The sequence below is a fragment of the Lissotriton vulgaris genome, chromosome 7, assembly GCF_964263255.1.
Source record: "Lissotriton vulgaris chromosome 7, aLisVul1.2, whole genome shotgun sequence".
In the NCBI taxonomy this organism is placed as follows: domain Eukaryota; kingdom Metazoa; phylum Chordata; class Amphibia; order Caudata; family Salamandridae; genus Lissotriton; species Lissotriton vulgaris.
The window spans coordinates 618,134,178-618,710,893 of NC_141695.1; the positions used below are offsets into that span (position 1 = coordinate 618,134,178).

General features: G+C 45.9%; 1 protein-coding gene across 1 annotated transcript; it reads left to right on the forward strand.

Annotated features, from left to right (window-relative positions):
- Positions 1 to 15,655: 15,655 nt before the first annotated feature.
- Positions 15,656 to 448,438, forward strand: NT5C (5', 3'-nucleotidase, cytosolic). Its single transcript, XM_086928753.1, has 5 exons — positions 15,656 to 16,600; positions 190,689 to 190,789; positions 270,793 to 270,853; positions 447,916 to 448,030; positions 448,108 to 448,438. Exons 1-5 carry the CDS (start codon positions 15,656 to 15,658, stop codon positions 448,257 to 448,259), a joined length of 1,374 nt encoding a protein of 457 aa, XP_086784879.1. The 3' UTR covers positions 448,260 to 448,438.
- Positions 448,439 to 576,716: the final 128,278 nt, after the last annotated feature.

Consider the following 576,716-nt stretch of genomic DNA (forward strand, 5'->3'; position numbering starts at 1 on the left):
AAGGAGGCCATTGTGGTTCCTGTTTTCAAAAAGGGAAATAGGAATGATCCGGCTTGTTATAGGCCTATTTCCCTTATCGACGCCACAGCAAAGTTATTGAGGAGGGTCATTCTTGCCCGACTGGAAGCTAGGGCAACTATTACAGCAGTCATGTCCAAAACACAATACGGTTTTAGGAGGGGGCTGGGCACTACAGAGCAGTGCGTCAATTTGTCCCTAATTATTAGCATTTTATTTCAAAACAACAGTGGTCCCAGGCATACGGAATAGTCAAACAAAATAGATATAGCCACAGTCGGTTCTATATTCAATTTGACATGTCCAGCCGGACAGAGATCTCAATCTTTACTCATTGAAAGATGCACGGAAAAGGATTCCTTCAGCAATTCACCGTAGTGGGGCACAAGCCTGTACCCTAACAGATCAATACAGTGAGTGGAGCAAAGAACAGAACAGGGCTTTTAGGCAAAAGCAGCAATTTTCTGTAGTTTTACAGATACGCAGAGCTTTCAAGCAGGTACTTTCACATATTCATAATACATAACATTTTTATGCATAAAGTGCTCAAAAGGTCGACGGCGTTTCGGTCCCACTTTTAAATCATGGGGACCATCATCAGGAGATTATTTAAATGCCTAAAAATAGAAATTGTGCTTTTGCTTAAAAGCCCTGTTCTGTTCTTTGCTCCACTCACTGTATCGATCTGTTTGGGTACAGGCTTGTGCTCCACTACGGTGAATTGCTGAAGGAATCCTTTTTTGTGCATCTTTCAATGAGTAAAGATTGAGACCTCCTTCCGGCTGGACATGTCAAATTGAATATAGAACAGACTGTGGCTATATCTATTTTGTTTGAGTATTCCGTAAGCACTTATTTTTTTGCTCCCTTGATAAAGAGCCATGGGGAAAATTTTCAGCTCCGGTTTTAAGGGAAATTCGGCATTGCATACACATTGATAGTTTTAATCTGCTATATTCATTGGCCAGTCCTGCTAAATGCACTGCGGTCTCTAATTATATAAAAGTTGCAAAGGTAATTAAAAATCACTATGAGCTATAAAAGCTGACTAGGAATGTTGTCATTTTTAATGCACAACTTTTATATCTTTGGAATTTTATGATCAGTGATATATATTGCTGTTCTAGGTCATTTGTATTATGGATTATATTATGGATTATATGTTTTTACCTGCCAGATTCTTATGAACTCCTCTTTTATTGATTTTAATTACACTATTTTACAAATATGGTATGAAATCTTAAAATTGTGATGTTTTGTTTGTTAAATTTTGATGGTCTTTTAAACCGAATAAAGTTAATTTGATTGATTGACTCATTATGCCCAGTACTCCAACATGCAGGTTTACAAATAGAAAAAAACTAAAGGAGGGAGTGGAGAGTCTGTGTCCTACACGAACAACTGGGGTGGATTTAGCCTCCCCTTACAATTATTGATAAACAAAAAGATCCACCCTAAGGAGATTGCAATGAATGAAGTCTAATCATGGGTCAAGTGTGTTTCCTACTTTGGTGGTTAGCACATCGTGTTTTTCAAATACCCCTCACACACCAAAAGGGCTCTTGGTGTCATGCTTCATCATAGGGGTCTTCGCATCCCTTTATGGAATACGGCGTGCTTCTACCAACGAATACGTGGGAGCACTGATGTAATCTCTATGTGTGGTGTGAGAGAGGTGGTGAGAGGTAAGGTCAGGAGTGGATGGTTAAAAAATACCTAGCATCATAGGAGTAAAAACATTTTAATAAGCCTTGGTGAGGGAAGGAAAAAAGGCTGAATATCCTGGATAAGTGTAAACCAGAGAAGGAAAAAGGCTAAATATCCTGGATAAGTGTAAACCAGAGAAGGCTACATATCCATTCAGCCCCAGTCCTTTTGTAGGTGCATGTCAACAGGTACGCACACGCCTACAAAATGAGGGAAGCAATTTACTTTTATTTACCAATCCAAGATACAAGCAACACAGAAGGTGGGTGGGGGAGAAGGGCATGAGAGAGATCAACGTGGAGCACTTGGTGGGGGAGAGAAAACATGGTGTAAAAGGTGGAGAGTAGGTGGGGGAAAACAGGCATACAGGCGATAGGACAACATGGAGCAATGGAGATAGGCAGAGACACACACCAGAAAGCGAGCTGGAAAACATATTGACTTTCATGGAGTGGTTTTAGAAAAAGAAAAAAGTTTGCTAAAAGCGAGCACTTATTGAAGAATAGGAGACCATCAGAGAGGTGGTAAACAGGTTGTCCTCCACAGGAGGGAAACACACATGGTAGAAGGTCTTACAAAAATAAAGCAGTGAATAGAATAAAAGCAAACATAAGTGAAAAAACACAAAGCCAATTGTAAGCAACAGGACGAATTCATTCCTAGGCACGCTTTCAGTACGTCCCCAATATGTCTTTACAACCAGACATCTATGTGTCTGATAGACTTTGACCTAAAAACGCTGCAGGACTCCTTGCCCAGCAGAGAAGGCATACTGGGGGTGAGGGACCTAAAGAAAAATGTGTGCCGTAACCAGAACCACAGAAGCAAGACCCTCTGGCCAACACTATGTTCCGAGGGAGGATACTGTGGTATCCTGGTTGTCTCCTTTCCCTGTATGTCTGAGCTGGTGTGTGCAATAGTAAATGATGTAACAGAAAGCTGGTGTGGGGAGTGAAAGCTAGGAGGTGAGGGCAAAAGGTGGGAGAATAGAGCCCTGACAGGACCTACTTACAGCTACTGTAACCAAAGTGACTAACATGAAATAAAGAACTTATCTCCTAATTGAATGGATTCAGACTCTTGCCTGAAAACCCTGATCTCCACCCACCCTGCACTGGTTAAGGCGCAGTGGGAGTCATGACCCATAAATGGAACCACTAGTGCAGCACCCAAACTAAACAATACCACAGACTTAATATTACAATAATTGCCTTACGCTTAAGGGTATGTATACCACTGCATACAAGCAGAAAGCTTTTTAGACTTTCAAGAAGAAGAGGAACCTAACTTATGACTAGGAAAGGGTTATTTTTAGGTCTCGCCTAGAGAGCAGCGCGCATGCGCTGTTTAGGAGAGGGCTTTTGGAATCACTTCAGACTTCCAAGAGCCTTCTCCGTGTGAGCGTGCCTCCTCCCTCACGTTCCATTGGATTTTGCATGTGGCTTTCAATAATTGAAAGCATGCAAATGGCCAAAGACGGGCGTTTGTTCCGCCTCTCCTTAAAACTTGCACTCCCATGGCCTAGAGGGCTCGGAGCTCGTAGGGTGCCATCTGTTCTGGAACAGGTTTCGATGGCAGCTGCATTCCTTACGCGTGAACGCACCACTCCTGGGCTTGTTTATCTTTCGTTTAATCTTCCTTATTGGATAATGAGGAAGATGAAAAAGGTTACCGTACATTTATTTTACATGTTTTAATGTATTTCACTTGCCTTAATGTATTTTACTAGCCTTTCCTTTACTGGTACCCAAATTGTCACAAAATAGACTTTTCTTTTTGATCTAGTCCTCTTACTGTTTGCTTATTTCACAATCCGCTCTGTTATTTTCGATAACCACCCAATATTCGGACTAAGCATGGTGGTCTTGTCATTCCTCTCATAGACAGCAAGATCCGGTTCGGCATGGAATATATGAGGTAAAATTCATGCCCGGTGGCCGTCAGGGCGCGCCACTGAACCGTAAAAGATGCGCTTGTTGCTGCTGAGCTCTCAATGCCAAGCAGGTCACAAACAGCATGCAGTAGCCTTGGTTCATGAGATATTTTTCTGTCTCACGCTGCCTCTCTAAGGATTTCTCTTGGTCTTTTCCAAGGCTGGCTTCAGCACAGCCCATGGACGTGAGACAGGGTTCTGATGGGAGGCTTGGAGTAAGGGAAGGCAGGGCGATGTTCCGAGGAGAGCACCATTTCCTTTCTGGATTTCTCTAGTACAAAAGCTGTCTCTGCAGTTCTGTTCAGAAGCAAATGTAATCTCCAGATGAGTAACAATACCGGGAAATCCCTGATGTAATCATCCTCTGTGCGGCTTCCAGGGAACATCGGTAACAATGGACACGGCAAAGGGTCATTCATTCAGGGCGATTGGCGCTAAGTACACCAGCGGGCCAGTCTATGCCCACCCTGCATGGGGTGAACAGCTGACTTTTCTCAAGGATTCTGATCCGGGTGGGCCACAACAATGCACGAGGGAGAGGACATACATCACTACAGCTTTTCGGGGAATAACTATTTTAGGCACTACAGTTTTGACGAGCTTAAGAAGCGAAACATATATATATTTAGTAATGTTGGTCTTAATGGGCAGGACCATTGTCTATGCAGTGTCCATTTTATACTGTGAGGAAGGGCACAGGTGCACACCGTGCCCCGAGCACTTCCATGGCCGCCAACCTTTCAAGGCTAAAATAAAGGTGATTCAGGGATATCACAGGGTGCTATGAACATCACCAATGAATCGCATATGAGTCAGGCAGTGGGAAAACTGCTCTATTTCACCACCTAGCTCTCCTTTACCCTCTCAATCAATCAATCAAGACACTTATAAAGCGCACTACATACCCGTTAGGGTCTCAAGGCGCTGGGGGTGGGGAGGGGTGCTGCTGCTGATCGAAGAGCCACGTCTTGAGGAATCTTCTGAAGGCCAGTAGGTCTTGGGTCTGCCGTAGTTTTGTGGGGAGGGTGTTCCAGGTCTTGGCGGCGAGGTGGGAGAAGGATCTGCCGCCGACGGTCGTTTTTCCGGTGCGAGGGACAGTGGCGAGGGCGAGGCCTGAGAAGCGGAGCTGGCGGGTGGGGGTGTAGAAGCTGAGTCGTCTGCTGAGGTATGCTGGGCCGGTGTTGTGGAGAGCTTTGTGCGCGTCGAGGAGGAGCTTGAAGGTGACCCTCTTGTTGACGGGGAGCCAGTGCAGGTATCTCAGGTGGGGGGTGATGTGGCTGCGGCGGGGGATGTCGAGGATCAGGCGTGCCGAGGCGTTCTGGATGCGTTGTAGTCATCTTAGGAGCTTGGCCGACGTTCCTGCGTAGAGGGCGTTTCCGTAGTCCAGCCTGCTGGTGACGAGGGCCTGGGTGACAGTTTTTCTCGTTTTGGGGGGGGGGAATCTACTTGAAGATCCTGTAGGAGCACTCAGAGGGTGTTGAAGCAGGATGAGGAGCCGGCAATTACCTGCTCAGTCATGGAGAGGGTGGCGTCGAGGATGACCCCTAGGTTGCGTGCGTGGTCGGTGGGTGTCGGTGCTGTTCCCAGTGTTGTTGGCCACCAGGAGTCTTCCCAGGCTGAGGTTGTGGGGCCGAGGATGAGGACCTCTGTCTTGTCTGAGCTCAGCTTCAGTCAGCTGTTCTTCATCCATTCAGCGACGTCCTTCATTCCTTCGTGGAGGTTGGTTTTGGGAGTGTGAGGGTCTTTAGTGAGGGAGATGATCAGCTGCGTGTCGTCGGCGTAGGAGATGATGTTGAGGTGGTGTTGTTGGGAGACGTGGGCGAGGGGTGCCATTTAGATGTTTAACAGCGTCGGGCTGAGGGATGAGCCCTGGGGTACGCCGCAGATGATCTCGGTGGCTTTGGAGCGGAAGGGGGGGGGCGGACGCTCTGAGTTCTGCCGGAAAGGAACAATGTGGTCCAGTCCAGGGCCTTCTCTTGGATTCCGGCGTCGTGTAAGCGTGTTTGTAGTGTGTGGTGGCAGACCGTGTCGAAGGCGGCTCACAGGTCCAGGAGGATGAGGGCCGCTGCTGCTCCTTTGTCAAGCAGGGTCTTGATGTCATTGGTGGCTGCGATGAGGGTGGTTTCGGTGCTGTGGTTGCTGCGGAAACTGGACCGGGATGGGTCCAAGATATTGTTTTCCTTGAGGTAGCTGGTCAGTTGTTTGTTGACGACTTTCTCTGTGACCTTTGCCGGGAATTGAAGCAGGGAGATGGGTCGGAAGTTCTTGAGGTCCTTGGGGTCCGCCTTGGGTTTCTTGAGTAAGGCGTTGATCTCAGCGTGCTTCCAGCTCTCTTGGAAGGATGCTGCCTCGAAGGAGATGTTGATTATTCTCTGGAGATGGGGTGCGATGGCTGTGCTGGCTTTGTTGAATATGTGGAGAGGGCATGGGTCTAATGGTGATCCGGAGTGAATGGTGTTCATGATTTTGCTGGTGTCCTCGTCCTTGACGCTGGTCCAGGATCGCAGGCAGTTGGTGCGGGTGATGGTCGTGGGGTGGTTGTCAGGGTGGTCGTGGCGCTGAAGCTGTCGTAGATGTCGGCGATCTTGTGGTGGAAGAAGGTGGCCAGTGAGTCGCACAGGTCTTGCGAAGGCGGGATGTCATTGGTGTTGGAGCTGGGGTTGGAGAGTTCCTTCATGATGTTGAAGAGCTCTTTGCTGTTGTGTGCGTTGTTATCTAGGCGGTCCTTGAAAGAGGGCTTCTTGGCGGCTCTGATGAGTTGATGGTGTCTGCGGGTGGCGTTCTAGTGGGCTGTGTAGCTGTCCGGTGATCGTTCGCGGAGCCAGTTCTTCTCCAATTTTCGGCATGTTCGTTTGGAGGCCTGGATGTCTTCAGTGAACTAGGTGGCTTTCTTGCTGGTGCGGTTGTTGGAGGGTGACTTGAGCAGGCGAGGGTGTTGGGGCATTCGTCGATCCTTTGTCTGAGGTTGCGGGCGGCAGTGTTGGGATCGGTGGAGTCGGCGGGTGGGTTCTGGGTGAGGGTGGCGGTTAGCTGGTCTTTGGTGACTTTACTCCAGCAGCGTCGAGGCATCTGTTGAGTGTGGTGGTGCGTGGTGGGCTTCCTGAAGGTGACGTGGATGCAGTGGTGGTCTGTCCAGTGGGGTTCGGTGGTGTGCTTGAAGGAGACGTGGGGGCTTGCGGTGAAGATGGGGTTGAGCGTGTGGCCGGCGGCGTGTGTGGGTGTTGTCACGAGCTGTCTGAGTCCAAGGTTGTCGAGGTTGTCAATCAGGGTGGTGGAGTTGGCGTCGTTGTTGTTCTCGAGGTGGAAGTTCAGGTCTCCTAGGAGGATCTAGTCAGTGGAGGCGAGGGCGTGTGTGCTGATAAAGTCGGCGATGGAGTCGCTGAACTGCGGTCGGGGTCCGGGGGTCTGTAGACGAGGGTTCCTCTGAGGGTGGTGTTGGGGTCGGTGTAGATCTGGGAGTGCATCTGTTCGGCGGTGCTGAGGGTGTCATCAGTGTTGGTCGAGACTCTGAGAGTGTTCCTGTGGACAATGGCGATTCCTCCTCCTACTCCGTTGGAACTGTCTCTGCGGGTGATCTTGTAGCCTTCCGGGATGGCTATGGCGATGCCGGGTGCTGAGGCGGGGTTCAGCCAGTTCTCTGTCAGGAAGGTGACGTCCGGGGTAGTGGAGTCGAGAAGGTCCCAGAGTTTGAATGCGTGTTTGCGGGCGGAGCGGGTGTTGAGGAGGATGCAGTGGAGGGAGTTGGGTATCTTGGTTGGCGGTTTGGCTGACAGGATGCTGGTGAAGTTGCAGCTCCGGAAGGTGAAGGCTCCTTGGATGTGCTTCGGAGTGGCCCAGTAGCAGGTGTGTTCTCGGCCGGTGTTGAGTAAGTGGAGGGTGCTGGCATCGTAGCTCAGTCGGGTCTTGTTGCATCCGTGTGGGCCAGGGGTTCTGGCGCTGGTCGCGTCCTGACGCGTTCCAGGATGGGCCAGGGGTGTGGAATTTAACAAAATATCTACTTGTCCATGGGGCAGGTTGCTTCATAAATCTACTTGTCCTGTAACAAAATCCACTTGTCCCTTTTGTGCCATGTAATGCTGTAAAAAATTATGGCAGCAATCTCATTATATAAGAGCTCCAAAACAGCCTCTCTGAATTTGCCAAGACTCCTTCCATAGTAGGGTTTGATTACCAGCAATCTGCCACGTTTCTGCAGATTTACATACTGTCACCGAAGTTAATGTTAAGTAACAGTTCCAGGGGTGGAATGCCGGTTTGAATCTGTGCAAACCTACTAACTTGCATGTTTTAAGGGTTTTCACCAACTCGTTTCTAAACTTTTCCCATACTGAGAAAGGTTGGAAATGTACTCCTGACAATGGCAGACATAAAACTTCTTCCAGGGTTGGGAAAAAAGTGGCTGGAGGGAAAGTGAACTTGCAAACACTCAGATTTTCTCATGGGTAAATATACACCTCCAAATTTGCACATGCTAAAATGATGTTGACAAGTATTTTCTAGGAGTACTATTTCTTGGCCTAATTCTGTAAATTCTTGTGAATTCACGAATGTTGTATATCAGCACTTGATGCAGGGACACAAGTGCACTTTTGAGACTTTATTTAATAATTGGGCCCCTAATTAGGTCTGCCGCTAACCATGAACTTTTGTGTTTATTAAAATTCTGTCTATTGGCTAGCTTCATTGTGAGTGACAGCATTATGTTCTTTCACAAGGAGCATAATTGACAGTCATTTTGTTCAGTGTCAGGAACTGCTGTAGTAATGTGTGCTTTCTGAGACCAAAACTATTTTTGTTTTTGCCAATATTTGGTATAATGATGAGGGCCCGGCAGCTACCACACCAATAAGGTTTTACTAACCCATGTCAAAACAAGTCACGCATTGACAAAATCAAAAGGCTGACCAACAATTTCAGACCTATTGACTTTACCAATGCTTGTTTATTTTTATGATCCATAATCTTTTTAGAATTGGTTACACTGATTTATCAATATGAATATTATTGACAAATACTAGCATACATCAACACATTTTACTAAATGATGCTGCAAAAAAAGGTACCTAAAATGTTACAGTAGTTTAGCGAAATGTTTATGCAATTTCTTGTGAACATTAAAAGCAACGAATCATCAATCTTGCTTTCAAGTTTCTGCATATATTTGCATCTAATCAGAGAGCATTCTGAGAGCAGTATACATATACTCATATTGCTAAAACATTGAAAACGTGTGTACACATTTTTATACTGGAACCACTGTCATTAGTACAGTCTGAGCTAACAACATGTACTTAGATCGCTCACCATAATAATAAAAGTTTTGCATTAATGAACCATAAATACAAATTTGAACAGCATTAACAAATAGACACAAATATTACCTTAATTGCAAGCAATGCCTTTCCCTGATCCATAATGTGGTCCTTGAATCTGGCAGTCAAAGGGTTTATGATGTAGGGGGTTGGGCCTACTTGTCCCAAGGACAAAATAAACATGAAAATGTTCAGGTTCAAGTTCAATATTTGTCTAGCGCACTACTCACCCAGAGGGTCTCAAGGCGCTTGAGCGAGGGGGGGGTACTTTACTTATCGAATATCCAAGTTTTTAGTTGTTTTCTGAAGGAGAGGTGGTTCTGTGTAAGGCGGAGGTGGGTGGGAAGAGAATTCCAGGTTTTGGCCGCCAAGTAGGAGAAGGATCTTCCCCCCATGGTGGATCTATGGATGCGCGGAATTGTGGCGAGGGCTTGATTGGACGATCGTAGTTGGCGGGTGGGGGTGTAAAAAGACAGGCGCGTGTTGAGGCATTCTGGTCCTAGGTCGTAGAGGGCTTTGTGTGCGTGGGTGAGGAGACGGAACGTTATTCTCTTGTTGACGGGGAGCCAGTGGAGGTCTTTCAGGTGACCGGAAATGGAGAGGTGGTTCTGTGTAAGGCGGAGGTGGGTGGGAAGAGAATTCCAGGTTTTGGCCGCTAAGTAGGAGAAGGATCTTCCCCCCATGGTGGATCTATGGATGCGCGGAATTGCGGCGAGGGCTTGATTGGACGATCGTAGTTGGCGGGTGGGGGTGTAAAAAGACAGGCGCGTGTTGAGGCATTCTGGTCCTAGGTCGTAGAGGGCTTTGTGTGCGTGGGTGAGGAGACGGAACGTTATTCTATTGTTGACGGGGAGCCAGTGGAGGTCTTTCAGGTGACCGGAAATGTGAGCTTGGCGAGGGATGTCTAGTATGAGTCTGGCTGAGGCGTTTTGGATGCGTTGGAGTTGTTTCTGTAGTTTGGCTGTGGTTCCGGCGTAAAGGGTGTTTTTTCCGTAATCCAGTCGGCTTGTGACCAGTGCGTGGGTGACCGTCTTTCTTGTTTCGGTGGGGATCCAACGGAAGATTTTTTTGAGCATGTGTAGGATGTTGAAGCATGAAGATGAGACGGCGTTGACTTGTCTGGTCATTGAGAGGAAGGAGTCCAGGATAAAGCCCAGGTTACGTGCGTGGTCCGTAGATATGGGTGCGGTTCCCAGGGCCGGTGGCCACCATGAGTCGTCCCAGGGAGAGGGGGATGAACCTAAGATGAGGACTTCCGTTTTGTCCGAGTTCAGTTTTAAACGGCTATCCTTTATCCACTCGGCTACTTCTTTCATTTCTTCGTGTAAGTTGGTTTTGGCGGTGTTCGGGTCTTTGGTGAGGGAGAGGATCAGCTGGGTGTCGTCTGCGTAGGAGATGATGTTGAGGTTGTGTTGGCGCGCGATGGATGCGAGGGGACTCATGTATACGTTGAAGAGGGTGGGACTGAGTGATGATCCTTGAGGTAAGCCGCAGATGACTTCGGTGGCCTCTGATCTAAAAAGGGGGGAGGAGGTCTCTCTGGGTTCTTCCGGCGAGGAACGAGATGATCCAGTCCAATGCTTTTCCTTGTATTCCGACGTTGCTGAGGCGTTGTATGAGGGTGCTATGACAGACTGTGTCGAAGGCTGCGGAGCGGTCAAGTAGGATGAGGGCAACTGTTTCTCTGTTGTCCAGTAGTGTTCGAATGTCGTCTGTTGCTGCGATGAGGGCGGTTTCGGTGCTGTGTTTGGCTCGGAAGCCGGACTGTGAGGGGTCGAGGGATTTGTTGGATTCGAGGAAGGCGGCGACTGTTGACGGCTTTTTCAATGACTTTGGCAGGGAATGGGAGGAGCGAGATGGGGCGGTAGTTCTTAAGTTCAGTGGGGTCTGCTGTGGGTTTCTTCAGAAGGGCGCTGAGTTCAGCATGTTTCCAGCTTTCCGGGAAGGTAGCGGAGCTGAGGGAGCAATTGATGACGTCTCGGAGATGGGGTGCGATAATGGAGTCTGCTTTGTTGAAAATGTGGTGGGGACATGGGTCGGTTGGCGATCCTGAGTGGATGGAGTTCATCAGGCGGATGGTGTCTTCAGTGGTGTTTGGGTTCCAGGCGCAAAGGTTGCTAGAGGGGGGTTTTGGTTCAGAGGTGGGTGGTGTGGACTGGTCTCCGGACTGGTTTTCGAAGCTGTTATGTATGTCGGCGATTTTGTTGTGGAAGAATGAGGCTAGGGAGTCGCAGAGGTCTTGGGATGGAGAGATGTCGCTGGCGCCGGCAGTGGGGTTGGTAAATTCTTTGACGATGTTGAATAGTTCCTTGCTGTTGTGGGCGTTGTTGTCAAGTCGATCCTTGAATGCTGATTTCTTGGTGGATCGGATCAGTTGGTGGTGTTTGCGGGTGGCGTTCTTGAAGGTGGCCAGGTTGTCAGTGGTTGGGTTTTTTCTCGAGGGTGCGACAGAACTTCTTGGATTTCATAAGGTCATCGTTGAACTAGGGGGCTTTTTTGCTACCTTGCTTGATTTGATGGTTTTTCAAGGGTGCTAGTTCGTCGGCGCTGTGGGTGATCCATTGTGTGAGGTTGGTGGCTGCTTGGTTTGGGTTTGATGATTTGGCAGGAGGGTTTTGGTGAAGCGATGTGTTGAGCTGGTCGGTGGTAATTTTGTTCCAGTTTCTTCGGGGAACTGGTTGTGGGTGGTTGTGGGTCGTGGTCTTTTTGTAGTTGAAGTGAACGCAGCTGTTGTCCGTCCAATGGAGAGCTGTGGTGTGATTGAAGGAGATGCGCTTGCTGGAGGTGAAGATTGGGTCGAGTGTGTGCCCGGCATAGTTGTTCAAGTCCGAGGTTGGCCAGGTTGTCCAGAAGGGTGGTGGTGTTGCTATCGTTTTTCTTTTCCAGGTGGAAGTTGAGGTCTCCCAGTTGAATGTAGTCCTCGGAGGGGTGGGCGTGTGGGCTGATGAAGTCAGTGATGTCTTCGCTGAATTGTGTGCGGGGTCCTGGTGGCCTGTAGATGAGGGTGCCTCTGAGTGTGGTCTTGGGGTCGGTGTGGATCTGGAAGTGAAGGTGTTCGGCGGTAGCGAGGTTATCGTCGGAACTGGTCGTGATGCGGATGGTGTTCTAATGGACGATGGCGATGCCTCCTCCTGTTTGGTTGGTACGGTCTTTTCAGATGATCTTGTAGCCGTCCGGGATGGCTATGGCGATGTCGGGAGCTAATGAGGCGTTCATCCAGGTTTCTGTAAGGAAGGCGACGTCCGGCGATGTGGTGTCGAGTAGGTTCCAAAGGTCAATGCGTGTCTGTGGACCGAGCGGATGTTGAGCAGGATGCATTTCAGGTGGTTAGTGTCTGAGCTCTGTTTGGAGTTTGTGGATTTGGTGTGGGTCCTGATGCAGTCGAACTTGCAGGAGTAGCAGGTGAAGGGTCCATGGGTGTGTCCTGGGCGGCTTGGTAGCAGTTTGGTGGTCGGCCGGGGTTAAGGGCTGAGAGGGTTGTGGCGTCGTACGTTATGCGGGCGGAGTGGATTTTGCAGGGCCAGGGGGTCTGGCGCTGGGCGCGGTCCAGGCGCGGATGGGCGTAGACGGGCTTACCTTTGGCGCGCATAGGGCGCGTCCGCTGCGCGTGAACGCTGCACGTCAGCTGTTCTGACATAAGTGGATAGTAGGGGGGGCGGAGCGAGGGAGGAGCAGCTGGGAGGCGGGAGCGGGGTGGAGAGGCTGGCTACGAGGCACAACAAACAAAATGGCAGCGAAAGCAAAACTGAAACAGGACGAGATTGGGGCACAGAAATGAATGACGCTATGGGCAGTGGCACCGGCACAATCAGGCAATAATTCTTAATTGCAATGCGAGCGCTCCGACAGTCAGATTGCACAGATAAAAATGCGAGCAGTGAAATAACTTGCACAAATTAAATGCGAGCAAAGGACACAATAATTATTTTGCAGCAGTGAGCAATAGCAGGCACAAGATCTTTACAAGTAATGCGAACAAGCGCTACGATACCCAGGCACCAATATTCTTTACAGGCAAGCAGTGTGAGCCAAGCGCTACGATATCCAGGCAGGGAGCGTGGGGAGTGACCGCTTCTCACAGAGTCAGAAAGGTCACAGCGCTACTTCCAACGGGACGAGCCTTATCAGTCAGTGGGAGGGAGGAGCAGCTGGGAGGCGGGAGCGGGTGGAGAGGCTGGCTACGAGGCACAACAAACAAAATAGCAGCGAAAGCAAAACTGAAACAGGACGAGATTGGGGCACAGAGATGAATGACGCTATGGGCAGTGGCACCGGCACAATCAGGCAATAATTCTTAATTTAAAAGTTAAGCAATGCGAGCGCTCCGACAGTCAGATTGCACAGATTAAAATGCGAGCAGTGAAATAACTAGCACAAATTAAATGCGAGCAAAGGACACAATAATTCTTTTGCAGCAGTGAGCAATAGAAGGCACAAGATCTTTACAAGTAATGCGAACAAGCGCTACGATACCCAGGCACCAATATTCTTTACTGCTGGGCGCAGTCCAGGCGCGTCTTCAGAGTGCCAGAGGCGCGGCCGCGCAGCGTCCGCCATAGATGGGGAGGTGCAGCTGGGAGGCAAGAGCAGGGAGGCCAATGGGGGACGAGGGGGGCGGGCCGCAGGGGATGCAGCGGCGGGAACCGGCAGGGGGAGAACAGAGGGCGAGAGAAGGGGGGACAATACAGTCTAAGGGGGCAGCAGGAGCAAAATACAGAGACAGAGAAACCAGTACAAAATGCAGAAAAGCAACAGCAGTGAATAAGGGCACAATACAGTACAATACCTGGCAACAGAGTGCAACGGAAGACAGGCAAGGCGCGTAGAGACTCACCTACAGCCCACCACTGGGCCACCAGGGATGAGGCGCAGGTGGAATCCTGCGGGTGGAGGAGGGCCTCGAACTTCCAACAGCGGCTGAGAGCAGGGACAGGTTTGATTGGTTCCTATGCTCCGCCATCACCACCCCCTTTTGTACCGGAGAGCAGGGACACGGCACAGATAGATGGTGCTGTACAGCGTGGGGAGCGACCTGCCTGCAGGCAGGGTCAAGGGTCACACAAGGGGTACAGAAGGAAAAAAGGGGTAACAAGCAGAGGAAGACAGGCACAGAAGACCGAGTGCAGAGGGGGAGGGGGCAGCGGGGGGGCCGGGGGCAGATGAGCCCTCTGAATAGGGCTCAGCTCCCTTCTTTAGACCCGTGTTTCTTTCCCTACCCAATCCAGTTACCAGTACCTGTTCTCCACAATAGCTCTTCTTCCCCTGGTTTAACTCCAGGTACACTCTACTCTCTCCCTATCTGCCCTCATTCTTCTTCAGCCTAGTTTTCTTTCCCGTCACAGCTCCAGCTTTTCTTTCTTGCCCGACCTCAGCTGCTATTTCTCTCTGGGCTTCCTATTTTGCTACAAATCTCCCCTTTCCAGAGCACATCCATTCCACCTCAGCACCAGCACACTATCTTAGCACCAGCGCTGCACCACCACAAGCGCAATCCCACCACAAGTGCAGCCCCACCTCAGCAACAATTCAGCACTAACGCAGCAGTGTTTTAGCACCAACTCAGCATTACTCAGTACCACCTGAGCACCAGTGCAGCAGCACCACCACCTCAGCATGACTCAGCACCACCTAAGTATCATTCAGTATCACCACACAACCACCCCAGCATCACCTCCACATCAGCACACCACCACCTCAGCACCACCGCAGTCTGCCCTTGGTATCTGGATGGAATCTGTTGATTCTCCCCTAAAATCTGTCCACTGCTCGTGTGGTAATTCAGGTACTGTTTGCCACCTTCTACCATCCCGCTGTTTATGTCTCCCCCCCCACCTCCATAACAAAAATAAACAATACCAAACACGCATTACAACAGGCAGGAAGAAGTTGCCAGCATACCAGGAGAAAAAAAAGACTAGAAATCTTTTTTATGTTAATTCTTTTTTATAGGGTCGTTCAATTGTACATATTGTCTTCTTGGTTATATACTTAGAACGTAACAAATGTTTATAACACTTTATTAAACTTTTCAAAATGCTGCTTAGTTGCCACAATGCTCTACACTATAGATTTAAGAAATTGGCAAAGGCAATTGCTCTGGCCTAACACTTTTAAAGTCTCAAAGCCGAGACCTACAGGCTATGCCAATGCTTGCTAAATATTGTTTCTTTGCTAGGATAGGTGAACTAGGTCTATGTAACAATGGAAAATATCGTATTGTTACGTCTAAGTCAAGAAATTACTTGGTGGCAGATTTTAATAAGATTAATTAAGTCAAAAAAGCGTAAAGGGAGTTGTGATTTGTTGTTGGTTCCGTAACTCAATTCATAAACAACTGTAGCCACAATGGGGACCTGGATTCAGTATAGTACTATCCAACACCAGGCCTAGGCCGTGCGTAATGTGTAAAAATTCGTCGTGATGGGGTGGTTTGGTGTGACCATACCCAAACCCGGACCTGTTTTATAGACTATTGTGTTAATTCCTTTCCTTACCTGCACGCATTACGTTGGGTGAATCACCAAGCTTAACCACCTGGGCTGGCGTTTGCGCCCCCTGCCTCCCAGGTTCTTTATGACCATCCTGTCCGCTGTACCCCCTCCTCCTATGACGCCCTCAAATCACCCGGCTCAATCAGTGACAGCCCTTGCTCCCGCCGCCTCAGAGGGCAAGGGAAACAGCAGCAATGAACAACGACAGCGACACGCGGCTGCGCATGACCGAATCTCTGCCATGCACGGACACCATAGAAGACAGTGAAGCGGAGTGCCCCTGTCCAGAGAAGGAGGAAGAGTGCCCCAAGGAGGAAGAGTGCCCCAAGGAGGAAGAGTGCCCCAAGGAGGAAGTGTGTCCCGCGAAGGAAGAAGTGTGTCCCGAGAAGGAAGTAGTGTGTCCCGAAAAGAAGGAAGAGTGTCCTGAGACGGAGGAGGAGTGCCCGTGCCCGTACACACAGAAGAAGGATGAGTGCGCAGATGAAGTCGCGAGGTCCAGAGGAGCGTCTAATGCCCCGTCAAAGAGTAAGGCGGCAGGAAGTCCATCACAGACAACCAAGAAGGGTCCCCAAGCCACACCGAAGCCCAGTAAGGCTAAGGCTGCAGCCCAGAGTACCGGGCCCGGGGGACCTCCCGCGCATAAGGAGGATGAGTGCCTAGATGAAAGTGCGGGGTCCCAGGGAGCGGCTGGTGGCCCACCGAAGGACAGCAAGAAACCCGAGGCAGGGAAACAAGGCCCAGGAGAGGGTACGCAAGCGGGACCCCAAGCCACGCCGAAGGACAGCAAGACACTCGAGGCAGAGAAAAAAGCCCCAGGAGAGGGTGCGGAAGCGGGACCCCCAGACACGCCTAAGGACGACAAGACACCCGAGGCAGAGAAACAAGCCCCAGACGAGGCCGCGCAGCCTGCTGAACCGCCCCCGACAGCCTCCAAGACAGCGGCTGATGAAAACAACTCTGCGTCTGGACCGGTGACGCTGCGCGTGCTCGTTGACATGGACGGCGTGCTGGCGGACTTCGAATCCGCTGCTCTGAATCTCTGGCGGGAAATGTACCCCGACGAGCCCTTCGTGCCGCTAGAGGATCGACGTGGATACCACATTAAGGCGCAGTACTCAGCGCTGCGCGAAGACTTGGGGGTGAGTACTTCATTATTATGTGACTTGTTCGTTACCTTTGTTCATTTAGCGGCGGAGTGTCAAGTCCTTGTGCCTCACCTCTTCTCCACAAGAGCGTGCAGAATCATGGTGCATGCCTGAGATGGCAAATTAATAAGGCTCTTTTTGGAGCTTTTTCTTAACCCCTTTGCTGTAGGCCTCCGCTTAGCCCTTTTCGTTGGCTATTTGGGGTAGTTCGCTGCCCTGTTATTTTTGTCCACACAAGGTATCCAGTCAAATTTGCGTCCTTTTCTTCTAACATCCGGGATTCTAAAAGTACTCAGGGTTTGCAAATTTTCCTGGAGGGGACCCAGGAATTAACCAAAAGACAGCTACAATTTGGGTGTTTGGTGAAAAATTAAAAAAAAGTGCTGAAGAAAGCGTCTGGTTTTCCCCCTCCAAATGATATCAACAAAGCGTTTGCAGTGATAAAATCACCATCTACCCAGCTTTCTGGAACAGGCAGACTTTTGTTAAAAAATCAACATTTTCTACACAGTTTGGCAGTTTAATGGGATATGGCCTATTTTTTCTATTTTTGTGCTTTCAATCTCGTTTCTGTAGGTGCTAGAAATTGATGTAAAACCAATAATGGATACCACAACGCTATATATTTCTGAAAAGTAGACAACATTCTGAATTCAGCAAGGGGCCATTTGTGTAGATCCTTCAAGGTTTTCTTATAGAAAGTAACAGTTGAAATTAAAACATATTGAAAACGAGTTGAAAAAAACCCAGCCATTTGTGCCTGCACTTTCACCTTTAACTTCTTGTAAGTATGGCAGATTTTTAAAAGCAATATACCATTATGTCCACTGAAGCCTTATGGTTGCAGGGGTATATAGGATTTGTAGGGTCACCAAGAACCCGAAATGCTCAGAGCCAATAACTGAGCTGCGCCTTGCTATGGTTTTTCATGGTGTACGTGGCATACAGCAATTCACTTAGTAAAATAAAAAGAGTGTACCATAGGTATGAAGGAAAACTATATATTTTTGAAATGGGAACAACTTATGGAGTTTAGAAGTAGTGGTAATTTGCACAGCTCCGTATATGTGGGTACCTACTCCAGCATGTGAATTAAAGGGCATTTTTGAAATTGAATTATTTTTTACACATTGTCTTACATTTGGAAGCGAGAAATGCATAGAAAGTCAATTGCCGCAAGAACACTTGTTCTACTATTCTGTGTTCCCAAAAGTCTCCTGAGAAAAAGGGTACCTCACTTGTGTGGGTTTCACCAGGTTCTTTTACCCAGAATCCCTTGCAAACTTTGTAAAAAAACAAATTTTCCTCACATTTCTGGGAAGGTAAGTTCTGGAATCTGCGGGAAGCCACAAACCTCCACCCACCTTGTACGGCCCAAAGTCTTCTGCTAGAAATGGTCCCTCACTTGTGTGGATAGACCTAGTGCCCGTGACAGGAAATGGAACGATATGCAATGTGGACATACCACATCTTTACAGTGAAAACGGACGCTTTTTTTAAAACTACCTAGCTGTGGATTTTGAACCCTCGCTCTGCCGGCACCTAGGTAAATCTAGCAAACCTATACATTTTCGAAAACTAGGCACCCAGGGGAATTCAGGACTGGGGTGACTTGTATGGTGGTTCTCACCAGGTTTTATTACACAGAATCCCTTGTAAAAATTACACATTTTCCTCACATTTCTGTGATGGAAAGTTCTGGAATATACGTGGATCCTCAAACTTCCACCCATTCCGCATTCCCCAAAGTCTCCCGATAAAAATGGTACCTCACTTGTGTGGGTAGGCCTAATGCCCAGTAAAGGAAACAGCCCTCAACGCAACGTGGACGCATCCCATTTTTCCAGTGAAAACGCACCTTTTTTTTGCAAATTGTCTAGCAGTGGATTTTGAACCATAGGTCAGACGGCACCTAAGGAAACTTAGCAAACCTATACATTTTTTTAAACTAGACACCCAGGGGAATCCAGGCTAGGGGACTTGTGAGTCTCTCACCAAGTTCTGTTATCTAGAATCCCTTGCAGATCTCAAACTTTGTGAAAAAAAATCATTTCCCTCACAGTTCTGTGATGGAAAGCTCTGGAATCTGCATGAATCCACAAACTTCCACCGACCCTGCATTCTCCAAAGTCTCCAGATAAAAATGATACCTCACTTGTGTGGGTGGGCCAAGTGCCCGCGGCAGGGAAGGGCCCAAAACGTATTGTGGAGACATCAAAATGACCTACCACAAAACAACCTGGTTTTGAAAGGGGGGGTGAGGGTGCCTGGGTTTTTGGGCCCGGGCTCGGCAGCCATCTAGGGAAACCAACCAAACCAACACATTTCTGAAAACTAGACACCCAGGGGAGTTCAGGGAGGCAAGACTTGCGTGGACCCCCAACACATTTCTGCCCAGAAACCCTGCAAACGGCTGGACTGGCAATAGCGGGCACTGGGCAAAACCCCGGTACGACGCACATGTGGGGGCCGGTTTTGGGCCCCTGGGGGCTGTTTTTGTTACAGGGCCGTTTTTGCAGCATAGCTGCAAAATCGGCCCTGTACCAAAATCGTCCGAAGACCGGCCCCGGCAAAGAGCTCGGCAGCACCGCCAACCTCTCCCCCCCCTCCTTGAGTGGGGAGGGGTGGGGGGCGAGCACTTTGCCAGGGCCGGTTGTGGTTCCCAGTCCGGCCCTGCCTGCAAACCACACATTTAGATGACAAAATAAAATATTTCTCAAATTTCTGTGTGGGAAAATTGTGGGATCACAGGGCGGACACACATTTCCTACCACCCAGCGTTCTCCCAGGTCGCCTGATAAAAATGATAGCTCACTTGTGTGGGTGGGTCAAGTACACACGACAGGCAAGGGCCCAAAACGTATTGAGGAGACCTCAAAATGACCTATTACAAAACAACCTGGTTTTGCAACGGGGCTCCAGGGTTTTTGGCCCCGGACTCAGCGGCCATCCAGGGAAGCCTACCAAACGCACACATTTCCGAAAGCTGGCACCCAGGGGAGTCCAGGGAGGTATGGCTTGCGTGAACCCTTCAACTTTTTCCTACCCAGAATCCCCTACACATCTCAAATTTAGCTGAAAAAAACACATTTTCCACATATTTCTGTGTGGGATTGCCGTGTAGGCTCAAATGTCCTACTCCACAGCAATCCCCTCAGTCTCCCGAGTAAAATGATACCTCACTTGTGTTGGTAGGGCAAAAACCTGTGACTGGGAAGAGCAAAAAAACAAGGATTAAGGGTATAGCACAGCAAATTCTAAGTGCTACATTAAAAAAATAGGTTTTTAGCCAATTCTGTATTGGACACCTACACAAGTGAGGTATAATTTTACCTGGGAGACTGAGGGGAATGCTGTGTGGTAGGACATTTGTGCCGGCCCAGTGATCCCACACAGACAGATTTAAAAAATGTGATTTTTTTCAGCAAATTTGAGGTTTGCAGGGGATTCTGAGTAGGAGAACGTTGGAAGGGGATGGAGGGGGGGGGGGAGGGGGAGCACGCAAGCCGTACCTCCCTGGACTCCTCTTGGTGTCTAGTTTTCAGAAATGTGTGAGTTTGGTAGGTTTCCCTAGATGTCTGCCAGTCCCAGGGCATAAAACCTCGGCCCCCCCAACCCCCCTTGCAAAACCAGGTTGTTTTGTTTTAGGTCCTTTTGATGTCTCTCAATACGTTTTGGGCCCTTGCCTGTCGCATGTACGTGACCCACCCATATGAGTGAGGTACCATTTTTATCGGGAGACCTGGGGGAACGCTGTGTGGTAGTAAATATGTGTCCGCCCAGTGATCCCACAACATTCTCACACAGAGACGTGAGTAAATGTGATTTTCTTCAGCTATATTTGAGTTTTGCAGGGGATTCTGGGTATAAAAGTGTTGGAAGATCCACGCAAGGCACAACTCCGTGGACTCCCCTGGGTGTCTAGTTATCAAAAATCTCTGGGTTTGGTAGGTTTCCCTAGAGGGCTGCTGAGCCCAGAACCAAAAACGCAAGTGAAATCCTTGAAAAACCAGGTAGTTTTGTGATAGATAGTTGAGTACCTATGTTTTTGGTACTAAACTTGCAAACATCTAGGGAAACCTAAAAAACCCAGACATTTCTGAAACTAGACACCTGTGGGAGTCCAGTAAGGTGTGACTTGCGTTTATCCACCAACATTTTTCTTCCAACAATGCGCTGCAAACATCAAATTTAGCTAAAGAGTCAAATTTTCCTCAATTATCTGTGTGAAGAAGTTGTGGTATCACTGCACGGCATAAATTTCCTATCACTCAGCGTTCCTCTCAGTCTCCTGATAAAAATGACACCTTACTTGTGCTAATGGGCCAAGTGCCTATGACATGGAAGGCCCAAAAACGTGTAGAGATTGAGGGGACCAAAGAGGGTCGAAAAGTGCAGTTTGTTTATATGTTTTTAGGCTGATTCTACTTTTTGCAACCACACAAGTGAGGTATAGATTTTCTCAGGAGACCAAGGGGGATGCCGGGTAGTAGGCAATTTGTGCCAGCCTGGTGATCCAACAACTTACCCACACAGAAATGTGAGGAACATTTGACTTTGTAAGTAAATTTGAGGTTTGCTGGAGATTCTGGGTGAGAAAACGCGGGGGGATCTATGCAAGCCACACTTGCAAGCCAAAAGTCAGTACACACAAACCGCCAGCCAAGCACCATCCATGAACGCTGCCAGCCAAGCTCCAGCCAACCGCCATCCACGTACATCGCCAGCCAAATGCTATCCATGCACACAGTCACACAAGCAATATCCACACACACTGCCAGCCAAGCTCCACCCACGCACTCCGCTAGCCAAGCACCATCCTCGCACACTGCCAGCGAAGCAGTGCCGGACTGAGAGGAGCAAAAAGCCCTGGCAGATTGCTGCTCAACCAGCCCTGGGATTGAGAGGGCGTGCTAGTATATAGCACCTCTCCCGCTTTTGTTACTGGGGCCATATATTGCAGTACTGCTGCAAAACAGGCCCCCAGTGACAAAACCGCTCCCCAAGGCTGAAAAACCAGTCCCCACCCCTCCGACACACCGGGGAAATACCCCGTGCCTGCTACTGCCAGTCCGGGTCTTCAGCCAAGCACCATCCATGCACACAGCCAGCCAACCACCAGTCCACGTACACCACCAGCCAAACGCCATTCCACGCACACCACCAGGCAAGCGCCAATCTACACACACTGTCATCAAGCGTGAGTCCCCACACCATTAGCCAAGTGCAGGTCCACACACACAGCCAGCAAAATGCCAGTCAAAGGTCAGTACAAGCAAACGGTCAGTTTACACACACACACAAACTCCCCTTGGTTTATGGTTGTTTTCTGCCCCGCATGGGTGCAGATGAGACTAAAAATATCATTGAAACAGCCAAAATGTGTGCCTAAAAAAGGGAGCAACCCTTGCCTTATGGGGTTCTCACTAACATGCCCATAAACATATCCCTGGTGCCTAGTGGGTTTTTTGCCTCCCCCCCACCTGGGGAGGGGACAGATAGGGGTCTATTGCCCCGATCTGCCTTCCCAGGGTGGCAAATACTTTTTTGGGGGTGGGGACATTAGCATGCCCATTCTCGGCGGCCCCCATCGCTACTTATAAAAAAACAACAAAATCCTTGGTGCCTAGTGAGTTTTCTTCCCTCTCCCCCACCAGGTGAGGCAGAAAGGCTGTGGCAATTGTTTTTGGATCAAATTTATTTTATTGGCAAGACAAAACAATGCAATGGTAGGACAGTTACAGCTCTTGTTTCTCCTCATGCCCCCCATCTATGTTGGTGAAGGCGGCCTCCATCGCTACGATGCACATTAGAACTCCCGTACCCACTCCCCCCCCCTCTGCCCACCCTAACCCACACTAGCCCTCCTTTTGAACTACCCTCTTCCCCACTCCCTCCTGTGTGTTCCGTTGTGTTAACTCTAGTGATTCAGCTAGGTCTCTTCCGTATTTTCTTTTCTCTGTCGCCTTGTGGTTTGTGAAACTCGTCCTCCAATCTGAGGACTTTAAGGTACTTTGGGCATGTAAGTTCATGGAATTCGTGGGATAGCAGCGCCACCAAAGGCGACCATATCTCCCTGAAGGTGTTAGAGGTTTGCGTAAGGGAGGCTTGGATGCGCTCCATCCCCATTATATACCATAGTTTGTGGAGCCATCCCGTGTGTGTGGGTTTTCGCGTGTTGCCCCAGAGTGAGAGGATGTGTTGCGTCGCTGCCCCCATTGCCGGCCCCCTTTGTTTCCCCCGGATTGACTTGAGCGGGAAGGTCAGTTTGTTAGGCAGGCCCAGTATTGCATATGCGGGGAATCGGGGGATTTACGTTTCGAAATATAGGTCTATGTCCTGGAGTACCACCTCCTAGTATTCTTGCACTTCCGGACATTCCCAGAGCAGGTGGATCATGGTCCCTGTGTGTCCGCAACCCCTCCAGCACTTGGGGTCCCGGCTGGGGTTACTCTGGTGTAGCCTCTCCGGGGTCAGATGCCAGTAACTCGCCACCTTAACCGCGGATTCCCTACTGGCCACGTTACGAGTCGTATGGTGTGCCCGATAAAAGATGTCCTGCCATTCCCTATCAGAGAGCGCACGGCCCGGTTCTCTCTCCCATCGCCTCTGCCCTGCTGACCTAGTCCGTGGCACGGGTGGGGTCCGTGATTTATACAATTCTGTAATTGCCCGTTTGTCCTCGGACTTGGTTAGGAGCCACTTCTCAAAGGGCGTGAGGAAACGGCTCACATGTGGGAGTGTGTCTTTGTGAGTAAGCCAGTGTCGCAGCTGAAAGTATTGGAAATTATGTGGGTGATCTATCTCGTATCCGTCTCTGATCGCGTCTAGTGTCATAAAGCCCTGCAGGTCAAATAAGTCTCCGGCCGCGCGGCACCTCGTTCGTCGCCACTGAGGGAAGGAGCCTGGGACCAATCCCGGTGGGAATGCTGGGTTGTCGAGTAGGGGTGTCATTGGCGACGAAAAGGACGTGAGATCCCTTGCTACCGCCACCGCATCCCACACCTGTAGGAGTGTTCTGGTGAAGGTGGGACTTTCTGATGTATGCCGGTCTGTCCCGGCGTGCCAGAAATGGGATTTTCCAAAGAGGCATTACCGCCATCGCTCTGTCCTGAAACCGCTCCATTTTCTCCAAGACCAGCCTGGACCACTCTAAAAGATAGCGCAGCTGGGCTGCTTGAAAGTATTGTTGCAAGTCGGGGACACCCAGCCCTCCTTCGGCGTGCACTCGTGTAAGAAGATCGCGCCGCATCCTCGGTCGTTTACCGGCCCAGACGTATTGCTGGATGACGTCCTGAAGTTTTTTAATCATACCTATCGGGGGGTGATCGGAATGGTCTGGAACAGATAAAGCACCTTCAGTAGTAAGGATATTTTAACGGCCGCTACTCAACCCAACCACGAAAGCGGTTGTTGTCGCTATCGGAGAGTATCCCCTCTGATGCGCGTAAGGAGCTTAGTATAGTTCAGGTCAACCGTCTGGGCCGCCGTAGGCGTCAAGTCGATCCCCAGGTATGAAAGCACCAATTGCTCTGATAGCCCTCCTATCTGGAGCGAGCCCCTGTTGGCCTGGCTTGCATTACTCCCTAGAGGGAGGATCACAGACTTTCCGACATTCATTTTGAAGCCCGATATCTTCCCGAACCGCTCCATTTCCTCCAAAAATGCCGGAATCAAGACCCTAAGATTGTCCACGGCGACTAAGATGTCGTCCGCGTATAAGCTGATGGTTTGTGCTTCGCCCCCGAAGGTGATGCCCTTGATAGCCTGATTGTCTCGTACCCGTTGGGCGAACGGTTCAATGTAAAAGGCGAATAGTAACGGAGAAAGCGGGCAGCCCTGCCTCGTGCCCCGTCGAATATTAAGCGGTTTGGAGCTCGTCCCGTTTACTTTGATCTTTGCCTGGGGTGATGCGTAGCAGCTCGCCACCCAGGCCCTGAATCTCTACCCTAGACCAAATCTCGGCAGTGTCCTGTCTAGGTGGGTCCAATCCACTCTATCAAACGCTTTTTCAGCGTCCACTGATGAAGGGCAGCGTCCGTAGCATTGTAGTGGGCTTTATCAATCAACGTGCATCAGGTGCTTGGTGTTGTCTGCGCATTGACGGGAGGGTATGAAACCTGCCTGATCGGATTCAATTATGCCTGGGAGACATGGCCCCAGTCTCGCTGCCAGGATCCCTGTAAAAAGCTTCAGGTCGATGTTAAGTAGTGAGCTTGGCCTATATGCAGCGCACTGAGAGGCGTCTTTACCTGGTTTCGGCAGGACTATTATGTCTGCCTCGAGCATCTCTTGTGGGATCGAACCTGGTCCCTGGAAGGAGTTGAAAAGTTTCGTCAACACTGGGGCGAGGAGGTGGCAAAAGGATTTATAAAAGTCCGCCCAGTACCCGTCCGGGTCTGGTGCCTTAAGTGGTTTAAGACGTGCGATGGCCGAGATTACCTCCTCCAGGCGTATGGGTGCGTCCAATGCCTCGACATTTGCGTCATTGAGCGCCGTCACATTAGCTTCGCGTAGATACTCCTTCCCCGCCTCGTCGTCTTGGGCAGGATCAGCCTCATATAACCTGGCATAGAATGCCCGGAATGCCTCCGCAATGCGGTCGTCCTCGTAGAGTTCCCTCCCATTTACCTCGCGGATGACCGGGATCTTAGACCGGATCGTTTTCGCTTTAAGTTTACTGGCCAGTAGGCGTCCCGTCCTATCCCCCCCACATAATATGTGTGTCTAAGGCGTAATGCTGCATATTCCGCCCTATCTAGGTCAAGGCTCGCAAGCTGCGCTCTAGCTGCCTTTAATTTGCGCTCTCTCTAACTCTAGCACCTGTGCTGACAGCTCCTGGCGCCTTTCTTTCCGTTCCTTATTGTCTGCGGCCGAAATCGCCATCAATTACCCCCTGACGACAGCCTTCAGTGCCCCCCATACCGCTGTCATGGCCACCTCCCCCGTGTCGTTCCGGCTTAAATAATCCGTGATGCTCTGTGAAAGTTGCTGTGTGACCCCTTTGCGCATAAGCAAAATCTCGCGGATCCGCCAGTTACCTTTGTGTTATTGCATACGCGGGACCTGCAATTGGAGTACTATTGCCTCATGGTCTGAAAGGGCCGCTGGGGTAGCCTCCAGATCTTGTATCACGGGGGCCAGATCTGTAGAGTTAAGAAAGTGGTCTATTCTGGCATATGTACGGTGCACATGTGAGTGAAAGGTGTAACCTGGAGCTGTGCGATGTATCTCCCTCCATGCGTCTAGGAACCCCCTGCTAGTGAGCCAGCGTTTCCCTTCGGCAGAGAGAGCTCCAGAGTCGCCAAATCTCTGTCCCGACCTGTCCACCACATTATCCATAACCAGGTTTAAGACCCCGCCTATTAGTGTGTACCTCGAATCTGCGCCCAAGGCCTCCGATAGCGCTCACTTAAGAAATGTCTCTTGTTTGGTGTTGGGAGCGCCACGTTTCCAATAAAAACAGTGTGTGCAAGTAGTCTGCCTTTGATTTCTGTCACTTTGTCTCCCACCCGGCCCTTGAAGTGTCTAGCGAAGAGAATAGCCACCCCCAGCTTTCTTCCCCAGGGTGGATGAATAGAACTGATGTGGGAAAACTCTGGACTTCATGCAGTGCCAGTCTTTGGCCAACAAGTGTGTTTCTTGAAGGAGGCATATTGCTGCCCCGGAGTTCTCCAAATATGCGAGTACTGCCCTTCTCTTGATTGGATTATTGAGTCCTTTAACATTTAACGTTAGAACCTGAATGGACTCGTTAGCCATGTGGAAGTATTTGCCCTACCTCGCACTTACGCTGCCCAGGTCCGGAGCCCGGCCGAGCTCCCGCTCTAACTGCCTTGGTGAAAGGAACACACCGGATCCCATCTCCCCTCCCCCAAACCCTGGAACTTCAACCAAACCCCCCCCCCTGGAAGTGCTCGAATGCCAACTCCCTCCCTTCCCACCCACCCCTCCCCTACCCCAACTGTGAGTCCCCAACTGGTGAACATTGTCCCAGGCCTATTCAACAATAGTTCATGCCTGTGGTAGAGTTTCGAGTGAAGGGAATGCGTGGCAATGGCGGCCCTGAGCCCCCCCCCCCCCAATGTAGCGCTGTGGTGATGCTCGGCCAATCTCCTGCTCTCGTCCCTTCAAGAGTCTGCGCCCGTGTCTTTAGAGACTACTCGTATGGCTGCCGCATGTTCCTGCGCCACTGTTTCTGGGTCCGGTTAGGGTCCCTTCTTGGCCGCGCGTCTGCGCCTCACTCGCTGCCAGCCGTCCCTGGATGTTTGTGAAGATGTCGGCCGCATGGGCCGCGGCTCTGTCTCTTCGTCCGAGGTGTCCCCTTCATGGGGGATACCCAGCAGGTTGCATGTATCCCATAGTGACTTTAATTGTTGAAGGGATCCGTTCCATTTAAATATAAGTCTAAACGGGTGGCCCCAGGAGTACGGGGTCCCATTGTCACGCAGGAAAGTGGTAGCCACCTTGAAAGCTCGCTGTTTCTGCAGAGTAATTGCCGAAAGGTCCTGGAAGAGCTCCACCGTGTGACCCCTGAAGCAGATGGGTTGTGCTTCACGTGCCGCCTTCAGGATGCGTTCTTTGAGGGGGTAATCAGGTAAAAAAGCCAGAATGTCCGGGGGAGGAGCAGGCGCCCTACGTGTAAGACCCACTCTGTGGGCCCTATCGATACGTATTACAAAGTCCTCGTTCTCCTTCAGTATGCCCCGAAACAGTTCCTGCAGGTATAGTGTAACGTCCTCCCCCTCCCCCCCTCCGCTTTAGACCGCACATTTCGAACCCGAATGTTATTGCATCTTGAGTGGTTCTCAAGGTCCTCTGTGTGTGCTTGCAGGTCCATTTGTTGGTCTTGGAGCCTGATGATTTCCTGCTTCAAGATGTCCACCTTCTCTCTCCTAGCATGTCCCGTAATCTCCGCCGCTTCCACCCTTTCTCCAAGGTCATCTATGTCCCGCCGCAGCTCCTTGTATCCTCCCGCCATTTCTTGCTTGAGGGTTTGAATGTCTTCTCTCAGGGAGGCGAAGAGGGTCTCCATAAATGATTTTGTGACTGGGGCGTCCCCCTCTTCGCGGTCTTTCTCTTTAGGTGGTGCCGACGATGTCGGTTTGTCCGGGCTCTTGTCCCCTTCGAAGATCCCTTATTCAACATTTCTGGGATGGTGCGTCCCCCTCTACGATTCGAGCTGGCCATCCTCCTGGGCCGCCACTCCCTTCTCACGCAGCTTCTTGATCTTTAGTTAATGCCTGGTCTTCGGCGGGGCCTTGCGGGCGGTCTCTCCGTCCAGGCTGCCCCAGATTTGTGGCAGCGTGGGGCCGTGCAGGGCTTTGCGCAGCTTGTATGTGTGGGCGAGCTGGGGCCCAGTCTGACCCACGCTGGGGGCTCGGTTGTCTGCCCCCCGATATGCCACCCCTTGGCACTCCCTCCGGGCGTTCCGCGCTAACTCCTGGGCGTCTGGTCGCCCCCTGTCGCCGCGACCCCACTAGCTGCTCCTTCTACCCCTTCGTGTCCCCAGGTGGCCCGAAAGCTAGCCCTCGGGTCGCAGTTCCAGGAGCTTCCCCATGAGCCCACGGCTTGCAGCTGTCGTCCGGGCCACGGTGAGGTCCGTTGCTACTAGTGGCGTCGGTGTCGCGGCCTTCCGTTAGGACTCTCAATAGGTTCCGGTCCTTGGGTGCCAGAGCCCTGAGGGTGGTGTGAAGGGCCCGCCTCGCAGCCCCGCTTTTGCTGCGCAGTGTCTGGAGGATCCAGGGCATATCAACCGCTGGGGACTCGATGCGTGTCCCCCGAGTAGCACTCTATCCCAGCCGACCCTTCCACGTCTTGTGCGCTCCTTACAGCGTCCGGCCCCCACGGCTCCCACTCTCCACGCACCCGCGGCACCCTCTGGACCGCCGCGTTGGCCTGTCTCTGTTGCTGCGCCTGAGCCACCTCTGGTGCTAGGCCGTCGTGAGTCTGCCTCGGTGTGTGCCTCGCTGAGGGCCCCACTCTTGCCCCCCGACCACGGAGCCCGGGTTGTCTCCCCTGCCCGCTCCTCACCTTCGCCTCCGCGCCGGAGGAACCTGCTCCGACACTCTCCGCCGCGGTCCAAGGCAGGCCACACGCTTCGCCTCCGTCCACCCGGGGAGCGCCTCGCCAGATGGGCCGCGAGCGGCTACGCAGTGGCGGCTCTCCGGCTCGGCTCCCCGCAGCACAGCACTCTCGTCGGGGAGGTAGGGGCGCTGACAGTCGGTGCTGGCCTCGGTTGTCTGAGCTTCTCCCAGCGGCCCCGCCCGGCGGGGCTGGTCGCTCTGACGAGTTCCGCCGCTCCGATGTTCTCGCTTAGGCCCAGACCAGGGCCTCGATTAGCACCCCCTGCCGCTGCCAGAGCACCCCGCCCCAAGGGTCGAACGCGGCCGGGAGGCGGCTGCGTCCGATGTCTCCCTGCTCGATTCCACTCACATGGGGGGGACAGCCGCTCCGCTGCTCGATGTCGGGCCCCGACCCCGGGGCTCCGTTCGCTGGCTGGTTAGCGGGCTGGCCACGCTGGCAGCGACCGCGGCCGCCGGCCTCGTGTCAGGCCCCTCGCCAGGTCGCCTCAGACAAAGGCGATGCTGGTCCCCTTCGGGTCCCGGGCGGGCTCTCGCTGTAAGCCTCCGTGTAAATCAGTGTCCAGGGGACAAGAAGCTGTTGAAAAACGCTTTTAAAACGTGCTTTAAGGAGATCGGGATGAGGAGCCTCTGCCAAATACGTCCGCTCTGGCCGCCATCTTGGCCACGCCCCCGTGGCAATTGTTTTTATGGAGTGTGGGGGCATTGGCATGCACATTTTGGGCAGCTCCCACCCCTATGTATAAAAAAAATCCCTGGTGCCTGGGTGGGGGGGGAAGGAGGGGAGTGTAGGCTAGCGGAGGGGAGTGTAGGCTAGTGTAGGTGGGTGGAAAGGACTATCCAAGGAAAAGAAAAGGAAGGGTGTGCTTGATGCTACTTGCTGCTGGGGGATGCACTGGCTTCAGGCCCAGGGATGAGCACCATTCTCCAAATCTCCGCTTCCTCATCTCATTCAGCTCCATGGTCGAGCTGTGTGAGGTAAAGTATTCGCCAGTATGATGGACAGAAGAGTTCCTTAAAATTTCGATCTAAAAATCGTCTTGTCAAATTACAGCAGTTTGTAGTCTACTATCACCACTAGTTTCCCAATACTAAGAAGTTTCCAGAGCTTGTGCTGCCAATTCAGCACGTCGGTGATTGTCTATGCTCCATTGAGACCAAATGACCTGCTTAGTTTCACAAAGTACAAGAGTAATAGCTCGCCCTCTTGCTAAGCACAGAAAATGTGTCATTGTACCTGAGTGGCCGAACTACCTCAAACATTCATCTTTCCTGCCTTGTTTCCATTTAGCCGTCCTAGCTGGGGTGTAATACCTGTAAAGCATAATTTTAAGTAAGGTCTCCTTTCTGGAGGCCCTATATGTGGACGTGCGAGCTCTGTGCAGGACGTCGGACCATTACTTAGGGTTAAAGTCACATATGCACTCCAGTTCCCACCGCCGCTGGGCCGAAGACTTTGTGTTGGCCTTTGGGGTGTTAAGGAAAGCATAAATGTCAGGGACAAGACCATTGTTTGTGTGGTATGTGAGGCGCCATTTCTCATAAGGCATGAGGGCTGACTGACATGTGGTTGGATAACCCAGTGTCGAATGGCAACGTATTGCCAATGCTCACTCGTGCGAATGCCGTAGTTTGACTGGACCTTCAAGAAGTCCATTAGGCCGTTGTAGTCAAAATGATCCCCCATCCTCTTACAATTGGCTTCTTGTCATGGTAGGAATTCAGTCTCTTGTAGAGCCAGTGGAAAGTCGGGGTTCCCTGAGATAGGTGTCTGTTTTAATATGCAAGTGGAAAGTTTTCTTGTCAACTGCACTCTGTCCCAGGTCCCTCCTGTCGCCCTAATTACAGGGGAGATATAAACACCTGGCAACCGGTGTTGCTTGCACAGCCACTGCATTTGCCAATTGTGAATCCCCGCTACCGCTAGGTCTATAAAACTCCAGTGCTTCTCAGTGCAAGGTCTATTCCACTCTAGAAGGTATCTAAGCAGCCCTGCCTGACAATACCAAACCAAATGGGGACTATCCAAGCCACCCTCCGCCACAGTGAAGTACTCTTGTTTCTTTGCCAATTGTGCCTATTTCCTATCCCATATGTAGTCCTCAATCCGGTGTTGCAACTTACCAATGACATGCCGGGGGAGGGGCTGCAGGGGGAGGGTTTGCATGGTATAGAGTATCTTTGGTAGGAGGGTCATTTTAACCGCTGTCAACCTACTCATCAGAGAGATGTGGCCTCCGTTCCAGGACTGTAAGTCGGATCTGGCAGTAGAGAGTAGAGCAGCATGGGATTGATACGGATTCTCTACGCAATCAGCACCATATAGAGGCCAAAGAGAAGGGGTAATGGGGGCATCCCCGCCTGGTGTCATGATAAAGGGTCTCAAAGTTAACCATTTAACTGTCACTGTGGTAGTGGGACCGGTATAACTACACCATATACCATGCTGGATCCAGGCTCCAAGTCCCGCTTTAGTCAGCACTAGTTGTAGATAAGGCCAATGTACCTGGTCAAAAGCCTTTTCGGCATCAACTGAGAGCAAAAGTGCTGGTATTCGGGAGTGGTTGGTTTTGTCTATATGGTGCAGAAGGCGCTTAGCATTATAGCTGCAGCCCCTCTAGAGGATGAACCCAGCCTGGTCGATGTCAACTAGACCTTGCATGTAGGGGACCAAGTGGGGCAGCAGTACAGTTGTAAAGATCTTGGAATTGACATTTAACAATGAGATTGGGGAATATCAGTAACAAAGAGTGGGGTCCTTTCCGGGCTTAGGGAGTACAGTGATGATGGTCTCCCTCTTGGTTTCTGTAAGTGAGCCTGCAGTGCTAGAGGCGGATAAGGAATTCATTGTGTGGCCAATGTTTTGTAGTCAGACGTGTAGCCGTACAGGCCAGGGGCTTTGCCCAGCTGCCTTCGAGCTATGGCTGTAAGCACCTCGTCTGGACTGATGTCCCCATCCAGCTGCAGGGCATCGTCCACGAGGATGCAGTCTGTAGGCTCATGAGCTAGGTAGGCCTCAACATCCTCCTGATTAAGTGCTTCTGCTGAGTGAAAGGTAGTATAAAACTGTTCAAACTCCTGGGCTATTTGCGCATCCTGATAAACCCTATGTCCCTGTAACCCCTAAATTTCTGCTATTCTCTGGGCGTGCAACTGATGTGCCAGGAAACGCCATGCCTTAGTGCTCCTTGCATAACATTTTTGTTTAGTGCGAAGAAGCGCATATTTTGCCTGGCCATATCTAAGGCCTTAAGTTGCATTCGGGCTATTGTGTGTTGGCGCCATACACTATGGGAGCCAGACTGCTTGTGGGCCTCCTCTAGTTCCTTCACCTGACCCTTTAGCCTGAGTCACTTATCTTTTCTTTCTCTGTTGAGGCGGCCTCTTAGGACGGCCTTCAGAGTATCCCATAGTTCCTTAGCGCGCACATACCACGGGAGGACCATTTTTAATTATCTTTAGGTCCTGATGAATGCTGTGCGACTTTGCGTTACTAGCAGCAGAAACATGTTGACCATCTAACTTAAGGACACAGGTTTCCTAATATAGAACCTAGTTTTGTCCGCTCTGCACCGATTTTAACCCAATACGGGTTGGTTTTTAATAAAAACATTTGTATAGGCTTCAACCTTGTATTTTTTAACTTTTCACTCACAGTTGCACTCACATATTGTTTAGAGCACTGTTACCCACACCATCATCCCGCTCCGCTGTAATTCAGGCGTCGTAGCATGCTGGGGAGGCATTCGGCCGCCCCAGCGGGGACCCTATGATGAAGCATGTCACCAACTAGTGGTGAGTGAGGGTTTTAAAAAGTAAAAGACTTGTCTTTCACTTTTTTTCAACTGCACAAGGGCAAAGGTTGCCCCTTTTTGGGTGTTCCCTCAATCCTGGTTCGCCATTTGGGATAAAAACAAAACACATGAAAATATATTTTTTCTTCTTTTTTTATTTTTATTCTGTCATTGAGTCACTCCTTAGTTGTTTATTATACAAGTATATTACTGGTCACCTAGTCCAATGCTAGTTGTGTGCTGTTCGCTGTCAAGGGGGATGCAATGGGGACTCAGGAGTAAAGGGATAAGCCAGACTCCTAAGGCATAGGTGGAGTTGATACAAGTGAGCCCTCTGGGATGTTTGTGTATCTGGGTCCCTTAAGGAACCCTTCGGTGTATTCCAAGACCTCGCTTTGTTGATGGATCAATTGTCTCTTTTAGCTTCTCTGAGGAGCACTTACTCTTCATACCCTGTCCATTTCACCAGCTTCTTTCGCCACCCATCAGTCTGGGCCCTCTAGGAACTTTCCAATTTCTTGTAATCTCTCGCTTTGCCGGGATAAAAGGCACGTCCTGGAATCTACTTGTCACGTTTGTCTTGGCGGTACAGGGAAACCAGTTTAGTATGCAATAGCATATTGTGCAGGGCACCTCTCTGGTTGTCGTATTTGCTACTACTGCTATGACTTTCTTCCAATAAGATACCAATGTAGTACAGTCCCAAATAATGTGTTTCAGCTCTGTTGCATCTGTCCCACACCTCGAGCAGGGAGAAAAATTGCTAATTAGTTTAAAGCGTGCACTTCTGGAGACCTTTGGTACCCTCACTAATATATTGCTCCAATCCTTTTCTCGGATGAGGATCCCCAGGTCCTACTCCCATCGAGCCTTCAGGGTCTCCAATGTTGTATTGTGTCTCCCTGTATTGCTCATACTGGGAAGAAACTGCCTTTACAGTGCTGGTCGCTCTCACCATATAGTGACAGGTATTGTGGTGGTGTGGGTCAGGCACTCCTGCTTTCCAGTGGGCCCAAATCACTTCAGTCAAGGCTCTGTGCATCAGGAAATGCCCCCGGAGAAGATTGAATTATTTTTAACACACTTCGAACAGGAGGAGTTCGCCTTCATGAGGAAAGCAGTGGAGCATCTTCAAGGGGATGGCCAGGGAGTGGGGAATCTGTGTGCAAATATTTTGTAGGCAACAGGTCCATAAGCCCTGCGCCACTTTGAGTTCTGGTGTATCACTGCCTAATGGCCCTGGAATGCGTAAGAATGCTCCCGGTACGGGACAAATGCCTCCCCCCATCTTTATCTGGATCTAGTCTGCTCAGTAGCCATTGTGTGTATCATTGAATTTGGGCTGCTAAATAGTAGGATTCGAACTCAGGTACTGCCAGGTCTCCATTATCTGATGGGCGTTGTAGTTTGGCTACTCTTCTGTGACCTAAGCACCAGAGGAACAAAGTCACCAGTGAGTCGAGTTCCTTGAAGACTGCCCTTGAAATCCAGATTGGTGAAAAAATACAAAACCTAAGTGAGAGCCACTATTTTAGGCAGGGCCACTCTGTCTGCAACAGAAAGCAGGAGCGCTTGCTAAAACTCAGCACAGGTTCATAAGGATCTGATAGCTAGTTCTATGTTTCCGTCTAGTAGGTGTTGCCGGTCAGGATATATGTTTTATGGTTAGATTCCTAGTGAAGGTCCCCCAGCCCGCCTGGCAAGGGGGTAGCGGCCCCCAAGGTGAAGAACATTGATTTTTGCCAATTCACTCTCAAGCCTGACCAGGCTCTGAATTCCTTTAGCATAGTTCTAGCTCCCTCTAGGTCCACCTTCATATCTCTGATAAATAATATGAGGTCATCTGCATACGGAGCTATTTGATGCCAGTGGTTGCTAATTTCGATGCTCCTGAATACGTTCCCTACTCGCGCCATACAGGCTAGTGAGTCCATTTTCATGGCAAGCAGCAGAGGCGTCAACAGGCCCCACTGTTGAGTCCCCTGGCCTACCTTGTAACCCTCTAAGATGGTCTGCCCTGTTCTTACCCTAGCTTTGGGGTTTGTGTATAGTCTAAGCCAATAAATCTTGCCCCAGCTTCATCTTGGCCATCACTTCATATAGGAACTTCCATTCCAGGCTAATAAATGCTTTTTCGCTATCTATCGCAAAGGCTTCTGCTCTATTATGGTCAAAGGCCACAGAGTACAGAATAGAGAGAAGACGCCTAATAGTCAGTTCCTAAAAATACAGCCTGGTCAGGTTACACCGTTTTGGTCATGAATGGGAGCATTGGGGGCTTCTATTCTGCTCAGAATTTTTATAGTCGGGGTTGAGCATTGACAGCGGTCTATAAGACTTGCAATCTTGCTCAGGTTTTCCCTGCCTGAATAGCGGGATCACATGTGCTTCGCGCTTGTGCCTAGGAAGCGGCCCATGTCTCTCTCGCCAATTGATAGACAGCCTCCAAGTCGGTGGAATATGTCGCATAAAATTAAGCCAGGAGTCTGTTTGATCCTGATATTTTTTCATGTGCAAACCCCTCTAATGCTGCCCTGATTTCTTGCACTATAATTGGACTCCCTAGTTCTTTTGATTCCTGGATCATTCTCTCCTTCTGACTCTCCCTTGCTGTGGTCTTGCCAGGTTGTCTTTTTCACTGACTCTGAGGTACGACGTAACGTGGTGAGTGAGTGTGACGGCCTCCACTGTGTTGAATGGCTAGCCTCTTCCACCTGTGATGCCTCCATGCCAGCATGGAGCGGGCCTTTTCCATGGTGCGGATAATATGTGTGCCATTGTTCCAGATGAAGATGAGTCGAAAGGGATGTCCCATAGAAATATGGTGGCCAGGCGAAGTGCCCTGCAACACTGCAGTGGGATAGGGGACAAGTCTTAAAACAACTGTACTTTCTCTGCTTCAGATGTGATTGCGTTCTGATCACGTATCACTGACATGATGGCTTCTTTTTGGATGTAATGATGAACACAGGTCAGTATATCTTGAGGCATGCCAGAGGACTTAGCTGGGCGTCCCACCCTGTGTGTGCGATCTAGAACAATGTCCTTCTCCTCAAGTTCTGACAAGACATGGCGGAACAGGCGAGTTCCATAGTTCTTCAAGTTCCCAGAGCCTGCCTGGAAAGGAACCCTTTTATTTCTAATATTTGATAGGCACGATCTGTTTTCATTTTATTCCAGGTGATACTGCAGCTCCTCATTCTTGTCACGTAGCTCCAGCAGTTTGCGCCGGTGATCGTCAAGCTCCTCCCTTCTCGGGTCGCTGGTTTGCTTCAAGGTGGTCATTCTTTGACTCAGGTATCTCTTAATGTCCTTGACATCCGCAGCCATTTCTTGCTTAAAGGACTGCTGTATTATCTCTCAGGGCACTGAAATCAGTCTTCAAGAAGACGCAGGGGACTGGAGCCTTCTTCTCCATAGATTTTGCACCAACTGCAGCGTTGTGAGTGTTTAAAGCGGGGTAAGCATCCCGCTGGTGTTCTATATTTGGCGGGGGGCTGCTAAGCATGTTCTTCAACATGTTGTCTTTTTTTGGTGCGATGAGTAGTCATGACCAACAAACGGGCCCTTCCCAACCACATGGTCTATACCAACAGTCCAAACAATACCAGAATCAAGAATCAGAACCTTTCCGTACACCGAAGAAATCTTACAGACGTTAAGTACAAATTCACATACTAGTGGAGAGTTAGAAAAAGTTGAAACCATACCTATCTACAACCTATCTAACTATACTCCAACTGAATCAGAGTTGTCATTGCTATCAAAAGGGCATTCGTTTGTACCAACCTCCTTACAAAATCCAGTAGAGACGAATACAGAAGTTTTACATTTCCTCAGAAAGGTCATATTAAAAGCATTTTTTATGGAACGTGAATATAAAGAACAGACAAACATAAGTGGATTAAGGAACAAATCTAAATGTATCCCTAAAAGTATATTACTACCATCAGAAATTTTGATGTTTGTAAAAATCATGCCTTACGTGAGTTAGATACTTTACAAACAAAAAAGATCTTTTTTAAAACCAACTGCAGTAAAGCAGAGCGTATAGCCCTAAAAGATTTGTCAAATAATCCGGCAGTTATAATCAAGCCTGCAGATAAAGGGGGTGGAATCGTCCTTTGGGATAAAGACAAATATGATGAAGAAGTGATTGGCCAATTGTCCAACCCAATACATTACAGACTATTAGCAAATAACTCCACACCCAGATTAAAAGGAGAAATCCTTGAAATAACAAAGAAGGGCTTAGAAGACGGCTGTCTATGTCAAAAGGAATTTGACTTCTTGAATAGTGAGCAAAACAAAATACCCAATATTTATATCCTACCTAAGGTATATAAATCTACAACTAATCCACCAGGGAGGCCTATAGTGTCTGCTTGTGGTTCGATTTTAGAACCACTGGCCAAATATATCAACACCTTCTTAATTCCCTTGGTAAAAAAATACCCGATCATACATAAGAGATACTACGGAATTGATATCGAAGGTGGAAGGTTTACCATACAATACAGATAAACAACGATTGGTATCCTTCGATATCGAATCTCTATATACCAATATACCACAAGACAAAGCTTTGGCAGTTATGAGACATAACTTGGATTTACGAGATCGTCCGCACAAGGTCCCCACTGAATTTTTTATATCTTTAGCCACTATCTGTTTGAAGAATAATTTCTTCAACTTAAAAGAAAACCTATATTTGCAAATATCAGGAGTGGCCATGGGCTGTAGCTTTTCACCGGAGATAGCTAATTTGGTGATGGCTGAGTTTGAACAGAAATGGATATATAGTGACACCAGTCCCTTTAAGAACCAGGTGGAATTTAGGTGTCGCTATATAGATGACATTTTTATGATATGGAATGGAGACAATGTACGTCTTACTGAGTTCCACAATTGGTTGAATTTAAGAACTCATGAATTCAATTTCACTCTGTCTTGTGAGCAAAATAAAATAAACTTTCTGGATGTATACATCCAACATGAGAGTGGAGAACTGCAAGTTAGTCTGTATACGAAACTGACGATCCGGAACACTCTCTTACACTTCTCAAGCAGTCAGCCCCGCACGTTGAAAGAGAACTTACCATATGGACAATTCCTCCGTGTGAGGAGGAATTGTAGTAATAAAGAGGACTATTTCGCCAACGCTGAGAAACTTAAAGAAAAACTAGTGGCCCGTGGTTACCCTCAAAGATTGGTGAAGGGTGCTTTCAAAAGAGCATGGTATACTCCAAGAGAGCTATTATTGGTTCCCAAAGTACAAGAAAAAAACACTCCATTAACATGTGTCCTTACGTATGATCCCAAGGCAAATTGAATAGAAAAATTGATTTAAAAAAATTGGAGATTGATTGACCATGTAGGAATTCTGAAGCCACTCTGCTTTTAAAAGAGGTAAAAATGTTTGTCAACAATTGGTGAGAACAGCCAGAAAATCTGAACCCCCACAAACAGATTTAAGAGGGTTACTAAGGTTACCTCCAGTGGTAGGACAGTATCAATGTCAGAATTGTGTAGCATGCAAGCTGACAAAAGATTCTAAAGAGCTAGATATAAATGGCCAGATTCATCACCAATGAACCTTTTCTAACTGCAATTCTAAAAACACTGTTGTTAGAACTGGCTATTTCTGGTAGGCTAAGGCTGACGCCAAAGCCAGGCAGAAACCACCATTCTAGTCAGGGCAAGGAAGTCACGCCAAGATAACCTCTGCTCACCCCCTTGGTAGCTTGGCTCAAGCAGTAAGGCTAAACTCGGAGGCAATGTGTAAAGCATTTGCACCAGCGCACAACAGCAACAACATACTAGGCACACCACAAAAGAGACTCCACACAAGGTTATTATAAAAATAACTTTTGTATTGTAAAAACATATCAGATAAAATCACACATATACATTGTGCCAACTGGCACAGGCAATATTCACAGGGATTATGTACACAAGACAGGGCCACAAGGGCCACTGTCATATTCAGATATAGCACTTCTAGATAAAATGTAGAATATAAAATAATAATCAAAGATAACAACCAGTAACCACTGGTAACAGGAACCAGGACCTTACTAGGACCACCTGTACTAAGAAAGAAGAACCACCTAAGTATCACACAGCATTTAGGGGTCTAAGAAAGAATACATTACTCATGATGCAATAAACCTACATTCAGAGGAGTAATAAGGACAACCACCTAAGAATAAACACATTTAGGGGTATCAACCAGAACACCTTACCCATGATGCATGAACACATTCAGAGGAGTAATAAAGAGAAACACATGATGCCATAAACATTCAGAGGTGTTAAGAATAGAGCACATGATGCAATAAAATACATTCAGGGGTGCAGCGCAAGAAGACACATGATGACTAACCATTCAGAGGTGCAGCGCATGGAAAGGAAGACACATAATGCATAAACATACACATTCAGAGGTGCCAGAACATAAGTCAATAGCGCAAACAAAACACACAGTAGGCAATTACTATTAAAAGCATAGAAATCACATTGCGCCAACACTACATAAGCCACTACCTGTGGCAGTCCCTAGGCCAACTGGCCTTGGGCAAAGACGCCCTGAGTCTCAACGTCAGGGGGCGCTGCCATGCAGCGCCAGTCCAGAAAAGAAAGCCTAAACGTAGCAGCTTGCACTAAGTGCTGCGCAGCTGTGAAGGCCTGGCACCACTGTGCCCTCTCTGTCCCACACCGGGACTCTCTACTGAAACTGCGCCTAAACGGTGCAGCAGCCCCCTAATTGCGGGGCAGCTGAGAATCATAAAAACTGCGCCAGGGCCCTCACTGGCCCTTAGGCGCAATTGCTGGAGCCACACAGGTTCTTACACCAACACGGCGCACGTTGGAGCCACACAGGCTCTGAAGCCACATGCTCCCTGGGGCCTCCCTGGGCTCTCCCCACGGTGGGGCGGCCCACTGCCATCCGGGGCCGCCCTGTCTCTGTGCCTCGAAGCGGCACCAACACGCAGCAAGGTGGGCCCTCAAGAGACCTTCGCGGCTCTGTAATCACGGTGGGGCGACCCACTGCCATTCGGGGTCGCCCTTACTTGGTGCCTCGACCGGCACCGCACGGAGCTCATTAACATGCCCCCAGAGCCTCACAGCTTTTAATCACGTTGGGGCGGCCCACTGCCATACGGGGCCGCCCAATCTTCCGGCCCACAGCTGGTGCCTCGCATCGGCACCACAACAGCCGCGCGGAGCCCCCCCCAGCCGCTTGCACTCACCGGCTGTTATCGGCGGGGGCTCCTCTCTTCGCTCGCGGTGGGGGCAGGCACCGACAATGTGCCTCGCGCCCCCTCCGCTACCGCTCCGTTCCGCTCCTCCCGCTGCAGGGCTCCCTCCGCTCACGGAAGCCCTGCAGGCTTGCAGCCATCACTCTTCCTCCTCTTCTCCCCGGGCCCGGTGGTGATCATTTCTCGGCACCCGGGCTGTGGGGGCGGGACTTCCGGCCGGCCGCGCGGGGATTGGCCGGCCGGCCAGGTACTTCCGGGTCGTCGCGGGCAGCGCGGCAGCCCTCCCTAGACAGGCAGGCGGGCAGGCAAAGTTTCCCGAGGAGTGGGCTCCCTCGAGGAAAATAAAAATTACGGCCATGAGCGAGGTGGGCACTCGCGAAGCAAATAATCAAATAAGCGGGGTGGCACCCGCCAATCCTCACGCAAAATGCGTGCAACGAAACGCTCGTAATGCAGCCAGGAGCGCTCTCAAGCGCCAGGATCACGGCACAGCGCTCCCAGGCGCCAAAGGTCCCCAGAGCAGACCCCTACAGCAAGAAGGGTCCACAGAAAGCTCAAGAAGTCCAGCAAAAGTCCTTAAAGATGCAGCCAGGCAGGGGGACAGCCAGGAAGAGTCCCCCAGCAGTCCATCAGATGTCCAGGAGCTGGGCAGGGCCCAGGGATTCCCCTGAGCCCCAGCAGCAGCATGCCCCTGGCAGATTCAAGTTAGAAACAAGAACATTTTGGAAGGGGACACAGCCCCTTCTTATACACAAAAAAGCCTTTGAAGTCCTTGGAAGTCCTTTGAAGCAGGCAGTGTGAGAACCAGCTGGACTGGTTTAGAGGGAAGTCCCCTTCAGTATCAGGGACAGAGGTGTCAGTCGCCCAGCGGGAGGTGGAGCCAGCTTTGTAGTTAGGCAGGCACAGCCCTTCACTATCAGGTGCCATCTCCTCCCACTTCCCTGGCAGCAGATGCTGCCTTTCATCCATGGGCTGCCTTCAGACAACCTCCTGGGCTCTCTAGCCCCTGTCATCCTCAAACCAGACAGTCAATCCACAAGCAGGCCCAGGCACTCTGGGCCAGGCTCACCAGCCAATCACACGCTAGCACCAAGTTACACAAATATGCCAACTTCCAAAAGTAGTACTTCTAGACTAGACACAGTAATGCCGCATACATCATTTTGCAGCATTCACTCTCACGAGTTCATACATACCAAACTCGCCCCTGCACTCCCCACACATCAGGAACTACCATGGGCATACATATTCCCCATTCATTCCTATGGGAAGGCAGGTCACTCACCACACATACAGAGAGCCCAAGCACTTTACACTGTACCACAGTGAAAAAGTGCGCAGAGGCCTAAAATCACCAACACCAGGTTCCATAAACAGGCTAGGAAAAAGCAAAAAGTCTAGGGGTGAACCTGCCCAACGGGCCGGGTCCAACAACTGTCTATAGCATTAGGTGTCCGTGCAACAAGTTCTATATAGGATAGACAGTACAAGCCATAAAAAAACGTATTTTGCAACACAAATCGCGGGTAAAATGTAAAATACAAGGGGCCGCATTGGTGCAGCATTTTCAATCTTTTAACCACACAGAAAATGATATACAATGGTCAGTGTTATGTGTATTGGAGAATGCCAACACTGACGATGTAGAAACAAAACTGAATCGACTAGAAGCTAGGTTAATTGAGAAATACCACACTGCGTCTACTGGCCTGAATGATCGAGATGAGATCTGGGCACTAGTGCAATGAGATGATATTTTCTAACTGTATTATGATGTCATTTATTTTGTCCACCTGATGTATATATCAAGATTGTAAAGAGTGGGGGCATAATAATTGGGTTATAAGGTAATATACATTGTGTATGACTCAAGATGTTAGGTCTTTAAGAAACACGTTTAAATGGTTCTAATATTGTGTGAAACAGATATAGGTTGTTATATCTCGCAGACTATATTCATATTTATTTTGAAAAGACGATAATTTATTTTAATTTATATTGATTTCGTCTTTTGGAGTTTAGCACGGTTTTTGGTGGACATATACACATCTATAATATTATTTATTTTTCTATTGTATTACTTTTATTTAATTGGGTTTAAAACATTGGTTGTTTTTTTTCTTCAGGGAGAATTGCAATTATTTTTGTCTGGTAAGTACGGCGGCAATGTAGAGGGCTAGTTTCCTGCAATAATCGGCTTTTTGGTGCAGGGTTTACTGCATAACTGATATCCCGATTCCCCTGTCTATTTTCATGGCGTGGAACAGATTTATCGGTTTCTGCACCATGTGAGAACACACACGTTGGTGGAACCGAATGGCGATGGAAGCAGAGGCAGCTAAATGACTCCGATAAAATAATAAAGGTACGATGCGTGTTGGCGCTACTTTGAGAAATTATGATTCGGGCATGAACGATCAGTCGTTTATGATATTTCGCCTTCATTTTAGAAAGAATGGCGAAATTGGTTCGATAACCTGGATATTGAGAAATGACATTGATGTACTAGTGTACTACACTGAAAGAATAGAAGGTATGGCCATGTCTTGTGGGACAATACAGAGACTGGGGCAATAGAATATAGACAACAATTGTTTTATACATGTTGCATTTGTTGTAGGGATGACGGCTTCATAATTGGTCCCCTTGGCTGTTGAGATATTTCAAAGAGAAGCATTGGTCAATATTTTGATATAAATATTGCTGGGTAAGCCATGTAGACTACTTAACAATGCATATACTCGGTAGTTGTTTAATTTAGTGTATCGAAGGTGAGAGTGAAACTGGTTTTTATCTCTCCCATCTAATTCCAGCTGCTTTTATCTCGAGGAAGCATTGAAAGACTATATATTTCTCTGTTTTGGTCAAAGAAATTGCGGTATTTCGTACTCTTGCTTTTTTTACACAACAATTTTTGAATCACTAGTGATTCTGCATGGGGAGCTTGTACGATTGGTCACATAGAACATTTCTATATGAGCACGTTCACGCTGGAGAAATTAATTCGCTATTATATCACGTGGGTGTGTTTAATTACTTTTATCACCTTATGCCTTACCACTCTGAGGAATGGTTTTCTATAAAACTAGACAACCCTGTGTTTTATATATATAAAAAAAGACATTTTGAAAAGAGACAATGGAAGTTCCTATATGATTGGTACATTAGTAATGAACCAATAATCCTTAGTGTATATATTGAAATATAATTCCTTTCCTATAGATGGATCCTTGAAAGCCCTAATCCTGATGAGGCCCGAAATCATACGGCTGAAACGCGTCGACATTCATTTGAAGACACCTCCAAAGAATCGTGAATAATTAATAAATTCAATTTAAGGAAGTACACAAAGAACAGAGGTGTAAATCATATACCTCTTTGGCTCCGATATATATTTTTGGGTGATCTCGTTTTGAAGGAATGCAATTTATTATTTTGGGAAGCATCCTTTTTTTAAAAATATGGGCATTGTTGTATAAAGGTCCAAAATATGTGTTAGTTTGTCTATAATGTAAATATAGTGTATATATTTGTGTGTTTGTATTGAGTATTGTGTATGTGTATATATATATATATATATATATTTCTTTGTGTACAAAATACATGTTTTGAAAACGAAAGAAATGTGTTTATATTTATCTATATTCAGCATTCAAGAAAATGGCAAAAACAATAAATTAGCTTGTTCTTTGTAACCATCTACGGGTCCCCCTTGGTTGTAGACAACTAGAAGAGATACAAATTGTTTGGTACTAATCAAATAAGGCAGGAAGGGATAATTCATTGATCTCTTTCCTTTAATTCATGGATTATTAATTCCTAGGCATCATTTATTTTATTGTATTATGTATGTTACCCAGATGCCGTAGGGTTACTAGGGTTGCCCCCTGTGTAATGAGGAGTAGTCATGGTGGCGCCAGTCAGCCCCGCGAGGTGGGGAATTCTCAGCAGAGAGGCAGAGACCACAGTGCACTGCCACAAGCCCCTCTGTTGTGGATGCTCCCACACTGCCCACTGAGGAAAAGAGGAAAGGAAAGGTGAGGAGTGTCAACCCTCCCTAACGCCCAAAACACAAAGGACTTCACAGGCGCCTTCCCCTCTGGTGGCGCCTCTAGATCGCTGTCAGTGCACCAGGCCCCCAAGTGGCAGTCCTCACCTGAGTCGCTTGAGATAGCCCGAAGCGTCTCTCCACGCAGTTTCTCCAGGGGGCTCCTGCCTGTCACGACCCCCAAAGATGCTCCGGCCCCCAAAGAAGCTTCGGCAGCCAAATCATTTACCTGTGGCCGCCAGACAGTAGTGGGACAAACACCCTTACTGCTGTCGAGGCTGCCGGTCCCAGGAGGGTCCGAGGCCTACTGGGGCTGCTGGGGTGGTGAGTTGCCTGCCCTGGGGATCTTGCAGTGGAGACCCCACGGTCGTCACCACTTGGAGCGCTGTCTCTCACATGGAACGCTGAACCCAGCCGGCCTTCTCCGGTCTGTTTCCGCTACTGCTGTGGATTGACATCGACAAGTGTGCCGCCTGATGTGCACAGCGGGGACACAGCTAAGTGCTGTGCCGCGTATTTATAGCTGAGCAGGGTTGCAGGTCTGTTCGTCAGAAGTGCCGCGGGTCTTCCCCGCAGGTCATCAGTACTGATACCTCATGGCAGCTGCCATTTTGGATGTTCTGGTGCTTTCACCACTCCGGGGTCTCGATGGCTGTCCCTGGTGCAGCCTCCGTAGATCAGTGCCACAGCCCACTGTGTTTGGAAGGCTTCCCCCACTGCAGTAGCTGTTATGATGCCCCATGAATATACCAAACCCGCCACTATTTCAAGTCCTGCGGCAGAGCTGTGAAATCATGGCTACTTGGACACTGTCTTGGACATGACCCCCACACAGCTTATTAGAGGTAAGAGTTGAGACTGTGCTGGGATTCCCAGGCATCGTAGCATTAGTGAATGTCTATTTTTTCCTTTATGATTTATTTAGCCATTTCAGATTGGTAATATAATAACGAAGCCACATGTAATTCGAGACTGATTTAGTGGTGGCAAAGAAATTACTAGGTGCAATTGGCACATTAGGCTCGGCAGTAGTATTGCTGTGATCTACCACTCAAACATAACGTTTGAAACATTGAAAATGAGAATTTCTCCCAAGTGGATTGTCTTATACTTGCATTAAAGTTTAATTCTTCTTCCACCTTTACGCATGTTTTGATCTGTCGTCCTCCAGGCCCGGGAGACAACTTTTTTCCAAGCTCTACCAAACTTCTTGGACTCACATATACTGAAGCCAGCTAATTATTCTGTTTTTGGAGATCTTTGTTTTAATTTAAATGATCAACTTCTTCCTTGAACGATCAGTCTTGTTGACTTCTTAATAGCCCTTAAGTTTCAACAAATAGTGTCAGGTCCCACTCAATGTGCTGGCTTGATTTAATTTCACAAATCATTTTCTCTTTGAGATGGACACTCTTCTGTTTGTTTGGGCCGATTACTCCACACTTCCTATTAAAATTTGCACTCATCCCAACTACTAATTCTTTCTCAGCAAATAATATACAAGTGCCACATTATTGGGCATTATGGTAACCCTGTCAAATGAATCTTACATACTTATCAACTTCCCTACACCTATTCCATTTGATGTCTTCTCTTGCTTAGAAGAGCTTAGTATCTGAATCACTTCAGCCTTGATTCCATTGCTCCACTATGAGTCACAGGAAACATCTGGCTACCCACTAGTATAATGACAAACTCTGGGCTACCCAACATAACTGGAAGGGCCTTGGACAAAAATGGAGGATGAATGAGAACGTCAAAGATAAAACTATTTGTCAGTAGACCAATACGTTTAAACAACTCATTAGGTCCGCCGGCACCTCTTCCTTTGCGATGAAAAGTAAAACTTCCAAAAGCTCGACCCGCAAGATGTTTCTAATTGTTAAAAAACTTTTAAATCCATTAACATGAGGTAAAGCTATCCTTCTGCTGCATAAATTATTTGATGACCTATCGCTATTTTCTCAGGTTAGATCTCTTGAATTTTTCTGAATTTTTCTACTTGCTTCAGATTCTTCCTCAGCCATTTCTTTCCATACTACTTCAACAACTATTTCCACCCTTCTAGAACAGATATAGGTTCTGATAACCACCATTACAGGTAAAGGTTTTGATAACCACCATTAAAACAAGGTCTCAATTGGATCCCCGTCCTCCTAGTGTTTTTTCTGTTGCCATAGAGCTGGTCATTCCTATCCTGACCAATCTTTTTAATTATTCTTTATCCAGTGTCACACTGCCTATCAGTTGGATGCAAACAATTTTTAAACCTTTGCTAAAGAAACCATTAGCAGGCTTCAGAGTTCTATCCAATTTTAGACTTATTGTTCTCTTACCATTCCCCTCCTGAATTCTGGAAAAAGCAGTTAAACTTCAATTCCACTTGCATGGAAACCATTGCCTGCTTGCTTCATTTCACTCTAACATCTGACGTTCACACAGCAGTGAGTTTGCCATGGTGGCGATGTCAGATGATTTTAAAATAACTTTTTACCAGTGTGGTTTAGCCACCTTGGTCTTTCTAGACCTGTACACTGCATTCAGCAAAGTCTCCCAATCTATTGATACAACTTGCCTTTCCAAGATTGGTGTTTGCAAGTTCTCTTTAAAATGTTTTCATTCATTTCTTTTAGGCCACTTCAAAGTATGGTGATTCAAAAGGACTCCCATCAGCATTTATGTCTGCCCCTTACATCATTTATTTGTGCTCATGGCTGCAGTATCATCTTACACGGATGACATGTAAATTGTCATTTCTGTATCTTCTAGTGCTCCTCAAACTAAACTTAACTTTAGAAGCTGCATGGAGGAGGTCTCCAAGTGTATGAGTTTAAACTACCCCAATTCAACAGAGACAATACCAGGTTTCTCATATTTGGATATCTCAACTTGTCCTCAGCTAGGTGGCCTTCTGTGCTTGGACACTGTCCTACAACTGTCTTATCGGCAACCTTGCAGTACTTTTGGGCAATATCTTATCTTTCGCAAATCAAATCAATCAAATAGCTGTAATCTGTTTTCAGTTTTTAGGAATGACACTAAGGAAGGTCCTTCCTTTGCTTGCTTTATCATCTGGCAAATCCGTAATTCAATTTTTTGTATCTCTTTCAGGCTTTACAATTAAAACTCCCAAAATATAGGAGCTCCTCAATACATAGTTGCAATGTCATACGAATCATCCAATACTTGTCTGCATGCCCATTCTTCATTTCCATGCAACTATTACATCTCATTGTTAAATCTACATTGGTTACCTATTCACAGCAGACGCGCACTGATTGGTTCGTTGTTACCATGTGATCGCAACCGGACCAATCTATGGAATGCTTTTAACCAGAGTGTCCGCGGTACCTCGTTACCTCCCCATCGGCTCAGAGGAAGGCGGCGAGGTACCGACGGACAGGTGAGCATTTCAAGCGAACGGCATCTGTTGATTTTTTAATTACTGACCTCGTACAGCTTTGGCCGCCTACTGCACTTTGAATACGCCTTTGAGACAGGCGCACATGACGAGGGTTCACTCGCCGGCTAGAAGTCTGTCGGTGCAGGGCGCGATGGCGCTCCGTGTGTGCAGTACTTAAGATTCCACTGCACCCAATGCTAACAAACGGCACTGTGCTACATAATGCGCCATTCATTCACGAAACTTGATGTGCTTTAGTTCTGCCTTTTGCCGCTTTGCCGATACGTACCCTACATTCAGACAAACAAAAGGAGCGATGACATTTCTTGTTCTCTGCTTCCTTTCCCCTTTTCAGAGCGGTGCTTCCCTCGTATCCTGAGCCGTTGCCAGGCGAGGCGCAGCCTCCTACTTTGTCTACAATGGTAAGATAAAGTATCCTGCCATGAAAGATCATTAGATGTCTTCATGTGATAGAAAATTAATAAGCTAAAAAAAGCTTTTTTTACAAAAAAATTTTGTGTAGTTATAAATGTACTTAACACATTCTAATTGCTTACAAATCTATGTGGTTACTATTCTTTGTTATGTTTGTTTTTTCACCAGTGACATACAACGACTGCAATATCAGACGACACCTAAAGGATCCAGGTGATCTCTATTCAGGTCGCAGATTAATATTTGTAGTCACTTTTTATCACTTCACATTATTGCAGTAGATTTTGCTTAAGAAAGGTCCTGATGAATGCAACGGACTCTGTGGTCCATATATTTGCAGAAACATGTTGACCAATACATCTGGGTAAATATTTGTTTAATTTACCCCACTGCTTTTTAACATTGGAGGAGCGAGCAAAACATGGAATAAAGGTATTCTTTGCTCCCTCACCCAATTTTAGTTTCACTTATCACTCTCACTACATGCACTGCACACTCAGTCACCCTCTTTTTCCAGCTTAAGAATAGCCTGTGAGACTCTTACCATATAGGACAGCATTAGGTTCATCAGAGGCTCAACATCACCTCCACTGTGCAACCCTTGCTGTTCCTAATAAATGGCAATACAGGAATCCCAAATGATGAAGGGCGGTTCCGAGTGGTGACTGATGGGTACCCTGTTAGGGTTCACAAGGTGCCTACCTAATCTTACAATCATTTAGATGCAAGTTCACTCACATACTTTTATTAGTACCACATTTTTGTTGTCTAGACCCGGTGACATATTATGTTTTTTCAGTCTGTAAGGGAACATGCCACTGCTAGGTCTTTAAACTCCCTGTAGGCCCCCCCCCCCCTACCCTATTTTGTTCAGTTCTACCTATTCACAAACACATAATATTCAACGCTCTATGCTTCACCTGCTGTGCAGACATCCACAGATGGCCTCTATAGCTTAGGAAAATATTCACCAAGCATTGTCTCTCCTGCCTTCTCCACACAGCTTTTGGCAGTAACCTCATTGTCCCATGGATGAAACGCTGTAGACAGTGGTATTGTTTCTTTTCCTACCAAGATACCAAATACTGAATTTCTTTTATCTGTTTCGATCAATTGCTCGCCTACACTTTGCCTTCTACATAAAGAAAAAATGTGGTTATTCGAGTAGCACAATTTTTTTTTCCTCTGGCTGTTAAACCTCTGGTAACTGTTACGCTATATAAGACCATCATCATCATCACCATCATCATCTATTTTCTCCTCCAGATTAGGTCAGTGTTTCACTATTTACCAGGGTCTTCTGCATTGGGGTGGGTACCTCCCTGTGAATTGCTCCTTAAGCCCCCTATCTATCCGGTGAATGGTTGTTCTTCCAGCGTTGCCATGAGGAGGGTCACACGAGTCCTCAGTTACCTGTGCTGTGTCATGTGGGGTCACTGGTCTCCACCCTGCGGCCCCCGCTCTCTGGGCTGCACTCCTGTTGCCTTACCCAGGTACTCTTCTGTTCTCACGTTTCCCTAAACCACTGGTTCTCTCCTATTGTGCACCGCTCTGATCGCTGAGCTGGTACTGTCTCCTGCGAGGGTTGATCTTGTCTCAGGTTTAATCGTCCCAGAAGTGTTCTCCGACGTAGGCAGTTTCACTCTTAGGTGCCAAACTGTCAAATGGCAGATCCCCAAAGAGTACACCATTGGATCCAGCTCAGCAGAGGCAGAAAAGATGGCAGTTGAGAACACAGGAACATGCACCTCAGGAGATAACAACAACTTTTAGGAGCCCACAGCACATCATGTGTAAAAGGCAAGCAGGAATGAAGCAAAGAAACAGTGCAGATGGTGTGAGAAACCCAGTGGGAGTATGAAGAACAACATTAAAATAACAGATTATTTAGAACCACAGAAGCGTAGAGTCAACTAGGATGAGGACCTGAAGCTGTAACCATCTGGTATTTTAGCCAGAACCATAGTTCCACTACTTACCCAGAGTCAAGGAAGCACCTTGTAACAGAAGCCCCCTTTCTACATCCACCACATCCGAATTGAGAGCCAGAAGAATTGAGAAATAGCAGACAAGCCATGACCACCTAAAAGGGGGATAGGAGATTCGACACCTGAACGGCAGACAAAGGAACTGTACTACGGCGAGAGCAGCAAAGAACAAACCCCACAAAAGCCAGAGAAAAGTCTGAGACAAACCTGCTCAAGGACAGCAAGAACTCCGAACCACAATACCAAGATACCGAGATTGCTACAGCAGGCCATGAACAACCCTCTGGCAATAGAAGAAGGGATCCTACCATAGGGCAGCACACATCTACACACTCCCAAAAAACAATTGAAAGCAATGCAAAGTGCTCAGACAGCTAACAGAAGTCGGACAGAAAAAGAGAGTGCAACCCCAAATTAGCCCTCTTTCATAGAAAAATGGCAAGCACTCCAACAGCAGGAGAAGGGAAGCAACGAAAGAAACTCTGAAACACCTGCCACATAGTTGAATATCCCAGTTTATGAGCGTACAGATATCATAGCACCCCCAGAGCTCTCATACACCAGAGTGAATACTGGGAATAGCACACAAAACAAGTATTGGTAAAATCAGTTGGTCCTTTGAGATTTATTGACTTTGCCAATACATTTTACTGATACTGTGCAGTATAAGTATAAAAAACATGTTTTTTTGCCAATGCTGTGCAGCATTGTCAAAAATGGAAAAAAAGGCACAAGGATGCAGCTGCTGTTGGTAGCCGTGCATGCATGATGATGTATGTGTGCACATGCCTCCATCAACAGGGAATGTTGCGAGTTCATTATTTATTTACTGATGCAAAGTGATGGTCACTATTTGAATCAGAAAATAAATTCTTTCAATTTTAGTAGCATAGAAGCACTTTTTGAATTTCAGAAGGATCCATCAGCAAATGGCAGCTTCCGGACCCTCTCAAAAAAGGTAAATTCATTTTAAGAAAATGTTAAGGATTGCAATGGTTCAGTGAGAAACAGAGGAGTGAGTGGGGGGAGCAAGTGGCCTGGTGGCAGAGGTGCAACAGGAGCACTTGAGACTTGGCTTGGAAGGCCCAAAAAAACAAGCAAACATAAAGGCCATGGAGGGCTGGGTAAAGCAATGGGTGATCTTGGGGTGACAAATGAGAGAGCAACAAGGAGCGTATGGGCTGATGCTTGTTTTGTGGAGGGAAGCAGCAAATGAGGGAGTAAGCTTGAAAACACATACACTCTCATGGAGAACTAAAAAAAAGTAGTTTTCAAAATGGGAGCATTGGAAGGATAGAAGCCAGCCAAGGGAGGATAGAAGTCAGCCAAAGAAAAATATGGCAAAGAGAATATGTTCCAGGGGAAGGCCAAACAAGAAAAGGAAGGCACGTCATCTTATAAACAACTAAATGAGAGTGAACATAAAGCCAAAATGTGGTAAGCAATGGATTGGCTGTTGGCCATTGCAAGTTTTCTGTGTGGTTCACAAGAAGCTTTTGCCTACAGACAGCTAAAAGCTGTTTAGTAGGCGAGACCAAAAAAGGAGCTTCTGTCTTCTAGTGGAAGTATTCTGGAGATCCTTCAAGGTTTATTAAGTTTTTGAATGGCCTGGTAGTGTAGTTTGCCTTTGATCTGGACAATTGTTTTCTGACAGATCCAGAATGGAGTATCTGATTGCTTCCTTAATTGTCACTTAATATCCCTGATTTAACAATAATGCCAATTTCTTGTCAAACTTCAGGAAGATGTTGGGAAATTCTAAATAGGAAGAAGTCATCTCCAGATCACTTAAAGTCAATGGATCTCCTTTTACTTTCGGTCTCGTGACCTCCTTCACGGTTCCACTAGTGTCTTTAGGGAGTCATAAGAAGACTTTAAATTTAATCACGTCTCCGAATTATGCCATAGTGCTTGGGATACACTAGCTGGAACAACAGAATTTCTAACGTCAGTTGGGGGACAGAGTCATTTCTCTGCATTCAAGTTCTGCAGAGATAATTGATACTCAGACTGGAGTTATTGGGCTCTCGTGATACAAGAACTTTCTGAAGACCCGTCTCAGGCTACTATTGGTCAGACTTTGTCCATTATTATGGCTGACTAGGAGTTTAAAGATTTATTTCAGAAGCCTAGCTCTGTGTCTTTTCCTCCTCACTGAGATATGGATTATGCCATCCTGACTGTACCCAGAGCTATAATTCCCTATGGTGGAAAAGGATGTCCCAGCAGGATAAACTGATTCTGAAGGGATATCTTGATGAGAATCTTCTGAAAGGCCTGTTTGTCCAGTCTGAATCAAGTGAGGTAGTTCCACTTTTTCCTCCCTTAGAAGTCCAAAGAGCTTAGACCGTGCATTGTTTATCATGGTTTAATAAGATCACCATTAAGTACCTTTACCCTCTTCCACTCACCAAACACTTACTTACATGAGTCCGTTTGTGGTGCAGAAGGTCCACAAAGGTAGATCTCCATGGAGATTACCGTTTCTCACTGGGTTAAGGTAGGTGATGAGTAGAAGATGGCCTTTCAAGCTCCCTGGGCCTTACAAATGCACCAGGAGTTGTCTAGAGGCCCCTCAACAACTTGTTCTCGGACATCCTGGACTAATTTCTTGTAGTATACCTGAATGATATTCTGATCTTCTCTGCTACTCTTCCGGAACATTGAGTCCATGTACCTTCAGTCCTTCTCAGTGAAAGCCATCTATCCTGTAAGGTGGTGCAGTGTGAATTTAGGAGAACCGAAGTGGAATAGCAGTTGCAGCTGCTATCGAACAGGCGTGGGGGGGAGAGTGGGGGAGCGGAGGAAGAGGGGAGGGAATTAAAAATAAATAAAAAACAAACTCTTACCTGGATGCGGCTGGCCGCCACCTTTCCTCTGTCCTCTCGTACTCTTCCTGGCTTCTGTGGAAGCAGGAAGCACCCAGGCTCCCCTGAGCCAATCACAGCGCTGCAATGCAGTTTTGTGATTGGTAAGGACCCAGGGTACCCTGAGCCAATTGCAACGCTGCAATGTAGTGTTATGATTGGTCTGAGCACTGTGGTTCGGTGCTCAGACAGGGAATGGGACCCTGGGCATGTTCTCTACCCAGGCTGTAAAGTAGCCTGGGTGAAGAACATGCAAGGTGCGCACGAATGTTTGGCCGGCCAAACATTCAAGCGCACTTAGGAAGTTGCCACCACTCCTCTCCCGTCTCTAAACAGACCAGCCTGACCCGCCCTGCCCCATCCCCAAACAACGTAGCCGGTACCTTTAAATAAAATAATAATAACGTTAAACTATTATCATTTTTCAATTTTTAATTGCTCACTCAGTGAGCAGTGGGGCATGGCTCCTCACCCTAAGCAGAGGAGCTGCCACTAGGAATTAGCTGGTGTTTTGTCTCTATGAGGACTGATTATATGAGGATCCTCTTAAGCTCTTTACCGTTTTAAGTGGCTGACTAACGTTTGTAGACAGTTTGTTAAAAACTTTGCTGAAATGACTAGTCCCATTTGTGCAACTATGCAAAAGGAGAACCTAACTAAAGGTTCTTCTTGGACTACAAATGCCTTTATTAGGCCTTCACCCAGTTCCAAATTCTCAGGTACCCAGTTCCTTTCAAGAAATGTATTGTAGTAGCTGATGCCTCTAATTATTCTGTGGGAGCAGTTCTGCTTCAGCTCCAGGAGGAGGACAACCTGGAGCTTCCCATCTTTTATCTCTCCCATGTTTTGAATGCTTGATTCTGTTATGCAAGTTATTGGCCTTAAACATGCATGTTTGGAATGGCAGCATCTTTTAGTGGGAGCAGGTAAACCTTTTGGGGATCGGATACATGATAGAAACCTCCAGTTTCTGCAGATCATGCAATGTAGGAATATTAGAAAAAGGCATATTTCTTTTCACAATATGACTTTTTTTGTAACTCATATCCATGACACTTACAACATTCTTACTGATGCCTAGTCTCGACAGGTCAATGTGGTCTAGGATTCAGAGGAAACTGTCCTTTTGGTCCCTGACAGAGTTATTGTGTCTGACAAGGTCCTTTTTAAAGCACATGAGAGCACTGAGCTCTCCCTGGAAGATATTGATCTTCTGCAAAGTCAAATGCCCTTGACTTACTGACAGAATCTATATTTTTCCAGCAGGCCTTGGTTCCAACTAAGAGTCTTCAAACTGAGGTTTTGGAAATGTGTCATGATTTGGCAGCGGCAGGCTATTGTGGGGTAAGTTAACCTTACAGCGTGTCTTGCATTCCTTCTGATTGCCTACTATTCTCCAGGATGTAGAGCTCTATGTAACATCCTATCCTATCAAGTGTGAAGAAAACACATTTAGGAAATTGACAATAATAATTCTGAACCTGTACAGCCAAGACTATATAATACAGTCTAATACAATAGAATGCAACCCGTTTAATTCAAAAGATGATTTATTATTATTCACATTTTCTTTTTAATATAAATGAAGAATTTAAGAAATTGTCTGACAATTATACTTTCAGAATTCTATTGCTCAGTACAAATCTTATTTAACTACTACTTAATATCCACAATCTTAAAATTCAAGAGTGACTTTCTAAATTCATTGAATCAAATAATGCATTTTCAATACAAGAACGACATTCAATGTTAACATGGCTTGAAATTCTTATTAGATCTAATAAGAAGTCTAAAGTCTTGGGACTAAAGTCTCCCCATTCCACTGTGTTCAGGCCTTCCATCCTCGTTCCCTTCCCTCTTCTGTGCTGTCTAGTCCTCTTGTGCTTGCTGCTGCTGATTTTGTAGAGAAACTTGACTCTAAAAGGAGAGTGATTGCTTGGAATCTTCAGTATGGTAAGACAGTTATGAAGGCTGGTGCTGACAGGATAGGAAGACCAGCTTTAAACTAAAGGTGGGAGAGAAGGTTTGGATGTCTTTCAGGTCATTGCCCACTCAAATGTTGCGAGTCCCCAATGAAACACATTTATTCAGTCATATTTAGGCTCAGTCTTCTTAACTCTTGGAAGATTCGTCCTACCTTTCATGTTTCTCAGTTAAAGCCTTTTGTTCTTGATCCTTTCGTCGCATCTCTTCTCCTGTCATGGAAGATGGGGAACGGGAATACAAGATCAGCGTTCACTTGAAAGGCTATCCTGCTAGTTGGTGAGTATTCTTCGGTTCCTGCCTCTTTAGTCCATGCCCCTAGCTGGTTCTTTATTTTTTTTCTGGCTTCTCTTTCTCTCTTCAGCTCCAACATGGCAATCACCTATCTGAGGATTTACAGCTGCCTTTTAACACAACTCTGCAGCTAGTCCACTTCAGGGTTTCATTCTCTTTCGTATTCAAACCTGCATACAAGCCTCAGTCCTGCGAGCTGATGTCAGTTAATTTCTTTCTGCGACTCTGACATGGATCTAGAAATCCACTCCAAACGTCCAAGCTCTTCGACGACTCCCAAAATATATTTTTTTTATAATCAATTTGTTTGATTTTTGCAAAGAGACAATAATAAAAACTTAAGTAACAAACAGTACAGAATATTCTGCAGCACAACCACACGTGACATTAGGCGAGTGAGACATTTTTACGTTGGTCCCAAAAACATTTTTACATGGTGCTAGGGAATGATGTCCCCACTGAAAATGACAGAATTCATGCTGTGCCGATACTGTAGGAAGCAAATGTTGGTCACAAACCAGCAGGAGGTATGTATGTTGTCTGTGGTCTTCGGTGTGTCCTCATGCACCCAAAAACGATTTGGAAGCCGAAGGAAAAATTCTGTCACTGTACGTAAGAAGAGGTCACTGCCAAAGCATAGGTCCCACTCCTAGTTGTGGACTCAATCGCAGTCCCGATCACAAGGCTGTCCCTGGGAAAAGTTTACTTCCTGGTCAAAGTATTGCAGTGAGTCAAAGTTTAGACATAAGCATTTTACCCATCCTGCCAATTAAAGTCTAGCAAGAAGGCATGAGGACATTAAGCTGAAGATCGCACTGCTCCTTTGATGGCCACTGAGTCCTAAACAATTCTGCAATTGGTCCTGATGCATCCTGAGTTCCTCAGGCTGTCATCAACCCTGTAGTGTAGTTCCTATAGTACCCTCATGCAGGACCTGTGCTTTTGGACAACATACACTGTGGGTCGGTGGAGGACCCCCCACCACGTATGTTAGCCTAATTTGCATTAGCTAGCTCACAGTGCCACTAGAATCTCCTTTTATCAGAGAGATTAGTTTTTGGCAACCTCAGAACACAACAAACCCTTATTCCTCAGACTCGTGGAAACAATATACTACTTTTGACCCACTCACTCGTGCTTGCTCATTTTGTCTCAGAGAGATACACAGAAAAAACATTCAAGCGTGTTTACAATAAGAATTTATTGTACTGTTGTTCTTATAGTGTAAAATATATGCACTGCTACAACTGTTACACAGTAGCAGAGATATAGGATCAGAAGTACATGGAATGAAAAGGAATAATACAGTTCTACCATTTTGCAATAGTCATGAACATATACATCAATATAAAATGCATTTATGAAATAAAGCACATACTCTTAAGATGCCTGTCTAGATGTACCTAAGTGTACCTAGCATGTGAGTAGGTGTGAAAAAGCTAATAAGACTAAGAGCCAAGAATCCCGCTAGGATTTAATGGAACCCCATTACCTTAATAGTTAGAGTGTGCAACTTCGTCCTGGACTCGAGTTGGACACCCCGCAAGGGATGTTCAGACCACTGTTAGCTGGAGCGTACATGCAGGAGTCTCAGCGTCTCTGGTCAGTGTGTCGGCCTTGAAGTCTTGGTTCCCTCCGGACTACTGATAGCAAGAGGTGCTGTATTTATACAGTCCATGTGCGTGTGTTACCTATTGTTTAGTATGATGATGACATTGGGGATTAAACCTTGTGCGTAGATAGGAGAGGTGAAGTATACCCCCGGGTAGAGATCTCATAAATTATTCATATGTGCTAAGGATGACGTCTTAGCAATATCGATTGGGAAAAACCCTCTCTCTGCATGGAACTAGGTGAAATGTTTAGTCCATAAAAGGTGTCAGTTCTTATAAGGTGTTCATGTCCTTATTAGCAGTGCTGTCCTTATAGGGGTCGTTCATATGAAATGAAAGGGAGATGATGTATAGAAATTGTACGATGTTCCCTGGACCTATGTTAGGGTACCGGTATGAAATATAACAACCCCCCAGCTAATAGGACCTTTGAAGAGGCCTTGCTGCAGATTTTTGGCATGGAAGCGCACAGTAGTAAAAGTCATAACATCTATCAGTTAATAAACTTTGGATTTATGCCAAACTGAAAAAAAGCTTAAATGAACAACCTCTCCTTACTAATTCTTCAGAAACTGTCCTATACTTCTTCAACCTCACCTATCTAATCTTTCAGTTGATAGATTTCTCATGGAATGCCATAGTAAACATATCTCGCAGCCGTGATTCACTCTGTGATTGTGTCTGATCTCCACAATCTCAGTATCCCCTGTTTGGCCACTGCTAAACCAGTTGAAAAGCATCTTGTGCCAATGGGTAAGCTATGGGTATATGATGGCATCATATAAAAAGTCTGTTTGTCCCAGTAGGGAACCCTGCACCTCCAAGTGTTTGTTGAGGGATTTCCATATATGTGACCAATAGTTTCCCAGCACCTGCTGTTCCCAAACAGTGCGACCTATGTCACTGTCAGGGTGCTAATGGTAGAATGCCTGCACTCTTTAGTTGTGCTGGATACCATTGTTATCTATGTAATACTTTATAGTAACAACATTTTGATTGAGCTTCCCAAAAGTATTTATCATGAATCCATAGTAAATCCAGCCCAACTTTACTCAATTTGCAACCTGTGTGACCACCAGTTCCTCAGAACCTGGGCCACTTCATTCAAGCATAATTAGGTTGTTACAATCCTGTATGAACCTTACATGACTCCTTTATATGTTGTCCAAGAATTTAAGCCTTTGAGCATGGTATATGTAGGCAGTTCCATGAAATACAAGCTTAATTCGTTCCTAAGATAATGTGTCTCCAGGATTGGTGAGCCTGCATCACAAACTCCAGAGGCCCTTCTACAAAGGTTTGTAAGCATATTCCCTATGATTATATGTTCTGGTGTAACCATACAATTAGTTTTGAGGTCTAGCCAGTGGATTTCAGTCCTCCCTATGTATATCTGTCAGTTACTCCATATTGGTGCCCCCAATATGAACTTTGCCATCACCATGAGTTTCTTGTGCTTCATCTTCCATGCAAGGTGAACGGAGTGAAAGATGGGGGTTTGCTTTCCCCAGTGCTTTCATATTTGAGAAATAGGAAGAACGAATGTCTTCTGCCCTACTTGATACAGCCTTCTCATATCGGACCTAACTTGGTGTAGCTAAAGTATCATGAATTTGGTAATTTGCCTGGGAGATCTGGGCTATAAGTCAATATGTTTCCACATGTAGTCTCATTCCTCCATACTCTGTGGCTCCATATAGTTTGGATAGTTTGACCTGTGACCTAGATCTTTCCCAAAGGAAATATATTATTGTTAATGGGATCATTGCAAATGCACATTTTTAAATGTGGTGCAAAGTTTGTTTACTGCGGTAATCTGAACTTTCCCCCATAGGGACAATTGTAGTTTTGACCGTTTCACAACACTAGCCGACACTCTGTCTTAAAGTGGGCGCTTATCTTACATCATGCACCCTAGTCCCCTGTTTATATAGGTCCCCAGGCATCTCAATCCTCTCCATTTATTTCTAATGAAGCTACCATTGTCAACCTTGTCACAGTTATCCCAGTTAATACGGTATGGTGCTTTAATTGAAGTTATGGCTATAGAATATGTCACAAGTTATTGTCTGCATAAAAAAAGCTCTTTGTTCTATCCTTCCGGTGTATTTATCTCTTATATTTGGCTATTCTGACGTATGGCTACAGCTAGTTCTAGTGTGGACACCAGGGGGATTGGGAACATCCCTGCCTTATACCCTACTGCTCTCGAAAGGTGTTGAGACATATGCTTTACAGGCCTACATGGCTAATGGGTTCTTATTGAGAACTCTGCTAAATACTTTGCTCCTATGCACATTCAAACCATAAATCTAAACCCACTCCAGTTGATCAAGCACTTTGTCTGTGTCTAATGAGATTGCAAACATTTCATTACCATCGTTGCCACCTGCCAGAGTATATGGGAGATTCAGAAAAGGGGGTGGTGATGGACAGAGTATCTGAATTAAACAGAACACTCATACCCAGTCAACAGATCAGGGCTTGATCCATCACCGTGTTTTAGCTCACTGCCCCATCCCAGCTCAGAACCTGGCTATATGCAAATTAGTCTGTCCCTGGCCCAGTGCATCATGGGAACAGGGCAGACCAAACTACCAAGCCAATTCTTATACTGGGAAGGAAACAAGCTTCCGGGGACCGGTTTCTGGCATTACAGCCGTCTTCGGCCCGGCTTGCTTGAATCCTGATGGTGCAATGAGCAAGGGACTATATGGGAGAGCACACAACACGAACAACCTTCATGCCAAATCCTGTAACCTAGGCAGAACGTAGAAAAAGAACAGCGCTTCCATGGGTCTTATCTCAGCGTCAGTATGGAAATTAGCCTTTTTAGGGGTCCACCGGTGCAGGGGTTCACCCTTATCTGTCCACCGGTCCTTAAACCAACAAAATAGAGATTGGCACTGAAGCTGGAATATCAAATAACAAGTTTATTAATCACTCATGAATAGGACTACATCAATACAACACCCTTGTCACTGTATGAGGTAGTACATGGAATACAGAAACCAAGGGTCTTTTATACCTGGTTTGTTGCACGGAGACTCAAATAGAAGGTAGAAGCATACACAGGAATAGCCATCAAATTACATGGTCAGCTAGAAACCACTTTGTCATGAGAGTGGGAGAGGAGATAGAACTGTTTACATCGGTTGAAATAGCCTGACAGTTACATTCTAAAACAGGTGCATTCTAGCAGCTACAGCCTTTCTGAGCTCATACATTGCTCTGGCTCAGTACTGAAGGAGTTAACAACAGTTGATGACTCAAGCAGAATAGAAAGGCAGGCAACAGTGAAGATGGCAGAATCACATGGCTAATAAAATGGGTGCCACAACTAAAATGATTTAAGCTCATGCTAAGGCAATTATCTGCGATTTCCACATCAGTACAGGTCTATTCTCTAAATGAGGCTTCTCCAAGGAGTAAGTTGTGAGCTACTGGTAGCGCTCTAGCTCTAGCTAAGTTGCTCTCCATTGTGGAGCCAAGCCTTAGATATTTTGCTTGGTTGAATTCAAATATGTATACCAAAATTGAAACGTATTTTTGAGATGAAAATGTGTGTCCATTCAGAAATCCTAAGCTGATGTTTGGAGAAAAATGGATGAATTAAAAAAAAATTAAAGCTGATATTTGAGACATACATTATGGAGTGCTGGATAAATGTAATACTAATATTATTAGCTTGGTGCTAGGGACATTGCACCAATGGCTGTCGTATATTACCCATGTAGAGGCATTTCACGTTGACAAATCATTTTTCAATTACTTCTAGCAACCCAGCACGATGCACTCACTTGATCACAGATGTTAATCCTACATATGGTCACTTTGTAATCTTGTCTTGTAGCCACTATTAAAACTCTAATATTATTAGTTGCTTGGGTCTTCATTGAACATAAGTAGATCTTATTAGAGAAAAGTTTGGAGACCCCTGTTCTAAATGAACCCCTGTGATTCGCATGCTTATTTCAGAACAAAAAAACAAGCATAGCCTTGCAGAATGCAAGTATTATATTCCTTTAGATCCCTTTGAAAATGTTATCATTTACAGTGGGGCAGACGGCACAGTGGTCATACATGCAGTGGTGTGAACAGTAAAAAATATGATCCATATATATATATATATATATATATATATATATATATATATATATATATATATATATATATATATATAATATTCATTTAAAAAAACCATAGGCCTTATATAGTTAGGAATTAGCATTTAAAAAACCATTGAAATTGCTCCTATATAGTTAGTTGTACTGGTTGGGCTATATATATGTTAGAGCCCAAATGTAGCCCAATGCAGCCCAAAGATGGCCACCAGAGACAAAAAAAACAAATGTAGACCAAATATCAGCCAGATGTAGCCCAAATATAGCCCAATGACAGAATGTCCCAGAGTGTTCTAAAGAACAACTAGAGCGCTAGCAGTCTTACATATAAACTGAGACTTATAGTTAGGAATTAGCATTTAAAAAACCTTTGAAATTCACTGAAAAAACCATAGGTTTCACACCAGTTATAGTTAGGAATTAGCATTTTAAAAACCTATTAAATTCACAGAAAAAACATAGGTTTCACACCAGTTATAGTTAGCTGGAAATTTTACTGACATAAAACCATTGAAATTCCCACGTTATAGTTAGTTGGACTCACTATAACTTGCGCGTGCAATGCACTGCTGATGACGTCACATATTACATCACTCATAACATGGTCAGTGACATCACTCATGACATCACTGATGACACCATCCTTGTGACAGAGTGACAGACCTCCTTTCACTGTAAAGTAACCCTTGAAACAAATATTAAAAAATAAAAACTAACATTTTCAAAAAAGTGGAGATACCTATACCAGTTACAACAACCAATTCAGTAATTCCACCATCTATATACCCATCTACTCATTCACAAACAGTTCAATATACTCACTCATACATATACTCACTCATCATATGTAGTGATACACCTATGCATCCTGTTACACACTGACAGTCATCCAAAAGTTACTCACACACATACTCACACATGCATATAAACAATTGAACATTCATTTATTTGCATATAGAGCTATACACACACTACCACCTTACTTCTATTGAAATTAAAACATATTTATTGTCTTAAACAATCCCTTATAGAAACACATACTTATTTAAACAGGAACTCTTACAATCTCTTACTCTCACATATACTCACTTATATACATCAATATTCACATATACTAGATTAAAACATATGTAGTTACTGATAAAGACAATAGTGAGACAGTCATTCACTCACTAACATACACATATACACACTCATTTACCCACACAGTCCTGCACATATGCTGTCTTCAAAACGTATACAAACAGAGAGTCAGTCAATCATGCATCTATGTGCTAAGTCATACCCCCACCAAACCATATAGACACTCATACTGATACTACAAAAACATCTAATAACCCATGTACATACACATGTAGCTACTCACCAACCCATGCAGCTACTTATACACAAAGGGAAACACTAATACATATATTTAAAAATGTAAACATTACTCACTGATATTTATTTTTCAGAAAGACACACATTCACTGGATGGTGTCATCAGTGATGTCACTGACCATGTCATGAGTGATGTAATATGTGACGTTATCAGCAGTGCATTGCACGCGCAAGTTATAGTGAGTCCAACTAACTATAACGTGGGAATTTCAATGGTTTTATGTCAGTAGAATTTCCAGCTAACTATAACTGGTGTGAAATCTATGGTTTTTTCAGTGAATATATATATATATATATATATATGTCAAGATCGGCAGTAGCACAAGGAACATGTACGCCACTAACCTTCTGTCTTTTCCCAGCAGAGACGATATCAGATGCTAGATCCTCTATTCCCCTCGATACACGCCCCCCAACAGGGAAACTATATACCTCTGTCTGGCTTCGTGCATAGAAGGGAAAAAAGGAGAGAAGAAGCCTTGGAGGAGAGCGGGAATGCGATCTTTCTATCTTCGTTTCTCCCTCTTTGGAATGGACTGGGTCTAGGGGACAGCTCCGTGACACCTTTCCAGTATCTAAAGGCGAAACAAACACACGATTACTTCTCACGTGTATATGATACTTCACTATGCCAATAAGGGGGATGATGACTCCACTCACCACACTTTCTGCATACAGGGCTTTAAGAAAAGGAAACACTGCCTCTCCCTTTCCCTTGCGCGTGTCCTTCACCAAAGAGGATATATTCCCAATGTCATAGGAGAGTGACTCCTCCACAATTAAACTAAAGATAAACAAAACAAAAGGCTGAGCGCCAATACTGTTAAGGCTTCTCTCTTTTCGTTGTTAGTTGCACAACAAGGACTACACGTCCCACAAGGCAGTTCAGAATTGTCACAGATATCCAATCCTGGTTTTATCGCTGCTCAATCAATACTCGGACTCTAATCAGGACTCTACATGCGCGGCCGCGCTAAATCCTTAGTCCTCCTCAAGTCTACCAGCCTGTACACTGCCCGCGTTGATGACTGCACGCGCGCAAGAATGCAAACTGTATTTCTCACGGTTTTCCCTAACGCTAGATGCGTTAAGCGAAAACTCCGTGGCTACTCTGCTAGGCGCTGCGCCTACAATAATCCAAGTATTTCAAATCTCCAACAAGGAAGGAGGCGAGCCCGCGCTCCTTCTTACTTGATACAAAGGTCCGTTTGGAGTTCTCCGTTTTCTCCCTCTGGCGCTGTACAACAGTACTCTCCTAGATGCTGCAATTCTTCTAGCTGGGATCCGGCGGGGAACACCTTCCGCCTATCCTCCGACTCGCACTGCACAAACAATTGACAAGCACCCTTCTCTGGGGAAGGAGGGGCTTAGTACAAACGAGTCTCCCCCAAGGCAGTCTGGGAGTTGTAGTTGTTTGTCGCCTCCCCGTTATCCTCGCATAACTGGAAGGCAGCCCTTTCTTCCTGGTAATCGCCACAGAACCCCCTCCCGAGGACAGCCGTCCCGGCGGTCGCCCAGGCTTACCAGGATACAAGTCATGAAAACGCGCAACCAACTCAGGACAATGGAGATAACCCACTGGTTCCCAGGACCGCTCCTCAGGGCCATACCCTTTCCACTCAACCAAGTACTGAATCCGCCCCCGCACCATACGGGAGTCAAGGATCGACTGGACCTCATACTCTTCATGCCCATCAACATCCACTGGAAGGGGTTTATCAGACAGCCTAGTACTCACGGGACAGGGTTGGAGCAAGGAAACGTGAAAGACGGGATGAATCCTCCAAGTATCAGGGAGGGTCAACCGCACCGCCACAGGGTTAATGATTTTCTCTATGCTATAAGGCCCCACATATCTAGGCTTCAACTTGTTCTCTCCTTTCAGATGTAAGTTTTTTGTGGAAAGCCACACCCTATCCCCCACTGCATATGCAGGAGCAGAAGACCTTCTATTGTCAGCATAACGTTTCTGAGAAGACTGCGCGTCCACTAAGCTATGTCGCGCCCCCACAAGTACTGCTCTCAAATGTGCATGGTGTTCATGTATACTGGGCACCGGGGAGTGAACAGGAACCGCAAAGGGTAGTGCATTAGGATGAAAACCAAAAAGACAAAAAAAAGGTGAACAGCCCAAGGTGGAATGAATGGCATTGTTGTAAGCAAATTCAGCCATCCAGATCAAGGTAGTCCATTCAGTATCGTTTTGCAAGGCAAAGCAGCGAAGGTATTGTTCCAACGTCTGATTCAGGTGCTCTGTTTTGCCGTCCGTCTGGGGGTGATAAGATGACGAGAGTCGTGCATCAACATCCATGGTCTGACAGAGGGCCTTCCAGAAGCGAGAGGTGAATTGAGTGCCTCTATCGGTGATGAGCACACAAGGTATCCCATGGGCACAGACGACGTGTTGCAAGAACACCTGTGCCAATTCAACAGAAGTAGGCAGGCCGTGGAGAGGAATAAAATGTCCCATTTTTGTCAAATGGTCACAGGGTGGCATTTCAACAATAAAGTCCATCGACACTGTATGCCAAGGCTTCGGAGGAATCGGGAGAGGTCTGAGAAGGCCAACCGGCTTAACATGCACTGCCTTCCCCTGTATACAAACGGCACAGTTCACCACATAGTGTCTTACTTTTTCTCTCAATTTTGGCCACCAAAAGCTACGTTCCACACCTGCAATAGTTTTGTAGATACCTAAATGGCCACCTAAAGGTGAATCATGGATCCAGTGCAACACCTTCCGTTGCAAGGGTTCAGTAGGGACATAGATGGCTAATCCCTGATAGGCAAGATCATCTTTCACTGTGCGATGCTCAGGATCCTCTTTCACCCATTCCGGTATATCCATATCTGCAAGAGCCACTCGGACATCATCCAAGAATTCAGGAGTTGACACCAAGGCGATGAAAGGAGAGGGGTGGCTGGACTCTTGGAGAATAAGTGGAGGTTCCTCTTCACTCTCCGTTTTCTGTTCAGCCGTCTCCCCGATTCGAGATAGGGCGTCAGCCTTACCATTTTGTGGTCCTGGTTTATATTTAATAACAAAATCAAAGTCCGAGAAGAACAGAGTCCACCTCAACTGCCTGGGAGTAAGGGCCTTGGCTGTTTTCAAAAATAGCAAGTTTCTGTGGTCGGTATAGATTTCGACAGTATGCATTGCTCCCAGTAGATAATGGCGCCACTCCTCACATGCCCTTTTGATTGCAAGGAGCTCCTTATCCGTGACAGAATAATTTGTTTCGCAAGGAGAAAGTTTTCTTGAGAAATAGGCCACGGGATGCAACTGGCCTGTTTCGGGGTGGCGTTGTGATAATATCCCACCGATAGCATACAGGGAGGCATCAGTCTCCAAGACAAAAGGCAACTGCGAATCAGGGTGGCGTAGAATAGGAGCCTGTGTAAACTGTTCCTTGAGATATTGAAAAGATCTTTCCGCTTCAAGGGTCCACCCAAACACAGTGTTCTTCCTCAGTAGACTGGATATCGGCTGAATGATCTTGGAGAAATCTTTTATGAACCGGCGGTAATAGTTGGCGAAACCAAGGAAACTTTGTACCGCCTTCACGTTTTTGGGTGTATTCCATCCGATAATAGCCTCCACTTTACTGGAATCCATTTGGAAGCCCTGGGCCGAGATGATGTAACCAAGGAAGGCCACTTCCTTCACATGAAAAAGACATTTTTCTAGCTTGGCATACAAGGAATTCTGCTGTAATCGGCCCAACACCACCTTTACGTGATCCACATGTTCGTGAAGTGTAGATGAATAGATCAAAATATCATCTATGTACACGATGCAGAATGTCTCCAGACACCCGCGTAGTACTTCATCCATGAAATATTGGAACGCTGCAGGGGCGTTGCAGAGCCCAAACGGCATCACAAGGTACTCGAACAATCCAAATTTTGTCCTAAACGCGGTCTTCCACTCATCTCCACTCTTTACTCTAACAAGATGGTACGCTCCTCTGAGATCAAGTTTAGTGAAGAATCGAGCCCCTTTTAATTGATCCAAGAGTACAGGTATAAGCGGTAGTGGATACCGGTTCTTGATTGTCATTCGATTAATGGCCCTGTAGTCGATGCATGGTCTCAATTCCTCGCAGTCCTTCTTAGGAATAAAAAACATCGGCGAGGAAGCTGGCGAGGTAGAATGACGAATGAACCCAGTAGCCAAATTGTCATCGAGGTAATTCCGCAAATACACTGACTCTTTTTCAGTGAGAGCGTAAACTCGGCTACAGGGAATATCAGCACCAGGAACAAGGTCAATTCTACAATCGTAGACGCGATGTGGAGGCAAATCAGTAGCCTTTTGTTTGTCAAACAAGGAACTGAACTCCTGGTACTCATCAGGAAGAGCGGTGGCACAACAGTATGGTCCTATGGAACATCCAGAAGCCAGACAGACTGAAGGCGTAGCTGATGGTTCTTCCTTAACAGACACGTCCTGTCTGCAATTGGCCTTACAAAACGCCGAGGACAAGGTAATGGTACGTGCTGCCCAACTAACTTGAGGATCGTGAAGAGTCAGCCACGGCATCCCCAATATTAAACGGAACTGGGGGGCATCAATCAAGTCGAATTGGATCATCTCCTGATGATTTTGATTCGTCTGCATCAACAATGCTTGGGTATGGTAAGAAACGGGGCCAGATGACAAGACCGTTCCATCCACTGCTTTGACCAGCTCCGGTTTATCCTTTTTCTCGCATACGATCCCAATCTTCATGGCGTATTCTTAGTCGATATAGTTACCAGTGGCTCCGGAATCTAGCAGAGCATCAATCTCCATAGCGTCACGGGTATTGACCCATAAAGTCACTTTTAAATTCATGTGAGCCACTGCAGGATGTAATGTATTTGCAAGTGTAGGTGAGATCTTTAATGGTGAACAACCCAAGGCAGCGACCTCCTCCTGATTTGGGCATGTTAGTTTTCCGCCGGTCTTCCCGGTTGTATGACAGCCTGAGAAGGGGGAGCCGTTGACCTTCCAGGAAACGCGTTTCTGGCTCGACAATCTTTCACAAAATGACCACCCTTTCCGCAGTATAGACACTGTTTCAGTCTTCTTCGTTTGTCTTTCTCTTCCTTTGAAAGGGGTCCCCGAAGCCCTCCTATTTGCATGGGTTCAACTCCCTCTGGCATCTTAGAATGATCTTCCATCGTACTTCGAAGACGTGGATAGAAGAAGCGACCGTCTCCTCTGCCTCTATCACCCCTTCGTTCCAATAGGCGATGGTCCAATTGAACAGTTAAGTCGATCAATTCTTCACAAGAGGTGGGAAGTTGTACCACTTGAGCCAGGACGTCCTTTAGCTCCCCTCGGAGCCCTTGATAAAAAATAGATATTCTCTTTGCCGTAGGCCACTCTGTTTCGACCACAAGTCGATTGAAGGAGGTTATATATGATAGCAAATCTTGAGACCCTTGCCGTAGGGTTAACAGCTCTCTATCCAGAGATAACATATGGAGTTTTCTATCGAACAAACGTCGCAGTTCCAAACAAAAATCATCAAAATCGTGTAACACAGGATCATTTCTTTCCAATAAGGGTATTGTCCAACTCACTGCATTACCTCCCATGTATGACATCATAAACGCTGTCTTTGTTGTATCCTCTTGGAACACCCCCGGCTTGCACAAAAAATGCAATCTACATTGATTTAAGAACGTTTCAAATTTACGGGGGTCCCCATAGAACCTTTCTGGAGGGGCAAGTGGGATCCCGGTATTTTGTATGACATGGACAGTGGGAACTGCATCAGAAGAGGAGGGTGTGGAGGGAGATGACACCGTGAACCCACCCCCTTCAGCTCCCTGTGCCCCAGGAGACACGGTGGAAGATGGAGGTTGTAAAGTGGCTGGTTTGATATACGAAGCCCCTTTGCCCCCTCTCATGGACATTTCGGACATCTCCTTTCTAAGAACCCCTAGTTCCTTATATAGGACCTGACTCTCGGTACGAGACGTGGTAACTTCCTGTTGTAGCGCCGCAAGGCTTTCCACTACAGAATTTAGCACACTTTCCACATTCATCGTCCAGGCTGGGTCTTGTTACTTGGGCTTGTCAATCTGTCAAGATCGGCAGTAGCACAAGGAACATGTACGCCACTAACCTTCTGTCTTTTCCCAGCAGAGACGATATCAGATGCTAGATCCTCTATTCCCCTCGATACACGCCCCCCAACAGGGAAACTATATACCTCTGTCTGGCTTCGTGCATAGAAGGGAAAAAAGGAGAGAAGAAGCCTTGGAGGAGAGCGGGAATGCGATCTTTCTATCTTCGTTTCTCCCTCTTTGGAATGGACTGGGTCTAGGGGACAGCTCCGTGACACCTTTCCAGTATCTAAAGGCGAAACAAACACACGATTACTTCTCACGTGTATATGATACTTCACTATGCCAATAAGGGGGATGATGACTCCACTCACCACACTTTCTGCATACAGGGCTTTAAGAAAAGGAAACACTGCCTCTCCCTTTCCCTTGCGCGTGTCCTTCACCAAAGAGGATATATTCCCAATGTCATAGGAGAGTGACTCCTCCACAATTAAACTAAAGATAAACAAAACAAAAGGCTGAGCGCCAATACTGTTAAGGCTTCTCTCTTTTCGTTGTTAGTTGCACAACAAGGACTACACGTCCCACAAGGCAGTTCAGAATTGTCACAGATATCCAATCCTGGTTTTATCGCTGCTCAATCAATACTCGGACTCTAATCAGGACTCTACATGCGCGGCCGCGCTAAATCCTTAGTCCTCCTCAAGTCTACCAGCCTGTACACTGCCCGCGTTGATGACTGCACGCGCGCAAGAATGCAAACTGTATTTCTCACGGTTTTCCCTAACGCTAGATGCGTTAAGCGAAAACTCCGTGGCTACTCTGCTAGGCGCTGCGCCTACAATAATCCAAGTATTTCAAATCTCCAATAAGGAAGGAGGCAAGCCCGCGCTCCTTCTTACTTGATACAAAGGTCCGTTTGGAGTTCTCCGTTTTCTCCCTCTGGCGCTGTACAACAGTACTCTCCTAGATGCTGCAATTCTTCTCGCTGGGATCCGGCGGGGAACACCTTCCGCCTATCCTCCGACTCGCACTGCACAAACAATTGACAAGCACCCTTCTCTGGGGAAGGAGGGGCTTAGTACAAACGAGTCTCCCCCAAGGCAGTCTGGGAGTTGTAGTTGTTTGTCGCCTCCCCGTTATCCTCGCATAACTGGAAGGCAGCCCTTTCTTCCTGGTAATCGCCACAATATATATATATATATATATATATATATATATATATATATATATATATATATATATATTTATATATATATTTATATATATATATATATTTATATATATCCAACAGTACAAGTTTTCATCGCGGCAGGCTTTTCACACGACCGAGCACAGCCGTTCAAATCCAACAGTACAAGTTTGCTCATTAAGAGAAGCCACGAGGTGAGTGAAGCATTTCCACATTTATTGACAGGCAGCTGCATGCAGGCGAACACAGGAAAACAAACCATCAAAGTTTTTTTGCGCCAGACCGGTTTCGGGATAATGAACCCTTTCTCAATGGTGTTCTGTTTGTAAATGTCGGTTTTTCTTCGGCACTGAATTTCAAAGAACCTGCCTTGGTGGGCGTGGCTGTATTAACAGCCTCCTGGGTCTTGTAGTGTCACGACGTTTTTCTCTAGTGAGTCCGTATTCACAACAGAAAATAAAACAAAATAAAGCCCATGTGGGTTGGGTGTTGTATCTTGCTTGGACGCCTGATGTCCTTATCAGCTGTCTTGGGGCACTCACCTCCCTAAAGCAATGACACCTTGTGGCATCATTACAGGTCCGCAGCGCGGCAGGCTTCTCACACGACCCAGCACAGCCGTTCAAATCCAACAGTACAAGTTTGCTCATTAAGAGAAGCCACGAGGTGAGTGAAGCATTTCCACATTTATTGACAGGCAGCTGCATGCAGGCGAACACAGGAAAACAAACCATCAAAGTTTTTTTGCGCCAGACCGGTTTCGGGATAATGAACCCTTTCTCAATGGCGTTCTGTTTGTAAATGTCGGTTTTTCTTTGTGCACTGAATTTCAAAGAACCTGCCTTGGTGGGCGTGGCTGTATTAACAGCCTCCTGGGTCTTGTAGTGTCACAACGTTTTTCTCTAGTGAGTCCGTATTCACAGCAGAAAATAAAACAAAATAAAGCCCATGTGGGTTGGGTGTTGTATCTTGCTTGGACGCCTGATGTCCTTATCAGCTGTCTTGGGGCACTCACCTCCCTAAAGCAATGACACCTTGTGGCATCATTACAGGCCCGCAGCACGGCAGGCTTCTCACACGACCGAGCACAGCCGTTCAAATCCAACAGTACAAGTTTGCTCATTAAGAGAAGCCACGAGGTGAGTGAAGCATTTCCACATTTATTGACAGGCAGCTACATGCAGGCGAACACAGGAAAACAAACCATCAAAGTTTTTTGCGCCAGACCGGTTTCGGGATAATGAACCCTTTCTCAATGGTGTTCTGTTTGTAAATGTCGGTTTTTCTTCGTGCACTGAATTTCAAAGAACCTGCCTTGGTGGGCGTGGCTGTATTAACAGCCTCCTGGGTCTTGTAGTGTCACAACGTTTTTCTCTAGTGAGTCCGTATTCACAGCAGAAAATAAAACAAAATAAAGCCCATGTGGGTTGGGTGTTGTACTTTGCTTGGACGCCTGATGTCCTTATCAGCTGTCTTGGGGCACTCACCTCCCTAAAGCAATGACACCTTGTGGCATCATTACAGGTCCGCAGCGCGGCAGGCTTCTCACACGACCGAGCACAGCCGTTCAAATCCAACAGTACAAGTTTGCTCATTAAGAGAAGCCACGAGGTGAGTGAAGCATTTCCACATTTATTGACAGGCAGCTGCATGCAGGCGAACACAGGAAAACAAACCATCAAAGTTTTTTGCGCCAGACCGGTTTCGGGATAATGAACCCTTTCTCAATGGTGTTCTGTTTGTAAATGTCGGTTTTTCTTCGTGCACTGAATTCCAAAGAACCTGCCTTGGTGGGCGTGGCTGTATTAACAGCCTCCTGGGTCTTGTAGTGTCACAACATTTTTCTCTAATGAGTCCGTATTCACAGCAGAAAATAAAACAATATAAAGCCCATGTGGGTTGGGTGTTGTATCTTGCTTGGACGCCTGATGTCCTTATCAGCTGTCTTGGGGCACTCACCTCCCTAAAGCAATTGCAGCTGCCTGTCAATAAATGTGGAAATGCTTCACTCTCATGGTATTTGCATTTACCTTGAAAATATTATCAGGGAATGAGTTGCCAAATTGCAATTTTTCATGTCTCAGATTGCTAATGATATGAATCAAAAACGGTTTTAACTCAATATAGATGCGTCATTGAAATTGGAATGATGTGTCTAGTTACTGGGATTATCCCAATATGTGCCTTGACAAGTCTGTCTTCCATGTTGTTTTCTTTATTCGCACTGCTGTCCAATCAAATGTCTTAAAATTCAAGCACTTACATGTTGCCCACGCTCTCCATTGCGTCATGTGACCAAGGCCTCTGTGCAGGCCGAAACGTTATGCTGGCGAAGGTGCTATTGAAATAACAAGCTCACCTGAGTCCTGGGTCTCGTGTTCTTTGCTGTGTTGGTGTTCCGAGGATTGAGGACCTGACCTATGGTTTTGAACTCTTTGAACACAGATTTATATATATATATATATATATATATATATATATATATATATATATATATATATATATATATATATATATATATATGATATCTCTTGTTTTTAAGTATACACAGTACAGTTCAAATTCTGTTATTCTTGTTAGACTAAATCAATCTTGGATAATTAAATGATGTCAACTTTTCGAACCACACTTAAATTCCATTGCATCTCCTGAGGACAATAAGTGAAGTCTGGCACATTACCTCACATCTGTAGTAATCATTATATATGCTGAAGTTGTCAAGTTACAGTGCCACAACATAGTTCATCATAAAATAAACTAACTTCGAACTGGATTAGGAGTTTAACGTCCAAAACTTCTCTTTGCTGGATCATCAGTCTCAAGGAAACATTTTGCCAATAGTAAGTCACGCAGGGACTCTGAGAGAACTGATAACATAACAACAAGGTTGGGATTTGCAGTCAATGATGTACCATTAATGCAAGATATGGATGCATTGAGATTAGAACAATCGGTCTCACAAAGTGTACAGGATATACCAATCACCAATCTGAGTAGTCAAACCAAGTTCAAACCTCGTTCCACTTTCACACCATTTATGACATTTGATAACATTGATATTTTTCATGAGGCAGCAACCCAGGACCTGTATGTAAAGACGCTTAAAACCAATAAATACAAATATAGGCAAAACCAGAAATATTCTGATCTTGTGAATAAGATCCAAAAAGATGGCAATATGATCGTTCGACAATCGGACAAAGGCGGCAACGTCGTTTTGTGGCCAAGAAGTTTGTATATGGAGGAAGAACTCCATCAACTGAGTGATACTAACTGCTACAAACATTGTGACGTAGGGGTGGTCAGAAAAGCTCAATTGGAGTTTTATTCCTTGCTGATGGGTTGGCAGTCATCAGGTCTTATCAGCATGGGTGAACTAAAGTTCTTGAAGAATTATCACCCCATTACCCCAGTCCTATACCGCATCCCCAAAGTCCACAAGGACGCTATCAAGCCACCAGGGAGACCTATTATATCAGCATGTGGGGGCTGTTGGAAAAGACAACAGTCTATGTGGACTCGTTTTTACAGGAATACGTCTGTGGACTTCCTTCATATATCCAGGATTCCAGCGATTTTCTAAGGAAGATTAGGGAAATTGAGTGGAATCCGGAATATTGGTTGATAACGTTAGACGTTACATCCTTATATACTAGTATAGTACATGCGGATGGGGTACGAGCGGTCCAGTTTTATCTGGGACAGTGACCGATTGAACTGCTAGAACATAACAAAATGTTGATTTCCATGATTAGTTTCTGCCTATATAACAACTATTTTATGTTCCATAATCAACACTACCAGCAGATTAGGGGAGTCGCCATGGGGGCCTGTTTTTCTCCCAGTTACGCCTGTATGCATATGGGCTACTGGGAGAGACAGGTCCTCTATGGCGAACACTATGATATCTGTAAGAGGCACATCATACGATGGTATAGATACATCGATGATGTATTTCTAATCTGGCAGGGGACACAGGCAGAAGCTATCCAGTTCATTGAAAAGCTAAATTGTAACAACTACAACCTGGCTTTTACCTCAGATATCAGTCAGAGCTAAGCTAATTTTTTGGATGTCACGATCGAGATCATTGTGAACCGCCTGGAAACAACCTTGTACAGAAAACCTACGGCTGGCAATACGGTGCTTCACGCTATGAGCCATCCTCCGCCGCACCTGATAAGGAGCATCCCCTATGGGGAGATGCTCAGGATCAGGCGTGTATGTAGCACAGAAGCCCAGTGTAAACTAGCTCAGGAGGCCAGTAAACAAAGGTTCCTAGCTAGAGGATATAGGGAAAGCATCTTAGATGCGGCAATGACGAAAGCAAATGCCCTGTCCCGAGAGGCCGCCCTGGTTCATAAAAAGATGCTGAAACCCACTGTTAATGAGATTAAGCAACCAACCAGATTGATCTGGACCTTTAACAGGCAGCATGGGGCCTTGAGAAAAATTGTGAACAAACACTGGGATCTAGTAAGATTTGATCCGGTCATTGGTGAGCATATGCTAAGGAAACCTGCGATCACATTTAGGAAAGCATACTATATGCAGGATGCATTAGTAAAATCTAGTCCTGAAGTGATTGCGCCCAAAAATTGGCTTACAGGTAGTAAAGGTTTCAGGAAGTGCTCCAGTTGTAAGGCTTGCCTACATGGAGTCAGTAAGACTGAGTATGTTACTCCATTTTCTCCTATGCCCCGTAAAATCACAAAACAGCTAACCTGCACGAGTGAGTACGTGGTATATGTGCTGGAGTGCCCGTGTGGCCTGCGATATGTTGGGAGTACCAAATTGCAGGTCCACAAGAGGGTGCTCCAGCACATAAGAATTCCCAACAGGTATCATGAAAAGACAGTTTCAATAATGTATGCAATATGCATTACACAAAGGAAGAAACCAAGGAGTCATTTGAGTTTTTTTGAAAAAAGGCAGTATTATTCACCAAGAGACAGAAGGGAATGGTCTTTCACATGGCAATACAGTTAGAACAGCACTGTACAGAGCAGATCATGTGACAACCCAGTGGCACTTGGTGCAAGGTGCTATATACAATTAGTGATGGTGAAGGTGCAAGTGCTAAAGTGAACAGCGTGATTGACGCATGGAATGAAATATTTACATCAAATAATAGCTCCACAAAAACAAGTTGTAATCACTTTAAATTAAGATTTGTCAAAATTTGAACAGGAGCACAAAACGTGAAATGCGTCATATAATTCCAGCTGTGAAGTCGACGGCGTTTCGATCCCCTTTGGTCGGGATCGTCATCAGGACAGGGTTGTCGATGGAACCAGTGCTGAGGGTGAGAGAAGGGCAGTTTGAGCGGGGGACCGAGGACTGGGGTATGGAGTGGGGTGGGTGAGTGGGTAGGTCGGTGGTCCGGTATAATTATCAGAACAGTGAAAGTCTAGATGTGGATGTGGCGTGGTGGGGGTGGAGGCCGGAGAAGGGAGTAGGAGAGTGGGTTGGGAGTGACTACGGTGAGTGTAAAGAGTTGGACAATTAAAATATAAGTCGCAGGTGAGACAAAAGATTGAGAGTGATTCAGGATTACGCTAATAAGTGCGAGGTAAGAATTGGGTGGTGTGGGAGTGCGAAGGTAACCGAAAGGGGAAAAAACTTACAGTGGTACCCAGGCCGGGAAGCGCGGGTAGCCGAAGTCCAAGCGGTCGCTCAAAAGTCGAAAACTGCGGGGGAGCAAGCGGGGGTGGGGAGTTACAAAACCTGGCCAAGTACAGGGTATAGGCTAGATGGAAAATCACGTATAGAAGTTACCTGATCGTTGATTGTATCTGATCAGCGGGCGGGATTTTCAGCGCCTACGGGAAGGAAAAATACTAAGAGTAAGAGAGAGTCGGTTTGCGAGCAAGATCGTTTATAAACCTCTTACTCCGATCACACCAAATGTGCGGGAAAAGCGCTTACCTGAGTGAATCAGGGCTGTGGAAGGCAAATGGGGCTCTTCTGAGGGGTGGCGGCGAGCAGTAAATGCTGGAGCTACCTGAGCAGGTATGAGGTCTGCATATAAATGAGGAAGTGAATGGCAGGGGGCGGAGTTAGGTCAGCGGGGGAGGCGGGAAAGGGGGCGTGTCGCGATGTTACCGAGGTAACATTGGCAAACAGGAAGTGGGGAGGTAGAAGAAAGAGATTCAGGGTTAGTCGGATTGTTGTCATGGCAACACTGACAGTCAGGGCGTAAAAGGAGGCCGTGATGGAAACGGAGGTCTGCATGAGTCGAGTAAGAAGTGGGGTTGTATAAGCCGTGGTGGAATCGGGAAAGGACACAGTACAAGTTACACAATACATCATATATACATTTCATGGTATCAAATTAGACATTGAGGGATCGGTCATGCATGAGCACGAGGAGGGGTATATGTACAGTTGAATGGTGTTCTGTTGGATGATTGGTCTGAAACCAGAGGGTTATGTACATCATGCTATGCTCTGTTTACAGGGGAAGAGAACTAGGACATAACAGGTAGTAGGGTCCAACAGAGCACGCGGTTTAAAACCAGGGAGTTAAGTACATGGTAATGGTATATTTGGATTGGAAATGGATTTAAACGGTGATAGTATTTGTCCATGCATCAAGAGTGTTTAACCCATGGTTGACCGAGTCAACTCGTGCAATCCATTTGCACTCGGCTCTATTGAGTAGAGTGGACATGTTTGCCCCTCTGATGGGTAGTGTGGGTTTTTCAATGACCATGGTGAGGGATATTGGTGTAAAGGGACTCGATGTCCAAACTCGGCCAACCACCACAACCGAAAAACACACCATCACAGCCGCATGGGGACTGAACCCAGTCATTGGACACTTCAAATGCCAATCGTGCAGTGTCTGTGAGCTGACACTAAACACAAAAGAATTAATCTACAATGGACATATCCATCAACTCTCCCACCACTCAAACTGTAAGACACAAAATGTCATCTACGCCATCCGTTGCCCGTGTGACCTTATCTACATCGGCCAGACCACACAAATGGTTAAACAACGGATAATACAGCACAAGAGCAGAATTAACTGCAAAGTACTGACTGCTCCTCTAGTCACACACTTCATGGAAAAATCACATGCTGACACAGACCTTAGATGGACGGTCATTGAAAAACCCACACTACCCATCAGAGGGGGAAACATGTCCACTCTACTCAATAGAGCCGAGTGCAAATGGATTGCACGAGTTGACTTGGTCAACCATGGGTTAAACACTCTTGATGAATGGACAAATACTATCACCGTTTAAATCCATTTCCAATCCAAATATACCATTACCATGTACTTAACTCCCTGGTTTTAAACCGCGTGCTCTATTGGACCCTACTACCTGTTATGTCCTAGTTCTCTTCCCCTGTAAACAGAGCATGATGTACATAACCCTCTGGTTTCAGACCAATCATCCAACAGAACACCATTCAACTGTACATATACCCCTCCTCGTGCTCATGCATGACCGATCCCTCACTGTCTAATTTGATACCATGAAATGCATATATGATGTATTGTGTAACTTGTACTGTGTCCTTTCCCGATTCCACCACGGCTTATACAACCCTGCTTCTTACTCGACTCATGCAGACCTCCGTTTCCATCACGGCCTCCTTTTACGCCCTGACTGTCAGTGTTGCCATGACAACAATCCGACTAACCCTGAATCTCTTTCTTCTACCTCCCCACTTCCTGTTTGCCAATGTTACCTCGGTAACATCGCGACACGCCCCCTTTACCGCCTCCCGCGCTGACCTAACTCCGCCTCCTGCCATTCACTTCCTCATTTATATGCAGACCTCATACCTGCTCAGGTAGCTCCAGCATTTACTGCTCGCAGCCACCCCTCAGAAGAGCCCCATTTGCCTTCCACAGCCCTGATTCACTCAGGTAAGCGCTTTTCCCGCACATTTGGTGCGATCGGAGTAAGAGGTTTATAAACGATCTTGCTCGCAAACCGACTCTCTCTTACTCCCAGTACTTTTCCTTCCCGTAGGCGCTGAAAATCCCGCCCGCTGATCAGATACAATCAACGATCAGGTAACTTCTATACGTGATTTTCCATCTAGCCTATACCCTGTACTTGGCCAGGTTTTGTAACTCCCCACCCCCGCTTGCTCCCCCGCAGTTTTCGACTTTTGAGCGACCGCTTGGACTTCGGCTACCCACGCTTCCCGGCCTGGGTACCACTGTAAGTTTTTTCCCCTTTCGGTTACCTTCGCACTCCCACACCACCCAATTCTTACCTCGCACTTATTAGCGTAATCCTGAATCACTCTCACTCTTTTGTCTCACCTGCGACTTATATTTTAATTGTCCAACTCTTTACACTCACCGTAGTCACTCCCAACCCACTCTCCTACTCCCTGCTCCGGCCTCCACCCCCACCAAGCCACATCCACATCTAGACTTTCACTGTTCTGATAATTATACCGGACCACCGACCTACCCACTCACCCACCCCACTCCATACCCCAGTCCTCGGTCCCCCGCTCAAACTGCCCTTCTCTCGCCCTCAGCACTGGTTCCATCGACAACCCTGTCCTGATGACGATCCCGACCAAAGGGGATCGAAACGCCGTCGACTTCACAGCTGGAATTATATGACGCATTTCACGTTTTGTGCTCCTGTTCAAATTTTGACAAATCTTAATTTAAAGTGATTACAACTTGTTTTTGTGGAGCTATTATTTGATGTAAATATTTCATTCCATGCGTCAATCACGCTGTTCACTTTAGCACTTGCACCTTCACCATCACTAATTGTATATAGCACCTTGCACCAAGTGCCACTGGGTTGTCACATGATCTGCTCTGTACAGTGCTGTTCTAACTGTATTGCCATGTGAAAGACCATTCCCTTCTGTCTCTTGGTGAATAATACTGCCTTTTTTCAAAAAAACTCAAATGACTCCTTGGTTTCTTCCTTTGTGTAATGCATATTGCATACATTATTGAAACTGTCTTTTCATGATACCTGTTGGGAATTGTTTTTGCTTACACAACACACCCATCCCAACGAGGTTTATGGGTTCTCTCCTGTTGTTCTTATACATACCAGCACATAAGAGCCATCAATACAAGTTATACCACGTACCCAGTTGCTAGGCATTTTAAGGAGTGTCATGGCAACAACAGTGCACTCCTTAGATATTTGCGATTGACACAGTGGGTCCCCTGAGAAGAGGTGGTGACAGGGAAGGCACTCTCAGAGCTTTAGAGACAAAGTATATACTAGAATTGAACAGCAAGACCCCGTGGGGTCTGAATTCTACGGAAGATCTTTATACTTGTCTATAAAAAATTCCCCCTATGCAGCTCATAGGGCCTCAAATTTGTAGAGCACCTTTTATGTTGCCTTATCATTTCATCATCTCTAATACAGGTTCCTATGATAGTCTCTGAATATACGTCCTATCCAAAATGGTATTCACAGTAGGTTGGGTCGTGGCTTGTCCATTTGTAATCTGGTTCCGGGTATTATATTAGGTCACCAACATCAAATGTGTAGGTTGGGAGCAGCCTACTATAACATCACAAATCATTTGTATGTTTTTTAATTTTTTGTATTTTTCATTCATTTACTTTTTCACGCATGAAATTGGACATAGTTAGTGTGTTTATTAGATTCTTTTGTTAACTCAGGCGCATTAAGGAGAGGAACAGATGCATTGTATGTATTTACACAGTTATTGAGTGGTGGAGATACACGTTTAATGTCAGCATGCCAGCCGTGTGCCAGAAGGGGTGGACTAGTTGGTCGTAGCTGACTGTTCATTTATGGTACATGGGTTTTACCGTAAATCATGGTATTTGCATTTACCTTGAAAATATTATCAGGGAATGAGTTGCCAAATTGCAATTTTTCATGTCTCAGATTGCTAATGATATGAATCAAAAACGGTTTTAACTCAATATACATGCGTCATTGAAATTGGAATGATGTGTCTAGTTACTGGGATTATCCCAATATGTGCCTTGACAAGTCTGTCTTCCATGTTGTTTTTTTCTATTCACACTGCTTTCCAATCAAATGTCTTAAAATTCAAGCACTTGCACTTTAAATTTTGCCCACGCTCTCCATTGCGTCATGTGACCAAGGCCTCTGTGCAGGCCGAAACGTTATGCTGGCGAAGGTGCTATTAAAATAACAAGCTCACCTGATTCCTGGGTCTCGTGTTCTTTGCTGTGTTGGTGTTCCGAGGATTGCGGACCTGACCTATGGTTTTGAACATATATATATATATATATATCTTGTTTTTAAGTATACACAGTACAGTACAGATTCTGTTATTCTTGTTAGACTAAATCAATCTTGGATAAGTGCAGTCTGGCACAATACCTCAAATCTGTAGTAATCATTATATATGCTGAAGTTGTCAAGTTACAGTGCCACAACATGGCTCATCATAAAATAAACTAACTTCGAACTGGATTAGGAGTTGAACGTCTAAAACTTCCCTTTGCTGGATCATCAGTCCCGAGCGGTGCTCTCAATGAGTTCACCCATGGTTCACTTCAAATAATGTTTTGACGACACTGCGAGAGCCACTGGCTAAATAAAGGGTCTGACCTGTTGCCCCATCTTATATTCTGACATGGGTGATAATAGTATTTGTATAGCATTCAAATAGCCCTTTATGTTTGTATATGTATCTGTGCATTTTTTATTAATTTTGTTTATTAGAAGACCCTGGCAGAACGTTAAAAGTTAGACTATATCTAAAAAGTACTTTTATGAATAAACAGCTGCATACAATTACAAATAAGTACAAAATGACAGTTGGTAAAACAATATACAACCCCACCCAATAGATCATAGCAAGGATCTTCACAGTTCAGATCTTCTACTCTCAGCGTTTGTCAGAGGGGAAATCCAACACCAAAACGCTTGCCTGTGAGATTCCATGAAAGAAAATTATTGTTCATAGGCTTTGCTGCAATAAAGGCACATTGGCTTCAACATATGCTCTTCACAACAAGTAAGTCAGTTCTGATACCATTGTCGTTACTTTTCACAATAAACAGATCAGTCACATGAAACCCTCAATGTGGCCAGCACAACATTTTTGAAACAGGTTTTGTGACTCACAAACTATCAGTGGGAAACGTCAATAAACGTTTTCGACCTTTATCCTGGTCTAAACATTTCAGAGTTACGTCAGAATTACTGGGATTACAGACATCACATCATCCATAAGAGTACTCACATGGCCCAAAGCTATCAAAAAAAGGAAAGAGCTAAATTAAGCCCAATTCCATGACCTTTTAACATCAACTTCATAGCTGTTCTAGGTATAACTAAGACCCATAATCTGTTCTTACTGGGGCATGGCAATCAAAACCCCTGATTGTCTCATCTCAATAGAAACAGGTGTGCTTATCTAGTCTGTTAGTCACACCCTTAACCCTTTGTATAAGTGTAAATTATAAACTCTTAAATTACACTCACATGTGGCTAAAACTAGTGAAAAGATCATTTTATGAACTTCACGCCCATAAACTTTGGCATTGAGAAGCAAAAAAAGCCTTATACGGTACCCAAATTGCTCATGCTGTAAATTAATCCAAAAGGCCATTTAACATATTTTCATCATTTACCAACCCATTCTGCCTTCTATCGACACTTAGCCCCATACAGGTGTTGAGCTTCCAGCTCTCGTTCTTTATTAGGACCACATGTTTTCAAACGTTTTTGGTATGAGCCACCCAAAGGAAAATGTCAGGGCCCCCCTCCAAAACTTTGTGGCAAGGATTTGGGGAGCAAGAGCGGCAGGCCTAAGCATAGGGAGTAGGGCTTATGAGATCATTTCAAGGAGACTTTCTGTAGCTTATAATCTACATTAAATGTGTCTTATAGCAGAGTAAATTCATCAAACAAAGACAGACATTGACCATTGACAAAAAAAACTCTGCTCTACATAACTGGTGTGTTGTGAGCTCCTCACACTCCTGGTTCCCAATGCAACAGCACCTGCTGACCTAATGATAGCTTTGGACCTAAGTAGAAGGCTATCTCCTCTACCCTTTCCACCCCCTCCCCACCATGCCTGATCATTGCTCCAATTGCTCTCTGTCCTTTTTTGAGTTATATATAGCACAGACTCTGCCCAAGGGCATTGGAGTGCTTTACATTAGCACAAGTTAAATTACACAAGGTCAGATTCAATTTTTGTTACAGGCACTGGGTGATTAAATTTGCCCAGTCCAATGCTGGGACTTAGACAAGGTTCCCCAGTTCCAAAGTCAGCAACTCTCACCATTAGGCCACATCTCTTCCCTTTCATGAAAATAGTGCTTCATCATGTTGCCCTCCCTTTTTGCAGCAAAGGTGCTCTTGGCTCAAGTGTTAGCAAGGAAATGAATCCTCATACACATTTGTTAAAGAAAAACAGTCATCATTGTGATGCAGTGGGCCTCCCAGACCATTGAACCCCAGTGCTCCTGTCCCTGTTTCACTAATGATAGCCACTGCTTTGCAAAGCAAGATGTCTCCTTTTTCCTTAAAAACATTGGCTCCCATTGTTTCCCACCACCCTCCCTACCATCTCTCTGATGCCAGAACTAGGGTGTCTCCTCAATTGGCCCTTTGTTCCATGGCCTAAAGCAACACTTTAACTACAAATGCACGCTGGGCCCCAATGTAAGCAAGGAATGATATTAAAAGAACTCTAATTGAGTTTTAGTTGGCCCCTCATAGTGTATGGCCCAGTAAAAGAACCATCATTGGGTTTTAGTTGGCCCCTCAAAGTGTATGGCCCTGGTGCCACTGCATCTGTAGCACCAGTGATACCTACAGGGAACGTGTGGCCTGTGGTCTAAGCCCAAAGAGGCAAAACAGAACACACGTTCTACGTGAAGTTTTGAGCCCTTATGATGTCCACATTGGACGAATCGCGTTGGCTGGATTGTTTTTTGGAATGTTTACTGGAGGAAATAATGTATTTATGAAATAAACAACTAATTGGAAATACATAAGGAATCCATATGGACTTACTTTGAAGTGTAATGTCAAAAGAACTATTACAAAACACTTTGCTTGTGAAGAGTTTAAAAGTTGTGCGCTCCTTTCTGTAAAGGTTTTAGTTTGATTGTAAGGAGTCCAGGGTCGGTGGGACCCTAAGTAGTAGAGCACAGTGGAAGCATAGGGACAACATTACCTGCATTGCACACCTGTGTGCACATCCTTCAGCTCTCATCACTGACAAGTTGTTTGAATGCCCTATGGCGCAAGCTGTGTGCTCTGTCCTCTTTACTGGGCCTTAACAAAACACATCTCGCCCCCATCCCCCTGCTGTTTGGGCCCTGTTTCATGCACAGTCTTGAGCCGCAATGGCAAGAAATAGGGCCCAGCCGGCCTTTTTAGGCAGAGTCTAGACAGTGTGCATGCGCTTTCTGGAAGACCTCTTGTATTGAATAAAGGACTTTGCCCCCATCCTGCTGCTTATTATTGGTTCAGTCCAGTGTCACTCTTCATTGCTGCCTCCGAAGTGGTTCACACAGCGATATGTCACTTCTGATTTTTGCAGAGGAGCACCGCCCAACAACAGTTTCCTTCTGCTTGCTTTCTACATCTGTTGTTGGGTGCAAACTCTTTTTTTTAATTGTTGCAGCGCAGCATGCGAAGCTCTATCTTTAAGTATGTCTACCATGCCTTTCATTTGTTCTCCACGGCGCGGCTTGCCCACCTCCATTTTTTAATTACTTGGAACATACTTTAACTTTCAGTGCGGCTCCTATTTTTACGAGCGATGTGTTTCATATTTAACTTCCCTGCTCGTTTTGCGTTACTGCCTATTCTGCGCTACTCCCGCTCTGATGCGTGTACGTTCATTACTATTGGATAAATACAAACCTAATTTAGTAGGAATCAATTATGGCGTATACGTTCGGCGATGTTTGATCGGGGATAAAAACATTAAATCAGTAAGCAACTCTTAAATGACTTGAATATGGTCACAGATTTACTAAATAAGAACAATAGCATGTTTGATTAACATTCACATTCATTTCCGAGAGCACTCAGCACTCTTTATTATGTTCATGCAAATATGGCACTAAAAGTCATTGTGAACCGCTTAGCTGGATAGCGGCCTTAGAAAAACAAAAAACATGGTTAACATTCACTTTTACTTCAGAGAGCACTCAGCATTCTTTAATATGTACACGCAAATGTGATAGTTACAGTCACCTTGAGCACCTTTGCAGGATGGCACTTAAAATGGGAAACGTGTTCTGCGTCATTTCACCACCTTCATTTTTTTAGGTCTTGGCTAGCGTAGGCTGCGCCCATGCGCAGTCTCGCTGGCGAGATGTAATGACTCCGAGTAGCAAGGTTAAGCCCCGCCCCTCTTCTTCATTGGCTGGCCTCCTAAACGGCGGCCAGCGATTGGAGAAAAGGTCCCAGTGACGACATTCTTTCGATCTAAGCCCCGTCCTTTTCGGATTGGGGGGTCGTGTTTTTTAGTTTCTTTCTACCCTCTTCTCCATTGGCTGAACAGTCAAAAACACGCCCCCCAGGGGGAGGAGCTACGACGGCAAACAAGATGGCTGCTTAGGCTCCCGGCTCCGCCGATCTCCGTATTCCGCTGCAAGATCCTGTACAATATCCTGACCTTACGCCCAGCCTCTGCTTGTATGAAGTGTTCCTCACCCCGATGGCGAAATCCCGACATTTTTATCTGTTGATTTAACGAACTTACACCGAGTTGAAGATCGTGGCCTGTTCCAGCGGTGAAGCCGGGGCCTCGAGTATTTGCAAGGCCGGGCTGCAGTGCAACAACATCGGCTGGGGACCTTGGCGGGGTCCGGTCGATCGCAGTGGAGACTTCATCTATGCCCGAATTTGGTGGCGATTGTTTTCCTATCCCAGCATCAAGAGAGAGGTGACCTGCTTGCTGACTGAGGGTGGGGATCCCCATCCCGCGGACCCGACTTAGATTCCTGCCGGGGCTCGGCGGGTCGGGACCCTGGCCTGCGGTGTTCCGCCGGGTCACCGCGGCTGTGGATAACGGTGGGTCACCGTCCACGCTTGCCCTCTCGTGATCTTGTTCGCTCCCCCCAAAAATGCCAGTTTCACCCGGGGGGGCTGATCGCGACTGGTACCGAACTTCATAATATGGACCGAACGACATCAGGGCTAACGTTAAGGTCAATACTGTCAGAACTTTGGGCGTTTCACTCGCAAATGGATGTGTCCTTGACTAAAATGGATGCATGCCTAACTGGGATTCTGCTCGAGGTACCGGACCCTGCCCTGCGGTTGAATCAGCAATCTACAGCCATTCAAGCAGCGGCCATTTTGACTTTGTGCGAAGACCTCGTGGGGAAACGAGTAGGGAAGCGAATATCGGAACCAACGGATGGCGCTCTGGAAGAATGTGTCCCCGAGGCCGTGAGTGTGTCACTGTACCTTACATCTCCATTGACTTTGGAAATATCGTGTGGCGTTCCCCCCCGGAGACCTGTGCCATAGACTCTCCCCTCATCGTGTTGTGGTCTCTCCCTCCTTTGGAGATTCTCTGATCCCGGGGCGAGAAACATCGTGACGGTCCAGCGAGGGGCAGGAAACTTTCAGTGCTTGAACTTTTAGTAGAGTTATCAGCTACAAGTGGTAATGGATTGACTTTCGATGGCTTCCTTCTCATTTATGACTTGTATGTGTGCTCATGGGTCTCGCTGGGGAGGGTTCGTGTGCTGGTTCGGAAGGGTCAGGGTTAAGTCCATTGCATCGGGACGATTTGGAACTGCTGTCATTGACGCCTGAATTGCAACCGTTTGATTAAAGAGGCTGGGCGGTATATTACGGTACCCCCTGTGGTCCTTTGTAGGAGTAGCTCTACATCCGTCCTTTGCGACAGGGGGGATCTGTGTTAGGCGGGGGGACTAAGGGGTTGGGAACATCGTATGATTATGCCCTCCTCCATTCTTCTTTTTCCTTCTTTTAGGGTTTAGGTTAATGGGGCGACAGGCACGCTGCTAGTGGGGTTAGGCTATAGCCATCGGCAGGGGTGCAGGGTGGGGGGTTGGAGTTTTTTTGTTTTTGTTTTGCCTTTCTTATTTTCTATGGCCTTTCTTTTCTCCCTTCCCTTTACTCCTTTAGGATCAGTATGGTTTGTGCTCTATTTTGAGTCATTGAGATCTGGTATTTAGTGCCCTTGCTTTCTACGTTAAGTCGAACTTTGGGTGGGCAGCCCCTGAGAACTGGCGACTACAAAAATGTATACTGCTCTGTTGTTTTCTCTGAATCGTAAGTCTTAACGCCAGAGTCCCATGAATGGCTGTTTTCATCTGCGTATCCTGTTTTCTTGGCCTGTCCCCCGTATCCTATTGTTAGATTGTCTTGCACCTGATCCGCTCATTTAAATAATATAAAATTAAACCTTTATTATCTCCTGTAATTTATCAATGCGTTCTAGTACAAGATCCATTCTGAATCGCTGCCGGACCTCAGGGCTGTCGGCTGAGGAGCTGTGTTATATTTTGATACACCAGGTTTCACTTCTGTTTAGCGGCCGGCCCCTGTGGTTGTAGGCCCGTACTTGTACCTTATGAATGCTGCAATAAAGGTTTTTTAAAAAAAAAAACACGCCCCCCAGACTGAAAAGGACGGGGCTTAGCTCTGGGTGGTTGTGAAACAACGTGTTCACGCGGGTGCCTACCCCGCTTAATTGCCGCTTTTATTATTAATTTTGTGGGAGCCTACCCTGTAGTAGCCCCCTAGCGGGTGCCCACCCCGCCAGGGACTGTTGCATTAAAACGGGTGCCTACCCAGTATAGTAACTAAACTCACCGCCGATTAGCCCAGGAGTCACAGGAGCACCGCACTGGCTCCCCGCTGACGTCTTAGGCGAGCCACGCTGTGATTGGTGCTCACGCCGGGAGTGCCCGGCAACAGAGGAAGCGTCCTCAAGGGCGCCCACAATGGCGGCCCGATCGAGGCTGCCGCGTCGGCCCTGCGTGCACCCAAATAAAGAAGCAGACGGGAGCCTACCCCACGCTTCGGGATCCACCTGGAGTAAAGGGGGTGCCCGGGAAGTAGAGGAGCAGACGGGAGCCTACCCTGCGCTCCAAGACCAGAAGATAGAGGAGCAGCGCGGTGCGGAGGAGGGCGGGTGCCCACCCCGCCTCCACAGGACACTGGCTGGAGCCTCGCCGGCTCCTCATTGAAGGGACCAGGCGAAGAGGAGTCCCCGCTGAGAAGAGCCGGTAAGGTTCCTGGGAAGGTTACTGAGAAGAGAGGTGCTGCTGCGGCTGCAGAATGTGAGGTGAGGGGCGAGGGGCAGAGGGCGGGGGTCTAGGGGAGCTGTGAGGCCTTAGGATGCATAGTCTGCAAGGCAGCAGGGGAGTGCCTTGTGGCAGTGGATGGTGCTGGGGGGGGATCGGGCCAGATGCGGGGGTCGCACAGGACGGGCATACCACAGGGGCAGAAGCTTGCGAGTCTCTCGATGGCTCGGTGCAGTGTCTGGTCGAGTGAGGGGCGAGGGGCTGGGTGTGTGGGACCCGGCCTTCTGCGCTTTCATGGCAGGGCCTCGATCCCGCAGGTGGCCTTTGGGCGCGGAGGGTCTTTGGACATTGGTTCCCCCCCTGGCCCTCAGCTTGCACGTAGGTCTGACGGTGAGGGATGGGGGTTTTCCCGCATGCCGGTCGTCCCTGGGGCGTTCCGCAGGACCCGCTGCCAGCTATGGAGGGCATTCAGCTGTAGTGAAGGCTTTGCTTCGAGGTCTTTTAGGACAGTGCAGCCGACAGCAGGATTGGGGGGATCCTGGGACACTGCGGGCATGCTGTGACTGAGCGCTCAGATTGTCAGAAATGACTTAGCATGTGTGTCTCTCGGATTGGTAGTAGGGATGTTGTGGAATTTGCAAATTAATACAATGTGGGGCTTAAGGATGTGGATGGGTCCGAGGGGAGGTAGGGTGGAGGAGGAGCACTTTCTTGATTGAAGACTTTAAGGACAGACACGGAATGAATGCCGGTTTATTGGTAAATGAGCCAATAGAAGGGTTCTAGGTAAATGCAGGGTTTATGGCTTTAAAGAATAGTGTCTGCTTAGGAGACCGCGGAAGCGCGCTTGAGGAGTGTGGAGAGTTGCAGTGCCAGGCACTGGTGAGCGCTACACCCATGGCTGGGCCCCAAGTGACTGGGAGTGAAGGGCTGTCTGTGGGGGAGAGGAAGAGACGCTATACAGGGAGCCTTCCCAGTGTGTTCTGCCAGTTATTGCAGTATTATCCTTCTACCTTTGTTTGGTACTCGTTTGTAACATGCATATGTCACTCTTCTGTTGTAACACAATGTTTGCTACCTCTTATATTTTGTTTGCTTTAGATACTTACACAAGTGCCACCATTGCCTATGTAACGTTTGTTCTTGTGCTTGAGTGTCTGCCATTTATTGCAGTATTATACCTCTACTTGTACTTTGTACGCTTTTGTAACCTGCACATATGTCACTTTTCCTCCTGTAATGCACCGTTTTCTACCTCTTGTATTTTGTTTGCTCACAATTGTCATTTTTGCCTCATGTAACTTAACCCCTTAAGTGCTGATGACGGAACCGCTCCGTCATCAGCTGCGGGTGCGCTGTGCTGATGACGGAGCGGCTCCGTCATGGCCCGCTCGCTGCTCATGCGCGGCGCGAATTCCGCGCCTGCGCTGAGCGTTCTATTGAGCGGGGCGGGCCATGACGGAACCGCTCCGTCATAAGCACAGCGCCACCGACGCTGGTGACGGAGCGGTTCCGTCACCAGAATGCGGCCGCCACGCGGCCGCCCCGCCCCCTTAGCACTGCGGCGGAATAGCCGCCGCAGTGAAGGGGTTAACGTTTGCTTTTCTACAACACTATAATATACACTACTATCTACTACTCTATTAATAACACTAATACTCAACACACTCTCTACTACTCACTCCAATACTCACTCTGCTAAAACTATTAACACTACTAACACTCTACTACTCCACTACTCACTCTCTACAAATAACTCTGCTCATCACACTCTAATAATAACACTTTACTACTCACTCTTTAATAATCCCTCTCTAATACAAAATAACTCACTCCACTACTAGTCAAGTCAAGTCAAGAGATTTATATAGCGCGCTACATACCCATAGGGTCTCAAGGCGCTTGAAGAAGGGTGGGAAATTACTTGTCGAATATCCAAGTTTTAAGTTGCTTTCTGAATGCTAGGTGGTTCTGAGTAAGGCGAAGGTGGGTGGGAAGTGAGTTCCAGGTTTTAGCTGCCAGGAAGGAGAAGGATCTACCTCCCATGGTGGTTTTGTTGATGCGAGGTACAGTGGCAAGGTCTTGGTTGGAGGATCGAAGCTGGCGGGAGGGGGTGTAGAAGGACAGTCGTGTGTTGAGGCATTCGGGTCCAAGATCGTAAAGTGCTTTGTGTGCGTGGGTTAGGAGGCGGAAAGTAATCCTCTTATTTACGGGGAGCCAGTGGAGGTTTTTCAGTTGACCGGAGATGTGTTCTTTATGCGGGATGTCTAGTATGAGCCTGGCTGAAGCGTTCTGGATGCGTTGGAGTTTTTTCTGGAGTTTTGCGGTGGTACCGGCGTATAGGGTGTTTCCGTAGTCCAGGCGGCTCGTGACCAGTGCGTGGGTGACCGTTTTTCTAGTTTCGGTGGGGATCCAGCGAAATGTTTTTTTGAGCATGCGAAGAATGTTGAAGCAAGATGATGAAACAGCGTTGACTTGTCTGGTCATCGAGAGTGAGGAGTCCAGGATGACGCCCAGGTTCCGTGCGTGGTCCGTCGGGATGGGTGCTTTTCCAAGGGCCTCTGGCCACCAAGAGTCATCCCAGGCGGAGGGGGAGGTGCCTAAGATGAGGACTTCAGTTTTGTCCGAGTTCAGTTTCAGACGGCTGTGCTTCATCCACTCGGCTACTTCTTTCATTCCTTCGTGTAAGTTGGTTTTGGCGGTGTTAGGGTCTTTGGTGAGTGAGAGGATCAGTTGAGTGTCATCAGCGTAGGAGATGATGTTGAGGTTGTGTTGGTGAGCGATGGCCGCAAGGGGGCTCATGTATATGTTGAAGAGGGTGGGGCTGAGTGACGATCCTTGTGGCACGCCGCAAATGACTTCAGTGGCCTCTGACTTGAATGGTGGGAGGCGGACTCTCTGGGTTCTTCCGGTGAGGAACGAGGTGATCCATTCCAGTGCTTTTCCTTGGATTCCGACGTTTCTGAGGCGCTGTAAAAGGGTGCTATGACAGACTGTGTCGAAGGCAGCGTAGAGGTCGAGGAGGATGAGGGCGACTGTGTCTCCATTGTCCAGTAGAGTTCGAATGTCGTCTGTTGCTGCGATGAGTGCGGTCTCAGTGCTGTGTTTGGCTCGGAAGCCGTTCTGTGATGAGTCGAGGGATTTGTTCGATTCGAGGAAGGCGGCTAGCTGGTTGTTGACAGCTTTCTCGATGACTTTGGCCGGGAATGGAAAGAGAGAGATGGGGCGGTAGTTTTTGAGTTCGGTGGGGTCAGCTGTGGTTTTTTTTAGAAGGGCGCTGAGTTCGGCGTGTTTCCAACTTTCCGGGAAGGTGGCGGAGTTGAGGGAGCAATTGATGACGTCTCAGAGGTGTTGTGCTATGATGGAGTCTGCTTTGTTGAAGATGTGGTGAGGGCATGGGTCTGTGGGGGATCCTGAGTGGATGGAGTTCATCAGGCGGATGGTGTCTTCAGTGGAGATTGGGTTCCAGTCATTAAGGATGTTCAAGGGGGGTGAAGGTCCTGCAGAAGGTTGGGTGGGTTGGTCTCCGGGTCGGATGTCGAAGCTGTTGTGGATGTCCGCGATTTTGTTGTGGAAGAATGAAGCTAGGGAGTCGCAGAGGGCTTGAGAGGGGGTGATGTTGTTGGAGTTGGCTGATGGGTTGGTGAATTCTTTGACGATGTTGAATAATTCTTTGCTGTTGTGGGCGTTGTTATCTAGTCGGTCTTTGAATGCGGCTTTCTTGGCAGATCAGATTAGTTGGTGGTGTATGCGGGTGGCGTTTTTGAAGGCGTCCCTGGTGCTGGTGTTTGGGTCTTTTTTCCAGGCCTTTTCGAGGGAGCGACAGAGGTTCTTGGATTTCTTAAGATCATCGTTGAACCAGGAGGCGTTTTTGCTGCCTAGTTTGATTTGACGTTTTTTCAGCGGTGCTAGGATGTCGGCGCTGTTGGATAGCCATTGGGTGAGGTTGATGGCTGCTTGGTCGGGGTTTGAGGAGTGGGCGGGGGGGTTTTGAAGAAGCGATGAGGAGATCTGGTCGATGGTGATTTTGTTCCAGTTTCTTCGTAGAGTAGGTTGAGGATAGTTGTGGGATGTGGTCTTATTGTAGATAAAGTGAACGCAGCTGTGGTCCGTCCAATGGAGAGCTGTGGTGTGACTGAAGGAGACATGTTTGCTGGAGGTGAAGATAGGGTTGAGTGTGTGACCTGCAATGTGGGTGGGCGTAGTGACAAGTTGTTTGAGTCCGAGGTTGGCGAGATTGTCCAGAAGGGTGGTGGCGTTGCTGTCATTGTTCTTTTCCAGGTGAAAGTTGAGGTCTCCCAGTAGAATGTATTCCTCGGAGGGAAGGGCGTGTGGGGTGATAAAGTCAGTGATCTCGTCACTGAATTGAGCACGGGGTCCTGGAGGCCTGTAGAGGAGGCTGCCTCTAAGTGTGGTTTTGGGGTCGGTGTGGATCTGGAAGTGAAGGTGTTCAGAGCTGGTTGAGATGCGGATGGAATTCTTATGGACCATAGCGATGCCTCCTCCTGTTTGGTCGGTGCGGTCCTTACGGATGATCTTGTAGTCTTCCGGGATGGCAATGGTGATGTCTGGGGCAGAGGATGCGTTCATCCATGTTTCTGTTAGGAAGGCGACGTCTGGAGAGATGGTGTCTAGTAGGTTCCAGAGGTCGATGGCGTGCCTGTGGACTGAGCGGGTGTTGAGTAGGATGCATTTAAGGTGGTTGGTGTCAGATCTCTGTTGTGTGTTCGTAGATGGGGAGTTGTTCTTTGAGCCGTCGAACTTGCAGGAGTTGCAAGAGAAGGGTCCATGGGTGTGTCCAGGAGCGGCTTGGACGCAGTTGGGGGGACGGCCGGGGTTAAGGGCTAGGAGGGTGGTGGCATCGTATGTAATGCGTGTGGGGTGGGAGGTACGGGGGCCAGGGGGTCTGGCGCTGGGCGCGGTCCAGGCACGGACGGGCGTGGATGGGCTTACCTTTGGCGCACCTTCGGCGTGGCCGTAGCGCGTGGACGCTGCGCGTTGGGACATGTGGCATAAAAGGAGAGTGGAGGGGGCGGAGCGTGGGAGGGGCAGCAGGGAGGCGGTAGTGTGGATGGGGGACGGGCCAGGGGATATCAACAACAAAATGGAGGGTCAAAGGGAAAGGCAGACAGGGGCAGCAAAAATGCGTCGAGTGAGCAGTACAATCACAACAAATGCGCAGGCACAAGCAAAAACGATCGAGTGAGCAGTACTATAAAAACAAATGCACAGACACAAGCCAAAAATGATCTCAACAGCCTGAGCGAGGTCGCGCTGAATAAGGCAAATAGTAGCAGTGGCGCTATGCGTGTAAAGCGCTATAATGCAATGGTAACAACAGTTCCGTGTAAAACGCGCAATAAACGATACCAGGGAGCGTTTCAGCTGATAATCAGGAGGAGCGTGGTGGAGCGACCGTTCTGAAGCTAGTCCAGGTGGTCTAATTACTACACAACTCTATAATACTCACAAATCACTCTACTACTCACACTCTACTATTCTCTTCTTGGTAACTACTACTATTGATACTCACTACTAACTAAAATACTGTTTACAACTATATAATACACTACTACTCTATTTACCTATTACTCTATACTAATACTTCTAATAATCAACTACCCACTCTACTACTCACTCTATAAATCTCACCATTACTCACTACTACTAACTGTCAACTTCTTACTCATTGCTACTAACTGACTTTCATACTCACTCTTTACTACAACTCTGCTAATCACACTATTCCTCTGTACTACTCTCTATTCGCTCTCTGTTACTCACTCTACTACACCAAAAATTATTACTCCGTGATACTCACTATTAATAACTATTACTCTATAGTGATAACTACTACTCTACCACACACTCTACTCCTCTAATGCAAACTATCTACTACTCACTCTACAACTCACGCTCTACTACTAACTGTCTACTACTCTGTTTATAATACCCTACTCACACTTTACTAATAACTATCTACAATATACTACTCACTCGCCACACCTCAAATAACTCTATACTACTCACTTAAATACTATATAATACTCTACTCCCTAATACTCTCTACTGCTCTACTCACTACTAATAATTGTCTACTACACACTCTCTACTACTCAAAATAATTATACTACTCACTTTCTACAACTCTATCCCAAAAACTCAAAACTACTCTCTACAGATCACTTGTTCCTACACAGTATAATACTTTCTATTATAACTATATAATACACTACTGCACTTTACTAACAACTACTCACTCTACTACTACTGTAAACTACTTACACTTTACTCAATCTCTACTACTTTCTAATACTCTCAATTCACACTCTAGTACTCACTCTACTAATCACACTATAATACACCCTCTAACTACTATCTACTACCTACTAGTCAAACACCTCACAACTCACTCAATTACACTATCCATTATATTATACTCACTCTCTACTACTCTACTACTCTCTACTACACCCTAATACTCTAAAGTACTAACTAACTACTGCTCTCTAATATCTACTCTATTTTAAAAGTCATTCACAACTCACTCTACTAAATATATCTACTACTCCATATACTATCTACGACTCACCAGACTACATATATTTCTATTTAGTACTTTTCATTACTCACTACTACTCTGTCTCTACTACTGCCTACAATTCTATGTCAGGACAGGAGGCTCCGATTATGCTTTTCTCATTTCTTTAATGAAATCCTCAGCAGCCAATATGGTAACAAAAAAAACTACATTTACCATGAACACTAGGGAATAACCATAGAGTATACAGTATAAAAGGTCACAATGCTAGTCCTTTTTCCTCTTTCTTTGCTGCTCCGCAGCCAGTTAAGTGCCTTTATCTGTATTTGCATGTCTTTTGCTGTTTAATCGCTGTTATATTGTGTGTTTTTCACTTACTTCAAGCTTTCACTTTGGTGCTTGCAGCGCGCTGTGTTTGCGCTTTGTTGGAGCGCTCCGGTTGCCGTTTCTTTCCCGTTCCGCCCGTTCCTGCGGCGTGTTCTTTGTGGGAGCGTGTGTTCACCTCCCTGAGCCTGGGCGCCTGTGTGCTGCCTTGTTGCTGGTTGTGGAGCGGGAGAAGGGGTTGCCGGCTCGTGCGGGGAGCGCGAGCGCTCTCGAGCCGTGTCTTCGCGGGCGGCAGTGTCGCGCATGCGCATTGCCATATTTCCGGTTTGTGACATTCCTCACAGCGCCGGTTGAGAGAAAGGTCGTTTTTTCAACGCCCACGCCCACAGCCTGTGAAGTTTAACCCCGTATGACGCCGGAGTTCAGTGAGAGCTTCGGTAGTTTGTGGCATAGGCTTTGCCTAGAGTGTGCTTTTGGTCTTGGCAGGCTTATCTCCCTCCACTTTCTACTTTGTTTGGAGTCAGGTTTGTGCCTGCTCTGTTGGCCTGCTGTGGGGTTCTCACACTCCCCCTGCATTGTGTCTTTGGCACTCCATATTTCTTCAAGTCATCTTGTGGGCTCTTATTCACTACACTTGTGTATCATGGAAGACTATTATGGTGATAAAGATGACTATTATTATGGGGACGAGGATGATGGTTCTTTGGAACATAATTTAGTGGAGGAATTGGACAAAGGTGTCCAGCAATCTGTAAGTAAGGCGCTCGTACATGCTATTAATCCTCTCAAACGTCATTTGAACAAATATGCGCAACAACAAGGTTGGTTGCCATCGACTAAAAAGTCCTCCAAGTCTCCTGTCAACCCCCACAGGTCTGATTTCCAGAAACTGGCGAAAACTTTGCCGGCTGAGGCTTCCAAGTCTTCTGCGCCTCAGGATACCGACGAATCTGATCATGTTCGTACTTCAGCTTCTTCTGATCATGATTCTCCTCCGCCCAATAAGCGTGTCTGCAAAGAACATTTTGTTGACGCTCCTGAGCGTCCCCCGGTGTTGAACTTTGAGCCTGCAGATATCCTCCACCCTAATTCTTCCTCTTGGTTGCCTTCGCCTGCAGTCGCAGCTTATGTTCAGGCTCACATACGTCAGCCTTTTGATGCCACTGTTAGAGCCAGACTCCGCTCCGAATGTCCGAGGCCTGATCTCGCGGATCATTTGGCGGATACGCCAGAGGTCGATCCCATGATGGTCACCTATTTAAAAAAGTACGCTAAGGACCCTAAAAAGGGCCTTGACAGGTCTTGGAGGTCTTGCCAAGACAAATTACTTGATTTGCTTGGTCCGCTGACCAAAATTCGGGATCTTGGGTTCCAAGCGAAGGAGGCCTCGGCTCTTGTGGACCCTGATGAATTGATCAAATGGGCACAGAGGGCTGTCTGTCAATTGGGTAACGCCAATTGTGCTGTATCTTCAGAGCAGCGCCGGTCTATTCTTTTGAAATTAGACCCTAAACTAGCGGAACTATCGACCTCTGAGTCGGGTCCGGAGGCGCAAGGTCTTTTGTTTGGGCAGCCTTTCTTGAAGGAGCTCACCAAATTTGTTTCCACCTTCAGTGGCATCGATAAAGCTCAAGCTTCATTGCGCTGGGCTATGCGTCCGGTTTTTGCCAAGGCCGGACGACATCGTGGACGCTCGTTCGGCCGAGGGTCACATCAACAGTCCCACTGAGGTAACACCTCTCAACGCAGAGGAGGCCACGACTCAGGATATTCCACCAGAGCGAACTTTTATCCCTCCCGCAAGGGGAAAGGACACTATGGAAAAGGCAGTTCCGGAGGACAACAAGGCCATTACCAGGACTCCAACTCTGCAGGTGAGCCTGATTCATGCATGCGATGTGATTTTGGGGGGCAGAGGACAGTTTTTTCTCAACAACTGGCGCATGATCTCCAGCGATGCATGGGTGCTAGAAACGGTTCAAGGGTTCAAGATAGAGTTCTACGAACCTCTGCATCAGACCCATCCTCCCCCTCCTTTAAGTTTTTCCCTTCAAGATCAAGCTTGCCTCTCCGAGGAAATAGACGTTGTTCTCAAAAAGGGGGCGATTCTTCCAACCGTCCGTCATCCAACGGGGTTTGCCAGCTTAGTCTTTCTGGTCGAGAAGAAAGGGGGCGGATCTCGCCTGGTTCTCAACCTGAAAGACTTCAACGGAGGGGTAGTGTACCGGCACTTCCAGATGGAGAGCATCCATCTTTTGCGGGATCTCCTTCGCGAAGGAGACTGGATGGTCCGTCTGGATCTCAAAGACGCATATCTGTCGATTCCGGTCTTCAAGCCCCATCGTCGGTTCCTCCAGTTTCAGTGGAAGGGTGTCAGGTTCTCCTGTTCGGCCTTTCGTCAGCACTGTGGTGCTTCACGAAGCTTCTGAGGCCGGTTGTGGAACATCTTTGAGCTCGGGGTGTACGTCTGATTATTTACTTGGACGACATTCTCCTTATGGCGGATTGCCCGCTCAGGCTCCTGACTCATCTGGAGTGGTCCATCGGTCTTTTGCAATCTCTCGGTTTTCTGATCAACATTCAGAAATCGGTTTTAGCACCGACACAATCCATAGATTTTCTGGGTTTCAATATAGATTCAATATAGATTCGGTTGCCTGCCAGTTTCTCTTGCCCGGCCAGAAAATTTGTTACATCAAGAGGGAATTGACGTCTGTTATTTCCAGACAGACTGTGTCATTGAGATTGTTGGCACGTGTAGTCGGTCTGTTGGCGTCTTCCATTCAGGCGATCTTTCCGGGACCTCTGCATTTCAGGGCAATGCAGCATCTAAAAATCCAACATCTCCGGAAAGGCCTCAGGTACTCAGATCAGATTCCTCTGTCGGAGGAAGTGAGGTGGGAGATGCAATGGTGGCTAGACCACATGGAGGCCTGGAATGGTCGAGCTCTCGTCGGTGCGTCGCCGGAACTAGTGAAAGAATCCGATGCCAGTCGCTGGGGTTGGGGAGCCCGATGCGGTCCTGTCTCGACGGGGGGTTGGTGGTCTCCTCAGGAGTTATCTCTCCACATAAACTGTCTGGAACTCCTAGCGGGTTCCTTTGCGATCAAGTGCTTTTCACCCCATCAGTCCAACTGCTGCATTCTTCTCCGGATGGACAACGTGTCCGCAGTCCGCTATGTCAACAAGCTGGGCGGGACTCGGTCCAAGGTGCTTCCGGAGATACAAATACGGACAGGGTTTTTAGGTTGAGGGAAATACTGGGCGCACTGCTCACAGGTAATGCGCAGGAGATATTGTGTTAAACAGAAGGTGCATGCAGGTGAGGGGCAAATCCCTATAACCTCTCAAAAAGTGTGTTTTGAGGACACACCGTATACAATATAAACAAAACCTGCTGCACACTAAATACGAACTACAAGCACAAGGGATGTCTCAATGGACATAAAAGTTCAAATTTTCATGGACGAAGAAGGGGACCACCAGTATTTCGGCTCCTCTTTTATTGTTCATAGATAGCCAGCCGACACGTGTTTCGTCGCAAGAAAAAACACTATTTCCGCGACTCCTCAGGGCTGGGGAGGATACACGCCCCACCCTTCCTTGCGTCACTTTGGTAACGAGTTATTAATATGTAAATATAATAATTGTTGCTGATACCACATATGTATATCCACCGTCGATCCACTTCCCTGCCTGCACCAACAACAACGACAATCGCACCGGTATTAGGGTTGGTGTTGTGTGCATCCACTACTGTGCTACTGTTTACTGTCACATAATTCACCCACACCTCACTTTTGCACCAAATACAGTCACCATATAACCCCTATGATCATTCTAAAGCTACTATGTACTCCTCGCTTTATTTTTGTATCCTCCCCAGCCCTGAGGAGTCTTGCGGAAATAGTGTTTTTTCTTGCGACGAAACACGTGTCGGCTGGCTATCTATGAACAATAAAAGAGGAGCCGAAATACTGGTGGTCCCCTTCTTCGTCCATGAAAATTTGAACTTTTATGTCCATTGAGACATCCCTTGTACTTGTACTTTGTATTTAGTGTGCAGCAGGTTTTGTTTATAGTGCTTGCGGAGATAGCCAAGGATTTTTGGCATTTTTGCCTGTAGCAGAAGATCACTGTTATTGCGGAGTATCTTCCAGGTCGCCACAATCAAATTGCGGATTGGCACTCAAGACATCTTCGGGACTTCAGCGACTGGAGGCTTCACCCTCGCGTGTTCCGCTCCCTTCTTCGGCGTTGGGGCCAGTGTCACATAGACCTGTTTGCTTCTCGCCTCAACATGCAGCTTCCGCTATTTTACAGTTGGAGGCCGGATCCGCTGGCCCTAGCCACAGATGCCTTTCTTCAGGCTTGGCCATCGACTCTGTGCTATGCGTTTCCCCCATTCATGATGATCCCCGGGGTTCTGGCTTACGCCAAACGGTTTCGAGCGGATCTAATTCGGATTACTCCGCTCTGGAGGGCTCAAGCGTGGTTCCCGGTTCTTCTGGAAATGTGTTGCGAGGCTCCTCTCCTTCTTCCCCAGAAGTGGAATCTTTTGCTGGATCCTCTCGAAGATCCGCATCCCCTGATTCTGTCCGGATCTCTCCAGTTGCAGGCGTGGCGGATCTCGGGGACCACTGGACGATCCCAGCCATTTCTAGCGACGCTTCCAAATTTATTAGTGAGGCCTGGTCTCCCAATACTCACAAACGATACAAAGGTGCTTGGAAGCGGTGGTGTGATTGGTGTGTTCAACGGGAAGTTGATCCGGTTTCAGCAGATGTGTCCTTGATCATTAATTTTCTGGCGTCCCTAGCCTCTTCAAGTCTAGCTTATAAAACAGTCAACAATTTTCGTTCCACTATTTCGGCTGGCCACATCCAGATTGATGGCAAGCCTGCTGGTGAACACCCTTTCATTTCCAAATTGCTTAAAGGTATTCGTCTCTCGAAACCGCCCAGTCCTAAGTATGTCTCTTTATGGGATGTTTCCAACGTTTTGCGGTTCTTGGACGCTTGGCCTTCTAATCCGTTGTTGTCCCGCAAGCAGTTGTCTGCTAAGTTGACCATGTTGTTGTGTCTTGTCTCTTGTAAACGCGTATCGGATGTCCGCGCATTGGATCTTGCGGGTCGCAGTTTTACGCCAGAAGGCGTTACATTTCGTCTTTCCAGACATACTAAGTCTAATACTGCTTTGATTATGTATCCATCTTTTCCCACTCATCCCAACCTTTGCGTTGTGCAGTGTCTCAAGGATTACGAAGTAAGTACTGCTTCTTTACGTTCAGATATGCAGGGTCAATTGCTAATTGCTTTACAGAAACCATTTCACCCTGTGACCCCAGCTACTTTAGCACGCTGGGTACGATGGCTCATGTCAGAAGCTGGCATTGATGTGTCTGTGTTTGGTGCACATTCTGCACGTGGGGCGATGGCTTCTAAAGCTTTCTCCATGGGTGTCACTCTTTTTGACATTATGAAGGCCGCAGATTGGTCCTCTGATTCAGTTTTCAAAACGTTTTATTATAAACCAATCGATCATATTGCTTCTGTGGTGGTGGATCAGCTTTGAACAAGCATAATCGGAGCCTCCTGTCCTGACATAGAATTCAAAATTTGCAAACATACGTGACAAGAATTTTCAATTCTATTAAGGACAAGGAGGTGAGGATTATCCCACCCATTGTAATTGCTTGCATTGTTTCAAGAGGGGGTGGGGTCGCACACCACTCACGCACCAGCGGGATCGCCCCTAAGGACTGTGGTCAGTGTAGTTTTGTATTCCGCGATGTATCTTATCTTCGCCATCCCTGTACACGTGTTTCGGGGTATTTACCCCTCATCAGCAGGGAATAGGCCATCTTCTTATCTTCTGGGGTTGCCGGTGGCTGCCAAATATTACCAGGTCTAGTACCACTCAGGCGCGCAGGTGCGGGGTCCCAGGCTCGTCAGCCCAACAGCTCGAGGGAGCTTTAAACATTTCAAGAGGGGGTGGGGTCGCACACCACTCACGCACCAGCGGGATCGCCCCTAAGGACTGTGGTCAGTGTAGTTTTGTATTCCGCGATGTATCTTATCTTCGCCATCCCTGTACACGTGTTTCGGGGTATTTACCCCTCATCAGCAGGGAATAGGCCATCTTCTTATCTTCTGGGGTTGCCGGTGGCTGCCAAATATTACCAGGTCTAGTACCACTCAGGCGCGCAGGTGCGGGTCCCAGGCTCGTCAGCCCAACAGCTCGAGGGAGCTTTAAACATTTCAAGAGGGGGTGGGGTCGCACACCACTCACGCACCAGCGGGATCGCCCCTAAGGACTGTGGTCAGTGTAGTTTTGTATTCCGCGATGTATCTTATCTTCGCCATCCCTGTACACGTGTTTCGGGGTATTTACCCCTCATCAGCAGGGAATAGGCCATCTTCTTATCTTCTGGGGTTGCCGGTGGCTGCCAAATATTACCAGGTCTAGTACCACTCAGGCGCGCAGGTGCGGGGTCCCAGGCTCGTCAGCCCAACAGCTCGAGGGAGCTTTAAACATTTCAGGAGGGGGTGGGGTCGCACACCACTCACGCACCAGCGGGATCGCCCCTAAGGACTGTGGTCAGTGTAGTTTTGTATTCCGCGATGTATCTTATCTTCGCCATCCCTGTACACGTGTTTCGGGTTATTTACCCCTCAACAGCAGGGAATAGGCCATCTTCTTATCTTCTGGGGTTGCCGGTTGGCCAAATATTAGCAGGTCTAGTACCACTGAGTCGCGCAGGTGCGGGGTCCCAGGCTCGTCAGCCCAACAGCTCGAGGGAGCTTTAAACATTTCAAGAGGGGGTGGGGTCGCACACCACTCACGCACCAGCGGGATCGCCTCTAAGGACTGTGGTCAGTGTAGTTTTGTATTCCGCGATGTATCTTATCTTCGCCATCCCTGTACACGTGTTTCGGGGTATTTACCCCTCATCAGCAGGGAATAGGCCATCTTCTTATCTTCTGGGGTTGCCGGTGGCTGCCAAATATTACCAGGTCTAGTACCACTCAGGCGCGCAGGTGCGGGGTCCCAGGCTCGTCAGCCCAACAGCTCGAGGGAGCGACCCCACCCCCTTTTGAAATGCTTTGCATTGTTATTTGCTGTAATCTGTATTGATGATGTTGCAAAACTCTCATTTCTTGTCCCCCCCCCCCCCCCCCCCCCGGTTTACATTCTTATTCTCTTGCACTTTTTGGGTATTACGGCTATATGTCTCTTTCAGGTTCAGACCTGAAGTAGAGTTTGCCGGTTCCATCCGTCTACGTTTCCCCTCTTTCCTGGTTCGGGGACCAAGTGTTCTTCTACTGCCTGATTCCAGTTCCTTTGGATATCTGCGGCGTGTTTTTTCTTCTGTTCCTATTGGTCTACGTTGGATTGCCTTCTGGACTTGAACTGTTTCCTCAACAAAGAAAAAGGAAGAAGGACTAGCATTGTGACTGTTACCATATTGGCTGCTGAGCATTTCATTAAAGAAATGAGAAAAGCATAATCCTCACCTCCTTGTCCTTAATAGAATTGAAAATTCTTGTCAAGTATGTTTGCAAATTTTGAACTCACTCCTACTCTACTCTATACAAGTATACTCTCTATTAATCAACTAGTCACTCTCTACTAACTACTAATAACTGCTAATAATCTCTACTACTCTCTAATGCTCACCTATTGCTATTATAAATGACAATGGCATTTATTTATATGTTTTAAAAACAAAAACATAACGAAAAAAAATGTCATTTTCACAATTCAATTAGCTCTAACTTTAACAAAGACAAGACCATTGCATTGTAAATGCTTGTTTGATTACCGGGAACATACTTAAACTTTGAGCTCGGCGCCTGTTTCACAAGCACCACCCTTTATCTTATGCTTTCCTGCTCATTTTGTGTTACTGCCTGTCCTACGCTCCTCCCTGCCCCGCTCCATGTGCGTTCATTTCTATTGGATAAATACCAACCTAATCACCTGGGTAAACAACTTTGCTGGACGGCAAATAATATGGCGGATAAGTGCGGTGATGTTTGAATCGAGGATAAAACCATCCAGTCTGTAAGCGGCTCTTGAATGACTTGAACATAGGCACGGATGTACTAAATCAGACGTGTAGCATTCTCGGTTAGGGTTCACTTTCATTTCTGAGAGCACTCTGCACTCTGTATTATGCGCACGGAAAAATGTCAGTAACAGTCATTGTGAAAAACTGTGCGGGATGGCTGATTTACAAAAACAAAAAGCTCGGTTAACATTCACTTTTACTTCCGAGAGCATGCAGCATTCTTTATTATGTGTATGCAAACGCTGTAATTACATTCACCGTTAGCACCTTTGCGGGATGGCGATTAAAATGGGGAAAGCATTCAACTCCGTTTGAAGTGGGAATTATATGATCTCATCGGAAAAAAATACAATAATGATTTCAAATACGGGCATGGGTAGCATGAGGAAAAGCTCAACCACCATTCACTTTCATTTTTAAGAGGACTTCCAATTTTTCATTATGTGCATGCTAATACAGACAACACAGTCTACACTTTAAATGCCCATGTTCAGAAAAGATTTTTTGAATAGGATAATTCAAAATTTGCAAACATTCGTGACAAGAATTTTCAATTCTATTAAGGACTAGGAGGCGAGGATTATGCTAGTCTCATTTCTTTATTTAGAAATGCCCAGCAGCCATGTAAAAACTACATTACCCAGAAACACTTGGGTCATAACCATATAGTCTGTACTATAAATAGCCATGTAGACAATCCCACTTCCTCTTTCTTTGGTGAGAAGGAATTCCAGGAGAGCAGACAACAGTACAGGAAAGTCAATGCAAAAAGCAAACCCCATTCCAGGGCAACGAAGGAAAGTTCAACACAGCAACTGCCGAAGGGAAAACAGGAAAACAATCTTCAAAGAAGAAGGTAGGAACATCCACGCCGCACCGTAGGGACGTCATTTGGGATCAGATCCTGAAAAGAGATACAAAGCCGTAATACACGTCCATCATATACAGGAACATGTTAAAGAAGGGTGGGTAGAGAAAACAAGTCAATGGTAACATTTGAACACAGAGTAATTCTTGAACATTCATCAGTAAGTATAATATACAAACAATGGGTGGGATAATCCTCGCCTCCTAGTCCTTAATAGAATTGAAAATTCTTGTCTCGAATGTTTGCAAAATTTGAATTCTATTTCAGGACAGGAGGCTCCGATTATGCTTGTTTAAAGCTTATCCACCACAACAGAAGCAACATTAGCAATAGGTTTAAAGTAAAAGGTTTTGAAAACTGAATCCGATGACCAGTCAGCAGCCTTCATAATGTCCCACAAGGTGACTCCCAAAGAGAAGGCCTTAGACGCTATGGCCCCACGGGCAGAATGAGCACCAAACACAGATACATCAATGCCAGCTTTCCCCATAAGCCACCGTACCCAACGAGCCAACGTGGCCGGGGTAACGGGGCGAAAGGACTTCTGCAACGCAATCAATAATTGACCTTGCATATCAGAGCGAAGAAGAGAAGTACTCACCTCATAATCTTTAAGGCATTGGACCACACAAAGGTTAGGACGAGCAAGAAAAGAAGGGTAAGAAATGACCTCAGTATTGGTCTTAGTGCGCCTGGAGAGGCGAAATGTAACACCCTCAGGAGTGAAGCTACGCCCAGCTAAATCCAAAGCACGGACATCTGATACCCATTTGCAGGAAAGCAAACACAACAACATAGTAAGTTTGGACAAAAGTTGTTTTCGAGATAACAAAGAATTGACCGGCCAGGCTTCCAAGAAAAGTAGGACAACCGAAACGTCCCACAAGAAACATATTTGGGACGTGGAGGAGTAGCCAGACGAATACCTTTGAGAACCTTAGCCACTAGGGGATGTTCTCCAACAGGTTTTCCATCCAGTGGAAGATGACCCGCAGAAATAGCGGAACGGAAATTGTTTACCGTGCGGTACGCCAAACCAGAAGAAGATAGAGAAGCCAAAAAATTGACCATCAAAGAGACATCAGCTGATGTTGGATCAACTTGCCGTTGAGCACACCAATCACTCCAACGTTTCCATGAACCTCTGTAACGTTTGTGAGTACCTGGGGCCCAGGCGTTGCTGAGAAATCTGGTAGCGTCCGCAGAAAGGCCTGAGACTGCCCAAAGTTCCCCGAAATCCGCCACGCCAGGAGAAGGAGAGAGCCTGACTGAACCAGGGGATGCGGATTCTGAAGCGGATCTAACAGGAGATTCCACTTCTGAGGAAGAAGGAATGGCATTGCACATGCCATTTCCAGGAGAATTGGGAACCACGGCTGAGCCCTCCACAGAGGAGCAATCAGAATCAACTCCGCCCGAAAGCGTGTCACATAAGCCAGAACCCTGGGGATCATCATGAATGGGGGAAACGCATAACAAAGGGACGACGGCCACGGTTGAAGGAAAGCATCCGTGGCAAGAGCCTCCGGATCCGGTCTCCAACTGATGAACTGGGGAAGTTGGGTGTTGAGACGGGACGCAAAGAGATCGATCAGACAAGGGCCCCAAGCCCGAATGAGCTGGCGGAACACACGAGGGTGGAGTCTCCAGTCGCTGAAGTCCTTCAGATACCTGGAGTTCCAATCCGCCACAAGATTGCGACAACCAGGAAGGTACTCCGCAATAACTGTGATCTTGTGCTGAAGACAATAATGCCAAAACTCCTTGGCAATCTCCGCCAACAACCTCGACTGAGTCCCTCCCAGTTTGTTGATGTATCGTACTGCTGATACATTGTCCATCCGGAGAAGTATGCAGCAGTGGGACTGAAGAGGCGACAGGCACTTGATCGCGAATGACCCCGCCAGCAATTCCAAACAGTTTATGTAGAGTGAAAGTTCCTGGGGAGACTACCGTCCCCCCGTCGAGATCGGGCCACAGCGGGCCCCCCAGCCCCAACGACTGGCATCCAACTCGATCACAATTTCCAGAGAGGATCCGAAAAGAGCCCGGCCGTTCCAGGCTTCCATATGATCCAGCCACCATTGCATTTCTGACTTCGCCTCCTCTGAAAGAGGAATCTGATCGGAATATCGTAGGCCCCGTTGAAGATGCTGAATCTTCAGACGCTGCAACGCACGGTAGTGCAGCGGAGCCGGGAAGATCGCTTGCAGGGAAGACGCTAAGAGACCGACAACTCGTGCTAACGATCTCAATGACACAGTCTGACTCGAGATAACGGAAGTCAATTCCCGTTTGATGTAACGAATCTTCTGATGGGGCAACAGAAGCTGACAAGTGAGGGAGTTGACCCTGAACCCCAAGAAATCTATCACTTGAGTAGGATGTAGCACAGACTTGGGAACATTCACCAGAAAACCGAGGGACTGAAGAAGGTCGATAGTCCACTCCAGATGGGACATTAGCTTGCGGAGCGACTCCACAACCGGACGTAACAGCTTCGTGAAGCACCAAGGTGCTGACGATAGGCCGAAGGGTAGAACCTGATACTGATACCAAGTCCCCAGCCACTGAAACTGCAGAAAGCGGCGATGGGGACGGAAGATCGGAACAGAGAGGTAAGCGTCTTTGAGGTCCAGACGAACCATCCAATCCCGTTCCCGCAGGAGATCCCTTAACAGATGGATGCCCTCCATCTTGAAGTGACGGTAAACCACTCCCGCATTGAACTCCTTCAGATTGAGAACTAACCTCGATCCCCCTCCCTTCTTCTCCAACAGGAAGACTGAGCTGGCAAAACCCTGAGGATGGCGCACGGTCGGCACAATTGCCCCCTTCAACTCCAGAGACTTGAGTTCCTCTGTGATGAACTCTTGATTTTGCTTTGACAAATGAAGGGGAAAAGGAGGATGGGACTGACGCAAGGGATGATAGAACTCGATTTTGTATCCCTGAACTGTCTCCAGCACCCATGCATCGCTGGAGATTGAGCGCCAATTGTCTAGAAAAAGGCGAATCCTGCCCCCCAGAACAACACTGCATGCAGGAAGAAGTCTCACCTGAAGTGGCGGAATCCTGATATCCGCCGGAAGCGCCACCGTAACGTCCCTTCTTATATTGGCCACGTCCTTTTCTGGAAGGGTAGAAATTTGAACGTTGTGCGTAGCCCGAATCTTGCTGGCCTCCTCTATGGGACTGATACCCTCGCTGATTGGGTGGTTGTTGACCACGGCCGGACGAGCGTCCCCCGTATCGTCCGGCCCTGCTGAAAACCGGACGCATGGCCCGCTTCAAAGATGCCTGGGCTTTGTCAATGCTGCTGAAAGTACTGACAAAATGAGTGAGCTCCTTCAAAAAAGGTTGCCCGAAAATGAGGCCCTGGGCCGGAGCCCCTGCCTCGGAAGCCGAAAGTTCTGCCAATTTAGGGTCCAACTTGAGGAGAATGGACCGTCGACGCTCACTAGAGAGAGCGCAGTTGGCGTTTCCCAGCTGACAAATCGCCCGCTGCACCCATTCAATCAACTCATCAGGGTCAACTGTGGATGAGGATTCCTTGGCCATGAAACCTAGATCTAAGATCTTAGTAAGAGGTCCCAGGAGATCCAAGACCTTGTCCTGACAAGCCCGCCAGGACCAATCCAAACCCTTCTTGGGCCCTTTGCAAACTTCTTCATGTAGGTCAGCATGGTACGGTCGACCTCAGGCGTGTCCGCTAGGTTATCCGCCAAATCAGGCCGAGGACATTCTGGGCGGAGACGCGCACGAACAGTTCTTTATCAAATGGTTGACGGATATGTTGCTGAACATACTCCGCCACAGCCAGGGAAAGGGAGCCACGCAGTGGAATGAGGATGCACAATGTCTGTAGGCTCGAAAGTCAAAACAGGAGGATGACTGGGCGCATCTACAAAATGTTCCTTACATTTTTTCTTCTTTGGCGGTGGAGGAAGAACCTCAGAGGATGACGAGGAGTTCTGGTCATCACTGTCCATTTCAATTGGAAGAGTCTTGAACTTGGAAGAGGATAAGGTCTGCGCCAGCCTGCGAAAGTCAGAAGAATGGGGATTGCCAGGAGATGAAGTGGATTTCTACGACGAAGGCACCCAACCCTGTTGCTGCGCATATTTCGTCAAATGGCGCTTAAGGGGCGTGATGGCGCATACAAGCGCCTTATTCATAGAATGTTGAACCCCTTTGTCAAGGGCCTCAACCAGGTCCTGCTCAAGGAACTCTGTCCCCTCTTCCTCATAGTCACCATCATCCTCATAATAATAGGTATCACTCATGGTACACAGGTAGTGTAAATTAAAAATGCCAACAAGGTGACTAAAATATCAGGTATGCCAATGGCAAAGTCTGAGGGAGTGAAAAAACCTCGCAGCAAGCAAGACAAGGCAGAAAAAACTGCACCAAAAACTGTTAGAGGGTGGGGAGAGGGCTTGCTGTCAATACAAAAACGCTCATTCTCGGCAAAGCCTATGCAAATTTGTCAACCGGGACTCTTTCCTAAGCTCCGGTGTCAAAGGAACAGCTGCGAGGCCGTGGGCGTATGCGTCCTTCAGACGAACCTTCAATGCCAGCGCTGCATTGGAAACAAATTCCAGACACGTGAGGAATTCAAGCCGCGCATGCGCGGTGACCGGCGTGCCTCTCAGCCCAGGAACACCTCGCGCAAGACGCGCGCGAGGCAGTTCGTCCCCAATACTCCACTCCACAAAGAAAAACGGGACACAGGCGGCACGCGCCAAGACCCTGGGAGGTGACACACGCTCCCTGCCGCAACGATGACCGAGCACAAGAGACGCGATGAGAAGGCAGTGACAGTGCGATAGAAGAGCACAACAAAGCGGCAGACAGCGCGAGCAAAGCGCTAACAAAATTAATGCAAACACAACAAGTAAGCAATTAATATAGAATGAAAGCACTCAACTGGCTGCGGAGCAGCAAAGAAAGAGGAAGTGGGATTGTCTACATGGCTTTTATAGTACAGACTCTATGGTTATGACCCAAGTGTTTCTGGGTAATGTAGTTTTTACATGGCTGCTGGGCATTTCTAAATAAAGAAATGAGACTAGCATAATCGGAGCCTCCTGTCCTGAAATAGAATCTTTGCTCCAGGTATGATTAACTTTACGAGATACGCACTTGAGTTGAAACTACACAAGTGGGAGCACAGCAACCAGTTTACAAAAACCCACATTGAGATAATTGTTTTTTGAATGATTTGAATTTTGAGCATTAGAGTTGTTAATACCATATTATGGAGCACACAAATCAGATCCAAATAGTCATGTGAATGATTCACCCTGAGCTTCATGAATATAATTAGCAAGTTCCCATTGATACATTACAGGATGCTTGTACAAGGAGTATGATAGTAAAATTGAACATTAACAAATTACACCAAGTTTGTATTGCGCTTGCTAACTCTGACGAGGTGTTAGTGTTTGTGGAGGATTCTGGAAGAGCTCACTCCAACTCCACCAATCAGTGGAAATTCTGCTGTGGTATTTGCATTTAACATTCTGTTTTTTAATTTGCTTTTCGTTCTATTTTCTGTCCAATATAGGCATAGATTCATCAACCGAAATTGCGATTGCAATAGCTGTTTCGCAATTAAGCCAAAAAGCACCAAATTGCGAATTTGCAAATATAAATTCGCAGAATAAATGTGGAACACCCTTAGCGAATCTGTATCAGCGATTTTCCACTTATTCTGCTAATTAATTTGCGAATTCGTAAATAAATCGCAAATTCAAATAATCAAACATCGCAAATTGCGAAAAACACCAAAATCGTTAAATGCGAGTCGCAGTTTAAGGAGAAGTCAAACCAGGTGGTAACCATGAAGTTGAATTGGTTGAAAAAAACAAAACATTTCTAACAAGAAACAGGTGCGGGGTAAAACAAACACACTTAAGGAGACACAGTTGGAGCATGAGGACATTCACAATGCCAGGTCTATACAAGGCGGCTGAGGCTCCAGGCTGCAGCCCGGAACCAACGCAGGATCCAGGAGCGCATCTTCCGGCTGCGGATAACACTCCTGGGCCAGACTGAAGAGATCTACTCCAAATACAGGCTGAATGGGGCAATGATAACTAAGCTCACCCGAGACCTTGACTCCCTGATGCAGCACCCAACAAGGAGGACAATGCCGTGCCCACCCATGTCCAGGTCCTGTGCTGCCTGCACCTACTGGCCTCCGGAAGCTTCCAGGGGATAGTTGCATATGTAGGGGGGATCTCCCAGAGCACACTGTCACGCTGCCTACGGAGTTTCCTGGACGCCATGCTGAGCGGGATACACCACTACATAACCTTCCCAACCACCCAACAGGACTTACACCAAACAAAGCTTGACTTCTATAACACAGCGCAATTCCCCCATGTAATTGGCTGCATAGACTGTCCCCACATCCACATCTACCCACCCACAGAGACAGAATACATGTACCGGAACCGTAAGTCCTACCACTCACTAAACATCCAGAGGTTCTGCAATGCAAAGACTTACATCACCGACATAGTGGCCCATTACCCGGGGAGCACGCATGATTCGTTCCTCTTCAGGCACAGCGGCATACACACCCGCTTGGCCAGGGGTGACTTTGACGAAGGACATCTCCTAGGTAAGTACACATGCCCACATACAGTATGTCAAGACCATGTAGCTGTGCATAACAGGCACTGACCCTCTGCTCCCATCCTTCAGGTAACAGCGCCTACGGCCTCCGTGAGTACCTCCTCAACCCAGCCACACCACAGGAACGGCGTTACAATGCTGCGCACATTCACACAAGAAATGTCATTGAGCGGACATTTGGGATGTTAAAGAACCGATTCCGCATCCTACACAAGACTGGTGGGGCCCTCAAATACCAGCCTGAGGTCTGCTGCCGCATCGTGGCCGTGTGTACCATACTCCACAATACTGCTACCAAGCGGAGGATACCTGTGGAGATCTCTGGTAGTGAGTCGGAGGGGGACAACCGGCTATCTGCACATGTGCATCATGCATGAGGGGAGAATCCTGCAGAAGGACACAGGTGCCGCAACAACATAACACTGAACTATTTCTAGTGCACCCATACCCCTCACACAACACTGCACTCATGCATGGCACAAGAAATAATGACATGAGTAATATTTGAGTTCAAAATAAATTCTCATTCTTTTTTTGAACAAGATCTATAATTTGCTTGTTTTTACAAACAACATAACTGCTGTATTGCTCATACAGCCTCTTAAATGCAGAGCAGGCGTGCTTGGTACATAAGCAAGGCACTGCTGCTAATGTTCAGCCATTCACTGGCACCTCCTGCCGGACGCACCCTGTCACCTCTCCAAATCCACATCGGCAGTGTCCGGCAGTGATGCTGCACTGGGCCTGGTACTGCGGCGCAGTTCTGGTACCACCGGCACAGACAGGCTGCTCAGGCTGGATGTGACCTCACTGGCATCATCACCACCCCCCCTCCCTTGCATGGGCATGGCCACACACCTGTTGGTTTTGGATTGCGGTGGTGACCTGCTCCAGGGCCCTTGCAAAATCCTGGCTGCATTGCACCATTTGAATTTGCATTGCCAGGGACCGGCGTGATATTTGGGATGTTGCATTCCCGATCAGGTGGTTTGACCTGGTATATGCTGATTGCCGGGTCAGCAGCTGGCGGTGGCGGGTGATGTCCTGCTAAGCCACCATCAGTTGGCTGCTCTCCATCACTGCAAACAAAACAAGTGATGGACCGAATGTGGATCAATGTCACACATTCACCCCAGTCCAAAGATCTGGGCCCAAATCCATCGTTTTTTTGCACTCCACACCACCCTGGGTTAGACAATGGCGATATGCAAATCAGCTCTGACCCTGTGCCCCATGGGAACAGTCCAGTCCGAACTACAAAAGCCATGTCCTTCCCATAACGGAATCAAGCATCCGAGGACCGGACCGGTTTCGAGGTAACACCTCTCATCAGCCCGGCTAGCTTGACTCCAGTGGTGTGGAGTGCCTGGGACCCACGTCTGAGCATACCCAGCGCACTTAGGGCGGAATTTGCAAACAAAACAAGTGATGGACCGAATGTGGATCAATGTCACACATTCACCCCAGTCCAAAGATCTGGGCCCAAATCCATCGTTTTTTTGCACTCCACACCACCCTGGGTTAGACAATGGCGATATGCAAATCAGCTCTGACCCTGTGCCCCATGGGAACAGTCCAGTCCGAACTACAAAAGCCATGTCCTTCCCAGAACGGAATCAAGCATCCGAGGACCGGACCGGTTTCGCGGTAACACCTCTCATCAGCCTTATTGTTTTTTGTAATTTTCTCCCTGAGTGTACTGGGGTAGCTCAGACGTGGGTCCCAGAGCCTCCACATCACTGGAGTCAAGCTAGCCGGGCTGATCAGAGGTGTTACCTCGAAACCGGTCCGGTCCTCGGATGCTTGATTACGGTCTGGGAAAGATATGGCTGTTCCCATGGGGCACAGGGTCAGAGCTGATTTGCATTAAGCCATTATCTGACCCAGGGTGGTGTGGAGTGCAAAAAACGATGGATTTAGGCCCAGATCCTTGTACTGGGGTGAATGTAAGACATTGATCTACATTCTGTCCATCAAATTGTTTTTAGTAATTTTCTCCCTGAGTGTACTGGGGTGGCTCAGACGTGGGTCCCAGAGCCTCCACACCACTGGAGTCAAGCTAGCCGGGCTGATGAGAGGTGTTACCTCGAAACCGGTCCGGTCCTCGGATGCTTGATTCCGGTCTGGGAAAGATATGGCTGTTGTAGTTCGGACTGGACTGTTCCCATGGGGCACAGGGTCAGAGCTGATTTGCATAAAGCCATTATCTGACCCAGGGTGGTGTGGAGTGCAAAAAACGATGGATTTAGGCCCAGATCCTTGTACTGGGGTGAATGTAAGACATTGATCTACATTCTGTCCATCAAATTGTTTTTTGTAATTTTCTCCCTGAGTGTACTGGGGTAGCTCAGACGTGGGTCCCAGAGCCTCCACACCACTGGAGTCAAGCTAGCCGGGCTGATGAGAGGTGTTACCTCGAAACCGGTCCGGTCCTCGGATGCTTGATTCCGGTCTGGGAAAGATATGGCTGTTGTAGTTCGGACTGGACTGTTCCCATGGGGCACAGGGTCAGAGCTGATTTGCATAAAGCCATTATCTGACCCAGGGTGGTGTGGAGTGCAAAAAACGATGGATTTAGGCCCAGATCCTTGTACTGGGGTGAATGTAAGACATTGATCTACATTCTGTCCATCAAATTGTTTTTTGTAATTTTCTCCCTGAGTGTACTGGGGTAGCTCAGACGTGGGTCCCAGAGCCTCCACACCACTGGAGTCAAGCTAGCCGGGCTGATGAGAGGTGTTACCTCGAAACCGGTCCGGTCCTCGGATGCTTGATTCCGGTCTGGGAAAGATATGGCTGTTGTAGTTCGGACTGGACTGTTCCCATGGGGCACAGGGTCAGAGCTGATTTGCATAAAGCCATTATCTGACCCAGGGTGGTGTGGAGTGCAAAAAACGATGGATTTAGGCCCAGATCCTTGTACTGGGGTGAATGTAAGACATTGATCTACATTCTGTCCATCAAATTGTTTTTTGTAATTTTCTCCCTGAGTGTACTGGGGTAGCTCAGACGTGGGTCCCAGAGCCTCCACACCACTGGAGTCAAGCTAGCCGGGCTGATGAGAGGTGTTACCTCGAAACCGGTCCGGTCCTCGGATGCTTGATTCCGGTCTGGGAAAGATATGGCTGTTGTAGTTCGGACTGGACTGTTCCCATGGGGCACAGGGTCAGAGCTGATTTGCATAAAGCCATTATCTGACCCAGGGTGGTGTGGAGTGCAAAAAACGATGGATTTAGGCCCAGATCCTTGTACTGGGGTGAATGTAAGACATTGATCTACATTCTGTCCATCAAATTGTTTTTTGTAATTTTCTCCCTGAGTGTACTGGGGTAGCTCAGACGTGGGTCCCAGAGCCTCCACACCACTGGAGTCAAGCTAGCCGGGCTGATGAGAGGTGTTACCTCGAAACCGGTCCGGTCCTCGGATGCTTGATTCCGGTCTGGGAAAGATATGGCTGTTGTAGTTCGGACTGGACTGTTCCCATGGGGCACAGGGTCAGAGCTGATTTGCATAAAGCCATTATCTGACCCAGGGTGGTGTGGAGGGCAAAAAACGATGGATTTAGGCCCAGATCCTTGTACTGGGGTGAATGTAAGACATTGATCTACATTCTGTCCATCAAATTGTTTTTTTGTAATGCTCTCCATCACTGCAGCCGTCAACTCCTGCACACTTTCGGTGAGCTGATTCACATTACTTGCAGTCTTGTACAGCTGCAGCTGCATGGCTGCCATGTGCTGTGCCTGCTTGCGGTGCACAGCTAGCATCCGGCGTTCAATCCCTAGCCCTGGATCTTGGGCCTGTTGCTCCCTCTCTGCTCGTGTGCCCCCGTTGCGCTGCTGCCTCAACCGGCCGCTTGTCTGCGACCGCACAGTGGCTGTGCGGAGTGTCTGGGTGGTGGGGCCTGTTCCACTGCCATGAGTGACGCATGGGGTGGTTGCACTCCTCCTGTGGCTGCAGGGGTGGCCCTGTCGGCATGTGGAGGTGGTGGTACTGGTGCAGGTGTGTGTGACGGTCCAGGTTGTGGGGCAGGATGGCTCTCTCCCTCTGTCTCCTCTGGGGTCTCCTCGATATGGAGTGCCTCGCTGTCTGTGGTCTCTGCTTCAGCAGCACCTGTGATGTAAATGGATGCATGATTATTGATATGAATCTTGCCCATGGGATGTTGCAACATGCATGCAGGCTTGCATTCCCTGACTGGGTTTAGGGAAATGTTTTGCTTTACAGTCCTGGCTGTGTGTGGCTATCAGGGAACTATTGGCACACTACAGGTCCCACAATGCAATAGTGCGTTTTTGATGTGCAGGGACTGCATTACTGGGGTTATCAAATGGCTAGCTCGGGGGCATGGGCATTCTTAGGGGACGGAGTAGCAGTTGCATGGCTCTTACCTTGTGATTGTTGTGTGGGTCGGGATGTTTCCAGCCGAGTGACCCCCACGCAGGCTGCAGGGTTGATGGTGTCCTCAACCAGGTTTTCAAGTGGTGTGTTGGCGGCAACTGTGGGGTCTCCTCCTCCTGTGGCATGTTGCTCCCCCAGCCTCCTTGGCACGGCCTCTGAGATCATACCACCTCTTCTTTAGGTCATCCATTGACCGCTGGGTCACTCCTACGGCGTTTACCTTCGCCCTGATACACAGCCAAATGTGCCTTTTGTCGGCCTTAGCCTCTGCTGACCCCCTCAATCAGGAACTCCAGCTCCTGTTCTGAAAATGTTTTTTTTGTTTTCCTGCCAGTTCCACTGGCTCCTGCTGCATCGTGGGACATTCTGGTGTTGGATGTCTGTTCTGTTGTGGGGCTGCAGGGTGTGTCTTGTAGAGTTCAGGGCTGTGCCTCCTCCTCTCTCCAGCTCTGTGTTCAGAATGAGTGAGAGAACTGCCTACTTCCTGGTTGTGATGTCATCATTGTGCTCAAAATGCGACTTCACGTTTTTGCGATCTCACAATTTTCGAGATCGCAATTTGCGATTTCGGTAATTGCGAAATCGCAAAATCGGTTTGGGAAAACAGGAGATTCTGGAAATTTTCTGTGATTTTTGGAAATTTGCATTCAACGATTGCGAATCGCATTTTTGGATCGCTTTTTTGATGCATCCCATTCTGCGAATTCAATTTGCGATTCGGTATTTTACGCAAAATGGAATTCGCAGAATGGGTGCTTGATGCATCTGGGGATAGTGTTACACATATAGCGTTACCAGCAGCTTTTGACTTAAATATGTAGTGCGAAGTGTATGCGCTGACCACTACACCCTCTTATTCCTCTAACACAATACTTATCTTCTCTCTAAACTACCCACTAACACATACTACCGTCCTATACCTTCTCACACCAAACATTAATCCACCTCTCCCATTCCCCTCCATGTACCCCTTTCACTTATACCGCTATCTTTCTCTTCTACTCTCTCACCCATGTCTCTCACTATCCCATATACTATCACCACATCGACGATATACCTAACTACAAATCTTCACACACTGTTTCTTTCATATACAAACATTTTTAAACTTGCACTTAATAAAACACAAACACTACTCTAATTAACATATCTTCTAATAAACAAAAATACCTCTTTAACGAACTAGTACTTTCGCACCTCTTCTTTCTCTTTCTCACACACTATTTCTCCTCCTCTCTCTTAATATTAATAACAGCTACCTCCAAACACGACATATACCACAAATTCGTCCTTTCTATCCATTCTCTACAGCTCTCACCACCATCTATCCACCATACCTCATAATTCTACTACACAACACACAATTCAGCACCACTAAAATAATTCTAATACAACACACATAATTCTACTACACACCACATACAACCACTACACCACACTACAAAACATACACATAAGAAAAAACATAATTACAGCGCTAATAGCTCTAAATCTAACAAATGCAAGACCTATTGCATTGCAAATACTTGTTTTGTATTAGGAATACCATAATCGGGGTACAGTGGCCAATAAGACCCCTGACCGCAGAGTCACAGCACTAGCTGCACTAATGGTCGTGATGGCCATAAAAAAAAAACTCACCATATAACAGATAGCAGGAAGCCTGTATATGCCTTAACTGATGGAGCCATTTGGAAGTCCACAGTGGCAAAGGTTTATTCTTCATGAAAGGTAATGTAAGGGTGTCACCAGCAGAGTTCTTGAGTGCGTCCTTTAAATGGAAACTTCTCAAAATATTTCTCGGTATTTTGTAATTATTTATTACCACGGCAACTGGAATTATGTGGCGGGGAGAACCAAATTCTGTGTCAGGGCCGGAGGCTCAGATTATGCCTTCTTCCTTCGCTTTATTTACCACAGCAGCACATTTTTTAACACAGTAACCAACTACATTTCCCATGAACAATAGGGAAAACACAAAACACAAAGTCTCAAGAGGAGTCCTTCCTCGCTGTCCGCACTCCAGCTAGTTAGCAATGTCCCTTCACGCGATTTCCTCTTCCTTTTTCTTCGCTGATCAGCAGCAAGATAAGTCATTTTTAGGTCGAGATAGCGCGGCGCTCATGTGCTGCTCTAGGAGAGGGCCTCTTGGAATCACTCCAGACTCCAAGAGACTTCTACTGAGTCAGCCTCCTCCCACACATTCCATTGGCCTTTATGTGTGGCTTTCAATAATGAAGGCATGCAAATGGCCAAAGACGGGGCATGTCCCGCCTTTCCTCTAAACGTTCACACCCATGGCCTATGGGTCGCATGAGCGAGCGGAAGAGCAGCGGCGTGCAGTGTGCCAGCTGCATTCCAGCCAGGATCAGGTTACTAATTAACCCAGTGCAGTCGCATTCCCTTTCGCGACCGCGCTTGTTTTATCTGTCTCTCATCTCCGTTTATTTATTTATAATTAAAACAGCCCACGCCGAGGCTCGAACCCTGTTGTCCACCTCCAAAGTCAGCGTTATGCATTTTTTTAAATCCTGCTTTTATGTAACGCGTGTGCCTTTGCGGCGCTGTAAGACCACAAGGTTTTTCATTAGGGGAGTCATTGCGTAGGAGCAGCGTGTGCCCGCGATTACGTTCCTCTATCTCCTTGTTTGAATTTGTAATAAACTAATTTGAAGAGGTGTTACAATTCCCGGAATTGATTTTATGTTGTCTAAAATGCCATAAGCTGCATAAAGTGTGAAATAGTGTGGGATATTTATTTGGTGGTAATGCATGTTCAACCTGATTTACCTATCTCGAATACAGCTTTTATGTTCCTGCACATCCCAGTTGTTAAAGAACATGACGCATGTTTTCACATATAATGAATTGTCCTGTAAATAAAATGGTCGCTGTAGAATTGTATTTCCTTGTAACCACTGGGGTCCCTGCAACCAATTCAAACATCAGACTTTCACAGTGCTTTTTTATTACAGTTTGGCCTAAATAATAAATAGATCCTTCGTTTGTATTTTTCGTCACTATCTCCTAATGGGAGCATAACTCTCACCCAGACAGGCCCTGTTTGGCTCAAGTGCCAAGATTGTGAAGCCACACTCCCTCTTTCACACATGTTTAGACTATCATTGAAACCCCACAGCTTTCAAAAGAGTCCAGATTTCCTCGAAAACCCATCCAGCGTCACTGAAAACTGCACTGCTCGTACTCCAGTATTCAGGGATTAGCAGTCCCTGGTGCCACTGCCCCCGCTGCACCAACGGAAACTACTCCCCAGACTCTTAGACTGACTTGATGGTGAGATAAGGGCCTACTCAAAGACACATTACGTGACAAGAAAAGCTAAATTATGGGGCATAATGCGGCACATCTTTTAAAACTATTTCTCCAGTATTCGGGGTGTCTTTCATAGATTCACATGCCTGAATCATTCCCCGTCGTCGGAGTGGGAGTCCCATGGTATATAAAAAAGCAATAATATGCCTGTATAACCAAAAAACCTTGGTAATAACCAACCAGGAAGTAAAGTAGCCCTCAGCTACAAGAGCAAAAGCTCCCACACTCATGATTATCCTAGTCATTTTGTATAGACCAAACTGCAGCCTATCAGGCGACAGCACCCACCAGAACGTTCTCCCCAGAGGCTCAGGCTCTCAGATTTTCTACTGCACGTTGTGTGAAGGGAGTCTCTCTGTGCTCTGCTTAGTTTCTTCTTACTTTGGTTGGTTTTTTAAACCTTCAAAGGATGTCTACTTCGAATTCCCTTTTTAGGGCTTGTGATTCCTGTGGAAAGCTAAGGCTGTTCAAGGAGGATCCTCACAAAAAATGCATATACTGTCTGTATCTGGATCATGAGGTGAAGGAATGTAAGATCTGCAGAACCTTCCCTCAAAAGACCCTCAGGGACAGAGAGGGTCGTCTTCTCCTGTGGCTTCAGAGGATAAAGGACAAGGATAACCCTGTTTCTGAGGTAGGGAGCATTGCCTCGGGGTCTTTTATATCCTCTAGGAAGAGGAAAACTGAGGTTGAGGTTGCTTGTCCTAGGGCGAAGGTGTTGAAGAAAGCCCAATCCTCTCAGGATTCTGGCTTGCCTACTAGTTCCAAGAAGGTGTCTCCACCTGCTAAATCTGGTTCCGGTGCGCCCTCAGGGAAAACTGGAAAATCTACAGTTTCCAAAGCAGCTAGTCCAAAAATTTCACCTCAGACTACACCTCTGGCCATGACAGAGTCAAATACAGCCTCATCGTCGCCATCTCTTCATGTGGCCACTTCTTCCACTTCTACAGTGACTTTCTCCTCACCAAGATCAGCTATGGTGAGGTCTTCAGCCTCCTCACCATCGATCGTCGATGCTCCACCGTCGACTGGAATCCTGAAGGTACCGTCGACGAGTACTTAGTCGTTGATTCAGGAGTCGACGAATATCTTTCCATCGACGAAGAAGGCCTTACAGTCGACGACATCCTCGTCAACAAAGTTACCGTCGACAACACCCTCGTCGACGAAGTTACCGTCGACGATGAAGAAAATGATCCCGTTGACGACCTCCTCATCGACGAAGCAGACACTTCCGTCGACGAAGAAGAAGACAACCCCGTCGACGAGTTCATCGTCGATGAAGCCGCTACCGTCGACGGACGCTCCGTCGACGACGGATCTGGCGACACACATGGAATCAGGCTTGTCATCAGCGGCGGTGGCTCCGTCGACGCTCCCTCTGTCAACCTGTACGGCAATGCAAGTGTAGTCAGCTAAAACATCCACAATACCTCTGCCATCACCGGCTACCACTGCTTCACTCCTACAAAAGCGTGGTTCATCCTCCACAACTTTGTCTCCATTAAAGCTGCCAGATAAATTACTGGATACTGAGGAAGAGGAATCTTATGAGGACGACACTTTACGTGCAGCCAGGAGCCCTTCTGACTTGCTGATAAAAATTCAGGATGTGGATCAGGAGGAGGAGCAACATTTCCTGGAACCCTCTAGTCGGGAGACTGTGTCTGCACCTGGCATGCAAATGCCTATGGATTTGTTCCAGAATCTCCAATATATGTTAAGCGATTATTATTGCTGGTTTCAACCATCAGAATCGGGTGATTCTCATGTCTCTACGCCTAGGCCAAGAACATCTACGGCAACTTTAAGACCTCAAGAATCAGTTTCTCAAAAACTGAATAAGCACGGCCCGCAATACCTTCTCCACCAGTACCATCTCAGCAGACAGGGGGTGAGAATACTTCGGAAGAAGAACGAGAAGATGGTGAATTGGACGACAAGTCAGTATTGTCGGAGTGGGACGACTATCAGGCACAAACCGCTTCTCCAGCGGGCCCGCCTACAGCGGATACTCCGCCGGTGGACTTGCCAACTTTCACAAGATTATGGATAGAGCTACGAAAAGGTTCCTCATTACAATGGAAGCTAAACAAGACTAATGCTTCCTATATGATTTTAAGGATTTGTCGCAAAGACAGAGTTGGTCTATTCCAATCATTGACTTTATATGGAAGGAAGGTCTGAAAGTAATGGCTACACCAAATTCTCTACCTGCAGTACTACCTCGGGTAGATAAGAAGTATAGAGCGCCTAGTTTGTCACCGGCATGCCTTATTGGTCAGGCTAAAACAGATTCCGTAGTTACGCAGGCAGCTCAGAGGAGGACCAAGAATCCATCGTCACAGGTCTCTGCTCCCCCTGATAAAGACGGTAGATGTCTTGACTCAATAGGAAAGAAGGTGTCAACTATTGCGGCAACCACGGTCCGGGCCGCAAATTCCCTTGTAATACTTGGGAGATATTACAGGCAGATGTGGTCGGACATATCGCCTTACATCGAAAAGCTTGCAGAACCAGATAGATCTGAAGCAAAAAAGATCCTACTAGAGGGAGAGTGTGTTTCATCTGAAATAATTGATGCTGCAGTGGATGTGGCAGCCACAGGTTTCAGACAGTTGGCGGGAACAGCTGTTCTCAGGAGGCAAGGATGGTTAAAATCTACATCCTTTCCTCCTGAGGTCCAGACAAAAATTATGGATATGGCCTATGATGGGAAGTTCCTTTTTGGACAACATGTTGACGAGGCATTACAAGCCATAAAGAAAGACACAGAGACGGCACGGTTGCTGGGCTCTCTCCAATTTCGCAAGTCTTCCTTTCGTAGCGCAAGAGGAAGAGGCAATTTCTCTAACAGAGGAGGTTATTCACAGCAACGTTCCTACAATAACTCCCAAGGAAATCAAAGATACCAGCCATACCGTCAACAAACGTATGGTCAAAGGAGAAATAAATACTCTCAATCAAGAGGAAAAACCTCTTATCGAGGAAGAGACAACAACAAGAGCAAGTGATAAGCACATCCTGCCACCACTTTGTCCCAGCCTGAAGCAAATTGGAGGAAGAATATCCCGATACTACTGAAATTGGTCCAAGATTACCCACGGACAGATGGGTCCTAGACCTGGTTTCCAGAGGTCACATTCTCGAATTCGCCAAAGCCCCTCCAAATTCTCCCCCAAAAGGACCACCTCCAGCTCATCTCAAAGAGCTGTTTTCCCAAATACATTCAATGATTCGGAAAGGAGCAATCGAAAAGGTGCCTCAACATCAGAGGGGAACTGGATTTTATTCAAGATTTTCCTGATCCGCAAAAAGTCTGGGGAATGGCACCCCATCCTCGACCTGCGTGCCTTCAACAAGTACCTCAAGAAATTATCTTTCAGAATGTTGACGCTTCAAGAAATTCTCCAGTTTCTCTCAGTAGGGCATCACATGGCAACACTCGACCTTCAGGATGCATACTTCCATGTGCCCATTTTTCCCAGACACCGGAAGTTCTTACGGTACAGAGTGGCTGGCAGGGACTTCCAGTTCAAAGTACTCCCCTTTGGACTACGTTCAGCCCCCAGAGTTTTTACAAACATGTTAGCTCCGGTGGCCGCCCACCTGAGATTGGAGGGAGTTCAAATGTATCCATATTTGGACGACTGTCTTATCAAGGCCAGTTCCATCGACTTGGCAAAAATTCACGTTCAGAGATGTCTATCGCTATTTCAGAGCCTGGGTTTTTCGGTGAATTTCAAAATGTCTCACCTGACTCCATCACAGAGAAAGTCTTTCTTGGGAGCCACGCTGGACACAAGACTCACCCAAGTTTTCATATCAAAAGAAAGGCAGGTGAAGATTCACAGGATAGCCTCAGCACTATTAACAAGAAAGTGTGTTTCTGTTAGCAAGTTCAAGCCTTTCCTCGGGATGATCTCGTCATGTATTCCTCTCACCCCCAACTGTCGCCTGCGAATGAGAACCTTCCAGGAGGAACTCAGTCGTCAGTGGGTGCAGATTACAGGCTCATTCGAGGACGTCATCAACATAACTCCTCGGATGAGAAGCTCCATCCAGTGGTGGAGGCAAGATTGCAACCTGCAGATGGGATGTAAATTCCTGACAGAAGGGCCCAGATTCATCGCGACCACGGATGCTTCTCTGGAGGGCTGGGGCGCCCATCTCCAAGGAATGACAGTCAGTGGCAAATGGAACATGCAACAGAAAAAATGGCACATAAATCTGCTCGAGTTAAGAGCCATTTTTCTCGCCATGAAATCCGTTCAAGCGATCTTGGAGGGCTCTACAGTGTTAATTCGAACGGACAACACAACCAGCATGCATTACCTGAACAAGCACGGAGGCACAAGATCGGCCCGATTGTCCCATCAGGCGCAGGAGTTTTGGAATTGGGCCCTGGATCACAACAACAATCTGTCGGCGGTCCATGTCCCAGGGGTTGCCAATGTTCTAGCAGACTCCCTCAGCAGGTCCGCTGGATGCAATCACGAATGGGAGCTACATCAACCATCCCTGGATCAGATATTCCGAGAGTGGGGTCATCCCGAACTGGATTTATTTGCAACAGATCAGAACCGGAAATGCCCACGCTTTGCAAGCTGGATTCCCTACAAAGACTCGTGCGGGGATGCCCTTTCGAAGAATTGGTGTCGGATATTTGCATACGCTTTTCCGCTGATTCCGTTAATTCCCAAGATTATCAGGAAGATGAGGAGTCAACCATGTAGTCTAATCCTAATTGCTCCAAGGTGGCCCGGCAATATTGGTTCACCGAGCTTCTCCTCCTCTCGGAGTGCAGGCCAATACAACTGCCTCGAATACAGAATCTCCTGACAGTTCAGAGGGGCAAAGTGTACCATCCGGACCCAGTTTCTCTGAAATTATCAGCTTGGCTCCTCAACACAATGAATTCGCACACTTAGACATTCCTCACGATTGTCAAGAGGTTCTAGCTAACGCTAGAGCACCGTCAACCAGGCGCGCAACACCCATTGAACTCACCGGGCTTCAGCCCCCCCGTCGTGTGTGGCAGCCCGGGATAAGACAGATCCCAGGCACACACAGAGCTGCACCCGAAAGTTTCACAGGTCACCAATACTGGAGAACCACAGATTACAGGTAAGTAACTATTGTTCATCTTCATTACACCTTCTCTGCTACACCTTCTCTGCTATAGCTCTTCAATCCCTGGCGCCTTAGCACCCAGGATAATGTGATGCATGGCTAAACACTTAAGGTACAAAAGGCGATACCTATTGGCTATGCCAATGCTTATTTATTCTCCTGGTTTCAGGGGTTGTAATTGGTTGCTTTTCGTGGCGTTTGGTAGCGCTTTTAAAATTTTCTGCTTTGCAGATTCGCTGTGTGTCACCGGACGGTTAGAGCGTACCTTACGCGACTGGTGTCCCTTTGAGGTGCGGTGTGGTCCTCTTGCCGCCAAGGGGCGTAGTGCACTCTCTATGGGCAGTGCGAGTCAGGCACTGGTTTTAGAGTTCTGATGAGCACTGCCCCAGTTAGAGCTTGGTTTGCCTCCTGGCACCTGGTTTTACGCCCTTTTTTGGGACTGTATTGCCCTATTTTCTTTGACCACCCTTTCTGTGGTTCTGTATTAAAGGAGTTTGAGCACCCTGTAATTGCACCGACTGAAGTGGTGCCTGTGGGACACTGTCCCGCGTGGTTGCCCTGTGATCAAGAGGGCTTGTGTGTCCCTTGGGCTTTGCCCGTCAGTTGTGTGCCCTCAGCCACCCATATATGTCTGGACTCCTTCCCAGGTGCTAAAAGTTTCAGTGCCTTAAAGTAGTGCTTTCAGCAACACACTGCCTGTTGCTCCGGTGTGTTGCTGTGGCGGTGTACTTACCTATTCATACAGGCACAGCAGGATCAGTACCAGGAGGAGGATCCTTTATCTTACCTCCCCTGAGATGATGATTTTTATCAGGTGGTGGATGACTCCATCTGCATGGCTGTTAATCAAGCCATGGAGCATTTGGAGCAGTGCCTGTTAGTGCAGATAGCAAAAGAGTGCGCTAAATGAGCTGCTCCTGCACCAGTTACCCCTAAGTCCCATCAGGTACCTCAGCCTACTTCTCCCCCTGCCAAGAAGCTGTGCTTCCAAGGGGTTGATGTAGATTCGTTCGTACACCTGAAACAGGCTTTCTTGGCACAGGTGCCCCCACAACCAGATCCCGTACCCTCCACGACTGCACCCCAATACCTCTGCGTACCGCGTTCCGAGAACTCTTTGACAATGGCAATTCCCCCGGTGACACGGATGAGGAAGCGGATCCCTCTAGAGCAGAGGTCTTCAAACTTTTTGATGCTGAGACCCCCTTGTAAAACCTTTTTAGGCGTAAGGACCCCCTTCCGACAAAAGTTTCTAGAAACTGGTACTCCTCATCATCAACAACTATCGACAACCATAAATGCGCCTATTGGACCTCATCACATTCATCCATCATTCGTCCACCCACACTTTCACACATCCATCCATCCATCCTTCATCCATCCACCCTTTTATCCTTCTATCCATACATCCATCCTTCATCCATCCACCCTTTCTTCCTTCCATCCATCTATCCTTCACCCGTTCACCCTTTCATCCTTCCGTCCATACATGCATCCTTCATTCATCCACCCTTTCATCCACCCATCCTTCAGCCATCCACTCTTTCATCCATCCATCCACTCTTTCATCCATCCACTCATCATTCATCCACCCACCTTTTCACACATCCATCCATCCATCATACATGCAGCCTTTTATCCATCCATACATCCATCCTTCATCCATCTACTCTTTCATCCTTCCATCCATACATACATCCTTCATCCATTTATCCATCCATCCACCCTTTTATCCATCCATCCACTCATCATTCATCCACCCACCTTTTCACACATTCATCCATCCATCCTTCATCCATCCACCCTTTAATCCTTACATCCATCCATCCTTCATCCATCCACCCTTTCATCCTTCCATCCGTCCATCATACAGCCATTCAGCCTTTCATCCATACATTCATCCTTCATCCATCCACCCTTTCATCCATCCATTCATCCATTCTTCATTCACCCACCTTTCCTGTGCCTCTCTCATGGGGGTGGGGTCGGTATCTCTCTGTGTCTTCTTCCTTCTTCTTCCTCTCTCATGGGAGGGCATCTCTGTGACGCCCTGCTGGGGGTGGGGTGGGGGGGGAGGGTCAGACAGACTGTAACAACATCTCACCATGAACAACAGACTCTCAGGTACATTTCTCCAGCACAGGCACCAGGTATGAGGGCTCCTGGGACTTGAAGCAATGAGGACCTTTCACGTGCTTTACTGGCGGGACCCACAGCTCCAGGCGCGCAACGCCCATTAAACTCAAAGGGCTACAGCCTTCTCCCCCAGCCACCTCACCCCTCCCCACCCCTCGTGTATGTGAGCCCGGCTGAAACAGCTTCACTGGACACACACAAAGCCACACCCGAGTACTTCACAGGTCTTTAAAAGACCTTTTACTTGTTAGTGAGTCTTTGATGTTTTTCACCTCTCGGTGTGAAATAGGCCTCCGCCGTGAGCACCCTCAATCAGCCCGACGCCACTAAGGCAAACTGACAGAATCTGTTCTGCGACCCCCTTCACAGGACTCCACGACCCCCCTGGGGGTCGCGCCCCACAGATTGAAGACCTCTGTTCTAGAGTGTGGCTCCCGACTGCCACTCCTGCCCCAGGGGGGGTGGGGAGAGGCCTCTGACATGCTGGACCCGGACGACATTGTCCACCCTAGGTCGACGGACTGGGTTCCGTGGGACAAGGTAGCCAAGTCTGTGGCGAGCCGTCTGCGCAACCCGATAGAAGTGGACGCTCACGACTGCCTCCAAATGGAGTGCCTCCGCCCCAGTCTGGAGGGGAAGGTTGCCTGACGCCCGAAATAGACCCCAAGATGGCAACATTCCTAGCGAAGTTTGTAAGAGACCCTAAAAAGGGTACTTATCGCTCCTGACGCTCATGCCAGGACAAGCTGCTGGATGCAGTGGGGCCTGTCACCAAAATCCTTGACATGGCCGAAGAGGCCAAGGCCTCTGGTGCCCTTATCTCCCCGGAAGTGCTCTCGGGCTGGGCGCAGCACTTGATTGTGTTCCTAGGGAATGCCAACTGCACACTCTCCACAGAGAGAAGACGATCTCTCCTGATTAAGGTGGACCCAAAGTTGGGTGACCTAGCTTTCTTCGGAGGCTGGCCCTGTGGCCCATGGGGGCTTATTTGGCGACCTGTTCGTCAAAGAGCTGGGCAAGTTTCACCTCACTGGACAGAGCCCAGTCGAACATAAGGATCGTCTTTACTCCCCGGGTTTTCCAAGGGGCTGGTCGTGGCAGGGGCAAGGCTTTCAGCGTGGGCAATACCAGGACAATGCCGGCTTTAACACTTTCTACCCCTCCAGAGGACCGAAGTTCTGTGGCCGTGGAGGCCAACGAGGCCAGCACAATAACGTTAGAAAAGGTGAGTGTGCTACCCTCAGCGAGTCTGCAGGTGGGGGGGTGCTTGGCGCTTTTTTTCCGGCTTGGGCTTCTCTCACAAGCGATGCTTGGGTGCCGCAGACAGTCCAGGGCTTCCAGTTGGAGTTTCATGGCCGTCCACGTCAGCTAAGCCTTCCCCGTCCTATCTCTTTTTCTCAGTGGGACGCAGAGCTGGTATGCCAAGAGGTCTCTGCCCTCCTCCAAAAGGGCCGATTTTCTATGCCGAAGAGCATCCCAGTAGCTTCCTCAGCAACATTTTCTTGGTCAACAAGGTCGATGGGGGCCAGAGGCCAGTCATCAACTTGAAAAGTTCCAATGAGTGGGTGGTCTACCGCCACTTCAAAATGGAGGGTATCCACCTCCTCAGGGATGTGCTGAGACCTCTCGACTGGATGGTCCGACTCGACCTGAAGGACGCGTACCTGAGGGTCCCTATCTTTCCACCTCATTGGCGCTTTCTGCAATTCAGGTGGGAAGGGCAGGTTTTCGAGTTCACCACGCTACCTTTCGGACTATCCTCCACTCTGTGGTGCTTCATAAAGATCCTCACACCGGCAGTGGAGTTCCTGCGCATGAAGGGTGTTCGAATGATAGTCTACTTGGATGACATGCTCTTTCTGGATCAGTGCCCCAGAAGGCTTTCCAGCCAGTTGAAGACAGCTGTCGACCTTCTGCAGGGACTGGGGTTTGTCATAAACGAGAAGTTCTTTTTGGTTCTGGTCCAGTGTGCAACCTTTGTAGGTTTCAGTGTAGACTCCGTCTCATCAACTCTGAGTCTTCCCACCAGGAAGATGGCGAAGATTGTTGGGAATTAGTCTGGCCGTTCCCCTTCCTTTTCTTGTCATTTTACTATCTGCTTCTCCTGTCCTCTCTCTATGTACATGCATGAGCCTTCTGCCGTGTCAGCTGACCCTAACCCCTCCTATCCAGTGTGCTTCATAATGGTAGCAGTACTGAGACACATCGCTTGGTTTCTTTGCCGGTCAGCTTATTTCGAGCTTGGATTCCCTCCTTTGGTGCTATTCACCTGTCTCGGGACATTGAACGAGGCTTCGTTCCGCGGGATCGTGAACCGTGTCAGGGAGCTATAGTGGAGGTTCCCAGCTTCTATTATCCCTGTTCCTTTCTCGACGTCCTTCTGTGCGCGGCTGCATGCAGAAGCTGGGACACAGTTGTGCGGTCCTGCAGTTCCGGGTCTTGTCCAACCGCTCCCCCTTGTTATGGTACATTTAAGACGCTTTTACAAAGTAGCATTTTTTCCAGTGTTTTTGTTTTACGCTTTTATTTATTTTGTGGCCACATTAGGTCAGGTTTTTGGTCTTTTCACTATATTTTGGATTAATTACGTCAGGGTTTTTTTTTTATGTCTATGGACTTTTTCCCCTGCATTGCCTTTTTGTGGGAGTTCTTACAAGAAAGTCGGGACATTGCAACTGGTGATTTAAATGCCTGCAGTTAATGGACCTGGGTCAGGAGACTAACCAAAGAACTTAACTGGGTAAGCTGCATACGGCATGAATAACGTATTGTGTAAATGTTGATGCATGTTACATGGTAGAGTGACGATTTGGAGTTTATGTTGACTTTCTTTCTTTATGTTTTGTCCCTCTCCTCTGCAGATGTTAGACGTCTTTTCCTTGTCCGTTGTGGGGATTTGAACAGGCAGTCCCAGACGAGGTCCTTTGGGTGATCCCTCCCTTTTTGTTTTCTCCCACCCTCTCCCTGTGCTCAGGGCGTGGTGTTCGCGGTTATAAACATAGCGAACCTCGCTCTGGGTGGGGGTAGCGGATTGGGCTTATCCTCACTCCCACAGTGTCTGGGCCGGTGGGCAATAATCTGACAGAAAACCAAGCCCAAGAATTCATACACTGTCCGAGCGAGGATGGATGTGACGGGGAATGCCGGGTAGGATAGGGTTCCCACTATGCAGGAGTTAATGGGGGAGATTACTTCCCTCCAGACTCAGGTACAAGGCCTGAAACAGGAGAACCAGGGTTTGAGGCAGGAGCTGAGCTCGGTGAGGGCGAGGAGTCAGGTCTGGGGGTCAGAGAAGGGTCCTTTGATTCAGCCTGCTACGTTTCAGTACGACAGAGGGGCAGGAGCTAGTAGCGGTACTCCACTGTCTGTAACAGTCACAACCCCCAGTCCCGTTCCATTGGCGGTACCTGAACGGTTTACAGGGGACCCTGATAAGTATAGTATCTTTATGAATCAGTGCCACCTACATTTCATGTGTCGCCCTGCTGCTTTTACTAGATGATTCCACGAAGTTCGCATTCATCATCTCCTACTTAGCGGGGATGGCTGCATTATGGGCTGTCCCATTGGTGGACAATGATGACCCCGTGTTGTATGATTATCTGGCATTTAAAGAACGGATGCAGTGTCTTTTTGCTAAGCATGCATTTATGCAAGCTAGCGATGCGGAACTTCTGAAATTAAAACAGGGGAAACAGGATTTATTGACATATGTGTCCTCTTTTAATTGTTTGGTTTCAGAAACTCAGTGGCCCAGGGAGAAGAGGACTTCTTTGTTCTATCGAGGGCTGTGTGAAGAATTAAAAGACATTGTGTCTCAGGTTGTGAATCCCCCGGACAACTGTGGGGAGTTTATTGATTTGGTGGTAAAGCTGAACCATCGACTACTGGAAAGGCGGGGAGAAATAACTTGTTTTCAGGCATCCCGGATAGTACCATCTAGGTATGAGACAAGAGGGCCAGTAGAGCAGAAGCAGTCATCTGAACCTATGGAGATAGGGGGGGTTAGGGGCCCCTTATCTAATGAGGAAAAAGGCAGGAGACATACTCAAAATCTGTGTTTGTACTGTGGTGAGGGTGGTCATTATGCCAGGGAATGCCCGGTGAAGACTGTGGCATGTGTTCGTAAGCAGGATGTTCCTGTGCAGAGGTCAGGATATAACACCTATTATGAGATCTCTGATATAGTGAAGAGAGTGCCTCAACACTTCACTATTACTGTTTGTTTGGTCATCTCAGATACTAACAGAGGCCCTGTATCAGCCCTACTTGACTCCGGAGCTACAGGCAATTTCATGGACATTAAACTGTGTCCCATGGGTGTATAAAGAACAACCAGAACCAGTAAGAGCCATTGACTGAACTGAATTGTCCTCAGGGACGATTACCCGTCAAACTGAGCCGTTGTGTATGTTATGTGACAATGGGCACTCTGAGTATGTTGAATTTGATGTAATCGATGCTCCTTCTTTTAGTGTAGTTCTGGGAGTACCCTGGTTGCAGATTCACAACCCTCAGATCGATTGGGTTAGACGAACTGTGACCCTTGATTCCGTTCAATGTTTACAGTGTTGCTATAAGGTGGCTACGGATTGGATGACACCCCTCAGTTGTGCGGTGAGCTATGGTGGTTGCGGTGCCATAATGTGATTCCTGCTCCCTATACCGCTTTTAGCGATGTGTTTGATAAAGGTAGAGCTAAAGATCTTCCTCCTCATCCCTCTTTTGACTGTCGGATTGACTTGGTTCCTGGAGCCACCTTACCATGCAGCCGTAGATATGCGTTGTCCGGGCCAGAAGAACAGCACCTGAAAACATATCTAGAGGAGATGTTGGCTAGTGGGTTTATACATTTTCAATCAAAAGGGGGGAGGGAGGATCACTTGTCCTGTATAACCTGGGTACAGTTCTAACTGGGATGTCCCTTGGTAAAAGACCCTCATTTACGTGTAACGATGGTGGTATGGGCGGTATATGTTGGTTCTCTGCCTTTGTTTACACGTCTGTGCAAAATCATAGGATCAGTTGGTATGCAACCACCACCAGGAGGAGAACACCCTAGGTTAAAAACAGTAGTGATTAGTGATAGTGGGTAGTGTGTGAGTGATTTGTTAAAAATAATTCAATCGTTCCAGGGAGCTGCACTTTATTTTCCCGGATGGAATTATGGCTGAGAATATCCAAGAATATGTTGGTGGAATTTATTAGGATTCGTACATATTCAATTCTCTAGTGTATAAAATGGTCTAGAGAATTGAATATGTACGAATTCTAATAAATTCCACCAACATATTCTTGGATATTCTCAGCCATAATTCAATCCCGGAAAATAAAGTGCAGCTCCCTGGAACAATTGAATTATTTTTAACAAATCACTCACACACTACCCACTATCACTAATAACTACTGTTTTTAACCTAGGGTGTTCTCCTCCTGGTGGAGGTTGCATACCAACTGATCCTATGATTTTGCACAGACGTGTAAACAAAGGCGGAGAACCAACATATACTGCCCATACCACCATCGTTACACGTAAATGAGGGTCTTTTACCAAGGGACATCCCAGTTAGAACTGTACCCAGGTTATACAGGACAAGTGATCCTCCCTCCCCCCTTTTGATTGAAAATACTTGAAGCCAAGGAACTTGGTGGGATCACAAGATTTCCTTCTCCCCCCCCCCTTTTGATTAATAGTAGTTGGTTTATACGCCCCTCCTCCTCTCCTGTGTCGTCTGCCATCAGGCAGACGACACAGGAGGGCAGTCTTCGTGCGTGTGTGGACTATAGGGTGCTCAACAAGGGTACAATTAAGAACAGGTATCCTCTTTCCTTAATACCTGTGTTATTAGATCAATTGAAGCATGCGACGGTTTTTACTAAACTTGATCTGAGAGGCGCGTATCATCTCATTCGTGTCCGTGAAGGCGACGAATGGAAAACTGCCTTCCGGACAAAGTTTGGCCTGTTTGAGTATTGCGTCATGCCTTTCGGATTATGTAATGCTCCGGCTGCTTTTCAATTTTTCATTAACAAGGTATTAAGGGAATATCTGGATTTGAGCGTCATCGTCTACATAGATGACATCTTGATTTTTTCCAACACGGTTGGTGAACGTGAAGTGCATGTGGTTCTTTACATAATCTTGTGTCCATTTCTATACCTAATAACGATTAAGTCGTATGTAGTGGACTCGTCCACTACTAAATCATGTCCGAAAAGGATACGCTGTCCTTCACGGAAAGCCATATCCAAAATCTAATAGCTTCTTCCCCGTTCTCTGCCCTTTCATTAAGTACCTCAGCAAAACAGCAAAATGAGGCGGACAAACTGACTCGTCTACATAAAAAACACATAAGAACCGAACTCCACAGTTACTTCCTTCGAAAGCACCTGCGGGTGGGCATCATCCCCTGGGGGCTCCAAGTAAAAAATATTCCGGTGATTTTCATCCAAGACCCCGAATACAAAAAAGGTTTTAGTTGTATAAACACTAAGTGCAGTCGAGATCTCATGGTGCATACCATTGAGACTGCGCAGAGACTGTGTAGCCAAGAAGAGAAAGAGATTGAGGAACTGATCAAGTCTATCTCAGATAAACAAACAGTGGATGAAGCTAAGATCTTACTTGAAAAGATAGAGAAGGAAATTCAAACCTTCAAAGATAACACAATTAATGTGAAGACTGCCCAATTTGAGAGTGACTCAAAAGCATTCAAACTAGAACAGATTTACCCCTTTCTAAAAGAAGACTTCTATACTTTGGCAGACTCAAGAAGAGCTCTAACCACATTCCAAGGTAGATCAAAAAAACGATTCATAGGTTTCTCAGACACCTCATCCTCTGACTCTTCACCTGATTCAAGGCCTCGTAATCCAACTAAACAAGGGCCTCCCAACAATCCTTTTTTAGCCAGAGGCGGAGGATCAAGGGTCCGATTGAAACAACCCTGAGAGATGCGAACACGCAGCACGTACTACAAAAATTAGATAACTCAACTATTGTAAACCTGTCAAACAAACAACTCACAAAAGACAAAGAAATTATTTTGTCTCTAGGGTTAAAGTTTGTCCCCAAGAGACAGACCGACTTCACAAAGCTAAAACTAGAGGCTTTGGATTTTTGCCGCAACATCCGGTTAAAATCCTATTTTGCCGGGACTGAACCGACATTGAGTCAAGAGACGACTGGCCTAAGAGTGAAATCTAAGTTCACTCCCACTCAGAACATACCAAAACAAATCTATGCCTTTGAGCAAGTAGTGTTATCCTCTATCTCTAAATTGGAAACAACTAAGGGCTTTGTACAGAACAATATTAGCAAAGGCCAATTAACAGCTATTCGTGACTTAAAAGCAGACCCCTCGATTGTGATCAAGCAGGCGGATAAGGGAGGGGCAGTGGTGATCTGGCCCCGCACCATGTATCTAAATGAGGGCAAACGTCATGTTGAGAATCACGAGTGGTACAGACGGGTGAGAGAAGACCCCACTTGTGAAATACAGGGCAAAATTGCACAAATAACTAAAAATGGTTTAGATGAAGGATTCCTGGGTCCAAAAGAATTCCAATTTTTGAATAAAAAACAACCAAGAACCCCGGTACTGTATTTTCTTCCGAAAATACATAAAAATAGCCAAACTCCCCCAGGTAGACCGATAGTTTCGGGCTGTGACTCTCCTCTGGAGCCAGTCTCGAAATATATCGACTTTTTTCTCAAACCATTCTTGCCCAGTGTCAAATCTTACCTCAGAGACACAACAGACTTTATCACAAAAGTGGAGGGAACAACATTTGATGATGGCATACAGATGATGGTGAAATTAGATGTCACATCCCTATTTACCCAAATCCCCCAAGATGAGGCATTCCAAGTGATGGAACTTTACTTGGATTTGAGGGAGAGACCACACAGGGTACCAACATCATTTATCATGACATTGGCTGAAATATCCCTTCGAAACAATTATTTTAAGTCTGAGGGTGACTTTTTTATACAGATTAAGGGCACAGCAATGGGTTGTCCTTATGCGCCGGAGATGGCGGTTTTGTATATGGCCCAGTACGAAGAGAGATTTATACACAACAACAATCCATTTAAAAACAACATGCACCAATGGCTGAGTTATATTGACGACGTCTGGCTCCTGTGGCAGGGGAGCCAAACGGAGTTGAATCATTTCCATGACTGGTTGAATTCAAGGCACAACGATATCAAATTTTCCATCGAGTCTAGCAAAACAAGAATGACTTGATGTTGCAGTATGTCCCTATAACCAAAAATTGACAACTAGTCTTTATAAAAAAGAGACAGACAGGAACACTACACTTCACTACACAAGTTCGCATCCACAGTGTCTAAAGGAGAACCTCCCTTATGGGCAGCTGTTGCGGATTAGGAGAAATTGCACAGATCTGGCAGAGTTTGAGGACCACGCAATGTCATTCTGTAAGGAAATGGAAAAGAGATGTTACCCCAAGAAACTCCTTAAACATTCCAAAAAAAGAGCAAGGTTTACCCCTAGAGAAAGTATGTTACAGAAAAAGGAAAAGACAGAAATGGATAAACTCGTAGGTGTCACAACATATGTGGCCCATACCAACAAATGTAGACAAATTATCTTAAGGAATTGGCATTTGCTTGAAAATTTGGAACATCCCTTAGCTAAACCCATTTTCGGCATGCGCACGAATCCCAGCATTGGCCAGCAGATAATAAGAGCAGACAGCTACATCCTTAAACCAAAGAGCGACTTGATCACCAAGTGGAATTTAAAACCCATTTGTGGGCACCACAGGTGTGGGAACTGCGTGGCCTGCCCTGCCTGCCCCGCTACTATAGAAGGAAGTTCATTTGAACATAATGGAGTGAAATGGAGACATGAAAGTTTCACAAATTGTAAGACTAAGAACGTCATTTATGCAGTGGTATGCCCTTGCAATAAAATATATATCAGAAAGACAAGTCAACAGGTTAATGTGAGAATCACACAGCATAAATCTTGACTTAGGAGAAAAGTCCTGACAGCGCCTATGGTAGAACACTTTTTAGCTGTTGAGCACAGTGAAAATGAACTGCGTTGGACAGTTCTTGCATGGATTGACCCAAAATCTACATGTATTGAGACCGCTCTACTCCGGAAAGAGGCATATTTAATTATGAAATTCCATAGCATCAACCAGGGCCTCAACTGCATGAGCGAGCTAAATAGAGCTTAGAAGTCTCATGAGCTGTAATCAAATATATGGCGCTGCTGTCAGCTTCAGGTCTTGTGTCTCTCTAATAAAGTATAAATGGGATCAATATCGATATGTTGGAAAACACAACCGACCTGTGAAATTGAAATGGTTACTTTGGGCAAACAAATTGAAATACATGACTTCAATGAACTACATCTCCCAGAAGTCATTGTGAATGCAATTTCATCATCCCCTCCGGTGATTGGTCAGAAACGCATCATGTGACACTGATGCACCATCACATGACATGTGAATCTGCTCGGCGAGCTGCTAGCAAATATGGAGCCAGATCCCCACTTGAAAGCTTGAGCCTGAGGCTTTATTAGGTGAGCAACACACATTGTGCACTTGCATCTTAGTGCTTCCAGCCAAAAGCGATTTTTACAAATCCTTTACATTTTTGCCCCTGCAGCCACGAACTATATTTAAAGAGAGTGAAGGACTGTCAATTGTTACAACACTTCCTCTGCGGGGCCACGCTTTTGGGCCCCCCTCCCCGAGTAAGTAAATAACTTGCGCTCAGTTGTCACGTTTCAAACTTCTATAAACAGACACCGCGAAATCGCATGTACTATTTCTCTCGCAGAAGTAAAGACCTGCAATTGCTGTCTATTGCTTACAAATCGTCTTGGCCACACAATATTGAAAACCAGGTAAATTTTTCCCTCCTTCCCCCCATACATAGCTATCAGACAAAAGAATTACGCCCCATGAGCTAAATCATTCATAATGTACTTTATTGCAGATTGGCAACCACTGCTTGTTACATATTGCTGATGGTCACATCAAACCGGCATAATGCAGGTATGTGACCACTAACTTGTTCAGATAGAGAAAGAATTAGGGTTTTGGGAAGCGCCTTTTTTAATAAAAACTCAAACCCTTCTCCCCCTTTTTTGTCACAAACAGTCTGTTCATGAGAAAGACTAACCCAGCCCTGATGAGAGTGCGGCAATTGATTTAACCGGCACTCAAAACGCGTCGGCAGACAAAGGATCTTAACTCCTTGGTTAAATATTGCAAATACACCCCCTTATGTCCCTGATATTTCAGAGGAATTGATTTATCCTAAATATAAGGGTGCTAGTTGTCTAATTTATCATTTTGTATGACAACTTTGTATTTCGTATTGTGTATATATTGATTGTTCTTTGTGACATTTCATTCGTTTGTATTGATGTTTGAATATTATGAGTTTATTTGTAATTGTATGTCAAAACACATTTTCACCTTGTTCATTTTCACTGTGTAAGTATTAATGTGGTATTTCGTTTAGTTGACTGTGTTCCTTTTGTGATCAAAGATATTAATTAAAAAAATAAATAATGAAATAAAAGGCAGAAATTACTGCTATGGTAAACGTATTAGTTTGCCTTCATCTTACATCATATGAAAAAGTGTTGTGAAGTCACTAGAGGCATAGGTAATTTTTTTCTTATGTAGTATAACTGGCCCTACCTACACTCTAATCCTTTGGCCCAAACCCCTCCTTTTTTGAGAAAATTAGATCAATTGAAGCATGCGACGGTTTCTACTAAACTTGATCTGAGAGGCGCGTATCATCTCATTCGTGTCTGTGAAGGCGACGAATGGAAAACTGCCTTCCGGACAAAGTTTGGCCTGTTTGAGTATTGCGTCATGCCTTTCGGATTATGTAATGCTCCGGCTGCTTTTCAATTTTTCATTAACAAGGTATTCAGGGAATATCTGGATTTGAGCGTCATCGTCTACATAGATGACATCTTGATTTTTTCCAACGCGGTTGGTGAACATGAAGTGCATGTGGTTCAGGTGTTACAGAAACTGAAGGAACATCAGTTGTATGTGAAGCTGGAAAAATGCAGCTTTCATACTTCTAGTGTGGAGTTTTTGGGATTCATTGTTTCGGCTGAAGGGATCAGGATGGATCCTCGTAAGATAGAAGCAATAACCACATGGCCATCCCCCTCTTGTGTTAAGGAAATCCAGGTTGTGCCTGGTTTCGCCAATTTTTATCGGCGGTTAATTTTATTTCGCATTTCTCAGATATAGTGGCTCCTATGACTGTATTGTTGTGTAAGGGGGTGCCGTTTGTTTGGTCAGACACAGCACAGGCACACTTATGTAGTTTGGTTCACCTCGGCCCCTGTGCTTGTTCACCCTGACCCTGCGTTGCCTTTCTTTGTTGAGGCGGATCCCTCTCTGTGTGCAGTAGGGGGGTACTTTCACAGAGAGATGTGGACACTGGAGTCATGCACCTCATTGCCTATTTTTCTAAGACCTTGCTGCCAGCCGAACGCAATTATACGGTGGCTGAGCGGGAGTTATTGGCTATTAAGTTGTCGTTTGAGGAGCGGAGTCATCATCTGTGGGGAGCTCGACATCCGATAACAATCTTTACGAATCATAAGAACTTGGAGTTTTTTCGCTCTGCTAGAGCTTTGACCCCAAGACAGATGCGTTGGGTGTCCTTCTTTAATGAATACGACTTCGTTATCACCTATAGGCCTGCGGCCCAGCAGTTGAAATCGGATGCGTTGTCTCGTATACACGTGAATCAGGCTGACAGAGAGGCAAGGACCATCATAGCACCTGACAGGATTGTGGGTAGTGTGTATGTAGATGAATTCATGGCTTCCGTGAAGGGGAAGTTGGTGTCTTTAGATCTTACGCCTTGGTTATCTCAACATTCTTTTACATTACGAGATGGGTTGTTGTATCATGGTGATCAAATGTTTATTCCTCCTGAGCTTCGGGATCTGGTTCTTGGGTGGTGTAATTCCTCATCTCTTGTGGGTCATCCGAATATGAATAAAACCAGGGAATTCTGTCTCCGTTGGTTTTGGTGGGATACTCTGGCACATGATGTTCAGGTGTTTGTTAGTTCTTGCCCTGTATGTGCGGTTAGCAAGCAAACACACACTAGTCCTTCTGGGTTGTTGCAGCTACTGCCGGTACCTCCTGCCCCCTGGCATACCATAAGTATGGATTTTGTAACTGATTTACCTCTGGAATCAGGATACACAGTCATACTGGTAGTAGTAGACTTGTTCACGAAGATGGCACATTTCATACCATTGCCCACAGCCAGAGAGTTGGCCCTAGTGTTTGTGTCATCAGTGGTGAGATTACATGGGTTACCAATGGCCATAGTGACAGATAGAGGGGCCCAGTTTGTGTCGCATTTTTGGAAAGAGTTATGTGCTGCATTACATATGGAGTAGTGCCTTTCGTCTGCTTACCATCCGCAGACGGATGGACAAACCGAGCGGACCAATGAAACAATGGAACAGTACCTACGGTGTCTTTTAACATCTTTGACATGTAGTTGGGTGTTGGCTCTTCCCTTAGCAGAGTTTGCATACAACAACAGCATTCATTCCGCTGTTGGAATGTATCCATTCTTTTGTTCTATGGGTTATCATCCTAGAGCTATTCCTATTCAACCAACAGGGTATGTTCCAGCAGTAAACATGTTGGGTTTGACCTTGGCTCAGATATGGGTTAAAGCACAGGAACATCTATCAAAAGCAAAAGTGGATATGAAGAAGCAGGCAGATAAACATAGGGTTCCGGCCCCTATTTATGGTATTGGGGAGCAGGTGTGGTTATCAACCAGGAATTTGAGAGTAGAGGGGTCTCGAAAGTTACAGCCAAGGTTTGTGGGTCCCTTTTCTATAATTAAAGTAGTGAATCCTGTGGCGATGAAGTTGGAGTTGCCTAATGAATATTCCTCCAGTATTCCATACTTCCTTACTGAAGCCGTATACGAGAACCACCCAGATCTTGCCTCCTCCTCCTCCTCCTCCTCCTCCTCCTCTCATGATTGATGGTGTTGAGGAGTTTGAGGTGAAAGTCATTCTAGATTCCAGACGTAGGGGTGGGAGGTTGATGTACTTGATTGACTGGAAAGGTTATCCCCCTGAAGATCGCTCTTGGGAACCAGCGGGTGGAATACATGCCCCTTGTGTAGTGAGGCTTTTTCATTCACCACATCCCACTAAGCCCCAGCCAGTTGGGAGGCCTTTGAAGGGAGGTACTGTTGGGAATTAGTCTGGCTGTTCCCCATGCTTTTCTTGTCATTTTGCTATGTGCTTCTCCTGTCCTCTCTCTATGTACATGCATGATCCTTCTTCCTTGTCAGCTGACCTTAACCCCTCCTATCCAGTGTGCTTCATAATGGTAGCGGTACTGAGACACATTGCTTGGTTTCTTTGCCGGTCAGCTTATTTCGAGCTTGGATTCCCTCCTTTGGTGCTATTTTACCTGTCTCAGGACATTGAACAAGGCTTCGTTCCGCGGGATCGTGAACTGTGTCGGGGAGCTATATTGGAGGTTCCCGGCTTCTGTTTTCCTTGGTCCTTTCTCGACGTCCTTCTGTGCGTGGCTGCATGCAGAAGCTGGGACACAGTTGTGCGGTGCTGCAGTTCCGGGTCTTGTCCAACCGCTCTCCCTTGTTATGTGACATTTAAGACGCTTTTACAAAGTAGCGTTTTCCCCAGGGTTTTATTTTACGTTTTCCTTTATTTTGTGGCCACATTAAGTCGGGTTTTTTGTCTTTTCACCATATTTTGGATTCATTGCGCAGGTAGTTTTTTATGTCTATGGACTTTTTCCCCTGCATTGCCTTTTTGTGACGATTTGGAGTTTATGTTGACTTTCTTTCTTTATTTTTTGTCCCTCTCCTCTGCAGATGTTAGACGTCTTTTCCTTGTCCGTTGTGGGGATTCAAACAGGCAGTCCCAGACGAGGTCCTTTGGGTGATCCCTCCCTTTTGGTTTTCTCCCACCCTCTCCTTGTGCTTAGGGCGTGGTGTTCGCGGTTATAAACATAGCGAGCCTCCCTCTGGGTGGGGGTAGCGGATTGGGCTTATCCTCGCTCCCACAGTGTCTGGGCCGGTGGGCAATAATCTGACAAAGATCAGGCACGAACCGCGCCAGATCCTGGCGAAGGTGCAGATTTCCTTGTGCCAGCTGGCGCGGCTAGTAGGTCTTCTCTTCTCCTCGATACAGGCCATTTTTCCTGGGCCCTTCCATTACCGAGCCATGCAACGCTTGAAAGCGCATCTTCTCAGGAAGGGTTTAACGTTTAACGTTAGACGAGATGGAATGGTGGCTCACACAAATGGAGGCGTTGAATGGTCAAGCGATATTCAGTTCCGCTCCAGATATTGTATTCGAGTCCGATGCCAGCCGTTCAGGCTGGGGGGCCCGGTGCAGAGAGTTCTCCACAGGGGGAGCCTGGTCCACTCACGAACAGTCGTTGCACATCAACTGCCTGGAACTGTTGGCAGGGTCAATTTCAGTGCAATGCTAGACAAAGGGCAGAGTCCAATCGTTTGTCCATCTCCAGATGGACAACATCTCTGTGGTCCTGTACATCAACCACCTAGGTGGCACCTGGTCCTGAATGTTGGCAAACCTAGTAAAGGACTTTTGCATTTCTGCCTAGACAACCAGATTTTTGGTGACGGCAGAATACCTTCCGGGTCGGGAGAATAAGTTGCCGATTGGCACTTGTCATCTCCTGGATGCCAGTGTATGGAAACTGGACCCTCAAGTCTTCTCTCAGTTGTCAGAGAAATGGGGCCCCTTCTCGGTCAACCTTTTTGCATCACGGCTGGATCCTCAGTTACCGAGATACTTCAGTTGGCGGCCAGATCCTCAGGCGGAGACGATAAATGCGTTTCTCCAGGACTGGCAGCAGGAGCAGGGTTATGCCTTTCCTCCGTTTTCCATGATCACTCAAGTGTCCGCGCTACTTCACCACCAGCAGGCGGAGGTAGTGTTGATCACACCCTTGTGGAGGTCTTAATTCTGGCTTCCGGTTTTACTGGAACTTTCTCGGGCTTCTCGAATCCGACTCCCTCACTTTCCTCACATTCTCCTCAATCCCGATCTCGTTCCCCATCGGCTGGTAGTGGAGGTAGTTGAGGATGATGGCCTGGCGGATGAACAGCGTCGCTGGTTGCTCCCAGGCCTTTTGTGACAGGCTGAGATCATGCGTGCCAAGCGCAAGATAGCTTGGCTAACTGGTCAATTAATACCTTCCGCTCCGCGATTTCAGCCGGTCACATTATAGTGCAGGGCTCCCCGGTGGGTAAACACCTCTTGGTTCGCAAGCTTCTCAGAGGGATTCGCCTCTTTCTCCCCCTGGAGCCTCGGTATTCCGTCCTTTGGGACATGAACCGGGTGTTGAATCTTTTTCTTTCCTGGCAACCAAATAGGTTTCTGTCCCGTAAGGAAGTGATAGCCAGATTGGCAATGCTGTTATGCCTGGTCTTGTGCAGTTGTGTCTCAGACTTGAGAGCTTTGGACATCTCAGGCAGACTGTTTTCCCCGGAGGGGGTATCATTGTTTTCCTTGGAGGGTTTATCATTCACGTAAGTAGAAGGACTATGAGTTATACCAGGGACATCTCGTACCCAGCTTTCTCAGACTCCCCTAAACTGTGTGTAGTGCAGTGCCTCCGTGCTTACGAAAACGTGACTGAGGAAACTCGCCCTCTGGGTGAGAAGCAACTGCTCATTGCGCTACGTAAACCATACAGAGCAGTCTCGTCCCCGACCATTGCCAGATGGGTGCGTTGGGTGATGCAGGAGGCGGGGATTGATACGAAGCAGTTTGGTTCCCACTCGGGGAGAGGGGCGATGGCCTCTAAGGCTTTTGCCCTAGGAGTGCTTTTGGAAGATCTGATGCGCGCGGCCGATTGGTCCTCTCACTCCACCTTTAAGCGGTTTTATTTCAAACCAGTGCTGGAGGTGGCATGGCTAGTAGTCGACAAGCTTTGAACTGACATAATCTGAGCCTCCGGTCCTGCATTAGAATGAAAATTTGCCTAGCTGTAGTGCTGGTAAGTTTTCATTCTATTAAGGACATGGAGGCGAGGATTACCCCGCCCAATGACCTCTGAAGAAGATGTGGACCCTTCCCCGTTCTGGAGTAAGTAAACAGTTCATGGGTCTTTGGAACTGTGGTAATGAGCTAATGACTTTGATCATGTGCTGTTGTTTGATTGTTCTATAATTCAATTGGTTCCAGCTCAGTGTTCTGACACTACCTATTTTGCAGGAAATGATGCTTCCAAACAAGAAACGTGAAATCCGACAGGAAATGGTTTGCGATAAGAAAGAGGAAGAGGAAACACTGTGAAGGGACTATGCTCACTGGCTGGAGTGCGGACAGCGAGGAAGGACTCCTGTTAAGACTTTGTGTTTTCCCTATTGTTCATGGGAAATGCAGTTGGTTACTGTGCTAAAAATGTGCTGCTGTTGAAAATAAAGCAAAGGAAGAAGGCTTAATCCTCGCCTCCGTGTCCTTAATAGAATTGAAACGTACCAGCACTACAGCTAGGCAAATTTTCATTATGCAGCATGGTTGACTAAATTTTGTGTCAAGAAAACACAATTTATGCAGCCTATTCTGTGAGAGTATTACTTCATTATTTTGTCATTTTGTTTACTCAGGGTAACTGGGCGCAAACACATGTTGCATCATTTTTAGCAACTTTTGATCCCTTTGGGCTAGAAACAAAAATGTTTTTTGATCAAATCTACAGATTCTGAAGCATATTGTGGATTATGTGGCAAATACGACAGCTACATAATTAGGCAGAAAAGGACGTTGACGCAGAGTGTGCATAATTCCAGTGGCCCTGCTTATTACTAAAATAAATAACATAAATAATGACTTACATATTGACAGTGTTTTCTGCCACAAGCTCGAACCTCATAGCACTATTGATACACAGGCAATCCAGGATTCAATTCTTTGACTCTGGTCACACACAGACATCTGTAGTGATCGCATCAGCCAATTGAGGTTTCACAACAGAAAAGAAAAAATTTCCTACTGAATAGTTTAACTTGCATTATAAAATAGTGATGTAGGAACACAGCACAGCTTCTTAATGTCTCAGTAGTATATTCCTCTTACTGTTCATAGAGAAAGCCAGCGGCACACCATTTACTCTGCATTATTAGGACGTTATACGGTCAGATCAGCTGAGATGCCAGAAGTCACAGCACATAAGATGTGCAGCTCATATATGAGAGTGATAATATTATTTGTTTTTCCGTGTGCGTACTGTCAACTTCTACTGCTTGAAAACTGCATCTGGTTACAAGAGTACAATCTAGGATACTGTATTAGGAATCCTGTCCCTTTTCTGCACCTTGCTGAGGAAGAACAGCTATTTTGATCGACCATGAAGCAGCACTTTCCGTTCACGTGATCAGGTTTTGAATCATGCTAAAATAATGATAGGTGGGTAGTTAATTGTAATGATGCTGACCTTTCGTTTTTTATATTTTTAACCTCTTTCAAGAAAGTGGTTGGCGTAGTATATTGTTAATTCTTCCGACCTCAGCAAGTGTTTTGAAATATTTCACAGCCCAGTTTTGCACTTGCACTCTTTTTGTTGTTGTTGTGGAAACTCTTTTTATTAATTAACCACTTAACAAACAGAAATAACACTCAGGTGGAAGCCAGCAATGGTTACATACATTTGGTCCATTGGGTACAGGAGTAGTCACATTACAATAACTGTAGAGATCAAGGGGATCCCTGTGCGTCCAAATCCAGGCCCGGTGTTGGCGTCTCGCAGATATCCCCGTGGTGAGCATTCCACGCACCCCATATCTTCCCCCATTTACGCGGCCAACCCCTGACCAGGTACACTGCACGCTCTCTAAACATGCACCAGTCAAGATCATCCGCCCATTTCCCAATCCGGGGTGGCTGACGCGCTCCCCATAACTGCGCAATATTGCGTTTAGCCACCATACACGCCAGCGTAACGCAATGCTTCTGATATTCATTGGGGTCAGTCGGCTCCCACACATTCAACAAACATCTCCGTGCCTCAAGGCGCACTTCCCGTCCCAGCACTGCCCTCATGTACTGCCCTCCAGTATGTCTGTATATAGGAGCAATTCCAAATGATGTGCATCAGGGTACTCTCCTCGCCGCATTCTCTCCTGCACTCTCCACTCTCAGCCCGTCCCATACGCACCAAACGCGGGCCCATCACATAAGTCCTATGCAGGATTTTCAGCTGAACCAGGCACAATCTCACGACCTTGGGAGAGGACACGGCCTCAGTCCAGTCCTCATCATCAAGTTCCAACCCGTCTGCAGTCCACTGCGCCCTAAGCTTCACAAGTGGGTCCCCGATATTATTAATCAGTTTTCGGTAAATGAGGGATGTAGTCTTCTCAGGCAGGTGGCAGTCTAGAACCGGTCCTCAAGGGGGTAAGCCTCAGGGAGTTCAGCACCCTTCGGGACATGCGCGACCAAGGCGTGTCTCACTTGCAAGTACCGGAAGTACTCGTTTTGATGCAAACTATACCGGGCTGCCAAGGTCTCGAACGGCAGAATAGAAGCTTTCCCCCAGACGTCTTTAATCTGGGAGATCCCGAGAAGGTCATATTTATCAAACCCCTTCGACTTCCACAGGCTCCCTAGCTTCTCCGAGTTAAACAAAGGGGTGGAAAGCGTAAGCCTCCCGGCCCATCCGAGACTCCTGGTGGCCACATGCCAAACCCTCACAGCATGAGCAGTCGGTCAAACAATGGATACTTGCCCATCCTCGCATACAGCGCCCTGCCGATCTCTCCACCAGGGGAAAGGTTCCGGGCCATGGCGTAACCGGGGTCGCCCGGCACGCCATACACAATGTGGTTGATGGCCGCCAGCTGTGAGGCCCAATAATATTTGCGCAGATCAGGGAGACCGATGCCCCCGTCGTACCATGCCAAGGTCAATTTGTTAAAGGCTATGCGAGCTCCACTTTCCCATAAGAGGTGTCGCTGTAATGACTCAATCCCCTTGAAATAGGAAGCGGGCACCGGGTCCATCGAGTTTTGCAGGGAGTAGAGGAATCTCGGCAGGGCCATCATTTTGAAGAGAGTGGCTCTACCGATCAAGGATAGCGGGTGGGCGCGCCAGCGTTCCACGTCTGTCTTACACCGCGCCAATGGGATGGCCAGATTACGGTCAAAGCGTTGCTTCGGATCAAGTGTGACAAAAATCCCTAGATATGTAAAGCCCTCTGTCTCTACTCTAATGAGACAGGACCGCGGAAGTTCATGGGGGGCCACCGGCTAAGGTAAATATCACTGACTTGTCCCAGTTAAACACCAGTCCCGAGTACCTCCCAAAGACCTCAAGAAGATCCAGGAAATATCGGAGAGAGGTCTTAGGTCTCGTGAGGTAGAGCAGAACATCATCCGCGTAGAGGGAGATCTTATCCTCCCACACAGGCGTCCACCGTATGCCCCGTAACGAGGGGTCCCATCTCACCCAAGCCACCAGTGGCTCCATAGCTAGCGCGAAAAGCAATGGGGACAATGGACACCCCTGTCTGGTGCCCCTACCCAGGTCGAAGACCTCCGACTTACAGTTGTTGACCACCACTCTAGCCAGCGGGGACGCATAAAGCAACCGCACCCAAGCTATGAAGTTCACGCCAAATCCCATCTTTGCCAACACCGCGAATAGGTAGGGCCACTCCACTCTGTCGAAAGCCATGGAGGCGTCCAGGGAAACCATGATCGCCTGTTCCTGCAGATAACCGGCCGACCCCAATATACCATGGAGTCTGCGCAAATTCAGCACGGTGTTGCGCCATGGCATGAACCCTGACTGATCCGGGTGTACCAGTAAGGTGATCACTTTCACCAGCCTGGAGGCCAACAATTTAGCCAGGATCTTGAGTTCGGCATTCAGGAGAGAAATGGGCCTGTAGGAAGAACATACTTCCGCAGGCTTGCGAGGCTTGTGGATGAGCACGATGTTGGCCACCCTTTGGTCGTATGGGAGTACACCCCTGTCTCTACTGTCGGTGAACGTAGCCCTCAGATAGGGAGCACGTTTTTTTGGCACTGAGTTTGTACAGTTAAACCGGAATGCTGGTCGGGCCAGTGGCTTTGCCGGACCTGACCTGATGGATAGCCTGAGCAACTTCGTCATCCGTGAACGCCAAATCGAGAAAATCGCGGTCTTCTTCAGATAAACTCGGCATAATTCTATTTCTAATCATTTCCCCATTATCGACTTCTGTAAACCTGTCTCCCGCAGCATAGATCTCTTGAAAGTATTTCGCAAATTCATCGGCCACAGTCTGTGGGTTCGTAAGCCTACCCGAGGACCGACTCTCCAATTCAGGCACTAGTTGGGACAGACATCCTCCCCGCTCGAGCCAGGCAATAAGCTTGCCCGCTTTGTCTCCGTGTTCATACACACGGCACTGTGTTGCATTGTGATGCGCTAAGGCTCCCTCCCTGGCAAGGTTCCTATATTCCTCCTCACAGAGCCTCAAGAGATGGAGGCCGTCCTCCGTGGGAGACTCAGCCACCTGTCTCTCCTGGGAGAGAACTTCTTCCTTCCCGAGCAGCGCGGCCAACCCTTCTTTCTTCTTCTTAGAGACAATGGATAACACCTCCCTTCCTGCCACCGCCTTAAATGCTTCCCACAGCAAGCTGGGGGAGTCGACCGATCCGACATTCTCAGAGAAGTACCGATCGGACATGTGGCGCACCTCCTTCGCAATGACAGGGTCTTTCAGCCGCCAGGCCCCTATGAGAGCTATCCTGTCCACAGCCGGAAGCTCCAGTGCAAGGCACAACCAGAGCGGAGAGTGATCAGAGACACCCCTCCCCAGATGCCTGACCTCCGACACATACAATGCCATCGCCGCTGGGAGGAGGACGTAATCCAAGCATGAGAGAGGGCCGTGTGCAGCTGAAACATGAGTGTAGTGTGTCGTGCTAGGATTACGGATGCGCCAGCAGTCAATCAGTCCCAACGTACTCATAAAGTCAGACAACCATCTCTGCACCTGCGGCAGCACCCGCGGGGGGGGGCCCGATCAATCACACCATCCACCACCGAATTAAAATCGCCTCCCAACACCAGATGACCAAGGGTAAGAAAGATGGCCCCCAAGTCTCGGAACGTCTCGGCCTGGAGAGCAGGGGGAACATAAATCAATAAAAATGTGACTGTATGACCCCCAACAAGTCTCGACACTCAAGCATAGTGACCTCTCTGGTCTACCCAGGTTGCCTGCACAGAAAAGGGGAAGGAGTTTTTGAACAGTATCCCTACACCCCTAGAACCAGTCGTGTAGCCAGCGTGTACTACTAGCTTGTAACCTCCTCTGTGCATGGCCTTACACTTGTTCCCCACTAAATGGGTCTCTTGAAGCAGGACTACGTCTGGGGAGTTCCTTTGGACTAGATGACTGACCATCCCCCTCTTGATCTTATCACCCAACCCGTTGACGTTCTAGCTCAGCACCTTGATCCCCGATCCCCTGAACTCACGTCGCCCGAGCCCATGTACTTCAAATAGCAAAACTATGTTTCCACCTGAGCAAAGGAAAAACCCAGAACCGACAAAAATACAAACTATACTTACACCCGCCTCCCCTCCCCCTACCCTGCACCCCTGCATTTGGCTACCGCCCCCCAACTCGCAGTGTGCCTGTCGCCCCATAATAAAACTAAAGACTATCTAAAAATAGATCGGAGGATATCGGTGCCCCGTTTCCCCGCCCACCCCATGAATCTGAAGCTAACTCTTAGATATGCAGCAATAACAGTGGGAGCTATCTGAAAGCCTTTCCCACCCCACTGTTAACGCCATGTCCAAATAAAGTTCTGCCTCACCCGGAGTCTCTGCCATCATGGAGCTTCTTCTTCTCCACCGCCCTGACCCCGGGGAGTCTTGCGGGCCAAGCTCTCAACCCAGTCGGATGCTATCTCAGGATTGTCAAAGAACCAGACCTTCTCATTCGCCTCCACTCGTAGCTTGGCCGGATACAGCATGGCATACTTGATGTCAAAATCTCGAAGTTTCCACTTGACCCCCCCGAAGCTCTGCCTCTGTCTCTGTACCATTTGCGTGAAATCGGGAAAGAAATTCACGGTTGAGTTCTCAAACTTCAGGGGCCCATCAGTCCTCGACGTCTGCAGGATAACGTCCCTGAAGTTCAGGACCCTGGCGATCATAGGCCGAGGCGGAGCCCCCAGTCGTGATCTACCTCCCGGGATCCTATGAGCCCGCTCCACCGTGAAGAAATTACTGAGCCCCTTCGGCTTCAAATGGTTCATGATTAAATCCTCCATAAACAAATCTGGGTCAGGCCCTTCGGCTTTCTCCGGTATCCCGATTACTCTCATGTTGTTCCGACGGGCCCGTCCTTTGTAATCGTCCAGCTTGCGGGCCGCCATCTCACCAGAGGCCTTGAGGTCCCTCACTTCCCTCTGAAGCTCAGCCACGTCATCAGTCAAACTCGCCATCTTAATATGAAATGAAATGAAATGAATGAAACTTATATAGCGCACGACTTACCCTGGGGCATCTCAACGCTTGCTTAGGGAACCCGTCCTGGTATTCCCCTGTGAGATAACCCTGGCAGGGTATCCACAAGGTGAAAGCCAGGCATCCCACCGCGAGGGGCCTTTGTGGAGATTAAGCAAGCTATTGCCCAGAGTCGCAGAGTGAGAACCCGTGAGTCGAGAAGGCACCGGAGCGAGAATTAACGAGTCCGTGGAATTTTTGAGCCCAAGACCCGCCGAGGCGGGGAATTGAACCCTGGTCCAGGGCCGAACTCAAGCTCCAGGTCTGCCGCCTCTAACCCCTGAGCCACACTTCTCCACAATATCAAGCGATTTAACCTGCTCTCTGGTTTTAGTGAAATCAGTTCTGATGAGGTTTACCTCTATGGTCACGGTATCGAGTTTGTGTTCCAGCCACTCCATACATTTACCCAGGGAGGTTTCGACCCCTCGTATAGCCGCCATTAGGTCAGACATCGTCGGTTCCGTAGTTTGACCCGATTACTCCCCTTCACCGTCCTGCGACTTCCCGAGGGCGACAGGGGAGGTCCTCGGCTGCGCATAACGGTCCATCTCAGCCACATCATCAGTCAAACTCGCCATCTTAATATCAAGCGATTTGACCTGCTCTCTGGTCTTAGTGAAATCAGTTCTGATGAGGTTTACCTCTATGGTCACGGTATCGACTTTGTGGTCCAGCCACTCCATACATTTACCCAGGGAGGTTTCAACCCCTCGTATAGCCGCCATTAGGTCAGACATCGTCGGTTCCGTAGTTTGACCCGATGACTCCCCTCCACCGTTCTGCGACTTCCCGAGGGCGACAGGGGAGTTCCTCGGCTGCGCATAACGGTCCATTTTGTTGACCTGGACAGTTCGGGAATCTCTGGTGTTCTTCGATTGCTGTTTATCGAGGTCCGGCTTGGTCGCCATCTCGAGACGAACACAGGAGGAACCCCAGACCACAGGGGTACACGATCCTCAGATACGTCCCAATATGCCAGTGCCAGGTATAATGGCCCGATCTCCAGCGACCCCGACCCAATCCCAGTCACTTCACTCCACTGCAAACGATCGTGATCCGAGCGAAGCGCCTCAAGTCCAGGCACGAGGAGCACGATCAAGCCAAACGGTGCGACTGAAGGCGCCCACGTACGGGCAGGTCCCCCTACCACTGGTGAGGAAAGCGCCAACAATTCCCGTAGCTGTAGTTACGGACCGACACCTTCCGGTGGCAGAACCCGTTGTTGTTGCACTAGAGCCCGGACCACTGCCAACTCCAGGTCCCGGGCCCCTTTTCTGAAGGCCGCAAAGTTTTCAGACAATGTTTCTCGGGCTCCCGGGGGTCTCCAGGAAAACTGAAAACAGCAGTCGTGTCCTCACGCATTCAGCAACATTTCCCCGTCAATTATTCTCAGGATCTCGGACAGGATAGATATCGGGGTGGCGGGGTGCACGGGAGCCCTGAGCTCACGCGGCCATCTTGGGCGCAGCGAAGCTCCTCCTCTGCACTTACACTCTTAAAGGGTTCTTGTGTCTGCAGGCCCTCTGTCCTCCTCAGGCTCGCCGATGAGTTTCCCAAACCCCCTGCCCTCCTCTGCTGTCCATTGGGTTTTCCATCCTCCTGTTGTCCCTTTTGTTTCTCCCATCTCCTGCCCTCCTCCCCCTGTCCTTTCTGTTTACCCCACCCTCACCTGCTGTCTCTTAAGTTTACCCCACCCGCCTTCCGCTGTCGCTTGTTTCCCCCACCCTCTCGCTGTCCCTTCAGTCGCCCTCACGCTACTGCCCTCCTCCTGCTATGTCTTCTGTTTCCCTCTCCCCTGCCCTCCTCGAACTGTCCCTACTGTTTACCTCACCCCGCCCTCCCTGTTCTCCTTCTCCCTCATGGTGCTTGCCCTCCATGCTGCTTTAAAACATATTGCACCAAAGCAAAAGCTGATACCCAACATGGCTTAAAGGAAAAAAAGCCCTTGACTTAGTCATTGCTGGCTGCGTCAAAGTGCTTTTTAAAACAATTTTTCACTTTAAGCCATTTTTAAACCTGTACTTTAAACATGTTAAAAAACATTGACAAAGCCAATTGATTTTGCATACACGAAACCTATTGGTTTTGCCAATGCCTGTTTCATTTTATTCCAGCACTGCATCGGAGTACATATTTTCTTGCTCTTTCCCCGGTGTTTGTTTCCTTACTGATATCCCTCCACTCTCTGATTCCCCCCAACCTCTTTTACAGTGGTGAAGCACATCACAGAATTAATATTGGGGCACCTTCATTAACCTACTAAAGCAAAAAACTTGAGGCATTATTATGAGTTTGGCAGTGTGAGAGCGGGACCCCCCTGCTCCCGCACTGTAAACCCATGTAGTAAGCGCCCACCAGATCAGGTTTTTTCTGGCGGGCGTTTCTTTGGCATTCCCAGGGCGGTGCCTATGAAATACGCACTGCAATGGGAACATCAAAGGCAGTACCCGAATGGCACGGGGTGCACTTGTGCCCCCCCTGTATGCATCCACATGGTGTGAGGCACCAGGGGGCCCTGTAGGGTCCCCTTTTTTTCCTCACCGCCACACGAAAGTGTGACGGTGAGGAAACCCATAATATGCTTGGCTGGCTGCAATGGCCCCTCCAAGTACATTGTGGCCTCAAGACTGCTGCGAGATACCTGCCAGTTGTGGTAGTTCTAGGGCGGCCTGACCGCCCTGGTTCTAATAGGGCGGTTTAAAGACTGCCACCTTTGAGTCTGGCCGTTTGTGGACCGCCAGACTTGTAATAAGCCCCTATAACAGTTAACCTCCTAATTTGCTAGAGAACGTAGCTGCTATGATGTAGGAACACAGCACGGCTTCTTAATGTCTCAGTAGTATATTCCTCTTACTGTTCATAGAGAAAGCCAGCGGCACACCATTTACTCTGCATTCTTAGGACGTGATACGGTCAGATCAGCTGAGATGCAAGAAGTCACAGCACATAAGATGTGCAGCTCATATATCAGAGTGATACTATTGTTTGTTTTTCCGTGTGCGTACTGTCAACTTCTACTGCTTGAAAACTGCATCTGGTTACAAGAGTACAATCTAGATTACTGTTTTAGGAATCCTGTCCCTTTTCTACACCTTGCTCAGGAAGAACACCTATTTTGATCGACCATGAAGCAGCACTTTCCGTTCACGTGATCAGGTTTTGCATCATGCTAAAATGATGATAGGTGGGTAGTTAATTGTAATGATGCTGACCTTTCTTTTTTTTATATTTTTAACCTCTTTCAAGAAAGTGGTTGGCGTAGTTTAATTTTAAATCTTCCGACCTCAGCAAGTGTTTTGAAATACTTCACAGCCCAGTTTTGGCGTGTCCTCTCTCTGCCCCCTCAGGTTTGCAATTGGTATGGCCAGAATGGCAACTATTTTAACATGTATATTTTTATAACTTGATATGTGTTCACCCAGCACACCCTATTGTGGCATCCAGCTCCACATGGTTAATCTCACACCTAGACCCTTTCCTGTTGGTAACAGAAATCGAAACTATCCATTCTCAATGCCATCTGAAGGAAACCACCATGATTTTAGGGTAATGTATACTCTACACTAATCCTAAATCCAGAGATGTTAGGAGGAAAACGGTTCTACTCTGAGGGCAGGCTTTCCGCTAATGACAGATTTTTTACCTGAAGTAGGAAGCCGGAGAGTGCCTTTGAAGCAAAGCAGGGATTGTTTTTCACAGTGATCTTTACTATGCCCATCATGGACAGATTATACAAAAAATATATCAAAATTAGAAAATATCCTGGCCATCCAAAATCAATATATACCTGCATTTTCTGTCTCTCTAAAAATCCTTGTCCACTCCAGAAACCGGTGGTGTAGCTAGGATGCCATGAACACTGTAAGCAAGGAAAATGGTTCCACCTTTATTTCAATAGCAGTGTTAAAAACAGACATAGACGGACTTTAGTTCGCCCGTCACACTCCTGTGCACTGGTGCCCTCCACCTATTGTACTAATGATAGCAATGCCCCTGCCAGAATGAATGCAATCTATCAAACATTTATGAATTTAAAATGATATTCTGAACCACTGAGCAGGAAATTGAGCAAGTAATCCAAAAACAAAACCCACATGTTGCGATAGCCCAGCTGAAGAGGGAAGCCTGCACACAAAAGAACTTGTTGCCAAAGAGAGATTTTAATACTTGTACCTCAGTAGGACTTTTCTAAGCAACATAATGGAGAGCTAATTTAGATGCCAGCACAAATGCAAGAATAAACTGAAGCGTCTTTTAGAGCACATTTTAATGTTTGTGTTTTGACAACACAGCTATAAAACTGAACTATTGCTTGCAGTATATCCAGAGTGAGTTTTGGGTACACCCCTTTCAATCATTGTGTTTCTTAAGCCAACCACTTTCAGCTATTGGCTTGTGTTTATCGTCCTTTGGGTCGGCTTCATCTACCATCTAATACTACTAACTGTTTCGGCACATTTTTGTCCTTCCACTCAAGTGCTTGCAGGAGGTGAACTGCCTTAGGGACTAACTTAAAACTATAGCGCTCCCCTGCATTTGGCTTCCTCCTGTCTCTCTCTCCTTCCACTCTACACTTGTTGTTCCCCTGCTTACTACATTCTCATCTCTTACTTTGTCCTCTCTCTTCTTCCCTGGTGTGCTGCTCATTCACCTTAACCATTACACTCTTATACCCCCTCCTGCCTATCTATCCTCCCCCCCCCCATTCCTTTCCCCTCCACCTTGTTGCATTTCCCTCTATGTGCTCCTTGTTGTTTTCACTTGCCCTACCCTCTTAGTAGCTACTTAAAGATGCTTCTCGGACCGCTATTTTTTCATACAATTAATAGACGGGCCTTCACTACTGTTCCAGTTTTAGGTCTCACTTACAGATAGCTTTTATGTGGCTGCTGTCAAAAGACCTTTAGTGGACCATGCCAAAAATGCACAGTTAGATTAACAGAACTATCAACGTATTTGACCTTTACATTAATCAGCTCACAAATGTCTGTAAATCGAGAAAATAATTAAAACAAACAGATGTGAAGAAAAACCACTAAGTATTATTACAATATATTTATTTAGTCATTTAAAGGAACAATCATTAGATGTCCAAGAAGGTAGAAGGTAGAATGTTCTAGGGAACGTGTAAGAAAACGTGCTCAAGTGTATATATAGGAGTCAAGAGAGCTCAAAGTGTGTAGAAAAGTAAAGGGCATTTATTTACAAGACTGTACAGAACTGCTATCCAATAAACAGTTAGATGCAACCTGCCACATGTAAATTATTAATTTGAATTATATTTTCTAAAGTTGTAAGGAGAGTTTCCTTAAGGCTGTAAACAGGGGTAATGGGGAAGGGGAAATTGGTCCAGGTGCGGTAGGGGGTAGCGTTGACATTTCGATCCGGCTTATCGTCAACCGTGGGACTTTAATACCTCAGCCATGCCGATCTTCCTCATGATAAGGCGACAGGTGAAGTGACCCTACTGAATAAAAACAAGGAACTTAGAACCGGGACCTAATAGGTTACCCAGGTGTGGTGTCTGCACATCAAATGGCTGGAGTAATGTAATAAACCCACCTCGTCAATCTTGCAATGCTCTATTGGAGTCCAAAGCCTGGTTACACCAATGCCTGCTATTCAATAATGATAACAACAGTTGTTGTCAAGGGTCCATGAGGATTGTACACTAAAAGTACACAAGGACTGGCTGTAGCAACTCAAGCAAGGGCCAACAAAGGACAAATCCCGTTATTCAATAGGTATAAACCATGACGGTGGTGCCCATACCATCCATGGAACGTAATATTTAGGCCCGTATGTGTGGCAAAAGTTGGCTGAATGAAACAGGTAAACTGGGGCACAGCGTAATTTATACGACTAGAAAAAAGGAGGATGGGAATTCTAGTTAAAATACTATTTATGGAGCGCAAGGCGTTCCTAGGTGATGATCGGTTGTGAAAGAGAATTACCTGGAGACGATCTGATTGACGTCCTTACTCCATCGCGGTAGCAGCCAACTGAGCAGCAATCCGATGGAGCATTTATACTAAGAAAAAGGGGCGGTGCCCTTGAAAAGGGGCGGTGTCAACCACACACTAGTAAAAAGGGTCTAAAGACTCAATCGTTCAAAGAATATTTAAAACTGACAGTGTACAATTAAACAAAAGGTGCAGTCTCACAATTCGTATAGACAATTAGCGCCCAGTGCTGAAGCTTGGATATATTCACAGATTAAGTACCAACCTAGTGGTACGCAATTATTCACATATGACATCACAATTACACTTCACATTGAACATAAATACAGACATTTAAAAAAGAAAAGAAACAGTAAATTATCACATCAAAAGGCATATGACGCTAATTTTCAGTAGGAGCAAACAGGTTTGGGTTAAAAAACAACATTTACATATGTGTTATACAGGAGGTTGCCATGCAATTATGCATTCAGGACCTTTTGTAAACAAACATTGCTGAGTGTGGACACCTGTCTAGTGTTCTCCTCGTATTAATGTAATCCTCTCACTACAGTATCAAAGCGTATGTATCCATCTACACTTGCGTAGGTTCAGAACTCTACCAAAATACCCTCCCCGGGGGTTTGAAGTGTGTGTTTGTAGTTGTTGTGTGTGAAAGTTTTCAATTCATTGGCCATGGGACATGCCCTACAATGCCCACATTTAAAATGTCCCTTCACGGGCGGGATGTTCCATAGTGTCATCTGTGGAGTTCTCGATTCTATGGGTAATAGGGATTTGACAACATGTTACCTTACATTCATGCCTTTGCGGAACGCATGCATGGGTGGTGGTAGTCCACCAAGTTCATCTGCCAGCAGGTGCCAGTGGTTGTTTATAATTTTCTTGATGGTATTGCTCTTTGGCAGAATGTAGTCACACAAACTAACCTGTCTTGATCATTAGTCCCTCTTTGGGTTCCAGAATGGAATCTATTGTTGAACCATGCACTTTTCTTCTCCTTTTTTAATAGTCTGAGCGGGTAGCCTCTCTCAGTCAGACGTGACATAAGTTCAGCTGACTCTAGGAAATAGTCATCCTTTCTGGAGCAGATCCTCTGCAACCTTAGGAATTGCCCAAAGGGCAAATTGTCCCTACGGTTGCGTGGATGATGACTCGAGTACCGCAAGATAGTGTTGCTTTCACTTACCTTTCCATAAAGGCAGGTGTAAAGTTTGCCTTCTTCTGCTTTTGTAGCTAGATCCCAAAAATTGACTGTGGAATTGCTATAGTCTAAAGAAAATTGTATATCCTTGGAGCAGTTGTTCAACCAAGAGTGAAATTCCTTAAGTAGGTTTTCACTCCCTTGCCAGATCAGTAGTACGTCGTCAATGTACCTACGCCACAGCTCTATACACTGACTGTAGGGGTTTGTTCCGGATGTAGTTGTGTTCGTATACATCCATGAAGATAATTGCTAGGTTGGGCGTGAAGCTTGCCCCCATAACAACTCCCTTCGTTTGTATGTAGAAGTCACCCTGAAAGCTAAAGAAGTTTTTAGTCATGGCTAAATCAAGGAGTTTGATGATAAATTCAGTTGGGACTCTGTGTGGCCTGGGACGTTTGATCAGAACTTCTCTCATCACTCACAATGCCTCACCCTGGGTAATGTTCGTATATAGGGATGTATTACCGATGGTGACCAGGAGGTGCACATTCATATCAAATGGGCGATCGTGCACAAGTTGAAATGTTTTCATGGTATCCCTTAGTTAAGTAACGGTATTCTCAGCGATAGGTTAAAGGAATACATCTATATACTTGCATAAAGGCTCGAAAATGGAGCCGCAACCCAAGATTATGGGTCTCCCTGGTTGATTATGCATCCTTTTATGTATTTTGGGGAGGGTATATATGGTAGGGATCCTCGGATACCTGTTATTCAGGTAGTCAAACTCATGTGCACTTAGAAAACCAGACTCAGGACCCTCTAGTGTGATATGTTTGATGGCCTCCATAATCTCTTTAGTCTGATCTGATATTAGTTTTACATAATTACCCTCTACCCTAAATCTTTTTTGTAATCATCAGTATTTTGGGGCTCGAGAGGGGAGCATGACGGCCGGAGGTTAACGGCCGTGACGGAGCTCCACCTCTTCCTATGCGGTGCACTACTCAGGTGCGAGGAGAGAACCAGCAGTGGTAGTAACGGCAACAAACGTATAGGGAATGGAGCGTTTCTACCTAGAGACCTTTAGAGTGTGATATTTTGAGCCCCCGGACTGCGGCGGTAGTCGGGCGAGGGGTGTCTATCAGCTACCCAGCAAAGAAGCAAAGAAGCAGGCGCGGGATGCGAGGCTCCCTCTTACAAATTGGTACAGACAGCGAGAGCGGTGAGCGGTATCGGCCCTAGTGACCATAGCTTCTGTTGGTCTTAAAGCTACACACCCTTCTCATTAGTATCGGGAGAAAGTGTGGGGGAAGGCGTGAGGCGCCCAGGGCTCAATAAGTGCCTTTAGAGTGTCTGACTATCGACTTTTTGACTATTACCCTGGGATTACGTTTTTATTACATCTCAGACCTTTTCCCTTTCCTATTCTCTTTCCCCTGTCCAGGACCTTAGGCCAAAGATAGATTGTTTAATTCACTAATTCTCCAGGTACTACGGGGGAGGCAGTAGGGAAAGTCCCGGATGGTTAACAGAGGAGCCTTTGCACCCCACGAACCGGCTTGGTTTCGCGAGTATGGTGCTATAAGATTCTGGAGGGTAAATACTGGAAGACGAGTTCAGAGCTTAATACAGTGGAGAGGCAATATTGCATCAGTGTATGTACAAAGCGAGAGGAACAGGAGCGAAATTCTTGAAATAAGTAGCTACGGGGGGCAGTCAGCCTTGATAACACTGCGCAGTGTCAAAGACTTTTGTATGGAGACAGGTAGTCCCGACATAGCTAATCTGCAGGTCAGCCCCCCCTCACTCAATTCGGGTAAGCCTGCACCAGCTGCTCCTGATCTGCTTTCCGTGGCTAATAGATATACTCTCCGCAGTCGGGTGGCCAACCTGCCCCGAGTTCATACTATTACACCTGCCCCCCTCCCAGTGACTCCCGTTAAGGCTCTAACCCAGAAGAAAGGGGCTAAGGTGAAAGGGTACAGAGGTAACCACGACATTGGTGACATTGGTGGTGATTCCGAAACTCCACCAGGAAAAGGAAAGGGCAGGAAAAAGGTGAAGGGAAAGATCCTTGCTTCCTCCAAAATTACACCATCACTAAAATCGTTTTACAAGGTTCTCTCTACTAGTACATCAAGTACCTCAAGTAAAATTAGAGATCCAATAAGAACTATGTCATCTCCAGCTATGGAAACCCCGAAGGAAGACACTCAGACCGAGATGACGGAGAGTGATAAGCTTATATCTACCCCCTCACCTACTCAATCGGGTATCTCCGGTCCTTCTTCTTTAACACCAACAATGTCTCCTACAGTCAATTCGCTTGAGCTAGTACACCCAGAGGTGGAACTCTCAAATAGCTTTTCAGCATTGGAAATTCAAGATGAGCAAGCTGGACTAGATGAGGCGGGTAATGTGGATGCCTCTCCACCTGTATCGGACATTCAGCATATTCCTGTATCTACAGTATCCTCTGTGATTACAACAGCCCCAGGAAGCCCTGCAACTTTAGCAGATATCCTTATGGGTTTGAGAGAAGATCTGGGGAGGCGTTTTGCTACCTCGGAGGCTAATCAACAAGCTATTCAAGCCTCATGTGAGATGCTAGCGCGTAAGGTCGAAGACGTTTCATTAAGAACGGATGCCCTGGAAGCAAAACTGCCCAAGATCCAGGAAGCGCTAGGAACATCGGCAATCAACATTGACAACCTGGTCAAGCAGAATCGGGAAATGAGAGAAGATATAGAGAGGTTGGAAAACCACTCAAGGAAAAATAACATCAAATTTCTAAATATCCCGGAAGATCTTGAGGGCAACGACATCAAAGCATTTATTGCGGCCTTGCTTAAGACTACAGTGTTGAAAGACTCTCCCGAAACGGCCCAGGAATTACTGGTGGATATTCAAAGAGTCCATCGTGACCCTTTCCGGAGGAATCCTAAGAAAGAAAAACCTAGGAAGATCTTGGCCAACTTTCTCACTTATTCTATTAAGGAGAGGATTTTATCACTGGGATTGAAAGCTGGCCAGATTAAATCTGCCTCTTTTTCCACTCCCTTTACTTTCACTATTCGATCAGATATTTCTCACATTACGGCATCTAAGCAGTGGGAGATGGGCAAGAGACTGGCAACTTTTAACTCTCTGGGGGCTCGCGCGCAAATTAAATTCCCTGCTTCCTTGAGGGTTATGTGGAATAACCACATGTATAATTTTCGCCAGGTGGAGGAGGCAGATTGCCTGATAGAAAAAATCAAAGCTGGGAGTAAAGGGGAGAGTGGAGATGGGGCGCAGGGGTCGATGCTATCCGGGGCAGCTGGGTCTGGGTCAGGGTGAGCGACAACACTGATTTTTTTCCCTGAAGGGTCTATTATGAAGAATAATGGTAGTAATTAGATTAGTTTAGTACACCGATTGATAAAGTTAGATGCTCTATGTAGTAATGTAGTACCGTTCTTTTTCCTTTTTTTTTGCTGGTTTCTTCTCTTTTTGTATTGATTACTTTTAACACCGTGTAGGGGGGGGGAGGCCCGTCGCAGAGCATATTTGCTCAAGAAGAAAAGAGGGTTCCCCAGGGTGGGATGGGGAGGGGCGTTGGGCCACGGGGGGGGGGGTGCAGTGTGGGGAAAAAAGAAAAAAAAAGTGTCCTTATCTCCAAGAACAGAACAAGAAATACATTCACCAAGCAACATCCCATTATTGTGTAGTCCAGTCAGGTGTTGGAGTAAGGGGGGGAAAGGAGATTACAAAATATGACACAGGGTGATATAGGTTTTTTATCTTGGAATGTTAACGGGCTTAGATGTGTCCGACGTAGAAGATTGATATTTAAATATCTAGAGCAGTCAGAAGCCAAAGTGATCTTGCTCCAAGAAACACATCTGACATCTGTAGAAGCTAAAGAGGCCTTCGGGAGAGTTAGATGGATCAATGCCTTTTGCTATTCAGATCAATCCGCCACTAATAAAGGTGTAGCGATATTAGTTAAAGATGGCTGCGGCGGCTCAATAAAATCACTCGTAACTGACCATTCAGGCAGATGGGTTCAAGCTCTGATTAATATCAGGGGGAGGGATCTAACTGCGGTTTCATTCTACGGCCCCAACATAGACGATCCGGCATATATACATAAGGTGCAGGACAACCTGTCAGGAGTCCGCTCAATGCTACTTATAGGCGGAGACTTCAATGTTCTTCTCGACCCCAGGCTAGATCGCTCCAACCACCGTCAGGTGGTTGTGGCTCCAAAGTCACGGCATGCAATGAAAAGTATGATCCTAGACCTGGGATTAATAGATGCTTGGAGAGCAAAGAATGGCCAGATTCCAGGTCATACTTACTTTAGTAAAAAACATGGCCATGCTTCGAGATTGGATTATATTTTATTGGACCGAGAAGGCTTGGAGTCAATGAAGGACATGGCCATTTTACCCAGTGTGTTATCCGATCATGCACCTATTCTGGCTACATTTAATTTTGGAGAAGACAGGCCGAAAGTAAACCCTAGATGGACTCTTAAGCGAGGAGCCTTATATGATCAGGAAGTTGTCTCTATGATAGATACTTCCTCTGTCAGTTTCTTTTCTGACAATATAGGCTCGACATCCCTTGAATTTGTATGGGACACCTACAAAGCGTTTGTCCGAGGTCAATTTCTTAGCGCAATAAGCTCCAGTAATAGAAAAGAGGCTGCTAAGTTTAAAACAATAGAGGACAAGATTTCCTCTTTAGAAACACTGAGAATGAACCTAAATGTGGAAGATGCTTCCCGAATTTCATCCGAAATAGAACTTCTCCGCCAGGAATATCGGGGGCTTCTAGATCAGAAAGTTAAGGCACAATGGGCTTCATACTCCATGGAGAATTATGAATATGGAGAAAGAGCAGGCGCAGTGTTGGCAAGGAAAATAAGAGCAGACCGAGTCAAGAACAACATTAATAGGTTGATTATAGATGAACAGGGCACGGTATCATGTTTACAGGTAGAGATGGAAAAATGTTTTTTCTCTCACTTCTCGGAGCTATATAAAGAGGAGCCTTCCAGTAGCCCATTAAACGCTAAGCGCTGGTTGGAGGATAAGGAACTACCAGAGTTATCGGAGGAGGGTTGTACCATGCTGGATAGTCAATTCACAGAAGATGAGATTAAAATACAAATTAATAAAATACAAAAAAATAAAGCTGCTGGGCCTGAAGCTTTACCGGGCGAGGTCTACAAAATTTTTGTAGATCTATTAGCACCAATACTGTGTGAATTGTTTAATTTTATCTATAGCCCGCATGGTAAAATTCCACCCTCCTGGAAAGAGTCCACTATTGTCCTGCTATTAAAACCAGGTAAAGACCCTCTCAGGGCGGAGTCCTATAGGCCAATCTCCCTGCTAAACGCCGATTATAAGATCTTTACTGGTGTGTTGGCCGGGAGATTGGCCAGGCTGGCCCCGTCCCTGATTAATCCAGACCAAAAAGGTTTTATTCCGGGGAGGCACATCCATGAGCTGACCCTCCAACTCATTGGCTGTATTGATCTGGCGGTGACGCGGTCGGAGCCATTGGCGGTGGCTGCATATGACGCTGCTAAGGCGTTTGACCGCGTCAATTGGGGATTTCTGTGGGATGTGCTTAAAATTATGAGGTTTGGGGGGATCTTCATTGACACTCTGAGGAGTTGCTATGAGGCAGCCTCGGCAGCAATACTGTTGAATGGTCTGTTGTCTCCTCGACTAAGTGTGGGGAGAGGGACTAGACAGGGGTGCCCTATCTCGCCCCTTTTGTTCAATCTATACATTGAGCCCTTGGCACAGGCTCTTAGATTGGATAATAGAGTCACCCCCTTTAGAATAAATGATTATTCCTCCCAATTGGCTCTTTATGCGGATGACTTAATGATTTACACCAGTAACCCGGCGGAGGTCTTCCCCAGAGTAGAGGAGATCATGCTGGACTATGGACAGCATTCTGGTTATTTAATAAACAACACTAAAACTGAAATAATGTGCTGGGGAGTCGATAATTGGGACGGCCCGCAAAGTAACCAGTTTAGATATCTAGGAGTCCTAATTACCTCCGACCTTAAAAATATTGCAAAGGTCAATCTGACGAAGGTTATGAAGGATATTAGTTTGCTGTTTTTGAAATGGCAGAATATCCCCTTGACAATTTATGGCCGGGTTAACCTGGTTAAAATGGTTATTCTGCCCAAACTAACATATATATTCAATACTATACCCTTAACTTTCCAAAATAAAGTTTTAGGGAATATCCAGGGGAAGATAGGTAGCTTCATCTGGGCAAACAAGAATGCCCGGTTCTCATGGGAAAAACTAAAAAGGAGTTTGTTAAAGGGTGGAATGGCACTTCCGGATGTTCTATGGTATTCTTTCTCTTTCCAATTAAAAAACATCCGCACTCTTTTAACCACCCCAGACGAATCTCATTGGGGTCGGATATTAAAGGTGATGCAAGATCTAGAAGGGGGAGGCCCGGGTTTTCTGTATAAATATGGGTCCCCAAGATTCTTCAAAAAAGTCCGTCTGAAGGTTTTAAGATCCCCCTTGACGTTGTGGTGCAGACTGAAGCGATGTTGGGGTATAAAATACTATTCAGATCTGGCCCCCATCTGGGACTCACCTGGCACGCCAATATGCTTAAAGGATAGTCTTTCTCAGGTTATCAGGAGTGCAGGAATAGCTACCTGGTCAGATCTTGTCACGGCGGAGGGTGTTCTCCCCTGGGAAGTTTTGCGGGCTAAGATAGGGGATTCTTTTTCCCGTTTTAAATACATTCAACTTCGCTCCTGGTTTGTTACAGAGAAAGACAATATAGGGGGAAAATGGGAAATTGAGGTAGCACTCCGGTCTGATGGTGTTAGGAAGAGAGAGGTAGCTCTTTGGTATAGAGAATTGCTGAGTTCAGAAGAGTCCACAGTCACGCCCCTAAACCAGGTTTGGAGTGCATCTGTCTTTGAGGCCTTTGCTGACGAGCTCTATGAAAGATCTTTTAAATTCTTGTATAGGTATGTTAAGTCGGCCTCATTGAAAAAGAACCACTATTTTGTATTAAATAGGTTGTATTTCACGCCAAAAAAAATAGCAAAGTTTGTTTGTCCCTCCCCTTTATGTCCAAAGTGTGATTCAGCAGAGGCGGACGATATTCACATGTTCTATGATTGCCCGGTGATTGGTCCCTTTTGGACAAAAGTAGGAGAGACACTGGACAGTGTTTTAAAAGTAAATTTTGGTCTGAATGGGGTGAGAGTAATATTCGGGTTGGATTTGGAAATTATTGACGAGCTCAGTGAGAAACAGATTGCTTTATTTTTTACTCTAATTATTATCGCTCGCAGAGAAATTTGCATGTTATGGAAAGACCCAGCCCCCCCACTATATGATAAATGGCTACAGTCTGTCCTAAAAACTGCACGTCTTGAGTTGGGGGCTATATATAATAGAAATACCACAGTCTGGCTCCCACTTTGGGAATGGGCACTCGAGTTGAGGTTGGTATCCGATTTCGAGATTGTCCAATGATTACACCGGACCCCGGGATAAAGGGGTAGCCAGGTTGGCTCAGGTGCAGCAAGGACCCTGACCCTGGGTGCACAAGAGAGAAGAAAGGGTTGCTGGTGTCTTTCTTTTGCAAATACCAAAGGTGAGATGAGGACAACAACAACAAAAAAAAAAATCATCAGTATTTTGAATCATAATAGCCTCCTTTTGTCAGTGGGCTTGATTACTATTTCAGCATTATTGCTGAGAGCTGTGAGTGCCATACGTTCCGAACGCGTGACATTGTACTTGACATACTGCTAACGTGAAAAGGGCTTTTGTGATATCACGCATTACCACCTGTTCATATGCCATGATTTTAGGTGACATAAGATTTCACTCTTGGTTGAATAACTGCTCCAAGGATATAACATTCCCTTTAGACTATAGCAATTCCACAGTCAATTTTTTGGATCTAGCTGTAAAAGCAGACGGCAACTTTACACCAGCATTTATAGAAAGGTGAGTGAACGCAACACTCTCCTGCGTTATTCGACTCACCATCCATGCAACCTTAGGGACAATTTGCCCTTTGGGCAACTCCGAAGGTTGCGGAGGAACTGCTCCAGAAAGGATGACGATTTCCTAGAGTCAGCTGAATTTATGTCACGTCTGACTGACAGAGACTACCCGCTCAGACTATTAAAAAAGGCGCGTAAACGTGCATGGTTCAACAATAGAGATTCCCTTCTGGAACCCAAAGAGAGAGGGACTAATGATCAAGACAGGTTAGTTTGTGTGACTACATTCTGCACAAAGAGCAGTACCATCAAGAATATTATAAACAACCACTGGCACCTGGTGACTGATAAACTTGGTGGACTACCACCGCCCTTGCATGCGTTCCGCAAAGGCATGAATGTAAGGGAACATGTTGTCAAATCCCTATTACCCATAGAATCGAGAACTTTACAGATGACACTCTGGAACATCCCACCCTTGAAGAGACATTTTAAATGTGAGCATTGTAGGGCGTGTCCTATGGCCAATGAATTGAAAACTTTCACACACAACAACTATAAACACACATTTGAATATCACGCTAACTGTAATTCCAGCGGGGTAATCTACGCCATTTCCTGTCCATGTGCTTTTGTATATATATTACAAACAATACAAAAAGTAAAGTCCCGTATCCTGACCCACTGCAGTCGTATACCGTGCCAGGTACAGGGAGATCACCTCGTGGAACATTTTACATCATTTGGACTCACACCGGAGAGCCTATGTTGGTGTGTAATAGAGAAGTTACATTCAAACCCCAGAGAAAGGGAATTTTGGTAGAGTTCTGAGCCTACGCAAGTGTAGATGGATACATAGCTTTGATACTGTATTAAGAGGATCAAATGAATACGAGGAGATCACCAGACAGGTGTCCACACTCAGCAATGTTTGTTGACAATAGGTCCTGAATGCATAATTTCATGGTAATCTCCTGTATAACACATACGTAAATGTTGTTTTTTAACCCAATCCTGTTTGTTCCTAATGAAATTTGGCATCCTATGCCTTTAGATGTGATAATTTACTAATTCTTTTCTTTTTTAAATGTCTGTATTTATGTTAAATGTGAAGTGATATTGTGGTGGCATATGTGAATAATTGCGTACCACTGGGTTTGTACTTAATCTGTGAATATATCCAAGCTTCAGCACTGGTCGCTAATTGTCTATACGAATTGTGAGACTGCACCTTTTGTTTATTTGTACACTGTCAGTTTTAAATACTCATGAAACGATTGAGTCTATCTTAAACATTAGAATGGTGACATCGCACTTTGAGGAGTTTTGTTATTACATTATAGACGCTACAGAAAGAGGAGCAGGTTAATTGTACATTGGCAGTTTTAATATACATTGAACAATTGTATCTATCTACAAATATTAGAACTGTGGCATAGCACTTTGAGGCCTTGTGTACTACTGTAGAAACTGTGAGCTTGAGTCTTTCGACCCTTTTAACTAGAGTGTGGTTGACACCGCCCCTTTTCAAGGCCACCACCCCTTTTTCTTAGTATAAATGCTCCATCGGATTACTGCTCCGTTGCCTGCTACCGTGATGGAGTAAGGACGTCGATCAGATCGTCTCCAGGTAATTCTCTTTCACAACCGACCATCACCTAGGAACGCCTTGCGCTCCTTAGATAGTATTTTAATTAGAATTTCCTTCCTCCTTTTTTCTAGTCGTATAAATTACGCTGTGCCCCGGTTTGCCTGGTTCATTCAGCCAACTCTTGCCACACATACAGGCCTGAATATTACGTTCCATGGATGGTCTGGGCACCACCGTCATGGTTTATATCTACTGAATAACAGGATTTGTCCTTCGTTGGCCATTGCCACTTTACGGGCGAGTTGCTACAGCCAGTCCTTGTGTACTTTTAGTGTAAAATCCTTATGGACCCTTGACAACATCTGTTGTTATTATTATTGAATTGCAGGCATTGGTGTGACCAGGTTTTGGACTCCAATAGAGCGTTGCAAGATTGATGAGGTGGGTTTAATACATTACTCTCGCCATTTGATGTGCAGACACCACGCCTTGGTAACCTATTAGGTCCTGGTTCTAAGTTCCTTGTTTTTATTCTATATGGTAACTTCACCTGTCCTGTTGTCCTGAGGAAGATCCGCATGGCTGAGGTATTAAAGTCCCTCGGTTGCCGATAAGCCGGATCGAAACGTCGACGCTACCCTCTGCCGCACCTGGACCAATTTCCCCTTCCCCATTACCCCTGTTTACAGCCTTAAGGAAACTGCCCTTACAAGTTTAGACAATATAATTCAAATGAATAATTTGCATGTGGCCAGGTTGCATCTAACTGTTTATTGGATATCAGTTCTGTACAGTCTTGTAAATATATGCCCTTTACTTTACTACACACTATGAGCTCTCTTGACTCCTATATATACACTTGAGCACTTTTTATTAAACTTTCCCTAGAACATTCTTCTACCTTCCTGACCCTCTAATGATTGTTCCTTTAAATGACTAAATAAATATATTGTAATAATAGTTAGTGGTTTTTCTGCACATCTTTTTTTTTCATTATTTTCACGATTTACAGACGTTTGTGAGCTGATTAATGTAAGCTCAAATAAGTTGATAATTCTGTTAGTCTTACTCTTCCTTCAATATTTGGTCCAGGACCATTGTTTCTTTATAATAACCGATACCAGGTCCAGGAACCATTTGGGAATACCCCATTGTTTATAATGGCTAAAATGGCACAGTTGGCCTAGAGCTAGCCATTGCTTATTATGGCTTGGCTGTTTTGCCTGTCTCTTGTGCTTTATTCTTATTCAATTGTTTTCCTTCTTCTTGTGTTTGTCTCTTCCCTGGAGCATACCTTCTTTACCATCCTTTTAAAAAGATGACTTGTGTCTTTCCACTACTCGCATTGAGGCAAGTGCTTGTTTGCTCTCTTGTGTGCTCACTGACTCCTCCCCTCCACCACAGGGCGTCCAATTTTTTTTAACCACCATTAGGGCTTTCATTACATTTATTTACTCCCTCTGCATCACCTCAAGCTCCTTCAATGCCCCTCTGCCCGGTTTGCATTGTTCACACCCCAGCACTGGCTTTTGCCTCACCTTCTCCATTGCTTCCCAAACCTTTCCCAAAACAATTATTTTCAATGTTATCATGGGCCTGTCAGCTACTATTTTCTGCTGGGCAGTTACGATTTAAAAAAGCGCTTTAGAAAAAGTAAAAATGAAATTTTTATTTACTGCTCCAGGGTGAAGGAAGTGACCCGATTAGGGCCACCCAGGTCACTTGCGACCACCTCTCAGCGTTCCACACAAATGAAGAGTTAGTCAGACAGTAAAGAATACAAACCAAGTTATTCTATTAGTATACGCTCGAGCGGAGTCCAGTCTGACCTGCCTCCTTAGACAGCTGCCGAGATTGACCCTTCCCAACTTAACATCAGATATTATACATTTTCAATACCCAACAGGACCCGCCTAGACTGGAAATTTCCAGTTGGAGCAAGTTAACAAAGGAGGCACAGAAGGATGAGCTACCATCCTGAGACCAGGAACACCTTATCTTAACTTCAAGGTTACTCAGCCCGTGCCTGTCACTCTGAACAGTGGGAGTAGGGCTAAATACGAAGATAGGTATGCAAACACAGAACAAGTTATTCAATAGTGCAACAAAGCTCAACCTTGAATGATAAAAGAACAAGCAAGGCTGTTTTCTGCTGAAGCAGACGGTGGGAGACTGAACCTTATTTTTGATCATGGCACAAAATGGCGGCTGAGTGCAAAATGGTGCCACAAATGCTAACTTAACTTGCACAATGCTAGAAGGAGTCAGCTAGACATTTTTTTCAGTCCAACAGACCCTCCTTTTAGTATTTGCTAACTATTTTGTCTAATGCTATCTGCAAAGTACAAGGAGTATCAGTATATGCCCGCACACAAATAAGTAATATTCATAAAGTAGCCTACAGGAATGGACATTAGGTCTTTGGTAGGACATTAGGAGTGTTGTTTGAGATGCATAGAGACATCAACACTGAGTGTTGTACCGTAAGAGCAGCATAAGGGCAGGCACTGCACCAGAATGCAACAGACAACCAAAATCACAACAAAATTTTCCAGAATCCAACCCCAATTTCCACTCTCCATCCTCTTGACATCTTCTAAAATATCTAAAATGTGTTGGTTAATAATCTTTTCCATGTTAGCGATCCCGACTACACACTGGTCTCCTACTACTGCGCACACCCCACCGCTCTTAGCTAGGATAAAATCAACTGCAAATCTTGTTTGCTCAGAGTATATTCGCATACTTTCTAACTGGGTGGTGATGTCACGCAAAGCCGCTACTGTAGAGTTAGACAGTATCTGCAGCTTACATCCAAAATATTCCCTAACCCTTTCACCCCTGGCCATACCGTTACCACCAAATGTAATAATGGAGGAAAGTATATACCCAAAGGTGATGCCATCACTATAATTACTGACCTCCAGGTCCGTCACACTGTCACATAATTCCTTTGTTAACGTCCTTTTGACCCATCTTATATTTTGTTTGCTATACTTACAAGGCACCCCAAGTGGAAGCACCATTCCCAAAGTCACGTCCTCGGTTCCATTATGAACATTGGAGTACGTGGGGGCCGCAGCTAGCAAGGCCAGAAGATGGCCGCGCTGTGAACATGCTCCTCCGATCAAGTCCCTATCCTGTATTAATCCTGCAACTATAACCGACAAATCATTTAAATGTAGGACCGCCTGTATAACTGGTGATGGCGTCCACCCTCAGACGGCGACTTAACGGCCAGAAATAGCCTGAAAATCGGCGATCATACTCACGGCCTGATGATCGAGGTACGACCCGGCAGCTGCGGAAGAACGCACGGGGGACGCGACGTCTACGCAAGCTCCCGGCATAACAGCAGAGAGGAAGGCCTACACACAGCGAGCAACCCTGCCGCAGCCGAGTGCCTGAGATCTAGATACTGGATCCTGCTGTGAATGCCCCACTGTGAGGTGAGTGACGCTCCAATACTAGCTCCGGGTACACCCGGGGGCACCGTCGAAACTTTCCGTACTAAACTTGTATCCCGGGGCCCCGTCTCGCACCACGTATCGTGCCACAGAACACTTCTCCCGAGAATGACGCGTACAGCTCTCCCTCTGCTGGCCCCTTCCCGCTGCAGATAGCGGTAACCGGGATAACGATCTGCTCCGCACCAGCTTGACGCATTATACTGCACGAGGCAGAAGTAAAAATAAAAAAACGACGTGACGCCCACTGTCGGCACTGCATAAGTACCGCACTGGTCTAACGCGGCGTGTCTGCCTTACTTATATACAATATGCTAATGTGGATATTTCCCACCTCCACGGGACATATTTAAAACACTAACGCGTTACTGCCATCTCCATCAGCGACAGGCGTTACCCCCCGAGATTGCGGTGAACCATATCTACCATCAAACTCCGCGCCGTGTATGAGACACGAAGTGTGGTGCTACATCTGAGGAGGGGGTCAATGAGAGTGATAGAAGCAGAGAGGCACAGCATGCTAACTTACTGCACCATAACCACCAACTCCTTCAGAAAGTGCTGGAGCGAGCGTTCATATCTGTTGAGCACATAAAAGAACACAACTTACAACACACCGCCCCACCACAGCTATTGCTTATTCTACGCCTCACTGGTGTGGGTAGTGGCGTGCTCGCCGCAACAACTACAGAGGAGCCTACCAAACATAGAAGCACGTGCGCTGGGGCTGTGACATCAGAGTGCACTGTGTTGGGTCGGCTGCTGGTCCTATCTCTCTAATTTCGTGTGGATTGTGACCATCTGCTGTGACCATTTCCATTTGCTCAGAAAGCCTACATAGGTGACTGAAGCCACTTAAAGTGATACAGACTAAACTTACCACAGTGCTGGTGTACTTCTATGACAACAAGAACCACGCAACCCGATCAGTCATCCTACTGAGATCCCAACTGAGGCACGACGACCCAAAGAGTCCCTCCCTGCTCTCCACAGCCATGGGGAAACCTGATAAAAATCAGCCCAAATTACAATTTGAAAACTCCAGAAAAAGGGCAGAAAGCAGTACTGATAATCTCCCAAGCAATCAAACTAATCTATCTCCATCAGGAACAGATGCGCCAGTGGATTTCCAGGCGATGTTCACTTCTATCCTGTCAACGTTGTCCAATATTGATGGCAAAATAGACACACTGACATATCGAGTTGATCGTATGTCAGAACGCCAGGATAAACACACTGAGCGAATCAATATGGCAGAATGCCGTGTATCAGATGCGGAAGATGCTCAAAACCAATTAGATCTAAAACAAGCCAACATGGACAAAATAATAACTGCTCTAACCGCAAAGACAGAAGATTTGGAGGCGCGCCCGCGCCGTAATAATCTGAGCCTGATGGGAATAGCGGAGCCAACGCGAACTGGAAATATGGAGCGCTATGTTGAGACACTTTTAACAACTGTTCTTGGAAGAGACACTTTTTCAGAAATATTCATTGTGGAAAGAGCACACAGATCTCTGGCGCCACAACCGCCGCCGGGAGAAAGACCGCGCCCTATCAATGCCAAAATACTCAACTATAGAGACAGATGCGGCACTGCGAAAGGCCAGGGAGTTGGGAACGCTGAACCATGAAGGAATGACAATCTCTATTTATCCAGACTTCCCCTCCCAGGTACAAGAAGCAAGGAAGAAGTTTTTGGACGCAAAAAAGAGACTCCGCGAACAAAATATTCCATATGCTATGATATTCCCTGCCCGCTTAAGAATCACAGACAATGCAAGATCTTTTTTTTTTAAACATCTTTTTATTAAACAAAAAAGGACATTACACAACTCAAAACTGACCAGAGCGCATTGAGCGACTGAAAATATACACATAGAGAACATAGACCTCCATATTAGACAGATAAAGAAAAGTATAAAGAATGGGCTTAGGCGTCTTCCGATTCCACACTGGCCGGATCCACATCAGGTGGTGTACAGATGTCCCCACGATAAGCGTTCCAAACTCCGCAGATCTTACCCCACTTGCGGGGTCGCCCCCTAGACACATAGGGCCCGATTCACAGAATGAACTTAAGACTCAATCCTAAACTTACTACTATTTTGGTATTCACAGAATGCACTTACTACTTTTGGCATTCACAGAATGAACTTACTACTTTTGGTATTCACAGAAGTTAGGATTTTGTCTTAAGTTTGTCTTAAGACAAACCTAAGACAGACTTAAGACAGACTTAAGACAAACTTAAGACAGACTTTAGACAGACTTAAGACAAAATCCTAACTTAAGTCTGTCTTAAGTCTGTCTTAAGTTTGTCTTAAGTCTGTCTTAAGTTTGTCTTAAGACAAACTTAAGACAAAATTCTAAATTCTGTGAATACCAAAATTAGTAAGTTTATTCTGTGAATACCAAAAGTAGTAAGTGCATTCTGTGAATGCCAAAAGTAGTAAGTGCATTTTGTGAATACCAAAATAGTAGTAAGTTTAGGATTGAGTCTTAAGTTCATTCTGTGAATCTGGCCCATACACAGACCTCTCCCGGAACATACACCAGTCGAGGTCCTCCATCCACTTCCCAACCCGAGGCGCCCGAACAGCACCCCAGAGTTGTACTATATTACGTTTGGCTATCGCACAAGCAAGAGTGACCCAGAGTTTTCCATGACTCGAGAGGTCGGAGGGCTCCCAAACATTCAGCAAACATCGACGCGCCTCCAACTCAATCCGCACACCCCATACTTCACTCATCTTCAAATGTATCCTCGTCCAAAAATCACGGACCTTCTCACACTCTCACAGAATATGAAGGAACGTTCCAGGCATTCCACACCCTCTTCGACACTCTGCAAACACGGCCAACCCCATCCTCAACAATCCAGGACCCGTGGTGTAGGAACGGTGCAGAATCCTGAGTTGGACCAATCGAAGTCTCATTGGGACCGCCACTATTCTATGGGATGACACTGCCTCCCTCCAATCTTCCTCATCCAGAACTAATCCATCTGCAATCACTGTTCCCTAAGCTGCACCAGGGGATCCTCAGTATGGTTAATACGTTTTCTGTAGGTCAACGATATTGCTTTGGTAGGCAAATAACCATCCAACAGTCGGTCCTCTAGCGGGGAGGCCACCGGAGGTGTCTCGCCACAGGGGATTACAGCACGTAATGCATGACTAACCTGAAGGTATCGAAACCGTTCAGTATCATGCAGCTGGTTCTTGGCCTGCAACTCCTCAAATGTCAACACCCTATCCTTACCCCACACATCTCGCACCTGTGTAATTCCAATCAAATCCCAAAAAGCAAGATCTTTAATGAAGCCAAGGAAGTGATTAAATATCTGCAGCTCACACACCCACAATCTATGCGACAGAAATCCCCGAGAGGGACACAAGCCGACCAGGAGAACACATCAGATGTGGAATAAGACTTCCGCGCCATAAATGGTTGTATGCTGTTTTATCTGGCACGAACTTACAGACTCTCACAGAACTCGCCTAGGATGCAGATAAGTTTTACAAATACTGCTAAAAATTTACCTTGCCTTGTATCTTGCCTTGTATCTTGAAGTGTAATTTTATACAAAGATAAGACAGGGATATATCTGTTGTTTCTGCTATTGGCTGGACTGTATCCTAAACGAATGATATGTTGTTGATATTTGGGTTTAGTTCACACTATCACCGCATAGGATACCCTATGACGGTAGACTTGATCACCCAATGCTTGTCATTGGGGTTCACGGCTGGCAGTTTCCACCACCTTTGTGTATACCACAACTTTATCTCCCTTACTAGGGAATACTTTGGGTTGGGGAAGGATTGTTTATTTTTATTTTTTTCCTCTTTACTTTAGTTGACTGAGAGTTGTCTACACCATGATTGGGATGGCGTAGTGGGTCATGGGAAGGGAGAAATGGAAGATGACGGTTTTATGCAACTTGGATTCTTATGCATGTATGTGTCTGTGTGATGCATTCTGGATTATAGCACACACAGTTACTTTACCAGTTAAGAACATTGATGACATCTTGTTTTATATCTGGTTCACTTATAGATATGTAATCAACAGCCATACCTAAAGTCCCACCTCTGACATTAATGACCTGGAATGTGAGGAGATTGAATAATCCCAGGAAAATTAGACAGGTGTTCGTATACCTGGATAGACACCACACAGATGTAGCATTTCTTCAAGAGACACACCTACTACACCAGAAAGCGGACAAATTCGGTGCAAGGTGGGCTGAACTGGTGGTATCATCATCCTATTCATCATATGACCGTGGGGTGATGATTCTCATAAAAAAAGGGACGCAATTCATACTGGATCACACATTCACTGACCCACAGGGGAGATATGTCATTGTTACAGGGATACTGAGAGGCACGAAAGTAGGTCTTATCAATGTCTACGCACCAAACATAGATTACCCTTAGGCTGTGGGGTTTTAGGTTTAAACCTATAATAACTGATAAAACCCCACTGAAAGAAAAATAGCCCTCACCGGTGAAAACATATAAACACTGAAAAAACACCTGGACAACCACAAACTAAATGCCATTCAAAGAAAGGAAAAAGAGAGTGAAAGAGTAATTTTTTTCTTCCTGAAGGGGTTAATACAATGTAACTTTGTTATACAAGCTAGCAGTAACATTATTCTGCTTGAGTTGTGTTCTTTAGAGATGCCACTAAAATATTGTTTCTTCTTCCTTTTACTTTTTCAGTTTTGTGGCCTTTGGTCTAAAGATGCAGGATTTAGTTTTATGTTTTAGGTCTAGTTTAATTATTTTATAAAGTATAGAGAATTAGGAAATATCAAACTAATATTTGATATTTTGGCTGCATTTGATTCACTGATAGGTAAAATGGCTGGTTTCATAAAAATCTTTCCTAATATGTGTCATCACATTTACCCACAGAGAATGGGTAAAAACCCTTAATACATCAGGCCATAGTTTCTAGTGGGTCAGTATTGATAGTAGGTGAATTGCCAACACCTCAGGCTTAAACATTCAATGCAAGGTATAGTGACAAGTATATATACCACCAAGCATCCGGGATAGTGGTGAAAAGATGACACCAGACTTTTGGAAAACATGGAACACAGTCTCACTTGTAATGCTCTGCAAAAAAGTTTATTTCCAAGTTCAACAAAGACTGGAGTGATATTGTTTGTATTTGCAGTGATTCAGCTACTTATATAAAAAAGTTGTGTGATGACATGTCAAAATTGATAACCGAGCTGAAGTGATTCCCTGTAGGAGATCCTTGCCACTTGTTAGATGGTATGCTGAAAGCATCTTTACAATCTTCAGAGTTAATGAGGGATGCTATTGACTTTTTAGACCATTCTGGTGCACTGTTTTCTTATGCACAGGAACTAAAATGCAAATATTTATAATGTTGTGCTTTATGTGGCATCAAAGAAAGAGTCATCCCAACTGTGTCCGTTAGCTGATGGTTCTCAGCCCAAGGGGCTATGAATGCTGAGAGGGCCTTTTCATAGAAGTTTACATGGGAAGGAAAAAACAAGCGCACATGACCCAAAGACTCACTGAAGAAGTATTGTATGGTGTACTACAATAGGATTAATTTGCAAAAATCTATTTGGACCTCATATACACTATAAGTACACTGTCTAAAACCATGTTCTTTCCGTGCAGAAAGCAAGCAATAATAAAAGCAAAATGTTCCATAAATACCGGAAAAACACTTTTTCTGTTGTTTTTAGTGGCGCGAAAATGTGTAACCACTGATAACAACTGTTTTTTAAGATATTGAAAACATTGAAAAACCCCACCAGAATTTACCAAAAATAGAAACTGAAAACAGGAAAGCCTAATTACCCTGATTTTATAGAGCACTTGAGATCCAAAATTCGGGACTTGCCTATCATCTATTATGGGGTGGGGACTTAAATATGGCACTGGACAAGACACAAGATAGCGCCCAACACACGGTGGTACATCACTCCGAGCTGTAGCAAGCCCGTACTATTATCATTGCAGGTACCCACATACGCCCCTCCCCCATTTGTATGGTGTTTTAATGCCATGGCCCTGTTGGACCCACTATATACAGACACAATTCACTCTGCCATAATAGACTTCTTCACCCTGAATAAAGGTACAGAGACACAAGATAGATCTCAACACACGGTAAAACATCACCCCGAGCTGTAGCAGCTATGTTGAATTGTATGTCTGAGTTTCGAGTGTATGATGCCTGGCAAGTGTGGAATCCCACTTTACAAGAAAGCACTCATTCATTAACAGTACATCATAGCTGGGCGTGACAAGATTATTGGCTTCTCACTGAACGAGCTTGTACTTGGGCCCAGAAAATTTACCATCTGCCCAAGACACTCTCCGACCACAAGCCTGTACTATTATCATTGCAGGTACCCACGTACGTGCCTCCCCCATTTGTATGGCGTTTTAATGCCATGGCCCTGTTGGACCCACTATATACAGCCACAATTCACTCTGCCATAATAGACTTATTCACCGTAATTAAAGGTACAGTGGACAGTGCAGGCACCCTATGGGAAGCGTTTAAAACGACATTAAGAGGCATATGGATTAATACCACTGCCGGTATACTGAAAGATCTCCGTACGCAACTACATCAAAGTGAGATACGTATTAAGCGACTTGAAGCTGAATATGATGCTAACCATAATGCACAGACACTCAGCGAGATTAGGAAGGAAATCAGCAATTATAACACTCTGGCGGATGAAGAACTAAAGTACATTTCGAAGCGCCATACAGCGCGAAGGGTGGGCGAAGGTGGCAGACCGGGCAGGACTCGGGCCCAACGTATCCTCACAGAACACAAAGCGTGTACAGTGCTCCAAATAGAGGATGATAATGGGACGATTCACTATGACAGAGAGGGCATATTGCGTACCTTCATGGACACTTATGGGGCTTTATATACGTCATAAAACACAGCACTTACGCCTGAAATCTTGCACTATCTTAAAGACATAGCATTGGTCTGGCTCTCAGATGCCCAGCGCTAATACCTGGCACAACCCGTCACTGTTGAAGAAATACAATTAGCTATTAAGTCCTTACCTAACAGTAAATCATTGTGCCCAGATGGCTACATGGGGGAATTCTATAAAGCATACTCTGAATTACTAAGCCCTTATTTGATCGAAATGTATGACGAAGCCTATAATAATGGCATTCTCCCTCCTACTCTACGTGAGGCACTAATAGTTTTTTATTTTTTATTGATCATTTTTCAACAATAAGAAACAAACATCACAAAGAAGTACAGTACTTGGCATACAGTTCGGTATCAATCCATTACACAATAATGAAGAATCCATTAGGGACAGGCCAGGACTACACATACAATCATATAAATGGCATTTCATTCGTAATATAAGGAAAAGGGACATGGATAAGGGAATATAGTGCGACATAGTCATATAGTAAACCTGTTCATCACAGTACCACAAATAACAGGAGATTAGATATCAGGCACAGACAGCAAGTAGGTTGTTAGGGGTGACCAAATGTCCTGTGGCCTCGATGACACGGGCAGCTCCTCAGCATAACAGACCAGCTGATCTCGACAATAGGTTAAATCCTGCAACCATAATTGGATAGTGGGGGCCAGTCTACTCTCCCAACACATAGAGACCCTCCGCTTGGCCATCAGCAACGCAATAGCCACAAACCTTCTGCTGGAGGCCTTGACACCTGCAACTAGACCTAAGAGACATAATTGAGGGGTACAATCCAAAGGAAGCTCAACCATGTGGCGTATAATCTGTACTACAGATTCCCAATATGAGAACACCTTGGGACAAACCTATGCCAAGTGATAAACATCAGCGTTGGGGGCCCCACAGGGCCTACAGGTAGGAGAGTCTCTCAGACCATATTTGTACAATTGGGCAGTTGTATAATATTGCTGATGTATGTATTTAAAGTGAACCATTCGCCGATTTCCATTAACTGTTAGATGCCATGTCAGGCGGCAACAGCCCGCCCACTCGTCCTCAGACAAAGCGTGTGGTAAGACTACATTCCATTTGTTCAACGTCGCTATATCAGAGGCAGCTACCTCCTTCTGTGATATCCGATACAGTCGAATGACCAGTTTCACCCTGGAGGGAGTAGTGTATAAAAAGTGCAGTGCATCTAGTGTGGGCGGCTCAGCAGGAAATTGCGAGTACAGCACGTGCATGGCCACTCTCAGTCTGGTGTAAGTGAAGAGATGCATAGCAGTGATAGTGGCCTCAGCAACTAGGGATGCTGAGGTAATGAAATGGCCCCCAGGATACACACCCTTCATGGTCACCAGGTTCATGTCTCAGAGGGTCCGCAGAGCACCCACCTCAGTGGTTACCGAAAGACCTGTATGGTGAATTAGAGGCATACTGGGTGCATAGAGTGGCAGTTTCTGTGCCCTTCCACCCAACTCCCGCCATGCTTTAACTGTGGTCGGAACTGTATCGAACTCCCCCTTTTCGAACACTGTGTGAGTGTTGACAATCATGGCCTTGAGTGGTATGGGGGGCACTACGCCAGCCTCGACCGCCACATGGGGAATGTAAGCGGGATCATGTTGCCAATAGTATGCAAAGTGGGCTTATGCGCATAAATAGTATAACTGGAAGTCAGGTGCCGTAAAACCGTCCAGATCATAAGGGAACGTAAGTGTCTCCCACTTGAGGTGAGGCTTTCTACCCCCCATACCAATGTAATTAATAGTGATCGAAGGGAGTTAAAAAAAGTGACGTGACAAATGTATTGGAATATTCAAGAATAAATACAGAAAGCGCGGAAGCATTACCATTTTCATTAGCACTATACGGTCAGCAAAGGAAAGAGGCAGCTTAATCCAGCGGGTGACTTGCTACTCAAGGCGCACAATTTCTGTTCCATAGTTAGCTCGCACTACCTCCTTAGGGTCACGGTGCAACCATATACCCAACTACTTCACTACATCAGTGCACCACACAAGGGGAAAGTCTAGCTCAATGGGAGACGTACAGTCTGTAAGGGGCAATATCATGGATTTGGACCAATTTATTCCTAGCCCAGAGAAACGTTCAAAGCAAACATATTCCCGGAGGAGGGGAGGCAAATGGAGGGCAGGCTCGCGCACATATAGCACCATGTCATCTGCATACATGGAGACTGCCAGAGGGCGCTGGTAGAACCTCCATGCAGCCTGGGAGTGACACTGTCGCAAGATACAAGCCAAAGTCTCGACAATAAGCGTAAATAGCAATGGGGAAAGTGGGAAGCCCTGTTGTGTGCCTCGATGAATAGGGATTGATGTAGACAACGCACCATTGACCCTCACTCACGCTGTTGGGCAGGTGTAGAGCAATTTTATCCAATTTGTAAAGACAAAGGGCACCGCCATACGATGTAAAATCGCAAGCATGTAGGACCAGGAAACAGAATCAAAGGCCTTAGCGGCATCGAGGAGCACCGCCACTGCCGGCAACGTGGGTTCCAGGACGTGCATAACCGCGAATAGCGTCCTCATATTATGGGAGGGAGAGCAGGCACAAAACTGGACTGATCCGACAGGACCATGACTGGAAGAAGCAGCTGTAGTCTCGTCGCCAGAACTTTAGCTAAAATTTTAACATCGGTATTAATTAAAAGATATTGGCCAGTAAGAATCACACCTATCAGATGGTTTGCCAGGCTTAAGAAGCGTGACCATCAGCGCTTCACGCAACGTTGGAGATTGATTGAGTTTCGTAGGCTTCCTCATAGACTTGGAGTAAGTAAGGGGCAAGAGCATCAACATAGGTTTTGTAAAACTCGGCCGGCAGACCGTCTGTACCGGCTGATTTACCACTAGGAATGGATGCAATATCGTCTCGTATTTCACCTAGGGTGATGGGGTGCATTAGGAATTCCTGTTGCCCCCGAGAGAGCGATACTAGTGCGATATCGTCCAAATAGTGCTGCAGCTCAGTTTCATCCGCAGCTGGGCGATAAGCGTACATGTCTTAATAGTAATCTGTGAATGCTTGTAGGCTATTGGAGGTGTTGTGATGAGTGACATTGTCAACTGTGATCGAACTAACCATGTATGCTCTGCCCCTGGGTTCCAGCAGACGGGCAGCTAGTGCCCTGCCAGGTCTGCCACCCTCCCCATAGTATCTGTCCTTACTCCTTTGAGACATGTGACGAATCTCTTGGTCTGCCACTTCGTTATATTCTGGCATTTTCTCTTTAATGAGTGCGAGCACAGAAGGGTCAAGTGCGCTTTCATACCGCTGTTCCAACCCCTTTAACTCACGCTCCAGCGTAGACATAGTGCCCCTGAGTGATCGAAGAACCCCCGCTTGAAGTCCAATACAAACCCCACGAATAGTCACCTTGAAGGCCTCCCTTAGTGTGCCCACTGCATCAACCGACCCACAATTGTGTGCAAAGTAGTCAGCAATGGCCTCCCGAACAACCTCACAAAATACCAGGTCTAGCAAAGCAGAGGGCTGGAGCCACCACTGGAAAGGGGGAAGAGTATGAGCAGGCAGGGCCATACGAAGATGCACGGGAGAGTGATCCGATAGTGTTCTCGGCAAGTGTTCAACATGCACAGTCCAGTCATTTGCATCCCGGGTCAGTAACCAGAAATCTATACGGGACCAGGCATGCCGGGCATAGGAGTGACAGGTACCCTCCCTTTTACAAGGATGACGCAAACGCCAGACATCCACAAGCCCCAACGTTAGGATTCCGTCCTTCAGAGTGACCGCTGCCTTTTTGGGGGGCAGGTCTTGGGTCCAGTGTCACATTAAAATCGCCCTCACATATAACAGTGGAAGGGGTCAACTTATAGATTTTCCCCCATAGGTGGTCATAGAAGGCGGGATTGTCAATGTTGGGACCGTATACGTTAACTAACACCAGTGATTTTCCATACAATGTCCCCTGCACTATTATATATCTCCCACCATCATCCTCCTCTACAGAGAGTGGTACAAACGGAGTGCCCTTTTTAATGAGAATCATTACCCCCGAGTATAGGAGGAGTAAGAGGCTGTGAGCTGCACCCCTGCCCATTTGGTAGCAACAGTAGACACTGCCTGCTTGGTAAGATGTGTCTCCTGTAGGAGAGCAATTCGGATATGGTGACGATAAAGATAGGAAAGCACCTGGCGCACTTTTCTTGGATTATTGAGCCCCCTTACATTCCAACTAAGCCACAATATCGTCTTGTCGCTGGAGTCAGTCATGTCCCGTCCGTGAAATGCAGAATCCTGTCACAATGTCCATAAAAGGAAGGAGCGCCCGACCAGTGGCAGCGTAGATGGGCTCAGACGGGGCGCAACGCGGTTATATATGGGAATGTGTTCAAACGGACCCGTGTAAAAGAAGGCGCCCGTGCTGAGGCTAGTCTATCAGGCCCAGTTTAATGCAGGTCTCAGTGAGTGAGCAGCAGCACCCAGGACAGGCCGCTTAGGGGGTGGGGGGGGGGGGTTCACCCCACACACACAGGTCCCGGAGCTCCGATCTGTCTCTGCCCTCGGGAGTGCCGCTGAAATGCCAGCAACAGGGCCCAAAACCAGAGGCCAGAGCCCAAGGATCTTCAAGGCTGCCTCCACGCAGCACTCAGCACTCGCGGTTCCCGGGGCTTAAGGTGTCCCCCGCGCGGGAGGCCAAACGGACTTCCCGCACTGCGGGACACCTGCTGTGCCGCTATAGGAGCTCAGGGCGCACCGCGGCGCACGCTGCACCTACCACACCTCCCCTATGTGGTCCTGGACTGCCGCTTCACATCTCCGCGGGGTCTGTTCTCCCAGGAAGCTGCGCCGTCGCATTTTGTTCAAGCGCTCCAGCAGGGAGCGAGACGGGCCTCAATCATTTCTCCACCCTCGGGAAACTTAACATGTCGCTGTTGGCACCTTTGCGGGCTCTAGAGGTCCAACCTGCTTTTACAGCGTTTTCAGCCGCATTTGGAGCTGGGAAGCAGTTGTTCGGGTGCTGCAGCCGGGAGAGCTACATCTCCGTGTGGCCATTCCGATCACAGCATAGCTATGCCCCCCTGTGATATTTAATGTTATCCAGCCTAGTTGTCTCCTAGCTGCTCAGCCAGAGTGAGAGATGGTAATGGAATGTTTGTGTGGCTGTGATAAATGGAATGCCTGGGTGCCTGTGTAGATGAGTGGTGACAGTTGGAGATGGGCTGAGCAGCTGGGCAGGCTGCTCCTGGTGGGGCTGGTACATGGCTGGTACTTGACCAGAGCTGAAGATTGTTTCTACTTGTATATGGAACTAATAAAGAAGACTTGGACATATTACAAGGCTACCTGTGTTTCCATGTACAGGTTACAACACTGTTCCAACACCCATCTTCATCTAAACGTGCTGTGCTCTCCTGCCATACTGCTGACTCCTCAACTGTTGCCTCGCTTTGAATCTCCTTATCATTGTCTAATGTATCCTCAAACATGGCAGCCTCGGGTACCCTAATGTATTGAAAGTGTAGGGTAGAGCACAGCTATTTCAACTGAAGGTTCAAGGTAGTTTTCGTGCCTCCGGAGCCCCCTCCCCGTCTGGAGAGATATTGAATACGACCTTAAGTAGCAACTGCACCTAACTCGGTGTAGTTGTCCCTCCGGGCACCGAATTGTGCTGATTCAGCTCTCAGTTTTCCGTTATTTAAACATCAAGTTCTTTTGAGGTCAAAATAAAGATAGTTATTCCTTGGTTGTGAGTGTGTTTCTTTTATTTCTCATGAAGTTATTTAACACACTAAAAAACGTTTTCCTTGTATTTCACATGAATTCCAATGCATTTCGGCAGTATTATTCTGCCTTCATCAGGGAAATAGTAAATCTATAAATTAAAAAAACACAGTTTTAATCTATTGTACTGTCTGTTTAAATTAAACATTTCTAGTAGCCATGTATGTACGTTTTATAGACGATATTTTTTTGATATGGAAAGGTTCCCAGAACATACTCCAACAGCAAATACAAAATATGGACAGGCAAATTGATCAAATTGGGTTCACATGGAACATCCAAGAAACCAAAATCGAATATCTTGATGTACAAATAACCAAAGAGACGGAGGAATTTGCCACTAACCTATTTCGTAAACAAACAGATAGGAACAATTTATTGCTATACAACAGCCACCATCCTCCAGCTCTCAAGAAACACCTCCCATACTCTCAGATGCTACGGGTGAAGAGAGTGGTCTCTGAAGCCTCTAAATGCGAAGAACAAATGAAAGAAATGACACAAAGATTCCTATCTAGGGGATATCCCTTAGACATCACTCAAACAGCAGCAATACGAGCCCAGCAGAAATCCAGAGAAGACTTATTAGTTCGTAAAACTCCTACATCCACTAACCGCATAACATGCGTTAGTAAATTCTCCACTGTCAGCTATCAATTTAAACAAATCATCAAAAAGCATTGGCCAATGCTCACAATGGAACCGGATTTTAAAGGAATTTTTTCAGAAGAGCCAATCTTTGCACATACTCGTGCTAAAAATCTAGCAGATTTTTTAAAACCACAAGAAGAACTGCCAACAGCCAAATCATTTCGGGGCACCGTCCCGTGTTATAACTGCAACACATGTAACAACATCATTAAGGGTGCAAGTATAACACATCCACAAAGGGGTTACCCCATACCTTTAAAAGTGAACGCAACATGCGATTCAAGCAATCTGATTTACATGATTAAATGTCCCTGTGGAGACGTGTACGTTGGACATACCGAACGAAAACTCAAAGTTCGTATAAATGAACACAAGAGCACCATTAGACTCAAAACTCAGAAAACCGCAGTAGCTGAACATTTTACACAAAAGCAACACACAGTCAGCCAACTAAGAGTATGTGTACTTGAAATACTGCCCAAATTGGAAGGACCAATGAATAAAACCAGACTGTTAAAACAGGAGAATTACTGGATTTATAACTTGGGCAGTCTGAAGCCCGGGGGACTCAATGAAAGAACAGAATTTTTGTGTTATTTATAAATGTCAGTATGATTAATATTGGTTACACATCCTTATAGTAGACATAACTATTGAGCACATTATCAGCTTGCAAGCGCAATCGCGGCACATTGCACATAGTGGTACCGAGCTCTGGCTCAGATCCCCTAAGTCCGATACGTTAATAAAGTTAGGACATTCAAACCAGCATTCGTGAAAAAATTCGATTTAGAGCGAGTATATTAGAGCGCAGGCGCCAGGGGCGTAAACACCGGAAGCAACTCCAAGCAGTCCGTAGAGGAATGGCGCGAGCACCAGAAACGCCGAGAAAGTGAGTAAACTAAGAGCTAGGTGATTAAGCGCGTAAAACCTCTAACTCTTGAGCTTTTTATATGCGGTTCAGCAGCAGTTTGTTGACGGAGACGAAATCCCTGCACGGGGTGATAAAACACCACCAGCGCGTTACGCGAGGTTTGATTAATACACTGTAACCAGCGCCGCGTAGACGGCAACATGAAACAGCCGGCTAATCTAGATACATTTTAGCAAAGAACCAGCAATACGCATTATCAATGTACTGAATATCGTTGTATACAGAATGCTATAAATCAGAATGATCCTTATAACGTATAGATGTAATCAAACAAATTTACATAAGTAGCCTGTGAATTCAGAGATCAGCAAATGTTAATTAACTAGAAATGTTTAATTTAAACAGACAGTACAATAGATTAAAACTGTGTTTTTTTAATTTATAGATTTACTATTTCCCTGATGAAGGCAGAATAATACTGCCGAAATGCATTGGAATTCATGTGAAATACAAGGAAAACGTTTTTTAGTGTGTTAAATAACTTCATGAGAAATAAAAGAAACACACTCACAACCAAGGAATAACTATCTTTATTTTGACCTCAAAAGAACTTGATGTTTAAATAACGGAAAACTGAGAGCTGAATCAGCACAATTCGGTGCCCGGAGGGACAACTACACCGAGTTAGGTGCAGTTGCTACTTAAAGCCTCGGGTACCCACCTGGCAGGATCGGCTACAAACATTCTTTTCAACTTCACTTGAGCTGTCTCCTTGGCTGTCTGGTCAGCAAATGTATTTCCCTTTCCTACATCATCAGTAATTGCTTTATGGGCACTGCACTTGCTAATGACCAATTTCTTAGGGGGCGTCAGAGCAGTCAGTACCCTATGTATCTGAGGGCCGTATTGTATGTGTGTCCCATGCGATGTAAGAAACCCTCCCTCTGCCCAGAGCCACCCAAAATGATGGGCTACCCCAAAGGCATACTGGCTGTCAGTGTAGATATTGACAGCCAGTCCCTTGCTCAACTCACAGGCTCGAATGAGAGCGACTAACTCAGCTGCCTGGGCGGACTGATAAGAAACCCGTGATGTTTCAACTACTGTGTGCAGTGTGGTTAGTGCATATGCTGCAGTTGTAGTGCCATCTGGTAATTTGAAACAAGAGCCATCGCCATATAGTTCTTCTTAGGGGTTAGATAAGGGAACATCAGTCAAGTCTACTCGTCCCTTCGTCTCCTCCTCTGTCTGAATTAGATGAAATGAAAAATGCTTTTGTGTAGCGCATGGCTACCCAGACGCATCCCAGCGCTGCGGAGATGGATAGAAGAGCAGATGGGTTATGGGAATAGACATTTCTTCAAATATTTGCGGAATATTAAGTGGTTGGTTTCCTTGCGGATAAAAAGAGGAAGGGAGTTCCAGAGCTTGAAGGCGTTGAAGGAAAGAAGGCGGCCACCTGTCCGAGCCTTCTTAATTCTGGGAACCTCAGCCAGGTGGAGCTCATCCGAGCTGAGGCTTCTGGTGGCTTTGTATGGTTTGATCAGGTTTTCGATGATAGGCGGACCCTTGCCCTGAAGGTTTTTAGACAATCATTTATGTCTATTTCCTCACTCCCTGAAGGGAGGGGTACTAACGTGGCAGGGTTCATTCAGAGTGGCACATCTTTTTATCGTAATATGCGGGACAAACAGAGTTAGCTCGAACCTGTCAGACGTGCACTGGTTAAGGTGCTGTGTCTTGGTCTTGTTCGAAAGAGTGTCCACAGCATTCGATACCATGACTGTGAGGTCAGGATCAAGTACGAGCTCAGCCGATTGCCTTATAGAGATGTCCCCAGCCGCAACTGCTTTTAGGCAGCTTGGGAGGGCTCTGGCGATGGGGTCAAGCAGAGCGGAGAAATAGGCACACAGCTGTTGCTTACCTCCAAAGGCATGTGTTAAGTGAGAAAGCGCACAATCAGCCGACTCGTGTATGTACAACAGAACTGCTTTGCATAATCAGGGGTGCCTTGCACAGGAGCAGAGCAAAGTGCAATTTTTAATTGCTCAAAAGGCTGCTGACATTCATGCGTCCAAGGCAGGGGCTCATGGACGTCTTTAGTGGTTAGCGCTAACAAGGGCTTTGTTAGTAATGAATAACCAGGGATCCAATGCTGACAGTAGGAAGTGATGCCAATGAAGGCTCATACATTCCTTTGAGTTTTAGGGATAGGCATTTTTACAATGGCGCTAGTGGGCTCAGGGGTCAATCTTCTACCCTCCTTCGACAGTAGGTGGCCTAAATAGGCGACCTCCTGTCGACAATATTAAAATTTAGAAAGAGACACTTTGTGTCCATGGCAAGCCAAATGTTGCAACAACTTAACCGCACTGTCTTTGCATCCCTGTTCAGTGTCAGAAGCTATTAGTAGGTCATCCACAAACGGAAGCAATACATTACCTGAGGGAAGCGTGAGGAGTCTAGTTGGGCTTTCAAGGCTCGGCTCTATATATACTAGGTCTCTCAGTATAGCCCTGATGAGCGCAGCAGAATCTAAAGCTTCTGCCAGCTAGTGTAAAACCGAATAAATAACGGCTATCAGGATGAATTGGAATATTAAAGAACGCTTTTTTCATATCAATGACAGAAAAGAATTGGGCAGAGGAAGGAATCATTGTAAGAAGGGCAGTAATGTCAGGGACCACTTAGAATTGAGGATCCACTTTTTTGTTAACTGCGTGCAAATCAATCACAAAATGATAAACATCTGCATTATTATCGGGGAGTCTGAGGATGTCTTTTTGAGAATAGGAAGAATAGGGCTGTTACACACATTCAATGCTGTCTCCTCAACTACCTCTATTTCGATCAGGTCCTGTATAATGCGTAATAAAGCTCGCTCTCCCGCTTCTGGTATTTTATATTGGGGAATACGGGGCAAAACAGCATTGTTCTTAGCCTTGATGGAAACTGGGGACATTTGTAAGAGTCCCACATCCATATCGCCCATCGCCCACAAAGTGGATGGCACGTCCTTGAACTCAGCAGGAAGGGGAACATCTTTAGACAAACACTGCTTAAAACTCACTACATTTGGTCCCATTGTCATATCGACACTGTCGGCAGAACAAAAAATTGTTTCATGCAACTTCTTCAACAAATCTAAACCTATTTGATTTTCTCCACAGTTGGATGTCAAAAGAAAGGGCGAATCCACAGTAAAGGGACCACTAGTCAAGGAATGTAGCTTGGAAATGGGCCTCACAACCGGTACACCTGAAAAGACTACAGAAACATTAGTTTGGCCAGACAGAGCTGCCCCAGGGACCAGCAAAAGAGAAACAGAGCTATTCATTGCACCTGTGTCCACTAAGAATTTCATAACTGAGCCTTGCAAATCTGCTGTGACATAAGGACCACACTGATCTACAGGTATCCGAACTGGTCCCTCACCCTGTCCCTGGCTGTCCTAGCTATGGGACATCCCTGTCACCTCCTTCAAATCATAATCATCATGATAATACTGTCTTCCTCGAGGGTCATCAAATAGTTCTGATCAGAGCAATCCTGCGATTTCCCATCCTCCCGAAACTTGTCCCTATCACTTACTCCGGACCCCGTCCTCGAGAACCCTGTCCTCGAGGTGCCGCGACTTTCTGCAATAACACCAGAAACTCCCTACGCCAGTGCCCCTCCTCTTTGCATGATGCGCACTTATTCAGCCCTTCAGGTGCAGCATTCCTGCCAGTACGGGAAATCTGCCGGGCAGGACCAGCACGACATCCCCTTCCATTTACCCTAGACGCCTGCTGTAACAACACCTTCATTTTTAGCTCCTTATGCTTCTTCTCTACCTTCTCCTTCTCCTCATTTTCCCTATACTCATAATACTGTGCCATACTCAAAATTACGGAAGGGGAGGATGTCGTCCAGGTGCTCTTCGAAGACTGGAACCGAGTCGCGATCTGTGGGAGTAGGTTTGTAACAAATATATTGACAAGCAATCGAACACCCCCTTCTACTGAGAAATCCTGTCCACTGAAATCCCAAAACGCCCCCTCAAACCACGTCAAAAAATCAGATACGCTCTCATCTTTTTTCTGATGACATGCCGCTAACTTGTCCCAATCTACCCTTTTCGGAGGAATAAGGGAGTGCATATACAGCTAGTATCTCGGCCTTCGGCTTCTCTCCAGGCTTCCTTTCCTTATCCCATGCTTTAATCTGATCCCATGTACCATTCAGTTCTACAGCATAATCCAGCTTGTGCACCTGTCTCCAAATATAGATAGGCACCAGTAATCCAAAACACATTTCAATAACAGCAAGTGTCATTACTCTCGACTAAGCCGCTTCAGTCAAATCCATGTAATATGCAGTAGGATTTTTCCTAGGGTCAGGTAACTGGGCTTTGAGGGATAACCCCTCACTCCTCTTCCATGGGGAACAGACCCACTGTTCTTGGAAGCGTGCCTCTACCTTTGGTCTAATGACAACATCATGCTGATCCCAAAGCTCTGGCAACTCAGGGTGATAGATGGGGTGGACTTCCCTCATTGGGAACTGGGATTCCGTGGTCAGGCTCTATTGAACAACCTACCAATGTTGCGACGCTTCCGAAAACGTCCTCATGTGCCATGCCAGCTACATATCTGATATCATAAATAATCTATGGCGCTTTAGCATTCAAGCACTGTTCCCGCAATCCAATCAGTATAGCTGACATATGATTAGGGGCATGCTGCTGCTCAAACAGCTCATAATCTCTCATCACACTCCACACATCTTCAGTGCTATAGATGAGATGACAGGCCCGCCGCCTTCTATTCTTCCTCCCCCACATCAGATCGTATTAAAATTCGCCCCATCCGTTCCCTAACTGTCGCCCAGCCTCGATCCCCTGACGGCTAACATGCGTTACACTACCTAATGCTGCCGGAGAGTGAGGGTGGAGCAATGGAGTAGTAACCGAGTGGGTAGCATCAATGTCGTCAATGGCTGGGTTGTGTGTGTAAGGGCGGGAGAAAGAGACGACATGGACACAATAGGCACAGCAGAGACACTAGCAGTTATCACAGGCGTGTAGGGCAAAGCCAGAGATGGAAAGGAGGTGCAGTTGTTAGAGCAACTGAATGAATGACAGAAGAAACAGAAACAGCGGGGACAGAAGAGACTGAGACAGCTGGTGGAGACTGTGGCACAACATACTCTCTGTGGGGCGTATGGAGGCCGGGGCTGGGTGTCTAACAACTCCTCTACTCTTCCTCTAGGGCATCATACGATTTGTCACATTGCAATCAAAACTTTCTATCAGCAGACCTTTTTCTATTTTCTCTCTATCAGACGCTATTGCTTTCTGTGTCACTGTCTGCATTCTCCCCCTTTGGGCCTCCTTCCATGCCTTCATACGCCTCTGCTTAGCTTCTTTCTGCCATACCTGAAGAGAATCAAACATCAACTGTCTACTCCGTTTTGCAAACAAAGTATCCTGCAGAAAAATTCAATTTTCATTTATCAAAGGTACTCGTTAGCGGCTACTGTAACTCGGCATTGTCCCTCGTATATTTGTGCCATAATGTACGAAACATAATAGGGCCAAAGCCGTGCGTGACGTACATGTCAAAGTTTGAGGTACCCTCTGGGTGCGCTGGCTACCTTTCCTCCAATCAAGCATCAGTAGAACTACAACGACAACTCACACAAAACAATCAACTAAAACAAGGCATCTTGAGACAAAGCGCATTTACTAACGATGCCAGGCAAATAGTTTCAATTATCTTACCAAAATTGGTCCACAGACCTCACCAAAACTAGATCAAAAAATACCATGTTCACAAAGAATTCAAAGAAATTCAAGCGCTTGTCAAAAACAATCCTCAGACTGTACCAAACTCAAACAAACAGTGCAATGGCCCAAAACAAACTCACCTGGTGCACACAAGTTAAACAAAGTCATTCTCCACTGCCAACTCTTCTGACCAAACAATTAAATCCAAGGCTTTTACTGTTCAGGACCCCAGCTGGGATGACCACTGAGCGAGGCACCACCCAATCAAACAGGCGGTGCAGCTGCGAGTACCAGGCTCTACCGTTTAATGATCCCCGATCTGCCCATCCAACCCGACGTGGCCACGTTCCCTTCACCCGGCGCGGGCGAGGATGGGTCAGCCCAATGGAGTACCCGTTCGGGCGCCAACTGAAGGAAGTGACCCGATTAGGGCCACCCGGGTCACTCACGACCACCTCTCAGCCTTCCACACAAATGAAGAGTCAGTCAGACAGTAGAGAATACAAACCAAGTTATTTTATTAGTATTGGCTCGAGCGGAGTCCAGTTAGACCAGCCTCCTTAGACAGCTTCAGAGAGATTGACCCTTCCCAACTTAACATCAGATATTATACATTTCCAATACCCACAGGACCCGCCTAGACTGGAAATTTCCAGTTGGAGCAAGTTAACAAAGGAGGCACAGAAGGTTAGCTATCATCCTGAGACCAGGAACACCTTATCTTAACTTCAGAGTTACTCAGCCCGTGCCCGTCTCTCTGAACAGTGGGAGTAGGGCTTCATATGAAGAAGGGTATGCAAACACAGAACAAGCTATTCATTGGTGCAACAAAGCTGAACCTTGAATGATAAAAGAATAAACAAGGGTGTTTTCTGCTGAAGCAGATAGTGGGAGACAGAAGCTTAATATCGATCATGGCACAAAATGGCGGCGGAGTGCAAAATGGTGCCGCAAATGCTAATTTAACTCGCACAATGCTAGAAGGAGTCAACTAGACATATTTTTCAGTCCAACAAGGTGTTGTGTGCTATCTTGAAATGGTAAATAAAACGGCTCGTACCTTATTCCGTATGTGCATGCATATGATAATACCGATTTTGATGTACTGAAATTGTGATGAACAAAGTGAACTTTTCTGCACTGAAACGAATATGCTGCACTTGAGAGAACAGTTATTTTCCTGTGCTTGGCTAAATTGGGCCCAAACTAGGCCTAACTTTCATCTTGGGTTTTTATGCAGCCATGATGTGTTCATTCTGACACCGCCCATAACCCAAATGTGCACTTATGCTCTGCATTCACATACTGTTCTCGAAGAACTACCCGAAGAAGCCTATTCCCTACCTTCAAGGGTTTTCCTGCATGTATCATTGTTCATAAGACCTTTTTTCCATAAATGGATGTATACTGTTATCTCCGATGATGTTAGGTTAGAATAGGGCACATTAATATTCATTTAGGGGCCAGTTCTAGAATGGGGGCATTAGGAGACGTATAATCCTGTATTGTGATTGGCCAGTTCATTGCTACATTTGGTCACCCTGTGCTAACCGCAATTTCCATTGACTTCTATTGTAAATTTCCTTATAAAATATTTTGGAGATGAGCCCGTCTGCTGACTCCCCGACTTTGGAGACCTAACCCTTGTTGGTTTGTCTCATGCTGTGGATTTAGAATATGTTTGCCTTCACTTCATGCCATTTATCTTGCTACATTTGACTAAAACGTTCTGCTAATTACTTGTGTCATCTAATTGACTACTATTTTTGCTGTGCTCTTGAATTATTCTTAATAAACCTTACTAGTTTGAATTTTATTCTTGATTCCAGAGAGTTTTTATGAAATGCAATTTAACTCACTTGTTTTGGGGGTGACATCAAGGGGCACATCCCCACATCTAGTCTTGAGGTTTTATACTGTCCCTGATCCAGAGTTGGTGCTTTATCTTAAACAGTCACACAAAGATAGTGTCAGCGCATGCATGGTAACGTATGAATGTGCATAGGTCATCACATGCACACATATTGACACATCTGCTTGGAGTGTCCGATGCATTCTTCAGCATACGTGTTTCACGTCATTACACCTTATTATGCTAATGCTGCAAAATATTTCTTTTTGCCGATGCAGCTTATCATTGGCAAAAAGTATTGGCAAAGCCAGTAGTCGAAAAAGTGAGATCTGCTGGGTTTTCCAATGCTTGTTTTGATAGTATAGTGATGTCATAGAACTGATTCTATTAGATCTATCGCTGGCCTTCACCATCATCAATCACTAACCTCGTTATTCTAAGACTCTTCTCTATTTTGCCATTCTAAACTGGCGCTGATTCTTCATTTTTTTTAAAGAAACAAGCATTTGCAATGCAATAGATCTAGAATTTATCAGAGTTTGAGCTATTGGCATTGTAAATGACAATACCTTTTATTTATGTGTTGTTTTTAAACGGATAAATAAAATGCATTGTCATTTACAATGCCAATAGCTTAAACTCTTGCAAATGCAAGACCTATTGCATTGCAAATGCGTGCTATAAAATGTTTAAAAAGTGTTAGGAGAGAGGTGTCCTGCCTGCAACAGCAGACAGGATAAAGTTATTTGAGAAAATATTGCTCGGTGTAGTAATTAAAGCCTACGGAGCAACAACACACATAACGGGCAGTGTCAAACTGGGAGGTTACGAAATGAGACAAGGTGGTACTAATGAGGGACTGCTAAGCCTTTTGACCAATAAACAGCCACAGGTTACAGTGGACACAAGCCACTGAAAAATGTGGGACGAGAGTGGGTGGAGTTTCAAGTCACTAACTCAATACAGCATGCCTTGCAGCGCATGTGCTGCCCAGGCTCGACCTAAAAAGCAGGTTTTGCTATCACTGTTAGCTACTTCTACTTGCCTGCTGAATTGGGGTGTCCCACAAGGAACCATTTTATCCCCTTTTTAACAGTTCATGCAACCATTGGTTGAACGTCTTCGATCTCTGAGACAAATATTTTACTTTTGCAGGTGACATGAAGTTAATGCTTAATCTGATACAATCCCATTTTTCCACACAATATGCACCGTATAAGTGTCAATTGGCGTCTTCCATCGCCACCTTCCAATGGAGGAAGTTAGTGAACTTTTTAAGAGTTAACCCTGCTAAAACGTAGTTGCTTCTGACTGATTGGCACTGTACAGTTTAGAACAATATAAAATAGTCATTGTTCCTGGGCAGATGCACCTTTTATTAAAAATCTATGTAATTTGGGTATCTTTTAAGAACACCTCTCCTTTGGGCCCCATGCAGCTGCAGTTTCTAGTTCCTGCTCAAAGCCACTAGGAATACACTGCCCCTTTGTCCATAACAAAAACAACAATCCAGACTTGATTATGGCAACAGCATTTACCTAGGTCCCTCAGACACGATTTAAGCAAGTTACGGCTCATTCAGAAAGCAGCAATACTCACTGATTATTGGACAAAACAAATGGTAGCATAGTTACACCGGCTTCCTGTCAGGGAGAGGATACTGTTTATATCCTTGACTATCGTCCATAAGGCAGTCTTTGCCTCCTCCTTCCAGGCATCAAATATGAGCAATTATACCCCACAGAATCGATTTGCCTAATATTCCTGCTTCTCCTAAGGCAAGTTTAGGAGACTAAGCTTACTCAATGGCTGCCGCTAGGCTTTGGAACTCGCCGCTGCTATTTTAATTATGTCCCCAACCTTCATTGTTAGGAAACAACTGAAAACCTGGCCTTTTCCCAATTGAGGAGAGCTGAGCTCTGCTTAGCTATTTGCTTTGGCACCGTGACAAATAGTCCAGAACATACCATAACATTCCTGATCCACCCTTCAATCCAGACACATGCTACTTGCAGTCAGTTGTTAAGGAAGTACTCTGGTGGTTGAGACAGTGATGCATGTGAGGAATGCACATAGCTATTGACCATACTACTTGTAGCTGGCATCATTCACTAGGGGCTAGTGTTCCTTCTCACATGTCATGATTAAAACTGACAGTTAGTTTGTTTAAACAGCAGCTGAATACATTATTCTGTATTAATTGAATTTCAGGAAAAAATGGTCAATCTGTACAGCACTCCAGAGTTCTTTACAAACATGGAGCCAATTCCTGGTGCTATCGAAGCTGTGAAGGAGATGTCCAACATGGAGAAGTAAGGGACTATCAGAAATGTATACTTTTTTGCTTTACCTTTATTATGTGCTGCTTATTCATAAAGTATTGTTTAGAGCAATTTATCAAAATAAAGTATTCATTATGAGCCTTTCAAGTGATATACACATGCTATCGAGGTGGTTACAGTTATTGATTTAAAAAAACAAACTATGAAATGTAAGTATTCTACAGTACTAGTAAAGTGAATGCCCATTTCAGAAGGAAAGGTGTTAAGGAGCAACTGGATGGTATATGGGTTGTAGAAAAAGCCAATATTTAGGTAATGAGAGACGGAAAGACCTGGCCTGGATTATGAGCATTAAGGATAAAAAAAAGTGGCGTCATGGGTACCACAAGGTTGAAGAAAGCAGCTGGAAGCAGGTCAGATTCGGTATGGAAGAGATAGAAGTAAGGGAACACAACTACGATAATAGTCTGCTTCCTACAATGTACCCTGGTAGTGAAGTCTGGAAACAGCGGCATAGCAAAACTTTGTACTCCACCTTTTCCTTATTGCATGTCATCTGGAGTACTGTGTCCTGGTCTGTGTAATTTAAAAATCTGTCATTTTTTCAAGCGAGCTCATTCTAAATAAATCCATAAAGCGGAAAAATAACGCCCCTTAAGGTTTCAAGGCCCCTGGGGACCTGAGGGGAGATTAAGTGAACTACTGCCAGAGTGGCTGACATCGGAGCACGGAACCTAGGGCTGACTTGCTCCGGAGCCATCCACTCTGGCCGCTGCGTCACACCTCTCCCATTCTTCGATTCTAATGTTTACGATTTGACAAAACAGCTATGAAACAGTTGAGTCAAGCCACAACAAGAGAGCCCGCGGATCTTCATCGCAGTCAGTACAGGGGGCTGCTGTTCCGCTCCGACTGCAGTAATCCTGGAAGCATGGTGGGCCAGTGCCAGGGTTGGTCAACCAGTACAGCTCATCAGCCCTTGGCCTCCCGACCTCTCTTCCCTCCATCATCTAGGGAGGGACAGAAAGCTTCTCTACCACAAATAGTGCAAAGGCTTTTACATTAATCCGGCCCTGTCTGAGGGTTTCCTTCCATCTTACAGGCGTCTGGCAAAGAGGGTGGAGGAGACACCTCCTTCAACGGCATGCTTCATCATTGGTGCCTCCTCCCATCATGGTAGGTGAGTACTGTGGTGATGCGTGGGCGCTAGGCCAGCATGCTACATTAATGATGGACGCAGACACAGTTTAGGTGGTTACTTAACTGGCCCTGAGCACGTGCGCTCAGCCCTTTTCATTAAGCAGGGTCATCTGACTGATGACGCCTGCGGTGGGTGGCTGTTCAGTGTGTGACAAGCATGCGGAACACTAGAACGTATCTCTGGAATACTACATCCCTCCCAAACTTTAGTGAAGGTCCAAACAAAATGAAGTCCGAATCTGCGGGAGAAAAATAAAAAATTGCAAAACAAACATAACTCGATGTGGACGACTTCCAAATAGACTCTTCACTGCTGGTCATCTGTCGGCGAGGTAGTCCTTTCAGCCGGGACCATTAGTTCTCCTTGGCACAATGTTCTGGTGCGCTGCGGAGGTCCTCCTTTGTGTCCTTGCGCCATGGAATTATGCTCTCCAGTTCCTTTCTTTGAACACTGCAGTTGGTGGAAAGGTGCAGATGGAATGAGGGTGGATCATTGGTGTTCTGCTGTCCACTGTGTTCTCTTGGTTGAGGTATTTCTCCAACTTGTGGCTGTCCCTGACAGGGTCTGCAGTTGCAGGGTATCACTCTCACCGATACCCCTCTCTCGTGGGTGTCCCCTCTCACTAGACGACCCAGAGGCCTTTTGCTGCCAGGCTTCCACTGGACTTGTGGGCTGCCACCTTGTCGCTCCAAGCGTGTTGGAGGAGTCGCTACGGGTCCCTTCTCCATGTCCGAAGCTCACCCTGAAAAGGGTGTTGTTGGCACTTGTCCTGTCGCATGCTACCGTTGCTCTCCCTGGACCTTCAGAGCAAGCTTCAACGATCCATCTCTCGTTTTGGGATCCGCTGCCACCGGTGTCCCTGAGGCCTCTGCTCCTGGATATCCATGGTTCTGTGTCCGTTCCATCCCAGAGGTGGTTGTTGCCAACGGACCGACCTGCTCGCCTCTGTCGTTCCCGGGTGATCTTTGGGTTGCACGTAGATGTGTGCTCCCAGTGGTGCTGATGTTTTCCAGGTGCTGTGTCCGGATGTCCATGCATCTCTTCTTTCCCCATCGGATGTTTCCCTTCTGGTGTGTGTTGTGGTGGTCCGTCACGCACCCTACTGTGCTCTTCTTTCCTCTTTGGGTGTTCTCCTTCTGGTGTGTGTTGTGTCGGACTGTACGCACACCTCTTTGCTCTTCTCCTTTCCTCTCTTCTTCCTTCGTCGTGGCGTCGTGCCACTCAGGATTGGTCTTCTCATCCTTTCTTCGTGACGCGGTCTGGTCTTCTATCTGATTGGTCTTCCCTCACCAGGCGTCACTGTGTAGTGTGCACTCTACGCGGGTCTCCCTGGTCTTGTCCTCCCCTTAGAACACGCCTTTATTTCTTCCAATGACCGGACCAGGCATCGCACCTTTTTTCCCGTCGCTACTCCTTTGCTTCGGGTCGGTGTCATCAGACCTCTTCTTGGTCCCGTCCATGGACCTCTTCTTGATCTTCACGTTGGTCTTCTTGTCAGACCTTCAGTTACCTTCATCTTGACCTTCTGACAGGTCCTCTCTGTCGTGACCTTCTGGCAGGTCATCTTCATCCTGACTTCCTGGCAGGATGCCTTCGCTGAGCCTCTCTGGCGGGTCAGCATTCCGGCGACCTTCTGGCAGGTCGGCTTTCTCTCTTCCCAGGCGACCATCTGACTGGTCGGCTTCTCTTTTCCTTCTCCGGCGACCATCCGACTGGTCGGCTTCTTATTTCCTTCTCGGCGACCATCCGACTGGTCGGCTTCTCTGTTCCTTCTCGGACGCGGACACAGTTTAGGTGGACCACGTGCGCTCAGCCCTTTTTATTAAGCAGGGTCATCTGACTGATGACGCCTGTGGTGGGTGGGTGTTCAGTGTGTGACAAGCATGTTGTACACTAGAACATATCTCTGCGATACTACAAGTACCTCACTGATGGGCTCGATCAGCACAAATTCGGGAGCTCGAGATAAATGATCTTTTCTGCATCTCCAGTAAAAAATAACTAAAGCTAAACACTAGATAATTGTTTATTTCATGGGTATCAACGAAATTGTTAAAATATCAAAAGCTGGATATATCTTGAAACTTGATGGTTTCTTCATCCAAAAATTATCGACATGTTTCAGCCATACTAGAGGAAATAAAGCTAAATCTAGGGTAAGCATGCCCTAGGCAGAAACAAATTAATGGATGAGCCATTGCTCTTTTTTTGGTTGGGATGGTTTATATTGGGAGTATGTGCCGGGGCTTAATAAATAAAATCTCTCATTCTCTCCGGGTGTGAAAGACAGACACAGAAAAGTTGCCTAGCCCAGTCAGTAGGCACCATCACCAGGAAACTCAAAGTTCCTGAGCAACTCATACCGCGTATATGGAGTGGACCAATCAGTCGCCCCGTGTTTAACAGAATATAAAATGCTGTCACCAGCTCCAGCCAGCATAATCTGTGCTTCTGAACTCAGTGCTGATCACCTCTTTCACTCTGCTCACCCTTTTATGCAGTTATCATGGGTTATCCGGTAACCCCTCATAGCCGTTCCATGGATCCTCGGGCCGGGACTGTTACGAGTTTCACATGGCAGCTCCCAGGTTACACTCCTCTGTAGCAACCCCTCGAGGATGCGGGGGGCTCTTCAGCACGCCATATCTGTTGCGCTGGTATCGTCACCTGCGCCTTTTAGGATCTACGATGGATGACGGTGCCTCTGAATGATTTTGTTAGGGATATTTAAATGTAGGAGCAGAGCCACTAGGTCATCTGCCCAACTTAGGTAGCATCAAACCACAACCACTGCTACTTGTTTAATTTTATAGGGAGAGTACTTGCACTTCTCAACAGAGATACAATAATTATGATGTGAGAGCACCGGCACTTTTGAGTAACAAAAAGGCACTGCAGAATAGTGAGTACCTGCACTTCTATATTCCTATTTCAGGTACTGGTTGAAGTTGAGGAACAAATTGTGTGGGTGATATTGACAGTACATTTCCTGACTGCACACCATCAGGATTGAAGAGATGAGCGTATAAAGAGAATGTGGTCAAGTGAGCCCTCTCTTTTTTTTGTCTTGATTTTTACCGCAGATTTTACTTGATCCAGTTATACCAGCTCTTGGTAATATGTCCGGGCTCCAGAGCATTCAGTTAAGGGATTGCGTCACTAATGTGAATTTGAAGCATTTATGGCCTCTAGACTTTTTTTCAGACCACGTTTTGTCTAAAGCTGCTAATCAAAGACACTTCAATTTGGTCAGGCTTTAAAATTGTAAATGCTGAGGAGCATGTTTTCAAAAAGGTGTAGAAGAGCAAATCTTTGGGCTGGAGTGTGGACTATGGCACGAGAAATGCTGGTGAGACATTTGTTTAGATTGAACAGTTAATGTATGTATACAAGTGGTACATTTTGTATAGATTGTAATTCTCTCATGGTATGAATTTTATTACTGTGTAGACTGAACAGTGACTGTAATTTAAAGAAGAACATTAGGCTGTCTTGGTTGAAATGTTGACTGCAGTGAAGAGTTCCTGTACTGTTATGCATTGTGTACAAGGGTAGTCTCACTTAGAAATCGATTTCAACATATATTACACTGTTGAGTTACCCATGATTTTTGTTCTGTGTTTTTCACTACGTTGGTGAGGAATTGTGATAAATATTTGTGTGCCATTTTAGATCCCTCTTTCTTACAATCACCATTGTGTTTCTGATATACTAATGGCCATTCGTGGATGCTGCTCCCCACATAGTCTACTCCAAGAGGCTAGCTACCCTAACAACAGTAACAAATTGTATCTGATGGCTCTGACTAACTTCACAAATATGCTCACTCTCATTTTCCACATTAGGATTAATTCAAAGAATACTAGAAGTGCTGATGATCTGGTGTGAATTCCAACCAACAGTGGTCATCGCATTTAATCCGGACTGTCATCAGCCTTATTGCTTTTCTTATGCCTCTTTTTTCCCTGTGTGTGAGGTTTTCAGGCTCTGGGTGGTCCCCAACATAGACAGCCTGTGCTATCCTCCATCTAAGTAAGTGTGTTGCCTCAGGATCTTTAGTGCCCCTTAAGCATGGGCGGAAAATCCGTTTCGCTCGCGGATTTTGCGGATTTTCGGTAAATTTGCAATCCGCGAGATTCGCGAATCTCCCGCAAAATCCGCAAATCCGCGAGCAGCGGATTTTGCTCGCACTGCTCGCACTGTTCGCGTGAGTTCGCGGCTTCCCAGTACAACTTCGCGCCCCGCGAATAAGTGCAAAATTGCAGAAATACGATCTTAGCAAAACTGAAACTACTTACTAGGTTCAAAAGTTCAGGCTCATCATTAGTAGCCATTTCCTGTAGTGCTTCCTGAGGGGCCCCTCCAGTTGCAACTATTATGTGACCCTGCTCTGAACCTCAGAATAGTTACACATATGCCACAAAGGTCCTGAATTACAGCTAAGGGAGACAAGCAGGAGCCAGGCTGGAGGTTCAAATCCATTAATCAGCCCCTAATTCATTATTGTCAGTTGGGGCAGGGCAGGTGTTGTAACTAATTTTGCAACAATGAAAGCACTTAGCAAGTTCAAAAGATCACTAATCAGGAAGCACTAAGGAAGCAGGTGCCAGCAAAAAAATATTCTGTGACACATTAATCAGCCCCAAATTAATTCAGGTCACTTCAGGCAGGGAAGGTGTGCTTGCGTTGCCACAATAATGTACACTGACTGGACAACCAGAGGGTGCTGTGATGAAACAGAGGGTGGCATGGGTGGGCCAGAGGGTGGCATGAGTAGTCAGAGAGTGGCAGTGGTGACAGAGAGTGGCAGTGATGAAGAAGAGTGTCCCAAACAGGCTGGACACGTAGAAATAACAAGTTCGCGAAACTTGCGACCCGACAGGTAAGTTCGCAATTTGCGACATTGTACAAAACCCTCGCGAACTGGCAGAAACCCGCGCAAACACACAAAAAAAAAAAATCCGCAAATTCGCGAGAATTCGCGGATTTTGCGGATTGCGAGTTCGCAAATCCGCAAAATTCGCGAACGCGAGATTCGCAAAATTCGCCCATGCTTAGTGCCCCTCCGTTATAGATGACCATGCTATTTATGGGTAGGTCCAGCCAGTACTGAATATTAAAGAAACAACCTTTGTATAGGTTTTCAGCATTAAAACGTACCGGATACATATATAAAATAGTCCTTAATTAAGAGTACATATATAACAATAGGCATAAATAAAGAGTTCAGCCAAGTTGTGCTTTTGATTTGAACTAATAGAACAATTCTATTATTTCCTTGTTCACCTCTATGTAAATAAATATATTAAAGCACCGTGCATGATCCAGTAAGTCTCCAACATACCTCCTTGATAGTCATTCCACTTAGTTGTTATGACAACTTACTGGATCTTTCATGGTTGTATATTTCCCGTCATTGAATGACAGACAGAGGGAGGACATAAGAGAGAAGAAGGGAAGGATGTTAAAGAAGAAATGTCTTGGGCATGGCTCCACTTAGACCACCAGATCTTTTTGTATTTTTGGTGACCGATTGGATTATGTATATATTTCTCTAGATGTCAACAATGGTCGTCGATACCTCACAACCATTTGTGTAACAATTGTACCTCCGTAGATCTCCAGTGTCATGCAGTGTCTCTTTTGGCTGTTATACAACCCATCCATATACACTTTTGGTTTCCTCGTGTGCCTCTTCAAGTGTACCCAGGAGTGCTGTCTTGGGCGTAAGGTCGATGGTTCATCCCACTGCTGCAAATGAGTGGGGTATCATCCTCTTTCAATATTGCTTGACTTTGGGCATGAAGGTGCCAGTTGTGTTATGACATCAAGTGCATTTTGGTGTTATACCTATAGCCGTGTTCCAAAACTTTTCTGGAGCGTAATAAGTACTGTGAAAGTAAATACATTGTAGAAGGCGGGGGAGGGCCGAAATTGCAAGCATGCAGGCTTCCATTTTAGCCTCTCACCAGTTATCATCATCCATGATTACCACATCATTTTCCCAGCTTTACCTGTCTAGGCGTCTGGGGAATTGATCACTAGGGAGCAGTATATTCAATATTTACCTCTCATTCCCTGCAGTTACAGCATTAGGTTTGCATCCAAGACGTTATCTCTGGGAGCTCCACTAGTTGCTTTTGATAATGGCTTTAATTGAGTCTTAACTGTAGGAACCTAAAGTACTGGGATTTGTTCATCGAAAAGTTTCATATGACCCCTTGCCCCCTTTCCCATACAGCACCAAATTTAGAGATACCAATACTCTTGCGTACTTTAAATCCATGTAAAACTTTGCCAAACTGGCAAGCAGTGCCCCCGAACGAGGGCGGTTTCCAGTGTGGGTCTAAATGTAACCCAGTCTGTTTCAGTGCCCTGTGTCATGTGGGTGGTGTGGCTTTAGTTACATTGGATAGTTAGTTGGGCACTACGACCCTATAGAGGAAATCAAGTGTGCTGGATCATTTGTCTCGCCAAAGAGCTAGTTGTTAATTGTGACCTATTGGGTCACCCAGTACTAAAGGTGCATGTCTTTAACCCCCAATCCACCATTGTATACCATTTGAAAACATTTGGCTAAGTATGCCCTAGGCTTTTTGCTGACTCGCAGGAATTTTCATGTAAGTGCGTGCAACATTTTAAAGAAACTCAATGGTATCTTGTATGAAAGGGTTTGAATTACATAGAGCACTCGGGGAGTGCACTCATTTTATATAGCGTTAGCTTGCCGATGAACAAGATATAAAGAGTATACCTGCTGCGCAAATCCTCCTATATTCAATGTAACAGAGGGATAATATTGAGGTCCCAGCTCCACTGGGGCAAACCAAGCAGGGTACTCGTACGTATTTGAAACTGTCAGATCGAATCTGATGTCTGGATTGACTTTGTGTTGCTCAAGGCTTTTCCTGTATTGGAACAAGAACTGACTTATTCTTATTGATGCTCCGCATATAGGTCTAATATTTTCCTCAGTTGTTCGCTGGTGCAGTTGGAGTTCTGAAACCCTTTACAAAGGCAAGTATCCAAACCCATTCAGACAGTGGTTCAGTCTCTTGCACGAACAAGAAGGAGGATAAGAAGTGTAGGGCGCTGGCTCTCTATATTATGCATTAAAATTAAGTACACCATGTAGAGAGTCCAGTGGATTCCCAGTTGGTAAACAGAGGTACAAGTAGATAATTCGAAGGCTCTTTTTGTGGTAGTGTGGGCTAGCAGTTAGGGTTATCAGAGGCTTCGGAATCAAGCAGATACTTCACGACTTGCACTGGCTACCAGCGCATCTTGATTAAGGCACTAACCATCGCCGATGTTGCCCTTTACAAGTCTGGGCCCTTTTACCTTAGGAGGCGTTTCAATTTTTATACGCCATCTAGGCATCTCCGGTCAACGGGTAAATGCCTTGTAACATGGGATGTACGGCCTCGCCAGAACGGGAAGGAGCTCCCTTTCCCTAAAGGCTACCAGGGCCTGAAATAGCCTGTTCTTTGAGCTCAGGAACAACCACGATCTGAGGATGTTTAAGAAACAATTGAAAACCCTACTTTTTGACTAAGTTTTTTAGCTGCTAAGTTCACTTCTGCTTACGTCTGCATAGGCCTATCGCGCTGGGACACTTCTTGGTATCTTTGCCTGCCACAAATGTTCGCTAACATAACATAGTGCTAACCATTTATTGTACTCCACTGAGGCAATAAATGAGACACACACTCAAGAATAAATCTTAGCCCAATTTGTATAAAAATAACAATTATCTTTATATATAATTGAGAAGTAAGACTCCAAGATTAGATAAATATTTCATATACTTTTTGCAGCATGAAGAAAATGCAGTACAGTTAAGAATATGCAATACTTTCAGTAACTCAGTGCATGGTAGAAGATACCCTGGAAATATTTACCATCGTGGTCAGTGAAGAGCAACAGTTATGAAAGTCTTTTTATGGAGTTCGGAACTCCACCAACACAGCTACCGCTGCTGTTTTCGGGGGGAGACAATTAAGTTTAATTGAGTCAGAGAACCACCACACAGTTACCATCGCTGTTGCTGGGAGCAGGTGTCCGCAAGGGACTTTTGGTCGACTATGGTCTCTCTGGTTTCTGAGGTGGTCTTCTCCAGAAGGATGGAGGTCTTTGGTGGCCAAGGCCTAGGTCACAGCAGGCTGTTTTGGATAGCCGGGCTGGACAGCTCTGGGGGTCGCACGGGTACGTTTGGTCATCACCAACAGCAGTCGGGCCACAGGTGAGATGCAGGGCAGTCCATCGAGGATGGCGGTCGTGCCTAAGTTGCTATTTCAGCGCAGACAATGCCACTAACTGGAGGGTGCAGGCTCACAGGAGTGGTGATGCTTCCAGCATAGGTCACTAGGCCGTGAGGAGCCCTCTGAGTTGATGGACGCACTGTGGGTGGTGAGTCGCATCAACACAATCCGTGCCTGACCTCACCATGACGAGTGTCTTTACCAGTGGAAACTGGGGACTAGAGCCTCTAACCCAAAGGGAGGTTCTTTGCAATTTGCGAAGGCTGCAAGGGTTCCTGGGTTTCTTGGAGGTCTAGCAGGTCTCAGGTAGGACAGCAGGTCACAGTTGTTGAGTCATTTTGCAGTTGGCAGGGTTTGCACTGGTTTCTTCTCCAGCAGGGCTCAGTTCTTGGCCCAATCTGAATCTGAAGTTAGGTTCTCGAGGAGCCGCTAAATACTGAATTTAGGAGCGTTAGAGGGGCAGTCAGGCAGTAGACAATGGTCTGCTGATCTGTAGGATACCTACACCCTCTCTATGCTCATCCCACGTGGGGGTGACATATCCCTGACTTCTAATAGTCTACTGTTCCCATCTTCAAGATGGCGGATAGTGAAAATTCGGGTCTACCTCGCCTGCCCACCCTGAGGGGTGGTGCAGGTTGAAGGTAGACACACCTCCTAATTTACCAGATTTCCCCCGTCTTCCAGCCAAAAGCAGAGCAGGACTTTGGGGGGGGTCGTCATCTGCTTCTAACAGCAGAGGGTTGGGGCAGGGTTCAAAGGCGGCATGTCCTTTGAAGCTTCCTGCTTCAGCTAGGCAGACCCTGTAGGGAGGAATGTGTGACCACCTCCACCCTGAGCATGCTTTGGTCCAGGATAAGGAGAGCACTGGTTCTCACCCCAAGGGTCCAGAACCATGTCTGGTGGTGGCAGACTGACGAAAAACAGTCAGGAGCAACACCAGGATAAAGTTTCAGGGGATCCTCGTAAAAGTGTCTCCTGTGTGGATTTATTAATAAACCTCATACTGGCATTAGCAAGGATTTAGAACACCCAGAATGAACTGGAACATTGCAGGGGCATATTTGCTTATGCGGATATGCCCACAGAATGGATAAAGTGTACCCTGCATTAGGGCTAAAGGCCTGCAGAAGGGGTGGCTTATCTGTATCTTCTGCAGTGTAAAGGTGGCATGTCACACGGCACCATGTGCCAAGTCAACTCTCAGTTTTTTTCTGTACCAGGAAATGCAGCCCTCGATGGCAGAGTGCATGACCTTACTGAGTGGTCCAGGTGGTGGCACAATTAATGGTGTAGCCCCTGAGGACCTTCTTCAGTACCCATGCCCCATGTACCAGGGATACCATTTACCAGGGACTTACAGGGGGGATCCGAAGTTGTGCCAATCGGGTGCAGTTTTTGGGAAAGAGATCTGGCACTAGGAACCTGGTTAGCAGGGGTCCAGTGCAGTTGCTGTTCAAAATTACATCATGTTTCCTGCCAAAAATGGGATTTAACCATGCAAAAAGAGGCACTTTCCTACAAGGAGCATCTCTGCTGGGAACTAATTTCAATTGGAAAGGGGCCTGATAGCATTCCATTCACCTACCCTGACTTGTGCATGTGAGGAGCTGGGGGCTGATGTTCAACTTATGCAGGACTTGTAACAAAAAAATCATAGCTCAGGAAATCAAGGTTGACGAGGGCCACAGCACTTGACCAAGAGTGCTTGTGACAAAGCCTCACGCTTTGTCTCGCAAACACCAATTATGACTTAGCGAACCGGAAGTTATGAACCAGGTTGGAGAAGCAATGCTCCATTGATTTACCTGGTTTCACAATGACAGGTATGGTGGCTCAGAACTGATTGTCTATCAGTTTGCCACCTTCTGTGGTATTCATTAAATAGGGAAGCAAATTGGGGACTGCCTGAAATGCAAACTATTAAAAAAATTCCATCAGCAAGACTTTTTGACCTGATATGTTAAATTTCCTCCGAGATCTCCTGAGAAGTGAGAGAAAGTTTAAGGTCTTCCTGATCTGAGGTATTCAGTGTTCTCCAGCCAACACGTTGGTTCCTTTGAATTTGGGAGGGGCACATACTCCGTACGCTAATATCCTGCAAAGGCATCTGCAATTTCACAGAAGCCAGGCACTGTTCATCCTGTAGTGGCCTATATTTCTGAAAGAATTGTGGTAGCTGGATACTGTGTGGTCAGCCAATATAGAAGTTTGATAATCAAATGAGAGGGACTGAGGGCTTTTTTGTAAGCGGTCCAGCATACATGCCCTAATAAAAATAAAAATAACAGGGTATGCAGTTCCTGCAGGAGAAAAATGAGGGAGAGATCCCAGAGAAGAAATAGTAGCTTGACCTCTCGAAAGGAAGGGAAAAGTGGGCAATCCCTCCTTTGGAAATTAGGGCCCTCACACACCCAGCCCAGGATGAGGACTTCGGTCTTGTCTGAGTTAAGCTTGAGGCAGCTGTCCTTCATTCAGGTCATAACTGCCTTCATCCCGTCGTTGAAGTTGCTCTTGGCGGTTGTGGGTTCGTCTGTGAGGGAGATAATCAGCCAGGTGTCATCGGTGTAGGAGACGATGTTGAGTCCGTGGCTTCTGACAATGGCTGCAAGCTGGGTAATGTAGATGTTGAAGAGGGTGAGGCTTAGGGAGTATCCCTGAGGTAACTCTGCAGCTGATCTCTGTGGTTTCTGATCTGAATGGTAGAAGTCTGAGTCTCTGTGTCCCACTGGTGAAGAAAGAGCAGATCTATTTGAGGGCTTTGTGGCAGATGCTGGCATCATGGAGTCTTGGGCAGAGTCTGGCGGGAGATGGTGCTGAAGGTGGCCGAGAGGTCCAGGAAGACATGGGCGGCAGTCTTGTCTCGGTCAAGGGGGGTGCAGATGTCATCTGTAGCTGCGAGGAATGCGGTCTTAGTGCTTCTGAAGCCCAATTGAGAGAGGTCCAGGATGTTGTTTGTTTCGGCGAATTCTGAGACTTGGGAGTTGAGGGCTTTTTCTATGACTTTGGCTGGCAAGGGGAGCTGAGAAATAGGTCTGTAGTTCTTGAGGTCTGTCAGTTTGGTAGAAGGTTTCATCAGCAGGGGGTTGATCACCGGGTACTTCCAGTCCTCCCGGAAAGTTGCAGGAGCAGTTGATGGTGTGGCAGAGTATTGTTGCGGTTGAGATGCCGCTCTCTAGAAGATGTGGTGTGAGCAGGGATCTGAGGGGCTCCGGAGCGGATGCTCTTAATAATCCCGAGACTGTAGTCATAGGTAAGGGTAGTCCAGTTGATCAAGGACTGCTGGAGGCTGGATCCATTGGGTTGTGGGTGGGGTGTTTGTTTCTTGGGCTGGGAAGTTGTCATAGATCTCCTTGATCTTGCGGTGGAAGAAGGTAGCGAGGTTCTTCAGGGCTTGTAGTTCAATGAAATAACTTTGTATTGAAGGCTACAATGTCTGTCAGCTACCAAGCATTGAAGCTCCATATAACCTGCATTTCATAGCCAGGATGATAGAGATTCAACTCAACTGGTGAATGGTCTGATAGGCCCTGTGGAAGAATGTGAAAATCTGCCACTCCTTGAACATCAGCCACCAGTAGAAAGAAGTAATTCCATTGAAACAATGAGCTCTGTTGATTGGAGTAAAAGTTAAAGCACCTTCCACAGTGCCAGATTCGCCATACATCTCTCATACTCAGGGCTTCGTCCAACAGAAATAGTCAAATCATTCAATACTTGTCAAGCGTTTGAGAGCACCAGGTGTACCAGGCGTTGATCGCATTAAAAGCATGCCCATTATGATTGTAACTGGTGGAATATGGGTCAGCAGGTTCACAAGTGTCTGGAGAATACTATATGTGAGCTTTGGAGAGGAATATATATTGAGTAGTTCCCACCTTTTCCTATTCCGTTATCCTGACATGAGGACATTGCATCCCAAGTAGTGTGCTTGCAACACAGGTTTGTGAAGGGAGGGGCTTATGTTAGACGATCACCTCCACCCTGGAACCTGATGTGAAACTAGAGTGGAATACTCATGCCTTATTAGGAGTCCGCAGGTAGTGCCCATGAGATGTTTTTCCTACAGAAAAGAGGATATCTGGGTAGTGGCACTTAGCAAACTGTGGGACTGACCCTCATGTTATCTTATTATTCAGACCTTTTACATTCCACAAGAGAATTTTGTAAATGTTATTGGTTACCATGTTGCTTATAGTGGCCACATTTTTTAACAGTCCATAATATACCTATAGTACATCATCTGCTAAACCAAAACAGGTGAATTCTTTATGAAATTAAGTCCCAAACCCGGCAACTTCCCAAAACCCAACCTTCCACCCCAGGAGCATCTGTTGCCCCAAAAATATACCATGAAAGGGATAGAAGGGATTAACTATTAACTTGCATAAACTGTGGCTAGAGCCTCATTAGAGAGGATGTGCAGGTCCTCAACTTGGCTCCTTTGGAACATACCTTTTAAAGCACATGAAGAATGTCTTTAGTCAGACTGCTTTCCCATATTTACTCTCTCTTATTTCTTAATAAGCCTCCCATCCCTGAATACTAACAAGAGCGAGGGAGAGCTCTCTAGCCACGCCTCTCGGGCTGACTCAGCTTCACTGTATATGGCATAAACAAGTTAAAATTGTGAAGCTGGTGTATTAGCAAATGATGTGTGTATATTTTGATGTATCAAATTATGCGCTTCTCGATCTTCCACTCTAATGGTAGGCATACGCTGTTCCTCTCAATACCATTGTGATGAGCCTGCTGCTCATCTGAGACAATGCAGTTGAAGATACCTCTCTTTTCTTGGTTCTCATTCATCCGAGACAGGTTGCAGACAAGTTGCTTCTTCTATTGATTCACTGCCTCCATTTAGATCCTTCTTCTCGACCTGGTCCCAGGCTCCTTTATGTGTATTTGAAAACTGTGGATCATTTTCAGGCTGGCTGGGAATAATAACAAGTAGTCCAGCTGCATTGTCTTCAACTTTTGTTTTTCCTCTACAAAGGACATGCGTTGTGTCTGGACTTTGAGTGTATATGTTGGGAAAATCGTGATTTTAAAGTATTGGTGGTAGAGAGCAGGTGTCTGACGGTCTGCCCGCAGGATTGTGTTTCTGCCGACATGGTTGAGGAGATGGGCTGCAAGGTTTTGAGGAGCGTGGGCACAAGGAGGAGGCTAATAAGCCAGTAATCATTAATATTGCATCTGGACCTCTCATCAGCATCTTTGGCTTTATCTTAAATTTATTTAGTGACCTTTTGCAGGTGAGTGACTTTGCCCTGCCTTGTCCCTCCGCCCCCAGGAGTCTTCTTTTTTCTCTGTTTCTTGATCAACAATGTCCATTATATTATGTTCTTGTACATTGCAGGTTGATCGGGCGGGACGGGCCACGCACCCGCTACGTAGATCGCAATTGTAGTTTAAAGAGGGGGGGAACCAAAGGAGGGCGACAGACCCTCTCCGCCGACAGTCTTGGTTCTGTGGAAGTTGAGACTGAAAGGGGGGGAGAGGGGGGGGGGGGCTGGGAGGAGTTATGGGTGTTTCCAGTTTGAAGGAGTTGAGAGTGCTAATGGGGAGGGGGGGAGGTAGGGAGGGGAAGGGAACAGGTCATGTCAGGAAGGTCGCAATTGCCGCACTGCAGGACACTCCACTAGAGAGCGCCCAGAACACCACACACAGCGGGACATGGAGGGATGCCCGGTAGACACATAGAAGAGAGACAGGATCTGGAGGGTCTTTCGATAATGACATGGAATGTGAATGGGCTGGGCAGTAGAATAAAGCGAGGCTTGGTGAACGCATACATCAAGAGGATGGGCCCGGATATCTTGCTGCTGCAAGAAACGCTCCTTATGGGGAGCAAATGCGGTTTCCTAGCAAGAGGGCAATACACAGTCCTAGCACATGCAGGATTCACCAAAGGCTCGAGGGGGTGGCAATACTGGTGAGGAAATCACAACCATTCCAAGTAGGGCAGATTTGGGTAGACTCACAGGGGACTTATGTGGGGGTGGGAGGCACATGGAGGAGGAAGGATTACACAATAGTGTCAGTCTATGCACCACCCAAACTACAGGCAGCGACACTGAAAGGAGTCACAGAGATTCTACTCCATATGTCTGATACTATACAGGTGCTGGGAGGGGACTTTAATGACGTAATGACCCAGACCCTCGATAGGACGGGAGATAGGGACAGAGACCAGAACTAGACCACTCTCTCTGGAGTGATCCATGCGATAGGACTGACGGATGTGTGGAGGTGGCTACACCCGGTAGAGAGGGCCTATTCCTTCTACTCTAGTGCATGTAAGATCTTTTCAAGACTGGATTATGTCTTCCTTGCCAGACACGTGCTGGCGAGAGATGACTCGGCCGAGTAAAAAGCTAGGGGGATTTCGGACCATTCCCCGCTCGTGGTAAAGTTGAGGAAAAGGACTCAGCGACAGAGGTTGTGGCGAATATCAGCATGGGACCTGCAGAACCAGAGCATACTGAAGGGCATTTGCGCTAATGTTAAAGTCTGTATGGCAGAAAACGCGGGCTCTGTGTCATCCAAAGTAGTCTTGTGGGAGGCCTTTAAGACAGTCATGAGAGACAGAGCCCAAAACAGACTAGCAGAGGTGAAACGTGAGGTTCAGAAAGAACTGGAGACGCTGGAAACCCAGATATTAAGACTCGAAAGGGAATATCGGGACGGGAAAGCCGCAAGGACTCTCCGTCAACTAACGGACGCACAAAGTCAGTATAGGGACCTGGCAACAGGAGAGGCCAAAACACAGGCGCTAGCGACACAACACCGTCTGTATGACGTGGGCAACAAATCTGGCAAACTGCTAGCATAGTTGAGCAGAAGGGAGAGAGACGTACGATGGATAGAGCAGGTACGAGACACCCACGGGAACCTGATGGGATCAGACGGCCAGATTGCGGAGGTGTTCGCCGCGCTCTACAGGGCATTCTATGAGGCGAGATACCTGGGTACTCAGAAAGATGCTCTGAAATACATGGAGCACATCGAACTCCGGGTACTGACAGACACAGATGCCACCGACCTGGAGGCTCCCATTAAGCTGGAGGAGGTTCAACAAGCCCTGGTAAGACTACGTGCAGGAAAGGCCCCGGGCCCGAATGGGTTCCCGGTGGAGTTTTAAAAAAAATACGGCAGACCTTCTGTCCCGCCATATACTGGGACTATTTGAGGAGTCGCGGCAAGAGGGGACTCTTCCCCCAGACCTACGTATGGCCACAATCATCCCGATTTTTAAGACTGGTAAATCACCGGAGGAGTGCACCTCCTACCGTCCTATCTCCCTCCTAAACATAGAGGTAAAACTACTGGCGACGGTACTGGCGCTTAGACTGAGGAGGGTGATCCCAGACCTGGTTCATTTGAACAAAAACAGGATTTCTCCCGGGTAGGGCTACAAGATTTAACCTCAGGCGATCCCATAACTGGCTGCCGGAGGTGAGTAAGCGGCGGGACCCACATTGGTTTCTCTCGCTAGACACAGAGAAAGCGTTCAACGCGGTCCATTGGCCCTTCCTAGAGGGAGTCCTGGTGAGATTGGGCTTTGGTCCCAATTCTCGGCAATGGATCAGTCTATTATACACGGATCCGAGAGCAAGAGTCAAGGTAAATGGGACTCTGTCGGGGGACTTCCCAGTGAGACGGGGAACCAGGCAGGGTTGCCCACTGTCCCCCCTGCTCTTCACGCTAACTATTGAGGTATTAGCAGCGACGATCCGACAGCATCTGGACATTAGAGGCTTCCAGTTGAGGACTAGAGATGCAATGGAAGAAAAAATATCCCTATATGCGGACGACGTCCTTCTCTACATTACGAGCCCAGAAACGACGATACCAGTGCACTTTTCAGACCTGGAACGCTATGGAGCACATGCTGGCAATAACATTAATTGGCATAAGTCGGTACTTTAAGACCCTCGGGCCTAGACCAATGGTCGAACCACCCAGACAGGCTATAGAAGACTACGGAGGGCTTCACCTATCTGGGAGTATTTATGTCTCTCGACATGTCGGCCTCGTATGACAAAAATGTCAGACGGATACTACTCACTTTTGTAGAGGACGCGACTAGGTGGCGGCTCCTACCCCTCACTTTCCTGGGTCGCGCGGCTATGTTCAAAATGATGACGCTGCCCAAGTTCCTCTATGTGTTTAAGAACGAATATTACCCTCTTCCTCGCAGGGTGTTCCGGGAAATAAACGCGGAAGTCCGCTCCTATCTTTGGCTCGGTAAACAACCTAGAGTAGCTCTGTCGACCTTACAAAGACACCAATATAGCGGAGGGATCTCACTTCCCAACGCTGAAGTCTACTATTGGGCGGAACACTTGGTAACCATCAACGATTGGTTTCATGCCCCAGCTACACACCCCACTTATGCACTAGAGAGATATGCTTTGGGTACTTGCTCCTACCATTACTATTTATACGGGGGAAAAGGGACAGCGAGATTATTGCCGGCCACCATGCTCACACTGGTGCTATGGCACAGAGCGAATAGGACTATAGGATGGGATAAAAAGCCCACGAGACAGACTCCTTTGTGGCACTGCGCATGGCTACCAGACTTGAATAAACTAAAGGGGTTCAAAGGATGGGATAGTATAGGGATTTCGACGTTAGGAGATGTAATATTGAAGGGGACACTGAAGTCGTTCCCGGCCCTCAGGGCGGAATTTGGCCTGCGTCCCACGCAATACCTTAAATATGCCCAACTGAGACATGCATGGCGAGCGGAGGACATCCAGGTCGACATACTCCCTGAGTATGCACCTCTGGAGGGCCGTCTACTGCAGGAACACATACCAGAGAGAGCGGTGTCACTTACGTACAGAACCCTTATGAATAACTTGCCAGAGGACCTTGGGGCACTTGGACGAAAATGGGAAAGTGAAGTGGGTGACATGGATGAGATAGACTGGGACACTGTTCTCATGCATCCCAGGGAAGTAGCGATTAAATCCCTGTTACGTCTGATATAATTTAACGTCCTCCATAGGACCTATTTCGATAGGGTACGCCTGCATAAAATGGGGATGATAGGTGACACGAATTGCCTAAGATGCGGCAGAGAGGGTGGAGATTTCTTTCACACACTCTGGTCATGTCCGCAGATTCAGACATACTGGGGGGAGTTTCTTAGAGAACTGGGTGAGGTGCTGGAAGCCCCGTTACCAGCAGACCCCAAACTGGTCCTACTTGGTATGACTAATGATATTGATCTCACCCTCTCACTGCTGATCTTCTTGACCCTGGCCCTGGTAGTAGCGAAGAGAGATGTGGCAAAATACTGGGGGGGCAGCCACAACACCAGGGACAGAGGAATGGAGAAGGGGCCTCAACCTTTATATGGCGGCTGAAAGGGTAACCTACAAGGCGCGGGCTGCCCTAAAAAATTTGGCAGGGTCTGGAATAAGTGGAGGAAATACCATGGTCTTGACGGGGGCCTGTGAGTGGGGGGATGGAAGCGGGTGTATACACAGCTGTCGGGGGGTCAAGGGAACTCGGGGGGAACAAGACAGAATGGGTTACAGACTGTGCAGGTAAAACGGTGCGAGATAGACATTGAAGGATTGATTTTAATGGTGTAGTTAGGGGGGTGGAGGGTGGGCAGGCGAGATATGTGGACTGATGATGACATGACTGTTTTGTTGTTATATGATAAAATGCAAATAAAAATATTTATAAAAAAAACAAAACAATGTCCATTATAGGAGGAGATAAATCTCTAGACCCACATTACCTATTTTATCCTTTCTAGATAAATGAGGTTTGTGAATTACTTGTAGGATAGCTGCACTGATGTATTGCACACTTCGCCTCTGGATTAGTGCCAGGGTGTTGTGACAACTGAGTGTTGGTGTTCTGTATTTGTCGGTGTTACCCACTAGTAAAAGTTAGGACTGTGTATTAGGACAACAGTACTTCCGAATTTAGGGACTGCTGGCGCCCAATTTATAGCTAGCTCACAGGGCCTCACCCAAACCCCTAACCTCCCTACGGTGGCAAATGATTTTCACAACCTCGAATATGACACTTTGATCCCCAAGTGAATCGTGGCAACAGATCTTACTTATCCATGCCCATGGTAAACTCTAGGAAAGATAAAAATAAAATGTTCAATACGTTTATTGAAACAGTCATAATCTTCCAATTAGTCAGATAAAACAAAGTAATTTAATTGGCATTGTGAACATGGTGAAAAGAATAAACAGTCTAATCATGATGGCACAGGGATTCTGCTGGTAAGCATAACTGTGCCTTGGGATGAAAGTCCGTCCGTATATAAGGACTCTGTCGGCCCAAATCCTGGCTAGCTTACAGTGCCTCACCTGAACTCCTAACCTTCCCAGAGTAGCAGGTGATTTTGGCAAACCTAGAACATGACCCTCTAGTCCCCAAGGTACCTGTGAAACAGATCCTCACCTTTCGTTACTCACGCATACCCTTAGTGAACAAAGAAAAACACGTAGAACATTTACAATTAGGTATCAGGTGTGCTGCAATCACTTGCCAGATTAAACTAAACAAAGTAATTAGCAGTGCTAGCAAGCTGTATAAAATAAACATCCCCACCAGGGCAAATTATCTATATGACTAGACCTACCCTTATTGTGTGATCTCTTAGATTGGCAACAGACCTCATACCTGGTTTAAGTAGTTAGGTGGTCCACATCGTGTGTGTAAACTCAGGTCATGCAAGGCAGCATGTCAGGCTCTTCAGGCATTTACTCCAGGACATGTTCCTTTGCAGGAATTCTCCTCTCTGCCCCCAAGGGTACAAGACCATTTATATGATAACACTACTGAGTTGGAAAGCTTCAGCTGTGCTACTGTGTTATCTCTACAACATTAGGAGCTGTTGCTTAATGGGCAAATGAAAACAGTACCTGATGTTGTTATGTATTCCTAACAACCTTGTACAAAACGTGCAGATTGGCTTCATAGAAGAATCACTGAATAACAAACAACACGTAAAGTGTATTCCTAAAATTATGGCACAAAAACAAATGAGTTATGTGTTGCTGTGCAAAGCAGAGACAATCTAAAACATCTAATACACTAAACTAAGGGAGAACCAAAGTGGGACCAGAAGAGACACCACTACACCCCCTCCTTGGTTGGGAAAATAACTTAGCAACTAACAAAATAATAAATTTCACAAGCCAAGCTAATTCAATGCAATGCTAATAAGCATTATGTTTAAATGAGTTAGTATAATAAAATGAAACTGGATTTTTTTTAAAGTGGACCAAATTAGGCTGAGCTAGAGACACCCAAGATTTCTTCCTCTAGTTCAATGGTTAGTGAATCCAGAACAGGTTCAGTCTCTCCAGACAATGATTGCTCAAAGACCCATTCAAAAGCTTGAAAGAACAGACATGATCCTTGTTATCAAAAGATACTGAGGAAGTAGTCTGTTGTCTAGCATCTGTGTCATTAGAGCTGGAGTTCGGAAATCCTGGTGCTGAGGCACCCATCCACAAAGTAGGGACCAGCTCATGCCATGCATCTTGAAGCAGCTGAATGTTCATGGGACAACTCTGAAACTGAGTCTTTATTGGAATCATCAACAGGTTCATGTCCATAGGAACAGGCAATTGCAGTGCAAGGCAAACATCAAGTGCCAACTTGAAGGTACACCAAAGGCAATGAACATGGGTTGTAGGCAGATAAACCAGGCGGCTAGAATGGCAATGACCAGTCAGTATTCAGTTCCTGGAGCAGAGGGACTCCAAAGAATCATATCATGCGCTTAGGGCACACACAGCTGGACTGGTGGTATTTCCAACACCAGTGGGCTTCAAAACGGAACATCCATTGCAGAGTAGCAAAAACAGAACCAAAATGCTGCAAATGAGATATAACACCAAGGGAATGCCCCCAAAAAACACTTGAAAAAAGGGAATGTATAAAGGCCAGTGTAACTCCTCAATTGTTTTTTAAAAAGTGCGCTATACCAGCTGTATTGTAAGCATTAAAAATGCGATGATCTAGCTTGCTGAAATGCAGTGTGAGATATGTGTTTTGTGTATTTCTCTGGATGTTCTTGCAACCTGCAGTTCAAGGGTTTCTCAGGCAGATGTTAATGTCACTTTTTTGAAACAATAACTTTAAGACGGCTTAGCTTGTTAAAATCTACCATCAAAGTTGGACTTGAAGGCCATAACGAACTACCAAAAAACGCATGCATTGGAGGGAAAATCATGTTAATTCAGCAGGTCACTACCTGGGAAACAGGACATATGGGATTCTAACCTTCGTTCCACACCCATCTTGGCTGCTTAACATTAAATAACTGCCATTGGAAAGGACAATGTTAAGGGGAAGAATTGAAGAAGCTAGTATTCCTTTTAAAATACAGGCCAAATTTACTACCAAATTATTATATGCTCTATGGATGGTGAGTGGCCGAAGGACGAGTCACATTCATTTCCAGTAAGAAATACTTCTCTGTCCAGTCGATGACATCGGGAATCAAAAGTAAGTGACCACAACTCGTGAATAAGACTCCCGCCCAGGGCCTCATATGTACCTACCGGGAAATGTTTCATACAAGATGTGAACTAGAATGTTGAAATTGACAAAGATATTACGCCATATATTAACCATACCGCAGTGGGTGCTTCAGCTACAGGAAAGGGCAATTGTTCTAACTTCTCCATATGTAACATTGTGTACATAAAATTTTTTGTGGCCAAGAGTCGCTGTCTGAATATCAAGTTGAATGGCAAGAATAGTTGCATAGAATTTAGGTAAGGTCATGGCACACGGCTATTCTTTAGAATGATCCTGATGTGTCCAACTAAGCTTCATAATAGATCTAAGCTGACTTTGCCCACCTATACTACAATAATAAAGGAAGAACTTTCAGCCTTTGAGGCGGGTAAACTCGGGAACCACAGCGCCAATCCACACACCCGATACACCGTTGGAATCGTCAGGGTGTGTAGATGGTTATAGGCTATATAAATTAAAAACAAAACGTTATTTAAAAAATTTACAGTAAAAAAAGTAGTCCCTCCGAAGTACCGCCGGCCGCGACGTGCATTCTCACGTCAGGAGCGCGGGAAGGAGCGGCGTCCAGGAGCGCGCTGAGGAGCGGCGGACATGGCGCGGTTAGGAGCGGTGACGTGAGGAGCAGAGGACAGGCCAGCGGAGGTGGGAGCAGCGGACAGGCAGGAGGAGCGGCGGCTGAGGTAAGGGGATCCATGTCGGGGCAGGCGGCGGTCAGGGCAGGCGGGGGTCGGGGCAGGCAGGGGTCGGGGCAGGCGGGGGACGGGCCGGGCGGGGGCCCAGGCTGCTGGACAATGTCGGGGCGGGAGGGGGTCGGGGAAGCCTGTTGCTCCCAGACAAGGTCGGGACGGGCTGCTAGTGGTATAATAAAAACATGTCATTTTGCATAGTATCGATAACAGACAACAAAATTTTATTCAGACTGTAAATGCGAAAAGACAACATATTAATGCTACTATAAACCACAGCAAGTACTATATCCAAATTATCTTGATCAATTTGCCTTAAACGTGCAGCTACTTTAATTTGTGACACTTTCCAAATTTCATTGTAAGTTCCATAAATAAATCTTTTAGAGCGCGGAGACTTAGGACCCAACAAAAAAATCAGATAGGTCTATGTCCTCCAAAAAGAGGAAAAGATGTTTGTCCTCCACTGGCCACAATAGCCACCTGTTTGGACCAGAAAGTGTGGAGTTAAATGTACCATTCTGTACCATACTTTAGAGCTGTTCTTCAGTATAATTTGTTAAGTGTTTCCAATTATCAATTCGGAGGAACGGAATTAGTATTGGGTAGATTCAGGTCTTTCATTTGAGCAATTCCTGGGCAACTCGTCTGTTGAACAGTGTCAATTAGAAAAGTTATTCGTGTTGGAATTAAACAGGCTCTAATTGAGGTGTCTGTTCCCTCAACTTGCCAATGTTTGGTTTCCCAAATTAATGTCATGTCAATGGTATCCTTCGGATACTCATAGCTTTTTAAGGATAACTGTTTGACAAATAAATCTTTATATATTACCTTGGTATGTATTAGAATATATTTCTTTGCTGGTGCGGGGGCAAGTTGAAAATAAAATGTTTTTGGGTCTAATGACTCATGATGATAACAGAACATCTCACCATAATCAGCAGAATTTAGATGCAAGTCTTCACTTTTAAAAACAGTATAATATTCCAGCTCTGAGAGCACAGAATTTACAGTGTCAACATCCCAATCATCAGAATGTAACCCCGGCAAGATAACATCACACATAAACACCTTGAAAATTTTAGGAATCTGAAGTAGTCCTCTAGAGTTCAAAATATCATAGGGGACCTTATTCAAAACTATTCCATCAGTTACTGGGACAGCTAAATGGTCACAAGGGACAGGTTTCTTTTAAGTTTATGTAAAGATGAGTGAGACTTTAACACCTTGTCAAACAGTTCTGTGGCATAGCATTTTGGAAATGTAATGGTAAATTATTATAAGAAAACAGTCACAAATCTAAATAAAAAAAACCAAAGAAAGTGTTATCCAAACATATATCCAAGGAGGAACCAGATAAGTGCGTTTCCACCATGAAAAGAAAACACAGGCCTGTGAAGGCGAAGTGTCTACAACGGTGGAACTGCCAAAAGAGTTGGATGAAAAAGCATCTGTTCCCACAAAATAACCAGAAGCAGTTTGTTAAAAAACATGAACCAAAGATGCAGTAAGTGAATTGGTATGTTCCACGATGGGTGGATCAGTATAAATGACATCTACTGGAAACGTAGGAGTAAGTAAAATGGTCACAACAGTCATGTAGCTGGCTTTTGTAGCAGTAATAGGAGTTAACTATGGTAGCGAGAGGAGTTAGGAAAAGAATAAGGACTTCTCATAGGCTACTGTTTAGAATCGGACACATGATGTAACTTGATGTGATCAATGGAGACAAAACAGTTGTCTTTAGAACCAGCAAGCAGTGGCAGTATTACAGTTCTTGTATCTTGGATTTTAAGGACTGGCACCGGTGCGTGTTATGATCAGGCAAATTCCTTCTTCATAGTAGCCTTTTCCTGAATGAGATCCCCAATTTGTGGTTGATTCCAGTAGAGGCAGAGGTCCTCAACTGTTCGTAGAATTGATTGTTGCTTATGTTTTGTACATCCTGTAAGGCAGCACAACAATAATTTACGCCAAAAGGCATGGCAGCTGTCCGGACCTTCAAGGTCTGGAACATACATTTTGATGCCATAAAGGACCTCGAAGGGGGTTGGGCTACCCAGAGATGTTTTCAAGAGATTATTTAGTGCTTCTTTTACCCAATTAGATGATGGATTCAGCTATGCCTTGTACCTAATACTCTAGCCATTAAGGATTTCTTTAAGTCACGGTTCATCTTTTCCACCACTGAATTTCCATCAGGACGGTAGTGGGAAGAGTGATGCACCTCTACACCCAGGGAAGCCATGGTACCCCTGTAAGCCTTAGAGAGGAAAGTAGGACCCTGGTTCGAGTGGAATGTAGTGCATTCATGTGTTCTGTTAAGACATGCAAATCTTTAATAACAGTGCAAGCGTCAGCTGACCTCTCCAGCCACACCCAGAGGAACCTTGAGCAAGAATCAACTGCAAGTAGGATACATTTAAATGCTCCATCTGAATTTATGTTGTTATGTTATGCTATTTGTTTTTGTATCGCGCACAGCTGCCCCAGCAAAGGGGCGTCCTGGCACACTAAGAAGGTATACATAACACAGCATTAAAAAGAGACTTGGTCAGAAAGTTTAAGCAAAGAGAAAAGTTTTAATGGCCCGTCTGAACTGGAATAAATCATCTAATGCCCGGAACACAGCGGGAAGGGAGTTCCACAACTTCGCGGCCACTACTCGAAAAGAGCGGCCACCAATTCTACTAAGCCTAAAGCGTGGAACCACCGACAGGTTCTGACCCATCGATCTCAGGGATCGCGAGGGAACGTAAGGAGTCAAAAGGTTCGCCAGAATTTGGGGAGCCATACCTTTCAGAATTTTAAAAGCCAGGCAAAGCACCTTAAATTTGATCCTCTGGCCAACAGGCAGCCAGTGTAGCGATTGCAGTGTTCTAGAGACTGAGCACCTCCTAGGTAGACCCACCATCGCTCTGGCTGCGGCATTTTGCACAAGTGAAACTGAGTGTCGGGTCCAACCAGACTCCAAGGTTTTTTATCTCCATTACAGGAGATGGGGTCAATCCCAATTCCGAGGGCCACCAGTTGTCATTCCACCGGCCTGCCTGCTTTCCTACCACCATGACCTCTGTCTTCTTAGTATTCAATTGGAGACAGTTCAGATTCATCCAATTGGCCACGGCACGCATACCATCGCAAAACCTGAGGGCCTCCACATCAGGATCCCCACTTAACGTGACCGCCAGCTGCGTGTCATCCGCATAAGAGACCATTGTCAGGCCCCAACGCTTGACGACCGCAGCCAACGGTCTAACGTATAAGTTGAATAAGGTGGGACTCAGAGAAGATCCCTGTGGGACCCCCAGAGTCAGCCGGTAAGAGGTGGATTTGCCGGGTGGAATAGCAACCTGGAATGATCTGTCAGTAAGGAAAGACCTAAACCAGCCTAAAGCGGTCCCCCTAACTCCCGCTTCCTCAAGCCGCTGCAAAAGGATCCCGTGTGAGACCGTGTCGAACGCGGCACTCAGATCTAATAACAGGAGTGCCGCCGTCCGACCAGTATCCAGCACGGAGCGCAGATGTTCAACCATAAACAGCAAGGCAGTCTCCGTGCTGTGGCCCGCACGAAACCCATTTTGGGTAGGGTCTAAGATGTTAGCTTTGGCAAGATGGTCAGCCAAGATCCCGTTCACATGGGCCTCGGCAACTTTAGTGGCCCAAGGTAGCAGCAAAATGGGGCGGTAATTCTCAGGTCTTAAAGGATCCAGGGTAGCCTTCTTTAGGATGGGTGTGACTACCGCCTGTTTCCACCTAGTGGGAACGGTCCCTGAAGCTAGCGACAGATTGATAAGGGCTAGCACTGGGGTGCGGCATGCCGGCTGCATGTTCCTGAGCTGAACAGGTTTAAGTGGATCCGCGGGAGAGCCTGATTTAATTTTCTGGCTCAGTAGATCAAACGCCTCCTCAGACAGGGGGGGCAACAAGTTCAATACCACATCATCACCCATAGGGCAGCCAACTGGATCTGGTTTTTGCAGGTTGGTGGGGAAAGTGCGGTAGATCGCTTGCACATTTTCAACAAAGAAAGATGCCAGACTTTCACAGTGGGAATATGTGCATATTTCGGCGGCAGTGGCCCTCTTGGCCATAAGGTCCTTTAGTACCTTAGAGATCAGTTTAGAGGGGTTAGGGCTGTTCCGAAACTCCTGCGCATAATAGGCGGCGCGGGCCCTGCAAACCGCTCTGTGATATAACTGTTTTGTTCGAATAGCAGATTTTAAGCGCAGGGTCGAAAGATTTTCTCCATCGTCTTTCAGCCTGCCTACAGTCTCTCTTAAGGGACGCTAAGGTCTGATCATACCAAAGACTATGATCTTTAGTCCGATATTTAGAACGGACCAAAGGAATCAGGGAGTCAAGGGCTGTAGAAATCCAATCACAAAAGGATTCGTAGCCACAGTTCACATTGGTGAAAGGGCCCAAAGGTGCCTTCTCCAGTAGAAGATAGAAGTCTTCTAACTTTAATTTATTCCACTGGCGTGTGAGGGTGGTTTTATTCTGGACTATGAAAAGAGGTTCAGACATAGGGATAATTGCTTTCACCAGCATATGGTCAGTCCAGATCAGCTGGACAGGGGGACGAATGTTAATTTCCTCTAGGTTGGTAAAGAACGGGTCCAGTGTATGCCCGTCTCGATGGGTGGGAAATGTCACCCTCTGTGAAAGCTGTAAGGCTTCTAAATCGGCCAAAAAACTCCGAATGGAGGGCAGAGATGGGCAATCAAAGTGCAAGTTGAGGTCTCCTAACACGTTAAAATTCGCACATCCAAGAGCCTCTGAGCTGATAAAATCCGGGAGAGCGGCCCTAAAGGCAGCGTCGCAACCCGGGGGACGATATATTAAAAGGCCAGAGAAGGTATAGTGATGGCTAAAAGAAATTTTGAAACGGGCACATTCACATCCCGAGAACTGTAAATCTTTCCATTCACAAGGGTAAAGGCGCTTCACCGCCATAGCAATTCCACCCCCTCTCATGCCGCGGTTAAGAGTAAACACGACATAGTCAGGGGAAAAGCTAAATTTAATATGGAAATATCCGCATCCTGTAGCCAGGTCTCTGTCATAAAGAATACATCCGGGGATTCGTTGGTAAGGAGGTCAAAAATCTCCAGATGATGTTTAACCAGGGACCTCACATTTAAGTTGCATATACTGATGGCACAAGTGCATCGGTATGGGCCACATAACGGCGCTACTGGAGGCAGAGAACAGGTAGGAAAGCGGTCTCGAATAGTCAAAAGGTCTTCCCTGTAGTACCTGATAGTAGATGCAATCATCATGTACCAAGGAGACGATAGAGTCCTGCCGCGCCCCGCGCTTCCTTAGCGCTGACGGGCGCAGACGGGCAGGACTCTGGCGCGACTCAGGCGCAGGGAAGGCGCGTCCGCTGCGCTGAACCGCTGCGCGGTTAAGGGAGCTTTAAGTAGGCGTCCCTCGCCTCAGCCAGAGCGCTAGAGTGCTCGACGATGTACTCTGAGCCGAGTATGCACCACTCCAATACCACCACAGTGGTCCAAAAAAGTGCAGCCAAAAGGTTTGTTGGAAATCAACAGGAATGCCTGCAGTGGGCGAGTCACAGTGGAACTTTGACAGATGTCGCAATAAAGGACATATTTCCTTACCTGCTTACATAAGCTATGCCACCAATAACATTGCGTAGTAACGAAAGTGTGGCAGCCATGCCTGCATGTGCAGAAGCAACACCTTCATGTGCAGCTATCACTAAGGGTAGCCTGCGGACTTGGTTAGAAATCAAACGATCACTAACCTCTGTAATCGTAGCAAAGGGAACTTTTTGTTTTGTTAAATAGTATGTATATTTTTATCTGAAAGGCCCCTAGCCAAAGGGGTGCCGTCACGTTTAGCAATAACAACATCCAGTATATTGTCATCTACTCTCATGTGAGAAAGATTAATCGCAGCAACTGTTGCAGTCACAACTGCAGATTTCACTGCCTCACCTGCCAAAGAATTCCCTACAACATGTGATCTCACATGCCAACGACTCAATGTATGAATGACATGTGTCTGTGGCAACCTATCTTTCAGGGCTGCCACCTTCATCCAAAGCATTTGATGCTTTAAAGTGTTGTCTTTAGAATCTTTTTTTCCACTTTGGTACCAATAATACAAATTGTCAAGACTGAACACAATAATATGAATCACACACTATAAGTGAGGGGAACTCAGGATACGTATGCTCTCATGCAAGAAGCAGGGCTTTCATTTCAGCCATATGCGCAGTTCAGTCCCTTAAGGACTGTGTGCGAGTTTTTTGTGGTTGGAATGTTCCATCCAGCGTTATACCAATAACAGTGGCTCACGCTGCCGAATATTGGCGAGTAATTTTTATAGCAGGATGGGCTGAACCATCAGTATAAATAATATATTTAGGCTGCTCAAGAGGCAAAACATTTCTGGACATGGGCTAAACATGCTCATATTGAAGAAATTATTTTGTCTGTAAAGACAGGTCAAAGACAAAGTCTACATCCATAGCTGTTAAGGATGTTGCTCATTGTATTTATCTGGAATGGAGGGCTTAAGCATTTGGAACACTTGCTTTTGTAACAACCTCTAAGGCTGGAATGGGAGTAACAACAATAATGCGTTTCCCTTGTGCAAGTGGCCTTTCTTTACGAATAGCTATCTAGGCCGCAGTCAGTATTTTTTCAGTCGATGCAAAATGGCATCTCCGCATTGAAATATTAATGTGATTTATATGCAATCTGCACTGTTTCACCTCCATTAAAGGTAATATATGTAAAGCAAATGGCACCCGCAACTATTTGAAATACGAGGTTTACCGAATTTACACGTGATGTAAATCAGAAATTATGCTGTTCGGAGAAGCTACAAAGAAATGGTCCCCCAACTGGTGGCCTGAGGAACTAGGATCAGCCCCATCCCCCAAACATGTGGTGAAAAACTTAAGGGTGAAACTCGACCAGAAACTTACACTAGAAAAACATGTCAACCACACAGCAGGGACATGCTATCGCACTCTAGGCCTCCTCCATAGGGTCTTCCCCCTTCTACCCACATCCACACGCAAAACTCTAGTCCAGGCCTTAATCCTTAGTCACCTGGACTATTGCAACGCCTTACTCATCTCTGCCAAGGAATCCTCCCTTAGTAAACTGCAAGTTGTTCAAAACACTGCGGCCCAATTGGCGAACAACGCCTTTCCCAGAACCTCAGCTGCTCCGTTACTTCGAGAACTTCACTGGCTTCCAGTAAAACAGAGAGTAAAATTTAAAATATGCTGTATGGTCCACAAATCCCTGAATATCATGGGATCCAACTATCTAACCAAATAATTGGTTTGATATGTGCCACCCAGAACCTTGCGATCTAGCAATTAAGGATTCCTTCAGGTTCCACGCTTCAAACTAGCCCGCATGGGCGGTAAAGCATTCTCCCACCTCGTCCCGTGGTACTGGAACCAGCTCCCTTCCCAGCTGCGCCAATGCCCTAACTTCTTAGCCTTCAGAAAACTATTGAAAACAGCACTGTTCTAACCCTCCCTGGTTGGCCATAAGCAGTCACAGCGCTAAGATACCCCGATGGGGGTGATTCGGGTGCTATAGAAATCATACATCAAATCAAATCAAATGTTGTGTAGCAAGAAAGTCACATTGTAGTGATCTGAGTATGTCTGTGTGTTCTGAAATCCAATGTGAACTAGAAAAATCCGGATTAATTAATTCATATAATATTTTAGTGTGTTGTGAATAATCAGGTATCCACGTTCTGCCAAAATGAAGGAATCCTAACAAGGATTGTAGTTTATTTAGAGTATTTGATGGTTGCAGTAGAGCACACTTCTCTAGGAAATGTAATGCAAGGCTTTTTCCTACATGGGTAAATTTGTATCCTAAAAACAGAATACGTAGAAATGCTATATTAGATTTCTTAAAGTTGAACTTGTACCCAGATTCAGTAAATCCCAATATTATGCGATCTACTTTAGGTAGATACATAGGACAATGTGTATGGGTCTATATTGGCATTTGTCAGCAGCCTTACCTGCCGTGAGGGGAACGGCCAGCAACCATGCCATATCGCCGTGAGGGAAACGGCTTCAGCGACCAGACCGCACTACATCCCCGAGCAGCCCCGGCACACCGGCGCTCCTGTGATGCTCCTGCTGCGTCCGTAGGCGCTATAACTGCGCAGAGCGCCGAGCGGGGAGTGGGGGCATTTGCCAGCAGCCTTACCTGCTGTGAGGGGAACGGCCAGCAACCACTCCATATCGCCGGGAGGGGAACGGCTTCAGCGACCAGACCGCACTACAACCCCCAGCAGCCCCGGCACACCGGCGCTCCTGTGACGCTCCTGCTGCGCCCATAGGCGCTATAACTGCGCAGAGCACCGAGCGGGGGCATTTGCCAGCAGCCTTACCTGCCGTGAGGGGAACGGGCAGCAACCACGCCATATCGCCGTGAGGGGAACGGCTTCAGAGACCAGACCGCACTACATCCCTCAGCAGCCCCGGCACACCGGCGCTCCCGTGATGCTCCTGCTGCGCCCGTAGGCGCTATAACTGCGCAGAGCGCCGAGCGGGGAGTGGGGGCATTTGCCAGCAGCCTTACCTGCCGTGAGGGGAATGGCCAGCAACCATGCCATATCGCCGTGAGGGGAACGGCTTCAGCGACCAGACCGCACTACATCCCCCAGCAGCCCCGGCACACCGGCGCTCCCGTGACGCTCCTGCTGCGCCCGTAAGCGCTATAACTGCGCAGAGCGACGAGCGGGGAATGGGGGCATTTGCCAGCAGCCTTACCTACCGTGAGGGGAACAGCCAGCAACCACGCCATATCGCCGTGAGGGGAACGGCTTCAGCGACCAGACCGCACTACATCCCCCAGCAGCCCCGGCACACCGGCGCTCCCGTGACGCTCCTGCTGCGCCCGTAGGCGCTATAACTGCGCAGAACGCCTCCCGCCCCGCGGGACGTGCGCCGGCGGCGCCGGGCTAAGCCCGGGCAAAGGGCGGGCCCTCTGTGGCCCTCAGAGGCCCAAGGAGACTGGGCTGGGCCTCAGATTTTGGTTCTGCTGTTAGAGTCATCATCTATAAATAAGACTTAATCTTTTAACAAAAGACTTGGTTGTTTTGTCAAAGTGCTCTGTAGTGGCTCATTTTGGTGACTGTTTTAGTTCAATAATTTCTTTTACAGATTTTTTAAGGAGACGTGATGTCTAGAGGCAAAGTAGACAAACCCACCTCTGGGCTGGGTACTATGGATAATTTCCTAGTTAAAAAGGTCAATCAGATTAATAACGAGAGAAGGGCTTCTTTAGGATTGGGAAGTGCTCCACTATCACAGGATGAGGTGCCTCTTGTGGCAATTGATACACCCACGCCTAATAATCCTAATATCCCTGCTATCAGTAATAGGGATTCCATAATAACTGTAGTGCAGGTACATGTAGAGACGCAGGAAGACCCCCTTGATACCTCCATTGCAGAAATAGAACCGGTAAAGTCAGTGTCTAGACAGGTGAGAAACTGTAGAAAATCTCAGCCTAAACGGGGCGGGGGGGTAAGCATAATAAAAAACGAGCCGAAACAGCTGTTTTGGTTAGTAATGGCCCACTTTCAGGCCCCTGTCCTTCGGAGGGAAATAACGAGGATGGTATTAAAACATATTTTGAACAACTTACCCTCTTGATAAGCACTCTTGAAGCAAAATTGGTGACAAAAATGGAAGAGCTGCTCAGTCCCCTGTCTATCAAGCTAGATAACTTAGCCTTAGAGGTAGACCGACCAGGGGGTCTATTGTCAACACACCTGTCATCGGCCCCTACTGTTAGACCTAAGGCTGTGGAAATAGGGCAGGGTCCCTTGAGGGGGTCGGCCCAGCAGATCTGCCGGCAAGTCACTGTAGCAGATAACTCCCTACCTAAGCCCCCACCAAAAACTGTCCTGACTGCACCGACATCAGCAGATCAGGATGGCAGGCCAGAGTTTAGACCAGAAAGAAGAAGCCGCTACATTAATCTTCCACCTGACTGCGCACCTTATGTAGCTGTCTTGACTAATGTTCCAATTATAGAAGAACTAAACAACAGGGGGTGGTGATGGACAGAGTTTCTGAATTAAGGAGAATATTCTCACCCAGTCGAGAGATCAGGGCTTAATCCAACACTGTTTTTAGCTCACTGCACCATCCCAGCTCAGAACCTGGCTATATGCAAATTAGTCTGTCCCTGGTCCAGTGTATCATGGGAACAGGGCAAACCAAACTACCAAGCCAATTCTTTCACTGGGAAGGAAACAAGCTACAATTATAGAAGATCATCTTGCCCAGTCACAAGGGAAATCTCATGATTCACTAAATAATAAAGCAGTAGCCTGGCTGAACTCCTACTGTGGATTTCCAACTGCATATTCAGATGAAATACTTACGGTGAGAAGGGTAAACTGGATTGGCCCATCTAGAAAGTCAAACAGTGGGGGTTGTATTATTGTCAACTTCAGACATCCCCAACATGTGGCAACAGTTTTAATAAGAGCAACATCATTATTGGCTGATGCAAATAGCATATGTGTCCGACCACTTGGATACTTTTACTCTCACCTCCTTAAAGCCCCGTATAGACGTAGGAACTACAGGCCTCTGTTTCAATCTCAGCCCCTGGCCCCAGCACCACCATACCTGTATAATGTTGTTAATCAAAAACGAATGGGTTTATGGTGGAAACACAGAATAGATTTGATTTGTTCTCAGGCCTCGAGCCATGTGATTGACAGGAGGCGTCTATGGGCCAAGGAAATGTAAACTCTGGGGAAGCGGTTCACATGGAGAACACGCAGGTGAAATCACATGGAAATAATGTAATCTCCTGGAATATTGCCGGACTCGGCACTAAGATGTCAAATTGTAATTGGGTCAGCTACATCAAGCAGTTTCAGATCATTTGTCTCCAGGAGACCTGGCTAGTGAACTGTGACTGTTTTCTTGAGGGGTATAAAGCCTTTTATGTCTCTGCGGTAGCATCTAGCAGAGGTAGACATAAGGGGGGCATGGTAACGTTTATTTCGGTGGCACTCTCTTGTAAAATACGTAGAGTTTTAACAGATAACTCTGGAATCATTGGTTTAGTACTAAGTGGAGATAACTGTCAGGTTGGTCTGGTGAATTTTTATAATGCAGTTAATTCTTGTCTAGCTCCTAGTTCTATATTGGCACTGAATGTATTTATTAGTACCTCAGTGAAGGAATGTCTCCATAACCTTATGATAATGGGTGATTTCAATGTTCACCCATGTGGGGACCCCTTGTTTAAAAATCTCTCAGATTTGTATTGTGAAGGGATTGCATCTGGAACATACATCGGAGGGGGAAGCCTTCAATGACCTGTTGACCAACCTGGATTTATTACCGACAATGGAATTGAGGGATCCTTCGAAGCGCTTTGAGATTCCCACTTTTAAGGGTCATGGGAAGGGTACCTTCATTGACTGTGTTTTGCTCTCAGTATCAATGCAGACCGTTGTGGACTCTTTTATCATCGAACACAGTGACTTCAGTGAACACAACCCATTGACTGTACTTTTGAGGGGCCCCGGGGTGGCCAAGGAGGGATGGAACTTTACCACTGGTAGGCTGAGCACTACTGACGGCAGAAGGCGCCTGAAGTGGTCTATGATCTCACCAGACCGTTTGTATAAAGATATTAGGGACATTGTACTGAGGAAATTGTAAAATGTACTCAAGATGGGCCGGAACCTTGTCAGGTCCTATGTGCTTTCCAAAGTATTTCTGATAAGGTGTCTCAGTTGATGTCAGCTCCAGTAAAGCCTTCAGAGATCAGGGGACCAATATGGTTTAATCAGGATTGTTCTAGGGCCTCACGTAACTTAAGGGCAGCACTGACAACAAACCCCAGAATAAAAGAGAATATCCAACAGTGCAGAAAAGAATATAAGTCTGTTATTAATAGATGTAAGGAGTCTTTAAGAGAAGAGGCATGGAACTCTGAAGTGTAGTTCTAGATTCTGGGAGTTAGTAAAAAGACCTTTTTTGACCCAGGACCCAGGGGATGGACTAGAATGTTGTATAACAAAGGAGGAATGGGTAACACACTTCACCCAATTGTATGGTGGCACACTGAGTGTTAATTCCAATCCTCCTTCCCCTACTAGTAGTGATCTTATTAGGTTTGATATAGGTGAGGTTATTGAGGGAATAATGGGACTCACAGCCGGGAAAGCTCCAGGACCTGATGGGATCCCGCCAGACTTATATAAGTCTGATCCCTGCTTTTGGGCACCAATATTAGAATCGGTCTTTAACGCAGCGGCTAAAATGGGCTGCCCAAAGTAATGGGGGGTGTCAACGATTGTCCCAGTCTTTAAGAAGGGGGACAAGGGTAGCCCTCTTTGTTATAGACCCATTTCACTAATTGATTCTATGGTCAAAATAGTGGGAAGAATTCCACTGAAGAGGCTCTCTAACTGGGCGCTGGAAAACAGCATTATGTCCATCTCCCAGTACGGCTTCTGCAGCGGACGTTCTACCATTACACAGTGCCTTAACCTCTTTCTAATTTTAAGTAAGTACACTGTTGCCCAAAAGGGTACTGTCCACCTTGCCTTCATGGATTTGTCCTCAGCTTTCGACTGTGCCAACAGGGGAAATTTGTGGCAGTCTATGAGGGACAAGGGTGTTGACAGTGGGATTGTCAACTTTCTTGTTGATTTACACAATAATACCAGTGCTAATGTTAGGTACTCTCAAGAGCTATGTGTAACTGATAATTTTAACATCGGGAAGGGTGTGCGTCAAGGTTGCATCCTTGCCCCTTTTCTTTTTAATTTTTATATCAATGAACTAGACAGAGTACTGCAGGATGTAAAGGCTGACTGTCCTAGAGTCGGCAGGCGTGGTATTCCTGTTCTTTTATATGCTGACGATGCAGTTTTAATCTCCAGAACAGAGAGAGGTCTCCATGCTTTATTAAATGCTTTTAACAATTTTATGATGGATAGGGACCTCCTGGTCAACAACTCTAAATCCTTTATTATGCAAGTTGGCCAACAACCAAGATGGAACTTCTTATTTAAAATAGATAATGTAGCAATTCCCATCTCGAAGACATTCACTTATCTTGGGGTCTCTTTTGACTTCAAACTTAGCTGGGGCCCACACCTTGATAAAAAGAAAAGGAATTGGTAAGGGTGAACGCTACTATTTTTAACTTTGCATCCAAATTAGGGAAAAAACCTAACAATGCCATGCTGAAACTTTACAAAGCAAAATCAGTGGCATCTGCCGTTTATGGCAGTGAAATATGGGGTTATGTGGCCGGTGAGCAACTACAGATTGCGGAATTTTTTTTAATGAAACGCCTCTTGTGTGTCCCAGCAGGCACATCTAATTTTGTAGTGCATGAAGAGCTAGGGGCGCAATATCTTTGTGATATTTTTTCTCTACGCCCGTTGACTTGCTGTCTAAAATTGTGGCTGAATCAAGATATTCCATTGACCCACCTGATTATGAGAGATTATTTGTCACAGGATAAGGCAATGGGTACACCCTGGCTAAAATACTTGAAATCGAACTTTTCTAAGCTTGGCCCCCTGGATTTGTTTGAGTACCCGAGTGGGATTGTGAAGGGTGATGTGGATGCAGTTAAGCGAGCCTTCTTTTTGGACAGAAAGCTTAAAAGGGAAGGTGAGGAGCTCCTGAAACCAAGTGTAAGAAGATTTGCTATTTTAAAAACAGGTGATATGATGGAGCCCTACCTGATGGGATCGCTGTCTTCCCATGAGAAGTTCCTGCTAACGAGCTTTAGACTTAATATTTTCCATCACTTGCTGTTTAGACCTAAAAATGCTGCTTTTTTTAAACCTGCAGCTCCCTGTGGCTGTGACGGTGTCTCTCCTCAGGATATGCTGCATTTTATATTTTTATGTAAATTTTATGAATACCCCCACAAACGCTATTTGGTAGACCTTTTAAAGAAACTGAATTTTAATCGGATCAGACCAGCATTATTGTATCTGCAACTTTTGCACAGTGACAGTATCCTTCAAGTAACTGAATTTTTAAAACTGTCTAGCAGGTTGAGAAATTGTTTGGACCAATGATGGAATCTTTGTTAATTTGACTACACCTACTAATGAATTTGTTATGTATGAAAATTTGCTGCACCCTGCACTTTGTACTATCTGCTCAGGCTTTATAATTATTGTGTGTCTCAATGTTTTAAATTGTTTATAATGTAAATGTACTTTTATGGTTTGAATCAAAACCGATTAAAGCCTTTTTGACTTGACTTGACATAATCCGGGCAGCAAACAGTCCTGGACTGGGCTCATATCCCCTGGGGATGCGAGAAAAAACAATGATAAAAGCTTAGCCCCGAGAAGGCAGTGCAATCTTTGCTTTCAGGTGCTATATTTTGGCAAACGAACATTGGAAATATCCAAAGTTGTTTTCTATTTTTTACAGACTATACCATTTATAAGTGCCATACTGTGTGCATTTTGTATTGCAAACGTGTGTGTATAGCTATTTAAATGTCTATAGTTTAAGACTATACTATAAGATAGATCTGGTTTTAACACTGGAAAAAGGGGATTATTCATTTGGGAGATACAGAGCTCAACTACACCCTGGTACTCTAATTGTGAGAGTATATCTCTAACAGGTGATTTAGCATCTTGTTTTATTGGGTATTTTAGTTGCACTGTTGGGCTGGACCGTACGGGTATCACATGATAAGGTCTGTCTTTATCCGAGGCGACATGACTGAGATATAAAGCTGGAGTTCCTGCAAGAGCCCATTCGGCTGCATAGACGTGTTTGACCGCAGTAGGGACAAGCGCAGATCCATGGGAATGTTGTATAAATCTGGGGGCCAATCGACGTCTGCTGGGAGAATATTGTATGATAATGTTACATTTTCCCAGAAATTACATGAATTGTGCGCTGTATGTCACCCTCAGTTTTTATTTCCACGCCTGTCTGGGGTTTCAACTGTAATGTATTGATCAGTTGCCTTCACTGCCAGAAACTCCTGAGACTCTGGCACACTATAGTGACCTCTGCCACGCTGTACGGGAGGACAATTCTCAGTGTTTGTGGAATATTTTGTGGTTAAAGCCTCAATTTTCTTTTCCTGGAATTGTGGTTTAAGTTGTGAAGGTTTCTACTCCTTCTTTATCTTCACGTTAGGTGAGCATTGTGAGTCCTTTTTCCATTCCACGTACTCTTCCTCTCTGCAGTTAGAATGCCCTCTTCACTCATATTATTTGTCAGATGAGTCCTTAAAGGAACAAGAAGGATGAGCATCAGAAAGGTGCTTTCAACTGTGTGGGATCACAAAATTAAAGCATCTGTCAGAGGGCTCCGGTGGCTGAGAACCCCCTCGAGCTCTAGACATTTCTTTCGGTTTGGGTTTGTCCCTTCGTGTTTTTAACAAACTCTAGGTTCTTCTTGACAATGTCCTTGTGGGAACCAGGTTTGCCAAGATGTGATTTATTGGGTCTGGTTACCAAATTATCGCGACCTATAGAAGAATATACTTTTTATATGTAACTCACATTTCTGGTTGACTGGTGCAACCCGTGTGAGCCGCTGGTGTATAGCCAGAGAAGCTGCTTCGCTCTTAGGGGTCTATTATATTTGCAAGTTGATCGCCAGCGCCTGTATGGCGGTGGCGATCCGCCTGCCATTATCTACCGCCCGCCTCCCATTTCCCCCACCATATTACGATGGCAGGGGGGAAACCTGGCGGAAGGAAAGACCGTCCGCCGGTTTTCTGCTGGTCAAACAGGAGACCGGGCAGAAAAACGCTCAGATATGGTGGCGGTGTCTGCAAGACAACGCCATCCATATTATGATGGCCGGCGGAGCAGGGCTTTTCACTCTGCCATGGAAAGCCAGGCAGAGATCACTTTTGGGGGCCTGTTGCGGGCCCCCAGGTGTTAGGCGTGCACTTGGGGGGGTACCCATGGTACCACCCCCCATTTTCATGCACAATGTGGCAGACACTGCGCGGTGCTTGCCACATTGTGCATGCAAATGCGCGACATGCATATATTGCATTGTGGCGGGTGCTGCTTATAGCACCGCCCGCCACAATGCAATATATGCAGAATGCCACCCCCACTTTGGCATTCTAATTTCCATGGCTGGACCGACGCACCTAAGGCGGTCGTTCCTGTTTCCCGGTACAGTGGCGGGCTGACATCGTAATAGGCCCCTTAATGTTTTGAAAGAATCATTGAGGAGACCACAGGAAAGTTTCCCATTAATTTCATCCCCAAATTTAGGGCTGCAGCTGCCTTATGTTCGTTATGTTTTTGTTTCAACACCTCCGGCAAGACTGACGGAGAGAGTACCATGCATGATGGTATAGATGCAGCAAAGACTGTGCTCCAAATGTTACAGTGACTTATTTGTGGGACCATCCCATAGGGTAAGCACATAATCAATAACCTGGTCCAGAAAAGGAGCATATAATTGCACATAATACCTTCATTAATTATGCACAATCATGTAATTATAGATCTTTTTTCTCCAAATTATACACAATGGAATGGGATCCACAAAATACATGCAAAATGGAGTGCAAGGAGTCCTGAGATTTCTTATTTTCAATTATTCTTTATTTGTAGTCAAATGCATCCGCCCAGCTAACACGTTTCGTCCAACATGGACTTCATCAGGGCTGAAAAAACAATAATAAAACGTACGTCACTTAAAATATCTCATATACACCAAAAGGTTATTAAAACCTAGGTGCAAAGACTAGATAGACATGAAATACTAAAACAGCCATAACAAATCAACCTTTTAATAACAAACATCAATAATCCAAGAGAATTGTTACCGCTCATCAAAGACTCCTTGCCCATATACAATATCAATATAATATTACAAATAACAATTGATTGGTTAATGAGACACAGCAGCTTTATACATTCAAAAAGTGACTCCAATTGCTAAAAGTCAGACATGGATAATACAACATAGATTCATTCTTAGTCTTAAAGTTTTCAAATTGCACATGTTCAATTGGCCATTACTGAGACAATACATATGCTTATCAAAAGGTAAAAATAAAGGAGAAATTCTCCTATCAAGATCTAAGGGTCCTCTTCAGTATGGCCAGAAAAATAAATTACTTCCTGGTTAAATGTCTGAATAAAAATGCAGCACCAGCACCAAAATCAAATTCTCAAGATAGACTCACTTGGAATTGTCCTTTTGAAGATCACCAAGATGTTTCTCTATATAACCACCGTAGCGTCTGTTAGATAAAGATTTTGAAGGAATTAATGCCTTCGATTCATACTGGAAAGGGACAGGACATTGTTTACTATTAAAGTTCAGTAATCACTCTTTCAACAATTGGATTAAGAACATTATACCAAGGTATGCCCACAAAATAGTAATCTGTATTGCATTTGGAATAGCGGAAAATAAAAAATGACATAGGGGTAAAATTGACATGCGAATCAACGCAGCTCGGCTGATTATTGACAAAGGTAGGTTAATCCATTTTAGGAACAGACTTTTTATCTCATTAAAAAGAGGGACAAAATTTAAAATGTATGGATCATTAACATTTTCTGAGACGTATATTGCAAGATACCTCTTGGGTCTAGCATTAACTGCAGAGCAAAGTTCTATTGTTATAGTGTTGATTGCAGTATTACACGGCAGAATCTCTGTTTTCAATTTATTTATCTGATATCCTCCCATCCGTTGATACTCCCAAAAGATCTGAAATATACTTTTTGGATTCTCTAAATCAGGTTTGAGGAACAAGTTTATGTCATCAGCATATCGCTTTATATTCGTCATTCCTGGGAGTGGAGCTGTTAAATGACTATTTGAGCGAATGGCAATTGCTGGCTGCTCTATAAAAAGTGCAAAACGTATTGGTGACAGAGGGCAGTCTTGCCTTGTTTCTCTGTTAACTCTACACGTACCAATAATATTTGAATTAATAATTATTTGTGCTGAGACCCCTTTATAAAAATCAGATATCATATTGATGAACCTGGCGGGAACATAAATTCTGCGAGAATATATAAAAGGCTTTCACAACAAACCAAATTGACCTGAGCCGAGATTATATTGTGGCTAAAATACTCTAAGGCCTTGACTAAAAATGTGGTGCTGAAAGATAACTGCCTCCCCAGCACAAATCCGCACTGATCTAGATGTATAATCGACCCTATAAGCTTACTCATTCTGTTAGCCATTAATGTAGTTTTAATTTTATAATCACTATATGGAAGGCCTATGGGTCTTTATGAGTTAACATCCTCCTTATATTTGTTTTCCTTAAAAAAACGAACCACCACAGCCATTTGGAAGGAGGGCAGTATCCCACCCCCTTAAAAAATATAATTGGCTATCGTCAACAATTCAGGGTTTAATACTTCAAAAAACTTTTTATATAATTCAGCTGGTAGTCCATCTTCTCCACATGCTTTTCCAATAGCTAAAGATTGCACTAATTCTTCTTTTTCCTTTAGTGTGCTATCTGCCAGCAAACCCCTTACATGGCTTGCCTGCAATTTGGGGATCGAAAGCTTGCTGAGGAAATCCTTGAGTCTTAAAATATTGACCTCCAGTCTAGTAGAATGAATAGCTTCATAATGATTAAAAAAGTTCTCTTGTATTTGTGCTTCCTTTGTAATATGAATTTTAGTATCATTTTCTACCAGGGATGTTATCCTACTCTGCGCTTGTCGGTCTCTTATTTGCCAAGCTAAGAACTTGCCAGCAAATTCACTTTCTTCATATTCTTTGTGGAGATATGCAGAATTTGCCAAATAGCCTCTGGTGTAATATAATCTTGCAGGCTTTTTCGTGCTTGCATAAGTACCAATTTCTTTTAAATATTTTTATTTCTTATATATTGTTCATTTGCTCGATGGACCTCTAATTCTTGTTGTGTACTTTCTATATTTTGGAAGCGTTTATTGCAATATCTATGGCAGTTATGTAACCACAAATAGTTGCCTTGTAAGCCTCCTAGACACTTTCTACCTTAGCTGTAGCTTTATTTACTTGGAAAAAGCATCTTATTTCATTATGAATCTCAGAACACCAATCTTCATCCTCTAGATTAACTTTATTAAACAACCATCTCGATGATAATTTGAGTTTTCCAAACCCTGATATTTCCAATTTTACCAGAGCATGGTCTGAAAAACCATTTTGGATACACATATGAATTACTTAATGTTAAGTTACAGGAGGTGAGAAAGTAATCCATTGGGCCGCGGTCTTATATTTAGCTAAAAAACACATATAGTCTCTATTTTTTGGGAACCTTACCCGCCAAATGTCTATCAGATCTATCTTTTGCATGCATTCCTCCAATGCCCTTGTCATTCGTGGCTTATTCTGTTTACGTTTCTTAAAGGATAAATCCATTTCCAGGTTTTGCACAAAGTTAAGATCACCACCCATTATTACTGCCCCAGAGATGTGTAGAAGTGCGTGATAGAGATCCAATATTTGTGATGAATTATCTTCTATTGGTGCATATATTGTGGCTATTGTTAATCTATGATTAATTTTAAAAAGGAGACAATTTTCTTGATGTAAATTGCTATTCCCTTATGGGAGGAATTCGCTGAAGAAAAATATTGACCACCTGTCCAGTGTCTAACATGCTGTGTGTAGATTTCTTTTTATCCATATAGTGCATCTCCTAAATTAATACAATATCAAGAGTATGGCCTTGTTACCCATTCATCAATGGTTCGGGCTTTGATTTTAATATTGAGGTCTTAGCATTTAAGGAGACAAGTCATATGGAATCTTTATACATTCATATGATGAGGGTAGAATAAAGTGCTGATTCCACTTAGCCTAAAGTGCATATTTGCTTTGCTTTTACTTTTTTTCGACACTCCTTTTTTTCCTGGGACGGTTCCTGTAAGTAGGGCATACATTGATTTCCTTGCCTATGTAAGGTGAAGTGCACAGTGCAAAAACAATAATAAACATTCTACCACAGAATATAAAGTGCGTAATTGCATTTTAAATAAGAGGCAAGCTAACATGCATACCGCTAAGGCCAAATTTAAAACTATCATGATCCCCCCAAAATAGCATCTCCTTCTTCATTCCTCTACACCATTCTTTCAGGTACTAAGACATAATGGCTACTTGAAGTGTCTGTGCAGATTAAAGTGCATAGTACATAAACACCTGTAAATTTAGATTTAGACAAAGTGACCTCTCCTGTCGCTTAACTGCCTTGAGCATTTTGCCAGCATTTTTCAGGCCTAAATAGCTTATCAAATACAAAAGATGAACTCTCCTCTTTTTGCCCCCAATGATTACTCTGTGCCTCAACCTTCCCTTTCACAACTTCACCTCCCCTATTATCCCCCATGTGCCATGTGTACCTGGTGGGAGGATGGCCCACACCTCCTCCCAGAGCCCACTAAATACCCTATGTGCCATTATTTTGCACCTGTGGTTGTGCGCCCCTAACTACCGAAGAGACACTCAGTCCCCCGGACTCTGGTTCCCTGCCCCGGTTTAGCCTGGAATAACCCACTAAAGGTGGTGGTCGTCAATACTTTACCTATAGCATATGCCGATTTTACAGTGAACTAGACATCTGCTGCAGCAGCCCAGTGCTTTCCCTATGTCGTCCAATATGTGGAATTTGCCGTTTGCAAGAACATTAAGCTTGGTTTGCTGCACATTGGTTTCTTGCTTTGCTTTGAAAGAATCCATCATCCGCACAAATTCTATGGCAGGACCGGAGGCGAGGCTTATGCTCTACTTTCTTTATTTTCCCATCACCAGCAGTATTCAACTTTAACATAAAAAAAACTCTCTTTCCCATGGAACACCAGGAAAGGTCAGTCACAGAGGTCCACCAATAGGCTGCTGTACACATCCTGAAAGGTTCGGGGCTGCCTGGATACCTTCTCTTTCTTTTCCTGCTCCACCAGCAGTTCAGTCGATTTCTGTATTCCTGACTATTGTGGCCTAAATGTTTATTTCTGCCTGCTTGTATTTTTTACTGCCTCTTTTTCTTGCAGCGTGAGCGCTTTCCTTGTTAGCGGCGATCTCGCCGAACTCATCTCAGCCGTGGGAGCATCTCTCATCGTTCCATTCACGGGCGTGTTTTTGCGGGCTCTGCGGTAGCGCTGACAGGCGCTAGATGGCGCCCATGTAGCGCGATTCGCGTCTCGTTGCTCGGCGGGAGCGCATCTTCCTATCAGGTTTTTCCTGTTAGTGCATTCCCCGACGAAAGACCGCGCCTTGAAGCCTTTACGCCTGTGTGTTCACGGGCTTGTACTTAAGCAACCTGATGCCCTAATCAGGGTCTGTGGCAGTGACTTCAGCCAGCGAGTGCCCTTCTGAGGCGAGTCATTCAAGTGGGGCTCGGTCCAGGCACACTATTGGCACACTATTACCCCTTGATTAGTTGGAGAGAATCCCCTAGGGTCCTTGTTGCCATATTCTTGTGCTTGCGCAGGCCAAATAGAGGGTTTTTCAGGCCCGCCAAAGCTTTAGAACCACTGGTTCGCCAAATTTCTGTGCTGGATGTACGGCCAGTGTTGGTACATAGTTTGCCATGGATGGGGATTATTTTGAGGAGCAAACCATACAAGTCATGCCCCTAGATGATGGTTTTTGCTACGTGATGGATACCTCCACCCACCAGGCAATTGCAGCGGCAATGGGGCCCTTTGAGAGACGTATTATGCAGATTGCTTACTCCTATGCAGGAGACCTTGCCTCAGGGGAACATCGCACCATCCCGCACCCCTCTAAACGGAAGCAGGAATCTGCTGTGGATCTGGGGCCATTCGAGCACCTTAAAAAGGCCTTCCTTGCGCGCCCTTCTCTGGAGCCACTAAGGACACTAGATGAAGTGATACCCATGTCCCCGCAGGGGGGGAGGAAGGTAATGACTCTCCTACCGAGTCTGTTGAGGAACCAGGCCCTACCAGATCCTGGCTTCCAGCCACGAGTGGGGCAGAGCCTCCACCGGACATGCTAGTCCCAGAGGATCACCTGCACCGGAGTTCCAGGGAGTCGTCTCCGGGAGATAAGGTGGCACAGTTTGTGGCAAGCCGCATGAGGAAACCCCTAGAAAAGGAGATTAGGGCCTGTCTAAGGGTGGAACACCTAAATCGGGCACAGTGGCTATCACATCTGAAATAGATGCTAGAATGGCTATATTTCTTCAGAAATATATTCGCAATCCCAAAAAAAGGGATTGGTAGGTCCTGGTAAGCTTGCCAGGACAAACTTTTGGAAGCTTGCGGCCCACTGATAAAAATCTTGGATCTGTACCACTGTGTTCCTGGGCAATGCTAATTGTGCGCTCCCGGCTGAGAGGAGACGCTCCTTGTTGCTGAAAGTGGACCCCAAGCTTGGGGATTTGGTTTCCTTGGAGGAAGGTGCTATGGCCGACGGGGGAGTCTTCGGAGAACCTTTTGTGAAGGAAGTCACTAAGTTAGTCTCAACTTTCACCACTTTGGATAAAGCGCAAGCTTCCATCAAAAGAGGGTTCCACCCATAGGTTTTCATCTGGGCCGGTCATGGCAGGGTGCGCTCGACCGGCCATTGCCACACCCAAGCCCCTACCAGAGGCTTCAAGACGACGCAAGAACAGCCCAGACAGGAGTTCTTCCAGTCAAGGATGAAACACCAGGGGCAGAGGCTCCAGAGGTGCAACCAGAGGTCATTTCCAGACCCAATCAGGTGAGTCTCCCTCGTTACCTCCAGTTGCAGGTAGGGGGCAGACTGGCACTGTTTGTGAGCAATTGGGAGGCTATCACTTCCGACTCATGGGTTTTGCATTCCATCAGGGGTTTTCACATAGAGTTTTACGGGGCCCCGGTACTCAAGCCCCGCCCCCTGCACAGACACTTTAAGACAACCTCCTCCTTTTGGCTCAGTCCCCAGCATTGCTTGCAGACCAGCTGCAAATGACTGTGGCTCTGTTGCAGGGCCTCAGGTTTGTTATCAACAAGAAGAAGTCCCTTCTCACCCCGGCCAGAACTACGTTCCTGGGCTTTATCATAGACTCATCAAGACGTTAAGTCTTCCTTCCATGAAGGTTTCCAAGATTCGTCGGGAGCTCAGGAGAATCCTGGCCGGATCCACCATTTCCCTTCGGCAGGTTGCCAGAATTGTGGGCCCCCTATCGTCCTCCATACAGGCCATTTTTCCTGGGCCTCTTCACTACAGATCCCTTCAGAGGCTCAAAGCCACCCATCAGCAGTATGTGGAGCAGGTTCTTCTCATGGACGAGGTAAGGTTAGAGATGCGGTGGTGGCTGGACCATTTGGAGGCCTGGAACAGGCAGGCCATTTTTGGCTTGGTCCCAGACATTGTCATAGAGTCAAATGCCAACAAATCAGGCTGGGGGGAGCACTGCCGGGACTCCTTTATAGGAGGGAAGTGGTCCATGGACAAACAACGGCTTCACATCAATTGCCTAGAACCGTTGGCGTTCTCCTTCGCCATCAAGTGCTGGACGAAAGACAAGGTCAGCTTCAATGTCCTCCTCAAGATGGACAATGCCTCTGCTGTCGCCTACATAAACCACCTGGTTGGCACAAAATCCAAGGTGCTAGCGGATATGGCCAATGACTTCTGGACCTTTTGCCTTGAGAACTACATCTCTGTGACAGCAGAGTACCTTCGGGGAGCGTTCAATATGTTAGCGGACTGGTACTCTCGGGTATGGTCGGATGTGAGCCTCTGGCAACTGAAACCCAGAGTTTTCCAGAGTTTGCACGTCCTTTGGGGCCCCTTCTTGGTGGATCTTTTCGCCTCTCGCCTGGATCACCAGCTTCATAGGTTTTTCAGTTGGAAGCCAGACTCTCTGGCGGCAGCCACGTACGCCTTCCTTCAGTACTGGTTGACGGAGGTGAGTTACGCCTTTCTCCCATTCGCCATGATAATGCGCCTCTCAGCTTAGGTCCGCAGGCAGCAATCGAAGGTGGTGTTGCTCACACCTTATTGGAGATTGCAAGTATGGTTTCCAGTTCTTCTGGAACTTTCCTGGGATTTTCCGATCCTTCTACCCCGGGATTTGATGATTCTCCGCGATCCCCAGTGGGAGCCTCATCCCCTGGTCCTGCAGAATCCGATGCCCCTCAGATTTCCGGAAATGTTGGAGACTCCGGGGCTTATCAGGAGAAGCTGAAAACATCCTGGCAGCTGCACGGGCAGACAGCACCAACAAGCGATACAGATCAGCTTGGTCCAGATGGGTGGGTTGGTGCCTTGGGAGGAATCAGGATCCCGTTGGGTGCGAGGTGGTGCACATTTTGAACTTCCTAACCTCCCTGGCTTCAGAGGTTTTGGCATACTGCACGATTAATTCTAATAGATCAGCAATATCAGCGGGACGCTGTGCAGGGTAACTCGATAGGCGAACATCCGTTTGTCTGCAAACTGATGAGAGGCATTTGCTTATCCCTGCCACCTCTGCCTAAATATTCTAAGTTGTGGGACGTTAACAACATGTTATCCCTTTTTAAGTCCTGGCAACTGAATAAGTATCTATCCCGCAAGGAGCTATCAGTGAAGTGGACCATGCTTCTATGCTTGGTCTCTAGTCTAGTCGGAGAGTCTCTGACGTGAGAGCCCTGGACCTCCACGGTCCTGTTTTACTCATCAAAGAGTCACCTTTCATATTTCCCTCCGCACGAAAGTTGGACTCCAGGGTGATCTCATACCCGGATTTTGATAAGTATCCTAAACTGTGCATTGCCTGAAGGCTTATGAGAGTGTGACGGACGAACATCGCCCCCATGGAGAGAACCAGTTGCTGATATCTCTTCGGAAACTCTTCAAGGCTGTCTCTTCTTCCATCATAGCAAGATGGATCACATGGGTCATGCGGGAAGCAGGCATTGACATTTCGCACTTCGGTGCTCACTCGGTCAGAGTAGTAATGGCCTCCAATACCTTTTTTCTTGGGGCGCGCCTCGAATATATTATCAATGCTGCAGACTGGTCATCAGACTCTATGTTTAAAAGGTTCCATTTCAAACCAGTTGTAGACATGGTTTCCCTGGTGGTAGAAAAGCTTTGAACGAGCATAATCCTCACCTCCGGTCCTGCCATAGAATGAAACATTTCCTAGTAGACACAAAGGAAAGGTTTAATTCTATTAAGGACACGGAGGCGAGGATTATTCCCGCCCGGAGTTTCCTGAGGATTCAGTCATAACCCACCCTCACCTATAGATCAGCACTCTGTATGGTATAAGTATGATTCAGTGTTTATCCTCTTGTAAAGTGTTGTATTTAATCAGACCGTAGTTTGCATTTCGACTTGGCTTGTGGTTATTTCCTAATACTCTAATCTTCCTCATGTATTATGTTCCTTCTGTAAACCTTGTTGTTAAGTTCCGATTAATCTCCGTATCCTTTGGCTTCTTCTAGGATCCGACCCTGCTAAAACGGACTTGTGAAATTCGATGAAGGCCAGATGGTCATAGTTAAGAAAAAGGAGGTATACCAGTAGCCCCGGACCTTTCAGGACATGTACAGCTGCCTATTGGTTGACCTCTGTGACTGACCTTTCCTGGTGTACCATGGGAAAGAGAGTTTTTTTTGTTAAAGTTGAATATTGCTGGTGATGAAAAATAAAGTAGAGCATAAACCTTGCATCAGTGTCCTTAATAGAATTGAAACTTTCCTTTGTGTCTACTAGGAATTTCCCTTCTCCTCTTTGCCGCTAGTGCAGTCATCTGAAAAGATCTTAAATTGTGGAACTGCTTGTGTCGTAAAGGTATTTTTTTCAATGGCTCTAGTCAATATGTTCTTTCATTTGAAATTCAGCGAAGTTGTCTAAAATTGAACCAGAGTATTTTGCATTGATGGGAGGTTAGAAGGTACCCTATGAGCCCTTGTAATCTTTAAGTCTCCTATTACCTCTGGGATTCCTCTTTTAGCGGGATTCTACTCAGTTTAGTACTTGAGGTCCTTTGATCAAGTCTGGAATCTCCACTAAACATAGAGTTGAGCGTCTGTTGTAATTCTCCATATCTTGTAGTTTAAACTTCAGGGCATCTTTACTTTGCCTTATCTGTGTGATTTACATCTGAAAGGACCCTACTTTATCCTCTAAGCTAGAGACCTGCTCCTCAGCCTCTCACATCCGCTCCGGGAGCTTGGGCCATTTTCTGGGACTGCGTCATATGCAGCTCCTTTATCTCGGAACGTATGAGGTCAAACGTACTTTTCACTGTCTGCCCGAGTTCCGGGTCCTATTGTTCATCCTGAAAGGGTGCCTTTTCTCCTACTAGTGCTGATGCTGAGAATTTATCAATTAGAAGTTCAGTCTCTGTATGCAGTACCTGTTGCTGAGCAGAGGTTAAAACTGGCTAAGATAGCGTTACAATTTGTACCTGGTCGCTAGTTTTCATAGCTGTCAAAGCTCTATGAGATTTTGAGAAAAGGGGATATTGTTTGCAGCAGGTGGGTGTTAAGAAAGGCTCAGCAACTGGTGATTTTTGATAGTACTCCAATATGCTACTACCTTCTGCACTCTCAGCTCTTTCCAGGGTGGCGCTAGGCCTAAGAATTTCCTGAGCATTTATGCTGCTATCTGCCTCCACCCCTTTTTTACTTTCCATCTGGGAATTAGGGACCTCAAAGCGTCCAGCCTCACAGAGTTGTTGCACTTTTAAGTACATTCTTTGCTGTGCTTTCCGTAGTGTACTGCCTATGAACAGGGGTGGACTGATTAAAGGGGGCGGTCTAAACACTTGGAGGCTTGCGCTTAAGTGTGCTCATGCTGTAATTGTTAATTGTAACTACTACCAGTATCTGGCTCCGATCACTCTGCCCTTCTCTCAAATGCTTTCTCGCTTTTTTACTCCTGATTTACTGCTCTTAATTCTATGGAAATCAGTCTACAAGTTCTTAAGGGGTTCTTCAAAATATGCGGCAGCCCAACAGACGATCAAGTACTGTTTTTTCCTACCGAGCCTAGTACACTGTATCCTATTGTACACACAGTACGTCAGAAAGAAGCAGAGAGGCAGGTGCAGACAAGTAAATCATAGGGGCCGGTGAGATCCGACCTCACACAGCTCCCTGTGTACGAGCGTTCCTCACCTACTAAAGCCTCGTCTCGCAGATTTGCAGCCTGTGCCCGCATGCCAACCTGCAGGCTCTCCAGCTGCTCTCAGTTCAAAACTCAACGGCTCCACAAGTTGGGCAGTGGCAATGCTGCTCGTTATTTTACTCTTAGCGAGGATGACATCCTGAGCTCCGACAGTCTTGACGGCCTCGAGCCCTCTTTTCTGGGGAGTGACCGGGGTGAGCACACTACCTGTGATGCGTGTCGGAAGCGTTCACTGTCATCTCCGGCCACCTGGTCAATGTAGCCATCCTGAGCAAACATTAGGATATCTTGTTCTGTTCCGAGTTCTGAGAAAATTTCCTTCATGCCCTGAAGAAGTCATTGGGTGATTATTTCCCGTGACGAAACACGTGTTGGCATTGGCTTTGCTATGTTGGCAACATTCTGTATGAACTCAATGAACTATGAAGATTGAAAGTGTGATGGAGACTTTTTGATATGTGAAGAGAAAAGAAAAATAAGAAAATAAAAAGGAACTGATTTAATGAACTTTGAAAAAGAAAGAATATGATTTGGTTCTTCTTTTCTCTCAGAATTCACTAGTAACTGTTGCATTGTGCAGTGGGACAACATATCTTTTTCTTGCATTCTCTGCGGTTACACGGAGGAGTTTGGGGACGTGAGTGGCCGTTTTTCCCTTGTTCCCTTGAGCCACTTATTTGGAAAATACTAATGTTAGTTGGTGCTGCGCTAAGTTAACCCAGCCACTATTTTGTAACTCTTCATATTGAGGGTGTCTTCCTCGGAGATTCCCATTTAGTGACTGCCCCTATCCATGGGGGCCTGCTGGTGCCTGCCAGTGCATAGCTATCCCGCTGCAAATCTGATCTGAATTTTATGTTTACAGTGTCGGGTTATACCTAGGGCGCAAGCGTCCTGTGTGTTCATGTTTGTGAGTCCTGTCACGTCACGTATCGTGGTATGAATGGTGCCCCAGTATGATTGCAGCGTTGGACAGCTCTAGAACATGTGATGGAAGGTTTATTGGGGCTATGACATCTGGGACATGCAAATTGTGTGTTTGTGTAGTAGCGTTGGATGGCGGTCAGGCGTGAGGTAGGCACAGTGCAGTACAGTACATAGAATTGAATTACAGGAGACCTTTTCAGGAACTCCCATTCCTTATCATGTAGTGGTCTTTGGAATTCTTCTTCCCATTGGTGGTGTAGGTGGGTGAGGGGGGCAGCTGTTAGCTCGTGTATGGCTTTATATAACCATGTATTGATATGACGTCCGGGTCCCATTTGCAAGATAGCACGTATGACCGGGTGTGTCCCCTGTTCGTTGTTCACTATGTGCCAAATGCGACGACAGTCGGAAACCACCTATCTGTGTGAATGGAACTGCCCAAGAGGAAGCTCATATTCTTCTGCTAAATCCTCGAAGGGGATGAGCTGGCCGTCTGTGAAGTAAGAACCTACTTCTATGAGTGAGTGATCGGTCCGGGGCTTGAGGACATGTGAGGTGTAGTGTTCTTGGCCTTTGGGTAGGCTCACAAGGGGTGGTAAGGGGGCTTATGAAGAAGTTCCTCGGGAGAGTCGATGTATTCAGGACATAGAGGACCGTGCCAATTCCACTTGTTTGGGGTGGTTTTCCGCTTGGCGGAGACCTGACAAGAGCATGCGTTGAATCACTGCTACGGGTAGAGGCCCTGCGCCCGTGGTGATTTCCTCCAATGTGTGCCCGCTGCCAATGTGACAGCCATTGGAGCTGGACTGCTAGGAAATATGCTTGGACAAAGGGTGCCCCTAATCTAACTTAGTCAATTGGTTGCTGCCTTTTGGCTGAGGCGACCCATCGGCGCCTGTTCCCCCATATGAGTGTGCATAGTTGGGTGTTCAGTTCCTAAACAAAACTAGCAGGGGATGACTGGGAGGTTCACAAAAAAGAATAGAAGATGGGGAACTAGGACCATTTTGGCTAGCAATCTTCCTTAATGAGGACAATGGGAGGGTGCGCCATAAACCTATGAATGTTCGGGTGCCTGCCAGTGTTTTACGGTGATTGCCGTCGTATATATCCTGCAAGATGTGATATAATCGGACGCCTAGATATCGGGGTGCGTGCATATTCTAGGCAAGGTTGATTTTTCCTATTTGTATCAATTGGAGGTCAGCATTAAGTGGGTAGATAGAAGATTTCGCTCAGTTAACTTTAAGGCCTGCTACTGTTGCAAAATCTGTGAGGGTGGTGAAAATGGGTGTGAGGCCTTTGCGATGTCTCGTACTTATAGTAGTAGGTTGTCAGTGTAAAGGGATACGCTATGGGTGGTACCTGATAATGGGATTCCCCAGTCTAAACCCTCTCAGCAAAGGTGAATCGCCAAAGGCTCCATGGCTAGGTCGAAAAGGAGAGGGTGAGGGGACAGCCCTGCCGAGTTCCTCTGGATATCCGAAAGGAGGGGGAGATATGGGGTCAGATTCAGACTCTGGAGGTAGGGTCCGTGTTTATGAGTCTCGTGAATGCCTGTAATGTTGGGTCCAATCTCATGTATCGGAGCACCGCGAAGAGATATGACCAAGATAAGGTGACAAAGGCTTTTCCAGGTCCAGGCTCAGGACCAGGCGTGCAGCGCGGGGGAAATACCCTGTACCTGATCCTGAACATGGAACAGCTGGCAAATGTTTGGGATGTGCTCCTGCCTGGCACAAATCCAGACTGATCTGAGTGTATTAATGCTGGGAGAACCATGGCATAGCGGTCAGCCAATATCATACCAAAGATTTTGTAATCTGCTGTGAGAAGTGCAATTGGTCGGTAGCATCCTAGGAGTTGTGGGCCCCGGTCTGGTTTTGGGAAGGAGACTATTACAGATTTTCTTTGCCTTCTCGTGTGGCTTTGTACATGTCTGTGAGCCTTGGTGCTAGGTATGTGGAGAAGGTGTGATAATATTCCACCAGTACGCCAGCGAGACCTGGGGCTTTGTTTTTGCTAAATCTTGTATTGCCTGGTTCACTTCTGTGGCTGTGATGGTGGCATTGAGAGAGGTTCTGTCGAGTGAGGAGATATGCGGCAAAGGAAGGTTGGTGAGAAATTGTTGTATTAGTATAGGGTCTACTTGTGTGGGGGCTTTGTAGACTTTGTAGTAATTAAAGAACAATTGCATAATGTCTGCTTGGAAACGAACTATTATGCCTGTGATTATTTCGGTTATCTGCCATGTGCTAACGATTTGTTGAATGAGCCATGCCAACAGTGTTCCTGCTCTGTCGCCGTCTCTGTGCACCCTGAAATTGTACTGTCGTAGGTCGGCGGGAGCGGTGGCGTATGCGATTTCGGCGTATGTAACGTGGTCAGCGCTACCTCACCTTTGTCGGCCGCTTGAGTGAGTGTTCTAACTTCCGTTCTGCCTCTTTTGTGCATCTTTTGTGCGTCGATCTAGAGTTGCACGTGTCCCTGATATTTTCCGTATGCATGCTCCCCTTAAGACTAGATTAAATGCATCCCATTCGAGCTTTCTCGTAGTTGCTGTATTAGTATTGTCAGCAAAGTAATCGTTGATTGCGTGACCTTGTTCGTGCTGGGATACTGGGTCTTCTAAGCATTAGAGTGGCAGTCGCCAGGTAGGAATTGGAGCAGGAGGAGGTTGCCATGCCAGGGTGAGCTTGTGTGCCTCGAGATCATAAACAATGCGCCCAAGATGGTCTGCATTTAGAATGTTAAGGACAATTGCGGGTAAGGGGAGGAATCGGTCTAGGAGGATCCTGAGTCATTGGGGATAGAGTGAAAAGAGTAGAGCTTTGTTGTTGGCTATCTGCTGCACCAAGCATGTATTAGTGACCAATTATGTGTCCATGTGTTAAATTGTTTTGCCTGTGTGGCTGCCAGGGAGGTTAGGTGTGGGGCATGCAACCAGTCTAGAGAAAGGTCCAGGACACAATTGTAGTCTCCCCTAGTATCCATGGTGTTGTGGTAAATTTGGCTAATACAGTTGAGAGGGTGTCCCAGAACCGTCCTTGTTCTGAGTTTGGGGCGTAAATAATGCCTTCTAAATAAATAATGCGATTTGCCCTCTAACAGGGCAAACCGCCCCACCGGGGCGGTTACTCTATGTATTTCTTGGAAGGGAACTCTTGGTCGGAGCCAGATCAATGCCACCCGTGCATATGCAGAGTACGTGGTAGTGCAGAAGGTATCTGGCCATCATTTGATTAGTTTATCTAGTTTCCCTGCTGTCAAGAGTGTTTCTTGTAGTACTGCTATCTGCGATGTTGTATGCATGAGTAGACTGCGTTTCTAATGGATGCATCTGCCAGTGGATTCTTCCCCTTGTGAATAACCTCTGCGCCAGCAGCATTCGGAAATTTTTCGTAACTCTCCACGCCGATGAGAACCACGTCACAGAAGCATGGCTCCACTCGCGGCTACGCTGACGTCACCGGAGCCATAAGAGAGCCTCGTCGACGTGATGACATCAGTTCCCTTTTTTCCGCACCGTCGACGCTAACGGTTTTCTGGGACTCCCTGTAGTTTTCTTGCTATTTTGTGTTTTTTGGATTGTGTTTCTGACTTCTCTTGATTCTTCTTGAAGATGTTGTCAAGGAAGTCAGGGTTCAAGCCCTGTAGGGAGTCTGGAGGCCATATGTCCACGGATCCCCACGAAGATTGTGTCTGGTACCTGTCGTCGGATCACGATGTCGAGGGTTGCGCTTGATGTCGTAAGATGAACCCGAAGGCTTTAAAGGACAGAGAGGCCAAGCTGTTCATGGCAAAGATGAGGAAGGAGAAGAGAGGTCGAAGACGATCGAGTTTGAGATCCAGGTCGAGGTCGGGATCGAAGTCGATGTCGGGTCATGCTTCAAAATCAAAGAAGCATAAGAAGAAGAAGAGGCACGGCTCTCGAGGCCGTTCAGATAAGGAAACGGCTCCGGAACCAACTTTTCCAGCTCCTGGGCATCGTAAGGACTATGTTTCTCCTTCTCCGTCGGGCTCGAATCAGGGTTCTCCTGTTGGCTCGGCTTCGCCTGCAGCTTCTCTGGTGCGTTCTCCGGCTCCATCTCCGACGCCGGCGCATTCTCTGGCACAGGTGGAAGAGGCTCCAGTACCTGATGAGTCGTCGACTCCATTGGCTTAACCATCGGGGCCGCTTGGCCCGAGTACGGTAATACCTCAGCCTGAGCCTATAAAGGGCTCTTACCCACCTTTCCCTGGCCCGGGTCAAGATCCATCACATTACTTGAATGCGATGTATGGAGTCTTTGCAAGAGCAATGTACCCCTCTGGAGCACCTTCGGGTCCCATGGGTCCTATGGCCGTTAATCTGGGGGTTCCTCAGGCCTATGCTCAGGCTCCCTTTATGCCATTTTTCCAGCAGCTCCGTCCTGGCATTTCCCTCGTTCGACTCAGGCTGTGCCTCCCTATCCGTGTTCGATGCTGGCTCCGGATCCGTCGGAGTTGTGTCTGGCTCCACCGACGCCAGTTCCGAGTATAAGATTCAGGCGGGAGGCACAAAGGATTTTGGAGGAGCAGAGGTATCGTACAGAAGAAATGGAGGAAGGTGAACTTCAAGAGTCAGATTACTTATTTTTAGACTTGAGGGAGGCAAGTGGCCTTGATATGTCCCCGGAATGGGAGCTTTCTCCTCCTTCAGATGCTCCCTCTAAGGATGTGGCTCCTTACCACACAGTTATAAGGAAGGCAGCGGAGCTATTAGACCTACAGCTCCCAACGGCTGAATTTAAGTCCAATATCTTAACAGAGGTTCTTCATTCTCCCTCCAATGTAGTAGAGCCTTTGCTTCCTTTCAATGATGCCAGTTACGGAGGTTTGATAAACAGAACAAAATGGCTGGTCAGGATTATTTCAAGGAGAATCAAGACCCACACAGCCAATATGTACTGCGTGGCCAACAGTTATATATTACAAACAAATTTATTTTCATTTATAATCAATTTTCATTAGTTCATCAAAAACATGACATCAATGGAAATTTCTGTCAAAACAGTCAGTTCAAAAACGTACAATTATATGTACAATATATACAAATATACAAACATTTAAGGTAAATACTCAGGATTTCACAACACCAACAAAAAACTTCAAACAAATTACATTACAAACTGATTGCGACATGGACAACCTTTACACAAAGAACAATATTTACAAGTGGGAAGAGACCAGTCCTTTGACTAGAATACCAGTGGACAGGCGGATCTAAAGGTGGAATGGGCTTGCCTGCCTGTCTCACAACACCTGTGATGGAATATTTTTAAGATTGACAGCAAGGGCCCACAGAAGTGGTGTTAGTTAGTCCCTAGCTGCACCCTTCTTTCTTGTCACAGGCTGGGGGTCAACGCGTTTTGAACCGTGATTGGTGTAGGTTCTCCTCAGGACAGGGACTGGATAAGAACTTATCTGCTCAGCCAGCACCAAGGATGCACGAGTGGACGTAGACTGTAAATGAAGTGAGTATTCTGTATGGGATGGCAGAGGTGTCATAAGGCAGAGCGCCCGCAACGCGGTGCGCGATTGATTGCAGGGGCGGCTCACATTCTTTTTTTTGTATAAGCTGCACCCAATAGCAATCGTAGGAGAACGGCTGATCCACGGAAAGATCCGGGAAGGAAGGCGGGAATTAAACTACCGCGTACCGATTGTACACCAGAAGGAGGAAATCCTTTCCTTGTCGTGCCCGTAAACATATCTTAGATTTCATTTATTTTAATCCTACATGCTCAGGTCCCAGAGTGCACTCCGGTGCTCTGGTTCCATGCGTGATTCCAATGCGCGCGTGCATTCTCGTCTTTCACACACAGTTACCTGTGACTCCGTCTCCTTGACTATGCGCACAACGCCCTAGCGCGTACACTGTCACACAGTGTATTAGCATTGCCCTGTAGGCTAGTCCTCTTTTTGATTACATAGGATTAAAAACCGTACACTCGAAGTCAAAAATGTTGTTTTACCTTAGGCAGAGAAGCAGCCCTGGTCCTGAGTACCATTTTATCAGCATGAATGGACAAGAACGGGGTTTCGAACTCAGAGCTTGAAGCTCACTTACCCTTTTTGCCGAGGTAATGAGAACAAGAAAAACTGTTTTAAAAGACAATAGTCTCAAGGGCCACTTGTGCAAGGGCTCAAAGGGAGAACCCATCAAGTAGGTTAAGACAAGATTTAAGTACCATTGAGGCACAATAAAGGGAGTGGGTGGAAACTTGTTGGTAAGGCCCTTAATGAACCTTAACACAATGGGCGACTTGAACAAAGACAGCTGATCCGGCAAGCAAATGAACGCCGACAAAGACGATAAATAGCCCTTCACATTAGCCACAGCAAACCCCTGCTGGGCTAGAGAGAGAGCAAACGGAAGGATGTTGGATAAACGAGCCCTCAAAGGGTCAATAGAATTCTCCCACACCAAAGGACAAATTTGGACCACCTATAGGAATAGATAGACTTGGTGGACTAACGTCTGGCAGACAAAATAACGTCCACCACGTCAGGCGGGAGAGAGAAAGAATTCAGGTTGCCCCGTTCAATCTCCAGGCATGAAGGTGTAAGCTCTGGAGGTGGGAATGTAGAACCTGCCCTTGCGACTGCGAGAGGTCTGCCCTGAGAGAAAGACAGAGACTGCGAGGGTGCGACAAGAGGTGAAGAAGATCTGTGTACCACACCCTTCTTGGTCAATCCGGGGCGATCAATATGACTTGGGCCCGGTTTTGGCGAATTTTCCTCAGAACCCGAGGAATCAAGAGTATGGGAGGAAACGCGTAAAGGAGTCTTGAGCCCAAACTCAACTGAAACGCATCCCCCAAAGCTCCCTGCATCGGATACTGGAGACTGCAGAATGACGGGCAGTGAGCGTTCTCATGAGTGGCAAACAGGTCCACCCGAGGAGTTTGCCACGTCCGAAAAACGTGACGAACCACCTCCGGATGAAGCCCCTACTCGAGGTCGGCAGAGAACTGCCGACTGAGACTGTCTGCACGCACGTTCAGAACTCCGGCCAGATGATTTGCCATCAGACAAATCTGATGGTCCTGAACCCAGCACCAGAGACGCAGAGCCTCTCTGCAGAGACAATGCAACCCCACTCCTCTCTGCTTGTTGACATACCACATCGCGGTAGTGTTGTCTGTGAGGACTTGAAACGACTGACTGCGAAGGGAGGAAGGCCTTGAGCGCCAAACGTATCGCCCGCAACACCAAAAGGTTGATGTGAATCAACCTTTCCTCTGGAGACCAAAGACCCTTTATCTCCAGGTCCCCCAGATGTGCACCCCACCCTAAAGTGGATGTATCCGTTATCACTGTGGCCACCAATGGCGGTAGATGGAAGGGCTTTCCTTGAGACAGATTGCCCTCCACGCTCCACCAAGACAGATACGATGCAGCTTCTCTGGAGATCCTCCCAGACTCCCTGAGAACTCCGTTGTGCTGATACCACTGCCTGCGGAGGCAACACTGGAGCGCCCTCATGTGCCAGTGTGCATGGTTGACCAACAGAATGCAGGAAGCAAACGGACCGAGCAGGCGTAGGACCTTCAGGACTGGAACGACCGCTCCATTGAAAAACAAGGGAATCATTTCCTGAATGTCGGGAATCCTTTGTGGAGATGGGAATGCACGACACACAGTAGTGTCCAGTACCGCCCCTATGAACAGGTTGCGCTAAGAGGGCACCAGGTGAGACTTGGGTATGTTTATCAAGAAACCCAATTTGTACAACAGCTGAGTTGTAACCTGGAGATGATGAAGCACCTTCTCTGGCGACTCTGCTTTGATCATCCAGTCCTCCAGATAAGGGAAAACTGGAATCCCCGACCTCCTTAGATGGGCTGCCACCACTGCCTTCACCTTATGAAGACTCGAGGTGCAGTAGTAAGTCCAATAGGAGAACCACAAACTGATAATGTTGCGACCCTACCGTAAAACGGAGATACTTCCTGTGCAACTTCAGGATCGGAATATGAAAATACGCATCCTGCAAGTCGATCAACACCATCCAGTCCGCCTTTTGCAGCACTTGAAGAACCTGCGCATGAGTGAGCATCTTGAACTTCTTCTGCTTCAGAAAAAGGTTCAAGATCCTGAGATCCAGCATTGGACGTAGCCTGCCATCCTTCTTGGGTATCAGGCAATACCGGGAGTAGCATCCCTGACCACTTTCCCGCTCTGGAACCTCCTCTAACGTACCTTTATTCAGTAAAGATAGGACTTTCTCTTGCAGGAGAAGGTGGTCCTCCGAGCAGGCCCCTTGGCAAGAAGGGTAATTTGGAGGAAATTCCCGAAAGGGAAGAGCATACCCATTTTGCACAAGATTTAGAACCCAAAGGTCTATAGTGACTGATTCCCAATCTTGCAGAAAATGGGTAAGTCGACCCCCCACAGGACCAACATGATCCAGAATGGTGGATCTAGGGCTGCTTTGCTGTGGCAAGAGGGGGAGGTAGAGGAGGAGGGCTGACGACCTCGTGGACGACCTCTGTTCTTGCCCCTGTAGGTCTTATACAGGGTATTTTGCTGCTGCTGAGGCTGCCTGTAGGTCCGAAAGGACGGCCTCCCAACACCTCTGTAAGAGGAACCTCTAGGCTGCGCCTGTAGACCCAGAGACTTAGCTGTGGCTTTGCTGTCCTTAAACCTTTCCAAGGCTGCATCTGCTTTCTTTACAAAAAGCCCAGAACCATCGAAGGGGAGGTCCAGGAGTGTTGCCTGCACATCCGGAGAGAATCCCAATGACTTAAGCCAAGTACTTCTTCTTGTGGCAACCGAAGAGCCCATGATCCTGGCAACAGAGTCTGCAGTGTCCAGGCCACTCTGTAATACCTGGCGTGCAGCTGCTTGAGTGTCCGACAAGACCTCATTAAAATTCGGCCTGTCCTCCTCAGACAATTTAGGAGCCAGCTGTTTTGCAGAGTCCATTAGGGAGTGGATGTAATGGCCTAAAAGACAGGTGGCGTTTGTGGACTTCAAGACCATACTTGCCGAGGAGAACACCTTCTTGGCTGACTGGTCAAGCTTTTTTGACTCTCTATCACCAGGAACTTGAGGAAATGCCCCAGAAGACTTCTTCGAACAGGCAGCTTTAACCACCAGGCTCTCAGGAGAAGGATGGGATGATTGGAAGTCCGGATCCCCTGGAGCCGCCCTGTACCTCCTAGCAACAGATTTCGACACTGCTGGAGCCGAAAAGGGCTTACGCCAAACCTCCGTAACTGTATACAAATGAAGGTATTGGATCCTACAACTGTCCAGCCTGGATCTCAACAATTGATAAACAAAATGGCTGATCAGGATTATTTCAAGGAAAATCAAGACCCACACAGCCAATATGTACTGCGTGGCCAACAGTTATATATTACAAACACATTTATTTTCATTTATAATCAATTTTCATTAGTTCATCAAAAACATGACATCAAAGGAAATTTCTGTCAAAACAGTCAGTTCAAAAACGTACAATTATGTGTACAATATATACAAATATACAAACATTTAAGGTAAATACTCAGGATTTCACAACACCAACAAAAAACTTCAAACAAATTACATTACAAACTGATTGCGACATGGACAACCTTTACACAAAGAACAATATTTACAAGTGGGAAGAGACCAGTCCTTTGACTAGAATACCAGTGGACAGGTGGATATAAAGGTGGAATGGGCTTGCCTGCCTGTCTCACAACACCTGTGATGGAATATTTTTAAGATTGACAGCAAGGGCCCACAGAAGTGGTGTTAGTTAGTCCCTAGCTGCACCCTTCTTTCTTGTCACAGGCTGGGGGTCAACGCGTTTCGAACCGTGATTGGTGTAGGTTCTCCTCAGGACAGGGACTGGATAAGAACTTATCTGCTCAGCCAGCACCAAGGCTGCACGAGTGGAGGTAGACTGTAAATGAAGTGAGTATTCTGTATGGGATGGCAGAGGTGTCATAAGGCAGAGCGCCCGCAACGCGGTGCGCGATTGATTGCAGGGGCGGCTCACATGTTTTTTTTTCGTATAAGCTGCACCCAATAGCAATCGTAGGAGAACGGCTGATCCATTTTGGGGAGACCCCATGTGTTCAGAATGGTATTGGATGTTGGTTTGGGAGTTGTCCTGGGACGTGTGGACACTAGTTGGTCTTTAAGGTTGCTTGCACGTTTATATGCAAAACGGGGTTCCACCCATTGTCTGGGTCCGGAATGTATGATGCACCAATGTTTGCGAATGATGCTGGAGACCTGGTTGGATGCCACGTTGTATGTGGTGACGCATGTAATTGGTGGTGGGTCAGTTTCTTTGACCACCGTTTCTAGAAGGGCCTCACTATTCTGATTGCGTGCTCTCTTCTTGGTTTTCTCAATGATTTTCTGGCGTAGCCTTGTTCCTGTTCTATGGAAGCAAGGGCAGCTGATTGATTTTTGTAATCTGTAAGTTGGCTGCAGTTCCTGCGTATGCATAGGAATTGTCCGAAGGGGAGGTTTTCCCTTAGGGGTCTGGGGTGAAAGCTGTCGAAGTGCAGCAATGAGTTCCTGGCAGTTGGTTTGTAATAGGTATTGGTTGTGAGGGTACCTTGCTCGGCTGTGATGTCAAGGTCAATGAATGCCAGTATTGTGGTCCTGGATGTGCTAGTGAACCGTAGGTATGGGTCACGGTTATTAAGCCATATTAGGAATAGTGTTAATGTGTCTGGTGTGCCTTACCAGATCATAAAGATGTTGTCGATGTAGCAACGCCACACTTTGATGTTTGCTGTGTGTGGGTTGGTAGTGGATGCTATATGTCTCTGCTCAAAATGATGGACATAGAGTCCCGCTACACTGGGGGCAAAAATGCTCCCCATTGATGTGCCATTAATTTGTACGTAGAAGGCACCCTCATACCCAAAGTAAATTTCTTTAAGTGCAAGTGTGGCACACTTGAGGATGAATTCCTGAGGGTATGATATGTCCATGGTGTCTGCATCAGTATGTCCTGCAGAACCTGGAGCATTGCGTCCTGTGGTAGGCGTGTATAGAGGCTTTCTATGTCAAGTCCCACCATAAGTTGGGTCGTAGGGTCAAAGTTCAGGTGTTTGATAATGTTTAAGAGATGTTTGGTGTCTTTTATGTTTTTTATTTATTCAATCTTTATTTCGGCCATATGGCCATAAAAGATATACAACAACAATAAAACATGTACAACCATGATAAAATCCGCAACAATAACAAAACAGCACATGCTATACACTATAAAATCATTCATTCCTGTAAGTTAAAACTACCAGAGTTACATTTTAAAAGATTTGGGATTAATTCGGGGCCTGTGATTTCAGAATGCGAGTGCGGGTATGCCAGACATTGGTGAGGAATTTTGCCAGTACAAACACGGTTAAACTCGAAACATCGGTTTTCAGAATTCTATACATTGGCAGGTACTCCCTACAACCAAAGTTCCTAATAAGTGGTAAAAGCCAGTACTTCCTAGCTTTCATATAGGTTGGGCAAAACAGGGCCACGTGTAGATCACTCTCCTCCGCATAGGAGCATGTCGGACACTGCTTAGAAGAGGACGGGGTTGTCCAGGAGCTGGTAAAAGATCGGAGAGGCAATGTTCCATATCTCCATGGGAGAAACAGCTTCCTGGCCAACACGGGGGACATAGCGTCCAAGACCCTTTCCAGCCTATATGAGTCCTTGCTCAGCATGAATGCAGATGTTAATGATCCCTCACGCTGGACGTCCATGGCAGTTGATAGTTTCTGGTCGTGGTAGACCTTAACCAAAGTTCTGCGTGGGATGTTTAATGAGGCGTTTGCAGGGTCAGACCAGAGATCAGGGAACCCCAGTGTTGTGCATGATTTTTGGATGTATTTTACCCAGGGGATTTGTGAAGCTTTGGGATGAGTTAGGAGCTCACTCAGTTCCGCCCCATAAGCAGATAGTTCTTCACCACTCCACAGTCTTCGCCAGAAGACTATGGGTCTGAGACCTATTTCATCAGCTATTGGTCTCAGTCCCAGATCTAGCCTAAGAGGAAGGAGCGGGGTGCTGGCCGGAAGTGCAACTATCTGTCTAATGAAGTTGTTCTCAGTTGCCGACAGACTACGAGTTGATGTGTGTCCCCACAATTCCGCCCCATACATAGTGGCGCCCCTAGCCTGTGCTTTATAGATCTGTATGAGCGGTCCCAAAGGCCGGTATGTCGAGCTCTTCATCATCCGCACAATGCCCCCAGTGGTCTGCACTAATTTGAGGTTAGCTCTAGTCTGATGTGGCCCCCATGACATAGTCTCATTCAAGGTTACACCTAGATATTCAAAGGTGGAGACTCTCTCTAGCCTTGACGCTCCCAGTAGTGGGTTCGGGCGCAATTTCTGACTAGGATTCAGGACCATAAATTTAGTTTTTGCGGAGTTAATTTCTAGACCCCTATCTGTACAAAAGGCCACAAAAGAGTCAAGAATCCGCTGAATCCCCATTGGGGTTTTGGACAGGAGCAGGGTGTCGTCTGCAAACATAATTGCAGGCAGCCTGCTGCCGTTCAATTTTGGGGCATCAGTGTTTTCAGTACCATTCAGGTGGGCGATTACCCCGTTGACAAAGAGGCAGAACAGGGTCGGTGCAAGCACACAGCCCTGCCTAACCCCCCTGTCAACGGGAAATCTGTCCGTCAGCTCCCCTGACTTCCCGCACCTCACTCGGGCATAGTTGTTGTAGTGTAATCTCTGTAAGATTATCAAAATGTCCGCGGGTACACCCATCTCTGACAGGACATTCCAAAGTTTACCTCTGGGCACCAAGTCGAAGGCAGCCCTCAGATCCACAAATATTGTGTATAAGCTGCCGCCATCGAATATCGCTGACCTCCAATAGATCATATTCAATCTAAAAACCTGGTCCACTGTTGAAACCCCCTTTCTGAATCCTGCCTGATAGGGGCTAAGGACACCCGTTTCTTCCTCCCACTCCTGCAGTCGATTCAGCAATACCCTTCCAAGCAACTTCTGTGGTACATCAATTAGGCTGATTGGCCTATAGTTGGCTGGGAGCAGGGGCGAGCCCTTCTTATATATGGGAACCACATCTGCCCCCAGCCAAGTGCTTGGAACCTCCATGCCGCTCAAAACTCAGTTAAACAGAACGGCAAGGTAGGGGGCCCAGACGTCGGGTTCCTGCTTGAACAAGTCCCCAGGTAAACCGTCCAATCCTGGCGCCTTACCCGATGTCAGACCTGCTATTGCTGCCCTAACCTCTCCCACTGTTATTGGTTCCCCCTCATATACTGCCTGGCCACCCCCAGCATCATTCGTGGCTTCTCCCAACTCAGAGCTATAAAGGGATTGGAAGTGGGTCTGCCATACCCCTGGTGCGATGTTAGGCTCAATAGCTGAGTGGAGATTCCCCGACCCCCCATTCACTACTCTCCAGAACGTCCTGTGGTCTCCTTTCACAAGGGAATTATTTATCTCCTCCCATTGATTCTCCTCCCATTCAGTTTTAGCATGGGCCAGGAGTTTTTCATATACCCGTCTACTTTCTCTTACCTTCTCTCCTCCTTGGCCCTCCTTAATATTTCTAAGGAGTTCTTCCTTTGCCTTTTTGCAGGCTTTATTGTACCACGAGGATTTGTGTACCTGCCCCCTCTTCGAGTTTTGTACGTTACTGAATAGGATGGGGGCGGCACCCTTTATGAGGTCCTCATGTGCCTGGTGTAATTTACCTAGTGTATCTTTATTGCCCACCCCGATGGCTAAGTCTCCTACTCTCTCTAGAATAGGGATTAATCCTGCATAAAGCTTCAGCAGCTTCTCCTGACTCGAGGCTATGTTTTCCCACCTGATTCTTCTTCTGTTGTTGGCCAGTAGAAGTTCAGGTTTCTTTCCCTCACTCGTAGTTGCAGGGGTTTGAAGGCCAGGATGGATAAGATCAAGTTCTAAAGCATTGTGATCACTGTCTAACCTTTCAGTCACCCTAAAATCCTTGATAGTGGGCCAATTCACTATCTGTACCAAAACGTAATCCAGTCGGGATTCTCTTCCTACTCTATTGTAGGTGGTTCTACTGGGTACGTCTGAGCTGGCACGCCCATTACAGGCTCTGATTCCGAATTTTAGGGTGAGGGCTGTGATCTGCAATGCTACGGGGGTCCATGCCTTTGGGGGAGAGGCTTCTACGGGAGGTACTAACCACCTAGTCTCCTCTTCCATCGGGAATCCATCTAGAAGGCCTGGCAGCGGCTCAAAATGAGAATGTAGGTCCCCCCCCCCCCCCCCCCCCCCCCCCCCACTATGTAGGGTAGCTCTCCTGATATTTCAGCTAGATAAGCTGAGAGTTCATCAATGGTGGATGACTCCCTGGCAACTCCCACTGGCCTTGAGTAGATGTTAATTAGGACAAGTTTTGCTTGATTCGGCCAGGACAGTAGGACCACAAGAATATCGTCAGATGGCACCAATAAGCGTTGGGCCTCGCACCCTAGATGGAATGCCACCCACGTAGTTAGTCCACCAGAAGGGCGACCCTTGCCCTCCCACCTAGCGGGATAGAGAATGACTGATATCCCTGGTGTGTGTATTCCTCCCTTGCCCAGGTCTCCTGGAACATGCAAACATCCCCAGTCTCAATGTATGCTGTCCAGTCTGGGGTGAGCAACTTGGTGGCAAGTCCGGCCACGTTCCACCAGATAAGTCTCAGGTGCTCAGTAGTAGGGGTTGCAGAAGAAGAAGTGTCCGGGGGAGCAACCCCAGATACCTCCACGTTTGCTCCACCGGGGACATTGTCAGCAGTAGATCCCACTACCTCGATGACAGCCCATCGGTCAGTATCCGGGGTCACATAGCTAAGGGCTGGGTTTGAAGACAGTCAATCAACCCCGTCCAACCCACCCAAACAATTAAAACGATTGTAATGAAAAAAGGGAGTGTCCGGCGGTTGGTAAACTGGGCGTGCCACGTGTTCCTTATACCTGTGTCTCCGTTCTACCCTTGTCCAATTGCCTTGTGCTGGCTCGTAGTGCATACGGGTGGGGGGGAAGAAGAAGGAGACTGGCAATGACTGTATAGTGGAGTCCAGTGATCTGTTTGACCCTGAGCAAATATGCAGAACAGTGCCCGGATCTCGAAAGGACACCATGATGCAATCCCCTACAATTGTTTTCTTTGTCCTCCCCAGCCATGGTACCCTTCTGACCATGATGATCTCGTTATTAAACTGGGGCGGTAAGGGTCTGTTCCAATTAAGCCACTTGATGACTTTCTTCTTAAGTGACAGGAAATTTTCATTTTCACCCATTTCAAGAGGGGGGGCACCCGCTAATACCACCATAAAGTTGTTCGCTTCCGGGGGCAAGTCCGGTCTCCGGGGTCTGTGATCAAGCTTTACCGGCGGAGGGGGTGAAGTACTTACGTTTGGTAGGGCCCTGCGATTTATGCCTGGAACTGAACTATGAGAAACTGGAGCTACTATCTGGGGAGGCATAGTATTAGGTATGTTCGATGGAACTGGGACTTGGATGGACATAAGTGGTTGCAAAGAGGCAGCAACAGTAGCACCCTGAATGGGTCCTGCGTTGGGAGGAGGTTTTTCTGGATGGGTGGGGGTCCCTGTAGGAAGATTGGGCCCTGCGGCTTTTGTCTGCTTACTGACCGTGGTACTCAAACTAGTTAGGGTGGCTTCTAGGATTGTGAGCCTGATCTCTACTTTTTTTAAGCTCTCACTGATCGGCAGTAAGAGTGATTTTAGTAGAAATTCAATGTTCCCCAGAGATGTGGCGGGGGGCACTATTTTGGGTAGATTGGCCCCTATGTCACTATTGGCAACTGCAGAGGTCATGTTAGTGCCCTTGGGGGAAGCGACTACAGGCACCTTTTGTATAAGCCTGTTTGGGGTGTGTGCTGGTTTATAATTTTTCCCAAAGTCTGAGTGGGGAATTTTGGTCCTTCCCTGGCCCCCCCTCGTCTTTCTTCTGCGCTTATTGGGTGGAGGACCATGTACCTCCGCCACAACAATTTGCTTGGGCTTGTTTTTCCTAGCTTTAGCTGCCGGGGGTGTTTGGGTGACCAAATCGACAGTCATACTGTTAGCAGTTAGGGGTTGAATGGCCTCCATGGTCTGTTCAGGGAGTATAGCGGGGTCAGGGATAGTATCCCGTAGTAGTAGGGGGACACCCTCTTGGGTAGATAAATCCTGGCTACCAAAACAGGGGCTTTCTCCTTGGGAGATAGGGTAGGGAATTATGTCGCCAAGAGGTCTGTTTTTCATATTTTCGATGGAGCGGCGGCGGTCTGCCCTACGCTTCTCAAGGGAACTTTCCTTTCCCCCTTCCCCCTTCGCTGATTTGAAGTAATTATCTAGCGTACCAGTGTTACTACCCCCAGCCCTAGAGGGAGTTTCACTTAGGGCCGGAGATGGCATAGCCGGGTCCTGAGCACAGTCCAGCTAAGGTAAGGAAGATACAGGCGAAAGAGTGTGGGCCCAGCCCGGCCTCCGATGGCCCCGGACGGCCACAGACGGTCCCGCCCTTGTCCCGGGCTTCTCCCGGCGCCCTCCCGCGCAGCGGTGTCACAGTACAGTAATAAAGGGGGAGGTGGGGCGGGGGGCGGGGCAGTCAGGGAGAGCGTCCCAAGTGCTGTGGGTTGACCTCACGCAGGGACTCCTGGAACTTTGAGTCCCTGCGGGTCCGCTCGCAGCCCTGAACTTGCCTTTGTCCAAGCAGAAGTGCAGCAGCAGAGCCCCTCCAGACACAGTGCGCCTCTCCCCTCGGCGCGAAGCGGGACCCGCGGAGCGGGTCCGGCGAGAAGCTGCCGATGAGAACAGGAATCCACAGGTGAAGGAAGCAGCCCACAGCAACAAACAGACAGGCGAGGAATCCCACGACGTGGAGATTGAAAGCTGCTTTTAGTGCTAGGGCGGGGGGCGGGGCAGTCAGGGAGAGCGACCCAGGTGTTGTGGGTTGACCTCACGCAGGGACTCCTGGAACTTTGAGTCCCTGCGGGTCCGCTCGCAGCTCTGAACTTGCCTTTGTCCAAGCAGAAGTGCAGCAGCAGAGCCCCTCCAGACACAGTGCGCCTCTCCCCTCGGCGCGAAGCGGGACCCGCGGAGCGGGTCCGGCGAGGAGCTGCCGATGAGAACAGGAATCTACAGGTGAAGGAAGCAGCCCACAGCAACAAACGGACAGGCGAGGAATCCCACGACGTGGAGATTGAAAGCTGCTTTTAGTGCTAGGGCGGGGCAGTCAGGGAGAGCGACCCAGGTGTTGTGGGTTGACCTCACGCAGGGACTCCTGGAACTTTGAGTCCCTGCGGGTCCGCTCGCAGCCCTGAACTTGCCTTTGTCCAAGCAGAAGTGCAGCAGCAGAGCCCCTCCAGACACAGTGTGCCTCTCCCCTTGGCGCGAAGCGGGATCCGCGGAGCGGGTCCGGCGAGGAGCTGCCGATGAGAACAGGAATCCACAGGTGAAGGAAGCAGCCCACAGCAACAAACGGACAGGCGAGGAATCCCATCTTTTATGTAGGTTGGTGTTTGTTGGACCAGAGGGTTACGGAGGTGTTCACAGTATCTAGACAGTGGTTCTAGAAGGGAATTAATCCCAGAGACGATGGGACGTCCCGGGGGTGGAATTATGCCTTTGTGTACCTCGGGGACGGTATATAAGTATGGTACGTTAGCATTTTTGGTGCACAGAAAAACAGCTTCTTGTTTAGATATGTGATGTGCTTCACTGGCGTCATTTACCGGGGTGTGGATGGTTGCTTGTAGGGTTGTCGTGGGATCATTCCTCAGTTGTTTATAGTTGCGTCTGTCGCTGAATAGTCTGCGGAATTCATTGTCATAATCTGTTTTGTCTAATAGTACAATGCCTCTACCCTTGTCAGCTGGCTTGATGAGAAGGGAAGGGTTGTCATGTAGACTTCTGATGGTCTCCCGGTCTCTGGAGAGGTTGTTGAAGGTCCTGATAGAGTTGAGTTTCTCTATATCATGGTAGACGGCTTGTTCGAACGTGGCTATTTCAGCTGGGACACTGATTGGAGGGGGTCTGAAGATAGATTTTAGTTTCAGACCTGTCTCATTGATGTTGTCAGAGGGGTTGTCATCGTTTGTTCTTGGTTTTTTGAAGAAGGCCTTCAGTTTAAGCTTTCTGAAGACCTCAGCCAGTTCTACGTGTTGTTTGAATTTGTCCAGTTTAGTGGTTGGGATGAAGGATAGGCCTTTCTTGAGGACTGTTGTTTCCATGGTTGTTAATAGAGTGCTGGATAGGTTGAATACCAGGGTAGTTGGCAAGTCGTTGGTCATTGTTGACTTGTGTCTCGTTGCTGTTCCCGTGTCTTGTTGCGGCTGTTCGCCCTCACTTGGTTCTCGTCTTCTGCCCAGTGCACCTGTTGGTTGTGTCTTCTTCTGCCCCATGACCTCCGGCCCTGTCCTAAAAAAGGTTGCCTGGTGTTGCCTTGCAAGAAAGGTGGTGGGCCTAGCTGGTACATGTGTGGCCAGCCAAAGTATGGATTCTGCGGTGGTGCACAAGGTGGTGGTCCATAAGCTGGTCCTTTTTGTGGTCCGTGCCAGGGTTGTTGCCATTGTGGTTGCTGGCGTCCTCTTCCTCGTTGTTTGGATGAGCCAGTGCTAGAGTCACTGGATATTGTGCTGTTGTCTCCTGATGTATCACTGGATTTGCCAGATTTGCTGGGGGATGCAAAGTTGTTGTCTGTGTACGAATATGTTTTCACATAGGAAAATGTCTTAAGGTCCTTCCGAAATTTCGTTATTTTGTCTTGTGTTAAGTACTCCTTGTAATCTGTCATTTCTTTGTTCTGGTCATCAAGCTTCTTCTTGTATGAGGCGATGGTGGTTTTGAAATGGCTCTCTATTGCTTGGATGTCAATTATCATTGCCTCTGACAGACGTTTGGCCGTTTTGATGATCAGCACCAGCCAATCCCTGGTGCAGTGCCAGGCGATTTGTGCCCAGTCTCTCCTGAAGGTGGCATATTCCAGGAAAATCCTTGGGGCGTTGGTAACGAGGAGCCCTCTAGGGGCTGTTTTAGTACGGAGGTATTCTGACAATATAAGGCCATGTAGAATGGTTCTGATTCGATTGCGATTTTTCTCTGTTAGGGTACTCTAGTCTGTGGTTTGTGCTATGGTGTTGGAAATATTAAAGTCTACCAGAAAGGAGGGGTTTGCAAGGATTTTGCTGATATTGTTTTCATTATAGCCTAAACAATGGTTTTCTGCCATGGTGGATGTGCAGGTATGAGAGAGGCTCTCGCAGCTGTGCGCTGCCTAAAGTATTCAATTATCAAGGAGAGAGGACTAGATAGCTAGTCCGTATCCCCAGGTTTATTATATGTAATCAAAAAGAGGACTAGCCTATTTGTGAATGGTACAGGACTCAGGACTGTATGAGGAATGGGGAAAAACTATGACTTTTCTTTATGAAGCCCTCACTCACCAACCTAGTTGGTGGCATGCTTCATTATCAGGCCCACCCAGTGACACTGAATGTGACCCGGGTGTGCTTCTACGCCTGTATTACAGCGGAGCTAGTATTTTGCTGAGTGTGCAATGTGGGTGACGTGAAAGTGACAATTTAAAAGCTATGCAGTGGTCCCAGTTCCCGAGGGGGTAATTTTAATATCTGGGCCTCTGTTAGCGTTACAAACAAGGCATATGGACTTTAGTGGAGTGAGTATTAGGAACTCCAACATCCAAGGTGTGGTCTACATGTTTCAGCCAGACCTTTCTTTAAAACTGGCTTTCCTCAGGACCGAAAGTTATGTGACGGTGCGATCTATACTTTAAGTGAGTATGTGATCAAAAATGTGAAGCAAGCGCTAAGGTGCTGTACGTGTGGGAGGGGGATATCTTCTCCAAGCATCACTGGACATACAACATGTATGACAAACAAACATACAGAGGAGAGTCTTAGCATAGTAGCATAAATCATAGATATATCATACCCCCAGGGAATTCGTCCTCAAGTGTGCCACACTTGCACTTAAAGAAAATTACTTTGAGTATGAGGGTGCCTTCTACTTACAAATTAACGCACATCAATGGGAATCAATTTTGCCCCCAGTGTAGCGGGACTCTATGTCTATCATTTTGAGCAGAGACATATGTCGTCCACTACCAACCCACACTCAGCAAACATCAAAGTGTGGCGTTGCTGCATGGACGACATCTTTATGATCTGGGAAGGCACACCAGACACATTAACACTAATCTTAACATGGCTTAACAACCGTGACCCATACCTACGGTTCACTAGCACATCCAGTACCACAACACTGGCATTACTTGACTTTAACATCACAGCCGAGGTACCCTCACAACCGGTTGTATGTTACAACGTGATTTTTTATATCGCAGTACATCACAACGCAGGTTTTACAACGCAAGTCGTTACCACGACTTGCGCTGTAGGGTGCTGGACTTAGGAATAGTAAGATTTACTATTCCAACACCAGCCTACGTACAGTAGGGAAGGTATTGGAATAGTAAATCTACTATTCCTTAGTCTAGAGCACCCTCCAGCGCAAGTTATGGTAACGACTTGCGTTGTAAAAGGCGCGTGGTAATGGCAGCGTGGTGTTTTGACTACGTTGTCATGGATGTTCCCCCTCACAACCAATACCTATTACAAACCAACTGCCAGGAACTCATTGCTGCACTTCGACAGCTTTCACCTCAGACCCCTAAGGGAAAACCTCCCCTTCGGACAATTCCTACGCATACGCAAGAACTGCAGCCAACTTACGGATTACAAAAAACAATCGGCTGCCCTTGCTTCTAGATTACAGGAACAAGGCTACCCCAGGAAAATCATTGAGAAAACCAAAAAGAGGGCACGCAATCAGAATAGAGAAGCCCTTCTAGAAACGGTGGTCAAAGAAACTGACCACCACATACAACGTCGCATCCAACCAGGTCTCCAGCATCATTCGCCAACATTGGCGCATCATAAATTCCGACCCAGACAATTGGAGGAACCCCGTTTTGCATATAAACGTACGACCAACTAGTGTCCACACGTCCCAGGACAACGCCCAAACCAACATCCAATACCATTTTGAACACATGGGAGTCTCCCCAAAATCACAGGACACTACTCATGCAACAACTGTAGTGTGTGCCACTTAACTGAACATTCCAAGACACTCAATCTGGAACCAGGCAAAGTCTGGACAAAGTCACACCATACAAATTGTAATTCAACTAACGTAGTTTATCTCATCACATGCCCATGTGGCCTTCGCTACTTGAGAATGACGACGCAAAAGGTCAGAACCAGAGTGGTCGAGCATCGCAGCACCATAAGATGCAAAAAGAACATCAGCAGACTCTCTGACCACTATTTACAACACTGTCACACTCCCAATGACATGACATGGACAGTGTTTGAACAATACGATCACAACCAACGCGACAATGAAAAAACTCTTCTCACTAAGGAACAACGCTGGATCTACAGTTTACCCATCCGACATCAGGGATTGAATGACTCCATCCCATGGTGCTTCCTAAAAGTCAAACACACATCTCTTTGACGAACTAGAACGGGGTCTCCTATGAAGACATGACCCCTTTGTGCTCTCTGCCAGACATCTATTATTGATGTCATTAATATATGGTCCCAGTCTGTGAGCGCCATTAGAACACTGCGCTTTAGCCCCCAATCACATATCTTAGATTTCATTTATTTAAACGCTCAGGTCCCAGAGTGCACTCTGGCGCTCTGGTTCCATGCACGACACCAATGCGCGCATGTATCCTCGTCTTTCACACACAGTTAAATGTGTCTCTGTCTCCTTGACTATGCGCACGACGCCCTCACGCGTGCACCATCACACAGTGCATTAGCATTGCCCTGTTCCCTTGACAACGCGCACCCCGCCCACCACGCCGCGTAGTCTCTCTTCTATGTTCCCCCTTCTAGTGATGCTACTCCCACCATGAGGAAATCAGCCACACCTGAGCTTGCCGGACAGGATACTTAAACACCGGCGCCTCTGGGATCATTTCCCACGGAGATCCGCGACAGCATAACAGGTTTCTAAAGAGTCTTGACCAACAGAGTCGTAAGTAGAGCACTAAAACTCAACTTTGAGGGTGTAAGCCTTTCTTTCCTTTACAGGTTCTAACGGCCCATGGGCCCCTCCCCTTCTCATTACAAGGTCAACACCTCTGCCGGATATCTCAATAGGGGCATTTGCAGGAAAATGCTAGCATAAGGATACCCCTCAAGTGTATCCACTTTTAACTTGTGTGTCTGCTTACGACATTTAGCCTACCACACATACCAGCGCATATTTCGGTAATTCACTTAAACCGCACCACCAGTAGGGTTACACCATTTGCCTCAATTTTACCGCATATTATGCACAATTCTACGATTACAGTGTACAGGTGGCGGTGTGTGTGTTGGACGCTGTATTGCCATATTGTTTCAAGCTTGTACCTTTGCTGATTTTAAAAGCATTAATGATGAAATTTTAAATAACTTGCCTATTTGCACATCCACTCTTAAAGTCCGCGGCTGATTTTAAAAGCGCGCCGGACTGATCACTTTTAACGCTCATTCTTACCTTTTGTATGCAATACTCGCATTTCCTGCACTTGATTGCCCTCGTGGTCCCGGTCCGCCCCGGCTTGTGCCGTTTGTTGCGGAGGACCAGTCCGAGGTGCGCACTTCCTGGAGGTTGACACCACTTCCGCCCTGCGCTAGTTCTTGCAGGTGAGCGGTCTAGTGGTGCCGAGCCCGCTCTATTATTTAAATCGGCGCCTATGCTCCCGGCCCCAGTAACGATTACAGTGTACAGGTGGCGGTGTGTGTGTTGGACGCTGTATTGCCATATTGTTTCAAGCTTGTACCTTTGCTGATTTTAAAAGCATTAATGATGACATTTTAAATAACTTGCCTATTTGCACATCCACTCTTAAAGTCCGCGGCTGATTTTAAAAGCGCGCCGGACTGATCACTTTTAACGCTCATTCTTACCTTTTGTATGCAATACTCGCATTTCCTGCACTTGATTGCCCTCGTGGTCCCGGTCCGCCCCGGCTTGTGCCGTTTGTTGCGGAGGACCAGTCCGAGGTGCGCACTTCCTGGAGGTTGACACCACTTCCGCCCTGCGCTAGTTCTTGCAGGTGAGCGGTCTAGTGGTGCCGAGCCCGCTCTATTATTTAAATCGGCGCCTATGCTCCCGGCCCCAGTAACGATTACAGTGTACAGGTGGCGGTGTGTGTGTTGGACGCTGTATTGCCATATTGTTTCAAGCTTGTACCTTTGCTGATTTTAAAAGCATTAATGATGAAATTTTAAATAACTTGCCTATTTGCACATCCACTCTTAAAGTCCGCGGCTGATTTTAAAAGCGCGCCGGACTGATCACTTTTAACGCTCATTCTTACCTTTTGTATGAAATACTCGCATTTCCTGCACTTGATTGCCCTCGTGGTCCCGGTCCGCCCCGGCTTGTGCCGTTTGTTGCGGAGGACCAGTCCGAGGTGCGCACTTCCTGGAGGTTGACACCACTTCCGCCCTGCGCTAGTTCTTGCAGGTGAGCGGTCTAGTGGTGCCGAGCCCGCTCTATTATTTAAATCGGCGCCTATGCTCCCGGCCCCAGTAACGATTACAGTGTACAGGTGGCGGTGTGTGTGTTGGACGCTGTATTGCCATATTGTTTCAAGCTTGTACCTTTGCTGATTTTAAAAGCATTAATGATGAAATTTTAAATAACTTGCCTATTTGCACATCCACTCTTAAAGTCCGCGGCTGATTTTAAAAGCGCGCCGGACTGATCACTTTTAACGCTCATTCTTACCTTTTGTATGCAATACTCGCATTTCCTGCACTTGATTGCCCTCGTGGTCCCGGTCCGCCCTGGCTTGTGCCGTTTGTTGCGCAGGACCAGTCCGAGGTGCGCACTTCCTGGAGGTTGACACCACTTCCGCCCTGCGCTAGTTCTTGCAGGTGAGCGGTCTAGTGGTGCCTCTCCCTTGGTACTTCATGAGGGAATGGAGGAAGCGCAGCGGACGAGCGCAGCGGATGAGCGCAGCGGGAGCGCCGACTTCGCGCCGAAGTCGCGCACAAGTCAAGCCCGTCTGCGCCCGTCCGCGCCAGTACGGGCCCAGGGCTCAGTCCTGATGCCCCAAATGGTGTCACGTATTCCCGTACTGCTCTACTGCGGCTGCGGGGACTCCCTTGTACTTCGCACCTTGTGTTTAACTGTCACAATGCTCCAACTTCATGTCCTTCCTGCAATATTTCACTGGAATCCTGTTCCTCGCGGATAGACTCTATGTCTTCTACCTTTTGGAATCCTGCTCCCCGGCGCAGTACTCCCCCTTCTAAATCACTCAATTCCGGTCCCCTCTTGAAATTTATTAGTATTAACTGTCGTTCTCTCGCAAAACACAAGAGAGATATTTTCGATCTTCTACAGACAGTTAGCCCAGCTGCCATGTTTTTAACGGAAATATGGTTAAATGACAGCTCTGGCCCTGACATCGCCATGGCTCTCCCCAATGATTACACCTACGTTGGGCGAAACCGGCCTCTTAAAGAGGGTGGGGGAATTGCCATCATTTTCAGGAGAGAATTCTCCTGTAAATGGGAAGACCTTGAGTTCCCTAATTGTGAAGCTGGTCTGTTTAAGTTATCACTTACCCCACACTTCACTCTGACCGGCACGCTGATTTATCGCCCCCCTGGTGCAGCAAGTAACTGGCCTTCCTCCCTCCCGGATCTTGTTGCCCCACTCCTTGCACAATCCAATAATTTTATGGTTATTGGAGATCTTAACATCCATTTTAACTCTGCTTCGTGTACCATTGCTACACGTCTTTTACAGGATCTGGCAGCTTTAGATCTCCATCTCCACAATTCTGACCCCACTCATAAGGCCGGCAACCTTTTAGATCCTATCATTTCTAACCTTTCGACCATCTCGTATCAATCTTCATTGCAGGTCCCCTGGTCGGACCATTTTATTGTAAATTTTTCTATTGAAATGGCCTCCCCCAACCCCTCCGTGCCCACTCACCCCCATAAAGACAGTAGGAATTGGAAACGCTTAGATACAGACAAACTTAATCTGTGTCTCTCTAATTCCATGCTTCCATTGTCCACTAACTTGTCTACCAAGGAGCTACCTGCTGTTAAACGTTGGTTGACTAATGCTTTGGATTCCTGTCTTCCAGTGCAAAAGAACAAACTACATATTCTTCATCCACCTGCTCCCTGGTTCACTGACGTCCTTCGTCTAGAAAAATCTAAATGCAAAAAACTGGAACGCATATGGCGCTCCAATTATGATGATGGTCAGAAAGCAGAATATAAGGCCGCTCTTAAAACCTACCACATGTCATGTGATAGTGCTAGAGCCTCCTTTGCAAACACCACGCTCCTTACGGCACAAAATAGACCTAAGGCCCTGTTCAAAATCGTGAAGGAGCTGTCAGGGGCATCTACTGTACCTAAGGCCCCCATTCTTGATACCCCCCAGTGTGAAGCTCTGGCCAATTTCTTTGTCGAAAAGATCGAGAAGATCTATGACACCTTTAATTCCTCTCCTGCTGTGTCCACTCATGTTGTTATACCTGCATGTGCTCCCCCACTTGTCACCCCTTCTTGTCATACTTCTACGCCCTCCCAACTTCTTGCTTGGGATCCCATTTCCCCTTCACTTCTAGAAAAGTATTTACAGGAGATCAAATCTGGGTCTCCGCTTGACCCCATGCCCCCTCAAATCCTGAGCTCTCTGGATCCCACCTTACTCCTTATTATTTTGAAAGTCTTGAATGCCTCCCTTTCTGAAGCTATCGTGCCCAACGAATGGAAGCACGCTATGGTGGTCCCATTATTAAAAAAGGCCAACTTAGACCCTAACAACCCATCTAATTTTCGTCCTATTTCATTACTTTCATGTTTTTCTAAAATTTTGGAGAAACATATTAACTCTCTGCTTAATTTTCACGTGGAAACCTCTAACTTTCTTCATGGCTCTCAATCCGGGTTCAGGGCTGGCTTCTCGACTGAAACCACTCTCCTTGGTGTGTCAGAATCCATCAGGCAAAAAGTGGACAACGGGGAGACGGTGGCACTCATTTTGCTTGATCTGAGTGCCGCATTCGACACCGTCTCCCATTCCATCTTGTTGTCCACCCTGAGAGAGGTGGGTGTCGATGGTGCTGCCCTGGCCTGGATCTCTAATTTTTTATCTAATCGCACGTTTCAAGTTTTTTCCTCTACTTCTGTCTCTTCTACTTTTCCCTCTAATCACGGTGTCCCACAAGGTTCTATTCTCAGTCCTCTTTTTTTTAATTTATATGTGAGACCTCTTGCTTTTTTGGCGGAACAGGCAGGTCTCTCTATTTATTCCTACGCTGATGACACTCAAGTCATCTACTCTCTCTCCACCAACAAGCACCTCCCTTTCTCCTCTCTTCAAGCTGGACTAAAACTGATTTCGGCATGGATGTTGGAGCACAAATTAAAACTAAATGGGGAGAAAACAGAACTGCTTCTGTTTGGTTCTGACATCTCGCTCTGGGGCCCACAACATTGGCCGCCGGAGATGGGCCCTTCTCCCACTCCAACTCCTTTTGCTCGTAACCTTGGGGTCCTCCTGGACAATCAATTGTCTTTCAGGCAGCACGTCGTGAAAGTCTCTGCCACCTGTACTACCATCATCAGGTGGCTTAGGAAAATCGCGTGGATGCTGCCTGCTGACACCTTGAAATCAGTGGTCCAGGCTCTTGTCATCTCACGCCTGGACTATGGTAACATCTTACTTCTGGGTGCCTGTAAGGAGGTCACTAAGAAGTACCAGGTAGTACAAAATATGGCTGTTCGCCTTATTTGTAATCTACCCGCCAGATCCTCAGCCTCTTCCCACATGCGTAACCTACACTGGCTGCGGATCGAGAGCAGGGTCAAATTTAAGGCTTTATGTTTTATGCATAAAATCCTGACCGGAAAAGCTCCTCCTTATTTATCTATTCTGGTGCAGCAATATCTTCCACCGCGCACACTTAGGTCTTCCACCCAGAATAAGTTCAGGATACCACGCATTAAGAAAGCAAAAATGGGTGGTCGCTCATTTTCTCTGCTGGCTCCCTCTCTTTGGAACTCTTTACCTCCTCCTTTGCGTTCTGAAATGTGCTTCCTGACTTTCCGCAAGGGAATCAAGACCTGGCTCTTTAATATGTAAGTTCACTGATTTGACTCCCTCCTCATCTGGTACATTGTTTTATATACCCAGCGCCGGAAAACCTACGGGTAGCTTAGCGCTTAAGAAATGTAATAATAAATAAATAAATAAATTCTACCGGCAACATGCACTTTTGTGATTTATGTTACTATGCTAAGACTCTCCATTGTAAGTTTGTTTGTCATACATGTTGTATGTCCAGTAATGCTTGGAGAGGGACTCCCCCTCCCACACGTACAGCACCTTAGCGCGTGCTTCACATTTTTGAGCACATACTCACCTAAATTATAGATCGCACCTTCACATAACTTTCGGTCCTGAGGAAAGCCAGTTTTTAAGAAAGGCCTGGCTGAAACATGTAGACCACACCTCGGATGTTGGAGTTCCTAATACTCACTCCACTAACGTCCATATGCCTTGTTTTTAACGCTAACAGAGGCCCAGATATTAAAATTACCCCCTCGGGAACTGAGACAACTGCATAGCTTTTAAATTGTCACTTTCACGTCACCCACACTGCATGCTCAGCAAAACACCAGCTCCGCTGTCACACAGGCGTAGAAGCACACCCGGGACACATTCGGTGTCACTGGGTGGGCCCAATGATGAAGCATGCCACCAACTAGGTTGGTGGGTGAGGTCTTCATAAAGAAACTTAATAGTTTTCCCCCGTTCCTCATACAGTCCTGAGTCCTGTACCATTTACAAATAGGCTAGTCCTCTTTTTGATTACATATAATAAACCTGGGGATACGGACTAGCTATCTAGTCCTCTCTCTCTCCTTGATATTTGAATACTGTTTTTAATCCTGACACAGAGAGTGAGCCAATAAAGCTTTTCTGATGGATTTTAGTATATCCTTTTCAGTATAGGAATCAAAAACATCCGAGCTCCTCCCTCACAGTGAGGGGGTTGTAGCCGTTGGCGGAGCTAGGTGTCCCCGCCAAGACGAGAATCCCAGACGATGAAGCATGCCACCTTGGTGGGTGATGGGATTACGTCCTAATTAATAGGACTTTTTTCACTAGTGTCTAGGTACTTTGGCTTCTGTTGTGTATATTGTTCTCTTACAACATATTAGACCTGAGAACTTTATACATTTTTGCAGTAAATATTTGGGAGAATTAGCACTCGCTGGTCTCTATAATTTTTCCCTTGGACACGCTTCTCCCGTGATTGTTTTTGTGTTGTTTCAAGTTCCCTGGCTCTATTATTTTCTATGGGAGTATGTTATATTACCTGTGAATGGCCATGAGCAGTGCTAGACATACTCCGATACTGGATGCAGTACATTTACTACTGTTTTTTCACATTTAGGGCCGTAGTAACTTTAGAAGAGTAATTTGTGAATAGCAATAGGTTTAATCTTTAGTAGCCTGTATTTTTTAAAAGCCTGCCTCTCGCTGAATCCCTCCGTACTTTTCCATAACCCCCTCTCCATTTTGTAATAAAAATTCCCCATTTTCTAGCCACCTCACTTTGTTCTTCCCACATTTATGCCTAAAACATAGGCTTATAAGTGCGGAGATCTCCGCCACTTTGGTGGACTGCTCTACATACAAAAAAGATAGGAGAGGCAGAAGTATCTGTGTGTAGTTTTGTGGATATCATTTTGTGTGAGTAGGACTACTCCATATACTACCAAATGTAGTTTGTGAACAAGCCACTAAGTTTCTACATGAAAGACTCAATACTTAGGTTATGTTTTGCGCTGTTTCATACTTGCCCACTGCAGGCACAGAGCCACCACAGGTAACATGCTCCTTGGCTGCCCATCAACTCTTTTACCTTCCTTGAGCCAGGTCACGATTAACTGCTTGGTAGAGCAATTTGGTGTCTCCTACTTATGACATTCTGGGTGGCCATCTAATCTTGCATGGTCATTTGCCTTGCTTCAATGTGCTTGAAGACCGCATGGGCTACAATTCGTTTAGGCAATACTAACTCTTCACATAACAGCAGACAGTGGAATGGTAGCAATAAGAAAAGGATGAGTTGAGTGAGGCTCCTAGTGGAACAATCCCATGAAGCTCAGTTTAGGGACATGTTCAGCACTTATTAACTCTGCATAACTTAACATGTTTTGTTCTTCTTTTTTCAGCACCCAAGTATTTATATGCACGGTGTCTCTGCGGAAGTTTGACAACTGTCTCCCGGAAAAGGTGAGAATGGTACTTCTCCTTTTGCAATGAGAATGGAATCTAGATTTCATTAAAGACATAGAGGCTAGTATTATGTATTAACCCTTTTAAGGCCACTCCTGTAGCAGTTTAAAGAATCATATAAAATCACAATAAAGTTAACAATCTAGGATTAGAACTTCCCGGATGCTCAACCATAAACTGACGTCTTTTTCTTCCACTTATCTAAACTTCCTTCAATAGTAATGCTGTGTTATTGATGATTTTCTATAACAAATAAATGATCAGTTAATTTACAAATCTTGCAATCAACTCAACGTATTAAAATATGTATAAACACATGACTTGTTAATTTGCCACATTTATTGGTGTTTTTTAAATTAAAATATTTTTTTACCTCAAGGGCGCGGAGTGCGGGGTAATGCTAGCCTCCTTATCTTTAATGAAATCTAGATTCTCTTTTTCATTTCAAATGGAGAATCGCTATTTCATTACAAGACCGGAGGCTATCATTATGCATGTTGTGAGCCCTCCAACACAACATTAGCCATATGCTCTATTGGTTTACAGTAATGCTGTGAAAAAACCTTAGTGTTCAACCAGGCAGCACTTTTTATAATTTCTTCCATTCGTTCACCAATCCAAAAAGCTTTAATAGCCATCGCACCCCTCGTTTAATGTGTCTTAAAACTTTGCAAATCAAATCCTGCTTGATCCTTTGTCCACTTGACCCATCTTTCAATAGTTGCAGAACTCACCGCACAAAACAGTTTCGCAAAATAAATCAACAATGGACTTACCCCGTCTGATCTAAATTCCTTCATTCTAAACTCATACTCTTGTAAACAACTTACCACACAAAGGGTCTTGAACTTTTCAAATTTTGAATAAAATACTGTCTCTGACATATTTTTAGTTATTTTCCTTATTTAAAACATAACTTCAACTGGACCATAAAACCTATTACTTACCTCCAAGGCCTTCACATCCAATACTCTGCGGCATGAAATCAAGCACAGTAATGAAGTTAATTCCATTGAAAGTCTCTTGAAGTCCAAAAATGTATTACTTGGCAAGGAAATCAATAAAGATAACACTAAACTAATTTACCACAACACATTATATCTTGGTGAAGGTGGATGTTTTAATTTAATACTTTTCAATATTCTGCATAGCCAAAACATGACTTCCTGCACACTTCCCATCTACCTTACTGTGACCTGCTTTAATTGCAGACCTATAACAATTCAAAGTTCTGTAACTAAGTCCCTTCTCATATTGCTCTCTCCGAAAAATAACTACATCCACTATAGGAGCTTCCACAAAATCCATATTCCTTTCCATGCACCAATGCACACACGCTTTCCAAATGCCTCTGTACCTATGCCTCGTTGCTGGTGCCCACAACTCTTCGAGCGTCTTCGGCCCGGCTTGCTTGAATCCTGATGGTGCAATGAGCAAGGGACTCACATCTGAGTATACCCTTCCACGCTTATGGTGGACAAAATATTTAACAACAAGGGGTGGTGATGGACAGAGTTTCTGAATTAAGCAGAATACTCTAACCCAGTCAAGAGATCAGGGCTAGATCCAAACCGTTTTTTAGCTCACTGCACCATCCCAGCTCAGAACCTGGCTATATGAAAATTAGTCTGTTCCTGTCCCAGTGCATGATGGGAACAGGGCAAACCAAACTAAAAAGCCAATTCTTACACTGGGAAGGAAACAAGCTTCTGGGGACCGGTTTCTGGCATTACAGCCGTCTTCGGCCCGGCTTGCTTGAATCCTGATGGTGCAATGAGCAAGGGACTCACATCTGAGTATACCCTTCCACGCTTATGGTGGACAAAATATTTAACAACAAGGGGTGGTGATGGACAGAGTTTCTGAATTAAGCAGAATACTCTCACCCAGTCAAGAGATCAGGGCTAGATCCAACACTGTTTTTTAGCTCACTGCACCATCCCAGCTCAGAACCTGGCTATATGAAAATGAGTCTGTTCCTGTCCCAGTGCATGATGGGAACAGGGCAAACCAAACTAAAAAGCCAATTCTTACACTGGGAAGGAAACAGGCTTCCGGTGACCGGTTTCTGGCATTACAGCCGTCTTTGGCCCGGCTTGCTTGAATCCTGATGGTGCAATGAGCAAGGGACTCACATCTGAGTATACCCTTCAACGCTTATGGTGGACAAAATATTTAACAACAAGGGGTGGTGATGGACAGAGTTTCTGAATTAAGCAGAATACTCTCACACAGTCAAGAGATCAGGGCTAGATCCAACACCGTTTTTTACCTCACTGCACCATCCCAGCTCAGAACCTGGCTATATGAATATTAATCAGTTCCTGTCCCAGTGCATGATGGGAACAGGGCAAACCAAACTAAAAAGCCAATTTTTACACTGGGAAGGAAACAAGCTTCCGGGGACCGGTTTCTGGCATTACAGCCGTCTTCGGCCCGGCTTGCTTGAATCCTGATGGTGCAATGAGCAAGGGACTCACATCTGAGTATACCCTTCCACGCTTATGGTGGACAAAATATTTAACAACAAGGGGTGGTGATGGACAGAGTTTCTGAATTAAGCAGAATACTCTCACCCAGTTAAGAGATCAGGGCTAGATCGAACACCGTTTTTAAGCTCACTGCACCATCACAGCTCAGAACCTGGCTATATGAAAATTAGTCTGTTCCTGTCCCAGTGCATGATGGGAACAGGGCAAACCAAACTAAAAAGCCAATTCTTACACTGGGAAGGAAACAAGCTTCCGGGGACCGGTTTCTGGCATTACAGCCGTCTTCGGCCCGGCTTGCTTGAATCCTGATGGTGCAATGAGCAAGGGACTCACATCTGAGTATACCCTTCCACGCTTATGGTGGACAAAATATTTAACAACAAGGGGTGGTGATGGACAGAGTTTCTGAATTAAGCAGAATACTCTCACCCAGTCCAGAGATCAGGGCTAGATCCAACACCGTTTTTTAGCTCACTGCACCATCCCAGCTCAGAACCTTGGCTATATGAAAATTAGTCTGTTCCTGTCCCAGTGCATGATGGGAACAGGGCAAACCAAACTAAAAAGCCAATTCTTACACTGGGAAGGAAACAAGCTTCCGGGGACCAGTTTCTGGCATTACAGCCGTCTTCGGCCCGGCTTGCTTGAATCCTTAACAGTTAAAGTTTTTTCTATCGATGTTTCATATAAGTAATCAATGACAACATATTCATGGCATATCAGTTTAGGTTCACTTTGTCTCTGGTGTACATAGGATTAATTGATAGAGAATTACATTTTAAAGCGCAGAATTTCAGTGACATTGTGTACAAAGAAACAAAAGTAACAAATCAAACATAATGCCTAGTCTAAAAGCAGGCGTTGCAATATTCCTAACTGTGAGGATTGTGGTATATTATATGGTGGGGTTGTACAACCTCACCACATAATACTCTCAAAAAAGTCTTGGGTCCAGTTAGGCTCTTTTGTAAAACCACTGACTCAACCCTGGATAACTGAGGCTTCAAGCAGCTAGGCTTAAACAAAAGGAACTAGTGTAAAGCATTTAGATTCACCAAACAGCAGAATAAGAAATGCGCAATACTAGAGAAATCCAATGGCAATTTATAAATATAGATTATATTTGTATGAATTTTTAGACAGCAAATGAGCCAACTAAACCAGAGGGTTCTGGAGATAAAGGTATTTATGTAAAACGTAAATGTCAGCTTTTTAGTCAAAAGCGCAAACAAGCACTGGTAACCGTAAACTTTGGAAACGTCCTAAAAGTTTTAGGGAGTTGTGTTTGACTACTCTGGCACAGACTGGGGGACCAATTTTGACAGGGGGATGGTCAGAGGGGATTTGGACAGTTAACCTGGTCACTAAAGCAGTCTCATGTCTAGTTCTGAGTTGTCCTGATGCTGAGGCTACAGATTGCTGAGGATGTTGAAAGATGCTTTGAGCCCTGTACGATTAACAAGGCCCTTGCTGGGGTTATTTCTCGGTACATGGTTGAGGATAGGTGACTTGGGCCACAGGAGTTGATGTCCCTCTAAGTTCTCTTTGGTCCAGCAGAAGACCAGTTCCTACTGGTCTCCAGTCAAGGTAAGTCTAGTGATTTCCTTTGGTGAGGACTGGTGTCTTTCTTTAGGTATCAATCTGCACTCAGACGACTCTCTCCGGTCCGACAGACTCAGGTGCAACATTTGAGTGCTGAGGAGGGGTTTTCTTGGCTCCCGTCGACAATCAGCGGTGATTCGAAGGAAGTGTCTTCTGACTGGCCAGAATGAGCTACTTCAGGTTTTATGTCCCTGGTGCTGGGACAGGGAGTCAGCTGACTGACTCTTGGGCTTCACCTTGTCCGTCTGGGACTATGGGGCAACTTTATAATGAGCCAAGCACCACAGGCACTGTCCTCTCTTTGCTAGTAAAGGAGCAGCAGGTGCAGCCTCTCTTGCCAGCAGGTTCAGCAGTGCAATCCTTTTACAGTCCTCCAGTTCAGATGTGATCTGAGTTTCTGGGTGCTTGGAGTGCCCCATAATATTGCCCTGAAAGTGCCCTCAGGGGATGAAGCGGTCACTAGCCAATTTGCTACTGGGTTCCCTGCCACCTTATGACAACTTCTGGCTAGGTGTGGCATCTTTGCTATCCCAGAGTACACTATTATGCACACTCCCAAGATGTCTGAACCCTTCTCTTGGTGTGGGAAGCTTAGTAGCCCACTGTGGTGTGTGGCTACTTGTGGGCTACACCCCACAGAAAAAAACGGTTAGGCAACTGGTTTCCTCTTACTCTTCCTGCCGCCAGCCTGTCTGCCTGAACAAAGGAACAGCTCCTCTCGAATGTGGGTGCCATTTGGCCATCAAAGGCAGCTTATCCTTTGAAGCTTGCCTTTTCAGCCAACCGGTGAGGGGAGAGATAACACCTCTGATTGCAGCAGGCCTGTACTGTTCCGGTGCTTGGAAGGCATTACCACTACTCCCGGGAGGGCAGACGGTTGTGTGGCGGGCAGCATCTATAAATGGCCACAGGATTAACTGGGCAAGACTATCAACTTTCTAAAAGTTACTTTTCCTTAAAGGTGACATTAAATTCGACTTCGGCATTAAGTTGGTTTTAATGTCACAACACGATTGATTTGATCCCTTTAAGTACCTTGCCACTGTATAAACTACAATATGGGGGTTTTAATGTTAGGAGATATTAAAGTACATGATCTGCGTAATAATATACAGTGCCTTGCCTTTAGGGCTTGATAGACCTTCCTCAGGGATGACATATATATTAATGGAGGTTTAGGCTTTGCCATAAGTTAAAATGGCATGGTTGAACTAGCAGTTTACAAACTGCTCTTCCAGTCTGCAGTGGCTGGCTGGGAGTCATGTAAGTTGTGTGTGGTCACACTCGGGGTGGCGCAGTTAGTACCACAGACCTGGGTGGACACTAACTTAGGCCCTGGGTACCTTTGGTACCGGTTGTATGACTTAACAACTACTGCCTAAACCATGACGTCTGGATCAACGAAGGCTAAACTACGACCATCACTTAACCACTACATTTTAAACTACTACTCCATAAACCACGAAAAAATTAGATTTATTGCCATTTTTTTTCTAAAATACTATTTTAGGTCTGTTTTCAAAAACGAGCACACTGATCAGATGCTGTTCGTTTTTAAATTAAAGCTACACTGCCATCTTCTGACATAAACTGGTAATTTATGTTAACCAATTTCTTCAACAACCTATTAGTTTCGATTTTAATCTTCATGTATTTTTCAATCTATATATATTTTTTTATCGTATTTGTGGGGGGGAGACCCCCCCCCCACACCCTCATTTACCCTTTTACATGATTTCCTAGCATGCTCCGGTGTTTTAAAAGTCGTGGTTCCATCCTTCGTTGTTTCTTCATTCGTGGATGTTTCCTTCGTGGTTCAGCCCTCTTCGTTGTTCAATGTTCGTTGTTCAGGTGAGCCTTTCTTGAAACATCGTGGTTTAGGATGTTTCCCTTTGGTTCCATACATTGGGGACTTATATGTAAGTTCACTTATGCCTATTTGGGGTAGCCAGCTCAACATATACTTTATAAAGAGTTGGAACGCTGGCACTGTGGTCTGGTTAGCAGGCCTCAGTGCACTCTCAGAGACGAAAAACCAGCATCATCAGTTCAAAACTTCGGTGGGTGATCATGCAAAAAGAGGCCCTCCTCCAGAAAAAAAGCTGACAAGAAACTAACCCTTGTATTGGCAGTTCTCATTGTCTAAGAGGAAGAACCTGGAAACGCCATCTGCATTTGCATGGTCAGTCACATGTTTGTGTTCCACTTTAAAGTCCATACCCTGTGGGGAAATAAACTAGCTCAACAGTCTCAATGGCACTCCAATACTGCTCTCAGAGGAGGTGTCGCCTACTGATACAGGCAACTGGCTGATCCTGACCCTCTTCATTTAGCTGTGACAACACTATCCCAATCCCACCTTTTGATGCATCAGTCAGGAACACAAATTCTGCTGAAACCAAGTGCCTTTTAAGACAGGTGCAGAGCATAAATCGTCCTGTAGGGTGTCGAAGGCCTTTTTACTTTGGTCAGTCCAGATGCGTTTTTTGGGCTATATCTTGGAGGTTAGCTCTGTCAAAGATGCCATTATAGTATAATATTTGGCAAACATTCTGCTGTACCCAGTCAGACCAAGAAAGTTTCAGGCTTGGGTTTGGGTCTTAGGTGCTTCCTAGGCCAGATTTGTCTGAATTTTGGGCTGGAGAGGTTGTACATGGCCTCCACGTAATTGGTGACCCAAGTACACAACAGAACCTTGCCCTATCTGACATGTACTTGCATTGATATTCAACCTTATAGAACCCAAAATTAGAACAACTCAACTCCTCACATCAAAAATAATTTTGTGTGTGCCGCACCTCTCTACTGGCCATAGGCCAACCCGTCTCAATTATATGGTGGATAAGGAGCTGTTAGCTCTTATGGTGTGCACTACCACTGCCCCTGTTGTTCCCAAGAGGCAATTGTTTAATAATAAACTACAAAAATTCCACCCACTGTGGATTGCACCACCAAATGTCATTAACACAAGTATGAATGGAATCAATAAAAAGTGTCCATCAGTAGTTGTTTGCTTTTTTAAATCTTCTTTATTAAATTTTCATCGGGCAGCCAACGCGTTTCGTTCATAAGAACTTCGTCAGGGCTGTAAAAACATTTAAAAAGATTTCATATAATACTATATACAAATAATAATCCTCCAATCATAATATTCACAATCATGAGACAGAGGCAATTTTTCTTTTGTGCACAATTCTCTAATCCTCTAGGATTTTCTTTTACATATTTACAAACTATACAATACATACATCAAAAAAAGAATGTATACTCTCTGTTCAATAAACTCAATTTTTTTGAGTAAATTCGAAATTCATCCACTTTAGGGCTATATTAACATCCACTTTCATAAATTCGCACATTTGCCATTGCAGTTACAGTGTACAAAATCTAATAGTGCCCAAAAATCAGGGAAGGAGCTACATTTCTATACTCATTGTCATTCAAAGAGACATTTTAGTATGTAGACCAATATAATTCATCTTTCACAAACATTTTGACCCTTAATCAACAAGATGTCATCTTTTACTATCTCTGATACCACATTTTTTATTGTCAATCAGACATCTACTGTTATTTATTAAATCCACTCTTGTGGTCATACTGCCAGGTATCAAATGCATGTACTGCCTAGTTTTATCCCCAGCAGAATCCAGAGGGAACCAGTGCAATCAGTTCTATTAATTAAAAATTCTATGCTGCTGTTCTGTTAATATACTCTACTGGTGCTAAAAACAAGTAATTGTGAATACCAGAGCGCTACTATTTTCAGAAAGGGTGGGGATCACAGTGTATTATTCAAAAAAGAGAAATATAAATTATACAAGGCAGTATCTTACCGTGCTGACTGTGTCCAATAAGCACAGACATCGCATCTTGTCCTTCTTTGTTCTGTGACCAATTGTATGTAAACGGCTACTGTGCCTGTATAGTAAAATCAACAGTATATGTCTCATGGTCTATAGAGGTTATATGCTTAACCTCAGATTTGTGTGTCGCCCTATTCTTGTAAGCTAAGTACTTAGACCATTGTGGCACATTAGCGCTACCCTCGTTATCAGATGTCTAAACTTTCCTGGTCCTTTATTAATTCAGCACCATACATATTAGTCCGGGCCATATCTGCCCTATAACATGAGTCCTTGTTCCCATTTCTTACGAATGAATATCTATATATGTTACATTAAAGTCCTTCTTTGATTTTATCAAGATATAAAATCTAACTATTCCAGGATTTGGGTCTTAGGTGCTTCCTAGGCCAGATTTGTCTGAATTTTGGGCTGGAGAGGTTGTACATGGCCTCCACGTAATTGGTGACCCAAGTACACAACAGAACCTTGCCCTATCTGACACGTACTTGCATTGATATTCAACCTTGCCTGCTAAAGGTGGAACTAAACACAGCAATATCATCCAGATATGCTGCACTAAAGTTTTCCAAACCTGAACATACTCTGTTTATGAGCCTCTGGAAGGTGGCAGATGCATTTTTCAGTTCAAAGGGCATCACTTTGAATCTATAGTGGCCTTCGCAGGTTGAAAAATCAAATCTCTCCTTTGCTCCTGGTGTGTTGTCTATCTGATAATAACCTTAAGTCAGGTCAAATGTGTACAGATATTTGGCAGCCCCAAAATTATATTTGAGCTCATGGGTCAAGCATTAGTCTTGGTGACTGCCTTCAGGCCTCTGTAGTTCGCACAAAACCTCCTCTCATGTTAACCTACTTTTGGGTTTGGTTTGGGTACTAACACCACTGGGCTGGCCTTCTACTACAATTCAGAATAGTAATGAACACCCACCAGTCCTTTCTGTTAAGATGTTGGGTGTTCTGTAGCAGGGTTTCCGTTCTCCCACAGAACTGTGCATAGAGATCTAGAACCTTAGTGAGTTAGGATGATCCAAAAACTCATCTCAGTGTCAGAAATCTAGTTACCTAGCTAGCTACAGTGTCTCATGGATCATTATGGAATGATACATGTATTAGACAAACCAGAACATGATCTTTAGAATACCTCAGGAGTCGTGGAACACATGAACACTCTTTCGTTCTATAATCATTTCAAACCAAAACTGAGAGTCAAAGAACACAAGTGCAAGTTTGAAATATTTATTATTCAATGCAAAGTTCTCAAACGCAGTATCTTGTATAATACCAAAATGCAGATTATAAAAATCAGAGTCAGCAGCATAGTCACTAATCCATAGTAAGCAAAAGGTGCTAGCATGTTACAATGCAATTTCTATAGAAATCTATATCACCTATATTTCGCGCACCCTATCTAGCATATTATATTATATCTAAGAAGGTCTCATTCGGGCTTTAGCAGGGCGACCCCATACCTCTCAATGTCAGTAGGAGCAGTTCACATCAGCATCTACCAGTTCTCTTCATGCGCAGCACCAAGTGTCTGCGTTCATTCCGTGTAACTCTATCTTAAACCCGCGTAGAGCCCAAAATGTTGGCATCAACATTATTTGTGTTATGTCTAATGTCTAATGTGGTGCGAGGATCAGACTTCCCAGCAACCTTGTGTTAGGTTAATCTTAGAGTGTGCAGCTCTCAGTGTGCAGACAGTTGTACCAAGTGTACAAGGCAAAGCTGATAGCTTAGGAATAACATATTATTCTCAAATAAAACACCTCACCACTTCTAGGCTGAAAGCTACAACAACAAGTACGTGTCGTGTGCAAAACTGAAGCCTGAAGGAAAAACGGCTGTTTAAACATGTAATACACTCATGCTAACTTAACGCAATATATGTAATGAAGTATCCATATGACACCCCCCCATTGGTCCGAGCACCGCCAATCATAAGGGAAAAGGCAATACTAAATCAGATACACAATTTGAAAGCAGAATTCAATAGTTTTGAGCCAAAATAAGCTAAAAATATGTATGAATGAATATGTATGAATGAATATGTATGAATGCCTACAGTGGCATCAAATCTAAAAAATATCAAAAGTCTTGAACCAAAAGTCTTCCGCCCGGTTCAAAAAATTATGAAATGTATGACCAGGTCGCTTCCATTCAAATGTTTGTAAGAGAAAAAACCAAGGCACTCATCCGATATCCAAAGTCATGTGCCACTTAGACGTTATCTCCAGCAACCTCACGTGAGCGAACTCTCCATCAGCTGAACATAGTCCATCCCTCCAATTCAGCGAGGGGAAAGTCATATTTCACAACAAAGCATTCCTTCCAGGCATCTCACGATTGGAAAGTATATGCAAAGAAAGTTGCAACAGCCTCCAGTATGAAATCACTGCCATCATCCGAAAATAGTTCAGCCATCCAATTTAGCAATGGGAAAGAACATACGTGCTCCTCCAGCATCGGATCCTCTTGCAACGTCAGAGGACAACTCGGTGGGTTCACCAGAACGCTGTGTGTCAGAAAGGCATTCGCCGCTGCAGAGATCTCCCATTGGCCCAGAACTCCATTTATCGCTGCCAAGGCCATAACTCTCTCGCCAGAACAGATCAGCTCGTGAGCCACAACGGGACGCATTAGCTGATCAAAATCGACGTCAGGAGCAGTCCTCAAGCATAGGCACAAATCAATGGCCCAATCGAACTCGCAGTTTAGGCAGTGAAACACAGGTTGGACACACGTGAAGTCGGTGAACCGAAATGACAATCTATAGGCCGTGCTTAATGCTGCAAGCGGCAAAGTTCCATAGTAATTGAGCATCCGATTACGGCACAGTGTCAGGAGGCGTTGAACGGCGTCTTGCGCAGGATGGGCATCCATGTTTTATGAAGTAAAACACCAACAGAAAGCCTGCTGCCACAGCCAGCAACACAGGTATTCCACCAAACAAACTCCCAAAAATAGTGTGGAAAAACGTGGGAATGATACCAAAAACTTTTTCAAACGTAGTCACGAGTCCACTGCTTACTAGTTTAAAAAAATGCGCCAGCCCAGTCGTTGAAGAAGCATTAAAAATCTGGTGTACCAGCTCGCAGAAATGAAATGGCAAATCAGTGTTTAAAAGCGCCTGCACCTCTGTGCGGGTGTTAGCTATGTGAAGGACATAAGTTTCCCGGGCCGAACTCAGGGTCACTTGTTTTTGAGACAAAAGAGCCCTTATTCTGCTTAAACCATTGAATTTCGCTTCCAAGGTTGGGATCCGAGGCCAGATGGAGACATCTGAAGAGCCATGCGTGGGTGGGTATAGAACGTTCTTGCAGCACACTACACGCTCTGATACAGTAACTATATAAGCCACGCCAATTAATAAACCACAACATAATTCATTGTTTAAAAGCAAATAACTACCATTAGCTAATAATGTAAATGTGGGCACTACTGCTGGAACTGGCGTGCCTTTTAAAACACATGCTAAATTTGGGCGGTCCTGATTACAAGAACCGTGTAACTGAATGTGTCTGCATATTAATGAATGGTCAGGTGACTGTGTGCATTCCTCACCATTAAGATTCACTTCTTTTCCATCTTTCAGACATCTGTATGTGTATGGTAATGACCAAGCCTCATGTAGGAATGCATTGCCTAGTGGCTCATATCGTCCTATAGCAATATACCGCATACAGTTAGTAAATTTATATAAGGGAAATGGTAATGTAATTAAACCATGAATAAGCCACGTGGCAGTGGTGGTTTCAGCAACAGAAAAAGGTAAGGATTCTAGCTTCTCAATATGTAACATAGAAAACGATGCATCACGCATTGAAAGCATGCGTTGTTTATCAGTAAGATTAAAAGGGGCAAAAAGTGATGAAACGTTCAATGAGGTCCAGGGAACTCGACCAGCCTTAATTGTCTGTAGAGTCCAGGCAAACTGCATTACAGAACGTAATTGATTTTGACCATGGTATAACGTGGACACTTCATCATGTACAATATCAACAACAGAAGAAACAATATTATCCAATGTGTAAATTCTGGAAGAAAGCGTGTTAATACTATTATCAACCACTGCAAGCACTTTTTCCAAATTGGCTTGATCAATAGCCCTCAGGCGTTTAGCTGCTTCGACTCTTGAAAATTTCCAAATTTCATTGTAAATAGCATAAATAAAGCGTTTAGACCTACCCATAGTTGGGCCTTTTATAAAATCATTTAACTCTATGTTTTCATTCAACTGGGACAAATGCAGTTTAACTGCAGCTAAAGTGGAATGTTGTAACCAGTTCTGACACAATTTGCCTACTGAATAAGTTGTAACAGTGTGATCTTGGTCAAACCTGGGATCTGGCCTGATGTGTGTAAAACCCTCAGACAAACCCAAAAAACGACTTTGGCAAGAATCAGAGCTTCTTTGCCATAAAAGCCACCCATCCGGATCAAAACTGGAAATATTAAAGGAGGAATTTTGCAAAAGAGCTTGTATCTGATTTATGGACAAGGTAGTGAAATTACTCCAACCCGAATATTCTTCCAAATCAGGGATAGTAGGGGTATTTAATTTTTTAGATGTAGCCAATCCAAAACACGTTGTTTGGGAAATAGTCGAATTTAAAAACAACATGTGATTTGGGATGAGACATGCACGATGCAAAGCCTCAGTGCCTTGTACCTGCCAATCTTTGGTACCCCAAACCGATTTAAGGTCAATAACATCCTTCCATAACTCATAGCCATCCACAGATAACCTTTCTAGAAAGGACTTTGAATACAACAATTTTGTGTCAGTCAGTCTAACTTTTGGCATTGATTTCTGTTTCACCTTGAAGTAAAACGACTCAGGATTTGATTGATTAAAATCTGTAAAGTAAGAGTATTTTCCCAAAAAAGTACTTGAGCTCCCCTGTAAAGGAGCAGGGCAATGTTCCCACTGAGTGTAATTCACAGGAACCCGCCTGGAACTTGTCTTGTGCAAGAAATGATTTCCATAATGTTGGTAACAAAATAAATCACCATAATTGACAGAATCTAAATATAAATCCTCATCATCAAAAGCCGCATAATATTTTAAATCAGAGAATAATGCTTCTACTGCCTGAAGATCCCAATCATCAGAACGAATATTTTGCTTAATCACATCTCCCATGTTTACTCTAAGCACATTAGGAACATTAATAACTTCTGTGGGGCCATGTATCTGAAACCTAACCGCATCCCACACAATCCCATCAAGGACAGGCCAAGCAGTAATTTGTACTGAATGTAAGTCTCTCTTTAGTCTGTGTGCCGAATGCGAGGAGGAGTGAGGGGCCAATGTTCCATTAAGGTACCGAATTCCTGTTCTTTCTTTCACATAATGGCCATCAATCAGGCGGAAAAAATAAAACACAAAACCAATTGACATAAAAAGATAAAACGAAAATAGTATCAGCCAAACGTATGTCCAAGGCGGAATTAAAAAAATATTTTTTAAACAACGTGGCATATTTTGCAATAGTTGATGGTTTTTTTGAAAGTTCCGAAACAGAGTCAAAAGAGAATCTGGACTGGTTAGCCAAACGTGCATGTAAATCGGACATGGATAAATCAGCAGGATCTGCATAGGTCACCTCATCAATGTTAGTAACAGGAATAGTATTTAATAAAGGACTTGTCATGGCAGGCATCTCGAGGGACACCTCCTGATTTGCACCGGATGTAATAGCCAGCACAGAGTGCCTCACCACGGAAGGACAGGATACAGCCGGTGTCATGCTATGAAGAATCGGCCACCCTGTGTGTCTTGACATTGTCAATAGAAATAAATCTGTTTTCTTTACGACCTGGAAGCGGTGGTAAAATGACTGTTCTTGTGCCCTTCACTCCAAGGACCCGAACTGGCGCTCGATATGAGGGACCAAATTCCTTTTTGTTATCGATCTTCTCTCGAACCAGTTCTCCAACTTGGGGTAGCCAGCCAACTACCGGGATCTGCAACGCATCATCCGACGTGGAGGGCAAGTGTTCCTTTGCAAGACTGTCTCTGGTCTTTTGTAGATCCTGTAAAACATTGCAATGTTCATCTACGTCAAAGGCCGCGGCCTGGGCCTGGCAGTCTGCACCATCAAGGTCAGGGACGTACATCTTGATACCAAAGAGCATTTCGTATGGGGTCCGCCCACCCAGAGACCTTCTAGGGAGATTATTAAGCGCACGCTGCACGCCATAGAGGTGGGACAGCCAGTTTCTACCAGTGCCTATAACTCGGGCTGTCAAAGATTGCTTTAAGTCGCGGTTCATTCTTTCTACCACAGAATTGCCCTCAGGCCTGTAGGGGCTTGAAAACTTCACCTGTACTCCCAACGAAACCATAGCATCCTTATACGCCTTAGAGGCGAAAGCCGGACCCTGGTCCGAATGGAAAGCACCACAAGCAAAGATTCCCACAAAGACACGCAAATCCTTAATGACAGTCCGTGAATCAGCGCTGCGATGCGGCCATAACCACACAAAGCGTGTGCATGAGTCAACTGCTACTAAGATGTATTTATACGTAGTATCAGAAGAGAAAGGACCGCAGTGATCCAAATAAACACAACCAAGCGGTTTATTAGAAATGTACAACTTTGTCTGAGGCGGACGCGCAGCAGTAGAAGGCTTAATCTGCTGACAAATGTCACACATAAGGACATAATCGCGCGTCTGTTTGTACAGTCCCCGCCACCAGAACCTCTGTTGTAGCTGTGATACAGTGGCTGAGACGCCCGCATGCGCAGACGCCACACCTTCATGAGCCACTGTAATCAGAGAAGCTCTGCGATCCGAGTTGGGAATCAGACGCTCTCCAACTTCAGGAATTTTCACATAAGGAACCTTATCGGGACTTAAGTGGTATGTGTATTTCGAAGGGAACCCCGCAGGATATTTACCTCCCTTCGCCGTGGCAGCAACAGCCGCCAAGATGTCGTCATCTATTTTGCTCTTGGACCTCGTGACCGCTGCAACTAAGTATTTTGATACCGCAGACTTCGCTGCCTCATCAGCAAGCGAATTGCCAACAGCGTGGACTCCCACGCGCTGGTGGCCGAGAGTATGAATTACAAACACGAGCGGCAGCTTTTCTTTAAGTTCCGCCACTCGGACCCAGATCATTTTATGTTTTATTGTGCTACCTTTGGAATCACGAAAATCATTCTGAATCCAAAAGAACAAGTTCTCATTGTAAGACTGGACACAGTAGTAAGAATCACTTACGATTAAAGTTGTCACACTAGGATCTGCGTACTCCAATGCAAGCATAAGAGCACGGAGCTCTGCTAATTGTGCGGTGCAGTCTCCAAGTGTCTGCGTGTGCACGACACTGGACTTGAACTCATCGTTCACCATGGCACCGACCACAATGGCGCAAGCGGAAACGTAGGCATGTTTAGAGCCATGCGCAACCTGCGCCGAACCATCCGTGTAAATGATACAGTGGAAATCCTCCAACGGCCGCATTGCTAAAGGAGCAGGATGAACAAATTCATACTGTAAATACTCCTGCGACCGTAAAGCGGCGTCAAAAATAAACGTGACATCCTGAGATGTCAAGGAAGTAGCCCACTGAATCCACCGAGGGTGCAAAGCTTTAGAATTAGGTACACTGGCTTTCGTGACCGCCTCCAAGGCAGGACACGGGGTAACAACCAACATGCGCTTTCCCTGCGACAGGGCACGTTCCTTAAGAATTGCCATCTGCACAGCCGTTAACACTTTCTCCACAGTGGAAAAACGCAGTTCAGCCGAAGTGTACAAGTGTGATTTGTAAGCAATAGGTACAGTATCCCCCTCATTAAAAGTCAGGTACGTGAAACCCACCGTCCCAGGGATTATTCTTATCACCAGGTTGGTCCGGTTATCACGGGTCTGTAAGTAGTCAGAAGTGAGCAAATCAGCCTGCAAAGACTGCAGAATGGCTGAATGCTCAGGCAGCCAGCATGATTTGGAAAAAGATGGTTGTACCAAGGCATATAAAGGCTTGATACGCTGGGCATATTCCGGAATGTATGTCCTCCCGAAATTTAAAAAACCCAGTAAAGACTGTAATTTTTTCAGTGTTGTCGGAGAGCGCAACTGCGCGCACTTCTCCAGGAAGTGAGGAGCCAATCCCTTTCCTTCATGGTTAAGTTCATAACCTAGAAACAACACTGTGTACTCTGCAATGTGTGATTTAGCAAAGTTAAACTTGTAACCCATGTCTGCAAAGTTACAAATTATGCTGTTTACTCGACACAGATGCACCCAAAGCTCGTCGTCTGTGAGATAAATGTCATCCACATACGAACATGCAACTGGGTCGAAACTCTCCAAAAGAGAGACAATGCGAGCGGAAAACACTCCAGGACTATTTTTGTATCCCATTGGGAGTCGTTTAAACTTTTTTTGTACGCCGCCGCATGTAAAACTGGTCCATTGGGAACTTAGACCATCTAATCTATGTGCATAAAAACCATTGGAAATGTCAAGCGTGGTTTTGAACCGTTTACGCTCAAGACTATTCACTAGGGCAGAGCCGTGAGTATTCTGTACTGCACAGTTACGGCAATGCGAGTTCAAATGCCGGTAATCCAAAACTAGACGATATGAGCCGTCCGGCTTGTTAACAGTAAAAAGGGGATTATTCATTGGTGACACACACGTTTCAATTACACCTTGATATTCCAATTGTTCAAGGATAGCCGCGACCGAAGCTTTAGCTTCACGCCGTATGGGGTACTGGGGTTGTGGCTGAGGCTGTGACCGTAATGGAATCTCATGGCTAGGGGACAATTTATCCCAGCCACATTGATTTCGGTACACAGCCGGCGCAAGCGCCAGAGCCCACTCTTCTGCAAAATGCAGCGCTTCCACTCTCGGTACAGTGTGCGCGAAACTGGGGAGGATTACCTCCTCCCCTCGCGGAGCTTCGAGAACAAAAGGTGGGGGCCAGTCAGCCTCCGAAAGCAAAATGTCATACGTATCCGAAAGATTTTCCCAAAATACCCCTTTTACAGTTCGCTGCATGTCACCTTCAATTAACAGGACAATTTCAAAAAGCCTTTCAGGGGGAGCAACATGTGTATCAGCTGTTTCGATTACAACATAAGTGTCAGTCGCTGTCACCTTCAACAGTGGACGGAGGGCCTCTCTCACTATGGTAATCTCCGCCGCGCTGTCCAGCAAGGTCAGAGCCCACGTCAGATTCCGAAGCCGCGTTCTCACTATCTGGGGCATATCGATGCGCCGTTAAGGCAGCGACTTTCTTCTTGGCAAACTGCGGTCTCTTTGGCGTAGAGTCGTCCCGCTTGTCCCCTTCACTTCGCGTGCGGGGCTGGCCACGTCCTTGCTGACCACCCCTGCCCCTGCCGCCCCCTCCACCACCGGATGATGGAGCCGATGAGTCCTGAAAGGAACGAGGAGAGCGTTGGTCAGTTGCCTGATATCTGTCAGGCGATTTAATCGTAGCGCGATCGCGCAATTCATAAACTCGCTCAGACTGCGCAGGTGGCGAAGGTGTCGGACCAGAGACCTGTGTCTGTTGTTGCTGTTGTTTACCCCTATTCTGCTTTTTCGGCCAAGTTTGTTTTTTGGACTTGGGCTGTCCACCTGTTTCCGAAGACTGCCCCTGGGGTTGCTTCTTTTCTTTTTCCAGAAAAACCTTCGCACCCCTTGAATTGCGGCCAACCGTTTTATAAGCCGCCACAATAATTTTTGCCAGCTGACGGGGTTTCTCGGCATCGGGTACTAACGCCAGACCATTGGCCACCTGAAAGTTCATTGCATCCCCTTTTACATTGGCAAGGATAATACCGCAAACTGTCTCAAATGAACCGTTCAGGCGCATACCCAACTCAACCGCCGACTCAGGTCCGTGATCATCCTGAACACGCTTGAGGATCGCAGACAGGTTCGAAACTGACGGTGTGCCAAAGCACCTCGAGTAAACCGCTGCAAAAGTCTTACCCCATGTCTCACAGTCAGCAAGGTCCGGGGCTATTTCCTTCGGTAAACTAAGCGTAAGAATCCGGTGTTTTTCACTCGGAGTCGTATTAGGAAACACAGCCTCTAACTGGTCGAATTTCTCGGCTAGCCAGTAAGGAAATTCATCCGTACTATCTGGCTTTCTGCCCATAACGGAATTCACCAAGACAGGACTGATTTTCAAACCAGCCTGTTCTGCTCGAAGCTGCGCACCTGCGGGGGCTGCGCCTTGAATATTACGACTAATGTAATGAACAAGCGCTCTAATCACTTCAACCGAGACCTCATGTAGACGTCTCAGGTCGGCTACGTTACACGTGGCGCGATTAGGATGAGGAGTAAATCCACCCAAGGCGGGCCAATTTGTGCCCGGAATGGACAAAGGACCTAACCTCGTAGCGTTCAAAGAATGGGGTAGGGCGCCACCAAACCAAACACCGTGCTGCCAAGCGTCAATAGGTACTTCCAGTGCCCTGTACGGAGCATAAGCTGCCGGTACTGCTGAGGCAGTGTATGTGTGATAGACACCCGAATTAGCGTCTACTTCCGGAAATGTCACCCAGGAATAAAACAATTCGTACGGGTACGCATGTTCCGCACTCACAACTAGAACCACAGCTAAGCCTTCAGCGGGTACATTATATCCCCGCAAGTGATCGCGAACCGCGACGCGGCTATGCTGCGCTATTTCCACTGCCATGTTAGCACAGGAAGATGAAAGACCAGACAAAGAACTGAGTGTAGCACAACTGGGTAGTAATTCAAAGAAACCGTTTTTTAGAAGAATTCAAGCTTGAAAACACCTATCACATAAATAGGTAGGTTTTTCCGACACCACCGTTTTCCGGAAACGGGAATGAAGGTGTCAAGGTCTGAATGATATACTACTCGAGTGTCATGAAATACGGCCAACCAATCCGTTGGGCGCCATGTAGCAGGGTTTCCGTTCTCCCACAGAACTGTGCATAGAGATCTAGAACCTTAGTGAGTTAGGATGATCCAAAAACTCATCTCAGTGTCAGAAATCTAGTTACCTAGCTAGCTACAGTGTCTCATGGATCATTATGGAATGATACATGTATTAGACAAACCAGAACATGATCTTTAGAATACCTCAGGAGTCGTGGAACACATGAACACTCTTTCGTTCTATAATCATTTCAAACCAAAACTGAGAGTCAAAGAACACAAGTGCAAGTTTGAAATATTTATTATTCAATGCAAAGTTCTCAAACGCAGTATCTTGTATAATACCAAAATGCAGATTATAAAAATCAGAGTCAGCAGCATAGTCACTAATCCATAGTAAGCAAAAGGTGCTAGCATGTTACAATGCAATTTCTATAGAAATCTATATCACCTATATTTCGCGCACCCTATCTAGCATATTATATTATATCTAAGAAGGTCTCATTCGGGCTTTAGCAGGGCGACCCCATACCTCTCAATGTCAGTAGGAGCAGTTCACATCAGCATCTACCAGTTCTCTTCATGCGCAGCACCAAGTGTCTGCGTTCATTCCGTGTAACTCTATCTTAAACCCGCGTAGAGCCCAAAATGTTGGCATCAACATTATTTGTGTTATGTCTAATGTCTAATGTGGTGCGAGGATCAGACTTCCCAGCAACCTTGTGTTAGGTTAATCTTAGAGTGTGCAGCTCTCAGTGTGCAGACAGTTGTACCAAGTGTACAAGGCAAAGCTGATAGCTTAGGAATAACATATTATTCTCAAATAAAACACCTCACCACTTCTAGGCTGAAAGCTACAACAACAAGTACGTGTCGTGTGCAAAACTGAAGCCTGAAGGAAAAACGGCTGTTTAAACATGTAATACACTCATGCTAACTTAACGCAATATATGTAATGAAGTATCCATATGACAGTTCATTACCATTTTACATTGTAGCTACTCCTGAGGAAGAGAGTCATCCAAAAATCCATTGGGTTTAAAGCAATAAGGATGCTTTATGAGGAATTGTGAACCCTCCAGTGCTGCTTAGAGAAAGCCTCACAAGGCACTTATAAAAATATTGCTACAACTGACAAATGAAAAATGCACAGAAGAAACTTGAAAAAATATTGGATTACATGTGGAATATTAGTGGAACAAAAATACATTAAAATGATTTTGGAATTTACTTTACATAATTGGCTGTGCATCTTGTTGAAGGACCTGAAGGGGCTCCTTTTTGGGACATACAAAGTAAGCCTTTTGCCGCTCAAACCTTCCTTTTTAATACATATAAGTCAACCTTAGCATAGGGGTGGACAGCCCAGCAGGCAGCGTGCAATATATTTAAAAAGTAGAACATGTACTTTTAAGTTTTACATGTCTTGCTAGTGAAAAACTCTTTAAATGTGTTTTCACTACTGTAAGCCTACCTATCCCATGGGATAACATTTGAGTAACCTTGTTATATTTTGTGAGTGTAATTTCCAAATGGGAACAGATACCCAGTTCATGTTTGGTGGCTTACCATCCTAACTTGTGGTGTAGTCTGATTTTAAGTTACAGTTTTGAAAATGCCACTTTTAAAAAGTTGGCATTTTCTTGCCTTAGTCATTTGGTGCCGGCAGCCTGTCTCTGGGTCATATGGCTAATTGCAATTGACAGTTGAACTTTGTGTATTCCTCTTAGACAGCCACACACAGTGGAGAGCTTAGATCTGACTGGATGACTGGATGGGCCAATACTGGCAGGATGGGAGGGAGGAGCTGGATCCAGCCCCACTTCCACTTGAATAGGCTATGTCGTTTCTCCACATAAAGGGCTGCATACACCCCTGCAGTTGGTCTGGAGCAAGGGCCAGCAAGGCAGGGCACCTGTGCACCTCAAAGGTATGCCTGTAGAAACTTCTCTCCACTTCAGAGACACAACTGGGGATAAATACTGGACCTCAGATACCAAGTCTTCAATCCACATTTGGACCTTTGGTTACTCTGTCAGGAAGAAGGACTGCTGTGCTGCTGAAAAGACTGCCACTCTGCTGAACTGCTGCTCTGAAGGAACATTTGCCCTGCTGTGTAGGATATTGCCTGATGCCCTCTTGCCTGGATGAGAAAGAACTGGACCTGCAACTTCACTTAGGAACCCAGAGTGACTCCATGGGCTAGTCTGCTGGCCTCCTGACCTCAGTCTTGGGGACATAAAAGGCTCCCCAACATCTTGCACCAGCCCCTGTACCCAGCTGAAGTGAGTTCCCAACCTCCAAGATGCACCCCTCAGGTCCTGGACCTTTGGTATGGCTCAGAGAGCTGTATACTTACGTTTTTGGGCTCTTCACAACCGCAAACAAGCCTTTTCACACCAAGACCCTGCCGCTCGCACCACAGTCAGTCCCAAGGTCACCAGCTGCCCCTTTGTGCAACAGCATTGAATGCTGATGGGGACTGCAAATGCAAAGCTCCAGCAACACCCATCCATGACGACTTCAGGATCTTCGCTCAGATGCCTGTAGCCTCCAGCGACGCTCTCCCTATTCCTCGACAACCCATCCACTGTAAAATGGGATTCTTTGCACGGATTTGAGAAGGTAAACTTCAGTGGGCCTAACCTGGTTACTGTAGCTGACCTGCGCTCCATTGCGGTTGGCCTGAAAGTGTGACATGTATTCGGTCCTGTACAGCCAGATAGTCGCAGCTGGCACTTTGTGCTTTTTGGTGCTATTTTTCACCTAAAATCTTTTCAATTTCATAACTCAGGTTCTACTGATTGACTTTTTGTCGTTTTGTTCTTGTTTTATTAATTACATTTTGCGCTATTTCTCTAAACTGGTGTGAGATGCTTTTCTGGTGTGTTTTCACTGTGTTACTGTTGGAAGTGTTACACAAATACTTTACACGTGGCTTCTAGGTTAAGTCGTACTGCTCTGTGCCAAGCTACCAGAATGTTGAACCCAGGTTAATTTGGGTTTGACTTGTGCCTCGCCCTGACTAGGATTGTGGTTGCTGCTTGACCTGGCCTCACACCCCAGTCCACCAGCAACCCAGTTTCTTACAAACACCCTTTCAAAGGGAGTCCCCACCACTGCAGTGGTATAAGGGGAGCCTCTGGATTGCCTCCAGTCTTGCCACTGGCTTGACAGGCGACACAGGAGCAACACAACTCCTTCACTTTTTCAGTCATCTGAGGCCAGTAGAAGTGATTGACCAACCTTTCCCATATTTTGACCTGCCCCCTATGTCCAGCTAAGGGGATGTCATTAGCCAGACTAATCAGAAATTATCTGTAGTGTTGGGGGACCACCACTCTCCTTGTTGCCCCTGGTTTGCGGTCCCTTGCCTCACTGCACAAGAGTCCCTCGTCCCAGTACACAGCTTGGATTCCAGAAACATCCCCTTCCTCCTGTTTCTGTTTGACAGCCAGCTGTTTCAGCCTTAAAGAGTGGGGCTAGTCTTTTGTCCCTGGCTCAAGTCCTCTCTGGAGGGTCCCCACACTCCTTGGAGTTCTGCCTGGTCAGGCAGATCTCCCAAAGAAGCAGCCTCCTCTTCAGGCATCAGACCTTCCCCTTAGGCCCCCTAGGGTTATGCTCATTCATGACCTTTGGACTATGGGAAGTGGCCTTTCCAGGCTTCCGGCCCTTCCTCTTGTTATTAAGGCATTGGGCCATTTTTCCGGCTCCAAGACCGCTTGACATTACTTTAAGACCTCTATGTTCTAGTGGAGACAAGTACCCACTCAGGGAGACCCAGTATTGCTGCATGGATCCGTCTCTCCACCTCTGTCTAGGCAGATGTTTCAAGGTCATTGCCCATCAGACACTCCTGGACTGTCAGGGGACACCGCTACCTTCTTAGGGCCAGTAACCCCTCCCCATTCAAATTCTACCACTGCTATTGGATGTAACTTTGTAATATTACCAGAGTTGACCATCTGGAGCACCTCATCAGGGATGATCAGTCCTGGGGAAACCAGCTTAGCTGTAATCATGGTGATAATGGCACCTGCATCTTCCAGGGTCTGGATTTCAACCCCATTGATTCTTGGCCACAGCTTGCATCTTTCTATACTTGCAGGTCAGTGCGTTAAGGGTTCAATTTAATCCCCATTCATGGAGACTAAGGTGGCCTCAGTCCACTCTTTAGAATTTCTAGGGACAACTTCCACTCCCATCCCTACACTTACAATACCTTTGAGATGTTCACCAGTGGGTGGGTTTTTGGCGAACACACTATCTCCCCTCTTGTGCCCTGGCTATTTACAGTCATAGTGTACCCCAACCTTTGTAGGGTTGAAATTCTTTCCTAGGTACTCCCTCCCCTTTGAATGGCATGTGGCACTGGGCTCACCCCTTGGGCATGTTTTGTGGACTCTTTGGGATTTTATTTATTGTTATCCTTGCCCTCTTCTTCCCCTTTAACAGTGGTGGGGGGCGTCCTCCTTTTTTGTGATCGCCACCTAGGGACTTTTTGGGCAACCAAGTGTGTACCCATTCATCAGTGATCTTCTCCATCTCTCTGAGACTACATAACTTAGAATCGACTAGATGCTGTTTCAAAATAAGGTACAATTTCTAAGTGTGTAAAATGTAGAGCCCCCATATAGGTATCTACATAGGTACCTTTATCCAGCCTTCAAGTGACTTCACAGAAGCTTCCAAAATGTCCACCCATTTCTAGTCGCCCCATAGTGTGTGTTCCTAAACCTCTGTCTGTATCCTTCATGGGGTAGACCAAACAGCTCAATGAGGGCTTTCTTCATATGTGAATATGACTCTGCCACATCATCTTCTAGTGTCAGCTGCCTATCCCTCACCCTATGTTGAAACTAGTTTTCACAATAATTAATGCTGCCACCATGTCCTTGGGACTTTAGTACCAGCCTGATCCTTTTCTCCCCCATAGCCAGCCTAGGGCCAGTCTCCTCTCCTGTAACTCCAGGGAGCTCCGTTGAATCTCTAAGTACTTGGGCCCCCTCACTGAAGTGGAGCTCTTCTCACTCCCAGATGTGGAGGCATGCCTTGAAAAAACTCTTGTTGCCCCCCCTCATCATGAAGGAGGACTCTGCCATCCTCCTCATTCCCTCTGTCAGGTGCAATATGCATTCCAACTTGGGCTTGGGCTCGCCTGGAATATCTTGCTCCAGGTCCTCATTTTTGGCAGGAACATGCAAGCTGTTTTTTCTATCCCTGCACAGCACCCTCAGATCTTTGATCATGAGTGTGGGCAGGGTGGAAAAGTCGATTTCCATGTTTTTCACCCATTGGAGACTCATCAAAAACTTATATCACTTTTGGAAACTTTTGTGAACCTCACTGCAAGTCTGTAAGCTCCTGGAAAACAGTGCCTTACATTCAAAACTTGCAAAACATTTTTGAAACTTTTTAACCTGAGAGTTGCATTGCTTTTTTTTGGTGGTTATCAACATTTAAATTGTCTGGTACAACTAAACACAAGTTTTGGATCCCACCGCTGTGCACCTATGTGAGGATTGTGGTGTATTATACTGTGGGGTTCTATGACCTCACCACGTAATAAACTCCCAAAAACATCTTGGGTCCAGTCAGGCTTGTTTGTAAAACCTCTAGCTCACCCCTGGGTAGCTGTGGCTTAGAGCAGCAAAGCTTAAACAAAGGAATCAGTGTAAAGCATTTTGACACAGCAAACAACATAATAAGAAAGTCACACAACACAAGAGAAATCCAACATCAATTTATAAACATAAGTGATATTTTTGTGAATTTTTAGACACCAAGATGAGAAAAATCCACCAGAGGTCTCCAAAGATATAGATTTTTAAGGAAAACACAAATCTCAGCTTCAGAGTCCAAAGTGGAAACCAGCATTGGTAACAGTAAAGTTTGGAAACTTTCTAAAAGTTTACAAAAGTTCTGTTTAACAACTTAGGTTTGGACTAGGCGACCAATTCCAACAGTGGGAAGGTTTGGGGGCAGTAAGGAAGAATTGGATCAGTTACCTGTCACTAAAGCAGTCTCAAGTTCGGTTCCTCACTTTATGCAAGGACCGCCATAGACTTCAATGGATTGTTCCTGATGTTGAGGATAGAGGATGGTGAGGATGCTGAAAGATGCTATGGGTCCTGTGTGGTCGATGGGGGCCTGTCTGGGGTTATTATTCGGTCTATAGTTGAGGAGAGGCTACTTGGGTCCCTTTAAGTCCTATTTGGTCCAGCAGAAGTCCAATTATGTGTGTGATTCTGGTCTTCTGTCGCTGCAGGTTCAATGATTTCTTTTATTGAGGAAGTCTGTCTTTGGCGACCAGTCTGCACTCTTAACAATTCTCCCATATCCAACAGACTCAGGTGCAACTTTTGAGTGCAGAGGGGGGGGCAGAGCTAGCCGAGCTACGAGATGGCAGCGTTTTGAGCGAGCTCCTCTTGGATGCCCATTAAACTGTAAATATCCTTCACAGATGAGCGTTTAGACCTGCTACGCAAGGTGAACTCTGTCAATATGACATCGATCTTTGACAATCTGCAACTTCAAAACATTAACAAGCCCTGGAGTCGCCACGTCGGAAGAAGACGCCGATAAAGCCCAACGAGTGAAACTGAAACCCAGACACCGGGCTAGAGTAAGACGACGGGCCGAGACGTAAGGCACGTAAGCCGGCATGGGCAAAACTCTGAGCCGAAGCTAAAATAATAAATCGCGTCTAGAAGCCCGTAAGACTCACAGTTGGTAGCGGAACACTGAAGGACCCGTGGACAGTAACTGAGGTGATTGGAAATGCCTCGATAACGCTGGAGTGCTAACAACCCTTCAGATCACTGCTGAGAACAAGGCCCAAATGCTACACAATCAACAGGTACACAGCTGGGACATACCTGAAACGACAATCTCTCGAGGTGAGATACAACGCTGCATGCTCACAAATCAGTAGCAATCCAGTAGTTGGGGGGCCTACGGGTCGCAAATGTACAGGAGTACGTAGCAGAGAGAACAGCGCCTTGTAGCTACACCCTAGTGCGCATAAATCGCGGACACAGGCCATATTGCAAACCACAGGTCTCCGAGGACAGCGTGTAAGCCAAGTTAATATATAAGATGACACAGCGGTTCCACTATATAGCCACAAGAGACCAGTGAGAAAAGGTGCGGTCTGCACAGCGACCCGTAGTGCTGCAACTGCTGCGACAGGGTAGTGGTTAGTGATACTAATTGATAGAGTGGAGTGTTGTGGAGTGAGATAGAGTGGAGTAGAGTAGAATGTCAGAGGTTCGTAGAGTGGCATGGAGAAGAGTAGAGAGGCGTAGAGTGGAGTGGCATAGTGTTGTAGAGTGGCGTAGAGTGGATGGGCATAGAGTGGATTAAAGTGTCAGAGTGGAGGTGGGTGGAGAGTCTTAGAGTGAATGGGCATTGAGTGACGTAGAGTGGTGGTGAGTGTAGGGGCGTAGCATGGAGTGGCATAGGTTGGAGTAAAGTTGTAGAGTTGTGTGGAATGGTGTAGAGTGGTCTAAAGTTAGGTGGTATAAAGTGGTGTGGTAGAGTGTTGTGGAGTAGAGTAAAGTGGAATGGAGTGTCATAAGAGTGAAGTCTCGTAGAGTGAAGTGGCATTGAGTGGAATGGCGTAGGGTAGAGTGGAGTAAAGTGTCATTGAGGCAATTAGCACAGCATGGAGTGTAGAAGAGTAGAGTAAAGTGGCTTGGAGTGGAGATTCTCAGAGGTGGTGTTGTAGAGTGGAGTAGCGTTTAGTGGAGTAGAGTGGCTTAGAGTGAAGTGTCATAGAGTTGTAGAGTGGAGTGGAGAAGAGTGTAGTATTGTAGTGAGTTGTAGAGTGGCATAGAGAATAGTGTAGAGTTGTGGAGTGGCGTAGGGTGGAGTTTAAATGGTGTGATAGTGCACTGCCATTACTGACAACAAATTTTCAATTGAAATAACCATTACATTTGCTCAGACATACAGTTTAAGTGATAAAGCTATACAGCACACAAACCATTATGTGTGGGAATTACATCACTTAGTGTATTCATTTGTTTTGATCGTATTAAAATAATTAATTCTACCACACATCAGAATTTCAACAAGATGTGCTTCATTTGTGCTTTCCTAATTCTGATATATTCTGAAATATTTGTATAGTTCATTTACAGACATTTAAATTGTGTTGTATGCAAAAAAAAAGCTTTTCCTTTCACACTCCCAGATTTGAAGCCAGAAAAAGAAAAGTAAATACCAAGCTGCAACCTGCACATAAAAACCCCACATTTAGCACAGATGGAGGGCAGTGAGGTGTACAGCTTCGCTTTGAGGCCATATCCAGCAACTCACCCCTTTTAAAATGAATATGTGGCCCACCCTCTGGAGGGCCACAAGCAGAGTGTCTGGCGCTGGCCGCTTCCGGGACGCTGATGGGCGTAGACAGGCTTGCCTTAGGCTCAGAGGAGGAGGGCTGGCAATTGTACATCAGGACTCATATGAATGTTCTATTCTGATTGAGGAATTGGAAGATGCAGAAGCCTTGGGCGTCTGCCTCGCCTTGACGCACCACCAATCATTGGATGGGGTACTAATTTATAGACCGCTTGGCAGAGCAGGCTCTTTTCTTAAATCGTTGAGCAATGCGCTGGCTCGGTGGGCTCTAAGGTTTGCCCACTTTATAGTGTTGGGTGATCTTCACTTGCACATAGATTAAAAGAAAATTAACAGTGAGGTGTCCTCATTTTTAGACACACTGTCATCATCATTAGAACGTTCTCAGTATTATTTAGAACTGCACATAAAGCAGGCTATTTCCTTTATCAAATTTTCTCTAATATTAGTTTACATCTTGACAAACCTTTGCCGCTATTTTGGACTGACCATTATTTGATCAAGTTTCTTTGGCCTATCTTGACTAAATTACAACCCAGGATTAAAAAAACTATATCTGAAATGAGGGCATTTCATAAAAATCTACTTATTGGAATTTATGCGCTCCCTGGAAGAGAGCAAAAGAGACACAATTGATGGACGGAATGCACAACAAATCAAAACATTCACCCCCAGACAAGAGATCTCATTCCTTTGCTCACCATGCCACACCAGTTTGGACCGGGCCATATGCAAATCATTCTTGACCATGTGCCTCATGGGAACAGTCCAGCCCGAACTGCCAATCCAGGTCCTCCCAGGACCAGAAACAAGCATCCTAGGACCGGTTTCAGGGTTTCACCCCTCTTCAGCTAGGATAGCTTGATTCCAGTGGCACAGTGAGACCAGGACCCATGTCTGGGCATACCTGGCGCACTTAGGGCAAGAAAGCAAAAGACACACAATTGATGGACGGAATGCAGAACAAATCAAAACATTCACCCCCAGTCAAGAGCTCTGGGTTAAATCCATCATTCTTTTGCTCACCATGCCTCATCAGTTTAGACCTGGCCATATGCAAATCAGTCCTGACCCTGTGCCTCATGGGAAAAGTCCAGCCCGAACTGCCAAGCCAGGTCCTCCCTGGACCAGAAACAAGCATCCTAGGACCAGTTTCGGGGTTTCACCCCTCTTCAGCCAGGATAGCTTGATTCTAGTGGCACAGTGAGCCCAGGACACACGTCTGGCCATACCTGGCGCACTTAGGGCGAGAAAGCAAAAGACACACAATTAATTGATGGACGGAATGCAGAACAAATCAAAACATTTACCCCCAGTCAAGAGATTTGGATTAAATCCATCATTCTTTTGCTCACCATGCCACCCCGGTTTAGACATGACCATATGCAAATCAGTCTTGACCCTGTGCCTCATGGGAACAGTCCAGCCCGAACTGCCAAACCAGGTCCTCCCTGGACCAGAAACAAGCTTCCTAGGACCGGTTTCAGAGTTTCACCCCTCTTCAGCCAGGATAGCTTGATTCCAGTGGCACAGTAAGCCCAGGACCCATGTCTGGGCATACCTGGCGCACTTAGGGTGAGAAAGCAAAAGACGCACAATTAATGGACGGAATGCAGAACAAATCAAAAGATTCACCCCCAGTCAAGAGATCTGGGTTAAATCCATCATTCTTTTGCTCACCATGCCACCCCAGTTTAGACCTGGCCATATGCAAATCAGTCTTGACCATGTGCCTCATGGGAACAGTCCCGCCCAAACTGCCAAGCCAGGTCCTCCCTGGACCAGAAACAAGCATCCTAGGACCGGTTTCGGGGTTTCACCCCTCTTCATCCGGCATAGTTTGATTCCAGTGGCACAGTGAGCTCAGGACCCACATCTGGGCATACCTGCCGCACTTAGGGCGAGAAATCAAAAGACACACAATTGATGGACGGAATGCAGAACAAATCAAAACATTCACCCACAGTCAAGAGATCTAGGTTCAATCCATCATTCTTTTGCTCACCATGCTACCCCAGTTCAAACCTGGCCATATGCAAATCCATCTTGACCCTGTGCCTCATGGGAACAGTCCAGCCCGAACTGCCAAGCCAGGTCCTCTCTGGACCAGAAATAAGCATCCTGGGACGGGTTTCGGGGTTTCACCCCTCTTCAGCCAGAATACCTTGATTCCAGTACCACAGTGATCCCAGGACCTGATCTCTGTACCGGGGTGAATGTGTGACATTGTTCTGCATCCTGTCCATCAACTGTTGTTTTTGCGTTTGTGGACCCGAGTGGGACGGGTATGCCCAGACGTAGGTCCTGTGCTCTCCATGTCACTGGAATCAAGCTGTCCTGGCTCACGAGGGGTAAAACCCTGAAACCGGTCCTAGGATGCTTGTTTCCCGTCCAGGGACGACCTGGCTTGGCAGTTCGGGCTGGACTGTTCCCATGAGGCACAGGGTCAAGACTGATTTGCATATGGCTGGGTTCAAACTGGAAAGGCATGGTGAGCAAAACAAACGATGGATTTAGGCCCAGATCTCTGTACTGGGGTGAATGTATGACATTGTTCTGCATTCTGTCCATCAACTCTTGTTTTTGCCCTGGAAGGGAGCACCCCCTCTCTCTCAGGCCAAGTGGAGGAAGATGATTGCATGCTAGACAGCTGGATTAGAAACACCTCCAATAAGCTAGCCCCACCCTCCTCACGTACTCCTTGCAGGAACAAATCTTTTGATCCCTGGTTAAATGAGATTTTCAAGTCTATCAAGAAACTGTAAATCCTTAAAAAGGCAGTGGTGAAAAAAACGACACAAATGTTGATAAAATCATTTTTATTAAGCAGCCCTAAAAAATATGCTGAAGTTAGAGGAGCAAAAAAGGAGAGGATAAAAGAGGCAGGTAATAAATCCAGGGAAATCTTTAGAGTGGTCAAACATTTTATGTCCCCTGAAGCTTGCGCCAGATTGCACCAACCCTTCTGTAAATTGGTGCGTTCAGGTGGCAGCTCACTTCTGCAACACCGCTGGGGATTCACGTGGAGGAAAGTCAACTAGAGACAGTCTGCTCCAGTGCAGTATCGCCCATTTTTGACTCAGTGTTTAATTTTCAAAACCATTATGCTGTAAGAGTCCTTGACAGCATTACATACCCTTAAATCAGAATCTCCTGCCAACTCCTGCCCACCTATCTATTAGAGGTGGGTGCAGCTGTTATCAATCCAGTGGCCAATAATGTGCTGAACATGTCATTAGTTGTCCCTGTGGCATGGAAGCAGGCTAAAATCTACTCCCTGTTCAGAAAGCCCACGGCAGACCCCTCGGAGCAGTCCAACTACAGGCCAGTTTCCCTACTCGAAAAGGCTGTTAACCAACAGCTGTCTTAGTATCTTGAGCCTAATGATCTTCTCTATCCCAGCCAATCTGGCTTCAGGCCACATTTCATAACTGAAACTGCACTGGTTAAAGTCACTGAAAATATTAGAGGTACTTTGGATGTGGGTGGAGACCATTCTGATTATGTTAGATCTCTCAGTGGACTTCGATACTTTCCATTCCCTCACTCTATGCTCTTAGCTCGCCTCCAAGCTGTTGGTATAGGTGGAGTGGCCCTGGATTGGATAACTTCCTTCTTAAAGGATAGAGGCATGACGTTTGGGTCCCTCCATACTCGTCCGAAGCTTTTGAGCTGATAGTGGTTGAGCAGCAAGGGTCGGCCTTGAACCTCACTTTATTGAATGCCTGACCCCTCTAGTGCAATTGGCAGAGGTCCATGGTGATTATTTATGCTGACGACACACAGTTGCTGTTTACCTGTAGGCAGGGAGAGGAGATTAGAGAATAGTGAATTAAAACCTGCCTTTCCTCTGTCTTGCACTGGATTTTGTTACAACAATTAAAATCTATGCAGAAAAGACAGATATCTTATTTGTTGGCCCCAATCCCCCAGACTGGCAGCTGCTGTGGCCCAAAGACACCCACCCCCTGGACCTCAGGGTGGAGTAGTTAGAAATGTGGGCCTCGAATTTGATTATGCATTATCTTTCCAGCCTCAGATCATGTCGGTGGTTGTGACATGCTTTGAGTTCTTGCGGACTCTGAGAAAATGTTTACACTATCTTTCCCTGTCCGCAAGAAAGGTAGTGATCCAGTCAATATTAACATCGAGACTGGACTATGGAAATGCCCTATTCTTGGGGCTTCCAGATTAACGGGTTAACAAGCTTCAAGTGGTCCAAAACATGGCATCCCATATTCTACTGAACGTGCACTCAGGAACACCTGTATCTCTGCACTTGCTTGTACTATACTGGCTGCCGGTAAAGAAGAGAATTCTCTTCGGAACGCTAATCCTAGCCTATAGAGCACTACACCACTCTCGGGCATTTCAGTTTAGGGGACTGTGCTTTGCTGTCAATTGAAAACGTAGCGCTGGGACACTCCGAGGAGTAGCCGTGCACTTTAGAAGTCTCATTTCATGCATTCAAGCTCCCTCAGAAGACAGAGCCTGATATTTGACCTCAGTCTTTGAATGTACAGCAAATGTGACAAGATAAGAACACAATGTAAAGGTCTGTTTACAGAAAGCGAGCCCTTGGGAAAGAATGCAGTGGACAGGCTATACTCAATGAGAAAGACCAATACATGCTGAACAGCCTAAAACAAAAAAAACACTAGCAAGTAGAAAGCAACCAATGTGAGTTGCAAACCACAAAGCCAATTGGTGGAGTGGAGTCCCAGGTAAACTTTCGGAACTTCCGTAAGAAGTCTTTTTGCAACCAAACAAATGTGTGTTCTGGTAGGCTTCCACCTAAAACTGTCCTTTGCTACTTCACTCCTGAGATACTCCAGTGACGTGCGAACTGTTCTGATGCGACTCCCTTAGTGAGGTCTAAGTGAGGTTACCCATGGGAATACTTCATTCCTGACAGGACAGGATAGGGAGAGTCGCTATAGCGTGCTCGCAGCATCTGCAAAGTAACAAGTGGATAAAGCAACACATGAGCCAGAACTCCAGACTACCAGGGTATGCATGTTCCTCAGTAAGGGTGTTCATGAAGAGATTTTAGTAGCTTTGTGATACCCAGCATCTTGGGACCGCCAGTTGTCTGCATTCTTTAGTGCTTTCTTAGTGCCTTTCAATCGACCCTTGTGGTGCCTACATAGGTCGCTTCCCTTGTCTCACTGTAAGAACATTTGAAGCTTTGCCGTCCTGTATTCTGCCACCTTGAGGGATTTCTTCGCCAAGATATCGCTCAGTGTGGTGCTTTTATCTACAACAGTTGCACCTCTCTGCAGCCCTGCTTCAGTGTGCTGCTCCCCTTAGACACCACTCTTTCATGTTCAAATGCCCTCCTTCGCTCCTCTTTCTAAGTCCTAAGTCTTCTGATAAATGGGGCCTCAATTTCACATGAACTTTTTGTGATGCGTGTTTTTTTCCACCCTCTCTTTCCAGCACTTGCACCTCCAGTGTCTTCTCTGTTACCCCACAAACATAGAACTTCGTGGCCAAAGTTATAGTACCCGCTCAGTGCTAGGCAGCAGTGCTAAGAGTGCTCTCCATATCAGATTCCAGTCTGCATCACTCGCCTGTCATCTATGTCGCTGTCCCCACCTTTCCATGTTTACTTCAACTCTCGCAAGGACCTCCGTAGTTCAAACTGTTCCAGTTTTATGTACTTGGAGGGCCTCTCTCGTTTCCTGTGCAGTTAGTATGGACAGTGTGGGCCCCATGCCACGTGCGATGCTCACCAGGCTGCGGAATTCCCCTAGGGTCTTTGCAAAGTTCCCCTAGCTCTGTAACTTCAGAAAAGAGTGCTAGCCATGTTATGGAGTTCACCAATGCTCAACACACATTTCTGTGGGTAGTGTAGCCAGGAATTCCAAGTCCTACCCTCTGCAGGGAATATGGAGCTGCCAATTGAGCCAAGCAGTTTACCATCCATATTATGCAGCTGAGGGAGAAGGGTGCCTGCCATCGCACCAGTATCTAATTGTCAGATTTCCCCCATTTCCAATATGGAATTCAGGGTGATACCATCTACTGCTTACTACATCCATGTGGGTGAGCCTGGAAGGCTGCTCATCAAGAGACTGGTTAAGCGTACATTTTCTTCTCGCTTCACGCCATCTACAAATATGACCTTCTCTGTTGGCATCCTCCCATTAAGAGTTCTTTCAGCCCCCAAAGATTCGAAGAAAAGACCCGGGGTAAGAATTGTAAACCTCCAGCTTTAAATGGAAGTCATAAATAATTGATTTATCGCTGGTGCCTCATTTGGAAAAGATTGTTTACTTATGCTCAAAAATGATTTGATCACAGTTTCTTATTTTACGAAACTGATATCAGTGGACATCATAGGTTGAAAAGATTTATGAGCAACACATTTAGAATAAGATTTAAATACCAGATAGGATGAGGCTCCATGATTACTGGAAATGATCTATTTAGACTCCAAATGTAGCCAGCTAGTTGTGTGTTTGAAAACTGCAATTGTGGCTAAACAGGGTTTGCATATTTGTCCTTTTATTCACAAGTGGCCAGATGTATGAAGCTCAAATGGGTTTGCAAATGCCGAAATTCGGCGTTTGCGAACTCATTTGAGCAAAATGGTATGTATGTAGCAAATTTCAGTGCAAAATAAGGAATCACAAATTTGCGATTCCTTATTTTGTAATTGCATGTAAGGAATCACAAAATTTGCATTCCTTAAATGCAATGTATGATGCAAAAAAAATTGCTAATTGTCCCTAAGGAATCGCAAATTACCACCAACTTCAAGTTGGTGGTAATTTGCGAATTTCTTGAAAAATGCAAATTTTTGCATTTTTCAAAGTGTCATGTGATGCACATACATGCCCTTAGGGCATGTATGTGCACCACATGTGCACCCATGCTTATTTCAGGGGTGCAACAGGGTGTCCTTTGACACCCTTGCACCCTTGAAATTATTCTCAATTTGCAATTAGCAAATTGCGAATCGCAAATTGATAATAATTTCACATTCATTCCTATGGGCCTCCTGGCCCATACAAATGAATGGGAAATTATTCCTTAATTGCGATTAGCAATTTGCTAATCGCAATTAAGGAATTTTAAGAAATCGCTAAAAAATTAGCGAATTTCTATATACATACCATTTTGCAATTCACAAATAGAGATTCCTTAAAAATCACTATTTGAGAATCGCAAAAGTGTATCTTGATACATCTGGCCCTTATAGTCTAAAGATAAAAAACAAAAAGACCTTGTAAAAAGGCTTGACAAGAGGTTATTCTCCTAAATAGACGCACAAAATCGTAGTCAATTGCTGTTGTCATGTATTGTAGCTGAAGACTTCCTCTCTTTCCAAATAGTGCTTATGTTTTTCCTCAAAGAGCCTGATGTACTACTAAATGAAGCTATCGGGCAAGAGGTGCAACAGATCAGTGTTTGAGTGAAGGGGTGATGGACCTGTCTCTATGGCTTAGGCTGGAAACCAAATTTCGTTTGGTCAAAGAAGGAACTGAGAAGATTAGTTTGAATTGCACAATAAGGACTGTGAACGAGGAACTGTGCAAGAAAGCAATACATGGAACTCTCCATTCCCTTGTAAGACACAATTCCTGTGGACTCTCTGTCCTTCCCAATCTTGGATGCACAATAGTAAATTAATTTACTATTTGCAAGTAAAGGGTTCAGTATATCCTAATCAAGCTCTTATTTGAGGTTGTCTACTATCTGAATGGCTGTGAGAAGGTAAATTTGCAGATTTCCCATGATCTAATATAAAGTGTCTTCAAGTGAGTGCTTGTATTTTGAATTATGTCTAAAAAGTGGTGTTTGATGTGTAAACAAGAATCCTGACAATGAAGCCTTCAGAGACAGTAAAATGCCTGTAGTTGAATTGTAGTGTTGAGAGAGGGCAATATATTGTGAATCTGCAGTCGATGGCTCCCTATCGGTATTCTGCAAAGTCTGATATTAAGGACACCTCTGGTTCAGGGAAATGGAAGGAAATCATCTTGGAACAAACTGATATGCCGTGACCACCAAACAAGGCTATCTTTCTGTTTTTCCAGACTAGGAATCCTAGGTTTGCAGGCCTCTCTCTCTTAGTTTCATTGTTTGGCTAGCAACATCTGAACGTGTATCACTTAAAGTCTGCAATTGCAACAGTTATAACACATAATGATATAAGGCCCAACCCCATCTAGAAATGTAAGGGCACGGGGACCTCTCCTTGAAAGTGTCTGAGTCCTTGTAAAGTGTGACTCTGGAGTGGGTGAAAATACTTTCATGACTTGAACGCCCACAGTGAATTTTAAGCATATGCAGTGACATTAGGGTTGACCTTGTCACCTTCACCTGGAACTCCAAGTGGTGCTGATTGAAGTCTGGAAGAGATTTAGCAATTAGTACACCTGTGTTGGTTTTTGGCACAATTGAGCAGTAAGAGGCATCACTACTTTGGTAAAAACTATGGGAGTCGAGCTCAGCTCAAAAATAACTTTGTCTCAGGTAATGAACTTCCCCACTACAAAATGAATCATCATGACCTCATGGGCAAATGGGTATGTTAAAGTAAGCATCAAAAAGCCATTCCCTTTTTTAAAGGCAAATGAGTATTTGACTAATCTTGAAGTTTTCCATTGGCAAAATACACATCGAAGAGAAGATGTTTGAGTAATGGGTATATATTCAGCATCTTTTTAGAAGAATATACTGTAGATTGAAAAATGAAGAATACCTGCTATCAGAGATAGTGAGGGGGTGATTGCTGGGAAGAGATGATTTGAAGAAAAAGATTGATGGTGAAACCCATAATTTCAATTTAACAGTGAAGTGTTGATATATTTGACATAGTCGCCTCAAACAATTTAGACAATATGACTCATTCCTACTGGTGTCGCATGAGATTTGACTAACGAGAGAAGATGTCTAGACCAAGGTGATGAGACATTTTTTCGTTAATTCGGACATTGTGTGATACCTATGGAATTTTATTTAGATATAAATAGATATGTCTATTAGCAGATCAACATTGCATGGACACTATTTGCAAACTAGTTCTAGCTTTTAAACTTCAACAATAAATCGGTTGCAAGATGAAAACTAACTTTTCCATAAAAGATCTTGTATGTTGTGTAGGGACAGAAAAAGTCCCCTGCATGGCTCTGGAGATCGTGCACCCCTGCGTTGATGTCACCATAGCAAACTGTAATGGTTTTGACCCTCATCTCAGCAGAAGCAATGACTGTCTGCTGAAGTCTTAACATTGATTTGGAGTCAGACCCAGAGCAAGGCTGTGTGGTTGGAAGGGCATACCAAGTGCTCCTTCCCTTAGGAGAGAGTCTACTACTGTCATCTCATTGGGTTATAGAGAACTGACCGTAGTGGAAGTGAAATACCTGTAGAGAATGGCCGGACTTTTTTCCTGTTGCCTGCTTTGGAAGTGCAGCCTACCAGCGTCTACCGTGATTAAACTGTTCTGCTAGACCTCTGTAACCAGGTCCTTCCCCCATCTACAAGATGAACGGATGCTTTGTGTGCATGCAACACAGACATGTAGATGTTGCATGTACGCACATTGTGTACGTTTGAAGAATGCATGTGTAGAGCGAAACTGTGCTTGTGTCAGTTTTGTATCAGGTGTACTTTATCGGATACTAAGAGAAAGGACTGGATTGTAGAGATAGCCCAAACAGTAAGTATATTTTGTATAACTTCCTTCCTGAACCTTCTAGGGATTGAGGTCAGACATTGGAGTGTTGCTGATATTAAGAAAGAAGAGAGTTCCTTTGTAGATAGGAAGTTCCTCATGCCTCATCCTGGCTCATTGTTTCCTAGGAAAGGCTCACCACATGTGAACACGTAATTAAGTGGGTGCAGCCCCCCTTGCCTTTCTGCTCATGTTTTGGATTGCTCGTGTGATGATCGCCTCCCACTTCCCACCCCTCCCGCCCCCCACCGACCACCACCTTCTTGCTCACACTCTCCCAAAATTGCCTGGCTGGTTAACTCTGTAGGGAATTCACAAAAGTGAAGAACTGCTCAGTACTAGTGACTAAACTGACTACTGGAATACAGAGACTGCAACTTTGGGTATAGAGATGAGACCTCCAATCAGTGTCGCAATATTTCATGACCAGAAGCCAGAGGCTCTCACTCTAGTGGCAACTGGGAGGATTCACTGACTATATTGATGTGAAAAATATGGAAGTGAAAATGCTAGATGAAAAAATATAGAATGCAAAAATATCGACTCCCTATACCTAAACAGGTAACTCCCCAAAAATCGGGGAAAAATATTGATGTAAAAAATATAGTTGTACAGAATATAGATTTATATATATATATATATATATATATATATATATATATATATATATATATATATATATATATATATATATATATATATACATACATATATATATATATATATATATATGTGTGTGTGTGTGTGTGTATATATATATATATATATATATAGATTACAAAATAAGGATGGTAAACAATAAACTTAATTAGAAAATAAAGTAGATGTAATATACATTTTACCAACTATATTAAATAAACTTAATTAAAAAAAGTTAAACACACATAAATAATAATTAATATATATTTATATTTACTTTCAAAACAACTAATGAACTAATAATTCAAAATTATTTTATAATTTTAAAATGATATAAAAGCGTACTGATATATGTACAATAACATAAAAACTATTAAAAACATTCTATTTAAAACTAAAATATTAAACAATTCAAAAAATCTTCAAACTTAAAGTTCCCACTCCAGTCAGTGCAACAAAAGTGTTGGATAACAGAGGGGTAAAAATGACTATTCCCACTATAGTGAGTGCAACATTAGAGAAAGTGTTAGATAGTAGAGGGGTACAAATTACTATTCCCACTCCAAAGAGTGTAACAATAGGGAAAGTGTTGGATAGCGGAGGGGTGAAAAGTACTATTCACACTCCAGTGAATGCAACAGTAGGGAAAGTGTTGGATAGCGGAAGGGTAAAAATTACTATTCCCACTCCAGTGAGTGCAACAGTAGGGAAAGTGTTGGATAGCAGAGGGGTAAAAATGACTATTTCTACTCCAATGAGTGCAACAGTAGAGAAAGTATTGGATAGCAAAGGAGCAAAAAATTCTATTTTCACACCAGTCAGTGCAACAGTAGGGAAAGTGTTGGATAGCGGCGGAGTACAAATTACTATTCCCACTCCAGTGAGTGCAACAGTAGGGAAAGTGTTGGATTGCGGAGGAGTAACAATTAATATCCTCACCCCAGTAGGTTCAAAATTAAAAGAAACAAAATATTAACAACAAAAATATTTAAAAAACAAAAGAAATGAAAAAAATATATAAATAAGATACAAATATATATATATTATATATTATAATGTTAAATACGTTTGACAAATACCTACACATATTATCTATATATATAAAAACGAAAGTATGTCTGTTTGTCCTTTATGCATTACTACACCATTCATCCGATCGCCATGAAACTTTGGGAAGTTGTTGAGTACACTCCCGGGAAGGTTTCTGGCAAAAAAAAAAAACTTAAAAAAAAAAACCAATTTGTTAAAAGTTGTTGAGTACACTCCCGCGAAGGTTTCTGGCAAAAAAAAAATGTGTTAAATATCGCCCCCCCCTCCCGTCTCCCCAGGGCCCTCATAATCTTTCCAATACTGAACGTTTACACGCTTCTGAAAACCTTCTGATTTATTTGTGTACGGAAAAACTAAAATACTGTGTATCCACAAGCACTCGAATAAATAAACAGAATTAAAACAACACTTTAAATGTTTTCCATATTAAAATGAATACGTTTCAATAAAAATGACACATTGTAAATTGAATGCTATCATAACAAGTTTCCTTAAATTTCCTTTCTTCTGAGATCGCAGCAACGCGTGACTGGTAATCTAGTATTAAATAAAATCTAGTATTAAATAAAATTAAAAATGATTTTCAAACAAATCAAAATTTTTAATTCGAAATGATTTAGTAACAAAAGCATTATTTATAACATTTTTTAAATGTATTTCCTACCCTGCAACACCAAACAATTCATACCCCACATCTAAATTTTTAGAAAAATGTACTTCCTTATTTAATATAATTAATTACCAATTAAAGAAATAATATTAATTAAAAAACAAATGAAAACTTATAAAATAAATTAACTTCCAACACTTTATCCCTGTAATCCCCACAACCCACAGCTAAAATGAAATTGTAAAAAAATAATGACACAATTAAAACTTATTTTCAAATAAAAAACTAATAGTATTTAACAACTTATCATAAAGTAAATGAAATTCATTTACACTCCACACTGTACCCCTATAAAAGTAAACTCCACATACAAAAAATATAACAAAAAATACCTCAATTAAATATTAATTAATTAATTAATCAATATTAATGATCAACTAATTATTAAATAACTAAACATAAATTACTCCCCACCCTTTACCCCTATAAACACTACAACCCACACCTAAAATTTATTACACAATTTCCATATTTAGTTTTCAAATAATTAATTAATATTAATGAACAACTAATAAAATAATTAAACATAAGTTACTTCCCACCCTTTTCCCCTATAAACCCCACATCCCGCACCTAAAATTAATTACACAATATCCATAGTTAATTTTCAATCAATTAATTAATATAAATTATGAACTAATTATTAATTAATCAAAAATTACTTCCCACCCTTTACCACTATAAACCATACAACCCGCACCTAAAAATATTACACAATTACCATGAATAAATTCCAATTATTTAACCTTAATTAACAACAAATGAATAAATATTTACAAATAAGTTACTTCTTCCCGTTACCCCTATAACCCCACAACCCGCACCTAAAGAAAATCACGCAATTACCATAACTAATTACCAAATAATATTAATTAACAACCAATTAATAATTAATTACAAATAAGTTACTTCCCACAATTAACACAAAAAAGTCAATTAAACAAATATTAATAAAAAATAATCATTAATTTATTATATGTAAATTACTTCCCACCTTAATCCCCTGTACACCCACAACCCGCTACAGAGCTAAAAAACGCAAAATTTACTTAAAATATAATTGATAACTACTAAAAATGTAACATATATATTAAAAAACATAAACAATACTTGTACAACAAAAATACATCACATACATCTAAAATATAAACTAAAATACATAACACTAAATAAAAAATCGATATTTTAAACAACTATATTTTTGCAAACAATATTAATGACTTCTATATTTTTTAAAACAATATTTCATACCTTAAATTCGAAATTCTTGACTGCGATATTCTTGCTGTGAATATTTCTGTCTGACTATATTTCCAACTCGATATTTGTGTAAGTCGACATTTCCAACTCAATATTCTGTCTGAATACAGACTGGGAGATTTCTTTGAGCTTCAAGTTTGGGGTAATGACCTCCAACTTTTCTTGCCTGGTATGTGATTACTAACTTGGGGAGGATTCTCTAAACTTGCCACGCGGGCTCCTTGCATCCTACTGAGAGAGAGAGAGCTGACTGGCTGCTCATGAGAGACCCTAGAGGATTTCTTCCACTAAGAAGATGTTGCTCAGAAGAAGCAGTGGCTTTGAGAAGCTGAGGGAAGGCATGGAGCATGACCTGAATCAAGAGGCTGTGAGCGAGGTCTGAAGAACTAGATGTATCTCCCTTGTGCTGGTGGCATTGATACTTGTGGCTAATTGCATCATCACATTTGTCCAGAAGAAGAATTCTACTCCTAGCCTTAGCGCCTAAGCCTACCGAAGCGCTAGGACAACCGTGACCGTCGCAGTCAGACTTTCAAGAATCTGCAGTGTTGTGTGAAACCCCACAAAATATGGAGAAGTATTACCATGGCAGGGTGGGCACCTGCTTGTTTGGGAGGTTGGTGTGAGATTGGATGTGAGAAAAACCCAAGAGGCAAGATCCCCAAGACTGCTTGCTCTGCTGCCACTTGCGCACCTCCACCATTTTTGTAGTGGTGCTGCTGTAACCGTCCTTGGACTCGGGGTGGTACACAGTGTGAAGCTTGAACCCAACCGGTTGGGCAAAGGTCCTGTGTGGCGTACCTTTGCTCAGTGGTCCATGACAATTACACATCATTGGAGTGGGGCGGATCCAGCTGTCTGCGGCGCACAGGTGGTGCCTGTAAAAGGACTTCCTGAACTTCACCATTGGAACAATGAAAGGTACTGCGACATTTCACTAAAGGAGAGAGCAGTGGTTGCTGGTGGAGTTTAAAAGTGGTGGAATATAAGACCAATTAATGAAATGAGTGAGTGAACGTCATGAGGAAGTTGAGCTTTTCCCCTAGGGTTTTAGGGTGTTCTCATCATGAGAATATTGTTATACCTTGGTGTGGAGCATTTCCAGCACAATTTCTTATGAACAAAAATAGTTCCTCCAGCATTTTCAAAGGAAAATTCATAAAATATTTAGTTCAAATTCTGGTTTGTCAATCGAGTCTGACCTCCCCAAGGGTGTGGCCATGAGGTTGGAGAGCTTGAGATAACCACTTTTAGGTTTAAATCTTTTTATTGGAAAACAATGCAGTAAAATACACAGTTTACAGGAATAACACAGGCCAGTGCCCATTAGACTCGGTAGAGAGTTCAGTAGAGGCCCGAGGGCTTTTGCGGTATTGGATGAGTCCGACCTGCCTGGAAGAAGGCAGTTGTGCTCAACATCAAATTCGATAACTCCCAAAAGGAAACTCCCCCCACCCTCTACCCCATTCCCCTCCCCCCCTCGGGCCCTCCCTCCTCCCGCCCCTAGTCCAGTGCTCAGGTTCCTTCTTGGCAGGTCAAGTGTCTGATCCGGCGTGGTCGCATCGTTGTTGTATATCGCACTGATCTGAGGTCGTGGGCGTGGTAAGGCGCAGAAGTCTAAGATAGCGTGGGCATGTGATTTCGGTGAATTCAGTGAGTAGTAGAGTCCGGAATGATTGCCAGAGCTCTTCAAATTGATCTCTATCTCCGGCTAGAGTGAGGGTTATCTTCTCCATACCTAACACATGCCACAGCTGGTGGAGTCAGCCTGTGGTGGAGGGGACCGTGGCTGTGCGCCAGTGTGTGAGTATGTTTTGCAAAGCTGACCCCAAAGCGATGGCGATATGACGTCCTCTGCGGGATCGAAGGGGATACATCAATGCATTAGGGAGTCCTAACAGGACGTATGCAGGGAGGCGTGGTATGGTGGTCTGAAAATGGGTGTCTACTTCATCGAGTATATGTTTTCAGTAGGATTGGAGGTGAGGGCATTCCCATAACAAGTGCACAAGGGTACCCACTTGGTCGCAGCCCCTCCAGCAGCGTTTGTCTTTGGAGTGATCCATCTCGTGTAACCTTTCTGGGGTGTAGTACCAATATGTGGAGATTTTCGTAAGGGTTTCAGTGAGTCCTAAGTGATACGCAGAGTGGCGCGCCCTGTAGGAGAACCCCTCCCATTCTTTGTGGCTGAGAGCCCTACCCAGGTCCCTCTTCCAGCTCTCCCGACCCGGGTTATGGACATGTGTGGGGAGTGTTTGGATCATCTTGTAGATGTCAGAGATAAGTTTGGTGTCGGAGGTGCGTGTTACCAGCCACCTTTCATATGGTATGAGGCGTCTGTCTGCAGTCTTCCGTACTTCCGGATGAAGCGCCCAGTGCCGCATCTGAAGGTATCGCAGGCGTTCCGTCTCGGGATAGCCGTATTCCTGCTTGAAGAGTGTAAAGGGGAGTACGCCGTCTGGGCCGTATACGTGGTATAAGAACCGACAGCCTGCCGGGCGCCAGTGCGCAAAGGCTTCCTTCTCCATACCCGGGGTAAAGTCTGGGTTGTCCACCAGTGGCATTAGCGGGGAGGGAAAAGTAGTCAGCTCATGAGCGCTGTTGGTTGCGTCCCAGACTTCCAGCGAGGCTCGGGTTTCCTGGGAAGCGTAGAGGTTTGCGGGTCTATGCGTTTTTGGTAGGAAGGAGACTTCCTGTAGTGGGCGCCCCGATACCGCTTGGTCCTGGAAAAGCCAGTGTTTCTCGGATTCCCACCGGCTCCACTCGACCAGGTAGCGGAGTTGTGCTGCCTGGTGGTATTTATGCAGGTCTGGTATGCCTAGCCCCCCGAACTCTGGCGCCATCATGGCGATTGTCTTCTTCATTCGTGGCTTCCGGCCCTGCCAAATAAACTGAGCTAGGTCTGCTTATGTCTGTCTGATCCAGCCTGCAGGTGGTCGTAGAGGCAAGGCTCGGAAAAGATAGAGGACCTGCGGCAAGATGGTCATTTTGACAGCGGCAATTCTCCCCAGCCAGGAGAGGGGGAGATGTCTCCAGCGGCTTAATTCTCCTCAAATCTGTGTGCGAAGGGTAGCATAGTTCGTCGTCGTCATTCCTCTAAGCGTAGGGGCCAACTGAATCCCCAAATAGGGAACAGTATCAGTCGCCCACCGAATGGGTAGGAGGCTCCTCAGGAAGGTCTTGGTGGAGGCAGAGAGAAACAGGTCCAGTGCTGTGGATTTGTCCACATTCATTTTGAACCCCGCCACTGTCGCGAAGGCCTCGAGCTCAGTGATACAAGCCGGTAGGGCTGTGCGTGGCTGTTCTATGGAGATCAGGATATTGTCCGCGTAGAGACTGATGGCATGCACGTCTCCTCCCAACCTAATGCCAGTAACCTCCCGGTTTTGTCGTATCTTTTGCGCGAGTGGCTCGATGTATAGGACGAAGAGCAGGGGCGACAACGGGCACCCCTGCCTCGTCCCTCTTTCAATTTTGAAGCTGGATGAACTGCAGCCGTTAACCCGCACCGCCGCGGTAGGGGATTTGTAACAGTTGAAGATCAGTGTACGGAACTTTTCCCCAATCCAGACCTTGGCCAGGACTAGTTCCAAATAAGGCCAGTGTACCCGGTTGAATGCTTTCTCGGCATCGACTGCCAACATCATACGTTCCCCTGGTATGCGGGAGGCTTTTTCAATCAAATGAACTACTCGCTTGGTGTTGTCTACTGTTTGTCTTTCGGGGACAAAGCCAGCCTGGTCCGGGTCAATGAGGCCCGGGAGATAAGGTGCAAGTCGTGCCGCCAGTATGCCGGTATAAAGCTTAAGGTCGACGTTAAGAAGCGACATCGGCCTGTAGGATCCGCATTTAGTTCTGTCTTTCCCCGGTTTCGGGATGACTGAGAGGGACGCTCGAAGGAGGTCCGGTGGGATGGCCCAGCGAAGGAGTTAAAAAGGCGGGTGAGGATGGGAGCCAACTTAGCGCAAAAGGTTTTATAAAAGATAGCGGAAAAACCGTCCGGGCCGGGTGCCTTCCCGGTCTTCAATCGGGTGATAGCGGAAACTACCTCTTCAATTCGGATCTCCCTCTCCAGAAAGGCTGTCTGTACTGGAGCCAGGGAGGGGAGCTCAACCGTGTCTAGGTAATGTGTGGCTGCCTTCACATTCGGGGGATCACCAGAGTACAGGGCGGCATAGAAGTCACGAAAGGTCTCCGCTATTTGTGCGTCTCCTGTTGCAGTGGATCCGTCCAACCTGGAAATCTCTTTAAAGATCCATTGTTGTTGCACTGCCCGGAGCCGGTTGGCTAGCAAACGGCCGCATCTGTCCCCCCCGTGTAATAGGTGTGTTTGAGGCGCAGGGCTACATATTCGCGTGGTCCGAGTCTAGTGCTGTTAGCAGCTGCCGGGTCACTTTTAGCTGTTTCCATATTCGTGGGGCCCCTGTCCGCTGGTGCATTTGTTCTAATTCGTGCACTCTTTGTGTGAGTTTGTCCCGTTTAGTTTGCCTAGCCTTATTCTCCGCAGAGGAGAGGGAGATAAACTCTCCCCTAAGTACTGCCTTCATGGCGGCCCATTGAATCGCAAGGGTGGTGTCTGAGTTGGCATTGTGGGTCAGATTATCTTGGATAGCTGTCTGTATGTGTTTGACTACCTCTTTCCTATGCAAGAGAGTGTCCTTAAGTCTCCACACCCTGGGTGGTCGTGTTATAGGGGGCAGGGTTAGTGTAGCGGTAACTGGAGCGTGGTCTGATAGTGAGATTACCCCAATGTCGGTGGATGACGTAAGGGCGCATATTGGGCTTGTGGTTATGAGATAGTCCAGACGTGCGTATGTTTTGTGTGCGTTAGAGTAGTAGGAGTAAACTCTCCCGCGGGTGGTTAAGGCGCCATAGATCATGTAGATCGTACTCTGTCATCCTTTCTAAGCAAGAAGGGGGGAACGTCCCTGCCTGGTGGGAGTGCTGCCCTGATCTGTTCAAGGCTGCGTCGAAAACCATATTCATGTCTCCCCCCAGTATGATATGTCTGTCTTGCGTGTCAGTGATGTCCGTGAGAGCTGAGTGGAAAAATCGGTCCTGTCCTTCGTTGGGGCAGTACAGGGAGCCTATCGTGAAGGTGAGGCCGCCTAAGGCGATGCGGTATGCTAGTAGCCTGCCCCGCAGTTCAGCACACTTATGGAGGATTTCCCCCTTGAAGTGGCGCGCCACCAGGATCGCGACCCCTGCCGTTTTAGTATGGCTAGAGGAATAGTATTGACTAGGGAATTTCCATGAGCGGAGTCTGTGGCAGTCTCGGGCCAGTAGGTGTGTCTCCTGGAGTAGGCAGATGTCTGCCTGCGTGCTTTCGAGGTAGGTCAGTACCGTCCTTCTCTTGACTGGGTTGTTAAGACCCCGCACATCAAGGGTCAGTATCTTCAGGGTGTTAGGTGTCATGGTGTGTGGATCAGTAAGGTTCGGCTGTTGTGTCGATCAGGTGTCCTCTGGCACGCTGGGGGTCGGAGAGCCCCTAGATGGCATGCACTGGCAAGGACTGAAATGATGATGTGGGTAAGAAAATATAAAGAAAAGGAGAGCACTGGACAGCCCACCCCCCCCCCGCCCGAACCCCCCCTTTCAGCACCACCCGTTCCTCCCTGCATCCTCCTAACTGCAACTCCCCCTTCCCCAACCGTCCCCCCCTCCATTCCCAGAACAACCGGATCCCTCCCCAAACTCCCGGTTCCCAACTTCCCAACTTTGTGAGTAGTTCAGTGTCCCAGTCCTGCCCAACCATTGCAGGGCTGTGGTAGAGTTACTTAGTGGAGCGTGTCCAAGTGACGGCCGTCGTGGCCCCCCATCCGCCCCTCCCGGTACCTGCATAGAGAAGCGAGTGGTCGACCCCACTTCGAAGGGGATCATTCTGATGTCGATGTCTCTTTGGCCACATTCTGAATGGCAAAGGCCCGTTCTTGCGAGATGACATGGGCGTCCGGTTTGGAGTGTAGCTTGGGCGATCGCCTGCGTCTCATCCTCTGCCAGTTCTCCGAAGTCTGTCCCTGAGACAGTGTCATAGGTGTCTGTTCTTCCGGTTGTTCCAGGCCCAGCAGTGTGCACGTGTCCTGCAGGGATCGTAGTTGTTGTAGGGACCCTCTCCATTTAAAGATCAACCTGAACGGGTGGCCCCAGGAGTATGGGATCTCCTCCTTGCGAAGAAAGTCTGTGACCCCTTTGAACGACTTCAGCTTCTGCAGGGTTATGGCCGATAGGTCTTGATAAAGTGCAATGGGGCAGTTGCGGAATCGGAGTGGTTGCTTCTGTCTTGCTTCCCTGAGAATCCGTTCTTTAAGGGGGAAGTCCGGTAGGAAAGCCAGGATGTCGGGTGGAGGGGCGGGTGCCCGTCTGTGGGTCCCACTCTGTGCGCCCTGTCAATCCTAATGTGAAAGTCTGAGGGTTCCCCTAGGACGTCGCGAAAGAGGCCTTGTAAGTAAGCTGTGATGTCCGCTCCCTCTTCTTTCAAAGGGACTCCCCGGACCCGTATGTTGTTGCGACGGGACCGGTTTTCCAAATCTTCCGCGTGTGCTTGCAGGTCCAGTTGCTGATCTCTCAGGCGGATGACCTCCTGTTGTAGTAGGTCTATTTCCTGGCTCCTGGCCTCATCTTTCCCCTCGATGGCCATCACCCGTCCCCCAAGGTTGTCTACATCGCGCTGATCTCTTTGACTTCTCCCACCACTTCTTGCTGTAGCGTCTTAAAATTGTCTCTGAGCGAGTTGAATAGTGACTCCAGAAAGGCCTTGGTAATTGGCGCGTCCGTCCCGGCGGGGCTAGGGTTTGGTTTCACAGGTTCCGGTGTGAGTGGTCCTTTGTCCGTTTTTGTCTGGCCCTTCGCCAGCATCTCAGGGAGCGTCCGCTCTCCTTTCTTCCTGAGGCCCGCCATGGTGCCCTTTCGCCGCTTCTTCTCAGTCCCCACTCGGCCTCGCTCCAGCCCCCGATAGGGCGTCCAGACTGGGAGTGGGTCACTCAGCCGTGGTGATTGACCGAGCCCGGTAAGGACAGACGTGGGAGGCTTGCCGGTGCTCTCTCGGCCCCCGCTGTGTGTAGCTCAACTCTTGGCCCACGCCTGCTATGAAACCTGCCTGTTGGGTCTCTGGGCTTTCGCAGATTGTCCGTGATGCGTTGCTATTCCTCCTTCCCCCTTGGTCGCATTGAGTGTCCCTATTGCCGGTCCGGTCGGCGTTCAGTTGCCCCGGGGCAGCGCCGTCTCACTGTGCACTCCTTGGGCTGGAAGGCGAGTGGGCCCACTCGGTCGTGCACTGGGCGCTCGATTATGCCCCCCGGGAGGTCCTCCCCAAGTTGCTCAATGCCGCACCTTTCCCCTGCTAGAGCCTCTAGGGGAACGCCGCTCGGCTGTGTCTGCTGGTATCCTCCGGGTCTGACTGGAGCTGTCCGACCACCCACTGGGTCCAACCCAGGCCAAGAGCCGGGACCTCAGGTACTCTTCCCCCGGCCCCACCTCAGTCAGGGTCTCATCGCTCAGGCTTCCTGCGACTTTCTCCAGTCTGTCGGTGCTAAGGCTCACCACACACCTCGTTTCCCGGGGCTTTTGTCAGGGCCACAGACCAGGCGGGCTCTCTCCTCTGGGGGCTCGGTGATGCCCCCCGAGTTAAGCTCTTCCGCTAGCCACACTCCGCGCACCTCACCTCTCTGTGGGTTTCGGGGGTTCTCAGCCTGGCCTGGGGTACTGCCCCCGCCGTCACTCAGTCTCCGGTGTGCCTGGGGTTTAGCGCCGTAGTCTCCGTGAAGGCCCGAAGCCGGGGCCTCGATTTCGGCCCCTGTGGTCGATCGTTCCGATATTGCCGCGAATGTCGCGGCGACAGCAGCCAGCCTTCGCCGCCGTTCTCCTTCGGCCCCGGGGTTGCTCCGCCAATCGGGGGGCACGGGCAGTCCGCTACGGGGGGGCCCAATCAGCCGCCAACGGTCGCCCGCTCAGCCGCCAATCCTACTCCGGCTGCTCAGGCGGGTCACCCCTTGGTAGGGAGGTTCCCGGGAGTCTTGCCGAGTGATTCTGGGGTTCGCCGCACCGGTTTCGTCCGCTCTGTCGAGGCGGCTGGGTTTTGGGGTGCTAGTGGGGTCGCGTGAATATAATAAAGGGTGCCAAGGGGGTTCAGTCGGGGAGCCTCCGGCACAGACGTCTGCTTAGGCCGCCATCTTGGCCACGCCCCCCGAGATATCCACTTTTAGTGCAAAATGGGAGGTAGACAGAAAAAAACATCTAATGGCTCTATTGCCCAATGTAAAACTAGAAAACCTACAATAAATCCCTGCTTCCCCTCTTGACCACATAGTGTGAGCCTAGGCAATTGCATTATTTTACTATTTGTTTTTGTCCTCTATCATCAGTTTGTGTGATCCTAGAAAGTTACCTTATATCACCAAATGTGATTGTGTGATCCTAGACATTTACCCTATTTCACCAAATATGATGATATAGGACAAAGAAGCGCAATTAAATAAGGAAATATAGGATCACACAATTTGGGCAAGCATAAAGCCGGATTTGGTAGACCAGCTTGAAATACTTCACGGTGAATGCACTTTTGAAACTTCTCTTGCGGTTTTAATGGACTGGAATATTGCTCCATCTAGCATCACAACCTAAACCACTTGTATGGTGCACATGATAAATTACTTGTCTTTAATTGTTTTACTAGTATCGTCGTCCGGTTGGTGTGGTGAGGGGCAACAACGGTTCATGTTTAGAGGCTATCACTTCTAATAAATGCTAGTCATTGTAGTATACAGTCTAATGCACTGAACTGAAATGCTTCCGTTTGTTAACCCCTTAAGTGCTGATGACGGAACCGCTCCGTCATCAGCTGCGGTGGCGCTGTGCTGATGACGGAACGGTTCCGTCATGGCCCGCCCGCCCGCCGCTCATGCGCGTCGCAAAATCCGCGCCTGCGCTGAGCGTTCTATTGAGCGGGCGGGGCCATGACGGAACCGCTCCGCCATAAGCACAGCGCAACCGACGCTGGTGACGGAGCGGTTACGTCACCAGCATGCGCCCGCCGCTCTTCCGCCCCACCCCCTTGTGGTAAATAAAATTACCGGGACTATTTTTCTATACATTAAATGACAATAAGGATAGCTCATAGAAAATGAGAGGCAGAGTCCGTGGTATCTGAGTCATACGGGCTTTAATTAAGATGACTCGAGTCACTGAGAATCGGGTTCCATCACCACTAAGGTTCAGGAAGGGATATCCAACGTTTTATTAACATCACACATTATATATAGTAAAACTGTACAATTGCAATGAATACAGTAGTCGTAACAAGTGAAAAGAGAGAGATAAGAATACATGGGCGTAAAAGAAGGCGTGTAAGGAGGCGTACACGGAGGTGTGTACCAAATGAGTCACAGAAGTGTCATAAGTGGGTGGATGCATAGAGTAAATCTGCAGGGTCAGCAGAAACCTTTACCATACATGCACGCGCAACTGAACATGACGTGGTATTGACGTGTAACTGGGGAGAGCTGGGGGCTTGACTTTAGCACTAGTAGAGGAGTCTGGTGTCTGGGATGTCAGAACGACCTGCACCTATAGCATATCTGATATCTTGTGTTTGGAGGATGTGTTGTCTGAAGTAAAAGGTCTCTCGAGCAGAGGCCGTTCATTACTGAATGCTAGTGCATGCATATGTTTCTTCCTGCAATGCGCGGGGGCCATGGGCCTACCATGGTAACGGGTGCAGTAAATTACTTGCAAGGAGACAGAAAGGCCGGGCCCCTTGCTCTGCAGGCGGGAATATGTTTACCTATTTCACTAGACTGGAATGTGTTTTTGCGGAGGCTGAACAGATAACTGTAGGCAAAATACCGTCTTGGCAGGCAGGCCAGGCCGAGCCGGGCACCGCTCGGCTGGACAGGAAGTAAGGTAGAGGTCAGGGATGCATACCTAAACTGCAGCTTTCTGAGACAGAAGAGGCTCGGAGCCTCAATTCAGGGCCTGGCTCGACTGAGCCAGGAAAACGTGGAAAACGTGTGCTTTGCAATATTTAAAAGTGCACCATGTGAATGCATTGGAAACGTAGGCCTTAATGCGGAATCGGTACTTTATACATGGAGGGCCCACTAACTGACATGCTAACGTTAGACGGAAATGCAGAGGCATTATCATGGCAGACACGGGAAGGGAATTACACAATAGCATGGACGTACATGGGACATAGGTACATGGATAGGGTGCGAGTGGGGGGACACACTGTCTACCTAAAAATTTCTGTTTCCTCATTCCCTCCTTGGCCCCTACTGTGCCCTTTAGGATATATCTATTTTCGGGCACGGGAACGTGAACGTGGACGAGGAACACAAGCAGTGGCGCACAAGCCGCAAATCGCTGGCCCACATTGCAGACAGAGACAACAACTGAAGAGTATGAGCAGTACTATTCCTAACAACGACAGTATGGTCCAGCCCCATCCCGCTATTACACTCCAGAGCCAGCCGGACCAAGACCATGGGTCCTGATGTAATTAACGAGCTATCTTATGGAGTCTTGTTATTGCTGCATACACTGATGGTGCGTTATTTGGAATAAACACACAACAACTGAAGCCGATCACTCTACAAGCTCCGCCCCTATCGGCCAGGATGACGTCAAGAACAAGGCGGTTTTGAAGAACAACAAGTCTCATAGCAGACTGCTCTTCGGTCAGGTTACCTAAAGCAAAAGTAGTTTCGTTCACTACTGCTTCAAGGGTTCTTGTTAACCTGCGTATTATTTTACTATTTTGGACGGGACCTATGAACCAGAAGTATCCTTTAATGTAATCCTTATACTGGTCCCATGCTGACTCGGAGTAATCGATAACAGGAGGAAGGTCTCTCTTATGTTTAACGTGCACAAGATGGGTGTCTCGATGATAAGTGGATGGGGCTAGAAAAACTGGTGGCAGTAGGAACGCAATATAACATGTTCCACCCCAATCTAAGGGCAAACGTACATAAGCTGTCTGACCACAAATAAAATAGGAATGGCGGGAAGCTTTGAAAGTAGACTTTCCTTTATCACTGAATTCGACCACAGTATTACAATCACTGTGTCCTAGATGCACTGAACCATTCTTTCTAACGCATAATTCGCCTTTCACTGGTAAGACGGTTATAAACGGCACGTCTGAATTAGTCTCAGACTGGACGTTCAGGATCATGAGGTTAAGGGTAAAATGTCCTAATCCATACACTTCATTTTCTAGATCGGTTCCTGTCCTTTGGGGAAGACCGTCCTTGTCTGGGAAACAGGCTTTATTCATCACTGTATTCAGGTCTCCCCATATCCAATTGCCCTGGGAAATTGCGGACTTACTGTCTAATGAGGACATTAAAGTAAACCATGCTCCGCACGAACCATTGTGTGAAAACGGATAAGGAAAGAGGGGCAGAGCTCCCTTCATTTTCTGGTAAGGTGGGAGTCGGCCACATACCCAGCAATTCGTGACATTGCTGGTCTGATGAGAATGGTGTAACATACGGATAAAAGTGTTGTTGCGCAGTGCTAGTCGATAGGATAGTTCGTGAGGTGGCAGGCCACTGAATGTGTGCTCTACAGTGTCATTGAAAGAGGAATGTACATGTGAACCAAGAGGAGGAAAGAAAACATGTAGCGTCAAGCTTATACAGATAATCGTAATACTTGGAAAAAACATAACAAGCAAGGTAACGATGCATCTACTACGTAGATTCTTACAATATTTCTTTTTCATTATTTCCTTTCTATCTCTCTCACTATTTGGGTCTATCTCATACATGTCAGGAACCTGTCTAACCGCTTCACCCGAGGGGGACTTAAACAATTAAACGCTGCCTGACTTACTAGACCGTAGTTTTGATTTGTACTCCTGCTGCGGAGTTTTCTCTAACAAAGGGAGTTTAGTATCATTATCAGAAATGTTCTCAGAAACCTTCGCGAAACAGTCTTTGGAATCTGAGCCAAGTCCGTGGAACCGCTTGACGTGATGGGCATGGATCCAGCCCTTACGTCCTTCCACTTTTATAGCTGTCCTCGTTGTTAACAACACAAGTTTCGGTGACTTCCAACGCGGCTCCAGGGGGCTTGACCGGTCGAAATTTCTCACAAGCACGACATCGCCAGGGACAATGGCGTGATCCTTAACCTGGGTATTGTCTGGAAAGGCGGCGGCAACCTGCGAACGACAAGAGAGTAGTGCAGACATCAAGGAAGCCAGGTAATCTGTCAGCATATTACTGTCAACATCGGTAATTTTCCTAGGCATAGGTGTACCCCAAATATTTGGAGGTCTACCGAAGACAACCTCATAAGGAGATAGTCCGGTTCTGAAATGAGCTACCATACGCATGTAAAAGAGGGCAACCGGCAAGGCTACCATCCAATCTACGCCTTTTTCTGCACAGATCTTTGCTAGTCGTGTTTTCAGAGTCTGATTGTGTCTCTCTACGAGGCCAGCTGCCTCTGGATGTCGTACGCAATGGAACTTCCACTGGTCCCCCAACAGGAGAGATACTTGTTTCATGAGTTCAGAAGAGAATGGCTGTCCATTATCTGAGTACACGACACGGGGCAAGCCGTATCGCGGGAAGAATTCACGGACCAACTGTTTGGCAGTGGTCACGGCAGTGTAATCTGGGACTGGGTACGCTTCTGTCCATCTGGATAGGGCACATACAACTACGAGGACATACTTGAATCCTCGACATCGGTCCATCTGGATATAATCCATCTGGAGGACTTCAAAAGGGTGGTCAGGAGGATGAAATCCACCTTGTTCCACGGGAATGCCTTTGCCTGGATTGAACTGGCAACAGATCATACAAGTACGTACTTTCTGTTTTGCTGCTGCACGTAAATGTTTGTTGGACCAGATGTTCTGTATGCTGTCTAACATGGCTTTTTCTCCTAAGTGTGCTGGACTATGTGCTGTATTAATGATAACTTGAACCATAGAGTCGGGGAGAAACCATGTGGCTTTCCCCTTTGTCATCCATCCCTGATCTGTCTGGACCCCTCCTTGTTCAGTCCATTTCTTGATTTCGTCCGGAGTGGCATGTGTCTGTATGTCGAGTACATCTTGTGTGGGATCCCTGACCGTCATGCAATTCGTCAGTGGAGGTACTTCAGTCTTTGTCATGTCAGCAGGAATGTCTGTATGAGTCTGGGCTGTAAGCTTGGCTGTTCGATCTGCCAGGTCGTTACCCTGGGAAATAGTGTCAGTAACTTTCGTATGTGCTTTGCACTTCATGATGGCAATGGCTGTAGGCAAGTGTATCGCGTCTAACAGAGCTTGAATGAGGGGACCATGCTGTATCTTGGCTCCATGAGAAGTCAAAAAACCTCTCTCTTGCCAGAGGACACCGAAGTCGTGAACGACTCCGAATGCATACTGTGAGTCTGTGTATATGTTTACTTTCAGGTTCTTGGCTTGTATGCAGGCTTGGGTCAGAGCAATGAGCTCTGCTGCTTGGGCAGACAAGGTGTCAATACGATGTGTTTCTATGACTTCAGTTTCAGTGGTCACTGCATATGCGGCCACTAACTCTCCTGTGTTTGTTCTCATACATGACCCATCCACATAAAGTGTCAGGTCTGGGTCGGGCAATGCGATGTCTGTTAAGTCTTGTCTGGGTTTCGTCATTGTGTTAATAACTTCCACACAGTCATGTGGCGTAGGGTCTGCTGTAATCGAGGGTAACAGTGTAGCAGGATTTAATATGATACAAAGTCTGATCTCTATGTGTGGCTGGAACAGTGTCAGTTCATATCCTGTCAGTCTTGCTATGGTCAGGTGTTGTGTCTGTGTCCTGTTTAAGAGAACTTCCACGGAGTGTGGAACCTGTACTGTCAGGGGATGTCCTAACACTATGGAATCGCTTTGTCTGATTGCTAGAGCTGTTGCTGCAACTGATTTTAGGCACGCAGGCAATGCCTGGGCTACTGGATCCAATGTACTAGAAAAATAAGCACAAGGCTTGTGTTTTCCTGCCTGATCTTGTGTGAGAACAGATAATGCTGTGCCATCGCGTTCAGTGACAAAAAGTGTAAAAGGTTTACTGTAACATGGTGTCGCTAAAACAGGTGCTTGACATAGGGCTTTCTTCAATTCATCAAAAGCAAGTGTATGTTCCTGAGTCCAAGGGAGGACAGTCGATGTCGCTGCCTCCTGTGTTGTCAACTGTATGAGTGGTTTGGCTAGATATGCATACTGGGGAATCCATTGCCTGCAGTAAGAAGTGAGGCCAATGAAGGCCCGTACTTCCTTTTGTGTCTTGGGCTGTGGAAGATGTGCAATTAACTGGATGCGGTCTGGTGTCAACTGTCTACCCCCCTTGGACAGCAAGTGCCCAAGGTATACCACTTGCTGGGCACAGAATTGTAGCTTCGAAGGGGACACTTTATGCCCCTTCTCGGCCAGGAAGTATAAGACTGTCAGTGATGCACGTTCGCAGTCTCGTTCTGTCCGTGCTGTAATCAATAGATCATCAACATACTGGATTAGGGCAGTGTCAGTAGGCATGTGAATACTGTCTAGTTGTCGTTTCAGAGCTTGACTATAAATACTAGGGCTTTCTGTGAACCCTTGAGGAGCACGTGCAAATTTGAAGCTTCGGCCATTTAAACAGAATCCGAAAAGATACTGGCTTTCCGGATGGATGGGGACACTAAAGAAGGCGTTCTTGAGATCAATTACAGTGAAGAACGCAGCTTCAAGATCAATGGCAGTCAATAGAGAAGAAATGTCTGGGACCACTTGGTACTGGGGTATTATGCATTTGTTTAATTCTCGAAGGTCGATCACCAGTCTGTAGACCGGCGGTGCATTTGGGTCAGTTCGTTTAAGGATCGGAATGATAGGAGAATTACATACATTGGAGTCAGTTTCTACAACCACTCCTTGTGCAATTAGTTCGTCAATAATTTTCAGTAAGGCCGCTACAGCCTCAGGTGGTAACTTGTATTGTCGAATTCGGGGCAGTACAACTCCTTGTTTGAGAGTAACACGGTATGGTGTAATGTGCATGCAACCTACATCAGTCAGACCTTGCGCCCATAAATGCTGTGGTACATTCTGTAATCTTGGATCAAACTCTCTCAACACATAATGTCCTTTAAAATCACGTAAAAACAATCTCACTCCTTCCGGAGAACAACAAATCACTGCTCCTAGTTCTTTCAATGTTTTTATACCAAGCAAGTTTTCTGGACATGATTTCGTAAGTAACAAGTCTGTAGTGCGAGACAATGGACCAACTTCTAGGGAAACTGGCTTTGACACTTTGTTAACAATAGGCTTTCCTGAAAATCCCAGGGAAATATTTCGTGAGCCTGAGAGGGGTGTCCCTGGAACCTCGTCATGACTGATGGTAGTTCTGCTCGCCCCTGTGTCAATCAAAAATTTTCTGTCCTTCCCTAATACCTGACTATGTATATAGGGACCCTCTTGATCTACAGGAACCTCGATAAGGGGCAAGCCAACCTCCCTCTCTAGGCTGTTTCATGAATACTGTTGATAATCCGGGTAATCTGACTGAGCATACTGGTACATTTGCTGTGTAACTTGTTGTGTGGCAGCTATGGGCTGGGGTACGGCTACTGTCTGTTGGGCGTTCTGAGGAGGTTGCGTGTTCTGCGGAATATGTTCCTGTCTAGGAGGACGCGGTCTTTCTTTCGTCTTGCCTGTAGCTATATTGTGTTTCAGGACGGCACATTCATTTATATAATGACCTGGCTGTTTACAATAGTTGCACGTCCCTTTTACAGGTGGCGCACCTTTTCTCTGACCATCAGCTGCCGGAACAGTTTGGGCAACTAATACTTTCATTTTCGTGTCTTTCATGCGTCTCTTTTCGTGTTCCTGCTCCTCTCTAATTCGGTTCTGATGGTACTGTAACATTTGTAACATTTGGGAAGGGGTATTAGCTTGCCAGGTACTCTCAATCTTTAGTACTCTATTTTTAACCTGTGGTAAAGAATTGTCTACTAATTTGGTCACAAACAGATGTGGATACGATTCACTACTTGTCTTTAGGCCGCTATTTATAATGAAACATTTTTCGAATCTAGAATAGAAATCACTAGTGTCTTCATCTTGTTTCTGTTTGCAGGCAGAAATAGCATCCCAATCTTCCTTTTTAGTTGTCAATAACCTCGGTAGAACCTGTATTAATAATTCTGGTAATTCTTTAGCTTTATCCCCGAGGCCAGTACCAGGGACTCGTGTATTATCCTCGTTTTCTAATTCTGCCCAACTAATCTTTTTCTCTCCCACTTCCCATTCTTTTTCTTTAAGTTTTTCATAAATGCCTGCAGGTAACAGGACTTTTAACATTTTAATCGTGTCAGCATATGTATACTCTCCCATGCGGAGCATGTCCTTTAATTCACGGTGGAACCCTGCTGGACCTTTATCGTGACAGGGCAGTAATTTTTTCATTTCCAATAATTCCATTTTCGTCAATGGTGTGTAAACGTATACTCGTTGCAGTGTACCTCCATCAGTTCTAATGGGATGAACCTCTCGTAAGGGGTTCTGTCTGTCTATGTGAAAGGTCTTCCTTTCTTGGTGTGGAACAGGAACGAAACGTGGGGTCAGGAAAGTCCTGTATTTATGTCGTTGTTCTAGTATGACATTTATTAAATCGGTAATAAGGCCTCTCCATCTTCCTAGGAGTAACTCGTCTAATATATTATATAGGGGACCTGGATCAGAATGCTGACTTTCGTACAATGTAATGAGATGTTGTATCATGTACATACCAGCTAATCGCTGTTCTTCCGGAGGAAGACTCAGAAATGTTTGTGCTACTATATCATCTTTATATACACTAGTATTGCTAGCCCATTGTACTGCTGACCGGGCTAGTTCCTGTTCATGCATGGTACTAAGTTCGCTATAACCTACTCGTTGTTTCAGTACTTTGTCAGTGGCTTGGAATAGATGTTCAAGAGAACATCGTTCTGGTATGGGAGAAAGAAAACGTTTCTTACATTCTGGGCGTATAGGTCTATCAAAGGGTCTCGCCCTTCCTACGTAATGTATTTTAGCCGGGTTCTCAATTGCTACATCATCGTCTTCTGAGACTTCGTCATCCTCTTTCTCGGCTTCTCTCTCCGCCCTTTCCCTCTCGTGTATCCCAAGGATTTCTTTACGAATCTTTCTGTACATGGCTTCTATACAACTCTGTTTATAATGTTTACCATCAGCTATGTTGTCACTCCATTTAGTCAGGACTTTCATCTCGTCTTTATCTTTACCTGGCTGGTCTTGTTCCCTTATCAAACAATTAATCAAAAACTGTAAGATCATATGTTGAAGCTCCACTTTCCTGTGTGCCATGGCCTCGTGAATACTTTCTGGTCTCTCCCCCGTTCTAATAAAGTGATATATGTTGTCTAAATGTTCCCTCATATCTGGTAGAATACTCAAATAGTTTGTAACGCGTCGTACACGTAATGAATATACAAGCATTGGACCTTCACCTGGTACTGGATCATATATGCAATCAGTAAGGTACTGTCTAAGGGCTGCGTATGTAGCTGCTTTTGGCGTGCGCTGTAATGCTAGTTCTCGTAGTGATGTTCGTTTTAACTGAGGCAGGGTGAGGGGTCTCCTCCCGCTGCTCCTAAATTGAGATCGCCAAGGCCTGGGTCGACCATTACTGGCTGTGCTGTCGCTGGTAGTGTAGCTACTGGTAACGTTGTCACTGGTATGGTAGGTTGATCTTGAACTACAGGTGCTGGGAGAAAAGGATTGGGAGGGGGGTTGGTAACAGGAGGAACAGTGGGGGAAGTCGTATTAACAGGGTGCTGAGGAGGATTAGTAGGTGGTACACGTACATTTACATACTCTGGAGCAGCGACATCTAAATAGGAAGAAAGGAAAATGTCCGCTGCGGTCTGTTAGTGACGGAGTTTAGTTGGGACCAGTGGTGGCGGCAAATTACTGGGTACTTCCGGGGTCGCCTTAGGTAGGCCCTCGGCGAGAAGGGGATACATGCCTTTAATAAGGGCATTTCTTTGTCTATCTAATTGTTCTGCTCTAACTCGTTCACCTTCTTCTAGTAATTCCTTTTCTTGTGCCTTCTCTGATGATTCTCTATTTTTCTCTGCTTTCCTGATTTCTTTCTCTGTTCTTCTATGCGCTACTTTACGCCACAATTCTATGGCATCTTTCTGGGATTGTCTGGCTTTCTTTTTCCACAGTGCTTCCTCTACTCTCATGATGCAATCAGCATCCCATGTCCCTGAGACAGGCCATCTATATTTCTCTTCCAGATCTTTAGTGTAGTCAACCCATAAATCTAAGTACAGTATGGCATCTAAGCCATGTTTATGGTACATAAAATGTCCGGGAGTATCCCTAGGCGGGACGGGAACTGCCTCTTCGAGTATCCCTTTCCTGGTTCCTATCTGAAGTAATTTCGAAAACAGCGGCATATTTGAACTGAACTGAACGAGAACACATTAAGCACAAAATAAATTGCAAACAATCATTCATACTACGACATTAAAACATTGCGAACAGTGATTACCTGATACATAGAATAACACAATTCTGAAAAAACAATACTAGAATACTGGATACTGGATGCACTGCTAAAACAGTACAGTCATACCGGTCCCATAAAGAGACACGTCATACCGTATCCACCTAAGTGGACACGTCTGGACCGGGTCTGTGTACCCAGACCCGTCTTGACCGGGCACAAATAAATGAACCCGTCTATATGCGTTCCCAACAACGGTACTCACCGGGAAGCAAAACTGAAGGCCTCGGAAACTCGATAGTGGGCTGGACTGGACTGCTACGGCTTCTTGTTGCTACGCATGCGCCTCGGGACAGGTGGGCCTCCGGATACTTCGGACCTTGCTCTCTTGGCTTGGGCTCTGGTCGGGACTCTCTGCATTCCTCACCGCCTCGTCTGGATGCCTGGTCGCAGTCTCCGTCTCCTCCGTGGGCCTGAGGGAGTTAGCAGGAAAACCCACGAGTGTGCACAGAAAGGGGTCCGTCACGGCTGTAGAAGGGGTCAGGGGGCCTGCGTTACATCGCCGGCGCGTGGGGAAGGGGAGGAGTTCCTATTCGGGCGCCAGATTATGTGGTAAATAAAATTACCAGGACTATTTTTCTATACATTAAATGATAATAAGGATAGCTCATAGAAAATGAGAGGCAGAGTCCGTGGTATCTGAGTCATACAGGCTTTAATTAAGATGACTCGAGTCACTGAGAATCGGGTTCCATCACCACTAAGGTTCAGGAAGGGATATCCAACATTTTATTAACATCACACATTATATATAGTAAAACTGTACAATTGCAATGAATACAGTAGGCGTAACAAGTGAAAAGAGAGAGATAAGAACACATGGGAGTAAAAGAAGGCGTGTAAGGAGGCGTACACGGAGGTGTGTACCAAATGAGTCACAGAAGTGTCATAAGTGGGTGGATGCATAGAGTAAATCTGCAGGGTCAGCAGAAACTTTTACCATACATGCACGCGCAACTGAACATGACGTGGTATTGACGTGTAACTGGGGAGAGCTGGGGGCTTGACTTTAGCACTAGTAGAGGAGTCTGGTGTCTGGGATGTCAGAACGACCTGCACCTATAGCATATCTGATATCTTGTGTTTGGAGGATGTGTTGTCTGAAGTAAAAGGTCTCTCGAGCAGAGGCCGTTCATTACTGAATGCTAGTGCATGCATATGTTTCTTCCTGCAATGCGCGGGGGCCATGAGCCTACCATGGTAACGGGTGCAGTAAATTACTTGCAAGGAGACAGGAAGGCCGGGCCCCTTGCTCTGCAGGCGGGAATTTGTTTACCTATTTCACTAGACTGGAATGTGTTTTTGCGGAGGCTGAACAGATAACTGTAGGCAAAATACCGTCTTGGCAGGCAGGCCAGGCCGAGCCGGGCACCGCTCGGCTGGACAGGAAGTAAGGTAGACGTCAGGGATGCATACCTAAACTGCTGCTTTCTGAGACAGAAGAGGCTCGGAGCCTCAATTCAGGGCCTGGCTCGACTGAGCCAGGAAAACGTGGAAAACGTGTGCTTTGCAATATTTAAAAGTGCACCATGTGAATGCATTGGAAACGTAGGCCTTAATGCGGAATCGGTACTTTATACATGGAGGGCCCACTAACTGACATGCTAACGTTAGACGGAAATGCAGAGGCATTATCATGGCAGACACGGGAAGGGAATTACACAATAGCATGGACGTACATGGGACATAAGTACATGGATAGGGTGCGAGTGGGGGGACACACTGACTACCTAAAAATTTCTGTTTCCTCACCCTTAGCACTGCGGCGAAATAGCTGCCACAGTGAAGGGGTTTAAGAAATACACGGCCAGAGTTATAATTGAATTGGTTTGCTCTTATGTCCTGCATGGTGTCTCAAAGGCAACGCAATCCTTAGGTCAGATTTACCAAGCAACACAAAGCCACCTTCTGTTGCCCACTGTGGATTTATAAATCTGGAGTGACGCAAGGCAGCTCAATGTATTGCTTTGCTTTACTCTGCGCCGGGAAGGCATTACATGGGTGAAGAGTGAGGGCTCCCATGCCTCTACCCATGTGTTTTGGCACTTCCAGATTTACCAAGACCAGTAAATCTGGGAATGCGTCAAAATGTTACGCCTTCAAAATGGCACAAGGGTGCCTGAGTTGGCGCCAGGCTGCCCTGAGTGTGCCAGCTCAAGGAGAGAGCAGGAATTCTCCATATCTTGATAGACACAGTGCAGCAAGTTGTCTTGCTGCGTTGTACTGTGTCAAATTTTGGTAAATCTGGCCCAAAGTATTTCTTTAACATGCGGAAGCATTTCAATTTAGTGCATTAAATTGTTACGCAGTGGCAACAGTGAACATTTAATGCAGTGAGCTTAAATGCTTCTGCATGCTAAAGAAATACAGTATTTCTTTATTATAAAAGAATTGTTTCCGTTTAGTGTATTAACCCCTTCGATGCTCATGACGGAACGGTTCCGTCATGGTTCCATAAGCCCAATGGAACGTTCAGCACAGCGCACGAATTTGCGCCGCGCTGATGAGGTTAAACTGGTGCTCTGTCAGTGGGAACAATGTAATAGTTTCATGAATTAAACTGAAACGCTTCTACATGTTAAGGAAAAAAGGGCTTACCTGAGGGCAGGATGCATGACTGAGGGCTCAGGACTTTTGCGTGGTGTGCTGGATCATGTGCTGTGAAGCAGAGTTAACATCACGTAACCCTGACGTCAGAGACAGTGATGTTATGTTGTTTATTCTTGGTATAGTGCATGACTCACTCCCGAAGGATTATCTCGGCGCTTGGCTGTTCAGAACCAGTGTACTTTAGAACATCCACGTTTTTAACATTTTCTCAAAATCTTTTAATTGGGACAAGTGCTTATATGAACAAGCATTTGCAATGCAATAGGTCTCGCATTTCTGTGAGTTAGAGCTACTGACATCGTAAAGGACAATGTCTTTTACCTTCGCATTTTTTGTATGGGCTGGATGTATGTGTCTAGGTGGTTTTGGCTTACTCACTTATATATGCAATTGATGGCGGAAGAGCAGTCTAAATGCATTTGACATGTGCTGGGGAGGGCGGCTTTGTGTTTAGGTGCTGTTGTTAGTTATGATCAGCATTGTGCAAGGCCATATCTGAATACAGCATGCCTCACAAAGATGTTGCGTCAGATATTAGATGAAAAGAAACAAGACTCAAATGTTTGTCATAAAGACATTCATGCCAGGAAACACAGCAGCTCCTTGGGCCTGCCCAAAGTAGGCCCATGAACTTTTCTACAACACATTGCGCTCCCACACATTTATAAGATTTAGAGAGCGGGCTAGTTGGGAGGCAAACATCCATGAGCTGGCACGGTTTGCACCTGAAAGAATCTCAAGGATAAAAGCAAACAAAGCCATTTTGCCAAGACCTTTACAGCTGGCACTCTAGCTGACGTCGGAAAGGAATTACTTACTGTACAATGGCTTAGATACCTTATGCTTTTTTAATGCAAAGGGGAAAGCCCAAGACCACACTGGGACAAAATCCCTAACCAAGATTGGTTGTAGTGCACTGATCAGCAGCCGTGGCCCCTGCAAGTAAGAGGGGTGGGGCCAGGTGAAGGGGGATTTCGAGAGACGACCACGAGGGAAAATTAATTATTTATTTAATTAATTAACATTTTTCTAAGCAGGAACTGCCTCTCTAAAGTGTCTTAACCTAGAAGTCAAACATGCAGATCACTGGTTGTGACCTGATAAAAGTGTGAACTCACGAAACCCCCTGTCAATGCCATGAATGTGATGATTATTACGTGCTGAAATTAGTTGGTTGCAAAAAAAAGGACAAAGCAAGCTGCTAGAAACAAACATGCCAGACAGAATACTGTTCAAAAAAGCTCTACAAAAGCGAGAGCATTTTGTACACATCTTTGTACAACAAGCATTTTAACTTAGTGATAGAAGTGAAATCTGATTCCGAACGAGACTGATTCCAACTGCTAGTTGCTATGGAGATGCCTTCTTCGGTTCTGACGGCTATTGTACAGGGAAGGGAGGGGGGAGAGGAGGTGCGGTTGTTGCTGAAAAAAAGGTGTGCGACCGCCATTGGCTGCTTCTCCAGTGACACAAAAGGTGCTTGGGCGCTTTATTAAAAACGCGCTGCGCTTTCAAAATAAATAATGCATATAAAAGGGGCAGGTTCCAAATGAAATAAAGGCATGCACCCACCAGTAAAAGCTTGCTGCGCTACACATAAATCAAGCTTGCTTTAATTCTTTAAACACTACACTACAGATTGGACATGCACTCTGCAGAGCCTGTTGGTGAAAGTATGACAAGTGGTGCTTCTAAAACACACAGTGATGGAAGGGTCTAAGGGATATTTTAAAGACCTGCCTAGAATATTATTCCCCTCAAATACTGATAATACCAACAAGAAAATATGGGGGTCTAAATGAGAGCTCGCTCAAGCTCCCTACAGCTAAGAACCCCTACAAAGTGAGTCAAAGCATGTAGTCCTAAAGAGTGTGTCTAAACAAAGGGAACACCGGAAAACTTAATAAACAGAAACGCACTTGATTGTTGGTGAGACCCATACGTAAACATTGGATTCCCATCAAAGTCTTGTCATGGTCAAATGTTCTCATTTGGTCATCCAAAGTGGGATGGTCTGTCTCTTGATCATTGAGACCTTACCATAACCCACAAGAAGTTGGGTCACGCCCACAATCATTTCTTAACCATGAGCATAAATACTTGATGGGACCATGTGCAGTGCAAAAACTAAACAACTGGTGGTGACTTAAAATAGGGTAAAGAATAAAAAAAAAAAGCTTTAATGGGTATTGATCTTTCCCTACATAAAAACAAGAACAGTGCAAAAAAAGCAGCTTTAACATATAACTGCAAAAAGGGCCGACATTTTTCAACCGATAAGGGAAAAGATCCCACGGCTTTCTTCAGAGCCTCTGTTCTAAATGATTGCTACTGCGTGATTGCATTATATATCACGAAAAAGTGAAGTGAATCAAATAAAGGATATAAGTGAACAATCTGTGTTACTATTCCTCTGCATCAACTGGTGTGTCTCACATCTAAAAAATAAATAAACAAACCAAAATGAGTACTGTTTATGCCAGAAAACCGTATTCTACGTGTACATGTTACACAGAATGACAATGATTGTTACTCACCCAGATTGACCAGGGACTAGAACTCACCTCTCCTGGACCAAGCTCAGGAAGTAGGAGGCCCCGCTCTGTGAAAGCAAGGAATCGGGTACTTAGAAAATGGGAGGATGACCAACTTTTTAGTCTACACTCCCCAACTAAAGACCGATAATGTTAACCCTGCATCACAGCCATAAATCACCGTCTTATAAACTCAAAGGTGTGGCTCACATAAAATCCAACAGATCACACTAGTTGTCAACAATATTCTCTATATCAATCAGACTTAGAACCAGAAGCTTCCTCTATCTCGAAAGGATAGAAGAAACAGAGGCAAGAAAGAAACAAGCTTTCAGCTATAGTTAAATAATAACAACCTTGCTCTGCATTATAAAGATTCAAGGAAAGACACAAGCATCCAAGATTAAAGGAAAGTCATAGATATCCTTGTCAAGGAACCTTGAGCATACACTAACCTGTCCGTCGTTGCCTCTGGCTGAACCCGAGTCAGGGGGGAGGCTAAGACCGGAACAGGCTGTGTGTAGATATAGCAGAGAGACTAATTGGGGCAGGGCGCGCATATCGGTAACTTTCAACGTGACCCATTACTTAATGTTTATGGAATCGATACAAGCCCCCAAATTGAATACTGCATCAATAATAAAGGCATAATAAACCCCACTATACCAGCATGACTGGTGTTCCTGCAGCTAGTGAGATTGATATCATCAGTGACTGCCACCAGTGCAGTCTTGGTGCCTTGTAGCGCTCTGAAATCCAATTGTGAGGGGTCTAAGGTCTTATGTTCTTCATGGAAGGTTACTGTTTATATAAAAATTTGTTTATTCCATTTTCAAAACAATACAAATTAAATGAGCGCAGCATTGAATTATAAGGCATTTTCACAATATTAGTGTGGGATGTGTGTAAAACGAACTGTTTATTAATATAGCTTTCTAACGTTTTTCCAAGCAGAGGTAGCAGCCAAAATAGTTCTGTAGTTGGAAAAAACGTCGGGATTTGCAGAGGGTTTTTTGAGAATTGGGGACACTTCCATACAGTTGGCATTTTGCTGAGGGTAGTGAGAGATTAAAAAGTACCATTACTGATGGTGCAATAAGGAGCATAGTTCAAATTCACCCCAGCCAGCGGTGGTATTTGTGCAGGTGACTAAATCGAGTTCCTTTCCCGGCAGTTCTAAGCTGGGTGAAAAGTTCTTATTGATGATGTTGATTTTTGTCTTAACAGAAATCAGCTAGAGTCACAAAATGTTGTGGAGGCTGAAGTCGTAGCAGTGCAGGCTTGTGGTTTCACAAACCTGTTTCATGCTGTGTACAGTTCCTTTGTGGAGCTGCCCACTTGAGCAATTGTGGAAGTTTTATCAAATGTCTGCGCCATCTTGATCTTATTGTGGTAACTGTTTAGCAAAGCCCTATATGCTGCTTTATCGGCAGGGGATATCGTGGAGCACCATCTACGTTGAAGTCGTGTGCAGTTCGATTTTTTCAGACGCAAGTTATCAGTGTATCAGGGTGCTGGCTTCTAGGAGGTTGATGGGGATTTTTAAAAGAAGCAATTTCATCAAATGCAGTTGTAAGAGAGTCATGATAGGCAGACAGAGCAGTATTTATATCTGTATGAGTCGTTGTTGTAATAGTCCTAAAGGTCTCATAGAAAGAAGCGGGGTAACCGTCTTCAATAGGTGTCTTGGTCGGCTAGCCTCTTTCCTGGGTTTGATTTGAGTGTTATAACGTGGTTGATTAGTGATCTGACTACATAATAGGAAGAGGGGGTTCACTTATTACTTCCGTACATTTGTAAAAAATAAGGTCAAGGGTGTGTCCTACCCTGTGTGGGGGGCCTATCAATATTTGTTTGAGTTCCAGTGTCTCCGTTTCTGATAGGAGTTTGGTCCCTCATGAGTCATCGTGTGAAGGGAGTCTCCCTGAGCTCTGCTCAGTTTTTTCTTCTCAAATCTCTCGGGAACCTAGTTTTGGAATGTCTACCACCAAGAAGTCCCTTTTCAGGCCTTGTGGTAGCGTGGAAAGCAGAGACTTCATTCTGAAGACCCTCAAAAAAATGTATTTATTGTCTGTATCCTGAACATCAAGTCAAGGATTGCAAGATATGTAGGACCTTCTCACAGAAGACCTTGAAAGATAGAGAAGGCCGTCTCCTTCTGTGGCTACAGAAGTTGAAGACTTCAGAGAACCCTGACTCTGATGTGGAGAGTGTGTCTTCCATCAAAACTTCTTCATCTCTGAAGAGAATCAGTGAACATCAGAAGACATCTCCTAAGCTTAAAGTGGTGAAAAAACATCACAAAGACCAGCCTTCTACTTCAAGAGGGGTGAGTTCTCCCCCTCAGAGTCTTACTACTACTGTTACGCCCTCGAGATCTGACTCTCAGGCGTCTAAGACTCCGTCTACGCAGTTTTTACCTCAGAAACTGCTATCCTCGTCGACGATTCCATCATCTCTTCCCCCGTCGACGAGAGCGGCCGTCGTTGAGTCAACGTCGACAACATCGACATTATCATCTTTAAGGACGGCTTTGATCCTGTCGTTGGCATCTTCGCCGTCGACGGTGGTATCAGTAAGGGTGAGACCTATCTCATCGATGATTCCTTTGACATCGTCGACGATGCCATCCAAGCACAAGAAGAAAAAGGCTTCGTCAACGCTTTCCTCGTCGTCGACGGAGGCCTCGTCGGCGGTGGCCTCGTCGGCGATGGCTTCGTCAACGGTGGTAGCCTTGTCGTTGGCGACCTCGTTGGCGGCAACCTCGTCGGCGGTGGCTCCTTCGACGGTGGCTTCGTCGACGGTGGCTTCGTCGGCGGTGGCTTTATCGACGGTGGCTCCGTCAGAGGTGGCTTTGTCGACGGTGGCTTCGTCGACGGTGGCCTTGGCGACGGTGGCTTCGTCGACGGTGGCTGTGTCGACGATGGCTTTAGTTCCCCTGAAGTCATCAAGTTCTCTTCTTCAACGACGCCATTCTTCTTTAGAAGATTTACTGCCAATTCAAACACTTTCTCAACCTCCAGCAGTATTATTTTCTTCAGATGATGAAGATTCTGATGATGACGAGCGATTCAGAGTGGCTCGAAGTCCTTCCGAATTACTGATAAAATGTCATGACTCAGATGAAGAGGACCTAGAGGAGGAAGAAAATGAAGATTACTCACACCCTGAGCCTCTCATGACACAAATTCCCCTGACTCTTATTTCTAATCTACAATATATGCTAGACGACTATAATCGCCGGTTTCCAAGATCGGTAAAAGCCTCTCCAGCACCTCAACCACCTAGTCAAGTCGCTAAGGACCCAGTAGTGTTATCTTCGGATTCTGCGACAAGATCTCAACAACAGACACCTCAAGTGGTAATTGAGGACGACGATGATGACAATAATGATGATGACGGTGGGAGAGAGGAAGGGGAGCTGGATGATAGATCCATACTTTCAGAATGGGACAGCTATCAAATTCAAACACCATCCCCTTCTCCAGCTCCTGTAGATTCCCCACCAGTGGACATAGGCACTTTTCATGCGCTCATGGAAAGAGCAGCTAAAAGATTTCAACTTCCCATGACAGTAACTGAAGAAGAATGCTTCTTATATGATTTTAAAGAGCAGCCCCAAAAGCAGGTTCGCTCTATTCCAATCATTGATTTTATCTGGCAAGAAGGATTAAAAATTATGCAAAAAAGGATTCCTCCAAGAAAACATGACTTTCATCTTCAACCCTTCATCACCCCACCTGAGTGCCCATGGGTTGGAGGTCGAATCTCACACTTTTATTCAAAATGGTCACAAATAACTACAGACCAGTGGGTCTTGGATATTATACGAAAAGGGCATGCATTAGAATTCCTAAAGATTCCTCCCAACTCTCCACCAATAGGTCCTCCTCCTGCACATCTCAAAGAACTTTTAAACCAGCTCACAGTTCTATTAAGAAAAGGTGGGATGGAAATGGTTCAAAAACTCCAAAGAGGCAGGGGTTTTTATTCGAGATTTTTCCTCATCCAGAAAAAATCAGGAGAATGGCGTCTTATTCTGGACCTGCGTGACCTAAACAAATACATCAAAAGACAGACGTTTCGCATATTGTCCCTTCAGGAAGTACTCCCATTACTCGCCCAAGGAGAATATATGACCACATTAGATCTCCAAGATGCCTATTTTCATCTTCCCATTCTTCAAAGGCACAGGAAATTTCTCAGATTCAGGATAGCCGGGAAAGACTTTCAATTCAAAGTTCTCCCTTTCGGGCTACGTTCTGCCTCCCGTGTGTTCACCAAGGTTCTCGCACCGGAGCAGCTTACCTTCGCCTGCAAGGAGTTCAAATTTTTCCATACCTAGACGACTGTCTGCTAAAGGCACGATCATTCAAGCAGGCTTCAGAACACACTCAAATCTGCAAGTCCCTCTTTCAGTCCCTGGGCCTCACATTCAACATGGAAAAATCTCAATTTCTCCCTGCTCAAAACAGAATATTCTTGGGAGCCATTCTGGACACCAAGCAAGCAAAAGTTTTTGTGTCGCAAGAAAGACGTTTGTGTCTCCACAAATTAGCATCCTCCCTCCTGTTAAAAAAAAGTCCGCTTCTGCCCGACAGTTGAAATCTTTCCTAGGGATGTTATCCTCTTGCATCCCGCTCGTCCCTCACTGCCGGTTAAAGATGAGACCCATTCAGGAAGAGTTGGACAAACAATGGGTCAAGTTTCGGGAACCTTCAACGATATAGTCAACATCACCTCTCGAATGAAAGAAGGTCTCAAATGGTGGACTCTCGAAAGGAACGTCTCGTCGGGCTGTTCATTCCTGGTGGACACTCCGAGCTTCACTCTCACAACAGACGCATCTCTAGAGGAGTGTGGTACCCACCTTCAAGGATTAAGAGTAAAAGGAAAGTGGAATTTTCAGCAAAAGACCTGGCACATCAATATATTGAAGTTACTGGCCATCTATTTAGCACTAAAAGCGTTCCGTCCTATCATTCAGGGAGCATCAGTGTTGGTTCAAACGGACAACAGAACGTGCATGCACTACATAAACAAGCAGGGGGGCACAAGATCCATCCGACTATCCCGTCAGGCTCAACAGATTTGGGAGTGGGCTATTTAGCATCAGGTCACCCTTTCAGCAGTGCATGTTCCGGGAAGATCAAACGATCTTGCGGATTCTCTGAGCAGGTCTTCTACAACGAATCACGAATGGGAGTTGCATCAACCCGCACTGGATCACATTTTTTGGATATGGGGTCACCCGAATCTAGATCTTTTTGCAACACATCTGAACCGCAAATGCCTGTCCTGGGCGCTAGAAACAGTTTCTAGTGCCTTGAGCTTAACACTTCCATGGCACCACGTGGAAAATAAAAACCTTGGGCCCGATTCACAGAATAAACTTAAGACTCAATCCTAAACTTACTACTATTTTGGTATTCACAGAATGCACTTACTACTTTGGGCATTCACAGAACGAACTTACTACTTTTGGTATTCACAGAAGTTAGGATTTTGTCTTAAGTTTGTCTTAAGACAAACTTAAGACAGACTTAAGACAAACCTAGGACAGACTTAAGACAGACTTAAGACAAAATCCTAACTTAAGTCTGTCTTAAGTCTGTCTTAAGTTTGTCTTAAGTCTGTCTTAAGTTTGTCTTAAGACAAATTTAAGACAAAATCCTAACTTCTGTGAATACTAAAAGTAGCAAGTTCATTCTGTGAATACCAAAAGTAGTAAGTGCATTCTGTGAATGCCAAAAGTAGTAAGTGCACTCTGTGAATACCAAACTAGTAGTATGTTTAGGATTGAGTCTTAAGTTCATTCTGTGAATCGGGCCCCTAGAGGTCACAAATACCAATAAAGGGGAGGAATCATATTTTAAAATACGATACACTTCCTGGTAGTTCCTAAGGCCTATGTTTTTACAGAGTTGAATAATCCATTTGGCTCTTGCTTAGGCATATAAAGGACAGAATAGTAGAACGTGTAAGTCAGATTCTACACTAGCGTTACAACCTGGGCAGCCCTTAGGTGAAGAATTTGCACCTGCCCACTTATTTGTAAGGTCCCTTACTGGCAGTGTTCCATGTCTGAATTGCACATAAAGTTTCTTTGCTAGAGGGGGTGGAATACAGTCCAGGAATCATTCCAAATGATATGTGGACTTGACCTCCAGAAATCTGGAGCTTGTCACCCCTATAGCGCTATTCTGTAGTAAATTAGCCAGATGGTATTCCTTAAGTATAAGTGCAAGAGATTTTTTAGAGATACAGGGGCATGTCTGTTTTGGTGTAAGCCATAGATCAGCCCTTCCCATTGCGTAGCAAAGATGTTTAATATGCATTAGCCAAGGTAGATAGGAAATCCTTCAATTCCTCCCTGAAGTTAATAAGCTCGGGGGTGCTCCAGAGACGTCTCCAATAAAATAGGGGGCGATTAGCAATTATATCCCTAATTGGGGGCAAGCCCACATCTAAACATAGTGGAGGCAGTGGGGTGCTCTGGGGAAGACGTAAACGACACCTGAGAAAAACATTCTCAATCGCAACCAAAGAGGTTGCGTTGACATGTCCCCAGAGCTCAACTCCATACAGCGCACCTCCCCTTGCTTGGGCTTTGTATATTTCTAATGGAGGGCCTAGAATTTTTTTAGGGCAATCATTATGTACCTTCAAAATGCCCCCTGAAACTTGTGCAAGTTTTAAGTTTGCTTTAGCCACATGGGACCGCCAATCCATCCGATCGTTCAAGGTAATCCCCAGATAATCAAATGTGGAGGTTCTTTCCAGGGCCAGACCGTTCATATGAGGATGGAGACAATTTACTGATCTGGCGTGATAAACCATATATTTGGTTTTGTGAAAGATTAATCTCCAGGTTCCTTATTGAGCAGAAATTGCAGAATGCTTCCAATGTTTGCTGGATACCAATTGATGATTTAGAAAGAAGTAACGTATCATCAGCGAACATTAGAGCTGGTACAATGCGGTCTGCCAAACGAGGAGAATCTAAATCCTTCCTTCCCTGAAGATGGTCAACCAGGCGGTTGAGGAATAGGGAGAAAAATGTGGGGGCCAAAACACACCCCTGCCTTACCCCCTTTTCAACTCCAAAGGGTGCTAAAAGCTCCCCCTTTTCCCATAGCGCACCCTTGCATAATTGCCTTGATGCAGGCATTGTAGCATATGGCAGAGATAAGGTAGAATGTCCATTTTTTGCAATATGGCCCAGAGCTTGTCTCTATGTACGAGGTCAAATGCAGATCGGAGATCCACAAAGATCAAGTACAAGCTACCCCCCTCCCCCCCCCTCCCCCCTCCCCTGATCACCACTTTCCAGTGGATGAGTTGTAATCTGAATAGTTGGTCTGTAGTGGAAACCTTAGCCCGGATAGCACAGAAAGCCTGCAAGCGTTTAGAACGAGTATGGAGGAAGGACTTTTCGGATCACTGGACGAACAAACACAAAACTAGCCTAAAACATTATCATTATCTTATAAGAAGAACTTTTGCCACCTATTATAGTGATAGGATAGAGCAAGTGGAGAACTCTTCCAAAGAAGAACTTTTTATGGTTTTCGAAGACATATCATCACTCGCAAGAACTATAGCCCCCAACTGCAGTTCTGGGGAGTCCTGTAACCTAATGGCAGAGTTCTTGGAGGAGAAAGTAGCAAGGATTTACACTACCTTTCCGGATGAGGCACGAAATGTGATTTCCGGGTGGGAGGGAGGGACCAACGTAGAGGAGGCACACCGCCTCTCTAGATGTGATCCTCCCGCCTGTAAAGATCTTAAAGGCATAGCCTTAAGTATTAAATCTGGCTCACCTAGGGACCCTACTACTCCAAAGTTATGAGAGATAGCCTGGATATCCTTATCCCTCATTTTAGGCACCTCCTTGAACTTTCTTTTGAGATGGGCTCAGGCCCAATGAGATGGAAGAAAGCTGTGGTTCTTCCCATAAAGAAGAAACCGGGGTGAGTTTGAGTCAGTTGGAGAACTTCTGACCGCTGTCACTCCTGCCCTATTTTGCTAATATAGCTTGAAAAGTGGTCAATAAGAAACTAACTGCCCACATAAATCGACACAGCTTACTGCAGCCTACCCAATCGGGTTTTAGGGCCACATAGGTAGATGAGTGCCAGACAGCTGCTCTGGTCCTTCTAGACCTTAGTGCCGCCTTTGACACTGTGTCCCAACCACTGCTCCTACAACGCCTTAGGGAAGGCCACCAATTTCTCTACTTGCCTACAAGAAGTAGCAATTTGGATGACAAGTAAATGTCTAAAATTAAATGGCAGTAAATCCGAGGTCCTAGTGGTGGGAAAAGCTCTGTCCATCTGGTCCTCTGCATGGTGGCCACAGTCATCAGGTTAAGAATATCTGGGAATTAGCAACAACTGTCCACGCAGACTTCAGTGCATTCAGAACGCGGCGACCCACCTTTTTCTGATGCTGCCTGGGAAATTCTCCTCAAGGAATGCTCTCTCCACTCTCCACTGGCTACTACCTAGGGAGAGAATACTTTTCAAAGCCTCATGTATTAGTCACCGTATCCTGCACGGGAAGGGGCCTAAATACCTACACAATCTTCCTACCCCTTACACCCCGACCCAACATCTGAGATCGTCTGGAACGGGTCGGGTGACGAATCCTAGGGTAAAAAGCTCTTTTAGATATCAGGCCTCTAATCACTGGAATGCACTCCCTCTCTTTTCGCAAAATGAACCATCTGAGTTACTCTTTCGGAAGAGACTAAAAACCTGGCTCTTCCGTACATAGGGTCTTTGGGACACTGTTTCCAACCATTGCTCCTGTGACGAGGTTGTGCCGCAGCGCGGGGACACACTAGTTAGTGCAACCAGGCAATTAACAAACTTGCTTATTATTATTATTTTGTTGAGACTGCAGCTGAGCTGAAGAGATGTTTATGAAGTGATGGTACTCCCCGTGAAGCTAGCACAGGTCAAACTGTGAGTGTGAAATTACACTTACTTATTTAGAGATCAAAAAGTGGAAGTAATTTATTTACAGGCTCACTGAGCATGCGTACAGAAGTGATACATGATTTGTATGCCTTTGTGATACTTCAGTGAAATCACTGCATGTCTAAGCTATGTAACACTGATGATGTGGAGGCCCTGAAAACCACATTAGTCTGAGAAAACTTAAAGTGAAGCGGGATTCTACTCTATCCTGCTATTCTGTACCCAAAGAGAAATCACAAGGACGGCAATGTCCGGAATTTTGTCCTAAGTTAGGATTTTGTCTTTAGTTAGGATTTTGTCTTAAGTTAAACTTAAGACAAACTTAAGTTAAACTTAAGTTTAATTTAAGACAAAATCCTGATTGAAGACAAAATCCTAATTTAAGACAAAATCCTAATTTAAGACAAAATCCTAATTTAGGAAAAAAATCCTAATTTAAGACAAAATGCTAGTTTAAGACAAAATCCTAACTTAAGACTACTAAATGCCTTCTGTGAATAACAAAAGTAGTAAATTTAAGATTTTGTCGTAAGTTAGTTCTGTGAATTGGGCCCACTGTCTTGGACTCAACAAACAACATCAGGCCTGACATTGTCATAGAGATACCCTCTGTTACGAATCCATTGTTGAATCCTCCGGATTGCTGTCCGCATGAAGATATTGAGTATGCGTATCCCATTCTAATCTATGGTCACTACCTTACTGAACGCTATGCTGTGAGGGTTATTGATGGGACTTTGGCACCACACTCTTCTTCACACATCATGAAACGAAACCAGACTTTTGTCAACATCTCTGCCTGGCCTGTGTTGGATGGAATAGTTTGGGATGCAGTAAAGTTCCAAATTCACGGCTCCACCGAGGTGGTTAATGTCCCAAATGTACTTTGTGTTTCAATGGGGGATGTAGTGAAACAAAACATACGCTCTGATGATTGTGACGTGCAAGCCGTTCAATCTTTATTTTATGATTTGAAATATTATGCTGCTTTTGATGCTGAAGATTTGTATTTGAATTCTGCTAATTATGCTGATTTATTTTGTTACCAGCACTATGGCCATCATTTTCTGCATAAAGCGAATACATTTAGAAATGTGGTTAATTATACACAATGGGAACATTGACAACTCCCATTGAAGACAGTTCAAAAACCCTTTTGAAAAAATGTACATACTTGACTGATTTTAATAAATCCAACCGTGATTCTTTTTATTTTAAAATGAATTCTACATCCAGTTCTAAGGTGAGGCTCACCCATACAAAATTGTTATATTCCAAATCTTTTATAGATCAATTGGCTGTTAGTGGCTATGAGCTATGGAAAGAAACTATCAATCTCAAATCTGTTTGGAGTTCTAGACCCTGTAAGGTTCGGGCACGGAAGCTTTACACCGAGCTTGCCTTATCCCTAACCAAATGCTGTTTTTAAACACTTTGATTTATTAAACAACCTGTTTTGGTTTGGCCACTTCAAAACAAATGAATGCCCCTAAAATTCCTGATCTGTATGCTTATGACAACTGGAACAATCATACAGATATGGCCCTTGAAGAGCTACGGTCATTACTTGCAAATGTTTCTTTTAATATTTCTACCTTAGACCCTTTGGGTTGACTGGTTTGCAAACGAATTCTGATTCCTACCAACAACGTTTCCTGAACAAAGCTCCTGGCTACAAACAGGATAGACCTGATCCACGTTTTTCAAACTAACATTCGGTTACAACCTATTCAGTAGTAACATTATGTCAAAATTGGTTGAAACACTGGCATCAGTTAAACCCCATTTGTCCTTATTAACTGAAGATGTTGATTTAACAGATTTTGTGAAAGGCCCCGCAGGAGCTAGGTCGAAACGATTTCTGTATGCTGTTTACAATTAAGTTTGGAAACTGTCCCAAATTGAAGCAGCTTCACGTCTAAGGCCCATAGACGAAGCACATATTGAAAAGGTGCTTTCTGTCATTGGTAATAATAGCATTTACATGCTTTCCTCCCTCATTTATACACTGGACAATATTGTTTCATCTGTTGTGGATATTTTTCACAATGAAGTCTCTGTTTTGTTCCATAGTCAGAATCAATTGCGTTCCATCATGCAATTTGATTGGACATTACAAACACTTAAGATGGGGAAAATTCCTTGGGGTTATATGAACACGTCATCTTTGGTTTTGCCTTTTAACCTGATAGATAAACAACAGTTTATGTCCATGTATGCTGCATATTGAAAAGTTCGAACCTTTACCTATTTCAGTAGCTGAAACCGATTCTGCTTTTCTGGCTTATCCATGGGGTGATAACTTTACCATTTTCACTATTCAAATTTAGTTCAGGCATGAAACATTATGCACTTGGCCGTTATGAACCCCTGGGTGGTGCATATCTCCATGAAGTATGGTCTTTGCCTTTCACATACAGATGCCTTTGGGATGGCAAAGAAGTGTATTTGACTGGGGAATCGTGTGATTCTTCATCTGATCACTCTCTCGTGTGTAAGAATATACAATTGCACGGCGCTTGTAACCTTCAGGCACCAAATTTAGCTTGTATTCAAAAGAGAAATCCAGTGCCAGCTATCACACCTACATTCACACTGCTTGCTGTGGTATGCTGGCTGGCATCCCTTACATTGTAACTGTCTCGCAACGTGTAGTTTGCTGTAAAAATGTGCTTTTTCCGCCCCCACATTGGTGGCTCGACATCTCACTTTGGCATTCCATTCCGACCTTGAAAGCAGAGTTGAATAAATTGAGCAGAATAAGAGCACTATTGTCCCAAAAAGAAGTTGCACTCACTTCTTCCCGTGAAACATTCGTCCTTCATATGGCTAACACCCGCACTGAGGTGCATGCGCTTTTAAATACGGATCTCCCACTGCATTTTGGTGCCTTGATACATACCATTGGCCCATTTTTTTAAACTTGCGGGCTCCGGCCTTGTGACTTCATTCCAAACTATCTTTGATGTGATATCTGCATTTTTTCCTTCTATTTTTTCCAGAATCTTCAGCGGCTTTCCACTAATACTTGCCTTGGCTGCTGCAGTGCTGCTGTTAATCTGCCTGCTCCAAGATGGCTGCTCTGTCTGTGGCCCAAAACGGCTTAGACCAGCTGATACAACTCCGTAGTCGAATGCTTAAATGCTACGGTACTCTGCCCCTAGCCACTCTAAGCATGGTGTATGGATTGTCTTTCCGATTCGCATATTTCACTTGCTTGCAACCTGTCTTCCACTGTCTGGATTGTTCTTTGAAATAGGCACTGGATTTATGTCTCTCCAGCACAGTGTCTCCTAACCTGGATTACGGAATCCTAATGAGTCCTCTTGTGAGGCATGAGCTGGAGTGTTCAGGTGTTGGGATGATGGCCTGTGCTGCGACCCTTGGAGTGTTAGCTGAATGGGACGTCTGTGTTGCTGCTCATGATTTCCTGCAACAAAGTTACTTAGAAGAACACGCAAATAGTCCTCTGATGGTACTAGAGGCTCCCTTCATTGAAGAACATGTATGTTCATTTTCTTTGCTTGATTGGATGGCATCTCTCTTTTCTGAGAGCACCAATTACTTCCTCTTGGAGGCCGTTGAAACTTATTGCTCATATACACTGATGGATTAACTTGGCTGCCTTCCATCAATAGTCGAGAACCTTAACTGGGATTTTTTCTATATAGTTTGCTGAATACCTCAATTTTTTCTCTCTCTTTTCTCTTGCTTTTTTTCTTTCTGTTCCTTTTTTTATCCCCTTAGTAATTTACCCATTTGACATGAATTACCTTATTGCTCGCTCACTCGAACTTGAACTCTGTGTTCTATTGAGTCCTTTGTAAGTTAGTCCAATTAAGGGGAGGGTGTGGTGAGGGTATGGGGTCAATTGCAGACATTGCTATGTTAGCACAAGTGAAGTATATGCTTAATCGCCATTTTGCTGCTTTTGCCGCTTTTGCACACAACACTATATGGCTCTCGTAAATAACCTGCTTGTATTCTTTCACATGAGAAAGGTCTGTTTTTCACAAATCTAGGCGCACTCTGTTCCATTAGTCTGCACTGCGCGTTCAAGGTCGAATAACAATGTATGCTGTTAATTCATGTTGATCAGTCCCACGCACATTAGACATAACAGAAAATGCAGCTGCTCAAGATCAAACTCGGGGGCCTTTAATATTGTATTTGCATGCATGAGGCGGCACTTGGAGAAAACCTTTCCAACATCAAGGAGCTGTTCTTGTCGTGGGATGTAATTCATTCCATCTGATCTTGGAGGTATGGGGTCCCCGTCAAAGCCTAGAGGTCTTCTCATATTATAACTTAAAACTAGATCCTAGCACGGGGAGGGTGGTTACTGCACTATAATCCTGTTTCCACTGTCATTTATAATATGATTTCCCCTTTTGTGTTTTAAGGAATTGTAACAATGTTGATCGTATTATTCTTATGCGTTTGTTTGTTAGTATTGGCGAAAGTGCTGCATCTTAGAGCATGTTAGTTAAAATAAATATTGTAAACTATACGGTGTCTCTGATTACTCACGTTGTGGACTGGTATGAGAGCTAGAACGAAAGGGTGTTCTTGATTCCCACTATTCCTGAGAGTTTACTAAGTTGCATGTTCTAGGTTGTCTAATCATTGGTAGCTTCGCTGTAGCACGGAGAACGAATGAGACACTAATGCTAGTCGGATTGAGGTTCTGGGCACTGAGGTGGGTTTTTTGGTACGCCACAATACACCGAGGTCCTAGTTTCCTGCGCATAGTTCTGTGCATGAGCAGAATCCCTGCAACAGAACTCTTTAAGGAGAGTCAGGCCACAGCATCCTCCCTAGGCATTTTTAACTCAATTTCGCCCCTCACTTTCAGCCCTTCCAGGGTTACTCCACAGGGTAGGCGTTATAGGCATTATCAGTCTCCCCAGCTCCCACTGCAGTCACCACACCCCTTTTTTGGTAGGATTTGTGGATCTGGCAGGCACCTTACTGGTCCCCAAGGGTATCAATTCTCCCAGTCTCCCACCCCTGCAGCAACAGGCCCCATGCCACTTTAATTTGTCCTTAGCGGTGCACAATCACCCTGAAGGAGGCAGGATTTGGTATTTTCTGGTATTTTCTTCCAGGGTGGCAATCCATCACATTCAAACTAATTAAAGTATATTGTGCACTCCAGAAATGTATTTAATATACTGTAAAGTTAAGTCGATTTGTGTGCTAATCTTGTATGAATGTTTCTACCATACATAGGACTAAGTGTTGAGTAAGAGCTAGGAATAACTCGTTTCCTAGACCCCAGTCAGCACAGTTTAAAGGAATATATCCCAATAAACATACTGATTTACAATTCCACGATTATTTTCTTTTTTACTGAAGCTTAATTTCAACAAAATATTATTGCTAATACAGAGACCACTCCTGCATGACAAAAGAACAGTGTTTTCAATCACAAAACAGACAAGTTTGTTAACAACACAATGTTTTGGCTTGAGTTTAAGCTCTCGATTGAGAGCATTAGGCCCTCTTCAAAATGTCATTACTAATACAGAGACCACTCCTGTATCATAAAAGAACAGTGTTTTCAATCACAAAACAGACAAGTTTGTTAACAACACAATATTTTGGCTTGAGTTTAAGGTTTTGATTGAGAGCCTTGTGCCTAATGTATTTCGGGACGAACTCCTTTCGAATTATTTGCATATTTTGGATACACGTCATGCCTTCGCGTGGTTTTGAAATACTTGAAAGCTGAGTTTGTTTTTTGGTTTTGTTCCTTATAAATTATATTCCTGGTGCGGTTATAAATTACATTCCTGGTGCTGTTTTAACAATGGACAATCGGCATAAATACATCCATTTTGCTACATAGCAACATGGCGACTGCTTTATGGATCAACACACTAGTCCTATCTTGATAGTTAGTCTCTCTGCACGCTGGATATATTCGGCCAGCGCACGGTTACAGCTGATCCCATACCACTGGATAGAGCTGAGAACTCCTGTTATACGCAACTGAGAGGTGAGCTGCCGTGGCGTTAAGTTCTGAAACGTTATGTTTCAGTTTGTTTTTTTTTGCAGATTTTATATAGCACAAACTCGACCCGAAGGTATTGGAGCGCTTTACATGAGCACCGGTTACGTTAAAAATTCAGGCACGGGCAGATTATGTGATTTGCCCAGAATCACAGGATATGGACGCGACCCTGAGGCTCGAATCCTGGTTTCCAGCACCAAAGTTGGCAGTCTAACCGACAGACCACATCCTAAATAGATTGAGAAATTGGTAATTGGAACTGTAGTCTACGCTGGGAGATTTCTTGTTTCGAGCGCTGGTACGTTTTTAGGTCGAGCCTGCGATGGCTGCGCAAGCGCAGTCTCGCTCGTGAGATTTTATGTTTTTAAGTGTCTTTCACTAGCTGGCTTTAAGCCTCGCCCCTCTTTCCCATTGGCGGGCGTCACCGTTTAAGCTAAACGGTGACCGACCATTGGGAAAGCAGTTAGTGTGACGTACACTTTTCTCTTTTTCTCCCGTCCCACTTGGACGGACTGCCCTGACTTCCTGCTGGTGTAAAAGGTTTGTTATCTTTATGGGGCTAAACATATGGCCCCATAAAGATAATTAAAACCTTTTACTCCAGCAGGAAGTCAAGGCAGTCCGTCCAAGTGGGATGGCAGAAAAAGACAAAAGTGTACGGCACAACCGCGGCTGCCTGGCGAGTGCTTACAGACTTGTCTACTTAGCTGGTCGGACCCACCCGAATTCGACAGAGGAAATGGATTTGAGGTAAAAGGTTGAGTGTGAGTTGCATGACAGAAAGGCAGAGGTACGTCTTTTTCTTGGTTCCAGGCTGTTCTTTGCCATCTTCATCTGGGCTTTGTTTTGCTGACTGCCAGGAGGAGGAGGAGCATCTTGCGAATGCGGGCAAGGAGGTTTGGCCTATCATTTTCTTTGTCCCGCCTGTTGGAGAAGACTCTGGTGGTTACAGCTGGAGGGTAGAGAAGAAAATAAGATCGCACAGCATCCTTCACCACCTGCTGACAAAACCTACAGGCCTTGCTCGCTATGTCAGGCCAGCTCTGCTTCGACGCCAGCTTTTTCAATGAGGAGGTTCTGAGCAGCCGATTCCTGCTCCAACGCGCCTGCAGGGACGGCGATCTCCGCGAGTTGTGCTCCCTATTGCAGCCGCCCGCGCCCCCGATGGCGCCGCCAACCTGGCTGCGGAGGACTCCTTCTACGGCTGGACCCTTATTTACTGAGCCGTGCATTTCGGCAAGGTACCAGGCAAAGGCGGGGGCACGTTTCTTCTTTATTGTGGCGCGCAGTGAGTGAAAGTACTGCTGTGTCACCTGGAACATTGGGTTTGGTGGGGTGTAACCTCTTCCCGGGAAAGGGCGCATCACCCACATATAATAGTTTGTTAGGGTATTTGGTTTAATGACTGTCGCCTCATTTTGAATTTCTCTCCTCTTCTCTATCCAAAGGAACGTTCCTTATGTATCTTTCTATGTATGGCTGGGATGGACTGCACCATTTTTGAACGAGTGCAGGGGGTGAGGTTTCGACAGATAAATCATTAATTTTTCACGGGCAGATGTTGCCGGCTAGAGTTTGCCAGTCGTTTTCTCTCACCTCTTCTACCGCCTTGAATGTTTTTTTATTCTTTCACCTTTCGGGTGAGATACTGCACCTTCATTTGCCAAAGCAAGACGTATCCTACAAACTGCTGTTCTTCCACAGTAACTTCTAGTTTGTTTTACACAATATAACTGCCGATTGCGAGTTATCCCTGTTCGTGCAGTCACAGAAACGAATTATTTTATGAACTGTAACAGATTTTTAACCCTGTCACGACTTCTCTTCTCAGGGCCATATGTATGAAAAAGTCATTTTGCGATTCTCAAATAGCAATTTTTTTCAAATCGCTATTTCAGAATCGCAAAATGCTATGTATGTAGGATTTGCAATAAATTTTGCGAATCTTACATATTCCTTAATTGCGAATCGAAATTGCGATTCGCAATTAAGGAATACCTCCCAAGACATTCTCAATTTGCGATTAGCGATTAGCAATTAGCGAGTCGCAAATTGAGAATGCAATTTCAAGGGTGCAGGGGTGTCAAAAGGACACCCTGTTGCACCCCTGAAATAAACATGGGTGCACATGTGGCACACATACATGCCCTAAGGGAATGTATGTGCTTCCCATTGCACTTTGAAAAATGCAAAAAAATGCATTTTTCAAAGACCAACTTGACGTTGGTGGTAATTTGCAATTCCTTATGGCCAAATTGCACTTTTTTGGTGCTTCTTACATTGCATTTAGGGAATCGCAAATTTGCGATTCCTTAAATGCAATCGCAAAATAAGGAATCACAAATTTTGCAATTCCTTATTTTGCACGCAGATTTGCCTTAATACATACCATTTGGCAAAATTGCATTCGCAAACGCCGAAAATCGGCAAATTTCGACGTTTGCGAATGCAATTTTGCTTGATACATATGGCCCTTAGTGAGTTAACTGTTGCGTCCAGTATTTTTCAAAATAAGACTTTGTTGAAATCTTGGTGAAAGCTGTACAGAATTTAGTATCCGTTTTCATTTCAAATTTAGTTTTGTAAGCTCTACCTATACACGGATCTAGTCGAAATAAATAGGAGGAAGATTGGCTTGTAGCGCAAGTAACAATTTAGTGCCACTTTTAACTGGGGCGAAACAAAGTTATTGTAATTTTCCCGAACGTCTGTCTTTCCAGGCTGTCCCCTGGTTTTGTTTTTGAGTACATTCGTTTTGGCACTGTCCCTACTTGTGTCACCCGTCCTAGTCGGTATTTTTCCCATTAGCACACCTATTGCAAATATTGAACACACTAGCACTGTTCTGTTCATATTTATTTTACTAAGTGTGATTTGTGCATAGACCCCCACGGAGTACACCGATATTTCTGCATTCGGAACATTCACCCACTGAACTAACTCACTGACACTTTGTGTGTGTTTGATTGGAAGAAACCTATGACCTGCAAGGGTACTCTCAGCTCTGTGCTGCTGGTGCATTAGCCCAATGTCCCTTTTCCGCACGCTCCCGCCATCAGCATAGTATGTCCGTTTGAAACCTGTGTGCGGAAGGATTCTGCAAAGCTTTGCATCTGTAGCATTAGCCCACTGCTTTATTTCCGCACGCCTTCGCCATTTTCGTGGACCCTTTAAGCTGCAGGTTACACATATTTGCAGCTGGTGTTATTATCTCAGTGCCCCATTTCTTCACGCTACGGCCATTGATATGGTTACTGGGGTTAGACCTTTAACCTTCAGAGGACATGTTAAATATGCTGTGGGTAGAACAGATAAGGTTGCAGAGGTTATGATTCACACAGTTGCTGCAAACTGACATTCTAATTGCAGGATTCAACACCATGAACTTTACACCCTTAACAGTGAGCCATAAACTTTCCCTTACACATTTCCTATACTACGTCAAAGTGTTTTTTTCCTAGCTACTGTTTACTAGGCTTCAATTTAGGCCTGGTTTCATTAGTTCTCATACTCAGTTCATCCTGTGTAAATAATGTTCAATACAATTAGCATTATGTTCTGCAAGTCCCAGAAGCAAACAATCACAGCTGTTCTGTATGTCTGGGTTTAGGAACCTTTTTAATGAGAACTATCAAACTTTATTTTAAGTCTAATGCTGTTTTTGGGTATCGAGTGACCCAAGCAAGCATACATTTATCCATTGATCCAATGATGTCTGCCTTTCTCAACACCAGTTCAAAACTTTTATACACCATCCTGTCATGGTTTTCCACATCAGCTCCATATAAGAGAATCTCATCTTACTGCAGCTGGAGTCAATCAGAACGGCATTATAAGGGCTCGATATGTTCCTTTCATGTAATAAAAGGCATTAAGAGGTTACGCGTTGACAAATCTGCAGAGCTCAGCGTTTTATCTTCACCAGCCAATATGGGCCATATGTATCAACAAACCCTTTTGCGATTCCTAAATAGCGATTTTTAAGGAATCGCTATTTAGGAATCGCAAAATGGTATGTTTGAAGAAATTCGCTTTTTTTTAGCGATTCCTTAATCTTCCTTATTTGCGAATTTGCATTTTGCGAATTCGCAATTAAGGAATAATTTCCAATGCATTCCAATGGACCAGGAGGCCCATAGGAATGATTGCGTATTAATTCTCAAATTGCGAATTCGCAATTTGCTAATCGCAATTTGAGAATTATTTCAAGGGTGCAGGGGTGTCTCAATGACACCCTGCTGCACCCCTGAAATGTACATGAGTGTGCATATGGCGCACATACATGCCCTATGGGCATGTGGGTGCATCACATGCTACCTTAAAAAATGCCAAATTGTGCATTTTTTGGAGAATTCGCAAGTTACCATCAACTGCAAGTTGGTGGTAATTTGCGAATTCTAAACCATAATTCGCAGCCCAAAAATGCTACATACATAGCATTTAAGGAATCGCAAAATTGCGATTCCTTAAATGCTATGGCAAAATAAGGAATTGCAAATCTTTGCTATTCCTTATTTTGCGAATGTTTCATACATCTCAAAACGTGCAAAAAGGCCGTTTGCAAATTTTGGCCTTTGCGGTTCGAAAAAGGCTTGATACATATGGCCCTATGCCATTTATGTTTAATAAGGGATGCCAAACTACCCAAATGAATTAATTAAGATCAGGTAGATCCATTTACATCCGAACGCATCCGTTATGTTTATGTATGTTTTTCTCATTTCACTACAAGGTTTGAACTTGTTAATTTTTTTGGATCGGGATCTTAAATATATTTAGTGACTGGTTCACCAAAACAGTAGAAACCTATACAAGCACTCCTTGAATGGGTGCAGTTCACAAAAAATGGTAATAGTAGACTTGGAAAGCTGAGCCAGTCTCAACTTTCCAGGCATACTGTTAGCAATCAAACACTCAAACGATTATGGGATGTATACTTGTAAATAGCCTAACCAGTGGCCATCACTCAGGGTATCATTCTAACTAATTTTTATCAGCCACAGTGCCACTCTAGACAGAGTGCCACCTAATGCAAACCAGAACTGACCCTGTTCCTCATGGCACTGGCATAATGAAACTTGAGCCCCCCCCCCTGAAAGGTATATGGAGGGCCTCCTCCGGACTCAATTGTTAGCTCTCCGTCCAGAGTACTGAGCCTGGAGCTTGGGGGTTCCGCCGTGCCACAGGGGCTGTGGGGGCCTGTGTTACACCACTGCCTCTTGATAACAGCCCATCTCCAACCTAGGAATATCTCACCCGTCCACCCTACAGCCCACTGTTTGTTTAGTTGGGAAATTTGAGATTATAACCCCAAATCCCACCGACTAAGCTACCCCCCTCAACCACTGCTCCTACAAAACTGCATTTTTTTTCCAACTGCTCAAGAAACAAGCATTTGCAATGCAATAGTTCTCGCATTTATGCAAGTTTAAGCTATTGGCATTGTAAATGACAATGCCTTTTATTTATGTTTTAACCTCCTAAGTGCTGCGCCCAGTCCAACGGCAGACGGCACCACTACCTCGGGAGTGCTGCCGTCGGCCGTTGGACGTTCCAACTGCACCTGCGCAATGGAACGTTCAGCACTGGAGCTGGACGTTCCATAGCTGCTAAGGTGTTAAAAACGAAAACAAACATAAAAGGCATTGTTATTTGCAATGTCAATAGCTCAAACTCTCGTAAATGCAAGATCTGTTGCAATGCAAATGCTTTTTATAACTTATTTTCTGACTGATTACTGTTTGAAGTAATGGCTTATTTTGGTTATAACACAGCACTTTTGTAGTTTTCTTTCATATTTACTTGGAATTGTTGATAACAACAAGTATCAGTAACTCATTGAAACATTAGGTCCGTGTTTTGTAGTTGGTTGCAACTACGTAAGGGCAGTATACTGGTGGCACAACTGGGCTGACAGTTAAGTGCATTTTTTTTGGTTTTTTTCTTCCGTTCTCGATAAGAACACGATTTGGGTTTACATGAATAGTTGATTTGGGACTATCCACTTTTGAAGTTTTTTTAGAGACATTTTTTGTCATCACTCCATATGTAATCATACTTTTACATTTCATAAGTGAACACACTTTAAGTTATCATAACTGTTTATTTGTTTATGATGGGCCTAAGTCCAATTTGTTGCATTTGTTTCACAGCTTTTTGATGAACTGCCCCTGAGAAATGGAGTTCGTCCCGAAATGCATTGGGCACAATGCTCTCAATCAAGAGCTTAAACTCAACCCAAAACATTGTGTTCTTAACAAACGTGTCTGTTTGTGATTGAAAACCCTATTCTTTTGTATTACAGGAGGGGTCTCTGTATTAGTAATGCAGTTTTGAATAGGGCACAATGTCCTCAATCGAGAACTTAAACTCACGCCAAAACATTGTGTTGTTAACAAACCTGTCTGTTTGTGATTGAAAACACTGTTCTTTTGTAATACAAGAGTGGTCTCTGTATTAGTAATGTCATTTTGAAGAAATTAAGCATCAGTAAAAAAGAAGAATCTGGGAAATTGTAAATCAGTTTGTTTATTATCGTATAATATTCCTTTAAGCTGTGCTGACTGGGTCTAGGAAACTGGTTATTCCTAGCTGTTACTCAACAATCCATCACATCCGACATATGGGTCCTACAGATCTTTCGGCGTTGAGGTTCCGTGACAATTGTAAGTGGTGTTTTTGACTCGCCCGAATATGGTCGAGCCTGGTATCTATGAACCGCAAATGACGAGTTTAGTGGGTGTACGCGTTTTCGCTGTGCTAGCCTAAACCGTTCGTTTGTTTCGTGGGTTTCTTCATCTGAACCCACGGGTTCCATTTTAGATGTGGCATCCATTTTGTTTCTTGCCCTCAAGTAGCCAGCGAACGGACACTGTCCGCTTCGTGACCCTGGGATTCCCAAACTCTTGCGGAAGACACGTGTTCCTTTGAGGGTGACTTTATGATGAGGGGGATGACACTGTAAGGCAGATGGCCCCGCTCGAGGCTCATCTTGCCGTGCCGGTCTATTGTCTCAGTTGTGCATTCATTAGGCACGTCTCCTTTGATCCCTGCAATCGTGTTTCCTGATACCACCCCTTTTACACTCTCTTCGATCTGTTCGCTATCCTCGTCTTCCTCTGCACCTGTTTCTGTCTCTTCCTTGATTCGTTTATAACCGAACGGAATGCACTAATGGTGGGAAGATGTACTTTTACAGTTGGGAACCGACAAATACTACTGTAATTATGTTCCGGGCCCTGAATACATGAAAGCGACCCCCTATGAAATATACTGTGGGAACCGGGGTGTAATCTTTTGTTTACCATGTTATCCTATGACGAAAAACTGTATAAAAGGAGCGATCCACAGATACAATTCGAAGCAGGCTCCGTGAACCTACATGCTATGTACTTCTCGTGACTTCTGTGTTCCCTGCAGTAAATAAACCTCGAATCTCTGACGCCGAAGGAAGTGTCCCGTGTCTCTGTCATTTGTACGCCGGAACAGGTTACCCACGAAGGTTTCAGGTGTTATCCCTGGCACCGCTGGGTCTTAGAAAAACCCAGTCCTTCAGTTGGCGCCCACGTAGGGCTGCAACAGCGGTACCGGTCCAAAGCCCGACGATCGCGAGGAACTTCGTGTGAAATCTCCGAGGGAAGGCGCACCCCGCTTTATTGATCCTGTTGTCGAAACAAGGGGCCCGAAGACCTTTCCCGCGAAGATCCCCGCCTCCTGACGGCTGCGACGGACTGCTGCCCTGACTGTAGACCTGTTTTGGCGCCTGGCGTAGACCTTGGTACAGCGAGACGATTGACGGGCCTTCCTGGTGACGCCATTGTCTTTTGAGTTAAGTATTTGTGGGTCGCTCCCTAAATCTTTAATTGTTGTGGGTACTTAGTTGTTGCATGGTTCCATTGCATTTGTGGTTCTTCGTATTCTGTTCTTAGTTGTTCTATTTGACGTCTGCAGTCGCCAAAAACCGAGGGTTTTTGCACTTTTGCAGGGACATTGTACTCCAATAACCCTTGACGTTTGTGAAACTCGGTTAGTGTGCACGATGCCTGGCCGTAGTACTTTGTTCAGTTGCTTTAGAGGTTGTGGCTCGGATTCCCGGTTGGAGGACTCGTGTCCGATACCTCCGGTCGGAACTCCAACTTACGAATTATATAGTCGACATGGTTTGGGTCCTATCACATTCAATGATTGCTGGGTTCGCTACACCAAAGACGACGGTGTCCTTAGTTGGCCACCTCACTGTAGTTTTGAGACCCCGATTTTAGATAATCTTGAAGCTAAATTGTTCCAAAGAAAAGCAAGGCCGGCCATGTTTGATTCCTTTCGGTTATGGCGTAAGGAAGCCAAGCAGAAAGAAATCAAGCAGCTTAAACGTAATAAGAGAGAAGGTATCGTTACTACGATGAAAAATGCAGAGCAGTTTCAGCGAGACAAAGAGGAGAAGGAAAAGGACATTTTTGATAGATCACAACGCATGACGGTGGATAAATGTTATCCCATTTTGCCGACAGGTACGGATAAGAAAGGAGAGGAAGCAGTAGAGGATCCTTTGTTGTATTATCTACTGAAGTCGCCACCTCCCTATGCACAGGATACCACAGTTCCCGTGGTTCCTCCTGTTCCTCAACCTGCTGTTCCGGCAGCTGTTCCTTTTGTTCCTGTTCCTCTACCTGCTCCTGTTCCTACTGCTTCACCGGCTATACCTTCTCAAACTGCTGTTCCCGCTACTTCCACCCTTGTGGCTACTCCTGCTGCTCCTCCTGTTTTTGACTCTTCTATTGTTACCCCTTTGCTTCTCTCTTCTTCCTCGTCTGTTCGACGTTGTGTTCCTACTGTTGCCGCTAACTTCTACACTTCTCTTGGACCGATTCTTGGGTCTGCTGGTTCTGATGCTCCCCAAAGACGAAGTGGTAGGGAATGTGACACGCTATATAATATGGCGAAAAATTGGATTAGATATCCCCTTAAGAATCCTCCACGTATAGTTGTTGAGACTTTCTCTCAATTCAATGAGCCCACGCAAAGATTCGTGTTTGAAGAAATGTGCAGGCTCTTACGCGATGAGATATCAGTAGATGCGGCTGATGATGTATTGGCTGCTCTAACTGACCTTCAGCTTCAGTTTTCGAGCGGTATGATTGTGGGTAGTAATGTTCGACGTGCTGTCGAGCAGCTACTATCCTTTCGTCCTGCTATAATACCTTGAGCATTGTTTAAAGACGAAACTGAGGAGTGGATGGCAACGCCTGGTCAGTATCCCATGCGCGAAGTTCCACCAATGTGGATGCCAGGTGATGCGACTGTTGTTCCTATTATTCCGCCACATTTCCAGAGGGTGTGGATACACCTTCCATGGAAACGATCGGAAGTTTTGCAGGTTAAGCAGACTTTGCCCGACCCTCGCAAAAATCCTGCAGGGTACTATAAAGAATTGTCACAGTTAGTGGATGCTACGATAATGAATCTTGCCGACATCGATATGTTGTTCGGCAATGTCGTACCTTAACCGGTATGGGCGAAGATTCGTCAGGAAAACCATGTAGCCGAGTTAGGCGGTGACTGGCCTGCTCTTGTGGCGGCGGATGCCCGACAAGTTGGTGGGGCTAAGCCTGAGCAGCTCATTTCTGATCTTCCCCAGAGAATATTTACCCTTATGAAAACGCTTATGCCAGCTATGAAAGTTAACTGGGACAAATTGTCTGCTTGCAAGCAAAAGAAAGACGAGAGTGTCTCCGATTTCTTTACGAGATTTGAGGAGGCATTCATCGATCATAGTGGTCAAGATATGGGCACTGAGGGAGGTCAGAGATTGTTTGTAGACAAATTTGTGTCGAATTTGTTGCCGGACCTAAGCAACAAATTGAAAAATTCAGAGAGTGCGTGGGCTGTTTCCACTTCTGCTCAGATATTGGCTACGGCCCAATATTATGAGAATAGAGAGAAAGAGGAAAATGATCGTGCAGACAAAAAGACGAAAGAACTCAAAACGAAAGTTTTGCTGCAACAAGCGTATCCTCCGCGCTCGAATCAGAATGATTCCCAGCAGCGGAATAGATCGCAATCACAGTCATCTAGGTCACAATCGCGAAATGACTCTTCTTCGCAGAGATCTATGCTTGGGTACAATCAGTGTGCCTATTGTAGGGGTGAGGGTCATTTGAAATTCGATTGTCCAGTTTTGCGTGATCGAAATAGTGGAAATTCATCTAGAGGAGGCCGTAGTGGTCCTCAACAGGCTTCACGAGGTAGAGGTCGCGGTGTTACGCCAAATCAAAATGATCGTTCTAATAATTCCTCTGATTCTAATAATTGTTTTGATCAGCGTGGGTCATCATCAGGTAGATCCGCACAATACAATATGGATGATTATTACGTCGATCAGGCTGCTGACGACGGTAATTACTAGGACAGCCATAGACAAGGAGAGGGAGTAGTATCAGTTCCGGTTGATCAGAGAGGGCCTTACGTCGCAGTTGCCACTTCGGGCGTAGTTGAGCCTTTTCTGTTGGACACTGGTGCAGCGAAAAGTTCCATCATGCATTTGAAACTCCCTGGCGCACCCTTGTCTGGCTTAACAAATGTTTCCGTTGGATTCTCCGGCGCCCCTGTTAGCAATCCGGTTTCTCGTCCTTTGCCCCTTACAATTGGGCCTCGTGAGCTGAAAGCTCCTTTGATTTTGACTACTGGTTGTGGTGAAAATCTTTTGGGCCTGGATTTGCTAAAACGTCTGTATGCGACTTTGTATTGTTCTCCTGCGGGAGTAAAGCTTACATTGGGTGAGAGAGTTATCTCTCCTATGTACCTGTCCATCGATAAGCTCCCACCGAAATTGAGTTCTCTTCCTGCATCTTTGTGGGCAACAGGTCCCAATGACCTGGGCCTGCTTGACATCTCCCCTTATGTTGTTCAACTGAAAACGAATGTGCGATTACCACGTATTCCCCAGTATCGTATCTCCCTTGATGGTGAGCGAGCGTTGTTAGCGATCATCTATGATTTGATCGAGAAAGATGTTATCGAGGAGACTCGGGGAAACGTGTGTAATAGCCCTGTGCTACCTATTTTGAAGCGTACTGATCCATCTAAGCCTCCTGTTTATAGTTTTGTCATTGATTTACGGGAGGTGAACAAAATTGTGGTTCCTCAGTTCCCTGTGGTGCCTGACATTACGGCTTTACTGACTCTGATTCCAGCATCTGCGTCCTGGTTCTCAGTGATCGATCTGAAGAATGCTTTCTTTAGCATTCCGATTGCTGAGGAGAGCAGGGACCTTTTCGGTTTCTCTCTAGGTGGCCGCAGCTTTAGGTTTAGACGTGCTCCCCAGGGCTACTGTGGGAGTCCATGGATATACAGCCAAGCCCTGAAAAGCCAACTTGATGCTTTTGTATTACCGGCTGGTGCGGCCTTGATCCAATATGTCGATGACTTATTGGTGGATGCGGACACACAGGACATTTGCAAAACTGCTACGGTGTCTTTGTTGCAACATCTCTGTGACTTACATCACAAGGTGTCACCTTCTAAACTGCAATATTGTTGCCAAGAAGTAACTTATCTAGGTCACTTATTGTCAAAAGAGGGAAGAAGGTTGACCCCAGAGAGAATTGCAGCGATCGCTCGAATGACTGTGCCAACAACTCAGAGAGATGTGCGTGCCTTTTTAGGTATCACGTCATACTGCAGGCAATGGATTCCGAATTTTTCATTGCTAGCGAAACCATTGGTAGCTCTTACGTGCAAGGATGTTCCAACTCCTTTGCCATGGACGGAAGAGTGTCAGAAAAGTTTTTCTGAACTGCGTGATGCGTTGTGTTCGGCCCCTGTGTTAGGTACTCCTGACTACAGTAAGCCGTTTACACTATACGTTCACGAGAGGGAAGGTTGTGCGTTGAGTGTTTTGACGCAACAATTTGGTGGTAAGCAATGTCCATGTGCATATTTTTCCTCGACCTTGGACCCAGTAGCTAGAGCATTGCCGAGTTGTTTGAGAGCAACAGCGGCAGCTGCGGTGCCCATCCGACAATCTGCAGGATTGGTCATGGATAATATGCTTACGGTGATGGTTCCGCATGCAGTTGACACTCTCTTGAATCGTACGAAAACCCAACACTTGACGAGCGCAAGGTTGTCTGGTTATGAGTTGACGCTCTTGGCAAGTTACATTCAAATAAAGCGCTGCAATGTCCTAAACCCGGCGACTTTGTTGCCAACAAATATGGAATCAGAGGAGGTACCACCACACGATTGTTACTTACGAACTGAGGAGGAAACGAAGGGTCGTGTTGACCTAAAAAACACTCCATTGGAAGAACCCATGGTATTTTGTATGTGGATGGTTCGTGTTTTAAGTTGCCGAATGGTGATGTGACGACTGCGTATGCTGTGGTGACGTTGAGTACGGTTGTGGAGACTGCGAGATTGAACCAGAACTCTGCACAGGCGGCAGAGCTAATTGCCTTAACCAGAGCGTGTGTGTTGTCGAAAGGGAAACGGGTGAATGTGTTTACTGATAGTCAGTATGCGTTTGGTGTTGCGCATAGTTTTGGACGATTGTGGAGAGAGAGAGATTTTATGACATCGCATGGTACGAAGATTCAACATGGACAGCTTGTGAATGATCTTTTAGATGCACTTACATTGCCCAAGCAGGTGGCGATTATTAAATGTAGTGCACACCGTAAGGTGACGGATTATGTTAGTCGTGGCAATGCGTTTGCTGATGAGATTGCTAAGGAGACTGCGAGAAACCTTACAACTAGAATGTATGTGACGAGTTCGGTAAGGTGGCCTGCAGAAGCTGGTATGTGTGAAGACACTATTGAGAGTGTGAAAGCGATTCAGAATGAGGCCACCGATACTGAAAAGACCAAGTGGAAAGAAAGTACGGGAAAGATGGATGCGAATGGCTGTTGGATTGATTTGTCGGAGAATAAAAGATGGATGTTGCCGGATGCATATGTGCTAGCTGTTGTGACTATGGCACACGGTTTGTCACATATTAGTGCGAAAGGTATTTTTAAGTTATTGTCCCCTGTATGGAAGAATGATGGTATCGCTAAGTGCGCTGAGAGATTGGCAAGGGTGCATGATATGTATGATGTACAATCCTGGCAAGGGAACTCCTACACCCCCTGGCCACTTTGCTCCCCCTTCATGTCCCTTTGAGGTAATTCAGTTGGATTTCATCCATATGGAGCGATGCAATAACCTAAAATACGTTTTAGTTGTGGTTTGCGCATTCTCCCTATGGATTAAAGCTTACCCTCTCAAAGATAATACTGCCCTGTCTACAGCGAAGATCCTACTGAAGGAATACTTTCCTCGGTACGGAATGCCACGGATTGTATGGTCTGATAACGGAAGTGAGTTTGTGGGGAGTGTGATGAAGAGTGTGTGTAAGGGCCTTGGAATTACACAAAAATTCCATAGTGCCAACCATCCCCAGTCAGCAGGTTTGGTTGAGGGGTACAATGGTACTCTTAAACTAAAACTCGCAAAGATTCAGGCTACGACTGGTCTCTCGTGGCCTGACGCTTTGCCCCTGGCTCTTTTGTCAACTAGGGCGACCGTACACTCTCGAGTAGGGCTCATATGAGATTGTGTTCGGCCGTCCTGCAAACATTTGGGGGGTTCCTAGACCCAGTGCATTCACCAATCTTGAATATCCAATGCTGATTGATTACCTACATGATCTGACTGCTAAACTGAGGTTAATTCATCAACAGGTCTTTGAAGCACTGCCGGCGCAAACGGAGGGTCCAGGCCACCAGCTCCAACCCGGAGACTGGGTGGTTACGAGGAACTTTGGCCGAAAACGAAATCTTGAGCCAAGGTTTATCGGGCCCTTTCAAGTGCTCCTTGCCACGAGAACTGCTGTTCGTTTGGAGGGCCGCAAACATTGGGTGCATGCCACCCACACCAAGAAGGTACCAATACCTTTGCCAGCGGACTCGTGGGTGAGGAAGGGCATCGCCTCATCTGAAACAGAGGTTTTGCCGAACTTTGTGCCATTCAGTGACGCTCAGCCTGTGAAAGATACCTCAGTGCAGCCAGACGATACTGTTGAACATTTGACATTGGAGAACTCAAGATCTGAACTATTGTCTGACTGACAGGACTCTGTTTCATCATCCGACCAACTGTTTGAAGAGCAGACTTGCCCTGGAAGAAGCAGATATTTTCTCCGTTCTAACACTAGAGACTAATAAAAGAAAATCATTTTTGCTTTTTCCTTTTTGAAATGCACGGTACTCCATTATCACTTTGAACATTTTTGAATAACTGTGATTTTTGTATGAATTCTGAGTTTTTCCGCATATGTGTATTTGTTTCCACAGCTAGGAGATTTTGTATATATTGTTTAATTAAAAGAACCTTACATCCGGGTGGACCGTAGGGCCGTGCGGGTACTTCCTTCTGTTTAGTAGGTCCTGACACTAGGTTGGAGACCGTCGATTCCTAGGAACTCCTGGGGATTGACTATTGCTACACAGAACGAAGTGCGTCAAGAACGTTGCGGACGGTTTTAGAGGATGGCTTTCTGAAAGCTGTCGGAATTGGAAAAGACTCAATCTCAAAGATTCAAACTGCATAGGATTGCACGTACTAAATGCTTCATGTTCCAGGTGTTCCTTCTATTCTTAACTGTTTCCTTGTTATTGGTGGGTGGAGTGTATTTTGCAATACAGTCATTATTGCCTTCTGTTTCACCTACCCCTTCTTCTGAACCTAAACCTACTTCCACTGTTTCTCCTCATTCCTTTCATATCTTACCCCAACACGAGCAGGTTAGACGTGCGGAATTCATGAACAATTCCTTCGTTCAGCTCCTTCATCAGCATCAGTTGGTAATGAACACTACCAATTGTTGGGTGTGTGGGTTAATGCCACATACCACGGATAGGGAAATTACGTACTTGGTCCTTCCTTACAGTTCCCAGGGTTCAGCTCGAGCATTCCAAACAATGTTTCGTAGCGCACTAGATTCTTACCCCCATCGAGAGCCACGCACTGCAGATCATGGTCCTGGCCCGTACCACAAGCCTTTGGCAAGAGCGATTGCCGATTTAGATAGGGATATCTTCGAGGCATCGCTTATCCCAGAGGAAGCGGTGCGAGCATACCGAGATCTGAGTGAGGCTGAGTATAGTATGTCAGTGGGTGATCGGCAGCTTAAAAGCTCGTCTCCGATCTGGATCGTACCCCATCTCGGTAATTTCTGTCTGAAAGGCATAGGCCGAAGCCCGCAAGCTCAGCTCGGGAGGAGTGCCTGTACCGAAACGTATGTTTTGCCGACGGCCTCTTCCCCTGTTCTTCTGACGGCCAAGGGTACTTACTTTGTTTGTTACGATCGCGCATATACATGGCTGCCCCGTGACTTCTCAGGCACATGTTATATTGCGAATTTGTTGCCGCCGACCTTTACTGTTGGGTCGGATTATCACAAAACCAGAGTTGTGAGAGGTGTACTTAGCGAAGAGGACACTGCCGGTCAAGAAGCAGGAGACTTCTTTAAGGGTTTCTTGCCATTTTGGGGACCTATGATCAATAGTAGGAACCTGAGACAGTTGACTCGAGTGGTGGAATCGACCGCTAATATCACTGCGAGCGCCCTTGGCAACATCACAGCAGAACTTCAGGCGGACAGGCTTATGACGCTACAAAATTGTATGGTTTTAGACGTTGTCTTAGCAGATAGAGGTGGAGTATGTAAGGTGATCCATTCGAGTTGCTGCATTTTCATTCCTGACAACGCTCCAACTGTCTATCAAGCCATCTCGAAGTTGCATAAGATCTCCGAGTCCATACACGTGGATGTAGGGGATTGGACGCTACTAGGGTGGTTTTGGGGCCTGATGTCGACGTGGGGTTGGAAGATTCTGATGATCATTGGGGTTGTTGTAGCGTTTCTGTTCACGTGTTGTCTTTGTGTGCAGTGTGGTCCTGCCTTATGTGGCCTCTGTGCTACGACGTGTATAAGGCGGCCGCCTGTTACCAAGGAAGAGCTGATGGATAGAATAATGTTGCAGCAAAATCTGGATGGTCTGATGAATATCGAGATCGATTCTGATTCCGACTAGTGCTTGCCTACATGAGGGCAAAAGGAGCGTCTGAGGTTCCGTGACAATTGTTAGTGGTGTTTTCGACTCGCCCGAATATGGTCGAGCCTGGTATCTATGAACCGCAAATGACGAGTTTAGTGGGTGTACGCGTTTTCGCTGTGCTAGCCTAAACCGTTCGTTTGTTTCGTGGGTTTCTTCATCTGAACCCACGGGTTCCATTTTAGATGTGGCATCCATTTTGTTTCTTGCCCTCAAGTAGCCAGCGAACGGACACTGTCCGCTTCGTGACCCTGGGATTCCCAAACTCTTGCGGAAGACACGTGTTCCTTTGAGGGTGTCTTTATGATGAGGGGGATGACACTGTAAGGCAGATGGCCCCGCTCGAGGCTCATCTTGCCGTGCCGGTCTATTGTCTCAGTTGTGCATTCATTAGGCACGTCTCCTTTGATCCCTGCAATCGTGTTTCCTGATACCACCCCTTTTACACTCTCTTCGATCTGTTCGCTATCCTCGTCTTCCTCTGCACCTGTTTCTGTCTCTTCCTTGATTCGTTTATAACCGAACGGAATGCACTAATGGTGGGAAGATGTACTTTTACAGTTGGGAACCGACAAATACTACTGTAATTATGTTCCGGGCCCTGAATACATGAAAGCGACCCCCTATGAAATATACTGTGGGAACCGGGTTGTAATCTTTTGTTTACCATGTTATCCTATGACGAAAAACTGTATAAAAGGAGCGATCCACAGATACAATTCGAAGCAGGCTCCGTGAACCTACATGCTATGTACTTCTCGTGACTTCTGTGTTCCCTGCAGTAAATAAACCTCGAATTTCTGACGCCGAAGGAAGTGTCCCGTGTCTCTGTCATTTGTACGCAGGAACAGGTTACCCACGAAGGTTTCAGGTGTTATCCCTGGCACCGCTGGGTCTTAGAAAAACCCAGTCCTTCAGCGTGGTTGTGCCCACTGCTTCTTCTCACCGCTGCACCTGCCTGCCACATCAGTGCAACTCTTAGAGGAGCACCTATATGTATTTTGCAAGAGATGCAAGCTTGATGCTACAAAGGAGCAACCACTGATAGGTTCCAGACTCAGAAATAGGGACTTGTTATTACTCTTGCTATTTCCTTGTAGCTAAGGATGTGGGGCTTCAGTCCATCTTACATCTTTATCCTCTGAATGTCTTCCTGTGGAAGGACACATTAAAAAGGCTTGCACTGGCCCAGGTTCTCGACATCCTGGATCTAAGCAACTGCATGGTGGCTTTGAACTTGCAGGACACATATTTCCATATACCCACCCTGGAGTGCTACAGACGTTATCTAAGGTTCAAAATAGGCCATGAGCATTTTCAATTTATTGTGCTCTCCTTCGGCCTCCCCAGCACCCCATAGGAGTTCATGAAAGGGGTGGCTATGGTTGCCGTCCACCTTCGGAGGATGAGGTTCCAGTTTTTCCCTACCTTGATGAAGGCATGTTCGTTGCATTCAGTAGGGGACAACCTCTAGCCAACAACGAACCTACTTCTACCATTAAGGTTTTCGGTCAAAGAGCCAAAGTTTCACTGACTCCTTCACAGAGGCTTCATTTTATAGGAGCTTTCTTGGACATAGTGCTGTGCTGGGCCTTCCCCCTGTCGCAACGAGTCCAGGACATACAGGCTATGATCCTTAAGTTTCATCCTGGGTCCTGGATGTCAATGAAAGCAGTTCTGAGGCTTCTTGTTTGTTAACCATTTGCATCCTGCTTGTCCCCTATGCCAGGTGGTAGCATATGCGGGTACTGCAGTAGAACTTGAAGTCTCCTTGGCCCTAGTACCAGGAAACCCCGTTGGATTCCATCCAGGTTTAAGAGGAGACTGTACAAGATCTTTAGTGATGGCTGCTCGACTGCAATTGGACCAGCGGCAGATACCGCTCCTTTTTCCACCCAGAGCAGTCGATAGTGACAGTTCTGCCCGCCGGGTTGAGGAGGTCACCAGGGGAGGTGAAGAACGAGGCTTCTGGACTCCAGCAAAAATGCATCTCCATATCAGTCTGTTGGAGTTGTGGGCCGTTCGCCTGATGCTGAAGACCTCCCTGACGTCCATCAAGAGGAGGCTGGTGCATGGTCCCCTAGACAGTAAAACTGCCAAATGGTACTGCGACAAGCAGGGAGGGGTGGGATGCTGAGTCCTTTGCTAAGATGATCTGTACCTCTGGAGTTATCTGGACAGGCTGTGCATTCCCCATTAACCACGTGGAGGGATCTTAGAACGGTGGCGGTAAACAGACAAAATATCGACTCCAAAATATCGACTGGACATAATATCGAGTTTTAAATATAGACTGGACAAAATATCGACTGGACATAATATCGACTACAAAAATATCGTTTTTCAGGTAAGTGAAGTAATATCGACTGTTTAAAATATAGATAGCAAAAATATCGAATTTTTAATAATATATAATATTTTATAGTGTATTTTTATGTAATAATATGTGTGAAAAGTGTGTATTAATGTTATAAAATATTTTATTAAATGGAATTTGTTTTTTTAATAATTGCGTTATGTAATTCTGTAGCGGGTTGTGGGTTTATAGGGGAATAGGGTGGGAAGTAATTTAATAATAATTAATTAATTAATGTATGTTTGTAAATATTTATAATTAATAATTAATTGATAATTAATAATAATTAGTTAATTAATTAATATCATTTTGTACATATTTTGAATTAGTAATTAATTGGTAATTGATTAATTGTAACTAGTTAATTACATTAATTTGAGTACATTTTAATATATATAATTTTGTGTTATTCTTAAGTAATTAATTGGGAAAAAATAATATTAATTATTAAAATAATTACAGCTAATGTGCTAATATATTTACTTTATTGTTATTGTTAATTAATAATTAATTGGTAATTAAATAATATTGATAAATTTTGGGAAAAGGAGTATTTTTAGGGTTCAGGGTCAGTTTTTAGTTTTTGGGTAAAGGGGTATTTTTAGGGTTCAGGGTCAGTTTTCAGTTTTCGGGTAAAGGGGCATTTTTAGGGTTCAGGGTCAGTTTTCAGTTTTTGGGTAAAGGGGCATTTTTAGGGTTCAGGGTCAGTTTTCAGTTTTTGGGTAAAGGGGTATTTTTAGGGTTCAGGGTCAGTTTTCAGTTTTTGGGTAAAGGGGCATTTTTAGGGTTCAGGGTCAGTTTTTAGTTTTTGGGTAAAGGGGCATTTTTAGGGTTCAGGGTCAGTTTTCAGTTTTTGGGTAAAGGGGCATTTTTAGGGTTCAGGGTCAGTTTTTAGTTTTTGGGTAAAGGGGTATTTTTAGGGTTCAGGGTCAGTTTTGGGTTTTTGGGTAAAGGGGTATATTTTAGGGTTCAGGGTCAACAAATAAGATTGTAAATTTTTTTTATTATTATTTTCATTTATTATTTAATTATTATAATTTAATTTAAGTATTTTTAAGTATATTTTAGTCATTTAAATTTAATATTAATTTAATTTAACACTGTTTTTAATAAAGTCGATATTTTTTACATCTATATTATTGTTAACGATATTTTGTACTCGATATTTTTGTACTTACCTGTTTGTAGATAGAAAGTCGATATTTTGTCTGTCGATATTTTGGCAACGATATTTTTGCAGGTCGATATTTTGGCAGTCTATATTATTTCAGTGATCCAACGGTGGCATCTGGCAGATCACAAATAACATTTGAACCACAAAGTGGAAGAGGGCACTTTCGACAGTGAGGAAATCCTAGCTAGATTTTTTCACCTCCGCTGCGAATGTGTGTGTCAAAACATTTGTTCATAGGAGCCCCTGCATAAGATCTCACTCAGACACATTCTGCTGGAATTGAACAGGGAACTCATGTACACCTTTCAGCCTCTGCCTCGCCTGCCCAGAATTCTGAAGAAGAACTGGATCGACCAGTCCAATGTTATCCTACTGGCTCCGGATTGGGCCAGGAGAGTGGGGTATCTGGAACTTCTGAGCATGAGCCTTCTGAACATCTGATGTTTTATTGTCTGTTTCTCAAATTATACACCTGAACACTGGTACCTCCAATTGTTTTGTGCTCTGCATAAGAGGGTGCGGGAAGAATCAAGCAAATAACTGATGATGGCTTGTAGAGGTGACACTTACATGCGACTCCTCTCCATCACTTCCGGGGCAAAATAAAGTTGACTGAGAGCTACCTGGTGCCACCTCATAGCACACAGGACATTTTTTATGCAAAAACATCCTGAACCAATTTTAGTGCCTGGGGAATAATCTAAAGGAGAGAAATATGCAGTTAAATACAGTACCCACCAGAAAAACCATTATTAAAGGTAAGTAACTTATTCATTACTTACTTGTCATTCCAGTTCTGCATCGTGGATATCCTCACTGAATTTGTAAATAAAGAATATTACTGCCTCATAACACTTCTTTAATATAGAATAGTAGAAAAAAAATCTTCACATTTCAAAGTGAACCATTTATAACAGTGTTTTCCAAACTGTGGGTTGCGACCTACGAGTGGGTTACCAGTAGATGTTTGGTGGGTCACAAAAGTCCAAGCAATAAATTAAGAAGACTTTAAATTTTGTATTTATCTTGTCACATTAGCTCCGCTCAAAGACAAAAGACAGAGGTCAAATGTCAGGCAATGTCATCTGACAAATTGTTGCTTATGTGTTTTTTGACATGAGTATTGGTGTTTACAAACTCCTCTCGCTTTGCAGTCAGAGAAAGAAAAGTAAAGTGAATTATATGACAATCTTGCTGCTGTACAGAGAGAGTGAAAGGAGAGGCTTTAGGATGTTGTGTTTTTGTAACACATCAACATGTAAATATCTGTAACATTTGAACAGCCAGCAGTTTGTAAAGCAAAAACGAAGCACTTTTTTTTGTAATTCTGAAGTGTGAGTGAAACAAAGATTTTAATAGGATTAAAACAAAGCAAGCCATGTTACTTGGTGATACACAAATGATAAATATTCACCGAAATCCGATTTTCACACATTATCATTTGTATGCTATATAGTTTTATCTGTGAAACTGTATGTCCTTGCAAATTTAGTGGACTTTTTAATGTAAAATTGTGCTGTTTGTAAATCACAATGCGCTACCACACAATACTTCACATTTTTTTTAAATCACCCGGCACATGTTAGTTATACCAAGGTGGGTCGCAAAGGTTTGTTGTCCTAAAAATTGGGTCATGGTTAAAAAAAGTTTGGGAAGCACTGAATTATAGATCTTGTCCATAGATCTGAACAGGAAGTCTTTTGATGATTTATTCTCAATGGAATAGCTCGTGTAGAAAATAGTGTAAAAGAATACATTTGTAGAACCTGGCTGAAAAGTATGCAGGTACATGCATCAATCTCGGCATTTGCGATTCCTTAATTGCGATTTTTAAGGAATCGCAATTAAGGAATTGCAAATGCCTATGCATTAAGAAATCGCTAAATAAATTGCGATTCCTCAGAATTCCTTAATTGCGATTAGCATTTTGCGAATCGCAATTAAGGAATCCCTTCCCATTCATTCCTATGGGCCTAGAGGCCCATAGGAATGAATGGGAAGACAATCTCAATTTGCGAGTCGCAATTAGCTAATCGCAAATTGAGATTGCGATTTCAAGGGTGCAGGGGTGTCCAAAGGACACCCTGTTGCACCCCTGAAATCAAACAATGCACATACGTTGTGTACACACATGCCCTAAGGGCATGTGTGTGCACAACATGAAAGTTAAAAAAATGCACAAATTTGCATATTTTTCACATTTCGCAAAATTACCATGAGGTCCAATCTCATGGTAATTTTTTCTCTCTAATTGCGAAATCACCATTTTTTTCAGTTTCATGCATTGCTTTTAAGGAATCGCAAAATTGTGATTCCTTAAAAGCAATCGCACTTTGAAAAATCGCAAAAATAGCGATTTCTTCTCTTTTAGGATGATGCATCCCAAATAGTGATTTGGGAATCGCAAATGGCCGAATTTTGCGATTCGCACTGTTTGCGATTCCTAAATCGCTTGATGCATGTGCCTGTTGGTTTCCCATTTTAAGAACATTTGTAACCATGTGTCAATAGGGAAATATTAAAAGAAATAATGGTTGTTAGGTTAATCCAATCCCTGTACAGAGAATTCCATTACTGACAAACATGTAAATCTGTGTCTATCTTTGGTTCTTTCCAAGTAAAACCGTAACAATTTTGTCACCTCTAATGAATGGAAAGTTCTTCCTGATCTGATAGAAGATTTCTACAAATACTGGTGGAGTGATAGATTAATATAAAATTAAACAACTTCGGGAAGAAAATGTGGGTGTGTTTTTAAAACTACCCTGTTGTGATGCAACACAGTATATTGATCAACCGCAGGCACAGCAGACAGCTCACCAACCCTTCTAGCATAGGTGATTGCAAACATAAAAGCTCCCTTTCATGAAAGGTCCTGCAATAATATCTATTGGATGTGCTCAAAAGGTGGAGCTATTAATTTAGATAATATTTTATTATACGTTACCAGTTTATTTATATAAGGAGTTTTAGACAGCACTGGCAAGACCCGGGGGTATCGGAGCTCTTTATATCAGGACATTATGAAGGACTGGGCTATTCTAAGGCCCAGCGGTGCCAGGGGACAACACCTGAAACCTTCGTGGGTTACCTGTTCCGGCGTACAAATCACAGAGACACGGGACACTTCCTTCGGCGTCAAAGATCGAGGTTTATTTACTGCAGGGAATACAGAGATCGCAAGAAGTACACCACGTGTAGGTTCTAGGAGACTGCTTCAAATTGCAACAGTGGATCGCTCCTTTTATACATATTTTAGTCATAGCACAACATGGCGAACAAAAGGTTACAACTCAGTTCCCAGAGTAAACTTCAAAAGGGTTGCTTTCATGTATTTAGGAGCCCGGAACATAATTACAGTAGCATCACCGGTTCCCAACTGTAAAAGTACGTTATCCCACCATTAAGTACATTCCATTCTGGCTGTAAACGAATTAGGAAAAGAGGCAGAAACAGGTGCAAGGAAGACAAAGATAGACAACAGATTGAAAAAGAGTGTAGGGGGCAATATCGGAAGCATGATTGCAGGATCAAAGGATTCATGCCTAATGCATGCACGGCTGAAACAATAGACCGGCACGGCAAGATGAGCCTCGAGCGGGGCCATCTGCCTTGGCAGTGTCACCCCCCTCGTCATAAAGACACCCTCAAAGGAACACGTGTCTTCCGCAAGAGTTTGGGAATCCCAGGGTCACAGAGCGGACAGTGTCCGTTCGCTGACTACTTGAGGGCAGGAGACAAAATGGATGCCGTATCTAAAATGGAACCCGTGGGTTCAGATGGAGAAACCCACGAATAAGACGAACGGTTCAGGCCAGCGTAGCGAAAACGCGTACACCCACTAAACTCGTCATTTGCGGTTCATAGATACCAAACTCGTCCATATTCGAACGAGTCGAAAACACCATCATGATAATTGTCACGGAACCTCAGACGCTCCTTTTGCCCTCATGTAGGCAAGCACTAGTCGATATCAGAATCGATCTCGATATTCATCAAATCATTCAGGGATAAGCGATGCATCAAAAATATCTCTATCTAAGTCAACAATCGCTCTTGCCAAAGGCTTGTGGTACGGGCCGGGACCAAGGTCTGCAGAGCGTGGCTCTCGATGGGGGTAGGAATCTAGTGCGCTACGGAACATAGTTTGGAATGCTCGAGCTGACCCCTGGGAGCTGTAAGGAAGAACCAAATACGGAATACCCCTATCCATGGTATGTGGCATTAACCCACACACCCAACAGTTAGTAGTATTCATCACTAACTGATGTTGATGTAAGAGCTGGACAAAGGAGTTGTTCATGAATTCCGCACGTCTAACCTGTTCGTGTTGGGGCAGAGGATGAAAGGAATGTGGAGAAACAGTGGGAATAGATTTCGGTTCAGAAGAAGAAGTAGGTGAAGCAGAAGGCAATAACGACTGTATTCCAAAATACGCTCCACCCACCAATAGCATAGAAACAGTCAGAAATAGCAGGAATACTTGAAATAGAAAGCATTTTGTTCGTACTACCCTATGCAATTTCAACCTTTGAGCCGACATCCTCTCTACTTCCGACAGCTTAGAGAACTCCATCCTCTAAAAACCGTCCGTAACGTTCTTGACGCACTTCATTCTGAGTAGTGATTATCAATTCCCAGGAGTTCCCAGGAATCGACAAAAGTAACCGACCTAGTGTCAGGAACCTGCTAAACAGAAGGAAGTACCCGCACGGCCCTACGGTCAACCCGGATGTAAGTTTTTCTTTAATCAAACATTCAATTTTAATGCAAATCTCCTAGCTGTGGAAAAAACATACGTAGAAAAGAGCTCAAGAATTAATAGAGGATGCAATTGTTCATAATGTTCATGGCAACAGTAAGGGGGTAATATGAATTCAAAAAGGGAAAAAACAAAAGGGATTTCTTTTATTAGTCTTTGTTATGAGAACGAAGAAAATATCGACTTCTCCCAGGTCGAGTCTGTTCTTCAAATAATTGTTCAGATTGCGAAACAGCGTCCAATCGATCAGACGACAGTTCAAGCCTCGAATTCTCCAATGCTAATGGTTCAACAGATGTATCTGGCTGCAATGAAGTGTCTCCTACAGGTTGAGCATCACTAAACGGCACAAAACTTGTTGGGGTCTCTGTTTCCGTTGCGGCAATCCCAGTCCTCACCCAAGAATCTGCTGGCAAAGGGATCGGAACTTTTTTGGTGTGGGTGGCGTGCACCCAATTCTTTCTGCCTGCCAACCGAACTGCAGTCCTTGTAGCCAGCAGGACTTGGAATGGACCCACAAATCTCGGCTCCAAGTTACGCTTTCTGCCAAAGTTGCGGGTGACGACCCAGTCACCCGGTTGGAGCCGATGTCCAGGACCCTCTGTCTGTGCCGGTAGAGCTTCAAAGACCTGTTGATGAATTAACCTCAGTTTAGCTGTCAGATCATGAAGATAATCAATTAACATTGGATATTCGAGACTATCAAAGGCCTTAGGCCTCGGGACTCCCCAAATGTTCGCAGGACGGCCGAACACAATCTCATATGGGCTAAGCCCTACTCGAGAGTGTACAGTCGCCCTGGTCGACAAGAGAGCCAGAGGCAAGGCATCAGGCCATGACAGACCAGTTGTAGCTTGAATCTTAGCAAGTTTCAGTTTCAGAGTACCATTGTACCCTTCAACTAAACCCGCTGACTGGGGATGATTGGCGCTATGGAATTTTTGTCGAATTCCAAGGCCCTTACACACACTCTTCATCACACTCCCCACAAACTCACTTCCGTTATCTGACCATACAATCCGTGGCATTCCATACCGAGGAAAGTATTCCTTCAGTAGGACTTTCGCTGTTGACAGGGCAGTATTATCTTTAAGAGGATAGGCCTAAATCCATCTGGAGAACGCGCAAACCACAACTAAAACGTACTTCAGGTTATTGCATCTCTCCATATGGATGAAGTCCAGTTGAATAACCTCAAAGGGACATGTAGGAGGAGCAAAATGGCCAGGTGGAGTGGGGCTGCCCTTGCCGGGATTGTACATCATACATACCATACAATTCTTAACCACTCTCTCAGCACACTTAGCAATACCATCATTCTTCCATACAGGGGACAGCAACTTACATATACCTTTCGCGCTAATATTTGACAAGCCGTGAGCCATAGTCACAACGGCTAGCACATATGCATCCGGTAACATCCACCTCTGACACTCCGACAAATCAATCCAACATCCATGCGCATCTAACTTTCCCGTGCTTTCTTTCCACTTAGTCTTTTCAGTTTCAGTGGCCTCATTCTGAATCGCTTTCACGCTCTCAACAGTGTCCTCACACATACCAGTCTCCGCCGGCCACCTTACTGAACTCGTAACGTACATTCGGGTTGCAAGATTCTTAGCTGTCTCTTTAGCAATCTCATCCGCAAACGCGTTACCACGACCAACATCATCCGTAACCTTTCGGTGCTCGCTGCATTTAATGATTGCCACCTGCTTAGGCAATGTAAGTGCGTCCAAAAGATCGTTCACGAGCTGTCCGTGTTGGATCTTCGTGCCATGCGATGTCATAAATCCTCTTTCTCTCCACAGACGACCAAAGCTATGTGCAACGTCAAATGCATATTGACTATCCGTAAACACATTCACTCGCTTTCCCTTAGACAAAACACACGCTCTCGTCAACGCAATCAACTCTGCCGCTTGCGCGGAATTCTGGCTCAATCTCGCAGTTTCCACAACCGTACTCAATGTCACCACAGCATACGCAGTCGTCACATCACCATTCGGCAACTTGAAACACGAACCATCAACATACAAAGTACCATCGGGATCTGCCAATGGAGTGTTTTTTAGGTCAACACGACCCTTCGTTTCTTCCTCAGTTCGTAAATAGCAATCATGTGGTGGTACATCATCTGATTCCATATTAGTCGGCAACAACGTCGCCGGGTTCAGTACATTACAGCGCTTTATTTGTATATGACTTGCCAAAAGCGTCAACTCATAACCGGACAACCTTGCGCTCGTCATGTGTTGAGTTTTTGTACGATTCAAGAGAGTGTCAACTGCATGCGGAACCATCCCCGTAAGCATATTATCCATGACCAATCCTGCAGATTGCCGGATGGACACCGCAGCTGCCGCTGTCGCTCTTAGACAACTCGGCAATGCTCTAGCTACTGGGTCCAAGGTCGAGGAAAAATATGCACATGGACGCTGCTTACCACCAAATTGTTGCGTCAAAACACTCAACGCACAACCCTCTCTCTCGTGAACGTATAGTGTAAACGGCTTACTGTAGTCAGGAGTACCTAACACAGGGGCCGAACACAACGCATCACGCAATTCAGAAAAACTTTTCTGACACTCTTCAGTCCATGGCAAAGGAGTTGGAACATCCTTGCACGTGAGGGCTACCAATGGCTTCGCTAGCAATGAAAAGTTTGGAATCCATTGCCTGCAGTATGACGTGATACCTAGAAAGGCACGCACATCTCTCTGAGTTGTTGGCACAGTCATTTGAGCGATCGCTGCAATTCTCTCTGGGGTCAACCTTCTTCCCTCCTTTGACAATAAGTGACCCAGATAGGTTACTTCTTGACAACAATATTGCAGTTTAGAAGGCGACACCTTGTGATGTAAGTCACAGAGATGCTGTAACAGCGATACTGTAGCAGTTTTGCAAATCTCTTTAGTGTCAGCAGCCACTAGTAAGTCATCAACGTACTGAATCAAGGCCGCACCAACTGGTAACACAAACGCGCCAAGTTAACTCTTAAGAGCTTGACTGTAGATCGATGGACTCTCACAGTAGCCCTGAGGAGCGCGTTTAAACCTGAAGCTGCGACCACCTAATGAGAAGCCGAATAGATCTCTGCTTTCCTCAGCAATCGGAATGCTAAAGAAAGCATTCTTCAGATCGATCACTGAGAACCAAGAGGCAGAGGCTGGAATCAGAGTCAGTAAAGCCGTAATATCAGGCACCACAGGAAATTGTGGAATCACAATTTTATTTACCTCCCTTAAATCAATGACAAAACGGTACACAGGAGGCTTGGATGGATCAGTTTGTTTCAAAATAGGTAACACAGGACTATTACACACATTTCCCCGAGTTTCCTCGATGACATCCTTCTTGATCAAGTCATATATGATCGCTAACAGCGCTCGTTCACCGTCAAGAGAGATACGATACTGGGGGATACGTGGTAATCGCACATTCGATTTCAATTGGACGATATAAGGTGATATGTCCAGCAGGCCCACGTCATTGGAACCTGTTGCCCACAAAGACTCAGGAAGAGAACTCAATTCCGGTGGGAACTTATCGGTTGACAAATACATAGGAGATATCACTCTCTGACCCAATGTAGGCTCCACTCCCGCAGGAGAACAATACAGAGTCGCATATAACCGTTTCAGCAAATCCAGGCCCAAAAGATTCTCACCACAACCAGTAGTCAAAATCAAAGGAGCTTCTAGCTCACGAGGCCCAATTGTAAGGGGCAAAGGGCTAGAAACCGGATTGCTAACGGAGGCGCCAGAGAATCCAACAGAAACATTCGTTAAGCCAGTAAAAGGTGCGCCAGGGAGTTTCGAATGCATGATGGAACTTTTCGCTGCACCAGTGTCCAACAGAAAAGGCTCAACTACGCCCGATGTGGCAACTGCGACGTAAGGCCCTCTCTGATCAACCGGAACTGATACTACTCCCTCTCTTTGTCTATGGCTGTCCTAGTAATTACCGTCAGCATCGATATCATGCTCGACGTAACAGTCGTCCACTTGATACTGTGCAGATCTACCAGACGATGAACCGCGCTGATCAAAGCAATTATTTGAATCTGATGAAGTGGTAGAACGCTCATTCTGATTTTGAGTAACACCGCAACCTCTACCACGTGAAGCCTGTTGAGGACCACTACGGCCTCCTCGAGCCGAAACACCATTATTTCGGTCACGTAAAACCGGACAATTAAACTTCAAATGGCTCTCACCCCTACAATATGCGCATTGATTATATCCAAGCATAGATCTCGGTGTAGAGGAGTCAGTACGCGACTGCGTCCTAGAAGACTGTAATTGCGATCGATTTTGCTGCTGTGAGTCATTTTGATTCGAGCGCGGAGGATATGCTTGCTGCAACAAAACCTTAGTTTTAAGCTCCTTCGTTTTCTTATCTGCACGATCATTTTCCTCCTTCTCCCTATTTTCGTAATATTCAGCCGTGGCCAATATTTGAGCAGATTTAGAAATAGCCCACGAACTTTCAGAATTTTTCAACTTGTTGCTGAGTTCAGGCAACACATTCGATACAAATTTATCTACAAATAATCGCTGACCTCCCTCAGTGCTCATATCCTGACCACTGTGATCGATGAATGCCTCCTCAAATCTCGTAAAGAAATCGGAGACACTCTCGTCCTTCTTTTGCTTGCACGCGGACAGTTTATCCCAATTAACTCTCATTGCTGGCATAAGTGTCTTCATAAGTGTAATTATCCTCTGGGGCAGATTCTCAATGATCTGTTCAGGCTTAGCCCCACCAACTTGTCGTCCATCGGCTGCCGCAAGAGCAGCCCAATCACCGCCTAACTCGGCTATGTGATCTTCTTGACGGATTTTTGCCCAAGTTGGTTGAGGTACTACGTTACCGAACAGCATGTCGATATCGGCAATGTTCATAACAGTAGCATCCACTAATTGGGATAACTCCTTATAATAATCTGCCGGATTTTTGCGGGGGTCAGGCAAAGTTTGCTTCACCTGCAAAACTTCCGACCGCTTCCATGGGAGGTGTATCCAAACTCTCTGGAAGTGTGGCGGAATAGCAGGATTAGCAGCAGGATCACCTGGCACCCTCACTGGGGGGACTTCTCGCATGGGATACTGACCAGGTTGTGCCATCCACTCCTCAGTTTCGTCCTTAAACAATGCTCGAGGTTGTACTGTAGATCGAAAGGATAGGAGACGCTCTAAAGCACGTCAAACATTACTACCCACAATCATACCGTTCGAAAACTGAATCTGGAGTTCAGTCATTTCGGATGGTACATTGTCTACCTCATCATTATCCCACTCCTCTCGTAAGGATTTACACATTTCCTCACACACAAATCTCTGCGTGGGCTCATTAAATTGAGAGAACGTCTCAAAAACCATGCGTGGGGTGCATTTAGCGGGATACCTAATCCATTTACGCGTCATTTTCACTAACGTATCACTCTCCCTACCACCAGGAATTTTACTTTGTCTTTGAGGGACATCAGAAACATCGGACCCAAGGATCGGTCCAAATGGAGAGTAAAGAGTAGCAACAGCATTAGGTATGCGACTACGAACAGACGGAGAAGAGGAGAGAAGTACAGGGGCAACAACATGAGGGCTAAACGTAGGAGCAGTAGGAGTAGCCAAAAGAGCAGAAGTAGCGGGAACAGTAGACTGAGAAGGTATAGGCAGTGGAGCAGTAGGAAGAAGGGCAGGCAAGGGAGCAGGGACATCTTGTGGAACAAGAGGATTCGGAGGAACAGGACCAGTGACGGGCTGACCAGCAGCTGCCGGAACAACAGGTTGAGGAACAGGAGGAACCACAGGGGCTGTAGTATCCTGTGCGTATGGAGGTGGTGATTTCAGTAGATAGGACAGCAAAGGGTCCTCTACCGCTTCTTCTCCCTTTTTATCAGAACTCGACAGTAAAACAGGATAACACTTATCCACCGCCATATGTTGCAGTCTAGCAAAAACTTCCTTTTCCTTCTCTTCTTTGTCTCGCTGAAACTGCTCAGCATTTCTCATCACCGTAATGATACCTTCTCTCATATTTTTCTTAATCTGCTTGATTTCTTTCTGCTTGGCCTCCTTGCGCCATAGCCGAAAGGAATCAAACATGGCCGGCCTAGATTTCTTTTTAAACAATTTTGCTTCGAGATTGTCCAAAATTGCAGTTTCAAAACTACCATGGGGTGGCCAACTAAGGACACCATTGTCTTTAGTGTAGCGGATCCAATATTCATTATATATGATAGGACCCACTCCATGGCGCCTATAGAGCTCATAGATCGGAGTTCCAACTGGAGGTATCGGACATGAATCCTCCAATCGGTAATCCGCACCACAACATTTAAAGAAACCAAACAAAGTACTACGGGCAGGCATCGTGCACACTAACCGAGTTTACAAACTTCAAGGGTTATCGAATTACGATGTCCTCGCAAAAATGCAAGACCCCCGGTTTTTGGCAATTGCAATCGTCAAATAAAACCCAACAACTAAGAACCAATGACTAAGAACCACAAATGCAATGGGACCATGCAAACAACCAAGTTTCAACAACGACCAAGGACTCTGGGAGCGACCCACAAATACTTAACTGGAAGAGCAATGGCGTCACCAGGAAGGCCCGTCTATCGTCTCGCCATACAAAGGACTACGCCAGGCGCCAAAACAGGTCGACAGTCAGAGCATCAGTCCGTGGCAGCCGTCAGGAGGCGGGAATCTTCGCGGGAAAAGACTTCGGACCACTTATTTCGACAACAGGATCGATGAAGCGGGGTGCACCTTTCCTCGGAGATTTCACACGAAGTTCCTCACGATCGTCGGGCTTTCGACCGGTACCGCTGATGTCGCCCCACATTGGGCGCCAACTGAAGGACTGGGCTATTCTAAGGCCCAGCGGTGCCAGGGGACAACACCTGAAACCTTCGTGGGTTACCTGTTCCGGCGTACAAATCACAGAGACACGGGACACTTCCTTCGGCGTCAAAGATCGAGGTTTATTTACTGCAGGGAATACAGAGATCGCATGAAGTACACCACGTGTAGGTTCTAGGAGACTGCTTCAAATTGCAACATTGGATCGCTCCTTTTATACATATTTTAGTCATAGCACAACATGGCGAACAAAAGGTTACAACTCAGTTCCCACAGTAAACTTCAAAAGGGTTGCTTTCATGTATTCAGGAGCCCGGAACATAATTACAGTAGCATCACCGGTTCCCAACTGTAAAAGTACGTTATCCCACCATTAAGTACATTCCATTCTGGCTGTAAACGAATTAGGAAAAGAGGCAGAAACAGGTGCAAGGAAGACAAAGATAGACAACAGATTGAAAAAGAGTGTAGGGGGCAATATCGGAAGCACGATTGCAGGATCAAAGGATTCGTGCCTAATGCATGCACGGCTGAAACAATAGACCGGCACGGCAAGATGAGCCTCGAGCGGGGCCATCTGCCTTGGCAGTGTCATCCCCCTCGTCATAAAGACACCCTCAAAGGAACACGTGTCTTCCGCAAGAGTTTGGGAATCCCAGGGACACAGAGCGGACAGTGTCCGTTCGCTGACTACTTGAGGGCAAGAGACAAAATGGATGCCGTATCTAAAATGGAACCAGTGGGTTCAGATGGAGAAACCCACGAATAAGACGAACGGTTCAGGCCAGCGTAGCGAAAACGCGTACACCCACTAAACTCGTCATTTGCGGTTCATAGATACCAAACTCGGCCATATTCGAACGAGTCGAAAACACCATCATGATAATTGTCACGGAACCTCAATTATCATCACAATATTTGGTATAGTCACATATTTGGGATAAGATAGAAATAGGAAAGAGGTTGAACAGGGGTGTTGAGTTCATGTCTTCACAGTCGATTGAGATCCTGCAAGTTGAGATGTCAGTTGAGGGGGGATTCTTGAGCTGTCTCTCGAAGCTCAAGAAGGAGGGGTTTGTCCTTATATGTACTGGATTGGAGTTCCAGGTTTTATGGGAATTGCTAGAGAGAGATGATTTTTTGTTTGTGGGCTTTAGGTGGGCGAAGGAGGAGGGTAATGAAGCTTCTTAGGTTTCTTGACTGGCCAACCTTTTTTAGTTTTGTAGGCGAGATAGGCTAGTTTACGAGTGTGAAGGGCTTTGTGAGTGAGACAGGCAGTTCTGAAGCTGCAGTGAGCTTCAATTGGGAGCCATTTCAGTCTTTTCAGGGCAGGTGAGATGTGTTCATATTTTTCAATTCCTTTAACTATTCTTGCTGCCGCATTGAGAATGATTCAAAGGGGTGCACGGTGGTATTTTACAGTACATGTGATGGTGGCATTCCCATAGCCTAATCTTGACACCACCATGGCTTGTGTGGCAGATTTGAGGTCATTCTGCGGTAAGAGGGGTTTAAGAAGTTTCAGGTTGTAGAAGGCACTCTTTGCACTGTCCTTCATATGACCTTTCACGGTCAGTTTAGGATCTAATGTTATTCCTAGAGATTTGGCGCAGTTCGGGTAAGATTGCAGTTAAAAGCATCTATGGAGTTTAGCTATTCTTGCATTTGGGAGTATTGCTTTGAGTTTGCTATGAGCAGAATTTCTGTCTAATCCTGGTAGAGTTTTAGGTGGTTGTGAGATAGCCAGAGTTGTACTTCTTTGAGGGTGGCATTTAGGCAGTGTGCATGGCCTAATGAGGCGATTTCCAGGTAAAGCTAAGTGTCTTCGGTGTATAGATGGACGGGGCAGTTTCCTCGGTTGAGAATGATGGTGAAGGGTTCCATGTAGAAATTGAACAGTGTAGTCAAGAGGACAGAGCCTTGTGGGACACCCGGTGTGATTGTCATTGTGTCAGAAGCCAGACTGCTTATTTTTATTTGTTGAGCAGTTTTTTAGAAAGGATTGGAACCAGCTTAGGGCCTTCCCCTTCTGCGCCAATTCTCTTTTGAAGGGAGTCAAAGCAAAGCTTGTAGTTTGACCGTGTCAAATGCCGCTAATAGATCTAGGACTATGAGCAGGCAGCATTTGTCAGTTTCCAGGGATTTGTGTAGGTCATCCACTATGTTCATAATAGCTGTTTCCATGCTGCAGCCCTTTCTGAAGTCCTATTGATGAGGGTCTAAGATATTGTAGTTTTTGATGTGTTTGGGTAGTTGGGAGAGAACACATCTTTCTAGGGTTTTGGTTAGAAATAGAAAATTGGAGGCATCTCTGAAGTTGTTAAGGTCATTCGGGTCTGCTCCAGCTTTTTTTACTTTGATTTTATTGCCATTTATAGTAATCACATAGGAACAGATCACAATATTGTTATCAGCCATTTTCCCCATAACATGACACCATATTGTTTCAGCCCGAAGGCAGAGGCCAATACCCAGTGTCCATTAGTACAATCAACTATATGCAGTGAAGCAGAGGTCAGAGACATTACATGCAGTGCAGGATGACGGTTGTCGGGAGGGACACAATAGCAATTTCGGGCCTCTTGTAGTTGTGATCTCAGTGTTTGAGTAATTGTGGAGCCTCTGCCGAAGTACCATAGATCTAAATGAAACTCTAACCCAGCAGACTTTGGCCGAAGGGGCATAGAGTGCAGATCTGCTTGTGGAAATCACAATTTCAATTAAGATTACATCCATCATAAAAACCAAGTAGAAAGATAGATAGAGAGAGAGAGAACAGAGAGGAAACAGGTGAGAGGGGGAAGGGGGTGGGATGTGCGATAGAGAGAGAGAGAGAGAGATATGGCGTGAGGGGGCTCCACTGATGCCGGAGGCGCTACAGATGCTGTGTCAGCCAGATTCATCGGCGATCACTAGTGTCATGTAGATAAAGGCCAGGGTCATCTACATCAGAGGAGGCGTGGGAGCGTCCAGGGTCTGGTGTGTAAGTGCAGCCCGGGGTGGGGTTCGGGTAGGTCCATCTGTGGGCTTCCAAAGGCTATCTGCATCTGGTGGGTATACAGCGTCTTCAAAGAGGCGCAAAGTCCGTAACCTCAGGGGTCGAAGTCGAGCATGCTCCAGTCTGCAGAGGTAATCCACAAGTGGTTGCCATAGTTTGGAGAATTTAGTGTCCTGTAGCTGCAAGCTCGCCACGAGTAACTCCATGGCCATCGTGTGCCATAGGCGGGTGAACCAGAGGTTGATCAGGGGCGTTTCAGCCTTTTTCCAGTAAAGGGCAATGATTTGCTTGGCAGCCCCAAGCCTGTGAAGGCTGAGATGCCTGTCGCTGTGGGTCATGACATGCAGGTTCACTAGCCGGAGGCCCAGGATAATCGCAAGCGGGTTTTCAGTCAGTGAGTACCCTATTACCAGTCAAATGTGGCTGTGAACCTCCTTCCAGTAAATAGTCAAGAGTGGGCATGTCTACCAAACATGCATGAAGTACAACGTCAGCATAGAGGTGGGAAACATTTTATCAGCTGGTGAGGGGTATAGTACCATTGAGTCATAACCTTATATGCGGATTCCCGTTGGGGTATGCTACGGAAGACCTTTGGGATATCTCGCCACAAGTGTTCCTATTGGATAGGTGTGATGTCAGTGTCTGAGACTGACAGCCATCGCAGCTGATAGGGATGCAAAGCAGTTCGTGGTGCATGTCGATGGACTTGGTATGCACGAGAGATTAGTCCCCTGGAGTTATCAAAGGAGTGTACCAGCCGCTCAAATAGAGTAAAGGGTCAAGTGGCTGCCCGTGCCATAGAAGACGCCTGTACCCAGTGTCAAAGTTAGTTGTATTGGCATCTAGCCCCCTCTGATAGCTGGAAATCCTGTTTACATTGTTCGAAAGTTTTGAAGGTGTCCCCCAGGAAAAGGTTCTGAATCGTCTGACATCCCCCTTCGTCCTGTCTGTAAAGTAGGGCGGGTGGGAAGCAGACGGGAAGTGAGAAATGCAAGCAATGGGAGTATGGGGGGACGGGAAGGATGTGAGGCCTCTGTGTCCCATATCTCGAGTACCGTCTTAGTAGGAACTGCAATAAAGGTGCTACGAGAGCTGGCATCCTGTGAGAGCCATGCAAGGTCCCAAATAAGACAACAAGTCACTGCCCTGTCCATATAAAACCAGACTTTTTCACTCTTCCATGCCATCCACTCCTAGATAAAGCGGAGTTGTGATGCTCAATAGTATTCTAACAAGTTGGGGCAAGCCAGCCCTCCCCTGTCTCACGGTAGCATGAGTATTTTGTTGGAGAAGCGCGGCTTACTTCCTCCCCATATAAATGTGGTGAGTTTGCACTGAAGGCCCTGAATCTGATGCTCCGGTATGGCCTTGGGTAACGTCTGGAAAAGGTAGAGTATCTTTGGGAGGATCGACATTTTGACCGTATTCAGGTGCCCCAACCAGGATAAAGGAAGAAATTTCCACGTTCTCAGTGAGCTACGACAGCGTTTTTACACTCCTGCCAATTTGAATGGGACCATGTGGCCAGGTTGGGAGTCGAATTGAGTCCTAGATACCGAATAGAATGCGTGGGTCACTGGTAAGGAACAAGAGATTGGAGTATGGCGATCTCTATAGGGATCATGAGATTGAGAGCCCATGATTTCTCATGATTGATTTTAAGCCCTGATACCCGTTTGAATGAGTGAAGTAACTTATGCAGGACAGGTAGAGAGGTTTGTGGTTGTGATAAAGTGAGAAGGAGGTCATCGGCAAACAAGGCTATTTTGTGATCCAATCCCCAAGTGTGATGCCGTGTATATAGGGAGACAGGCAGATCATGATAGCCAGCGGCTCCACTATGAGGGTAAATAAGAGGGGGGACAGGGGACACCTCTGTTGGGTGCCCCAGTGGATAGAGATGGGTTTCGTCAGCTGGCCATTGACCTGCACCCGAGCCAGAGGAGAGCGATAGGGAGCCATAATTCTAGCTACTATCTGCGGGCCCAACACTATTTTCTGTAAGATCCCTCGAAGGAAGACCCAATCTACTCGATCAAATGCTTTCTCAGCATCGAGTGATAGCAAGCAGGAGGGTATCTTCCAATGCTGTGCCTTCCCGATTAAACGGGCAACACACCTTACATTGTCTGCCCCTTGACGTTGGTGGATAAAGCCCACCTGGTCCGGCTCTATGAGTCCAGGGAGGTGCAAGGCATTTAGCTAGTATTTTAGTATAGAGTTTAAGATCCGTGTTTAGGAGCGAGATGGGGCGAAAGGAGGAGCAGAGCGTAGTATCTTTACCTGGTTTGGGTATTAGAGCGATTTCAGCCATGGCCATATCAGTGGAGGGCCCTGATGCATCTGAAAAAGAGTTGAAGAGGCGGAGCGTTGTGGGAGAAATGCGCGGTAGAACGAGACCAGTAGACCGTCTAGTCCTGGGGTTTTGCCGAGGGGATGGTCCTTTAGAGCGCCGGCAAGCTCCTCCGGGGTGATAGTAGTTGAGAGTGGTAGCTGCTAATCGGGGACCACTCACGGGCCACTCCTTGGCATAGAGGGATGAGTAGTAAGTCTGGAATGCTTGTAGTTTGGCAGATTCGGTGGTGGCCCAGGTACCGTCCTCCAGTTTAAGTTTAGCGATGTGCGCCTTAGCGGCCCGCGTTCAAAGGTGGCGTGCCAGGTTCTTGCCCACCTTGTCCCCCCATCTAAGTATCATTGTCGTAAGGCCAAGAGAGCGTGCTCTGCCCTGTTGGTTCTGTTCGATCGGAGCTTGCCTCAGAGCACAGCAAGGCGCCTCTTGTGTAGCGCAGAGGGGCGCTCTTGATCCAGCCGCTCAAGCGTCTTTATGTCCCGAGAGAGTTTGTCTTCAAACAAGCGGGCTTCTCGAGCTATAGCAATGGAGGTGATACTGCCGTGGATCGTGGCCTTAAACGCATCCCAGACTACGGGGAGTGGAGTCTCTGGGAGGTCGTTGGTCTTGAAATAGGACGTGATAGCTTCCCGGAGTCCCGCCACATCCACAGGGTCCCTGAGGATATGAGGACGGAAAACGTCACTGAGAGGGTTGGTTGGGAGGAGAGGAGTAATCCTGCATGAAGAGTTCCACATGAGCGTGATCAGAGACAAAGATGTTAGACATGGATGCCGAGAGGGTGTCCTTGATAAGGGAGTGTGAGACGGAGAGGTAGTCTATGCGTGAGTAGGAGCGATGAACATGAGAGTAATAAGAGTAATCGTAGGTGTCTGGGGAGTGGTATCGCCAAATATCTATGAGGCAGTTAGTTGCTGTTTTAAGGCAGAGGACATAGCCCCCATCCCATGGAATGAGCCTTCACTACGGTCGCGTCCCGCCTCCCATACCAGATTTAAGTCTCCTCCCAGAATGAGACCAGGATCGTCATGTGATATGTGTTCCAGCAACAAACCCTGCAGATGTAAGTCCTGGCCCTGGTTCGGTGTGTAAGTGTTGCATAAGGTGAGGATTCACTGTCCACTCTTGACCACCACTTTGAGGAATCCACCATCCTTACTACGGACTACCCTGGGGTCCCCCTGGTGAATGCCTGCTCGACATAGGATTGCCACCCCTGCTGTTTTAGTGGCCGCGGAGGCCCAGTGTTGGAGAGGGTATCGAGGGTGAGCCATGCAAGAGATATCCTCTCTCAGGAAATGGGTTTCTTGTAAAAATATGATGTCCGGATTTTGCAGTAGGAGGTATCGCCATACCAGGCGGCGCTTGTTAGGGGAGTTAAGACCCTTCACGTTGAGGGAGGGGAGTTTCAGACAAGGTACGCCATCTCAAGCAGAAGAGTAGGAGTAGGACGCAGAAAAGCTCCCTCCCCCAACACAGCTCCGAATAAGACAGATAAGGCAAAGGCAATGGTGCTCGCTGCAGGGTCTAGGGCACTCCTGGGGGAAAATGGATGCCTACACAGGGAAAACCCCCACCAGGACCGCCCCCGCCAGAGATAGGGGTAAGGAGGGGAAAAGAGAGAGGTGAGGAAGAAGAGACATAGTATCCAAACAATAACAGCGGCCAACGTGGCCAACAAAGTCTATTCCAGTCCGGGGAGAAGCCAGGCGCGGAGGCACAGGCCATCCCGGAGATGTCACTCTCCAAGGAATAGAAGTGGAGGCGACCAATGTGAGAAGTTAGCCTGGCATATGATGTCCACTATTCTAGTGGGTGTAGTATCAAGATGGCCCCCCAAGGATCACACTAGACTATTGCTTTGTTCAGGTATGTTTATTTCTCATGGTGGCACAGCTCGTCTTGCGTCCTGCCTCTGGTCCCCTTTCCTTTTGAATGCTCCGCCCCTGCCCCTTGACCGGATGTGGTGTTCGATGTCCCCTCCCCACATCCTTGAACCCAGGGTCCTAGTGCCCGCTGTCTGGGCATGACATCTCCCCCTTTGTTGCAAACAAACATTTTCCAAGATGCGGCCTGTGGTCACTAGTCGGTGAGTGCTGATGGAGAGAGAGAGAGAGAGAGAGAGAGAGAGAGAGAGATCCTCACAGACCCTCGTCTTATTACATCTCTTCAATCAGTCTCTGTGGTTTTTTGCATGTTCTTCTCGGTCTTGTTTCTCTGTGGTCCACCTGTACATTTCCTTCCTCCTTGATTGCCTCCGGCGCTGGCGCCGGCAGTTCTTCTTCTTTCATTCTCAACTCTTTGAAGTGCGAGCTGTTCCTTGTGATGTGAAACCGCCCTGCTGACACCGTTATCATGGGTCCTTTCACCTCCGTCACGGTCAGCGGGTCCTTCGAGAATGCACTGTCCGATTTCCTCTGCTGTCGTTGCCGCACTACCACTGTGTCCCCTTCTTTTAGTTTTGCTTTGGTGGCCTGCCTCCTTTGATCTGCGTATGCTTTCATTTTTGCTTTTGCCTCTTCGTCTTTGCCAGCTATGTTGCTGCACTCCACACTCGTTGTTGCTTCCATCTGCGATAGCCGGGTCCTGCTCGAGCGTCCCAGCACGAACTCGGCCGGGCACCGGCCTGTGGAGCTGTGAGGGGTGTTCCTGTAGTCCCTCAGTATCTGACATAGTGCTTGTCCTATTAATATTTGCGTTATCTTCGCTCTCTGTACCGCCTTCTTTATGGTCCCCATGAACCTTTCCGCCATCCCATTCGCTTGTGGCCACAGAGGCGTCATTTTCCGATGGCGTATTCCTAGGTATTCCATGAACTTTCGGAACTCTTCTCCTGAGAATGTCGGATCATTGTCAGTCTTTAGCGTTTGGGGCGAGCCCCATGCTGCAAACACATCATCCATGACTGGCAGTGTTGCATTTGCTGATGTTGACACTACTTGCCTGACAATTGGAAAACTGGAGAACTCATCTGTTATTACCAGCAGGTAATTTCCTGTCTCCAGTGGTCCACAGAAATCTGCCGCCAGTTCGGTCCACACCGCTTTCGGGAGTTCAGACATCTGTAGCGGCTCCGGCTTGGGCGGCGGCCCCGTCACTTGGCAGACGTGGCAACGCATGACAGTCGCCTCGACCATGCTGTCCAGCCCCGGGAACCACACTTTTTCTCGTAGCGTTTTCTTAGTTGCAACCATCCCTCGATGTGACTCGTGCGCCAGTTATATCATCTGTTTCCTCAGCTTTCGGGGCATCACTATTCTCGTTCCTCTCATCATGATGCCATTTCCGGTCTCTGAGAGCTCTTCGTGGATCTTCTTGAATGCCAACAGTTCCTCCTTTATTACTCCTTCATCCAGGATGCTGTTGTTGTTGATGTGTCTCCACCTTTGCTGTCTTGTCACTTTCTGTACTGCTTGCATGGTGGGGTCTTGCTTTGTCTCGTGTTCCAGCTCTGCCATCCTTATTGAAGCCGTCGTGTTGTGCTTCAGTATGAAGTTCAGGTATTCCTCCTCCATTGTCGTGGCCTCAATTGCATGTGGCAAAGGATGTCTTGACATGTAGTCAGCCGGGTTGTGTTCTTTTCCAGGCTTGTGTATTATTTTGAAATTGTAATTCATTAGTCTTATTCCCCACCTCTCTATCCGGGGTGGTATTTTTGCGTTGGGATTTCCATAGATTGTTATTAGTGCTTGGTGGTCTGTTATTATTGTGAATGGTTTCCCATATATGAACATGTGATAATGTTCACAGGCCCAAACAACTGCCAGACTCCCTTTCTCCGGTTGAGAGTATGCTCGCTCAACGTCTGATAGGCTCTTGCTTCCGTATGCCACCACACATCTTGGTGAGTCCTTTCCTGGTCTGTGTTGCACCAGTATTGCCCCCAGCCCCACTGGGCTGGCATCTACTGTCAATTCGGTGCATAGTAGCGGATCAAAGTACGCCAGGTGATCTACTGCGGTCACAGCTTCTCTGATCTCCTCAAAGACTTTGCTGCATTCCTTTGTCCATGCAAAACTCTGTCCTTGTTTTGTCAGTTCTCACAACGGTGCGCTCACTGTGGCAAAGTCTTTGATGTACCTTGCACAGTAGCTGGCAAGACCAAGGAATGACCTTACTTCTGCAACATCGCTTGGCTGCCTTGCTCTTTCCAATGTGTCCACCTTGCTGCAATCTGGCCGCATTCCTTTTTTGTGAAAAATGTGTCCAAAGAATACCAGTTCATCTCGCCCCAGTTCACACTTGTCTTCGTTTAGCATGAGCCCTGCCTGCTCTAGTTGGGAACATACTTCTCGCAGTGCCTTGTCGTGCTCCTCATCCGACTTGCCGAACAACAGAATGTCGTCACTGTAGTTCAGGCTATTCTTTACTGGCCTTATTACTTGTCTTATTGTCTCTTGAAATATTTCGGCGCTGGATGATATCCCAAAACTCAGACCCTTATAGCGTCGTTCCACCTTTTCTTCTTTCCCTTCATCTCCCAACTCTATCGAGGAACTTCTGTTTGCTGTCTCAACATGTCTGACATGTCTGCTTGTCATCATCCGCGGTCTTCCCGGTCTTCCTCTTTTACCTCTAAACTGCAGCCCTTGGCATACACTGTCAAAGTGGTTGCTCCTGTTGCATTTCCTGCAGGTTTGGCCAAACGCTGGGCACGCACCTCTGTGTGGTAATTCAATTCCACATCTGTAGCATGTTGATTCCGGTTGCTTTCTTGTCGCTTGTTCATTTTGCCCCTTCTTCCAGCTGCTGGTGCGGCTGTTCTCTGTCATGCGGTGTGCCTGTTCTACTCGTCGTTCTTTTCCCCGCTCCATTTGCTTTGCTTGTATTGTCGCTCTTGCTTCCGCCCTCGCTAGTGACAGGATGTTCTCCAGTGATGTCGGTTCCTTCAGAATCCTTGTGCGGAACTCTGTGTCACGGCACCCTTCAATGATGCGCAGGCGAATTGCTTGTTCGTTGTCGTATTTGTCGAACTTGCAGTGGGTTACTAGCTTCTTTAGTCACGTCGCAAAATCATCTAGCGACTGGTCTGTGTGTTGGATGTTTCATTGCGGATCAAAATTGTTGGTCAAGCACTTTATTAGGTCTTTGTATGTTGATATCTCCTTTTCTGGTAGGGTCACTAGTAGGTAATCTACTTCATCGCCCACTAGGTTGTGAACCAGACCTAATTGCTTGGCCTCTATTACATCAGTGGCCTCCATGTATCTCTCAAATCTCTTGACCCATCGCTCTCATCTTATCCCCACTTGTGGCTCTGAGAGGTTGAATGGGAGAGGTCTGCGATATTGGGCGCTCTGCCTTTCACTCCTTGGCTCTGCCATTTCTTCTTTCTGTGTTCTGGGTGACCATTGTGCTTTCTTCTTTCTGTCGCTGTTTATACCCGACTTTGTGTTGTTTCTTCTATTGATTGTCTCTTTTTGGCATCTCTTTGTGCCCCTTTTTTTTTGTACTGTCTTGTATTGTTTATGCTTTCTTCATAACAACCTGTTAGATAACACTCAGTTTGGGTTTAGGAGAGGACATGGAACGGAGACGGCGCTCATCAAGGCTTCTGAAGATATCAGACAGATCATGGACCAGGGTGGCACGGCTGTTCTGATCTTGCTCGATCTCTCAGCGGCCTTTGACACGGTCGATCATAACATCCTGATCGACCGTGTCACAGCCATGGGCATTCAGGGCAAAGCTGCGGAGCTCCTGGCTTCTTTCCTGTCTAACAGAGAACAGTCGGTAAAGATGGGGAACTTCTATTCACCTACGTTTGTGCTGCCTTGCGGAGTCCCCCAGGGATCCTCGCTGAGTCCGACACTTTTTAACATCTATGTGTCGGACTTGGCGAGGGTCATTAAAACCCATGGAATGGGAGTGACTTTGTACGCCGACGACACTCAGTTGGTGTTAGCAGTGCATGAAAATGGGATCAAAGTGGCAGCCAACTTTTAGATGGGCATGAGAACCATCAGTCACTGGATGGACAGTAACTGTCTAAAACTAAACACCGATAAGACCGAGGTAATGGTGTTTGGAGACCTAAAACCATCTTGGTCTCCGATCTGGTGGCCACCGGAAATGGGCAATCCACCCACCCCAGTTTCAAAGGTCAGAAACCTAGGAGTGTTGTTTGACAACAAACTAAGTTTCACCAATCATGCCAATGCAGTAGTCTCCTCTTCCTTTTTCACGCTACGAAAAGTGAAAAAGCTGCTACCTTACCTTCCCCTGTCTGCAGGGAAAACCCTTATGTCCTCCTTGGTGTTATCCAAGGTGGACTACTGTAATGGGCTTCTGCTGAATGCTCAGGAGCAGGTCTTTAAAAAGTTACAAATGGTGCAGAATGTCGCTGCACGAATTTTGACCAAAAGTCCCAAGTTCGCACCTATCTCCTCCGTCGTTTACCAACTACACTGGCTCCCAGTAAAAAAGAGAACCAAATTCAAGGCTTTATGTATTATATACAAGGCACTGAATAGCCAAGGACCTGACTTTTTTAGGGAATCACTGCAGCTGTATGTCCCCAAGAGAGCGTTAAGATCTGCCTCATCCGCATCCCTATGCATTCAACGGGTGAGAACAGTTCCTTGGGGAGACAGACGCTTCTTGGTGGCCGCCTCAAAGCTCTCGAATACCTTGCCCCACCATATAAAAAGCAGCTCTTCACTGATGATTTTCAGAAAGCAAGTGAAGACCTGGCTATTCATTCAATAATGCACAGGAGGTGCCTCTCTGTCTGCTCAGCGCCGAGACACCATTCGTGGTATTTGTTTGCGCTTCATAAGTTTAGAAATAAATAAATAAATAAATTCTTGTTGTTTCCTTTTTGTTGCCCACTTTCCTTACTTCTTTTGTCCTTTTCTTTTTGTTTGGGCTTGTTTTTCACCCTCGTGGTGCTCTTCCTGGCACTTTTTCAATCTTTTTCGACTTTGCCTGGTTCCAAAATGGCCCCCGGCCCTTTCCGCTTTCCCATTGGTCCTTTCGCCTGACTGCAAAATGGCCACCGAGACTCTCGCGAGACTTCGGGACCAATCCGAGCGTTGCCTGGTTTCAAGATGGCCGCTCGTTATCCTCGCGCGCTGATTGGCTCTTTCTGCCTGTCCTCAAAATGGCCAGCGAGACTCTCGCAAGAGCTCGCGCCAAATTTTCTTCAAATCTCGCGCTCACGCTCGGCGCTTACCGGGCATTTAGGATCTTGCTTCTGCAGCGGACGGGGTGGGCTCCTGCATCGTTGCTTTTCACAGTGGCCCGAACCAGGGGGGGCTCCTGGCTTCGCTGCGATCCTCTTTTCTCACACAACACGATATAGGGTGGGCTCCTGGTTTGAAGTTGCGAGGCAGGCGACACACACGTATGTTCTTTGTCCTTCGTCGCCAGTTGTAGTATCATGATGGCCCCCCAAGGATTACACAAGGCTATTGCTTCGTTCAGGTATGTTTATTTCTCATGGTGGCACAGATCGTCTTGCGGCCTGCCTCTGGTCCCCTGTCCTCTTGAATGCCCCGCCCCTGCCCCTTGACCAGATGTTGTGTCCGGTGTCCCCTCCCCACATCCTTGACCCCAGGGTCCCAGCCCGCTGTCTGGGCATGCCATCTGGCACCTTGCACCAGTCTAAACGACCCTTATTAATGGTGGTTGTAAAGTCAACCTTATAGACAAGCTATCCTAGTGGTAGCATGGACCAGCAGTCTTAGGCTAAACTCCAGAGAGCATGTGAAGTTGTTTGTTTTACCAGTTATAATCCCTTGAATATCAAATGAAATGACACCACACAAGGTATATACCAAATATATATGTATTTATTTCTAACACAACCCCTCTGAACTCTTTATGAGGTCAGAGATCGAAGTACATCACAAGTTACTTAAATAGAATACTTTAAGTTGCACAAATACAGTTTTGCCCTAGGGGCCTCACAAACCATATACTAAGTAAGTGGTTTGAGAACCACTTCAGAAATAGTGAATAGGCTTAGGGCCTAGGGAATTGCTGGGGCTACACTAGACAACCAAAGGTTAGGAAGTAGGAGACCCACGGGAGACGCGTGCAGTGTCTAAACACAGTCGCGAGTTACCATTGACTTAGAATGGAGAACGTAAAAGTTACAAAGTTAAAGGTTTAGGGCACTTCCGGGTGGACTACGACAAAACCACTTTAGACTAGGACACTTGGATAGTCAATACCCACGGGAGCACCGGAGTACTTGAGTTACCTCACCCAGGGAAGCCAGGTGCATAGGTGTCTTTTGGTGTACGGTTTTGTCGATGTGTCCTATGGAGATCTGCGAAGAAGTGCTGCAGGCGACGAGAGGAAAAGTGTCCGGGTGGATCCAAGGGCGAATCGAAGAACTGAAGAACCTGAAAGCAGGGGGGACAGAGTCTGGGTCACTAGCTCTTGAGAGAGAGAGAAAATTGTGTGGACTAGAGTCCACTGGTGGCAGCATAATTCCTAAAGATAAGGAAAGGTCTCATGACCAAAGACACCTGAGTAAAATCGTGCCCCCCTATCAGGTAGGGGATGACATCCACAAGTGGATTACTGCTTTGGAGAGGGCCTGTAAAGTACAACAGGTACCCCAGAGTCAGTGTCCAGCAATCAATTTTATGGCTCTCCTTTGCAGACAAAGGTAGGGATAAGCTCCTAACAGTTAATGAACAGGATGCGGACAACTACACTGTCCTGAAGATTGCTCTGATAGATGGGTTTGGCTTAACCACTGAGCAGTACAGGTTGCTATTTAGAGACACCCAGAAGACACAGACTCAGGACTGGACTGACTTTGTGTGATGTGCTACTAAGGCTCTGGAAGGCTGGTTACTGGGCAGTAAGGTCAATGACTATACAGGATTGCATAGCTTGATTACGAGAGAACAGATTCTTAATAATTGTCTGAACCAGTTATTGCATCAACACCTGATTGACTCTGATTTGACCTCCTCCAAGAAAGAATTGGGTAAGAAGGCAGACAAATGGGTCAGAACCAGGGTGAAGCATAAGGTACAGAACCAAGGTGGTGATCAGAAGAAGCAAGACCAAAAGGGTGGGGAGAAAGCAAAAGACCAGAAGTCTTCTCAAGGTCCCCAAAAAGCTTCTACTGGTGGGGGACCCCAACAACCTAAAAAGAAAGAAGGTCCAAAGAAACCATGGTGTAATTTTTGTAAAACTAATACTCACTGGACCCGTGATTGCACCAAAAAGGAGACAGCTCCAGCCACCATTGCCACTAAGGAAACTGGTCCCCCTAGTACAGCTAATAGTGGTGGTTCTCAACAAAAGGATGTAGTAGGGTTGCCCCTGGGAACTGAGGTGGATTCTGGCCTAGTCAGAATACCAACTCAAGCTGTTCTTGTCTGTGATGTGGACATGGCTATGTCCTCTACTGTGAGCCCCAGTAACCTGGGCAAGTACAGACAGACACATTTAATTAATAACAAAGTGACTCAGGCATACAGGGACACATGTGCAAGTGTCTCACTATGTTGACAACCAAATTTGTGAACTCTTGACAGATCATACTAGGTGACAATTACCTAGTGACCAATGCAAGCAATGTCACTACCACCGATAGTATGGCGATTGTTAATTTCTCCTGGGGAGGGGTAACTGGCCTCAAAAGAGTTGTTGTTAGTTCAGACCTCCCTGTAGAATGTTTGATTGGCAATGACCTAGAATATTCAGTCCGGGCTGAAGTGGAGTATATGACTCATGCAGAGATGTTAGGTATATCAGCACATGTCCTTGTTGTGACCAGGTCACAGGGCAAAAAGGTGCAACACTGAACAGGCCCTGGATCCTGAAATTATGGACCAGTTGCCTACCAGGAGGAGAAGCAGTAAGGTTAAGGCAGTGCCTTCCCCCTTGCCTCAGAGTGAGGATCAGCCTTCTGAGGAAGCTGATTGTGAGACCCAAGAAGGAACTGTCCTAAATGAGCTTGAGCCTGACCAGGTTGAGTTTCTTGGGACAGGTAGACCTTCAAGGGCAGATCTAAGGCAGGCGCAGTTGGACTGCCCTTCTCTTGAACCCCTCAGACAGCAAGCTGCTGCTGAGGCTGCTGAGAAAGCTACAGGTACCCACAGAGTGCATTGGGATGAAGGGTTCCTATATTCAGAGGCTCGAGACCCCAAGCCTGGTGCTTCCAGGAGGTTGGTCATACCTTTGGCATTCAGGGGCTTCCTTCTCACCTTAGCCCATGATATTCCCCTAGCAGGACATCGACGACGACCAGGAACTGTATTTGAGCTGTTCCACAAAGGATCTAATTGACTGCGACGTCGGTATCCGGTTTGGACCCAACAGGCCTTGGCAACCACAACCCACGCAGGAAGTGAAGATTGACTTCTGGGGAGCTTCTCCTTTGGAGGGAAGCTGGAGCAAGCCTGGAGCAACCAGGCCAGTGGTGTAAATTCAAAAGGAAGTCCAGGGTGTCCGGTCCCACGTCTCTCGTGTCCGCCACGGGTCTCAGCTTTGCTGTGGATGTGGATCAGAGTCGGAGAAGTCTGGAAGTCCAGTTCCTGAGTCGCTGAGTCTTCGGGTTCCGGCAGGAGCATCGACAAAGCAAACCAGCAAGTAACTGGTGGTGCCTGTTTGCACAGGATGGTCACTACTTGACCACAAGGGAGATGTCTTCAGTCTTCTAGTCGATATAGAATGTCGAAGGTCCAAGAGTTTCGTTTCAGAGTTTCAGCCCAGGATAATCTAAAGTCTGTAGACACAGCTCCTATCTTTATACTTATTTTGGGGCTGGATAACCTGCTAGGTCCTTCCTATGGGTGGACCTAGGAAGGGGGTGGTTACACCCCTTTCCCTTTGTCCAGTTTCACGCCAGAGCGGGGCTGGAATGCCCCAGCAACTGGTTTGAACCGGGCTATGCATGGAGTACCTTGTGTGCCCCAGGCAGTGTCTGGAAAAGCATCTTTCCATTCAGCCCCCCCCCCCTGCCCCAATACACTACAGGCTGTCTAGGGAGGTGCTAGTACCTCCCTCGAGAGGAAACCTATTGCCCAGGCCTCCCTTGCCGGAGTATCCCCCAGCAGCAGGAGGCCAGACTCGTGTCTGTGGCAGCATCCATTTTGTGATGCTGAGGCTCTGTTTAACTTTAACCGGGTAAAGCAGTAACTACATGTCTTCTTCCTCTAGAAGGGTGGAATGCTCCCCCCACCGCCTGGACTGGCGGAGGGTGGGGGGGTAGTATTACAAAGTGTTTTACAGCGTACACAACATGTTTTGATAAAGCCAAACCAAAGTTAGCATTAACGGCGAGGATTATAATGCACTTAAGAGTATATGGTATGGCTATATCATAGAACAGCTTTAAGGAGATGGTTCCGAAAGCTGCAGAGGAGCTCAGCTCATGCTAGGGCACCCTCTCACATAAAACTAAAGCACTCTGCCTCCAGGACTGTTAAGGCCTGCCATAGGAGAGACTTATAGGTTACTATATGTCTATATATAAGGTAGATATAGATATACTATATCTAAGTAACGGGTGATTACACCACCTTACCCAAGCTGAGTGATCAGCCTGCGGTGTCAGTTTGGATGGCCAGCCAGGGGTGGCATATGTATGTACCTAAATTTAAAGAGAACAGCTGGGCTGTGGGTCTGATTAGCAGGCCCACAGCCACACTAAAGTTGAAAAAACAGAGAATCACAGCAAAAAGTGGCGGTGACCATAGGAAGCAGACCCTACTCTCCTACAGCGGGTAATTAGAGGTCAGCATCGTCCTTAAGGAGCTCAGTCTGGTACCGCTGCTGGAATGCAGTTGAGGCACAGTGCAGTCGTGTCAACAAGAGGGCAATAAGGGAGAGGGGTTCCAGACCCACTTCTGCAAGGGGTCCGCACTGGGGGCAAAGGAGAAAAATAAGGCAGGCCGCTGGAAGGGGTGTCTAATAACTATTTTCCCAAAGGCTGGGGGACTGAGGGCGAATGTCCACCTTCCAAGGAACGGATGTGCTGTATAATGTCCTGCTTTTTCTGGGATGAAGTGCAGATGTCCCGAGGGGGAGGGCATCCGGAGCGATATACCTTAGTCCATTGGGGTTTTGTAGGCTTGCGGGTCTAAGGAGTTAAGCGTGAGGGACTAGAAGGTGGTGTGCCTCGGTTCTGGAGCACTTGAGCCGCCTCTTGGAAGGACCGCAGCACCCGGCGCCTTGACTCCCACTAAAAGAAATGGGCAAACTGATGTCCCCACTTGTAGCGGATGCCCAACTCTTGTAATTTGTCAGTTATGGGTCAGAAATCCCTGCGGCGGTGGACTGTCGTGGGTGTGAGATCCTGAAACAGTTGGATGGGGAAACCCTTGAAAATGAGCCCTGTTTTGCCTCATGCTGCCTTGTGGATGGCCTCTTTCTCAGTGAAGAAATGGACCCGTGCCAAGATGTCGGGAATGAGGCCAGGAGGGCCAGACACCCTATGGGCGCGGTCCAGGGCCGGAGGGGATGCATCTTCGTCTCCCCTAATGTTGTGGAGCAGATCTGCTACAAAGTTCATAATGTCTGTGTCCTCCGCCCCGGCCGGGATGCCCTGTAGGCACAGGTTATTGCGGCGCCCCCTGTTTTCCAAGTCCTCCTGCTTGATCTGTAGCTCAATGTGTTGCTCCTCCAAGGTGGTCAAGCTCTGCCACAAGTGTTCCTGATCCTCAGAGCAGGCGTCAACTGTCCTTTCGAGGTCATCCACTCTCCCTCCGAGCTCCGCGACATCCTTCAAGAGCTCCTTGACGCAGGCCTGAACCTCGGTTCTTAAAGAGCCAATTTCAGATTTGAGTTTGTGCATAAGGTAGCCATGAAGGACTGGGTGACGGGGTCGGAAGACCCTCCCGCCGAAGATGCCATATCCGCCGCTGGTTTTACAGATAAGACAGGAGTATAACCCATAGACCAAGTCAGGACTGGGTAGGTAAGGTGCAACTAGAAGACAATGTCCTGAAAGGTAAAAGTCAATAGACAATTATTCATAGCATGCACATAGCATTACTTGGGTGGGCAAGAAGGAGATAACTCATTTTTTTGTCAAAAGGTAATTATTCAGCTTTATGTGGTAACATTCATTTCAAGGTCGGATATACACAGTTAGGAACAGCACTGCATAGAATGTATTGACAACCACATGGAACTTGGTGCAACAAACGTGAATAAATAGTGCAGGTGGCGACGCAAGTGAGAGAAAACAGCGTAGTCGGCGCACTGTGCATGAAGTGCAGACTATTTACAGTGGGTGGCTAGAACGGCGCATGTGATATTGTGATATCACAGTGGGCACAATTAATTTTGGTTCAGGTCTAAAGCCACTAAGGAGAAGTGCGCCTATTAGTCAGGCTGTTGGGTCGACGGCGTTTCGATCCAGAGGAATTAGGATCATCATCAGGACTGGTTGTCTGATTTAGGAAGTGCTTCGAAGGATCCAAGGGAATTTGAATCCTTATGACCTAGTAGAAGGTTTGAGGTAGCTTGGGTATGAGGCAGCTTGGTGGGTCACCGGTAATTTGGTGTCTTCGCTGCTGGGCTGTGAGGCAATTTAATGGATCACCGGTCAATTGGTGTCTTTGCTGCTGGGCCGTGCTCGCTGCGGAAAATCAGCGTGTGTCTCTGCCCTGTGGGTGAGCCGTACTAGGCTTGGCGAACTGAACTGCATCTACCATGATGCCTAGGGGCGACTCTGCTGGGAGGTGAAGCAGTGTGCTCCCACACCAGTTTCTTGTTTAAAGGCTCCCTCAAGCCGCTTTGAGCTGACGAGCTCGTGAAGAGGCACCTGCGCGCCTGGAGAGATACTGCGATCCAAAAATACGGAAGCCTGCTCAGCAACCCCAAATAATTTTGCCTAATCTCTGCTGATGACAGATAATAATCCAGAAACACGTGTCCAGAGATGGCCAGCACTAATCTGCACCCACCTGGTGAAACACTCAAGAGACTTTCCAAGTGTACTCGCTTGGCGAACTGAACTGCATCAACCATGATGCCTATGGGCGACTCTGCTGGGAGGTGAAGCAGTGTGCTCCCACACCAGTTTCAAGAAATTGGCAAGGTAGCAGGTAGGTGGCCGAAGGGTGGATTCCCCTTCCTCCAGGTGCTCCACCGGCCGTCTAGAAGAGCTCAGAGCACAAGGTAGGGCTGATCAGCTGAAATCTGAAGACCAGAGTCTTTCTGTCACTCTACGCTGCTGTCTTTCAGTATTGAGGTCTTTGTTAAACCAGGATCTTGAGGGTGTGTTTCTCATCCTTTTAATTTTCACAGGGGCTACTTGGTCCAGCATGGAGGAGATTGTTGAGTTGTAATGGGTGGTGAGTTCAGTTGTTGAGAGGTTGTCTGATTGGGGGGGAGTAGTTCTCATGGAGGATAGGTTTTCTTCAGTTCCTCACGAAAAAATCTTTTACTGGTGGATCATGAAAAGAATCTTTGATCTGGACTTCTTCTGCACACTGTAATGGAAGTAAAATGAACTTTTATAGAAGAATATTGTAATTTCGATTTTACCAGATGCATGAGGGTAGGGTATAATGCTGTTTCCTGGCATTGAATTAGCCTGTGGATGTTCCGCAAACATCAGATGACAAATTATTTCCATTTGAAACTGTGAGACGCTGTTATGATAGGCTGTTTAACCTCTTAAGTGCTGCGTCGGGGCGTTGGCCGACGGCAGCACTACCTCCCCAGTGCTGCGCACGACCATTGGACGTCCATTCAGCACTAGTTCCAATGGACAGCGCAGAACTGGGGAGGGATGTTTGCGCGCATCTAAGGTGTTAAGAATATAAACGTTAATGTCTTTATCACAGCCATATTCAACGATTGAATGTTGGGTGATGGACCTTTCCCTGTATCTTTAATAATAGATTTGGTATGCATAGCAATGACTTGTTTTTCTTTTCTTTTTTCTATAGTGCTCATTTGAGCAATATACAACCCTGAAAAGTTCAGGGGTCCCGTCTTCTCTGTATACCGATTTGGATATCTTGTGACGGATCCCCTATCTTCCTGTCCCAATAGTTCAAGGAGAACTAGCTCTGGGGTCGCCACATTTGATTCCTTGCTTGTGGGTTATTGCTGTAATGCATAATCATTGGACACCAGTACCCCCTTAGTGTCCTTTAAATCCTAGGATTAAATTTCTGTTCCCAGATATCCCAGAATCCAGACCATTTACTCTGAACTCTATTTCGATCTAATTTCCTAATATTTTGGACCTAGGCTAGCCACTCACATTGCGAGGGAGGACTATGGGTTATCCATTTCATACATATCTCATGTCTAGCAAGCAATATTAATACAAATGCCAGATGTTTGTGTTTTTTACTTAGCTTAGCTCTCTATCCATCTCCATTTTACAACCCCAAACAAGACTAGGCCTGGGCTTGCCTCTAGTTCTTGACCCAACATCTCCAAGAGGACCTTACCCACATCTTGCCAAAATGTCTGGAGTTGAGAACACTGACAAAACATATGTATATCGTTTGCCTCTTCCTCAACACATTAGGGACAGCACTTCACCATATGAATACTAATTTTTGTCAGCTTTTTCAGCGTTCAATAGGCTCTGTGCACTGTGAATGAAGGATTTTTTCTGAAAGATGATGAACTAATAGTATACCACAAAGTAGACATTGATTCTTGCCACAAATTTTGTATATCCAGCATCTGCAGATCTTTCCCCTAGACTTCTATAAGCAAAGTAAACTCATCTTCCTCGGCGAGCATTAACATTCAATGCCAATATGAGATCTCCTTCTTTTGTACTGAACTTGTAACTTCGCTTCAAGCTCCTGAACCGTCCTTCTCCAGGGCCTTCGCCCCCCCCTTGCTTGCCATCCAGTAATATTTGAATCTAGATAGTTAACCATTGCTGATTAATGACATATCTTTCCAGTCTACTAGGGTGTTCTCTGTAAGAAGTCGACCCAATTTTGTTATAACCTCCTCATTCCGAGGATCTGAAAGTTTGTCTTTCAAACATTCTGGTGTTCCAGGGGAGGCTCATATTGGGGCATAGCCACTGTAGTATGGGATTTTTAAAGATCTTCTTATTTCGTACCAACGTTTACATGCTGATAGTAATATCTCCAATGTCACTTTAAAAAAACTTTTTGAATACCCAAAACTTATAAAGGAAGAAGTTGCCCGCCCACTGTGCTATGGCTTGAGGATGTGGGGCGTATGCTGTAAGTTCTTTAAGAAGTAACCTTATGCTCTTAAATTTAACGTCCCTGCTCTTTTTTCCTTAGGAGTTTTTTCACATTATTCTTGTTGCTTTTGAGGCCCAGATAAAACCGTTTAGTTCTCCTTGCAATTTTTGGAACCAATCATGTTTAAATTCAAATGGTATTGTATTAAACATATATGTGAATTTTGGTAGTATTGACATCTTAAAATATTAGCTTGGCCCTAAAATGAAAGAGGAAGGCCTACCCATACTTTTAGCAACTTCCTTGTCTCAGTTTTACCACTTTGTTAAAATTCAAGTGAGCTACTGCATCAATGTCTTTTATCACAGTAACACCAAGATATCTTATCTTATCCAGTATTGGGGTATCTTTCATAGATTCACATGCTTAGAATCTTTACCATAGCTACCTTTGTAAGTAAATATGTCTGACCCTTCAAAGAAAAGCTTATTTTTGCCATGTTCTTCATGTGGGAAGAAAAGATTACATTTTGAGGATCCACATAAAGAATGTATATATTGTCTTTATCCAGCTCACAAGGTCAAGGACTGCAGGATTTGTAGAACCTTCCCTGCCAAGACCTTGAAGGACAGAGAAGGAATACTTTTGGTTTGGCTGGAAAAACTGAAAGCTACATCGGATGTTGTTTCTGGAGATGAAGGCAGTGTAAGTCCTCAGGCGTCCAACCCTCAGGCCAAAAAGAGGGATAGATCGGGAGATCCCCCTGAGAGACAGAGTAAGACACTGAAGAAATCTCACTCCGAGACTAGTCACTCTTCCTCTAAAAAAGAGAAGCTTTCATTTTCTTCAGAAGTAAAAATGGGAGAAAAATCATCGAAGATTTCACAAAAAACTGACTCAAAGCAACAGAAATCCTTTTCTGAGCCCCCTTTGACGTCGAAAAGTGCACCGTCGATGATGAAATCTCCTCAGAAGGTGAGTGATTCCTCGACATCGACGAAGAAAGTCCCATGCCGTCGACGACGCAACTGCCGTCACCGATACAGCTCCCGTCGACAAGCCCACGTCGATGACGATACAACTACCGTCGACGAGCCCACCATCGACGACGATACTCCTTTCGTCGACGAGCCCACCGTCGAGGACGGCAGCGACCTCGACGACGACATCGTCGGCGATGGTTTTTCCGTCGACGACCTCAATGATTACAACGTCGACGGTTTCTTCTGTAATGGCTATTTCTACTGATACTGACTCACCGTCCATGTACATTTCGTTGACGCTGAAGTGTAAAAGACCCACTTCTTTGCAGATTATACCAGTGTTAACATCCAAATTGTCATCTTCAAGGCATTTTTATCAGGACGTTTCCCATATCTCACCGTTACCTCCTAGCCACTATCTGGAGGAGTCTGATGATGAAGGACCTTTTGGCTCAGCGCATAATCCTTCTCAGCTCCGGATTAAATATCAGGAGGATGACCACGATGAGGAATATTATGAGCCCTGTGAATCTCTACGAGGCCCTCAGGAGTCATTTCATCAGGAACCTATGGTTCAAATGCCTGTGGCTTTGATGCAAGATTTGACTGCTATGCTGAGGGATTATAATACACATTTCCCACCAGCACCGGTTCCAGACCAACCTACTACGCCTACTGTTTTTCAGGCTGCGGGTCCTGCTGCCCCTATCACAGTGCCTCAAGAGGTAGTGCCTACTCATTTCACTCAAGATGATGATGGAGACAGCGTGGCCAAAGATGGAGAGATACCAAACTCACCCACAACTGTGGATGAATGGGATGAGTACTTAATTCCTACGCCATCCTCACCAGTCCCCCAGGCGGTTGATTCCCCTCCTGAGGATAGTGGAGGTTTTCACGCAATTATGGAAAGGGCTGCAACCAGGTTTCATCTTCCTTTATCGGTAAAGAAAACAGAGTGTTTTCTTTATGATTTTAAGGACCAAAGTAGGAAATCGGTACTTTCAATCCCTATAATCGATCATATTTGGGAAGAAGGAACTAAAATAATTAAAACTCAATTTTCAATACCTGCGATTCTCCCTAGAATCGATTAAAAAGTATAAAGCACCGGATGATTCTTTTATTTCACAGGCGGCCCAACGGAAGTCTTGAAATCCATCCATTCCTGTAACGGCGCCACCAGAAAAGGATGGGAGACGCCTGGATAACATTGGTAAACGCTTCACCACCATGGCAGGTGCCTCAGTTTGTGCCACAAACTCTTTGGCGATTCTAGGCAGATATGACCGCCAATTATGGTCGGACATTTCCCCTTACCTCGAATACAAGGACAAGAAACAGGAAGCAAAGAAAATTCTTTTTGAAGGTGAGAGGCCTGCTTCAGAGATTATTGACATCTCTATGGATCTAGCCTCCTTGGGTTTTCGCCAACTTGCCGGAGCAGCAACCCTTAGACGACAGGGTTGGTTGAAATCCACCAACTTTCGCCCAGAGGTCCAAATGAAGATTCTGGACATGCCATTTGATGGTAATTTATTATTCGGGAAACACATTGATGAGGCGTTACAAGAAATCAAAAAGGATACTGACACTGCCAGTGCACTTGGTACTATACAATTTAGAAAGACTCCTTTTCGAGGAGCTAGAGTCAGAGGATCATATTCCTTTTGTGGTGGATATCAAAAATACCAAAATCAGGGCAATCAAGGACGATATGGTTACCAACAGCAGCAACAGCAGCAGTCCTATAGAAATCCCACAACTGCTTCTTATAGACAACAGAACAGAAGACGCCAACCTTAAGGCAGGGACTCTGCTAGAAAACAGTGACAATCTTTTAGCACCTGCACCATATCTGCCACACCTGGTTTACAGGATTCCAAATGTATCCCGACATCTCAAAAATTGGAAAAGAATAACAACAGACAAGTGGGTTTTGGATATTATCAAATTTGGTCACACCCTGGAATTTGTTAATTTCCCCCCTCCTCATCCAGCTTTGAAGAAGCATCCTCCGCATCTTGCTCTTCTCAGAAAAGAGGTAAAAACCATGCTTTAGAAAGGAGCGATAGATAGACTGCCTCACTCTCAGGTGGGGAAAGGATTTTATTCCTGCTTTTTTCTAATAAAGAAGAAGTCAGGGGAATGGAGGCCTATCCTGGATTTAAGAAAGCTGAACAAATATCTTCAAAAGAAATCCTTTTGCATGGTCACGCTTCAAGAAATCCTTCAGCTTCTGGACCATGCGGATTTCATGACAACATTGGATCTCCAGGATGCATACTTCCACATCCCAATTCATCCCAAGCATCAGAAATTCCTTTGATTTACTGTGGCAGGTGTACATTTGCAATTCAAGGTCCTTCCATTCGGCTTATGCTCAGCCCCAAGAGTCTTTACAAAATTCCTAGCTCCAGTGGCAGCTCATCTCAGACTTCAGGGCATCCAATTATTCCCTTATCTGGACGATAGGCTAATAAAGGCTCCTTCCTTTCGACAGGCTTCCTTTCCGCATGCCTGCAAGTTTTTCAATCCCTAGGACTGTCACTGAACATTCAAAAATCAGACCTCTGTCCTTCTCAAAAAATTCAATATCTAGGGGCAATGTTGGATACTATCCGAGACAAAGCGTTCTTGTCCAAAGAAAGACAATCTCGCTTCACTTCTCTGGCGTCAGACCTCGTAAAAAGAAAGTTAGCTTCTGTGAGGATCAGCAATTCTGCTAATATCTTATACCTGTCTAAGGATGCGGCCGATTCAAGCAGAACTGGAAAGTCAGTGGCTGCAAATTCCGGGGTCATTCGACGACCTTGTGCAAATAACTCCAGTTATGCGAGAAGCACTTACCTGGTGGATGTGCTCCAAGAATGCTTCAGTCGGGCTCACTTTTCAGCCTTCTGTACCGGATATCATCCTCACGACAGATTCCTCCCTAGAAGGGTGAGGTGCACACTTTCAAGATCTTTGCATAAGAGGGAGATGGTCCGCTGCATTGGCAAAGATGCATATCAATTTTCTGGAGCTTCGAGCCATTTTCCTAGCGTTGCAGTCTTTTCTCCCAAGGCTTCAAGGGTCTACTGTTCTGATCAGAACCCACAACACCACTTGCATGCATTATCTAAACAAGCAAGGAGGTACCCGGTACCACATTCTATCTCAAGAAGCTCAAAGCATTTGGGAATGGCTGCTTTCTCACGATATCAAAATAAGGTGGAACATCTACCAGGGATCCACAACACTTTAGCAGACACTCTGAGCAGGACCTCAAAGTCCTGTCACGAATGGGAGCTGGATCAAACATTGTGGAGAATATATTTCGGAAGTGGGGCAATCCAAATGTGGATCTCTTTGCCTCCAGGGACAATCTAAAGTGCCCATTCTTTGCAAGTTGGGAGCCGGAGAAGGGCTCTTGGGGGAACGCCTTCATGATGAGATGGACGGGGATTTTTGCGTACGCATTTCCCCCTTTTCTGTTGATCCCAAGACTTCTGCGCAAGCTCAAGATGGAACCATGCTGCATGATTCTCATTGCACCGAGATGGTCGCGTCAACATTGGTTCACAGAGCTTCTCCTACTATCCAAACGCAGACTGTGCCGTCTTCCAGCAGTTCCAAACATATTATCAATGAGCAAAGGCCAGATTCTTTATCCTCGTCCAGTCCAATTACATCTTCATGCATGGTTTCTGGATTCACTGAGTTTAAGGAGATACATTTACCTCAAGACTGCAGAGACATTCTTGCTAGAGCAAGAGCTCCTTCTCCCTTAAAAACGTATGCACTTAAATGGAAAAGATTCTGTTCCTGGTGTACTAACAAGAATATACATCCTTTAAGATGTTCTCCAGATAAGATTCTGCCTTATCTTCTATCGTTATCTATGTCTGGTCTCATGTTTGCTTCGGTTAAATTGCATCTAGCGGCCATCTATACCTACAGGCGCTCTACAGGAGCGGAATCCCTTTGCTCTAATTGTTTGATTAAACAGTTTCTAAAGGGGTTTTTCAGAACTTTTCCACCTATTTGAGCTCCTCTTCCAGAATGGAGGCTTAATTTGGTGCAGCAGTAACTCATGAAGCATCCATTTGAGCCTGTCACAAAGCTGATTTAAAGTATCTCTCATGGAAAACAGCGCTTCTAGTAGCACTTACCTCTGCTCGGAGAGTCAGTGAAATCCAAGCTTTCACTATCAAGCAACCTTATTTGAAATTTACCAAGGACTATGTCCTTCTCAGAACTAATCCTACGTTTATTCCTAAAGTTCCCCTACATTCCATCTTAACTACCTGTTATATTGCACTCTTTCTTTCCCAATCCGTGTTCCTCTGCTGAGAAATCTTTACATGCCTTGGATGTCAAAAGATGTTTAAAATTCTACATTTCACGTACTCTGTCTATTATTATTATTATTATTATGTTTCTTATATAGCGCCTGAATCGACCCCCGAAGGGGTATCTCCGCGCTTGCCTTGGGAACCCGTCCTGGCTTTTCCCTGTAAGATAGCCCCTACAGGGCATCCCCAAGGTGAAAGCCAGGCATCCCGCCGCGGGGGGGCCGTTGTGGAGATTAAGCAAGCTTAATGCCCAGAGTTGCAGAGTGTGAACCCATGATTAGGTCAGGCACCGAAGCGAGAATTATCGAGTCCATGGACATTTTGAGCTCAAGACCCTGCCTCATCGGGAATTCAACCCTGGTCCCGGGTCTGACCTCTGCTTCAGGGTCTGCCTGCTCTAACCAGTGAGCCACACTTCTCCACCGTCACCGTCACCATCAGAAGATCCGACCAAATATTTATTTCTTATGGTGCTCAAAAGCCAGGAACAGCTGTGAAGAAGTCCACTATTGCACGGTGGATTGCATCTACTATCCAATTCTGCCATTTCAAAGCTGGACATCCTTTATCAAATAAAACTAAGGCTCACTCTACATGGGCAGTGTCCTCATCTACTGCTCTTTTTGCTGGAGTACCTTTGGAGAAAATTTGCTGTGCTGCAACCTGGAAGAATGTGCACACATTTACACAGCATTACTGCCTTGATCTGGCAACAGAGGCTGAATCAGCAGTGGGTCAAGCAGTGTTACGAAACCTTTTTAAGTAAGGTAAGCCTCTTTAAGAAAATGGTTATAGCTTTATAGAAAAGTGTTTAATATATAGGTATGTTTATTTTGAGGCATATGTATATGATATGTATTGTCTTAAGATTCAAATATGTACTGCAATACTATATTGGTTTTAAGAGGTATCTATTGTCTTTTCTTATGATACCCACCATCCACTATACGTCTAAGTATTATTTACTGCTAGCTATTCTGATTCTAAGCATGTGAATCTATGAAAGATACCCCAATACTGGATAAGAAAACTAGTTACTTACCTGTAACTTCAGTCATCCAGTATTGGTATCTTTCATAGATTCACATGCGACTCACCCTCCTCCCCGTAGAGGCTTACTTTATCTCTAGACATCTTACTGTCACTTGTGCTACGAAAATATGAGGGTTTGCCTCTCTGTGGAAGGGCACTGCAGCCTGATTGTGTGGGTTCCAAGTTTGGTTCTTTTTACAAAAAAACTAAGATAGGCTAATGTAGTGACTTTGCTGTCCATAATAGCCTATTGTGTAATAGTATTATGACTATAATGCATATGTTTTATTGTACCGCGAGACTCCCAGCTCGTCGGCGGGGATGATTCTAAGCATGTGAATCTATGAAAGATACCAATACTGAATAACTGAAGTTACAGGTAAGTAACTTGTTTTCATCTCTTTTATTAAAGGGTTATAACTTTGGGAGTTCCACTTCAAAACTTCTGTTTTTGTCAGTTGACTTGATAGCCTGAAAATTTCCCAAACTTGTCTGAAATATCTAATATTATTGGGAACAAGGATGGTAAATTAATTAGGAAAACCATTAAGTCATCTGCATATAAGATAACTTTCTTCTCCCAGCTGTGATACTTAAAGGGGGTGATGTATTGGTTAGCTCTAATTACACTGGCTAATGGTTTGATATAGAGGTCAAACAGCAGAGGGTAAAATGGGCAGCCTTGCTTTCCTGTGAGGTTGCCATTAACCAATATCTTGGTGGTTGGGTTCTTGTACAAAACATTTATTGTGCCCAAAAATACCTCTCCTACTTCATGCTGCTCTATGACTCTACGCATAAAAGGCCAGCTTACTCCTTCATAGATCTTTGCTGCATTAAAAGTAAGCACAGACAGGGGACACCGTTCTTGTGTGGCCAAATCTATTGCCCCAAACAACTTGTGTGTTAGGTAAAAATTTCCCTTCTTTTGATAAAACCTTTTTGGTCTTGATGTATCAGTTGAAATACTACCCTTCCTAATCTCCCCACCAGGATCTTGGTTGTTATTTCTGAGTTTAACTCCTCCCTTTGCTCATGCAACAAAGTTGGGACTACAGCCTTCTCAAGATAGGAGTTAATTTGATCTTTTGTGGCGACTGTATCCTCTTTATACGGATTCTGAAAGAAATTAGGGAAGGCATGCTCAATCTCCGTCATCGGTCCTGGGGGTTCTCTGGCTCGCCACTCGGACCTCTGGGATCCTATTTTGATTTTTTTCTGTTTTAAGTTTCCAGACTAATGATTTCCTGCATCCCTCTCAGTATTCATAATGTGAAAGTTTGCTCACCTCCCATTTATTTCAAGCTATAGTCTCAAATATATAAGCCAGCTCTACCCTTTTCTCTTTTATTCCTGTGTCAATCTTACTTAAATCTTGAGAATTATTTATTCATTCTGCATACCTGTCCAGCTGGTGTAATCTAGTTTCTTATAGACGTATTGTACTCCTAATAGTTTTGTTCTTAAAGGTCACCTTTCCCCTAACAAGTGCCTTATACACATCCCAGGGAGTTTGAATGGAGGTACCAGATTCATTAAGACACAAATATTCCTTGGTTTCCTCTTTAAGATTTGCCACTACTTGCTGATTTAAGAATAAAGTTTGGTTCAATGTCCACCTTGGGGAGGCACATGCCTTGTCTGTCATTAGATCCATTCCATTAGTTAATTCCATTGCCGAATGATCTGAGCAAGTAGATGTGCCACTTTCCTAACCTTTTTACTCACTCCGTTATCCACTAAAAAAAGAAGTCTATCCTTGAGGCGTGCTCATATTTCTTATTTCAAAACTTAAACTTATGCTCGCTTGCCCCTTTTACTCTCCAGACATCCACCAACCCCAAATCTTCCATACAATGTTTTAACTACAACCTCATCTTGGGTAGATTAGACTCAATAGGTGTTTTCCTGCTGGGTAACCAATTTTCCTTTGGATCTAATAACAAATTAAAGTCTCCAGCCAGGATTAGAGGGGCTGTGGAGTCCAGTAGCTGACTAAAGACTGCAAGGGGGAAGGATCATCTACATTTGGGCCATAGTACCCTGCCATCATGTATATTTTCCCTAATATTTCAACTTTCAATGAGATCAATATCCCCTTGGGGTCCGTGGAAACCTCTTCTACTGACACTTTAACTGACTTCTTAAACATAATAATAGCCATTCCCTTGACACAGCAGGCCTGGTTAGTGCAGACATAAGAATTTTGTGTCTTCATTATCTCTTCCCATTCTACAATTAATAAATGTGTTTCTTGAAGGATAATGATTTCACTGTCTACCATTCTTGGACACTATAATCTTTTGCCTCCTACTTCTGACTCTAAGACCATTTATATTCCAAGACGGACATCCAATTTAGTGTGTTGGGCCTGCTTGTTTCCTGTACTATCCCAGGTCTGAGCTTCTTTATTTCTACAAATTTAGAAAATTCTTTAAAAAAAATAATTCCCCATATGCTCCCACTCTCTACTCGAGTATATCAAAATATGATTGTGTGCGTTCCCTCCCCTGGAGTGCCCTCCCTTCCTTTTTAGGGTGAGTCTTGATTAAGGCTCCCTGTTCTCCACTTTTACGGATTGTTACGGATAAATACAGACAGAAAAGTGTGTGTTTTCTGTCTGCATTTATTTTTAAAAGTGGATAAATACAGAAAATTGTGCTTCTTTTAAGTGACTCACCGAGCTGTCTGTCATGAATTGTAGCCTAACAGCCGAGCAGATGGACATTATGAAATTTCTTTAACTAATGGCATATGTCAACATACATTTGTGGTATAATGCTAATATTTAGTGGATACATTGCTACGTAATATTTGTCAGCTTAAATACCTAAATCACGACAGACATCAAAGTATGATTGTGGGTCCTATCAGTTACATAAATATAGAAATGTTCAGTTTTACAACTTCATTTATACACAAAACATAAAATAAATCGGGATAAATACAGATAAAATGGCCCAAAAATAAATATGGATAAATACAGACAGAAATGTAAAAAAATAAAAATACCATAAAACCAGGAGCCCTAGTCATGATCACCCCTTTCGAGGTCCCTATTCTCTAGGCTTATAACCTTTACTTATTTTGTTGCATTTGTTTTATTAATGACTCTACTTATTTGGGTTCTCTTATATTATGCATCTGTTTTTTCCACATACTTTTCAGGGAGGCTGGAAAGCGCATCTGGTCCAATGCCCCTAGGGACCTTAGCTCATAAATGTATTGCCCTAGTTCCCATTGCCTATCCTGCGTTACTTTTGAAATATCTGAGCAAATTTGGAATGACCAATCTCCTTTATTGTATGTACCAACTTTAAGTCAATTGTTCAGATTCTTTCTTTTAAAACATAACTTTTAAAGTTAATTAAGATTCTTCGTGGGGTCTTCCTTATCCTACCTTTTTTCAAGGGATCACGATGCGCCATCTGAATGTCCTCTTTCAGAAGTGTCGGCTCCAGGCCGGGGATAAACTCTATCCAGAGGTCAACCACAAAGCCCTTAGCACTCTCCCCTTCCATTCCCTCTGGGACATTCAAAATCCTTAGGTTATTCCTTTTCGCAGTATTTTCTAACGTTTCTATTTTTTCCCTAAGGTCCGTTTCATTTGCCTTCATAGCCTGTACCTGTTCACAGATCACCCCCACCTCTCCACCCAGATCTTCCAGTGAGGCTTCCACTGCAGACACTTGATACATCAGTGTATTGATTTTTTTCTCCAGAGCCTCACATGCCTCCTGAATTTTGCCCTGATTTCTCTCTAAGGTTGCAAAATTCAATCTCATCTCTGAAATTAGGGATTCAATTAGTTTTTCCACACCTGGGCGCTGATCTTGACCCAGGGTATCTTGGCCTCTCCCTGCACATCGATATGCGGCTCCACTTGATTTCGCTGATCCTGAGCTGGGGAAGGTGGTGGTGCATCTTGTTCTTCCACAGTTAAAACTGGGGATCTATTGCTGACTGCGGTTTCCTCCCCTATCAGTTTGCCCTCCTTCAACAACATAACATCATTGGAATTTTGCTTTTTTTTGCGTCACTTGTGGGAAAACCCGGGGAGTCCTGCTTAGCTTGAACTTTAAAAAAAGAACGTAATGAGGGAGTTCTTTTTTATCTTAGTTCCTACAGGCCTTCCTCTTGACGAGAGAGCAGGAGGTGCCTCATGGCATTAGGCTACTGTGCCTTGTTTCCCACTCTGATTGTGAAATATGGGCACCAACACTGGGCTTTTCCGTGGAGCAGAAGAAATGGTTGTGGCCACTACGCTCCTTTTCCTCAAACAGTACGTTGTCCCACGGTTCTGGATGTATTCCTGAGGCTGCACCTATGAAACTTTAGTTTTACCTTTTAAATCGTTTTTTAACTCAACTCCCTCTGTCTCTGGGGCTGCAGGGACTTGAGCTCTCTTTTTTCTCCCTCCCCGGCCACTTACCAGAGTCATACACACTCTATCCACTCTCGGCGTGTTCTCCGGCAGCCCCTGACACAGCGCGGACGGAGTTTGCAGGGATCCAAACCAGAAACAAAGCTTCCCGTTGTGGACTGGAAGGAGAGCAGAAGACACACAATTGATGGATGGAATGCAGAACATTCACCCCAAGTCAAGAGATCTGGGTTAAGTCCATCATTCTCATGCTCACCATGCCATCCCAGTTTAGACCTGGCCATATGCAAATCAGTCTTGACCATGTGCCTCATGGGAACAGTCCAGCCCGAGTTGCCAAGCCAGGTCCTCCCTGGACTGGAAACAAGCATTCTAGTACCGGTTTCGGAGTTTCACCCCTCTTCAGCCAGGATAGCTTGATTCCAGTGGCACAGTGACCCCAGGGCCGATGTCTGGGTATACCTGGTGCACTTAGGGCGAGAAAGCAAAAGACACACAATTGATGAATGGAATGCAGAACACTGCAAAACATTCACCCCAGTCAAGAGATCTGGGTTAAATCCATCATACTTTTGCTCACCATGCCACCCCAGTTTAGACCTGGCCATATGCAAATCAGTCTTGACCCTGAGCCGAGCAGGAGACCTGCGACTCCACCAGAGGTCCGCTGCTGCCTCCACCCACACAGTTTCAGAGGGACTGCAGTAAACTGCTGTGTTCTTCCGGCGTTCCCGCTGCTGCGTCTGTGGGCCCTCACTTCGAGCATGTGGCTGCCGAGAACCACGATATGTACTTGATTTTTTTTTAACTCTTTGAGCCCCCCCACAGAGTCAAATTGAGAACCGCTTCATCCTTAATTCGTACTGATCGCCCAGAGAAATTAGGAGCTCCTGACTGGACCGTTACAGCCGGCTGCCATGTTCTCCAACACTCCCAGCAATGTCTTTTGTTGTACCATTGATAAATAAAGCAGTTCTGGTAAGCACCATTCTAGGGTTATAGGAATCATTTTTGAATTGCAGTGCCTCAAATTTATCATTATTGTTGAAATTAGCAGAAACAGTGGAAAAGCATACAGAATTTGTTGGACTACCTCATCAAAGGGCCTTCACCCAATGATATTGGTTTCCACACTTTTGACATGAAAGTTTGACATTTCGCATTTCAACTTTTTGAAAAAATCTATAGACAGATACCCTCTGTCTCGGAAAATATCTTTGATCTCATTGTTTATTTCCTATTTGTTTTTTGTTGAAAACCCTGTCTAACAGATCTGCATGGCCATTCTGAAGACCTGGGAGATGCACAGCATGAACAGATAGATGTCTCCCCATGAACTAGTGCGAGATTACTTTGGGCTCTAGGGACAGGGTTCTTAACTTGGTGTCACCCTGTCTGTTTAGATAATACATTGTGATCGTGTTGCCTTTCTGAACCAACAACTTTTTTTTGAATGATGGTTGAAATGCCTTCGTAGCAAGATTTGTGCAAGATGTACTGCTTTGAGTTTCAATATATTTATATGGTACAATTGATGTTTCTTTGGTGAAAACGGAGTTCCTTCACGAAAATGTGTTATCTTGTATCACCATCTAATTGAATCTTTGACCTGTGGGGTTAGCAGCAGTTTGTCTTCCCAACTGTTCTGGTCTTGAATCCACTGGTTTTCCACGCATTGTTAGCAAGGTCTCATGAGAAGAAGTGCGTTGGGGACCAGATAAATGCACAACACCATTATTCCCAATATGCATGATATCTGGTGCGCAGTCGGAGATGGAGTCTGTAATAGGTACTGACTTTTCTTTGAAATGGTAGACAATCTACCCCTAAGACTGACCTTCTCATGTGTTGTGTTTAGAGTAGCACCTAGATAGCCTCTAGACTGAACTGGAGTTAATGTGACTTTGTTGACATGGAGACTTAGACGGTGAAGAAGGGATATAGTGGTGATGAAAACCCAGTGAGACTATTCAGATGAACAAGCTTTTATTAGCCAGACTTCTATGTATGGATATATGTAAATTCTGTGTCTCCTGATGTGTGTGACCACAACAGCCATGTACTTTGAAAATGCCATAGATGCATACTTTAGACCTAAATGAAGCACTCTGAATTGATAATAAGCTTTTCCCTCACTAAACTGGGATATTCAAATAAGCGTCTTATTGAACACATCCAATCTCCTTTTACGACTTGAGGATAAACCTAGTGTAAAGCTAAACATCCTAAATTATTGTTTTCTGATGTACTGTTGTCCTGCCTCAAATCCAAGACAGGAATACATTTCTTTTTTAGACCTTTCTTTGGAACCAAAAGGTACCTGGAATGAATTCCTTTCCCTCGATGTCGTGAAGTAACATGTTTTCTCCAGTATTGGTGTGTTTTTCATAGATTCACATGCCTGAATCATTCCCTGTCATCGGAGTGGGAGTCCCACGGTACATAAAAAAGCAATAATTTGCACAGAAGATAAAAAAATCCTTGGTAACAACCAACCAGGAAGTAAAGTAGCCCTAAGCTACAGTGAAAGAAACTGTCACACTCATGACTATCCTAGTCATTTTGTAAAGCCCAAACTGCAGCCAATCAGGCCTCAGCTCCCACCAAAATGTTCTCCCAGAGGCTCAGGCTGTCAGATTTTCTACCGCACGTCGTGTGAAAGGGAGTCTCCCTGAGCTCTACTCAGTACTTCTCAACCTGACTGGTTTTTTCTTCAAAATTTAGAATGTCTTCTTCAAGATCTCTTTTCAGACCATGTGACTCTTGTGGAAAGCTTAGGCTTTTTAAAGACGATCCCCACAAGAAGTGTATTTATTATTTATACCCGGAACATGAGGTAAAAGATTGTAAAATCTGCAAAACATTTCCTCAGAAGACCCTCAGAGACAGGGAAGGTGGTCTGCTGCTGTGGTTGCAGAAAATGAAGGACAAGGATTTTCCTCTATCTGAGGTAGAAAGTCTGGCTTCGGGTTCTTCTATGTCTTCCAGAAAGAGAAAGATTGAGGAAGAGGTGTTGAGAAAAGCTAAAGATTCTAGCTTGCCTTCTTCTTCTACCACAAAAAAGGCCTCTCCACCTTCTACATCTGGACTTAAGTAGCCCCCGAGAAAGTCTGCTAAGTCTTTGCCATCTAAAAGACACTCAGACAAAAAATTACCTCAGAAAAAGACCTCGTCGACGGCTGCTCTGTCGACGGGTGCCGTCTACAGTATTTCATCTACGTCGAAGGTTACTTTCTCATCTCCAAAGCCTCAGATGGTAATGTCGTCGGCGTCTTCACCGTCGACTATGGTCATGGTGTCAGTGAGACCTATCTCGTCAACAAAGATCCAGCCATCAAGTGTCGACGTTCCTTCTTCCTCAAAGCTGAAGATGATTTCGTCAACGAGTGCATCGTCGACGAAGATTAGCCCGTCGACGAAAGTTATCCCGTCGACGGGTCCCTCGTCGACGAAGACAGCTGTGCCGTCGACGACCACCCCGTCGTCGAAAAGTCCATTGTCGTCGACGACATCGTCATCGAAGATTCCACCGTCAACGACAAGTTCCTCGTCGGCGAATGTTATACAGTCGTCGACATCTTCGTCGTCGACGAGAGCAACATCATAGTCGAAGGCTTCGTCGGCGATACCTACCTTGCCATTGACAACATTGAAAGCCCCGTCGACGATGCAGGCCAAGTCTCCGTCGACGAGGGGCCCGTCGACGCCTCTTTTGTCATTGTGTACCGATCTGCAAGAGTGGTCTGCTGCCTGCCTGCTGCTTCTTTCACTTCATCGTCGACGGGGGCATCATTATTGCAAAGAAGAGGCTCTACACTACTGCCTCTTTCACCTCTGAAGTTGCCTGAGCAACTACTGGATTCAGAAGAGGATGAGGATCAGGACCAATCTGGCGAGGATGACACTATCAGAGTGGCCAGGAGTCCATCAGAATTATTAATAAAAACACAAGAGGAAGATCAGGAAGAAGAAGGGTTTTTTCCTGCTCCAGTGAGTCAAACATCTGCAACAGGACCAACAGCACAAATGCAATTAGACCTACTTACAAATCTGCAATGCATGCTAAATGATTATTACCGCAGGTTCCCTCCGTCAGAGTCGGCAGAATCGCTCCCAGCTCCTCCCATGACTCAAGAACCTGTCTCAGCCTTGAGACTACCAAGACAGTCTCCTTTGACACCAGTACCTGAAGTTCAATCTTCTAACCCACCTTCTCCGGCGCAATCCCATCATACATTTCATACCATTGATGACGACAGGGAAGAAGGAGAGGTAGACGATCAATCAGTAATGTCGGAGTGGGATGATTATCAGACACAGACCCCATCACCTACTGCTCCTCAAACGGCGGACTCTCCACCTGTTGATATTGGAGGGTTCCACCTGGTCATGGACAGTGCGACAAGGAGATTTAAGATTGCTATGGAGGCTACAGAACAAGACTGCTTTTTACATGACTTTGAAGATCAGCCACACAAACAAGTGAGGACAATCCCGATAATTGATTTCATTTGGAAGGAGGGCCTGAAAGTCATGTCTACTCCAAACTCTTTACCTGCAGTCTTACCTCGACTTGACAAAAAATACAGAGCACCCAGTACATCACCTGCATGCCTTATTGGTCAAGCTAAAACAGAAACCGTAGTCGCTCAAGCAGCACAGAATAAGGCCAGAAACCCGTTCTCACAAGTCACCGCTCTGCCTGACAGAGACGGAAGGCGTCTTGACTCCATCGGGAAGCAGTTGTCCACAATAGCTGCGACTACCATCACAGCAGCAAATTCCCCAGCAATCCTAGCAAGATATAAAAGACAGATGTGGTCAGACATGTCTCCATATCTCAAAAAGCTACCGGAACCAGAGAGGTCAGAAGCAAGGAAGATGCTTCATGAAGGAGAGTGAGTCTCTGCAGAAATGATCGACACAGCGGTGGATGTCGCAACCACAGGTTTTCGACAGTTGGCGGGCGCGGCTGTATTAAGAAGACAGGGTTGGCTGAAGTCAACTTCCTTCAGGCAAGAAGTCCAGGCAAAAATCATAATATGCCTTATGACGGAGAATATCTATTTGACCAGCACATTGACGAGGCTTTGCAGGCCATAAAGAAGGATACAGACACAGCAAAATCACTGGGAACCCTGCAATTTCATAGATCGTCCGTTCGTGGCGCCAAAGGATGTGGATCATATTCTAATAGAGGAGGATATTCCCAGCAACGCTCTTACCAGTCATCACAAGGTAACCAGCAATACCAGCCGTATAAGCAACAGACATACGGACAGCGAGGCAACAACTATTCACAAGGCAAAAGAACATCTTCCTATCGAGGAAGAGATTCTTCGTGGCGCCAAAGGATGTGGATCCTATTCTAATAGAGGAGGATATTCCCAGCAACGCTCTTACCAGTCATCACAAGGTAACCAGCAATACCAGCCGTATAAGCAACAGACATACGGACAGCGAGGCAACAACTATTCACAAGGCAAAAGAACATCTTCCTATCGTGGAAGAGATTCTTCTAAAAGACAATGAGAACAGCCACCTGCCAACACCTCTGCCGACAACAACATCAAAGGTATGAGGAAAAATATCCCATTTCTTATCAAATTGGTCAAGGATTACTACGGACAAGTGGGTCCTGGATGTAGTAGCCAGAGGACATGCCTTAGAATTTCTCAAAATTCCTCCAAATTTACCTCCAAAAGGTCCTCCACCAGCTCACCTCAAAGAGCTTCTTTCCCAAATAAATATTATGGTTCCGCAAGGCGCAATCAAGACAGTTTCCCAATTGCAGAGAGGAAAAGGTTTCTATTCGAAGTTCTTCCTCATATGAAAGAAAACAGGAGAATGGCGTCCCATTCTCCATCTACGCGCCCTTAACAAATATCTCAAAAAGATGTCCTTCCGGATGTTAACACTTCAAGAAATCTTCCAGCTTCTTTCCCAAGGCGATCACATGGTTACCCTAGATCTTCAGGATGCCTACTTTCATGCGCCCATTCTTCCCAGGCACAGAAAATTTCTGAGATTCAGAGTGGCTGGCAGGGATTTTCAGTTCAGAGTTCTCCCGTTTGGGCTTTGTTCAGTGCCTCGAGTATTTACAAAGATGGTGGCAGCAGCAGCGGCACATCTTCGCTTGGAAGGCATTCAAATCTTCCCGTATTTAGACGATTGCCTTATCAAGGCCAGTTCTTTAAGAACAGCAACAATACATGTCCAAAGATGCCTCTCACTCTTCCAGTCTCTGGGACTTACAGTCAATTTCAAAAACCCTCATCTTGTCCCTGTAGGAAGGTGGATATCTGACTATGGTTACCCCCAAACTTTTTGCCTGGTGTTTAGCTGGTTTTTGACTTAGTTGGCCTGGGATCCTGCTATTCAGGGCCCCAGGCTAATTGCTCTCTCCTTAAAATGGACTCCATGTACCTTAGGTACATACACAATTGGAACTGGTTCACCTTATAGGCCCCTGTAACAGTGTACCCTAGGTACCCAGGGCATAGGTGTAACCAAGGCCTACCAGGGGCTGCAGCATGTATTATGCCACCCCTGGCCTGGCCTCTATATTTGACGCAACTGGCTGATCAATCAGATGGGGTAAGTTGGTGTAATCACCTCTTACTTAGATATAGTATATCTATATCTAACATACATGGACACTTGGTAACCTATAAGTCACTCCTATGGCAGGGCTTAACAATCCTGGAGGCAGAGTGCTTGGTTTCACGTGAGATGGTGCTCTGGCACAAGCTGAGCCTGTCTGCATCTGTCAGGAACAACTCCCTTAGCTGTTCCGGGATATTGCCATACTATATACTCTTAAGTGCATTATAATCCTCGCTGTTACTTGCTAACCTTGGTTTGGATTTATCAAAACATGTCGAGTAAGGTGTCATACGAATTGGAATACTACCCCCTCGCCAATTCTGGCGACGGGGGTAGCATTCCACCCTTCTAGAGAGACATGACATGTACATAACCCGAACCCCGGTTAAAGTTAACTCGAGCCTCAGCATCACAAAATGGATGCTGCCACCACAGACACAAGTTTGACCTCCTGGTGCTGGGAGTCCTTCCAGCGAGGGAGGCTTGGACAAAGGGTTTCTTGCCTTGGGAGGTGCTAGCACCACCCCAGACAGGATTTTGTGTATTAGGTAGTACAGGGCTGAATAGAATGAGACATGCCTGGGACACACAAGGTGTCCCTGTGCATAAGCCAGTCCAAATCGGTGCTGGGGCTTTTCAGCCCCAGCCCTGGTGCGGAACTGGACAAAGGAAAGGGGGTGTAACCACCCCCCTTCCTGGTCCCACCCAGAGGAAGGACCTAGCAGGTGATCCGGCCCCTAGATTTGGAATAAGAGTAGGAGCTGTGTCCCAAGAATTCAGATCATCCTGAACTCGACTTGAAACTAAGAATAAAACTGGACTTCGACATTCTGCTGCACAGAAGACTGAAGAGCATCTCCCTTGTGGCCAAGGAGTGACCACCCTGTGAATACAGGCACCATCCAGCAACTCGACGTCTGCTTTGCTGCCGCCTCCCACCGGAGCCCAAGCCCAGAGCCCAACAAGACCTGGATTCCCAGACATCTCAGAGCCCGATCCACAGTCCCTGAAAAGAAGAGACCCGTGGAGGCACCGAGAGACGTGGGACCAGCCATCTTGGAAGATTCACCAGAAGCTGACTGCGCAGCACCCGAGGCACCCTCGACGCTGCGCTTTGGGGTTTGAGAAGGCCCACCACCGAGCAGCATCTGCACTGAAGATCAGCCCCCCCAGCAGCTCCACGATCTGCGTGGGGCCCTTTTGCATTTTGCCACTCGACGCGTCATCCCGGTTACTGGCCCGTTGGCTAGTGGCCATCTTGGCGAGTAAATCCGAAATCAACACCGCTGGTCTGGTTGCTCCAGACTGGCCCTCGCTCCTGTAAAAAGGAGCAGCCACTCTGACCTTGCTGGTCCGAGTGAGAAGCTTGCATCGTTTCCTGCGTGGCTTGCATACGCCAAGGCCTGTTTGCTCCAATCAAGAAGCCGACACCGCCATCAGCTAGAGCTTTCGTGGGACAGCTCGTGATCGGCTCCTGGACGTCCTCGACCTCTTCATGTCCACGTGGCTGCAGAGACAATCTTCACTTCTTCGCCTGTTTACACCCGACATCGCCTGGTTCCCTCCTGGTTCCACAGTAGTCACTGGCTAGTGGCTTTGAACATTGTCCCCTCTGCTTTCAGGTCTTCAACTCTTCAGATCCACCCTTGGATCCACCGGAACTCTCCTTGACGACCCGCCTGCAGCATCTTCATCTACAGGCTCCATAGACCAGCGCAACGAAACCCGACACTTTGAGACATATGCACCCGCTTCCTGTGGGTGAGGTAACCCTGGCACTCCGGTGCTCCTGTGTAGTAATACACCTCTAGTGTCTATGTTCCAAGTTGCTAGGTTCTATCATCATCCGGAAGGTTCCCTTTTCGGGTAACTTTGTAATTTTTACGCACCATTGACTTTGCATTGGTGCATGCGTGTGCTTTAAGCGCTGCACCCGAGTCCCGCGGGCTTTTCCCGACTTCATCACTGCTAGTCCCGAATAGCCCCAACAATTCCCAAGGCCCTAGGCCTTCTTCCTTTTCGACTAGTGATACTTATACCACTATTTTAGTATATGGTTTGAGTGGCCATCAGGGCCTATCCATATTGTGCAACTTTTGTATATTTAAACAGTGTTTTGTTTTAACGCATTTGCTTCTGTGCTCATAAAGAGTATAGGGGATACTTGTAGTAAATAAATATATATATATATTTTCAATATATATCTGTGTGGTGTCCTTTCATTTGGTATTCAAGGGGATTGTATATGGTAAAACAGCTTGCTTCACATGCCTTTACAGAGTTTAGCCTAAGACTGCTTTGTCCACGCTACCTGTAGGATAGCTGGTCTATAAGGTTGACTTACAACCAATCATCATAAGGGTTGCTTGGCATGGTACAAGGTGATCACTAGATTTAGTGAGCATCATATACCAGGCCAACTTCTCACAGTCCCGTCACAGAGAATATCATTTTTGGGAGCTACATTAGACACTCACCTCACCCAAGCCTTTGTCTCAAGAGAAAGACAGTGCAAGATTTGCAAGGTGGCCCTCAACTTGAAACAAAAAGAGTAAGTTTCAGTAAGAATGTACAAGTCATTCCTAGGGATGCTATCTTCCTGCATCCCTCTCATACCCAATTGCCGTCTTCGGATGCGTCCTTTTCAAGAGGAGCTCAGTCTATAAGGGTTCAAGTGACAGGGTCGTTCGACGACAAGATCGTCATAACTTACCGAATGCTGGACGCTTTTCTATGGTGGACCCGGAAAGAAAATTTGCAAGTAGGACGTTCGTTCCTAACGGAGATACCAACTTACACCATCACTACAGATGCTTCCCTGGAAGGATGGGGAGCGCACCTACAGGGGCTGACCGTCATTGGGAAATGGAATGCAGATCAAAAGAAGTGGCATATCAACCTTCTGGAGTTGAGAACACTTTTTCTGGCCCTGAAATCCTTTCGTACAGTGATTCACGGATCCACAGTACTCATAAGAACAGACAATACAACAAGTATGCATTACTTGAACAAGCAAGGGGGCACAAGATCGGCCCTTCTTTCTCAGGAGGCCCAGGATATTTGGGGTTGGGCTCTGCCAGCGACACACTTTCCAGGACTGTCCAATGTGCTCTCCGATTCTCTCAGCAGGGCGACATCGACAAATCACGAATGGGAACTTCATCAGTCGTATCTAGACAAAGTTTTTCAGAAGTGGGGTCATCCGGATCTGGACTTATTTGCGACAAAGCCGAACTGCAAATGCCCATACTTTGCAAGTTGGATTCCCCACAGAGATTCGTGCGGAGAAGCACTTTCGATGAACTGGTATCAAGTATTTGCCTACGCTTTTCCGCCGATTCCTCTAGTTCCCAGGGTCATCCGGAAAATGAAACAGCAACCATGCCGCCTAATCCTCACCGCACCCAGGTGGCCTCGCCAGTATTTGTTCACCGAGCTTCTACTTCTCTCGGAGTGCAATCCCATACAATTTCAGGCACTACCAAATCTTCTGACGATAAAGGAGGGTCGAATTTGAAATTAGCAGCTTGGCTCCTCAACACGTTAAATTCGCCCATCTAAATATTCCAGAGGATTGTAAAGAGGTTTTAGCCAATGCCCGAGCGCCTTCTACTATTAAGACTTACAAACTGTAATGGAAGAGGTTTTGTACTTGGTGTCTTGCGGCCAATTTACATGCACTCCAGGCGACACCAGAACAGATATTACCGTTCTTTCTCCAATTGGCTAAGTCTGGCTTGTCTCATTCCACACTGAAAGTGTTTTTAGCAGCCATTTCCATATTCCGTCAAGATGGCTCTAATTCTTTGTATTCCTCTAGAATAATACAGCAATTCTTCAAAGGCCTTTTTCATATGTTCCCGTCTGTTCGGCGTCCACCTCCTCCATGGTACTTGAATGTAGTCCTTTCCCAGCTCATGTATCACCCCTTTGAGCATATTCACAAAGTGGATCTCAAATTCTTTTCCTGAAAGGTTTCCCTTCTTCTGGCTCTAAAATCAGCTCGTAGAGTCGGTGACATTCAAGCATTTACCATCAATGCTCCTTTCTTACAGTTCACCTCAAATTCAGTGGTGCTACGTACGAATCTGAGATACATGCCTAAAGTTCCATCTGACTTTCACCTTAATGAGCCAGTGCTTTTAAAAACATTCTTTCCTAACCCACAAACGAGAGTGGAAAGAGCCTTGCATTCCCTGGACATCAGGAGATGTCTCAAGTTTTACCTTCAAAGAACGGCTATGTTGCATAGAACAGATCAGCTTTTCGTAGTATATAGCAGAATGCGACAAGAACACGCTGTATCCAAGCAGACTATAGCCCGTTGGGTGTCCTCAGCAATTAGTCCCTGTCACCAGCAAGCAGGAAGGCCATTGCAATCCTTACCAAGGGTGCATTCTACGAGAGCGGTCTCCTCCTCAACGGCCCTCTTCGCTGGAGTGCCTCTGCATCACATTTGCAGAGCGGCAACTTGGTCCAGCACGCATAATTTCAGCAAACACTATTGCTTGGATGCTACCAGCGATACAGATACTTCAGAGGGATGAGCAGTGTTGCACAATCTTTTTAAATAAGGTGAGCCTCTGTTCTCCCTCCTCCTCTATGCTCTTCTAGACGCTCGTGTGTCATGTAATATTGTTGCAACATGTACATAAGAATGAAATAACAAGGAGAGAGGTAGGGAGAGTAAGCAGACACTCTTGTTCCCCGGTCAGTAATCAAAAATCAAAAAAAGAGTGTCTATCAGACAGGCTAGGCTGTTCTAGGGAGCACAAACACAACCACACTGAGTTGTTGAAGAAAGCCCTCACTCACCACCTGGTGATGACATGCTTCATCATTGGGCTCCACCAAAGAGACCTAGTGTCTCTTTGGTGTGCTGCAACGCCAGGATTACTGCGGAGGCCCACCCTCAGTATGCCTACGTCGCCCTCGAACCGGACCGCGACGATCATCGTCGGGGTCCGGTTCGAGGGCGACGTAGGCATACTGAGGGTGCTAAGCGTCGAGGGCGGTGTGCCGAATACGCTTCCACCCCCCTCCTGAGACCCATGGTGTTTATTCCCAACACCAACTAAGTGCAGAAACGATAAGTAGAAGCCTCCTAAACCAGGAGTAATTAGGAATATTTTATTCATTCCTACTTTTTTGCACTTTTTTCACTTAAATTCTTTTTTTCACTTTCACGCCCCTAGGTAAGGGTGGGCCTTAGCGTGCCCATACCGCCAGGGTTTTACCACACACAGTCCTGATGAATTGCCGGGTAAATTAACACCGTTTCGATGGCAAGAAACATGTCGACTCACTCTTAGGAATCCCCACTCAATTATAGTGGACTGTTTCCTCACATATTTTAATTCCTGAGTCTTTAGTGATCACTTAATAAAGTTTTTGATACACTACTGACCATTTTAAATACCCCCAACACTCACTAAATCCTAATTACACCCAACACGCCCTTATCTCACGATCCTGCTCCGCAGTAATCCTGGCGTTGCAGCACACCAAAGAGACACTAGGTCTCTTTGGTGGAGCCCAATGATGAAGCATGTCATCACCAGGTGGTGAGTGAGGGCTTTCTTCAACAACTCAGTGTGGTTCTGTTTGTGCTCCCTAGAACGGCCTAGCCTGTCTGATAGACACTCTTTTTTTGATTTTTGTCAACATGTACATATGCATAGTTATGCGAAAGAGCGTCTATGAGCAGAAAATTGTGTACTGCTATTTACTCTGATTCAGGCATGTGAATCTATGAAAGACACCCCAATACTGGAAAAGAACAATAGTTACTTACCTGTAATCTGTGGTTCTCCAGTATTGGTGACTAGGATAGTCATGAGTGTGACAGTTTCTTTCACTGTAGCTTAGGGCTATTTTACTTCCTGGTTCGTTGTTACCAAGGATGTTGTTATCTTATGTGCAAATTATTGCTTTTTTATGTACCGTGTGACTCCGACGACGGGGAATGATTCAGGCATGTGAATCTATGAAAGACACCAATACTGGAGAACAACAGATTACAGGTAAGTAACTATTATTCCTATTGCTTGTTTTTGAGGGAGTGATGTTACCTCCTTTCTTAGCACAGAAAGCTGATGTTTTGGTCTACTCTTTGGTGGAATCTTCAATGGAAGTGATTTGAAATTAATTTTGTATCTGTTTTCGGTGTTTCTAAAAGACACATTTATCTTTTAAAGTTCTTTTCCCACACATTTAGTTGTTTTGTTTCACTCCCTCCCACTGGAGAGGGTAACAGCAAAGAGGAAGGTGGGGTGGAGGGGGCAGTTGCGAAGCCTGTGATCTACAAAATCGCAGGCTTTGAAGCTGCAAAAAGTTATGTTGCAAAGTACAAAAGTTACTCTAAGAGTAAAAAAAAAAGGTTTCCTGATTCACAAAGAGGCATTTTTTTACTTAATGCGAATTCGCATGAAAAGGGTGTCCCCTCATATTTGCGAGTCACAATGTATCAGTTATTAGAATTTGCATTCGTAATTAGTTGATACGTTACCAACACAAACGTAATATGATAACTTATTTACAAAAGGAGACACTGGCTTCCAGGGCATGCAAGCACCTTCAGAGAGAGCTGGCAGTCATTCTCGAAACCACTGCATGCTGATAAAGTAGCTCATAAGGAACACAATCTGCTTTAAAAAAACAAGCATTCTCAAAGCAAGTAGTTATGACTTTAATAGGGCAACACACACATAAACAAACACTGTTTACATTCTGCCGCTCATTGATGCCGGACCTACAGCCTTTGCTGCCAATATATGCAGCTGGTGGTGGAGGCAGTGCTGCTGGTACTGTGGTATTGTACGTGATATATTGTTATTGGTAGCTATGGTTTGGTATTGGTGGTGGGGAATTATTTGTGGTCTAATATTAGTTGTACTGGTGTTATTATTGCCGGAACAGAGGGGAAACACCCGTTACAACGCAACTTTTACAACGCACTACCATTACATCGCAACTTTTACAACGCAGGATCCATTACAATGCATGCCTTTACAACGCATGCCATTACAACGTAAGTATAGGTAAGTATATAATTTTTTTAAATATTTTATTTTACATTATTTAATTAATTTATTTAATATTAAAAATAAATAAATATATTAATTTATGTATTTTTATAAAATAAATTAAATATATTAATTTAAGTAATTTAAAAAAAATAAGTATGAGTATAGGAGTATATGTTTTGGGGTACTGTGGTATATGTTTTGGGGTGTTTGGGTATTTTTAGTGTTTTAGGGCTGGGTTTGGTTTTTGGGGTACAGGGGTATTTTTAGGTTTTAGGCTGGGTTTGGTTTTTGGGGTACAGGGGTATTTTTAGGTTTTAGGGCTGGGTTTGGTTGTTGGGGTACAGGGGTATTTTTAGGTTTTAGGGCTGGGTTTAGTTTTTGGGGTACAGGGGTATTTTTAGGTTTTAGGGCTGGGTTTGGTTTTTGGTGTACAGGGGTATTTTTAGGTTTTAGGGCTGGGTTTTGGTTTTTGGGGTACAGGGGTATTTTTAGTGTTCACTTTTTTAAAAACACGACTTTAAATAAATTAAATTAATTAAATTAATTTAATTAAATTAAATTAAATTAATTACATTATTTACAATTAATAAAATGATTAAATTACATTACTTAAATTAAATTAATTACATTTTTTAAATTAATTAAATTAATAAAATTAAATTATATTATTTACATTTTATAAATGAATTAAATTACATTAATTAAATTAAATTAAATTATATTAATTATTATTTTAAAATTATTTAAATTAAATGTATTATAATATATTAAATTATATTATTTACAATTTATAAATTATTTAAATTACATTATTTAAATTAAATTAAATAAATTAAATTAATTACAATTTTAATATTAATTAAATTACAATAATTAAATTAATTACTTTTTTAAAATTAATAAAATTAAATAAAATTAATTAAATTAACTAAATTACATTATTTTAAAAAAGATATACTTACCTATACTTACGTTGTAATGGCATGCGTTGTAATAGTATCTGCTATGTAATGATATGCGTTGTAAAGGCATGCATTGTAATGGATCCTGCGTTGTAAAAATTGCGATGTAACGGTCTGCGTTGTAAAATAATGCGTTGTAACGTCATATATCCATAGGGTGGTGGTTCTGGCACTGGTGTTGTTGTTATTGGTTGTGCCACTGGAGGAATTGTGTCTGGTATTGGTGGGGAATTGGTGTTATTAGTAGTACTAGAGGTGGCATTAGTGGTGGCTTAGACGTTGATAGTATTATTACAGGTGGAGGTAATTGTATAGTTGTATTGGTGGGTGTCACCTGGTATTTTGTGAAGGTGATATTGGTGGTGGTAGTGGGTGCTGTTGGTGTCGTATTGGCAGTGATTTGGCATTGGTGGTTCTGATTATGTGCCCATGTATTAACATGTGTAAATATTATGCACACACCTCGTGAATGCAAAGGCAAGAGTTACAGTAGACAAACAGTGGCAAGTACAAAAGATGTGAAATAAGAAAAACAAGCACAAGCCAATGCAAGAGGCTAAACGAGTAAACAAGCACATGCAAAGAAAAAGGTGAAACAAGCACGAGCAAACACAAGAGCCAACACAAGCAAGCACGAATAAATGCAAGAAGTGCAACAAAACAAGTACAAGCAAATGTAAGGACCAAGCCAAGGCAACGATTGAGAATAAACAAACACAGGCAACTGCAAGGCCTGAAATAGACGAGCCCGAGCAGAAACAAGCGTCAGATGTAAATAAGCACAAGGAAACGTAAGGCCTGACTACAAAGAACGCAGGTAAACACAAGTCACGCATGCAACACACAGGCCAATACCAAGCACGAATGCAACAAGCACCAGCCCATACAAGCCTCAGATGCAACAAGCCCGAGCAAACGCGAGTCTGGAATGCAACAGGCACGAACAAACCCAGGTCCCAAAGTAAATTCCAACGCTAAGTGAAAGTAAGCAATTAAAATCAACGAGGACACAATTGTACAGAAGACCTCGACTGCAAAGAGTTATAGAGTAACGCGGATAGCACAAGTGAACAGTCTTGCGACAGTAGCATACTAGAACTCTCCTCCGCCATGTCGGTGAGAAAAGGAAAACAAAAATCCAATATCTGCATTGAGGTGCCACCCCCAGTGACACAGACCAGTGATCAGAGTCTGGGTTCTAGTTGGAACCGGTGGCTAGAATCACTAGATGCATTTTGTGAAACAACCGGAGGGCAAAGAGACAGCAACTGTCTACTGTTACTACTTCAGCTGGTGAGTCACGAAGGCCGACGTCTAATCAGGACGTTCTCAGCAAAGGACACAGAGACATATAGAAACCTCAAAGAGACGCTACGCACTCATTTCAACGCACAGGAAAACGTGGATCATGAAGGCATAGTTTTCAATGCAGCACAGCAGGAACCAGGAGAATCATTGCCAAACTTCATCACAAGGCTGAAAAATCCGGTACAATGCTGCCAGTTCAACACATTCTCAAATGAGGAAGCAGTTCTTCTACGGGTAATCGAAGGCTGTTCAAGTTCTAATACAAATCGCAAGATCCTTCGAGGGCAGTGGTCTCTAAAGGAAATCATCAAGAAAGCCGAAGTTGGAGTGTGGGTCAAAGCAGGAGAATTATCAAAAGAATTACACCCGAATGCAAGACACAAAGATACCAGGAAAGAGACATTTGGATGAAACATGTGACATTTGCGGAAATACTCCATATGCAGGGAGAAAAAAGAATGTATTCAAAGCAGTTAAGGGGATTGTTCAAGAGCATAGATTGATAGATGTGGGGTATGAAAGAAGGGGGGGACTTTTGGCTGCACTTTTTTTTCTGCCCCCCATCAAAGACACTTTAGGTTGGATTATTTTTTCGTTGCTAGGACTTTACACAACGAACTTGTTCAAACGGAATACAGGGTGTTACCAAAAATTATATCGGATCACAATCCCATTACTCTTAGTTTTGATTTAAACATTCCATTCAGCCCCCGGCCGTGGTCTTTTGATCGTAAGCTCCTGTTCGACTTATCCTACGTTGAGCATATGAATACCTGGATTCCAGAGTTTTTTGCTAATAACAGGGGATCCGCTTCTGCAGAGGAAGTTTGGGATACATTTAAGTGTGGGGTTAGAGGAGAAACCTTGAGCTACTCAATAAGAAAACAGAGGGAGACTCGAAAGAAAGAGGAAGCAGAGACGAATAATCTGAGACTGTTAGAGATTCAGCTCATGCAGGCTTGTAACAAGGGACTAGCCACAGACACCATTACTAAGGAGCTACTGGCTCTTGTTATTGTATTTCTTATATAGCGCCAGAATCGACCCCCGAAGGGGTATCTCCGCGCTTGCCTTGGGAACCCGTCCTGGTTTTTCCCTGTGAGATAGCCCCTACAGGGCATCCCCAAGGTGAAAGCCAGGCATCCCGCCGCGGGGGGCCGTTGTGGAGATTAAGCAAGCTTAATGCCCAGAGTTGCAGAGTGAGAACCCATGATTAGGTCAGGCACCGAAGCGAGAATTATCGAGTCCGTGGACATTTGAGCTCAACACCCTGCCGCGTCGGGAATCGAACCCTGGTCCCGGGTCTGACCTCTGCTTCAGGGTCTGCCTGCTCTAACCAGTGAGCCACACTTCTCCACGAAGGATCAAGTCAAGATCCATCAAGGATTTGCTTTAAAGTCTGCTCAGCAACTCGCTGCTTTTCGAACGGAGGTTTATGAAGTAGGGGAAAATTCAGGAAAACATTAGGCCAAGAGGGCAAGGCAGAAAGCTGTGTTTGCTAGCATTGACAAAATTAATAATACTGCAGGGGCGGCTGTTAACAAAACTGCTGATATACTTAAAGTGTTCTGTGACTTTTATTCTAAACTATATACTGAGGATGTAGTAGGAGATTGCATAGACCGGATTACTCAATTTACCGAATCTGCTTTGAATGGTATTTTATCCACACAGGAGAGGGAGAAGCTGGATCTGCCAATTACTTGGGAGGAGATTGAGCTGTCACTGTTGTCCTTAGCTTCTGGAAAAGCTGCAGGTCCTGATGCTATTCCCCTGGAGTTTTTTAAGCATTTTCGTGGTATTCTAAAATTAGAACTGGTGGATTTATTTTTAAGAGCTCAACAAGGCATTGCCCCTCAGTCATGGCATGACTCTATAATAACTGTATTTCCTCCCTCTGCTACCGTCATCTTTTCGTCCCATTTCACTTATAAATGCCGATAGTAATATTTTTTCTAAAATTCTTGCCTCACGATTATCCAATATTATTTCTCCGCTAGTTTTCAAATATCAACATGGTTTCATTCCTGCCCGTGACACTGCCGATCATATTCGACGGGTGATCACGTTTCTTGATTGGTCCCAGGCAACCCGGTCCAATGTCGGACTCGTATTTTTAGACGCTGAAAAAGCCTTTGACCCGGTTGCCTGGGGTTATCTGTGGGACGTGTTAGCCAGGAAGGGATTAGGTCCAGGTTTTCTAACGGCACTAAAAACTATGTATACCGCTCCAAAAGCTTGTATTCAAATCAATGGTCAAGTTTCCCCTTCTTTTTAATCACCAGGGGCACCCGTCAAGGATGTCCCTGTTCGCCTTTACTTTTTGCACTTTATATTGACCCCTTAATTAACCGTTTTATTTTGGAACAAAAGATTAGACCTATTTATTTAGCCAACACTAACTATCGAGCATTGGCATATGCTGATGATATTGTGATAACCACCACCGATGTCCAGACAGCTCTTCCGGCAATTAATGATCTTGCTAAACAATCTGGATTATTCTCCGGTTATAAACTTAACCTGGAGAAAAGGCAGATCCTATGTTCTGGGGATAATCCACCCTCGAATATTTCTACCATCTCAGAGGTCACATATTTGGGAATTAAGATATCATTGCCCATAGAGAAAATACCAGAACTTAACATAAACCCAGTAATAGCACAAATTAATACTATGTTACAGCGCTTAGATCACTTACATCTATCATTGTATGGTAGACTTAACATTTTAAAAATGCTGATCCTACCAAAAGTGCTGTATATGTACCGTACTATACCGCTGGAATTTCATTCTCTCTGTTTTAAAAACTTAGAAAGGACTACTTCTAGGTTTTTGTGGGGCTATAAACGCCATCATAAAGCCCTTAAAAAAATTATACTGAGTAATGAATGTGGGGGATGGAATGTCCCTTACTTTTTATTTTATTACTTAGCGGCAACACTCCAATTTATAAGTCCACTTATAATGGGAGATAGAGTAAACATACCTGTTTGTCAAATTCCAACGATATTCGAAATGACTATGGGTGAGAAAGTGAAAGGTAGTTTTCTTAAGGTTGTTGAGCCCAGTTATCATAAAAAAACAATAAGACGTTGAAGGCAGCTTTTGGGGCGTGGCAAAAGTACGAAAGCATTTGGGCTTATTCAAATTAAATGCCTATACCCCTTTAGCTTCGCCTGGCCTTCTGCCAGCTATTTTCTGTGACTTAACGATTTATAGGTGGGAGCAGAAAGGACTACGATATTTGGGTGATCTATTTTTCAACGGTCAAATTGCTTCATTCCAGGAACTAGAGAACAACTTTTCTTTGGCAAGAAATGACTTTTTTAAATTTCTTCAGATCCGTAGTTCTTTACAGAGTTATTCATTTACTACTTTAGTTAGAATGACAAAAATTCCTTTATTGGAACTTTTGCAGAAAAAAGCCCCTTTAGGTTCTCTTTATTTAAGCTTGATTCAAGAGTGTGGGGACAATATGGAACAGTGCCAGTCGAAATGGGTTAATAAATTAGGTACCCCTGATATTGATGTTTTGTCTTCCGTTAAGTGTGCTTCAGAATGTTTGATTACAGGGATGATGAAATCTCAGCATTTTATGTGCATACATAACCTTTATTACACTCCAAGTAAGGTTGCTAAATGGAGTATGACCACTGGAACGAATTGTAGTCGCTGTGGGTTATATGCAGCTGATGATTTGCATATGTTTTTTCTTCGCCCCAACAAATTGAAAGCTTTCTTGCTATTGTTCTTAAATGTGATATTACGGTAACCACCGAGATGGTGTTACTGGGTATTGAGCTTATTCCCTCCAGATCAAAACCAGTAACTTATTTCTTATTTATTTGTATGGCGGTAGCCAGAGCGTGCATTACTGAGGAGTGGATTAACCCAGACCCTCCTTCTTTTTTTACCTGGCGTGAAAAACTATTGTTTATGTATAATACTGAGTCTGCTATTTATAAGTTAAAAGGGATCAAAAGAAGAGCTTTGGGGGAGAAAATGTGGGCACCTATTGCTGACTGGATCTAACCATTTGTTTGAATTTTTAAGTCTTGTATGTTGTATGTATTCAAGCTGGACTTTTTTTAATGTATTGCTGTATTTCCTTGCAAGAAAACAATAAAACTATAAATATTTTTTTTAAAAAAGAGGAAAGAGACATCTCGCATGTCTGTAAATAACGCCCCAGAAACAAACGAAACAAGAAACAGGGATAAGACAGCGGGAGAGACAAAGTGACATGAAATACTCTGAGTCAACAATACAAAAGACCGGGAGGATACAGGATTACGACAGCCGCAGTGATACAACCTCAAGGAGTCATTAAAAGTATTGCACAAATTATTCTGAAGAGGATGAAGCGTCAAGTGGGACAGATCGCACCCATGGACAAGATGGCAGCCTGCACAACAAGCGGGTAAGAAAGACAAACTATAGAAGATTGGACCAATCATGTCAACACTGGAAATCGGCGCATGAACACCCCCGAGCATCCCACTATTCGCCAAATTCTGTAGATGAGTCAGAGGAAGCATCAAGCGGTGGGACACATCACCCCCATGGCACGGATGCCAGTGCACCAAACAAACGAAAAGAAGAAGCAAACCACAAAAGGCGGAGTGATTCACTCAGACACCGGAGAGGCGAAGACAAACGCACTCATGACACCCGAGACAACGAGGAAACTGAGAGGAGGCCATTAACACTATACGAGAGAGGCAGAGACGAAGTACCCTGGGATCAAACACAAGAAATAAACATGTGGTTATCAAACAGCCTCTCCAGTGAGATGGCACCGAAGCCACTTCGAGAAGGGTACCTGGAGAAATATCCCAAAGAGAACTCCGACTCTAGGAGCAGCCCGTCACCGCCTATCTGTGTCAGAAATCTACCATTCAAGACACACCCAAAGGAACGTTCTCGAAGGAAATCAGCAAAAGACTCCTCCGATTCAGAAAGCATGTCTGTTCGATCCCTCAGGCTGACCGAGTCATGGTTCTGACAACGTCCATGGCATCAAACACCCGAACACACCATCGAACCAAAGGACATTCTTCCCATCAAGAGCAACCTATCTCACACCAATGTCTCTGAATACCCACTCACCCCACAAGACAACCTGTTATGTCAGTTGCAGGTATGTCAAGACATAAGGAATATACAGTCACCCCTGATGGGCTGACTCAAAGGACCCACCGAATGAAAACAGATATAAGGGACATTACACACTGGATGAGAAAGGACTATCCAGTCCCTCCGCAAGGAAAACCTGACGTGTTGACAGAGACAAATCATCATCAGATGAGAGGGAAACATGCACATGCTCAGAGACTCAAAGGGTTCGCCAGTCCCAAATGCGAGTGGGAGTGGGTGAGACAACCAGCGGCAGCAAATGAGTCCCCTAACCAAACTAGGATGATCTTTACAAATGGTGCATCACCGTCTGGTTTCCATGACGTTGAACAGTAGGACAGTGCTGCCCTCGACTGGACAAGACAAAAGGAAGTAAAATTATATGCCGGTGCTCGGAAGAGAACCAGAACAACATCCTCTCATGAAGGAGATCAAGCATCAATCGAACAAGAGCCACAAAGGAAGACAGACTGCTGCCATCACGCTGAGCCCTTCGTGGTCACCTCACAAGGGGCAATCATGATCGCCTCGGAGACTGAAGATGAGTGGATAACCCAGAAGCCTATCGGAAACCGCCATGAATCTGGGAACAAGAAGATCACACGAGACATTTCGCAATTTCAAAGATGCACTCCTGTAGTCAAGGAGACTTTTGTCAAGGCAAAAGAAAGCCACACCATAGAACTGGATATGTGTCTTCATAGCTTAAACGGGCGGCCTGCAGAACCGTGTGGTTGATTGAGGAACTATAGATATGGTGGACGCTAAGTTTATTTTGTTAACAAGGGGGGGAGATGTAATATCGTGATGCAGTCTAGTGGTTGGGGTGGAGCTAGGGGGAGGAACAGGAACAGGAGGGGCTAAGGGGACGAGCTTATGGCAGTTAGAGTAGGGACAGGGTCGGCGCTGGATGTAATAAATAAAGCTCCAGCTAAACCACATCCTGTGTTTGTGATAATTAGGAGCGCGACGCTACAGATGGTATTAAGCACCCTTTTTATATTTAGAATATTCCCTCATGCAAGATCTCCACAGAAGACAGAATTATATGCCAGGCAGCCAACTGCATGACACTGAATGACAAATACTCCCCGGGGCTCATCCAAGATATGATTGACTTTTTCTCAATCAGTGGTTGAAAAAGACTGATCTAAATGAACCAGTGGTTGAAGGCAGCTAACTCAAAGCCCATCAATTAAGAAACATCCCACTAATCACACAATAGATCTTGCATACAGCTGTGCTATCAACCCAGAACTTCAAATGTTCAATTGAAGGCAGTGCCAGCAGCAAGATAGAGGTCTGTTGTCTCTTGCAGGCCTCCATCCCTGTGTTCATAAAGGCATGCGCAGGAGGGCGCAAAATGCCTCCTGCCTCATTAGTTTTCATGAGACAGGAGGTTTTTGCAATGTTAATGTACATTTTTCTGATACCCCTGATTAGTAAATTAGTTGCATGGCAAAATGAAACCCCGTTCCTGAACCAGTCAGTGTGTAATTAGGACATACTGGTTTGAGAACAGGAATTAGTACATTGGCCAATAAAGCCTAAACAAAATGTGACCGGATTCTCTTGCCTTAACACAACCCTTCCCCCCCCAGTTGGCGACCTGCCCTGCCACCTCTCACAGCCTTAGCAAGAACATTCATATTGAGTTCTCTTCCAGGAGATACTCAGTTAATAGTCATAAGCACTGAATAGTCCCGCCCACGTGCGGGGACCCCGGAGCAATAGCCAATAATATGTGTATATATATATATAAGCTCCCTCGTGGAGTGAAACGCGTCATCCTCTAACAAATAAATCGCCACTCTGCAACTCATTCGAGGTTAAATTGTGTTCTTTTGAACTTATTTCCGCTTCATTTCATTGGGGCTACTGGAGGTCCAAACCTACTGTGTTCCGCCGAGCATTGTCGGAACAGGGATATATACATACATAAATACCTATATATATATATATATATATATATATATATATATATATAGATAATATGCATATACATATACAAATGCAGCCTGAAAACATATTACTAGGCTCCAAAACTTCCATCATTGCATGTAAATCTTTTACATTTGAATAAATAAAGACATATAAGTCATAATATACATATCAATATATATATAAAAACGAATGTATATCTGTCTGTTTGTCCTTTATGCATTACTACACCATTCATCCGATCGGCATGAAACTTTGGGAAGTTGTTGAGTACACTCCCGCGAAGGTTTGTGGCAAAATAAAAAGACAAAGTTGTTAAATATCGGCCCCCCGGCCCCTCAGGGCCCTCATAATCTTTCCAATACTGAACGTTTACAGTTTACGGTGCGACTTGCTTTTGCAATGACCATCAACAAAGCAGAAGGACAATCGCTGCAAGCGTGTGGATTAGATTTGGAGAATCCGTGCTTCTCACATGGACAACTGTATGTGGCCAGCTCACGCGTCAGAAAACCTTCTGATTTATTTTTGTAAGCACCAGACGGAAAAACAAAAAATACTGTGTATCCACAAGCACTCGAATAAATAAACAGAATTAAAACAACACTTTAACCCCTTCCATGCTGATGACGAACCCCAGCCGTCATGCACTACGGTGCTCGTGTGCTGATGACGGCTGGGGTTCGTCACGGCCCGCCCCTGTTCGTGTTGTTTACAGCACACCAGGGGAATCGCGGCCGCATGGAAGAGGTTAAAATGTTTTCCATATTAAAATGAATAAGTTTCAATAAAAATGACACAATGTAAATTGAATGTTATCATAACAAGTTTCCTTAAATTTCCTTTCTTCTGAGATCGCAACAACGCGCGACGGGTAAGCTAGTCTATATATAGAAAAACGAAAGTATGTCTGTCTGTCTGTTTGTCCTTTTGCATTACTACACCATTCATCCGATCGCCATGAAACTTTGGGAAGTTGTTGAGTACACTCCCGCAAAGGTTTCTGTCAATTTTTTTTTTTTAAATCGGCCCCCCAGGGCCCAAATAATCTTTCGAATACTGAAATGGACAGCGAATTTGTGAGCATCGTCGACAGTTATGACCCCCAAACGGAAATCGATTGGCCAATCTCCATCAGAAGCACGAAAGAAAAAGGCATTACGAGCTTCAGAAACAGACGAGCAACAGGAAGCAAGATTAGAAGCTGTTCAAATACAAACTGCTCAAGCCCGTAATTCTCAAACGAACGAGCAACGAGAATCAAGATTGGAAACAGATCGATTACGCACAGCTCAAGCCCGCTCGAATGAAACAGGAGAGCAACCAGAATCAAGATTGGAAAACGATCAATTACGCACTGCTCAAGCCCGCTCGAATGAAACAGGAGAGCAACCAGAATCAAGATTGGAAGCCAATCGAGGACGCACTGCTCAAGCCACACTTAGAAATTTTTCAAAAATAAAATGAATACGTTTCAATAACAATGACACAATGTAAATTTAATGTTATCATAACAAGTTTCCTTGAATTTCCTTTCTTCTGAGATCGCAGCAACGCGCCACGGGCAAGCTAGTTAAATATATAAAGAAATAGTTTGCTTTGAAACACACAACCTTTATTTTCAAAGGTAAAAAGTCAAGATCATAGAGACAGCTTTAGCCTAGAAAGGCTGCATTGAAAACAATTGGAAAATTGACGGGGTACCTTGAAGACCTCCTGGAACCCCCAGGCTCCTTGCATTCACCACAGGTGACAGGTAGGTCAGTTCTTTTTTCCGGTTCATTCTGTGAGGATCCTGGAGCATTGAGCTCGCCAGTTAGTGACTTTTTATCACTTTTTTCTGGTTTAAAGTGAACTTTTTTCGTTTCACTCATAGGTTTTAGTACTTAGCTTACTAATACTACTATTTTTTCTGGCCTTTAGCTATTTTTTCCAGTCAAAATGCCAGCCTTATTTAATAAGTGCCCGGCCTGTGGAAAAAAGATGGCTAAGTCAGACCCTCATTCGATTTGTATTGCTTGTTTACCTTGATGTCACAAGCCAGACCAGTGTTACCACTGCAGCAAGTTTTCAAAAAGAACCCTTAGAGAGAGGGAGAAGATTAAGCTGCACTCCATGCAAGAGAGAGGAAAAGAAACAGTAAGTGGGTAAGAAGAACATCACTCAAGGAAGCCCTCCTCTCAAACAAGGTTTGGAGTGCAAAGAAAAAGGTGAGAAAAAGAGACATCATTCTACTACGCCATCGAGCGACAGATCGACATATCGACATCCAAGATACCTTTGTGTTCCGAGTAGACGTCGATATCGACGTCAAGACGTCCTTCACCGTCGAGACATCCTTCGCCGTCGAGACATGGTGAGAAGACACATAGGATGAAGTGGACATCAACGCGTAGGCGGTCCACGTCTGGCTCGCCTACGACGTCAAAAAACTAGGGCTTGACGTCGACACATCAACGTCGAAGCCCACTGCCTAGAGGAACAGGACCGACGTCGAGATCGCCGCCGACGTCGAGAGGTCCAATTACATTGATGTCGAGCCAAACACCAAGGGCTTCGATGCCGAAGAAACCCAGGCATTCGATGTCGAGACACATGACGTCGACACATCCGTCGCCGAGGAGGTCGACGTCGAGGAGGCCGCTGTCGAGGATATTGACGTTGAGATCTGGAAAAACACCCTCTGGGTCTCAAAGAAGGTTGCGATCTAGGTCGACGTTAAGGAGATCACACTCAGATCATGGATCTCCGCCAGCAAAGAGACCTAGGGCGACGTTGAGGGACCGTTTGACGCAGGTCGCCCAGGTGGTGACGTCAAGGAATGCTTCCTCTTCCCCAGGACTTCAGATAGTGTAAGTCTCTCCTGAACCCTCACCAGTACCGTCTCCAGCCCCGCCAACTAATATCTCGCCGAGATGGCTAGGGGAAATTAGAGAGTGGAAGATCTGTAGGATTGATATACCACGCTCCCCTACAAGATCCAGATTGCCTATAATTCAGTCTGTACATTCTTCTGAAAGACACCAGCGTGCCACTCCAAGAAGGTCCCCATCGGTAAGAAGGCGATCATCACGCTCTCCTAGGAGTCGGGCATCCAGATGTTGACACCGATCTCCTAGAAGACGGAGCCATAGATCTTCTTCATGGTAGTCGGACTCCAAAGCTGACTGTTCTCCTACTCTTTCTTCCTCTCCTCCGAGTAGAATATCGCCCATTGATGATATTCTGACCTTCAATGAGGTTCTCTGCCGTGGGGCTGAGAAACTCCACATTGAAATGCCTGTCTTCACCACCAAAACATCAGTCATCTTTGAAACTCTGCACCAAAATTCCTCCTCTAGACCTTTGCTTCCTCTAGTGCCTGGATTGCTAGAGCCTGCTCTGCAAACATTTCTCACTCCAGCATCGGTGGAGGCTGCACAATCTCGGATCACCAAGAAATATAAGGATCCTGATAAAGACCCCTTTTTTCTGAGGGCTGTCCCTCCACCGTACTCTGTTATTGTTTCAGCGGCACGGAAAAATAAACAGGGGCAACATTGTCGGCAGTACCCCCTGATAGAGACAGTAAGGCCATGGATTCTGATGGCAAGAGAATGTGCACAACCTCAGCCTCTTACATGAAAATAGCCAGTGCCTCGGTCTTGCTGGGTCGATATGACCGTTCCTTGTGGGACTCTCTTTCACATTTCATGGAGAAACTCCTAAAAGAGGACAAGCGATTTCTTGGAAATCCTACATGAAGGTGGCTTAGTAGCCAATCAAGTTATCAGTGCAGCGGCTGATGCCTCAGATCTCGCTGCCCCTGGTTATGCTCATGCGATTTGTGCCCTACGCTCTGCCTGGCTGAGATTGACGGGGCTGAAACCAGAGTCACAACATCGCATTCTTAATCTCCCCTTCAATGGCACATCACTCTTCGGCTCTCATGCTGATGACGAAATGTCCAGGATGAAGACTGAGCTGGATACGGTGAAGGCGGTTGGGCTTGAGAAGAGGAAGGACTTCAGGCGGCGCTACTGCCTCTACGATCGGCGACAATACCAACAGAGGGTTCAAACCCTTCAGTGGTCCTCCCAGCAAAATCAAGGGATGTCACAATTCTCCCAGTGTCGTCCTGGTAGAGGAAGAGGTGGTAATTCCAGACAGTCCACACCTGCTGCCAAGCAACAACAAAAGCAGTGAGTGCTTGCTCCGTTACCCACTCCGGTGGGGGAAAGTGTCTGTTTATACCTGAAAAAGTAGACAAGAATCACACTAGGCCAGTGGGTGCTAAATATTGTAAAGAATGGGTATACCATCAATTTTAAGTCCCTTCCACCTTCTATTCCTCCTCAATAGACTGTCCTCCATCGCATAAATTTTCTGAGGGAAGAGGTGTCCGCTCTACTCCTAAAGAAAGTCATCGAGGAGGTTCCATGGCATCAACGCCGGCAGGGAATCTACTCTCGGTATTTTTTGGTCCTAAAGAAAGGTCCAAACAAGGAGTTCAGGCCTATACTAGATCTCAGACGACTCAACAAGTTAATTCTGAGAGAGGTTCAGAATGCTGGCATTGCATCAAATTATCCTGCATCTAAATCGTAAATAAATCGTAAATCATACGTTCTTATATAGTGCCTTTCACCGTAAGGTCTCAAGGCGCTTGCTTTGGGAACCCGTCCTGGCCTTTCCCTGTGAGATTACTCCTACTGGGCATCCCCAAGGTGAAGACCAGGCATCCCATCGCGGTGAGGCCGTAGTGGAGATTAAGCAAGCTATTGCCCAGAGTTGCAGAGTGTGAACCCATGATTCGAGTAGGCACCGAGGTGAGAATTATCAAGTCCGTGGACATTTTGAGCTCAAGGCCCTGCCGCGTTGGGGATTAAACCCTGGTCCCAGGTCTGACCTATGCATCATGGACTGCCTCCTCTAACCGGTGAGCCACACTTCTCTACATCAAGGGGACTGGATGTGTTCCATAGATCTTCAAGATGCCTATTTCCACATACCAATCTCTCAAAAGCATCGGAAGTTTCTAAGGTTTCGCATCCAATCAGACCACTTCCAGTTTACTGTCCTGTCCTTCGGGCTGAAGTCGGCTCCTCGCACATTCTCAAAGTGCATGGCAGTAGTAGCTGCTTTCTTGAGGAAAAAGCAAATCTTCGTCTACCCTTATCTAGACAACTGGCTTCTCAAGAGTTCGTCTCCAACTCTTCTGCAGCAGCACCTCACGTACTGCATTCAACAACTACAGCGGCTCGGTCTGCACGTAAACTTCAAAAAGTCCATCCGCAATCCAACACAGGGGATACACTACCTAGGCGCCACTCTGCACACGGTCAACGCAAGAGCGTATCCTTCGGAGGAGAGACTATCATCCATTCTCCACAAGTGTCAAACTCTCCTAAAGATATCTCAACCCATGGCCAGGCAGATCTCATCTCTGCTGGGTTCCATGGCCTCGTGCATTTTTCTAGTTCCAAACGTCAGACTTCACATAAGACCTCTGCAGCAGACTCTGGAGGATCAGTGGTCCCAAATCTCATATCGTTGGGAGGACAAGTTATCTATACCTCTGTCTGTTCAATTATCCATCCAATGATGGATGCGACGGGTTCATTGCAGGAGTCCCTTTTCAAGAGGAACTGCCCCAGCAGACTCTGGTGACGGATGCGTCCCTTCAGGGATGGGGCGCTCATATGGGACCACTACAAATCCAAGGAATGTGGTCAGAGAAAGAACAACTATACCACATAAACATGCTGGAACTCAGAGCGGTACATCTAGCTCTCAAAGCGTTCTTTCCTTCCATCACATCGACTTCTCTGCTTGTTCAGACGGACAATATAACAACGATGTACTACCTGAACAAGCAGGGAACCTGATCCAGATCCCTGTCGCTGAAAGCTCAGGCGATTTGGAAATGACTTCTGACACGAGACATGAAAATCTCTGCGATTCACTTACCAGGCGCACTCAACGTCCAAGCGGACGACCTTAGCAGGCATTTCGCAGAAGCACACGACTGGATGCTAAACAAGAAGTAGCGCAAGACATCTTCCACAACTGGGGGACACCAGATATCGATCTCTTTGCAGACGCTGAAAACGTTAAATGCTGCGTCTTCGCATCCAGGTACCCGCAACCAGGTTCCAAGGGGAATGCTCTGTTGATAGACTGGTCAGAGAAATTACTCTACGTTTTTCCACCTCATCCCCATGGTGATCAGGAAACTGTACAAGTCCAAGACAGAGATGATCCTGGTTGCTCTAGAGTGGCCTCGCTCGTGGTGGTACCCGGACCTTCTTCACCTGTCCAAAGTACCACACTGGAGGTTACCATGTTATCCGGATCTGCTGACCAGGGCGGGCGGCAATGTGCTCCACCCCAACCTGCTGTCCCTGAGGTTAGCAGCATGGCTACTGAGTTCATACAATATGGACATTTAGGCCTCTCTCAAGACTGCATGCAGATCTTGAAGGAGGCTAGGAGACCTTCTACGAGGACGTCCTACGCTTTTAAGTGGAAGCGTTTTTACTTGTGGTAAACTGCTGAAGGTCATGGCCCTATTCGAGGTCAGTAACAGGTACTGTTACCATACTTCTTGTATTTGGCCAAAGCAGGTTTGCAATACTGCTCCATAAAGGTTCACCTGGCAGCGATAACAGCATATAGAAAGTCTCCCACTTAGGCTTCGTTCTTTCACATGCCAGTTGTTAAAGATTTCTTGGAGGCTCTCAAGAAGGTTTATCCTCCTGTTAGGGCCCATTCTCCCCCCTGGGAGCTGAATATAATCCTCTCAAAGCTAAGGGGTCCCCCATTCGAACCCATTCACAAAGCTTCCCTTCAGCATCTCTCGTGGAAGACTGCTTTCCTCATGGCAATCACATCTGCTCGCAGGGTAAGCGAAATACAAGCCTTATGCCCTACAGAGCCTTATCTCGTTTTTCACACGAACACAGTGGTGTAACGTACTCACCCGAGGTTCCTTCCTAAGATGGTCCAGGATTTTCACATCAACCAGTCAGTTACTCTTCCTACTTTCTTTGCAAACCCTGTTACTCCTGCTGACAGCGCTCTGCACTCTCTAGACTTGAAAAGAGTGTTAAAATTCTATCTTGATTAAAAAAAAAGTGTACGGAAGTCCGACCAACTGTTTGTGAATTATGGTCCGTTAAACACTGGTTTCCCTGCCTCTAAAAGGTCCATTTCTAGATGGATAGTGTCATGTATCATGTTATCTTATCAACTGGCACATAAGCAGCACCCGGGCAAGCCGAGGGAAGAATTCTACAAGAGGCAAAGCTGCTTCGATAGCAATGCTTAGGAATGTGCCTATTCAAGAAATTTGTAAAGATGCCACATGGCGTTCGGTTCATACTTTCGCACGCCATTACTGCCTTGATTCTGATACTCAAGTGGATGCTCAGTTCGGTCAAGCATCCTTGAGAAATTTGTTTGGGTAATATATGTTGGTGAAATGGTTTTGATATGCTGGTATTCGTCCGCAGGGTACGGGGATGGCCTTGCTACTCTATTCAGTGCTTATGACTATTGATGAGTATCCCCTAGAAGAGAAGGATAAGTTACTTACCTGTAATCCTGGTTCTCTTCCAGGGGTATACTCATCAAAGTCTTAACCCTCCCTCCCTCCTCCCCGGACGAATACCATGTCTATATACATATGTACCTGTTACCCATACTGTAATTACACTGCTATACGCCGTCCAAAAGAACTGACCTAACTGTCACCTGTGGTGCATGATGGGAGCCTGGGGGTTCCTGGAGGTCTTAAAGGCACGGCGCCAATTTTCCAATTGTTTTCAATGCAGTCTTTCTAGGCTAAAGCTGCCTCTATGATCTTGACTTTTTACCTTTGAAAATAAAGGTTGTGTGTTTCAATGCAAACTCGGGGCAGTTTTCTTTAAATATATCATATGTTTATTATGACTTACATGTCTTTATTTTTTCAAATATAAAAGATTTAAATGACATTTCTGGGCGAGCACTTAGTATATGGAGCCTTAATGTCAGATCATTGGTTAAGCACCATCAGTCCCTTCGCGATATGATCGACAAGGACTCACCGGACCTTATTTTTCTCACTGAGACCTGGCTACAGGATACCGACTCTGCCATAATAAATTTGGCCTTTCCTTCCACCTATACGGTTTTCCCTCTGAACCGTACTTCCAGGGGTGGAGGCATAGCCTTGGCAACAAAATCTTGCTTTCCGGCGGTCTGGCAAGCTCTCGATCTGCCGATGTGCGAAAGCGCCTCTTTCAAGGTCACTGTCAGCCATCAGTTCACTCTTAGTGGACTGTTAATTTATCGCCCTCCAGGGAATGACACGGTCTTTAAGGCCGCTCTCGTTAACATGGTTAACTCCCTAGCTCCTAGATGTGCTAACTTTAACATCATTGGCGATCTGAATATACATCTTGATCAGACGTCTTCTTTACCCATCAGCTCTTTGATAGCAGATCTGGAAGCCATGCAATTGAACCAACTTGTCACCGCCCCCACCCATAGAGGAGGTCACATCCTTGACCCCTTTTTTACCACCTTGGACCGGGCTCTGGCATCTGACCCGATGGTGGTGGGCTGGACTGATCATCTATTGGTTAAAGTATCATGCCCTCTGGATGATCACCAATTTAAACCTGTGGACAGATTGACCTTTAAAAGAAATTGGCGTAAGCTTAAAATGGAGGAGTTCGTTAATATCCTCGAGGCACAGCCCTTTGGCAACCTGTCGAATGTTGAACAGGGATATGAACAGTTCTGTGCCTGGGTTCGTACTGCCCTCGATTCTCTTATACCAATGCGTTGGTCGAAATGTCATGCTAAAACCCGCAGCCCTTGGTATAATGAGTCCCTTGCTGAGCTCAAGAGAACTTGCCGACAAGCGGAGAGGGCGTGGAGGAAGTCTTTTGACCCCACATTGAAATCAATGTACTTTACCCAGCTTAAGAGCTATCACAGAGCTATCTGTCAAGCCCGGGCGGCATATTATGCGTCTGAGTTCTCTAACAGCCCTAACCCATCTAAACTAATTTTTAAGGTGCTCAAAGATCTGATGGGTAAACGGGCCACCTTGCTAGAAATCTGCACGGACTCTCATTGTGAAAGCTTGGCATCCTTTTTCGTGGAGAAGGTGCAGGTAATCTACCGAGGGTTTATGCCAGCTGTGCCCGATGCTGAGCCCAGGCCTGTTAGGGTTCCAGATTGTGAACCTTTGTCCTCCCTGCCTGCTATGTCGGTTGAGGCGTTTGACACCCTGAGCCTCAAAATTAAATCTGGCTCTCCTTTAGACCCTTTGAAGCCAGAGCTTATCACTCTCCTCCCGCCCCTATGTCGTGAACCCATACTGGACCTGATTAATCTTTCACTTACGGAAGGCGTGGTTCCTGCTTCTTGGAAGCAAGCTGTGGTCAGCCCTATATTGAAGAAGCCTAGTCTAGACCCTCTGCTTCCTGAGAACTACCGCCCCATCTCCCTCCTGCCCTGGACCGCCAAGGTCACTGAGGCACACGTAAATTCCATCTTGTCTGCCCATCTCTCTCGCAATAATATCCTTGACGAGAGCCAGAATGGCTTTCGGGCACAACACAGCACCGAAACGGCTCTGCTCTTTATGAGCGAACATCTCCGTTCGGTGCTGGATGCGGGGCAGACAGCGGCGCTCCTTCTGTTAGACCTGAGCGCCGCATTTGATACGGTGTCTCATGGCATTTTGTTGCGGAGGCTGGAGGAAGTGGGACTTGAGGGTAAGGCTCTTCAATGGTTCCGCTCTTTCCTTTCGGACCGGTTTTTTAAAGTGGCCATTCCACCTGGTCAGTCCTCGTTCCATCCTCTGGGGTTAGGAGTCCCTCAGGGATCTGCGTTGAGCCCCACGCTGTTCAACTTGTATGTGAAACCGCTAGCTGCTGTAGTTAGACAATCTGGCTTAACCATGACATCTTACGCCGATGACACGCAGCTAGCGGTGACACTCAGTGGGGACCCTGAGGTGACTGCCCCCAGGTTTCGCGCAGGGCTTCTTGCCGTGGCGGACTGGATGCGTATTAACTGTTTACAGTTAAACGCCAAGAAAACCGAAGTCCTGATTTTAAGAAAGCAAGCGGAATTGTGGGGAGATCAATGGTGGCCTCCTGAGTTGGGGGTGACTCCCATTCCAGCGGCCGAAGTGAAGAACTTGGGGGTCTGGCTGGATTCCAACCTTTCTTTTACCAGCCACACTAAGAAGATCGCAGCCACCTGTTATGGGATTCTGCGAGGACTGAGACCTGTCCTCAAATTCTTCGACCCCCCTACTCGGCAACTGGTGGTCCAAGCCTCCATTCTTTCCCGGCTGGACTACGGGAGTGCTCTGTTGCTCGGCGTTAATCAGGCCGAGGCGACTAGACTGCAGAGGGTGCAGAATGCCGCTGCGCGGGCCATTGTAGGCCTCCCGAGACGGTGCTCTGTATCGGCAGTCCTGACCTCCCTGCACTGGCTGCCGGTCAGACAGAGAATCAAATTTAAGGCACTCTGTCTGACATTTAAGATCTTGAAACTCTCGTCTCCTCCCGCCCTGATGGGCCTTGTTTCCCCATATGTCCCCAGGCGGTCTCTCAGGTCGGAATCCCTCTATCTAGCGAACATGCCTAGATTTAGACTGAGTAGGATAGGAGGCCGCTCTTTTCGTGTCATGGCGGCTGGATTATGGAACTCCCTTCCTGTCCATATCCGTGCCCTGAATAGCCTGACTCTCTTCAGACGGGCGATTAAGACCCATCTGTTCACCTCCGTTAACTAATTTCCTCTTCTCAGCGGGGATCTGTTATGTTGTGGTACTTGATCAGGCGCCAGGACGCCCCTTCGCTGGGGCAGCTGTGCGCTGAATAAAAGTTATTAACATAACATAACATAACATAACATGATGGCAGTTTTGGAGCCTAGTAATATGTTTTCAGGCTGCATTTGAATATGTATATGCATATTATCTATATATATATGTGTGGGACTATTCAGTGCTTAGGACTTTGATGAGTTTACCCCTGGAAGAGAACCAGGATTACAGGCAAGTGCATCACATTGTTTCTTTGGGGCCCTAGAGAAGGTCCATTATCACCAAGAAGCTGCTGGGTGGTGGAATATGGTACTGCCAAGATGCTTTTTCTTAACAATTGGAAGTTGCTGTGATGATTAGGAGTGTAACGACGCATTAGGTTACTAGCACTATTGCACATTTTTCTATGGGTAAGGTTTGCATACAGAACACTCCTGAACATTCTTCACGGATCACTTGCAGAGTTATGGGTACTGAGATGTGAAACACCTCTGCACTGTGCACAATTCCAGCAATGGGACCTACGGGGAAAAAGAAGACAGTGCTGTGCAGACCACGGTGATAAAAACACATCTCTCTCTCTTTACCTTTTCAGTACGACTGGGTGCGGCAGAGGTTTGGACCGGAGTTTGTGGATAGAATCATCATTTGTAAGGACAAGACCTTGGTTAGCGGCCACCTGCTGTTTGACGATAAGGAGGATATAACAGGTGTGATCTGCGTTCCTAGAGAGCTTGATTTTGACTGCACTGTGGCATGGTAATAACGGTCTGCCTTTTCTTCCTAGGGCTGCTTACTAAACCTACCTGGGAACACGTTCTCATGACTACTTTCCACAACAACAAGTTGGAGTGGCTGCCCCCTCGCAAGCGCCTGGACAGCTGGACTTCTGATTGGAAATCCATATTGGATAACAAACGCAAGGAACTGACGGCCTAATAGCAAGGACATGCATTAAGGATTTCTGATGCAAGTGCTTCCAAGTGTCCTTGGCCCGGGCATGTCTGCACCAAGTTGCTCCATCTGAGGGCATGTCTCCTAACAAGACTCATTTCTCACTGGCCCTTGCACTGATGTGCACCAACGTCCTCACAGTTTTAATAAATTGCAATGGCATGAAAGACATTCTGTACGGTTTGATGTTCCTTGGTTTCCTCTGCCCGTTTTGATTTCCCTGAGCACCCTCAATCTCAACAGCTGTCAATTGGGCTGCAGGAGGAGTTTGCTAATATGTTTATGAGGCTTTGGACAGAAAGCAAATGGGTGCATGAACACACAAACTCACTTGGGCAAATTCCTCCTCGAAGATCTTTAATAGATGCATTGGATATTAATAGTGAAATATGAGAAAATCCCACAGGGTGAACTTCAAAAGCACACTAGGTGCATGCACCTACCTACACTTTCACTCCTCTCAATCAACTCACTTATCATACATCATAATAGAAAGTGCCATATAACTCTAAAGAATTTCCATAGAATAAAAATAAAACAAATTCATTTGTGGTACATAAAAACAAAGGTATTACATATGTAAATACATGCATCTAACATAATCAAGCTAATATCACAGATTAAAAAGGGACAATAATACAATACAAATAAATCAATAAAAGCAGTGAATCAATAGAAAATACCACTCCTAGAGAGTTACACAAACAGACTGATGTAATCAGTCTTCTACAGTTAATACATCTACAAAAATACAATAGTGCTCGCACTGGGGGATAGACTCCTTTATATTCAATATTCCCACAATGTTGAGTTAGTAGATTGTATCAATTCAGATGGCGTCAATGCGTTTCGATGGTTCTTTTACATTTAATCCATCTTTTTCAAGACAAAGTCATAAAAACTCTCTAGTTCACGTAAGACTTGTTTTTAAGCCAACACCTAAAAAACATAAACATTGTTAAAAACTAATCTTTACATAGTTAACACAATATCCTATGGCTCAAAAAAGTTTTTTGCCTTTAGTGACCCCAATTCAACATTTAGAATCTTTTAGTAAGTTTCTCCAAACATATGTCTACATAGAAGCATTCCTGACCAAATTGAAATTCAAAATGTTTAGTACAACTGCTGTTTATAATCTAGGTTCCTAATAAACTTTAATATATGGGGTCCTTCCTTGTCTCATAGACCATAGCCATTATAGGAGTTGGTAACATACAAGAATAAGATTCCATTACTGTGAGACCCTTATTCTAAAAGGTAACAGTCCTCCTTCTCCCCTCTTATATATGGCACTATCTCCAGTCATATTCTATCTCCTCTCCATACTCGCGCTCATTCTGTTTAACAACTGCACTCCGCTCTCCATAATTATACTCAGCACATACATTCTTTTTAGGTAGCTTGTAAGATCTTTATTATTCCCTCACCTTTGAGGTAGTATCCAGAAACCAATTATTATTTGTTTGGCTCACTCTAAAACTTTTGTTAAAAGGGACAGGTTTCTTTCAATTCACTGCTCCTTGCGTGTAATTAGCATATCGGGCAGCTATGTACAGAAACAAAGAATCATCATCATGTAACATACAGTTTACTTAGTAAGTCCAAATTAGTTGATATTGGTTGGTCTCTCACCTGCTTCAAAGTTTCCAAGCAGGTGTATCTATCCTTGCACTGGGATTTTTACTGTTAAGAATGTCCTGGTTGCGTACATCTTGGTTATTGTTATGGTCATAGGACGTATTTCCTTAGGACGTCTATGTGCCGGAAGGACTGCTTTCCTCGTGAATTTGTAGATCAGACCTTCTTTAGCCTATGTATAAGGAAATATATGTGGGCAATGAGATATCTTATTTATCAGTAGGAATGCCTATTACATACTCGTCTCTGTATTTATTAAGATTACCCGGCATTTAGCGTTAGTTTTATTGCCAACTAAATACCTTACTGGGGAGTTCGGACTCCCTCCATTGGTATGATTATTCTCGAGCCTATTTTTGAACAGAACATGGCCCCTGTGTTACAAGCAGTGCGGATATGTGAGCGGAGTAAAACCCCTTCGACCCTTCTCGGTTCGTTATTAGTGCCTTGGTTCCGGGGGACTCCTCGATGTAATTAAAAATTTGCAAACATTTGTGACAAGAATTTTCAATTCTATTAAGGACACGGAGGCGAGGATTATGCTTTCTCTATTTCTTTACTACCAACAGCAGCCAATAGGAACATAGTAAAGAAAAAACAGAAAACTACAACTCCCATGAGCCCTTAGGCAACCATAGAGAGTACATGCTATATAAGTCACCATAGAGGACAACACTTCCTCTTTCTTTGTCCAGGAACCATAAACAGTCAAAAGTCATTGAAGAAAAGTACCGCCAACCATCCAGAAAGGAAAGTCCGAAGGCAGAACCGTAAAGAAGTCCAACAGGAAAACAGGCAACCACTCAAAAGCGCCGAAGGTGCATCAGGAAACACAGCAAATCCAGGCTCCAAGGCGCGGAAAACGGTGCCGGAAAGACCAAGATGAAAGATCACTTCTGGTCCGAACCTGAAAGAAAAACAGAGCCGTAACATATATCCCCAAAACCTTGGAAGGTAGCATCACAGAGGGTGGGGAAAAAATCAATGCAAAAAACAATGCAGATCATAGTAAAGCAAAGATGCAACATAAACAATGCAGTAGAATACAAATGGGTGGGATAATCCTCGCCTCCGTGTCCTTAATAGAATTGAAAATTCTTGTCACGAATGTTTGCAAATTTTTAATTCTATGGCAGGACAGGAGGCTCAGATTATGCTTGTTCAAAGCTGTTCCACCACAACAGAGGCAATATCCACAATGGGTTTGAAATAAAACGTCTTAAACACAGTATCAGAAGACCAATCAGCTGTCTTCACAATGTCATGCAAACTTACACCAACATGAAAGGCCTTGGAGGCCATGGCACCCCTTGCTGAATGAGCGCCAAAGATGGAGACATCAATGCCTGCCTCAGACATAAGCCAGCGCACCCAACGAGCCAGAGTAGCTGGCGCCACAGGCTTAAAAGGTTTTTGCAAAGCAATCAATAACTGTCCAGACATATCCTGACGAAAAGGAGCAGTACTCACCTCATAATCCTTTATGCAGCGAACCACACACAATTGCGGATTGTGAGGAAACGCTGGGTAAGTGATAGTAGACAGATTAGTCTTGGTAGGTCTGGAAACCGTAAAAGTAACGCCTTCTGGGGAAAAAGAACGACCCGCGAGATCCAAGGCGCGGACATCCGAAACACGCTTACAAGAAACTAAGCATAAAAGCATTGTTAATTTTGCAGACAACTGCTTACGAGACAGAGAAGCGTTGGGAGGCCAAGCTTCCAGAAAACGTAACACAATGGAGACATCCCATAGAGCGACATATTTCGGGCATGGCGGTTTAGCCATCCGAACACCACGCAGCAATGTAGAGATGAGAGGATGCTCCCTAACAGGCTTCCCGTCTACCAAGTCATGGCCCGCAGAGAGAGCGGAGCGAAAAGAATTGACAGTCCTGTAAGCAGAACCAGAAGAAGCGATGGAAGCAAGAAAATTAACCACTAGAGAGACATCTGCTGAAGCGGGATCCAGATTCCGTTCAGAACACCAATCACACCACCGACGCCAAGCTGACGCATAACGCTTACGCGTGTTGGGGGCCCAAGCTTCACTGATAAATCTTTCAGCGTCTCCAGATAAGCCCAGGATTTTCCAGCGTTCCCCGAAAGACGCCACGCCACCAGACGGAGCTGACCCGACCAAATTAGAGGATGTGGATGGAGCAGAGGATCCAACAGTAAGTTCCACTTCGTTGGAAGCAGAAATGGAGTCGAGCAACTCATCTCCAGAAGGTCCGGAAACCACGCTTGAGCTCTCCAAAGAGGAGTGATCAGAATGATCTCCGACAGAAACTGCTTCGTCCTGGCCAAGACTCGCGGGATCATCGCGAACGGGGGAAAAGCATAGCAAAGCTGAGGAGGCCAAGTCTGGAGAAAGGCATCCGTGGCCAGGGCCTCCGGATCCGGACGCCAGCTGTAAAACCTGGGCAGTTGAGCATTGAGGCGAGAGGCGAAGAGATCGATCCAAGGGCGACCCCAAAGGCGACACAGGGATCGAAAGACCCGAGGGTGAAGACGCCAGTCGCTGAAGTCCAGCAGATGGCGAGAATTCCAGTCGGCCACTTGATTCTGGCGACCTGGGAGATACTCTGCAATAAGAGTGATCTTCCTCTGAAGGCAGAAATGCCAGAAATCCTTCGCAATTTCCGCTAACAATTTCGACCGAGTCCCCCCCAGTTTGTTCACATATCGCACCGCTGAGATGTTGTCCATGCGGAGCAAAATGCAACAGCTGGTGGCCTGTGGAGCAAGACTGCGGATCGCAAACGATCCCGCCAGAAGTTCTAGGCAGTTGATATGAAGGGCTAATTCGTCCTGAGACCAACGGCCGCCCGTCGTCAAGTCCCCGCAACGGGCTCCCCAGCCCCATAGACTTGCATCCGATTCCAAAACCAAGTCTGGAGTCGAGCCGAACAGAGCTTTCCCGTTCCAGGCTTCCATGTGATGGAGCCACCACATCATTTCCGATTTCGCATCTTGGGACAGAGGAACAAGGTCGGAATACCGAAGACCCTTCTGCAAGTGCCTGATTTTGAGACGTTGCAAGGCCCGATAATGCAGGGGACCCGGAAAGATCGCCTGAATGGAAGAAGCCAATAGCCCGACAATCCGAGCGATCGACCGCAACGATACGTTCGGTGCAGACAACAGTGACTTCAACTCCCTCTTGATAGACCTGACTTTCTGGGCAGGTAAAAGAAGTTGGCAAGAGACCGAGTCCACAAGGAAACCCAGAAACTCTATCAATTGAGTGGGTAGTAAATGAGACTTCTGCGGATTCACTAGAAATCCGAGAGACTGAAGGAGATCGATTGTCCAAGATAAATGGGAACGTAGTTGTAGTGGGCACTGAGCCATCAAAAGAATGTCGTCCAGATACACTATCAGTCGCACCCCCCGCGCACGCAGCGATTCCATGACTGGTCGCAGGAGCTTCGTGAAGCACCATGGGGCGGACGAGAGACCGAACGGGAGAACCCTGTATTCGAACCATTCCCCCAGCCATTGGAACTGCAGAAAACGGCGATGAGGTGGAAAGATGGGAATGGACAAGTATGCGTCCTTCAAATCCAGGCGAACCATCCAGTCGCCCTTGCGAAGAAGATCCCTGAGAAGATGGATGCCCTCCATCTTGAAGTGGCGATAGACCACCCCGTTGTTGAATTCTTTGAGGTTGAGTACAAGACGAGACCCTCCCCCTTTCTTCTCCACCAGAAACACATTGCTGACGAACCCCTGTGGATGGAGAGTCGTTCGCACAATGGCCCCTTTGAGAAGAAGAGAATCGATTTCCTTGGATATCACCTCCCGATCTAGTTGGGAAAAAACAAGGGGAGAAGGGACGGGACCCTGAAGGGGTGGGTGGTAGAACTCGATGCGGTACCCCTGAACTGTTTGTAATATCCAAGCATCGTTGGAGATCGAGCACCAGTTCTCTAGAAAACACTGCCCCCCAAAACAACACTGTCGTAAGGAATCAGGCTCACCTGTAGCGGAGTAATCCTGTCGTCCTCCTTGGCTTCCACGTAGCCTCCCTTGTTGCCTTGACCTCTACCTTTCCGGGAGGGGTAGAAGGTTGACTTAGACCCGGAATAGGACTGTTGTTGTTGCTGACGCTGTCCGCCTCCACTCTGGTGGGACTGTTGGCCACGTTGTTGACCAGAACCTCGGCCGAACGAACGTCCCCCAGAACGTCCGGCCTTGGCAAAAACCGGGCGGAACGCCCTGCGCAAGGAAGATCGCGCCTTGTCCAGGCCACTAAAGGCCGCCACAAATTTTGTCAGCTCCTTAAAAAATGGCTGACCAAATAACAGACCTTGAGCCAGAGCACCGGACTCGGACGTAGCCAGCTCAGACAAGCGTGGATCCATTTTCAGCAATATGGAACGCCTACGTTCCGTTGAAAGTGCACAGTTTGCGTTCCCCAGAAGACAGATAGCCCTCTGGGCCCAGCCAATAAGGACATCGGGGTCAATGCCAGACGCCTCCCCTTGGGCTTGATACCCCAGATCCAGGATTTTTGTCAATGGACCAAGAAGATCCAGCAACTTGTCCTGGCACAGGCGCCAAGAACGGTCAATCCCCTTATTGGGATCTTTATTAAATTTTTTAAGGTAGGTCAAAATTGTGGGGAGTGTCAGCCAATTTATCCGCCAACTCCGGACGAGGGCACTCGGAACGTAACCGAGAACGCACCTCCTGATCGAAAGAGTCACGGATATGGGCTTGGATATAGTCCGCGACCTCTGGAGCAGGGCACCAAACCTTGGAATTAGGGTGTATGATATCCGTAGGCTCAAAGGTCAAGACCGGTGGATTTGAAGAGGCGTCTACAAAATGTTCCTTTCGGGATTTTTTAGCCGGAGGGGGACCAGAGGGACCTGAAGATGACGAAGAAGAGGTATCCTCAGTGTCAGGAGGCGGAAGATGAGAGTGACAAACTTTAGCAGGAGCAGACAAAGACTTGGCTAATCGTACAAAGTCCGACCTGTGAGGATTACTGGGTGACTTAGAGGAATGTTTGGAAGCAGAGGATGGAATCCAACCCTGTTGCTGGGCATAGTCAGTCAAATGACGTTTCAGTGGCCCAATTGCTCGGACCAACGCAGTATTGACGGAATGTTGAACGCCCTAGTCAAGGGCATCGACTAAATCATATTCAAATGATTCCACCTGCTCCTCTTCATAATAATACTCCTCAGCATCGACGTATTCTGCCATGGTGTTGAAAAACAATGCACACCACTGAGGAAAAACAGGTAGAAATATATAAATATACAGAAGTATATCTATATGCCCACAGAAAACCAAAAGGTAAAGAGCAGGTCACAATCAAGCGACCCTGTCAGGGGGGGTGACAGCCCCACGCAAGCAAATGAGGTAGAGCAAGAACTCGACCAAAACAAGTAGAATTGAATGTGGAGGGACCAGCTTGCGTGTAAAATCCACCCTAGGCACCGCCTCTAAAGATTATACAGCCCAAAACCTTCCGTGAGGTAGAGGGCGTCAGAAGGAGCTCTCCGGCAGACAAGTGGGCAGAGGCAATGAGGAAAAAACGCCGCCTCGTAGCGTTTCCGGGCTCCTGTCACACGGAGCGTCAAAGTCACCAACGCGCATGCGCGGTGGCGTGTCTGCTACCCGGAAGAGGAGCGACGCGCGACACGAGCGCGAGAGTCCCCGAGCTCCGGTCCCACTCCACTAAACACCGACACGGGCACAAGGCGCCCGCAAGTCCAGAGAGGCGAACACGCGCTCTCCAACAACCAAAATACAATGTCCTGTGAACCAATGAAAACGCCAGCGGCAGCACTACGCGCCCATGCAAAGCGGCTGCAATGAAGATACAAAGCGAAAGCGGCGTACAGCAATCACAACAGGACAGCAAGGTAATAGTCAATTAAGCATTCAAGTAATACAAGAAAAGTAGAAAAGCACTTAACTGGCTGCGAAGCAGCAAAGAAAGAGGAAGTGTTGTCCTCTGTGGTGACTTATATAGCATGTACTCTCTATGGTTGCCTAAGGGCTCATGGGAGTTGTAATTTTCTGTTTTTTCTTTACTATGTTCCTATTGGCTGCTGTTGGTAGTAAAGAAATAGAGAAAGCATAATCTGAGCCTCCTGTCCTGCCATAGAATTAAAGACGGTATTGCTCCCACTTTCCGTCTCACTACCTCGACTTCCCTCTCACCGTGCCAACTTTCTACGTGCCTTGCTCCCGTTTTTTTTTTTCGAATTTGAGATTTAAATTACGGCTCCAGCTATCGCCATCCCATCTCATCTACTCTATTTACGACCTCAGTTCGCCTGATATATCCCTCTCGTTCTATGTTCACTTACCGGTCTGGATTTCTTTTCACAGGTGATCCGTATTAGGGAGACAAAAGGGCTCTACTTAAGAGTGCGGCAGATCGGATATAGCCAAACTGACGCCGTACGCCGTTAGAGGACGTACTTCGCCTCACTAAAAGAAATCCAGACCGGTAAGTGAACATAGAACGAGAGGGATATATCAGGTGGAATGAGGTCGTAAATAGAGTAGATGAGATGGGATGGCGATAGCTGGAGCCGTAATTTAAATCTCAAATTCGAAAAAAAACCCGGGAGCAAGGCACGTAGAAAGTTGGCACGGTGAGAGGGAAGTCGAGGTAGTGAGACGGAAAGTGGGAGCAATACCGTCTTTAATTACATCGAGGAGTCCCCCGGAACTAAGGCACTAATAACGAACCGAGAAGGGTCGAAGGGGTTTTACTCCGCTCACATATCCGCACTGCTTGTAACACAGGGGCCATGTTCTGTTCAAAAATAGGCTCGAGAATAATCATACCAATGGAGGGAGTCCGAACTCCCCAGTAAGGTATTTAGTTGGCAATAAAACTAACACTAAATGCCGGGTAATCTTAATAAATACCGAGACGAGTATGTAATAGGCATTCCTACAGATAAATGAGATATCTCATTGCCCACATATATTTCCTTATACATAGGCTAAAGAAGGTCTGATCTACAAATTCACGAGGAAAGCAGTCCTTCCGGCACGTAGACGTCCTAAGGAAATACGTCCTATGACCATAACAATAACCAAGATGTACGCAACCAGGACATTCTTAACAGTAAAAATCCCAGTGCAAGGATAGATACACCTACTTGGAAACTTTGAAGCAGGTGAGAGACCAACCAATATCAACTAATTTGGACTTACTAAGTAAACTGTATGTTACATGATGATGATTCTTTGTTTCTGTACATAGCTGCCCGATATGCTAATTACACGCAAGGAGCAGTGGATTGAAAGAAACCTGTCCCTTTAACGAAAGTTTTAGAGTGAGCCAAACAAATAATAATTGGTTTCTGGATACTACCTCAAAGGTGAGGGAATAATAAAGATCTTACAAGCTACCTAAAAAGAATGTATGTGCTGAGTATAATTATGGAGAGCGGAGTGCAGTTGTTAAACAGAATGAGCGCGAGTATGGAGAGGAGATAGAATATGACTGCAGATAGTGCCATATATAAGAGGGGAGAAGGAGGACTGTTACCTTTTAGAATAAGGGTCTCACAGTAATGGAATATTACTCTTGTATGTTACCAACTCCTATAATGGCTATGGGGTATGAGACAAGGAAGGACCCCATATAATAAAGTTTATTAGGAACCTAGATTATAAACAGCAGTTGTACTAAACATTTTGAATTTCAATTTGGTCAGGAATGCTTCTATTTAGACATATGTTTGGAGAAACTTACTAAAAGATACTGAATGTTAAATTCGGGTCACTAAAGGCAAAAAAACTTTTTTGAGCCATAGAATATTGTGTTAACTATGTAAAGATTAGTTTTTAATAATGTTTATGTTTTTTAGGTGTTGGCTTAAAAACAAGTCTTACGTGAACTAGAGAGTTTTTATGACTTTGTCTTGAAAAAGATGGATAAAATTTAAAAGAACCATCGAAACGCGTCGACGCTATCTGAATTGATACAATCTACTAACTCAACATTGTGGGAATATTGAATATAAAGGAGTCTATCCCCCAGTGCGAGCACTATTGTATTTTTGTAGATGTATTAACTGTAGAAGACTGATTACATCAGTCTGTTTGTGCAACGCTCTAGGAGTGGTATTTTCTATTGATTCACTGCTTTTATTGATTCATTTGTATTGTATTATTGTCCCTTTTTAATCTGTGATATTAGCTTGATTATGTTAGATACATGTATTTACAAATGTAATACTCTTGTTTTTATGTACAACAAATACATTTGTTTTATTTTTATCCTATGGAAATTCTTTAGAGTTATATGGCACTTTCTATTATGATGTATGATAAGTGAGTAGATTGAGAGGAGTGAAAGTGTAGGTAGGTGCATGCACCTAGTGTGCTTTTGAAGTTCACCCTTTGGGATTTTCTCATATTTCACTGTGTCAGTGCCCTAGTCCCACTGGTTCAGTAAGGGGCCCGCTTACCTTCTAAACACTTGGATATTAATAGCCTTAAACATGCTGACAAATTGAGTTGTGGCAAGTAGAAGTGCAATTAAAACAGGCCTGTGGGTGAGCTATTGGCTTGGGCAGTGAGGTGGGGGTGATTAATTGGGGTAACAAGTACAATGTAGAGAGGGCAGGGGGGAGAAAACAGACAACAGGTGAGTCAGTATGGTCAACAAAAGGGGCAAAAAGGTCAGCAGAGGATGGTGGAAGGGGCCAAGACGGATAGCGGAGGAAGGGCCGGTAGTTGGAACAACAGACCTCGGGGAGACGGGCACGAGGGAGCCAGGTGAAAAGAACATACTCTGTTAGAGTGCTTACACAGAAAGAAAACAAGTGTATTGGAATATTGGTACATTTTAACTAATCTTTAATCCATAGTGTTGTCCCTTGTGTACTGGAAATACATCGACATTTATATACATACGGGGGATGTAAAACCTCTAAAGTAGAACGTAGGCGACATGTTTACACTCTGGCTTCCTCCTTGTGAGGTCACATGCATGATCCTGCACCATACATTGTAATGTTGTAGGGTGCACCTGAGAATGATTACCAGGAAGGCAGAAGACGGTAAACTATGTATTTATTGGTTATACAACATGAGCAGGAGAGCGCTGGGCGTCCGGCGTTCTCCGATCGTTTTCTCTGCTTCGCGCATGCACAGTGCGCTCCAAAATGGCGGCCTCGGGCGCTACGTCGTGATGTAGCGCGCATACACTAGAGCGCGACTCTACATATGTCCCTCTTTTTATTGCCAAAAGAAAATACATAGTCTCTTTACATCTAAAGGCTGTTTAGCTTCCCCCAGTTCAAAGTCTCGAAAGCGGGTGGGCCTTACCCCCACTCTGCCTTCTCGTGTGCGTCTTACCGGAGTAGATGGAACTTCCCCGGTGCTGTTCTCTGCAGGGCTCACCACCTTATCTCCTTGGGTACAAGGCCCTTCTCTTTTCGGGGTCACACTCTCCCCTCCAGGCTGTTCCTCTGCCACAGGTATGCCATTGTCTCCCAACTCCTCACTATTTGCACCTGCTCCGGGGTTCTCTTCTCCTCCCGGGGTAATTTCCTCATTCTCCCGTTGTCTTCGGTCTTGTAGTGTCCTCCCATTATCCTCATGGGACCATTGTAGGATCTTATTGCATTTGGACATGCAGTCCTGGGACCACACATTTCCATCGCTTAATGCTGCTCTGTCGTACACTTCTTTTACTTGTAGTGGGTGGCTGTATTTACTGTCCCCTTTTCTCCTTAGCACTGCTAATTTGACTCTCACCCATTCCCCTCTCTTAAGGGCGGTTTCCTTCACATTCCTTCTCCCGTTGTAATGTTCGGCATATATCCTTTGGGCTTTCTCTAGATTGTGCTGCACCACCGCTGGAGACCACTTGCTTGTGACTGTATTTTCCCTCCATGCTAAGTTGTCCTTGGTGAAGGGGTGTCGCCCTCTCAGGATCAGGAATGGGCTATACCCTGTGCTAGTGGGGGTGATGCGGTAGGCCCACATCATACTTTGGACCTCCTTTTCCCAATCTTTGTCCATTGTGATGGCGGCTTGTATAGATCCTATTATGACCCTATTGAACCGCTCCACCTGACCATTACTCGATGGGTGGTATATGGAGGTGTGTTTGACTTTGATGCCGTTCCTCTCTGCGTACTTTTACCACTTCTCTGAGGTAAACTGCGGTCCATTGTCGCTCAGAATGGATCTGGGAATACCTTCTCCGAGGAAGATGGATGTGAGGAACCGGAGCACTGTTTCTGTGTCCATCTCCTCCTGTATGTGTACTTCAGGCCACTTTGAGTACCTGTCGACGAGGACACACATATTTTGGTGTTCCCTGGGTATCTAGCACGAGTCCCAGAATGTCTACGGACACCTCATTCCATGGATTATACGGGTTGGCAAACTTTCCTAAGGCAGGCCTTAAGGGCTTCAGAGTTTTGTCTGCCTTTTGACATTGATCGCAGTCCCTTACGTGTCTTTCCACTTGGATGTCCACTCCTGGCCACCAGTATATTTGCTTCGTCCTCATCTTTGTCTTCACAATTCCCAGATGGCCTTCATGCAGTATCGCCAACAGGTGGGGTATCAGCGTTGTCGGGAGGACTACTTTGTCACCTCTGTACAAGAATATTCCATTGTCCCCCACCGACAGTTCTTCACCGACCTCATAGAATTTCCTGAGTGCTGCTCGTAAATGTTTCTTTTATGTATTATGTATTACACATTCTTTGACCTCTCCGATGTCCATGTCTTCTGCATACTCTTCAGTCCACTCCTGGTTGCTTATCACACGTTTCTGGTCTTCCATCACGGCTAGCATCTCCTCACTCTATTCTGCCTTGTTGGGAGCTCCTTCCATTGCTGAAGCTTTACTGAGGTAGTCCGCCACCTTGTTTCTTGTTCCTGGTATGTATTCCACATCGTACCTGTACTCTAGTAGTTTCAAGGTCATCTTGGCGATGCGCGGCGTGGCGCTCGCATGTCCACTCGAGGTGAGTACTTTGACCAACGGCTTGTGATCAGTCTTGAGTTGGAACCTCGTGCTCCATAGGAATTGGCAGAACTTCCCCATGGCCCACACTACCACAAGCATCTCCGTCTCTATTACGCTAAATTTTTGTTCTGTGGAAGATAGGGACCTAGATGCGAAGCTGAGGGTCTCCATTGTTCAGTCTTGCCTCTCCTGAATGAGGACTGCTCCCAGCCCCTTTTCGCTGGCGTCCGTCGTCAATACTGACCGCCCTTGGGGGTCGTATCCTTGTAGCGGTATAGCTTGGCTAATGTCATTTTTCAGGATGTCAAATTCTTTTTGTGTCTCTTCCGTCCAAGTGAACACTGTTTTGTCCCTTATGAGTTGCCTCAGGTGGTGCGTCTTGGTGGCGAAGTGCTGTACAAATTTGCTGTAGTATTCAGCCATTCCTAGGAAGGATCTTGCTTCTTCTTTGTTGGTTGGGGCCAGGGCGTCGCAAATTGCCTCCACATTTGCTCGTTTGGGCGTGATGCCGTGTTCTCCGATCTCGTGCCCCAAGTATGTGACCAACGTCATTCCGAGTCGGCACTTCTCCCATTCCGCTGTTAGTCCATTGCTCTCTAGGACTCGAAGCACCATATCCAGCTTCCTATCATGACCCTTCAGATCTTTTCCCATTACCAGTATATCGTCCTGGAAGTACTGTACTCCCTCGATGTCTTTAAATAGGCAGTGCATTAGTTTCTGAAAAACTGCTGCAGCTGAAGCAAGACCAAAGGGCTTTCGGCGAAATTGGTAGCACCCGAAGGGTGTCATGAATTATGTCAGCTTCCGGCTTGCTGGGTGTAGGGCTATCTGATGATAGGCGGAAGTGAGGTCAATGGTGGAGAACCACTTTAGCCCTTTCGTCTTGGCCAACATTTCTTCTATGCGTGGCAGCAGGAATTTCTCCACAATTATGCATTTATTCAGTTCTCGAAGGTCTACACCGAGCCAAACCTTGCCATTCGGTTTCATTGCCACCACCAGGGGCGGCAGCCACTCAGAGCTATTTATTGGCTCGATGATTCCATTCTCCTCTAGTCTGTGCAGTTCCTGCTGTACCGCTTCTTTCACGGCTATGGGTATGTTGCTTACTTTGTGAGATATAGGCGTGGATTTCTCCTTGAGGTCTATCCGATGTGTGAATTTTTCCAACTTGCCGACCTTCCCGCAGAATACTTTAGGAAACTCGCTCTTCATCTGCTCCAAGTCCGGCCAGCGCTCTGGGGCTGTCATTAGCACTTGTGTGTCTCCACCGAGATCCAATTGAATTCCTAGGTCACCTTGGTCCATCCATCCTAGGACCAACGGCCCCTTCTCTGCTACGTGCAATTTGCACTCTGCACTCCGCCCCTTGAACTCGAAGGTTAGAACTCTGTACCCGACCATCGGAATGGGTTCACCGGTGTACGTGACCGGTCTTATGTCGGGTGGTTCTAGTCTTGGGCCTAGGCTGGGTCTGAAATTCTCATTCCACACTGTCCTTTGGACGATGGTATACGGGGATCCCGAGTCCACTACGATTTTAATCTTCACTCCTCCTATCATCATGTCCACTGTGGCTTGCGGGAACGCCTGCAGTCAATGCCCTGTACTTGACCTTTTACGCATAGTACGTTGTCTTCTTCGTCCTGTTCTCCTTCTTCTTCCTCCTGCTGATCCTGCACCACATACTTCACAGTGGGTCTTCTCATCTTGCGGCGGCATACCTTTTCGTAGTGACCCACTATGCCACAGAACATGCATTTCGCCCTGAATGCCGGACAACGTTTGTAAATGGGCCGCATCGGACTGGCTGCCACACCGGTAGCACGTGGACGTGCTTTCTTTGTTCTGCTTCCTCTGTTGTCCGGGTTTCCCTGTCCACCTGTTTGGTCCTTTACCTTCTGCCGTCATGGCTTTGCTCCTTCCTGGTGGTTCTGCATCATCTACCTTGTTCACCATGGGCCTCTGGGCAAGTTCTCTCTTTGCTGCGTCAGCGCACCATTTCGACAGTTCTGCTTTTTTCACCATGGCTATCACCTCCTTAAGCGTGGCGTCTCCATTCACCCACAATTTGTCTTGTACTGTCTTTTTGGTGGTGTGCATGACTATCTGATCTTTTATGAATTCATCGTGCAGAACGCCGAATTTGCATGTTATCGCCAGCTTCCTCAATGCTGCGACATAGTCATCTTTGGATGCGCCAGCTTCTTGTTTCCTCTGCTGGAAATTATAATGGTCAATGGAAGTGCACACCGCTGGACGATAGTGGTTGTTCAGATCTTCTATAGCATGTCTGAATACGTCGTCATCTGCATTTGGTCTGGGCGTGGGCACAAGATTCTGAAAGACCCTTATCCCTTCCCGGCCCAGGTTGTGCAGGAGTATCCTCCTCTTCCTTTTACTGGGGAAGGCCTCTCCATTCTCGTCTTCTAGGGCTTCTATGTAGTTCATGAAGTACTCTCTCCAGTCCTCCCACTTCATTTAAGGCTCTCCAGGCTTGGGTAAAAACGGGATCGGTGTCGTGAGTGAAGACTCCTGCGCACTCATTTCGGCGCGTCTTTCTGGTTCCACCCCTGGACCTTTTGGGCTCCCCGGCGCGTTTGCACCCTCACCTTGCGCTTGGTTTGGTCGGGGTCCTTCTGCGCCCCCTTCTATGTTTCTCGCTGGCTCCGCCAGGGCCTCAATGGGGTGCGGGTACTTCCCTGTATTCACCACCCTCGGTGTCCTTCCTCAGCCTCTGTTCGCTTGCCCTCTGGGTTCCCAACGGGGTAGTTTCCTTACAGCACCTTCTAGCTGTATAGTGCCGATGCCTCTGGTACCTTGATGTCCTTGTGCTGCTCTCCCCTTTTTTCCTTGTGCCTCTGCCACTCTCTCCCGCTGTGTTGCTTCACTCTGGTCTATCCTTGCTCCTCCTGTTGCTCCTCGTGGTGGGCCCCTGGCCTGTGTCTGTGCCTTTATGTCCCCTTGTCGGGTCCTTTTTGTCTTTCCCAATGTTCGTTTTTTTCCTTTGGGCAATCCCTCTTTCGTCGCCACTGTAATGTTGTAGGGTGCACCTGATAATGATTACCAGGAAGGCAGAAGATGGTGAACTATGTATTTATTGGTTATACAACATGAGCAGGAGAGCGCCGGGCTTCCGGCGTTCTCCAATCATTTTCTCCGCTTCGCGCATGCGCAGTGCGCTCCAAAAAGGCAGCCTCGCACGCTACGTCGTGACGTAGTGCGCATAGACTAGAGCGCGACTCTACATACATGTGCAGCTTCCAATGTTGGGGACATCAAAGACAGGAAGTGAAATGTAAAGCAAACCAGGTGTTAGAAAAAAATATATAATAATAAACACGGCACGCATGTCCACTACCCGACTACTGCTGGACGTGTGAAGCAGCGTTGTTTAAAAACATCAAACATCTTCCCTGTAAACCGAGCTGTTAAGGCTGGTGTCGAAGGGGGGGATTTCAACTGTTTAGAAACAAACAGGAAAAGAAAAAGGGAATAAGCAGGAGCAAACGTCAAACCTGGAATTGTCAGCGAAAAAAGACTCAGGGTGGATGCCGGGGGCAGAGCAATATTAAGGACCATCATCATTCCCACATATAAAGATCTCGAGAGCACTGTTAAACAAGCATTGGTATGTGCATTAGGTTTCGACTATGTGATTAATAATAAGCTGCCTTTGTTGTAAGCTGTATCTTGCTGAGTAGTTGTACAATATAAGTTACAGAAAGTCTGGTGAAGTGTAATGACTGGTTTATGTACAAAAATGCAATATGTTGTGCCGTTACTAGTGGTATAGTGCGTGTAAGTAATAGCAGCATTTTGAAAAATGAAAGCGGGAAATAATATAAATAATTGATGTAATAACAATATTATGTCTATAGAGGAGTTCTGACAACCTTTGGGCTGGTGCCACTGCACCTGCTGCACCATTCAAATCAAGCCCGTAGTGCCTGCAAGATAACTGAATTTGTGACTGCCTGTTAACTATTAAGCAATATTTAGTGTTTCGAGGAGTTATGACAACTCATGACCCCGGTGCCAATGCACCCGCTGCACCATTAAAATCATGACCCTATTGCCTGTAACGTAACTGCACTTTTGACTGACTGTTTAGTAGTGAAATATTGCACTGTTTGGTGTTTAGAGGGGTTCCTAGAGCTTTTTGCCCCTGCACCTGCAACACCATTAAAATCATGGCCCTTGTGCCTTCTAGTTAACTGCACTTTTGACTGCCTGTTTAGTAGTAAAAGTTTACATTATTCGACATTTAGTAGGGACCCTAGAGCTTTTGGACCCAGTGCCACTGCACCTGCTGCAGCATTCAAATCAAGCCCCTTTTAACTGCAAGATAATTGCAATTCTGTCTGCCTGTACAGAAGTAAAATATCGCAATATTTGGTGTTTCTAGGAGGTCATGACAAATTTTGGGCCGGTGCCACTGCACCTGCTGCACCATTAAAATCATGACCCTGCTGTCTGCAAGTTAACTGCACGTGTGACTTCCTGTTTTGTATTAAAATATAGCAGTATGCAGTGATTAGTGGGGTGCCTAGAGCTTTTGATCCTGGCGCTACTACACCTGCTGCACCATTCAAATCATGACCCTATTGCCTGCTCAATAAATGCACTTGTGACTGTCCTGTTTAGTAGTAAAATTTAGCAATAATCTGGATTTAGTGGGGTCCCTTTAGCTTTTGACCCCACTACCACTACACCTGCTGCACAATTCAAATCCAGTCCCTTTTAACCACAAGTTAACTGCAATTGTGACTGCCTGTTTAGTAGTCAATATAGCAATATTATGTGTTTAGACTAGAGTTCTGACAACTTTTGGGCCCTGTGCTACTGCACCTGCTGCACCACAGAAATCATTAACCTGTTGACTGCAAGGTAAATGCACTTGTGGTTGCCTTTTTAGGATTAAAATAAAGCAATATTAGGTGTTTAGTGGGGTGCCTGGAGCTTTTGGTCCCAGTGCCACTGCGCCTGCTGCACTATTGAAATCTTGACCCTAGTGCTTGCTAGATAACCTCACTTTTGACTGCCCATTTAATTATAAAATATAGCAATATTAGGTGTTCAGAGGAGTTCTGACAACTTTTGGGCCTGGTGCCACTGCACTTGCTCCACCATTCAAAAATGACCCTGTTGCCTGTAAAATAAATGCACTTGTGACTGCCCGTTTAGTAGTAAAATATAGCAATATTTAATGTTCAGTGGAGTTATGACCGCCTTTAGCCCCTGTGCCACTGCACGTGCTGCAGCATTTAAATCAAACCTATTTCAACTGCAAGGGACTGCAATTGTAACTGCCTGTGTAGTAGTAAAATATAGCAATGTTAGGTGTTTAGAGGAGTTCTGACAACTTTTTTGGCCGGTCCCACTACACCTGCTTCACCATTCAAATCATGATCCTAGTGCCTTAAAGATAACTGCACTTGTGATTGCCTGTTTAGTTGTAAAATATAGCGATAATCAGTGTTTAGTGGGATGCCTGGAGCTTTTGGCCCCGGTGCCACGGCTCCTGCTGCACCATTTAAATTAATCCCCTTTCAACTACAAGGTAACTGCAATTGTGACTGTCTGTATAGTAGTTAAATATAGCAATATTGGTTGTTTAGAGGAATTCTGACAACTTTTGGGTCCGGTGGCAATGCACCTGCTGCACCATTTAAATCATGACCCTGTTATCTGCAAAGTAACTGCACTTGTGATTACCTGTTTAATAGTAAAATATAACAATTTTAGGTGTTTAATGGGGTGCCTAGCGTTTTTGGTCCTGGTGACACTGCACCTATGGCCGCTGTACCGGGGAGTCACCGTTCCTATGAAAGAGTGTGATAGATGGAGGAGGAGAGAGTCGTTCTCTTAGATTAATGCCAGGGGACAGTGTGTCCTTGTATGCCCTCACACACCCCAACGGATGTCAAACTTCATCATTGGGTGGTGCTCCTTGTCAGGCCAGCGCTGCAATGCCCTAAGAGTCCCTCAAAGGGTCACTTTTTCGGAGATCTTTTGAGTGATACAGCCGTAAGGGTGTGTACGGGTCTGAGTCAGAGTGGTGTCCTGTGCAGTGTTAAAAGATGACTGGAGGGTGGAATTAATAGGTTTCTTGAGAAATAACCCCTCTGTCATCAATAAAAAAAAGAAGGTTGTGCTGCTTGAGGGTGATAATGACCACCGGTAGCTAGACAGGTGTCACATCCATTATGAACATGTTAGAGGTCGACATGTTTTGCGCAGATTGTGGTCCCAGGGGGAGATCCTATGCACTTCTTCAGGACCAAGGTAAAAAGTGAGGTGGGTGCTAGTGTGGTGTGGTGACCTGTCAAATAGTCATAGCGCCACTTTGGTAGAATAATATAATCTAGAACGACAAAAGAAGCAAGGTAAAAGAAATTGAGGAAGTACATTTGAGCGTGAAACCCCAATAGTAGGGTCCTAGATCTGCATGGTCCCCCATTGGTTGACCGTGTGCTCGTGTTACTGCCAGCTACTCTCGTCACCCAGCTGTGTATTTTCCGGGTGGCAGATGTGGGCTGTCATCATACATAATATCGTGATGACGTGCAAGTGGATGAACAAACATATAGAGACATCTTGTTTAGAATTACTGAAATCATGATGTGGTACATAGTGTCATAATCACAATGGTGTACACAAACAAACAAATAGTTGCATTTTGTTAATAAATGTTGAGGTCATGAACCAATCACTCCGGTTTATCAAGGTATATCACTCTAAGAGCGGTGCAAACTAAATTAGTGCTGTAATAAAACCTTTATGCGGCTCGTGGCGGTGTCATTAATAAATACACATATGGGGTAGACCATTGATGGCAAGACCTCCGGTCACACTATGCTGACGGATAGCATGGTTCGCTCTTACCTATTCAAAAAAGGTTTACTTTTCCATGAGGTTCAGCTGAGGTATTTGCCTTTGTAATCTGTGCAGAGAATTTAGCATAGTTGCTTTATGCACACAAAAAGATCTTTGAGGAGCACATGGGGCTGTACTTACAATTACTTAGGATCCAGCAGGTGTATTAACCTACCTAACCTCTCGCCGCCTCGAAGGATGTTCATTGCAGCTCCTACTATATTTGTGCTGTGTGCTTGTTTGGACGTGGAGGTGTGTCTGGGTGCGTCCAGCAAGTAAGAGGGTAGTCACGTGAGCGTGTTTTGAAAACGTGGGTGCCATCTTGGAACAGGTTTCTTGAAGATGAGGTTTCTGGCAAAAAGGGTGTCCAGATTGGCAAGGGTACCCCGCTCGATTGTGAAGGCATGTACCCATAGGGGTATTACCAGAGTTAAGTGGTAATAGGAGGACGGGCACAATCATGGTATATGGTACAATAGTGGAAAACAGCGCATGATGCGCGTAATGGGCAACTGTATTGTTGACTCCATGGAATGCCATAATGGGATAGTGGCTGTGTTGGTATTAGATTGACATGTAAAGGGCGGGAGCAAATGAGCAACGCACAAAAGGGATATTACCCTAGTTGTGTGGTAATGTCATGGGGGCATAGTCGTGGACAAAGAGTGCGCAGTGCGCGTAACTTGCTTGTGCGTAATTAGTGTAGGGTGGGAAGCCATATTGCGATGGTTGGCTGTGCGGATATTCATAGCAGAGAAGGCCAGTACTTGGGTGAAGTAATTTGAAGGCCTAATCGCTATTGTTGCATCATAAGAGTGCATGGTAGCAGGCATTAAGAGAGGGACTTTGAACGAAGGTAGATCATAGTCATCAGCTGGGAGGCGAAAAAGAGACAATATAGTCTGTGTGTGCTCGGGGTATAGGTGTAGCTGTTTTGCGGTCTATGGTTATTAGTCATAAATATAAGGCATGAAGTGGTGCCTAGAATGGAAGGTTCAAGTCTGTAATGCTATCCAAGTGATCTCATCGTTCAGCCCATTAACATTAGAACACAGTTTGAACACCCACCTTTGTTCTTTGCGGAACAGGGTGGAAGTGTTCCAAGCCGTGTTGGCTTCCAGGATAGTCCATTTGAGTTGGTCTGTGGTGTGGTTGTGTTCAATGAAATGAGTGCTAACTTTTGTTGTACTGCGGCCGCAGTGGCTGTTGCTCTTGTGTTCATTGATGCTGATTCTGAATTGTCTGATGGTCATGCCCACGTAGAACAGGTTGCATGGGCATTTGATTAGGTATACGCAGTTCTTTGTGTTGCAATTAGTGTGTTGATGTTGAGTCCAAGTCGGGACGTCCAGCTGGAGGTCCTCGGTGTGGCTGGTGGAGATACACACATTGCAGTTGCCACACGGGCAATACCCTTTAATAGGTGGGAGATCCCATAAGGTTGATCTTTTCATTTTCTTTTCATTTGAGGTCTAGTAATGACCAGCATTTCTCTTTGTTCTAGGGAACTAGAGTCACAGAGTATTCAGGGTGAGCTGGCCTCCATACTAAACATGAATACACAAAAGAAGCTACCCTGAATGTAAAGTGACCAAGGGTTAAAAGGTATTTGGTAGAGTACCTGGCATCTCACAAAAAGTGAAGGACTGTCCTCACACACCACCAGGTGTCATGCCTCATCATTGGCAGTGCTCAATCTATAGACACTTGGTTTGGTAGAGAGCGGTCCTACACCTGGAAAATTAAGACTACGATCATTTTTCAACAATCAGGTCCACGACCGGGACAACACAACCACAGCATATTCAGGCCTCAGAAATCCATCCAGAAATCCACACATAATTCAGCTGTAACTCCAAGCAAAATTCTTACTTTTGAGAAGGCTGTCCTCAAGGACAGCAACGATATTCTACACAGAACTCCATTTGACAACCTACCAGCAAGAGAAAGAAGGGCCATTGCAATGTTTTCGCCTGGCAGTTATAAGGCCATCATGGACCTCAATGATGACTGCAACATCGTCATACAACCAGCAGACAAAGGTGGAGCTATTGTCATCCTTAATACTGATGATTACTACACTGAGTGCCACAGACAACTAGCTGACACCAAATATTACAAGAAACTGGACACAGACCCCACAGAAAACTTGACCAAACAAATAAGAATTGTGGTCAATGATGCACTCACCAACGGCTGGATCATAAAAAACAAAGCAGATTTCTTGGTCAAAACTTCACCTATTTCCCTGTACTTCTACATTTTTCCAAAGATCCATAAAAATGTACTGCAACCACTTCTTACTACCCCTGGTCCAGATGACACCATCATTTTTGAAGGATACTAAAGAAACACTACGCCTCATTGACAATCTCCCCAATCCACATGAGATTACCCTACTTGTCACATTGAATGTGGAGGCACTGTACACCAACATCCCTCAAGAGGCCACCATCAGGGTCATTGAGGAAACCCTCAGGTCATCCACGACAATCATACCAATACCTGTAGACTTCATTATTGAATGTACTGAAATAGCCCTCAGGAATAACTTTTTTCAATACAAAAACCATCAAATATTCGGAACATCCATGAGCAGCACTTTTGCGCAGGGCCTGGCATGCTTATACATGGCCCATTTTGAATCGTCACATGTGCTGTCAGAGACCAATCCATACTCGACTAAGATTATACAATGGAAACGTTACATTGACAATAGCCTGGTCTTCTGGGCAGGCACAGAAGATAGGTGCATTGAATTCCACAACTGGATCACTACCCAGGACCCTTACCTCCAATTTACCATATCAAAATCCACCAAGGAACTCCCCTTTCTGGATCTCCTCATCACATTAGATCACGACAACCTGAAAACAAAGACATACATGAAACCAACTGATTGCAACAGCCTCCTTCCTTTCCATAGCCACCACCCTAAAGTACTGCGGGAGAACCCTCTCTATGGACAATTCTTAAGACTGAGAAGAAACTGCAGCAGCATTGGCGACTACGAAGTGCAAGCAGAAACCCTCAGCAACAATCTCCGAAAAAAGAGCTATCCTAAAAAAGTAATCAGAAACGCAAAGAAAAGAGCACGCAATAACCACCTTGAAGCGCTCTTGGAAACAAACACCAAAACACAAGAAGATATCATGACCTGCATCACCAAATTCACCCCTACCTCCAACCAAGTAAAAATCATAATTCTTAAACATTGTCAATACAGGGAACCTGCACTTGGAAAGCCTCAGGTTGCCTTTAAGAGGACACAAACCTAAGAGACATGCTGGTACATGCCAGACTTCAAATGAAAAGATCAACCAACCAGACCACCTTATGGGATCTCCCACCTGTTAAATGGCATTACCGGTGTGTCAACTGCAATGTGTGTACCTCCACCAGCCACACCAAGCACCTCCAGCTCGACATCCTGACTTAGACTCAACATCAACACACTAATTGCAACACAAAGAACTGCGTATACCTAATCAAATGCCCATGCAACCTGTTCTACGTGGGTATGACCAGCAGACAAGTCAGAACCCGCGGCCGCAGCACAACAAAAATGAGCACTCATTTCATTAAACAAAACCACACCATAGACCAACTCAAATGGACTATCCTGAAAGCCAACACTTCCACCCTGTTCCGCAAAGAACAACCGTGGGTGTTCAAACTGCATTCTAATGTTAATGGGCTGAACAATAATATCCCTTGGATAGCATTACAGACTTGAAACCTCCATTCTAAGCACCACTTCATACCTTATATGTATGACCAATAACCACATAGCACAAAACAGCTACACCTATACCCGGAGCCCATACGGACTACAGTGTCTCTTTTTCGGCTCCCAGCTGATGACTATGATCTACCTTCGTTCTTTGTCCCTGTCTTAATTCCTGCTACTATGCACTCTTATGATAAAACAGAGCTTAGGTCTTCAACTGACTTCCCCCAAATACTGGCCTTCTCCGATGAATATACACACATCCAACTATCGCAAAATGGCATCCCACCTTAAACTAATTATGCACTCGCAAGTTACGCGCACTGCGCTCTCTTTTTCCACGACTGCCCCCATGACAGAACTACACAACTAGGGTAATATCCCTTTTATGCGTTGCTCATTTGCTCCCGCCCTTTACATGCCAATCCAATGCCAACACATGCCCCTCAAAGATCTTTTTGTGTGCATAAAGCAACTATTGCTAAGTTCTCTGTACAGATTACGAGGGCAAATACCTCATCTGAACCTCATTGGACATTAAACCTTTTTTTAATAGGTAAGCGCGAACCATGCTATCCACCTCTTGTCAGCACAGAGTGACCTGAGGTCTTGTCATCAATGGTCTGCCCCATATGTGTATTTACACATGACACCGCCACGAGCCACATAAAGGTTTTATCTCTGCACTAATTTAGTTTGCAATATTCATAGAGCTTTATACCTTGATAAACCGGAGTGATTGGTTCATGACCTCATTATTTTTTAACTAAAGGCAACTACGTGTTTCTTTGTCTACACCATTGTGATCAGTGGTGTAGCTGGGGGGGTGTACTGATTGTGATTATGACATTATGTACCACGTCATGATTTCAGTAATTCTAAACAATATGGCTCTATAAGTTTCTTTGTACACTTGCACATCATCACAACATAATGTATGACGAATGCCATATCTGCCTCCCGGAAAATACACTGCTGGTTGATAAGAATAGTTTGCAGTGACACGAGCACATGGTCGACCAGTGGGGGACCTCAGCTCCATACAGGTCTAGTACCCTACTATAGGGTTTTACGCTCAAATGTACTTCCTCCATTTCTTTTACCTTGCTTCTTTGGTCGTTCTAGATTATATCATTCTACCAAAGTGGCACTATGACTATTTGACCGGCCACCCCACTACACTAGCACTCACCTCCCTTTCTACCTCGGTCCTGATGAAGCGCATAGGATCCCCCCTGAGACCACGATCTGCGCGAAACATGTCGACCTGTAACATGTCCATAATGGATGTGAAACCTGTCTAGCCACCCGGGGTCATTATCACCCTCAAGCAGGACAACCTTCTGATTTTTTTTATTGATGGCAGAGGGGTTATGTCTCATTAAACCTATTAATTCCCCCCTCCATGCATCTTTTAACACTGCACAGGACACCACTCTGAATCAAACCCTTACACACCCTTTCAGCTTTATCACTCGAAAGATCTCAGAAAAAGTGACCCTTCGGGGGGACCCATAGGGCATTGCACCACTGGCCCAACAAGGAGCACCGCCCAATGATGAAGCATGACATCCTTCGGGGTGTGTGAGGGCACCAAGACAAGGACACTATGGCATTATTCTTAGAGAATTACTCTCTCCTCCTCCATCTATCACACTATTTCATAGGAACGGTGACTCCCCCGTACAACGATTCTACTTTTCAGGAGCACGAGTAACTGGACCTAGATCCAGCTCCTTGTCCCCCCTCCCCCATTTTTTGTGACTGCAACCACTGCACCATTTAAATCATGACCTTGTTGTCTGTAAGGTAACTGCACGTGTGACTGCCTGTTTAGTTTGAAATTTTAGCAATAATCTGGGTTTATTGTGGTCCTGAGAGCTTTTGGCCTCGGTGCCGATGCACCTGTTGCACCATTCAAATCAAGTGCCTTTTATCTGCAAAGTAACTGCAATTGTGACTGCCTGTTCATTCATGAAGTATAGCAATATTATGTTTTAGGAATTCTGACAAGTTTTGGGCCCAGTGCTACTGCATCTGCTGCACCATTCAAATCTTGACCCCGTTGTCTGAAAGGTAACTGCACTTGTGGCTGCCTATTTCGTAGTAAAATATAGCATAGCTCTTGTATATTAATTTTATTTTTAACATGCAATGTTTATTACCACATTTATAATATGATCATAATGACCAAATGCATTAAGTTGAAAAAATCAATCTGATCATGCCTACAAAGTGCAAAGAAAGGTACTGAGGCATGAATGGGAAATACCCCAAACGTTCTAAGGCTAAAGCATCTGCTTTACAAAACTAAGCAGTAAAACACGCATTCTAGCATGCATTTAGAAACTGTCTGCCTTTTCCATGGGAAGAAATCTTGTCTTGACAGTGCATGTCACCTAAACAGTGTGAACAGCTTTAGTAGAAGTATCTTAAATGTGTGCAGCCAGGGGAAGATAAAAAAAAAGTTCCCCACAAAAGCGAATGAACACAGTAATTTGGAAATGGGAAATGGTAAGGACAAACTTCTAAGATATATTAAATGCAAAATATTTCAGACGACACCTAAAAAGCAGTGATGTAATGCGGCCACTTCATAGAGCTTTTTTCCCCCTTTTGTCTGGTCGGCAGGAGGAAAAGAAACAATGATGGGGCGGAAGGGGTGGCTGAGAAGAAAAAAGGATGGGGCCAGTATGGAGGGTGAAGAAACAGGGACCATGGGCTTGTGGGAGGAGACGAAACAACACGGGGGCGGTGTATGGGTAAAGAAATAAGAGGAAACCGGGACAGGGCAGGTGGGAAAGGAATGAGCAACACGGCACTGGTGGGATGGGAATAAGGAATACAGACGGAGGGCGGTGGGAGAGTAAGAAGCAACATGGATGGCAGTACTGGTGTGCCTTCCGCTGATGATGCTGTGATTGAGGCAGGGGAAGGAGGAAGAAAAAAAATAGTAGCTCAATCACAGTGCCAGTAGCATAAATACCCTAATTTATATGAAGCAACTAGGGCTGAAAGTAAAGGAAATGAGGTCTGGCATGCTCTGTCCAATCAAAAGGCAGCTGATGGGAGTGACAATTCTTTGAAAGGTAAGCAATGGGTGGGCTCCAAGTCCATGCAAGTCTTACAATTAAAAGAGCAGGCCGTAGAGCATGCTCACACAGGCGAGACCTAAAAATAATAAACTGCATCTGTACAGTACTGGTTTACCTAAACCAACAACCTCTTGCTTGGTAAAGTAGTTAAAGGTAAATGACTGACTCTTTTGAAAACACTTTCAGTGTGGAAAGAAGACTCTTAGTCCATTCATCTTTGGACAAAGGAACCACCCTCTCCGCTTCTCAACACCCCCACCACAGAGCATTGCTTTTTAGTCATGCCAACTTCTCTGTTGATTTATACACAGTCTTTCTTTAACTGAGAAGCATAAGAATTTGCTGCATCCTTTGCTTGTTCTGTCACAACTCTTAGCATGGGGAGGGGGGTGTGGCAGGCAAAATTGCCGACTTGACATGCTCTGAGACAGCATTCCGCTAAGGAGACTATTATCCTGTCTTATCCTGTGCCTTCATGGCCTATCTTTGCCTAACTTGCTCTGAGGAGGGTTACACATGTTGAGGGGATTCGCTCTGTTCCCCGGAGACACCGGCTGTCAGAGGCGGCAGAGGACGGGACTGGCGACTGCGGCCTTTGGAAACTGTGGCGTCCTGTTTAAGAATCCTGCAGGCGGCAACATCGATGTGAGGTACGGCGCCTGGGACCGAAGTCCTCCTGGAGCTGCCGGGTGGTGCTCCCCTTGCCCACTCACCCGGTGCCGTTGTTGAGAGAGGGGCCATACAGGCTTCCAACATCACTTGTACAGGCCCAAGCCAGGGGACTGGTGCGAGGTGTCAGTGCATTGCGTTGCGGTCAGGGAGGCAGCCCAGAGATCTGAATGTGACTGCCCCTTTGACCTGATTCTGGTTCATCTGTTGGGAAGAATCCTGCCTGCTGATTCTGAGTGTGCCAGTGAGCCTACCATGGGGTCCCCTGTAGTGGACAGGCCTGCTCTACATGTGTTTAGCCCGGCTAGACCCCAGGCACTAGAGGGGTTCTCCCTGCACTTCTTGCCTGAAACTGTTTATTCAGAAGTACCGAAGAGAAGAAAAAATACTGTAGATTGGGGGTCTAAAGGGATAGTTTATAGACCACAAGGTGTGCGTTCCCTGATACAAGCTCAACACTAAATTGCACACCTATAGTCTCAGACATATATGTGTAAAAACATGTGAGTAGTGGCCTCTCTCAACCAACGACCTGCTACAAGGAAAACATGACTGGGGGAGACATCCTTTAAGGATAAGAACCCTCACTCACCCAAGGGTGACATGCTTCATCATATGGGTCCTCCTTACCAGTGTTGAAAACCTAGTCAACACTTGGAGCTACTACTTCGGTGTTTAAGGAAGGAGCTCAGAGATGTTTTTATGAAGTAAGGATGGTAATCCCATATGTGAGAGAATTGGTGTAATGAGGTATGCAGCGCTGTGTGAAGGATGGGTAGGTGAAATTAAAACTATCTAAGTGAAGACACTGTATACATTTATTGATGTGTTCCACTTGACAGGGTTAAAAAGAAAACAGCACAGTGGTATGGATATAAACCACTGTCACTTAATGGTCAACATGTTTCAGCCTATTGATCCACAAAAGAGTATCAGCGGCTTTCTTCAGGACCAGATCAAATATGTGCAAATGCTGCTGCAAGAATGAGTGAGAACTAATAAATATAATAAAATAAAGTAAAGTTTTGTACAACACCGGTATTCCTGCTTTTCATTTGTTGGTCAGGTCATACCCAGGTATCTAGAATAAAACACAAGTAGCAAGAGAGAGAAAGAAAGAAATAGAGAAACACACATACACATTGCTTTGTTAACATATGTGTAATTTAGCAGACTATATTTGTTTGTCGCTACTTACTAGTATAATAATGCTTACAACTAGTCAGGACTTACCCTCAAAAGTAGGAAAATCCTGCCTCACCTCTACCTGGCTGGCTGCTCTGGAAGGAGGCCCCGCACTGCAGGGAAAATGCAGGTGTCTAAAAAGGTACACCATATAAACTTACAAGTTCTAAGTGCTACAACTATCAGGAGAAACAGAGCTCCTCTCAGGCATACATGGTGCTGCCCTAAGGTGTATACAACAGTTAATTCAACATTTAAGAGGAGACTGCTAGTAGAGCACTAGGAAAAATAGACTAAGGCAGGAGACCTATTTTGGGCATTCCATCAATTAAAAAGGTCCAAGTAGATCAAGGGGTGGCCAAAGCCTAAAGTCTTACCTGTCCGTCGGTACCCCGATACCCAGTAGAGCTAGCCCGAGAGGTACCGATCGGAAGGAAGACTTCTCTTTAAATACCGCACATCTAATTACCAGCAGCTGTGTGTATGGGTCCTGTCGTATTAGCCGACTTAGTCAGCGCCTGTATACACTCTGCGCATACATCGGGGAGAGGCGGTAAAGGAATTGTGGCCTTTGAGGAAGCTGTACTATATGATTTTGAACATTACGAACAGTAACCGGAGCCAATACCAAAACCTCTCCAGGATGGAAAAAACCTCCTTAACCAACCTGGCTAACAACCCAGACCTTGTCATAAAACCCGCGGACAAGGGTGGCGCGGTAGTCCTTCTAAATAAAGAGACCTATAGAGATGAGTGCTTACGTCAACTCAATGACCCTACATTTTATCAAAAATTACAATTGGATCCAACAAAACGACTAACTAATTAAATTACCAGCAAAGTAGAAGAGGCCAAGGAGAGAAAATGGATCACAGAGCATGAGGCACTGTATTTAGTGTTCACGGCCCCTATTACACCTTACTTTTATGTATTGCCAAAAATACATAAAGCCACTAGACCACCACCAGGACGACCGATTGTTTCGGGGATCGGATCGTTACTTGAACCGTTATCTACTTTTGTGGATTCATTCCTCCGACCTATGGTATCACAAATGCCTACTTTTATCCAAGATACCAAGCATCTTCTCACTGAGATTCAAGAGTTACCATTTGATATAGAAAAAGATTGGCTGGTATCTTTCGATGTAGAATCTCTTTATACATGTATCCCACAAGAACAGACACTGACTACCATCAAATCAATGTTGGAAAACCTTGTTTGGGAAAGCATAACGCCCATAGACTTTGTGATGTTTTGCGCCAGGAAGGTGCTTAAAGAAAAAAAAATTAAGTTTGAGGAACAATTGTACCTACAAATCTCTGTACTTGTATGGGCAGCGTTTGTGCCCCCAGTCTGGCCAATCTATATGTCCACAAAGTTGAACAGGAGTCCATTCTAACACCTAACAATCCGTTCTTTAGTCATCTTTGTACCTGGAAAAGGTACATAGACGACATCTTTGTCATCTGGCGAGGCAATGAAGAGACTCTTAAATTGTTTCATGAATGGCTAAATCAGCAGGACGACTTCTTAAGATTCACTCTAGAATTTTCTAGATCTAGCCTACCGTTTCTGGACTTACTCATCAAACCAAATAATGGAGCCCTAGCGACAGAACTCTACAGGAAACCGACCTCATGCAATTCTCTTTTACCCTTCCAAAGCTACCACCGACGAGCCCTTCGTGAAAACTTGCCGTTCTGGCAATTTTTACGAATAAGACGTAACTGTACCGAACTGGCAGAATATGAGAAGCATGCTAAGGCACTGTCACTTGACCTTAGAGAAAAAATATCCTACACAATTGATTCGATACTCCAAGAAAAGAGCAGCAAATAATAATAGAGAAGCGTTGCTAGAAAGAAGCTCCACCAGAATAGCCATCGAGAGAATCACGTTTGTTAACCCCTTCTCTAGCTTTTCTAACTCAGTGAAAAAGAGCATTAATAAACATTGGGGGGTTTTAAATCTAGCTAACACCCTCCCACGCCCTTTGTTTGCATACAAACGCAGTTCTAACCTTCGAGACAAATTGGTCCATACCCGACCATATGGTATTAAGACCATTGAGTCACAGACCACACTGTGGAACCTGCCCCAGGTAGTAGGCCATTTCCCATGTGATACTTGCTCAGTGTGCCCTCAAACTGAGAACTCTTGAAATAGATATAGGTATACCACACCCTTGGCAAATTGTGTAAAACATACAAATTGCAATAGTGATCGTTTGATCTATTTGATATGGTGTCCCTGTCAACTTCGATATGTGGGCATGACCACTAGAAAAATCAAGATTCGCATCCAAGAGCATAAAAGTACTATTAGATGCGGCAAACGTTCAACAAAACTGACCAATCATTTCATTGATAAAGGACATGTGGATACTGATTTACACTGGGTGGTATTAGAAATACCTTGGATACCTCCACATCTGACAGACCCCACCAAATTTTTGTTCCGCAAAGAACAGTGGGTGTATAAACTGAAAACAGACACCATGGGTCTTAATGATGATATACCCTGGGCGTCAATCTGATGACCTAAACTACATGGCTTGGGTAGGGTTAACCAGGTATCTTACTGGGTTGGAAATTGTGATATATAAATAATGTTTCTTATATATGTTACCAACACCTTTCCACACAATCTAGTCTTAAATTATGTTCTGATGTTCACACCATTCTACCCATCACTTGGTCTGTGAGTATTAGGGGCACACATCTGCATCCTTTTGTTATATCCATTGTGAGACAAACAATTAGTAGTATAGCTGTCCCTCCACGTCTGTCATCTCACTCACATAATGAGTAAATTAACCTTCCAGGTTAAGAACCGATCATAGTTGTCTCAGGTTCATAATAACACACATAAGAGCATTCCTTACGTGGCTCTTTATTCAGTACTCTGCAATGAAAGCGTTGCGAGGGATTGGTGTCTCCTTGCACTCTATGGATATACTTGTTTCTTTTGAAAGGGGCCGAATACTGAGTATTTCCATCATCTCTTTCATCAAATGGTTAATAGTATATACATCAACTTTTACAGCGTTCCCAGCTCTGTTCGGGATGCAGAGCATGCACATATCGGTCTTCTTCACACTTGCCTAAAAGGTCCAGTATTTGTCTTTGCGTTTGCATTACTATACAATGGCTCTTTGGAACAATGGCTCTTTGCCATTGTTCCCCCAAGCATGCGCAGCTTGCATACAAGGACCAGTGTCCGCTCTCTTATGATCACGCATGCGCGGGGCTTTACCGCCTCTCCCCGATGTATGCGCAGAGTGTATACAGGCGCTGACTAAGTCGGCTAATACGACAGGACCCATATGCACAGCTGCTAGTAATTAGATATGCGGTATTTAAAGAGAAGTCTTCCTTCCGATCGGTACCTCGCGGGGCGAGCTCTACTGGGTATCGAGGTACCGACGGACAGGCAAGACTTTATGCTTTGACCACCCCTTGATCTACTTGGACCTTTTTAATTGATGGAATGCCTAAAATAGGTCTCCTGCCTTAGTCTATTTTTCCTAGTGCTGTACTAGCAGTCTCCTCTTAAATGTTGAATTAACTGTTGTATACACCTTATGGCAGCACCATGTATGCCTGAGAGGAGCTCTGTTTCTCCTGTTAGTTGTAGCACTTAGAACTTGTAAGTTTATATGGTGTACCTTTTTAGACACCTGCATTTTTCCCTGCAGCGCGGGGCCTCCTTCCAGAGCAGCCAGCCAGGTAGAGGTGAGGCAGGATTTTCCTACTTTTGAGGGTAAGTCCTGACTAGTTGTAAGCATTACTATACTAGTAAGTAGCGACAAACAAATATTGTCTGCTAAATTACACATATGTTAACAAAGAAATGTGTATGTGTGTTTCTCTCTTTCTTTCTTTCTCTCTCTTGCTACTTGTGTTTTATTCTAGATACCTGGGTATGACCTGACCAACAAATGAAAAGCAGGAATACCGGTGTTGTACAAAACTTTACTTTATTTTATTAGATTTATTAGTTCTCACTCATTTTTGCAGCAGAATTTGCACATATTTGATCTGGTCCTGAACAAAGCCGCTGATACTCTTTTGTGGATCAATAGGCTGAAACATGTTGACCATTAAGTGACAGTGGTTTATATCCATACCACTGTGCTGTTTTCTTTTTAACCCTGTCAAGTGAAACACATCAATAAAGTTATAGAGTGTCTTCACTTAGATAGTTTTAATTTCACCTACCCATCCTTCACACAGCGCTGCATACCTCATTACACCAATTCTCTCACATATGGGATTACCATCCTTACTTCATAAAAACAACTTGCTTAAACACCGAAGTAGTAGCTCCCAGTGTTGACTAGGTTTTTAACACTGGTAAGGAGGACCCATATGATGAAGCATGTCACCCTTGGGTGAGTGAGGGTTCTTATCCTTAAGGGATGTCTCCCCCAGTCATGTTTTCCTTGTAGCAGGGCGTTGGTTTAGAGAGGCCACTACTCACATATTCAGAAGTACCTTCTGCCCGCAGCTGTGGCTCTGTTGCGGCCTTTTATTGCCTACTTATCCCCTACTCAACATCGGGCCCAGAATGGTTCGGGATAAAGTTCTGAACAATGATCAGGCCAATAGAATTCTGCAGTGCCCTGTCCCAGGCCCAGAACCCCAGATGGAGGAACAGGGGGTCCAGCCTGACTATGAGATACCAACACATAATAGCCACCTCCTATAAAGATGATGCCCTGCCCTTGTTCTTCATCAAAGCCCTCTGCAGAGAATCTCTCTTGTCCCTAGTTACCATCAACAATGCCTTATTCACTCAAGAGATCTTTACATAAGCTCTCAAGTCAGGCCAGATCCTCCCATTCATGCAAAAACTCACATTATGCCCTGATAACTTTGCCAACTACCAGCCCATCACTCACCAACCAAGATCATCACAAAAGTAGTCTATATATACTTCCAAAATCACACCAACCCCAACCATTTTGTTTATGACAACCAATCCATCTTCAGATTATGCTGCAGTCCTCTTACAAATCAGAGACAACACACTCTTGAAGACGATTCATAACTCTAGATTATTCAGAACCTTCTATCTACCTTTGAGCATCTCACTGTCATCCATACTCTAAAGTCTCGAATAGAATCCACTGGCAATATCCTTCAATAGTTATTCTCCTACCTACCGAACCAACAGCAGATTGTGCCCCCCATTGCAACTCTACTAACTAATAACCGCTTCTAAATCCATCATTGGCACTCAACTTTACTTATAAGACTTAACCGCTTCAGACATCCAATGCCTCAAACACTACCAACAATGGTTGCAAAAAAGCTTTTCAATTTAAGTTGTCTTGTAAACTTAAACAAATCAATTTAGAGATCAGTGAAATTACATGATGTGTCTGGACAGAAGGAGAGCCCTCGTATAAGAACTTTCCATCCATCATGAATGAGCTCCCTATCTGATAGATTTATGACCTGTAAATTGGTACAGCTATCCAAATAAGGCTCTATCTCACACTTTCCTTTTTTCATACTTTGTTCCTGTTCTGACTTCGAGTACCCATTCTGGTACTTTTGGTGTTTACGTTTGCCCCGCCTTGTCCTCCAACATTCATTTTACTTCCTAACTTCATCCTTTGAATTTCCTCAGAAAAAGAAGAGCATGTGACGGGTTAAGGACCTGTAAAACTACTTGGTCCCTGATCTTCATTAGACGAAAGATCAGAACTACTATAGTTCACTGAGCTTAACTCTGCCAAAGACAGGCGGACCGCAAGAAGGCACGGTTGGAAATGTTCGTTGGCTGAGGAGTTAGCTTCCGGTCCACGTCTAAAATTAACTGACGGCTCCCTCCTCCGGTCCAGCACAGTGGAATTGGTTGGATTAATATAAGCCCAGTAGTGAGGGTGTAAGAAAGGGCTCAAAGAACAGAGTAGAGATTGTTCAACAAAAGTGACGGCGGGCTGATCATTAGAGCGATAAAGGTTAAATGGACGCCTGGAATTAGGAGGCAAAGTTAAAGGCTTTTTTGATTGGCTCTGGAGTAGGAGGTCCAGAGAGGGAACATACATCAGGAAAACTAATCCTGAATGGTGATTGGTTGTCCGTTTACCTAAATAGGGGAGATTTGTGGAGTAACTGGATAAGCGTCAACCAGATGAATACTAGATGAGCTGCAGTCAGGAGGAGCAAGGTCATTTCGAATTAGGTGCATGGGCTGGATTTGCAGCACAATATGGGGGAAGAGATTATGGTTGTTGGATGCAGAGAAATCATTGGAATAGAGTTATGGGGGATTTGGAGGATATTTACTGATACAGTTTTCTTATCAAAGCTTTTTGGGTGCTACATGGATTAATTGGCAAGCATTTTTATGGAAGATGGAGAAGGATATGAGTATTTGTATACTGGCGGCTATTTGAAGGACACTTTCCATGATGATTGTTGATGAGAACTTGTTTTAAAAAAAGAAGTGAGATTGGTATATTCATTCTGAGAATTGATTGACCAAGCTCATTCATATATTCGCCTAGGTAGGATGGTAGTTGAATGATTGTATGACAAACCAGGACTGAATAAGTTTGTTTTCATTATAGAAGAAAATGGGAACAGGAGGCCGTACTTGGGTATGAATTGTGCTGCACCCAGACAAACATAACAGACTAAAAGAATAGAGTCCTCAGACTCAGGTAACGATTATTTGATCTGCGTCTACTTTGTGACAAGGATATCTCCTCTCTAAAGGGGAGGGGGACACATTGTTTTTAAGCATACAGGATAGAACGTTCAAATTACTAAGAGTTGCGATTAAGACACTGGGGTATTTATCCTTGAGAGTGACCGCTGTTATGTATAGATATGGATATTGGGGGCATTAGCATATAAGGAGCATCAATTTTGGGGGACTGCGAGATGAACCTAGATGCTATGCATTAGGAATAATGACCTAATAATGGAACTTGTTACTGATGCATTTTCCTGACATAATGTCTATGCAGATTGTATATAGGTAGGGCGGAGTGTGGGGGATATTTTGGGTAGTTCTTTGTATTAACTGGTGAAATTATACACAGAGACTGACATGAACTTTGTAGAGTTATCATCACATAAATGATCTGTTTTAAATTTACAGCCCTGATGACGTCCGCATGGCACAAAAACCATTGGCTGGATTGAGTTGACTGCTTCTGATGAAAAGTATTGATTGAATAAAATTTTGAATCAAAAAAAGAAACACAAGACTCCCAAGTGACTATTTTTCGTGAGATCTAAATGAGCTATTGATCAACATTATTATTCTTGGAATATCTGAAAGAAACATTATAGATTGATTTCTACAAGCTCCTTTTCTTCTAAGGTTGGACTTTGTATTGACATGGCCCAGGTGCAGTGGGACCGAATTAAGTTGAGCGTGAAGGTAAAACAACCAAATCTTCTAGATGACACACCAGTCAGTGCACCCATGTTTTAAGCCCACACTACCAGCTTGCTTTTTTTCGGATACCCTTTCTCTCTCTCTCTCTCTGCTAAAGAGAGTAAATCTGTTCTCCCTGAAAGTAATTTCAGAGCCCTCCTTTCCTTCCTGAGCATTACGCTCTTAGAAGGATCCCCCCCCCCATCCTCTGTGCGGTTATAAGATAGTGTGTGAAAGAAAAAATAATATATATCAATTGTCTGTAGCGGTTGTTACCTAGAGCCAGTATATAGCACACTCAGTATTTAACTTTTAGTTACCCTTCTAAGTTCTCCAAATAGCTATATCGCTATATCACTCACCCCTTCCCTGCGGCCCCAACTACATGCATCCCTCCTCCACTCGCCCCTTTATTGCCTGCTCTTATTTTTTCAATCAAACTGTCTGCTTCCTCCACGTGTCGGATGTTATACATGTGGTTGTTCCACATTACCCGGAGTGAAGCAGGAAATTTCAACTGAGCGCGTGCCACCAGGGTATTAAAAGTTGCCAATCTCTTGCCCACTTCCCATTGCTTTAATGCTGTGATATGTGAAACATCGGAGCGGATTGTAAAGAAAAATGGTGTGGAAAAGGACACTGTTTTTATAGAGCCAGCTTTTAGTGCAAGCGACAGGATCCTTTCCTTGATGGCATAGGTGAGAAAGTTGACCAAGGTTTTCCTTGGACGTTCTTTCCCTGGGTTCCGCCTGTAGGGGTCACGATGGACTCTCTGAATATCGGCTAGTAGATCTTGGTCTGTATCGGGAGAGCCTTGATGTCATTCCCTTCAAGGTCCTCAGGGACATTTAAGAATTATAAGATATTTTTCCTCGAGTGATTTTCGAGTCTTTCAAGGTTGTCTCTCATCTCCCGGGTCTGCTGGACCAGCTTATCCATGTTAACTGCGGATGTAGTAAAGGCTTCTTTGATCTTCGGCATTTACACTTCTAGGGCATCCGTCGTTAATGAGACTTCTTCCACTTTTCGGGCCAGTGCCTCACAGGAGGCCTGAATGGCCGTCTGATTAGCCTCTGATGTGGTGAACCGTCTCCCTATGTCATCCCTTAGTTACAACAGAATATCTGCCAGGGCTGCCGAGGTAGACGATGTGGATATTGTGGATATTGTAGTGTCCAAGGAGGCACCAATAGGAACTGCCTCTTTAAATCTAGATATTTCCTCCTTTGGACTCCCCAGATTAATCTGGCCCACCTGCTCTGTAGCTTGAATATCCAAAGCCGAGAAACTATTAGAAAGTTCCACTGCCAGATGCACCATTTCGAGCATATTGAATGTAGGGGATGGAGACAACTGTGGAGATGGGCAAGACTACGGTTGGTGTAGATGAAGAATTGATAATCGCTGACTTCTCTATAAGAGCCCCATCCCTAACAGCTCCTGTAGCTTCTGTAGCTTCAAGTACTGGACTTGTTGTGGGCCTCGCCACAGCCATCTCTTTTGTCTCTTTTGTCCTACTTAAGGCACTGGCTGAGAGAACCTTATAGTAAGAGTTCAGCGATGGAGTGACCCTTAGTGAGACTGGTGGCCCACCCTTTGCCTTTTTCTTGCCCCTTCCTTTTCCCGGCGTGGTGTCTGATCCACTATGGTCTCCCTTCCCCTTCGCTTTCCTTTTCTGTGATATAGCTTTAATAAGGGTCACCGGAGGGGAAATTGAAGGTTTTGAGGGACCTGGCACTATATTGGAGGCCCGATTAGGGAGAGTATACCTGATGACCGCGGGGAAAGACTCAGTCACCAAGAGCCCTGGCTTGTCTAGGTTATCTGAGGGGGAGCCAGTATATGGGCTAGCGGTACACTGGCTATTTGTCTCCATACAATGCTCCCACACCTGTTGGAGATCACTGAGTGATAAGTCAACACTGTAGGGTGTAGGACGCGGTATCCAATGCGTCACTGCAAACGCCTCCTACTCCACCCTTCTGGCCAAGACTTGCCCCACTGAGCAGCGCAGAAGTCTCCAAAATAAAGGTAACAGGGTCGTAATAGCAGCCCCCGCTTCTTAGGAGGCACCCAGTCACATGTACTTCACCAGGGATCAGGCTTACTGTGCCCAATGAATAAGTTATCTTCCGGCCTATGTTTTGAATCAGCCTCCCAGGGTTACTCCTCCAGGGTTTAACAGCGCCCAACTCCAGAAACCAGGCAGGTTCTGAGGGCGTACTGCCCCTCTGGTCACCATCCGCCTCTGCTATTTCCACTACCCAGTGTCGATCTGTTCCACCTTCCAAGGGCCCTCTGCCCGTAAATATTATGTCAAAAAATGTTGCTGGAGACTCCACACTCCTCCGGGCCACTGACTGTAGAGCTAGACGCTGTCAATCAATACGGACCACCCAGCTGTCAGCAAACTATAAGGCAATCAGGGTCCAGGAAGAGAAAGAAAAGAAAAGAAAAAAGACTGCACTCAGGCCCCCCTCCCTCCTCGGGTGCCGAGCATAACTTCGGGAGATGTCCAAATGTCTTGGCCAATCACACACCCAAAGCTCAGCCCCCTCGAACCGAGAGTTGATGGACCGCCGCTGCAACCGCAACTGCGCTTCCTACCTCAAGGCGCCGGTCGACATCGGAGAGGAGAAATTACCCGCTCCTAATTAGTGTCTCCATATGGCTAGCTCCAGATTCCAGGCGACCATGCAACCAGTGAGAAATCTCCACTACAGGAAACACCAGACCCCGCTAACCCGCAAGCGAGCTGGCGGAGTGAGACGCCGCACACAGAATGGCAGGAGCTCCGTCACGGCCGTTAGCGGTTTGGGGTTGCAAAGGAGGGGAGGGGGGTGGGGTGGCGGGAAGGGTGCAGGGGGGAAAAAAAAAAAATTCTCATCTTATATGTACTCACAAGAACCCCAAATTAAATAGTATAGTGTAGAAGGCCATATGGACATAGGGGCAAGAAGGAGAGGTTGGAAAATACTGTATGACCCACAAAAGTTTGGATTTTATATCCTGGAATGTCAATGGCCTCCGATGTATTAGGAAACGTAGGTTGATCTTTAAATATTTAGAGCAATCTGCTGCAAAGTAATTTTACTTCAGGAAACTCACTTGAGCTCCTGCGAGAGTAAAGAGGTCTTCGGGAAACTTAAATGGATCGGAGCCTTCTGCTGTTCTGAGCAGTCGGCGGCAAATAAGAGAGTAGCAATCTTAATCAAGGCTAGCATTGGAGGCTCTATAAGGTCATTTACAACAGACCAGTCAGGAAGATGGGTTCAAGCACAGGCCAATTTTAATGGAAGGTCATGACTGTCATGTCTTACTATGGGCCAAATATGGACTGCCTGCAGAAGTTAGTCTAACCTGGCCGAAGTTAGCTCCCCGGTGATTATTGGTGGAGATTTCAATATCCTTCTCGATCCCCAGCAAGACTGTTCTAACTATCGCCAGGTAGTTACCACTCTGAGATCCCGCCGTGCCATGGTGAATGTGATCCGTGAACTTGGTTTAATTGACACCTGGAGAGTTAAGAGCGGCTCGGCGCCAGGTTTTACGTACTTTAGTAAAAAACACGGGCATGCCTCAAGATTGGATTGCATCTTGATGAATAGAGTCTGTCTAGAGGCTTTGCTGGATATTAAAATCTTACCTAGTATCCTGTCCGATCATGCCACCATTTTTTCTCAATCAACACAGAGAGGGCTAGGACCACAATAACCTGCACGTGGACCTTAAAAAGGTCCGTTTTAAACGAACAGCAGTTGGCGTCTCCTCCACTAATTATTTTTCTGATAATATAGGTTCAGCCCTGCTTGAATTTGTTTGGGACGCCTATAAGGCTCATATCTGAGGTCAGTTCCTTAGTTTAACTAGTTCCAGCAATAGGAAGGAGGCGGCCAAATTTAAGACGATAGAAGATAAAATCTCATCCTTGGAAGCCTTGAGATTAAGTGCTCAAATGGATGATATGTCACAGGTCTTGGCTGAAATAGATCGCCTACGCCTAGAATATCGAGGTCTACTTGACCAGAAAGTTAAGGCTCAGTGGGCTGCATACTCCATGGAAAACTATGAGTATGGCGAGAGGGCTGGGGTAGTATTGGCAGGTAAGATTAGAGCGGATCGGGTCAGGAACAATGTTAACAGGCTAATCATTGATGAGCAGGGAAACATATCTTGCCATCAGGAGGATATGGAAAAAAAAATTCTCCCTCTTCTCGGAATTATATCAAGAAGAAGGCTTCTCCAAGTTCTGTTAACACTCTGCGGTGGCTAGAAAACAAGGCCCTTCCAGGCCTGGCAGAGGATGGTCGTAACATGCTTAATAGCGCTTTACAGAGGAAGAAATTAAACTACATATAAAAAAAATCAAAAATAATAAAGCAGCAGGGCCTGATGCTCTTCCAGGCGAAGTCTATAAAGTGCTCCAGGACCTCCTGGTACCAAGACTCTGTGAATTATTTAATTACGTCCATAGTTCTCAAGGCAGAATTCTGCCATCTTGGAAAGAGACTACTGTCGTGTTAATTTTAAAACCAGGGAAGGTTCCCCTTAAGGCAGACTCTTATAGATCTCCCAGCTAAACGCGGACTATAAGATCTTTACCAGTGTTTTGGCAGGGAGATAGGCCAAGTTGGTCCCATTTTTGATCAATCCGGACCAGAAGGGTTTCATCCGCGGGAGATATATTCATGAGTTAACCTTACAGCTAATCAGTAGTATCGATCTTGCGGTGGCACGGTCGGAGCCATTAGAGGTGGCAGCTTATGACGCCGCGGAGGCTTTTGACCGTGTCAACTGGGGATTTCTGTGGGATGTTCTTATCACTATGGGGTTCAGAGCAACTTTTATTCAAACCTTGAGAGGATGCTATGAGGGAGCCTCGGCGGCGATTCTATTGAACGGTTTTATGTCACCACGCTTTAATATTGGGAGGGGAACAAGGCAGGGGTGCCCCATCTCGCCCCTCTTGTTCGATCTCTATATTGAGCCTCTGGCACAAGCATTGAGGTTGAATGATCAAATTACACCCTTCAGAATAAAGGACTATTGTTGCCAGCTGGCTTTATATGCAGATGATTTGTTGGTTTACACCAGCAACCCGGCAGAGGTCTTCCCCAGAGTTTAGGAGATTATGGCAGATTACGGTTGATACTCTGGCTATTTGATAAACAGCACAAAAACAGAAATAATGTGCTGGGGAGTTGACCACTGGGAGGGAGCCCAAAGTTGCCAGTTTAGGTACTTAGGCGTATTAATTACATCTGACCTTAATAACATAGTGAAGGTTAATTTGAAAAAGGTGGCCAAAGACATTAATCATTTATTTTCGAGATGGCAAAATCTTCCGTTAATAATATATGGCCGGGTCAACTTGGTCAAAATGGTCATCTTGCCCAAACTGACCTATCTGTTTAACACGATACCCTTAACCTTCCGTAATAAAATCTTGGGAAAGATTCAGGGGAAGATAGGCAGTTTTATCTGGGCAAATAAGAACGCCCGGATATCTTGGAAAACACTGAAAAGAAGACTGATAAAGGGGGGTCTGGCGCTTCCAGATGTTATGTGGTATGCCTTTGCCTTTCAGCTAAAAAATATTCGAACCCTTCTAACTAGCCCGGATGATTCTCATTGGGGGCGGATTTTGAATGCGATGCTAGATCAGGAGGGGGGTGGCCCTGGATTTATGTATCAATTTGGCGCACCAAGATTTTACTAAAAGGTCCGCCTAAAAGTACTAAAATCTGCCTTGATACTTTGGAATAGAGTGAAGGGATGCTGGGGCATAAAATATTATTCAGATTTTTCCCCTATATGGGATTCCCCTAGCACACCGTTGTGTCTCCAGGACAGTCTGTCTCTTTCAGTTAGGAGAGCAGGAATAGTAATTTGGTCAGACCTAGTGTCATCTGAGGGGGTACTTCCTTGGGAGATCCTGCAATCTAGGATTGGGGATTCTTTCTCAAGATTTAAATATATTCAACTCTGTTCATGGTATTCGGCTGATAAAGACAACATCGGTGGAAACTGGGACATTGAGTTGGCGCTCCAGTCCCCGAGTGGCAGGAAGAAGGAAGTGGGACTCTTGTATAGGGAACTGATTGAGGCGGATGAAATTCTAGCCCCCCGTTACTTCTTGTTTGGAGACTGTCTGTCCTGGAGGCCCCCTCGGCTGACCTATACAAAATATCTCTTCAATATTTGTATAGATTTGTCAAGTCTGCTTCTCTTAAAAAGAACCACTACTACGTCATAAATAGGCTCTATTACACTCCCAAAAAAAATTGCTACATTTTTTAGTCCATCTCCTTTGTGCCCTAGATGTGATATGCCAGAGGCTGATGATATCCATGTTTTTTATGAATGCCCTATGATTGGCCCCTTCTTGGCCAATGTGGAGAGGACATTGGAGTGTTTTTAAGATGAAGCTTAGTTTGAATGTTGTAAGGGTTTTTTTGGTCTGGATACTGATCTTATTGGTGGGCTAAGGGGGACACAGGTGGCTTTATTTTTCACCCTAATTCTTATTGCACGCAGAGAAATCTGTAAGGTATGGAAGGATGCTACCCCTCCCTTGCATGAAAATTGGCTTCAATCTGTTCTGAGAACCACATGTTTTGAAACTGGTACACCACATAATAGGAACAGCATGGTTTGGCGACCTTTGATGGAATGGGCTATAGAAATGAGGCTGGTAACAAACCCCGAAATTGTCCAATGATTACACCTGGCCCCAGAATAAAGGGGTAGCTGGGTCGGCTCCGGGTACAACAAAAACTTCAACCCTGGGTGCCCAGGATGGAATGGGGCTGCATGTGTTCATTTGTACGTGCCAAAGGTAAGATGAGGACAAACAAAAAAAAAAGTAATTTCAAAGCTGCTGTTCAAGCCTTTGTACTCATGCATCTTGGTGAAGGCAACACCCCGCTCCACTGCTAAGCTAGCCTGATCATGGGCCTGAAATAATATGATCATATCACCCCCACATTAATGGGACTCGATTGACTCCCCTTACCAGTCCACTCCATCTTCAAAACCAGCAGCATCCTCTATACATTCTTAAGAGTTGTCACACCTGCCAATCTGGCTGACAAACTCACCACAGCTAGTGACTTTCTGCACATCCGCCACCACGATTCAAATAGAGAGGGAATGGAGGAGTGCAAAATGGGAAAAAAGAGGACAACTAGCCTCTCCATCTATGTACTAAGTTTGTGGCCCAACACTCCTGTTGTGCCACATACACTGCAACCCTGCTTCAGTTTAGGGAACAGCTGTATGCACACTTCTTCAAAGAAAACATCATGATGTAGTAAGAGTCAACGACTGCCCCAGACCTAATGTATCCATCCAAGCCCTAGCTCACTATATATCTGTGACCATGTACAGTTCTCTACTGCCTTTTGGCTAGGTTTGCACTATTTAAATAAAAATAATTACATATATCTATTCAAGAGCATATCTTGGTGATTGCCAAACGAGAGGGAAAACCACACTGCTCCCCTCCACCTACTGTGACACTTTGACCTGGCACTGTAGTAAAGCATTGCGTGAAAAATGGCCTGGTTGGTGTCAGAGTCAGCTACCAGCCCGTTTTACTGCCTGATTTAGGGGAGACACAATAAAGGATGTAAAACTCCCTGGAATTACCGTCTGGCATTAGAATTTTTTTTCCGCATTCAGGCTTCCTCTGCTTTCTTATTTATAAAAAAAATAAAGGTGACAAACCAGTATATGTAGAAGGTCAAATCAGTATGTATGTAAGCCTCATCCATATTTTACTGCTATTTATCAGTCACGTATAGATTTTACCACTAAGGAGTTATCCTTCTACTAAATCTTATCTATCTTACAATTACCTGCTCCCAGTGGAGGCAGCTTTTTTACCTACTTTGAGTTTAAAGGGATCTTCAATCTTCTAATATGCCACCAAAGCCTGTGTAATTATTAAGCATGGGCGGAATTTGCGAATTCGCGCTACGCGAATTCTCGTGACTTCGTTACCACGATTCGCAAAAATCCGCCAAATTCCACGAGCTTGCGATTTTTTTTTTGTTTTTTGGCGAGTTCACGATTTTTTTTACCAGTTTGGGAACGAGAACTTGCGCATGCGGTCACAATGGTCGCGTATATGTTGTTTCCACGTAACCAGCCTGCTCGCAATGCCTTTTTTCCTGTTTCGGGTCGCAATGACGTATTTGCATTTCCTGCTTCGGGTCGCAATGACGTGTTCGCGTTCGCAATTTCCTGTTTCGAGTCGCAATGATGTGGTTGCGTTCGCAATTTCCTGTTTTGGGTCGCAATGGCGTGTTCGCGATTTTGGCGTCGCTCCGCCAGCTACCAAAATCTCGCAGCGCACGTGAACAGGGAGGAAAACTCATCAGCGAACGCAGAATCATGGTAAGTCAATGCCGCACGCGCAAGATTGTATTTTTGAAGCTCGAACAAGAAAAAAAATCCGCCAACTTGCGAATTGCGGATTTTTTGGCAATTTCGAGCGATTTGCAAAATTGCCACAAATTTGAAAATTCCGCGAGCGGAACAAATTTTCCGCCCATACTTAGTAATTATTCATTCTTCGTAGAAACATTCTCCCATCATACCTGTCAACTCTTCCACATTTGGCGGGTGTCACTGTCTCCCTCTTTGTACTTCTATTTACCCGTATGACAAGCAAAATTACTGCAGAGACTTTAAAGGGGTCACCTACTTTTCAAACCTATATTAGTTCATTCACTATTCAAACATCACCCACAATTTTGAGTCAAGAGGTTTACTGGTATGTCCCACTGAATTTCCCCAAAAAACCTTAACAACTCGTTTTCATTTTGGACAAGAATTATGTAAACATTCTGGAAAATCTAAATAGATCCGAAGATTCTTCAATAAATTAAAGGATTATGCATTGCCAACCAAATTGTTCTACGTGTCATATAAAATTCTCATATGAAACTACAATCTTATTATTATTGTTGCTTTTCCATTCTGGTAGGGTGACTAGACTAATGCTGATGTTAACTTTGAAAATTCACAGCTATATTCATTTCCAAAATATTATTTTACTGTAACAAACGCTGTCGTTGTAAGGCAAATATGTTACTCATGTATTTCGAGTTACTCCATAATCCTTCATGAAATTTTACTGAAGAAAACTCACTTAGCTGCTCCGCAAGTAAAATTTACAGAAGAAGCAACTTGTGGATTCACAAGATGTATTTTCTGTATTTTAGATTTCCCCATTTAGATTTTTTTTTTATATCCGATGATTTCCGCAAATTTCTTTCCGAATAAGGTTATTTTTCAATTTCTATTAAATGTTGCATTGTGTGACTGTTGTGCTTAAAGAAACATGAAGATTCCTTTCATTTTTATTTCTTTATTTCTTGCCTACAAGACAGTTTTTAGCTACATGTAGGCAAAAGCCTACTGTGGACTATGCCACATAAATGTACAGTGGGCTTGGAGCCCAGTCAACGCTTGCCACTGGTTGACTTTACCGTTACTCTTATTGCTTGCTTCTTATGTGATGGCCTATCTTCACTCTGTTTGTCCCTTGCCTTTTAACTATACTTTTGGGTGACGGAGTTGTGTCCTTCCACTGTCCACTGTTTTCATAGGGTTCGAGGCATGTGGGCTGCTGAATTCATATCTGTGCATAGATCGCCGCCTAGTGTTGGGTCCGGATGATCGCACATTGTTGTCCTGGAAAAGTCTTCGAAGTATCACAAGGTAGGTGGCTCCTCCCCTGGACTACAGTGCGCATGGGCATCGACTCCATCCTCAGATTGTTTTTTTCCGCCATTAGGTTCGGATGTCTTTTCGTTCCCTCTAGTCGGAATCGATAAAAAACTTTCTTAAGACCAAAAGGTCTTTAGTTTTCTTCGTCGGTATAGTCTTGCGTTCGGTGCCTAACTCTTCCAGCTCGGTTCCGAGCCGGATTCCATACACCCGCGTGCTTTCGGCGCGGAGGGCCCAGTCAACGCCTCAGACCCTATAGACTGTTCATCATGGACCGAAGTCCGTTCAAGAGATGTCCCGTCTGCAACTCAAAGTATCCCCACATCGACGTCCACCCGGTGTGCAACAAGTGTCTGTCGCCGGACCATGATGAAGCCAGTTGCATGGCTTGTTCCCGCTTCAGGTTCAAGAAGACGCTTAAGCATCGACGCGCTGCGCGCCAGGAGGCCCAGCACACTGCACCGGCGCCTGCGGACATTTTCGATGCCGGGGATGTCGAGGAGGAAGCTAACCGGGACATCGGTGACAACCTGTCGAATCCCGCGTCAGACGTCGACTAAAACTACGATGCGGACGCCGAAATGTTCGAAGCTGAAGAAGTCGTCGACGAGGTAGGGGACGACGACGGGCCTTTGGGGCCATGGAGGATAGCTCGGACGAAGAGCTACCTTGCACTGACACTGGGGCCGTACCGATTCATAAGGCTCAGGTAAAGGGATCGCCACTAGGCCTTACCCAAGATCTTACAATGGGTTCTACGGCCCGCCTTTGGGCTCGGCCACGGACATTACTATTGAGCCGCATCCTGCAAAATCGAAACCGAAAGTGAAACCAACGGTCTCGACACAAGCAACAGCACTACTGCCCGCCTCGAAACCGAAAGTGCGCCTTACTTTGGTCGGATCCACAGCCTCGGAGCCTTCTGCGCCGAAGAAGCAGAAGGGTGTTGTCGATACAAAGGCTCAAGTCAAGGGCGTCGAGACGAAGTCTGCCGCGCCGAAAACTAAAGTCATGGTGGTCGAGCCGAGTAAATCGGCGCCGAAGGCGGTCGACACCAACAAAGGACTCGGTGACCCGAAGGTTCTCGAGACTCCGCGTCAACATGACAAGGCCAAGGGCGGCGCACCCCGAGAGTCCACTCCTAGTGGGGCCTCAAGGATCCCGTCGACTCGGCGTGCCCATCCGCCGCTTTCACCAAGCAAGTGACAGACTCCCTACAGCGCATCAAGGAGAAGGCCTCGACTGTCGGACCAAGAGATCCTCCACCTTCGAAGCCGGTCGAGAAACCTCACAAGGTGTCGACGCCCATTCACTTCACGTTGCCGCCGAATGCTTTCACCCCTAGAGTGGTCGCCAGCGTGCCCGAGAAGGTGTCCTCGGTGCCGAAGTCGTCGACGGTGGTTCCCACCTTGAAGCATCGCAATCTTCGGTAGAAGAACAACAAGAACATTTTATTGATGCCGAAACAGGCAGACTTTCCCTCCACAAGCGAAAAATTGCCCCGGAACAACCGATGGAGTCCTACAAGATTCCTCTAAAGAGAAAGAAGGACTCTGCTTCCACTCCTGTCCTTGTGGAACCACTTTCTCCACAGGCTCATGATGTCTCGCCCACTTACTCTGACGTGGACGCTGGGGAGGGCGATGATGAGGATGAGTACAGCTATCCTGTCTACACAGACCCTGATGATAAAATGAACCCTGGGCTGCTGGTGCTGACCCAGGTGATCCTCATTCTGGACAAGACACTCAACTTTATTCTGTAAAGACATCACCTACGGAGGATTCAGCAGCGTTCAATGCCCTCATTGAACGGGCGGCTAAAAACCACAACGTCCAGCTCCATGCTGACCCTATTGACGTGGATTTCCTTTTTGATACCTTTTCAGTCTCAGAGAGCACTGTCAAGACTCTGCCTATGTTAAAAGGTGTCTTAAAACATGCTGGGGAGATCTTTAAGGAGCCTACCAGAGCCAGGGTGATAAACCCTAGGATTGAGAAAAAGTATAAACCAGCACCTACTGATCCTACCTACTTTAAGGATAGTTGCCTTTGGACTCTCTTGTCGTCTCTAATGCCCGGAAGAGGGCTAATTCTCAGACAACGGGTGATGCTCCTCCCCCAGACAAGGAATCTAAGGTGTTTGAGGCATCAGGGAAAAGGGTGGCAGCACAAGCGGCCAATATCTGGCACATTTCCAATACGCAAGCGCTTCTAGCGAGGTTTGACAGGGCACACTATGACACACTGGAGACCCTGTTGCAACACCTGCCAGATGAATACAAGGAGGCAGCTGAGATGCTTATTCAAGAGGGTAAGCTGATCTCTAATGCTTCAATTAAATGTGCACTAGACGCGGCTGACACCGCAGCCAGGGCTGTCAACACTAGTGTCATGCTGAGACGAAATGCCTGGCTGAGAATCTCAGGATTTAAGCCAGAGATACAGACCACCATCCTTAATCAAACAGTAAATCCGGATCACCTGTTTGGCCCAGAGGTTGACACCACCTTAGAAAAGATTAAGAAGTACACTGAAACTGCTAAGTCCATGGGTGCCTTACAGTCCCAGCAATTAAGGGGTGGGTCTTTTCGTCGCTCAAGCACTAGAGGCGTTTCCAGAGGCCAGCTCTCCCAAACCACGCAGTACTACAAAGGCAACACACAGTCCACATACACCAACAAGAGTCGAGGTGGATATCGTGGTAACAGCGCCAAAGGCAGGGGTCGTGGAAACAACAACTCCAGATCCTCTGCCACCAGCAAACAGTGACGCCTTGTCACTGCCCCCCGACCACACAACACCGGTCGGGGGTAGACTTCAGCAGTTCCTGCCGGTCTGGAAAACCATCACCACAGACAGGTGGGTCACACAGCTTATACAGTACGGTTATTGTCTGGAGTTAACATCCACTCCACCCAACATACCCCCAAGACACCGTCCTATGTCCGCCGAGCATTTGCACTTATTGCAGCAGGAGGTCCTCGTCATGCTGCAAAAAGGGGCAATAGAGCTCGTGCCTGTGCAAGAAAGAGGCACAGCTGTTTACTCCCTGTACTTCTTGATACCAAAAAAGGACGGGTCCCTCAGACCCATACTGGACCTCAGACCCCTCAACCAGTACATCCTATCGGAGCACTTCCATATGCTGACCCTGCAGCAAGTACTCCCGTTGCACAGTCAGGGGGATTTTCTCGCAACTTTAGACCTAAAGGATGCGTATTTTCACATTCCGCTGCACCCATCACACAGAAAATACCTCCGGTACACCATCCAAAACCAACACTACCAGTTCAAGGTTTTGCCTTTCGGAGTCACCACGGCACCCAGAGTGTTTACAAAGTGCCTGGCAACAGTGGCGGCGCACCTAAGGAGACAGAACATTCACGTCTACCCTTATCTAGACGACTGGCTCATCCAGGCGAAGTCAGCCCAGCAGTGTGCCGCTCATGTGTCCCACACCATTCACCTCCTTCATGATCTGGGACTCTCACTGAATTACCCAAAGTCCCACCTCCAGCCCGCCCACATACGGCAGTATCAGGGTGCGACGATAAACACTCTGGCAGCCACAGAACAGTCAAATTCAGTGAGGGTCAACAGCATTCAATCGCTGATACAACGATTCAAACCCCAACACTCGCTTCCAGCGCGAGTGTTCATGCAGTTGATAGGCATGATGTCCTCCTGCATCTCCATAGTCCCGCACGCAAGACTACATATGCGTCCGCTTCAGGAGTGCCTAGCACGTCAGTGGACTCAGGCTCACGGGCAGTTGAAAGACCTAGTGTTGGTGAGCGGTCGGGCATACAACTCTCTGCATTGGTGGAATCCACGAAACCTTTGCAAGGGACGACCGTTCCAAGAGCCTGTGCCACAGATCATCCTGACAACTGACGCTTCTCTCCAGGGATGGGGAGCTCATGTATTCCATTACACTGTGCAGGGACTATGGACGCAACAGCAACAGAAGATGCACATCAATGTTCTGGAACTGATGGCAATCTTCATGACACTAAAGGCCTTCAAAGTACATCTGTGCAACAAGGTTGTGTTGATCCGGACGGACAACATGACGGCCATGTACTACATTCAGAAGCAGGGAGGGACACACACGTCCGCAGCTGTCTCATGTGGCTCGGAGCATGTGGAACTGGGCCATTCAGAGGAACATCTTCCTCATGGCAGAACACCTCCCGGGCAAGGACAATCAGATGGCGGAGCTGCTCAGCAGGTAAAGCCACCAAATGCACAAGTGGGAGATACATCCATCAGTACTCCACCTGTACTTCCAAAAGTGGGGTCATCCAGAGATAGTCCTGTTCGCCACAAGGGAGAACGCAAAATGCCAAAGATTCGTCGCCAGGTTTCCACACCCACAGTCGCAGGGCAATGCGATATGGATGAACTGGTCAGGCAAATTTGCGTACGCTTTTCCCCCAGCACCTCTGATACCGCTGGTGGCACGCAAGCTCAAGCAGCACTCGATGACTCTCATCCTGGTTGCTCCAACGTGGGCTCGCCAACCATGGTACACCACGTTTCTAGAACTGTCCGTGGTACTGCATCAGAGGCTACGCCTAACACCCAGCCTTCTGACGCAGAGCCATGGCGACATTCCGCATCCGGATCCGCAACAGCTCAACCTGGCGATCTGGCTCCTGAGGTCTTAGAGTTTGGCTACCTAAACTTGCCTCCTGACTGTATGGACATCATCCGGGAGGCAAGGAAGCCCACCACAAGAGCATGCTATGCGGCAAAGTGGAAGCGGTTTGTCATTTATTGTGCAGACCACAACATTAACCTGCTAAATGCATCTATTCAGAACATCATTTGTTATCTTTTCCATCTGTACAAATGTAATTTGGCCTATCCTTCCATTCGCATACATCTATCCGCAATGGCTGCTTATCTCCAAAACAGGCAGCACCTCTCACTTTTCAGGGTGCCTGCCATTAAAGCCTTTCTAGAAGGACTCAAACGAGTCATTCCTCCGCGGACTCCACCAGCTCCGGAGTGGAACCTCAATGTGGTCCTCACCCGGCTGATGGGTCCCCCCTTTGAACCACTGCATTCCTGCGAGATTCAATTCTTGACATGGAAAGTGGCTTTCCTTATAGCGATTACATCGCTGCGACAAGTTAGTGAGCTCCAGGCACTAACTATCCAAGAGCCATTTATTCAAATTCATTCTAACAGGGTGGTGCTTCGCACTAACCCTAAATTCCTTCCTAAAGTAGTGTCTCAATTCCATATTAACCAAACTATTGAATTACCTGTGTTCTTCCAAAATCCTGAGTCATTGGCGGAGAGAATGCTCCATACCCTTGACGTCAAAAGGGCCCTGATGTATTACATCGATAGGACCAAGGATTTTAGGAAAACTAAGCAACTCTTTGTTGCCTTTGCGCCACAACACAAAGGTAACCCCATTTCCAAAGCTGGTATAGCTAGGTGGATCGTTAAATGTATTCAGATCTGCTATTTGAAAGCCAAGCGTACTCTCACCATTCCACCGAGGGCCCACTCCACCAGAAAGTTGGGGGTCTCCATGGCTTTCCTTGGAAATATTCCGTTGGAAGACATGTGTAGAGCAGCCACATGGTCTACCACACACACATTTACAAAGCATTATTGTGTTGATGTGCACTCTAAACAGCAGGCAGCTGTAGGGCAGGCTGTTCTAAAAACACTTTTCCAAACTGCTGCAGCTGGCACGGGCGGCCGCTGTTAATGGAGGGACTGCTATGTATTCTATGCACGGATATGAATTCAGCAGCCCACATGCCTCGAACCGAATATGCTACTTACCAGTATGCATCTGTTCTTGGCATGTAGGGCTGCTGACATTCATATCGCCCGCCCTCCTCCCCGGCGCCTGTAGCAGCTACAGAATTCACGTATACTTCTAGCATGGTCATCATTCACTTATTTCACTCCATCTTGGCACCAATGGCTAAAAACAATCTGAGGATGGAGTCGATGCCCATGCGCACTGTAGTCCAGGGGAGGAGCCACCTATCTCGTGATACTTCGAAGACTCTTCCAGGACAACAATGTGCGATCATCCAGACCCAACACTAGGCGGCGATCTATGCACAGATAGGAATGTCAGCAGCCCTACATGCCAAGAACAGATGCATACTGGTAAGTAGCATATTCGTTTCACCTGTACAGCACTTCTGAAATCTCTTGTGAAGAAAAATAAATCTTAAAGATTAGAGCCTGCCCATTACTTACCATTGATTGGCAACCACGTCATTTGTGTTTCCTTGCTTGATATTGGTGATCGCCTCCGGCTTCCTCATGGACGTCAGTCTTCATCCCTGCCATGAAGCATGCATCAAGTACAGTGTTCTGTGGCCAGTGTCCTTCCACAGACTCCTGCAGGTAATCTTTTGTTACTTCTAGACATGCACTCTTAGGGCCCGATTCATAGAACTAACTTAAGACAAAATCCTAAACTTACTACCATTTTGGTATTCACAGAAAGCACTTACTCATTTTGGTATTCACAGAAGGCACTTGCTCATTTCGGTATTTACTGAAGTTAGGAGTCCTAACTTTAGGACGCCTAAATGCCTTCTGTGAATACCGATAGTCTTAAAGTTAGGATGTTTCTCAGTTTAGGCGTAGTAAAGTTAGGACTCCTAACTTTAGGACTCCTAAATGCCCTATGTGAATACCCAATGTCTTAAAGTTAGGATTTTTCTTTGTTTAGGAGTAGTAAAGTTAGGACTCCTAACTTAAGGACTGTTTAAAGGTAATAAGAACAGATGAATCTTAATTGTGGCTGTCACCTCACTCCTACTACCCAAAACTATTATTTTCGTATGATGATGTTTATAATAATAATAATAAAAAAGAAGTTTGTAGAGCGCTATGGCTGCGCCATCCCGGCGTGTCCCCGCGTGGTCTATTCTTTGAAGCCAAGTGCCTCATATCAGGTATGACACCCCCTGGAACTTTTTTTTATATCCAAAACCACTTGTATTCTAGATTTAGAAGCCCTCACTCTGATTGCTGATCAAAACTAATAGACCCAGAATGCAGCATGCTTTTAGCTTAAAAAACAGAACTGGTTAAGTGTGCAGCATATTACGCAGGGCCATGTGACAGCTATGCAGATTGACACCTCCTTTGTTGGAGTCTTGTAAAGATTTTTGACTATAATCAAGCATACTCTAAAATTTGTTACCAGCATTTGCTAAAAAACTTGAATTTGAGTTTTTGCCTTTTCAAAGCATTGAGAAGAAGAGATGCCGCTGTTGCCATGTTTGATCGTTCTCATTTTACAAATGTCTAAAGGACAGAATGCTGGGTTGGCCCCTACAGAGTTCAGAGTGAGACCTCCAGGTGACACCAGGTGCCAGTTGGAAGAACTTAACACATTGAGTTGGCTTGCCCTCTGCAACTTCTTCGGATGACTGACATGGTACATGGTGGCTGTCGATGTTCTCAGTGCCAGGGAGTTCACTATGTTCATCTTCCCTGCCTACACTTGGTAACAAGGTCATCTTAAAAAAGAAAAGGGGAGGCTTTGCCTGCACCTACTGCTCTAACCTCTATGTTGCTGAACTTCTGGCTGACCCTACAGACTCATGTGAAAATCTTGCAGCTTCCATATGCAACAACACTACCCAACTGTGCAGACTGCACATCTTTTATCACCCCTCGGGCAGTAATGACACCGTCACATACCACCTCTTGGAAATCATCACAGCCAAGGCTTCACCTAACTCCAATGACATTTTCCTTGGCAACTTCAACTTGCACTGGAACAACCCAAAGGACCCTCAGGTCAATGCCATCAGAGACTTCTTGGCTTACCAAGGCCTTACCCAAAGCCTGCTCACTCCCAACTCACACGAAAGGCGCCACTCTAGACTGGAACATCGCTAAGGAATCAGCGGTGAAGCTGATCTCTATAGACCCATGCGATGGTCTGACCACCACATTATCACCTTCCATCTGCCTGGCACCCACAAGACATGGTCACCACAACCCGTGATTCCCAATTGTTGGGTTAGAGACACCAAGAACCTTGACCACAGGAAACTGGCTGCTCGCTGTGAGGCTGACCTCCCCCACCTCATTTCACTATGGTCAACAACCTCACTGAACAGTATTCCACTACCATATCCAACATTCTCGATGACCTTGGTCCGCTAAAACTAAAAACAACCCAGATCAAAGACAGGAAGCCCTGGTTCAACGAATCCCTCAACAATGAAAGAAGACCCCTCCGGAAAACCGAACATAACTAGAAACAGCACCCGTCAGCAGCCCATATAAAACTTCTCCGCCAGTCCAGACATGTCTACAATAGGAAAATCCTCAACTCAAAAAAATAATTCTTCAGTACAGAACTGGAGAATGCCAAGAACAGACCTCCCAAGCTATTCGACTTGGTCAAACACCAATCTAACAAACTGGCTAAAACCTCCAAAGAAACCCCTAAATCTCTAATATCATATGAGGACAAAATCTCTGACCTAGGAAACCAACTTAAATCCGCAACGCACTCCTAAACTACGTCAGCTCTACCTCTTCGTCCTGCGATGTCATCCCAGACTTCACTCAAAAACCTAGCGCACTGGTCCAACTTTAAAGTCTATGACGAACACTCTGTCTCGGAAATTCTATCCTCCTCAGTTCAATGATCCTCTCCCCTCTAATTGCCTAGCGCCTGCCTCTCAGGCTATTATCCCTTCTTGGACTGCAATAATCAATGCATCCCTCCTACAAGGATAGATACCTGACTCTCTTAAAGCTGACCAAGTCGTCCCTATCCTAAACAAGCATTTGCAATGCAATAGGTCTCGCATTAGGAAAGTTTGAGCTATTGGTATTATAAATGACACATTTTTTATTTATGTGTTGGTTTTGAAAATAGCTAAATTAATAGCTATGTCATTTACAATGCCAATAGATATAACTTTCGCAAATGTGACACCTATAGCATTTGTAATGCAATATGTGTTGTATTTACGTGACTTAGATGTGTAGATATTACAAATAACAATGGCTTTTATTTTTTTTAAATAAAGTTATACTTAAATAAAAGTTATTGTAATTTATAATAGCAATAGCTTAAACTTTGGTAAATAACTTTTGTGAAGATTATGTTCAGTGTATTTTATTGTGATGAAAATCCAAGAACAGAAGTGAAATATTAACATCTTTTTGTGACATTTGTAATAAAGCTTGAAACATTGAGAGAACATATTTGAACAAGTTGTTGTTGAATGGTTGCACAGATTGATGCTGTGGTGGCGCTGAGTGATGTTGTGGTGGCGACGAGTGATGCTGTGGCGTTCAGTGATGCTGTGGTAGCGCATAGTGATGTTGTGGTGCCCCTGAATGATGCTGTGGTGGTGCTGAGTGATGCTGTGGTGATGCTATTAATAGATACAGTGAGTGCGATAGATAGATAGAGTGAGTGCGATAGATAGAGTGACGGTGATAGATAGAGTGAGGGTGATGGATAGATAGAGTGAGGGCGATAGATAGATGGTTAGAGTGAGGGCAATCAATAGAGTGAGAGCAATCGATAGACAGATAGAGTGATGGCGATAGATAGACAGATAGAGTGAGGGCGATAGATAGACAGAGTGAGGGCGATAGATAGACAGAGTGAGGGCGATAGATAGACAGAAGGCAATAGATAGATAGAGTGAGGGCGATAGATAGAGTGAGGGCGATAGAGTGAAGGTGATTGATAGAGTGCGGGCGATAGATAGATAGAGTGAGGGTGATAGGTGGATAGAGTGAGGGCGATAGATAGAGTGAGGGCGATAGATAGAGTGAGGGCGATAGATAGATGGTTAGAGTGAGGGCAATCGATAGATAGATAGAGTGATGGCGATAGATAGACAGATAGAGTGCGGGCGATAGATAGATAGAGTGAGGGCGATAGATAGAGTGAGGGCGATAGATAGAGTGAGGGCGATAGATAGATAAATAGAGTGCGGCTGATAGAAAGATAGAGTGAGGGCAATAGATAGAGTGAGGGCGATAGATAGAGTGAGGGCGATAGATAGAGTGAGGGCGATAGATAGATAAATAGAGTGAGGGGCGATAGATAGATAGACAGAGTGAGGGCAATAGATAGATAGAGTGAGGGCAATAGAGTGAGGGCGATAGATAGAGTGAGGGCAATAGATAGAGTGAGGGCAATAGATAGATTGAGGGCAATAGATATAGTGAGGGCAATAGATTGATTGATTGATAGAGTGAGGGGCAACACATAGATAGAGTGAGGGCGATAGATAGATAGATAGATAGATAGATAGATAGATAGATAGATAGATATAGTGAGGGTGATAGATAGATAGATAGATAGATAGATAGATAGATAGATAGATAGATAGATAGATAGTGCAATTATGTGGCATGTAATTATATGGCACTGAGTGGTATTTGGAGTGTATGTTGCATTGAGAGCAGTGCAAAGATGTAGCATATAATTATGTGGCACTGAGTGGTATTTGGAGTGTATGTTGCATTGAGTGCAGTGTAATTATGTGGTGTGTAATTATGTGGCAATGAGTGGTATTTGGAGTGTATGTTGCGCTGCAGGCAGTGTAATTATTTAGCATATAATTATGTGGCACTGAGTGGTATTATGAGGAGTGTATGTTGTATTCATTAGAGTGTAATTGTGTGGCGTGGAATTATGTGGCACTGAGTGGTATTGTTTGGAGTGCATGTTGCATTGTAATTATGTAGCATATGATTATGTGGCACTGAGTGGTATTGTGTGTTGTATTCAGTAGAGTGTAATTATGTGGTGTGTAATTATGTAGCACCGAGTGGTATTTGGAGTATATGTTTTGTTGAGCGCAGTGTAATTATGTTAGCTATAATTATGTGGCACTGAGTGGTATTGTGTGGAGTATATGTTGCATTGAGTGCAGGGTAATTATGTAGCATATAATTATGTGGCACTGAGTGGTATTGTGCGGAGTGTGTGTTGCATTCAATAGAGTGTAATTATGTGGCACTGAGTGGTATTTGGAGTGTATGTTGCATTGAGCGCAGTGTAATTATGTGGCGTGTAATTATGTGGGACTGAGTGGTATTTGGAGTGGTGATGGAGTTGGTGGTTGTGGATGTAGTGGTGTTGGTGGTGGACATGATGTTGGTGGTGGACTTGGTGGAAGCGGTGGTGGTGGACGCGGTGATGGTGGACACGGTGGTGGTGGATGTGGTGGTAGACGTGGTGGTGGTAGACTTGGTGGTAGCGGATGTGGTGGTGGACATGGTGGTGGTGGTGGACGCAGTGGTGATGGATGTGGTGGTGGTGGACGTGGTGGTGGTGGTGGATGTGGTGGTGGACGTGGTGGTGGACGTGAAGGTGGTGGTGGGGGATGTACTGGTGGTGGACGTGGTGGACGTGGTGATGGTGGACGTGGTGGTGGACGTGGTGGTGGATGTGGTGGATGTGATGGTGGTGGACATGGTGGTTGTGGACGTGGTGGAGGTGGGTGTGGTGGTCGTGGTGGTGCTGGACATGGTGGTAGTGGATGTAGTGGTGGTGGACATGGTGGTGGTGGTGGACGTAGGGGTGGTGGATGTGGTGGTGGTGGTTGCTGATGTGGTGGTGGTGAATGTGGTGGTGGTGGATGTGGTGGTGGTGGGTGGTGGACATGGTATGGTGGAGGTGGGTGTGGTGGTGAATGTGGTGGTGGTGGATGTGGTGGTCATGGACGTAGTGGTGGTGGATGTGGTGGTGGACATGGTGATGATGGATGTGGTGGTGATGGATGTGGTAGTGGTGGATGTTGTGGTGGAGGTGGTGGTGGTGGACATGGTGGTGGTGGATGTGGTGGTGGCGGATGTGGTGGTGGACTTTGTGGTGGTGGTGGACGTGGTGGTGGTGGAGGTGGGTGTGGAGGTGGCGATTGTGGACGTGGTGGACGTTGTGGTGGTGGTAGTAGTGGTGGACATGGTGGCGGTGGAGTTGGTGGTGGAGGTTGTTGTGGAGGTGGTGATTGTGGACGTGGTGGTGGTGGATGTGGTGGTGGTGGTAGTGGTGGTGAACATGGTGGATGTGGTGGTGGTGGAGGTGGGTGTGGTGGAGGTGGACGTGGTGGTGATGGACGTGGTGGTGGTGAACGTGGTGGTGGTGGACGTAGTGGTGGTGGATGTGGTGGTGGTGGAGGTGGTGATTGTGGACGTGGTGGTAGTGATGGTAATGGTGGTGGACATGGTGATGGTGGTGGACATGGTGGTTGTGGACGTGGTGGAGGTGGGTGTGGTGGTCGTGGTGGTGCTGGACATGGTGGTAGTGGATGTAGTGGTGGTGGACATGGTGGTGGTGGTGGACGTAGGGGTGGTGGATGTGGTGGTGGTGGTTGCTGATGTGGTGGTGGTGAATGTGGTGGTGGTGGATGTGGTGGTGGTGGGTGGTGGACATGGTATGGTGGAGGTGGGTGTGGTGGTGAATGTGGTGGTGGTGGATGTGGTGGTCATGGACGTAGTGGTGGTGGATGTGGTGGTGGACATGGTGATGATGGATGTGGTGGTGATGGATGTGGTAGTGGTGGATGTTGTGGTGGAGGTGGTGGTGGTGGACATGGTGGTGGTGGATGTGGTGGTGGCGGATGTGGTGGTGGACTTTGTGGTGGTGGTGGACGTGGTGGTGGTGGAGGTGGGTGTGGAGGTGGCGATTGTGGACGTGGTGGACGTTGTGGTGGTGGTAGTAGTGGTGGACATGGTGGCGGTGGAGTTGGTGGTGGAGGTTGTTGTGGAGGTGGTGATTGTGGACGTGGTGGTGGTGGATGTGGTGGTGGTGGTAGTGGTGGTGAACATGGTGGATGTGGTGGTGGTGGAGGTGGGTGTGGTGGAGGTGGACGTGGTGGTGATGGACGTGGTGGTGGTGAACGTGGTGGTGGTGGACGTAGTGGTGGTGGATGTGGTGGTGGTGGAGGTGGTGATTGTGGACGTGGTGGTAGTGATGGTAATGGTGGTGGACATGGTGATGGTGGTGGTGGGTGGTGGACGTAGTGGTGGTGGAGGTGGATGTGGTGGTAATCCAGCAGGCTGTGCAAAATTCAGCAGCGCCTCTAGGCGTTTGTTGCAATGCATGGACTTCACATGGACATGGTGGTGGTGGATGTGGTGGTGGTGGTAGTGGTGGTGCACGAGGTGGCGGTGGAGTTGGGTTTGGTGGTGGTAGACGTGGTGGTGGATGACAAGGTGGTGGTGAACATTGTGGTGGTGGTTGGTTTGGGGGTGGTGGACATGGTTGTGGTGGACATGGTGGTGGACATGATGGTGGTGGACATAGTGGTGGTGGACATGGTGGCGGTGGAGTTGGTGGTGGAGGTGGTGATTGTGGACTTGGTGGTGCTGGATGTGGTGGTGGTGGTAGTGGTGGTGAGCAAGGTGGTGGTAGATGTGGTGGGGGTAGTGGTGGAGGTGGGTGTGGTGGTATACGTGGTGGTGGATGTAGTGGTGGCGGATGTGGTGGATGTGGTGGAGGTGGTGATTGTGGATGTGGTGGTGGTGGACATGGTGGTGGTGGGTGGTGGACGTGGTGGTTGTGGAGGTGGGTGTGGTGGTAATCCTGCAGGAGTCTGCCAGCAGGCTGTGCAAAATTCAGCAGCGCCTCTAGGCATTTGTTGCAATGCATGGACTTGGACGTGGTGGTTGTGGACATGGTGGTGATGGACATGGTGGTAATGGACGTGTTGGTGATGGACATTGTGGGTGGTCGACATTGGTGGTGGTGGACATGGTGGTGGTGGACATGGTGGTGGATGTGGTGGACATTTGGTGGTGGACGTGGTGGTGGTGGACGTGGTGGTGGATGTGGTGGCGGACGTGGTGGTGGTGGTGGTGGACATGGTGGAGGTGGGTGTGGTGGTGGTGGACTTTGTGGTGCTGGACATGGTGGTGGTGGACATGGTGGTGGTGGACATGGTGGTGGTGGATGTGGTAGTGGTGGTGGTGGTGGTGGTGGTGGATGTGGTGGTGGAGGTGGGTGTGGTGGCCCCACCAAACCCTATGTGCCTTGAACTTCCCCTGAACTCTTTGTGCTTCTGAATCTTTCTTCTTCTCTGCTCCATGCTCTTTGATTCATTTGCAGCAAGGAAAGATTGATAGCTCACCATATTCAGTGATGTTACCTTGTCAATTTTACAGTTCTACGTCACCCACCTGGGCTTGCTTCTCCTTTCAGTTGTCTCTTTGTAGGTCTTGTCTATACAGTGCATGTGCTGTCTTGAAGAAACATGTTGTGTTGTATCTATCGGCTTACAGGCCCCCCCATCTCCTACCATTGGTAAATTTCAGTGTCGCTCTCATTTTCTCTGCTGCCATTTGTCATGGCATGTGGGCCTCATGCCCTCTACTTGTGTTTGGCTCTCCCATAGCTCGTGGACCAAGTACGTCTCCTGTACACTGCTCCAAAGGAGTATTCAGGCTGTCTCTCTTGTACACATACACACACCACTAAAATCTTTGTGTTTGTTCATAAACAATGCATTTCTTAAAAAGTTGTCAAAGAGTGAATAGCACATGTTTAATTTTGCACGATCCAATGGTATTGGAGCGCTTTCTCCGTCCTCCGTCTTGCCATAGCGCGAGCACAAGTCAGTGGCATTGAAGTGTTTCCTCTTGCCCTCTCCTGTTGTTGTTTGTCCATCTCCCCTTCCCCTTCTGCTTCCCTGCTTGACCCATCCCCCCATTAGCTCCTTTGTTGCTGCTGCTTTTGTTTTTTTGCACAACCTGACGGTATGTGAACGCTTGTTCTGTCCATCAATTTGCCATAGTGCTAACAACAGCCAACAGTATTGGAGCGCTTTAAGGGCTCACTAGTATCATTACACAATGACACATTCAATGTTGTAGGCGGGGGAAGTGTAAGTGATTTGCCCATACTCACAAATTGGTCAGCTGACCCCCAGATACGAACATGGTTCCCCAGCTCCCCTGTCAGCAGGTCTGGCCGTTACACAACATCCTTGTTTTACTTCAAAACTCCTCAAATGTTTCTCACTATCACTTCCACATCTGTTCAGCTAGACCCTTTGTGATAAAGTGCCATCTTTCTTGCCTTGGTATGCCCTCACTTTTTTCTGAACTGCTGATGTGCTTTGACTGAGTGTGCCCTGGGTCCCTGCCAACCAAGTACCCAGGGCCTGTGTTCCTTCCCTACAAAGAAAAGCTATGCTGAAACAAAATACCCAATTGGCATCTCTGGCCACCGGCCAGCCCCTAGTAAATGGTACCCTAGGTACCCAGGGCATGGTGACCAAAGAAGACCTCTGAGGGCTGCAGCACTTATTGTGCCACCCCCAGGAACCCTGTACCCTGGCACCCACACACTGCCTTTGCAGGCTGAGTGCCTGAGTACAGAACTAAAGCAAGAGTCGACATGGCACACATCCCTGTGTGCAATGCCCACAGAACCCACCGCCCTGGCATACTTCAGTCACCCCTCTAGCCGGGTGCCCTATGCCAGAGGTGAGGGCACAGGGGCATGAGCCCTGTGCCCCTACAGTACCCAGGGCCATTCCTGGGCACTGTAAGTGCAGTGATGCCATTTAAGAGTATATGGTGCTGGGAGGTCGTAATTACGAACTCCATAACACCATAATGACTACACTGAAGACTGACAAGTTTGGTACCAAACTTCTCAGCACATTAAACCCGCACTGATGCCAGTGTGGGATTTAATGTAAAATGCACGAGGGCATCTTAAAGATGCCCTCCAAAACCCGGACCTACAATCCACTCAGAGGCTGCCACACAGCAGACAGGGGAACATCCTTTACGACACAACTATTCCCCCGCACTACCATTACAATGCGGGGATTACAGCGAAAGTCGTTACGACTTTCGCTGGAGGGCGCTCTTGGATAGGGAATAGTTTAATTTTCTATCCAACACCTTCCCTACTATCCACGGGGACTGGAGTTGGAATGGAAAATTAAACTATTCCACTATCCAGCGCCTCCCAACGCAAGTCGTTGTATCGACTTGCGTTGTAATCCCTGCGTTGTAATGGCATACAGGGTAAAAGCATGCGTTGTACTGACATACAACCCAGCAGACATGTTGCTGGACCCGTGGGTGGAGAGGCCCCGCTCTCCTGGGCCTGCAACAATGCAAATCCTGGGTGAGGTGATATGTCTCCTCCCCCAGGATAGACAGGGGGAAGCTTCAATGGCATACGGCTTCTGAGAGCTTCTCCAGACCATTTGCTGTACCCAGCAACCAGTCCCCACCAGGCCTACCCCCACGCTGGCGGAAAGACTGGCAGGAAAAACTACGTCAGGAAGGAGGGGTGCCAACCTGTGCCAACTCCACCCCTCAGGTGGAGGAGGCGAGGTGAAGCACGACCCCGGACCCCGGCCATCTTGCAGATGGGGAGTCCTGCCCAATCCCAGCTAGGCTCCTGTCCCCCTCCCACAGGAGAGGAGCAGGCTAGGGGGTGTACTCACCCCAGGACAGGGACCCATTGGTCCCTGCTCTTGCCCTACCTGTAACACCCCTAAATTCAGTATTTAGGGGCTCCCTGAACCTTCCTTCCTTAGATCCCGATACCAACAAGAATAAAGAAGATCAAGAAGAAGACCCGCCGCGCAGCTGCTAACCACAGGACAACAACTGACTTGGCCCAGCCCTACCGGCCTGTTGATCCTAGAACCTGCTCCTGCCTAATCCCGGCGACCTCCGCGGACAGCAACCTTGGGACACCCAGAGGACCTGCCTGCCTTGACCCTCTTGAAGATTGGGACTCCCATCAGCAGAGGCTCTGCTGCAGCAACTCACCTGGTGCCCCCCAGGAAGCTCCGGACCAGCCCACTCTGCACCAGCCGAGCCTGGGCCAGGCCAACCGGAACCAAGACCACAAGGATGTTCCCCCGGTGACTGGGACCCGAAGTCCAGTGCCCAAAGACCCTCCTCGATGACCCAGCCGACGCCTGCAGACTCAGAACCAGGGGCCACCCCGACCGAGACCAGCCGAGGGTAAGCTTTTCCGATACCCAAAGGCACCCTGCTCCCGGCACCCGCAGCCCCCTGTGCCTCCCCTTGGGGTACCTACCTGTGCTCTAACATCCCATCTTACCTCTCGAACCGCTGGTCGCCCCCGAAGAGTCATCGACCCCGAGCCTGCAGCCTTTGTTCCTTTGTCAAGATCCTCATTGGATAACATTGAGATCCCGACGGCTGAAAAGCACCCTGCACCCAGCCGCCCGAGTGCCGCTGGCTGTGACCTCTCTGTCCTAATCTACTTTCCCCATTGCCCTGAGCAAGTGACCAGGAGCCCAGCTCCCACAGCCGCGTGGCCTGCTAGCCAGCCGCCACCAACCGAAGGCCCCCTTTCCCTCATTGAATATCATTGGGCCTACCTACCTCTGCACCCGGCCGTCCCTGCGCCGCTGGGACTGAACTAACTGTACTCACCTGACCCTGGGGGACCCCTGAGTCTATGCCCAGAACCCTAACTTCACCAACCAAGTTCTCACCTGGAAACTGGTAATTGACCCATTTTTGACTCGGAAAAATTCTTAGTGTGAAGTTTTGAAAACTGAGACTATTCCTATAAAATCAGCTGATGCACGAATTCGAAAATACTCACCTGTGATCAGGAGAGAAGCCAGTACTGTACCTTTCAGCCCAGTACTGAACCGCAAAAGTAATCCCTAGCGGGTTTACTAGTAACCTGTATTTTCTCCATAGGAACCCATTGTCTGCTTTTCTATGAAATTTCTTCTAAGTGTCTACTTTTGAAAACTGCAAATATTCTTTATAAATCGTACGAAACACTGAAACGCAAATACGTACCTGTTTTGAGTTAAGCCCCCAGTGCTGGCCCTAGGAGACTAGTGCTGGGTTACAAAAGTAGCGCAATCATACTTTACCTGTAACCTGAATTTCTTCCCATTGAATAACATTGTGAGAATCACCTCAAAAAGTGTGAACTTTTAAAACAGCTTTATATTCAGGAAAAATCATCACTGTAACTAAAACGTTTTTGCTAATCTGGTTTCAGCTTAGACCCCAAGACTGAATCCAAGATCTAGTCCTGGAACTACCACAGTAATCCATAAAGTAATCAACTGTACTTTCCGATGAAAACCCATTGAGCTCAATGGTAAAGTATGTTTCAGAACTGTATTGCTTATTGGCTAACCTGTAATTATTGTATGTACAAACGTATTGCTTCTCTGCAAAGTATTTACATGAGAGTACTCGTAACTTGAAAAGTATATTTTTATAACTCTTGGTTCTAAAAATAAAACAACCATATCTTTGGATATACAAATAATTGGCCTGGAGTTCAGTCCCTGAGTGTGTGAAACATTTTGCTGACTGAGTGATACATCAAGTGCTTTACACTGTCCTCTGGTACTGCCTTACTGCTCGACCAAGCTACTACTTTGGAGAGTAAGGTCAGTTCTGACTTTAACCTCTGTTAAACCTTTGGGGTTTGTGGACTCTATACACACTGTACTGCCTTATTGTCCAGTATATATAGAGCCACATTCTCACATTGGTGGCAGCAGTGCGATAAGAACTTGCATTTGTTGGACTACTTGGTTACCATCTGATCACACAACAGATCTCATAAATTGCCTTTAGAATTCTGAAATTGGTCTTCTCCAAAAATACTAAAAATCTGATAGGGCCTTGTTTAAGTCTCATTAGAATTTTTGAGAAAATACAAGTCACTGTAAGCTAGGGTAGAGGGTTAGAACTATCAGGTTAGAATGTCTCAACAGAACCCAGCTGTTAGTGAAGATAATACAAACATGGTGAAGGAACTCGACCTCACACCCTACTTGCACCTGGACTTCAAGGAATTGATGGCCCTATGCAAAGTAAAGAAAATAACTGTAGGTCTGCATCCAACCAAACAAAAGCTCCAAGAGCTCATGGCTGAGTATGCAAAAGATCACCCCTCTGAGCAGGGTGACACCAATCTAGAGGAAGAAGGAGTGGATGAGAAGGAGGAAACTGATAATCCCCCCATCATTCCTAGGGAGAAGGGGGTCCCTGTACCCCTGACTCCAAGAAGCAACCTCTGGGAGCCTAGGGACCACACAGATGTACTAGTCCCCAGGGAACACATTGGGGAAAGCCCCAGTGAAGAGGACAGCTTCCTAGCAAAGTTGGCCAAGAGGTTAGACCTAGAGACCAGGCTCCTGGCTCTAGAAAAAGAAAGAAAAGAGATGGGCCTAGCCCCCATCTCTGGTGGCAGCAATACCCATGACAAGGGTAGAGATCAATCATATGACCCTAAAATCCCCAAAGGGATTGTCCCTAAATTTGAGGAAGGTGATGACATCACCAAGTGTTTCACAGCCTTTGAGAGGGCTTGTGATATCAGACAGCTAAAGAAGCCTCTCTGGGGGGCACACCTGTGGGAACTGTTCTCTGGTAACTGCAGAGACAGACTTCTGACCCTCTCTGGGACAGATGCAGGGTCCTATGATCTCACGAAGAAGACTCTAATTGAGGTATTTGGACTCACCACTGAGGAGTACAGAATTAGGTTCAGGGGGGCTCACAAAACCCAGACCCAATCCTGGATAGATTGTGTAGACTACTCAGTAAAGACACTGGATGGTTGGTTAACTGGACACAATGTGCATGACTTTACTGGACTGTATGATTTGTTTATGAAGGAACACATTTCAAGCAATTGCACAAATGAAAAGTTACATCAGCATTTGGTAGACCTAGGTCTAATTTTTCCCCAATAATTGGGAAAGAAGGCAGACCACTGGGTCAAGACTAGGGTGACAAGGACAGCCACTGGGGGTGACCAAAAGAAGGTGGTCACAAAGCCCCCCCAGCGGAAAGGTGGTGAGAACCCCCCCAGATAAAAAGTCTGAGTCTTCCAAAGGGCCTCAAACACCTGTTCAGGTGGGTGGGTCCCAATCTACTCCCTATGTGCCTTAGCCCTATAGGGGAAGAGACTTTGATCCTAACAAGGCCTATTGTAACAACTGTAAGAAGTTGGGACATTTAACTGTAGACAAGAACTGCCCCTACAACAGAACCCCTAAGGCACCCATTCCAGCTACTCCAGGGACAGTAAATCTACGGATCACTGAAATAATATCGACCTCACAAATATCGAGGTGACAAAATATCGTTGACAAAATATCGATGGACAAAATATCGACTGGCTATCTTTAAACATGTAAGTACAAAAATATTGACTCCAAAATATCGAGTTACTAAAATATAGACTGTAAAAAGTATCGTTTCTTTTAAATGTCTTTAAATTAAGTTAATACTAATGTAATAATAAATATGTTTAGTCTAAACTTACTTTAAATTATTAAAATAATGTTATATTAATAATTATTTATTTTTAAAATAAAAATAAATCTAAAAAAATAATACATATATATTTATATAATTTTTTTATATTAAATAAACCTATATAATAATTTTACCGTAGCATAACAAAATAGTTAATTATTATAACAACTGTAGTGAATTCTACAATAGCTAAAGCGTCGGATAGCGTAGGGGTAAAATTTACTATTCCCACTCCAGTGGGTGCAACAGTAGGGAAAGCGTTGGATAGCGTAGGGGTTAAAATTACTATTCCCACTCCAAAGAGTGCAACAGTAGGGAAAGCTTTGGATAGCGCAGGGGTTACAATTACTATTCCCACTCCAGTGGGTGCAACAGTAGGGAAAGCGTTGGATAGCGTAGGGGTTAAAATTACTATTCCCACTCCAGTGGGTGCAAAAGTAGGGAAAGCGTTGGATAGCGTAGGGGTTAAAATTACTATTCCCACTCCAGTGGGTGCAACAGTAGGGAAAGCATTGGATAGCGTAGGGGTTAAAATTACTATTCCCACTCCAAAGAGTGCAACAGTAGGGAAAGTGTTGGATAGCGTAGGGGTTAAAATTACTATTCCCACTCCAGTGGGTGCAACATTAGGGAAAGCGTTGGATAGCGTAGGGGTTAAAATTACTATTCCCACTCCAAAGAGTGCAACAGTAGGGAAAGCGATGGATAGCGCAGGGGTTACAATTACTATTCCCACTCCAGTGGGTGCAACAGTATGGAAAGCGTTGGATAGCGTAGGGGTTAAAATTACTATTCCCACTCCAGTGGGTGCAAAAGTAGGGAAAGCGTTGGATAGCGTAGGGGTTAAAATTACTATTCCCACTCCAGTGGATGCAACAGTAGGGAAAGCGTTGGATAGCGTAGGGGTTAAAATTACTATTCCCACTCTAGTGGGTGCAACAGTAGGGAAAGCGTTGGATAGCGTAGGGGTTAAAATTACTATTCCAACTCCATTGGATGCAACAGTAAGGAAAGCGTTGGAAAGCGTAGTTGTAAAAATTAAATTAGTAAAAATCACATATTAACCAATTAATCAATTAATATAAAATAATTAACAATTATTATTAAATTAATTAACACATATAAATTAATTATCAATTATTTACTAATTACTATCAATAAATATATTTACATATTTAATTATTATTAATTAAATTACTTCCCACCCTATTCCCCTATAATCCCACAACCCGCTACTGCATTAAATTAGTAAAATTTACATATTTACCAATTAATCAATTATTATGAATTATTTTGCAATTACTATTAAATTAATTAACACACATCAATTCATTAACAATTAATTTTAAATTAATATCAATTAATAAATTTACATATTTAATTAATTATAATTAAATTACTTCCCACTCTATTCCCCTATAAACCCACAACCCGCTACAAAATTACATTACGCAATAATTATAAAAACAAAATTCATTTAATAAAATTATTTATAACATAAATACACACTTTTCACACATTATTACATAAAAATACACTATAAAATATTATATATTATTAAAAATTCGATATTTTTGCTATCTATATTTTATACAGTCGATATTACTTCACTTACCTTAAAAACGATATTTTTGTAGTCGATATTCTGTCCAGTCGATATTTTGTCCAGTCTATATTATTTACTCGATATTATGTCCAAACGATATTTTGGACTCGATATTATGTCTGTGCACCTAAATCTACAGATGGGATCAGAGGAGTGCCCAGAGCAAATCTGGGAATACACTCAGGCTAGTCTAGTCTGCTTGGAGAACATGGAGGTTGCTAGTGTGGCTGGGTGGCCAACCAACTGTAACAAATATATGCAATATCCCTCCATCAATGGAACCAGAGTAGAAGCCCTGAGGGATACAGGTGCCAGCATCACTATGATAATGGAAAAGCTGGTTTCCCCAGAGCAATACCTGATTGGGAAAACCTACCCAGTCACCAATGCTGACAGCATTACCACCCAACGCCTCCTAGCTATGGTAACATTAGGATGGGGGGAGGTTACTGGCCTGAAACTGGTAGTGGTCTCACCATAATTGCCAGCTGACTGTCTGCTTTGGAATGACCTAGAGACCTCAGCCTGCGCTGAAGTTGAGCAAGTAACCCATGCAGCCATGCTGGGTATCCCTAGATTGGTGTGTGTCCAAACCAGAGCTAAGAGCAAAAAGAAGGGTGAACAAGTGGGGTTGGTGCCTGAAAGTATGGCCCAACCAACTAAGAGAAAAAGCAAGGAGACTGGGGAACCAGCTTTTACACAGCCAGCCTCTCCGGACCCCTCTCCTCAGGTAGAGGACTTAGAACCCCTAGAGGGAACTGAGCCTATGGAGCTTGGAATGGAATGGAATGAGGATTTGTAAAGTGCGATGGCTACCCAGGGGCGTCCCAGCGCTGTAGAAAATGAATGAGTTGTGCCGGAGGGTTTGGGGGAGAGGCTAAATGAAGAGTTAAATTGAAGTTTTGCTGAAAAGCCAGGTTTTTAACAGTTTGCGGAAAGTGAGAAGGTTGGGTTCAGATCTGATGTGGAGGGGAAGGGAGTTCCACATCTTGGCTAGGTTATAAGAGAGCATGCGGCCTCCACATCTGGTCTTCCTGATGCGTGGTACTGAGGCGAGGTGGGAGGTCGCGGATCTGAGTGGGCAAGAGGGTAGGTAGGCTTCCACCAGGGGGGAATTGATAGAGGGGCCTGTTCCCCAGTAGGAGCGGTGTGCGATGCACATGCTCTTGAACTTGATCCTGGATCTTACAGGGAGCCAGTGGAGGTCTCTCAGTCGGGCTCTAACTGAAGTTCGGCGGGGAATGTCCAGGAGAATTCTTGCTGCACAATTTTGGATGACCTGGAGTCTGTTAAGTGTAGATTGTGGGGCCCCAAGATATAGGGCGTTTCCACAGTCTAGACGGGAAAGGATCAGTCCTTGAACCATAATCCGTCTTGAGTGGAATGGAAGGAGAGGGAAAGTTTTACGAAGTAGCCTCATCAGCCCGAAGCAGGTGGCGGCAAGCTTGGTGGCTTGATAATTGAAGGTTAGGGTGTGGTCGAGCCAGATGCCTAGGCTCTTGATTTGCTCCTTGGGATGCGGGGGACTTCTTAAACAGAGGGGCCAGATGGAATCTATGGATTTCGCAATGTTATTTCCGAGGAGCATTAACTCTGTTTTGTCCCCGTTAAGTTTAAGACAAGAGCCAGACATCCACGCAGTGACTGCTTCAAGGCTTGAGCCTTACCAGGCTGGACTCCTGGGCCCAGGGGGACCCACTAGGTGAGAGCTGTGCCAGGGCCAGCGGGACTGCCCCACTCTTGAAAGCCTGAGGCAGCAAGCAGCTGCAGAAGCAAAGGGAGATGTCAGTGGTACCCACAGAGCTTATTGGGAAGAGGGATTACTGTATGCTGAAGCAAGAAACCCCAACCCTGGAGCTACCAGGAGAGTGGTAGTGCCACAGAAGTACAGGGAGTTCCTCCTAACTTAGGCTCATGACATCCCCCTAGCTGGACACCTGGGGCAAACCAAAACTTGGGAAAGGTTGGTTAGCCACTTTTACTGGCCCCAGATGAACCAAAAAGTGAAGGAGTTTGTGAGCTCCTGTGTTACCTGTCACGCCAGTGGCAAGACAGGTGGCAAGGCAAAGGCCCCCCTGATACCACTACCAGTGGTGGGTGTGCCCTTTGAAAGGGTAGGTGTTGACATTGTGGGTCCACTGGAACCTCCCACAGCCTCAGGGAGCAAATTCATTCTAATAGTAGTGGATCATGCTACTAGGTACCCTGAGGCAATTGCCCTTAGGGTGACTACAGCTCCTGCAGTAGCCAAAGCCCTCCTAGGTGTCTTCACCAGGGTAGGGTTTCCTAAGGAGGTGGTTTCAGATAGAGGTACCAACTTCATGCCTGCTTACCTGAAACACATGTGGAAGGAGTGTGGGGTGCAGTACAAGCTCACTACCCCATACCACCCACAAACCAATGGTCTTGTAGAAAGGTTCAACAAGACATTGAAAGGTATGATCATGGGGCTCCCTGAAAAACTCAAAAGGAGATGAGATGTCCTGTTGCCATGCCTGCTTTTTGCTTATAGGGAAGTGCCACAGAAGGGAGTGGGGTTTTCACCCTTTGAACTTCTGTTTGGTCACCCTGTAAGGAGACCACTCTGTCTAGTAAAGGAGGGTTCGGAGAGGCTTCTCCAAGAACCCAAACAGGACATTATGGACTATGTGCTTGGCCTGAGGTCCAGAATGGCTGAGTACATGGATAAGGCATCCAAAAACTTTGAGGCCAGCCAGGAGCTGCAGAAGCACTGGTATGACCAAAAAGCTGCCATGGTTGAATTTCAACCTGGGCAACAGGTGTTGGTTTTGGAGTCAGTGGCACCAAGAGCTCTCCAAGACAAATGGAGTGGCCCTTACCTTATCCTGGAGAAAAAGAGCAAGGTCACTTACTTAGTGGACCTGGGCACCAGCAGGACACCCATAAGGGTTATCCATGTGAACCGCCTCAAGCTCTATCATGACAGGGCTGACCTCACCATGCTGATGGTGAAGAATGAGGAACGGGAAGCAGAGAGTGAATCTCTCCCTGATCTCTTCTCTAACAGCCCAAAAGATGGGTCAGTGGATGGAGTTGTCTTTTCAGACACCCTCACTCCCCAACAGCAGGCGGACTGCAGGCAAGTCTTGCAGCAGTTTGCTAGCATCTTTTCCTTGACCCCTGGTCTGACCAGCTGGTGTAACCCTGACGTGGACACTGGTGACAGTAACCCTGTCAAAAACAAAATCTATCGACAATCAGACCAAGTCAAGGAAAGCATCAAAGCTGAAGTCAGCAAGATGCTGGAGCTTGGGGTGATTGAACCCCCTGAGAGCCCCTGGGCCAGCCCAGTGGTGCTAGTCCCCAAACCTCATCAACAGGGTGGAAAGAGAGAGATGAGGCTCTGTGTGGAATATAGAGGGCTCAACTCTGTCACCAAGACAGATGCTCACCCCATTCCAAGAGCAGATGAGTTGATAGACAAGCTAGGGGCAGCCAAATGTCTAAGCACCTTTGACTTGACTGCAGGGTAGTGGCAAATTGGCATGGCCCCAGGAGCCAAAGAGAAAACAGCATTCTCCACCCCTGATGGGCACTATCAGTTTACTGTGATGCCTTTTGAGTTAAAGAATGCCCCTGCCACCTTCCAGAGGTTGGGGAACCAAGTCCTGACTGGGTTGGAATCCTTCTGTGCAGCCTATCTTGATGATATTGCTGTCTTTAGCTCCATCTGGCAGGATCACCTGATCCACCTTGGGAAGGTTCTGCAAGCCCTGCAATCTGCAGGACTGACTATCAAGGTATCCAAATGCCAGACAGGGCAGGGCACTGTGGTGTACTTGGGCCACCTTGTTGGTGGAGGCCAGGTCCAACCCTTACAGGCCAAGATCCAAAGCATCCTGGACTGGGCAGCTCCAACCACCCAGACTCAAGTCAAGGCATTCCTTGGCTTCACTATATATTACCGAAAGTTTGTGAAGGGATATGGGTCTATTGTGACTCCCTTCACAGAACTCACCTCCAAGAAAATGCCCAAGAAAGTGACCTGGACTGTTAGCTGCCAAAAGGCTTTTGAAACCCTGAAAGAAGCAATGTGCTCAGCACCCATTCTAAAAGCATGACACTACTCCAAGCAGTTCCTAGTGCAGACTGATGCCTCAGAGCTGGGGATAGGAGCAGGCCTCTCCCAGATCAATGAAGAAGGCCAAGACCAACCTGTTGCTTTTATAAGCAGGAGGCTACTCGCCAGAGAGCAGCGTTGGAGTGCCATTGAGAGGGAGGCCTTTGCTGTGGTTTGGTCCCTGAAAAAGTTGAGGCCCTACCTGTTTGGGACTTACTTCCTGGTTCAAACTGACCACAGACCTCTCAGATGGCTAATGCAGATGAAAGGGGAAAATCCAAAACTACTGAGATGGTCCATCTCCCTACAGGGTATGGACTTTGAAGTGGAACACCGTCCAGGGACTGCCCATACCAATGCAGATGGACTTTCCAGATTCTTCCACTTAGAATATGAAAACTCCCCAGGGCAAGGTTAGTCTCATCACCTTTCGTTTGGGGGGGGAGGTTTGTGTGAGAAAGTGCCATCTTTCTTGCCTTGGTATGCCCCCACTTTTTTTCTGAACTGCTGATGTGCTTTGACTGAGTGTGCACTGGGCCCCTGCCAACCAGGTACCCAGGGCCTGTGTTCCTTCCCTGCAAAGAAAAGCTATGCTGAAACAAAACACCCAATTGGCATCTCTGGCCACCTGTCAGCCCCTAGTAAATGGTACCCTAGGTACCCAGGGCATGGTGACCAGAGAAGACCTCTGAGGGCTGCAGCACTTAGTGTGCCACCCCCAGGGACCCTGTACCCTGGCACCCACACACTGCCTTTGCAGGCTGAGTGCCTGAGTACAGAACTAAAGCAAGAGTCGACATGGCACACATCTCTGTGTGCCATGCCCACAGAACCCACTGCCCTGGCATACTTCAGTCACCCCTCTAGCCGGGTGCCCTATGCCAGAGGTGAGGGCACAGGGGCATGAGCCCTGTGCCCCTCCAGTACCCAGGGCCATTCCTGGGCACTGTAAGTGCAGTGATGCCATTTAAGAGTATATGGTGCTGGGAGGTCATCATTACGAACTCCACAGCACCATAATGGCTACACTGAAGATTGACAAGTTTGGTACCAAACATCTCAGCACATTAAACCTGCACTGATGCCAGTGTGGGATTTAATGTAAAATGCACGAGAGGGCATCTTAGAGATGCCCTCCAAAACCCCGACCTACAATCCACGTCTGGGCTGAGTTGCTGCAGAGGCTGCCACACAGCAGACATGTTGCCGGACCCCTGGGTGGAGAGCCCCCCTCTCTCCTGGGCCTGCAACAATGCACATCCTGGGCGAGGTGATATGTCTCGTCCCCCAGGATGGACAGGGGGAAGCTTCAAAGGCATACTGCCTCTGAGAGGTTCTCCAGACCATTTGCTGTACCCACCAACCAGCCCCCACCAGGCCTACCCCCACCCTGGTGGGAAGACTGGCGGGAAAAACTATGTCAGGAAGGGGGGTGTGCCAACCTGTGCCAACTCCACCCCTCAGGTGGAGTTGGCACAGGTTGAAGGAAGCGAGGTGAAGCACGACCGCAGACCCGGCCATCTTGTAGATGGGGACTCCTGCCCAATCCCAGCTAGGCTCCTGCCCCCCTCCCACAGGAGAGGAGCAGGCTAGGAGGTGTACTCACCCCAGGAGAGGGACCCATTGGTCCCTGCCCTTGCCCTACCTGTAACACCCCTAAATTCAGTATTTAGGTGCTCCCTGAACCTTCCTTCCTTACATCCCGATACCAACAAGGAGAAAGAAGATCAAGAAGAAGAAGACCCGCCGCGCAGCTGCTAACCACAGGGCAACAACAACTGACTTGGCCCCAGCCCTACCGGCCTGTTGATCCTGGAACCTGCTCCTGCCTAATCCTGGCGACCTCCGCGGACAGCAACCTTTGGACACCCAGAGGACCTGCCTGCCTTAACCCTCTCGTAGATTGGGACTCCCATCAGCAGAGGCTCTGCTGCAATAACCCACCTGGTGCCCCCCAGGAAGCTCCGGACCAGCCCACTCTGCACCAGCCGAGCCCGGGCCGAGCCAACTGGAACCAAGACCACGAGGACGTCCCCCCGGCACTGGGACCCAAAGTCCAGTGCCCAAAGATCCTCCTCGACGTCCCAGCCGAAGCCTGCAGACTCAGGACCAGGGGCCACCCCGACCGCGACCAGCCGAGGGTAAGCTTTTCCGACACCCAAAGACACCCCTGCACCCGGCGCCCTGCAGCACTCTGTGCCTCCACTTGGGGTAACTGCCTGTGCTCCAACATCCCAACTTACCTCTCGAAGTGCTGGTTGCCCCTGGAGAGTCACCGACCCCGAGCCTGCAGCCTTTGTTCCTTTGTCAAGATCCTCATTGGATAACATTAAGCGCCCGCTCGGCTCAAAAGCACCCTGCACCCATCCGCCAAAGTGCCGCTGGCTGTGACCTCTCTGTTCTAATCTGCTTCCCCCCTTGCCCTCAGCAAGTGACCAGGAGCCAAGCTCCAACAGCCGCGTGGCCTAATAGCCAGCCGCCACCAACCGAAGACCCCCTTTCCCTCATTAAATGACATTGGGCCTACCTACCTCTGCACCCGGCTGCCGCTGCGCCGCTGGGACTGAACTAACTGTACTCACCTGACCCTGGGGGACCCCTGAGTCTATGCCCAGAACCCTAGCTTCACCAACCAAGTACACACCTGGAAACCGGTAATTCACTTACCTGCCATTGGATAACATTGACCCATTTTTTACTCGAATTATTTTTAAGTGTGAAGTTTAGAAAACCGAGAATATTCCTATAAAATCAGCTGACGTCCGAAATCGTATGAAACACTGAAACGCAATTACCTACCTATTTTGAGTTAAGCCCCCAGTGCTGGCCCTAGGAGACTAGTGCTGGGTTACAAAAGTAGCGCAATCATACTTTACCTGTAACCTGAATTTCTTCCCATTGATTAACATTGTGAGAATCACCTCGAAAAGTTTCTAAGTGTGAACTTTTAAAACCGCTTTATATTCAGGAAAAATCATCACTGCAACTAAATCGTTTTTGCTAATCTGGTTTCAGCTTAGACCCCAGGACTGAATCCAAGATCTAGTCCTGGAACTACCACAGTAATCCATAAAGTAATCAACTGTACTTTCCTATGAAAACCCATTGAGCTCAATGCTAGAGTGTGTTTCAGAACTGTATTGCTTATTGTCTAACCTGTAATTATTGTATGTACAAACTTATTGCTCCTCTGCAAAGTATTTACATGAGAGTACTCGTAACTTGAAAAGTATATTTTTATAACTGTTGGTTCTAAAAATAAAACAACCATATCTTTGGATATACAAACAATTGGCCTGGAGTTCCGTCCTTGAGTGTGTGAAACATTTTGCTGACTGAGTGTGTACATCAAGGCCCACATGCATCAAGGTGTTTAGGAATCGCAAACAGTGTGAATCGGTAAATTCGGCCGTTTGCGATTCCTAAATATCTTTTTTTGGGTGCATCAAACATTTTTGGGAAAATCGCTATTTTTAGCGAATTCCAAAAATGCGATTGCTTTTAAGGAATCGCAAATTTGCGATTCCTTAAAAGCAATGCATGATTGCATTTTAAATTGCGAATTCGCAATTAGGGGGTGCAAATTACCATGAGGTTGAACCTTGTGGTAATTTGCAAAAAAGTTTAAAAATGCTCAAAATTGCATTTTAAACACTGTAATGTTACAGACACACATGTCCTTAGGACATGTGTGTGTGAAACATGCACTTAAAAATGCATTTCAGGTGTGCATTGGAGGTCATTTGGACCCCCCCTGCACCCATGTAATGCATGAACATTTTGCGACTCGCAAATAGAAATTTGCAAAATGTCAATGCCTTCCCATTGATTCCTATGGGTCTTTTGGCCCATAGGAATCAATGGGAATTGCGAAATCGCAATTTAGAATTCGCATAATCCTTGTGATTCGGAAAAAATTGCGATTTTCACAGAATCGCAAAAATTATGCGAATAAATTAATGCATCCCATTTTGCGATTCCTTATTTGCGATTCCCTATTTTTCGCAAATAAGCAATCGCAAAATGTCCTCTAGTACTGCCTTACTGCTCTCTTTCTATTTTTCCCTGTAGCCACCATGTAGCCAGTGCCGGGACGATTCCTCCGAAGCAACTGAGCACTATACAAATTACAGTGATTGATTGATCTTTCAGCCTTTCCGATAGTTGTTGGCATAGCTTGTTCAGTCCTATATTCTGCTTTCATGCTCACTCTAGTTTGTTATTCTTCTGTTTAATTGTAAAGAGATGCAGTACACCTGGTCATTGGTAGAGTTGCGTTATTGAAAAATGCACGTAAAATATTCAATTCTCATAACCAGGTGCACCTAGGACACAGGCTGCCAGGGCACCCCTTATGTATCAAGTCTCATTTGCGGCTCCTCCGCTAAGGCAGAGGACAGTCGCCCCACTGCTCTGTGAGCATGTGAAAAAGGAAAAATTAAATCATAATAATGCATTGTTATTATCATTTTATTTGTCCGTCCTTCCTCAGTTGTTTAGGGGAGGGGCCTGTGTCAGAGGAGCAAGGGGAGGAGTGGTGGCACTCTCCTAAATGCCGTATCGAGCTGCCTGCATCATAGTCCGGGTGGAGAATGTGCCCAGGCTCCCATTCCTTCTCTGAGCATTGAACCACAGTGCTCAGACCAATCATGACGCTGCTGTCAGCAACAGCTTAAATGGCAAGGAGAGTATGGAAGCCTGGGTGCTTCCTGCTCTGAAGTCCTGGAAGCAAGCAAAGAGGACTGAGTGACAGCACACAGGTAAGTGTTTTTCTTTTCATTCCCTCCCCTCGCCCCGTGACTCGCCCACCCACCGCTGTCAAGTAGCAGACGCTGCTGCTTATTTGCATTTTGAGTCATGTTGTTTGTGACTGTGATGCTCATGAACTCAAATGCACTGAGCTATTTCAGCGATCTGATTGCCGGATGTGGCAACTGGGAAAAAAGAAAAAAGTTGGAGATACATTTACAGCAAGTCCTTTCTGACCCAATGATTCATTGACTTAGGTTTCTCTTTCTGTGCGTGGAGGTGTTAATATTTTCTAGATTCTACAAAGATGTCTGTAATATTGTGGGATGCAGTCTAGTGGTTGCAGGGTGGAGTCAGAGGGAGGAACAGGAGGAGCCGGGGATAGGATCCAGGGGACAGTTAGAGTAGGGACAGGGACCTGTGTAGCAGCACCAATAAAGAGCTTAAGGATATACCAGTCGTGTCCGTGTGTTACTGCTGTGGGACACGACAGCTGGCGACGAGGGTGGGATGTGGCTGGCTGCCATCCCGAGACCCCAGAAGAAGCAGTATCCGGTCCCTGAGGGTCGTGCTGGCCGGGTCGCCGTCGCGACCTGTGAGCCCGCCGAAATCGCTGTTGGAAGACCAGCGATCAGCCCGTGTGCTCCGCGAGTAGCGACTCGCGTGGAGCTTTCCCCCCCCCCTCCTGGCGCAGCTGAGCGGAAGGCTGCTGAAGAGCCAGTGCGGGGAGTGCATTTTCAAATCTGGCGCCGTTTCGCGCCGAAAATCGACCTGTGAGGCGAGAGGCTGAAGTGGGCAGAAGTAACACTGAGACGAGATCGGGAGCCCACCACGACCTTACTGTGATGCCTGGAGCCGCGCAGTGACCGCCGGAGCGCTGGGAAGACGAGCGCCAAACTGCGCGAAGGTAAAGCAGCCTGTGTGCAGGGATCGGGAGCCTACTCCGACCCTGTGAAGTGCCCAGAGCGGTGAGAAGAGTGTCCCTGAAGTGTGGACGGCGTCCACAACGTGCCGCCAGCAAGCGCTGCTGCGCGCACTGAAATCCGAGCCCGGGAGACATCGGGCGTCGGAAAACCTCACGCCCGATGCGTGAGGTTTGGGAGGTCATCAGCGAAGACGACCGGGAACTGCGGAGGCGAGCCGGGAGCCCACCCCGATCTCACCTGTTGTCCATGGTGACCGTGGAGGAGTGAATCCTGGCGTGGACTGCCCGAGAAGCCGACCGCCGGTGAGTCTTGAATGCCCCGAGTGGATGAGCCTGGAGAGCTAGCCTCGTGTGTGCCTGCAGTGACGGCGGCCATCTTAGAGTCAGGCGTCTGAGAAGGACAACCCTGTGCAATACAACGGCGGCCATTTTAAAGTCAGGCACCGAGAAAGAAAACAAGCATTGGCGGAGTGGATCAAAATAAACATTGGCAACTGTAAGTGAAGCAAGCATTAGTGACTGTACCAAAACAAACATTGACGCATACAAACAAGCATTGGCAAATGCAAGTGAAGAATAAACAAGCATTGGCAACTGTAAGTGAAGCAAGCATTGGTGACTGTAACAAAACAAACATTGACGCATGCGAACAAGCATTGGCGAATGCAAGTGAAGAATAAACAAACATTGGCAACTGTAAGTGAAGCAAGCATTGGTGACTGCAACAAAACAAACATTGATGCATGCAAACAGGCGTTGGCGAATGCAAGTGAAGAATAACAAAGCGCTGAAAAGACGACAAACAAGCCCATGCCAATGGAAGAAGCAATCTAAGAAGACAACCATTGATACATGCAAATCAACAAGCATTGGTACATGCAAAGACAAAGTACTCGCTAAGAGTAAACAAGCACTGGTACATGCAAATAAACAAGCAGTGATACATGCAACTAGACAAACATCGATACGTGCAAATCAACAAGCACTGGTACGTACAAAGGAACAAGCACTGATCCATGCAAAAGACACAAGCATCGATACACGCAGATCAACAAGCATTGGATAAATCGCAGCCAAGAAAGAAAACAAGTATTGCTGAAAACCAAGCGAGCACTGGCGAAGGCCAAACAAACATTGCTAACGTCCCAGCGCATGACCAGACCGCAGGCTTCGACTAAATACAGATCAATTACGAAGACGCGAAGACAAGTGAACAGCCCGTGCTCTGCGAGCATGATTCATCAAAATCCTACTCTGATGGCGGGGGAAGAAATCGCACAACAGTTCAATCCCTGTTTTGAAGCACCACCCCCAGGGATGCAGACGGATACTTGGAGTCTGTGTCTCAAACGGAACCAATGGCTGGCCACCTTGAGTGATTTCCTGGATGCCAATGGAGAACAAAGAGAGAGGAAGTGCCTAATGCTGCTCCTCCATTTGGTGGGTCCAGAGGGCCGATGCCCAATCGAAACATTTTCCGAAGAAGACACAGACATCTATAAAAGACTCCAAGAGAAGCTATGTGCCCGTCTCTCCGCACAATCGGAAGTGGATCGAGAGCGCATCGCTTTCAACACAGCTCGGCAGGAACCAGGTGAATCACTGCCAACCTTCATCACTCGGTTAAAAAACCTGGTACAAGGCTGCCACTTCAACACCTTTACGAATGAGGACGCAGTCCGACTCCGGATAATTGAAGGCTGCGCAAACCCCGACACGAAACTCAAGATCTTGCGAGGAAAGTGGTCACTGGAAGAAATCATCAGGAAGGCTGAAGTTGGACTGCACGTCAAGGTAAAAGACGAATCAAAGGCCCCGAATCTGAAAGCAAATTATCAAGACGCCCGGACAGATAACCCTCAGAAAACAAACAGAACTGAAAGGAGAGAGAGGGAAGACAGACCAGCAAAAAGACAACGGGAAAGACACAGTGACAAAGAAAATAACACGGATTACTCAGAGTCAGATTTCTCAGCATCCGACTACTCAAGGTCAACCAAGGACTGCTCGGAGTCAGATGACCCAGAGTCAACCATCCAAAAGACAATTCCAAAAAGCTATTCACCCCCCAGGAGTTCCTCAAAGAATCATTCAAAGGAGGAAGAAAGAGCATCAAGTGGGACAGATCGCACTCCTGGACAAGAAGGCATCCCACGCAGCAAGTGGGAGAGAAAGACTAATCATAGAAGAAGCGGTCGCACTGGTCAACACCGAAAGTCGGCGCAGGGACGTCAGTCGACAAGCAGTGAAGACGAGTCCAAGGAATCATCTGGTCGGAGAACACATAAACCCCAAATCAGAGGTGTTGGAGCATCAAGCAATTGGGAAAGAGAACCAGATCACACAAGACGGACTGATCCCTCACAACAACAACAACCAGCAAGAAAAGATCCATGCATTCATGGGCCCCGCGACAACGAAGAAACAGAGCGTAGATGGGCAACATCAGACGAGAAGGACGAAGAGGCAAAAGCTTGGGATCAAGCACAAGGAACAAGCACGGAACCTTCAAACAATCTCCCAAATGAGACAGCATTAAGATATTCCAACAAAGACACATGGAGAAGCTTTTCAAAAACAATTCCGAAGGGGAAAGCAGCTCGTCACGGACTACCCGGTTCCGAAGACCACCTAGTAGGACATTCCCAAATGAACACTCACAGAGGGAACTGACGGAGCACCCCTCTGATTCAGACAGCACGTCGGTCCGATCTTTTGAGTCGGCAGAATCATGGTCCCGACAACGACCACGTGCAACATTCTTAAAGAAACAGTCTCAGAGGGAAGTGAGGGAGAACTCCTCTGATTCAGACAGCACGTCGGTCCGATCTTTTGAGTCGGCAGAGTCATGGTCCCGACAACGACCACGTGCAACACTCGTAAAGAAACATTCTCAGAGGAAAGTGAGGGAGAACTCCTCTGATTCAGACAGCACTTCGACAGAGTCGTGGTCCCGACACCGGCCATGGCGCCAAGCACTTGAACACATCAGAGAACCAAGGGACACTCTTCACGTCGAGAGCGATGTGTCCCACACCAATGTCAATGCACACTCGATCACTCCACCAGACAACCTGTCGCATCGAACACAGATGCATCGCGAGAGCGATGTGTCCCACACCAATGTCAATGCACACTCGATCACTCCACCAGACAACCTGTCGCATCGAACACAGATGCATCGCGACACTAATACCACACCGTCACCCCGGGTAGGGGCAGCAAGGTTGACTCGAAGGCCCTGGTCCTGGTCTTATAAAATGGAATCCGACATCGTGACCAATAGCACCCAAATAAAAACGGACCAACCAGTCAATCCGCAAAGGAAGCCAGACATGTCAGGAGAACTAAGTCATCATAGGATGAGAACAAGACACGCTAACCTTCAGCCGACCCCAGGGTCTGCCTGTTCCACGCGCGAGCAGGCGTGGGAGAGACAACCCGAGACAGCAAATCAATCTCCAAATCATACCAAACTGACCTCCACCGCTCATACCTCACCGGCCGGCACCCCAGACTCGAAACAGGAAGACAGTATTGTTCTTGACCTGACAAAGAAAACGGCAGCAAAGATAAATGCGGTGAATGAATTACTGAACCAAGTCAAGACAGTCTCGTCAGATAGCACCATACTGTCTGGCATACATGACCCGGAACCGGATGACAGCGTTGCCTTCAACCGGACAAGACAAACGGAAGCCAAAGTGGATGCGGGTGCTCGGAGGAGGACCAGAACACTATCCACCCACGAAAGAGATCGAGCACCTGAACCAACAGTAGTTACACCACTGGAAAGAGACATGCTGACTGCGGAATGTGAGAGCAGACAGTCCACACCCAACGTGATCAAGGATGCCCTGATCAAGACAACAGAAAGATTGACCAAAGTCAAGCCCACCGCGGATTCGACACTACTGAGGCTTGAAGAACAGGCTGTCCGCCAACCTGTGTGGCGGATTGAAGAACTGCGAACACTGGGGACATTAAGCTCATTTTGTTAAGAAAGGGGGAGATGTAATATTGTGGGATGCAGTCTAGTGGTTGCAGGGTGGAGTCAGAGGGAGGAACAGGAGGAGCCGGGGATAGGATCCAGGGGACAGTTAGAGTAGGGACAGGGACCTGTGTAGCAGCACCAATAAAGAGCTTAAGGATATACCAGTCGTGCCCGTGTGTTACTGCTGTGGGACACGACAATGTCTAGCACCTTCTGAGTGCGCAGCCATAGTAGAACTCAGGCCTCAAATTGCATAAGCAGAGAGGCGCTTTAAGGAATGGACAAAATGAATAATGGCCCAGGGCTTCAAGTTTCCAAGCCCTTCCCCTCCTGAAACCGTTTTTTTCTCTATATCAAAAGTATTTCCTTGTATGAGCCTCTTCTGTTTTTGCCTGCCTACCTTTACCTCAGATATGTATCTTTTTACCCAGTGCCATCTTGAGGCTTTTGGGACCCCACAGCCTAGACATATTTTAGTTGTTTCTATGTGCCCGGTTACTGAAAGTTTAACATATAATTCAATATTAATGGGCATCGTGTAGGGTTTGATGGGAGGTTATTCAAATATGCGGCACCAAAATATGTCTTGCCCAAAAATTCTTAAGATGACCAGCAGTGTAAAATGGCAACTGCGTCTATGCTCTGTAGACTGTTTCAAGTCTAATCAGAGGCTTACAAAATGCTAAAATGTTATGATTTTCTGTGATGTTCACAATCGTAAATGTCAGATTTCATAGATGTGCAAATAATCCAGTTGCACTCCTTCCATACTCCAGGTCCGCGGGACAGTAGACATAAGCAGTTCTACTCACCGAGGATACTGGCCTGTAATCCATAGACGCTGAAAGTTGGGGTGCGACAGCACACTGAAAATAACCATACTGGAGTTTAGAAAGTGAATGAGCAATAAATATACCTTTACATCGTGCAATGACGTAATGCAATATACAACATAGAAAGCTAAGTCGGCACTCCATTATACATTGGTATCAGTAAATAAACATTAGGAGAATATCACAGCTCCAGCTCCAACAAAGTACCCTCCCACATTGGAAAGCGCAGATTTAGCGCGGTCAACAATAAGGGGCAAGGGAGAGAGAGGTAGTTTCGTTCACAGCAGGGGAGGAAGGCAGTCATTGACCAGTACCGGCCGCCGCCGCGGATCCAAGGCTGGCGGGGAGCACGGGAGAGGTAGCACCACTAGGGTGAGAGCGGGAAAGAAGGTAAGCAATCAAAGGGCCCCAAATGTCAACTGGTCGGGATCTAGCAGGCATCAAATCCCAAAACTCAGACAGGAGAGTCTGGCACCGAGAGGCGTCCTCCAGCCAGCTCTCGAGCTTGGGAGCCGGCTTGTGACCCCAACACATGGCCACCCTACGCCTATGCCTAGCAAGGACCAGAAGCATTGCGATCAATCGGCGGGAGGCGTCTGGGCAGAACTTAACAAACCAGAGGAGGCATATAGGTGGGTTGCACCAGTAATGCCAGAAATGGCAGAACAAACCACCCCCAAAACTCTGAAACCCTAGGACAAAACCGAGCCAGATGAGCAAAATCCGCCGCAGGTGCGTCATAGCGCACACAGTTATCTCCGGGAGTGAGCCCGGCCTATGTAGTTGCACCGGAGTACGGTAAAGCCTATGTAAGTTCTTAAAATGGATCAGGCGAAGCCGGTAATTTGGTGACAGCTTCTTTGTCTGATTGCAACAGTAGAGCCTGAGTAGAGATTTCGGCACCGAGATCAGCAGCCCATGCCTCCCGAGCACGATCAGAGGAAATGGGAGCGGGACAGTAGAGACAGGGCATATAGTTTGGTGACTAACTTGTGTGGGGACGAGGAGGTGTAAATAAGATCCAGAGCAGACATGTTGGCTGGGGGTAGAGAAAAAGTGGAGTGCAGCTTCCGGCACATGGCACGTAGCTGGTAGAAGAGGAGCGTGTCCTGTGGCCCGGATGCGTCAGGGAGCGTAAAGAAGGTGTTCTCCGGATAGAGGTCCACCACCGTCGCGAGGCCCTAGCGCGCCGCACTCCTGAACATGCTGGAAGCCTGGAGGGAAGAAAAATCCAGGTGATTGACTATGGGCACGGAGTTAGCGGAAAGCAATGGGATGTCGGACAGCTGAGCGTCCCGACCGTGTCGACCGCAGCCCTGGGGCGGGCCATGGGCGCAAACAAAGCTGTGGACAGAGGCCAAGGAGAAGCTATATCCGTCTCTACGGCGACGTGATGCTGATAAGGGGAGGGGTGGATCCAAAAATGCAGGAAGCTGGCCTGGGCACATAGGGCCTACAGCTTGAAATCAGGTGGGCCCAGTCCGCCAGCAGACATGGGAAGAGTAAGGATATCGTAGGCTACTCTTGGTTGTTTACCCACCCAGACTAGTGAAAAAACTAGGGATCGTAATTTGCGGAAAAAGTGAGCAGTGAGAGGGATAGGGATATTCAGAAACAAATAGAGGAATTTTGGGAGGACCACCATTTTGGCGATTGCGATGCGACCTGCCAAGGACAGCGGGAGACGGCTCCATGCCGGGATTTCGGATTCTAGCCAGTCTACCACAGAACCAAAGTTCGATCTCCACAGTTTGTCCAGATCCCTACTGAGCCAGATGCCCAAATAGCGTGTGGGGCCAGAAGCCCACACAAATGGAAAGTCCAGTGGAAATGACATGGTATCGTCAGTGAGTGGGAAAAGGACCGACTTGCTTCAGTTTACCTGGTTGCCCGAGAGCCCGCCAAACCGAATAATCTCACGGAGGAGAGGGCTAAGGTTCTCTTGGGGATGACGGACGTAAAGCATAATATCGTCCGCATACATTAAGACAAGTAAGGAACGTGACGAGAAACCAATACCCCTGTGAGTATGTTGCTGCCGCAGCCTGGCGTCCAGGGGCTCCATCGCTATAGCAAAAAGCATGGGCGATAGTCGGCACCCCTGGAGCGTGCCACGAGCGATGGCTATAGGGTCAGAGACTCAGCCGTTAATGCGGAGAAGTGCAGAGGGGTTAGTGTAAAGGAGTCTGACATTACGTAGGAAGTGGTCGCTGAAGCCCATACGCTGCAAGATGTAAAATAAGAAGGGCCACCCCAGCGTATCGAACGCCTTTGTGGCATCTAGCAAGGCGGCCACCGCCGGTATATCAGGATTGATTTGGTGCAATACCGAAAAAATCGTGCTGAGGTTGTGGGAAATCGCCCTTCCAGGGATGAAACCCGATTGATTGGGGAGAGCAATGGTGGGCATGAGTAAGGGAAGGCGGGAAGCAATCAACTTAGCAAAGATTGTATTGTCTATATTGATAAGGGTGTAGTGTAGTTCCTATGGGCCAGATGCATCAAGCATCCATTTTGCGATTCCTAAATAGCGATTTTTTGCGAATCGCTATTTAGAAAGCGCAAAATGGTATGTATGTACAAAATCGCTATTTTTTAGCGATTCCCTATTATAATTCATTTGCGAATTCGCATTTTGCGAATTCGCTAATAAAGAATAATTTGCAATGCATTCCTATGGGCCAGGAGGCCCATAGGTATGATAGTGCAATAATTCTCAAATTGCGATTTCGCAATTAGCTAATCGCAATTTGAGAATTATTTCAAGGGTGCAGGGGTGTCTCAAAGACACCCTGCTGCACTCCTGAAATTTACATGTGTGTGCATGTGGCACACATACATGCCCTATGGGCATGTATGTGTGTCACTTGCTACCCTCACAAATGCCAAATAGGGCATTTTTAAAAGAAATCGCAAATTAACACCAACTACAAGTTGGTGGTAATTTGCGATTTCTTAACACAAATTCGCAATTCCTAATAGTTACATACATATCATTTAAGGAATCGCAAAAGTTGCGATTCCTTATATGCTATGGCAAAATAAGGAATCGCAATTTTTTCCGATTCCTTTGATTATTTGATACATAGCAAATCATGCTAAAAGGCCGTTTGCGAGTCGCAAAGCCTTGATGCATCTGGCCCAATATTCCCAATAGGCTCTGCGCATTGGAATAACATATACTATAGTTTGGACGTAGAACTGAAGTCGACTAGGTCTCTATCGTATATATTAAACTTAATTTTGAGTGCCAGCTAGCTCAGAGGGCACTAGAAACTTTCTCGAATTCACAAGAATGGATTAGTTTCTGACAACCGCATAAACATGACAGCTTTGTTTCCCAAGAATAAGAAATCAATCTCTAGAGTGGCGGAAACAATAGATCGCTATTTTACTCAGTCAATCGTGCATGCTTCGTTTCACCAGAGGTGCTGAGAAAATAGAGAGATAGGCGTTTTCAATAAAAGTATTTATTGAACAGTCATCTTTCTCAAGCATAAGAAATGTACTGCTAGAATCGTAATAAAGTGATAAAGTACAATGCATATAATACGAACAGTATTATAAAGTAGTACTGTAAAAGCATGATATGGTTTCTAAGCCATAAAAGTGCATAAAATGTATAAAATACATACAGTAATAAATAAAGACTAAAAGTACTCAACTGGTGCTTCTAAAATACGCCTACCCCGTTGTACCTAACCTAAGTCTAGTACAAGGGAAGAAGTAAGTGAGGAGTAGCATAAGTTTAGTAGTTATCTGCCAGGAATCTATTCCAAGAATTCTCTAAGAGGTCTAATCAGCTCCGTACCTTGGTTTTAGAATGAAGGAGGTCTTGTATCTCTCTCTCAGGACTCGATTTCCCAGATACCCGCAAGGGTAGCCCAGAAACACTGGAGCTGGATTTCTCAGCAAGAGAAAAGACAGAGTCTCTCAGTGCGTCATCTGGAGGGCTGGCTTCCTTCGGCACTTGCTGCTGCAGGGCGTCCGGCAAGTAGATAGTCGATCTGCTCCAAATCACAGTGTGTTTGTCTGGGCAAACCTAGGCATATTTCTACTTTGAAGGTGCCGAATTTGACGCATGATTGGACTTAATAACGTCACTCAAAGGCTTGATTCTTTGAAAACTCCAGGATTTCTTGGAGAACTCAATATTCAAGCAGGAAGTACCTAGCTGCTGAAAGCGGGGTTTTCCAAGAAATCGTTGTTGATTCTCGTAACTTAGTGGAAGTAGCCATGCCGTATTTGGGCTGCAAGGCTTAGGCCAAATATGGTAGTTATTTCTATGCCTATATAAGGATATGATAAAGTATACCTATATAAGGGCATGAATCGGGAAAATTTACACTAGGGTTCTAGATTCATTTACAACACCCACTCCATGATCTTAAGTTCAATAAAGCTAACCTAATAAGCACTGAACATATCTAAAGCTAGTGTTTACAATCCCACCCCAAAATACATAAAATGCACTTGAGATGGTTGTACAAAAGAAGAAAATATGGAGCATTTCTACAGTACGCATTTCAAGGAAGTGATGTCATTCTAAGCATAGAGTATGGTATCTAAATATGCAAACTGAATGAATCATGAAATTACATTTATGAAAATGGCTCTTAAAATACAGAAAGAAAGGTCGAGACCATTTCGTAACATAACATATTATGTCATTTGTTATATGAGGATAAGGCCAAATATTTACTCTAGGCAGTGTTCAAAAAAGGAAAAGAATTTCTTGTTCTCTAAGAATAGTTCTACTTTAAGCAGATTAGTCTGTGCCAAAAAGTTCAAATGTTTTTGGAGAGAAAAATTCAATTGGTTGTGAAAAAATAGAGTTCCAAAGTTAGCAGTCTTTGTTTTCAAAAAATGAAGGCCGAATTTCAGAGTTCAGGGAACGCTGTGTGCATGATTCAAAGGTTAATCTTGGTGTCACAAGAAAACATCAGATCCTCTAGGCTGGCAAAGAAATCGTCTACCAGAGTAGGTGAAAGTGGAACTACTTGATCAAGCAAATCAAATGTGCAAAGATGAGAAGCATTGCCGTCAGTGCCAGGTGCCGCATTAGCAGTGTTCATATCAGATGGTACCTGTGTGCCTGTTGATCCTCGTATCTCACCCTCAGTTAGACTTACTGGTGAGACCTCAATGAATGCCGTCATCAGGATTGGTAGCCTTTGGGGACAACACAATGCATGAGTCGTTACCGGACCTAGCAAGGCGTCGACATCCGATGACAGGACTGATGGAAGTGTAAGACAGATGTCCAACACGCATTCCTCTCCGCAAAGCCGGCATCGTAGAACAGAATCCAGCAAACTACCGTTCGATTTCCCTATTGCCATGGATAAGTAAAATTGCGGAAAAATTCGTAAACCAATCCCTCACAAATTTTTTGGAAACGAACAATCTACTGGATGTATCACAGTCCGGATTCCGTCCTGTGCATGGAACTGAGTCTGCGCTCCTTGCTGTGATGGAGGGAGCCAGAACGATTGTGGATCAGGGTGGCACTGCGGCCATTATTTTATTGGACCTCAGTGCCGCTTTTGACACTGTAAACCCTGACATTCTACTCCACAGAATCCTAGAACTAGGAATTACCTCCAAAGCAGCAGCCTGGCTCCAGTCATTTCTCTTGGATCGCTCGTTCAGAGTATGTGAGGGAACTGTTACCTCATCCAGTAAACCACTCAGTTGTGGGGTTCCTCAGGGCTCCTCCCTGAGCCCCACACTGTTTAATATATATATGCGCCCCCTTGCCGAGATAGTCCGCCCTTTTGGCGTACAAATTGTATCTTACGCTGATGATACTCAGCTGGTGGTAACCCTGAATCATCCCTCCTCTCAATCAAGTGACCTAAGGGGTTGCATGGAGGCAATAGGTGTCTGGATGACTCAATCGTATCTCAAATTAAACGGAGATAAGACAGAGCTAATGGTACTGGGCAACCCCCTACAGAAATCCATTGAATCGATATGGCCACTAGCTCTAGGCCCAGCACCTCCAGCTAAAAATACCATCAAGAGCCTAGGAATCTGGCTGGATAGTACATTGACTCTTGGTTACCAGGCAACTAAACTATCTGCCACCTGCATAGGTATCCTGAGACTTATTCGGAAGATTCTCCCGCTCTTACCGTCTAAAGCGAGACAGATCATGGTTCAGGGCTTAATCCTTTCCCGGCTTGATTTCAGGAATACCCTCTACCTAGGAGCCCCTCAACTAACACTAAAAAAGCTCCAGCTGATTCAAAATTGAGCGGCCCGAACTTTGTTGCGTATCCCCCGCCGCCAATCCGTGAAATCCGAACTTAAACATCTCCACTGGTTACCAGTGAGGGAGAGAATCCACTTCAAGAGCATGTGCATCGCCCACCGTGCCTACTGGAGGAAGGGAGCAGGTCTGAATCACACTCTGATCATTCCTTATCTTCCCAGCAGACAGCTTAGATCAGCCCATACTTTTCAAGCCATCATTCCCAGGATCAGAAGAGAGGAGCGGAGGTAGGATGTTCTCAGTAAATGCAGCAAAACTCTGGAACTCCCTCCCAATCTCCCTCCGGCCAGAACTCAACATTCTGTTCTTCCGGAATAAATTAAAAACATTTCTCTTCAGTAGATAACCAGACCCCGCCATAGACATCGGTGAAATAGTAATTATCTTTAGCGCTAGGGCGCCTGCGGGTAGCTATTGCGCTATATAAGTACTAATCTAATCTAATCTAACAGGTAAAATGCAATCTTGCCAGATTGGTCTGAACGAAAGAAACCAGGTTGTGTTCAGATCTCTTAAACGAGCCAAGCCAAGAATCTGTGTAATTCTTTCACGATACCTCATGGCAAGGAGGGTCCCTTCCATGTTGGTCTGTATATCGTAGGTTACCGGACTTGCCATATCGGAGCAGAAGGAATAAAAATCGAATTCCTACTACGAGTCCCAAGAAGAGAGGCAGGCCGCCGAACACAGAGTGCATGAAATTTGGACGAGGTCAGTGGCACAGATTTTAGCAAAAGAATGGCTTTTATTATGCTTAAAGTATCAATTCGTGTAGAAGAGATATTCAGTAAAGGCCATAATGCCGTCCCACTGTCTGTCTTGTGCGTTGGATACAATACTTGCATACAACAAGTGACCATGGACGACACACTAACGAGAGTTTTCCTGGCAACATGCCACAGTAGCTGTGATCATTCAACATAACGTAACTGCCATTGGATAGCTGCCTGAAAATGGGTTCTATCACTGTGGAGGGTGTACCGTGCAGGTGGCAAGAGAGGTTATTTGCAGAACCGTCGCAGGCTCCATGTAAATTAATACCTTTGCACAAAAGTGTAATACTTAGTGAGTTCTTACAATTTTTACCACTAAGGAATACCTCTTTTCCCTTGTTCCAACATTTGTGTGTGTAAGGTAAATTCCATGTCGACTTAATGTATTCTTTACCCAACCTTTCATACAGAACAAATACAGCGCACGGCTACCCCCATTGGGGGTAGCCGTGAGCTTTATAAGCTTCTTAAATAAAAAAATATATGCTGTAGACAATACTGAAATTGGAATATCGTCACTGGTATCATGATGGTGCCATGAATTATCCATTTAATGACAGGCTTCTCAGAAACTATCAATGGTAATCTTTCCAGTTTTTCAATGCTCAGCACCGTATAGTCTGCTCCTCTTTGTGCCAAAGAGATTGTAAGGTTAAAAACAACAAACCATGACGTTGTGTTGATTAGACACCATGGCACGTAGCCTGAATGAAGATTTTGCAACGTCCAACCTAGCTGCATTATAAAACGTAATTGAGACTGGCCATGCTGTAACATTAGCGAGTCTTGTTCCATTATGTCAATTGCAGAGGATACAATGCTGTCCAATGAATATATCCTGGAGGACAGAGTTGTTAACCCATTGTCCACTACAGAGAGAGCTTTCTCTAAATTAATACGATCAATTTCTCGTATTCTTTCCGCAGTTTCCAATTGCGTTAATTTCCAAGCTTCGTTGTACTGAGGTAAATCGAATTTTATATGACCAGGTATGTCCCCTATCGTGTACCCCAACGTCCCATGTACATGCATGACCTCCGTGCATTTTCCCTCCATGGCCGAAAATGAAGACGCAAATGCATTTGCGTCCAACGTTAACATGTTATCTACCAAGTTCTCCAAGAAAGCAACATTAATCTGGTTTCTAAACCTATGTTGCCAACGTCTTTACATGGTGCACTTTTAACGCGAAGCCATGTTTTCCTGGCTCTGCCGAGCTAGGCCCTGAATTGAGGCTCCGAAGTCTCTTCTGTTTCTGAAAGCTGCCGTTCTGGTATGCATCCCTGACCTCTGCCTTACTTCCTGCCCAGCGAAGCGGTGCCCGGCTCGGCCTGGCCTGCCTGCCTGCCAAGACCGTATTTTGCCTACAAGTTATCTGCTCAGCCTCCTCGAAAACACATTACAGTCTAGTGAAATAGGTAAACATATTCCCGGCTGCAGAGTAAAGGGCCCTGCCTTCCTGTCTCCATGCAAGTAATTTACAGCACCCGTTACCATGGTAGGCCTATGGCCCCGCGCATTGTACCAAGACACGTATACTCTCCCTGGCAGTCAGTGATGTATGGCCCCTGCCCGAGAGACCTTTCACTCCAGACACTACATCCTCCAAACATGAGATATCAGATTATTTAATGCATGAAAAATGGTCCGGTAAATTTTATTTACCACATAATCTGGTGCCCGAATAGGGACCCCCCCTTCCCCACTCGCCGGCGATGTTACGCAGGCTTTGACCCCTTCTACACCCGCGACGGACGGACACTGCGCGCATCCGCAGGATTTCCTGCTATCTCCCTCGGGCCCACGGAGGAGACGGAGACTGCGGTCCAGCATCCAGACGAGGCGGTGAGGAATGCGGAGGATCCCGACCAGAGCCCCAAGTCGAGAGAGCAAGGTCCGAGGTATCCGGAGGCCCACCTGTTCCGAAGCGCATGCGTAGGAAATCGCAGTCCGACGCGGTCCAGTCCAGTCCAGTTTCCGAGGCCTTCAGTTTCTGCTTCCCGGTGAGTACCGTTGCTGGGAACGCATCTAGACGGGTTCATTAATTTGTGCCCGGTCAAGACAGGTCTGGGTACACAGACCTGGTCCGGACGTGTTCACTTAGGTGAGTGCGGTATGACGTGTCTCTTGATGGGACCGGTATTGTCTGTACTGTTTTAGCAGTGCATCTAGTAATCTAGTAATCCAGTATTCTAGTATCGTTTCTCGAGATTTGTGTTTTCTATGTTCCAGGTAATATCAGTCTGAAATGTTTTAAATTGTTTAATATCGTGGTATGGATGATTGTTTGCTATTCATTACTGTGTTCATTGTGTTCGGGTTTAAGTCAATTCAAAAATGCCGCTGTTCTCAAAGTTACGTCAGATAGGAACTAGGAAAGGGATACTCGAAGAAGCAGTTCCCGTCCCGCCTAGGGACACTCCTGGACATTTTATGTACCATAAGCACGGCTTAGATGCCATTCTGTACCTAGATTTGTGGGTGGACTATACTAAGGATCTGGAAGAAAAGTATAGATGGCCTGTCTCAGGGACATGGGATGCTGATTGCATCATGAGAGTAGAAGAAGCACTATGGAAAAAGAAAGCCAGACAATCCCAGAAAGATGCCATAGAATTATGGCGTAAAGAAGCGCATAGGAGAACAGAGAAAGAAATCAGAAAAGCGGAAAAGAGTAGAGAAGAATCTGAAAAAGCCAAAGAAAGAGAGTTACTAGAAGAAGGAGAACGAGTCAGATTAGAACAATTAGACCGTCAAAGAAATGCACTCATCACAGGCATGTATCCTGTTCTTGCCGAGGGCCTGCCCAGGGCGACCCCGGAAGTATCCTGTAATCTACCGCCACCATTAGTCCCGACTAAACTCCGTCACAAACAGACCGCAGCGGATATTTTCCTTTCTTCCTATTTAGATGATGTAGCTCCAGCATATACCAATGTACGCGTACCACCCGCTAATAATGTACAACAGCATATTCAGCCTGTTCAGAACCCGTAGGAGGTCAGCCTATCACCCCGCCTCAAGTAAAACGATTGACACTCAGAGAAATAGCATTACAGCGTACGCCCAAAGCAGCGACTTTCCAATCCCTCAGACAATACATTACAGATTGTAGATATGACTCAGTACCTGGCGAGGAAGACATGATATATTCGTTACGTCTACGACGTGTTACGAACTACTTGAGTCTTTTACCAGAAATGACTAACCATCTAGACAATATATATCATTTTATTAGAACAGGGGAGAGACCAGAATGCATTCGCGAGGCCATGGCACATCAAAAGGTTGAGACACAAAGTATGATCTTACGGTTCCTGATTAATTGTTTGATAAGGGAACGAGATCGGCCAGGTACAAGCAAAGAGGAGATGGACATACTGATAAATTGGAGTAACAATATAGCTGATGGTAAACATGATAAACAAAATTGCATTGAAGCCATGTACAGAAAGATCCGTAAAGAAATAATGACAATACGTGGAAGAGAAAAGGCGGCTAGAGAAGCTAGAGAGACAGACAAGAATGAAACCTCAGAGGAGGATGATATAGACAATACTGTAGAAGTCACAGATAGAATAGCGTACGTAGGTAGAGCAAGACTCCCTAAACCGTATTCTTTTGACAGATCTTTTGACTGACCCATTCGTCTAGAAAGCAAGAAATGTTTCCTTTCTCCCATACCAGAACAATGTTCTCTTTAACATGTATTCCAAGACACCGATAAAATCCTGAAAGAAAGAATAGGTTACAGTGAACTTAGTACTATGCATGATCAGGAACTAGCACGATCAGCAGTCCAATGGGCTGGTAATGGTGATATTTATAAAGATGATTCAGTAGCGCAGATGTTTTTTTTTTTTTTTGAGCCTTCACAGTTGTTACACAGCTTGTCGCCTACAACCCAACCGGGCCGGCCGCTAAGAAAGCGTTAAGCAAATAAATATGCATTATTACAGTACAAGTACACCTGCGGCCGTGAGGACATGAGAATGAAGCTCCAAAAAGAAATTGTGAAGAAGGGATTGCGAATGGTCCATGCCGAATTAGGAGGTTTTCGTTTTCTGTTTTGTACCTAAAAAAGAACATTCAAACTTCGGGAAATCACTTTGCCATCGATACAGGAAACTTAATGCCAGTTAGGTGGGAGCGTACTTCAGAGTCCATGCCAACAGCACTTTGCACACCTTGGTAGGCACCGTATTAATCGTCCCATTCCGTTTCCCCGCCCCCACCCGGTGTCGCCCTCCCCCACCATCAAGCCCTCCCCGCACATTCACTCTTCCTCGTCTGACTCTAGTGTGTCACCTTCAGGAAGTGGCTCACAAATCTCACCTCGGTAAGCATTCCATGGGGACCAAACTTTGTTCCACTTGGCCGGGCATCCCCTGGTCAAATACACTGCCCGTTCCGTGACCATGGCCCTGTCCATATTAACACACCATTGTGAAGCCTTCGGTAGATCTGCCACCCCCCAGCGCTGCGCGATATCCCTCTTAGCCATCATCATACCAATCGTTACCCAGAGGCGGCCATGCCGGGACAAATCAGTTGGTTCCCACACATTAAGAAGGCAGCGACGAGGCTCTGGAAGCACAGAGACCTCCAGCACTTGTGAGACGGTGCGCAGGACCTGACGCCAATAGGTTTGTATAAGGGAGCAGTCCCAGAGTGTGTGGAATAGTGTGCCCTCCTCCCCGCAGCCTCGCAAGCAGAAGGGGTCAGGGGCTCGCTGTATGTGGTGAAGCAATGTTCTGGTGTAATATGTTCTGTGCAGAACTTTGAGTTGGATGAGTCTCATTCTAGAGGATATGCCCGCTTCTTTAGGGGATGCCAGTGCCTCATTCCATTCGTGTTCATCCATCTCTCCCACGTCCTGTTCCCATTTTCCCTTAAGAGGCACTAGCGGGTCTGGGGAATTATTTAGGAGTTTCCGGTAGGTAAGGGAGGTGGCCTTTTCCACCATATAGTCAGTCAAGAGGCGATCTTCTAGCGGGGACGACTCTGGGAGAGTTGACCCCACCGGAATAACCGCCAGCAGAGCATGACGAACTTGGACATACCGATAGGTTTCATGTGGTCCCATTTCGTAGAGTTCCTTCAGGCGGTCAAACGTGATGACAGCCCCACGGTCCCACATGTCCCCCACTGTTGAGATGCCAATATCGTCCCAGCGGGAGAACCCCTTGCTGGTCCGAAGGTTGCCCAGAGCACGTGAGTCCCAGAGTGGGGTGAGCTTGGTGATAGTATCTTTCCATCCCAGCGCAGCGGTGGCTGCATGCCAGGTGGACACCGTGATCTTAGTGGGCCCCTTCAACGACCTGAGTTTATGTTTATCGTAAAGCGGGGCCAGCAGGGTACCAGCCCCCAGCTGGGCCCGATCCGCCTGGAATGCAGAGTCCGATTGCGATGCGTGCAGCCATTGATTGATCGGCCTAAGCTGGGCCGCCCAATAGTAAAGTTGGAGGTTAGGAAGTGCGATGCCACCCTCGTACCAGCCCTTACAGAGCTTGGCGGGAGCTATCCGTGCCGGGCGATTATTCCATAGCAGACCAGAGACCACCGCCGCCACCCTCTTGAAGTACCTGGGGGGCACCGCAAAAGGGGTATTGTCCAGAATATATAGAAAGCGGGGCAGGGATTTCATTTTGAAGAGGGCTGCTTTCCCCAGCATCGTTAGCGGTAATCCTGCCCAGAAGCTCGCATCTCGCCTGAGGCGGTCCAGCGGTGGCGCCAGGTTCAATCTTTCGTATTCCGCCGGGTCACTTGTGATGTGAATACCAAGATACTTAAATGACGAGCCGGCCAGTCGCAGGGGGCAGGCCGAGCCAACCGCGGGTGGGCTGCCCGTCAGGGCGTATAATTCGGATTTAGTCCAATTAATGGTGTAGCCAGACACCTCCCCGTGGGCATTGCAGATGCGTAAGAGAGCCGGAATGCCGTGTTCAGGATCCGTCAGGTAGACCAGCATATCATCCGCGTAGAGCGAAATGCGGTCTTCCCAGCCCTCCCCCCATTGAATCCCCTTAAGCAAGGGGGTGGTCCTAATGCGGATTGCCAAAGGCTCTAGCGACAGCGCAAATAGCAGGGGGGAAAGAGGGCAACCCTGTCGGGTGCCGCGCTTGAGCGGGAAGGAGCGTGAAATGTGGCCATTCGCCACCACATGCGCTACCGGCATGGTGTACAGCAGTTTTACCCATGAGATGAAGACAGGGCCAAAACCCATGTACTGGAGAACCTCAAAGAGATAAGCCCACTCGACCATGTCAAAGGCCATCTCTGCATCCAGGGCCAAGATGGCCGCGGGTTCGCCGATTTCATCCGTTTTGGCCAATACCCCATGTACCCGTCGTAGATTGAGTGAGGTGTTCCTGTGGGGCATAAACCCGGACTGGTCCGGGTGAATTAGGTCAGAGAGGTGGGGCATGAGACGATTTGCCAGAAGTTTCGCCAGAATTTTGCTTTCTGCGTTGAGTAAGGATATAGGGCGGTATGAGGAGCATTCCTCCGGGGGCTTACCAGGCTTAGGAATAGCCACAACCGTGGCCGTTCGTTGGTCTAACTGGAGTACCCCCGTAGTACGGCACTCCTCATACATTCGGAGCAGGTATGGGCTAAGAACAGCAGTGCGGTCTTGGAACCACTCAATTGGGATGCCGTTCGGTCCGAGCGCTTTGCCCGTATGTAGGGCCCCAATGGCGATCCGCAGTTCGTCAGCAGTAAAAGGCGTCTCAAGCTCAGCCGCCGCTTCGGGCAACAGTGCCGGGATGGGCAGATCATACAGTGCGCTTTGGGCCGCAATCGCAGTGACGTCCCGCTCTGGGGTGTAGACTTTCTCAAAGTGGGCAGCCAATGCTTCCACTATCCGAGCTGGGTCCGTGTGAATGTTCCCCTGTTCGTCCTTAACCTGTTGAATCCCCCTGGCACTTCCACCTCTTTTGTCTAGCCAAGCCAGCATTTTCCCTGCCTTGTCCCCCATATCATACACGCGGTTTTGTGTGTCAGTGATGTGACCTTGTGTAATGTGTCGAGCGTGGTCTGCATAGAGACGCTGGGCCAGCATGAGAGCATGTAGTGTGTCGTCAGTGGGGTCTGTTTCATGGGCAGCGGTTGTTTCGCGCAGTCGTAGCTCGAGCGCCGAGTGTTCCGCCGCCTGTTCTCGTCTATACGAAGTTATGGAGCTAATGGCTCGCCCCCTCAGGACGGCCTTATAAGCCTCCCATAGCACCTCAGCCGAGGCTGCGGTAGGCTCGTTCTCCATGAAGTAATGTGTCGTGGCAGTCTGCAGTGCCTTCCGGACCTTAGGTACCTTAAGATATGAGGCATGCATCGGGAAGACGCGGTGGCGTGAGCGTGTTTGTGAAGTAATGGTGAGAGTTAGTGGGGAGTGATCCGAGATGCCCCTAGGGTGAATGAGCACCTCTTCGACGCGCTGCAACCCATCCCCCAACGCCAGAAAGTGGTCAATGCGGGACAGACTATTATGGACGGTGGAGTGGAAGGTGTACTGTCGCTGTGTTGGGTGGACGTGTCGCCATATGTCTACCAGCCCCAGTGCCTCAAGGAACCTCTGGAATCTGGAGGGACCCCCGGGGAGAGCGGTTGCTGGGAATCTGTCGAGTTGTGGGTCAGCAGGGGCATTAAAGTCCCCGCCTAGCAAGGTGTCTCCCTCGGGGAGGGACAGCAAGAAATCGCCAAGGGCAGGCAGCATCACTGAGTGCAAGGACGGCGGGATGTACACTGATACTACAGTCAGGGGGCGCCCATCCCATTGACCACTCACCGCCGCAAAACAGCCCTGTGGATCAGTTTTTATGCTAATGGTGATAAAAGTAGAGGATTTTCTGAGCAGGATACCCGTGCCCCGGGACCCAGTGGAGAATTCGGAGTGGGCCAACATTGTATACCCTCGCCTGTCCAGGGCCTTGGTGGCAGTACCCATTAGATGGGTCTCTTGAAGGAGTATGAGGTCAGGTTTATGACGCTTGACCTCGGACAGAACAAGGCCACGCTTCACTTTATCACCCAAACCGCGCACATTCCAGGCCAGAAGCTTGAGGGAGGAGCCGCCCAATCGCGTCTCACCCGCCTGCATCACGTTAGGCCGTGCACCCACCACCATCGAAACTTAGGGACAAAAACCATCAGCACATGGCCCACCCTCCCAGCATCGTTCCAGTAAATAGCACAGTACATTCTACATTTTTTGATCGATAGCATGAATCTCCCGTAAAACCAAACAAATCCCCCCCCCAACACCCCCCACCCTGCCTCCCTGCCAAACGGACTCAAAACTGCCCGCCACCCCAACTTAGCAGAGCGCTTATCCCATATCAGAAACAGAGTACTTGCACGTCGGGGGAGAGTGTCCCCCAAAGCAGGCGGTCCCTTTGTAGCCCTCGGGTCGTCCGGGCCAGCGTCCATTAACGACTCAATGAAGAATCAGAATGGGAGTATAGTTCAGGAGTAACTCGGTAGTCCCTTGTGGTCTCATCATTCGCCTCCAGCAGCTCCCAATTGTTCCTGTGACGGTGATCCATTTTCGCTGTTCCTGGGTGGGGAGCGTGAGCCCCGCCGGCTCCCTGCTCCCGACCTGTTGCGTCGACGGTTAGAGGTGCGGTCCACAGTGCGCCAGCCATCCAGCCACTCCCTGGCATTCTCTGCTGAGTCGAAAAACCAGACCTTCTTGTCCGCCACCACTCTTAGCCGGGCCGGAAACAGCATGGAGTACGGCAGTTCTTGGTCGCGAAGCGACTTTTTAACTTCGAGGAATGTCCTCCTCTTACGGGTGACCTCCGCCGTGTAGTCAGGAAAGAACGAAATCCGTGAATTCTGGATTTGGATGGGCGGTGCCACCCTGGCGGCTTGGAGGACTGCATCGCGGTCTCGAAAGTTGAAGAGTCTCGCCAAGATGGGGCGCGGGGCGGCTCCCGGGGTAGGCGTCCCTCCCGGGACCCGGTGGGCCCGCTCTACTGTAAAGAAGTTGGACAGTCCCTTCGGGGCCAGTTTGGTCTTTATAAGGTCTTCAACGTATAGGTCCATGGCCCCCTTTGTTTCAGACTCCGGAACCCCCAAGATACGGACGTTGTTGCGTCTGGAGCGCCCCTCCTGGCCATCTAACTTACTTTTCAAAAGTTTATTATCCGCCTGCAGCCTCTCCATTGCCACTTGTAGGTCGGAAACGTCTTCTATTAAGGATTTAGTCACCACCTCCACCTGCTTCACCCTTTCGCTCATTTTCTGGAGGTCGGCTCTGATAAGGGTAACCTCCGCCGCGGTCGAGCCCACCGTGGCCTGTACTTGCTCCAGTGCCCGTAGCACGTCGTCCAGCGTGGCCTTTTTAGCGCCATCGTTGTCAGCGCCCTTCCCCAATGATTTGCGTTGCTCAGGCTGGGTGGATGACTGGTTATCGTAGGCATACTTCCCAAGCTTCGCCTGAGCAGCAGTCTGCCGTTGTCCCTTCCCCGCCATTACTGTCCAGTGAGACAAAGTCTATGATGGGGCGGGCCGGAGGTCCGTAACTGTCCACGGGGGGGAAGGGAATGCAGGGGGGGGGGGGGGCCAGAACGGGTGGGGGCCAGAGGTCGCTGGCGCTATTCGAGTGCCGCCGGCCGCCGCGGAGCTGTGGCGGCCTCGGCTGGGTCAAGCAAAATGGTGACTGGTGCTGCACAGGTCCTCCGGCTTGTGTCGAGCGCAGCCAAGGGGCACAGCTGCCCAGCGTCACTGTGTACACTGCGTGAGGGATAGAGCGGGCGGCGGGGAGGATCGCCAGCCAAGAGTGTAGGGCGATGGCGTCGTCGGCTACTTCCGGATGGTTGCGCCGGGGAGGATGAACTTCCGCCTGGCCTCAGGATTCACTCGACACCGATGCTCGCCTCGTGTCACCAGGCCCGTCTTCCACAAGGGATGGAGATGAGGTTTCGCCCCGATGCCGGGGTCCAAGCGCTCCCAAATTTTCTGTGCCGGTGCCGTTCGGTCACCGCACCCAGGACACCCTCTTCGGACTGAGCAGTGAGCGGATAGGCATGCGGATTGTTGCGGGAAGCCGCCTCGCTACGGGAGCCTCTCTAGGTTGCTGCCGCTATCATGGGCTGCTAGCCACGCCCCCCAGCGCAGATGTTTTTGAGTCTTACCCCAGACGAACAGCGTTTGGCGGGTATGTACATGATCCAGCATCTCATTACACTATATAAAAGTCAGCATTCTGATCCAGGTCCCCTATATAATGTACTGGAAGAATTACTCCTAAAAAGATGGAGAGGCCTAGGTACCGATTTAATTAATATCATTCTAGAACAACGTCACAAATACAGAACTTTCCTAACTCCACATTTTGTTCCTGTCCCACCCCCAGTAAGGAAACCATTTTACATAGACAGACAGAATCCCTTGCGAGAAGTACATCCCGTCCAGACCACGGGAGGTGAGCTCCAACGAGTATTCGTATACACCCCCCTGACCAAAATGGAATTATTGGAAATTAAGAAATTAGTGCCCTGTCATGATAAAGACCCAGCAGGGTTTCACCGTGAATTAAAAGACATGTTACTCATGGGAGATTACACGTATCCCGATATTCTTAAAATGTTAAAGGTATTGTTGCCGGCTGGTATTTATGAAAAACTTAAAGAAAAAGAATGGGAGGTGGGAGATAAAAAGATTAATTGGACCGAATTAGAAGACGAAGAAAAAGGACGAACCCCAGGTATAGGTCTTGGGGATAAAGCTAAAGCATTACCAGGATTATTAGTACAAGTCTTGCCTAGATTATTGACAATTAAAAAGGAAGACTGGGATGCGATCTCAGCCTGAAAACAGAAACAAGATGAAGACACTAGTGATTTTTATTCCAGATTTGAGAAATGTTTCATTATTAATAGTGGCCTGAAAACAAGTAGCGAATCATATCCACATCTGTTCGTGACTAAATTAGTCGAGAATTCCTTACCACAAGTTAAAAACAGAGTATTGAAAGTCGAAAGTACATGGCAAGCAAATACCCCTTCCCAAATGTTACAGTACCACCAGAACTGAATTAGAGAGGAACACGACCATGAACAGAGACGTATGAAAGATACGAAAATGAAAGTACTAGTTGCTCAGTCCGTCCCAGCAGACAGCCAGAAGAGGGGTATGACACAGACTAGTCCTTCTGCAGCTCCTGTTAAAGGGAATTGCAACTACTGTAAACAGCCAGGTCACTACATCAATGAATGTCTGGTTCTGAAACACAATATTGCTACAGGAAGGACGAAAGAAAGACCGCGTCCTCCTAGACAAGAACACGTTCCACAGCATATTCCACAGAATACGCAACATCCCCAGAATACACAGCAAACAGTAGCTGTACCGCAACCCCAACCAATTGCTGCCACGCAACATGTCACACAGCAAATGTACCAGTATGCACAGTCAGATTTTCCCGATTATCAGCAGTATACATGAAACAGCCTAGAGAGGGAGGTTGGCTTGCCTCTTATCGAGGTTCCTGTAGATCAAGATGGTCCCTATGTACATAGTCAGGTATTAGGGAAAAACAGAAATTTTTTGATTGATACAGGGGCGAGCAGAACTACCATTAGTCATGACGAGGTTCCAGGGGCACCCCTCTCAGGCTCACAGAATGTTTCCCTGGGTTTTTCAGGAAAGCCTATTGTTAACAAAGTGTCAAAGCCAGTTTCCCTAGAAATTGGTCCGTTATCTCGTACTACAGACTTGTTACTTACGAAAGCATGTCCAGAAAATCTGCTCGGTATTAAAACGTTGAAAGCACTGGGAGCAGTGATATGTTGTTCTCCGGAAGGAGTGAGATTGTTTTTACGTGACTTCAAAGGTCATTATGTGTTGAGAGATTTTGATCCGAGATTGCAAAATGTACCACAGCATTTATGGGCACAAGGTCCAACTGATGTAGGTTGTATGCACATTACACCCTATCGTGTCACTCTTAAACAAGGTGTTATTCTGCCCCGAATCCGACAATACAAATTGCCACCTGAGGCTGTAGCAGCCTTACTGAAAATTATTGACGAGCTCATTGCTCAAGGAGTAGTTGTAGAAACTGACTCCAATGTATGTAATTCTCCAATCATTCCGATTCTTAAACGAACTGACCCGAATGCACCTCCAGTCTACAGACTGGTGATCGACCTTCGAGAATTAAATAAATGTATCATTCCCCAGTACCCAGTAGTCCCAGATATTTCTTCCCTATTGACTGCCATTGATTCCGAAGCTGCGTTTTTCACTGTAATTGATCTGAAAAACGCCTTCTTTAGTGTCCCCATTCATCCGGAAAGCCAGTACCTTTTCGGATTCTGTTTAAATGGCCGAAGCTTCAAATTTGCACGTGCACCCCAAGGGTTCACGGAAAGTCCTAGTATTTACAGTCAAGCCCTGAAACGCCAACTAGACAATATTCACATGCCTACTGACACTGCACTGCTGCAATATGTTGATGACTTGTTAATTACTGCACGGACCGAACGTGACTGTGAACGCGCATCACTGACAGTCTTGTATTTTCTGGCCGAAAAGGGGCATAAAGTGTCCCCTTCGAAGCTACAATTCTGTGCCCAGCAAGTGGTATACCTAGGACACTTGCTGTCCAAGAGGGGGAGACAGCTAACACCAGACCGCATCCAGTTAATCGCACATCTGCCACAGCCTAAGACACAAAAGGAAGTACGGGCCTTCATTGGCCTTACCTCTTACTGTAGACAATGGATCCCTCAGTATGCATATCTTGCCAAGCCACTCATACAATTGACAACACAGGAGGCAGCGACTTCGACTGTCCTCCCTTGGACTCAGGAACATACACAAGCTTTTGACGAATTGAAGAAAGCCCTATGTCAAGCACCTGTTTTAGCGACCCCATGTTACAGCAAATCTTTTACACTTTTTGTCACAGAACGTGATGGCACAGCATTATCTGTCCTCACACAATATCAAGCAGGAAAACACAAGCCCTGTGCTTATTTTTCTAGTACATTGGATCCAGTAGCCCAGGCCTTGCCTGCGTGCTTGAAATCAGTTGCAGCGACAGCTCTAGCCATCAGACAAAGCGACTCGATAGTGTTAGGACATCCCCTGACAGTACAAGTTCCACACTCCGTGGAAGTTCTTCTAAACCGAACCCAGACTCAGCACTTGACCATAGCACGACTGACAGGTTACGAATTGACTATATTTAACAAAGAAGGGAGGTAGAGTACAACGTAGGATTCCTACTCCACGGGCACTGATAAATAAACAAGAAGAATCCTTATACCAGTGTGTAAAAAAGGGGAAAGAGGGGGGAACACTCGGTGTTGTGTAAAATACCCCTCACACACCAACAGGCCCCTTGGTGTCATGCTTCATCATCGGGGTCTTCGCACCCCGCTAAAGGGATGCGGCACGCTGCGACCTGCGACTACGCGGGAGCGTTGACAAATTAGTCTATGTGTGGTGTGTGTTGAGTGTAAGTGAAAGAGGGATAGATGTGAGTGGGAGGTGTGGTGAAAATTTTAAAAAGTACCTGGCTTAGGGAATCCTTGAAAACAGCTGCCGCTCGGCTGTCTCTCGTGCGCGCATGCGCACAAGTAGTTTCTCCGCGCTTCCTTCGAGCATGCGCGATGCTGAATGTCCGCAGCGCATGACAAACACCACCGCGCATGCGCTGCGGACATTCAGCATCGCGCATGCTCGAAGGAAGCGCGGAGAAACTACTTGTGCGCATGCGCGCACGAGAGACAGCCGAGCGGCAGCTGTTTTCAAGGATTCCCTAATAGCGCGAGTCACAGCAATAGCCGGTGAGTGGCTGACGAGCGGAAAGTCCATATTTGGACATTCACAAACCCGGCAATGAACGAATGACAGAGAGTTACATGTCACATGTGGCTAGACCACATGCACAGAGGAGGCGGCAACATGGATTTTCCTTACAAGGTCACTTGCCATTTCCGCTAATCAACCAATGGAAACACACCCAATCCTCCTTTATATACCGCCTAGCGCATCCGCATTTCATTCACGGCGGAGCAGCACAAGGTGGTAGAAGGAGGCCAATATAGGCGGATTTCGTGAGTATTTATTCAAACTAAGCCCAGCCTGTCTAGGTGCACGGCGGAGTTAAACAGTGAGTAAAAGCAACAACACTGAATCCACTTCTCTATCCCCATAGATTGTGGATCCACCTACCTACCTTGATGCTCAGGACTTGCTCATGAGGCAATAGACAGCAAAGACCATGAGTATGTCCAAAGAAAATAAGTACAAAAAACCCTAAGTGTGTCTTATATGTTGTGTGTGTTGTATGTCTTTTGTCTTTTTCCTTTACAGGTTTAATTAACTGTTTGGGGCTCCAGGTGACTGCACCTGTCTGAGCCATTCCTATATGGTAACCAAACCTAATGTTTTTTTCTTCTTTTTCAGGACATGTGATTACATGATCCAAATAACCGCTGTAGGCACATTGTAGCCGTCTTTAATGAGTGTTATCACTTTTTAGAAAAATTAAAATAACCCCGATTTTTCTTAGAAAAACGTGAGTAGGGTTGGGAAGTTGTGCCCCGTCCTGAAGAAGGTACACCAGTACCGAAACATGTCGACGCACACCAGAGGTTCTGTCCCTAATTAAGACAAAAAACCTCGTTCTTTTGCACACTTTTTAACAGCACCAGCCAGGGGTACGAAATAAAGTTTTTTTCATTTTACCCACTAGCCAGGTACTTTTTAAAATTTTCACCACACCTCCCACTCACATCTATCCCTCTTTCACTTACACTCAACACACACCACACATAGACTAATTTGTCAACGCTCCCGCGTAGTCGCAGGTCGCAGCGTGCCGCATCCCTTTAGCGGGGTGCGAAGACCCCGATGATGAAGCATGACACCAAGGGGCCTGTTGGTGTGTGAGGGGTATTTTACACAACACTGAGTGTTCCCCCCTCTTTCCCCTTTTTTACACACTGGTAGAAGGTTACGAATTGACACTGTTACAGCCGCACATAGAAATCAGACGTTGCAACATACTCAACCCTGCTACACTGTTACCCTCAAGTACAGCTGATCCAACACCACATGACTGTGTAGAAGTCATTAATACCGTGACCAAGCCCAGACAAGACTTGACAGACATTGCATTGTCAGACCCAGACCTGACACTTTACGTGGATGGTTCGTGTATGAGAACAAACACAGGAGAGTTAGTGGCCGCATATGCAGTGACCACTGAAACTGACGTCATAGAAACCCATTGTATTGACACATTATCTGCTCAAGCAGCAGAGCTCATTGCTCTGACTCAAGCCTGTATACTAGCCAAGAACAAGAAAGTTAACATATACACAGACTCACAGTATGCATTTGGAGTCATTCACGACTTCGGTGTTCCCTGGCAAGAAAGAGGTTTTTTAACTTCTCACGGTGCCAAGATACAACACGGTCCCATCATTCAAGCTCTGTTAGAAGCAATACATTTGCCTACAGCCATTGCCATTATGAAGTGCAAAGCACATACTAAAATTACTGACACTATTTCCCAGGGTAACGACCTGGCAGATCGAACAGCTAAACTCACAGCTCGGACCCAAAGTGACATACCGACTGACACGACACAGACTGAAGTAAATTCACTGACACATTGTATGACAGTTAAGGATCCCACACAAGACGTAATAGACATACAGACACATGCCACTCCATATGAAATCAAGAAATGGACTGAACTAGGAGGGATCCAGACAGATCAGGGATGGTTGACGAAGGGAAGAGCCACATGGTTCCTCCCCGACTCCATGGTTCAAGTTATCATTAACACAGCACATAGTCCAGCACACTTAGGAGAGAAAGCCATGTTAGACAGCATTCAGAATCTTTGGTTCAACAAGCATTTACGTGCAGCAGCGAAACAGAAAGTACGTACCTGTATGATCTGTTGTCAGTTCAATCCAGGCAAAGGCATTCCCGTGGAACAAGGTGGATTTCATCCTCCTGATCATCCTTTTGAAGTCCTCCAGATGGATTATATCCAGATGGACAGATGTAGGGGATTCAAGTATGTCCTCGTAGTTGTATGTGCCCTTTCCCGATGGACAGAAGCATATCCAGTCCTAGATTACACTGCTGTAACCACTGCCAAACAGTTGGTTCGTGACTTTTTCCCGCGATATGGTTTGCCCCGTGTCGTGTACTCTGATAATGGACAGCCATTCTCGTCCGAGCTCATGAAACAGGTATCACTCCTGTTAGGTTACCAGTGGAAATTCCACTGTGTACAACACCCCGAAGCAGCTGGTTTGGTCGAGCGACATAATCAGTCTCTGAAAACACGCTTAGCAAAAGTTTGTGCAGAAAAGGCGTAGATTGGATAGTAGCCCTGCCGGTTGCCCTCTTTTACATGCGAATGGTAGCCCATTCTAGAACTGGTTTGTCACCTTATGAAATCATTTTCGGTCGTCCCTCAAATATGTGGGGTACGCCTATGCCCAGAAACATAACAGATGTTGAAAGTAATATGCTGACCGATTACTTGGCTTCCTTGATGTCTGCACTACAATCTTGTCGTTCACAGGTCGCGGCTGCCTTCCCAGACAACACCCAAGTAAAACCGCATCAAGTCGTTCCAGGAGAGTTCGTATATGTACGAAATTTCGACAGATCAAGTCCGCTGGAACCCAGATGGAAGCAGCCAAAGCTGGTGTTGATGACAACGAGGACCGCCGTAAAGCTAGAAGGTCGCAAGGGATGGCTACACTCCAGCCATATTAAAAAAGTGCACGGACTGTGTCCAGAGACTTTGATTAAGGACTGCCCCCTTTTAGACGTTGACTCTAAACTTCCCCTGCTAGAGAAAACTCCCCAACAGGAGTACCGTTCCAAACTGAGGTCTAGTAAGTCAGACAGAGTTTAATTTTTTAAGTCCCCCTCGGGTGAAGCGGTTCGACAGGTTTCTGACATGTATAAGATAGACCCAAGTAGTCAGAGAGATAGGCGAATCGAAAAGAGAAAACACTATTGTAAAAATCTACACAGTCGATGCGTTATCGCATTAATTTTCATGTTTCTTCTGAGTCTTACGATCATATGCATAAGTTTAATGCTACATGTTTTCTTTCCTCTTGATTCTCATGTGCATACTTCTTCTAATGATACTGTAGAGCACACTTTCAGTGACCTGCCCCCACATGAATTTTCCTATCGACTTGCGCTTCGCAATAACACTTTTATCAGTATGTTATACCATTCTCACCAGACCAGCAATGCCACAAATTGCTGGGTATGTGGCCGACTCCCTCCCTATCAGAAATACAAGGGAGCTCTGCCCCTCTTTCCCTACCCGTTTACGCATAATGGTACATGTGGAGCATGGTTTACTTTAATGTCATCATTAGACAGCGAGTCCAAAGTTTCCCAAGGCAATTGGATATGGGGGGATCTGAATACCGTTATGAATAAAGCATGTTTCCCAGACAATGAGGGTCTTCCCCAAAGAACAGGAACCGATCTAGAAAATGAAGTGTATGGATTAGGGAATTTCACATTTAATCTCATGATTGTGAATGTCCAGTCTGAAACTAATGTAGACCTGCCATCCATTACAGTTTTACCAGTGAAAGGTGAATTATGCATTAGAAAGAATGGTTCAGTACATCTAGGACACAGTGATTGTAGTACTGTGGTCGAATTCAGTGATAAGGGAAAGTCTACTTTCAAAGCCTCCCGTCATTCTTATTTTATTTGTGGGTCCACAGCTTATGTCCGTCTGCCCTTAGATTGGGGTGGAACATGTTACATTGCATTCCTACTGCCACCTGTTTTTCTAGCCCCACCCGATTATCATCGGAATTCACGTCTTGTACATGTAAGACATAAGAGAGATCTTCCTCCTGTTATCGATAATTCCGAATCAGCATGGGACCAGTATAAGGATTACATTAAAGGTTACTTCTGGTTTGTAGGTCCTGTCCAGAATAGTAAAATAATATGTAGATTGACACGTACCCTTGAAGCAGTAGTGAATGAAACTACTTTTGCCCTAGGTAACTTGACTGAAGAGCAGTCTGCTATGAGACTTGTTGTTCTTCAAAATCGCCTTGTCCTTGACGTCATCCTGGCCGATAGAGGCAGGCTTGTAGAGTCATCGGATCTAGTTGTTGCACTTTTATTCCAAATAACGCACCGTCAGTATACAAAGCCATCACAAGGCTTCATGAGATCGCCCACCTGATACACCAGAGTCCAGGCACCTGGACTTGGTCCGGTTGGTTCTGGAGTGTGATTTCCGCCTGGGGATGGAAAGTATTGTCATTCCTAGGAATAATACTCCTTATAGTATTCAGTTGTTGTCTTTGTCTACAATGTGGGCCAGCGATCTGCGGCTTGTGCGCCACATCATGTATTCCCCATCCAAGTCCACGATCCCGAGCTCGAATGAGAAAGGATGAGCAAATGATGTTATATGAACAGATAGATGGTCTCATGAACATAGATATATCCTGAAGGGAACGTAGGGGACAAGGAGGGAATGAGGTAAATCGAATTTTATATGACCAGGTATGTCCCCTATCGTGTACCCCAACGTCCCATGTACATGCATGACCTCCGTGCATTTTCCCTCCATGGCCGAAAATGAAGACGCAAATGCATTTGCGTCCAACGTTAACATGTTATCTACCAAGTTCTCCAAGAAAGCAACATTAATCTGGTTTTTAAACCTATATTGCCAACGTCTTTACATGGTGCACTTTTAACGCGAAGCCATGTTTTCCTGGCTCTGCCGAGCTAGGCCCTGAATTGAGGCTCCGAAGTCTCTTCTGTTTCTGAAAGCTGCAGTTCTGGTATGCATCCCTGACCTCTGCCTTACTTCCTGCCCAGCGAAGCGGTGCCCGGCTCGGCCTGGCCTGCCTGCCTGCCAAGACCGTATTTTGCCTACAAGTTATCTGCTCAGCCTCCTCGAAAACACATTCCAGTCTAGTGAAATAGGTAAACATATTCCCGGCTGCAGAGTAAAGGGCCCTGCCTTCCTGTCTCCATGCAAGTAATTTACAGCACCCTTTACCATGGTAGGCCTATGGCCCCGCGCATTGTACCAAGACACGTATACTCTCCCTGGCAGTCAGTGATGTATGGCCCCTGCCCGAGAGACCTTTCACTCCAGACACTACATCCTCCAAACATGAGATATCAGATAGGTTATAGGTATAGGTCGTTCTGACATCCCAGACATCGAGACTCTTCTACTAGAACTAAAGTCAAAGCCCCCAGCTTTCCCCAGTTACATGTCATGCCAGCTGTGCGCGCATCCAGGTCATAAGTTTCTGCTGACCCTGCAGAATCCTCCTATACATCCACCCACTTATGACGTTTCTTGTGACGTTTCTCTGACAAGTCAAGTGCACGCCCACGTGTACGCCTTCTTACACGCCTCCTGCTACGCACATGTGTTCTTATCTCTTACTTTTTACTTGTCACGCCTACTGTATTCAATGCAATTATACTGTTTTACTATATATATTGTGTGATGTTAATAAACTATGAGATTGTCCCTTCCTGAACCTTAGTGGTGATGGAACCCGATGTCCCCTGCCTCGAGGCATCCCATTAAAGCCCGTATGACTCAGATACCACGGACTCTGCCTCTCATTTGATTGAGCTATCCCTCTTGTTTATTTAATGCATGAAAAATGGTCAGGTAAATTTTATTTACCACAGTACGCAGGGTATATACCGGCGTATATGAAACGTTTTTGCCGTGGTTTGCGAGGCCCCATTAAGAAATCTCACAAATCATTGCCTTCTTTAAGTAAAGATAAATGTAGTTTGATTTCCAGAAGTGTGGATGTCTTTAGCCACTCAAGGCATAGTTTTCCTACACTGTATGTTGCTACTATCCCTGGATGTTGTCTCTGGGAGTATCTTGGATCTGGCCTGTTCAGTTTTAACCCCTGTATTTTGTTCAGGAATCTATCATGACAGTTATTGGTGTCTGTGGGCCAGATTAACCATTTTTTCCAATCCGGATTGGTTCTGTTTTGTGTTAAAATATATGGTACGTCTACCTCCTTTTCTATAGTATCATTACTCTCAGAAGTGGGTTTAGGTATAGGCGGTTTATTTAAATCTTTTATCTTAGCCAGTCCAAGACAAGAAGTCTGAACGGTGTCGTTTAAAAACATTATTTGTTCTGGTATAATGCAGGCTCTGAACATGGCCTCTAAACCTGTACCTGCCAGTCTTTCGTGCCCCAGACAGTTTTTGTCTCAATGTTGTCTTTCCAAAAGTCGAAACCTAATGTAGACAGCTGAGCATAAAAGTTTGCAGAATAAATTTGTTTAGTATTGATCAACATTGTTTTCATTCCTGTCTTATTTACATTTTTGAAATAAAACTTTTCTGGATTTGTAACATTAAACCCTGAGAAGTGCGAAAACTTTTCATTAAATGTTTTTGAGCTGCCTTTTGGTGGCGTGGGACAATGTTCAGATTGATTATATGTAAAAACATTCCTAGGACTAGCAGATTTGTGCAAATAGTGGTGACCATAATGATTAAAACAATACATTTGTTCATAATCTGATGACCCTTCTAAATAGTCATGTTCAGTAAATTTTGCAGACATTTCTAAATCTGACATCATATTATTAATAGTCTCAAAGTCTCAATCATCAGAAAATGTGCTGGGTGATACAAAGTCACTTAAAGAAACCTTGAACTGGTGTGGAATCTTCAGCAGCTCCACCAGGCCATAGATGTCATAATCAATTCTGTCCCATGTTATACCACCAGGTATAGGAACGGCTGTGATGTTTACTGATGACAGGTCTCTCTTTTCATGATGGGATGATTTGTGAGGTTTAAGGACCAAGTTGATTTTCTGACTTGCTGTGTCCATTGTACTGTATTTTCCATCTATCATTTGTCCCAAGCTTAAAACAAAAATCAGCCAGAACAGGAGGAAAAGAACGCCTAAACCAATCCAAAATTCAATCCATGGTGAAACCAGATATATTTTCTCAAGTTGTAGTGTAGTTCCTATTTTCCCAATAGGCCCTGCGCATTGGAATAACATAAACAGTAGTATAGACGTAGAAGTGCGGATCTTCCAGGTCTCCACTGACTATGCTAAACTTAATTGGGTTTGTTACCAACTAGCTCAGAGGTCACTGGAAACTTTCTTGACTGAATAGGAAGTGATCAGCTTCCCTGGTACAGACAAGAAGGGATTCAGTTTTCCAACAACCGCATAAACATGACAACTTTGCTCCTTAGAATAAGAGTCAATCTCTAGAGTCGTGTGAAACAATCGACAGTTATTTTACTCAGTCAGTTTTGTGCAGATTACTTTCACCAATATGCAGAGAATAGAGGGACGGGCGTTTTCAATAAAAAGGTATTATTTATTGAACAGTCTTTCTTCTCATACAAGAGAAATGAATTGCCACAATTGCAAGACTAGTTATTATAAAAAAATGCGTACAGTAAAATGAGGATTGCGAAATAATACTGTAAAAGCATTGATATGGTTTCTTAGCCATACAATGGTTTAAAATGAATAAAACATATATACATTCATATATACATTAGGCTAACGTACTCAACTGGTGCTTCTAACTATGCCTACCCCAGTGTACCTGACCTAAGCCTAATACTTGGAAGGGAGTAAGTAGCAGTTTTAGTTAAGTTGGTTTTGCCAAGGTTTGCTTCAAGAATTCTCTCTAAGGGTTTAGTTAACACCATACCTCTGGAATAGAATGTTGGAGGTCTTGTATCTCCTTCCAGGACTCGATATCCCAGTCACTCGCAAGAGTAGGCTGGAAACGCCGGAGCTGGATTTTCTCGGCGCTCTCTCAGCGCGTGGAGGAGGAGGAGGGGCAGCGTCCATGGGCAGCTTGTATCTGCTGGGCTTTGCAGGGGGACAGCTGTTCTGCTCCTATGTTCACCACACCATCGCTATCATCGATGTCGTTGAGGCAGAGTTTGCTTAAGGCAACGTTGGTAATATTTATACCTGAAAGGTGCCTTGTTTGACGTAAGTTTTTGGACATAAGACGTCAATAAAGATGTCACTAGGAAGTGATCGTCTCTCAGTGCTCATTAGAGTTCTATTACTAATCAAAACATAGCAAGCGGGGCATTCCCAGGTTGCTGAGTTTTTATCTTGTTGAAGAACTCGGAGTGTAATCTTGGAATCTTAGATAGTGGCTTCTGCTGTGTCACTTGCTCTAATGAGCTGCAGAGGAAGCTGCAGAGGAAGAGATTCTGAAATGTGGCTCTGATCGTGTGAGGCCAGAGACGAGTTTCTGAATATTGCATTTGATCGTTTATGCCAATATAGGGCTATGAATGGATTATAGCCGTATAGGGGCATAAGGTCACAGTATTGATCGGGGTCCTAGATTAGAACGCGACACCCACTCCACGAATTTATGTCCATCAATTTACTAAAAACTATAGCAAAAGATGCATGTGTAACATTACCCACCCCAAAATACATATTTGCATTTGAAATGGCGTATTCGAAATACGTGGTAATTTTGGTACTGTACGTCTTTAAGCATAGAAATCATTCAAAATTATAGCATATGCAATCAGTGAACGATTTTGCAAAAAATTACACATGAAATATCTCTTAATACAGAAAAGAAGGGCGAGATAATTACATCACATATAAATGCATTCGTTATAAAATGTGCTAGAGGCTAAAGTTATTATGTCTCTAGATTTACCTAAAAATAGAAGCTTCTGTTCTTTATGAATAGGTCTACTTTAAGCAAAGAATTTCCGTGCCAGAAAAGGTAAATATTTTTGAAAAAGTGTTCAATTAAAAAAAATATATATTTTTCGGTGAACGGGGGAATAGAGTTCCAACGTTTTTCAGCAGTTTTTGTTGATCAAAACTGAAGGCCGAATTCAGAGTTCATGGGAATGCTGTGTGTCGGAATGCTTTTCAACAGTTATTGTTTCTGTTGAGGGGAGAACATCATATCAGACAGGCTCTCAAAAAATTGGTCTACAAAATCAGGTGACAGTTCGACCAAGTTCGATAGTGCTGTAACTTGGCAGGTGTGAGAATGTTTGCTATCATCAAAGTCTGGATCAGCAATGCTCACAGAAGGTCGTACCTGGGTGATGTTGCTTTTATTTTTCGCTCCACTGTTACCACCTAGTCGTAGCACTGGAGTCTCAACGAATGCCGTCATCAGGATTGGTAGCCGCTGGGGACAACACAATGCGTGAGCCGTTACAGGACTTAGCAAAGTATCGATATCCATTGGTACTGCTGATGGAAGTGCAAGACAGATGTCCAACACGCACTCATCTCCGCATAGCATACATCGAAGCACAGGTAAGATACAGGTCTGCCATATCGGTCTGAATGAAAGAAACCAGGTCATGTTCAGCTCTCTCAGTCTGGCCAATCCAAGGACTCTAGTTATTCTGTCTCGGTAGCGTACTGCTAGGATCGTTTCTTCCATCCTTGTCGGAGTCATGTCTGAGTTTTGGCTTGCCATATCGGAGCAGGAGGGTCAAAAATAAAATCCCTGCTACAAGTCCCAAAATAAGGGGGATGCCGCCAAAGACTGAATGGACAAAATTTGGAATGATTCCTAGAATTGCTTTGAATGGTGTTAGCAGTCCCGTAAAAATCGTCTTAAATATGCCTGGGATGCCTGTGGCACTAGACATGTTAAGGAGTTGGCTAAGCATTTCTGTGAAATGCACAGGGCAATTTGTTGATAAAAGGTCATGAATCTCTGATGTTGTCCTTGCAACTTGGAGTTCATACGCCTCTTTTGATGACGTGATGGGCACTGTTGTCTGTAAAAGCATAGACTTCATTCTGCTTAAAGTATCAATTCGTATAGAAGAGAAATTCAAACGAGGCCATATGGGAGTCTCAATGTCTCCAGGGCCGTTTGGAAACAATGCTTGCATACAGCATTTGACCATGGAAGTTACTCTTACGAGATATGCTTTCCCTGGCAAAAGGCCACAACAGCTGTGATCCGTTATTAAAATGTAACTCCCGTTCGAGAGCTGCTTAAAGAAAGGCTCTATCTGCGTTGCAAGTGTGTCATGCTGGTGGCATGAAAGGTTGTTAGAATTTCCTTCACAGGCTCCGTGTAAATTAATACCCTGACACAAAAGTATACCGCTTAGTGAATGTTTGCAGTTTTCTCCACTAAGAAATACATTTTTGTTGCTGTCACTATAGCATGTGTGTGTGTATGGTAATTTCCATGTTGACTTAATGTATCCTTTACCCAATCGTTCATACTGGCCAGTAGGTATGTATTCAAGGCAATTTTTAAATTGGAAAGTTGTTATCGGAATTGTAATAATCCTGTGTATTATCCATTCAATGACAGGACTTTCTGACATTGTCAAAGGTAATCTCTCAAGTTTTTCGATGCTCAGGATTGTATAGTCTGCTCCTTTCTGTGTCAAGCTGATTTGTTTATCAGTAAGATTAAAGATGGAAAACAGTGACGTTGTGTTGATTAAACGCCAAGGCACATAGCCTGAACGAAGATTTTGCAGCGTCCAGCCTAACTGTACAATAGAATGCAATTGCGACTGGCCATGCTGTAACATTAGCAAGTCTTTGTCTATTATATCTATGGCAGATGATACAATACTGTCCAGTGAATATATTCTGGAGGACAGAGTCATTAACCCATTGTCCACTACAGAAAGTGATTTTTCCAAATTAATACGATCAATTTCTCGTATTTTTTCAGCTGTTTCAATTTGTGTTATTTTCCAAGCCTCGTTGTAAGCTGCATATATACTGGTCACTATGAAACGCTTTTGACGCTGTTTGCGTGGTCCCAGAATGTAATCGCGCAAATCAGCACCATCTTTAAGTAAAGACAAGTGTTGCTTAATTTCAGCCAGTGTGGATGATTCTAGCCATTCAAGGCACAGCTTCCCTACACTGTATGTTGTTACTATCCCTGGATGTTGTCTCTGGGAGTATCTAGGGTCTGGTCTGGTCATTGTTAACCCCTGTGTTTTATTCAGGAATCTATCTTGACAGTTGTTTGTGTCAATATGCCAGATTAACCACTTTTTCCAATCAGGATGTGTTCTGTTTAGATGTAAAAATTTTGATACGTCTATTTCAATATCTGTAGTTGCATTATCGGGTATTGGCTTTGGAATAGACGGTTTGTTAAGGTCTTTAATCTTAGCTAGGCCAAGACATGTTGTTTGTTGAATTGTGTCATTTAAGAACAATATTTGTTCTGGGATCATGCAGGCTCGAAATAATGCTTCTAGGCCTTGTACCTGCCAATCTTTTGTACCCCAGATTGTTTTTGTTTCAATGTTATTTTTCCAATAATCAAAACCAAATGTCATCATTTTTTTCATAAAATGCTTCTGAATATATCAATTTAGTATTTGTCAGCATTGTTTTCAATCCTGCTTTATCTAACAGTTTATAATAAAACGTTTCTGCATCACTGGTGTTAAACCCTGAGAAGTACTGAAATTTCTCATAGAATGTTTTAGAACTGCTTTTAGGTTGTGTAGCACAATGTTCCCATTGGTTATACTTAAAAACATTTCTAGGCTGTGCAGATTTATGCAAGTAATGATCACCATGGTGTGTGTAGTAGAACGTCTGTTCATAACTAGACAAACCTTGTAAATCATGTTCTGTAAATCTTGCTGACAACACTAAATCAGACATCATATTATTAATACTTTCAAAGTCCCAATCATCAGAGAATGTACTAGGTTTTACAAAGTCACTTAATGAAACCTTGAATTGATGAGGATACTTCAGGATTTCGACCGGACCATATATTTCATAGTCATATTTGTCCCATAGTACCCCGCCGGGTATTGGAATGGCTGTGACATTTACTGTTGACAGTTCTCTTTTCTTTACGTGGGATGATCTGTGTGGTTTGAGGACTAAGTTGATGTTCTGACTTGCTGTGTCCATTGAATTATATTTTCCCTCAATGAATTTTCCCAAACAAAGTACCATGATGAGCCAAAGCAGGAGGAAAAATACACCTAGTCCAAACCAGAACTCTACCCATGGAGAAATAAGGTACATTTCCTTGAGTTGATGAAAGAGTTCTGTTGCTTTTTTTTTTAAAGTCTTTTTTGTTTCTGGCATCACTTCGGGGTTGCTTTGATCCTCAGAAAAGTTATCGAAGTTGATGAAGTAGCCAGAGGCAGTTCTGTCAATTGTTGGGATTGTTCTTTCAATTTGTCTTTCGGTAGCACATTCTGATGCCACATCATTGTAGACTGGTGTTTCTTGATGAACTGTTTCAATCTGTGTTTCAAGAGGCGCGAGTTCCATGGCATTATTGCATAGTCCCTCTCTGTGCACTGCAGGCTTATCGAATGTGATTAGTCTTTCAGTTTGAACCTCTTGGATTGTTGCAAGTTTGGGTATTCTGTTTCTCAGAAGTCCACTGGGCCTACTGTTGATTATAGGCCACATGCTTGTGGTTTTGCCAGGTCGATTGATACAACTCTGTTCTCCTTTTTACCAGCAAGGGGCGGTAGTACTACTATCTTGTTCCGTTGATTGCTAAGACAGGTACTGCTTTTCTGTAAGAAGGCCCAAATTCCTTCTTCACCGCAATTTTTTCTCTGGAATCCAAAGATTGGGGATCTAGTCAGACAGGCCTTGCTGGGGCTGGTGGTGCCTCGTCAGTGGTAGCTGGCTGTTGCTTTAACTTTATGTTGCTTAAGGATTTTCTTGTTTCATTCAAGTCCTGTAAAACAGCCAAACGGTCTTTGATGTCAAAGTCTGTTTTCTTATCTTTTACCACTGATACCTGACTATCTAAGTCCTGAATGTGCATTCTATTTCCGAACAATAGTTCGTATGGGCTGAAACCTTTTAGAGAATTTCTTGGCAAGTTGTTTAGGCTTAACTGAACACTTATTAAATGTTTGACCCACCCATCACCCGAACCTAATACCTTCGCTGTTATAGATTGCTTTATGTCCCGGTTTTTTCTTTCTACCACACTGTTCCCTTCGGGGTGTGAGGGACAAGAATACCGCAACTCAACTCCCATGCTGGCTATGGCCTCCTTATAAGCTCGAGAGCTGAAAGCAGGACCCTGGTCAGAATGGAACATGGCACTTGCGTATGTGCCGATAAAGCCTCGCAGATCTTTTATAACCGTTCTGGCGTCAGCCGAGCGCTGGGGCCATACGTGTGTTTAGCGTTAATGATGTACAATGGGACGCGTTTCTCTTGTTTGATTGCGCGGGTAGATCGCCTTATGCTTTCTATTAGGGTTTCTGACACTACACTGGCCGGTTCTCCACTGCGATCTCTGTTGCAGTGTTCACAGTTTTTTGTAAATTCATGAATACCTACACTCATTTCCGGCCACCAGTACTCTGATTACAATTCTCTCAGAGAGTCCCTGATTGTTTGGTGTCTCAGACCCAACCCCATATGTGCCTCCTGTAATAGGAATCTTCTCCTGTTCATGTTTGGAATTACCCAATCCCCCACTCCAGGGATTCGAGCAAAAGGAACGGAGTTTGCATCAATTACGTATGCATAATTGAGTGGATAGTTCACGGGTAGTGCTGCACAGTCGCCTATTATGGACGTTTTGACTGCCAGCATGGTTTCCCCGTCTATGTATTTTTCTGAGCGCTTTTTTTGTGGCTACGGAAGCCGGTTTAGTTGCTTCCGCTGTGGCTGTATTAGCCAAAGAATTCCCTGCAACGTGAACGCCATCACATTGATGACTCAGAGTATGTATCACGTGAGTCTTTTGTAGTTCTTTCTGTAAAAGAGCTACTTGTTTCCAAAGCATTTTATGCTTTATTGTGGCAGCTGTGTCATCTTTGTAATCATTTTTAATCCAGCTCTGTAACTTGTTATTGTAAGAGTTAACGCAAAAATGAGAATCGCACACGATTAGTGTCGGGAATTCACGTTCTGCATTTTCAAGCGCCATCTTTAAAGATCTGATTTCAGCTCTTTGAGCCGAACAGTTTCTAACTGATTCAGTTTTTGTTATTTTCGGTCTGAATTTACCGCACAGCCAACGACCTTAAACAATCGCGCAGGCTGCATCGTAGGATTTGCTCTCTACGTTGAAATGCTGTACAAATCTATCTGTATAGATTATACAGGCGTACTGTGGGAGAGGCAGAAGTTCGATTGGCAGAGGATATTCTTCTTCATAAATCAAATCATTCCGTTTTTCGAATTGCGGGGCGAAATAGTATTTCACATCTTCCGCTCCAAGAGAATCTACACACTGTATCCATTTCGGATCTAGTGACACTGTAGGCAGGTTTACTGGGCTGAATAGCGCCTCAAAGGCGGATTCCGCTGTGAGGATATTAATCCTTTTGCAGTGTGCTAGTTCTCGTTCATTTGCTAATGCAGTTAGTACTGCTTTCACAGTATTTTCTGTAGGACTGAATATTTTTTCGCTTGTGTGTACAAGTGAGATTTAATTGAAATTGGTACCTTTTCTCCCTTATTAGAGGTCAGGTACGTGAATCTGCATCTTCCTGGGATTACTTTGATTATAAGATTGCGTGTGTTGTCACGTGTATCTAATTTTATTTTTGCTAACGTCTGTTTGCAGTGATCTCAACATTTCTGTGTGTTTTTGAGTCCAAGTGATTGGTTTAAAATCAGGTTTAATTAGTTCATAGAGAGGTTGAACCCTCTCCGCATAATTTAGAATGTAAGTTCTTCCGAAATTCAGGAAGCCTAGAATTGATTGCAAGTTCTTCAGCGTTTTTGGTGCTTGGAGTACAGCGCACTCCTCTAAGAAGTTGTCCGCTAGGCTTTTTCCTTCACTTGATAATTCGTATCCTAAAAATAATACTGTCAGATGGGCAATTCGAGACTTTTTAAAGTTGAATTTGTAACCCTCTGCTGCGAACCCAAGTATAATGGTGTTCACTCTTTTCAAGTGAGTCTCCAAGTCGTCGTCTGTGAGATAGATATCATCTACGTAAGATAATGCCTCATCATCATATATCTGTAGTAACTCTGTTACTCTGACTGAGAATAGTCCTGGGCTGTTCTTGAATCCCTGTGGGAGCCTACAGAAATGTTTGTGAGACCCCATTACTGAGAAAGCGGTCAAGTATCTGCTTTCCGGTGCAATGTTTTGACAAAAGAAACCATTAGATATGTCTGTCGTTTTATATTTTTTCCTAACTATGTTATTCATTAGTGCAGCACTATGTGAATTTTGTACTGCAAAAGTTTTGCAACATGCGCTGAGGTGTCTGTAGTCCAAAACTAGACGATATGAATTGTCTGGTTTGGAAACCGGAAACAAAGGATTGTTCATTTGAGAGGTGCATGTTTCAATCACCCCCTGGTATTCAAGTTGATCTAAAATCTCCCTGACTTGTTTTTTAGCTTCTTGCTTAATGGGATACTGCCTTTGTGCAGTCGGTTGACTTTTTAACTGGATTTTGTGAGGAGGAGAGTCCTCATCCCATCCTACATGATTTTCATATAATGCTGGTGCCTGGGCTACTGCCCATTTCCTTGCATAAGTATATATTTTGTGAATCGGAATGTGATTCGAGAAGGCAGGCATAATCATTTCTTCGCCACGAGGGCACTCCCTGACAAACTCTGGGGGCCAATCTTTTTCAGCTAACAGAATATCATAGCCTTTTGAGAGTTTATCCCAAAATAGACCCCTTATTTTCCTAGTCTTATCACCCTCTATATGCAGTGTTATTTCGTATATCTTATGGGGCCCGCTAACTCTGGTGTCGGCAGTTTCTACTTGAATGTATTCATTCGTGTCCACTGTCTCCAGATGACTCATCAGGATCTTGCGAGCTATTCTGCTGCACTGTCTAGCATTGTCTGTGCCCACTCCCTGAATTTTAACTGTGTCCTCAGTATTCTCGGCATGTTCGATTACTCTAATACTGGCTACCTTCTTTTTTGGAAATTGTAACTTTTTACTTTGAGCAGGTTCCTTGTCTTTGGACTTGGTGTGCTCTCCTGGGTCTGACCGTCCTCTTCTTTCCCATTTCTGCGAAAAAGATCGAGAGGGACGTGTATCAATACTTTGATATCTATCAGGCTTCTTTAAATTATCCCTATTTCTAAGGTTATATCTTTTCTCAGAGGGCTCCCTCTGGGGAGACTGGTGTTCTCGAGTCGGAGTTCTTTCCCTCCGTTGAGGAGACCTTCCTCTGGACTGGAAAACTTTTTCCTTGGGAGTGGATTGTTTATTTCCATCCCAGCTCTTTTTAGGAGTGTTTGAATTATTTTTAATAAATAATTTTTCAGGATTTTCGAGCAGTTGGGGTTTCACTGGTTTTCCACCCAAGCTGTCTCTACCTAGTTCTTCATAACATTTTTCTATGATTCTGGCAAGCTCAATTGGTTGATCTGTTATATCTGTTTCCTTCAACTTCTGGCGGATCGCCACAGATGCTGCTTCTCCTTTTATGTTGGCTAATAATATAGCCGAGACCTGCTTGAAGTCTTTCAGTAATTTCATACCAAGAGTTAAAGCAGGTTCTGGACCGTATTCATTCTGAATCTGTTTTAGCACATCTGGTATTACCGCCATTGACGGAACACCATGTGTTTTTGTGTAAATGGAAGCAAAGACTGTACCCCAAGTGTCACAGTCCTCCACGTGTGGTGCGACCCCCATTGGAAGGCAGATGGTCAGGATCCTGTGTTTCTCAACAGGGGTAGTATTCGGAAATACTGCCTCTATTTGAGTAATTTTCTGCGCTAACCAGAAAGGAATTTGTTCCCGTTTTATGGGTGTTTTACCAAGACATGATTGTATGTTCTGTGGTGTAATTTTATTGGTGTTCCCCTGATGAGGGGTCAGCTGTGGTACATTAACAGCTGTTTGGACTGTAGCAGTCCGCATTACATATTGGACTAATTGTCTATGTATTTTAATTAATGTTTTTAGCTGTGCTAAAAGTTCTTCTCTCGACATTTTTGCAATGTCCGGATGTGGTGTGTAGCTGGCTAGAACCGGCCACGTTGCTCCTGGTCTACCTAGTGGACCGAGCCTGGTAATATGATCATTGTGTTTTAGGGCGCCTTTAAACCAGAGCAGGTGCTCTTGGAATTTTAATGGGATTTCAATCTCCTCGAAAGGAGCGTACTCTTCTGGTGGATCCCCTATTTTGTAGTAGTGGAACTCGTGTGTTGCGGTGTTTGCCGTTGGAAATTTTATCCATGAATAGAATACCCCTGTCTGCCGATATTCGTGTGCCTCTATCACGAAGACGACTGAGCCACCTTGTGTGGTCAGTCCATTTTCTATAAGTTTTGACGTTATAGATTTTCTTAAATGTGCCGGGATGATTATTGTACCTGGTTCAGAAGTCCCTGTACCATCGGGACCCTGCTGAGTCGCATTTACTGCGGCATCAGTTCCGTTGTTTTCAGTGTCTGACATTTTATTGTCAGTGAGGTTTTTCAGAGCAGGTCTCCAAGGAGACAAAGACTAGGTGCACAATATTTTGGAACACTGTATCGTTCAACGTTGAATAAACCAGAGCTTTACATAGGAATCTCTTCCTACTAAGGTCGGGCGGATTTTAACCTTTCACCCACTCCAGACGTCTATTGGAGTATTTACGGGAGAAAGGGGTCTGTGTGAAAAATGCACGACTGAGTTACTCTAACGTCTTGCGTTAGTTTTATCGCCTTACCAAACGTTGGGCGCCATGTAGTGTAGTTCCTATTTTCCTAATAGGCCCTGCGCATTGGAATAACAAACAGTAGTATAGACTTAGAAGTGCGGATCTTCCAGGTCTCCACTGACTATGCTAAACTTAATTGGGTTTGTTACCAACTAGCTCAGAGGTCACTGGAAACTTTCTTGACTGAATAGGAAGTGATCAGCTTCCCTGGTACAGACAAGAAGGGATTCAGTTTTCCAACAACCGCATAAACATGACAACTTTGCTCCTTAGAATAAGAGTCAATCTCTAGAGTCGTGTGAAACAATAGACAGTTATTTTACTCAGTCAGTTTTGTGCAGATTACTTTCACCAATATGCAGAGAATACAGAGACGGGCGTTTTCAATAAAAAGGTATTTATTGAACAGTCTTTCTTCTCATACAAGAGAAATGAATTGCCACAATTGCAAGACTAGTTATTATAAAAAATGCGTACAGTAAAATGAGGATTGCAAAATAATACTGTAAAAGCATTGATATGGTTTCTTAGCCATACAATGGTTTAAAATGAATAAAACATATATACATTCATATATACATTAGGCTAACGTACTCAACTGGTGCTTCTAACTACGCCTACCCCAGTGTACCTGACCAAAGCCTAATACTTGGAAGGGAGAAAGTAGCAGTTTTAGTTAAGTTGGTTTTGCCAAGGTTTGCTTCAATAATTCTCTCTAAGGGTTTAGTCAACACCATACCTCTGGAATAGAATGTTGGAGGTCTTGTATCTCCTTCCAGGACTCGATATCCCAGTTACTCGCAAGAGTAGACTGGAAACGCCGGCGCTGGATGTTCTCGGCAGGAGAAAAGACAGCGTCTCTCTCAGCGCGTCGAGGAGGAGGAGGGGCAGCGTCCGTGGGCAGCTTGTATCTGCTGGGCTTTGCAGGGGGACAGCTGTTCTGCTCCTATGTTCACCACACCATCGCTATCATCGATGTCGTTGAGGCAGCGTTTGCTTAAGGCAACGTTGGTAATATTTATACCTGAAAGGTGCCTTGTTTGACGTAGGTTTTTGGACATAAGACGTCAATAAAGATGTCACTAGGAAGTGATCGTCTCTCAGTGCTCTTTAGAGTTCTATTACTAATCAAAACATAGCAAGCTGGGCTTTCCCAGCTTGCTGAGTTTTTATCTTGTTGAAGAACTCGGAGTGTAATCTAGGAATCTTAGATAGTGGCTTCTGCTGTGTCATTTGCTCTAATGAGCTGCAGAGGAAGCTGCAGAGGAAGAGATTCTGAAATATGGCTCTTTTCGTGTGAGGCCAGAGACGAGTTTCTGAATATTGCATTTGATCGTTTATGCCAATATAGGGGTATGAATGGATTATAGCCGTATAGGGGCATAAGGTCACAGTATTGATCGGGGTCCTAGATTAGAATGCGACAAAGTTGATGAAAGAGTTCTGTTGTTTTTTTCTTTGAGAGTTTTATTTGCTGGCATTTCTTCGGGTTCACTGGGATCCTCAGAAAATGTATCAAAGTTAATGAAATAGCCAGAGGCAGTTCTGTCAATTGTTGGAATTGCATCAGGATTGTTATTAATCTTTGGAATTGCTTCTTCCTTTGTCATATTGGTACAGTCAGAGGCTACATCACTGTAGACAGGTGTTTCTTGACGAACTGTTATTTGGGTCTCAAGAGGCACGAGTTCCATGGCTTTGTTGCATAGTCCTTCTTTTCTTACTGCAGGTTTATCAAACTTGATAAGTCTTTCAGTCTGAACCTCTTGGATAGTAGCAATATTTGGTCTTCTGCTACATCTTGGGAGTCCACTGGGCCTACTACTTATTATTGGCCACAAGATTGTGGTTTGACCAGGTCGATGTATGTGAGATAACAATCCCAGGCATACAATTAAGGTAATGGCACACTAGATTAAGGCAAACACACAACTAATTCAATATGAAAAAATACATTTTTATTATGATAGAGACATATAATAAAAATCAATACATTGATCCAAATTGATAAAATAACATTGTACTAATACATATGTTGTCACAATAAAAAGTTGTATTATAAGAAGAACAGATGGTTTCCTGCCAGGTCGATGGACACAACTCTGTTCTCCCTTTTACCAGCAAGGGGCGGTAGTACTACTGATCTTGTTCCTTGGATCGCCAAGACAGGTACTGCTTTTCTGTTAGAAGGCCCAAATTCCTTCTTCACCGCTATCTTTTCCCTGACTAGATCCCCAATCTTTGGAATCCAGACAGGTCTTGCTGGGACAGGTGGTTTTTCTTCAGTGGCTGTTGGCTTTTGTATCGTGTTACTCAGACCTCTTCTGTTTTCATTTAAGTCCTGAAAAACAGCCAAACGATCTTTGACATCAAAGGGTTTTTGTTCCACCACTGAAGTTTGACAATCGAGGTCTTCGATTATCATTCTAGTACCAAATAGTAGTTCATATGGAGTGATTCCCCCCAGAGAATTTCTTGGCAGATTGTTAAGACTACGTTGGACACTTATTAGATGTTTGACCCACCCATCACCCGAACCTAATACCTTAGCTGTTATGGATTGCTTTATGTCACAGTTTTTTCTTTCCACTACCGCATTATCCTCAGGATGGAAGGGACAAGAATACCGCAATGCAACGCCCAAACTAGCCATGGCCTCTTTGTAAGCTCGAGAGCTAAACCCAGGACCCTGGTCAGAATGTAGCATGCTGATTGCGTATGTGCCAATAAAGACTCGCAAATCCTTTATAACAGTTCTGGCGTTAGCCGAGCGATGGGGCCATATCCAAATAAATCTTTTCCTAGTAGTTGTGGAACCGCATCTGTTCATGATGACATCTACGTGCAGATAGTCTAATGCTGTCTAACAAAGGCATCTGAACTGGGCTGGCTACAATGTAGTCGGGTATCAGGTAGTTGTCAAAGCTATGATATCTGTAACAGGTATCACAGTTGATTCCAAATTCGTAAACTTGGAGGCTCATTCCTGGCCACCAGTACATCTCTTCTAATTCTTTTAGAGATTTCAAGATCCCTTGATGTGTCAGACCCTCTCCCATATGTGCCTCTTGAGCCAAGTAAGCTCTCCGCTTCCTGTTTGGAATTACTCTGTCCCCCACTCCACGGATTCGAGCAAAAGGAACAGAGTTTGCATCATTTATGTATGTATACGTGAGTGCATAGGTAACGCTGCATGATTGCCTTCCATAGAGGCTTTTACTGCTAGTAATGTTTCAAGATCTATTACTCTTTTTGAGCGAGCGATTGTAGCTACGGAAGCCGTTTGTACAGCTGCCTTCGCCGCTTCATCAGTCAATGAATTCCCTGCAACGTGAAACCATCACGCTGATGACTCAGTGTATGAATCACGTGAGTCTTTTGTAGTTCTTTCTGTAAAAGAACTACTTGTTCCCAAAGCATTTTATACGTATTCAACGTCTGTTGCAGCAAGAGAGTTAACCCATTGTATCCATCTTGGATGTTAAGCTTTTGCATTTGGAATGCTTGCTTTTGTCACTGCCTCTAAGGCAGGTACAGGTGTAACAATCATTATGTGTTTACCCTGTGCAAGGGCTCTCTCCTTTGCTACTGCAGTTTGAACCGCTGGCAGATTTTTCTCAGTAGAAGTGAATTTAATTTCTTCCCGTGTGTACAAGTGTGATTTGTAAGCAATTGGTACAGTTTCTCCTTCATTAAAGGTCAGGTACATGAATCCGCATCTCCCTGGGATGATTCGGATCACAAGGTTGCGCACTTTTTCGCATGTCTGTAATTGTGTTTTTGCTAACGTATCTGTTTGGACTGAACATAGAATTTCTGTGTGTGTTTGAGTCCAATTAGTTGGTTTGAAATCAGGTTTGATTAATTCGTAGAGAGGTTTAACCCTTTCTGCGTAATTCAGAACATAAGTTCTTCCAAAATTCAGGAAAACTAGAATTGACTAAGTTTTTCCGCGTCTTTGGGTGTTGTAGCAGCACACATTTCTCAAGAAAGTTAGCTGCCAGGCTTTTGCCTTCACTTGATAACTCGTAGCCTAAAAATAGGACGTTGAGGTGGGCAATTCGTGATTTCTTAAAATTGAATTTATACCCTTCAGATGCGAACCCAAGTATTATGGTGTTCACTCTTTTCAAGTGTACGTCCAAGTCGTCGTCTGTAAGATAGATGTCATTGACTTAGGATAATGCCTTATCATCGTACGTTTGTAGTAACTCTGTTACCCTGGCTGAAAATATCCCTGGACTATTCTTGAATCCTTGGGGGAGACAGCAAAATTGTCGCTGTGTCCCCATAATTGAGAAAGCTGTCAAATGCCTGCTTTCACGCCATCGCGCTGATGACTCAGTGCATGAATCATGTGAGTCTTTTGTAGTTATTTCTGTAAAAGAACTACTTGTTCCCAAAGCATTTTATGCTTGATTGTGCCACCTTTTGAATTTTTGAACCCTTTTTTAACCCAGTTCTGCAAATCTTTGTTGTAATATTCAACGCAGAAATATGAATCACACACTATTAGTGTGGGGAATATGCAATCTGTATTTTCAAGCGCCATCTTGAAAGCCTGTAGTTCAGCTCGCTGAACTGTACAGTCTCCGAGTGATTGAGTTTTTGTGACCATAGGTCTAAATTTGCCTTTGCGACAGCAACCTTTAACAATCGCGCACACCGCACTATAGGCTTGTTTACCCCCAATTGAGGGTTGTGCTGATCCGTCTGTATATATTATACAGCCGTATTGTTCTAGAGGCAGAATCTCGGTCTGCAGAGGACATTCATGTTCGTATTGGAGAAATTCTTGTGTTTTCAAGTATGGGTCAAACACGTATTCAACGTCTGTTGCAACAAGAGAGTTAACCCATTGTATCCATCTTGGATGTAAAGCTTTTGCATTTGGAACGCTTGCTTTTGTCACTGCCTCTAAGGCAGGTACAGGTGTAACGGTCATTATGTGTTTACCCTGTGCAAGGGCTCTCTCCTTTGCTACTGCAGTTCGAACCGCTGTCAGAATTTTCTCAGTAGAAGTGAATTTAATTTCTGCTTGTGTGTACAAGTGTGATTTGTAAGCAATTGGTACAGTTTCTCCTTCATTAAAGGTCAGATACATGAATCCGCATCTCCCTGGGATGATTCGGATCACAAGGTTGCGCACTTTTTCGCATGTCTGTAATTGTGTTTTTGCTAACATATCTGTTTGGACTGAACATAGAATTTCTGTGTGTGTTTGAGTCCAATTAGTTGGTTTGAAATCAGGTTTGATTAATTCGTACAGAGGTTTAACCCTTTCTGCGTAATTCAGAACATAAGTTCTTCCAAAATTCAGGAAAACTAGAATTGACTGTAAGTTTTTCCGCGTCTTTGGGGGTTGTAGCAGCGCACATTTCTCAAGAAAGTTAGCTGCCAGGCTTTTGCCTTCACTTGATAACTCGTAGCCTAAAAATAGGACGTTGAGGTGGGCAATTCGTGATTTCTTAAAATTGAATTTATACCCTTCAGATGCGAACCCAAGTATTATGGTGTTCACTCTTTTCAAGTGTATGTCCAAGTCGTCGTCTGTAAGATAGATGTCATCGACTTAGGATAATGCCTAATCATCGTACGTTTGTAATAACTCTGTTACCCTGGCTGAAAATATCCCTGGACTATTCTTCAATCCTTGGGGGAGACAGCAAAATTGTTGCTGTGTCCCCATAATTGAGAAAGCGGTCAAAGGCCTGTTTTCAGGTGCAATGTTTTGACAGAAAAACCCATTCGATATATCTAATGTGGTTTTATATTTTTTCTGCACAATGTTATTCATCAGTGCTGCACTGTGCATTTTGTACTGCAAAAGTTTTGCAACAAGAGTGTCTGTAATCCAATACTAGACAATATGAATTGTCTGGTTTGGAGACAGGAAACAAAGGATTGTTCATTGACGAGGTGCATGTTTCAATCACCCCTTGGTATTCAAGTTGATTTAAAATCTCCCTGACTTGTTTTTTAGCTTCTTGCTTAACTGGATACTGCCTCTGTGCAGTAGGTTGATTTTCTAACTGGATTTTATGGTGAGGAGAATCCTCATCCAATCCTACGTGATTTTATATAATGCTGAAGCCTGGGCCACTGCCCATTTTCTGGCATATGTGTATTTTTTATGAATTAGAATGGGATTTCAGAAAGCTTGCATGATTATTTCTTCGCCATGTGGGCACTCCCTGACAAATTCAGGCGGCCAGTCTTGTTCAGCTAGAAGTATGTCATAGCCTTTAGAGAGCTTCTCCCAACAGAGTGCTCTTATTTTTCTAGTTATGTCCCCCTCCATCCGGAGTGTTACTCCATATAACTTGTGGGGTACACTAACCCTGGTGTCTGGGATTGCTCACCTCTTCTGTTACCTGCCAAGGACTGGGGACTGCGAGCACTTTCACGGCGGATTGCTCTTCCCTTTGCTGCCACTCCTCGCGGTACCCGCTACGCGGGTCCCGCTTCGCCTGCGGGATTCCTGGACTGTGATAATTGTGACGTTGAGACACTGTTGGGAGCTAAGCCACCGAACAGCCCAAAATCCATCTTGGGGCGGCGGTAGGTGCAGGGCTGCGAGCGAGGGCAGGCGCAGGACTCCAAGTCCCAGGAGCGCCTGCCCCTCTGCATTAACAACAGCTGCGACGCTCTCCCTGCTGGCTCCTCCCCTCCCACACCTGCTATAAATCATCTCCTAGGTGCCGCGGCGCGGGAGCGCGCCGGGAGAAGCCCGGGACAAGGGCGGGCCCTCTGTGGCCCTCCGTGGTCCGCAGAGCCTGGCCTGGGCATACCCCTATTTTTCTTTGTATCTCTGCTGTTATCATTATTGACTATTGACTCTGTGCATAAAGCCAACCAGCCACTTACCTGTTTGGTTTTTCACTTTTTGCATAGCTAGACTTATGTGTTACTTGTTTTTGTGTTAACTGGCTGTTGGGGTTTTAGTTTTAATCCTTAGCCAGTTTTTCTTTTGCTAGCGATGTCCACCGGTAAACCCGGAGTCAGAGAGCTGGTAATGATAAAACTAAGAAAGTTATTGGCACTTTGGATAATTTTATTTCACGCACTAACTCTCTGATAGACCAGGGAATTTCTCTTATGGAAAGGAGGGTTTCGATGGATCTTGCTCAAGCGAAAAGGTCATCACTTGGCAACATTGCCTTGATACATTCCCCGCCCCAAGGAAGAAATAACTCCGCTCCTTCCCCTGGCCAGTCGGTTGATGACCAAACCCCTGTTATCTGCCCACTACCATTACCTATTAATGCCCCCGTTATGAGTATACCACCTACTGCCACTCCCCATTCAAATAAATCAGCAGCAACAGTGACAGTAACTCACCGTGATAATGATTCTTTACAGGCGGGTGGGTCTGACTCTACTATGCCAGCCTTAAATGTTCCAAACACAATGAACCTTCCAATTGATAACCCTGTCATAATCCCACAAGGGGATATGGGCTCTAACCTTGGGGAGGATAACTCGGGTGTGGTGATGGCAGATGAAGGGACTTTACAGGCCCCCATTGACCAACTCGAGTCTGACATGTTAGACTCCACTCCTCATTTATTATCTCTGGGGTCCCGGATGATATAACGCATGATAGCAGCTTGGCCAGTATATTGGATATTAGTGGAAGCAATGATTCTTCAACTAACTCCGAGGGAGGGCTTGATTCCTTAATAAATTCTATGTCCACTCTGATTAAATCACTGCTCTTGCCCCTGGAGACTAGGCTTGTTAACATAGAACACCAACTTGCTACTATTCTCTCGCTACAAGACCCCAAGTTGATTATCCCTGGTCCTCGTACCTCGGTGGTTTTACCACCTGCTCCCAATAACGTGCCCAGCATTAAAAATCCACCCACGGGGACTACTTTGGTACCCTCAACCAGCTCGCTTAATACTCCTCAGCTGGCGAACAG

Excerpts from the sequence above, each read along its gene's own strand:
- NT5C (XM_086928753.1), top strand. The coding sequence starts at position 15,656 with ATGAACAACGACAGCGACACGCGGCTGCGCATGACCGAATCTCTGCCA. Across the intron at positions 16,601-190,688 it reads CGCTGCGCGAAGACTTGGGG|GAAAAAATGGTCAATCTGTA; the intron begins GTGAGTACTTCA and ends ATTGAATTTCAG. Across the intron at positions 190,790-270,792 it reads GAGATGTCCAACATGGAGAA|CACCCAAGTATTTATATGCA; the intron begins GTAAGGGACTAT and ends TTCTTTTTTCAG.